This window comes from Sminthopsis crassicaudata, chromosome 4 (genome assembly GCF_048593235.1).
Source record: "Sminthopsis crassicaudata isolate SCR6 chromosome 4, ASM4859323v1, whole genome shotgun sequence".
Lineage (NCBI taxonomy): Eukaryota > Metazoa > Chordata > Mammalia > Dasyuromorphia > Dasyuridae > Sminthopsis > Sminthopsis crassicaudata.
In genome coordinates this window covers 386682823-387259538 of record NC_133620.1, presented here as the reverse complement: position 1 = coordinate 387259538, position 576716 = coordinate 386682823, and the positions used below count along the sequence as shown (strand labels likewise).

Below are 576716 nucleotides of genomic sequence, written 5' to 3'. Positions count from 1 at the left end.
AGCAAGTTTCTCTGATAAAGGTCTCATTTCTCAAATACATAGAAAACTTAGTCAAATTTATGAGAATACAAGTCATTCTCCAACTGGTAAGTGGTCAAAAGATATAAGCAAACAGCTTTCAGATGAAGTTATCAAAATTATCTAATACATAAATAAAATGAGGTATACCTGTATTCTGTTGTGCTTAGATCACATTTGGAATATTGTATTCAGTTCTACACACCACATTTAGGAAAGATATTGATAAGCTCAAGAATATCTAGCAGGGTGTCCAGAATGCTAATGGGCCTTTAGATTGTGATCTCATTTTAAGAATCAGGAAATATTTAGCCTAAAGGAGATAAGACTTTAGGGTAGAGTAGCATATGATGACTGTCTTCAAATATTTGATCAGGTTGCCATAGGAAAGAAAGATTGAACTTCTGCTGGGTCCTGGAAGGCAGAATAAAAGCAATGGTTAGAAATTCCGGAGAACAGTGGCTAGAGCACCAGCTCTGAAGTCAGGAGGACCTGAGATCAAATCTGATCTCAGACACTTAACACTTCCTAGCTGTGTGACCTTGGGCAAGTCACTTAACCCCAATTGCCTCAGGGAAAAAAAATTCCAGAGAAGCATGTTTAGTTTCATTGTGATAAAAAAAAAATGCCTATTAAGTGTAACTATATGAAAATGAAACTATCTCAGAGGTAATGGGTCCTTCTCTCCTATCCTTCCTTCATCATTGTGATTAGTGTAGAGAAGATTCCCAGTTATATATGGGTTAGATTAAATAACTTCAAAGGTTGCTTTTGCCTCTTGAGATTTTACTATTTAGTGAAATCACAGAGTGAATCAGTTAATAGCAGGATAGACTTCTTGCTTCTCATTTCCATGTCCTTTCCACCTTATCTGTGAATTCTCTTTTTTATTTGTCCAATTGAATTTTTAAATGAGTAGTTTTGTTCTATGGAATTTTTTTCCATTTCACAAATTCTGTTTTTTAAGGAATTTATTTTCTTTTTCTGTTTCACAAATTCTGTTTTTCTGGGAGTTGTTTTCTTTTTCCATTTTGTCAAATCTATCCTTTAATGTATCTCTGAATTCTCAAGAAAAATCAGGGTCTCTAATTCTTACTATACAGAAATATCCTTTCTTTAATATGGTGGATCCTGAAGACATATTGCTTCCTTGAATACGGTCACAGTGAATAAAAGTAAACTAATGCATTTCAGATTCATTTATGTTAAGAATGAAGCAATGAGCCATAATTTTAAAAAAAGGTGTTTTGCTCTACAAAGAATATTTTTTCAAAGAGCAATTTGTCCTTAATTCTCAGTGTTGGTTGGCATCTAAAAACCTTCTACTTTTAGAGTATTTATGGCAGAAGTTAGATTGCACTGGCTCTAATGTCCTAAAGAACCTGAGTTCACATGGGGCCTCAGGCACTTAATACTTACTAGCTACATAACCCTTGTTAAGTCACATAACCCCAATTGTCTCAGCAAAAAATAATTTAAAAAATAAAGTGTTCATGAAAGTTAGTGTATCAGAAATCCTACAGGGTTTATATAGAGAAATGTGCCTTGATCTGAGCTGGCTAATTTGGAAAGGAAGACAGATGGATTCAGAAGAAAGGGGAAATAGATATTTAGAAAAGAAATGGACCTCATTTTCATCTTTCTTGACTTTTTTTAGACTACACTACTACCTCATTCATTCTGAAGCTTTTCCCCCATAGCTTTTATATATGTCACACAGTTCTGGTTCTCCTCCTTCCTTTTTAGCAGCTCTTGCTTTTCTTTTTCTTTCTTTTCTTATCCCCCCTCAAGCTCAGAGAATTAATTACTTTATACAACTGACTTATCATATTTTATCTTGTATTATGGTCTTGGTGAAGTAGATTGGTACAATGTAAAGAGCCCTTGATCCAGACTCAAGGAATCCAAGTTCTAATTCTATTTCTGACTCTTCCTAAGTGACTTTAGCCAAATCACTTATACACAATTGATCTTAGTTTCCTCCTTTGTAAAAGGAGCTCAGACTAGATAAAATCCCTTCCAGCTCTATATCTTAAAGAGCTTTGATCTATTTATGTATTATATTTTCTTCCCTACCCCATCCCAATTATATGCTTCCTGAGGGCAGGGACTATGTCTTATTTAAGTTTAACCTATCAGCTACCATAATGATCTGAACTGAGGACCTACTTAATAAATGCTAATTGAATTCCTTGACTGTATCATGCAAGAAGCAAGTGAGATAATGACAGGGATTAGAAACCATATGATCAATTGAAGGAATAGGGTCTTTAGTCTAAGTAAACAAGGCTTAAAGGGAGAATAGTTATTTCCAAATATTTGAAAGATCATGTGGAAGAAGTTTGGTTTGGTATAAGTTTTTTTTTTAAAAAGGATGAGTCAGTAAAATTAATTTTAAAAAATCGAGAATGTTCAGTGTTGGAAGGGCTGCAGGAAAACAGATACATATGCACTTTGGGTAGAATTGTGAACTGGTCCACCCAATCAGGAAAGGAAAATTCTATACCTCAACATTTACTTAACTTTGACCAAGGGATATGACTATAGTGATGTAGGATTCAAAGAGAGAGAGGGAGGAAAGAAGGGGAGGCGGGGGAGGAAGGGAAAAAGGGAGAGAGGGAGAGAAGGAGAGGGAGGGAGAGACATGGAGAGAGGGAAGGAGGCAGATTATATATATATATATATATAAATATATCGAGAGAGAGAGACAGAGACAGAGACAGACACAGAAATTGTTTATAGCAGCTTTTTTGTGGTGTCCATTATCTAGAAACATCTGAGCAAATTATGGTATTTGAAGGTGATGAAATACTATTGTGCTATAAGAAATGAAAGGATTATTTTCAGAACATTGGGAAGACTAGTTTGAATTGATACAGAATGAAAAGCTCAGAATCAGGAGAACAATTTATACAACAATAACAATATTGTAAAGATATAAGAACTCTGATTAATACAGTGACCAACCATGATTCCAGAGTAAGAGTGATGAAGAATGTTACTACCTACCTGACAGGTAATAGACTAAATATGTAAAATAAGATACAAGTTTAGACATAGACAACATGAGAATTTATTTAGTTTTATTATGCATGTTGGTTATAAGGATTTAGAATTTTTTACCCATCAGTAGTACCATTTTTAACATGATAGGAATAAAAAACAGATTTGTATTCATCAGAAAATCCCCACACATTAAGAAAATTACAAAATAATAATTAAAAGAAGACCAATCATGGGAAAATAGGCAAATTTTGCCACAATATGGAGAGAACTTCTTAACAAAACCACCCCAAAATAAAATGAAGTACTAGGTAAATCTTTTGGTAAAAGCTGTACATCTACTTGTGAAGGAATTTTTTAATACAAGAAATATTTTATTTTTAATTAACCAAATTACTGTTGAGTCTGTAGTTCATACTTCTTTTTTAAATAGCTTTTTATTTTTCAAAATATATGCAAAGATAGTTTTCAGCATTCACTCTTTTTTTAAAAAAATTTTTTCCCAGATTTTTTAATCTCCTGTCAAGTATTCTCTTTTTAAATTAAAGCTTTTTATTTCCAAAACATATGTGTGGATAATTTTCAATGTGCACCTTTGCAAAACCTTGTGTTCCACATTTTTTCCCTCCCTTCCTTTCATCCTTTCCCCTAGATGGCAAGTAATCCAATACATGTTAAACAGGTGCAATTCTTTTATACATATTTCCACAACTATCATGCTGCACAAGGAAAATCAGATCAAAAAGGAAAAAAAAGAGAAAGAAAACAAAATATAAGCAAACAACAACAAAAAGAATGACAATACTATGTTGTGATCCACACTCAGTTTCCACGGTCCTCTCTCTGGGTGTAAATGGCTCTCTTCATCACAAGACCATTGCAACTGGCCTGAATCATCTCATTGTTGAAGAGAGCCATGTCTGTCAGAATCAATCATCCTATAATCTAGCTGTTGCCATGTATAATGATCTCCTGATTCTGCTCATTTCACTTGCTATGTTGTGGTCCACACTCATTTCCCAGTGTTCTTTCACTGGGTGTAGCTGGTGCTGTTCATTACAGATCAGTTGGACCTGATTTGGTTCATCTCATTGCTGACGAGGGCCCCGTCCATTAGAATTGATCATTATATAGTCTTGTTGTTTCCTTGTATACTGATTTCCTGGTTCTGCTCACTTCACTTAGCATCAGTTCTATAAGCCTCTCTAAGCCTCTCTGAAATCATCCTGCTGATCATTTCTTATAGAACAATAATATTCCACAACATTCATATACCATAACTTATTCAGTCATTCTCCAACTCATGGGCATCCATTTAGCTTCCAGTTTCTTGCCACTACAAGAAGGGCTGCCACAAACATTTTTGCACATGTGGGTCCCTTTCCTTCCTTTATGATCTCTTTCTGATACAAGCCCAGTAGAAATACTGCTGGATCAAAGGACGCAGCTTTCACTCTTGCAAAACCTTGTGTTCTAAATTTTTTCTCCCTCCCTCCCCCCATCCCCTCCCCTAGATAGCAAATAATCTACTATATGTTAAACATGTACAATTCTCCTATACACGTTTTTGGGGAGAAATTTTAAAGGTAATTCCAGTTTCTGTTCCAGCATTGTGGAGAGAATATTGAATTTAAATCCTGACTTTGAACTCTGACTTGTTACAACCTATGTAACCTTGAACAAATTACTTCACCAGTTTCCTCATCTGTAAAATGTAATATAAAATCACTTAATAAAGCCCTCTTTCAGCTCTGAATCCAACTAACTTTCTGACAGCCAGAAAAGTCAGATGATAAAAAAGAGAGAGACATGGGTATATCTAAAATGCTTTACTCAGGGAACCATATGCTGCCCAATTCCTCCTGTTTGTCCTTTAATTTCTTTATTTTCTTCCTTCTCTTTCCCTCTTGCTCTTTGGAGTCTTTCTCTAGTTGGAGACAAGAGTAACAGTATCTTCTTGGGAAGTTCTTCTCTAACATCCTGCCACACCCTTTTTGTTCACAGCTATTTTCTTGCTTTCTCAACTGGAGTAATTAGCTTCTGATTGGTCTTTGTCACATTGCTGGTGGGTACATGCTTCAAAACTCATAGGCATGCAGGTGTTAAATATCTTCAAAGTAGTCTTTGACACCCTGTGAATAAAATCTCACCTATATTAAATGTTAGAAAGGATATAATTAGATATAAGAAGGTAGGAGTTAGAGACCAAAAGAAGATTCTTATTTTCAAGGTTCATTCAGCAAACATCTCATTTTAACCTCTTTTTTCCAATTTAGTTTGTTGGGCAGTATTCACTACACCCATTCTCCCACAAGTACATAGAGCATTCAAGGGAAAGTGGCTTCAAGATTAAAGAGCACATTCTGCATCAATAAATCAAGGAGGGGCAGCTAGGTGGTACTGAGGACAGGGCTCCAGCCCTGTAGCTGTCAGGGACCTAAGTTCAAATGTAGACTCAAATACTTACTAGCTGTGTGATCCTGGTCAAGTCACAACCATAACTGCCAAAAACCAAATGGATAAACCAATAGATTATTAGAATCCCTTTTCTCCTTTTATGGAATCCTCATGAAGGTCCCTTTAGGTATAACTTTCTGCTGGGCTCTTTTATAGAATCCTGAAGCTGACTTCCCTCACACTCTCTACTTGGTTCTCCAGGTATACATTCAGCAATCATTTTGGAAATCCTGCTAGGATGATATAATGGGAAGTGTAAATATTCTGACCTTTCTAAATTCACAAAGTCAAAGGGGAGTGCTAGAGATTCTCATTTCTCCCTGCCACCTACCCCCCCCCCCCCAAGCAAATTCCTTTCAGAAGCTTGGCTGTAGCTACTGTACTTCTAGGCTGGGCCACTATTGGAAACCCTAAATTTCAAACAGGCTAGCAATTTTTATTAGAGCCCCATAGGGTGTGACTGACTCTTCCCAACTAACCACAAGTAATTTCCTGTATGACACCATTAGATTTTATCTATGGCTCAAAAAGGTTTGACTCCTCCTTTGATTTTTTTTTTTTTTTTTTTTTTAGTACTGGGTTTAGAATTTGCTTATTAATTCAATAGAAATGTCTAAACATGTTCACATCAATTCATACCTCTGCTTGACTGATTCAATTAAGGAGTCTGTGTCCTTTGTAATTTCTTTCTCTGACAAATTTAACTTTTTTTTTTTTTATCCAGCAAAACTGTAGTAAAATTTTGGCAATTTTGGTTCCAAATCTTGGATGTCTCTCTACTGACTTGAAAAGTTTCAATAGTATCCTTTTTTGATGTTTTTCCCAGGGTCTTGTACTAAAATGTTTCAGGAAGAGCCTATATGGTGGCAGACTTCATAATTTAATTCAATAATTGACATTCTTCTATCCTTTCAAATGGATGGCAATATAATTTAACAAACATAATACAGATCTCATTTTACAAAGTTCTCATAGGTTATTGACTATCTTGATGCCTGCAAAAGACTATCCCCAACTCAAAAATAATAAAGAAAAGAAGCAGGCAAAAGAAATCAAATTGCCCTTTTTTAAAGGAAACCCTATACCCTCTTGAACTTTTAAGAACATGTGGGCCTCTCCTCATAAGGTTCATGGATCTGGGGTTGACTGGAAAGTACTCATCATCTCAACCTAGAAACCAAAACCATCTGGCTTGGTGTTTATGTAGTAACACACCAAACCACTGTCTCAGAGAGTGCTTGCTCTTTCCCTTTCTCACTGATTGTCCCTTCCCCTGCTCTGGACTCAGTTGGACACCAAGTGCTACAACAAAGTCTCCTGGGAAGAGGAATTGGATGGAGTAAGGGTGGAGTTGCAAAGTTGTGAACTGATTCAGTCATTAAGGAGAGCAGTTTGGAACTATGCCCAAAGGACTATAAAACTGTATATACCCTTTGAACCAGGGATACTGGGTCTATATCCCAAAGAGATCATAAAAGTGAGGAAAGGGCCCACTTGTACAAAAATGATTGTAACACTTCGATTGTGGTGGCAAGGAATTGGAAAATGAATGAATGTCCATCATTTGGGGAATAGCTGAATAAATTATGGTATATGAATGTGATGGAATATTATTGTTCTGTAAGAAATGACCAGCAGGTTGTTTTCAGGAAAGACTTGCATAAACTGATGCTGAGCAAAGTGAGCAAAACTAGAACATTGTACACAGTAACAGCAACATTATGTGATGATCAACTAGGATAGACTTAGCCATTCTCAGCAATACATTTCCAATAAATTTGGGACAAAAAAATGCTACTTACATCCAAAAAGAGAACTATGGAGACTGAATACAGATTGAAGTATACTATTTTCACTTTTTTTTGTTTGCTTTTTCTTTCTTGTGGCTTTCCATTTTTGTTCTGATTTTTCTTTTGCAACATGACTAATATGGAAATATGATTAAAAGGATTGTACATATATAACTTGTATCAGATTGCTTGCTGTCTTGGGAAGGGAAGGAAGAGAAGGAGAGAGAAAAAAAATTGGAACTCAACATCTTACAAAAATAAATGTCAAAAACTATCTTTACATGCAATTGGAAAAAATGCTATTGAAATTTTAAAATAAAATATATTCCATAGTTTACAGGTCCCTTCTGGAAAGGAACTATTTCTTATTTTCATGCTGTCTACCCACAAAGGTGTGTGGTTCAGTGCACATTTAACAATGAATGCTCGGAAAATATTTACTCACTGACTGATCAAATAAAAACGTGAAAAAATATAACCTGCCCAAAGGAAATATTCCAGGAGTTTCCTGGAGGGCGGTGCAATCTTTACCTCAGTAGTAGGAACAGAAAACTCTCTGTAGTCAGGGGTAGGTGCCACAGTAGCTTTGTGACTCATCTTTAGGAGAAAATGCTTGTCCATTGAAATTCTTTTGTATAGGTTGCTGTGGCAGCAAGGTCAGCAATAATTTATGGCATAATTTGGGAAGAAAGAGTGACAGAGACAGAGACAAGACAGAGAGAGGAACAAAGGAGAGAGGAAAGGAGGAGAAGAAAAAGGAGGAGGAAGAAGAGGAAGAGGAGAAAGAGGAAAAGAACAAAGAGGAGGAGAAAGAGAAGAAGGAAGAGGAGAAGGGAGAGACAGAGAGACAGAGACAGAGAAGAGAGGAAGGGAGAAGGAGGAGGAAAAGGAGGAGGAGAAGAAGGAGAGGAAGAAGAAAGAAGAGGAGGAGGAAGAGGAAGACGGAAGAGGAGGAAGAGGATGAGTGAGAAAAAAAGGAGAAAGAAGAGAACAGAGATAGAGACAGAGAGAGAGAGGAAAGGGAGGGAAAAGAAGAGGAGGAGGAGGAAAGGGAGTAGGGCAAAGAAGAAGCAAGCCTTTTGTATAGTGCCTTCTACATGCCAGGAACTTTTTAAAAAAACAAATATTGTTGTACCTGATACATCAACCCTGCAAGGTAGGTGCTATAATCATAATTTTAGAGTTACAAAAACTGGGGCAGAGATTGTGACTTGACCAGGGTTGTGAAGCTGGTAAGTGTCTGGTACAGGATCCAAACTTAGGTTTTCCTATCTCCAAGCCCAACACTATGTACTGCATCACTAGTTGACCTGTATTTATTTGTAATATACATTTCCTTTAGGCAAAGGTGACTCGGGCAATCACAATCGACAGCCCAACATGGAAGCAGATTAGTCTGTCTTAGGACCTGAAAAAAAAGATGATCTTTTGGGCTCCTAATTGCCATGATTTTGGAGAGGAAAAGACCGACTCAAAGGACTGACCAAGTGACTACTCAAATCAGCAAGTGGTTGGAGGGTAAGGGGAAGATAGAAAGCACTTAAGAACAAAGAAAGAGTGCCCTTGAGAAAGCAAAGCTCCCAAGAGGCTCATATCGGGCAAAAACAAGTACAGAGACTTCACTTGCATCAAATGCTACCTATCAGTCTCTGGAGAAAACTATCTTTTTGTTGTAATGTGAACAGGAGATCAAATATAGTGTCAGTGCTACACTAGTCAACTAGGCTCAATTGCCTTCATTAATTTTCTAAAGTTTCCAATAGTTCCTTGACATCAAAGGTCAAAGGCCACTCATTGGTCTGAAGTGTCTATTTCCTCTCCCCTTCAACCTGTCCCCATCAAAAACGGCTAGAATGGTACAGCATACAAGGACAGAGGCATCCAAGCAAATCCCCGTGGGCTAAAAAAATCTCCTGAGATTTCCCTCACAGTGGGAAAAGAATATAAGCCTGTTAAATTTGAGTCCAAGAAAATAGGTTTTGATATTTCACCTCGGCAAAAAAAAAAAGTCTTAAAGTCTTACATAGGAAGGACACAGTTGCCATACATTAGATGTTTATTTAGGAAATAGAGATTTAATCATGGTGGCTCTTAATTTTACTCAATTCAATGCCTCTCAACCCCTTCCTGAGAGAATGTAAGTTCTTTGCAGGCAAGAATTCTCACGATGTCTCTCGGTCTCTCTGTCTCTCTCTGTCTCTGTCTACTTGTCTGTCTTTTTCTGTCTCTATCTCTGTGTGTGTATGTGTGTATATACAAATATATAGTGTACGTATGTATATATGTGTGTGTCTCTCTTTGTCTCTATTTTTCTGTCTGTTGTCTGTCTCTCTCTCCATACACACACACACACACACACACACACACACACACACACACACACACACACACACATATATTTCTCTCTGTCTCTTTCTAACTGTCTCTCTTTCACTTTCTGTCTCTATCTCTCCTCTCTCTCCTTCCTCCCTCCTTTTGTAACCCCAGTAGTTAATATAACATTAATACTGCATTGGATCTCCTGTTCAAATGACAACAAAGATAGTCTCCTGGGACTGATGGCAGCATTTGATACAAGTGGCACCTCTGGACCTGTGTTGCCAGAAATGACCCTTAAGAGAGTTTTGCTTTATTTGTACTGAGACTACTCACTAGTCAGGTTTCACATATAATAAGTGCATTGGAGTAAGAGTTTGATAATTCTTCTTAAATTTCATTAAATTGAACTCAGTTCAATTCAATTCAAACCACCAATTAGAACCCAGCGCTGCAAATGATGATGCAACTTTCATGGAACAGCCACTCTATATTTTTGTTTGTTTATATATGTTCTTTTAAACTATGTGGAGAGGACAGTATCAGCTCTTTCTCTGAAGGCAGCTAGCATGCTTCATCATGAGTATCAGATTACTTACTATCACAGGAGAATGCAAGAGATAGAATTTGGAACAAAACTGTTTTTAAAAAAAGTTTTAAAATTGTTTTAACATGTAATTGGAGAAAAATAAAGTATAATATTAGAAATAAACAATTTGGGGAGGAAGAAGGATATAAACTTTTTAAGAGTTCTCCCCATAATAATTGTAACTTGCTCCTTAAAGGTTTTTTCCTTAATAATAAACAGATGTCTACATGCATGTATATTATCCATTTATCAATGAGGTGCTGGGCACTAACATAATGATCATAGATATAATTGGAGGCCAGGAGGAATTTTTAACAAAAGCTCTCTTCTTTATATTATTTTAGGATAATAAACCTCCTGATAATGTTTCATTTCAGTTTTTAAAAAATGCTCACATACTAATAAGACATGGGCTATAGGATAAATTTTACTTAGCTTGATCTCAAAGCAATGAAGAATGGATTTATACCTGAGTGTTTCAACCATCAGGAAAATTCCTTTCCCTTTTATGAAGGGTGTCAAGCAATCTTCTCTTGGGCCCCACCTTCTCTAGGGACAGATACAGTCCATCTGACTCACATTCTCGGGACAAGTCCAGTGTCCTCATTGTGGTTCTTTGTTACTTTATCTTACTTTGCTTACTAGCAATTCCTTGATGTACTGATTTCTCTAGTGCAAACCAAGTCAAGATCCTCAACATTTACTCCTTCCTATCCTGAAATAAGTCATTATTTCAGCATCTCCGTCTGGTTCTTTAGTTCTTATGGTAGTTTCTTCAAGAGACTTAAGGAATATTCAGTCTTTACCTAGGTCCTATGTATAACTTGACCTCTATGTCTCCCTCTCTCCTCTCAGGTTCCATGTTCTCTTATGTCCAGATCCTTTTAAGAATTAAAAATAGGTTGCATAAGTTATCTGTGCAAAGGCTCAGCTTTTAAAACTTTCTTGAAGTTTCCTAAGTTGGGAAAGAAAACACTAAGCAGAGTATAATGGAAAGAGCATTGGATTTGTGTCTGAAGAGTTTTATCCAAATTCTACTTCTACTTATTATCTGTTAATAGATATTATCTACTTATTATTTATTATCAAGCCATTGAACTTCTCTGGACCTCAGTTCATTCTCCTGTTAAATGAGAATTCTAAACTACTTAATGGGCAAGCCCTTGCCAGTCTAAATCCTAGGAAATGCTAATTTTAAGTGATCTCTTAGGAAGGAGCATTGATTGAATCAGAATCTGACAGACAGCAAAACTATTCTTTTCTTATTGGAAAAGGATCATTTCTAAAGAGTCACACTGACCATGTACCTATATGGTGGGTTATATTTTCTCACTTTTTTTTTTGTTTCTTTTCCCAAGAATTATGGTGCATAAAATCAAATTCTCTCATATGCAAAGAAACAAATATAAGACAGTAAAAAGCAAGATTGCTTTTAGGGAGTGATTTAAAAATAGCTTAACATTTTCACTTTAATAAATAGTAAGAAAGCTATAACATTCTCATGAAAGGTTAGATAAAGATTAACTGCAAGATATTTTATTGTCATGCTTCTCCAAAGCTCCAAAATTTCAGAGTAAAAAACCTATTATCAATATGGTCTAAAGAACTTTTGATTATAGTCTTAATTACTAGGGTTTTAAAATATGGATTTTTGTGCTGCTGCTAATTGTGGCTATTTGGATAGACCAATGCCAATCACTCAGGGTGTGATGATAACATAATAAACATGAAAATAACCTTGTATTTGAAGTCAGAAATATTTGGATTTGGATTTATTTCTAGTGATCCTGATCTATAGCATGTCATGTGTTACCAAGTGCTAAAACTAATGGTTCCTGGTTCCTGAAAATTATCACGGCATTTACAAACAAGGAACAGTACAGCAAAATTAAAAATAAAACAAATTTTAAAGCAAAAAAAAAAATATGATGAACTGAAACAATCTAGATTTGTTAAAGAGGAAATGAAAATGATTAAGAAACATTTTATAAAAGAAGTTATCAATCCAATATTATTGTTAATTATAAAACTCTTGTTTATATCAAACAATAATATCTTCCTGCCAGGTGGTTTCTGCCCTTTCAATCATATTTCCATTATTATCTTCTAGGGCTGTGCAGATTGGTGAGCACTCAGAACATCTAACTGGCATCAGCCATCCAATCGTTCAATCTTCCTACATGTCAAACACCCTCTCTATCCCTTTCACCTCATCCTGGAAAGAGTAATGAAATCAATATTATAACTGTTTTTGGAAAATGCATATCATTCAGTTGGCTTAGGGTTTCACTTACCATCCATGCTACTAGACCCTTCCTTGTCCATAACTTTCATATATGTCTTGTTTACTTCATTAGGATATGTATGTATATTTGTATATGTATGTATATTAGAAAAATAGAGACAGAGAGACACACACAAAAATAGATACACATAGCAGATAAAGTACCAATCCTGAAGTCAAGAAGATCATCAATTTATTAGTTGTGTGACTATCAGTAAGTCAATTTCTCATCTGTAAAATGAGCTGAAGGAGGAAATGGCAAATCACTCCCATTATCTTTGCCAAGAAAACCCCAAATGGGATCATGAAGAGTTGGACACAATTGAACAAGAGGGAATGCTATCAAGATAAAAGCAATCAAGGCAAACATTCACTGACAGATACAGTTTATTTAGAGAAAAAGAAAGAGAAAAAAATATAGATCTGAATGATCTGAAAGTACATCTAAACTTAAGAATCTCAGGTATGCTCAATAAAACACAAGCATTTTAGCCTGGGAAAAATAAAATATTGTAAAGAGTTGACCCCAAAAAGGAGTATTAAAACTTTGGTGTTATTTCAATTTGAAATAAGCCCTTCAGTACATCAGCCATAAAAGAATTACAGTTTATCAATATATATTTAAAGGAACAAAGTCACTTTCAAATGACTTCTAGTAGGTTTGAGTGGACCAAATTAAAGTAGAGATGAGAAATTTTAGAGAATAATCTAGTTTCATTTAAAAAGCAAAGAAAATAAAGAAGATCACAGAAAATAAAATTGATAATTTTGATGATAAAGAATTTTACAATGTTTGCACAAAAAAAAAAATAAATGCAGCTAAAATTAGAAGAGAAACTGTTAACTATGGGGGGGAAATCTTTGCAGCAAATTACCCTGATAAAGATCTCATTTCTTATATAGTGAACTGATTCAAATTTATATAGAACATGAACCATTCTTCAAATAATAAATGGCAAAGTATATGGAGAGTTGTTAGAGGGAGAAATTTATAATCTCCAAATTCCCAAATGTTATACTACTTTTAAACTTCTTTGAACTTCTTCATTCTGCCTTCCTTCTTCAGGAAACTCTCATCACTGGGGAATCTTATCCTGAAAGATTAAATCAGCTTCGGTATTCACATCTCTTCCATATGCTTTGCACCTCTGACCAGACCTTCTGGAGAGCAGAGCCATGGTCTCCAGGGCCTCTGTGTAAGGAGGTTTTTTCACAATTTCCCATTTGGTATATCCCTTTTAGACTTCTCTGGATTGTTTCATCATGCCTTCTTTCCCCAGTAAACTTTTCACTGGGAAATCTCATCATCCTGATAGTTCATATCAGTGTTGGTATACTCAACTCATCAATATCTTCAATTCTGGGCCTGTATAATTGGAGGGTATAGTAGAATCCCAGAACCACTCTTTTAAGAGGGTCCCCTTGACAGCTGTCTCTTCATGTCTCACTCACCCTTCTGTGTTCTTTTGGGCTTTATCATGCCCCTATAGTTTTCCTACCTTTTATCCTTTTCAGCATCCTTTTGCTTATTATCTTTCTCCATTAGATTGTAACCTGCTTAAGAGAAAGAGCTATCCTTTTTTTTTTCGTATTTGTATCCATTGCACATAGGACAGTACTAAGCAAATAGTAAGCACTTAATAAATATTTGTTAATTAAGCTACCATTGATCATAAAAAATACTCCAAATCTCTAATAATAAGAGAGATGCAAATTAAAGTAACTCTGAGGTTCCATTTCACACCCATCAGCTTGACATATAATAGGCAGAAAAGGAAAATGACAACTGGTGGAGGGGTAGCAGTTAGTAGAATAGTAAACTGATCTAGCCATTCTGGAAAGCTAGTTGAATTGTATCCCCAAAGTTATTAAATTTACTTTTTTTTTGTCCCAGCAACATCATTATTCATTTTAGACCCTAAAGAAATCAAAAAAGAAGAAAAGAATCCATATGTAAAAAATATTTATAGCAGCTCTTTTTGTGATGTCAAAAACTGGAAAATAAAGGAATGCCAATCAACTGGAGGATGACTGAATATAGAAGAGTATATCAACATAATGGAATGCTAGTGTGCTGTGAGAAATGTTGAAATAGTTTTAGAGAAACCTGGAAAGACATGTGAGAAATGATGCAGATTGAAATGAATAGAATCAGAGAACAAGTTACATAATGACATCATTGTAAAGACAAATAATTTTGAAAGAAATTAGAACTATGACTATTGGAATTACCAATAGTCCAGAGAATTCATGATGAAATATGACAGTCATCTGCTGACAGAGAAATAATGACCTTAGAATACAAATTAAGACATATTTTTTAGCCAAGATCATGCAGAAATTTGTTTTGCTTAACTTCACCTATTTGTCACAAAGGTTTTATTTTCCTTTCTTTTTTTATTGAGGGAGGTAAGAGGAAGATGGATTTATGTTAATTTTTTCAAAATAAAATTTAATAAATAAATAATTGCCCTGAAATTATAAAAATAAGAAGCAAGGAAAGAGAATGGTGCCTTTGAGTTAGTTTAGGAAAAGGCTAGAAAAGTCTTGAAGCAGAGATAGAATGATACTCTCTTTTATTGCTTTAAACCCACCCAATACAGACTTCCTCCTGGTGACTCAGGGATATCCAGAGGACAGAACTCTGGCTTTTTCCATCTGTAAAAAGTAGAAGTACGGAAAAATTGAGCAAATTAAAGGCATCTTGAAAATGCACACAGGAGATAAAAAATACTAGCCAGTTACTCAGCTAAGCCAGAGATAACTTTCCTATAAATTGTCCAGGAAGTTCCTATGAAAACCCTTCTGCTGCCTAAAAAAATAAAATAAAAACTAGAAGCCAGAGCCTGAAATTGGCAGGCAGCATTCATTCAAGTCAGGGACTTCACCAAAACCAGAAGAAATGACAGGTCCTATTTTTATGGTATCTTTTGAAATTCTGACTGGGGGGAGGGGAGTATTCTGTTTGTTTTTCCCTTTCACTGAAGATATCCAGAAGAATAATTTTCTCACACACACACACACACACACACACACACACACACACACACACACACACACACACACATACATACACATACATGAATGGGTGGAATTATTTTTCTAGTCACCTCCAGAGTTGAAACTATAAGAATCTGCTCCACCCTCAGTCCCTGGTAAAATTCTGCATTCTCTTATTATTGTTGTCAGACAAAAATCCAATGCTAATGCTGCTTTCTGCTAAATTTAGAACATAAGATGCTAGTCATAATTTTTGCCAAAGGATCTCTGCCTGCAGAAGGCACAAACAATATTTGAAACACTCAGTCTAGGATTTCTCCAGTGCAGGTACTGTCAAGTCAAAATTTGAGACTTGAACAAAGTAATAAACAAGAGACTTCCCTTCTGTGGGCCTCAGTTTCTCGTCGATAAAAAATAAGTGCACTTTTTGTCCCCTAAGGTTCTTTTCAGCTAAAATTGTCTTTTGTTCTGTGAGTTTGTGGGAGGACAAATCATTTTACTGGTGTCTTAATCCAACTTGTGACTCATTCTGAAGGTTCCTGCAACCAGAGTTGTCCTCGAGGAAAATACATTGAAATATAAATGAGAATGATTCAATAGCAAACAAAAGAAGAAAGAGATCATTGGGGCCATATTTAATTCCTTGATTTTTTACAGAACTAAGGTTTATAATAAGGGCTTCCCCTCTGACACCTCACACCTTCAGTTGACTATAAGGGAAAGAGGAAGAGAGAGAGATGGTCCTTGCAATTTCTGCTGGACATGTTGCCAAGCATACTCCCAACCTGCCCTAAAATATGTAGATTGATTTCTTTTTTTTTCTTCAATAGTATTTTATTTTTCCAAATACACATAAAGATATTCATTTTTGTAATATTTTCTGTTCTCCCTCACTTATCACCCCCATCCCAAAAGACAGCAAACAATCTAATATAGGTTAAATCTATATAATTTTTTAAAACATATTTCCATATTTATCATGTTATACAAGAAAAATTAGACCAAAAGAGAAAAAAAAAACACGAGAAAGAAAAGGCAAGCAAAGAAATACGTAAAAATACTGTGCTTCAATCAACAATCAGTCTTCATATTTTACTCTGGATAAGGATGGCATTTTCTATCCTAAGTTTATTGGAATTGTCTTGAATCACTATATTGCTGAGAAGAGTCAAGTTCATCACCGTTGATCATCTATATAGACTAATTTCGAGGGACTCAGAAAGCTACTGTTTCTGGACACATGGCAAAAAACCCTATGATCCAAACCAAAAATAATCCTTTGTAAACTTCCAGCTATTTCCTCTCTGACTCTGGAGCCTCCCCTGATTGGCTGATCCCATTGAGGGGAAAGAAGGTAGAGAAATGGAGGAAAAGAAAGAGATGGATTTGGGAACCTCATAGTTGCTCCATATACCATGGATTATGGCACTCAGGGGTGAAAGGAAAGAATACAGTCAATTATGGGTTTTTTTCCCATGGGGTATCACTTTCTACAGAGAATGACCTATTTTCTTTCAAAGGAACTGCTGAGGAGAGAAGAAAGGAAGAAAGAAAAGAAGAAAGAAGAGGGAAGAATGGGAAATTACTTTTATTTCTATAGCAATCATTTATTGTCTATTATATACAAGATGTTTGTCAGATAATGGGACATATTCTTTGCCCAGGCATATAATATGGATGGATGGATTTATGTGGTCACTGACTTTCTCTGAGAAGTGGATTGTTAACCATTTCTTTTAAGCCTATAAAATGCTCTTAATATCTCTAAGGAAAGAAAAAATGGAGTTACCAAGGCTGACAAGATTGGATTTACATTGCAATAGCCCTTAGCATTTTAGAGCTCTTCTCTGAGTGATCTAGTTTCTATCAAGCTATTTCCTGAATCTAATCAGTATAATGAGGGTGAAGTGGGGGAGGGTGACACACAAAGAAATTTGAGAAACTTTGATCTTCAAGTGACTCAGCACACTCACACTCACACATCCAGTGCCCTAGTGATAGGGTCCTGGATGGTTGAGTGCAGTTGGTAGAGAAAGAATGAAATATTTCCCTGAGGCAAACAGAGAAGGGCACTGATGGGGATCACTTTAACCTTAAAGCCTCACCTTGCTGTATCCAGTGAAGAATTCCAGGTAATGTCAAAGCCCTAGGCCCATCCTCCATGGAGGTTGTGGAGCGCCCAGCTTTATCCTGTCAGAAATTTCCTCCTATAAAGTGGCTCTTTTCAACAATGAGATGATTCAGGCCAGTTCCAATGGTCTTGTGATGAAGAGAGTCATCTATACCCAGAGAGAGGACTGTAGGAACTGAATGTGGATCATAACATAGTATTTTTACTCTTTGTTGTTTGCTTGCATTTTTTTTTTTCTTTTTGATCGGATTTTTCTTGTGCATCATGATAATTGTATAAATATGTATGCATATATTGGATTTAACACATATTTTTAACATGTTTAACATATATTGGATTATTTGCCATCTAGGGAAAGGAATGAGGGGAAGGGGAACAAGTTGAAAAATTATCTATGCATGTGTTTTGAAAATAAAAAGCTTTAATTTAAAAAAAAAATCTGTCTATGACCCACACCATCTGTGCTCAACGGCTTAGGTCACTCCATCACAGCATTCTTCCCTCTCCCATACCCCAGGGTATATATCTCTTCTTATTCCCTCACTATGCTCTCCTATCAACCCCCACCATGCTTTATGGTATTTTTCTCCTTTTAGCTAAATAACTCCTTTAGGGAGCTGCCAGCTAAGGGCAGGCCCCAACCGCATGGATGTTTCCTTTATCCTGACTAATTGTGGGTTCCACTAGGGAATTTGTCCTTTCCTTCATTAATTGTTAAAACCCCTTTCTTGCTAACAATATGCTCTCCTACTCTATTTCATATTTACCATTCCTGGTGTCTATTGTATCCCTTCATTTTTTTTGCCAAAGAGAATGGCCATAGTGAATTCTTCACATGACTGAACCCCAACATTTGGTGCTTTTCCTAAAACACCTCACCAAGAGCTACATCATTTGCCATATCAGTCACATCACTAGTACAATGGCAAAAGCACTGGGTCTGGAGTCAGGGAAGCTTCCTGGGGGGCCTTGACAAGTAGATTTCTTATCTTTAAAATGAATGATGAGCTCAACGGGTCATTCCAACAGAAAGAGATGAGATGATCTTGGGTTTCCCCAATGCTTGACAAGTTGGGAACCTATAAAAAAGAAGTTCACACTTCTATCCCCCAAAAAATCATAAAAAAGGGAAAAGGATACATATGTGCAAAAATGTTTATAACAGCTCTTTCTGTGGTGGCAAAGAATTGGAAAATAAGTAGTTGCCCATCAGTTGGGGAATGGCTCCATAAGTTATGGCATATGACACTAATGAAATATTATTGTTCTCTAAAAAAATGATGAACAAGCATTTTAGAAAGGCCTGGAAAGATTTACATGAACTGATGCTAAGTGAAGTAGGCAAAACCAGGAAAACATTGTACGTAGCAACAGCAGGATTGCGATGATCAACTATGACGGACTTGGTTTTTCTCAGTGGTTCAGTGATCCAAGGCAATCCAATACAGTTTGTGCCCTCTGCATCCAGAGAGAGAGCTATGGAGATTGAATATAGATCAACACCCACTATGTTCACTTTTGTTTTCTTCTGTTGTTTTTCTCTCATGGTTTTTCTCTTTTGTTCTGATTTTATTCTCTACCAACATGTTTCAAATGGAAATACAGATAAAAATGAATGTGCATATATTATCAAAAAATTGTTTTTTACAAGTAACTGGGGATAAAAAGGAAAGAGACAGAGAGAAACAGAGAGAAAGAGAGAGAGAGAGACAGAGAGAGAGAGAGACAGAGAGACAGAGACAGAGAGAGACAGAGAGAGAGACAGAGAGAAAGAGAGAGAGAGACAGAGAGAAAGAGAGAGAGAGACAGAGAGACAGAGAGAGACAGAGAGGCAGAGACAGAGAGGCAGAGACAGAGAGGCAGAGAGAGAGAGGGAGAGAGAGAGAGACAGAGAGAGACAGAGGCAGAGACAGAGAGGCAGAGAGAGAGAGGAAGAGAAAAAGAAAGAAAGATAGAAATATAGAATATGCTTCATCTGAAAATTATCTATTCATATCCTTTGATGATTTATCAATTGGAGAATGGAAAGCCCCTACTCTTAAGAAGTGTAGAATCTAAAGGGGGAGGCAACAGGCAAACAACTATGTACAAACAAGTTCTGTGCAAGATAACATTCAGGAAAAAGAAGAAAACAATTGAATTGGAGGAAGGAAAGGCCACTTGTAGAAAGTGGGATTTTAGCTGGAACTTAAGGAAGCCAAGAGAGAAAGCATGGGGGAACGTTCGCCAGATAGGGGGAAGCTTTTGCTGGTACAGAGTACCCAGGTTCTGCAGCTAGAGGGCAGGGGATAGGCAGAGGGACTTGAGTCAGGAAATCCTGAGTTCAACTCCAGCTTCAGACATTAGCTGTCTATCTTAGGCAAGCTCTTTAACCTCTGTCTGCCTCAGCTTCCTCATCTGTAAAGTGAGTATGATTGTTGGAAGATTGTTGTGAAGATCAAACTTGATAATAATTGTAAAATGTTCAACATAGTGCCTGTGTATAGTAAATGCAATATAACGTTAACTATTATTGTCATCAGTACTACTACTACCACTAGTACTACTACTTTTATTACTACTATTACTACTACTATTACTTTTATTACTCCTCCTCCTCCTATTACTATTATCACTCCTATTACTACCACTACTATTACTATTACTACTGTCAATACTATTACTTTTATTACTACTACTACTTTTATTACTACTACTACTACTACCACTACTACTATTACCACTATCATTACTATTACTACTTCTACCACTACTACCACCACCACCACCACCACCACCACTACTATTACCACTCCTATTACCACTACCACTACTACCACTGCTATTACTACTCCCACTACTACCATTACAAGTAATATTATCACTACTACTACTATTACTACTACCACCACTACTACTACTTTTATTACTACTACTATCACTACTACTACTATTACTACTGTCACTACTATTACTACTTCTACTACTATTACTTTTATTACTCCTCCTCCTATTACTATTATCACTCCTATTACTACAACTACTATTACTACTATTACTATTATTGCTACTTCTACTACTATTACTACTACCACCACCACCACTACCACTACCACTCCTATTACTATTACCACTTTTATTACTACTACTATTACTTTTATTACGACTACTACTACTACCATTACTATTACTATTACCACTCCTATTACTACCACTACTACTACTATTACTACTGTCACTATTATTACTTTTATTACTACTACTTCTACCACTCCTATTACTACTATTACTACAACTACTATTACTATTACTACTGTCACTACTATTACTACTATTATTACTTTTATTACTACTACTACTACTACCACTCCTATTACTATTATCACTCCTATTACTACCACTACTACTACTACTGTCACTACTTGTTAGGATTACTAAGTGAGAACTCAGGTTGTCTGGATAGTGACAAGGTGAGAATTCAGGTTGGACAATTACAAGGTGAGAACTCAGGTTGACTTGATGGAAGGAGCAGGCTCATTGGCTGAGGTGGTTCTTCCCAGAAGCCCTTGCATTATCCCACGCCCATTCTCTGGGAGAATAAAAGAGAGGACTCCCAGAGATAGAAGAAGACTCTGCATTGCATCAGGCTTGACGGGGCTCTCTGCAGGAAGGGAAGTCACTTCTCTGGACAAGAGTTAACAGCAACTGCCTGGAGACAACAGTTCGTTACAGGAAGAATCTGTTGGAGAGATTTGAGTAGAAGACACAGCAGATCTCTTCCCAGAGAGCGATCCAGCAGCTTTTGGAGACGACAGCTTGCTACATTTGGCGTCCACACGTGGGGCAAGGACTTTTACTTATCCTGACAAGAGGAGCTAGACCAGACCTTCGCAATTTGGTGCCCAGACACGGTTCTGATTCCAGTGGAAAAGCCTCCCATCCAGATCTCAGTCTCTCTGACCCAGAACCGTGAGTAACGAGGAAACTTTGTTAAAGATTAAGTGAGCGTGCTAATAGATAAATAAGGAACTTAACTTGTTAAGGGCTAAACCAGGAATCTCTTATAGCTGAAATGGGGCAGATGTTAGTTAAATTCAATCCCTGGACCTCAGCCGACTCAACCCCAGCCCCAGAAGCAACCTCAGCTCCACCCCCATTCAGGAGTGGTACTATAGAGAGTATAATCAAGATAATTGAGGAGCAGAGTTTACTTGTAACTTGGGTACAGATTGCTAAACTCTTGGCTGCATTAAGATGCACATCCCCTTGGTTCTTAGAGGAAGAAAAGATAGATGTAGATAAATGGAAGCTAGTGGGATATGAAATGAAAGAATTTCAAGCAAAAAATGGGCCTCGTTCAATTTCTGCAGAAGTATTTTATATCTACAACATAGTTCAATTAACCTTAAACTATCAAGCAAGTTGTAGGAGAAGGAAAAGTTCTAAAAATGAACAGAGGAGGAAGTGTGAGGAAAAAAGGAAAGATCAAGATCTTTCCTTAGAGCAAGAGGATTTAAATGAGGAATTATGGTATGATTCTCTTGAAGAAGCTTCAGCCCTGCCTAGAGAACAGATTATTGACAGGCCCACATCAACCCCACCTTCAGAGATGGAGGAAGAAAGAGGGGAAGAGGCAGAAACACAAACAGAATTGCCTGTGAAGAAGCCTAAGCCTATGACAAGATTAGAAAAAGCATTGGTTAAAGCTAAGAGAGAAGGACAGGATATAAGTGATTTTATACATGCATATCCTGTGATTGAAAATATTGACTCTGTAGGTAAAAAAAGGAGAAGATATGCACCTTTAGATTTGAATAAAATTAAAGATTTGAAAAAAGGTTGTACCCTTTATGGGGCTACATCAGCTTATGTCAAAATGTTACTAGATGGTTTGTCTTATGAAGTCCTAACCCCAAATGATTGGAAATCCATAGCAAGGATATGCCTGGAACCTGGAGAAAATTTATTATGGCTTGCGGAGTTTCATGAATTATGTAAAATTCAAGTCAGATGCAATTTGGAAATAGGAGTTAATACACAATTCACTTTTGAGCACTTAGCTGGTGAAGGTCAGTATGGAGAGAATTCGGAACAGATTAATTATACCATGACAATATATGAACAAATTGCTAAGGCTGCAATAAAAGCTTGGGGTGTCCTTCCTGGACAGAAAGATCGTGGAGAGGCTTTCACTAAAATACAGCAAGGTCCCAATGAACCTTTTGCAGATTTTGTGGGACGTTTGCAAACTGCTGTCAAAAGAACTATTGGAGAAAATTCAGCTACAGAAATAATGACCAGACATCTGGCTAAGGAAAATGCCAATGAGATTTGCAAAAGAATTATATGGGGATTAGACAAAGATGCTCCTTTAGAGGAGATCATAAGACGCTGTGCTACAGTGGGAACAAATGCTTTTTACACCCGGACAATGATGAATGTGGAAAGACAGGGTCCCTCCTGGCAAGGGCCTTCTAGAGAAACTCGGCGATGTTTTCAATGTGGAAAAATTGGGCATCTAAGAGCTCAGTGTAGATATGGAGATACAGTGAGAAGACAGGGTGAAAGAAGACCTAAAACCCCATGTCCAAAATGTCACAAGGGCCTCCACTGGGCCTCCGAATGTAGATTGACCCAGGGAAATGACAGGTGGGGCCCAGCTTCAGTCCCCCAAGTGGGGCATGATGGCAGCCGAGGTTACATCCAGAGAATTTTAAGACATGATCAATCAGCCAAAAGGCAATCAGATGGAAGAAAGGGATTGAAATTAGGAAAAATAGAGTTGTGTGCAGTAGAGACTACCGAGATACTCCCTGGAGAAGTGAAATCTGTTCCTGTTGAGCCTATGGATCCTTTGCCTCCAGGCACAGTAGGCTTGACCATTTCACCTTCTGAGAGTGCCTACAAAACAGTGTCCATCCATACACTGATGTGGGAGACTGGAGAACGTGTATCTAATATCCCAGTCACTAACACAGGCAGACAACGTGTGATTTATCAACCAGGAGAAGTAGTAGCATCAGGCTTATTGTTACGGACCCCTAATAAGCAACCTAGTGATAGTCGCCTAGATTTTGACTCCAATGAACAAAATCCAGGAATATATTGGACAGCAGCTGTGACAGCTGACCGACCTATGCTTACTATTTATATAAACGGAATACCATTTGAAGGATTGGTAGACACGGGTGCAGATCGTACAGTTATTAGAGGTGCCAATTGGCCTGGTCACTGGCCAAAGATTAAAGCAGACACCTATATGTCTGGGGTGGGAGGATCAATAGCAGCAGAAGTTAGTGCTAGGCCTTTGAGATGGGTATTTGAAGGAGAAACAGGAGCTTTTACTCCTTTTGTGGTTGAAAAAATCCCCATCAATCTGTGGGGAAGAGACATTTTACAGCAGATAGGATTACAAATAAGCACTTCGGCTTTTTAGGCAGGGCTGCTGTTGAAGGCCTACCTGCACTTTCACTGGTTCCTATTCAGTGGAAGACTGATTCACCAGTGTGGGTAGAACAGTGGCCCTTAAGAAGTGATAAAATTCAGGCCTTATTAGACATAGTGCAAGAACAACTTGACCAAGGACACTTGCGGCCTTCTCTAAGTCCTTGGAATTCCCCAGTATTTGTGGTGAAAAAGAAATCTGGAAAATGGAGGATGTTAACTGATCTAAGAAGAGTAAATGAACAGATGGAAACTATGGGCACTCTTCAGCCTGGACTTCCATCTCCTACTCAGTTGCCAAGAGAATGGCCTCTATGGGTTATAGACATTAAGCATTGTTTCTATTCTATTCCTCTAGATAAGGAGGATATGAAAAGATTTGCTTTTTCAGTGCCTAGTGTTAATTTGGCCGAGCCTTATAAAAGATATGAATGGACAGTTTTGCCACAGGGAATGAAAAACAGTCCTACTATGTGCCAAATGTATGTTGCAGCTGCTCTTGCTCCAGTAAGAAAAGCCTTTCCAAAAGTAATATTGTTACATTATATGGATGATATTTTGGGATGTGCACCTGAGGAACAAATGTTAGAGGCATGTCTACAAAGGACCATGGAAACATTAAAGTACTACAAACTGCATATAGCTACAGAAAAAATTCAAAGACATGCTCCTTTTCAATATTTAGGATATGAAGTATATCCTAAGACACTCACAGTACAAAAGCTTTCTTTAAGAACAGAGAAGTTGAACACCTTAAATGACTTTCAAAAATTAATAGGAGATATCCAATGGATGCGTCCAGTGTTAGGCTTAACTACCAATCAACTACAACCTCTCTATGACATTTTAAGGGGAGACAGTGCTTTAAATTCACCACGCCAGCTTACAAAAGAAGCACAAAAGGCTTTGAGAGAAGTTGAACTGGCTTTATCCAATGTGGTTGAAAGAGTCACTCAAAAACCCTTGGAAATATCAGTTTTTGCTACAAAAGAGGCACCCACAGCAGTCCTTCATCAAGGAGACAGAGTGATTGAGTGGGTGAACCTCCCAGCACAACCAGAACAAAGCCTTACACCTTACCCAGTGCTTGTGGCTAGGATTTTATTAAAGGCTATTAAGAGAGTAACACAATTATCTGGAATAAGTCCTGAAAAAATATACACATTCTATACTAACGCACAAATTAATGTATGCTGTGAGACCATCCCAGAATGGCAAATTTTATTGGCCACCACTCCAAATTTTGCACATGGATCTCCATTAAAGATTACCCGGCTACTACATAATTGGCGATGGATTTTTGAAGAAAAGGTTTCTAAGGTTCCTCTTAAAGGACCAACAATCTTTACAGACGCCTCCAAAGAAAATATTTGTGCTATATACTCTCATGATTTAACCATAAAGAGAGTAATCAGGACTCCTTTTCAATCCACTCAACAGAATGAATTATTTGCTATCATGCTAGCTCTTAATTATTACCCAGGAGACGTAAATATAATTACTGATTCAGCCTATTCAGTAGGTGTAGTACAAAGAATTGCCACAGCCCAAATAAAATTTGCAGCCTCTAATATTTATCAGCTCTTTAAGGAACTTCAAGAGCAAGTGAGAAAACATCCAGGCAAGATTTATATCTTGCATGTCCACTCACATAGTGGACTTCCAGGTCCCATTTTTGATGGAAATTCAAAGGCAGATAGCCTTCTAACCATGTTAGCCAGTAGTCCTTTATTTCAGGAAGCACAAGAATCTCATTCTAAATATCATCAGGCTGCTCAAGCTTTACGTTTACAATTTGGAATCACAAGAGAGGAAGCTAGGAGCATAGTAAAAAGCTGTACAGCTTGTCTTCCTTTCCATGCTCCTACACTCCCTCCAGGGAAGAATCCTCGTGGTTTGAGACCCAATGAAATCTGGCAAATGGATGTGACCCATTATAAATCTTTTGGTCGTCTATCTTTTATTCATGTCGTGGTAAACACCTTTTCAGGATTCACATTTGCAATGCCAGCAGCAAAAGAGACAGCCCAAGTGGTCACTGAATTCCTTATACAAGCTTTTGCAATTATGGGTGTGCCACAAGCAATAAAAACAGACAATGGACCTGCATATACGTCCAAACATTTTACACACTTTTGTGCACAGTATAAGATTTTACATACCACGGGCATACCCTTTAATCCTCAAGGGCAGGCAATAGTAGAGAGAAGAAACAGAGATATTAAGACACTCCTCCAAAAACAAAAGAAAGGGGGAGCCACAGGTAGCCCTAGGGAACTTCTAAATTTAGTTCTCTATACCATTAATTTTCTAATTTTTGACAAAGATGCACTGGCTCCGGCAGACAGGTTTTATAACCCACCAGAAGGGCAGTGTCCAGTGCGAGCATCTCCACTGTCCTTAGATAATCGCCAGGTGATGTGGAGAGATCCAGAAAGTGGTGAATGGAAGGAACCAGATAGGTTAACTGCCTGGGGGAGAGGGTTTGCTTGTATTTCTTCAGCAGGAGAAGGAATCAGATGGGTGCCAATGAGTCATATTCACCTTGTCCATCAGAGAGAGACAGAAAAAGAGAAAGACCTCAAAATAAAGGAGAAGATCTAAGAAACATCTTACACCGAAAGAGCATGGATAATAAGAAGACTGTTAAAGAACTTTAAAAACCAGCAGGAATCATTGGACTTCCTCACACAAGATGAGACTAATGGACAATGGACTTATGGACATTTATAAATTTTCAATTTATGATTATTTGATTATGTTATTTGTCATATACTTCTAGCATGTATTATGTTACTATGTTACTATGTGCTTATGTAATTTATGTAATTATGTGTAATACTTCCCATATTGATGGAGTTATGTTTCAAGATCATGACTGTCCTATGTTTTAAATCAAAAGAAAGGGGGAGATGTTAGGATTACTAAGTGAGAACTCAGGTTGTCTGGATAGTGACAAGGTGAGAATTCAGGTTGGACAATTACAAGGTGAGAACTCAGGTTGACTTGATGGAAGGAGCAGGCTCATTGGCTGAGGTGGTTCTTCCCAGAAGCCCTTGCATTATCCCACGCCCATTCTCTGGGAGAATAAAAGAGAGGACTCCCAGAGATAGAAGAAGACTCTGCATTGCATCAGGCTTGACGGGGCTCTCTGCAGGAAGGGAAGTCACTTCTCTGGACAAGAGTTAACAGCAACTGCCTGGAGACAACGGTTCGTTACAGGAAGAAGAATCTGTTGGAGAGATTTGAGTAGAAGACACAGCAGATCTCTTCCCAGAGAGCGATCCGGCAGCTTCTGGAGACGACAGCTTGCTACAACTACTATCACTACTACTACTATTACTTTTATTACTACTACTATTACTGTCACTACTATCACTATTACTACTACTACTACCACTCCCACTTCTGTTAGCGTGAAGCGTTCAGCAGGCTCTCACAACAAGACTCTGGAGTCCGCATGGCTTCTCAGTATGACGCTGGCTCGCTGTGCCACTGGTTTTCAGACAATGCAGGTCAGGTCTGACTGGAACAAGACCAGGTCTTCTCAGAGTACTTGCAGAGTAGCTCTGACACTTCAGGGGCTGGCCCAGCTAATGTTGCCTGAGCCTGTATAAAACCTGGGCACGTCTGGAGATGCTTCATGTTTCAGAGAGTAGCTCCCTAACTGCTTTTAATCCTGGCTCACTACCTTTTGAAGACAGACATAAAAGTTTTTAAATTGTCGAGCCCAGTACTAAAAGGACGATCTATAATGTGCCAATTACATTGTAAAACAAACTTGAAAAACATAAGAATTCTGATCAACACAGCGGTTCACAATGATTCCCAAGGTTCAGTGAAAAATGCTCCCTCCTTCCTGACAACAAAGTGAAGGACTCGATGTGCAGAATGAGATATCGTTTTGGACATGGTCAATTATAGAATTTTTTTTTTTACTTCTCTATACAATATTTGTCACAAGGGTTTTATTTTTGTTTTCAGGATTAAAGAGAAGGAAAGGAGAGAAGAAAAATAAATGCTTAATTGATGAAATACATTAACTTTTAAAACGGAAGGAGGCCCCACACAAGAAAAATAAATCAGTCAGCCCAAGATTTCCAGGATTGTAATAAGCCCATAATAGCTCACTTTTCTCTTTATTATAACTACTTTAATCTTTAGTACTTTAATCAGAGACCCCATTCTTCTCATTTCCATAGCCCTAAGTAATATACAGTTTTTGCTTTTTAATCTAAAAAATAAATAAAACAAAATGGTGTTGACATTTCCACACTCCAAAAGGAGACAAAAACACACAAAATGAACAAAAAGTAGTTTGTGTGACTGGAAGTCTGACCTGCTTTTCACTGAAAATAGTAATCCTGACCATGAATACCATCTGTCCATTCAAAGCTGCCGTGCCAAATCATATCTTCAGGGCTTACAGTTTTAATACTCACATGATTGGGTGCCTCATGCCTCTGAATCACAACATCAAATGATTTATTCAATGGCATGTGGTTTGGGTTTTTGAAAAAAATTTCCTATTCCCTACCACTCCTTTTCAAGTTTCTCAGGGGCCCGAAGCAGCTGAGCTCAGTATCTTCTGCTGCTTTTTGGGGGCAGGTCTCTCATTCTAAAAGCTGGACTTCTTGTTCTGAGCACTGGACACTTCTTACCGAGGACATACTATAGTAGTGAAGATGGGAGTTGTGTACTGCAACCAAACCAAAGTTGCTTCACCTTAGTCAGAGAGAATACATGGCATGCCACTGTACAGGCTAGGTATCTTAACTATTTATCTCTGTTTTAGTATTGTTATTGTGTATTTGGGAGGGGGGTACAGAGAGAGGCAGGAGACAAAGGGCAAAATTGGCCTATATATATTTTATATTCATTCATCTACCTATCTTGTAGATCTTCCCTTGAGAATGTAAGCTTTTTGAGGGCAGAAAGTATTTTATTTTTCTTTCTGTTTCCCCAGCTATTTACTGACTAGGGACTGCATTCTATTACTGGTATACCATCTAGATTAGAAGCGAAACAATAAACTGGGGGAAAAATTTCACATTCAAGGGTTTTTATAAAGGCCTCATTTCTAAACTATAGAGAATTGACTCAAATTTATAAAATTCAAGCTATTCTCCAGTTGATAAATGGTCAAAGGATATGAACAATTTTCAGATATAGAAATTAAAACCATTTCTGGTTATATGAAAAAGGTGCTTTGAATCATTATTGATCAAAGAAATGCAAATTAAGACAACTGTGAGATACCACTACACACCTCTCAGATTGGCTAAGATGACAGGGAAAGATGATGATGAGTGTTGGAGGGGATGTGGGAAAACTGGGACACTGATACATTGTAGGTGGAGTTGTGAAAGAATCCAACCATTCTGGAGAGCAATCTGGAATTATGCCCAAAAAGTTATCAAACTGTGCATACCCTTTGACCCAGTAATGTTATTACTGGGATTATATTCCAGAGACTTTAAAGAAGGGAAAGGAACTCACATGTGTCAAAATGTTTGTGGCAGTCCTTTGTGTAGTGACCAGAAACTGGAAACTAAGGGGTTACCCATCAATTGGAGAATGACTGAATAAATTATGGCATATGAGTGTTACTGAATATGATTGTTTTATAAGAAATGACCAGCAGGATGATTCCAGAGAGCCCTGGAGAGACTTACATGAACTTATACTAAATGAAATGAGCAGAATCAGAAGATCTTTATATATGACAACAACAAGACTATATGACAATCAATTCTGATAGATGTGGCTCCTTTCAACAATGAGATGATTCAGGGCAGTTCCAATAATCTTGTCATAAAGAGACTCATCTATACCCAGAAAGAGGACTGTGAGAACTGAATGTGGATCACAATATAACATTTTCGTTCTTTTTTGTTGTTTTCTTGCATTTTGTTTTCATTCTCATTTTTTTCCTTTTTTGTCTGATTTTTCTTATGCAGCATGATATTTATGGAAATATTTATGGAAGAATTGCATATGTTTAATATATACTGGATTACTTGACATCTACAGGAAGCAGTGAGGGGAAAGGAGGGGAAAAATTGGAACACAAGGTTTTGAAAGAGTGAATGTTGAAAATTATCCATGTATATGTTTTGAAAATAAAAAGTTTTATTAAAAATAGTATACAGTCTGGAATATAGTACATATGTAACCCCAGTCCAAAATTCATGAGTATGAAATTCTCTTCCTAATCAGTAGAGATTAATGTCCCATGAGTCCCATACTAATGGACTTTGAAACTAGGGTTACTCCATGCTTAATAAATGAATTGAATTAAAAACACTACCTAGATTCCCCCCAAACAAATTTATTATATAATAGCTAACATTTATATACAACTTTAAAGTCTGCAAAACACTTTACTTACATTGTCTCATTTCATCCTTACAACTAACTAGCAAGAGAGAAGCTATTATTGCACCTATTCTATAAGAAAACTGAGGCTGTAGAAAGAATAATTCACTTGCTCAGGGTCTGAGGCAGAATTTGAACTCAATAGAACCAAGAGAATAGTGTACACACCAACAGGGAAGATTATGTGGTAACCAATTCTGATGTTCGTGACTGATTTCAACAATGAGGTAATTCAGACCAGTTCCAATGGGATGGAGAGAGCCATCTACATCCAGAGAGAGGACTTAGGGGAACTGACTAGAGATCACAACATAGTATCTTCACTTTTTTGTTATTGTTTGATTGCATTTTTCTCTTTCTCATTTTTTACTTTTTGATCTTATTTTTCTTATGCAACATGATAATTGTGGAAATATATATCAAAGAATTGCACATATTTAACATATAATAGATCATTTGCCATCTAGGGGAGGGGGCTGAGGGAAGGGAAGGAGAAAAAATTGGAACACAAGGTTTTGCAAGGGTGAATGTTGAAAACTATATATTCGTATTTTGAAAATAAAAGGCTTTATTAAAAAAAAAGAATTTGAATTCAAACTTTCTCAACTTTCAGTTCTGTCCATTATCCACACTACTTATATTCCCTAAACAGTTCTTTTAGTATAGCATGGTAAGGAAGAAAATGCACTGGACCTAGAGACAGGAGAAAGCTGGATTTTGGTTTTTTTCCATTTACAAAATGAGTAGCTGGGGGGTAAAGTGCATAGAGCACCAAGCCTAAAATCAGAAAACTCCTCTTCCTGAGTTCAGCTGTGTGACCTTGACCAAGTTACTTAAGAAATAAGTAAAATAAACTGGAAAAGGATGGCAAAATACTCCAATATATTTTTTCAAAAAGAGACTTTAAATGGGGTCATGAAGAATTGAACATGATCAAAATGACGGAACAACAAAATGTGAATAATAATGTAGGTCCCTGTAGCACAGTGTTGCTGGATGCTCAAATAAGATGATGTATACAAAATGTTGTGCAAAACTAAAAACTATATATTGTCAGTTATTATTTGTCATTGTTTTTATTTGACAAGACACAGAGATGTACATAATCTAGGATAACAATTTCCAATGTTTCTTCCTTCCTTCCTTCCTTCCTTCTTTCCTTCCCTCTCTCTCTCCCTCCCTCTCTTCTTCTTCTTCTCTCTCTCTCTCTCTCTCTCTCTCTCTCTCTCTCTCTCTCTCTCTCTCTCTCTCTTTCTTTTTTTATTAAAGCTTTTTATTTTCAAAATATGTACATGGGAAAAATTAAAAAACAACAACAACAACAAAAATATATATATATATACATAGATAATTTTCAACAATCACTCTTACAAAATCTTGTGTTCTAAATTTTTTCCTCCCTTCCCCTAGATGGCAAGTAATTCAATATGTGCTAAACATATGCAATTCTTCTATACATATTTCCACAAATATCATGCTGCACAAGAAAAATTATATCAAACAGGAAAAAAGGAGAAAGAAAAAAATGTAAGCAAACAACAAAAAAGTGAAAATACTATGTTGTGATCCACACTCAGTTCCCACAGTCCTCTCTCTGGGTGCAAATAGCTCTCTCCATCACAAGATTATTGGAACTGGCTGAATCTCATTGTTGAAGAAAGCCATGTCTGTCAGAATTGATTTTTGTATAGTCTTGTTGTTTCTGTGTATACTGATCTCCCAGTGCTGTTCATTTCGCTTAGCATCAGTTCATGTAAGTCTCTCCATGCCTCTCTGAAACCATCCTGGTGGTCATTTCTTACAGAATAATACTATTCCATAACATTCATATACCACAGTTTATTCAGCCATTCTCCAACTGATGGGCATCCACTCAATTTTCAGTTCCTTGCTACTACAAAAAGATCTGCCACAAACATTTTTGCCCTATGTGGGTCTCTTTCCCTCCTTTATGATCTCTTTAGGATACAGATCCAGTAGAGACATGGCTGGAGTAAAGGGTATCCACAGTTTGATAGCCCTTTGGCCATAGTTCCAAATTGCTCTCCAGAATGGTTAAACCAGTTCACAACTCTCCCAACAATGTATTAGTGGAGAATGTCTTTCTAATGTCACAAATTTTCATAAGACATCCTTGTAATCATAGTTGGAATATTGCTTTAGAATTTGTTGCTTAAGAAAATGTAAGGTAACAAAAAATTAACTAGGAATTCAGTGATTATTTTATATACTCCATGACATGTCCATACAGTTGGGGGTAAGTAATTATCCCTTTCACACTGTGGCTTTCCCCATCATGGTTTTAATATATTGTAGGTCAGCATAAGAAATTAAATGAGAATTTGGCAGAGATTTGCAGAAGCTTCAGACGGTACTCAAAGGCCAGCAAAGAAAAGTTGAGAAATCCAGAAATGCATAAAATAGATTTATAATGTTATATAATAGCAACATATTTTATCTTTTAATACCATAATAATACAGACTTCTTTGATAGAAAGGAAGAGGCAACAAGCTTTATGCTAATTTTCTATATCATGAGAGTGTGATAACTGTGCAAATAAAAGCACACATTTAGAGAGTAAGGAGCATACTGAGTATGTTGGCCCACATCTACAATCCTTGCTACCTAGGAGGCTGGGGTCAGTGGATTGTTTGACCTCAGAATTCTGAGCTAAAGTAGATTTAAGCTGATTGGTGTCCACACCAACTAAGTCTGGCACTAATACAGGTCTGAGCCCCCAGAAGAAGAATAGTAATAGTAATATGTATCAATATTTATTTTTTCACTCTATTCAAGAATGCTGAAAGAACACCCTCCTGCATATGTGTCATCCTGGTCTGCTGGTGACCTAGATTCCCTTTGGTGAGCATATCCTAAATGGGGACCTCCTTCTAGCATAGAAAGGAGAAGGCTGGAGGGAATCTCTAGCCACTTATGACTCACTGAGAGCAGAAGTGACTCCATTTCAACCTGGCAGCAGCAATAGCCAAGGCACAAGAAGAAGGATGTAATGGTGTTGACAAAAGCCTTTCCTGGATGTACAACAGGTCATTTATAAGTAAAGTGTTCAAAATCAGGAAACAGCCTGTACCAAAAAAGTCTGATAAGATGTTTGGCTTATAGGATAAGGTTAAGCACTATTTCACAGCTCCAGGGAGATAAAGAACTTCCAATGTATATTATCTTTTACCCTCTATGGGGCATATAATACCTTTTTTTTTCTCTCATGCTTTTAAAAAACCTTTCAACAATTTATTTGTTTTTATTTAAATAGTATTTTTTCTTAATTACATGTAATAACAATTTTTAACATTTGGATTTTAAAAAAAAATTTTTTTTGAGTTCCAAATTCTATTACTCCCCCTCTCCCCTCCCTCTTCCTGAGAAGGTAAGTAATTTGATACAGGTTATTTCTTTTATACTTTTTTTCCCTGAGGCAATTGGGGTTAAGTGACTTGCCCAAGGTCTCACAGCTAGGAAGTGTTAAATGTCTGAGGTCAAATTTGAACTCAGGTCTTCCTGACTTCAGGACTGGTACACCAAATAGCTGCCTCTATTTCTTTTATATTTAAAAAATGGGTTGGGGAGGGAAGAATGTTGGACTCAAAGTCAATAGATCTGTATTATAGGTCTGGTTCTGTCCCTCTTCCATCAAGACTTTTATTCTCTGTTTCACCTGTATGACTTTGGACATGTAATTTTACTCTCGGTAAAAAAAAAAAAAAAAGTAAGGGGATTGATCTACATCAGAGATTCTTAACCTGAGGCCAATGAATTATTATTCTTATTTTGATTTGTGATCCTATATATTTTATTTTATGCATTAAAAACTATTTGGAGGAGTCCAAAGGCTTCAACAACCTGCAAAAAGGGTCCATAGCACAAAAACAAGGAAAAAAACCTCTGGTCTCAATAATTTTTAGAACATTTTTCCTAAGATACCTAAGAATCTATAATTTTCTAGCACAATAAATTTGAACATATGAACCTGGAAGTTGAAACTATAATAGCAACTCTCTCTCTCTCTCTCTCTCTCTCTCTCTCTCTCTCTCTCTCTCTCTCTCTCTCTATATATATATATATATATATATATATATATATATATATATATATATATATATATATATATATATATATATATATATTATATCAAGCTGACTTGAAAGTTCCCTGTATTTTCTGCTCTCTTTATTCCTTGCTTCACCTTTTCTCCTCTGCCTAGCAGAATGTCTATAGAAACCAACTAATTGAACATTACCTAGAGTTCTAATGAGCATAGGTCCAAGGAACTATGAGAACTCCCCCACATTCAGTTGCAAAATCTACAGTGACAGAAAAACACATTTTGTTCTACTCTGTCATACTCTTGTTGGAGGAGGACAATGGAAAATATGAGAGACACAGTGAAGAACAAAAATAATATTTGGGGATTTGTGCGTGTCAGGAAAATGATTTTGATCATTCTTTCATATGTCTATAAATTCCCCTTTTTTATTTTCCTTCTTCTCAGCTTGGATAGATGTATGATCTCATTGATGGAATCCATTAGAATATATTCTCCTTAAGGGCAGAACTGTATCCCTTTTGTTTGTGTATCTCTAGTACTTAGACATAGGAGATGCCTTTATTTATTTTTAATGTAATGGGGATTATAATGCATTGTGCACAAGCAACAGGAATTATGGTAAGCATTAGGGTTATAACACAAGCAAGCAAGCAAGACAGTCCCTGTCCTCAAGGAATTTATATACTAACAGAGGAAAATGACACAAAAAGGGGGAGGTAAAGGGACAGAATGTACATGGAACAGCATGGTAAGGAGTGGATAAAAAGTCTCTAGGAATCCTCGGTCCCATCAAAATAAGGCAAAAGCTGACTATCAAAGTCAGGGGACCCTTGGGGAGAGTCCAGATTACAGATTATGAGCTGGTGGTCTGAGTAGAGACAGTTTGCTGAAGTAGATTGGGAGATGAGAGCAAGAACTATTTCTCCTTTTTTTGTTTTTATATCTTCAGCATCTACGCAGTGTTTGATACCTAGTTAAATGCTTAATAAATGCTCCCTGATTGATTAAATTTTTGGAAACTTATGATTTCAAAGCTCACAGCCATATAGCATAGAAGAAAGATTTACCTTTATTTTCCTAGGAAGACTGGGAGGCATTTAAAGCAATGAGCAATTTCCCAAAGATAATCCAGTTTGGTCTTCAATTCTGAACCTGATTCATTGTACAACTACAGTATCTGTATAAGAGATATATACTGAAGGAACGACTGTAGATTATACAAACAACATATGATAGTTTAGACAACAGGCATTCATCATCTACTTTTTTCCCTCGATGACTTATTAGTCACAAACTCTTTTGGGTAATTATAAAATTTATTTTGGAGGCTCTGACATATGGAGGGGCTTCAAATTTTCATCATTTTTCTCCATTGGAGTCTTCCCCTTAGCTTCAGTTCCTTTGCTCCTGGTATTCACATTCTCTGTATGTTCTCTAAATAAGTCTTTCTTTGTTATCTTAATTCCTTAAACTCTTCTTCCAAGAAAAAAAAAATTCCCTAATAAAACCTTCAAATTCTCAGGTACCAGAAAATTGTAGGATCTGTCAAACATGGGAACAAAAGATCAAAAGATAATTTTCCTTTCTAGAGCCATGTCAGTAACTTCCAGACTTCCTAAATCTTTCTCTGGGATACTTCTGTTCTGTTCTAATTCTTAGTGGTTTTGAAAATTTTTATGGGACTTCAGAAGTACCAAGAACATATGATTTTTCATTAGCAATTTTATTCATTTATTTTATTTCTAGAATCTTGACTGCCAGAGGTTGAGTTTACTTCCCCTCCCACAGCCTACTAAAGTGTGCTTCTGATCTCTTTTGGTGAAGGGAATACTTCTGAAGTAATAATAGAAGAATTCATTTTTTAAAAATATTTCAATTCATTTTGCAAACCTGAAATTAAGGTTCAAAGTGGGTGTTCCCTATAGGGCAGGATTATTTGAATGGATGGGAGGAGACTGCTCTATCAATGTGTTCCTTTCACACATTCATTGTGAGAAGAGATTGTTTCATTTTTTTGTATTTGTATTCCCAGGATCTAGCACAGTGCCTAACACATTAGAGTAGACAGATATTTATTAAATATCTGTTTGATTGGTTGCAATACCACTTGAAATGTCACTATTAGAATCAGATTTTTTAAGACCTAAAATGAACTTTGAAATTTATCTAGTACAGAATAACTCCTCTGAATTAACATGCATCATTTTTTTTTTTACTTTATAAATTTACCCCTGGGAAGAGATAACACATTAACATAGGACTGGTCATTCAAATCTTAGAGCGCACTATCTCACCAGTTTCTTCTTTAGCAGCTAGATTGGAGCAGGGAATGGCCCTTATAATGGAAGAGGAAGAAGACATAATTTTGGAACATGGGAAATTGGCCAAGAAGATTCACTTTCAAAGCTCACAACCTGAGAGTGAGCAGCATGAGAATACTGGATTCTTTGGATAAGGACAGAAAGACTATCCAAAGAGGGAAATAGGACACTGTAAGTGGGACTGGACAGCATCCCTTTTAACAATCCTTGTCCATTTACCATTTTTGCCTTTGGTCATGTAATCACCCACTGAATTTATGTCATCCTAGACACACAACTTGCTAACAAGGATCTTAGATTAACTAAACAAGATGAAACAGCTTTGGCCAATGTATGCCTCTGGCATCTACTGATATTTTAAAGGCCTCTTTTTCCGTTTTTATGTCCTAAGATTCTTCCTGTAAGCTTCACAGTCAGGATTTCAGTTCTTTCACAAGACAACCAGACACCACTTCCTTATCTTCTTCCTTTTCCAACTACCTTTTTTTTTTTTTTTTTGTAAATACCTAACATTTTCCCCAACTACCTTTTGGTTGCAAATTTCTCAGGAAAACCACAATGGTTTATGATCATACTGGTTATTTAAATGTTATACTCTAATATCATCAACATCCTCTGGCAGTTAGTTGCATCTATTCATCCATCTAAATTAAATCAAGTTATAAGTCATTTATTAAGGGTCTACTAAATGCCTGATACTGTGCTAAACACCGGAGATACAAAGAAAGGAAAAAGCAGTTTTTGCCTTCCAGGAGTTGGCAATCTTATAGGAGTGGTAAAATGCAAACAACTGTGTGCAAACAAGATGCCTACCAAATAAATTGGAGATGATAGCAGAGAGAAGATAGCTAGCTTTAAGGAAAATTAAGAAAAGCTTCTTCTAGACCAGACAGAAAGAAACCTATAGAAGCAAGAAGGGAGAGAATTTCAGGCATGGAAATAGTCAGTGAAAAAGGCACTGAATCAGAAAATAGAGTATTTTTACTGTGGAACAGTAAGTAAGCCAATGTCACTGTAGAGAACATGAAGGAGAGTTCACATCGTTCATTAAGCCCATTCTGTGTAGAAAGCACTAAAATAGGGCATAGGAGTTAGAAATTAAGACCATTAAGACTTATTCCTCACCTACCACTATTTCCCAATCAACTCTATCATGTTCCTCTCTCCCATTCTATTTTCCAACTCTGAGAACAATGATCAAGTCAAAACTACCATTCCCTGTAAAAACTTGTCTATCAGTTTCCTATTACTCTAAGCACCCACTTTCTTTCCAAAACATTCTTCTTTTACCTCTCAAGTCCCTAATCAGTGTTATGATCTCTTAGTAGAATACAAATTCCTTGAGGGAAGATTTTCTAGTTTGCTTTTATTTGTATGTTAGGGAATACAAATGGTTGGTATATAATAAGAATTTAATAAATTCTGCCTTTTCTTTTTTCTTCCTTTTCTTTTCTTTCCTTATCTTCTTCCCTTATTTCCCTTTTACTTTCTTTTGCTTCCTTTCCTCCTTTTCCTTCAGTGAAATTTTGTAGTCCATTTATTATCACATGAAAAGCTCAAATTTCCTGCCATCTTTCTATTGTCAATAGTCATATTCAGCTATAATAGCCATTTCAATGACTGAACCATTGAAAGAGTTTTCAAAATAATATGGATTTCCTGGTGGATAATTCTTTGATTTTCTGCTGGGGGTATAGGGGGAGGGGCTCATAGTTTTATCATTCTTGGTACAAAGTTAAGCTAAAAGTATAGTTGCCACAGGCATAAAAAAGTCTCTTGTCAAGCTCCATTCCATTTCCTCTAGGATTTAAGTCTTTTCTGATGATGTCAGTCCACATTTATCTCTTGTTTCTCTGAAGTCCTTTCTAGTTTATTGTCTGTACTGGAGTGACGTGTCCATCTCTAAAGAGAGTTTGAGGTTGCAGGGCAAAGTCTACTCAGTTCTCTTAAGGCATTATTGGATTTGGACAGTGGCCATCAGACAGTCAGTAGTGCCTGAGCTTTGTGGCATATGGTGGGGTGGTTTTTTAATATTTTTATTTTCTTATAGCACTATATAATCACAGCAGGCAGGCTTACGTGAATAACTGCGAGAAGCAAAGGTTTAAGGTACTCCAATTATATATGAGCTTTCTATCTTTAAAACTATTCATTTATGCAGAATGAGACATACATTTTTGGGCAAGGCTAATGTGTGGGTTTGTTTTACTTGGCAATGTTTAGTTTTTTTGACAAATGCAACAAGGGCTATTTTTTGGAGCTCAGAATTGCTGGCCAACCAGGCGAATTGACTCAGCACTTGACTACCAAGGGAATGGCACAATCGTGTGGATGACTCAATGCTTCTAACTCAACCCAGTCAAGTAGCTGACCTTCAAACGAGAGAAACATCAAGCAAGAGCAAAGCAAGGTTCTTCTTATCTCCCAGAAGTCACAGACTAGGTTGGAACTCCCTACTGCTTAAAGCCACTGGGATGGTAATCTAATGGGGATGGGGAGGAACATTCACAAATAACTATGATAGAAAAAATAAATACAACATTCATTGAGAATTTAAAGAGTAAGACCTCACTCAGCTAATTTAGGGATGAAGAGGGAAAATGTCATACAAGGGTTAAAATTTGAGCTGGCTCTTGAAGGAATAGAAGAACTTTAGTAGACAGGAAGGACATCAGTGAGAGAAGCCATAGAGATACTACTGTTTAAATATTAAATAGATCTTAATCTTTTTTATTAAAGCTTTTTGTTTTCAAAACATATGTATGGATAATTTTTCAACATTAACCCTTGCAAAACCTTGTGTTCCAAATTCCCCGCCTTTCTTCCACCTCCTTCCCTAGATGGCAAGCCATCCAATATATTGAATTAGAATTTTTAAGATATTTAAGCATCCATTTGCTCACCTCCTGACATTAGGAAAAGGCTAGAAAAAATATCATAAAAATTGTCTGCTTCACCCAACCCTTGCTTGCGTACAGTGGCTGGCAGGGATTCCACTAAAAAAATCAACATACAAAAAAAGTACAAATTGTACAAAATCTTTTAATGAAGATGATTCTGCTTCCACTGGTACATGGAATGTGTGCATGTTTGTAGACAACACAAAATCCTGAAAGACAAACAGATCTTGTTGCAAGAGAATTCAACAGGTATCACATTCAAATGGCAGCCTTGAGTGAAACAAGGCTGGCAAATAAATGCTAGCTTTTCAAAGTCAAAGCTGGATACACCTTTTCCTGGAGTGGCCAGTGATGGGAATCCCATAAAGCTGATGTGGGTTTCACAATCCAAACTAATCTAGTCAACAAGCATGTATGTGTCCCCAACAGAATGACATGCTCATGATGATGCAATTTCCACTTCTAGAAAAGTGCCATCATTGATACTTCTACTTCCACCATAACAAGCCCTGATGAGGTCAAAGAAAAATTTTATGAAGACCTAGAGACCCTCATCATCAATGTGATGTCTTTTGGGTGGTCTTCAAGCACAAAGGGCAACAACCAATCAATGACCAATCAATGACAGGAATAAAATCCTGTCATTCATTGGTTGTTACCCTTTGTCCTTGAAGACCACCCAAAAAACATCACATTGATGATGAGGGTCTCCAGGTCTTCATAAATAGAGAAAAACCAAAAGGGATGTGGGAGCAAAGGTGGAATTGTTAAATCGGGTGTACCTAACCTAGTTGAAAACTTTTGATCTTTGAGGTTGCAGCCAATTTGAGGCTACAAAATGGATTGCAAATAAGTACTATTATCAGTACTCCACTGATTAACTATAGAGTGGGGCTGTATTCAGCCTAGGGCTGTATGCTTTGGTCTTAATACTAACTGGACTATAAAATTGTAAATTTGGCCTCCTTTATCTTTCTGCCAATGAGCTGCTGCAGGCCATTTTCACAGCTTTCTAACATTTTGTTTCCACTTATCTTCAAAAACTATTTAAAAGGTTGGTGTTAATTATCTCTTTCACACACTCTTCTACTCTTTTGGAGTATTAAAATGCTTTCTGCAGCTTTTAGTTTCTCCCAATTTAAGAACTTTCTCCTTTAGGCTAGTCTCTTGGAAGGATAATAATAGCTAGCATTTGAGATAGCTAGCTGGTGCATTAGTTAGAGCACTGGGCTTGGAGTCAGGATAGATCTGATTGTGGACAAGTCATTTGTATTAGTTTCTCACATCTAAAATAGAAACACCTTGGAGAATGGAATGGCAAACTACTCCAGGATCTTTTTCCTACTTCTCTGTGCCCTTTTCTGCATTTTCTTCTGCACATTTTAATAAATGTTTCACAGACTCTTTTGTCTTCCCCCACTCCACCCCCCAAAATGTCCTGTCATTCCCTCTTTCACTCCTCCCAATATCTCTGCCGATAAACAATAGAAAAAAAATTCTAACTTGTAATAAACCAGTATAGGCAACCAAACACGTGATTACATGAAAATGTGCATCTCATTTTGCAACTCTAGAAGAAGCTTCATATATGAAACAAGCATCTTACCAAGATCTCCACTGATGACTCCAGGAAAGATCTTATTTTATCGTCTTGAAAGGGTGAATATTTAAACTAGTAGGCACATCTTTGAAGTACAAAAGTTCACAAACTCCAAAGTTTATTGGGATTCTCTTGGATAACTGAATTGCTGAGAAGAACTAAACCTTTTAATACACAGCCTTCTGTTATTGTGCACAATGCATTTTTGGTTCTGCTTGCTTCGCTCAGCATCAGTTCATGTAAATCTTGGCAGACCTTTCTTAAATTAATTTGTTCATCATTTTTCATTAAACAATAATATTCCATTACTTTCATATACTATAACTTATTCAGCCATTCCCCAATTGATAAATCACACACCCATTTCAACCTTATTTTGGTATGGGATGTGAGATGTAGATAAACACAGCCTTTTATTTCCTAATACCGAAACCCAAGCCTCTCCCCTGATTCCCCCATAGGTTAGGCACTAAAAATGCTGTAGCCTATCTAAACACCAAATTCCCCCAAGTGAGTGTAAGTCTCCACCCCTGATTACATCTCCTATTGGCATTCACCTAATTTGGGTATGTAAACACTCCTGTATCTTATTCTAATTCATAGTTTCCCTCTGTAAGTTTCATTTCCTTTGCTCCACATCAGCCTAACTTTTAGGTTCTATTTCTTAGATTTTAGTTTCATTATTCTGAAGTTCCAATTTACTAATTTTTTACATAACTTTAGATATTAAACCCTCATCCAGTTCTCACACTTCATCATCATTTTTTTGGAGTTGTGACTAGCTTTTGCATTGATCAGAATTTTAAAAATCTTTTTGAAAATTATTTCTTTTATGATGTTATAAAAGCTATTTTGTTCTCCTTCAATTTCTCTTACATTCCATCCATTCTCCCATGGTACTGGGCAGTTAGGAATTTTTTTTTTTCCCCAGCATTGGTCAAAATTTGGTTTCGAACAGCATTTCTGGTTTTCTCTCAAATATTGTGCATCTCATCTATGATCCAAGCCAATTGGACGCTCAGACACCAAACAATGTGCCTTTCACCCCCTTAGCAATTTCCTATATCCATTTTTTTCTTTCTCTAGTCTTTCTACAATCAGGATGCTGTTGGTAACCATGGCCCTGAGTTCCACTAAAGAAATCATACCCATCCTTTGAGGATCCAGTTCAAATGCTGTCTCCTTACAGTCCCCCAAGACACATGCCACAAATATTATCTGCTTGGGTGCTTTCCTACTATGGTATTTTGAGTTGGAGCCCATTCTCCCTAGAGACTTTGTAGGGGCAAGGGGAAAAAATGCCCTTCTTATTTTGTAGGAATGTTCTTACTCTTTTTTTTTTTTTTTTCAGAAAATACCCTTTTCTAGTTGAGTTCTACTAATTGACAATTGACAACATCCTGGTGGGAGCTCAGATATATTAGTACTAGAAACCTCAGTACCACAGGGTTAATCCTAAAAGTCCAAGGGAAGTAATAGTCATTTCCACCCTCAAGGGACAGCAAACTAAATATAAATCCCAAGTTGGGTGAGAACCCCAGGATAGCTGCGAAAGGTCTCTCAGAGAAGGCATTACTAAAACTGAAACTTGAAGGGAGCTAGATGTTACAAAACTTAGAGAGGTGGAAAATCTCATCAGCCCTGGATGGTATGCAGAGAAGATGTGGAATAGCTACTTCTCCATTTTGGTTGGAGCATAGAATTTGTGAGAACAGTAATCTAAAATTATCCTGGCAAGGTTGGTCACAGACAGATTGTAAAAAACTTAAAATGCCAAACAAAAGTTTTTTATTCTATTCTAAGGACAATGGAGAGTCATTGAAGGTTCTTGACCATGAAAGTGCCATAGGCAGTCCAGTACTATAGGAATTTTTTTTTCCATCCATGTGGAGGATGGATTATACAAGGACAATCCAGAATGCAAAAAAAGCTAATTAAGAAGCCATCCTAACAGTAAGAAGTAGTTGCGTACCTGAACTTGGGTAAACTATACAGAAAAAGAGAAAAGTTACCAAGATTAACATGAATAATTCACAACTTCCTAGTGGAACCTCTGATGTAATAAGACTTTAAATGTTATTGGAGAGTGAAAAGTAAAGGATGATTCTGAAATTAGAAGGACTAAAAGAATGGTGGTGACCTGGACAAAAATAGGTAAAGAAGGAAGAGTTAAGTGAAGGAGGAAAGATAATGAGAACTGTTTTGGATATGTTGAGTTTGAGATGCCTAGGGATAATTGGGTACAAACATCCAAGGCCTAGTTGGAGTTATGGAACTAGAGGCTAGGACAGAGATTTGAGGATTGCATCTGTCTGAATAGGATGAAGGGAGAAATCCAATAGTAATGAAAAATTTAATCTCTGAGAGATGATAATTCATTAGAGTATATATAGAGAAGAGGGAATAGGATAAGCACACCCACAAAAAGAGTGAGGGACGTGGATGATGATCCTGAAAAGGAGATTGAAAGGAAGAGGAAGGAGAGAAGGGAAGGGAACAGAAATATATTATGTACCTACTAAGTGCCTAGAACTGTGTAATCAAATATCTCATTTGACAAGCCATCAGACAGGTAGGAAAAAAGATTAAAAGAGAATAGTTTCACAAAAACCCAGGTAAAAGATACCAATCAAAAAGAATGAGTGATTACTCAATCAAAAATATTTATTAGGCATATCTAACAAATGGTGTCAGTTTCCTCAAAGAAGTCAAGAAGGATGGAGATACAAATAAATTACTTTAATAGCTTCCTTACTTAGGGTAGGTCCTGGAGACAGTATCCAATTTATGTATTAGGGTATAGTATAGATCTGTGGGTCTGTAATCACTATTTTGTCATGTGAGAGCTCTTTTAAAATGCCTTTTTGAAGCATCTAAAAATATATTTTTAAAAAGCCACAAAATACGTCACAGCTGGCCCACTCAGATAAATCAGATTCAAAAATAGGACTTTTGTTCCTGTCTTAAAAGTCAACAAATTCAAGCTTAGGATAACTGATCAGGAAGAAGTAAGAGAAAATAATGAATTGTCTCATTTCCTTTAGACTCATTCATACTTTTTTATTCCCATTTTAAAAAATATATCCCCTTTTACTTATAGTTTTGCATAGCTGCAATGAATAAGATCTATACCAAATATTACTATATATCAACTATGGGTTCCCAGTGGGCAAAACTGAGAGCGATGAGTAGGATTTGCATAAAGTTGAATCTGGGCATGATGTCAAGTAAAATTTCCTAATATTCAAAACTATCTAAAAATAGAACAAGTCATTAAGAATATCTTGACAAACCTTAGCCCTAGATTACAATTGCTATCTACCATCTTCATTCCTACTTACATGCTGTTTAATGGATCTAGAAGAAATCATAAAACCATGCTGACCGAATGAAAATAAATTTTGCTAGCTAATCCCAACTGAGCCCTCACTGCAGCAAAACAATTCTATTAGTTCCCCCTAATTGACTCCCATCCCAAGACACTACAGTGGCTTTTCTAAACCTCACTCTTCCCCTCCTACTCTCTCCTCCATCCTCATTGTTCCTTCTACCTCACAGAGGAAAATTAAGGTCATTTGAAGGTAGGTCCTTTTTTCTTTCTTTCCTTACTACATGGGTTTCTAATACCATCCCCCAATAGCTTTTCCTTCACTGAAGTCTCTCATGAAAAGTTGGTCCTTCTGCCCAAGGTCAACTTCTCTACATGCACCTTTGATTCTTCTCAAGATTTTCTCTACCATTATACCTACATTTTCTAATTTTTAATCTATCTATTTATTGTTTCCTTCCCAGAAACTTATACTAATAGCTGGAATTTTTTAGTGAGTTAGCAAAATACTTCACATTATATCTGTGCAATGACTATTTGAGGTTGGTGCTATTTTATGCCTCTTTTAAAGGGGAGGGAAGTGAGACCAAGAAAGCTTAAGTGCCCAGACCACACAGATAAGCAGGATTTGAACTTGTCTTCCTAACCCCAAATCCCCTCTGTTTTTACTTTTTATTACCCTAATCTTACATTGTTGTTTGTCCTTGGTTCTTGAAAAGGACCCTGACATCAGGGAGGGGATGCTGTAACATGCAAGTGAATTGAATTTATCTGAGGGAAGGTTGAGCAAGGTTACTTGCCTCACTTTCCCCTCCAGAGGAGGGGTCCAATGGCAGAATATACATCAAGACAACTAGAGATGACCCTCAATGAAATGGGAGACCTTGGGATTCTTAAGCAAAGGTCTTCAACAGGTCTCAGTCTGATCGAAGCTGCACCCATTTAGTGATTAAGGCTAAGTAAGAAATGTGGCAAAGAATTTCCTCTTTTACTTAGTTCAAAAAAAATCTTGCTTCTCCCCTCCTCAGCTAAATTCCTGGAAAAAAAGCCATCCATAATCATTTCATCAATTTCCTATCCTCTTGGCTCTCTTGCAAATCCTTTGGTAATCTGGCTTCCAATATCAGCCTTCAATTAAAATCATTTCTTCCAAAATTATTAATATGTTGATTGCCCAGTCTAATAAGCATTCATCTATCTCATCCTTTTTCACTATACTGTGCAATTTTAATTACTAATTATTTTATTGTACTAAGATGTTCTCTCCTCTGTAGATTTTGATCAATGCTCACTCTTAATTCTACTCTCTAACCTCTTTTCAATCTGTCTTTGTCTTTTCAGTCATTCATACAATTCCCTTTAATTATGGATGACTCTGAGACTTTGTACTGGACCCTCTTCTCTTCTCTCTGTATTCTCTCATTTAGTGACCTCCCCAACTCCCATGAGTTCATTTATCATCTCTCTGCAGATAACAGATCTATATTTATGCAGCTAAAATATCTCTCCTGAGCTCCACTTCTACATCACCAACTGCCTGTTGGGCATTTCAAACTGGAAGTACCTCACCTCTTTTGAACTTGCCTATTACAGTCAGACATTACCATCCTTCCAATCACCCAAGTTTGCAACCTTGCTGTCATGTTTGACTCAGCTCTCTCACTCTTCCCACAAATACAATTAGCTGCCAAATATTTTTTACAACTTTTCTTACAGCATCTCATTAGTATGGAAGTAGCATTGTTAGGTTATTGGTGTTGGGAAGTACTTTTAAAAATTAAAAAAGAGGATTAAGTGTTTTCATTAACCAGCATTGCTCTCAACTCAGAGAACATATTATAATCATTGCTAAGCTCCAGGACTGCTTTCACTTAGCAAATTGGCATGTAGCTTAAACACACATTGAGACAACCTTGAACTTAGTATTCTCTGACTGAGGGATCCTTTGCAAATGAACCAGATCTTATTTCAAGTCATTATTTCAGGCTCAGCTATTGGATGAAAGTGAATAATATCATTTCCTGAGCTATCAATCCAACACTAGCAATAAATTCTACTTAATGAGAGAATTTGCAAGATAAGAGTGTTTCTTTCAAATTCCCTGGATGTCAAATAATTTATATGATTGATTTTTCCAGATGGTCTGTAACACAGTGAACTACTGGTGATCATATCTGCTTACCCTTAAAATATTATCTTAGGCATCTCTGGCTGATTTTAGAGAAGAGAGTAAATAAATAATAAATGATTTGGCAAATAAGTGTCTGAGACTGACATCCAATTAAGTGTTTGGATATTTGGGCCCACAAAAAGAAGGGTATACAATAAGGTATATCTTGAAGAGAGATTCTAATAACTGATTAATTTACATAAGTCTTTATAAATTTAACTGATGTCAAAATGTTTTAGCACTTGAATATCAAAAACATGAAAAAAGAATGAGCATTTCATCAGGGTGGATGGCCTAAACAAGGCACACAAATAAAATATCTATCATATCAGTCCTCTTCTTTCTAGTTGTCTTTTCTAGCTGTGAAAAACACCTCATTTTTCCAGTCGTAGATCAAAGTGTCCAATTTCCCTCTGAGGCAGACTGTCATGCTTTATGTGTTTCACTTGTATCTACAATTTGATCTATACCAAAATTCATACATGCCAAAAATATTGTGGAGTCTAATTTGCAGAGGCTCTTGGCTAAGTTGCTATTGCCATTGTAGTCTCTTCCTTTCTGACTGAAAGAGCCAATTGCCCCTGCAGTCTTTTCCTTGTCAGTATGAACACTGGCCTAACAGTCAAACAAGTCTGATGATTTTATTACCTTGCTCCAAAATCTCCTATCTAAAAAAGTAGGTGGCTCACTAGTCTTTTCTCTATCTTTTTAAAAATAAATGGTCAGCCATCTGTGCTCCTTCCCTGCAGCACACTGGACTTGACATTGATTATAAACCAGTGGTTTAGAGCTTTTGGAATATCATATTTATTTTAAAAGTGAAGGTCTGCTTACTGTCTTAGTACAAGTTTAGTAGTTATAAGTTCAAGATATAATTCAGTACAAGATAAAATGGAACACATCACAAAACTGTAAAAGCAAGGTAGCTTTATTGACAGGACATATTTATAGTAAATAAGCATAGGAAGGGAGGAATAAAGCAGGTCAAATGTGATGGAATAAGACATTCTACTGGATCCCCAAATGAAATAGGGCTCCAAACCCAGTAAACTTGGGTAGATTTTTATAGTATTCTTCCCTGGGTTGAACAGAATCAGGCAATGGAGTCAGAGTTGGGATCCTGGCCTTAGGATGCAGATCAAAGTGCAGCCAGAGTGATACTGACTCATGCTTGGGGGAGGATTACTGAAAAACTGGTGGCTAGTTGATAATCAAACACTGGAAGGAAAGGGGGGCTTTTGACTATCATACTCTCATTAAGTGACTCAAGGATTTTGAGTCCTTAGGGCTTTGTTTAGTTGGAGAGAAGAAAGAAGAGGCTCCGGTAGTCCATATATGGACTTTGCTAATTTGGCAAGAGAAGAATGGAATGATAAATAGGGAATCAAAGAACTTGTTTGGGTTCATGATTTTGCCACTGACTTGACTTGCTGGTTGATCTTAATGAGTTTCCTCTCATTTCTGCATCTATAAAAGGGGTATAATAATATTTACCTCTCACCTTAAAGATATCATGACTCTAGAAGACTTTGTCATTAAAATTTTACATGAAAGATGCAGCATTAATGTAATAAAACAAAGTAAGCTTTCATTTCATTTTAAAGCTTAGAGTGACCATGTAGCAGGTGATCTTCTGTTAGAACTTGAAGGTATAGTGATGATTTAAGTAGGCTTCTCTAAGGTTCAAGAGCTTTTTAAATATCAAATCATATGCTTCTCTGTGACAGCATAAGTTTATTAACCTACATTTTTGTAACCAGTAAAAATTAACTTACTAAAGGAAGTTTTACTTGTTGCTGTGAGGAGATACAAAGAAAGGAGGAAACACAATCCTTTCTGACCTTGAGGATCTTATCTATTTGCAATAAGGGTGTGTGGGGAAACTATAACTAGAAATGTTGGTGCCAGAACAAAATACACACACACACACACACACACACACACACACACACACACACACACACAAACACATGAACAGTCAGTTGAGTGGGAACAAGTTTGAAGGAATTAGGAATTGAGTGGATGCCAACCAATTGAATAAGTTATGGTATATGAATGTAATGGAATATTATTGTTCTATAAGAAATGATGAATAGGATGATTTCACTAAAAATCTGAAAAAATTTACATGAACAGATGCTGAGTAAAGTGAGTAGACTCAGGAGAACATTACACATAGTAACAGCAAGATTATATGATGATCAACTAAGATATACTTAGCTTCTCTCAGCCATACAAGGATCCAAGACAAGTCTAATAGACTTGTGATGGAATTAAGAGAATAAGTATATTACTCCACAAGATTTTTAAAAATTTCTGATTCATTATTATGAACTTGATAAATATCAATAAGCAGAAATATTTCCCCAGAAAAAGAGGATTATGAAACTGAATCTTTACTATGTTAAGCTTGTGGGTTTTTTGTTTTTGTTTTTTTTTTTTAAAGAAAAGAAAAAATAAAACCCTAAATGCTATCTACATCCAGAAAAAGAACTATGGAGACTGTATGCAAATAGAAGCATACTATTTTTACTTTGCTTTTTTTTTTCCTTCTGGAGATTTTCCCCTTTTGTTCTGACTAATATGGAAATATGTTTAAAATTATTATACATGTATAACCTATATCAGCTATTTTGAGGAGGGAGGAGAAAGGGGAGAGAGGGAGAAAAATATGGAATTCAAAATCTTACAAAAATGAATGTTGAACATTATTTCCACATGTAACTGAAAAAATAGAATATTATTAACAAAAAGGTGAGGAGTAGAAAGATAATCAACATAAAATAAATTTCAGAGAGAGTGAAGCAGGTTATTTCCTCAATGCAAAAGAAATGCTAGACACAAAAATTCACAAGCTTTCTTTGATAGAAATTTAAAACTATATAGTAGCTTATAAATGTTGTTATACTTTCCTAGGAAGTTTATACTTAAAATATTAAGACCTGATACAGTTAAGTAGGAGTTTTACATTTCACTTTAGTTTTGTACTGTCTGAATAATTCCCTCCAGGTCCATCTCTTCTGGCAAGCCAAGGCAGTGTTTGAGTCCTCCCTTTGAATATGGTATTCCCTCTGTTGCATCATATACCAAAGTGTTGAGTCCTTCAGGACTGAGTCATACATGTCTCCAAAAATTATCTAGGGAAACCAGAAACATATTCTATGGAATTCAATTCCTGTTACACAGATAAACTTACTCATTCTAAGCAGTGAAGGAAATATATCTTACTCCATAAGGATTTGAAATTTTTTTTCATTATTATAAACTTGACAAATTATAACAGATAACAGAAAAATAATAGAAAAATAGAATTTAATATAAAATTCAATATCTACTATATTTTTAAAAGTAGCTTCAAATTTATCATTTTCATTACATTTACCTGCTTATCTATGTCCCCTTTCAAGTCCCATCCTGTTTATTTTTTAAATGATTCATGAATATTTTTTTTATTCCTGTTTTTGGAATCACTATCAGCAGGCACCACCATTACCTCCCATCTCTATCACTATCAATGCCAACTATCATCCAAGAGAACGAAAATTGAAAACCCATCTTCTTTATAACTTCTAGTTTGGGGAGGGACTCCTGAATCTGTGGACAGCTCTTTGCTTTCCTCAACCCATCTGAGGAAATTTCTGCCTAATGATCTAATCTCCAAAGACTACAAAACCCAAACTAAATTCCATTTCTGTGTAAGTGAAAGAGCTCTTCATTCTAAAAAAATGACAGAAATCTCATGTTTTCTTATACAGGTTTGCCCAAGAAAATAGAATAAGAGTCAGAAGATGGCAAGGATATAGCTATCATCAACTTTGTACACTAAGTCATGATTCAGACATTTGGTGTGTTGTGCACCTAAGATACACACACACACACACACACACACACACACACCCTTATCCTAGATAATTTATAGTTGTGTGACCTCTCTGTACCTCAGTTCCTTTATCTGTTAATTGAGGGAGCTGAACTCAATGATCTCTAATGTCCCTTCCAAATCTATTATCAATAATACTACCCTGCTCTATCTTAAAGAAGCCTCACTTGACTCTTATTCCTCTTTCCTTTACAGGTATCCTCTAATGCCCTTTGCATTTTCCTCTGATGTACTACTGGAATCATCTAATGCCTTCCCATTCCCACAAATCAATTAACTTGCTACTTTAAAGTTTTAACAGCATGGACTATTTTAATTAAAAAGAAATATAGATTTCATTAAAATTGTTAATCTTTGTTTTCTAGCTATTTTTATCAGCATTACTTTAGTTTTTCCCACTCATTTCTTTCTTTCTCTTTCTTTCTTTCTTTCTTTCTTTCTTTCTTTCTTTCTTTCTTTCTTTCTTTCTTTCTTTCTTTCTTTCTTTCTTTCTTTCTTTCTTTCTTTCTTTCTTTCTTTCTTTCTTTCTTTCTTTCTTTCTTTCTTTCTTTCTTTCTTTCTTCCTTCCTTCCTTCCTTCCTTCCTTCCTTCTTCCTTCCTTCCTTCCTTCCTTCCTTCCTTCCTTCCTTCTTTCTTTCTTTCTTTCTTTTCTTTCTTTCTTTCTTTCTTTCTTTCTTTCTTTCTTTCTTTCTTTCTTTCTTTCTTTCTTTCTTTCTTTCTTTTTTTCTTTTTTTTTTTTAGCTAAAGATCTACACATGTCATAGAGACCTTGGGTCTTTGAAAAGAAGATAATTAAATATGCCTCATAGCAAAAGCCACAGGAAAACATCATTCTTCAGATGAAAAGAGAAAATAAATCAGAAAGAAAGATAACCTACAGGGATGTTGACATAGAAAGAGAGTGCAAGAAATTCTCCCTGAGAAATTAACTGGTGATACCAGTAATGGGAAAGGATTATCTAAGCTCATTGCCTGTCCTGGAGGAGGAAAAGATGGTACCAGTCTTATTCTTAAGGATAGAAGGAAGGAAATATTAAAATAGATTCAGAGTCACTTGGATTTCATTAGCAAAAACAAGGAAATAGAGAATAGGCTGTTTAGCAACCACCACTGGGCTCTGAATAACCCTGACAGAAAGTTGCATAGCAACTGAAAGTGCATATCCAATTCCAGAGTATCTGAAAAAAACACTGAGCAAGAGACATTATCTCAATTTACAATCAAATATTGAACATCAGTACATATCTAGAAGCAAGTGAATTCCTAACAAGTGACACTTTAAAGATATAAATAATAAATCCAACAGGGCAAATTTTATTGAATTATTGAGTTTTTCCAGCACCCATTTTTAGAGTGCTTATGAAATTTGTGCATAAAGGAAAGGAAAGACATTAATCTTCTTTTCTGAAAATAGCAAAACATTCCATGACTAGTTTAATGAGCTTCCCAAACCACTTTGAATTAATTTTTAGATTATTACATGTACTAACCAACTTTATCTTGAATAAACATCTGCTAAGACACATAGGGAATCAATGCCATCGTATGATACCAATACCTATTCCTCAATAGACTATAAGCCCATAAATTATAATAAGGTTATGCTTCAAAAAAGCTTTTGTCTAGTTATCTTATTAATCAAAATATCTATTCTTTGGTTTGTATTTTTTCCCTAAAAGTTAAAACCAATATTGATGTCTTCAGTGATCTTAAAGAAGTATCTTAAGAATACAATAATAATACCAGGGTCCCTTGTGAGGTGATAGAAAGACCAATAAATGTCAGAAAACCTACACAAAATGAAGTCCAATAAGTAAGATATAAATGGATATCTGAGTGAAAATAAGAGTAAACTCAGACATTTAGTGAAAAGAATACTGGATCTGGAGTCAAAACATGCTGGATTTAAATCCCATTTACTCTATATGTGACCCGAATGAAATTTATTTCTTTGGGATTTCACTTCTCTCATACATGCAATGAAAGGATTTACTAGCATCTTTCAGTATGGAACACAATGTCCCAAATACACACACACACACACACACACACACACACACACACATACACTATAAAAGATAGATTCATTAAGTCCCCAGTTCAGAACCTCCCTATTATTCTGGAAAACACCACCATCCTCCCAGTCCCTCATGGTCATCAACCTCAGTTTTATCTTTAACTCCTCACTTTGACCATATACCCAAAGTGTTGTCAAGACTTGTTATTTCTATCTTCACCACATTTCAGGAATAAGTTCCGTTCTCTCCACTCATATAGCCACTACCCAGTTTCAAGTATTCATCACTATTTCCTGGAATATTTCAGTAATCTTCTAATTGCTCTCTCTGCCCCAAATCTCTCTTCTCACTACTCTACTCTTGACTCTACTACTCTTTCTACTCTTGACATACCTCCTTTAGCTTCTAAGGAGTTTCCCCCCCCCTAAATTCCAAAATTAAAAATGTCATTTTCCTACTTAGTAAGTTCCAGTGGCTCCCTGTTACCTTTTAGGATGAACTATAATAAAGTCCTTTGTTTGGCATTTAGCACATGGTCACTGCCTATATTTCTCTTCAGACACTCCGAAATCCTGTCTGGAATGTCCTCTTTCTCTTAGTTTCCCTGTCTTCCCACTAGGCAGATTCTACATTCTACATAAATCTCTTAGCCTCTCCAGCTGCTGGTGTCTACCATTCTTTGATACCTTCCCATCTATCCTATCTGTCTTATACCTAGTCATTTATAGATTGCCACCCCCTTGGAGTCAAAAAGTGACTGTTTTTCTTTTCATATGTCTGGCACATAGTAAACATTTAAGAAATGCTTGTTGACTGATTAAATAAAAGGAGACACCATTAAAAATATCAAATGAAAATTAGAGGAATTACTTTTTACAGCTGTGGTTAGGGGGAGAATTCTTAACTAAACAAAAGAAATGTTCACAAAAGATAAAAAAGATTGTTTAAATTGAATGAAGTTGAAAAACTTTTGCCCAAACAAAAAATAGATTGAATTAGAAGAGAAATATTAATTGGCCAAAATGGCATCAAATATCTATAATAAATGTCTGATATGAAGATTAAATACATAAGACCAAGAGAAATTCTTAAGTAGATAACTGAAAAAAAAATACATACTTCTCAAAAGAATTACAAGTGATTAAGACTGGTCCAAATAATTAATATAAGAAATGCAAATTAAAATAACTTTGAGATTTTACCTCACACTCTTTAAATTGATGGGGGGCAGTAGTCAAAATTGGAGGGGTTGCTGGAGCATAGGTACAGTAATATAGAGCATAGGTACAGAAATACATTGTTAGTGGAATTGTGAAATGATTCAACCATTCATTCTGTAAAATGATGTCGAATTATGTGCTGGGGGAAGGGTGGGAAATGGCCAAATTGTTCATATCCTTTGACCCAGAAATCCTCCAGCTGGGTATATACTCTGAGTAGATCTAAGATAAAAAAAAAAAAAAAAAAAAACTTTCCTATTTACCAAAATAATTTTAGCAAGCACTCTTTTTCAATTACCAAGAAATAAACAAAATAGGTATTTGGAGAATGTTTTGACAATCTGTGGCATGACTGTAATAGATGCTGATTTTTACTTAAGAAACAATTATGAGTTCAGTCATAGAGAAATATAAAATCCAGTAATGTTAGCAAAAGCAGGAAAACAATATACATGATTATATAAGCAATATACTTAATGGCAATGTATACAAAAAGAGAAATTAAGTAAAACTGAACAGCTGTATAATTATCATATCCAACAGTGGTTATAAAAGAAGATGAAGAAATGTACATCCTTTCTTTTCATGGAGAGAAAGGGGACAATGGTAAATTGTTAAGGTGGGATAAATATGTCAGATTTATTATATTATATCAGTATTAATATTTTATTTATTTAACTGAGGCAATTGAGGTTATGTGACTTGCCCAGGGTCACATAGTTAGGAAGCGTTTAAGTGTCTGAGGTCAAATTAGAATTCAGGTCCTTCTGAAAAAAAGAAGGATGAGTGTCCTGGGGAATTTATTAATAATCTAGGATTGTGAAATACCTATTTAAGGGAAGAGATCAACTAGGAAACCCCTGAGTATTACTATAACATAACTTGATAGATTTTCTTTTTTTGCTATCATTTCCATGTCTGTCTCAGTTTACAGTTTTAATCAACTAAATTTTTGAAAATTGTGTCTATTGTAGCAAAAAAAAATTACCATTTTTATTTTGCAATTGTGAGATTTGTCTTTGTGACATTTTATATATATACATCACACACACACACACACACACACACACACACACACACACATACACACAAACACACACCTGTGTCTGTGATCCTTGGTGCTTAGTCCTTGGCATTTGCAGCCACTGTATTCTTATTTCTCCCCACCCATCTTATCTTACTAGTCACTGCAATCAAATGTTTTGGAGAATTTAGAGCTCTTTAAATAACTTCCTATTGCCGCTGGCTTCTAATTTCCTATAAGTGTTCAAATAAAAAAGCAAGAGTATCTAGATGCTGATTCAGGCTTGTTCCCTGCAGCATTCTGTGCCTTTGACTAGGCTAGAGTTTTTTTCAATCAAAGCTAACACACTTAGTTTAAAACAAAGACATTTAGAAATTGCAAAATAATATAGCACACATGGACTGTGATGATGAGCTTTTGATTGATTTGATTCAAATCTAAAGATTTCAAATTCAAATGTGATCAATCTGTGTTCACACCTGGTTATTTTATCACATATTATAGTAAGATGGGGAGTAATTTGATCATCCCCTACCCTTACATTGTATTTCCAATGCCTAGCCTAGTGCATGGTCCATTTGTTGAATTCAATTGAATCCAGCCTCCTCACCAGTCTCAAATATGATTTTCCCCTACAGACATCTTACAGTGTCTTTAGATAATCCCTCCCTCAGGTTGGTGATTTGAAAACTCCTTTCTATTGCTTCTTTTTTAGTCTGAGAGCTAGTGACCTCATGACCAGTTGTTTTATCACCAAATTTTAGCATAATCTCTTGACTCAGATCATTTACAGAAAACAGACATGACCTGGTTTGTTTCCTCATTTGCTATTAACTACTTCACATCACTCCAAAATAATGGCTCCATCTTGTAAGGTACTTTCATTGTCCTTTTTCATTTATTTTATAAAACACTCCTTTAAATAGAAGAACTATAGTCCTGTGAAACTAGAAGCATCACTGCACATCAGTTTTCCAAGATATTTCATATCCTTTCTTTTTTTTTTCTTTTCAATGTACTTAGTCATCAAAGCAATAAGCATCATGAACCCATTTCAAACCTATCTTGATATAGGATGTGAGATCTGGGCCAATACCAAGTTTCTGTTATACTATTTTCTAGTTTTCCCAGAAATTTTTGACAAATAATGAGTTCTTGGCCCAGAAGCTGGAATATTTGGGTTTCTCAAACACTAGTTTACTATAATTATTGACTATTATGTTTTGTGTACCTAACCTAGTCCACTAGTCTATTTCTTAGCCAGTAGCAATTGTTTTTTTTAAATTAAAGCTTTTTAATGTTCAAAAGATATGCATTGATAATTTTTTCAACATTAACCCTTGAAAAGCTTTGTGTTTCAATTCCCCCTCCTTCTCTTCCCTTCCCCTAGATAGCAAGTAATCCAATATATGTTAAATCCAATATGTGCATGTATATTTATATAATTATCTTGCTGCACAAGAAAAATCAAATCAGAAAGGGGAAAAAATCAAGCAAACAACAATAAAAAGAGTGAGAATGCTATGTTGTGATCCATACTCAGTTCCCACAGATAGCTCTCTGGATGTAGATGACTTTCTTCATCACAAGATCATTGGAACTGGTTTGAATTGGATTTTTGCACCCAAAGAGATCTTAAAGGAGGGACAGAGACCCACATTTGCAAATATGTTTGTGGCAGCCCTTCTTGTAGTGGCAAGAAACTGGAAACTGAATGGATGCCCATCAGTCGGAGAAGGGCTTGAATACATTGTGGTCTATGAATGTGACGGAACATGATTGTTGTGTAGGAAACGACCAGCAGGATGATTCCAGAGAGGCCTGGAGAGCCTGACAAGAACTAATGCTGAGTGAAATGAGCAGCACCGGGAGATCAGTATTCATGGCAACAGCAAGATTATACAATGATCAATTCTGATGGATGTGACACTTCTCAACAATGAGAGGATTCAAACCAGTTCCAGTGATCTTGTGATGAAGAGAGCTATCTACACCTAGAGAGAGGACTGTGGGAATCAAAGGTGGATCCCAACATACCATTTTCATTCTTTCTATTATTGTTTGTTTATACTTTGTTTTCTTAGTTTTTTTTTTCTTCTTGATCCAATTTTTCTTGTGTAGCAAGATAACTGTATAAATATGTGTGTATACATACATATACATGTATATAAGTATATACATAAATATATAGAGATAGATAGATAGATAGCATTTAGCATATATTTTAACATATTTAACATATATTAGATTACCTGCCATCTAAGGAAAGGGGTGGAGGGAAGGAGGGAAAAATTTGGAACACAAGGTTTTGCTAGGGTTAGTGTTGAAAAATTACCCATGCATATGTTTTGTAAATAAAACGCTTTAATCAAAAAATGAAAAAGAAAAAAATAGATCTCTTTGGGATATAAGCTGTAGAAACACTGCTGGATCAAAAGGTATGCATAGTTTAGAAATTGGTTTTGTTGACTGTTGCTTTATCATATAGTTTTAGTCTGGTATGGCTAGGCTACCTTCCTTTGTGTTTGTTTTCATTAATTCCCTTGAAATTATATATATATATATATATATATATATATATATAACCTTTTTTTCTTCCAGATAAATTTTGTTATTTTTCTAGTTCTATAAAATAATTTTGGCAGTTTTATTGGTATGACACTGAATAGATTAATTTAGGTAGAATTGCTATTTTTATAATATTAATTCAGCTTATTCATGAGCAATCGATATTTTCCCAGTTGTTTAGATTTGACTTTGTGTGAAAAGTGTTTTGTAATAGTGTTCATAAAGTTCCTGGATTTGTCTTGGCAAACATAGTCCCTGGATTTGCCCCAAATATTTTATATTATCTATATTTATTTTAAATGGAATTTTGCTGCAGGGCTTTGTTGCTAATATATAGAAATGCTAATGATTTATGTGGGTTTGAATATTCTATAACTTACAGCAATAAGCTTCAATATTTCAATGGCACATAAATAAATATACAACAGTAAAATAATTATTTTAAAGCAACTAGCCAAAGTTGTAAAATAACCAGATATCCAAAAGCCCTATTGTCCAGTGATAACTTGGAAAAATAATAACAATCATAAATGGGAATATTCTCTAATAGTTTCCTATAATACTACTCTATATAGAAATCCTGGATTATCCCTTATAGTATATTATACAGGTCTCCTTTCATCTGTATGTCCCCAGAAAGTTACCTATAGGTTTTAGATATATTGTAGATGAGAATCCTCTTCGAATACCCCTCATTGGTGTATTTTCTTTTATTAGTTAACCAGATGATACACTTTGTGAAAAATAAAAATATTTAAAATAGCATAGTAATAAAAATCACAATAAAACATTTTCCACAAGAAGCCTAGAGATCATTTCTCTCCAAATACAAATACTTCAGGGAAAGAATAGACGTGGTTAGGTTTCACATGTGGGGTATAAATACGTGGGCAACAGATGTGGCCAGAACACATTTGTGAAGGAGTAATTCACACTTCTTATGCTACAGTTACTTATGTCTCCAGGTGATGTCATTACTCTACTTTCTGCTGAATCTGCTACCCACCAAACATCCTGTTTTTTGTACTCTCAAGTGGGTTCATTTTCCTTTCCTCTCTCCCAGTTGTCATACCTTTGCTTGATTGCTGACTATTTTCTCTCTATTCCAGCTAGTTTTCAGCTACAGTTCCAGCTTAATTGCTAAGTTTGGGGCCATTTGTTATTCTAGCTGCTATACTTTGGGATTGTTGTGATTAATAAGCATCACACTGACAGAGGGAGGTTATTTTCTTTCAGCCAATGGCTATGTACTACTTCCCCTCAGATAGCCTGCATCCAAGGTTAGAATATGCCAGGGCTAAGGTCATGTCTGCTTTTTAAAACGTTCTCCTCTAATTTCTCCTCTGACTTTTTCATTCAACTGTCATCTGAGTTACCATCAGAAATCCATTTTAGTTCTCCCTCCTTATCTATCTTTCAGCTGGGTCAAGTATTCCCAGGACTCTATTTCCTTAAACAGAAAAAAGAACAGACTGAATCTATAGTCGGGAGGTGGGGGGAGAGAAAAATAAACTGTGTTTGATCTCCCTTTTCCTCCAACCCAAACTCTAATCAAATATTCTGCTCTATGAAAATTATAAGGGATGGGATGCTTGGGGAAGATGGGGTTTGGTGAATTTTGTTGCTTTTTTCCCTCATCAGCACAGACTGACATCTTAACTAATATTAATACAAACATCTTTAGATTGTTGATGGACATTGTAAAATTTAATTTTTAGAAATTTTAAAAAATTGAGAATATGAATTCATCTATCTGGAATGACAAATGCCTAACTTGGAAGCTGGACATTGGATTAAATACATAATAAAATAATGATAGAACTGGAAAGGAAAGTATGTAATCCAACCTATTCAATTCAATGCTTTAAACACTTAACCATGTGCAAAGCATGAAATGCATGCTGAGAGATACAAAGATAGGTGAGATAATCTCTAAAGTTAAAGAGGATGAAATCTAATAGAAAATTTAAAAAAATGTTTATACAAATAACTATAATATAAGATAAAACCTTGTTTGGGGATATTATTTATAAAATGCTTAGCATAGTTCCTGACACATGGTAGGCATTTAAATGCTTGTTCCTGTTCTCCTTTCCTGTTGGGTAAATTAATGTCCTATGAAATTTTGTAGAAGACTATTTTCAGGTAGGGGAATAAGGAAAGATGGTGATTTCTAACTTGGGCCTTGAAATATAGGTGAGATTTCAGTCAGCATAGATAGGGAAAAACATTGCAGGTATAGGAGATATAGATGAGCACAGACATCCCCTCTACTACCTGTCTTGAAGCTGATATAAAGTATGAAACAGCCTAGCTAAGGAAGGGTTAAAGGCGTTGTTAATATGGGAATATCTGGAGAATGATATAGAAAGATAGGGGATGTGTTTTAGTGGGGACTTAAAGGAAGCCAGGGAAGCTAAAAAATAAAGATGAGAAGGGAGAACATTCAAAGCAGGGAAGATAGCTAAAGAAAATGCCCAGAGCCAAGAGATAGAGTGTCTTATTTATAGTTCAGCAAGGAGGCCACTGTAACTGGATCAAAGAGTATAGTGTGTTTGGAGGAAAGTATAATGGGGAATAAGTCCTTAGAAGAGTGAAAATATAGGAGGGGGCTAAGTTATGAAGGACTTTGAACATCATACAGGATTTTGCATTTGGTCCTAGAGGCAATAGGGTGATGTTAGAATTTGAGTGAAGGAAGAGGGAAGTGACATGATATAAACTGCAATTTAGGGTAATGACTTTGGTGACTAAATGAAGGATAGATTGGAATGGGGAGACATTTAATGCAGGCAGACTCACCAATAGGCTATTTGCAATAGTACAGAAATAAGGCAATGATGAATTGTAGTAGAGTGGTAGTAGTGTCAGAAGAGAGACTAGAATTAAATGTTACAAAGGTATTTGGTAACAATTTGGATATGGTGGAGATAGGAGGAGATAGGTGAGAGATATTGAACAGATGGGGGCAATATCTAAATTGTGAGCCTTAGGGACTGGGAAGATGATATTCTCTTGATATTATTAGAGAAATTAAGAGGGAGGGGAAAGAGTTCAGGGAGAAAAATGATGAGTTCAGTTTTAGAATGTTGAATTTAAGATGTGTCTAAGGAACATCCAGTTTTAAATGTCTGAAAGGCATTTAGAAATGCAAGATTGTAAATAAGTTGAGAGTTCAGGGTGGGATAGTAGATTTGACAACATAGAGATGGCAGTCAAATCCATGGGGGCTGACAAGATCATCGAATGAAGCAATATAGAGGGAGAAGAGAAGAGATCCCAGGACAGAGCCCTGTGCAATCTAAGTGCAACACTTAGAGGGTATGATCTAGATGAATATTCAGAAAATAATCCTGAGGAGTGATCTGATAGGTAGAAGTAGATGCATAAGAGAGTGATGTTTTGAAAAAGTAGAGAGAAGTATATCAAAGAAAATAAAGTGATGAACAAAAAGCTGAAGAAAAGTTAATAATGAAGATGGAGAAAAGTCTATTGAATTTGGCAATTAGATCATTAATAATGTTATAGAGAGAAATTTCAGTGGAATGATGAAGTCAGAACCTGGATTGCAAGGAGGTAAGAAGAGAGAGGAGAAAGTGGTGGAACCTATTATAAATCACCTTTTCAAAGTGTTTAATTACAAAAAGCAAAAAATATTGCAAGATAGTAGAGTTAGAAGGATCAAGTTAGAGTTTATTGAGAATTGGAAAGACACTGATATATTTGTAGGTAGCAAGGCAGGAACTAGAATACAGGGAGAGATTGAAAATAGATGAAAGAGTAGGGATAACTGAGGGGGCAACCTGTTGGAAGCTACATGATGGAATAGAATTTGTGCGTATGATAAATTTCTATGCCCAGCTGAATGTGTATGTTATTCCCTCTCTGAACCAAAACTTATGAGATTAAGCTTCAGACAAAGCTCATTCCTCTCCCTTCTTTTCTCAACTGTAACAAATCTTTTGTAGCTCTTCATGTGATCTAATTTTACTTCTCCTTTTTTCTTCTCCCACTACAAACCTTTTCCCATCCCTTAATGCCTTTTATTTAATATTATCACATTAGAGTCAACACACACACATACACACACACACACACACACACACACACACACACACACACACACATACACACACACATACAATTTATACCCACACCCTCTGTCTATGCATGCCCCCTCTAACTGCCCTAATAAAAGAGTCAGTTCTCAAGAGTTATATCATTTTCCCATGTAGGAGTGTAAATAACCTTTAAATATTTTTTCTTTCCTGTTTATCTTTCTATGCTTCTCTTAAGTCCTAAATTTGTAGATCAAATTTTCTATTTAGTTCTGGGTCTTTTCAATAAAATGATTGAAATTTTCTTACTTCATTGAAGGTCCATCTCCTCCTCTGAAAGTGTCACTGGACAGTTAATTCTTGGTTGTAAATCAAGGTCCTTTGCCTTCCATAATATGGTATTCCAAGTCCTCCAATCCTTTATTGTAGAGACTGTCAAATCCTGGGTAATCTTGACTGTGGTTCCTCCATGGTTGAAATGTTTTATTTTCTGGCAGTCTGCAGTGTTTTTTCCCTTGAAATTATAGTTTTGGAGTTTTGTAATGATGTTTCTTGGAGTTTTCCTTGTTTTCCAGAGGTGAGTGGATTCTTTCAATGACAATATTGCCCTCTGGTTCTACTATATTAAGGTAGTTTTCTTTGATGATCTCTTGAAGAATGTGATCCAGAATTTTTTAAAATTTTTTTTTGGTGATGACCTTCAGATAGTTAAATAACTTTTAAAGTGTCTCTCCTGGATCAGATTTCTAGTAAGGTATTTTACATTTTCTTCCATTTTTCATTCTTTTTAGTTTGCCTGATTCTTAATGTCTCATAGAGTAGCTTTTATTTGCCCAATTCTAGTTTTTAGTGTTTTTAAAGATTTTAATTCTTTCCTCTTCCTCTCTCTCTCTCTCCCTCTGTCTCCCTTTTCTTCTCCTTCTCTCTCTCTCTCTCCTCCCCCTCTTTTATTTTGTGACATTTAAGGTTGAGCTCTGCTCCTGGGATACAAGGGACACTATCTCAAGCCTTTGAGCACAGGGGCCCCTTAAGTTTGGTGTTTTGCTCACCACAGTGGATAGCCCAACCTAGTCCCACTTGTTGCTTGATTTTCTAAACTGGCAATTTGCCTTCTGCACTGGGACTGGAGACTGCTCTGCTAGTTCGTTTTGCTAATGTTTTACTGAGCCAGGATCTACTGATCTACTGTAAAACCCTGTCACTGGTTTTCCTAGATACAGTCTGAACTGGGCTGTGAACCTCCTTTACCTCAGTGAAACTGACCTTTCTGAAGTCTGTCCAACCTATCTTGGGTTGGAAAGTTGTTTCATTCCATCTTCATAGTCTCTATCATTCTAGATTTTGTTTGAGGCTTTGTTTCATGTGATTTTTTGAGGAAAACTGGGAGAGCTCAAAGAGTTTCCCAGCTTCACTCTGCCATCTTGGCCCCATCCTTATAATTCTGGAATTCATGTGTTTGAAGAAGAAGGCTTAGCCTTGGTAAGGAGAAAGGCCATTTCTTCAAGTGAGACAAAGATGGAGGAGATAGTGGCAGAAGGTATACCTAGGGTTACACAGCCTTACATGTAAGTTAGGATTTGAGCCACGTATTCTTGACTCTGAGATCAACTCTGTATACATTTGACTATATTATACCACCTTTTAATAGAATATTTATGCATTCCTGCTCTCATCACCCCATACCTCCATGCCCCCCACAGTGCTCACTTCCTTTAATGAGTGGATGGGAAATTATATAAAATCAAATGTTAAATGGATGTATAGTGACATTACAATTTTTTTAATAGAGAGAACTTTGTAGAAATACCATGAATATAAAATAGTTTAGTATTCAATCAAAAAATAGTCAATAAACATTTATTAAACGTCAGGCACTGTGCTAAGTGCAAGGGATACAAAGGAGGAAAAAATGATCCCTGCACTCAGAGAGCTCATAATCTAATGAAGGTAAGACTACCATAAAAAAGAAGCTTAAAAAGAGGAAGCCCAAAAAAGAGATGGGGAAGGGCCCCAGCACTGGATCATAATGAAGTCCAAGGGGATACAGCAGGTGGGAAAATAAAAGATTTCTGCCCTAGGTCCTTAAGGGAGGATTTGGGAGGAGCTATCCATTATCCATCTTCTACCCTCTCCACTTAGTAAGAGGAAAAATCCAAGTAATCTCAAATGTTTACTTTAACATCAACACAATATCCTTGTGTTTACAATAACATCTTGCTTATTATAGACAGCTGGGTTATAGAAAAGGACAATTTAATCTATATCACTTCTCATACCATTTCTCCTTCATCTTTCTAAGAGCACTGGATTTGGGAATTAATATTTGGGTTCTTTCTATTCCTGGCTCATTCTCTATCTGTGTGACATTTAACAAGAAGAGTCTTTGAGCCCAACTTTCCCTTCTCAACAACTCAAATTAAAGTATATTTTGCATGTTATTCCTTGGTATTGATTTACTAAGTGTTACATTGCATGAGAAAAATTTAAGAGAGCATTTCCATAGGAAGTCAGGGTTTACTCACTCCAATTATTGTTCAGGAACATCAGAGCTGGGAGGGTCTATTTATTTTTTCCTAATCTTACAAAAGAACAATAGCAAAGAACAAAAGATAGGCCTTTTTTTTTTCTCCTCAAAAGACTAGTCTTACCAACCATTCTGTGCCATTTCTTACTAAATTCACAGTAGGAGGGGAGAAAAAAGAAGATAGCTTCTCCTGTGTTGTATAGACCCAGATATCTTTCAAGCTGTAACCCATTTTTTCCTTTCTTTTTTATTCTCAGTGAACAATTTGGCCTTCTAGAACCATTTTAAAACAACTGCAGTATGTACATATATATTTATGCACACATATACATGTACCTATATAAATATCACATATATGCCTATGTAGACAAATATACACATGTATACATATATAAAAATACACATATTTGTATATATGTACATACACACAGAGTTATCTCTTTCACATCAAAACTTGCCCCGTTGCAGTTTTGATACATCATGGGTCAGCATAAAAAATTAAATGAGAATTTTTTTGTGAATTTTGCAGAAGCTGCAGATGACTACAAGTGCCAATAGACAACACAGAAAAAGTTTAGAAACTGAGAAATTCATAAAACATATTTATGTATATACATATATGCATATATATAAGAGTATTTTATAATATCGATATATTTTATCTTTTAATATCATAATAATTCTGACTTCATCTCTGGTGTGAAGGAAGGGCCAAAAAATTTAAAGCAAATTTTCCAGATTGTGGGGTACCTCTAATTACCAAAATGTAGAAGGGAATAATTGTATATATATATATATATGTATATATATATATATATATATATATACTTTTCACTAACAAACAGGGAGAAAAATTTAAACAAACATATGAATAAATGTCTGATAACTGCTACCATAATCATCAGAAAAATAAGTTGGACTTTAAGAACAAATAAAATTCTGAGAACAGAGCAGGAAACGACTAAGAATTCATCCCTTTCTGGGTTTTGCATTTGCATTGCAAATCTAACTGTACATTGTGAGAGAATTGTATGTTGTTATTGCTTCTGCCTCTGCTGCTTTTTGTTGTTTCTCTAATCAAGAACAAAAGGTTGAGTGAGGAGAGATGCCTTGGTGAAAATTGCAGCCTTGTACTAGGAAGACGTAGTAAATGTGTAGTGTTAGTATTATTTGGATCAAACCTTAGATATAAAAGTTGGGGTATTCTCCTCCCATAGTTGAAATGGTGACCTAAAGTTGGATTGAATCTGAAAACCATATTTCCAAAAGGAAGCATATCAATATAATTTTAGTTCCCTAACTCATCCCCTGAGGAGAAGCAGAGTGGCCAAGTTTCTGTTGACCCTAACTTTTTGCATCCCTTCCTAGCAGGAATTAAAGTTTTCTTAGGAGAAGGGCACAAAGAGACTAGAGATGTCTATTCAACCTCCCTTCTGGCTATATGATGACATGAATTGAATGGAAAAGGATTTACTTCCTGAATTTTGTGGAGAGTTTGATGAATTTAGGATAAGATGACCTCTGTTCTGTCACTATTTGTATGATCTTAGAAAATGTATTTAGCCTCTTTAAATCTTGTTTTCTGCATTTATGAGATGGAGGGAGGCCATACCAGATTACTAAATTCTAAAGAGAAGATAATAGGAATTCAAATCTATGGTCCTTAAATGATATGAATTTCTGAGATGATGGACCATTTTTGTTTGCTTACCATCATCTTCTGGGGTGCACATGAGAGTTCCCCTTGGAGAGATAAGAGGAGTGGCAACTGTTTTTCTTTCATACTCTTTACCACCTGTCTGACCCTGATTAGATTCTTCTCTTGTTCTATAGGATTTCAGGAACATGCAAACACTTGTGAGCTTTTTGATGTTATTATTGTGATCTTGGATTCCTATCACTCAGATCTTCTACATCTATTTTCCTCTTCTTTCCAGTAACCTGTACATGAATCCAATGGGGGAATTCTTCCAAAGAGCACTTGCTTCCAGAGAATTGGAACACAAAGAACTCAGGGAATCTGAGAAATATGGTTTCTCTTGAGGTCTATAACTCTATAAGAAATGGGCATTCACCTCAGTAAAGACTTTTTAAAAAGAGATTACCTTCTAGGAAATGATTCAAAAACTTTCATTTAAAGTGAGAAAGTCTTGGATAAAGTTAATAATCATTCCAAATAGGAAAAAAGGACTGACTCTAGTGGCAATACCTTTCCTGCATAGACCGCCAGCTACAGAGATCTCCAGAGACTACATCTGCAAATTATAGAGCAAAGTAACATTTGCTAGCCAAGAACCTGTATAAATTCAGTTTTAGAGATCCAGGACTAAAGTTCTGAAAAAGACTTAAAAAGGCCCATATCATTAAGTAGTTCAGGTAACAGTAGATAAGTCATCAGGCCATGGGATATCTAAGTCTATTCTATCTGTGAAAAGAGGAATTTATAATGTTACAGGTGAAGTTGGGAAAGAGGCAACACATTGTGCATATGACAATAATTGTAATATCTAAGTATGTACAATGTCCCTTGTATGTAATTTGCATATGCCCATTGAAGTATGTAGTAATTGTTACCTCAACGTACACCATAGATACATTTGTATATATGTAACCATAGGTATGTGTACATAGATATATAGCCTGTTAAGAATGTATTTTACTATTTGTGGTTTATGACATTCTGTTATATAAATCTACTGATGTTGTATTGAATTGATTTGTATGCATTTTATTCATATGAATATGCATTTATTGTTGTGAATGTGCATAAAATATTTCCTATCTTCAATTTAGGTTTGTAATTACTAGAAACTATATAGAATTGGAAATTATGAACAAATATGTTTAATTTCACAGAAACTGATTTCCAAGGACACCAAATACTTAAGTTTAGGAGAACTTAGGAAAGTTGGTATTTCACAGACCAAATCACAAAAAGAGGGGTGGATTTCTGAATTTTAAAAATGTGATCATGTCAAATAATACTTTTACGAGGCATTATTTCTTGAGTGAGTCAGAAATGGAGCAACATGATAGAACAGTAAATGATAGAGCACCTCCAGATGACCTTTAAAAATTAAGTCACTAAGTCCAAGACACATACTCAGAAAGGAAACCAGTGCTCGTAGGATGAATAGAGGATTCGTGGAGTTGGAGAAAGGGAAGCTGTATGAAGCCATATGGGTTCTGAAAGAGTGGAAGCTGATGCAGCTGTTATCACTATAAATAATTGGGCCTAATAATCATATCTGGAAATGTGAATGGAATAAATTCACCATAAAATAGAAGCAGATAACAGAATGGATTAAAAACAGAATCCAATAAGATGTTACTTATAAGAGACACACAAAAGAAAAAGATACACAGAATTAAAATAAAGGGCTAGAGCAAAATGAACACTGAATACAAATTAAAATATAATTTTCTCATTTTCCTTGTTTTTCCTAATCATTTTAGAAATATGATTGTTTTACATGATTTCACATGTATAATTGATATTATATTGTTTGCTCCTCAGTGCATTTGGAACTCAAATTAAAAAAAAGAATGTTAAGAATAAATAAATAATAAGCTTTTAAAACATAAAAAATAATTTATTGATATTTTCTTTATGACATCCCTTACATTTACTAATATTACTTTCCTCATTCCCTTCAAAGAGTTATCCCTTCAACAGAGAATAAAAAAGAGGAACAGAACAAAAACCCAATAAAACCAAACAATTTGAAAAAGTCTAACATCTATAGGGTTCCATAATTCTCCAGTTTTCAAGGAAGTGGTAAGGTAGTTCTTCATATCTATTCTTTGAGGGCAATCATGGACATTCTTATTTTGCAACATTCAGTTTCAACTCTTTTTTGTTCTTTTTCACTTACATTGTTCTAATCATTGTAAATATTATTTTCCTTGTATTTTTTCACATTGCATCTATTTATATAAATCTTTCTGTGATAATTCTATATTCATTATATCAGCTATTTATTACAGCATGACCATTAGGTCCTATCCTTCTTGCAGAACTCCCCAGATCTGCCTGAACCAGATGAAAATATAATTGGAAAATGTTTTATTAAAATAAATAAAAACATAATACAATAAATAATGTTAATTCATAGTTTTCTAAGTCAATTTGTAACCTGAATGGATCCATTCATATTTGAAATTGATATAATTGTCCTCCAGAACAATAATATTAAATTACATGTATGTGCCATTGTTTGATTAGTCATTCCCCAGACATTGAGTGTCTACTGTTTCTAGTCCTTTGCTACTACAAAAAGTGTTACTATAAGTACTTGGTGTCTGTGGGGCTATTTTTGTTGTTGTTATTGTTGTAACCTTCTCTGGAGTATATTCCTAACTCTGGAATATCTGGGTCAAAGAATATAGACCTTTTTTGGTCATTTTGCATAATTTCAAAGAGAGACAAGCACTTTCAAGATCTTACAATACTATATATCTGTGAACCTAGTTAATATATATTTTCCATTAAATTTCTATTGTAATAGGACTAATTTATATTTTTTCCAAAAAGTTATCAAAAGGGAAATAACAAAAGCAGTAGGACAAATTCTGTGTTCAAAAACTGATTTGACATTCCTTCTAATTCCACAATTAATGATTAAGTGTCTGCTCCTTGCAAGTCAATCTCCTGGCTCTGGGGGTCCAAAGACAAATGTAATAACCATTACAGCTCTCAAGAGGTTTCCACTGTATTGAACTGATTAAATGAAGAATAGTGAATGGAGGCAGGAAGTAGTATAGAGTGTATATATAATATCATGATGCTAATTCTCCACAAGGATTAAACAGATTTTAGAACCAATTTGCTTGGTTAGAGCCTAAAATGTGGAAGCAGAACATTTCAAAACAGAATAGCTATTGGGGCTTTTTTCTCTTTAAAATGCACTGATAATGATTTTATCAGCTACAGCATTCAGGGAGTTTTCTCCTGTTGTAAAAATAATATACTTTCTCTTAGGACTTTTGGACCTTCTTTCTTAGTATTAGATTCACTAAGTTAACTTATTGCTGATGAGAGGAGGAGGCAATTAACCTTTTACCCTACTCTGTTCCACAGCTTTTACCTGAATAAGAGGCAGAATCAAGGCAGAAACACAAGCTATGACTACAAGTATTATTCATTCAATTGAGATTCATAAAATCATAGATTTAGAGTGGGATGGGACCCTAAGGTCATCTAGTTTTATATAGTGGAGAAAACTAGGACCAAAAGAGGCAACTAAGTGCAATCAGATCTTCTGATTTCCAAAATAGTACTCTTTCTATTGTAACACATTGCTTTTCAAAGAACTATAATCACTCCATCAATCAGTTAAAGAGTCTTATCAACAAGCATTTTTAAAGCACCTACTATGAGCCAAGCACTGTGCTAAATACTGGGGATGCAAAGGAAGACAAAAGACAATCCTTGATCTGAAGGACCTTATAATATAATATGAGAGACAAAGTGTATGTAAAAACAAGATATATGCAGGATAAATTGTAGATAGAGCACGAAGGGACTTGTATTAAGGGTGTATCAGGAAAGACTTCTTGCAGAATGTGGGCCTGTAGATGAGAAGTAAGCCAGGGAAACCAGGAAGCGGAGATATAGAGAGAGAGTGTTCTAGGCATGGGAGACAACAAGTAAAAATACTTTGAGTCAGGACATGGAATGTCAAGTGGAAAAGACAGGAAGGAGACTAGTATTATTTCACTGAAGGGCAAGAGAAAGGATATAAGCTGCAAGAAGACTTGAAAGACAGGAAAGAATTAGATTATGAAGGACTTAAAAAAAAACAGAGGATTATCAGGGGATTGCTACATAACCATCAGTGTGCTAGATGCTTTAAGGTATCTGTCTCTTAAGTAGCTTCCTGTGGATACATGAAATGAGTGAAAATAATAACTAATTATTAGCCTGATACTGTAGTACCAAGTGGAATTTTCTCTGAGTATCCTCGATTTTCCAGCTTTATATTCTGTGCAGAGAGAACATGGTGAGCAGTAACCTCATCTAATGCATGGTCCTATTATATCAAAATGAAGTATTGGACTATGTAAGGAACACACACATTCTCCTTACACATACACACTTTTTGTACTTGTGTGTATGTGTGTCTGTGAGAGGCAGAGAAACAGAGAAGTACAGAGAGAAACAGTATGTACTATGTAATACTTAGAGCCACATCCCACATGAATTATCTAAAGTATGAATTGCATCTGTAAAGGCAGTGCCTATACTGCTGCCATGTTAGCTTGAGGTGTAGAAGGAGGAGGCAGATGCTAGAAGCAAACTGTGACTTGATATTCTTTCCTCTAGTCTCTGAAAGGGAATTATATATATATATATGTATATATACATATATATATATATATATATACATACATATATATATATATTTATATATCTGCTCTAGTCAAATATTAACAGTCTAGAGTTGAAAAGTTCAGAAGAAAAGCCACTTCCCTATTTTTTTTTTGTGAGGCAGTTGGGGTTAAGTATTTTGTCTGGTCACATAGCTAGTAGATGTTAAGTGTTTAAGATCAAATTTGAATTTAGCTCTTCCTGATTCCATGAGCATTGCTCTCTATCCACTGTCCCATCTAGCTATTCCCCTAATCATTAGTCCTTATGTTATATTTGCCACTCCTCATCAAACATTGGTTACATAAAATTGCACTATAAATAGTGAATACTGAATAAACTCATTTAAAATGATTTCAGTATCCTCTCTGACTAAAGAAGCAAAAAAGCTGCTAAAATCCCCTTGGTTATCCTATTAAAGTAAGGACTTCAGTTAGTCAATAAACATTTATTAAGCACTTACTATATGCCAGGAATTATGCTAAATATTTGGGATACAAAAAGAGGAAAAAGACATTCCCTTTCCTCAAGGAACTTACAATTTAATGGGGGAAAACAATAAGCAAATATGTACACAATTATATATAGGACAAACAGAAAGTATATGAGAAAGGAAAGACACTAGAATTAAGAAGGAGGATAAATTTTGCTGTAGAAGATGGGATTTTTAGTTAGGACTTGAAGAAATACAGGGAAGCCAAAAAAAGGGAAATTCCTCCAGGCATGGAAAATAGCATGGAAAATGCCCATAGTGGAGACATAAAGGTTTATAAAACAGCAAAGAGGCCAGTGTCATTGTATGAAATAGTATCTGACAGGGCAAAGGATATAAGATACAGAAAAAACAGGAAGGGAATAGGTCATGAAGGACTTTGGATATCAAACAGAGGATTTTGTATTTGATTCTGTAAGCCATAGGGAAAAATTCATTGTTTGGGGAGGGAGTAGTGACATGATTGGACCCTGATTTAAGAAAATGACTTTGGTGAGCAAATGGAGGATGGATTGGAATTAAGAGCTGAGGCAGGTAGAGTCACTAATGGGCTATTGAAATAATCCAGGGGTAAGGTGATAAGAGCCTGCAATAGAGTAGTAGCAGTGACAGACAAGAGTAGGGGAATTATATGAAATATTATGAAAATAAAATTTACAGAATATGACATCAAATTAGATCTTGGCAGGGAATAGATGGGGGGAGAAATAGTAAGAAGTTGAAGATGACACCTGGATTCTGAGACTGTGAGACTGGGAGGGTAGTGTTTTTTATATTAATAAAGAAGGTAGAGAGGGGAATGAAAAGAGATTTCTGGGGAAAGATAATGAGTTCAGTTTTGGACATCCTGAGTTTAAGATGTCTAATGGACATCAAGTTCAAGATATCTAAAAGGAAGTTAGAAGTGCAAGATCAGCAGAGAAAATGTTTCTGGATAGGAGGATTTAAAAATGGTCTGCATAAAATGACAATTAAAGTTATAGAAGCTGATAAGGATGGAATAGAGGGAGAAGAGAAGAGAGCCAGGATAAACTCTGTGGGACACCTATGATTCGAAAGCATGATCTCGATGAGGATCCAGGAGAGGAAGGTGAGAAGCAATAGCCAGGCAGGATAAGAACCTTGAGAGAGTTTTGTCCCAAAAACCTAGAGAGAAGAATATCAAGGCAAAGAGAGTGATCAAGTGAATCTAATTTATAGATTAACTTTTTAAGGATTTTAGCTACAAAGGGCAGAAGAGATATAGAGCAATAATTAGTGACAATAGATCAAATGATGTATTTTTTTTTCAGAATGTACGAGACATGGACATGTTTATAGGCAGAAGGGAATGAACCAGTAAATAGAGAAAGATTGAAAATAAGTGATAGAGTGAGGATGACAGAAGGGAAAATATGTTGAAGGAAAAAAGATGGAAGGTGATCATTTGAGAAGTTAAAGGGATAAGCTTTGGTAAAGATTTAAAGTCACCTTAATATATGAGATAAGAGTGAAAAAGAAAACTGGCAGAAAACATATGAGTGATATGATATGAAGAGGGAGCTCTTGGTAAATGGTCTTATTTATTTTTTTTTGGTAATCTATGAGGCAAAGTTTTCAGCTGAGAGAGTGAAAATAGAGGGAACCATTGAAGTTTTTAGGAGGAATGAAAAATTTGGTGGAGCCACTATGGAGAATATAATAGTGAATTGATGAGGAAGATAGAGTAGGATTGCCTAGAAGCAGTGGAAACGAGGTATATAACAATTTTGTAGTGGATCCAATCAGAATAGTTGTATGATTTTCTCTACCTTTGTTCGTCTGCACATGTGTGGGAATGAAGACAGTAGATGGTGGGAGTTATTTAAGCCTTTGGCTTGTCAGGGTACAATGAGTTTAATGACAAGGGGGTTAGAAGACTCAAGAAACGATATTAGTGTAGTGTTGAATTAGTTCACCAAGAGGACAACATGAGGAAAAGAGGAGAGTGTTTAATGCAGGTGAGATGGCCTGAGTTTGAGGGTTCAGGGAATTGGATGCCAAAGTACAGATGAAGATGAAGAATAAATAAGGGAAGGCAGATGGAGAGGTGGAAAGCCAATATATTATAATTAGCTGAGGGAATTTCTAATTCTTAAACATGGAAGTGGTACATCTGTGGGTGATGGAAAGATAAAAAATATGACCATTTTTGTGTATAGCAGAGGTAGAGTGAAAGAGGAGGAAAATGAGTAAATTTTATGTTTGAATGAGTATCAGCAAATATGCTGAAGTATGAAGAAAATAGTGTGAAGAAAAAAGTCAGGAAAAAAAAAAGAAAAATTTTGAGCCTTGTATGAAACTAATTGAAGAAAGAAGGGAAGTAACCTGGAGATCTAGAGACAACTTCTACCAGGTTTTTGATTAAGGGGTAGACAAATAACACGAACCTTAAATGAGGAGAGATTACTGTAGGATGGAAATAAGAGAGAATCTGGAAGCAGTAATAAGGAAGTAGCAGGAAGTATTCCAACTCCCTCTCTTCAACCAGTGAGTCAAGGGGAAAGAATCAGTACTGGAAAGTGTGGCCAAAGAGATGGTGTCATGGTGAGGAGATGGGGGTTAGTTTTTATTTTAAGGGTTAGACTATTATAATGACTAGAATATCAACTAGCTACCAATTCCCTAGAAGCCTCTCTCTTCTCTTCTACTTTGAATCAGTCTCAGTCCTAAGATCTAGGTTCCCAATTTCCTTCTCCCAATTCTTAGTCTTGCTTGACCCCAAATAAAAACACTATTAAAAACTCATCAGATTTTTACCAATGCTAGCATGCCTCCTTCCACACTGACCTGCTTCCATCATCTCTTACTGCTCCTTACATATATGTCATTCTAATATCTGCCTCTCTTTCTGTGGTGCTCCCTAGAGAGTAATTTTTCTAAGTGCATCTCCAAAGTATCTCTGGAACCAATTCAGTAAGTCCTTTATATACATCATGATGTTCAGCAGTCTCTCCATCAATTAAAAGTCACATCTTTTTCTGCAGACAGGACCAAACACAGGATTATCTCTTCCCCATCCTGCTTGATAAGAATGTGAGTTACATAAACATATGCAAACTGAAAATTATTATAAATTGAGCAGGCAACCTGTTGAAGAATGGAACCTACCACATTATTAGATGACTTTAAATAGAGGCCAGAGAATCCCTTAATAGGGATATTATAGATAGAACTCATGATCTGAGGAGAAATTAGATTCAGCCTTCTGTTATTCGATGAGGAGCATTGGTTGAAGAAGCCAGAGAAACTCATTCAGGAAGAAAAGATGTGATGTCAACTTTTGTTTTTATTTTTCAAATGAAGAAACAATAAGAAGAATGAGTTGGAGAGAACTGAGATATGGGAAATAAAAGTATGAAATTAGATGGTAAAAATGTGCATACATATGACTGAATCATAGTGACCCAGTTCAAGAAACAGAATTTTAATGCCTTATTCACGACTGTGCTGTTCTCATTCTTTAATTAAGAACAATTTTCTGTGCATGAATGATCTTAGATGTCTCCCCTACTGCAGAATAATCAGGAAGATATGAATCACCAATAAGAGTCGTGATGGGAATTATCTACTTGAGATCCATGTTGCTGCTTTCACTGCAAAGGCATTGGACTGGATTTGCCAACTTGCTGCCCATGTGATTAATGCTTGGCTGCCTTCCAAAAAGCAAAGACTTTTGGTCTTTGAAATGATCATTTTCCTTTCTCAGTGACCCTGAGATTTCCTGACATCACCAAATGAAAACTCTTTTGAAGACTGATAAAATGCAATTGCCAGCAATCATTTTTTTCCTTTTGTTCTTAGGCTTTGATACGAGTAAGTTGACTTATTGTGGGTGGTATTGACAGTTAATCCATCATAATTTTTGAGGGTGCCTTTCTCTCTTTTTGTATTAATGAGGCATTTGTAAAAAGCATTGGCTTGACTTTGCCCCATGTCAGTATAGGATGAGGAGGAAAGCTTTTATTCTGTAACTTCCACCATGCAGAGTTATTTCTCTGGCTTTCAGCCTTGCCTCTTAACACAGTTGCATCATAAGGATGCTGCAAAATTGTCGTTGCAGTTCAACAGTAGTTCAGGCTGTTTAACTGAACTGTGTGCATTTATAAAATGGCTAGAGAATAATACAACCCTGTCTCAGCTGAACAGACACAAGAAGTTAACTACTAGCAAACTGCTGATCTTATTTAATAGCATGATGACAGCAAATTGAACCTCTAATTGCATCTTCTCTGCTAATTGTCCTGCAGTAAAAGCAATACAAAGTGGCAATCAGAAGAGAGAAATCCCTGGCAATGTTAGAAGAACTTTTACTTGCTCAGGATTGTCCAGGTAACTTAAAAATATAATCACAGTGAAGGTTTGGTGAAGAGTTTTTAAAACTTCATTTTAAAAGTCCTAATTCTTCTCAAGTGCCAGCAGGGAACTTTGGTAGCTTTGTGGAATAGATAGGACAGAGGAGACACAAAACCATAATTAAATAGAGTAAGGCAATAGGGGATTTGTCTCAGAGTATTAAAATTTAGATGATTCTGACTTCACTTATACTTTCTGCAGCCTAGAACTAACTGAGGTTAGTATATGTTTAGTGAGATTGATTAGTTTAAATAAGTAGCTATTAAATTGAATGCTTTGCCTCAGTTGAGTTCCTTGCCACATAAATTTTTCCCCATGATTTCAGTAACATTGTTTTTAAAAGGTATCTTGGAGTCTTCCCTCTTCTCCCTTCAATTGGATTGCTCTAAGGAATTATAGGCAAATTTGGCACCAAGTGAAATAGTTTGCTTGCCTGGTTATAGAATGCAGTATCCATTTTGAGACTTCTTAGATCATGGCATTTGGGAGAAGGAAAAAGATAGGGACATCTATTGAGAAGTGATCTAAGAGTTTATTTGGTAAGTTCTGCTACCATGTCTTAGAAATTTGTTAAATCAATAGTTAACAACAAGGAGAGACAATGTAGACTCCCCAGATTAGTTTGAGATGATTGTGTGAGAGGCTATTAAACAAGAATATCATGGTCTTCACCTTAAAAATAAATACCCACCAGAACTCTATTATAACTGACTTCATTATTTGAATTCAATTATTTGATTGGGCAAATGGTGCCTTTCTAATTATAACAATTAGTCACAACAAAAATCTGATGAGATGAAGCATGATATGTAGTGATCTGGCCTTGGAGCCAAGAAACCTTGAGGTCAAGTGTAACGAGACATACTGGCTTTATAAGCCTGGGCAAGTCACTTGATCTCAGTTTTATTATGGTATACTGTTTAAGACTATATAAACTATAAGAGAAGGTAGGCACCTTCATTGATAGGAGTTTCCTCATCTAGGAATTCTCTATTCCAATGAAATCACAGGCCCACTCCCTATCTCTATCTTAAATATCTAACAAAAACTCATAACATGTGTAGTTCTTATTAGTCCTGTCCCCAGTACAAAAATTGAAAAGTTCCATTGTATTTATCTTCCAATGCTATTTAATAAAAACTAGAAAATTATTTGTAAAAATAATATTTTATTTTTCATTAAATTACATGCAAAAACAATTTTTTACATTTGTTGTTGGTTTTTTTTTAGTTTTGAGTTCCAAATTCTATCTTTTCTTTCCTTCCCCCTCCTTTCCTAAGATGGTAAGAAATTTAAGATAGATAATACGTATGAATTATGTAAAACATTTCCACATTAGTGATTTTGAGCAAGAAGACTCAAACAAAAAAAAACTGAAAAATAGTATAGTTCAATCTGTATTCAGAAAGCATCATTTCTTTTTCTAAAGGAGGATAATATTTTTGATTAGGTCCTTTGGGACTGTATTGGGTTACTGCATTGCTGAGAACTAAGTCTACCATAGTTGATCCTCACATCATCTTGCTGTTATTACATACATTTGTTTCTTAGCTTTGCTCACTTCACTTTGTACACGTAAGTTCATGTAAGTTTTTCCAGGTTTTTCTAAAATCATCCTAGTAGTCATTTTCTGTAGCACAATAATATTCTATTATAATTTTATACCACAACTTGTTTAACTATTCTCCAATTGATGGGTATCCCCTCAATGTCCAATTCTTAGCTAACACAAAAGTAGCTCTTATAAATATTTTTGTAGAAATAGGTCCTCCCCCCACATTAAAAAAATCTTTTTGGGATACAAACCTAGCAGTGGTAATCCTAAATCAAAAAATAACAAAAATATAATCCTGAATGTTTTCTAGGAACCACAGTAAAAAAAAATAATATCTTAGAGAGCAGGTGGAAGGAGAGTATCAATTTGACTGCATTATTTAATCCTATAATACACTTGGTATAGGTAAGCTGGTAGTAGCAATTAGTAGTATATAGAAAATTGGGCTTGGAGATTGGAAGTCCTAGATTCAGGTCCTGCCTTTGTCTTTTACTAGTTATATGACCCTGGGCAGATCACTTATCTCACAAGGCCTCTGTTTTCTCATGTGTAAAGTATGGAGAGCCAACTAAATTGCCTCTGAAGTCCATTCCAGTTCTAAAGCTATGGTCACATAATTATAATGTCTATATGCCTCAGAAGCAAAATCCTATAGTTGAGATCTGTACTAGCAGAAAGAGTTCCCAAAGCTGATGAAATCAGTCTGTTTTTCTTATTAATAATAACATTTATAAGCAATATTATAAATTCTATTTTATTATTTAATTTTTATTTATGCACATATAATTTGATAAAATATACATTTATATATTTATTCAACATATTTATTAAGTAGTAAATATTTATTATTCAATATATTATCTTATACATAATAATAAAATATTAAATATATATTATATAAAATTTAATATAGAATTAAATTATTATATAAATTAATATTATAAATAAAATATTATTATTATGTTAGATAATTTGTGATTTTGTACCATCAGATCAAAGTAGAAATATCTCTTTTAAAAAACACTACAATCATAATGGATTATTCTTTCAGAAAATCCAACTTTTAAATTGAATCAATACTTCTAACCAAAGATCAGATAAATACAAAGATGTCTTGTGTTCCTGCAATGATTGATGTACCCTGTGACTCCTAAATGTGTAAATAGCATCAATACTGAACATACAAAGTTTATCTTCCAAAATCAATCACATATCTCAAATATATGTGTCCACTTAAAAAACTACAATCTAATTCTTTTGGTGATTGGAATGAAGTTGGATGCTTCAGACAGAAAAAAGATTCTGGAAGGAGTATGTAATAATAACTAACACCTACACAGCCTTTTGAAGTTTATTAAGAACTTTTTAGAAGTTATCATATTTAATCCAGTTAACAACCTTGTGAGGTAGGGACTCTTATCCCCATTTTATAAATGAGTAAACTAAATCTGGGAGAGATTAAATGACATGTCCCAGTTTACATAACTAGTAAGCATTTAGGAAGGATTTAAACTCACATATTCCAAATATAATATTTGATCTATTGTACCATCTAAAAGAGAAGAACATTTTTCTGGCAGAGCAGAAGGAGTAGTTTCAAACTGAGTAACTATAACCATATGATGTAACAACTGAAAACAAAAACTAGACTGTCACTAAAATCTTTTCATTAAGAAAATGATTCTCAGCAATCCAGAAGAAATTTGTATTATTTTTTTCTTTTCCTATTTTTGTAAGTATTTTATGTAATATTGGGATTGATTTTTCCTTGAATGTTGGGTAGAATTCACTTATAAATCTAGATGGTCCAAAGTTTTTTTTTCCTTTGAGAGTTATTTATGTTGTCCAATTTCCATTTCTGATGGTGTTTTAAATTTCTCATTTCTTGTTCTGTTTAATTTCTCTGTTTGTTGATTTTATTTGCTAAACTACTAATTCATCTATCTATTCTTTCTTTTGTTGATGAAAGTTTAGACATGGGATTCTGAAAGTCTTTCTGGCATGAACCCTATTTTGAAGTCTAATGGATCCTATGGAATCCTTCTCAGAATAATACTTTAAATACATAAAATACAAAAAATAAAATAATAATATTTTAAATACATAAAATAAAAAAGATGAAATATGATTATATTGAAATAGTTAACTATATTATTTCAGTTCATAGATTCATGGCTTAGAGATATAAACATTACTTTAATAACTCCTTAGCTATATCCTTAAGTCTGAATTGATTTAAAAATTTTTTTTTGAGGAAATCATCTATTATATTTATGATTTGTTTTTTGATTCACTAGTTCTTTAGGATTCAATTATTTAGTCATTTTACCTTTAGTAATTTCTTTAAAGAATCTTATTAAATATGAATGTTGTATTATGTTTTATAAAGAATGAATCTAATTGTTTTCTGTTTTCTGAATTTATTTTTTGAGATTTTTAATGTCCTAACTCATGGTAAATATTTGTAAAAGTGTCAGTCACAGCTGTGAAATATGAATATTCATTTTTATTCCAATTCAGTAATTGCCATAGAACTATCAATCTGGTATGAAGGACCATGCCTAAGTAAAGGGGCAGGTCAATTCTCCAAGAGCCTCCACAGCTATGAATCATAACACCTGAAACAAAGCAGCCTTTACTAACGTAGATATTCCTTGTGATTGGGAATGAAATAAATTGGAGGCACGTGGGAAGAGGAGAAAGATCAGAGAACACTACTGCCTTTCAGTTTCCTTATATCATCATCATTCTCTCACATGAAGAGATTCATTCTGCAAGTCTGAGTTAGACCTCCAGTAGCCACTGGCAGGTGGCTCCCAGAATCACAAAAATCTGTTTTTGTAGAACTCCTTTAAGAGGCTTCTTAAATATGACTTCTTTCTTGTTTTTCTCTTTGTTAAATTTGACTAGGTGTAAAAAGGGTACATTAAATTGTATAATCACTATTATTCCCCATAATCTGAAGAACTTTTCCTTTAATTACTTAGATGTTGTGTGGCAATTACTGCATATGTATTAAGAACCGATATTATCTTTTACTTACTAATTTTAAACATGTATATTTATTTATTTTTTTGTTGTTGTGGGCTGTGGATCATGATTGCTAGTTTTCCTTTTTTGAATTTTCCTGAAACATAATAAGTTCTCTTCTGAAACTTCATTTAAATTGTTTCAATTCAACAACTTTGATCCTTGCAATGACCAACTATGAATTCAGAGGACAGCTAATAATATATGACATCCCTTTGCTGAAAGAGAGATGATGGACTTAGAATGCTGAATGAGACATACACTCCCCCACACAGAAACACATACATATATGACATAGAAAATGTAGGAATTAATTTTGCTTGACAGTCCCTATTTGTTACAGGAGTTTTGTTTTTCCTTTCTTTTTTTCCTTTGGGGCGGGAGAAGTTTTTTAAATTTAAATTAAATTTACAAGAAGAATATAAAAAATATAGTCAACTATTTTATTGTATTTGATGTCTAATTTTACCGTAAAAGATGATACTCAGTTTTTCATGGTAGTTGCTCTTTTAAAAGTCTTTTTTTATTTTATCTTTTTGGAATATCCTATTCCAAGATTTTCTATCTCTTAGTAATTGCAGTAGATTCTTATGTGATCCTGACTGGTTCCTTGGTGCTCGAATTTTTTGTTTCTGATTACTTGGAGTATACTTTTTTTTTTTTTAAACTCATGGGCTCTGGGTTTTGGGTAGGACATTCCTGATTGTCTTCAACTTTAGGTTGAAAGTTGAAAACTTTTTTTTTTCTGGATGTGATTAAATAGATTCTTTGTATTTTCAATTTGCCTTATAATCCTTATAGATGTGAATTTTCCTTTATGACTTTTGAAATATGGTATCCATCCATGTGTGTTTTGTTTGTTTGGAAATAGTTATCAGGGGTTAAGATAAGTCTTAAATAGTTTGTTGTTTTGTTAGAAGGTACCAACATTTTCTTTTTTATTTCATTCTAAATTTTTTTAGTCCCATAGAGTCATTGACTTATGTTTAATCTATTAGAATTTTCAGGAAGTCTGACACTATGTAAAGTTTTTCATCTTCTCTAGGTTATTTATTCTCTTTCCATTTTTTCTCCTCCAGAGCTTATAGTGCACCTCACATAATTTTTCTCATTTGATCATGACAACAACCTTATGAGGTAGTTAGGTGGTATGGTGGATAGAATGCCAAGTCTGGAATCAAAGACTCATCTTATGTAAAATATATTTAGAAACTTAATTTGAGGCTTGATCCATCAATCAGTAAATATTTATTAAGGACCTACTGTGGGCCAGCTAGGTGGTACAGTAGATAAAGTTTGAGTCTGACTGAAGTCAGGAAAACTCATCTTTCTGAGTTCAAATATGGCCTTAGACACATCTAGCTATGTAATCTTAGGCAAGTCAAATTTGCCCACCTGAATTTAGATCTTCCTGACTCCAGTTCCAATATTCTGCTTTTCGCCTCTCTGCTTTTCACCATATAATGTTGTTTCTTTGATTTATCTGTTAGCCCTTGGATAATGTGAGTCTGTTGACAAGTACATACTTGAAACCTATCCATGTTGGTAAAATCCTCCAGAATGTGGGTTTTCTCTTGGCATAGCCTTTAAGAACCCCGGGTCATGACCAATGGAGTATGAAATTATCTCAATTTCATATACTGTATACATAAGTAATTATGTAAAAACAGGAATCTATATTTCCATCAGAGAGAAATAAATCTGAAAAGATACAATGTTATGTATCATTACATCAATACTTATAAAAATAAAGTAATAGAACAATAATCAATATGCTTTCTCTTTTTCTATCCAAGAATTAATAAAATAAAACCCCAATCCAACCCAATACCAGAAAATTTTAGATGCAGGTTCAAGGCATATGACTGTGTTGGATCATAACACTTGTTATGTAGTATTAGGTTAGTGTTGCTCCATGAATAACTCTAAGCTCAATATTCCAGGCAATATATTACCAAACTATTGTTAAGTATGTTGTATGATAAAAAATCAATTGCCTTATTAAGGTAAAGAAAAACCTCAAATTCAATTTATTATTCTTGGTATAGAAGGTTTATATCTTTGTCAGATCTAGATAACAAAGACAGAATATGTTCTTTACAAAGTCATGCTGATCATTAGTCAGTCCTTTTTTCTTTTTTTATTTAATAATAGCTTTTTATTTTTAAAATATATGCAAAGATATTTTTCACCCTTGTGAGTCCTTTTTTTCTTTAAGGAAATAGTTATTGAGATATTTTTAAAAATTCTACAACCAACTATACTAGGTACTGTGAAAGTTTATAAAGTGTACATAATCTACTGCCATTGTCTTTATGAAGCTAGAAACTACATAAAGCAAAGTAGATAGAAGATGTGACCTTCTGCCTAGCATTCATAGAACATTTTGTTTTGTAACTCTCTAGTTCACTTATTTTATACATCATAGTATTGGTAATTTTGTTTTATTCCCCCTATAGATTGTGGGGGTCAGGGACTTATCTAAAATTTCTGTCTTTCTAAGCCCTATTGCAATGTTCCCTATGCAATAGGAATTTAAATGTTTTTCACAGGGATGATAATCTCTGTCCTCTTCAAGCTTTCATATAGTAAAAGGACACCTGAATATATGTACATATGTATACATATATACACATACATATATGTATATATGTGTGTACATATATACGTATATGTGTATATATATATATATACGAAGCTATGTTTATATAATATACATGCTGCTATAATATACAAATACATATTTAATATATGTATACATATTTGTATATATGTATTTATACATAATACTATCAGAATTTTTAATGTATTTGTCTATACATGACAATGTGGTATAAATGATCACAGCACTTAATGTCAAAGAATCCTGATTCTGCTACCTATATGGCTTTAAGCAAATTACTTAATCTCTTTGAGCCTTCTTAAGGATTCAAAAAAAGGCCCTGACATTTGATATTTATGGAACCAGAATGATAGCATACTCTGGTCTTTGGTTTTGGCTTACTACACTTACTGGGTGTGGCAGAGGTTATATTTACAGTCATTGATTAAAAAAATAAATACAAAAGCACTGGTGTCAAGTGGTGACATTTTATTGAGAAAGAAAACAACATGATTGTTTGGGAAGAATCAGCCTGGTGGTTTATTCCTAGCTATCATACTTTCACTGAAGTCCTACTCCTAAGCTTCATTGTAGAGTTCTAATGAGCCTAGGTTCTCAAAAAAGTTTTTTAGTGGAATATGACTTCTGGAAAGATTTTGAATATGGGCCTAGTTATATACTATCTTTCTAACCCCGAGAAGACTTGCCTAATTAATTTTGAAGAGATTTATCACCAAATTTATTCCTCAGAGATATGTTTTTTTAAACTACAACAACAAAGAGGTTATGATCTGTGTCAATGAAGGAAGAACCAATTTGCATTCAAACCACAGTTTTCTAAAAATATGGAGCTAGACATCATAAAATGTGGATAGAGTGTCAGCCTCAGAGCCAAGGTAAGCTGGTTCAAGTTCTGCCTCTATTCTGGCCTTTTGATCCTAGACAAGTGATTTAATCTGTATCAAGGCCAATTTTCTTAATATCCTAAGTCATAAAGCAGGGGCTAACCTGCATTGGTAGAGAGAGAGAGAGTTCTCTCTTCTGGAAGTTCCCTATATTAATTAAATCACAATCATAACCTATCTGAGATGTTGGTCAACCTCTGTATAGGGAAATAAGACAACTTTGTCAACTTGCATATTATTTTTTGCAAAATGTGAATGTTATCAGAAATGCCAAAAGCTAGAGGATATCCTCTTTTATTTCTTATTCTTAACATGGCAGAAGTGGTCAAGAATAAATGGAGTAAAATTGTCAGGAAAAAGTATAGTTCTTGGAAGGAAGGACCCACTTTTAAAAATAGACATATTTATACACCCATAATAGTAACTGATTTTCTCTCTCTTCCCAATTAGCCCCAAACTATTTTGCTTATTGATTGATTGATTTCTCTTCATTAAAAATTAGGAACTACAAGTAGAAGGCCCATATTACAGTAGTCCTCAGTGTTTAAGAAACCAATTTAGATACCTACAAAGTAAAATAAAATGCCCCCAACATTTTGCAAACACATGTCTGAATCCTTTGTGATAGATGGCAAACTTAGGGTTAAAAGCCTGCTTTCTGACAGTCAGCAGAGGCCCAGCTGCCAGTAAATGGGATGTTGCCTAGATTGCCTCAGGAAACTCTTGTTCTCTTATTAAGTCTAATTATCAGTCAGCAGCTGAGTCCCAGAAAGGAGCTAGAGGCTCAATAGAAAACGGGTTAAAAGATGTTATCTCGAGTGGTAAGAAGCCTAAGGAGGATGTTTTTCTGTCCAATTCCATCACCTCTTCTCCTCATTTAGTGACCCTAATGTGGCAAGGAAACAAGGTCTTGGGTTCAATAATAATAACAATATATTCTCAACTTAACTCCTTGTTTCAAAGGAAACCTAAGAGATTTCTCTAGACTAAAGGAGGCTTTCTTTTTATTTTGAGTACCAAATACAAAGGGCATAGCAAATAGCTACTTTTTCACTTGAAGTTAAGAAGGTGGATGGGGAAGTTCAGTGGATGACTAGGATTGTTGTTTTTCCTTGAAAGTATTATGATGGATACCAGGAAAAATTGTTAACATATCCTTATTAAATGTAATACTGAAACCTCACATTTATATATAGTACTTTAAGCTTTATGGAATTGTTCCTTTTTTTTTTTTTCTTGTGTGTTCCTTTTGTTTCAATGGTATAGGGAATTCCTAGAGACAAAACTCCTTCTACCAATGTAGATAAATCAATATTACACATCTCATAGTTTTAGAAAGTTGCCTTGATCGTTGAGAGAGAAATGGCTTTCCAGAGCCATTCAGGCAGCATGTGTCAGAGGCCGGCCTTGCTTTTCTACTCTGAAAACAAGCTTTCTATTCACTAGAACATACTATCCCTCAGTTTAAGTTAAATCTCACAACTAGATATAACATAACATAACAAAACAAAACAAAACAAAAAAAAACTTATAAATGTTGGTGGGGCAGTGAGAGGGCAGGTATACTAAATATACTGTTGGTAGAGCTGTCAACTAACTCAGCCATTCTGGAAAGCAATTTGGAAGTATAATCCAAAAGTACTTAAATTGTTCATATCCATACACTAAGCAATACCACTATTAGACATATACTCCAAAGAGAACAAAGAAAGAAGAAAAAGACCCATGTGCATAAAAATATCTATAGCAATATTTTTTGCTATGGCAAAAAAAAGCAACTAATGGATTGGCTGCTTATTAATTATTTGGAGCATTTTTCATGCTACTGTTGATAGCTTAGATTTTTTTACAGGTTTGTCTGTTCATATTCTTTGACCATTTATCTATTGGGAACTAGTTAATTGCCTTAATCTAGACTTCAATATAGATATCATACCAGAATGAGGTAACAGCCCTCTACTTTGACCTTAATGATACTACAAGTGTAAGAAAAAGGGAAACTTCTATATCAGCTGTTTGTATTTCTCTAGTGCCCTAATAAAATACAAAGAGCTAACGAATTTTGTTTGTTACTGGAAGAATTTCATTACTGTCCTTTCAGTCTATTAGGAGAATATGCCAAATTAATTTTCTGTGTTTCTAAATAAATATATTCTGAATTCATACATACTGAATCTCTATGTTTTGATATATAGATTCAGATATATTTAAGCGATATACCAATTTTATGGTAATGCTTTGTCTTTCAAAATAGTTGGATTAGCCCAGTGCTTGTAAGCATAGTAAGCACTTAATAAATGCATACAGACTAATTTCCATCCCTCTCTACTGAAACTTCCATCACTCTACTGAAATTGCTCTTCCAGTGGTCACCTCTGATTGGCAAATTTGATGACAAGCCTTTTCCTCTTTTTCCTCTCTAGATACTGACACTGTCTACTATTATACATCACTGCATAATTGTTCCTCTCTTGGCTTCAAAAATGCCAGCTCTCCTGATTTTCCTTCTTTCTCTTTACCTATTCCTTTATTTTCTCCTTTTCTAATCCTTTGATTTCTTCATAACCCCCCTCCTCTCCTGAGTTCCCTTTCTCCTTATTATGTCTCCTTTGCAATATTGATCATTTTGATGTTTTCAGTGATTACTCCTATGAAGATGATACTTAAATCTGTCTCTATTCTTGACATTTCTTGTGAGCTACAGGTTTTTTTTTAACTGCTATAGGAAAATCAAAATGCTTGATCGATTAGTATCTCACATTCCATATATGTGAGACTAAATTTATAATTTTTCTCCAAAGATTCAGTACAAACATAGATTTAAAGAACAAAGGGGTCTAAGATGAGGCCTTCCCTTTACAGATGAAGAAACTGCAGACCAGAGAGGTGATTTGAGCAAGATCATATAAGTAAGAGTGGCAATTCAGACTGGTCCTCTTATTCCAGATCTAATGCTTTTAAGGATACTACTCTCTTTCTCTTTGTGATATATCCACTTATTTCTCCATAGGATGAGTAGGGAAACCTCAAGCCATCTTTGATTCTTCTTTTTCATATTCAATTGCTAATTCCAATCAAATATATCTCTACATCTTTTGCTTTTGCCTCTGATTCTCAATCCTTACTTCTGTTGTTTTCATAGTGATTCTCCTGGATTTTACTCCCTTTTTTATCTTTTATTAGGTAGCTAGATTTAAAAAAAAATACATAGCTTTGGTCAAATCATTGCTTTGTTTGAAAAAACTTTACTATTTTCCTATTGTTTACTAAAAAAAAGTATAAATTATTTTCTATTCTTCAAGGTTCCAAGCATGGCATGACTATCAATTTTACCTGATACTTTCCTCCATACATTCTACTCTATCCGCAAATTACACTTGTTGTCCAAACAGGAGTATTCTTTGTCTTATTAAAATGTGAGCTACTTGAGAGCAGGGACTACCTCACTTTTTTATTTGTATCTCCAGCACTTAGCACAGAGTTTGAGACTTTAATAAATGTCTTTTCTTTTTTTTTTTTATTCATTCACACTCTGTGCTTTCTCATATTTATGCCTTTCTTTCTCTTATACTGTTTCTATTGCTTATAATGTCATCTTTTCTTCTCTTTTATCTGTTAAATGTCTCAATATCCTTTAAAGGCCTTCTCAAATGTTCTTTTTCCCATAGAGTCTTTCCTAATCTCCACAATTAAGAACAACTTTCACCCCCCCCCATACTCACATAGTTCATTTAGCAATCCTATAATTCACTTATAATGTACTATTATATATTATAATTCTTTTTGTGCATGATTTATCCCCATACTAGATCATAAGATCCATCTTTATACAGGATAGATACAATAAGTATCAAATGAATGAATATTTTGTATTTTCTGATTCTATTTTTTCTCTTTGCAGTAGATCTGAGATTAATATCAATACATTTAAAAAATATCTCAAGAGATTAAACCAAGTAAGACTGGTTTTGTTGAAATTCATCAGTCCCAACCGCCCATACATATTTTTGTACCATATATTTAGATAAAATTTGAGTATATTTCCTTTTGCTCCCAGAGACAATTTATTGAAATGCCCCAAATAACAAGCTATTTCAGTCATTTTCTTCTAATTTCCTTAACTTTTGGTCAAACGTGGAAAGCATTGAAAAAAAAAATCTGCTATTCCTATATCAACCAAGACAAAGGAAATTTGACACATAATATCTCAGAATGGTTACTAACCAGTTTAGGATACATTTTTAAAAATGTAATTTTACATTAAAATCTTTGAGGCAGTATTTCATCTATCTAATTTGAACTTTGGGAATTGAGGTAACTTGCTACTGTGCCATGTGAATTAGAATGAAATAATTTTCCTTTGAAGTGAAATAATAAAAAGATAGTTTTTTTTTTTTGTTAACTGCCAGCTTCTGATCTAGACAGCAGTGAAGAACAAAAGGGAAAAGAAAAATACAGAAATTTATTCAAATGGTTAAGTTTTTGTTCCGATACTTCTTTCACAACATGACTAATGTGGAAATTAATTTTTAAAAAGAGTTAAAAATAATCAAATTGAAATCACATAGTACTCATGATAGGAACACAAAACCAAACATATATATTTTGATCAGAGAGGCAGATCAGTGAATCACAGATTTAGGACTGGAAAAACCCTCCAAGGTAATGAAGTTCAACTCTCTTATTTTCACATGAGGAAAACTATAAGAGAAAGGAACAATGGAAATAAGGGAGTAGTCAATCAATAAACATTTATTTAGCACTTACATTTTAGGCACTATGCTAAATTCTGGGATTAAAAAAAAATAAGCAAAAGACAGTCCCTACCTTCAAGATGCTCAAAACTCAATGGGGGAGTCAAAAAAAGCAAACAAGTGTGTGCAATTCAAACTATCTACAGGATGAATAGGAAATAATTAAAAGAGAAGGCACCAGCATTAAGAGGGATTGAAAACTTTTTACAGAAAACTTCCTATAGAATTTAGGATTTTAGATAGGACTTAAAGGACATAGTAGTGATAGTGTTTTCTAATTCTACTGAAAATCTTGACTTATTCTGATGACATTATATTCCTTAAAAGGTAGAAAAAACAAGGAAGGGACCATCATTTTGACCAACAAAGAAGAACTGGTTGGTGATAGGGAAATGTGGAGGAAAAGTGATTAGGTCATCTTGGAGTTCATGACAGGAAAAAAGAGAACTGACATAGTCAGAAATTAGTAATATATTCTAGAAATAATTGTTTTAATCTTAGAGAAAAATAAGTGAGACCATAGTGAAAAAGAATTTTTAATAAAAAACAATAAGAGGTACTAAAATAAATTTCTGACAAGAATAAGAACTGACATTTATATAGAAATCTTGACATTTGAAGACTGCTTTACATATGCTATTTCATTTTTCATTGTACAAAAATATAATTGCCAAAAAAAGAGGAAGGTGAACATTGATAAAGATACATACCAAAGAGTGGCATGCTAAAGTGTTTTGTGTGTTGAATAAAAGAAAAAAAAAAACAAAATATAATATTCTCCATTTATTAGATATCTAGTGTGACAATAATCTAGAAACACAATAATAAACCTATAAATGAATGAAAAAAAAACCTTTGAGTTGCAAGGAAAATAGGTACAGCCTGCCAAATAATTTTCATATTAGACCACATTGAACTAATAAAATCTACAGTTATTGAGTTAAGAATTCCTGACAGCCTTCAGTTATCATTGTTTATCACTGACAGTGGGAGAGCAGATAGAAGTAGTAGTGACATTGAATATGAGACAAAAGCAACATTAATTAGATAATCATAATTGCTCAGGGTTTCTTAGCATAGGAGTAAATGATCATTTTTATTTCAGTAACAACAAAGGTCAGCACTATATGATGCCATAGAATAACAACTGAGTGAATGGATATAACTAGAGAGTAGATAATTCTCTGTTAAAAATGTTGCACAGAAGAATCTGTTGTGAGATGAGAGGCTAGATTCAATCACTTCTAAGACCCATTCCAATTCTTTTTTATTATTAAATTTTATTTTTAATTTATGGAATAAAACAAGCATTCCCATATGACAAAAAAGATGATTACACATAAAATTACTCATGAAATCTACCCGGTACAACATGCTATTCCTTTTAAAGATACAACAAAATTATCATGTAAATTTCTTTTTTTTTTTCCCCTTTCCCTAACCCCCACCTGGGGTTTACCTAACCCCATCTGGTAGAGATGTCTATAGACACCAAACACGTTTTTTCATTATTTCCTTTGATATTCTTGACTTTGTGTTTTTCCAAATGAATTTTGTCAGTTTTTATTCAGTTAAAAAATTGATAATTTAATTTAAATTGCATTGAATATATAAACTGGTTTGAGTAAAATTGTCATTTTGATTTTAAGAACCTTACCTACCCATGAAAAATTAGTATTTCTCCAGTTATGTAGATCTGATTTAATTTGTATAAAAAGTTTTTTTTAATAATTTTATTTATCTGGTTCCTAGCTCTCTTGGAGACTAGAGGACTATTCAACCTGAATCATCCCAGACCTTGCTTGTCTCCTTTCCTACAACTTTTGTGTTAGTAGTTAGTAGTTAGTTAGCAGGTATGAACTTTCAAAATAATTGCATGAAAGATCTATTTATTCCTATGTTTAAAAAAACCCAACTATATGGGCATTGTATTTTGGCAAAAGTTTTTTCCTATATCATATGATGTTTCCTTTTTTGAAATTAACACTATGATTTTTAAATTTTTTCTAATATTGAATGAAACATGAATTTCCAACAAAATATAATCTCTACATAAGATACAATTCTTTAACATGTTGTAGTAGTCTCTTTTGCACTGATAATCAATAGAGATATTGGTCTGTAGATTTCTCAGATTTCTCATAATCCATGTGGTTTGGGTATCAAGACCATATTTATCTCAAAGAAGGAATTTGCTAATTGCTTTTTCCCCTTCTTTTTGCAAATAAGTTATACAACATTGGAGTTAACTATTTTGAGTGTTTGATACAAATCCATTGATTATAAAACCTTTTGGCCTCCAGATTTTTTCCTATGGTAGTTCTTTTTTTCCCCCCTATATTTAGTCAATTTCTCTGTCTAGTAACTTGTCTAGGGTGACACAGATTTAAGTATTAAGTGTCTGAGGTTCGATTTAAACTCTAGTCCTCCTGAATTCAGGGTGGTGCTCTATCCACTGGACCGTCTAGTTGCTCCTCATGGGAGTTCATTTTTGACTTGTTCATTTTTTTGGGGGGGAGTCTGGATAATTTAAGCTTTCTACTTTTTGTCCTGCTAAGAGTATTGTATTTCCACCCCCCACCCCCCACCCCAGATTGGAAACAAAAACAACACTGAAGCTGATGCAGCTATCCATAGCTACTAGAATCAGTTGCTGCAAATGTGATAAAATCCACATTTGAAGCATCAGCTTTTTAAGAATAGAGATTTCATTCTGATCTTGGTTCATATACTTTTTGCTAGGGGGAAATGGCTATTTGCAAGACTCCATTAAATTTCCTTAATAGCACAAAGCACAAAGAGTTGTAATAGACTTACTATTCCTGCTTATACAGGTAACAGACTTGAAATGGATCATAAATATATGGTAGAGGTAGATTTGGGCTAAATATAGGACATAAATGTTTGTGTAAAATAAAAAATAATAAGAAGAAATGTAGGTAAAACTTGCTGATTCCTGACAATGGCAGTCTTTTCTTTCACTAATTAGTGATCTCCTTGCCTTAGACACTGAGATTTTTTTTCTAGGTCTAAAAACTAATTTCTTTTATTCTCCTTTCTAGTCTGATTATTTTTACTTTAATGAGTTTTCTTTCCATTATTCCTTTTATTAAAAAGAGCCACTAGATTAAAATAGTATTATCAATTATTAATAACAATGCTAAAATATTAAAGTTTTTCCTTTAAGAAAAAAATGAAATGGGAATAGCACCAAGAAATTCTCTGAATAATACTAAAATGCTTTTTAAAAGATCAGCTCATGCAACAAAAAGTTATGCAAGGGTCAATGTTGGAAAAATTACCCGTGCATAGGCATTGTAAATAAAAAGCTTCAATTAAAAAAAAAAATCAGCCCAGATCCCAGTGTCCTGTCAGAAACAAAATAGCCTTACATTTTGCTGAGGAGACAGCTCTGGAGTTTGTAAATACCTGATTGTGTTGTCTGAATAATAATTGATATTCTTTGGGGAAATTATTTTCCTTTTAACTGGTAGAATATGAAAAAAAATTGTACCGATATTATCATTTAATCCTGAATAACCAGTGCCATGAAGCTTTGGCTTGTGTATCTATCTCTTGTATGCCTGGTGTACTTCCTGGTACTACATGGGTGTGGTATAAATAATAATTTAGACATTAAGACAATTTTTGTAGGACAATATTTTCTCAATGGAAAGCAACAACACCCTAGCTAAAGACATGTCTTCATCTTTCAATACTCTAACCCTTTTTAAAATAGAAGACTATCTATTTTGATTTCTCTGAAGTGTCAGTAGAACCTATTATTAGAGTTTTGAAATACTTATTAATTTTCCCCATGAGGTACATGCAGTACAGATAAAACAAAGTGTACTTTAGAAGAATTCAGAATCAGTATCTTCTATGGTATTCCTGTGGCACAGAATCACCCATTTTAGTTTGAAGAGACATAAGGGAGAGGTGGAATCAAGATGCACCCCTCTCCAAAATTCCTACAAATAGATCTAGAAAATGCACCAGACCAAATACTGATGAGAAAATCCAGAAAAAATCCTGTTCAGCCATTAGTCCAATTTAGCTCAGCATAGGGAAGATAGAGAAGTCTTTTGACACTAGGAATTGAACTCCAGGACCCAAGGAGATTCTGTTCACCAGGGCAAGAAGATGTCCCAAACCCCTTCCAGGATACCATCAGACACTGGGACACTACAATAGGCATAGGTGCCAAAAACTGACAATTCTGTCGCTCACTATTCGATAGGACCAAGAAAAGGAGATAAGCAGAAGATAACATTACTGATAGGGAGGCCTTGCATGCTAAACCAAGAAAGGAAGAAATTCAAAGGCAAGCAGCAGTGATGTAGTTCAGACCTTTGAGACTGAGCAAGATGATGGTTCTGGCCCCAAGCTCAGCATTCAGATAAATAATCAGGGCAGGAATCAATTCCCCTCTCTCCCCCCACTTAAAAATTATATATTTCCTAGACTAATTCCCAATAAGGCCAGCTGCTTCAGGGAATTGCAGCAGTGATTAAAGACATAATCTATTTTATTTTCCATACATTCATTATAAATTAATAAATTGTCAATGAGAATTTTCATTCACTTCAAAGGTTGCCCTATTACAATTTTTTTAAGATACTAGATCTAAAAGGGACTTCAGAAGTTATCTAGTTGAACATTCTTTACAGATGAAGAAACTGAGGCTGGGGACTCTCTCAAAGCCACTACACAGTAGAGTGGAAGGAATACAAGGTCTGGAATCAGTAATCAAATCCAATCTTAGATACTTGTTGTATGACTTTAGATAAATTAATCTGCCTGCCTCATTTTCCTCAATTATAAAATGGGAATAATAATGGTACCTACTTCTCAGGGTTGTTGTAAGGATCAATTGAAATAGTATTTGTAAGGTGCTTAGCATAGCATAAAAGACTTAGCATGGTGCCACATAATAGATACTTAAGTATTTGCTTCCTACTATCTCCCTTCTTTCTTCAAGATCACACAGATGATAAACATCCAAAAAAGAATTATAACCCCAACACACTAAATTCAGAATTAATATTTTTCCATTATATTGTACAGCTTTATTTTTTCAACTTTTATGAAATAATTCATATTCTTGGATCTCTGAAAATCATCTGTACTATTACATATCTTGATAATGAAATTAATGATAACAAAATAAGCAATTTATACAACATATTAAGTTTCATATAGAAAGCACTTTCCATACTATTACCCTATAGAAATATTTGCAAATTATATCAGTTGTATTGTTATCATAAACATTGAAAGTTATTGAAGAACAACTATGTGCTTTCTTTTCTGTACTTTATTTTTAATGAAAATGAAAATGTAAAGGTATTTTTTTCTTTTCCATTTAAAAAAAACCCAGAAATGGACTTAGATCAATATTTAACTTTTGTACCACTTAGTTTCTTCATTTGTAAATATAGGCAGGCATTCACAACATAAATGAGTTGCCTTAAAAGGCTGCATAGAGCCAGACTTTGGTAATATGAAGGTAGGCAATGGCTCCATATCCTTCTGGATTGTATCATATATGAGAAAGTTGAAATTTGGAAGGTCTAAATTATCTGCCCAAGCTCATACAATTGGTACTCAAGAAGTAGCAAGCTGTTTTCTTGTTGATTTTTTTAGTGGTCTGATCCTTTACAGACGAGAAGAAATTCAGCCTTAATTGTTCTTAGAGCCAGGGCCAACAATCTTTTAAGAAATAACATTTCTGGGGGAGCGAAGGGATAAAATCTTTGAAACAATACCTTTTAAAGGTCATATTACACTACAGATATACATGTTCATTTGATGTCAAAGTCTTTATACCCACCTCGTAATGTTGATTTAAACATTTTATTACTTTATATTGCATTGTAGATTGAATGCTGAAAGCATCCTGATATTGAACCTTCTCTTGTAGGCAAAAAGGAAGCAATACTGTGAATGGTGTCTGATAATGTAGGCAACATTTTCCCTTTATAGTTTCCCACTTTCTCTGCTTAGGAGTGTAAAGTATGTTTCACTCTCTTCTCTGGGACCATCACTAGTTTCTCAGTTAGAGATTGACTCCTTTTAGTGATCTCTTCCAATTTCATTGATATTGTCACTATGTTGTTCTTCTACTTATCTTTTTCCTCATTCTGTATCAGTTCATACAAATAATCTGATATTTTTCTTCCTATTTATTAATTTTTACTATGCAATTAAATTCCATTACATTCCTATATTAGAGTTGTTTAGCCTTTCTTCTATTGATGGGTACCAATTTGTTTCCAATTCTTTGCTACTACAAAAAGTGCTACTATGAGGATTTGGATAAACCTTAGGATTTCTACTCTTTTTTTAAATCTAGAAGTATACAGTCAGTAGTGGAGCTTCTGGGTTAATAGAAATGAACAATTACTTTTCTTATTGGCAGTATAATGGATAGAGTATTACATTTAGAGTCAGGAAGATATGAGTTCCACTCTTCTTTCAGACATTTACAAATCATTTCATGTATTAGCCCCAGTTTTCTCATCTGTAAAGGGGGATTATAGTAACTCCTATTTCAAAGAGGTTGTTGAGAGGATCAAATAAGGTAATATATATGACATTGCTTTGCAAACTTTAAATTATTAAGTGCTATTATGTTCTTACCTAATTTTAAATTGTTTCCCCAATTCATGAACCTCCTATTAGAATATACCTCTATATTAGAATCACTATCTTCTCATGTTATCTTTAACATTGATTCTGCTTTTCTGTCACTTTTACAATTTGAAAATTGCATTGCAATGCCCATGTTCTATACCAGCTCTTTTATCATATTGGATTGTAGTAATTTGTGAAAGGGCTAACACAGATTGTACAGCAATTCTGAATTAATCAGAAGTACAGGAGGGGACACAATGGATGAGTAGGGGTGATATTAACATTTATTGCCCAAGCTAGAGGGTAACAGTTCTTGGAAATTTTGCCAAATATATATTGATTTTGATCGGCAATTCATCCCTAGCATATTGCTTAACTTTTATATTCTTGGGACTTCTCTTGGACAATCCCCATCTAGATTCTGCCTTCTCTGGCAACGGTGACAATGGATGAGCTATTGGAGTAGTCTCAAAGTATTAGGGGATAGGGTAGAAATGCTGAAAATACTTATCTATTACATCATCTAGCATTTTGGGCTCCAAACACCAATAGTTATAATGGTAATAATACATTTATTCAGTGTTTTAAGGTTTGCATAGCACTTTCCTTGATATTGCAAGGAAATTATGCATCCTCTTTTATATATAAAAGAGATCTGACTGAAATATACCCCATAGAGCATGTATGGATCTAAGCTGAACTTCCTTGGCCACTCTTCAGGACAAATGTGCCCAGAGCTAAAGGATTCTGAGGTTACGCTGCAGGCTGCTGGTTCCTATGCTAGAAGCAGGAGAGAAGGGGCTTTGGGTCAAAGAGGATTAGTCACTGTCAAGAAGAGCTACTAAATAAATTTTAAGGGAGACTCTACCCTCTGGCACTCCTGTCCAATAGGTTGTTCAATTGTTTTCATTCGTGCCCAACCTTTCCTGACTCCATTTTGAGGTTTTTTTGGAGTGGTCTTCCATTTCCTTCTCCAGCTCATTTGACAGATGAGGAAACAGAAGCAAGCTGGGTTAAGTGACTCGTCCAGGATCACATAGCTAGAAAGTGCCTGATGGCAGATCTGAACTCAGGAAGCTGCGTTTTCCAGACTCTCGGCCAGGCTTCCCCATTGTGGACAGATTCCTCCTCCTCACTTAGCCCCTTCCATCTAGTTACACTGTGGAATTGCAAATGACATTGAGAACAATTGTGCTGAGATAGACTTGACCTCAAGCCTTGAGCTGTCTCTTCAGTTTTATGTTTCTTTCTATGAGTGTAGGTGGCCAAACAGCAATCATTAGAGATGGACTTTTCAGGGTGACTACTTATGGGGATTGGGAGTTCCTGAGCTCCTCAGTCATAGGTGATTGGTAGCTGGATGCGGTTTTTGATTAGTTACACTCTTCTCCGAAAAAATGACTATTGACAAGATGGGCCCAAACCATGCCCTGGCTTGCCAGGGGATATATAACAAAGCTGATATGACTGTTCAGGAATCCTACGAAATGTTTCATGTTTAGATATTTTAAGTATCAACCTTCAAGGATTGTAGAATAGGAGTTACTGGTTACTGTTTCATATTTTAAGTCTTTTGTCAATGTTCCGGGTCAAAACCTTTTAGTGCTGTAGGCCTGTGTAGGAAATAAAAAGCTTTTACTCTAACAGAATTGTGTGTGTGTGTGTGTGTGTGTGTGTGTGTGTGTGTGTGTGTGTGTGTGTGAGTGATTTTAGGAAATAAAAAGCTTTATTCTAACTGAATTTTATATGTGGATGTATGACTTTGCTTAGGAAATTAAAAATTACTCTAACTGAATTTTATGTGTGTGTGTGTGTTTAGGAAATAAAAAAGCTTTAACTGAATTTCAAGTGTATGTATTTAGGAAATAAAAAAGCTTTATTCTGACTGAATTTTCTGTGTGTTTAGGAAATAAACTTCAACTGAATTTCATGTTTGTGTGTTTTGGGGAATAAGAAGCTTTACTCTGACTGAATTTCGTGTGTTTAAGAATTATAACTGAATGTCATTATACACTGAGTACCTTCACATGAAAGTATTTTCGAGAAGATCCTAACCTTGGCCCAAATCTAAGTTTTGTGACGGCTCCTTTGGGGTTTTGGGATGACTGGCATTAAAAAAATAGAGAAGAGGAAGATCCCGAACCCCTCTCTTCTCTCCACGTGTCTCCCTTTCCCACCCTCCCCAAGGCCAGCCTCTTCCATGACCGAGCTCAGCGCTAGGACCCCTTTAGTGGGTAAAACAGGGCTTCTTAAACTTTTTGCACAGGAGACCCCTTTTCACCGGAGAAATTTTTACATGACCCCTGGGTTTTTAGGTATATAAAACAGGTCTATAAATCAAACATTTGCTAATAATAAGTCATAAGTTCACGCCCCCCACGTTCTTATGACAGAAACCGCTGTTTAGGCAGCTGGGGGTTGGGAAACCTATCCCCAGGCCCGACTGCGATCTGAAGTCACCTTATGAAGCGCTTTGTAATCTCACATTTAAGAAAAGATCTAAGGGGAAAGGCCTGGAGATAATCGCAGCCGCGGGATCTGTGTCCTTTCAAGCCCAGGCGGCTCGGGCGGCTTCATTTTAAGTTTCACGCTCCGGGCTTTTGCTGCGTCAGAGATTGCAAACTCCCCGGGCCCGCGCCTGAGCTCCCCAGGCTGTTTTGCAGCCCGGAGCTCTGCTTCCCTTTCTCGGTCTCTCCAGCCCCTCACGCTCGGAGAGGAGCCGAGGACTGAGAGGCTGGCTCGCTTCAGTCTCAGTGACGGGCACTCCAGGCCGGAAACGCTCCCGCACACAGCGCTTTTCACCTCCTCAGGCCCCCTCCGCGGCGAAGCATTCAGTGAGTCCCTGATAGAATCCCTCCTCCCCCCGGCGCTCAGACTCCGTGCGTCACGTCGCGGAGACGTCAGCTTGGATCTCCTCCGAGGGAGCCAAAAGAGGGAGAAGCGGTGGGAGGGGTAGGGAAAGAGGTGGAGCCTCTTGCGCAGGCGCAGGAGAGTGGCTTTGGGTTAGTGAAGGGGGTAGCGAGGAGGAGGGGCCGGTGTTCCCGGTTTCCTGGGTTACTGGAGGGGGCGGAGGGATTGGGAGTCCGGCGGCGGCTGCAGCGGCTGAAGCACAGCTACAATTCCAGCGACAACGACGACGACGACGACAACGACGCGGGATTCTCCCAGCCTGGGGGAGGGGGAGCGCGCGGCGGCGGCGACGGCGGCGGCAGGCGCAGGTAAAAGCCGCTGTGCAGGCCCCCACCCCTGCGTCCCCGGCCGCGGCAGCCCGAGTGCCCGGCGCTCTCTGGAGCCGGGGAGGGCTCCGGGGGCTGGAGCCGCGCGCGGCCGGCCCGGGATGGGGATCGGCCGCGGCTCCGCGGGAGCCCCGGCGTGGGAAGGGCGTCTTCCTGCCAACGCGGAGCCGCCTTAGGACGTTAAGTGTCCCGGCAGCGTGGGGCGCACCGAGCTGTCTCTGGTCGCCTCTGGCTTGGCTTTCTTCGCCTGGCCGCGGTCGCCCCCCGGGCTCTATTTGCAAGGGAGGAGGTGGGATTTAGGGACGTGCTCTGGACCGTTCTTTTCGAGGGGTTTGCACCGGCGAGGGGCGTCCAGCATCTTCCCCTTCCTTTCCACGGCCTTGGCTGGGGAGGTCGGGAGCGAATCCTGAGCCTGACCCCGAGGCTGCGGGGTCAGTCAGCGCCTCCCCTGCCACTTCTCCCTTTCCCGGCAGGATCTCCTCTACCTGTCATACCGTTGCCCTCCCCTCCACCCCCGCCGTGTGACCGGCCTTGGCCGAGGCTCAGGCTGCATGCGTCCTTCCTCCCCGGCATTGCCCAGGGGAATCTCTCCTGGAAAGCCCTAGGGCCGCCGTGGAGATGCTGCAGGTCCGGCGCAGAGCTACGGGCCGAGGAAATCTTGCAGGGGGGGCCTGGAGACTGGAGGTGGGGTTTCCAAAGGAAAACTCTGAGAAGTCTTTCCAAGGAGAGAAAAAAAAACACACACACTTATATGAGAAGTGTTTCCCGGCCCAGTATTCTCTTAAGCATCTGCTACTAAGTTTGTTACTTTTTTTTTTTTTTTTAAAGCAGATTGGAACTTTGTAAAGAGCTGAAAGATTGATTGACAGGCAGTCCTTGGCTATTTAACAGAATGGTCGCACACCTGAATGGGTTTTCTGGAAATCACATAATTTTAGAGTTTAAAGTTTGAAATTTAGAGTTTATTTGTCATTTTCCCAATCTCTTTTCCCTCTGTTTCTTTCAGATAAGGAAAACTAAGGGCGGTTGTGAGGGAAAAGCTTTGCAAATATATTCTTGTTTCAGTTCAACAGCTAATTAACATCAGAGCCAAAATAGAATCCAGATCTCCCGTCTTCTGTACAGTGTTCTTTTTGTCACACCCCGGTTCTCATTTTCAACATCTTAGCCATCCAGTCAGTCAGTGATTCTTGGCTTCTGTTTTAGTGATGTACTATGTTAGTAGCACCTTCCGAAATTATTTCTGTCATTTTTGGAGAGCTTTAGTCAGTCAAGTAACATTTAATTAAGCACCTACTATGTGCCAGCCACTGTGCTAAGGGCTGGTGATACAGAGAAAACTGAAAAACAGCCTCTGTTAACTAGCAGTTTACTGTCTTTTTCAGTTGTCTAATAGGAATACTACTATAGCTACCACAATCACTACTACTGTTACTACTACTCCTGCAGTCACTAGGTAAAAATTTATGAGGTAGCTAAGCTTTATTTAGGGGCAGTAAATAGAATACCAGACTTGATTCAAATGAGGTTTCAGACCTTAGCTGTGTGATCCTGGGCAAGTCACTGTTTACTTTAGTTTCCTCATCTGTAAAATGAACTGGAGAAGGAAATGGTGAACCATTTCAGTTATCTCTACCAAAAACCTCCTCCCAAAACAATGAAGTCATTAAGACTCTAAATTTACAGGGGTTCTCAAACTACAGCCCGCTGAGGACGTTTATGCAGCCTGCCCGGTTTTTTTTTTTTTTTGTTTGTTTGTTTTTTTTAAATTCATTTGTAATTCCTATAATTTGTATATCACTTATATTTCTCAACAGAACTTTCTGGCACTACCTCCCAGGGAGCTGTCCCTTTAAATGGACTGTCAAAAAGAGCAAGGGGCTGAGGGGCGGAGACAGTATGAGTTTTTGTTTTTACTCTAGTCCAGCCCTCCCACAGTCTGAGGGACAGTGAACTGGCCCCCTATTTTAAAAGTTTGAGGACCACTGCATGACGGAAACAACTAAATAACAATTCTCAGCTGTAAATTTATATCCCTCCTTTTTTCCCCCTGAGTATCTAAGTGGTTTTATTGGGTAAAGCCCTGGGCCTGAAGTTAGGAAGATCTGGATTCAAATTTGGCCTTAGACACTTACTAGTTGTGTGAACCTGGTCAAGTCACTTAACACTGCTTAAATTTCCTCATTTTTTTTTTTTTTTTTTTTTTAGAGTGTGAAAAGTGCTCCAGTTTATTATCCTGTACAGCCTTGTTGATATACATTTTTTTTTTTTTTTTAACCTTTAGGCATCTAGGTGGGTTTTAGTGGATAGAACACTGGGCCTGAAGTTAGAAGATTTGAATTTAAACCTGACCTCAGATACTTATTAGCTATATGACCCTTCGGGAAGTCATTTAACTGTTTGCCTCAATTTCTTCATCCTTAGAGTAAGCTGTAGAAAGAAATGGCAGACCACTCTAATATCTTTACCAAGAAAAATCTCACATGACTGTTTATTTGACATGGTATTTAAAGTTTTATTGGTGTCTTTTCCCTCAAGTACCCTTCAGAAAAACAGTTAAGTTGAAGTTAGGCTCAGGATAAGTAAAAGTTGATTACTTTCAGCCCTCTTTTTTGCCTCTTCTGTCTCACTCCTTTTGGGATGAAAAGGGTGTTCCAACCTTTGTTTTCTGAGCCAAGATTGTAAATTGCATTTTATTTGAGCTCACCTGTTTTTTCAGTGTTAATATTTTTATTATTATAATCATGCACATGTTCTATCGGCTCTGCTTTCTTTTCTCTGCCTCATTTCAAGCAAGTAGTTGACAGTATCGATATGTAGCACTTTTCCAGTTATATGGCTGTTGTACAATTGCGGCATTTAATCCAGATGTGCTTGTTTTCTTCATCTTGCCCACTATCCCTGTGTTTTTGTTACTTCATTTTGGACAAACTAGATGATCTCCAATATTTTAATTTTGTACTCTTTCTCTTAACATACACATGAAATCTTGTGCTAACTTCAAGCTTTTGAAAATATTATCTGTGATACTAAAAGCTATAACATATTTTTGTATTCTTTATATACACACAAACATATATATGCATATTTTTGAGCATCTTGTTATTTAACTTTATATAAATTATGTCTGTATTAGGTTTGTTTGGTTTTTTGCTTTGAAATTGTTTATTTTAACATAGGTTTCAGAATTCTTGTTTCTTGTCCCAACAGTGTGGCTTTACTTATCCATTTAATAAATATGTAATAATATTTGTAAATGAGGTCTAGCAATTAATAATGACTTACTTATATCAGTCCTAGCTAATTGTAATGAGATATCCATTTGATTTCATGGAATGTTGCTTGAAATAAGGACGTGGATTTTTTTTTTTTTTTTTTTTTTTTTTTTTTTTTTCTTGGTAGTAACTTTTGCTATAAATCTATTTGGGAATACAGAATTTGACCTCTAAAAGTCAACTCAAAATAATATCAGTATCTGTCTTTGCCTTTTATAATGCAAAGAATGGTAAAAAGGCTAATATATTAAAGCAAACTTCAATTAAAATACATTTTATTAAACATATTAGCATCTCAGCTTATGAACTGATAATTAGGTGATTTTAAATTTATTGTGGTTAGTCTTTTTTTTTTTTTTAATTCATTTGTAATTCCTATAATTTGTATATCACTTATATTTCTCAACATAACTTTCTGGCACTACCTCCCAGGAAGCTATCCCTTTAAATGGACTGTCAAAAAGAGCAAGAAAACAGTTAAATAAAAATACCTAACATCTATAAAGTCAGCTATATGCCACATTGGTTCACAATTCCATTACCCCTCCTTTTTTTTTTCTTATTTAGTATTTTTTTTTCTCAGTTATATGTAAAAACGATTTTTAACCTTCCCCTTTCCTTTCCCCTTCTAACTGCCTCCAAATTTGGAGTTCCAAATTCTCTGTCTGCCCCCTCCTCGCTTATTGAGAAGGAAGGCACTTTAACATAGGTTCATAAATGTTTAATTATGCAAAATACATTTCCTTATAAGTCATTTTATGAATGAATCTCTAAGTTATTCATAGCAGATTGATTTACAGTGTACAATGTTCAGTTCTGCCCAATTTTGCATCAATTCATGCAAATCTTTCCAGATTTCTCTGAAATCATTCTGCATGATTATTTCTTAAAGCATAATAGTTTTTCATCACAATCAAGTAGAACAATTTGTTCAGCCATTACTCAATTGATGGACTTCCACTTAATTTCCAACTTTCTACCACCACTAAAAGAGCTGCTATAAATATTTTTGAACATATGGGTCCTTTGCCTTTTTGGCTCTTTTAATCTCTTTGGGATATAGATTCAGCAGTAGTGGTATTATTTGATCAAAGTGTTTTAAAGCCCTTTCGGCATAGTTCCAAATTGCTCTTTGGAATGGTTTAATCGGCCAGTTTCACCAATAGTACATTGGTATTGCTCTCTGGAATGCTTGAATCAGCCAGTTTCACCAGTAGTACATTAGTATTTTAGTTTTCCTACATTTCTTCCAACATTTGTCATTTTCCTTTTCTTTCATATTAGCTAGTTTGACAGGTATGAGGTAATAACTCAGTTGTTTTAATTTGCATTTCTTTCATTAGTAGTGTTTTAGAGCACTTTTAAAAAATATGATTATAGCTTTCTTTGATTATTTTGTCTGAATTTGCCTGTTCATATCCATCTTTGACTATCAATTGAGGAATGACTCTTATTTCTATAAATTTAACTCAGTTTATTATGTTTGAAAAATAAACTGTCAGAGAAATTCATTGTTAAAAACTTTTTTTCACAATAATGATTTATTTCTAACTATTTCTCTCCATCCTATTTTCCTATTTATCCTACTCTCCCTCTCTCCTTTTACTCTAGTTATTCTCAAAAGTGTTTTGCTTCCGACTTTTATCTTCCCCAAACTATCCTCCCTTCTATCAACTCTATTCCCCTTCCATCCCCATCTTCTTCTTTTCCTACTTTTCTGTATAATAAGATAGATTTTTATACCTGATAATGTGTATATTATTCCTTTTTTGAGCTAGTTCCAATGAGAGTAAGGTTCTGGGCGCTCCTTTTCCCACTACATTGTAAAAATTTCATCCAGGCCTTTTTTTTACATCAGATAATTTATCCCAGTTCACCTCTCCCCCTCCCTCAGGATATTCTTCTTTCTTATCCCTTAATTTTTTTTTATTTTTTTTTTTTTAGATAATCATACCATTATATTCAGCTCATGCCTCTGCTTTCTGTATATGTATACTCCTTCTAACTGCCCTAATAATGAGGAATATAAACAATTTAACTTTTTTGAATCTCTTATGATTTTTCTTTCCTGTTTACCTTTTAATTTTTATTTTGCATCTTGCATTTGAAGGTTAAATATTCTATGTCTTTTTTCAGGAATGCTTGAAAGTCCTCTATTTCATTGAATGCATACTTTCCTCTCCCAGAAAGATTAGACTCAATTTTGCTAGGTAGGTCATTCTTGGTTGTAATCCTAGCTTCTTTGCCCTCTGGAAAAAAATCATATTCCCTGTATTCCCTTAAGGTAAAAGCTGCCGAATCTTGTAATGTCTTAATTATGAATCCATGATATTTGAATTGTTTCTTTTTGGCTATTTGTAATATTTTCTCCTTGGCCTGGAGATCTGGAATTTGGTTATTATAATATTCCTGAGTTATTTTGAGACCTCTTTCAGGAGGGGATCTGTGGGGTTTTTATTTTTCTATTTTACCCTCTAGTAAATAGATAATTTTGTTTGTTTCTTGATGTCTCAGGAAGTCACTAGCTTTCACCTAACCAATTTTAACTTTTGAGGAAAATAATTTCTTTAATGAGCTTTTGTTTCTCTTTTTCCTTTTGGCCAATTTTACTTTTTAAGGAGTTCTCTTCAGCGAATTTTTGTGCATCTTTTTCTTTCTTTCTTTTTTTTTTTCCCCCAAGGCATTCTTGTCTTCATTAGATTTTTGTGCCTCTTTTACCATTTAGCCTATTCAATTTTTTAAGGTGTTATTTTATTGAGTATTTCTTTGTGCCTTCTTTTACTAAGCTGTTAACTTTTTTTCATGATTTTCTTGTATCACTTTCATTTTTCCTTCTAATTTTGCCTCTGCTTCCCATATTTGATCTTAAAATACTCTTTGAGTTGTTTCATGGCCTGAGATAAATTCATATTTTTCTTGGAGGCTTTGGATGCAGGTATACTGTGTGTTTTTTGATCTTCCTTGTCACCATAAAACTTTCTATGGTCCATATTTTTTTCCTTTTGTGTACTGTTTTGCAACCTATTTTTTTGACTCTTAATTCTATTTCTGGGAGATATTTCTGGAAGCCTGTGAGTTTTTGGTTCTTCCACTGTGGTATGATCTAGGGAGAAGTGTGTTGACTACTCACATTAACTGTGCACTGTTTGGTAAAAGACTATAAGCACAAATATTTTTTCTAGTTAATAGTTTATTTTTCAAAGTACATGAAAAGTTAGTTTTCAACATTTACCTTTGCAAAACCTTGTATTATAAATTTTTCTCCCTCCCTCTCCCTCTTTCCCCTCTCCTAGATAGCAAGTAATCCAGCGTAGGTTAAACCTAGCACAAATTTTTTCAACCTTGGAACTATGACCAAGATCCCTGCTATTCTCCAGCTGAAAGTTCTGTGCTTCTTTTATAGACCCAGGATTGCAACCCAGATCCAAATATAGACAATGCAAGAGTGTTCTGTCTCTAGCACCAGCAAAGAGACCCTTAATAGATCTCCTTTTGACCCATTGCCTAATCTCCTTACCACCAATGGGTGGAAAATGCCACTGCTGCCACTGATTCAGTCACCCTGAGATCTCTTTCTGGTTTGCTGGGGACTAGTCTGTATTGGACTGTGCTTCATTCTTATTCAGGTACATCATGTCTTTCCTGATACCTTCTAAGTTGTCTTGGGCTAGAAAATTATTTCTCTTCATTGTTTTGTATGTTTGGGCACTCTAGAATTTGTTTAGTCTTATTATTTAAAGAAATTTTGAAGGGGTTTAGCGGAGATAACTGGATATAAGCCCAGTAGTAGCACTACTGAATCAAAGGGTATGCACAGTTTGATATCTTTTTGGGCATAATTCCAGATTGCTCTCCAGAATGGTTGGATTCGTTCACAAATCCACCAACAATGCCTCAGTGTCCCAGTTTTCCCACATCCCCTCCAACATTTATCATTATTTTTTCCTGTCATCTTAGCCAATCTGATGTGTAGTGGTATCTCAGAGTTGTCTTAATTTGCATTTCTCTGATCAGTAGTGATTTGGAACACTCATATGAGTGGAAATAGTTTCAATTTCATTATCTGAAAATTGTTCATATCCTTTGACCATTTATCAATTGGAGAATGGCTTGATTTCTTATAAAATTCTCTATATATTTTGGAAATAAGGCCTTTATCAGACCCTTTAACTGTAAAAATGTTTTCCTAGTTTGTTGCTTTCCTTCTAATCTTATTTGCATTAGGGTTTTTTTTTTTTTTTTTTTTTGTACAAAGGCTTTTTAGTTTGAAATAATAACAATTTTCTATTTTATGATCAGTAATGATCTCTAGTTCTTCTTTGGTCACAAATTCCTTCCTCCTCCACAAGTCTGAGAGGTAAACTATCCTATGTTCCTCTAATTTATTTATAATCACATTCTTTATGCCTAAATCATGGACCCATTTTGAGCTTATCTTGGTATATGGTGTTAAGTGTGGGTCCATGCCTAATTTCTGCTATACTAATTTCCAATTTTCCCAGCAGTTTTTGTCAAATAATGAATTTTTATCCCAAAAGTTGGGATCTTTAGGTTTGTCAAACACTAGATTGCTATAGTTATTGACTATTTTGTCCTGTAAACCTAACCTATTCCACTGATCAACTAATCTATTCTTAGCTAATACCAAATGGTTTTGGTAACTGCTGCTTTATAATATAGTTTTAGATCAGGTACAGCTAGGCCACCTTCATTTGATTTTTTTTTTTTTCATTAATTCTTTTGAAATTCTCGACCATTTGTTCTTCCATATGAATTTTGTTATTTTTTCTAGGTCATTAAAATAGTTTCTTGGAAGTCTGATTGGTATAGCACTAAATAAATAGATTAGTTTAGGGAGTATTGTCATTTTTATTATATTTGCTCGGCCTATCCAAGAGCACTTAATATTTTTCCAATTATTTAAATCTGACTTTATTTATGTGGAAAGTGTTTTGTAATTTTGCTCATATAATTCCTAACTTTCCTTTGGCATAGATTCCCAAACATTTTATGCTATCAACAGTTATTTTGAATGGGAATTTCTCTTTGTATCTCTTGCTGTTGGATTTTGTTGGTGATGTATAAAAATGCTGAGAATTTATGTGAATTTATTTTGTATCCTGCAACTTTGCTAAAGTTGTGAATTATTTTTAATAGCTTTTTAATAGAATTTCTGGGATTCTCTAAGTATACCATCATATCATCTGCAAAGAGTGATAATTTGGTTTCCTTTTTACCTACTCTAATTCCTTTAATCTCTTTCTCTACTCTTGTTGCCCAGACTAGCATTTCTAATACAATATTGAATAATAATGGTGATAGTGAGCAACTTTGTTTCACTCCTGATCTTACTGGGAAAGGTTCCAGTTTATCCCCATTACATATGATGCTTATTGATGGTTTTAAATATATGCTCCTGACTATTTTAAGGAAAAGTCTATTTATTCCTATACTCTCAATACATCCATTAGGAATGGATGTTGGATTTTTATCAAATGCTTTTTCTGCATCTAGTGAGATGATCATATGTTTTTTGTTAATTTGGTTATTGATATAGTCAATTATGCTAATAGTTTCCCTAATATTGAGCCAGGTCTACATTCCTGATATAAATCCTACTTGGTCATAGTGTATTATCCTGGGGATGATTTTCTGTAATCCTTTTGCTAATATTTTATTTGAGATTTTATCATCAATATTCATTAGGGAGATTGGGCTATAATTTTCTTTCTCTGTTTTCAACCTACCTGGTTTAGGTATCAGTACCATGTCTGTGTCATAAAAGGAATTTGGTAGGACTCTTTCATTCCCTATTTTTTCAAATGGCTTGTATAACTTTGGGGCTAATTGTTCTTTAAATGTTTGGTAGAATTCACATATAAATCCATCTGGTCCTGGGGATTTTTTCTTAGGAAGTTGATTAATAGCATGTTCTATTTGTTTTTCTAAGATGGGACTGTTTAACCAATTTACTTCTTCTTCTGTTAATGTGTATATTATTGAAGGTATTCTTCCATTTCATTTAAGTTATCGAATTTATTGGCTTAAAGCTGGGCAAAGTAATTCCTTATTATTACTCTAATTTCCTCTTCATTAGTGGCGAGTTCTCCCTTTTCATTTTTAATATTAACAATTTGATTTTCCTTTTTCCTTTTTTAAAATCAGATTTACTAAGGGTTTATCTATTTTGTTGGTTTTTTCATAGAACCAACTCTTAGTTTTATTAATTCAATAGTGTTTTTTTTTTTAACTTTCAATTTTATTGATCTCTCCTTTTATTTTTAGAATTTCAAGTTTAGTGTTTGACTGGGGGTTTTTAATTTGTTCCTTTTATAGCATTTTTAATTGCAAGCCCAATTCATTGACCTTCTTTTTCTCTATTTTGTGCAGGTAGGCCTCTAGAGATATAAAACTTCCCCTTGTTACTTCTTTGGCTGCATCCCACACATTTTAGTATGATGTCTCATTATTGTCATTTTCTTGGGTGAAGTTATTAATTATGTGTATGATTTGCTGTTTCACTCAATCATTCTTTAGTATGAGATTATTTGGTTTTCAACTATTTTTTGTTCTATTTTCCCCTGGCTTTTTATTGAATGTAATTTTCATTGTGTCTGAAAAGGATGCATTTACTATTTCTGCCTTACTGCATTTGAATTTGAGGTTTTTATGTCCTAATATATGGTCAATTTTTGTATAGGTTCCATGAATTGCTGAGAAGAAAGTGTACTCTTTTCTATCTCCCTTTAGTTTTCTCCAAAGATCTGTCATATCTAACTTTTCTAGTATTCTATTTACCTCTTTGACTTCTTTCTTATTTTGTGGTTTGCTTTATCTAATTCTGAGAGTGCAAGGTTGAGATCTCCTACTATTATAGCTTTGCTGTCTATTTCTTCTTGTAGCTCTTTTAATTTCTCTTTTAGATGCTACACCACTTGGTGCATATATGTTTAATATTGATATTGCTTCATTATCTATGCTACCCTTTAGCAAGATATAGTGCCCTTCCTTATCTCTTTTAATTAGATCAATTTTTGCTTTTGCTTGATCTGAGATCAGGATGACTACCCCCGCTTTTTTTACTTCACCTGAAGCATAGTAGGTTCTTCTCCAATCTTTTACTTTTACTCTGTATGTATCATCCTGCTTCAAGTGTGTTTCCTGTAAACAGCATATTGTAGGATTCTGGCTTTTAATTCAGTCTGCTAACTGCTTCCTCTTTATGGGGGAGTTTACCCCATTCACATTTATGGTTAAGATTACCAATTCTGTATTACTTGCCATCTTATTAACCCCTGCTTATGCTTTTCTCCTTTCCTTCCTCCTTACCACCCCCCCCCCCGCCCAGTATTAAACTTATGAGCACCACTTGCTTCTCATAGCCTTCCCTTTTTAGTATCCCTCCCTCCACCTTAGAGTTCCTCCTTCTATCTTACCCCTTTTCCTCACAATTTCTGTATTCCCTTCCCTTAGCTTACTCCTTCCCTTTTCACTTTTCCCCCCTCCCACTTTTCAATGAGGTGGGAGAAGTTTCACCATAAATTGAATATGTCTAATATTTTTCTCTTTAAGCCAATTCTGATGAAAGTAAGATACACACTATGTTCATCCTCCATTTTTTCTCTCAGATATAATAGGCCAGGCCTACCTAACACACTACGTATAGCACCACTGATCCCAGCAGTTTGAAATCCTTGTTGACCTATAGCTGAAGCTTGGGGCAGTTTCACCTGTGCCCTAGGAGCAGCCCTCAATCTTTAAAAATGAGCAAAAAAGTAAAAAAGAGTTTTGACTGTTAATAATTATTATGGAGATAGGGAAGAACAGAACCCAAATCCTGAGAACACCTCAAAGAGGAATATGAATTAGTTTCCAACTCAAAAGATTCTCTTGGAAGAATGCAAAAAGTGTCTTAAAAGAGAATTAGAAGAAAAATGGAGAACGTAAATGAGAGTTTTGCAGGAGAGTATGGGAAACAGTAATTGAAGAAAACAACTTATTAAAAATACATTTGGTGAAATGGAAAAATATATATATATATATATATTAGAGAAAATCACTTTTTAAAAAAATAGATTTGGTGAAATGGAAAAAGCGAACAACTTGAAAAATAGTATTGGTAAAATAGGGAAAAAAAATCCAATGAACAAAATAGCTCCTTTAAAAGTACATTTGGCAAAATGCAAAAGGAAATAAAAAGTTAACTGAAGAAAATAATTCACTAAAAATTAGAACTGGAAAATGGAAGTGAATGATTCAATGACATACCAAAAAATCATTTAAACAAAACCAAAAAAAAAAAAAAAAAGAAAAAGAAAAGAAAAGAAAAGAAAAAAATAGAAGAAAATAAAATACCTCATTGAAAAAAGCAACTGATCTGGAAAATAGATCCAGGAGAGACAATCTAAGAATTATTGGACTACTTGGAAACCACAATATTAAAAAAAAAAAAAGCTGGACAAGTCTTTCAAGAAATCATCATAGAAAATTGTCCTGTTCTTATATTCTTGAACTGGATAGTAAAACAACCATTGAAAGAATCCACTAATCATCCCCTGAAAGAGATCCCCAAAATGAAATCTTTAAGGAATAGTGTAGCTACATTCCAGAATTATCATATCAAGGAGAAAATACTGCAAGCAGACAGAAAGAAACAATTCAAATATTGAGGAGCCATAATCAGGATTTATCAGCCTCTACTTTGAAGGATCAGAGGACCTGGACATAGGTAGACATAGGTCCTTCTATGTCACAGTGCAAAGGAACTTGGACTGCAAGAATCAACTACACAGCAAAACTAAGCATTGTCTTTCAGGAAAAGATGGACATTCAATGAAGTGGGGGGGGGGGTTCATTTTTTTTTTTTTTTTTATGAAAACACCAGAACTGAACAGAAAATTTGATCTTCAAATATAGAACTCAAGAGAAACATAAGAAAGTAAAAAGGGTAAGGGGGAAAAAAAAACAAGTATGTTTTTTAAAGGTTAAATGTTTTCATCCCTACATAGGAAAATGATATATGTAACTCTTGAAAACTATATCTTTGTTAGAGGTATGCTTAGAGAGTGTAGGTATAAGTTGACTTTAATGTGGTGATATAAAAAGAAAACTAGGAGTGGAAAAGGGATTATACTGGAAGAAAAGAAAAGAAGAGGTAAAATGGGATAAATTACATCACATGAAGAGAAAAAAAATTCCTATTATAGTTGAGGGAAGTAAGAGAGAGGGGGATGAGTATTATTTGAACCTTAATCTCATTTGGCTCAAAGAGGGAATATCATACATATTTAGTTTGATATAAAATCTTTCCCTTTAGAAAAGTAGCAGAGGGAAAAGGGAGGCTAATAGAAGGGAGCACAAGTAGAAGAGGAAAAAGATAAGGAGGGAGGGGCTGAAAAAAGGGAAGGGCAGATTGAGGAAGGTGTTGGTCAAAAACTAAACACTGGTGAAGAGGAAAAGGGGGAAAGGAGAGAAAAAAGTATAATGAGAAAAATAGGGTGGTGGGAAATGAAGAATTAGTGATTTTAACTATGAATTTGAATGGAATGAACTCTCATAAAATAGAAGCAGATAGTAGTCAGGATTAAAAGCTAGCCTCCTGCAATGTGTTATTTCCAAGAAATAAATTTGAAGCAGAGAGAACATACAGAGTAAAGGTAAAAGGGTGGAGCAGAATCTATTACTCTTCAGCTGAAGTTAAAAAAAAAAAATAAGGATGAAGACTGTGGAGAGTTTTAAATACCAAATAAGAGTTTGATTCTAGAGACTACTCAACATTGAATAGAGTAGTAACAAGGTCAGATTTTAGAAAAACTACTTTAGTTACTATGTGGAGGTTCTTTATCTTTTTCGAAGGTAACATTTTACTGATTGCAACAATCCCTAGAACATTGAGGAGCCTCTAATTGTAATCCATAATTACTCAAATGTTTGGCCCAACTATGCACAGAGGTGATTAATAGCTAGATTATGATTCACATCTGGATAGATATCCATCAGAATACGTATCTGTGACACACATAATAAACAACACTGGGTTCAGAAATGAACAAATAGAATAGAGTGGACTAAATTGTTTTGGAAGGTTGAAAGTTCTTTTGATGATCTTAGACTTCACCCTCAAACCAAGGCCCATCTTTTATTTTTAATTAATTTATTTATTTATGAAAGCTTTTTAATTTTCAAAACACATACAGGAATAATTTTTCAACATTAATCTTTGCAAAACCTTGTGTTTCAATTTTTCCCACTTTGCTCCACTCCCTCTCTTAAATGGCAAGTAATCCAATATATGTTAAACATGTAAAAATATATTTTAAATCCAATATATGCACACATTTTTATACAATTATCCTGTTATACAAGAAAAATCAAATCAAAAAGAAAAAAATGAGAAAGAAAATAAAATGGAAGCAAACAACAAAAAGAGTGAAAATGCTATGCTGTGATCCACCCTCAGTTCCACATTCCTATTTCTGGATGTAGATGGCTCTCTTCAACTCAAGATCATTGGAACTGGCCTGGATCATCTCATTGTTGAAAAGAGCCACGTCCATCAGAATTGATCATCATATAGTCTTGTTGCCATGTACATATCCATAACATTCATATACCATAATTTATTCAGCCATTCTCCAATTGATGGTCATCCACATAGTTTTCAGTTTCTTGCCACTACTAAAAGGGCTGCCACAAACATTTTTGAACATGTGAGTCCTTTTCCCTTTAAGATCTCTTTGGGATATAATCCCAGTAGAAACATTGCTGGATCAAAGGGTATGCACAGTTTTATAGCCCTTTGGGCATAGTTCCAAATTGTTCTCCAAAATGGAGAGCACAATGCCACCAACAATTTATCAGTGTTCCAGTTTTCCCATATCCCCTCCAATATTCGTCATTATCTTTTCCTATCATCTTAGCCAATCTGAGAGGTGTGTAGTGGTACCATAGAGTTGTCTTATTTTGTGTTTCTGTGAACAATAGTGATTTAGAGCACCATATGACTAGAAATGGTTTTAATTTCTTAATCTGAAAATTGTCTATTCATATCCTTTGACCATTTGTCAGTTGGAGAATGGCTTGAATTCTTATAAATTTGAGTCAATTCTCTATTTTTGAAATAAGGAAAGGCCCATCTTTTTTTTTTTTTTTTTTTTTTTTTTTTTTTTTTTTTTTTGGCTGAGGCAATTGGGGTTAAGTGATTTGCCCAGGGTCACACAGCCAGGAAGTGTTAAGTGTCTGAGACCAGATATGAACTCAGTCCTCCTGACTTCAGGGCTGGTGCTATAACAGACCCATATTTTTAGTGCTGGTATTTTTCTGGTGATCTATGACTGTGAGTCACATTATACCATTGACTTTGAAGAACTGAAATTGAGGAGAGACATGTAGTAATTATAAGCAGGCTATCACTATTACAAATAAGAAGTAGGAGTAGCACTATGAAGGATGATAACTAAGGGAAAAAAGAGCTGATCATATAATGAGAAGATTAGATAATTGATAGGTAGTCTGCATGCTCTTGAGTATGCATGCAATGACAAGAACTTTAGAAGACACATTATAGGGGGTAGGAGGGTTATAGATAAAATTGGCAAAGAATGAATTGGCATGGATTAGTTTTTATTTTCTATGTTGAGATCACTGGATCTTTGGATAATGGAAATAGCTTTAAAATAGTAAGCGTGAAAACACTAGAAGCATTTAGAAATATTGAATAATTTTCAAGACTAATTTCAGAAGAATTCAAGGGAAAATTATCTTTTGTTGAGAAAAATATTAATGTCTCAAGATCACTTCAATTAATCAAAATGGAGTAAAATCATTACCTAAGGTAATCATTTTAATTTTACAGTGTTTACTAGAATAGATGAGAAAAGATAAAAAGGGAGCTTAGTCTCTAAGCAAAGTCAAAAGCTTCTTTGATAACTAAATTATGTATGGAATAGATAGAGAATGATTCTTGATTTTAAACATTTTTAATAAGTAGTCAAAAGATCATGGAAGAGTTTTCAAAAGAATTGCAGACTTAGTAAACTCCTGAAAGATTGTTCTAAATCATTTATATTGGGAGATATAAAAATCAAATCAACTCTGAGGTTTTACCTTTCATCTAGCAAACTGGTAAAGATTACAAAAGATAGGAAAAATCATTGCTGATGGGACTGCAAAAAGACAGGTATACTAACACATCATTAGTAGAACTTTGGTTGATTCATTCTGATTCAACTTCGGATTTACTCTGAGAATATAACCACTGAGAATATAACTCTGATTCAGAGGGTCCATTTCTAGGGATATATGTAAGGAGATCAGAGATAGAAAGTTTGTATATTCATCAGAAGATTCATAGCTGCACTTTTTTTTTTTTTTTTTTTTTTTTTTTGGTAACAGAACAAAGTAACCACTCGTTGATTAAGGAGTAGCTAAGTAAAATGTGGTTTATGAATGCAATTATGTTATAAATATATGTTTTATATATGTGTGTGTGTATATATATATACACACACATATATAAATATAGTTATAGTAATGCACATGATTGATGAAGATGGGAAGGTATAACTGATACAGAGTAAATTAAGCAAATCTAAGAAAACAGTATACACAATGATAATTACAATGGAAATGGAACAAACAATAAATAAAATTGAGCCCTTTTTGAATATAATGACCAGACTTTGCCCTAGAGTGGAGTTGGCTGTGGTAGGGGATTTTGAACATGGAAAATTAACTATACTGTGAGATGTGATTGATGTGCTGTTTTTGCTGAACTTTTTTTTTCTTTGTCAAATCTTTGTTGCAAGAGATGGTTCACGAAATAGTAGGTGAAAAGGAGAGATACATTCAGAAATTAGTTATATTTTTAAAAATACCAATGAAAAAATACCAATGGACAAATTAGTTATAGCATATAATTCATAGTAATATTACTTGTATTGTTAAGATTAATATAAGATTAAAGCAGTGGATAAGATGGCTAGCATGAAGTCAGGATAAGAAGCTGGCATGAATAACCAGTTCAAGGTCTACCTCTGACACAGCCTGACTGTGTGACATTAGGTAAATCACTTGAACTTTGAATGCCCCAGATAACTCTTTAAGATGAAAAATTTCAGAATAATTTCTAATTTGTATTGGTAAAGGAAATTTTTTCACTGGGAATTCACTATGCTTTGGGTCATACGTTATGGATTTGGTTCCCTCTCCTCAAATTAATAAACATGTTTGTGATGATCTTGCTGCTTGCAAAGAGCTTTTATGTATATCATCTCATTTACTCCTTACAACAACTTTGTGAGATAGGTATACTAATTTTATAGATGGGGAAATAAAGTCTCTTGCTAAACGTCTTGGAGTTGCTAATGTGAGCTGGGATTAAAACCAGTATTCTGGTTTCAAGTCCATTGCTCTTTATGAAAGAAATTGCAAATATAATGAATTGTTTTATATAATTCTTTAAGGAATTGTGGAAGATAGGAGAAAAAGTAGAGATGAGTAAATATCCTGTTTTCTAAAAAAAGAAAAAAAGTAGATTATTTAAACTGATACCTGTAGTCTTGAGATCATTGCATTTCAAAATTCCAGAACAGATTATTAGACCAAGGGTTGATTTCTTAATAAGTCTTGCTCACTAGATTGTGCAAACCTAGAACCTAGGATTATTGATTCCCTTTCAGCTTCCTTTTAATTATAAGATATATGATTTTTTCTCCTTTTCCTGACCATCCTTTGTCTTTATTTTTTAAAATCTTTTTTGTTTTCAAACATACGCATAATTTTCAACATTTACCCTTGCAAAACATTGTGTTCCAAATTTTTTTCTAGCAGCTCCTCAAATTTCCACTCATTTTTTTTCTCTATTGCATATAGCCATGAATGTGTGCCATGCAAAAGTAAAAATGAAGTTACTAATAATATCACATGAATGTTCAATTGTTGAAACTCAGTTGTATATACAAACAAGCTCTGACCAGGATAGATAGGAAATACATTAGAGAGAGAAGGCTCTAAAATTAGGAAATATTGGTAAAGACTTCCAGTAAAAGATAGTATTTTAGTTGAGACTTAAAGGAAACCAGTAATAGGAGATTAGGAGGGAGAGCATTCCAGGCATGGAGGACAGCCAGAAAACATGCCTAGGCCTTGGAGGCATGGAGTGTCTTGTTCATGGGACAGTTCAGAGGCCAGGGTCACTGTTTGAGTGTGGTGAGAAGTAAAGTATAAGAAAAGTAGAAAGGTTAGGGGGGATAGGCTATGGAAAACTTGGAACACCAAGCAGCATTTTGTATTTATCCTGGTGGTGATTGTATTTGTCATGTTGTGTGAGAAAAATCAAACCAAAAGGGAAAATAAAACCATGAGAAAGGAAAAAAACCAATAAGCAAAAGATGAAAATACTGTTTTGTGATCCACCTTCAGTCTCCATAATTCTCTCTCTGGATACAGATGGCACTTTCCTTTATGAGTCTATGAGAATTACCTTGAATCACCATATTGTTGAAAAGAGCCAAGTCCATTCATTACAGTTGGTCGTCATATAACTTTGTTTGTTACAATACAAAGTGTTCTGGTTCTGCTCCTTCCACTCATCATCATTTCATGTAGTCTTGCAGGTTTTTCTGAAATCAGCCTGCTCTTCATTTCTTATAGAACATTAATCCATTACTTTTATTTACCATGCCTTATGTAGTCATTCCTCAACTCAGGGTTATCCACTCAATTTCTAGTTCCTTGCTACTTCAAAAAGAACTGCTACAAACAAATTTCTTAGTCTTGATGAAAATTTCTATCCAGTATTCCTGGCTAATAAACTTTGGAAATATCCTCTGCTGCTCATTTTAACCCTTCACATATGATCAATTGATAAATAAATCCTCTGCCATTTTTACCTATAGTTTTCTTTGTATGATGTCTAATTTTTAGTGGGATTTGATAGAGAAAAAGAAGATTGTTTCTTTAATTCCGTGTGTGTCTGTGTGTCTGTGTGTGTATACATAGAATATATATATATATATATACAAACAGAAAATTTCTAGTTGTTTTAAGTTCTAACTTGTAAATTACTGAACTAAATTAACCATGCATTTTAAAGTACTGTTCTGAGAATCAAGAACTTGGTTCTTATCCCAAGTCTTCCATTACTCTGTGGTTTTCAGATAAATCACTCACCTTTTGGAAGCTATAGTTGTCTTTAGCAAAATAAAAAAGTATTGGAGAGGATGATGTCTTAAAGTACTTTTTTCTATCATTCTGATTCTGAATTACTCATTTTCTTTCCTTTATAATCATTATTTACAAAAATATAGTTAAAGGAATGGCTGCCTCAAGATAGTGGTGCATTTGTCCTCATTTGAAGTCTTCCAATTTCTTCTCAGCCCAATTTATGTTTCCGTTACTTCTAAAATCTGATATAAAATGCTCTTTGGCTTATTAAAATCCTTCACAATTTGATCTCTTTTTGCCTTTTGAGTCTTATTGCTCTTTGGTCAGTAGTGTAGTGAAATGTACTGACAAATTCCTTTTAACTCTGAAGTTTTATGATACTATGAAGGTTTTTTTTTTTTTTTTTTTTTTGGAAAAAAAATGAGATCTGTTCTGAGCATGTTAAATTTAAGAATTACAGGAGAAATTAAGTTGTAAATGTTAGATAGGCAGTTGATGATGCAGGACTGCATCAATCTGTCAACAGTTTGTCTATTATGTCCAAGCACCCTGTTAGGTATTGGAGATAAGTATAAAAAAGAATGAACAAATCTTTACTCTCAAAGGAGCTCTCATTTTAAATCTGAGAACTATCTGTGGAGAAGTAATAAACAAACCAGAACCCTGAGAATACATTTAGCACTGAATTAATTTTTTGGTGAGACAGGGTAAAGTGAAAATATGCAGAGAAATTGTGAAATTACAAATATATTGGTTTATATCAAGGTAAATTAATCAGATGTAGAAAGTGAATCATTTTTCTTACCTAATGTGTTGTGGACAAAGCCACTAGATGGCATTCTTGTATCAGAAAGTTTAAATGTTAATTAGCTAAATAGGTTAAAATTGTTTAAGAATAGTTTCTGTTGTTGGTTATATATATATATATTTAAAGTACCTAAGGCCAAGTATTAGTAAATGAAATATATGTGGTTTTTTAGGTGGTTGTCAAATGAGTATATTAGTCAAGAAATATTTAACAGAAAGGCATTCTGTTAAGCCTTTCCCTTCCCCCCAACCAAAACAAAACAAAACCCCCAGAACTAAACTAAACAAAACAAGAACTAGTCTCAGCTCTCAAAGAGCTTACAGTATAATGGGGGAAATACAAACAAAAAGAGGGTACAAACACCTTATACAGAGGTCAAATTAGAGATAATTTCTAAGGGAAAGCATTAAGATAAAAGAGAACTGGGAAAGGCTACTTGTGGAAAGTAGGAGGAAGCCATGGAATCCAGGAGGTAGAAATGAAGGAAGAAAGGGTTCCAGGCATGGAAAGTAGCTGTTGAAAATGCCTAGAGTCTTAGGAGGACCTGAGTTCAAATTTGGCCTCAAACACTTAACACTTCCTGGCTGTGTGACCCTGAGCAAGTCACTTAACACCAACTGCCTCAGCAAAAAAAAAGAAAGAAAATGCCTAGAGTCAGGAGAGTGGCAAGTGCAAGAGCCAGCAAGGACCAGTGTCACTGTATCACAGGGGATGATAAAGAGAATAAAAAAAGAGTGCAGTAGAATTGAAAGAGTTGCATGAGAGAGGGCTTTAAAACTCAGACTGATTGTGAAGGTCATAGGGACCTATTGGAATTTATTGAATACAGGTGGGTGACCTGGTTAGCCATGCACTTGTGATCATTTGAACAGCTGAATGGGGGATGAACGAGAGGAAGGAGAGAGGAAGAAGAGAGACATTTAGCAGGCCATTGTAATAATCCAGGTGGCAGATAGTAAGGGTTGGTGCCAGAGAACAGAAGGAACATAGGGAGAAATGAGAGAGCTAGAAATGACAGGATAAAAGGCTGAAAAACATGTTCAGTATCATAATCATGGCTCTCCCACCTTTGCAAAGGAAAGGAATTTTGGATAGTTCTCAAATGGTATGGAGAGAAGACAACCAGCCCAAAGTCCTGAATTCAAATCCAGACTTATTAATAGCTGTGTGACTGCTGGGCAAATTACTTAAACCTGTTTGCTTCAATTTCCTCCTGGTTGAAGTGGAGCTAATAGCACCTACCTCCTAGAATTATTATGAAGATCAGATGAAAAAAAAATATTGGTAAAGCACTTAGCATAGTACCTGACATAGTTCTGTAGAAATGTTAGCTACCTTTTCTTGTGAACTTGTCCTTTGCCATTTTGCAACATTTCACTTTTGATTGGTTTGTGCTTGTTCTTTCCATTTATATTGTAGTCATACTGTTTTCTTGTCATTAACTTACTCTGCAACAGATCATGTAAATCTGTGATACTCTGTATTCAATATATTGTTGTTTCTTGAAGGACATGGTTCTTCATGTTGTCTTTTTTTTTTTTTTCCTGCCATGTCTGACACTTTATGATCCCATTTAATGTTTTCTTGGCAGGGATATTAGAGTGGTTTATCGTTTCCTTCTCCAGTTCATTTTTTAGATGAAGCAAATAGGATTAAGTGACTTGCTCAGTCACATAGCTAGCACATGTCTGAGGCTAGGTTTGAACTCAGGAGGATGTGTTCCTGACTTCAGGTCCAGCAATCTATCTACTGTGTCATCTACTTGCTTCTTATAGCATTGTAATATTTGTTGCATTCAGGTACCACAGTTGATTTAGACATGTCCCATTCAGTGATCACCTATTTTATTTCCAATTTTCTGTTATAACAAAAATACTGCAAATAAAAGTTTTTTGTCAGGACTCTCATTAGGGTATACGTCTAGAAGTAGAATCTTTGAGTCCTATTATAAATTGCTTTTCATAACGGTTGTATTGATTCACCTCCAATAATTGTGTGCCTCTCTTTTCCCACAACCTCTCCAACATGATCTATTGTTTGTCATCTTTGCCAATTTGCAGGATATGATATGGAATCTTAAGGGTTTTTTGTTTTCATTTCACTTACCTGTTGGAGGTTCTTTTATGGTCTTATCTATATATAGGATACATGCATTATATGTACATACATATATATATATGTATATGTATATGTTGCTTATACATCTTAGCTGCCAAACCATTATCAAAGATATTTGATAAATTTTTCCCCATTATAACTTAATTTTCTTGCTTTAAGTACATGAGTTTTGTTTGTGCTGAAGCTTTTTAGTTTCATTTAATCAATTATGTATTTTATCTTTTGTAATTGTCCTATCATTTGATTAGTTAAGAATATATCTCTTGCTCATAATTGTGAAAGATATATATTTTCTAAAAATTTTAATGTTGTGATCTTTAATATTATAGTTATATAGCTCTTCAAAATTTATTGTTGTGACACAAGGTGTTGACCTAAGCTTAATTTTTCCTAGATAGCATTCCAAATTTTCCAGCAATTTTTATCAAGTAGGGAATTTATTAAATTTTTTTTTTGGTTTATTGCACTTTTGGATTATTGAATTTCATTGTTTCCGAGTCTCCCCTGTTAGACTATTTTATTACATCTTTATTTTTTAATCACTACCAAAGAGTTTTGATGACTGTTGCTTTATAATAATATGAGGTCAGAATTTTTCATTTTTGACTCAATTCATTATTTTCCTTGATATTCTAGAACTTTTGTTTCTCTAAATGTATTGTTATTGAGTTTTAGTGTTCTTTTGAGAATAATTGGTATAGTATTAAGACTGTAATTTACTTTGATAGTTTATATTGCCATGGCTTAGCCAAGACTATTGAATACTATATTCCTTCATTAGTTATGATATTCTTTATTTCTTTAAGGAAATACTTGGTAATTGAATCACCTTTTCCTCTTGCCCTCCTGTTTTTGTCTGAATTTAGAAGATTTTTATAACTTTTCATGACTGAGAGGCAATTGTTCTCTGACATCTTCCTCTTCCCTATGCCTCCAATTTATTTTATTCCTAGTCCACATCACCTGTGTCAGCAAAGGCTGCCTGGCAAACCCTTACGATATTATGATCCACAGCTTTGGAGGCTCTTGGGGAATTGACTTTTCCCTTAACAGTTTATTCTTTATCCCTGTTGTCCAGAAGGTAAAAATTCCTGTGGATTCGATGGAGGCTACCTTCCAACCCAACTAGACACAGGGGTTGTTTTTATATTTCACTTTTATGTTTCTAACCTTGACATGTTTATATTTTACTGAGACCATACCTCCATTCTGGAATTTTTCATCCAGTCTTCTTTGGTTGTCCCAGGAGGACCAATGTTCTGCCTGAACTTTTTATTTTTATCTGCTCTACAATTACCCTGAGCTGCTCTTTTATCTCATTTGTGGAGAGCTTGAAATTTTTCTACCTACCTCTGCCTTCTTTCAAGAATGCTCTCCCATATTTGCATCTCCCCACCAAATATAGAAATCAAAGGACAATTCAGTTTATTAAAACCCTAGTAGTCAAAGTCTTATGAAGTCATTAGAGTTTTCTTCCTTTTTGCTCCTTCATTAAGAAATATATCTTCCATATTAAATTTTTCTTGGCATTTTGGCTAGACCTCTATTCTTTGTATTTTATATGATTTAGATAGTGACATACCTCAGGTGATTTGGTCTTATACTCTCTTGGAGCTTTGTAGTAATATAAGAACAGGGAAGAATTTGCCAAATATTGGGATCCTTGGAGTAAACACTTGGCACAAGTCAGAGTACCATAAGCAATGTAATACTAAAAAGTGAGATTAAATTGCTGTGAAAGAGGAGGATTATTCCTCAGGGAGGAAGTACATTGGATAATTAGACTAGTTCATCAAAGGAATCCTTTCAATAAGGTTTACCAAGATTTGAACAAATTATTCCAGAAAATTCCATGTTATTCCTATTGAAGAAATGCATCAGCTGGACCAGACATGCTAAATACATGGGCCAGTAACATTTATGAGTGCAGCCTGAACCAAATTAATATTTATCTAGAAAATTGTTAATAACATACATAATATTAATTTTAAAATTAAATCAACATGCAGCCAAAGGATTCCTTACATACAGATTAGGAACTTCCATTTCTATTGGATTTTGACCCTACTGGGCTAAGTGAGAGTCTCAGAGGTAGATTCAGAACAAGTTGAATAGTAATTTACAAAGAATATATATATATATATTTTTTTTTTTGCATGTCTTATATTTTTTAAATTTATTTTTAAATTTTTAAATTAATTTTATAATGATAACATTTTTTGACAGTACATATGCATAGATAATTTTTTTTTACAACATTATCCTTTGCACTTCCTTCTGTTCCGAATTTTCCCCTCCTTCCCTCCCCCCTCTCCCCTAGATGGCAGTCATTCCCATACATATTAAATATGGTATAGTATATCCTAGATACAATATATGTGTGCAGAACCTAATGTTGTTGTTGTTGAAAAGGAAGAATTGGATTCAGTAGGTAAAAATAACCTGGAAAGAAAAACAAAAATGCAAACAGTTTACACTCATTTCCCAGTGTTCCTTCTCTGGGTGTAGCTGATTCTGTCCATCATTGATCACTTGAATCTAAGTTAAATCTTCGTACAAAGAATATTCATTTGTGGTTCTATGTCAACTTGGAAAGAATGAAAACCTCAAAACTCTCTAGTATTTGTGCTTTGTGCTGCTTCACATTTTTATCAATGGTTTGGATGTAGTCAAAGAAATTGAGAGGGATATTCAACATGTTACATTTCAGAGGTAGCATTCAAAAATTTTGATGGCCCACTGTCTGAATTGAAATTTAATAGGGTTAAAAACAGTTTTATACACTTGGCTTAAAGATGAGTGTAGGATAGTTAACAGTTACTGTAAAAAAAGATCTGATGCCCAGAAAGGGTTAGTGATATGCTTAAGAGCACAGGTGGGTTTCAAAGTAAACTAGCGCAAAGGCTCTTTCCATTGTGCTATTTTTGCTCTTTGAAGATAGGTACAATATATATTATTTTTCTGTATTTTCTGATAAGGAAATAGGCTCAAAGAGATAAAGTGAGGATGCCAAAGGCTGAGTTGAACCTGTATTGAGTGTTCTTTCCTTTATATATTAATTTCACCTTCATTGTCTCAGTTATAGAATTAATGTTTCTCTATATACAACCATGTGTAAATAATTATAATTTTATATAATTCAGGTTGTAAGAATGGCAAAAGTGGTAAAAGCAGCTTTAAAAAATAAAATTTTAGGTGGCAGGCAAGTGGCTTAGTGGATAGACTGCTGGGTATGGCATTAGGAAGACTTGTGTTTAGATCACGCTCAGAGACTGATGGTGTGACCCTGGGCAAGTAAACCTCTATCTGCCTCAGGATCCTTAATCTGTAAACATTTATTAAATACCTACTATATTCCAGGCACTATGCTAATAAGCACTGGGTATATGAAATGAGTCAAAATACAGTATCTGCCTTTAAGGATTTTACACTTTAATTTGTAACATGGGTATCATTATTGTATCTACCCTATTGTTGTGAGGATCACAAGAGGTAATTCTAGTATCTATTTGCAAACTCATTACTTGAATGGGTGCTAAATAAATTTTGTTTGCTTCTTCCCTTCAAATAAGAATGATATAGTATTTTAAAATTTAGGTACCACTCTATGTACATTTTTAAATTTAAGTCTTATAACATTACTTCTATCATTTTCAATCTCCATTTGATGTTAAATTTTCTTTTAGATTTCTCAGTAACTGTAGTCATGAAGTAGTTTCCATGGCTTATTGAAAGAAAAACTCTGGGGTGAACTAGATGAGCATTGATAGAGAAGTTTTCTAAAAGGAAGAACTTTAAAATTGAAATCACATCATACATTAAGGAAAGCTTTGATTGTGTTAAAAATGTGGAAATTATTGATTGGGGACTTGAAAATAGATTCCTTTTGAAAATAGTATAATTCAACAGAAGATTGAAGTATTTTTTTTTAAAATGTACAAAAAGTGTTTGAGAGATAAATATTTTTAAAAAGTGTTTGAGAGAGAAATATAGTCATGCAGAATAGCTTTTGGAATCAATAGGCTGAATTTATATGTTTTTTAAAAAAATAATTAAAAAATAAAAGCTATACTTAAGATTTGAGGTTTCATATATGGCACTCTTGTTTTATTTTTTAGAGAATATGTTGATCAATTGTTTTAAATTATTTTTTATACACCCCCCCTTTTAAAAGAAAAAATTCCTTTTAGAAATTGGGAGAAATTATGTGAATAAAATGGTAATTGTTATTGGAAGCTTTGTCCTTGAAACATTTTTTTTTAAAAATATGCTGTTAAAAGCATATTTTAAAGCGTCTATTTTGTGTATTAAATGTAGTAGTGACTATGCTTAACTTTTAACACTATTAAATAGTACAACGAAATGCTTGTGCCAATGATCATTATTAATTTGTCCTTTTATTTTAGGTGAAGATTCAATCCAAGAATAATTCTTTATTTCTTTACCTAAGGAGTTCATTAAAAAAAAAAAAAAAAAAAAAAAAAAAAGAATATAAATGTTACTGAGGTGTTGAAAATACTGGTAAGTATCTGTGTTTGTAAGTATTTGTGTTATGTGTTTGTTGAATAGAATGTTAGTGGACCCTACTGAGATTTTGATGAGGGGAATTGGACTATGCAATGCCACATGTAGATGTTTTCAGTAATATTTGAAACAAAAGGGGGACCTCCTGAAGCATTCAAAGGGTTAATCACTCAGTATAAGAAGTCCCCTCCCCAAATTGTTTGTTTTAAGTCAGACACTATAACAGCCTTAAAAGACTAAGGCTTCACAAGCTAAAGCTATAAAAAGGGTAAAATTGGAATGGAGGGAGTGTATTTAATAGTCATTGGAAACTTTTCTCTCAAAGCTTAAATTGGAACTTTCGTCACCATCAGCTTATATTTTCCCCTTGTTAAAGTTCTTCCCTCACTTGGGAAGGTGTTTAAGTTGAGAAGTATGATAGATTTGTGATGGTTTGTTTTGGGTAAATGTGCTTGTTTAAACCTTTTTTGAGTATTGTGAACTCCCAAGATTCAACTATGAAGTCCTGTCATACAGTGATAGGACTGTAACTAGTTACAGTCCTAGTTAACGATGTGATATTTATTGGAAAAAGTCATTTGTGAAGTAGAAAACCTGAAAGTCCTGGTACAGATTTAAAAAAAAATGTATAGAAATCAACCAAAGAAAGCAGCTATGTGTTGCAATGGATAAATTACCAGCCCTGAAGTCAGGAGGACCTGAATTCAAATCTGGTCTCAGACACTTAACAAGCTGTGTGACCCTGGGCAAGTCAGTTAACCCCAGCTGCCTCTGCAAATTAAAAAAAAAAGAGAGAGAGAGAGAGAGAGAGAACCAGAGGTTCAGAGAGAATCACAGACAAGTAGGCAGGCAAGCTCATAGAAGTAACATGCTAAATTTAGTACATATTTTTAAACAATAAAAAACTGAAAATAATGAGATTTGTGTTTTCAGATACAACAATTTAATGCTCTCTGTATTTGAAGATGCCCTTGTTTGTTGGTATCTTTCAAGTTAAAATTAGTATTTATTTATAAATTACATTTTTAGAAAAATTTTAAAAAATAATGTATATTCACATTCCTCATAATTTTAAGGTAGGAGTAGGTGGAAATAATGAATCACAGATTTTTAAAATATGGGGAAAAGATATAAATTGTAGGCAGCCCTAGAATGTTAGTAGAATAGTATTTGCTTGAACTTTTCTGGTCATTTCCAGAAAAATATATGAACATTTAACACTTCTATTTATTTTTGGAATTGTAATTTAAGCTATGTATATATTTTAGTGAATTTGATCCATTTTGCTGTTGATATTAGATATCTCCATACTAAAATAAATCTATAATCTTTTTCCTTATGTCTTGTGAAATCTTGTTTTTTATTTCCATTCTTTTTAATGACCCATTTTATTTCTGAATTTTACCATTTTTTACTCTTTATTTGAATTTCCTTTTTTTCCCCTTTTTTTCTTTACCATGTTATTTGCCCTAATGTGATAATCTTGCTACTTTGCTTCTAATTTTGATCTAGTTATAATGTTACAGATCAAATTGGTGCAGCTCTCACTACTGAAAACCTCTGCTTTTCCTTGAAATAGGAAAAACCTTCAGGTGTTTAGCTTAGCCATTCCATGTTTTAAAGTCCCCCCCTTTTGAGAAGTAACTCTTCTTTTGGTCTGTGTGGGTTACAATATGGCTTTCTTTTTTGAATAAAGAAAGTCGAGATGAGGAGAAAGGAGGAGTGTCGGTTTAGTTATTAGTAAGAATGGTATGTAGGCAGGAGTAATTCTTCAAATGGAGATTTCAGGGAGGAGTTCAACACTTAGAGGAAGTGGCCTTAGAGGATGAGGCACCGTCAGAAAGGGAGAGCTCCTGGGGTGCAGGTGAAGTCAGCAGTAGCCTAGAGACTGAGCTGGGTGTGAGCATGACAGATATGGGTACTTTCTCAAAGGTTCTTGTAGGAACTCACCATCAAAACTCATTCTTCAGAGTAGAATGACAAGTGGTAGAGGGTGGACTGACAGGATGAGAAAGAAAGCTATTAGGGAGTGAAGAAGTAATAAACTTGTTTGTAAAAGAATATCAAAGGAGGAAAATGCGAAAAATCTGCAAAGATTTTTTTTATAGAAGACTTTCAGCATATTTGTAACTCCTAAATGTGCTTTTAGTGGAAGATGATTGCTTGGTTATCCATCATTCTCATAGAGTTTGGCCCAGCCCAAAAAACTGTCCATTTTGGTACTCAGTTGCAATTTTCTGATAATGGCTATATTCCATGTTTGAAAGCTCAATAGCAACAGTCATAAATTTGCATAAAAATGCAAACTCAGACACTTATCTTTTTTAGCTTATTCTAAATTTTGTAATGAAATGAGAAACTCATAGGCATTTCAGCAACTAATAAAAGCCATCACAGGAGGATATTCATTAAGAATATACACTTTTTCCTTTATTATAAGGGATGGCTCTCTTTAGGGAAGAGGAGGACTATATTGGGAAATGAAAGTTATATAAAAACAAAATATTAATAAAAAGAAAATAAAATTTTATGAATAAAAATGCACTTTAAAAAGTATCTACCAATTTTCATACGGTAGAAACTTAATAAATCCTTTAGTCATTTGGGTTTTTTTTTTTTTTTAATTCATGAACTAAAGATATTCCTGAGTGAGATATTAGAGAAGAAATGGGCTTTCACATATTCTGCAGTGAACTACATTTTTTCCATTTTTCCCTTTCCTTTTTCCTTTCCCCTTTTTCCCCCCCTTTCCTTTTCCCTCTTTCCCTTTTTTCTTCCTTTTCCCCTTTTCTTCCCCCTTTTCCCTTCTTTTCCTTTTTTCTTTCTCCTTTCTCTTTTTTCTCCTTTCTTCTTCCTCTTTTCTTCCTTTCCTCTTTTTTCCATTCCTTTCCATTCCTTTCTTTTTTGAAATTGACTAAAAGATATAGATAATATAAAATTTGATTCAATTGAGCAAAATACCACCTTAAAGGTTCTCTTCCAACAAAATATCTTCTATAAGTTCATCAAAATCATTCAAGGTTTTAAAAAAGATTGTATTAATAAGCCTTTTCAGTGACCCTCTGATCTGAAACATCATGTAAGGCATAAAAAAGAGAGCTGCATATGATATCCAAAAATGTTAGTTGTTAGTGACTAATTCCCAGTGATTCGCAAGATCTTCCAGTTGTTCCTATTTGCATATCACATTTGCATCAAGCCCCATAATATTTTAGGGCCTCTTAGAAGAGATCCATAACTAAGAGTTTGACCTGATCAATCATCCTTCTGGATGAATAGCCTATAGAGCTATTTATCCATGTCTATATAGTATCTGGGACAGAAAGCACAAATAGATAATTATTTGATCCTGGAGTTGAATAGGAGGGAAAGTGGGTGGAATTGCCTTCCAGAATGGTAAAACCCCATTAGTAATTACAAGTTTTTCCTAAAACAAAAGTTATCCTTTTAATAGCAGAGTTCACTGGTGATACCGGTAGATAGAGTGCTGGGCCTAAAGTCAGATAGAATTGAGTTCAAATTTGTCTCAGACACTTAATAGCTGTGTGACCTTGGACAGGTCATGGGATCTTTACCTTAATTTCTAAAGTTGCATAATGGGAATAATAGTAGCATCTACCTTAGAATTTTTATGGGGATCAGATGAGATTTATTTGTTAAAAAAAAAAATGCAGGACCTGACACATAGTAAGTACTATATAAATATTTAATCTTTTCTCTTCCCTCCCCCCCCCCCCCAAAATTGTGATTGTTCTTGTCTGGTTATGGGACATAGAATATAAATGTCTCAGAAAAATTGAAATTGAGTACCCAATGGAAAGTGTTTTGGACTGGGCCAAATTCAGACCCATACCCTATTAGCTTAAGTTAGATTTTTGGAATGAAATGAAACATTTGCAGATATTTCTGCAACTAACAAAAGTTAATTTACTTATCTATCACAGATTATTATGCATTTTTTTCCTTTATTATAAAGAACAGCTCTCTGTAGGGAAAAGGAAGGATATATTGGTAAATGAAAGTAAAGTAAAAACAAAAAGTATTAATAAAAAATAAAAATAAAAATTTTTATGAATAAAAATGAACTTTTAAAAAGTAGCTATTCATTTACAATTTCAGCTTTCTACTAGCATCTTCTTTATATGTTTTCCAATCTGAAGATTTTCTTTCTGTTGTCCTTCATATTTATTCCATTTACTTCCAAGTGTCAGTTATTTTTTTAGCTTCTTCAATACTGTCAGTTCTATTTCAGGTGTGTTTCTGTTATGTCATTACTCTTTTATAAAAACTTCATTAATCTAATTTAAATTTTTCCTAATATTTTTATATTGTGATTAAATTTTTAAAAAATTTTTCATAGCTCAGTCATGAGCAGCGACAGTAATTCACTGGCACGTGAATTCCTGACTGATGTTAATCGGCTTTGTAACGCGGTGGTCCAGCGGACTGAGTCCAAAGAGGAGGAAGAAGAGGAGACTCATATGGCAGCACTTGGACAATATCTTGTCCAAGGTCGTGGCTTTATTTTGCTTACAAAGCTAAACATTCTCATTGATCAGGTAATGGTTTTCAAACCAAACATTTTCATAAATGTGTGGTAATTAAAGAAAATGTACCCAGAGTGTCTTTAAGATAACGTCTATCCTTTACTGAAAAACATTCCTAAAAGATTTTGGGGATAAGATTCTAATATTTGTGATTTCTCCAGGGTATTCTGCAGTTTTCACATCTTATATTATTTAACCTCAGTTGTGATAGTGATGTATATTGATATATTTAATAAATGTACATAAAAAGGATAATTTTTTTGCATTATGAACCTTGCTTTATACTCACAAATGTATATATTTTAAGAAATATATAAACTTATAAGCTAATTTTAATGGTATTAGAAAATTTTATGTTTTAAGAAAATAACAAATACCTCACTTATATTGTGTACATTCAGATTTTAATGTATAGTTGTGTGTGGCAGAAGATTTTCCCATATAAGCTTGTTTCACAATAACATTATTAATAAGCCTCATCATAATTTTGTGGAACTTTTCTTATTATTTATTATTTACTCAGTTCCTTATTTTTAACATTCCCATTAGAATAAAGACTTTATCTTCATTTTTAATAATAACTTTCTATCTTTCAAAATACATGCAAAGATAGTTTTCAGCATTCATCCTTGCAAAACTATGTGTTCTATATATTTCTCCCTCCCTTCCCACTTCCCTCCTAGACAGCAAGTAATTCAATATAATATAAACATATTCAACTTATTCTAAACATATTTCCACATTTATCATGCTGCACAAGAAAAATCAGATAAAAAAATGAGAGAAAAAACAAGCATAGCTTCATATTTTTACAGAAAGTTAATGTAAGTTAGGTGAGATATGACGACTATGGTACTATTTATCATAGAAGTACTAAATTTTTTTAAACCTGGAAAGGACCTTGGAATTTATCTGATTTAAATTCCTCTCTTTTACAAGTGAGGAATGAATCTTAGGTTCAAAGAGATGACTTGATTTGTCCAAGGTCACATTTAAATTTAGTTTCTCTTTTTTTAATAAAATAGTTTTTAAAAGTTATTCATGTGAAAAAAATCTCTTAAACTATTATTTCCTTGCAACTATTTTATGTAATCAAATAATTATAATATTTCTTTTGCTAAAAAATAAATTCCAAATCAAATAACTTAATTCTTTTAAAAAATACTTCCAAACTATATTTTATCAGTAAAAATAGGGGAATCTTTTATGTGTAGCATTTATACTAAAATCTCTAAAAAGTACAAGACAAAGAAGAACTGTTTTTGGTGTGATTTTTAAAACTCTAAAACCAGTAGCTAACATTATTTGCAATGAATGAATGTAAAAGCATCCAAGGTCATATTCTAATTTAATGAATTAAAGAAAGTTATTCATGTGAAAAAATAAAACTCAAACTATTTCCTTGCCACTATTTTATGTAATCAAATGATTTTAGTATTTCTTTTGCTAAAAGAGAAATTGCAAATTAAATAACTTCACTCTTTTAAAAATAATAGTCCCAAACTACAGTAAAAATAGGAGAATCTTTATGTACAACATTTATTTATGCTGAAATCTCTAAAAAGTGCAAAGAAGAACCATTTTAGTGTGATTTTTCTCTAAAACCAGTAGCTACCATTATTTGCAATGAATGACGATAAAAGCATTTACTATGTACAAAAATATTTATTGTTGTGTTAAGCGATGGCAGCACAAATGGAAAAAGTGGGGCATCTCTGCTTTCATTAACTTAATTTCAAGTAAACATAGAAGACAAAATATAGGAGCTTCAGCTAAAAGCTTCCCCAATAAATATGAAATGAAGAAAAGGATGCAGTTATTTGAAATAGTTCTAGATATGCCAGTAATAGCAATATAATGAGAAAAATTAAAGGAATAAATATTGTCTAAAAGTAGAAAAAATTAGCCCTATTTGTAGACAGTATGGTGTTTTAATGAAAATCTCAGAATCAGCAATAAAATAAGATAACAAGTTAAGTAAAGTAGCAGGATATGAAAAAATTCACAAAATCATTAATATTTATGCTTAGCAACCATAAAATCCAAGAGGAAATCACAGAAAGAGAAGTCCTATTTAACATGACTACAAAATACATAAAATATCTGGAAGATAGTAGATTGACACTCAGAAGTTGACACAATAACGAAAGTACCTTGAGGGAACTTTGAAAGATCCTTTAAAAAACCTGCAAGCAATAAAAAGCAAAGATTACACCTTATACTTTTTGCATAATGATTTAGCTAGTCAAATCGGACAAAAAGAATTAAAGCCCAACTTCCCGAAATTAAGTGAGCTATTGTAGAACAGTAGACAGAACGAACTCGTCTATGTGGCAAAACAGATGATTTTACAATAGAGGTGAAAAGCCTAATCGAACTTAATGATAGCTGGTTGTCCAAAAAAACAAATTTACTATTACAAAACACTCAAAATTACTTAAATAATTGGAGCATTTTCATTTCTCCTGTTTGACCAATAAGTATAATAAAAATCATGATCCTAAATGCAAATAAAAATTGTGACACCTAAAAGATTATTGCTGTACTAGTGAAACTAATAGAGGAGGAAGTACTTTATAGAGTGAGGCAAAGTAATAACAGAATTCGCTGAACAAAAGGTCTTTAATCTTAGGGATATAATGAAAAATATAGCACTGAAAAGAGAAATAACACTTTCTGACTTTATTACTTCATTTTTACTTTATAAAATAACTGAAGTAAAAATAATTTTGTAAAGTAAAATTATTTGGATTGAGAAATTTAAAACTATATCAGTTGAATAGTTCAGATTAGCAAAAATAAAAAATAACTGAATATAACACAGTGTTAATAAACCTGAGAACATAAACTATTTGAGGAACTCCATGAGTGACAAAAACTACTAGAAAAACTGGAAAGCAGTTTTGTAGACATTGGTTTTAAACCTACATTTTGTACCATATGTTCCAGTAAGCTCAAAATGGAGATGTGGCTTAAATACACTATAAAAAATTAGAGCTTAAGATGAGGAACCTTTTACAACTTATCCGTCTCTATGTCTCAGGTCTTTTCCCCTCTCCAGTCCATCCTACATGCTGCTGCCTGTGATTTTCTTAAATGCCAGTGACTTCCTCTTGCCTCAAAAATCAATACAAATATCTACATATAACTTTTAAAGTCCTTCACAACCTGAGTTTGATTTACCTTTCCAGTGTTGCATATTAATTCTCTTCCTGTACTGTCCACTCCAGTGAAATTAACTTTGTTTTTGTTCTTCACATGTAGTGTCCAATACTTCATGTTGTGGGTCTTTGCACTGGTTATCCTGCATCTCTAAAATACACATTGTTCCTTTGACTCACAAAATCTATGAAGGAAGGCTTCAAGAGAGCTCATATGAGCTTGTTCTCTGTATGAAACCTCTCCTGATTCTTCCAGTTGCTAGTCCTTGCTTCAAAATACCTTGTACTCAACTACTTTGTGTTTATTCTTTTTATTTATTCTATGTGGCTATGATTTGTTTTTTTCCCTCTATTATAAAGTACATGCCAGTAAGAATTGATTTCTCTTTGGATTTGTTATATCCAACACTTAGCATTGTTCTTGACACAATTAAAATGAAAGATAGAGAGGATCACAAAAAATAAAATAAATAATTTGTTATATGAAAAAAAAAAAAAGCATAAACAAAAGCTAGAATAAATTTTTCTGAAAAAGGAATTATTAGACCCTGAAAAGGATCTAATATCCAAAATATGTAGGAAATGAATACATATATTTAAGACCAAGAGCCATTCTCCAATGGCTATGTAGTCAAGATATGGACACACTCTTCTAAAAAAAAAAAAAGAAGAAAAGGAAAACAATTAATAATCAGAAGAAAAATTGCTCCAAATCACAAATAATTTCAATAATACAATTTGAAGAAACTGTTTGACTTCACACTATGCATATGAGCAAAAATGAAGAAGTCACTGGATGAACTATAAGAAGAGAGACACTAATAATACCCACAGTTAGAACTATTGCGGAAAAAAAATTGGAATTAAGTTTAAAAAATAACTAAAATGTCCATGTTCTTTGAGTCAGCAATCCCTAGACAGGCATGTATTCCAAGGAAATCAAAAATAGGATCAATAAAACAACAAATTATTTATAGCATTAATTTTTATGGTTGCAAGAATTAAAAAATAAGCAGGTACCCATTGATTGGAAATGCTAAACAAATTGTGATATATAAATGTAATAGAATATTACTGTACTGTAGCAAATAATGAATATAAGGAATTCAGATTATCATGGGAAGACTAAATAACAACAGAATCTTCAAGCAGGACATTTGTATACACAGTGACTATCATTGTAAGGGAGAGAACAATAAAATTAAACTAAACACTGTATAATTATAATGACTCAAGTTGGCCCCAATAAACTGAATTTAGATGACTTATTTTTCTTTCTTTGTTGCCAAGGGAAAGTGGGGGGTGAGGGTTTGGGAACAGAATGTACTTTTAGGCATGATCAATGTTTTGGGTGATATTGATTAGCTGCTTTTGTTGCCTTTTAAAATCTTTATTATTTTAATTGACAGTTTCACTATTGTGAATTTTTCTTAAAGGATTGACTCATTGGGTAATATTTTGGGAAGTATATATTTGGAAAAAAATGTGAAGTTATAATACATAGTGTTGATTAGAATTTACATATATTAAATGAGAGAACTTAAATTAGACAATTTTTAAGCTTTAATTATTCTAATTATGATGACAACTTCTTTCTCCTTTGCTGGATCCTCTTCCACATCATGCCCTCTAACTGTAGGTGTCCCTTAGGTTCTCTCATAGGCTCTCTTCTTTTCTCCCTCTATACAAGTAGATCATTTTATCACATTGTATAGATTTCCATTCATGTCTTCCTTTCCTGCTCCAATTTCAATGAGACTTCAGTCTCACATCTCCATCTGCCTTTCACACATTTCTAATTGGATGTCTAGTAGACATCTTAAATTCAGCATGTCCAAAATAGAATTCATTATTTTTCTCCTTAAACTGTCCCCTTCCTACTTTCTCTACTACAGTAGAAAATATGATTCTCTCATTTCCTCAGGCTCACAATCTAGGAGATTCTGTACCCTTCATTCTCTATCACCCTTTCGTATAAACTTTGTTGACAAAAGCCTGTTTATTTCGCCTTTGCAATATCTCTCAAATATACCCCGTTTTCATTCACTTACCACTCTGTTGTAAATCCTTATCATCTTTGTTTCTATAAAGCTAATACAATGAATAAATAAATAATAAAAAGAAAAAATTAGATATATTCTTAACATTAATACTTTTAAGTTTTAAAATTTATTTTGAACTTAAGTACAAAATAAGAAAAAAACCATTTTGCTATATACACAGCAGAACATAAAAGAGGATTCAATATAATGCACTAAATTTCCATTTCAAGAAAACCTATATAATAAATACTTCACAACGTTTTCAAAGCTGCCCAGCTTTTTTTTACTTCCTTGTAGATTTTCTTTTGTTTTCTGTTGTGCACTTTTTTACTTTATTTTCCCTGCTTTGGCACCTCCTCCCCCAAGAAAGCCACAATTAAATGCAGATATACATACACATAACATACATACATGCATATACACACATGAATAGCTAAACATACATATATATTAAATAATACTTGCATATTTATGTTCTCTGTTTCTCAAGAGGTGAATAACATTTTATTTCATAAATTCAAGTCTCTTCTTGTTTTTCTAAGTCAATCAGCACATCATTTCCTATACACAGCAATATCCCAACCCAATTATATTCCAAGAGATTGTCTATAAAAGTTCTTTCCCTAATTTTCTGCCTTCTGTTCTTGGCTGCATAGATTTTATTTATATAAGAAATTTTTTACTTAAAATAATCAAAGTTGTCCATTTTATTCTTCAATAATGCTCCCATCTTATAATATGGTTTAAGATCTGATACCATTAAATCTATTCCCTTTTTCATCTTTTTTTCTCTTGGTTTCTTTGAACTTCCTGATCTTTTGTTCTTCTAAATGAAGTTCATTATTATTTTTTCCAAATTATTAAGATAATTTAAAAAATAATTTAATTGGCATGGCATTGCATAAATAAATTAATAAGGTAAAATTATCTTTTAAAATTATATTGGCTTTACCTACCAATGAACAATAAATATTACTTCAGTTATTTAGATCTAACTTTATTTATATAAAATGTATTTTATATTTATATTTATATAGTGCCTGTATCTGTTTTGGGAGTTATATTGTCAAGTATTTTATACTGTCTGGTTATTTTAAATGGTCTAAAACAATATTGACTAATATGGATGACAGTATCATTTTCTTGTTTTTCTCTTTTGATTAAATGTATTTTAACTTTAACCTTGTCTGAAATCATGATTTCTTACCCTTTTTATATAAAAATATTTTAATATAAATTTTTATATAATAAATTCTATTCCTGACCTTTATTTTATGTTTGTATGTATGTCTCATTTTATAGCATTCCCTGAAGACAAAATGTTATTGAATTCAAATATTTTCTGATCAATTTCCACTGTATGGGTAAATTCATCCCATTCAATTCTAAGCAAATTATTTGTATATTTTTCTCCTTTTTTTCCCTCCCTATTCTTCTCACCCTATTCCTATCCCTCTTTACTCCTCTGCTTTATTTAACCTTCTACTTGCCCTCCTATTCCTCAAATTCCTCATTCCTCCAAGAATCCTTTCCTTATCCTCTTCTCCCATCCTATCTGCTTGCATTGTTATTTTGAATTTATAACTTTTACACCCTTATTATATAGCTCATATATTATACTCTCATTTATACATATATATATTATGTGAACATATATATATATATAAATAAAATTTCCCTCTTTAATCCAGTCTTGATGAGAATAAGTTTCAGCAATATCTGCCCTCTCCCTACCAAGTCAATATTTTCATATAAAAGAAGAAGAAAATTTGACCTTATTGAGTCCTTTATAATTGATCCTTAATGTTTATATTTCTCTTGGATCTCATTTTCCTTCATGTTCTGTTGTTTTTGTCAAAAATACCTGAAAAGCCTTTCAGTTTGTTAAATATCCACTTTCTTTCTTTCAGGATCATATTTAACGTTGTTGGGTAAGTTAGTTTCAGAAGAGATCAAATTTGAGGTAGGGAAGAGAACTTGGTGGGAAGGAAGAAATAAGGAAAAGGGAGAGGAAAGAATATTTCAGGTAGTAATTGGCTTCTGTCATGGGAGCGCTAGAGAGGCATACACAGTGTAGTCAGGATACATTGATGAGTTGCCTGTTTTCCTTTTGTAAAATAAGACCTAACTGGCAAGCTGGAGAACAGCTTGCCTACATTATGACTTCACAGGGACTTGAGGTTTCTGAAAATTCTGTGTTATATTTTACCATGTCCTCTAGTTCTTAGTCTCCTTAGTTTTTTACCAGACCTCAAATCAGGTAGAATTTCACAGAATTTCATATCAGGAATTGTCATAGATTTGGAGGCTGCTTTTTGCTTTTTAAGGGTTTAGGTATATTTCTTAGTGAGCTCTAGTTCAAAGTGTATGAGGCATTCATGAATATATCCTTTTCATTGGTGATTTGCAAGTATTAATGACTCTTTTGGAAATTTTTGTTCTCAAGGGCCCAGAATTTAAAGTTTTGTTGGGTTGAGGAATTGAAGATTTTTGCTTATTACTAAAAAAAAAAAAAAAAAAAAAAACAAAAACAAAAAAACAAAAAAAAACCCCCAACAATTTATACATATCCAATAAATTCTTCAGTTTCACTTTGAATTGGAGGAAAATTGCTTAGTAATTAGGAGTTGTCCTCTTGGCAAATAGTAGATTGTTGGTTGTGTAATCACTCGTTGGAGATGTTATAGTAAAGATTTTTGATTAAGTTATAGTTTGGTTCAAGGTTCCTTCTTCCCTTGAGATTCCATGAAGGTATTCTTATGACGTTAACTCATATTATTCTTATAGATTCAATCTTAGGGGTTCCAAGAGTTCAGCAGTGTTATTCACATAATAAGCTTTAATTTAATTCACAATGGTAGTTATGGTCCTTATTGACAAATAATATTATCTTACTATTATTTATTCATGACTTATACCTTACATTCTTCAGAAAAAGATTCAAAGTGGAAATATTTGTTTGACACTTATTAAAAAAGTATTTAATTCTTGAGTTTTTTTTATTGCATGAATGTGATAAACCTTTTCTCATTTACGTGATGTTATTGGTCTACGTAGTTAGCAGGGCTTAGTTAATTTTTAATTTTCACCTAATGAATTCTACCATTGGTGAGGAATTCTTTTGGCTTGTTACGTGGCAATATCTGATGTTTGTGAAAAACACCAGCAGGAATGTGCTAAATAAGTTTTTTGCCTTCTCAATATGGTTTATAAAAGGCTTTCTTGGAGTGGTGTTCAACAAACAGTACAGCTATCTTGGATGGATTTAAATTGAAAGATTTGAGAGAGTTCATTTCTCTTCCACGATAGCTGGAAAGAAAGACTTTTTTGGGGCTTACTTAAAGAAATTAAGGAATGATATTTCTGAGGGGTGTTTTCATAAAACTTCATAACTTGAAGAATTCTTCTGTTTCTGATACAGGCACTGACATGTAGAGAAGAACTTCTTACCTTACTTTTATCCCTCCTTCCACTAGTATGGAAGATACCTGTTCAAGAAGAAAAAGCAATAGGTATGTTTCTTTTTTTTGTTAAACCACTTATGTTCAAAGTTCCTGTTAAGATCATTATTTCTGTATGAATGCTTATCCAAAAAAACAAAAAACACCAAGAAGATATTCTAAATAGGTTTGTAAATACAATTATTTTTTGTTTAACATGATGAGAGTTTTTCCTTTTGTGATAAATAGATTTCCCCTTGGACAAGAAAAGTCCATTGAGACTACTTAAAATCAGTATAAGTTTAAAGAACACTTAAGTAAATTAGAAAACATAGTGAAAATGCTTTAGATGAAATAAGTAAATCTAGATGTGTGTATGACATGGGCCAATGGAAGAAGCAGTTTTTGAAAAGAGAAATCAGAGATCCTTATACTCTTTTAAATATTGTTTTTTCTAACTCATGACTTAGAGAAGCTTTTACTTGAATTACAGATGAATTTACTTGTATAATCTGTACACTTTACTTTTAAAGGATTTATGTGCATTAATATTGTTTTAGTTCTGGAAATAAAAAACTCCGAAGACTGAGATGTTTTTTTTTTTTTTTTTTTGATTTTTGGAAAATCTTTCAAGTACAGATTTTGTGGTAACTGAATAGAAATTTTATATTTAATTTTTAAGTTGCCCAACAATTTTCCACTTTCTTCCTCAGTGAATTATGTGTCTCTTTATGAGTATCTCAAGTATTTTAAGTGTTCTTGTACCATTATATCTTAAGTGTGCTAATTTTGTATATAGTAAGCCAATAAATGATTGTTGATTGATTGACACTAGTTGTTTTTAGCCCATAACATGAGTTCTAGAGATAACCTTTTACTCATTGATATGCTAACTTTTGATTTAAAAAAATAAATTAAAAAGACCTGTACACAAATAATTGCTAACTGGAATACTTATCTGTTAACTACTATTCCAGTTGTGAATTAGTCTTACTGCATTTTTTAACCTGTCTTAGGTTTGTCAGGCTCCAAATTTGCTGCTTTCCAACCTTTTTCTTCTGGAAAAAAAGTCAGTCTTTTATTTTCTGATTTATGTTTCTTTCCAAATTACAACTGAAATTCAAGTAAGAAAGTTTTTTTTAAAAAAGTTATATTAAAAGTGACTTACAAAAGAAAGGCTGTTAATTTTTTGGTTTTTATATGTTTTAAGTGTTTGGCAAATCTCAATGCTTCATATACATATCATCTATTAATAAACTCATTATTGTGGAGAGAGATGGAAGTGCTATGTTTAAAGAGTATGATAAATAATTATTGAAGTCTTATGTTGAGCATTTAGTATTATAGATGTTAAATGACTATACAGAGTATGTAAATATTTAAACAGTAAAATTTTTAGATGACATATTTCTAAATAAAACATAGGGAGCCTAAAAAATGGAAGAAAACTACTAGGGCTGAAAAATAGTAAATATAAATCAACAAAAAATTCATCTTCATTTGGCTTTGGAATATAGTATCTAATTTTAAAATTGGACATAAATATCCCTTTTCATATGTCCCGAACCCAGCTGGTGTTTGGGCAGAATTTGTTTCAAAAGCTTGTATGACTAGTAGTAGTCAGCCCAAGATATAAAATGTATGGGGGGGGGCAGCTAGGTGGCGCAGTGGATAGAGCACCAGCCCTGAATTCAGATGGACCCGAGTTCAAATCTGGTCTCAGACACTTAACACTTCCTAGCTGTGTGACCCTGGGCAAGTCACTTAACCCCAGCCTCAAAAAAAAAAAAAAAAAAAAAAAAAAGTAAAAAATGTATGGGAAATAAATCTTTAAGTTTTTTTTTAGAAATTTCTGTAGAATTCTGTGATTTAAAGAAACTCACCACGTAACGTCACTTAACCCCAGCCTCAAAAAAAAAAAAAAAAAAAAAAAGTAAAAAATGTATGGGAAATAAATCTTTAAGTTTTTTTTAGAAATTTCTGTAGAATTCTGTGATTTAAAGAAACTCACCACGTAAGTTTACTTTTATAGATGATTTAGTGTGACTAGAAAATATTTAAATTTAAGGTTATTTTGCATCTTTTTCCTTCCATTAGATTTTAATCTGCCATTCTCAGCTGATATTATCTGGACCAAAGAAACAAATTCAAGTTCACTAAGATATACTCAGGAAAAAATACATTTAGAAGGAAGTACCCAAACTGGTCAGGTTAGCACAAAAGCAAGTATATCTCGAAAAAGTAGACGTCATCGTAAACCCACCCATCGCTATGCTGTAAGGGATGAAAGAAAATCTCAACTGTCCACCTCAGATTCAGAAGCCAATTCTGACGAAAAAAGCATAGCAATGATTAAGCACAGGCGATCCAATCTACTGCAATGTTTTTTATCATCTTCACCTAAAGAACACCAACCTCTATCCAGAGAGACACTGAGACCTGATACTATGACATTAGAACATCCTCCCCCAATTATTCCAAGACATGAAGCAAACAGTGAAATACTAAATGAATCAGCTGCCTCTTCTATTATTAGCAATATGAACAACTCTCCATTTGACTTATGCCATGTTTTGTTGTCTCTGTTAGAAAAAATATGTAAGTTTGATATTACCTTGAATCACAATTCCGCTCTGGCAGCCAGTGTAGTGCCCACATTAACTGAATTCTTAGCAAGCTTTGGGGACTGTTGTAGTCTTAGTGGTAATTTGGAAAGTGAAGTAGTTTCTACAGGTTGGAAAGAAGAACCCATAGCTTTGATTCAAAGAATGCTCTTTAGAACTGTGTTACATCTTATGTCAGTAGATATAAACACTGCAGAGACTATGCCAGAAAGTCTTAGAAAAAATTTAATTGATTTACTTAGGGCAGCTTTAAAAATTAGAGCTTGTTTGGAAAAACAATCTGATCCTTTTGCACCAAGGCCAAAGAAAACACTACAAGAAGTTCAGGATGATTTTGTATTTTCAAGGTATCGTCATAGATCCCTTCTTCTGCCTGAACTTCTGGAAGGGGTTCTGCAGATTTTAATTTGTTGCCTTCAAAGTGCAGCTTCAAATCCTTTTTATTTCAGTCAAGCCATGGACTTGGTTCAAGAATTTATTCAGCATCATGGATTTAAATTATTTGAAACATCAATTCTTCAGATGGAATGGTTGGTTTCAAGAAACGAAGTTTCCATTGGGGCTTCAGAACATTTGAAAACATTAATAAATAGTGTTATGAAAATAATCAGCACTGTCAAAAAAGTGAAATCTGAGCAACTTCATCAGTCAGTGTGTACAAGAAAGAGACATAGACGATGTGAATATTCTCACTTTATGCATCATCATCGAGATCTTTCAGGTCTTTTAGTTTCTGCTTTCAAAAACCAGGTTTCCAAAAATCCATTTGAAGAGATGGCAGATGGAGAAGTTTATTATCCTGAACGGTGCTGTTGTATTGCAGTATGTGCTCACCAGTGCTTATGTTTATTAAAAAAAGTTTCATTGAACACTACTTGTGTCCAGATTCTATCAGGGGTTAATAATGTTGGAATATGCTGTTGTATGGATCCCAAATCTGTAATCATTCCATTGCTTCATGCTTTTAAATTGCCAAAGTTAAAACATTTTCAACAGCCCATATTGAACATCCTTAACAAACTCATTTTGGATCAATTAGGAGGAGGAGAGATATCTCAAAAGACTAAATACACAACTTGTAATATTTGTACTTTTGACCAGGATCAGCTAGCTCAATTAGAAGAGATAATGCACACACACTCATGTAAAGCCGATTTTGCTTCAGCTTTATCTAGTCCATCCTATAAATTTCAAGGAATACTGCCTAGTAGTGGATCTGAAGACCTCTTATGGAAATGGGATGCTTTAGAGGCTTATCAAAGCCTTGTTTTTGAAGATGACAGATTACACAGTGTACATATTGCAAGTCATATTTGCAATTTAATCCAGAAAGGCAATGCAGTTGTTCAATGGAAATTGTATAATTACATATTTAATCCTGTGTTCCAAAGAGGAGTTGAATTAGCACATCATTCTCGACAGCTAGGTGTTACTTCATCATGTACTCATGCATATAACTACCATAGCCAGTGTTTGCCTCTAGAAGTACTTCAGATTTATCTACAGACTCTGCCTACATTGTTGAAATCCAGGTTTGTATATATTTTTTCTTATTGGCATAATTTCAGTCTTCTGTTAGCTGACTGGCTTAAATTACTGGACCTAATAATAACTGGACCTAATAACCTAGTATTAGGTTATTAATAACCTAATAACCTCAGTAAATGTAATTTACTAATGAGGACACAATAGTATATCAGCATTTATGTCAGTAAATGTCAACTCAGTAGAATATCATCATTTATGTCAGTAAATGTTCCTCTATGGAAAATAAAGGTGACATTACACTTCCTCTACTCTTTTTTTTTTTGGGGGGGGAGAACAAGCTCAAAATTACACAGTGTTTAGTTCATTTTTTTGTGTTTTCTTTTACATTGTATAAATTGTTTTACATTGTTGCTTGCTTTTTTTCTAGACTCTTGCTTTTTTTCAGTTCATATAAATCTACTCATTTTTCTCTGTATTCAACATTTTTATAGTGTAGCAATATGCCATTATATTCTTGTATTATAATTTGTTTAGCCATTTCTCAGTCATCAGTTCCCTATTTTGTTTATTGTTCTTTGCCACCTTAAAAACAAACAGTATTTAATTTAAAAAGGTAAGCTTACAATTAAATTTTCTATCATTTAACAACATTAGCAGTTTTTGAATTATAAAAACTCAAATGATTCATATGTACAGTCATATCCCAGGGATAGAAATACCACAGTTGATGACTCACTGTAAGAAGAAGTAGCCTATGTTAGAGTTATTAATTCATTTAGATTGGCATCCTAGCACACAGTTAAGAATTCTTTTACTCAGGAAATTGAAATATTGATAAGAGGGTGGAGTAAATAATTTAGGAATATGGAAAACTTTGGTGTGGGGGGGGAGTGTAAATCAGGGCTGATAGAATGCTACAATGAAGCATCATCTAAGAAGAAAGGGCACTAGGATATAAAAAAAGAAGTATGGAAAGGGAGATAGGAAAGTATCAAAGATAAATTTTGAGTACTTACAAAATGATTTCTAGCACAAGCTTGACGTCCATGAAATAGGGTTAGAAAATTTCCTTTTCCTTGTTATTTCATGGTCAACTAGGATCCAGAACTCAAGTTAATGTCATTCATATTATAGCTAAACTTTATTATGAACTGGACTTTTGTGGGCTACTCTAGGTAGTTTTAACACCATTTCAAATTTCTATGAGAGGAAAAAAGTGTTTCCAATTCCAAACAACCAATTTCTAAGTACTCTTTTTGAACATAGTTCATTGGTATTTGGAGCTACCAGTATAAAGTTTGGGTTCCTTAATACCTTCAATTTTGGAGTGGGCTCTTTTAGTCAGTAGGGTAATTCCTTTTAATTTCTAATCAACTTTTTTTTTTGTTGTTGTTATTCAAAAGATATCACTTCAGAAGGCTAGTCTTAAAATCAGGAACATTTGGGTTCCAACCCTTCTACTTGTAGACCTTTAATTTTTTAGTGACCAAGGAAATTTTCTAAAACCAAAAGTTGCAGATAAGATTTCATTTTATGTCAGTGGGAGTTCCCTACGAGAAGTTATCCACTTATATCTCCCTTAATTTAGGAGTATTGGATATATATAGATAATTCTAGATAATTATTTAATATATCAGTGCTTCAAAAATATATATTTATAATTATATGGGATGAGTGTTCCTAATGGTACTGATACAGCTTAATAGATGTTTTTTGAAATTCCCTGTGGTCAGCCTCATGGTAAAACTCCCTAGAGAGTTTTACCACTAGTTTTACCACTAGTACTTAGACAAATTATAAGTTCATCATTGGGTCCAATTTTGAAACCTTTCTGGGTCTACAAGAGCTTTGATTTGGTAAAAATCCAGTAACACCAATATGGCAAGTTGACTAATACATGTTAAATATGTTAAAGTATATGTTAAATACAATGTATGTATACATGTCCATACAGTTATTTTGTTGTACAAAAAGACATCACTTAATTTTACAAAATAATAATATATATAGTGTATCTAAAATTTTGAGAATATTTCAAAATAATGAACAACTTGCTAAATTAGGATATATTTATTTAGTCTTCTGATTATATTGATCTAAATATGGTATATGCATAAAGACAAACATATACAGAAACTTTAATTGCTGATGTTTTCATGGTGCATCTTTGCTAATTGCTGTGAAATCTTATATTTTTGTAAAATTTTTAAAAACTGGGGAAGAAATCATTTTATATTTTGGGGGAAATATTTTTAAACTATATACCAATTTGAATTAATTTGATTAGTCATCTGTATGCTAAGGATAATAATGAGCACAATAATTTCATTTGCATAGGGAATTCTTAAATAAGAGAACTTCCTTGACCATTGCAGATTGGTAGTTTCTCTGCAACTTAGAGTCTTAGTATCAGTGTTCAATAAGAACATAAGTATTTGATTTTATTTTATATCATCATACCAAGTTTTCAGCTCCTTACTCCAAAGTTTGAATGTAAGTAGTCTTCTAGCAGTAGGAAGTTAAAAGACATGCCTAGAATCAAACAATCCAATGTGTCAGAGGTGATACTCTGAACCCAAGTCTTCCTTATTCTAAACCAGCTCTCTCTTCATTGTATAACACTGTCTCTTTTGGACACTATAGATCATAGTTTACATGTGAATACAATACTCAGCACTTTAAAGAAAATGGTATTTGAGATCTAGGTTGCTTAGTTGTTTGTTTGTTTTTTAGTCTGTAATGGTACTTCTTTGTATTTTAATTATTTTTCCCTTTTAAGAATATTTTTATTCTATAAAATGTTTTTTTAAATTGTTCATTCAGTAAGCAATAACAAGGTAGTTATTTAGAATGAAATGTGTAATTTAGTGTGGAAACATGGAATTTTGCATATGTAACATTTTTGTGTATACTTTCTTTTCATAGGGTTATAAGAGACTTATTTCTAAGTTGTAATGGAGTAAATCAAATGATTGAATTAAATTACTTAGATGGTATTCGAAATCATTCCCTAAAAGCATTTGAAACTCTAATAACCAGCTTTGGAGAGCAGCAGAAAGATGAAGTGATTCCAGAAATCGATGGAATAGACCATGAAAAGAAGATTTCATCTTTAGTAACTTCTTCACTTAAGCAGCAAGTATGCTCAGACTCTTCTCAAAGTCTTAGCAAATTTTATGCTGGCCTTAAAGAAATTTGTCCGAAGAAACAGAAGACTATTGGTCAGGATATACATATCAATATGATAAATCTATTCCTCTGTGTGGCATTTTTGTGTGTTAGTAAAGAAGCTGAATGTGATCGGGACTCCACCAATGATTCAGAAGATACTTCTGGCTATGATAGTACAGCTAGTGAGCCTCTAAGTCGTATGCTACCATATTTATCTCCAGAGATACTTATCTTACCTTCTCCAGAACATATCCACAGGGCAGCAGACATTTGGTCCATGTGTCGTTGGATCTATATGTTGAATTCAGTTTTTCAGAAACAGTTTCACAAACTTGGAGGTTTCCAAGTGTGTTATAAGTTAATAATTATGATAATTCAAAAATTTTCGAGGGACAAAGAAGAACAAAGAAAAGAGAAAGGTCTTTTTCATGTAAATGAAAACAAAGATTTAGAGAAAAATTTTCAATCTGAAATGGCAGTGAATGAGGATGCATTACGTTTAAGTGTCAATAGTGAGTTAAGTCCTTTAGTGTCAGATAATTTAGAGGAGAATACTAAAAGTTTAGGTCAACTAGATTCACAGAAAATTATTTCTGAACCTTTAAGTGTAAGACAAATCTCAGCTTCTGTAGCAGCTCTTGAACCTAAAGTATCTTCAAGTCAAGAACATGAGTGTACACTTCAAAGTATAAGACTATTAGAAGCTCTTCTGACTATTTGTCTTCACAGTACAAAGACTAAAGATCAACAAAAGATGGAAGCAGAATTACCTAACCAGGTAACAACCAATTTTTTTTCAGTTATTTTGCCATGTAATCTTAAGAAAAATAATTTTATGAAAAACAGTTTTATGAAAATTCCCTTTCTTCTGGGTATTAATTGACAGTTATCAAGTATGTGCTATATACATAGCATTGTGTTTGGCACTGTGGAGCAGAGTAAGAGATGTAAAATATAGTTTTTTTGCTCTCAAAAATGTAAATACAGATAGAAAAGCTTATCATATATATGTACATGATTCGGAAATCTAGCAATCAGTCCCAGCATTTCTCTTGACCTGTAGTTTCTCTTGACTTCATATTGCCTATTGGGAATTTCATACTGGATGTCCCCATAGATATCTTAAATTCATCCTGTCCAAAAGGGAATTAATTATTTTTTTCCTAATTCTCCTTGTACTGGGGACACTGTATTCTCCCAGGCTCATGACTTAGGTATCATCATTTCTTATTCTCTCTCACTGTACTCTGACATCCTATCTCTTGACAAGTTCTGTCCATTTTATATTTGTAACATCTCTTTACTATTTATCCTCTTCTCTGACGCTGCCATCACCCTGGTATAGATTCTTATACCTGGACTATTGCAGTTGATCTCCCTTATACCTGGACTGTTGCAGTTGATCTCCTTGCTTCGATTTTCCCCCCACTTCAGTCCATCTTCTACTCAGCTATCAAATTAATTAAAGCATATCATCATGTCGTCTCCTGTTTAGTAAATTACAGTGACTTTTGCCTTTGGTATCAAATGTGAAATTATCAGTTTGGGTTTTAAAGACTTGTATAAACTATCCCTTCTCCCTGATCTTCTTATCCCACACCCCCTACAGTGAGTTCTGTGATCCTGGGATCTGGCCTGCTTGAAGTTTTTCAAACAAATGATATTTCTTAACTTCAGGCATTTTCACTAGATGTATCTATGTCTGGAATTCTCTCCCTTGTTAGCTGAGTTTGTCCCTTGTTAACTCTGCCTCCTGGATTTAAGTTCCACCTAAAATCTGATCACCCTTTGTACATAGTTATCTTCTCCATTTGAATGTGAGCTTGTGAAGAGCAGGAACTCCTTTTTGCCTTTCTTTATATTGGCAATAGTCTAGTGCTTGGCATATAGTGAGTTCTTAATAAATACTTTTGACCTTAACACATGACAAAATAGGTAACAATATAAAACAGTTTATACTGACATGATAGAGAAGTATAATCATTTAGTCCCTTGAATATTTATAGCAGTTACCTATGGAAATCCATAGAATATCCCAGGACAACAATGAAATTTCTAAAAAGCTTTAAGAAAATGATAATATTTGAACAGAAATAATTCTTAATATTTTAGAGAGCTTTGAGAGAAGAGACTAGAATGATGTAAAAGGAGGTTAATTAAAACTCCAGTTGGGAAAATAATTTGAAGCCTAATAAATATTTATAGAAAAATTTTTATGATAAACTGAAATTTATAAATAAAGATAATTAATAAAGTGATAGATTTTTAAAAGTTCAGTATAAAGTATAGCAGAAGATTGATATTTATCCATTTGTGATTTTTTTCCATCTTAATTGGTTAAGCAAATCAGAATTAATTCTAATTTAATTCAGTTGTAACTAAATATGATTAAAAACAAGTATACTTGATATTCTATTTTTTTTCCTCCCTCTTAGAACTTGTCTGTGGAAAGTATATTATTTGAAATACAAGACCAGCTTTCGCAGTCAAAGGTGGTTGAAACTGATTTGGCTAAACCTTTATTGGATGCACTGCTTCGAGTAGCTTTGGGGAATTATTCAGCAGATTTGAATCATTCTGAAGAGAAATTTGAAAAGGTATGAATGGTTTTCTTTATGCCAAGGTGAAGACCAGCTATGAAGGTGAGGTATAATTATATATATGTTCAGGGCAGTGATTTGGAGTGGAGGCAAGGCTAGACTCTGTACGAGTAATATGATTAGGACCAAGTAATATGATGTATGATATACTAAGAAAAAAGGGCAGAATTTGCCTCTTTAAAAATACGTTTTGTATAATGCAGACGAATTTCTTTTTAACAAAGTAAAATTTTTGTATCTTATAACATAGACATCTCTGCAGAAAAGTTAATTATCTTGGAATTCCTAATTTCTGTGTCCTTTAGCTTAGACACTTTAGTCCTCATAATACTTTAAGGGTTCGTGGTTTTATTTGGTGGAGGTTATTCATTAATTATCTATTATATAAAAATAGTACGACTCTCATCAATTAACTTAAATATGTACACATGTACATATGCATATGTGATTATTAAATTATAAAAATATTTCACTTAATATGTTTCAATTTTAGTAATTTCATGCTATGTAGTAAGTAATTTCATGCTCTGAATAAGTTTCCTGTACAATTCTGTGTGTGTGTATTATTTTTAATAATTCTTAGTTAACTAATGCTCCATTATAGAGTTCTGGTTGATTTTCTGGAAGTCTCTCTGGACCAGCCTTCCTTTCAGCAGAGTAATCACCACGAAAATAGCCAATTGTTAAAGTCCAAATTCTTTATTATCTCCTTGCTTGGGGCCTGGGCTAGCTTGGTCTCAGTGGAGAAACTGCAGGAGGACAGGCCAGCCATGCAGCATGGTGGTGTGAGATGGAGGGAATCTTTCTTCTTGGCTCTGAGAGCTTGAGCTCCCACCTCCAGTCTTCTGTCTTCTCCAAGTCTCACCCTGGCTGAGTTTGTCCTAGCTTATATGCTCTATTATAATTAAATCATTTATAGTATACTGAGTATAAACCAATCATTATATTACTAGGGAACCATTATTTGTGGTAAGATTAAATCAATCATACTGAACTAGAGAACTATTAGTCACCATCCTAAACTAGATAACCGTTGTTTTATCAATTCCACTGAGTTAGCACCTTGTAAGAATCCTTGTTCTGGCCATAACACTCCATCACCTATTAAACCCATTTTGGAGAAGTACTAATTCAGTTGCATAAATTATATAATTTTTATTATTATATCTAGTTTTATTATGACAGATGAATATTTGCCATGTGTTTTCCATAATTCTTTGTTTATAAAGAACCATAGTATTTTAGAGCATTAAGGGATCATAGAGATTATCTACTTTAACTTAAGTTTAATTAACAGATGATATAATTGAATCCCTAAAAGTGAGAAATGACTTCTCACCCAATAAGTAAACAAGAATTTGAATCCAAATCTCGTTTGTTTTTCCCTCTGATATGTTGCTTCCCACCATTGAAAACAAGATCTTATTTCCTTGCTTTGCCAAAATTTCATAATAAGTTTTATAGTCCTGTTTCTTTAATTAACTTATTAAATTATTACAGTGGTATTTTTGTAGCCTTTTCTTATTGTATATATTCTACATAGGACATATAATATGTAATTATGTTACATCATATAATATCACAATATGCTATGTTAAAGGTGATTTTTTTTTCAAAATCAGTATATTAACTGTGTTCAAATAAATGTAAATTTTTTTTCAATAATGAATAAATTATGTGCTGCATGTTTTTTAACAGCACATTCATCTTACAGATGCACCAGACTGAGTCAGATTCAGTATCTCAGCAAGGTGATCTCTCAGAAGAAACCGAAGAAAGCCATGGTACTTTTAAATTTTTTGATGAAGAAGAAGGTTATGAAGCAGACAGTGAAAGTGACACTGAAGATAGTGAAAGCCAAGATGAAGGTAGGGTAGGATTGAATTTGAAAGTCAATCTATATAACTTGTGTGAAAGTTCATAAATGATATATTAATTATCTGACTTATCTAAGAATAAATAATTTAGATAACTACATATACTTAAATTTTATTATAATTGTTTTCTGTAAAGGAGAATTTGGTGACTTCCTATATGGGAAAAATTTTTGCTAGCATAGACATTTATTATCCACCTAAAATTTTGCATTTGTGCAGGTGTAAAAGGACCAGCTTTGAAATAGGAAACTTTAAGATACTACTCTCCTAATCCAAACTTTCTGTGCTGCTTAGTCTTTTATTCACAGTAATCCTATTTTCAGCATCATGGTTACTTTGGATGTCTTTATTATTATATATATGTGAAACAATTGGGCAATGAATGGCATAGACCTTGATAATATTTTTTTAAGTTTCAAAGGAAACAAGTACCTACTAAATGGCAGACAGTATTCTAAATGCTTGCAAATATTATCTAATTTGATCCTCACAACAGTCCTGAAAGTTAGGTGCTATTATTATCCTTGATTTATAGTTAAGGAAACTGAGGCAGAAGTTAAATCACTTGCTCAGAGTCACACAACTAGTAAGTGTTTGGGGCTGGATTTGAACTAAGGTCTTTATGATTCTGTGCCCAGAACTTTAATTCACTGTACTAACTTATTTAGTAGTGTGGCTATATTTTAGAACTGATTTTTTAAAATTTTCTATTGATGTTAATTTATGTAGACTTCTAGGGCTTTTTTCCTTTGAAGATGAAAAATTAGAGAGAAATTGGAAATTTATAGTTTATTTATAAATCAAAATATAGTTCTGATTTATTTTTTTTCCTATTATTTCTCATTGCTTACTGATTGTAGCTTCTTTCTCCCTTTGAGTCTCAGCTAAATTCTCACTTTCAGCAAGAAACCATTACCCATCTCACTTAAGTGCCTTCCTCTGAGATTATTTTCAAGTTATCTTGTTTGGATGTCACTGTTTACATGTCTCTTATTAGATTAAGAGCTTCTTGTAGACAGAAACTGTCTTTTGCATTTCTTTATATCCTCAGGGCTTATAGCATGTCCTGAGTAAATATTTTATGACTTGAATTTATACCAAGTTTCCAATTCTCTTGTGAATTTTGCTTCTTTATTCACTATTTGTCATAGGATCAACACATTTTTTTGGAAAATAGGTGCTGAGATTGTGATTTTTTCTTTTTTTTTTTTTTTTTTTTTTTTTGTTAAGTCATTGGTTTTCCAGGGATACTTTTAGCTGAAAGAATTCAGAATCATTCTATTTCACTTCAGTTTGAAAGCTTCTAAGTGCTTAATGTGCACCAGATATATAATATTTTTGATGCTAAAGATACAAAGACAAAGACAAAAGAGACCCTACTCCTGAAGAGTTTATGCTCAGTTTGGGACAAAAGACTTGTATACATATGAGTAAATACAAAATATATACATACAGAGTCCAGGGTCCTGGAGGGTCCTGGAAAGGTGGGAAGCATAGCCAAGGCTGCTGGAAGTATCTGAGAAGTCCTTTTTTAAGGAATAAGATAAACTTTAGAAAAAGCTTGGAATCTAAAGCAGAAGCTAGAGAATAAGTATGCATGTTAAACATGAAGGTCAGCTTTTAGAAGGACATAAAAATTCAAGGTACATCTGCATGAAGAGCAATTTATCTTAAAGTCAAGAAATAGACAATAAGCTTATAGTTCATTCTAGAAAAGGAATCACTATAGCATTTTTTCCTTGGGACTTCACTCTATGCAACTAGCTATAGCCTTGGATCACTTACAACAGGGGTTCTCAAACTACGGCCTGCGGGCCAAATGCTGCCTGCTAAGGTCATTTATGCACCTGCCCGGTTATGGAAAATAGACTGAGGCAGAGACAGTGTGAGTTTTTGTTTTTACTATAGTCCGGCCTTCCAACAGTCTGAGGGGCAGTGAACTGGCCCACTATTTAAAAAAGTTTGAAGACCACTGACCTACAATATCTGCTGCCTTTGCTTCTTCACATGTACTAATGAACATAGCTGGAGAAAATTATGAAACCAAGCTGGTTGGGTCTACCACAAAGTTTTGCAATGTAAATTCAAGCTGATTCAAATTGTGCAAGGCAATCCTTTTTTTTTTACCTCTTTCATTAGCATGGTGTTCCATGTAACAAAGTAGCTCTTCTAAACATCTTCCCTCCTTATACCTTCCATAGTTTCCTTTTTTATGACCATCCTCTCTGTTAAGAATCTTATAAGTTTCTAAGGTTCTGTCCTGTACTTTCTTATCTCTATATAATTTCACTTGATTTTATCGACTCCTATAGATTCAGTTACCATTTTACTCCTGTGATTCTCTCAGATCTATTTATCCAGCTTGAACTTCTGATCTCTAGTCTTGGATTTCCAGTTTCTGGACATTGTAAACTGAGAGTGATCTTAAACTCAACATGTCTAAAACCATTTTTCTGGCCAGACTCTCCCAAATTTTCCTATTACTCTTGAGAGTACCACCATCCTCCCAATCCCAGGCTCATAACCTAAGTATCATTCTCAATTCCTCACCCTATCTTGACCCCATATCCAATCTATTGATAAAGCTTGTCGATTTTACCTTTGTAACATCTCTTGAATATGCTTCTCTCTTCTGACACTGACACCACCCTGGTGCAGACAGGCTCTTATGTTCTTACTCCTGGACAATTATTGTAATATCCTATTAGTTTTTTCTCTGCCACAAGTGTCTCTATTTTAGTCCATCTTCCACTAGATTGTCAAAATGATCTTCCAAATGTGATCTTTGTGCAGGTGCATGTCTAACTGTGTCATCCCTTCACAAGAAACTTCATTGATTAGTTTCCTATCATCAAAAGGATCAAATAGAGAATCCTCAGTCTGGATTTTAAAGTCCTTTAAAAGCTCCTCACCCAAAAAAGAGATTATGCCAAAGTGAAATTAATAGGCCTTTTAACAAATCAGAACTGAAAAGAAAGTAAAAAATACCCCAAATTTCAAGTATAAGAGACTACATAGATAGTAGTGTCTCTAAACCACTGATAGAAATGAAGTCAAAAGTTAAAGGAGATTTTGGCAAAGAAAAAAATTTGTGCCTACACAAATATGTATTTGCATTAGTATAGGAACTCCCAATGAGGAAATTCCGTCTACCCAAGACACTGAAAAGTTAAGTGTATTTCCCAAGGTTTTTCACCCAGTGTATGTCTGAGGCACAACTTGAACTCAGATCTTCCTGATTATAAAATCACCCTTCTTTCTACTGTACTGTGCTGGTTTTCACTGAAGAGTAGGTAAACTAGGTTTTTCACAGGTTGATTTTGAAATATTGGCTAAATAAGTTAGGTTGAGAAATCTTATAGGCATTGAGAAAATTTAATTGTTTTACAAATATTAACTTTTCTTTCTTTGGGCCTTTAAACTTTTTATTTTATGTGAATATCATATTTTAACAAAGAATCACCTAAAAGTAAAATTAGTAAACACCTGAAATGTTCATAATGTTACTAGTAGTTCTGAAATAATAGTCAATATTAAAATTTTATTTGTTACATTGTAAATGAAAATTAACTTTTTTTAATTTTAGAGGACATAAGGGCTGACATAGAATACATCAGTTCTTCAAGTTGTTTAAATGATGTGATTGAAAACCTTGCACAAGGAGAATTGGTGTATCCTGAGATTTGTATACTGGAATTAAATTTGCTTTCAGCCAGTAAAGTCAGATTTGATGTGCTTGGCCATGTCTTTGAGAGCTTTTTGAAGATCATCAGACAGAAAGAAAAAAATGTGACTTTACTCATGCAAAAGGTAAGGTTTTAGTATGGTTAATATAAAATAAATATTGCTTTATTTTCCATTGTTGTTTGTTATAGTTTAATAATAATTGTTATTATTAAGGTTTGCAAAACATTTTATGTGTTATTTTATTTTATCTTCACAACTATCATTATCATCATTTTACAAAGTATGTGAAGTTGGTAGATGGCACAGTAGAGAAAGTACTGGGCCCAGACTCAGAAAACTGAAGTCCAAATCTAGCTTCAGACATTTACTGGGTGGCGAGTCCCTTAACTTTTGTTTGATTCAGTTTGCTTAACTATAAAATGGGGATAATAAAATCCCAGAGTTGTGAAGTTCTAATCTGGTAATATTTGTAAACATTTAGCACAATGCCTGTCACATAGTAGATACTGAAGAAATTATTATTATCTTAAGTATTATTATCCCCATTCTGTGGACTACTTTAGCTGGGAAGTGTTAGTGTCAGAACTTGATTATAAATAATTATTAAAATAATAATTGTACTGAATAATTAAATATTTTTCACTTCTGCTTCTTAAAAATTTAGGTCAGATTTTCTGATGATTTTTTTTTCCTCCCACAAACCAAAAAAAAAAATTTGGTCAATTATTAGTGCAGATTAACAACTTCCCTGTAATTTATTTTATTACAGGATCCTCCCGTCTTTATTTCTGTAGTTGTTTTGCTTAATCAGGGGAAATGGGAAACATAATATTATATTTCTTTAGATTCCACAGAATTCTTCAGTACTTTTTCTGGACAAATTTTAGCTATTCTGCTTGTCACTCGGTAAAGAAAGTTAATTTAACAATATTTGCTATCTGGCAAATCTGAAAAGCACGTTCATTTTTTTTTTTTTTTTTTTTTTTTTAATGACTGACTCTAAAATAACCAACTTAAATCATATCTCCAGCTGTCTATTGAAAATCTCAAAATGGTAGTCCCACACAAAACTCTCTCAGTATGTTCAAAACTAAGCTCATTATCTGTCCCCCATAAGCTCTTCTCTTTTCCTGTCCTGTTTATTTATTACTGTGGGAGAGTACTGCCATTATCCCAGTCACATAACAACCTAGATAACTACATCCTTGACTCTACCTTCTCTTTCACATGTGTGCCCTCCAATATCCAATCAGTTACCAAGTCCTGTTTTTTCTTCCTATGTAACATCTCTTCCATATGCTCTCTCCTCTTCTCCAAAACTGGCACCATATTGATACAGGCTCCCATCAACTCCCACCTAGTTTTTTGGTTGGTCTCCCTGCCTCAATTTTGTCCCCATTTTAGTAGTCAAATAGACCTCCTTAAAGTGCAGGTCTGACCATGTTTCCCCTTATTCAATAAACTCATGTTGCTCTTTGTCATCCCCAATAATAAAATATAAAATGCTGTGTTTGACATTCAAAGCCTTTTATTACCTGGCTTCCTGCTATATTTTCAGTCTTTTTATCCTTTATTCCTCTCTCTGCTTCCAACATACTCTGTTATTCAATGACATTGGCTTTCTTGCTATTTTTCAAACATGATACTTCATCTCCTGACTGTGCATTGTTATTGGCTACCTCACCAAGTTTGGAATGTTTTCCTCCCTCATACCAGCTTCTTGGCTGCTCTGAATTATTTTAAGTCCTTCGGGAAAAAAGCTTTTCTTCCCTTCAATTTTATGCTTTTCCTCTGAGATTATTTCTAATTTATCATGTACAAGTCATGTTTTTACTTGTCTTCCCCATTAGATTGTGACTTTCTTTAGAGCAAAGACCACCTTTTGCTTTTAAATCATTATATCCTCAGCACTCAGCCTAGTGCCTGGCACATAAGTAAGGGATTAATAAGTGCTTGTCAATTTGACTTTTGCTTTATGTAATGTTAAAGACCCCTTTATGTAGGAAAGACTACTATGCAATTGTTATCCTATTTAAATATTTGTGACTAAAATGTCAGTTAACTCAATAAAGTAGCATAATTGTTTAATGTACTTTTTTTTTTGCAAATTTCTGAATTGATAGCAATAATTTTATTTTAAACTTTTTTTTTATGTTTTAATTCACAGAAAATTGTTAGAAATATTTTAGGAGGGTTCCTAAAAATTTTTACTCAGAATGATTCTAGTTTACAAGGTAAGTTTGGCTACTTCATTTTCGTAAACATTTTTCATCTTATCCTAATGTATAATAACGACATCATAGCTCTGTATCAATGCCATAACAGAGGCAATCAAGCAAAAAGTGCCACTTATCTGCTTCATGCTTAACACTGTACCTGGGCACTTTTATAGGAGACACAGCAAGTGTATTTCCATATGTAACTCTTTCAGTTTAGTTAGGCTCTACAACATTAATGCAAAGAATAATTGAAAAATTTCAGGAGTATGGAGGGCAGCTAGGTGGTGCAGTAGATAGAGCACCAGCCTTGAATTCAGGAGGACCCGAGTTCAAATCTGGTCTCAAATAATTAATACTTCCTGGCTGTGTAACCCTGGGAAAGTCACTTAACCCCAATTGCCTCAGGGGGGAAAAATTCAGAAGTATGTAATAGAGTTCTAAGTTATTTAGTAGAAAAACTATAGACACTAAAAAGAAGTCCTAATGCTTTATTAGATGATTCTGGAATTACTTCCAAATGTTAATGTTGTTTGTGCCTATGAAATGAAGATCATTTAGAACTAGTAGTCATGAAATGCTTCATGACTTAAATAGAAAGATGATAAAATTGGGGCAGCTAGATGGCACAGTGGATAGAACACCAGACTTAACCTCAATTGCCTTTCAAAAAAAAAGAAAGATGGTAAAATTTATATTTGGAAATATGGAAGGCATTTCAGGTAAGTGGAACAACATAAACAAAAACATGGAGATAACCTAAGAATAAATAAAGGGTGTATCTTAGAAAGTAGTAGAAATAAGATTTTATAGGCATGGTTAGACCAGGTTATTTTGAGAAATAACAAAAAGAATTCAGAGTTGATGTGAAAGTAAATCAGAAACCCTCAAAGTTTCTTTGAAGAGTGGGATAATCTTTTATGATGAGAATTTTATTTAATGATTATTTAAGATGGCTTGGAGGGGAAGAACCTAGAATCAGGGAAGGCAGCTTAGGAGACTGGAGTAGGTTTCTGGGGATAGGATTGGAGAGGAAGGAATATTTTCACAATGCATTTCAAAGGAAAAATTGTAAATGAACTTTGCAACTGACTAATTAGAGGGATTTAGGGGAAATGATGAGTAAAAGATTAATCCAAGAATTAAGTTGCTGGGAAAATTATGGTGCCATTAATAGAGATAGGAGAACTAGTTTCATATAGCTTTTTTTTTTTAATGATTAAGTTGAAGGAATTCATATTTAAGTTAGTTTTTGTTTGTTTTTTCCCTCCTCTTCTATTGCCTTTCTGGCCTTTTCCTTCATCTTTTGTTTTCCTAGGGGATTTTGGAGACAGAATTAGTCATTTTGGATTAATATGGTTCTAAGACTCAGGAAATCTGGATTTTGTTCTTAGTTCTATAAGTAAGGCAGGTGGAATCCTATTTTACTGAAAACCATTTTAACTTCTGCCTTTCTGTAAATGATTCTATTTTCATGTCTAGTCTATAGCAAGGATCTCTTAATTTTAAGGGAGGAAGTTGTATTTTTCATTTTTTTGAAACCTTGAAATTATTGGCAAGCAGTGTTAGACATAATAATGTTACTTAGAGGGATAGAATGAATAGCTTACCTTATGTTCTGTGAGACAGATACAGAGTAAGGCTTTTATGTATATTGTAACCTTCTGGTCACACAACTTATTTCAGGTAAAAGATCTTGCCATATAGAAATCTTCCTCACTTTGAGATGACTTAATGCTCCTTTAGAAAAAGAACAGTTAATAGTTGAAACTTGTATGTATAACACATCCAACCCTGACCTCCAAATGTCTCAATTGTTTTTACACTCAATTCCTCTTACATATTTGCTTTTTATACTTTTATATTTTGTTTTTTAAACATATTTATTTAAAACAAATACAAATTTTAAAAAATAGAAAAAAAGGAAAAATTGTCATGCACAGCAGAACACAAGGATTCAAAATATGAAACAATAAATTTACATTTCAAAAAAGCTGATATAATAAATACTATACATTATATTCAGAAGTATCCTTCTTTTCTTTGTTTCCTTATAGGTTTTCTTTTGTTCTCTGTTGTGTACTTTTAATTTTATTTTTTCTTTCCTCTTTCCTCCTTTCTACTACCTCCAAGAAGTCTCTAGTTAAGTTCATATATATACACACACACGTTTATATACACATATATGCATGTATGTGTGCATACATATATATGTACACATGCATGGTTATGTATAATTATACACACATATATACATATACATTTACATATATCTATGTGAAGTTGTACCACACATGTTTGTCCTGTATCTTGTTTCCTAACCCTGCTGGTACCTCTTCTTCTATTACCTGCTACCTTGCCTTGCTGTTATTTAACCTACCTCCCATTTCCCCCCCAGGATCCTTCCTTCCCAACCTTTCTTTCCCTCTTTGTTCTACATTAATCTACATACATTATCCCACTCACGTTAATCTATACTTCTTTCTATACCACATCTTATCTTATTCCCTCCTCTTCTTATTAATAATTTTAGAAGACTTATATACCCTTCTAGATATATATGTATTGTTTCCTCTTTAACCCATTTCCAATGAGAGTTCTACTCTCATTGGACAGGACTACCTGTCCTCCTCTGTATTTAATTCCTGTGTCAGTTCTTGTACTTGTACCTCATTTATAAAATCTTATTACTCTTTTTTACCTTATATGGTTTTGCTTTTTATCATACTCACTTCTACCCTATTCTTTCTTTCAAACTACCTAATTACTAGTGATATATGATTTACATTTCCATGTATAAAGCATAAGCCGTTTGTCTTTATTGAATTCCTCGAAATTAATCTTTTGTGTTCACTTGATATTTCTCTTTCTTCTTTTATGTCAAATTTTCTATTAAATTCAGGTCTTTTGCAACAAAATCCTGAAAGTCTGACAATTCATGGAATATCTTTTTTATTTCCATTCAGAATTATGTTTAATTTTGGTAGGTATATTTTCAGCCTAGTTTTTTGGCTCTTTGATATATACTGTTCCAAGACTCTGATCTTTTAATGGAGCCACTGTTAAGTCTTAAATGATTCTAATTGTGGTTCCATCAATTTGAATTTTTTTTTTCTTGTTGCTTGTACTATTTTCTTCTTGATGAGGTGGGGGAGGGGAGATTAGCTATGTTCTTCCTATAGAATTTCCTTGTAGGATCTCTTTCAGATGGTGATTGGTGGATTTTTCCTGTTTCTACTTTCTCCTCGTGTTGTACACATTGGAACAATTTTCTTTAATTATTTCAGGTTTTGTGCCAAGATTCTTTTTTGGTCATAGCTTTCAGTCTTTTTAAAAATTCTCCTATAGTTTTTTTTTTTTTTTTTTTTTAACAGATGACCATTGGATGCTTTTTTTTTTTTTTTTTTTAAATTATAGCTTTTTATTTACAAGATATATGCATGGGTAATTTTATAGCATTGACAATTGCAAAACCTTTTGCTCCAACTTTTCCCCTTCTTTCCCTCACCCCTTCCCCCAAGCATGTTGACCAATACATGTTAAATATGTCAAAATATATGTTAAATACAATATATGTATCTATGTCCAAACAGTTATTTTGCTGTACAAAAAGAATCAGACTTTGAAATAGTGTACAATTAGCCTGTGATGTTGGATGCTTTTTAAAAAATTTCACTATCCTCTTCTAAAGGTAAACCTCAATTTTCCTTATTCCTATAAATAACTTTCTGTGGTTGAGTTCTTTCCCCTTTGCCCACTTTTTTTTTTAATACAAATTTGCTAGTGTAATCATTTATAGTCTTAGTGTGGGGATGGATATAATGTCTCTAGCCTCAGCTCTTTCTTCAGTTCTTTTCTCTGACCTGGAATCCAAATCCTGGAACTCTCCCGTCCTGTAAATGCCTGGCAGCTAGTAGTGTCCCAGGGCTTCTCACTCTCATGCAGGGTGGTGTGTATTCTTAGCAAAGGTTCTCTCCATCTTCCTGACTTAGATGCCTGATTCCCCACTTTCCAGGAGGCGAGAGTTCCTGTGGCTGGGGCTAAAGCTACTTCCTAACCCAGCTAGCTCTTGGGCTGGCAGCCTGTTGTTTCACAGGAGCTAGCCTGGAGGTGCTTAGATTTCACTGGGGCCAGGCCTCCAATTCATTCTGATCTTCTTTGATGGTCCCAGCAGAACTACTTTTACTTGTTTTTTAACCAAAATTCTCCCTGAGGCATAATCTGTTTGTGGGGAAAATCTGGAGAGCTTGGAGCTCTCTGACTTTGTGCCACCTTTCCAGAATTCTCTGTATGCCTGATATTTTCAAAGCAGAAATATGAGATTTCTCACATTTCCTGCTTTCTTCTTGCTCTGTCTTTACACCCTTATCTGAAATTCTCCATTCTTGAGTTGACTGAAGCTCCCTTGTCTTTATTTCTCATTTCTTGCTTTTTCACTATTCATCTTATTTCCTACCCTGACTTCAACCCTGTCACTCTCCCTGGCCCCGGCTGTCACCTAGAGCTGAGTTTGAGGATGGATATTCCAATATAGTTGCTTGTGTGATTCACTATTATGTAATATCAAGAGAGGTCAAGGAAAGCCTTGACCATGTTGAATGGCACCTCTATGTTGATTTTATAGGAGATTGTGGTCAAGATTTACCTAGAATAAGCAAGTATTGATGGGTTGGTTTGAGTTACAGCAGGGAATATCAGATCTATGAGATTATAGGTCCATTTGAGTATTTCTATTTTAGTATCCCTGTAGTTCTCTTGTAAGCAGTTTGTCATCTCAAATCCCACTCACCTGTGGTTAAAAAAAAATCTCCAATAGACCCCAGCAAAATCTTTTGAAAAGCTTCATATTTTAATAATTTAAAAAATTCCATTCAGGATAAATCTTGGAATAGACTCTTTCAGACTCACCAAGCATTATTAAGCACCCGCTATAAATTAAGAACTGTGTTAGGTATTAGTAGTAGTAGAAAAATTAAAATGAATTAGCCTCAACCCTCAGAGTCCTTACATTTTCAGGATTTTAGAACTCTGGAGACTTCCTGTGCTCTACAATATAGAATATGGTTCTTCTCAAATTCATTATTGTTTGCAAATATACTCTTGTTTCAGCATTTACTTTTAAGTTTATATAAAAACCAAATAAGCAGTAGACTCTTGGACTACTATGATGATAGATATCCATGTTAATGAAATTTGAATATAATATAATTTTGATAGCACATTAAATTCTAAGATAGTGTGCTTTCCACAAATTTTGTTTACTAAATGAGATAATCATTTTTTCTTAAAAGTTAGATACTAAACTAAGATTTTATGGCATTTTGTATAAATGTTGAATAATAGTAGCAAGGCAAATAGTTTTATTTTCTTAAGTTCTCCTCTAGTTGATGTATATATCTTAAATATGTATGTGCAGTCTAGCCATCCAATTTGGACCAAGTGATAACAGTTCTGTCCAAATTGGAAAAGGATAAATAGTAATATGTGTTGGCAGTGACTGAGAGAAAACAGTTGCTTCAGTGCCATCTTTGCCCTGTGCAAACAGAGGTGAGTTTCTATATTACAAACATATTCCATACAAAAAATTTAAGCCTAGTAATAATACAAACCCCTGTAAAAAAATGAAATCTTTATCTTACCCTATAGAATAGGTTTTATCTCCAAATGATGATTTGATTTTTATTTATGTCCATGTAAACTTTTGATAATTTCTTCGGTCTTTAACTTAGTTAATTATAAAATCATGATGATTCTTCTTTTCCAGTAAGTCAAATTATCCCTTTCCTTTACATTGTTGTTGTTGTTGTTTGTTCTTCTTCTCCTCCTCTTCCTTCTTTCCTTCTTCTTTTCCTCCTTTCTCCTTCCCTTCTTCTCTTGTTCATCCTTCTTCTTCTTCTTTCCAGACTTGTTACTTCATCAAGGTGAGGAACTCTTATAGATGAAACTTCCTTTACCAACACAACTATTAAGTAACTTCTGGTCTTAAAACAATTGGTGGGACTGAAAGGCTAATAACTTGCCTCAGATCACATAGGCATTATGTATCAGGGAGTGATTTGTATCCAGCTCTTCTTGATTCCTAAGGCAGGCTTTCTGTCTGCTATGCCAAACTGCTCCTCTATTTCTTTTTCCAAATTTTCCCCAATAGTACATGTGCCCTTATCATTTCCACACCCAGATTATTTTATTTTATTATTATTATATTATATTATTATTTTAATCTTATTATTTTAATAATAATCTTAACTTTTAAGGATTTATAAGATTATATTGTAATATTTATAATTTTGATATAAGAATAAGGTGTGCAATTTCTTAGACTTTCTTATTAGTTTTTCCAGTATTTGTTGAGCTATGTGCAATTGTACTTATTCATAGATGGCAATCTATCTTGGGAAAATATCTTACAGATCTTCTAATCCAGACTCTTTTTATAAATGAGATGTCATATAACCAGGTAGTAGCAATTAAGATTAGAGGACTGTTTACTGATTCTTTATGTAGTGTTCTTTTTACGATATCACATTGCTGTATATGCTTCCATGGTCACTATTTGGTTTGTATACACTATCCAGTGTATGTGTGCATACTGCTAAGCTTTAATACACACACACACATACACATACAGACACACACACACACGCACACATATTGTATGTATGTGTATATGTATGTATGTGTGTGTTTGTGTTTAAAACATACATCTATTCATTGTTGTTTAGTTGTTCACCTGTGTTCAACATTTCTGAACCATGAACCATGTTGTTTATGGGATTTTTCTCAGCAAAAATACTGGCATAGTTTGCCATTTCCTTCTCCAGTGGTTTAAGGCAAATAAAAGTTAAGTGATTTGCCAGGATCACATAGCTAATAGGTGTCTCAGGCTAGATTTGGGCTCGAGTTTTCCTGCCTCTAAGCCCAGTGCACTATCCAATGAGACATCTAGTTGCCTCTATATCTGTACATACAGATACAGAAAGATAATGCTATATTTATTTGTATAGATTCACACAGATGTATAAAAATCTGTTTAGCATTATAGACTGGTAGTAGTTGAAATTCTATATTTATTTTCATCTATTTATAGTATAATATTTTTAAAAGCTTAACAAGTTTTGATGAATTAAAATGATTAACCACTTATTCATAGTATGTTTTAAAAACATTTAATTTGTAAAATGATTTTTAAAATAATTATAGTTATAAACTAAATTTTTGCAAAGCACTAAGAGCAAAATGTTTTTTAGAATTAAAATTATTGTTAAGTTTTAAGTTTCAGTTATCAAATGCTACATTTATATTTTTAAAAAATCTTTGGTGTGTATATGATGCTAATGTTCTTTTAAAAAATGTTACAGTTGAATTCTCTTCATTACCTGTTTTTTCCTTTGATGAATTTATGAATTAAAAGAATTATAATTTATGCACATTATGATGATGATGGATTTGAAATTACTTATATAAAACTCTTAATTTAGTTGTGTCTTTTTCCCCTTTTCTTTGACTAATGTAGCATGTCAGATGGTACTGATGGATCTCTTGGTGTCCCTGATGAGTTCAAGAACATGTTCAGAAGAGCTAACTCTTCTATTGAGAATATTTCTGGAGAAATCTCCTTCTACAGTAAATATGCTATTATTATTAAATGACTTGTGAGCTATTTACCAGAATGCATTATTTTGATATCAATCATCCATACCTTGACAATCAATAGTTATTTACATTGAATTTTGGATAATTATGTATGAATTATACAATACCATTGGAATTTCTCTACTTACATAGTTATGCTATATGTTTAATTTCATACTACCATAAACTTGTGTCAAATTCAAACTCATTTCATATCTGCCTGAAGAACATAATTAGGAGCTTAACCATGATTTAAAAATTATCATGGTGAATTCTATAGCTAAATATAATTGATTTTCGAATTAGCCATGGTTAAGATTATCCATGTCACTAGCCTTTTCTGCTTTTTTTAGGTAATCATTAATTGATTATATAACTATTAGATGTGCTTCTCACTTTTCCTCACTACTTTATTTAGTATCATTAACCATATCACCAACCATAACTCTTATAGAATTCTTATTAAGATATTATGTTAGCCATTAGAGATTCAAATGTATAAAAGATATATTCTGTACCTATACTCTGAAAGTGCAAATTCTGGCATATTATTATGATGTTCTACATTATCTTATTTTCTCCTTCCCAATGGTTTCCTGTTTTTTTTTTTCTCTCATTTATTTATGTGATCTAAAGCAAGGATTTATTGATATTTTTAACCAAAGTTTTATTATAGACAGAGCTGGGACTTAAGTGTAAATACACTGGTTGGTTTTTATGAGGTGTGACTCATTAGGTGAAGGATTCAACATTGAAACCTTTATAATGCTTTTTAATGAATGTTAATTGTCATATGTTTATTGTCAGAAAATTCTGTCTTCTGATACAGATGAATATTTATTTAATTTTATTTGAAATTTCATGTGTTAGAGTAAGAAGGCTCAAAAACTTCCATATGAGATCCAATTTTTGAAACTTGCTTATAGGAATTCATATACTTTTTCTCAGCTCTGAATTTGTCTATTCCCCTTATGTTGCACATAGATATATGTCAAAAGATGTGGAGTAAGTTGAAAAGTCAGAATATAATTTTTAAAATGTTAATACTTAGGGTATGAACTTAGCTAAGTTTCACTACTAGAAATATTTCTTTACATTATAAATTTTTATTTAAATTCTTAAGCTGGTTTATCACAAAGTTATGGGGTTATGTCATTTATAATTGGTTTCCTTTTAAAGAATTATATTTAGGGGCAGCTAGGTGGTGCAGTGGATAGGGCACCAGCCTTGAATTAAGGAGGACCCGAGTTCAAATTTGGTCTTAGACACTTAACACTTCCTAGCAGTGTCCCCCTGGGCAAGTCACTTAACCCCAGCCTCAGAAAAAGGGGGGGGGAAGAATTAATTATATTTAAAAATAAAAACATGTGCTGTATATTTCATACTAACCAAAATAATTACATAATGGGGTAGCAGATAATTCAGTAAGAATTCTAATTTGCATGCTGGCTTTTATTTCTTTAGTTATAAATTTTGTTTCTAAGGAATTTTTATATATGTGGTAATATCAATTATAAATGCTCATTTCTTTTTTTTTTCTAGGAAATTCTTCTTAAGGGTATCCTGAAAATTATTGAGACTGGTATTAATATGAGTCCATTACAATATCTAACCTTCCCTTTACTTCATATACCAAATATAAGCAACAACTCCTTTTCACAAAAATATAGCAGTATTCTCAACAATAAGGCTATTGGGTTGCTAAAAAGGGCAAAATTTCCTCAAAGTAAGAAAGAAGTTGATAGTGAGATTTTCCCCCATCAGCTTCTTTCATCTTGGCATGTAGCCCCAATTCACTTGCCTTTGGTTGGGCAAAATTGTTGGCCACATATGTCTGAAGGATTCAGTATTTCCTTGTGGTTTAATATGGAAAGTATTCATGAAACAGAAAGTATCTTAGAAAAAGTAAAGAAGATAAAGAAAAGAAAAAAATCATCATTTATTCAAGATGACAGTCTTGATGATACAGGTATGAAATTCTTTGCTCTTATTTCTTTTATAAGATGAATGCCATATAACTTGCATACTGAACAAATTTTTGAGGATTTTAGAAAAGTAATATGAAGCATTCTGACTTTGCTGTTAACTTGTTCTTAATATTTTTTCCTTATACAAGTAGTCTCTAACTTATGCGTATTCATCGTAAAAACAGATGTCCTTGCCAGATAACCATAAGAATTCTTTCCCCCTGCTATTTCATGACATTTTCTTACTCATTTTTTTGTTTTCCTTTACTTCTGTATGTCCTGTTGCTGCTCTAAACTTTTCCTTCTTCACTTTCCATTAGCCTCAGGACTAATTGAATGAACTGGTCTAGATGTGATCTTTGTGGGAATGGTGCAGGAAAAAAGTACTTGGGGACAAGGGATGGATAAATCTCTGAAAATACTTGCTCGTATTCTGTCTTTAACTGTGGTTCCAAAATCAGGTTGCTTCCATTTTGAAAGTCATTTGTAGCAGAGAAATTCCCTCCATAATATCTCTTGACATAATATCTCCACCTTCTGAAGACCTTTAGTAATAAGGAACCTATGGCCCTCTCACATAGTTTGTTCTCCAATTGAATTACATAATTTGTTAGGAAGGATTTTTTGGTTTGTTTTTAGCTCTTTCTTTTAAAAATATTTTAAGCCTATATCTGCCTCTGCAGCTTCTAGTTCTGCCCTCTTGGTCTTAACCAAAATAAGTTCATTCCTTTTCTACAGGATAGTTTTTCAAATATTAAGCTATTATTTCCCAACAAAGTCTTCTTCAGTGTGAACACCCCCAGTTCCTTAAATCTGTCAGTTTACTGCAGCACTCACTACAGTAGCTATTCCAAATCTTTTCATTCTTCCTCAAAGTTTTTATGATACTTCTTCCATCAGAAAAATTGCAATCATTCACTAAATGCTTTCTCTCTCTTCTACCCTTTCATCTCCCATTTCTCCTATTTCTTCCTCCATTATTTCTTCCTTCACTCCTGGCTCACACAAAGAAGTGACCTTTCTTTTCACTTAAACAGCACCTTCAACATGCCCCCCCCCCGATCCCATTTTATCCCATTTTTTCTGGTTCTTCTGTATCATCGTCACCACTTAACTTCAGTCCTTTTCCTGTCTACTAGATGTTTCCCTATTGCCCACATATAGACATATAAGCTCGCTCTCTTCTTCTCTCCTCTCTCTCTCTCTCTCTCTCTCTCTATCTCACTCTCTTCTCTCTCTCTCTCTCTATATAAATATATTATATATAATCTCTCTCCCTGTCTTTCTCTACTCTTACTCTCTCTCCCTGTCTTTCTGTTCTCTTACGCTCTGTCTCTCTGCCCTCATCTTACACACACACACACCCACCAACTTTAAAAATCCCTTTATTTGATGTTTTCATCTCCACTAGCTGTTTTCACAGTTTCTTCTTCCTTCAGAGGGCTAAATTCTTTGAGGAGGCCATCTATCACAGTGATACTCTACTCTCACTCTCCATAATTCTCCAAAGTCCAGCTAGTGATCTCATGAGTCACTGAAATGTCTCTCTCTTAAAATTATCAGTAGAGATCTCTTAATTAACTAACCTAATGGCCTTTAAAAAAAAATCCTCTTTCTTCTTGATGTCTCTGTGTCCTTTGATACTGTTTATCAACTTCTCCTTGATACACTTCTCTCTAGGTTTTCATAATACTTCTCTCTTCTTCTCCTTTCTCACTGACAAATTTTTAGTCTTTTTTGTTAAATCTTCATGCAGGTTATTGCCCCTAATTGTAGGTATCTTTCAAGACTCTTGAGGATTCAAGATCTATCATAGCCTACTGAAGAGTTTGTGATCTTTTAGTTATAACAGTTTAGACCTGATATTTGAGATTTTATCTGATTTCTTAAATTATATCCACAAATCCTTCAACAGTACTTCCAGAAGTACAGGGCACATATTTATAATTCTCCTTCTAGCCGTGGTTCTTCATTTATGAAAGCCAGAAATATTAAAATTCACAAATTACTTAAAAGGATTTACTTCTTTTTGTTAAAAGACAAATATTTACAATATATAACATTCCTTAGGAAAAAAATATTTTTACAGTTTCAAAGCTACTTTTATTGGTGATTTAAATTGTTGAATGATAAAGCCATTAGGTTTAAAATTATTTTAAAATTTTTGTTTTCTAATTATTTTAATTAAATAATTTTCTAATATCTGCTTATTGTCTTAGAAGGAAGCAAATCAGAAAGTTTGGAATATATGAATCCTGGGGAGAAACTTGTAGAAGAAGGTTGTATTCATATGATTTCATTAGGTTCCAAAGCATTGATGATACAAGTATGGGCTGATTTGAGTACTGGAACTTTCATCTTTCGGTATTGATTTTTTTCCTTTCATTATTAACATGTATTTAAATATTTTATTTTAAAATTTCATATTAAAATTTACTGAAAAAAATCAGTAGAATGATAGGAAAAAATCTAGAAACAGAAGGAGGTTCTACTCTCATAGTTATGAATGTATAATTCCATAAAAATAATCTTGATGTTAAATTATTCTAGCTACATTTTACAAAGACCAGCTATTAATGGAAGTTGATACTATTGGATACTTTTGGATACTTTTCCCATGTAAATTATCTTAAATTATAGCATAAATTTTATAAATTGGGGGTTTCCTGTTTAAATATGGAAACAAAAGCCAAGTAGTTCGTTAGAAAATAATTCAATTATTTCTACTATTGAAATATTCCTATAGGAAGCCTAAAAATGAAGGGTAACTAGTATAAATTAAATATTATATTAAAAATAGTTTATTTATGAAAAAAATGTGTATATTTAATAACTGGATTATACAAATTTTGCTTGTTTTAATCAAATTGATGAATGAAATTTGAGTAGCCTAAGAGAACATGATAGGATTTAAAATATTTAATTCCTTTTACTTGTAAAAAAAAATATTTACTTGTAAATATTAAATTCAGATTTTTTTTACATTGTCATACTTTGCTTTATTTGTTTTTTTTTGGAGTATGTGCATGGATCCAAATGATGATATGAAAGCTGGATTGCTAGCACAAGTTGAATCACAGGAGAATATTTTTCGTTTGGGAAAATGGCAACATTTAGCATTAACATATATACAACAGCCTGAAGGAAAAAAGAATATCCATGGGACATTCTCTATATGGGTCTCTGGTCAGAGGTATGATGTGTTTTAGAGAATGGATTATTAAATTTGATTATAATTTAAAACTTGATCTTTCATGTTTTCTGAAATATATTTTAAAATGAATTCAGTTACAGTTAACTTTTTTAATAAGCTAGGAATCTATCCTTGTAGTTTTTTTTTTCTATTCCTTTCATATTAGAAAGAAAAGTATCTTAGAGAGTGAACCTTTGAAATATTTTGTTGAAAAACATTGTTCTCTCCTATTTTATTGTTAGAGATATTTTATTTTGGAGGAGATTGATTTTTTTTTTTTATACAGATGAAACACTTAGAAACTTAAGTTGGTAATCAATATAAAAGAAACGAGATCCTCTGTTTGCCCTTTAGGATGTTAAAATTGGGAAAAACACTTAATATCTATGGACATCTGTTTATTCTTGCATAATAACAATAAAAGCAGCTGCTGATGTTACGTTGTCCTATCATAGGTACACTCTGTGACCTTGCAAATGGCAGCAATAATAAATAGTTCTTATTTATATGATGCTTTTAAGTTTTACATAGTAGTTTGTATATCTTATTTGATCTTCAAAAAATCCTATGTGGTAATTATCCCAGATGTATGTATAATAAGGGTTAGAGGAAATATTTAAATCTAGTAAATCTCTCCTGGTTTCTCACATTTTGCTTTTTCATTATACTGTATTACCACTTGTTGAAAATGAGAGATTTGAACTAGATGATCTCTGAGATTCCTTTGAACTCTGAATCTTACAATTCTCTAGAAGGAAAAAACAAGCTCAAATTAAAAAATTATTCATAATTATTGTGGACATTTCTTGGAATGTAATAGAAACAGAGTAAAAGGGAAAAGAAGGGTTATAGTATGAAGGGGTTAGATGAATATTCTCAGGGATGTTTTCAATGATTATACCTTATAGCAGTTATCTGCCTTGACTCATGGAATTTATAAGAAAGCCCTCACTTGGGCAGGAATTTCCTTTGTTTCTTCTGGCTGGAGGAAGGAAAAGTGAAAGGATTACTCAGAATGATAGTCATGATGAGTTTGTCAGCAGAAGAGGTGAAAGAGTTGAGGAATAAGAAAATTAAGAGAGCTGTACTGATGGACAGTAGAGATACAAGCTAGAAAGAACATTTATAGATCAGTATATGATCAGCATATATAGAAATACATATCTCCTTTTCTTTCATCATGAGCTTTCCAGCCACTGCATTTCAAAATCCCAAAGCTCTACTTGCCTCTTTCTTTTTCTTTACCATTCCTATGTGTCTGATTCTGCCTTTGCCACATCTCTCCATGTTCATTGCCACCATCCTAGGAAGGCTCTCACCTGGACTTTTGTATGACAACCTCTCTCCACTTGCTCAATTACTAAGCATTTATTAAGTGCTTATTTTAATTCTGGCTTACCTAGTGCTTAAACAGTGCTTGCCCTCAAGAAGCTCTTATTCTAATAGGGGATACAATATGCAAAAAAAGTCATACACATGAGATGCATGCAGTATAAGTGTAAGATAATCTCAAACAGAAGGCATTAGCAGTGGTGGTGGTGGGGAGTTATGTTAATGTTCAGAGATGAGGAAAGGATTTATATGGCCTGCCTACACTTCCAAAAGAAAATCTCCTTGACAACTCTGTGGAGGGTAAATTGGAGGGGGATGAGAAGATGTTAGAACCAGCTAGTTAGAACTAGCTTGTGACAGCCAGTTGTTTCAGATTTTCATTGTAATTATCCTCACAATAAATGAAATCAACAAATCATATACATCAGGGGTTTTGATGATTGTGTAAATATAAGAAAATGATGGAGAAAATGAAAATAATGTAGGTAAAATTTGAAAGTGAGAAGCTAGGTGGTATAGGGGATAGAGTGCTTGACCTGGAGTCAAGATACCAAATCTTGCCTTATATACTTAGTAGCTGTGTGATCCTAGGCAAAGCACTTAACCTTCTTTGCCTCAGTTTTCTCCTCTGTAAAATAGACCAGAGAAGAAAATGGCAAACCTCTCTAGTATCTCTACCAAGAAATTCTGAAATAAGGTCATGAAGAACTGGACACAATTGAAAACAATTAAATAACAATGACATATTAAAAATGTGTTATAGGTCCTTTTCTTTTTTCCCCAGAAAGCCAGTTGTATACCAGTATACTCTTGATTGGAAGCAGTTTGGAGCAGGGGAAACTTAGAAATTTGTCGCAGTGGGCTGAAGAAGGTAGTTGAGACAAGAGATGAGGAGGGCCTGGACTAAGGTTGTGACAGTGCAGAGAGAGAAATATAAGTAAGAGAGGTTTAAAAAAAAAAAAAGGCACAAATGACAAAATTTGGTTACAGATTAGATATTTTGAGAGGAATAAGAGAAGAGTTTGCGAGCCTCTGTGCCCAATAGGATGGTGGATTCCTTGACAGTAATGGAAAATTGATAAGAAGGGTATGAAAGACTGTTCTATTTTTGATATGTTGAGTTTGAGATGAATATCAGACATTCAATTTGAGATGTCCAGTAATAGTTGAAGATTTAAAACTGGAACTCAGGAGAGAGATATGGTCTGATTATATAGATATGATAATCTGCATAGAAATGGTAATTTGTAATACAGAGGTAGTATTAAGCCAAGGAACCAGATTAAAATGCAATTTGGAAATGTTTAACAAAATAAATAAAAATATAACAATACAAATAATGTTAATTTATGGTTTTCTAAGTCAATATGGTGTCCATAGGAATCTTTTTCTATTTGAGTTTGACACAATTTCTTAAATACATGGGAGCTAATGAAATCAATAAGTAAGATAATGTTGCTGAAAAAGAAGAGACCTCAGGGCAGACTTTGGGAGATGTTATGGATGTGATATGGATGAAGAACCTGTCAAGAAGAATGAAGAGAGAATCAGGAGAAGAGCATCATGGAAGCCTAGAGAGGAGAAATTGTACAGGAGTAGCAGAAAAGATCATCAGTGTACAGTGCTACAGAGAAATCAGAAAGATCAGTATTGAGGAGAGATCACTACATTTTGTGATTAAAAATAATTAGCAACTATGGAGAAAACAGTTTTCAGTTGAATGACAAGGTTAGAAGCCTATGGATTCCATAGGTTTAGAAACCTATGGAATCTGTAGAAGAGAATATGAGGAGAAGAAGTGAAGGTAATGAGTGACTTTCTCAGTTTTAGTCAAGAACATCCAAGTAGATGTATCTTATAAGTTATGTAATATGGGAATCTTCAACTTGAAAAAACTTTGGAACTAAATACATATAATAGTCTATTATAAAGGTGATATTCACCTTCAAGGTGTAGATAGGGAAAATAAGAGATCTAGACTAGTACCTTGCCATTAAATTGGATAATTGCAAATTGGAAAATTGATAAGAAGGGTATGAAAGACTGTTCTATTTTTGATATGTTGAGTTTGAGATGAATATCAGACATTCAATTTGAGATGTCCAGTAATAGTTGAAGATTTAAAACTGGAACTCAGGAGAGAGATATGGTCTGATTATATAGATATGATAATCTGCATAGAAATGGTAATTTGTAATACAGAGGTAGTATTAAGCCAAGGAACCAGATTAAAATGCAATTTGGAAATGTTTAACAAAATAAATAAAAATATAACAATACAAATAATGTTGCAAAGGGGATCATCAGGAACTACTGAATTAAAATGAAAGAAAGCAATTTCAAAATATAAAGAGAACAGCTGACCTTTGATAGGACAGTTTTAGCAGAGTGGTAGAAAAGGAAGCAAATTACAAGGAACTGAGGAGGTATTAAATGGTGAGGAAGTAGAGGCATGGAGTGTAAACTACTTTTTTGATTAGTTTGGTGGTAAAAGGAAGAAAAGATAAGAACAATAATTTAATTGGAGGGAGAGGGAGATAGAAAAATAAAAAGAATGCTCTTTTATGATTGAACAGATAAATCCTGAAACCAGCTTCTGTATTCACAAATGAGAGAATGAAGGTTAGAACTAATGTTGTGGCTGTGTGAAGACAAGGGGCCTAAACAAGATTTGATAAGATTGACAGAATTGAATATTTAGAGTGAGAGTGAATACAGAATCAAGGATGATACTACAATTTCCATTTTAGTACAAAATTTAGTGAACTGGGTCCCTAGAACCTTATGTTAAGTGTTTGATCATAGGTGAGGGAAGATGCATCCACTATAGATGGCTTTCCTTTCTTTGTAATGGCTTTATGTTCACTGTCATATGTTACTAAGCCAAAAAATGTTGGTGCACAAGTTTCTAAGTGTTTGCCTTTATTTAATTTCTACTCTCCTTTCCTCCCCATACAGTCCTATCTCTGAATTACTTCAAAATACACATTGTACACTTTACCATGAATGACTTTTAACTTTATACAGCTTCTAGATTGATCATCAAGCAACTATTCCAAGCTTTTATTAATTTGTGGCTACTTTTATTAACTGATGATAGTTATTGGTTAAGGTTTCCCAAATAAGGCATTTCATTGAGCAGTATAGATGTCATCCTAAAGAATAAGTGATATCATCAAAAAATGTGTTGTCCGTACTGTGTACAGGGTATGGTTTTATATTATGGGACTTAAGCAACACCAATAGCTGCCTGTGCTCTTAAGGAATTTACATTCTTCTTGGGGATATAACTTATATACAGTGAAATAAATAGAAAACAAATGCAAAATAATTTTTGAAGAGAGAATTAACTAAGAGAGGAATTAAGAAAGACAACTTGTAGGTGATACCCTTTTGTATACTCCTTAGTAACCCATTTAGCTAAAGCTTCAAGGAAATGAGGGACTCCAGGAGGTAGAAATTAGATAGTGTTTTCTAAATGTTAGGGCATAATGTGGAATATCATGTATAAGGAATAGAAAACAGGGGAGATTGTTTGGATATTAGTGTGAAGTACAATAGACAGATCTAAGTATATTGTTAGAGACTTGAAATAACAAACAAAGAAATTTATGCTTTATCCTAGAAGCATTAAGGAGTCACTGCGCTTTCTTGACCAGGTGATAGTGCATGTTTTAATAATTATTTTAGCATGTCTGGGTATTATGGCTTGTTTAAGGTAGTGACTGGGGACTGGGAAACCAATTAAGAGGTGATGAAGGCTAGAACTGATAAGGAAGAGAAAGGGATAAGTAGAAAAAAAATTTTTTTTTTTTTGTTTGTTTGTTTGTTTGTTGAGGCAATTAGTGTTAAATGATTTGCCTAGGGGGTCACACAACAAGGAAGTGTTAAATGTTTGAAACCATATTTGAACTCAGTTCCTCCTAATTTCAGGGCTGGTGCTCTATCCACTGCACCATCTAGCTGCCCTAAATGTGAAAGATTTTATATTAGAATTACTAAGACTAATGTGAAAGAAAGATTAATGATGTGAATAGGGGTGACAGAAAGGGATCTTGTTGGAGTTTGGGTTTTTTTAGAAATAGGAAAGTTAGGGTGAAGAGTGATTTAGGAGAAATTCAGAACGGAGTTTGTAGTTTTAGATATGATGTACTAGAAATGGAAATGGAACATTTTGATGAAGAGGTCCTGCAAGCAGTGGTGATATCTGTGCTGGAGCTTATGAGAGAAATAAAGGCCAAAGACCTAGATTCAAAAGTCATCTGTATAAAAATAATAACTGAAGTCATGAGAGCTGATGGATCATTAGGAAAGAACATGTAGGGAGACTCAGTGACCCAGGGCAGAGTCTAAGCATCCCTGTTCATGGCTTAGAAGGTAGATTATGATTCAGTAGAAGACTAGAATGTAAACAAAAAAAGGTCATGAGGGGGGAAAACCATTGAATAAATACAGATTATAAGTATTCACATTATGTAAATGAGGGTAAAAATAAGAATTTTGTAATTGTTGTTGGAGGGAGCACTTAATGAACAAGTATTTAATGATCCTATTTCATGTTTTGCACTATACGAGGCACAATGACTTGGACCTAATCACATTGTTTTTATGGTGGAAATTATCTGTAACAAAATAGGTTACATATACAAAAATGGACAGAGTTTTAGAAGAATTTTTCAACTTTGATTTTTCATATTACTAAATACTTTCTTTAATACTTAGAACTTTGTACTAATGGGCTAATTTAACTAATTTAATTTTAATTTTAGGAAGTCTGATGTGGTTTTGGATTACACACTTCCCAGGAGAACAAGTTTATCATCTGACAGCAATAAAACATTTTGCATGATTGGCCATTGCTCATCATCCCAAGAAGAATTTTTACGATTGGTTGGAAGATGGGATCTGGGAAATTTACTTCTCTTCAATGGTATGTTCTTACTCTTTGAAGAATTTCTAAGAAAATTTGGTAATTAGGGTCTATTTGTCTTATTTAAAAAAAAAAAATTGGTGTCTTTGTTTTTATATCAATTAAAATGCTGAGTCTTGTTATTTTTACCTTTTCCCCAGTATCTTTCATATACATTGCTTTCTCTGTAGTCATTCAGCTAGTGTAGGTTCTTATCACATTTTAAAAAAAGATGAATGTATTTATTTAAAACTAAAATACAAAATAGAAAAAAGAAAAACAGAAAAAGAGCATTGTTATGTACCTAGCAGAACATGAGAGGATTTAAAATATGTTAACAATAAATTTCTACTTCAAGAAAGCATATATAATAAAACACATTATATTCAGAAGTGTTCATCTCTTTGCTTCCTTATAGGTTTTCTTTTGTTCTTTGTGGTACACTTTTTACTTTATTCTTTTTTTTTTTTCTTTTGCCTTTTCTGATACTTCCCTCAAGCAGGTACAGTTAAACATGGATATATTTATGTGTGTATGTATATATATATATATATATATATATATACATATATGTCCCCATATATAAATACATCTACATAGAAACCTATAATCATACACGAATATAAACAGATACATACACATACAATCTATAGGAGGTTGTACTACACTTGTTTGGCCTCTTTTTTGAATGTGGATAACATCATCCTTCTTAAATCTACCAACTCATCATCATGTCATTCATTATACCACAGCAATATTCCAATCTCATGCTATCTAGTTGTTGTAAATGGTTTAAAACAAAATTAATATGGCTTCAGAGTATTTTAATTCTTTTTTTCTTATTGCTTGCAATATTTTCTCCTTGATCTGGCAGATTCAAAATTTAGCTGATATCCTTATGGGATTTTCTTATAGGATCTCTTTCAGGTAGTGATTGGATTTTGTTGTTGTTGTTTTTGTTATTGTTTCTATTTTCCTCTTGTTCTAACACTAGGTGACACTTTTTAAAAATTATATTGGGTATTACTATATCTATATGCTTTTTATTTGTTATAGCTTTCAGATAGTCCAGTTATTCTTATGTTTTTTCTACTTGATCTGTTCTCCAGATATGTTGTTTTTCTTATGAGTTGTTTCACATGCTCTTCTTTTTTTTTTTTTTTTCATTCTTTAAATTTTATTTTATTAGTTCTTGATCTCTTATAACTTGAGTGGCTTCCCCTTGCCCGGTTTAGTTTTCAAAGAATCATTTTCTACCTTAAAAATCTGAATCTCATTTTTTACTTGATTGACTTTCTTTTCATAATCTCCTTATATTTTTTTAATTGTCCTCTATTTAAGTTCTTCTGGCAGTTCTTTTGGGGCAGGGGTCCATTTGATATTACTCTTTGGGATAAGAAAGTTTTTTTTTTAAGTTTCACTATCCTTTTCTAAATATGAACTCCAGTTTTTCTTATTCCCATAGTAACTTTCTGTGGTTGGGTTGTTTCACCTTTGTCTACCCTTTTTTAAAAAATAAGCTCGTTAGTATCATATGTGTCTCATTACTGTTATTGTTCTTTTAAAAATACATTTTATTACTGTCTTTTGGTTTTATGGCATTTGTTTCTTATCATATCCCCATAATTCCTCCCAAAAAACCATTCCTTATAATAATTTTTTTAAAAAGAAAGAAGAAATACAAAATAATTCAGCAAAACCAACATTTTAAAAATTTGGTGTTATATATAGCATTTTATAAGGGGAGATGTTTTCTCTTCTCTCTCTTCTCTCTCTTCTCTCTCTCTCTCTCTCTCTCTCTCTCTCTCTCTCTCTCTCTCTCTCTCTCTCTCTCTCTCTCTTTTTTTTTTTCCTTTTGCTGAGGCAGTTGGGGTTAAGTGACTTGTCCAGGGTCACACAGCTAGGAAGTGTTAAGTGTCTAAGACCAAATTTGAACTCGGGTCCTCCTTAATTCAAGGCTGGTGCTCTATCCACTGCGCCACCTAGCTGCCCATAATGGGAGATGTTTTCTGAAAAATTCTTCTCTTATATCGAAACATTCAGTTTAGATTTTTTGTTGTTTTTTTCCATTTGCTTTGTTTTCATCATTATAATTTTCCTGGTTTTCCTTCACTTTGTATTAGTTCATATAAATCTGTCTATGCTTCTCTGAATCTTTATGCCCATTGTTTTTTTATAGCACAATAATGTTTCCTTACTTTTACACCAGTCAGCAGACATTTATTAAACATTTACAGTGTGCGGTGCTGTGCAAACACCTGAGTTTCAGAGAAAGACAAAACCATTGTTGCTGCCCTTAAGGAGTTCACAGTATTAATTGGGGAGACAGCATATAAGCAATCATGTACATGCAAAATACAGAGAGAAAAGATAGAATTAACTGTATTATGATTTGTGATCATAACCCTTTTCCCCCCCCAAAAAAAAAACTTTTAAAAAAACAAACAAAAAGAAAATACTGTAACTTTCATATTTATGCTTTTTATGAATAATTGTGGCTGGCACATTTTGAAGAACTAACTACTTGTTTTCCTCCAATGTAGGAGCCAAGATTGGTTCACAAGAGGCCTTTTATCTTTATGCTTGTGGACCTGACTACACTTCTCTGATGCCTTGTAAATATGGCAAATCAGGAAACTATCACTCCAAATATATTAATAAAGAAATTCTGCAGTGTGAACAAATCAGAGAACTCTTTATGACCCAGAAAGATGTGGACATTGACCTCTTAATTGTAAGTTTGAAAAGTGATTAGAGAATTTCATAGTACTATGTGTGTTTGTGTTTATTTTGTTATAACTCAGAATTCTTTGTTTAAATAAACTTTGGGAGTCTTTCTCTTTTGTTTTCTTAATTCTCCATTGTTTAAATATGATTTTTATTGAAAAATGATACATTTTGATATTCAGTCCATTTCCTCTATAGAATTTTTATCAGTTGGGCTGTTGGAATCATAGTAATATTATTCTAGCACTTTGCAGTTTTGCAGGTCACTTATGAATTTGGGGGATAAATATTTATGAGTCACTTATTAATGAGGCAATATTAATCAGGAAAAGTATCATTTTACATGTTAACCTTATTCTTTTTTCCTTTGTGTATCCACTGTGGCTGGTGTAATTCCCTGTGTATAGTAGGTACTTAATTACATTTATCATATTAACTCATTCTACCATAGGTCCCCAAATTTTGCTATTAAAATAGTTTTTTCTATGTAAAAATGTTTATTTTTTATTTTTGTCTTCTGACTAGATGTATATATAAAACACATTAATGAAGCCTTTTTCTTTTTTAATTTAATATTTTATTTTTAACATTAAATTTTGAGTTCTAGATTCTCTCCCTTCCTCCCTCTCCCCCCTCTGAGAATGCACATATGAAGTTATGCAAAATATATTCACGAAAGTCATGTTGCAAAGTATAGATATCCCTCCTCCCTCCCTGGAAAAAAATACCTAAAGAAAAATAAATTTAAAAAAAATACTTAAATCTGTATTCAGACACATCAGTTCTTTCTCTGGATATGGATAGTAGTCTTAGATCATTGTATTACTGAGAATAGCAAAGTCATTCATAGCTGATCATCCCATAGCATTGCTGTTGTATTTTGTATACAGTACATTCTAATTTGCATGAACTTTTGGAAGACTTTCTAGGTTTTTCTGAGAACATCCTGATCATCATTTATCCCAGAACAATAATATTCTATCACAGTCACATACCACAACTTATTCAGCCATTCCCCAATTGATGGACATCCCCTCAGTTTCCCATTCTTTGTCCAGAAAAAGAACTGCTGTATTTTTTTTTTGCATTTATAGATTCTTTTCCTTTTAAAAAAAAGTATCTTTTTGGGGATACATGCCTAGTAGTGCCATTAAGTCAAAGGGTATGAATGATTTTATAACCCTTTGCACATAGTTCCAATTTTCTCTACAGAATGGTTGAATCAGTTCACAATTCCACCAACAATGCTCTGATGTCTCATTTTCCCCACATTCTCTCCAACATTTGTCATTTTCCTTTTCTACTTCATTAGTTAATCTAATAAGTGTGAGGTGATAGCTCAGAATTGTTTTAATTTGCATTTCTCCAGTTAATAGTGAGTTGTTTTTTTTCATGTGGCCATAAATAGCTTTATTAGTTCATCTGAAAACTGTTCATGTCTTTTGATCATTTTCAATTGGGGAATGGGTTATATGTTTTATAAATTTGACTCATTTTGAGAAATTAGAGAAATGAGGTCTTCATCATCGGAGAAATTGTCTTCAAAATGCTTTTTGCAATTACTATTATTAACTATATTTCCCCACAATTGTTCTATTCTCTCTCTTCTCTCACTTTGTCCCTCCTCAAAAATGCTTTGTTTCTAACTACTCCCTCTCCCAATATGCCCTCTCTTCTATCACTCACCTCCCCCTTATCTTAATCTTTTCTCATCCTATTTTACTGCAGGGTAAATTAGATATTTATACCCATATTGAGTATGAGTGTTATTTCTTCTTTGAGCCAATTCTGATGAGAGTAAGATTCATTCCTTCACTTTCCCCTTCACCTCTTCCCTTTTACTGTAAAAGCTTTTTCTTGTTTCTTTTATGCCATTCCACCTTTTCCTTTCCCTTTCTTCCAGTACATTCCTCTCACCCTGTACTTTATTTTTTTACATATTATCCTTCCATATTCACACCTGTACCTTCTGTCTATATCTACTCTTTCTAACTGCCCTAAAAATGGGAACGTTCTTATGAACTACAAGTATCATCCTCTCATGTAGGAATATAAACAAATTAACCTTATTGAATCCCTTATGATTTTCCCATCGTGATTATATACTTATGTTACTCTTGATACCTATATTTGAAAATCAAATTTTCTATTCAGCTCTGTTCTTTTCATTACAAATGCTTGAAAGTACTCTACCTCATTTAACATCCAACTTTTCCTTGGAAGAGTTATACTGAGTTTTGCTAGTTAGGTACTTGGTTTTAATCCTAGCTTCAAAATATATTCTAAGCCCTCTGTTTTTTTTTAATAGACAAGCTGCTAAATCTTGTGTTATCCTGACTGTGGCTCCACTATACTTAAAGTGTTTCTTTCTGGATGCTTGCAGTATTTTTCCTTGATCTGGGAGTTCCATACTTTAATTATAACATTCCAGGGAGTTTTCATCTTGGGATATCTTTTAGGAGGGATTGATGGATTCTTTCCATTTTTCTTTTACTCTCTGGTTCTAGAATATCAGGACAGTTTTCCATGGTAATTTTTAAAGATGATGTTTAGGCTCTTTTTTTAATTGTGATTTTCAAGTAGACCAATAATTGGATCTATCTTCCAGGTCACTTGTTTTTCCAGTGAGATATTTCACATTGTTTTATAATTTTTCATTCTTTTGGGATTTTAAAATTTGTACTTTGGTTGTTTTTATTATTTCTTGAATTCTTACAAAGTCATTAACTTACATTTGTTCAATACTAATTTTCAAGGAATTACTTTCCTCAGTGATCTTTTGCCATTTGGCCAGTTTTGCTTTTTAAAGCATGATATTTTTGCACTTCTTTTGTGTCATTCTCATTTCTCTTTTCAGTTTTTCCTCTATCTCTTACTTGATATTCAAAATCCTTTTTAAGCTCTTTCATGGCCTCAGATCAATTCTTATTTTGAATGTAGAGATTTAACTTTGTTTTCTTCTTCTGAGTGTGTGTTTTGATCTTCCTTATCATTGTAGTAACTTTCTATGGTCTGAATCTCTTTCTATTGTTTGCTCATTTTCTCAGCCAATAGGATTTTAATTCTTAAAGTAGGTCTCTGTTTCCAGGATGGAGGGTACAATGTCCCAAGGTTCTAGGGATTTGTGCAAATATTTTCAGAGATCCTTTTAGGAATCTATAATTTCTCAGTTCTTCTAGATTGATATGATCCAAGGAGAGGTATGTTTACTTTCCTAGTCTATATTCTCATCTGTGAGTGACCACAAAAACTCTTTTCTAACCTGAAACTGTGAGGAGGGTCCCTGATCCACTGTGGCTATAAGTTCTAGTGTGTTATTACTTCTCCTTACCCTGGGACTATGAGCTCCCAGAACTGAGTATGGGCAGAGTAAAAGTCCTGCTTCAGTGCTAGCAAAGAGAGTCCATAATATCCTTCTGATCTGTTTGGCTCCCTTAACTCAGAGGTCTGAGACCTCTGCTGCTGCTGCTGCTGCTACTACTGCATATTCAGTGGCTTGTAAGGCCCACTCTTGGTTTGCTATGACTCCTCTTGTACCCTAGTGTGACAGACCTTTCTTGCCATACTTCCAATTAATCTTTGGTGTCTATGGGCTGAGAAGTCTGCAAACCACCATTGCCACTACTGATTCATGGTCCCAAGACCCACTTATGGTTTGCTGGGATTGGGTCTGAAATATACTCTCAACCTGGTACAACAGACCTTTCCTGCTGATCTTCTAAGTTGTCTTTGGCTGAAAAATTGATTTGCTTTCTCTTTTTATTAGTTCTGATGCTCTAAAATTTATTGAGTTATTATTTAAAGGTATTTGGAAGGCTTTAGGAGAGAACTCAGACAAGTCCCTGTCTTTATTCCTCCATCTTGTCTTCACTTTCGTAATGAAGCCTTTCTTAAAAGATTAATATTGCTTTGGTAATTAATGTTTATAAAAATTTAATGAAATTAATTAATTTAATGAAATTTTTATTACCTTCTTATTGATAGTTTTGATTACTTCAATCTTTCATTATGCTCACAAATTTTGATAAGGATACTCTTTTGAAAATTGTCCTATTTATTTCACATGTATCTAGCACCATTGGTATACCACCCCTCCTTACCTTAGTATAGTTTCTGCTTTCAAATACAATTCCCCCAAAAAAATCAAACAAAATTGAATCTTTTGAGATGAATCTTTCCAAACTTATTTAGGCTATTCTTCGTTTGACAGATATATAGTCTTTTCCTTTGCCTTTAAATTAAAGCCTTTCAAGGTTGACAGAACCTTCTATACTCGGCTATGATTCTATAAACCCAGAGTTAATTCCATACCATAATGAAGTGCTACATCATGAGATGAAACTTGAAATAGAGTTGCTACAATTTGTAATGGAAAACTCTCAAGAATTAAAAAAAATATTATTCACACATTGACTATACATTAATAATGCAAGAGAGCTAATTGGTATTTTGGATAGAGCTTTGTACCTGAAATCAGGAAGAGCTGAATGCAAATCTGGCCTTAGACATTTACTAGCTATGTGACCCTGATCAGGTCACTTAACCTTTATGTGTCTGGGTCTTCATCTGTAAAATAATGGCACCTGTTTGCCAGGGTTGTTGTGAGGATCAAACTAGATAGTTTTTATAAATAAAGTAACCTTACAAACCTTAAAGCACTTATATAAATGCTATTAATGTAATTAAGTATTAATATTTTGCTTTCATCTTTTTTTTTGAGAAAGAATAATGCCTTGGATTTATTTGTTGTATGTTGTGCAATGTCCCCAAAATTCCCCAAATCTTAGTGTAGAATTTATATAGATTTTATCATCCATTCTGAATTCTCTCTTACCTTTTCACCTTTTTCTCTCCATTTGAGAAAGCATGACATACTATATCTATTATACCTGTGAAATCATGAAAAAATATATTTCCATATTAGTCATTTCAAAAAGAAAAAAACAGAAAAATAAATAAAGTGAAAGAAAATATCCTTCATTCTGCACTTAGTACAATTTAAAGCTCTAAAAACTTGAAACTGGGACATTTCACATCATTTTTAAAATAACTACCTTTTCGATCTTAAATTGTGAAACTAGTAGGAAATGAAAATCTATTAAGTAGGATGGATTCTGTTTTATATTATTTTATATTGTTTAACATATTTTTCATATATATACTTTTTTTTTTTTTTTTCCTGAGGCAGTTGGGATTGACTTGCCCAGGGTCACACAGCTAGAAAGTATTGTGTCTGAATCCAGATTTGAACTCAGGTCCTCCTGACTTCAGGGCTGGTATTCTACCCCATTGTACCACCAAGCTGTCTTATTTTTCCTATATTTTTAATTTTAAAATGACCTTAAACTAAAACTTTAACATCCTCTTGCATTAGGAAAAAATAAGTTTCCATTTGATTATAGTTAGGTTTGGCGGCTTTTCACATTTTATTACAATAAAAAGAATGAGGTATTTTGAAATAATCTTTAATTTGGTTGAACAAATCCAAAATAAAGGAATAGCTTTTTCTAAATTCATCACTATGTTCTTATTATTGTTTTAATTCCAACCAGGCTTTGGTTTTTTAATGTTTCTTGATGCGGTTGATTTTGTAATCTTTGCCTCGCGTTTCAAAGACTGGTGTGCCTTGAGTGAAATAATTTTCTTCCCCTTATAGGAAAAAATGTAAAGATTAATTAGAAATTTTATCACCGTTAAAAGGATTTGTCACTGAAAAAAATATAATTTATTTTTCAGGAAGCTCTTGCTGTAGTTTATACAACTTGCCATCCTACCCAGTACACAATCTATGAACCAGTTATTAGACTTAAAGGGCAAGTAAAAGCTGTACAATCTCAAAGACCATTCAGTTTAAGAGAGGCTCAAAGCTTCTTGTTGGAACCTCATCATTTAAAGTGTCTCCAGCCTACTGAATCCAAATCTCTTCAGGGAATTCTGCATGAGATTGGTGGGACAGGTGCATTTGTCTTTCTCTTTGCTCGGGTAAGAATTAGAGATTGTAGAGAAACAAACTCATATGCAAACTATATTCATCTCTTATTAAAGATGAAACTTGATGTTACTTTGTATGAACAAATTAAAATGGACAAAAATCATATAATGATAAAAATGATCAGAACACAGATTTTGCCACAACTAAACTATTGACTTGTTAGATAATCATCTAGGATCAAAACATTATTTAAACTGTACTATTATTATTCTGTTAGCCTTAAAGGCTAAGTGAAATATTGAAAATGTTCAAAATAGTGAATTTTTTTTTGGCAGTGTAATAAAACAACAGGAATGTATTATTATTATTAAAATTGGTATTATTTTCTTTTTTTTATTATTTTTATAATTATACATTTTTTGACAGTATATATGCATGAATAATTTTTTTATAACATTATCCCTTGTATTAATTTTTCCAAATTATCCCCTCCCTCCCTCTACTCCCTCCCCTAGATGACAGGCAATTCCATACATTTTACATGTGTTACAGTATAAACTAGATATAATATATGTGTGTAAATCCAGTTTTCTTGTTGCACGTTAAGTATTGGATTCCGAAGGTATAAGTAACCTGGGTAGATAGATAGTAGTGCTAACAGTTTACATTCAATTCCCAGTGTTCCTTCTCTGGGTGTAGTTGTTTCTGTCCATCATTGATCAGCTGGAAGTGAGTTGGATCTTCTTTATGTTGAAGATATCCACTTCCATCAGAATACATCTTCATACAGTATTGTTGTTGAAGTGTATAGTGATCTCCTGGTTCTGTTCATTTCACTCAGCATCAGTTCATACAAGTCTCTCCAAGCCTTTCTGAATTCATTCTGCTGGTCATTTCTTACAGAGCAATAATATTCCATAACCTTCATATACCATAATTTACCCAACCATTCTCTAATTGATGGACATCCATTCATCTTCCAAAAACTGGTGTAATTTTCTATAAATATTCCTTCACCTAAATAAGAAATATCAATTTTTCTTGATAAAGTATTTTAAATAAAGTGTTCAGATCTGAAAATCTTAATATGTTTTGGCTGTGAGTAAACAGAGTTCTTTGATTAATCAAGCAAAACAACACAAATTTTGCTATGTGACACATTTTGTGTAACGTGCGGGTTTCTTCTGTATTTGTTATAAAGGCAAAAACATACGTCTCAATTAGTAGTTGAAAAAAGAGTTATAGGCAGCAGTGTCATCAGTGAGACCAGGTTTTGGGAAACTGCTTCCAAAATACTATTATAGTTATTTTATAATGTATAAATATGCAAATTTAAAGAATATTACCAGTAATTAGATATTTGGCCATATTATTTTAATTCTATGTTTAGAACTTTTATGTTTTTATAAAATTTTAATAAATTCTTAATTTTTAAAAAAATAAAATCTGAGAGATAAGGAAAAAATCCCATTATAAAAGCAGCTTAGTATTGTTATGAATAGATTATTGACCTTGGAGTCAGGAACACTTGGAATCAAATTCCTTTAACATTTACTAATTTTGTGACTCTGGAACAAGTCATTCTTTTTATGTGCTTTAGGATTTATCTACTAAGTCATAGATTGCAGAGATATAGTTAGAAAGGAGGATAATATATAAGTAAAGGCTATAGATAAAACATAAAAATAGGAAAATTAATTCAAGTCAAAATTAAAACTCAAGGAATTTCTTTGTTCTTACTTTAATTTTTACTAAAAAGAGAATTAGCACTCTCATACTTTCACAATACTACTTGCAAGAACCTCCTGGGATTTGTAAGATTATCACTTCCGCACTTGAATGTAGGCTTACTTAATTTTTGTTTTGTATTGAGGAACTCATAGTTTTCTTTCTCAATTAAATATAATCAAGATCTTTGGCTATTCAGAAAAAATAAAAAGTTATAGGTAGAATATAAACATCAGAACAAACTTTCAAATTATATATTGTTAAGAAATTTTCCTTGTTAAAATATATTCTTAACAAAACATTTTTACCTACTTTACTTTTAGGTTGTTGATATCAGTAGTCGTGAGGAAACTCAGGCTTTAGCACTACAAGTAATACTTTCATTAACAAAATACAACCAGCAAAGAACGCAAGAGATGGAGAATTGTAATGGACTTTCCATGATCCATCAGGTGTTGATCAAACAAAAATGTATTGTTGGCTTTCACATTTTGAAGGTATGAGTCAATAAACTGTTTTCATACTTTTGAGTGTAGTTAAATCTATCTTTTCAAAAACTTTTCATCAGTACTCAATTTTGTGTTCAATTGTAATTGTTCTTATAGAAAAAGGGAAAGAATCTAAATTTTTTTCTCTATTCAGAAATAATCATCAGAACCCACTTATTTGTAATAAATTATTACATATGGGTATTTGAGTTTGAAGTATCCATAAAAAAGTTTCTGATTTTATAATGGTTGAATTTTTATAATATGTTTAATACTTTTCCAGCTTTCACCAGCAACTTTTGTATGTTTTGAAAGCATCTTTCTTTGAAAGACTGGTTTAATAAGTGAATAATTATATTTAACATGCAGTATTTTCTCCTTATCTAATTAAATTATTCAAAAGCTATTATTTTTGACTGATCAGTGATTCTAGTAGAATGGAGTAAATTGCTATTATTTCTTTGAAATTTCTTTAGAAGTCCAAAAATAGAATGAACTATCTGTTCATTAGATTTAAGACAAGATTGATTTTTTGGTTTGCTCTATTTAACATTTGGAAACCCAAATATAGGTAGCTGGAAAATATTTTAAAGCTTTCATTTTTAAAAATTATTTACAAGCATTTTGTATAATGCTAGATTGTCACTAATATTTTGAATTTAATATTAGAAGTACCACTTTTCCTACTATGGCAAAGTACCAGACCTTTTTTAAAATAAAAAAAAAAAATCAAGTAAATAATTGTAGTTAAGCTTTTTACAAAATCCTTCTGGATTGAGTTTTTTGATTGGATAATAACTTTGTCTTTTTGCCTTTTCCATAGACGCTTCTTGAAGGTTGTTGTGGTGAAGAAATTCTCAGCATAAATGAAAATGGGCACTTTAAGCTGGATATAGAATCCACTGCAGTAATCCAAGATGTTAAATTATTAGAAGAACTGCTACTTGATTGGAAGATATGGTCTAAAGCAGAGGCATGTACTTTTTAATATTTGTCCTTTTTCTAAGAAGGAGTTCAGTGCGATATTATCTCATAAAGAAAAATATGTTGGTTATTTCTAGTTGTGAATCATGGAAAGTTGTGATCTAGGGCAGGTCTGAAAGCTGGACAGGATAAGTATACACAGTAATAGTTCTATGTTCTATGTGCAATTTAAAGATGAATGATGGTAGGAGTTAAGGAATGGGGCATGAAGTTACTCAAGTACTGAAAAATTACAATTTTATTGCATCATATAAAACCAGGAGACATGGAACATCTTGTAAAGTCCATGATGCGGGGCATAGGTTGGTGTTCAGAGCTTAAAGCCAGAATAATGAAAGTATGGTCAAGGTATCTACCCTGTGGTTTAAAAATTAAGGGTTAAGGTAGGATAGTAAAGGTTGGAAAGGAGTTGAAGTATCTAGGTGCTGATCAATGTTAAGACAAGTATAAGGGGTCTAATTGAAATCAGATTGGCAACTAAAATCATCATCTCAGTATATGGAATATATTAAGGCAATATTTCTAGGCATTTTAGTGCTCAGATGACTGGGCATTCTGAAGAGCCCATAAAGTTCCACTTCACAGTCACCACTATCAGAATCTACTGTGAGATCATAGGATGCATAACTCAAGGGAATCTGCATAATATTAATAGCTAGAGCTTTTTTATATCATTAGAAGACAAACCAGATAAATGTATGTTTGAAGTGAATAAATCAAAGTAGTAACATATAATAGCATAATTACTTTATTCAACAAAGGTTAAGAGCTTACAGAACATTTTATAGATGGATTATCTCATTTGGTTTTCACTACAACTCTATGAGCTCTGTGGTATAAACATCGCAAATTCCATTTTTATAGATTGGGGAGGAAAAGGAAAAGGAAAAGGGAGTTACCTAAAGTCAAAGAGTTCTAACCATGCGTTTTCTGTTACTCTATTGCTTGTGAGGAAGATGGTGTGCTGAAGAAGATTCACATATAGTATTTGAGACCCAGTTTATACTGTAAAGGAGGAAATGAGCCATACAAAATAGAAAATGAATACATTAAATAGTATTTAAAAAGATAATGTGAGAGTGCATAATCAGGTTTCTGTTTTGTTTTGTTTTTTGGTAAATGAGCTGGCATTTGTCTTGAACATTCATGAAAGATTTTAACAAACTAAGGGAGGGGAGGTTTCCTTCTAGACACAAAGAATGATCGGTGTATATTTGGGCTGCTTCATCTGCATATTGGCATATGGGAATCAGTCCAAATATAAAATATATTGAATATCAATTCAAAGCTTGATCTATCAGTAAACATTTATTAAGCATCTACTGGGAGCCTCTAGGTGGTACCATAGTGCACAGAGTTCTGGGCCTGGAGTCAAGAAAACTCAACTTCTTGAGTTCAAATCTGGCCTCAGACACTTACCAGCTGTGTGACTCTGGGCAAGTCACTTACCCCTATTTGCTTCAGTTTCCTTATCTGTAAAATGAGCTGGAGAAGAACATGGCAAATCATTCCATTGTCTCTGCCAAGAAAGCCCCAAATAGGTCATTAAAAAGTTAGGCAGGGTTGAAAATGTCTGAACAACAATAACTATTTCTCTGTACCAGGCTTTGTGCTGCACACAAGGGTTACAAAAAGAGGAAAAATAAATTCCCCGTCTTCAAGGAGCTTTTAATATAATGGAAGAGACAACATGTTAAGCAAATATGTGCAAAGGAAGCTATGGGCCAGGTGAATAGGAAATAATTAATAGAAGGAAAGTGTGGAACTAAGAGTGGTTGGGGAAGCTTTCCAGTAAAAGAAGAGATTTTATTTGGAAATTAAAAGGAAACCAACGAAGTCATCAGTCATTGTATTAGAGGATGAAAAGCATTCCAGACATGGGGGGAAAAGCAGAGAAAATGCCATGATGTAGAGCTTTGAATGCCAAACAGAGCATTTTGTATTTGATCCTGAAAATAGTAAGAAACATTGGATTCAGTTGCTTGAGACAAGATGGGAGATGGGCGGCTGTGATATGATCAGAGGCTTGAGACAGCAGTTCCATCAGCAGGCTTTTGTAGTCATCAGAGTGTAATAAGGTAATAAGGGCCTGCATTAGAGTGGTGACAATGTACAAGGAGAGAGGGGGAAGGAAAGAGAAATTTGTGAATCGTTATAGAGATGATAATTAAATCCATGAGAGCTGATGAAATCTCCAGGTAAAAGAAGGAGATGAGAAGAAGGTCCAGGACAGAATTCTGAGGAACATCTGTGGCTACAAGGCCTGATCTAGAAGATCCCACAAAGGAGGAGGAGTTGTCAGGAAGCAGCTTCTTTTCCAGTAGATGTTGGAAGCAGATGGTCAGATAGCAGGCCCTGCTTCTCAAATTCTCTTCCCTCCAAAGCAAAGGAACACAGCTGGAGATGGAATATGAGCCTGCACAGTTGGAGAAAGAATTCCCATTTCCCCCCAGGTTTCCTCTTTGACTTCCGTCAGAGAAGAGGCCAGTGGGATAGAAAAGGCCTGAAGTCAAGTTCTCACTTTCACCTTTGTTTTGTTATATTTGAGACTGGTTCTTTCTATCATACCCATGGAGTGCAATAGATGCTTATAGAAGAGATCCTACCACTGATTGGCACAGGAGCTTTAACCTGTTCTGTTTCTTACCAGACAACCTGAGTTCTCACCTTGTTACTGTCCAGACAACCTGAGTTCTCACCTTGTAATCCTAGCACTTACCTGTTCTGGTTTGCCCCTCCTTAACTAGAATGCTGCTCCTCTCTTCTCTCTTCCATTATTCTGGGAGGCTTACCAGATTGGTATTGGACTGAGTGCAGTCACCTGATTAGTTTAGTATAGTGTATCTCAGAACTTGTGAGCTCAGTCAGTCCATCAGCTTTAGCCTCTTCCATTGCAGGAATTACAAGAATTCACCATCTCATATGGCCTAGATTTTTTTTTTTTCCTTTAAAGGCACATTTCTTAAATTCAACAGCAGTTAATTAATTAAAACTACTTAGAGTCAGTTGCAGTAACATTTTCTCACTTTCTCTGTGTTTTTGAAAAGTGCTTTTATTGCTCAGAAAATCTTTGAATCAAGGCTTCTATCTTTGGTATGCACCTTTTGTTAATTTTCTCATAGTATGGGAATTTCATTTGAACAAAGAGTACTTAAATGGTGATTTTAAGTTCAACAGATTTAAGGGGTTTTTTTCCTGGTTACTTTTAAAGTCAACAAATGTTAGCATTCATCATGTGCAGTGTGTACTATAATTAATACTGGGAGAGTTTTTAAAAATGCATGACAGTCCCTACTATCAAGTTGTTTATATTCTCATGGGGGGGTTAAGAAAAATAGAATATGTGACAAGTGCACATGATTATTTTAGTGGACACAGTGCTATAAATATTTCAAAAGGGGAGATATCACACACGGTTGGGTGAAGTATCAAGAAAGATTTCATTGAAGCTGTGACATTTAAATTGAGCCTAGAAATATGTGTTTATGACAAGCATAAATATGAAAAAATAACATTTCCCTCTCAGAGTATAGCAGAATAGTCAAGGAGATGTAAAGATATTGAAATATATTGGGAGTAATCCTATTTTGTAAAGGTAGGAGGAGGAAGAAATGCTAGAAAGATAATTTGGAATTCTGGAATAAAGAAACTTGAACTATTTAGACATGGAAGTATTTTGAGCAGGGGAATGACAAGCTTTGAATTGTGTTTTGCTGAATTACTTTGACATCAATATATAGGATGATTAAGAGGAAGAAAGAGGGATATGTCAGATGATTTGCATCAGTACATTTTAAAAGCAATGAAACTTAAGTGGCAATGGCAGTGGGAAAAGTCATGAATTCAAGAGGGATCAATATGATAGAATTAATACTTAGCAACTAATTGAATAACAGCAAATTCACAAAGAAATAGAATTTGACAAGAGTTATAGAAAAGTTGTTTACTTTCAGATAAATTTGATCATTGTCATTAAGAATGTGGCTAATTTGGTATGTAGAATGTATTTTTAGAAAACCATTTACCATATTTTAGTTTGCTCATTGGCTAATTGCTATTGCTTATTTTTCCAGCAAGGTGTTTGGGGAACTCTTTTGGCAGCACTTGAAGTCCTTATTAGAGCTAATCACCACCTACAGATGTTTAATATCAAGCAATTATTAAAAGCTCGAGTGGTTCATCACTTTCTACTAACTTGTCAGATTTTACAGGTACTTTTACGAAATTTAAATGCTTTAAAAAACATTTTTTTACATGCCACTTTCTTTAGTACTTAGGAATATAAACTTTTGTTGAGAGATTAAAGTTCTTCTGCTTGTACCTCAAAGGCAGAACTAGGAGATTTGTATGGGAATTATATAAAAGCAAATATGGGCTCAGGGTAATTCTAAGATTTAAACAATCTAAAAGGAGAATGAGGGAAGCAAAGTGGCACATTGGAGAGAGCACTGGGCCTGCTGTCAGGAAGGCTCATCGTTCCGAGCTCAAATCTAGCCCCAGACACTTAGTATCTGTGTAACCTTGAACAAGTCATTTAACCCTGCTATCTTCAGTTTCCTCATCTGTCAAATGAGCTGGAGAAGGAAATGAAAAACTATTCCAGGATCTCTGCCAAGGAAACTCCAGTTGAGCTCTTAAAACAGAGCAACCACCAAAGGAGAATGACTTGCCTCAGCCAGTATTTGATTTCATATCCAATTATAGATACTAGCTAACATTTGCGTAGCACTTTTGGTTTCCAAAGTGTTTTACATGTTATTTCATATAATCCTATTTTTAAAGTATTGTTATTTCCTCAATCCAGTTGTACTTTTAGAAATTTGAATACTGTATCACTCCAAATCTCCTAGGAGAAGCTGAGAGGAAGGCTTAGGACACTTGTTGCTCTCCTCTCTTCTATTTCTAGATCATTCTTCTGTGAAAGTCTCCAAATGATCTTTTCTCTGTAGAATTTCATGCATTCCAGTTATACCATCATTTCCTTATAATCAATCATTCCATTATTACTTTCCAATAATTAATTAAATTCCCTGCCCTTCTCCCTTGACCTTTTACTATTTCTGCCTTGTTAATTCTCATTCCTAGTAATCCTTGATCCCTTTTCCCTTTCAGTCTTGCTTCCAGAGTGCTGTGCCTAATGATGATCATCATATCCTGATTAGCAGTTCTCCATTTTGCTTCCTTTACATTTCAAGGAAGAAATTAAGCCCTAAAACAAGCCAAGAAACTATTTACCCATTTTGCTTTTGGCTGAGCAAGTTTTAGCAGTTTATATATTTTTATATTATGCCTTACAGACTTACATCATCCTGGATTACATCACAGAACATTAGAATTGGAAAAGAATATAGAAATCATGTAATCCAGCTGACTCATTTTGCAAATGAGAAAACAGATACAAACATGGTTAATTGATTTGCCTACAGTTACACATCATGTTTATGGGGATAGAACTTAGGCATTCTTACTATCAGTCACTGCTCTTTCCATTATGTCATTAGTGAATTCTAAATTTGGGGCTATATATCTATATCTATCTATCTATCTATCTATCTATCTATCTATCTATCTATACAGAGAGAGAGCAAATATTTAATTACATTTAATAATGATATTTAATAATGCTAATTATTCAATATAATCCAGTTCTCTATGTTCACTTTATGGTAGCCAGTTAATTCCTATTTGCAAAAGTTCCTTGATTTTTGTCAGTTTGAGGACCTCTTTTCACATAGGACTCCTGTTTTGGAATTCCTATATAACCTGTGAATATCAGGACAGGTTTTTAACCCAATTCTCCTTTACTCCAAGGATTTATCTCCTCCATCATGCTCTCTCTAAGTTAAATATTCTCCTTTTAAAGAAATGTACTATGAAGTGAAGAATGTTGTTATTGACAGTTCTTTTTTTTAAAAATAATGTTGTTGTTTCCAGGAACACAAAGAGGGGCACCTGACTTCCATTCCTCAGGAGGTTTGTAACTCCTTTGTGAAAATAATTGAAGAAGTTCTTGGTTCGCCCCCAGATTTGGAATTATTGACACTTATTTTCAACTTCCTCTTAGCAGTTCACCCTCCTACTAATACTTATGTTTGTCATAATCCCACCAACTTCTACTTTTCCTTGCATATAGGTAGGTATATTCAACGTTAGAGTATATTTAATTATCTGATTTCCCCCCCCAACTTTTTTTCAAAATAAAAGAGGGAAAAAAAGAAATTCACATGATAACTTTATTTTTATCTTCAAAAGAAATATATGATAGATTTGCATTTTCATGGGCAGTCTTTATTATATTGTGTTATGGAAATGCTTTTATACCATAAATTAAAAGTAAAATAAATTTTTTAAAAAGATAACATTAAGTGTTCATTAAGTAGTTTTGTGGAAAGCACTGTGTGAGCAAAACATTCTCCAGTTCAAAAATTATCTTTAATACCTCACAGTTTTTGAATGAATTATACTTTAAAGTGTATCCTTATTTTTCCATCTGAAGTCCTCCACAATTTCTTTCTTTCCAGTGGTAATTCTCGAGTCTTTCCCCTTACCTGTAGACAACACCTTTCAAAGTTGACAGGGCAAATCTGGTTCATTCTGTGCACTATAATGGGACATGGAAGTAGGATGTTAGAGCATGGAATGTGTAATTGGTATTAATATGAGATAAAGCTAGTTGCCAGATTATTGAAGCTCTTGAATGCCAAAGGAAAGGCTTAAACTTCACTTGGAGAGAATACTTATTCACTAATGCTTTTTGAGGGGGTGGGGTTTGCAGGGAAGGTGGGGCTGGCATGTAGGCAGAAAGTGACATAAATAGATCTGCTTTTAAGTTTTAAAATGTTTTTTGGCAGAGATGTGAAGATTGGGTTGGAAACAGAAGCAACTTGAATATGTGAAACATGATAAGAAGGCAATTTCAAGAGTACAGACCATTAGAAATGAGAACCTGTATTAGAATGGTAGCAATAGGAATTGATGTTAGAAATTCTGTGAAGGCAGAGTTTGTAGGATGTCGTAATTGCTTAGGTATGAAAGGTAAAGAAGTAGAAACAATCAAAGTTACCATAGCATTGCAGAGATTTAATAACTGATTTTCCCACTCAATAACATTTTTAAAAGAGAAATGTATATAGCAGGAAAGATGATGAGCTTAGTTTAACCTGCTTATATTTGAAGTATTAATGGGATATTCTAGTAGAGATGACCTGTGAACATAAAAGTAGATCTGGAATTCCAAAGAAAACTCAGGACTACAGAAAATCATTTAGGTGTCATCTTCATTGAGTTGGTAGTTGTAATTAATCAGTGTTTATTAAAGTTACTGTTTATGGAAGGGGTGAGTTGTAATGATTAAATGATGAATGAGTAGTACGGAAATAATACCAGTGAAGGTGGACTCCTTTTTCAGAGTTTAACTAGTAAAGGATGGAGAGAGTGTGTTGGTTTGAGAAGATAGCAGGGTTGAGAAAAGGGTTTTTGTGTTGGTTGTTAGGATGTTTAAGAACTAATCAGAATCTTAGAGGAGAAAGATCCAATTAGAGAGAGCTGAACATATAATAAATTATTAATAGTTCAAGATCTGCAGGAAACAGGAGATCAATTATAGTATAGTTAGTGTGGTCAGTTCTGTTAAGGAGAATAAGAAAACTCTTCCTCTTAGAGAGAAAAGGAGAATATATAAAACATTTTGAGGCAGAGAGAAGAATATGTAATAGCAGAGATGTGACATAAGCAACCATGAAAGTTGAGGTAATATTGCATAATGGTTAGTCATCAGGGTTTCCTCCCTCATGAGAAGTGAAGTAGAGAAGATGACCCAAGATTGTTATTATTATGAAAAGAATAGATTGCTTGTGAAGTTATCAGGTGCCAACCATTATTGATGTTCTTTCCACATTTCTTGACTCTATCCATTCATAGAACTACTACTCTAGTTTATTACCTCATCCCTACTCCCTAATTAATCTTCTGAGCTCTGTTTATTTACTTCCATCAGTCTGTCTTTTGCATTGCATAAAATAATCTTTCTAAAGTATAAGTATGCCTATATAATTCCCTTTGTTGATAATCTTCAGTAACTTCCTATTGCACCAAGGATCATTTATTTTGGAGCTTGGCAGATGATTGCGTTGAGGATATGGAGAGAATTACATAAATTGAACGTTTCCGAAGATATATTAAAATAACTAAACTAAAACAGTGATCACAATGATTTTGAGGAACACAGTAGCCTATCTTTGCCTACTTTCCTATTAATTACTTCCTCCCTAATCTTTAAATAGAAATTTATTAAGCATCTGCCATTTATCCACCATTGTGGAAGGTCTTTGTGAAGAATATGAGAGAAATAGAAAATAGAATAAATTTCTTCAGAACAAAGACTATATGCTTAGGTACATAATGAATTAGATCTGTAAATATAATTTTGGATGTTCCATCCATCAGTGCAGATCCTAATCTATCCATGCCTGCCCATGCTGTGCAATATGTCTTTATTCTTATATAAGATGAATAAATAAGGGCTTTATCTTGAAAAGAAGTGCTAATCTGTAATTGTAACTATAAATGCAATAAAAAATTCTGTGTAAGAAAGAATAATATAATTAGCTCATATGTTCCCCTCAAAATTATTTCTAGGATTTGTTGTAAATTATTGATCCTTTATTAAAATTAAATTTAAGGCACTGAGGTAAATGATTTCATTTAATGAATTCCCCCTTTTATAATTATTTTAAGGAAAAAATTTCTTAATGATTGAATTGTTCCTCTTGTTTTATTCTAGATGGCAAAATATTTCAGGAAAAAGTACAATCAATCATGTACCTGAGGCATTCCAGCAGTGGAGGAAAGAGTATTACTAGTCCTGGATTTATGATTATAAGTCCATCTGGTTTTACAGCTTCAGTGTCTGAAGGTAATAATGACCACAACACTACTTCCTTCCCTTCCCTCTACTCCCTGCAAAAACCAAAACAAAACCAAAAAAACCAAGCATTACCTTATTTTTTAGCCTTTGGTATATAGTTTGAAAAATCCCTAATAATGAAGACTAAATTGGGGAAGATTATATTCTACATGAAAAAATAAATCAAAAATGCCCTACCAAATTTCTATTCAAGTTAAATCCTCAAGACACTTGATAAAATGAGTAAACAAGAAGTAAATATTCCAAATAGAGGTAAATTCAAATAATCTAGAGTTTTTGCCCTCACTCTGATCTCATCCATGCTCATTCACCTTAATTCTAAGTCCATTTCTCTTTCTTGTCTTGCCACTATCATTGCATCTTTCCTTTTCTACCTTTGATTTAGCCCTGTATTCATTGCTTTCCCTGTCTGGTTCTGTTCTATTCCATACCAGTTCTTTCGTTACCTATAAATCCCCAAACCATAAATTAGAATAGATGTACAGTTGTCATTACTCACATTTTTAGTTTATATGAGATCCACTTTTGTTATACCATCAAAATACTTGAACAGTTAAAAAATTAATTTTAAAGCCATATTGTATTAGTTTTATTAATAATTTTTCAAGAGCATGCATTTTTAAAAATTGTTATACTTGGAAGTTGGGAGGGATGTCAGTGCTTATCTTGTCCTGCCTAAATACAAAAGAATCCCCAGTGCAATATAGCTAACGAGTGGTTTTCTAACCTTTTCTTAAAGATTCCAGAGGACACCCCACCACTTCCCTAGGTAGTTCATTCCATTTTTGAATACCTCTAATTCTTTGAAAATTTTTCCTGTCAGTAAGACTAAATTTGCTTCTTTGCAACCTCCAAACAATACTTTTGGTTATTCCTGCTTGAGCCAAACAAAGTAAGTCTCGTCCCTCTTCTATTATGGATTCTAGGCCTTTCACAGTCCTAATTAACTTCATCTGGATATTCTTCAACTTTTGTTATCTTAAACTGTGGTATCCTGAACTAAACACAGTACTCCTGATAAAGTATGAAAAGACTAGAACAGTAGCATTTCTTTATTCCTAGAAATTATGCCACAATTAATGTAGTCTTAGACAAAGTTTCTTAAATTGTGGGTTTCAACTCCATATAGTGAATGTGGAGGTTGCAAAAAATCTGACAGAAGTAAAAGTATAAAATATTCCACCAGGATTTAAAGGCTTAATTTGTATACTAGTTTTTTTTATCTATATGCCCAAGGTTATGCTCAGGCAAAAAAGCATTTTAAGTGGAAAAAATTTAAGAAGCCCTGTCTAAGATTCCATTAATTTTTTTGTCTGATATATCTCACTGGTAAATCAGTCAATAATCATTTATTAAGTACTTGCTATGTGCCAGGTACTATTATAAGCTTTATGGGTACAAAAAGTGGCAAAAGATAATCCCTGTCCTCTAGAAGGGAGGCAAGAAGCAAATATAAATAGGATAAATAGGAAATAATTAAGAAAGGCAAAGCCCCAGAATTAACAGGGATTTGAAAAGGCTTCCTGTAGGAGTTGAGATTTTAATTGGAACTTAAAAGAAATCATGGAAGCCAATAATTGGAGATGAGGAGGAAAAGCATCCCAGGCTTGGGAGATGGCTAGATAAAATGCCTAGGGTTGAGAGAATGGGGTATCTTATTTATGGAGCAACAAGAAGGCTGGATAGAAGAGTATGTGGTGGAAAGTAAAATATAGGAAAACTGGAAAGGTAATAAGGAGCTACGCTTATGAAGATTATGAATGCCAGAGTATAGTATGGAGTATCACCTGAAGGTGATAAGGAATCACTGGGGTTTATTTGCAAAGGGGAAGAGGGGTTTAAGGAAAGGAAGGAGTGACATAATTAGGCCATAGGAAAAATCACTTTTTGTGGCTGAATGGAAGATGGATTAGAATCAATAGAAACTTACTGACTTACATTAACTGATGACTAGTAATTATACTGATTTATCTTAAATTTGAAGTCTACTACAAAATCCATATCTTTTTCAGAACAACTGCTATATACTATGCCTCATCATCTTATACTTGTGATGTTAATATTTTATTGTCCCCAATATAAAATTTCAAATTTTATACCTATTGAATTTCATCTTAGTAAGTTCTGCCCCATGTGGAGTAATTCAGTGTCTTTCTTATAAGCATCATTTTGAAATATTTTGTTGTTTTTATCCAAACTGTCACTAATTTTTCATTTTTAAATTTTTTAATCTATTTATATTTAATTTTAGTAGAGACAAAGTTATATTTTCTTCCATTTGTTTCTAACCTTTTTTTTCTGAATTAGGATTTTTAAAAATTCCTCTTCCTCTACAAAGAAATTATTTTGTCTCTTTTAATTTTTGCTCAATTTACTTTGACAACTCTTCTAGACAGGCTTTCTTTCCTGTTCCCAAATCTCTCCATCTGTCATCTCTCTCTCAAGTTTTGGATCTTTGATTAATTGATTAATTCTTTTTTTTCCCCTTTTATCTAGTTATCAAGTTCTTTCCCTTCTTTTTTTCCCCCTTCAGTTAAAAGTCAGGTAAAATTTTGGGTCCTTTTTGTGTCAAAGTAAGCATCCTACAAGTACCTCAGTTGCACAACTCCACAACACTACTTTATTTAGTAGTATGAACTCTGAGTAATCCAGAAAAGGTTAACTTAGATGCATGATAAACCAGGGAAGGACAGAACTTAGAAATGGAAAAATAACAGGATTTGTGCTCAGAATTCCCTGGATGACAAAGCACTTAATTACCAGCCTTTTTTTCTTCATCTCTAAAATGAAAACTTAGACCACATACACTCTAAGGTTCTAACCAGTTCTTAAATACTATAACTGTAATTGTAACATAATCATGCATGTAATATATTTTAGAAAGAATTCCATCTTGGTTTTTAAGTGTTTTGTTACTTAAAAGTAATAAACAGCAGATATCTAGAAAAATTCCTTTATTTATTTCGTACTTAAATTAATAATTTTATTCTGTAAAGGCAGCTGGGCAGATGAAGTGTTCTAGGTATAATCTAAAATGTTATTTCTTATTTGATCTTGTTAGGAAGCAGTCCTCCAAGCATTATTCCACAGCAGAATATAGTTCAAATGCTGCGCTCTAAAAGTGTACCAGCGTCACCTGCTTCTTCACCACTGGTGCATCAACGTAAGCTGTCAGGAAGTTTCGACAATTTACAAAATATTCCAGATAATGACATTTCTACTCAACCAGAGAAAGTTAACTCTGGGAGGAGTGCCGATATATTGAAAAAAGTCCATGAGGAGATATTCATCAGTAGTTGTGAATCAGCAAAAACTGTGTGTGAATCAGAAGAATCACCTTCCCCACAAATTTTTGTCAATGATGTTCCAAAACCAGAGTCAGAAGAATACCCATCGACTGTGTTGAACATCAAAGATACAATTGCAGATCTGAAGTTAGATGGTGATAGTCCTGGAGATGAGTTCTCCTTACGTCGTCCTGATAACCTAACGGTTCTTTCTTCATTTCAGAGAAGCCATAGTATTATTGCAAGTTTGGGGCTAGCTTTTCCTTCTCAGAATGGATCTTCAGCTGCTGCACGATGGCCAAGTCTTGCTGACAAGAACATTGTTCCTGAAGATTGGGAAAACTTTACTTTTACTCCAGGTTATGAACAAACTTATAAGCAAACTACAAGTACTGATAGGTATGCAAATAATAAATTTTTCTGTGAGAAAATTAACATTTCTTGAAATTAAATATGTCTTCTTATATTTAGGACACATTGTAGTAACAAAAAAAATTATCTTAATGATAAAGAATATTTATTTCTACTTAATCATTGGATTATTAGAAAATTCTTTAATTAGAGAAATATTTTTAAAATAGTTGTGTACACTTAAACAAATGGTATTTCTATTAAGTTAAGTTAGAAAACTTATAAATGTTAGAACTCTATTCAATATCATAGGAACACACTGATGTGTGATAAATATCTTTCTTACTATGTAGTTAATACTTTCTCTTTCTTATTTTTAGTTCAGCTGAGGACTGCCTGGTTCTTATATGCTGTGGGTTATATGACCTCTTACGTGGAGTTCTTCTGATACTACCTGATATCATGCTTGAACATGTGATGGACAAACTTATTCAAACCGACACACTTATAGTTCTTCTCAACCATCCATCACCTCTTATACAGCAAGGAGTTATTAAAGTAAGAACAAATGTTATATGTGACTTTTAATTTAGAAAATATCTGTAAATGAAATTGAACTTCAGATATGATTATAAAATAACTCTAAAGCTTAACTCGGGAGCAGTAATGAACTAACAAAAAAACATAGCCTTCTTTTACTGCATTTTCGTTCAATTCCATTTAGTTTTGAAATTCTAGGTCAATGAAATATTTTGACAACAAATTCATGGATCTAATTATTTTCAAATCATTTGCAGTAGATTGGGAAAAACAGGAATTTTGTATATAGAATTCTAAATTAATTTTGTCATTGAATGTTTCTCAGATACATTATAAAATGAATATATCTGTTTACTTTTCACAGAATCACAGATTTTCTACAGTTAGAAAAAACTTGAGGAACCATCTAGTCCTTCCAAAAAGAATCCCTACTATTAAAAACAACAGTCATCATCCATTCTTTGAAACTTGGTGTTTAAAAATAAAAAACAAATAAAACTTAATTTTTTCATATGTGGAATAAGATTTTGTGGCTCACTTCCAAAGTTTATTATATGATTTAAAGCAATTATCTGATTGTCTTCTTTAGAGATAAAAATGGATGTTCAGCTTTTAGCTTTGCCTAAAAGTTGTGATGAGGCAAAGATCATTTTCCCAGACAAAGGAAAAAGTGCTGGGGTTTTTTTTCTGAGATCTATGTAAATCTGTCATTAGAAATAAATTTTAATAATAGTTTAGTTTGATGACAGTGTTTTAGTGTTTCTCAGCTACATAACAAAATGAACAGAAAGATTTACCTTTCACAGAATCACAAACTTTATAGATCTGGAAAGAATCTCAGGAACCCTCTAGGTCCAAAAGGAATCCACATTATAAAAATGCTTGTCAAGGCATCATCCATTATTTGAAACATAGTGCTTAAAATTTTTTACATTTCTCAGTTTTTTTAGGATAGGACTTAGTGACTCACTTCCAAAAAGTTTCGTCATATTAAAGTAATTATTGATTATTTTCTTCTGTGATAAAAATTATAGATTCTATTTAATATTATATTATCCTTTGTTATTAACTCTGAATTCTAAAAATCATAGCAAATTTCTTTCTTACTATAATGATGATACTTTCTCTTTATTTAAGTTAATTTCTTTTTCTAATGAAGTTAATCAGAATGAACTGTAAGTATATTTTAAATGCAAATATAAGCAACTAAATTGTCATAATCATTTTTTTTTTTTGCTTAGCTTCTGGCTGCATATTTTAGTAGAGCATCTAAGGAGCAGAAAGATAAATTCTTAAAGAACCGTGGATTTGCCTTGCTAGCCAATCAGTTATATCTTCATCAGGGAACTCAGAAACTTTTGGAATGCTTCATGGAAATGTTCTTTGGCCATCCTATTATCCTTGATGATGAGTAAGTGTGCTTTTTTTTCCCCCTTGATGATCTCTTGCCTTTTAAATTTAACAAGAATTTAGGAAATAAGTTAGAAGGCAATCTTAAGATAAATTAATTAATTTTTGTAGGTATGATGTGCTTTAAGAGGTAGCATAATGAAATCACAAGAGAGCTGGAAGATTATCGATAACTGCAGAACAATTGGTGATCTCCATTAATAGAATCAATTCCCTTGCCAGTTCTCTACACCAAGAAATCACAGGTCCAGACTATCTTGCCAGAATCGCACTTTGATGTGTTTTAATGTATTGCTAATATAATTTCTGTTCATTTTATCTGTAAATCAAAGAGCATATATTGGCTAGCCACTAAACATTTATTAACCACGTACTGTGTATTTGCTATATATGTGTCAGGCAGTACTGAGAAAATACTGGACCTTGAGTCAGGAAGACTACATCCAAGTTCAAATCCAGCCTCAGACAGTACTTACTGTGGAGTAAGAAAGATTCCTCTTCCTGAATTCAAACCTGGCCTCAGACACTTACAGCTAGGATCCTAGACAAATCACTTCACCCTGTTTGCCTCAGTTTCCTCATCTGGAAAATGAGCTGGAAAAGGAAATGGCAAACCCCTAAAGTATCTATGCCAAAAAACTCCTAAATGGAGTCAAAAAATTGGCCACAACTGAAAAAAAAGTAAACAACAAAAATAATAGTACCAGCCTCCCAGCGTTCTTGTAAGGCTCAAATGAGATAATAATTTTAAAGAGCTTAGCAGAGTTCCTGGAACATAGTAAGTGCTATGTACAAATTAAACATGATTGTTGTGTCTCTCAGTGCTGCTTCTTTAACATTATATATAAAGTTGTCTTAGGTATTACTGACATAGACCCTTTAAAAAGATATAATAGAGGAAATGTCAAATGTGTTACAGATATTTTTCACACTTTATACCGTATTCCTAACTAAGTGATGTTCATCATGTATTTTTTTTAAATAGACTTGATCTTGAAGAAGTGAAAAACATGGAACTTTTTCAGAAATGGTGTATCATTCCAGTCCTTGGACTTATAGAGACTTCTCTCTGTGACAACACACTCTTACACAACTCTCTTTTTCTTCTTCTTCAAATTTTAAATTCTTGTTCTAAGGTGACAGATATGTTGCTGGATAATGGCCTCTTATATGTATTATGTAATACCATTGCTGCCTTAAATGGACTAGAAACAAAGTAAGTATTGAATTAATATATTTTAAGTTGTACTTTTAATAAATTGGAAAGAGGAAAATTGAATTTGTAGTTGGTCCTAGAAGTATTAGGGAACCACTGCAGTTTTTTGGACAGAAAAGTGACATGCTTAGTCCTGTTCTTTAGGAGAATCTCTTTAGATACTTATGTGGAGAAGGTGGTAGAAAAGTGATACTGAAGATAGAATAATTAGGAAGATATTTAAGTAATACCAGTGAGAGTTGATAAAGTCCTTAACTAGGGTGATGTGAGTGAGTACAGTCAAGGGGATTGATATATAAGAGATTTTGAAAAGGATAAATCAGCCAAACTGAGCAACTTTGTAACAAGACTGCATTGGAAGCATGGGATGATGGGGTTGAAGATTCAGGATAATATTGGATGATAGGGAGGACAATGATAACTTTAGTAGAAATATTACAGTTCAGAAGAGGGATAAATTTCAAGGTTTCTTAAAAGATATAAATATAGAGAAAACTTTGATCTCCTAATTTTAAATATCAGATAAGGTTTAAGGTAGGAAAATGTATGTTCATTAAAAGTACTTGCCAGTGTCAGGGAGAATGTGCAATACAAAATCCAGATGGAGTAGAAATTCCCTATAGATGATCAGTTCCTCCAGATAATTGCTATTTGTAAATGACATTTTGTTTTATTAAGTGCTAGAACGTTGAAAAACCTCCTAAACCACACAACATACTACATGTCCCAACAACTACATGGGGACAAAACTAAGTGGGTGAAAAGTGCCTATTATGATATGCAGCTATATAAACAGTCCATAGAGCTGGTTCATCAATATGTGTATCTTGAAAAACCAGTAAATAGCCAGTAAAGTAGTCTCAAAATTAAGTAGAATGAAGACCATAGCTTCTTAGAGCTGTCAGGGATCTTTGTTATGGATGAAGAACTAAAAAACAGATGAATGAACTGTATTTTTGGGAAATTAATAACCCCAAGCTTCTTCCTGAAACAAAGGCCCATCTTTTTAACATCAATATTCTTGCAGTGAAATCTCAGTCTTTGAAAAATTAATGTTGTGGATCACTCAAAGGACAGTGGAGACATGCATGTGGGAGTGAGTAGGATGTAACATGTTACCAAAGAAGAATGGCATAAAAGATAATATTCAAGATGTGCAACTAGAAAAAATAATAATCCAGGAATATAAGTCCTGGGGATAACTAATAAATAGGTTATGGTCTCCTGTGGTATTTATATAATTGCAAGAAATCTAAAAGAGTATTACTAGCTTATTGGACACCATGTAAGATTTATGGGAATGCACAATGCAGTATTGCCTAGATTGAGAAGGCATGAATAAGAGTTTTCTACAATATTAGACTGCATAACTAATATTACTAAGTGATGTGAGATTACAGATCCAATCAAAATATTGAGAAACCGTAGTACGTTGAAAGAAAGATCACCAAAATGGCAAGGGCCCTTGCACCTGTTATACGAAGATAACTGAGAATGTAGGTCATCTCACTCAAATAAGAAAAAAGGCTAATAAGGAGGATAATCATTACCTTCTAAATTTTAAGTATTCTAATATAATTCACAACTCAGATCTTTGTGTTAAAGCTTATCTCACTTTTCTCACAACATCCTTCAAGCCATGTGTAATATTCAAGCCAAGAATTATCTTCACCTTTTAAACGAAGAACCTGGGGCTCAGAAGGATCAATGGCTCACCACACAATTCTCATGTCTTGAAGGATTAAAATCCATGTTTCTTGACTTGAGGTTCAACATTCTTTACATGATTCCATGTTCCCTGTCAAGATAGAATTGAAATTGGACCTTGTCTGCTTGGTCTCAGATGATGTGAATGAATGTAAGGGGAGATGGATTTCAGCTCAGCACAAGAAAGAAATTATGAAGAACTGGCTAAAAAAAGGGATTGGCTGCCCTGCGGCACCACAGATTTCAGATTCAAAATTGGATTTTGAGAGATCTTAGAGATCATTACCTGACCCCTTCATTTTATAGATAAGGAAACCAAAGCTCTGAGGAATTATCATTTGTCAAGTGTGTCACAGGTGAGAGAACTGGGATAATGGCCAAGGACTTATCTAACTACATCCAGTGCTCTAGCTATGCCTTCACAGCTGAATGAAGCAAGTTCCTATATGAGAAAGGATCCAATATAAGTAAGGAAATGAAAAAGAAAAAGAGAGAGCAAAGCTGATGGAAAAATTAGAAGATCCTCTTGGACATTTCAGAGAGGTGAAGTCTTGTACCCACATTCACCTAGTTAGGTTGTGATAACCTGGGTCAGTTAGGTTGTGATAACCTGGGTCTTAGAGATCAAATCTCTCTGGAAAGAATATTTCAATTTAAAACTTTGTCTTGGATCTTGTTATACTTTTGATGCATCTAACTAACTCATCCCAGTTTACATTTTGTACAGTATTTTAAGGCATACAAAGCATTTTAAAATCACAATACTTTTAATAGCCTAATATATTTTTGAGAGGCAGATTGGCAGAGTAGACATCGAACTAGCCCTTCTCAAGAAAACTTGAGCTTTGCTTTTGCCTCTGTAGCTGTGGGAGCATGGGTGAATCTGTTAGTGTCCTCAGACAATTCTCCAAGGCATTCAAGAGAAGGTCCTAATGCATATTGGTGGAAAGAGATCTAGGTAGCTGTGGAAATCACAGGTCACACACATAGACATAGATATTTTAGTAAATAAAATTCCATATTACCCAATTTCAAAAATTTTATCCATATTCTTAAGGTAAACAATGGAGAAAAGCCATATAGACTCTGCAGGCAACCTAGGAACTCACTGTTTTTTTGTTTATTTGTTTGTTTTACTTTTATTGAATTAACAAAGGAATGGTAGAATTGGGGAAGAATTATTAGAATGCCAGAGAATAAGGTTTATTTATGATACCTTTGGGGAACTTAATGTTATCTTTTTTTTTTTTTTTTTTGGTAAATTATGCTAAGTAGAAGTCCATAATAAGTCCTAAGAAGAAGAGTACTATAATAATTAACTCCAAACATTTACTACTTCTTTTCCTTGCTTTTTTACTTTTGATTAAAACATAATGGAGGAAAAATGAGGTAGACTAAAGAATAAAACTGGAACTACTGTGTGGCATAATAGATAGAGTGCCAGGCCTGGGGTCAAGAAGATTCCTCTTCCTGAGTTCAAATCTGGCTCCATAACATTTACTAGCTGTGATCCTGGGAAACTCAGTTAATTCTTTTTACTTCAGTTTCCTCATTGGTAAAATGAGCTGAAGAAGGAAATGACAAACAATGGCAGTGTCTTTGCTGAGAAACTCTAAATTGGATCAGAAAAAGCCAAACACAACTAAAACAATTGAACAGCAACAACAAATATATATATATATATATATATATATATATATATATATATATATATGTGTGTGTATATATATGTGTGTATATATATATATATATATATATATATATATTTTTTTTTTTTTTTTTTTTTTTTTTTGGACAATGATTGTCTGAGGAAAACTGAGCTGGGCTAAATGTTGTGGGAAAGGCTGAGGAGAGTGGATCACTTGGGTTGGGGCTTCCGATTTACAGCATTAAAGCCAACCACGTTTCCACCCTAAGTCTGAATGAGAGAGGGGATAGGAAGTGGGGGAACTTGATCTTATAGTTGAGATAGCTTGTTATCATTGATAATAGGAATTCTTTCTAAAAATGTTCTGACACTTCTTTCTGTTGGGGTTTTTGTTTTTTAGCATTCCTTTGAATGACTACAAATTACTTGTTTGTGAAATACAACAACTTCTTGTAGCTGTTACAATTCATGCTTGCAGTTCTTCAGGTTCACAGTACTTTAGGGTTATTGAAGATCTTATTATACTGCTTGGATATGTTCAAAGCAGCAAAAACAAACGGACACGAAGTAAGAATTAAATTTTACAAGAGTTATTCAGCATAAATGTTGAAAATGATATTTCATTTTGTAATCTTTTAAATTTCTTTTTGGAGATAAGTTTACTTAATAAGATTAATTTCATAGTTACATTAATTAGTTTTGAAATGGGTTTTTTTCAGGCAAAAATAAGAGTACTAGTGACAAGTTAATGTGAGAGATGTTAATATGTCAATGAGAATAAAACTATCAATTTCCCTCATAAATGTGAAATTTAAATTCTTAGGTTTACTGCAGAAGATTTGATGCTCTTTCATTTTCTTTTGATGCCTTTTTTGGGGGGAAGAGAATGAGAGGTGAAAACAACAGATCTGTAATTCTATTTCCTTATAACATGAAAAAACAATTTATTCATTTAAAATAATTTCTTTAATTATAAAATGCCCTTTATTATCACATTTACATAAAGAAAGCACTTTATTGCAGTGAATAATTTTTCTTATCACAGCTTATTTTTTGAAATTTGGCATTAGTCCAAAAGTTATATTCAACAGAAATTCTTTGTTCACTAATATTAAAAAAATATTTTTTACTTTAAATCTCACATTTTAATTTTGAAATTTATATATACTAAAATCTGAGTGGCACTTTCTTATGTTGCCTAGAAATAAAATGATTCAGTAAGAATAAATTATTAATTATATAGCTTAAATATTTCACAGAAAGAACAATTCTTATTTAGTATTGTTTGTTTTTCTCAGATATGGCTATTGCTCTACAATTCAGAGTTCTTCAGGCAGCTATTGAATTTATAAGAACGACTGCAAACCAAGATACTCAAAACCTGACAAATTCATTCCAATTTCCTTCTGTTTCTCATCATGCAATATTTCAAAAGAGAAAAAGTATTGCTGGTGAGTAATGAAATAAAAATTTTCTAAACATTTTAAATGGAAAAGATAGTTCTATTTCCCCCTATGATGATGCCATTTATAACTTTTTCCAGATTTGTTGATTAAGGAAGTAGATGGTTAATAAAATATTTTTAGAAATTTAAACTCTAAATTTTAAGAATACGTCTTCCCCCTTCCCCCCCCCCCCCCCAGGCTGGGGTTAAGTGATTTGCCCAGGATCACACAATTAGGAGTGTTAAGTGTCTGAGACCAGATTTTGAACTCGGGTCCTCCTGAATTCAAGGCTGGTGCTCTATCCACTGCGGGTCCTCCTGAATTCAAGGCTGGTGCTCTATCCACTGCGCCACCTAGCTGCCCCCGAATACATCTTTTTCTCAATGTTAGTTATTTTGCTTCTTTTTAACATTGCAGGTTTCAGTATCAAATCATAGTTATAATATAAGTAATTTCTGAATATGTTACACATTAGTAAATATTGCTAGATTTCCCTGACATAAAATTCTAAAGCTGAATTGACGTTATCTTTAGTCAAGATAACGATAAAATTATAAATGTAGCTCCAAATACAGACTCCACAAGCTTAATTGATATATAATTTTTTTTATTAAAGCTTTTTATTTTTCAAAAAATTTGCCTAGACCAGTGGTCCTCAAACTTTTTAAATAGGGGGCCAGTTCACTGTCCCTCAGACTGTTGGAGGGCCGGACTATAGTAAAAACAAAAACTCACACTCTTGTCTCCGCCCCTCAGCCATTTGCCATAACCTGATGGGCCGCATAAATGTCCTCAGTCGGTTCCATCTGGCCCGCAGGCCGTAGTTTGAGAACCCCTGGACTAGACAATTCTTCAACATTAACCCTTGCAAAACCTTGTATTCCAATTTCCCCATCCTCCCCTCACGCTTTTCCCTAGATGGCAAGTTGTCTAATAAATGTTAAACATGATAGAAATATATGTTAAATCCAATATATGCATATATATTTATACAATTATCATGACACACAAGAAAAGTCAAATAAAACCAGTAAAAAAAAAAGAGAGAGAGAGAGAGAAGCAAAATAAAATGCAAGCAAACAATTACAAATAGAGTGAGGATGTTATGTTTTGAACCACACTCAGTCTTCTCTTTAGGTGTAGATGGCTCTCTTCATCACAAGACCATTGGAACTGCATTGAGTCATCTCATTGTTGAAGAGAGCCATGTCCATCAGAATTGATCGTCATATAGTCGTCTTTCCTTGTACAATGATCTCCTGGTTCTTCTCACTTCACTTAGTATCAGTTCATGTAAGTCTCCCCAGTCCTCTCTGAAATCATCCTGCTGGTAGTTTCTTATAGAACAATAATATTCCATAACATTCATATACCACAATTTATTCAGCCATTCTCCAATTGATGGGCATCCACTCAGTTTCCACTTTCTTGCCACTATGAAAAGGGCTGCCGCAAACATTTTGGGACATGTGGGTCCCTTTTCCTCCTTTAAGATCTCTTTAGGATATAATCCCAGTAGAAACATTGCTGGGTTAAAGAGTACGCACAGTTTGATAACTTTTTGAGCATGGTTCCAAATTGCTCTGCAGAATAGTTGGATCTATCCACTGTCTACCAACAATGTATTAATTTCCCAGTTTTCCCATATCCTCTCTAATATTTGTCATTGTCTTTTCCTGTCATTTTAGCCAATCTGAGAGGTGTGTAGTGGTATCTCAGAGTTGTCTTAATTTGCATTTCTCTGATCAATAGTGATTTAGAGCACCTTTTCATATGACTAGAAATTGTTAAAATTTCATCATCTGAAAATTGTCTGTTCATATCCTTTGACCATTTATAAATTGGAGAATGGCTTGAACTATTATAAATGTGAGTCAATTCTGCATATATTTTAGAAATGAGGCCTTTTTGATACATAATGCAATCAATCATTGTAGTCCAGATATATGTTCATGTTTAACCTGAATTTATTTTTTTCATATATTACATACTGCTCTTTTCAGTAAGCAAACCTTCAAAGCCATGTGAAATCACATTCTTAGATCAAAAACATAGACATTTATATTTTGGGGCCCCACCCAAAACATTTTAGTCACTTCTACATGTATATCCTTTTATCTCCCATGACATTTCAAAACTTCCATTTTCATTGGTTTGAGGATTCCTGTGTCTGTGAATAATCCCTAAAATGTCTATGCCTTTATGAGTTGCTACACACATTAAAGACTTGAGAATCAACTTTGTCATGATGAGATGCTCAGAATTTAGCCAAATTGGCAGACATATCTACTGGGCTAAAACTTGTAAACTACCATTTTTGTTGGACCTTCCTGAACTTTCATTCTGCTGACACAGCTTTTAAGATCCTAGGACTACCTCTATTCCACAATAAAACATCAGAGTTGAACATTAGTGGAGTGTTACATATTCTTTCCTCCTGCCTCCCCTCTCAAATTCCAGTAGATTGTACTTAATTTATCCAACCAAGCACTACCTATCTCTCTGAAGTCCTAGAAACTAATGGGTTTTGGGTATTTTCATTAATTTATCTTCCTGCCAAGTAAAGATTTAGTAGAATTTGATTTTCTACTATGTGGAAAGAGAATGAATACTCTTAAAAATACTCTTAAAATTAGGCTTTTAGCTAGCCTTGCTGATTGTTCATCGTAAATATTCATTAGTTATGTTCTTTCTTCTTTATTACCACAACAAGATCTCTAATACAACCTTTTGTTTGAACCAAGATAATAATTCCCTTGACATTTTTACTTTCTTCCCTTGTATAATTTTCCCACACAAATTAGGTTTCTAAAAAATGTAAATTTAATCATATTCACATTGTCTAAGCTCTCCGCACAGTTTTTTGAATCATATTACAATTTAACATGGATTTTGATTCTTTTCATCAGTAACTGTTCTTATCTCTTATTTCATTTAGATTGGTTGTCCTCAGTCTAACTGCTTTTGTATGCTTCTATAGGGAGATTAGGATAAATTATAAAATCCTACTTTGAAATTTTTGTTAAGTAATATTAACTGGACCTTCACTGCAGCAAGGCGATCAATCCTTTTATACCTCTTTAATTGATTTCCTTGCTCATTAACCAAAACAACTATTTCAAATCTTTTCTTTTTTCCTCAAGCACTCCCATAACCCCTCTCAGGTGAAGATCTTGCTTCATATTTCATTAAAAACAAGCAAAGACATTCACTGAGAGCATTCTCTTCTCCCCTTCTCCAATTTTACTCAAATCCCTTTATCTGCTTTTAGCTCTTTCTTTACCATCTCACAGAAAGATAGGGTGTTTTCTCCCCTTTTCTAAATCTTATGCAATTGACTTCTGACCTCATCATTCACATGAAATTTGCCTCTCAAAGTTACCAATAACTTCTTAATTGGCAAATGTAACAGTTTGTTCAACCCTCATCTTTCTTGGTTTGCCTGTAACCTTTGATACTATCCACCTTTCCCTTATAGTCTTTCCCCGCTGCATTTTGTTTACTAGTTTCTCTCTTGGTTCTTCTCCCACCAGAGTTTGACCAATCCTCAGTCTCTTTTGCTTGATCTTCTTCCAGGTCACATCTACTAGTCATGGTTGTCTCCCAGAAATCTGTCTTTTACTTTTTCCTCTTTTTGCACTAATAGCTGGGGATAATGGAAAAATTTAACTTTTGTGGAAGTGGGGCTTGAGCTGAGTCTTGAAAGAAGCCAAAGAAACCAGGAGGTGGAAGGTAAGGAGTCAGAGCTTTCCAGGCATGAGATAATAGTGAAGGACACAAAAGGTGATAGGTCTAGGATTGTGTTGATGGAACTATTAGTAGGCCAGAGGAGTCAGATCAAAGTCCATATGCTAGGGAGTAAAGTGCAAGAAGAAAGGAAGGAAGGTAGGAAGTAGCCAATTGATGAAATGCTTATTAGACTTTGGAGATCATATGGAGCTACCAGAGCTTTTTAAATGGGAATAAGGGGTCAGAATTACCCTTAAGAAAAATCACCCTAAGCAATAAATTGGAAAAACATTTTTACAATCAAAGGTTCTGATAAAGGCCTCATTTCTAAAATATATAGAGAATTGATTCAGATTTCTAAGAATTCAAGCCATTCTCCAGTTGATAAATGGTCAAAGGATATAAATAGACAATTTTCAGATGATGAAATTGAAACTATTTCTACTCATATGAAAAGGTGTTCCAAATCATTATTGATCAGAGAAATGCATATTAAGACAACTCTGAGATATCACTATACATCTTTCAGATTGGCTAAGATGACAAGAAAAGATAACGACAAATATTGGAGGGGATATGGGAAAACTGGGACACTGATGCATTGTTGGTGGAGCTGTGAACGTATCTAACCATTCTGGACAGCAATTTGGAACATGCTCAAAAGTTATCCAACTGTGCATACCCTTTGACCCAGCAGTGTTTCTACTGGGATTATATCCCAAAGAAATCTTAAAGGAGGGGAAGGGACCCACATGTACAAAAATGTTTGTGGCAGCCTTGTTTGTAGTGGCAAGAAACTGGAAACTGATGAATGCCCATCAATTGGAGAATAGCTGAATATACTGTGGCATATGAATGTTATGGAATATTATTGTTGTATAAGAAACGACCAGCAGGATGATTCCAGAGAAGCCTGGAGAGACTTATATGAACTGATGCTAAGTGAAATGAGCAGAAACAGGAGATCATTATACAAGGAAACAAGAAGACTATAGGACAGTTAATTCTGATGGACATGGCTCTCTTCAACAATGAGATGACTCAAACCTGTTCCAATTTTTCAGTGATAAAGAGAGCCATCTACACCCAGAGAGAGGCCTGTTAGAACTGAGTGTTGTTCACAACATAGCATTTTCATTTTTTTTTGTTATTGTTTACTTGCATTTTATTTTGCTTCTCTTTTTTGTGCAGCATGATAATTATATAAATATGTATGCATATATTGGATTTAACATATATTTCTACCATGTTTAACATATATTGGACTACTTGCCATCTAGTGGAGGGCATGGGGGAAGAGGGGTAAAATTGGAACAAAGGGTTTTGCAAGGGCTAATGTTGAAGAATTGTCCATGCCTATGTTTTGAAAAATAAAAATCTTTAATAAAAAATAACACCCTAGCACCTGAATAGAGAAGAAATTATAATGGGGAGAGAGCTGATGGAGACCAACAAACTATTAGGTCCATATGAGAGATATTGTGAAAATAGAAATGTAGATAGAAATGGTAACAGGTTGTATATGGGAGATGGAGAGTTTGAAGATAATACCAAAATTGTGCGTCATGGTGACTAAAAGTATGATGGTACTCTTGAGAGTAATGGAGAAACTGAGGACAGGGATGATCCTGGGGATAAAGATGAATTTTGTTTTGAATTTATGAAGTTTTGTGGGGGAGCGTGGAGTTGAAATGCCTATGGGATATCCAGTCTGAAGTATTTAAGGGGCACTTAGCAATGTATTTGTAGCATAAGAGAAAGAGAGAGAGTAGGATTGGATATATAGGTACAAGAATCATCTGGACAGATCTAATTGAAACTATAAAAGCTAATGAAATCACCAAGTGAGATAAAGCAAAAAAAAAAAAAAAAAAAAAAAAAGAGGGCCCAGGACAGAGCCTTGGCCTTCAGACACAATTAGGGCTTGTGATTTGTAAGGGACAAAGGAGACTGAGAAAAGTGGTCAGACAGATGAGAGATAAACCAGGAGAGAGTGGAATGACCAGATGCCTGTTACAGGAACTATTTAGGAGGAAAAGTCATTAACAGGGTTTGATTCTGTAGAGAAGTCAAGATGAAGGACTGAGAAAAGGCCATTAGATTTAGTGATCAGGATTTTTGGTAACTTTTGGTAGGGCTTTTCATTTGAATGATGAAGTCAGAAACCAAATCCCAGAAAGTTTAGAAGAAAGTGAACAGAGAAGTGGAGGTCCTTATTGTAGAGAGATGCTAAAATGTTTTTTCCTAAAATATAGATCTGATTATATCTCATTAAAATATAAGAACTCTGTTCAGAATTAAAATATAAAGTCCTCTTTTGCTTTTAAAACCTTTCACAACTGATCTCTATCCTACTTTGCCAGACTTCTTTTATATGATTTCTTTTTCTATACTCTATTCTAGTCAGACTGACTATCTTGCTGCTATTCCTTACATACCACATGGCGTCTATGTTTTTGTCATTAGCTATCCACTGGTTCCTCAGATGTTCACTCAGTTCAGACACCACACAGAATCCTTTCCTGTTTCTCCCAGCTGCTAGTATGTCATCCCTCTCAACTATCTTTTATTTTCTGTATATTTATATAAATTTATTTTCTTCACTGAGAAAATGTAAGTTACTTGAAGTCAAGGACTGTTTTATTTTTGTATGGGACATAATAGGTGCTTAATAATTGCTTATTGATAGATTAATTGATGAGATCCTATTTCATGATGCAGTAGGGTGATACTCTTATTTAAAATAAATTTCTTGATATTTCAATGTTGAGGGCTAATTAGTTGGCAGATCTAATTAGATGATCATTGTTTGACTTTATGATGTGGCTGAAGAAGCTCTCATATTGGGAATAGAAGGATCAACTCTGCCGTTTTCCAGTTTGCTTATTGTTCACATTCATATTCTTTATTTCCTGATATGTTCACTAGAATATTTTTAAACTTCTTACCTATTTTATGAGAGTTCACTTACTTAAAACTAGATAATGTAATCTATAAATTCACTTAATCCACAAGTAAATTGTAATTAATTATGAATCTTAGAAAGTGAATCAATAAAAAGAGGGCACTGTCAACTTTTCTGTATTGTGGATTTCCCACTTGGTCTGTTAAGAATGCAGGCATTCCTTTTATGTAAGCTCATTATATACAATTTCTTTGGAAACAGTTTTATATAATAAGAGCTTAAGGAATTTTCAGTGTTTTTTTTTTTTTGTTTGTTTGTTTTGTTTTGTTTTGTTTTGTTTTGTTTTGTTTTTAGCATTCTTTTTTTTTTTTTTTTGTGGAGTTCCAATTATTTTTCTCTTTAACTCCCTCATTGAAAAAAGGCAAACAAATATAATACCCATTATCATGTGATGTCATGCAAAACATTTCCATATTTTCCATATTGCAAAAAAAGCAAGAAAAATAAAAAGGCAAAAAATTGCTTCAATTTTTCTCATTAGTTCTCTTTCTCTAAACATGGATAGCATTTTTCATCATTAATTCTTTGAAATTTTCATAAATTATTGTATTAATCAGAGTAGCGAAGTTTCCCACACATGATCATCTGCGCAATTTCATTTTACTTTGCATTAGTTCTTATAAGTCTATCCAGGTTTTCTAAAATTAAGGATTTTTTTTAAGCTGGAGTACATAATGCAAAACAATATCTAGTGGAAAAAATGTATTTTAGAAGTCTAGTTATTCTTTTTTTTTTTTTTGCTTTGAAATTTTTATGTAAATCATTATATCCAGATTGAGTTTTTGCAAGAATATGCATACTTTTAAGAGAGGTACTTCAGAACCCTGTTTCATCCAGAACACAGTTAAAATGGGCATATGTTGTGATGAAGAGAAATGGTTATGTAATTTGATATATGATTAAGATCATAGCATTATTATAATTTCAAAGTCATAAATGAAGTACTTTATTCTAATGAAAGGATAGAAACTAATTTATTCATCAAAAGATTCTCAATCTGGAATTCTCAAACTTTTTTGTATCCCTATGTCACTCTGTTAAAGTCTATGTACTCCTTCTCAGAATGATTGTTTGTTGTCTACATTCATATTTGAAGATGTAATTTTTTTCCCTACCAAATTCTGAAATCTATCCATGAATCTTTTCAGAACGCCTACATTAACCAAAAATTCAGACAGGTTGGAAGTAGGTTAAAAAGTAGTACAAAGAGGTTGGCTCCTCAAAGTACAGCCAGTAATAAATTTGTCATACATTAATTACTCAGGAATAAAGGTATGATTCTGCATTCATTTCCTTGTATCCCTTGGACTTAGCATAGTGTCTAGCAGATGGTGCTTAGTAAATGCTTAATGATTGACTGATTATAAACAATTCTGCTTAAAAGAATGATTCAGATATGTGTTTAAAATATATTTTATCATGTTTTGTGCTTAAAATGATTTATGTACAGTTAAATACAATAAATACAATATTTGGGAAATAAGTATGATAAATTTTCATTTCTTTTTTTTTTTCTTTCTTCCTTTTTTCTTCCCTCCCTCTCCCCTTCCCCCTCCCCCTCTCCCCCTTCTCTCTCCCTTTCTCTCTCTCCCTCTCCCTCGGCAATTGAGATTAAATGATTTGCCCAGGATCACACAGCTAGGAAGTGTTATGTATCTGAGGCTGATCACTGTGCCCCCACATTAATTTTCTTATAATTTAAAGCTTACCAAGGAAACCTTTCAAGACTCATTGAACATCTTTCTTAAATATGAATATTGTTTCCTGTCTTAGTATAATACATTATAATTTTGTCCTTGATGACTTAGGATATCATGGGTTACCATTCAGTCTTCTGTATAACAGAAGTTAACAGAAAATTAATCTGAGGGCATACTTTGGACGTTTTTCTTCTGGCATAGGATTATATGTTTGCTTTCTAAAACATTTTTTTTTTTCTCAAAGGCAACTATATTCAAAAGAATTTTAATCAATTTGATGAGGGTGTAGCCCCCTTTAAGATTCCTTTCCTGATCTCCAACTTCCTTTCAGACTGACCTTTGATTTACAAGATCTGGTCAAAACCACCCTTTTGTATTCCAAGGGGAGAGATCCGGATCTGAGCCAGTTTGAGCTGTACCCAGCCCCCATTCTAATGATCTGCTCAGGTAGCCCAACCCCCACTTGTTGGGTTCTGGACCTCAAGGAATCAATCTACGACTCCACCCACATGCCCCTTCAAGCAAATAAAAGAGCCAAGCTGGAATCATCTCTTGGCAGAGAGTTGAAACATGCAGGCAACCATGCCTTGCATCACAGACTCTCTGTCCCACCACTTTTGGTGTATTTCTTCCTCTTATCTAAAACCTTTTACTAATCAGACTTTAAACCTTACTTCCAAACCCTGCAATAAACCTCTTTTTATCAATCTAGGTTTTTGGGCCTGTAAATTCATTTACAGGGGACTCGCGCTGCCTCTAGAACTCATTTAACTTTGTATCCTTGCACCGAATTCAAAAGGGTTGCAGGGGAGCTCCGTTTGACTCCCTGTACCCCAAACCTGCCACTAGACCTCAATTAATCCTAATTTTAATGAGGTATAAACCTCGTCATTGGCTATACCTCATCATTATTTGCTTCCCTGACCGGAAATCGAACCACCACTGTGGGAGATTGCCGAATCCTAACCACTAGACCACCAGTTTTTCATTGAATAGTTTTGATCAGTCCAATTTGTTAGCTCTTGGCAGGCAGGAAATAGAGATCTGGACCTGAAGTTAGGAAGAGCCAGATTCAGATATGAATACAGACATGCAATAGCTCTGTGACCCTGGAAAAGTGACTTAATCTTCATTTGCTTCAGGTTCTTTTGATATGAAATGGAATTAACAGCGCCTGCCTTGCAAAACTATTGTGAGGATAGTGCTTAGTATAGTGACTAGCACATGATAGGTAGTATGGAAATGTTTCCTTCCTTCTTCATGTTTCACCAAGATTGTTACATATAAGTACCCAAACATATATAATATGCAATATACAATGATATATGAGTAATTTTAAAGGCATTTATAAAAATTCATCTATATTTAAAAATTATTTTTAAAAAAGGTTCAATTGCAATGAAAGGTTCCATTATTCCTCATCTACCAAGACGTCATTTTAGTTCCTATGGTCAACTTCCAATGCCCCTCTCCTTGAATTTATTGTATCAAGAATCAACCCCTCAGCTTTCTGCTGGATTCACTTCATGTTTGTTTCCCACAGAAACAGGTGCAGTAATAGTGGCTTTTCCTACCTATTCAAATTGAGAAAATTTCTCAAGAAATTCTTTTATAATAGTGAATAAACAATGCATGTGTTCAAAGTTATTTTGATTACAGATGATTGGGATTGTAATCATTTTTCTGGTCTCTTCTATGTCACTGATTTCTACTTTGTTACTAAATATTGTGCAAGAAAAAACCTTTATTGCAATTGTTATATTATGACTAGAGCACAGAAAAGTTGAAAATCTTTTAGTAAAGGTGAATATGAGGAAGTGAAACAGTAATTTTGTGAGAACTTTTTTGTTACCCTATTCAGCCCTAGTTGTAAACTCATTTTTCAAAAGAATCAAACTTTCCAAACCACTCTCTGCTCAGCAGATTTAAAACTATATTTCTATTTAAAACAGTTTTTTATTAAACTTTTAAATTGAAAATACTGTTACACTTCTTCAAATACAGGAAAAGGACTACTTTCTTTTAATCACTTTTTAATAGTATTTAAATAAACCATTAAGTAAGCTTTTGGGGGGGGTTGGCATTATGTTTTTTTAAAGTTTTGGTAAAAGTAGTTTCTTTGCTAAGAGTCTTAAATATTTCCTTCCTTACCAACATTAGCATTTTCTCTTTTTCTTTTATGCATGAAGATCCCCGAAAATCTTCTCTTATTCAATCTGAATCTCTTCTGATGAAAATGCGTTCAGTGGCAAGTGATGAGCTCAATATGATGATGCAACGAAGAATGAGCCAAGAAAATCCTATTCGGGCATCTGAAGCAGAACTCACACAGAGACTTCAGAGGCTCACTGTGTTAGCAGTTAATAGGCTCATTTATCAAGGTAGCTACACAATATAAAATCAAGAGGGATTCAATACAGTTTTAGATGTTTATATAGTGTAGCTTTTTTAGTTCCCTTTTTTTTCTAAGGTATTAAAAGAAAAGCTGAATTTGAGACACATCTTTTTGAGCTCTCATCATTGGCAAAATTTATTCCACAAGCATCTATTATCTACCATACACTATGCTAGGCACTGGGGATTCAAAGACAAAAATAAAATTGAAGGCATTTGTATTTACCTGGGGAGAATATTACCATAGAGAAGCAATGATACTGATACAATGTGCTATTTCTTATATACTTAAGATACAGCGAGCACAGCAGAAATTTAATTAGCTTATGCTACTTATTTTATTATTTTATTAAATTAATTTATCAAACATCTGGGTGTCAAACTTCAAGATATTAAGTCCTTATGTTTATAGTCTTGTGATCAAATACTACACAAATATCTAGAATAAATAGTTTGTGAAAGAGTTAAAAATTAAATAAAGTGTTTGAGAAAATACCACAGAAGCAAAGTAAATTATTGCCTCCTTATTCATTGGTTAGATTTCTGGTACTTTAGCTATTTAGCATACAGCTATAAACCTCAGTCATAGAAAAAGACCTGTGAGCAACAAGAAAAATAGCTACAAAATTTGAATGCGTCTCAGGACTTTGCCAATTAACTTTAAAACTAAGGTTGTCGAAGTTTAGTTATCACTGAAAAACTTCAGTTCTGCCTTAGATTATAATGTATCATGTATTATAATCAGTAATGTTCTGGAATTAGCCTATACCTGCTTGTAAGAGCTGAATGTTAAATTTTTAGCATGAACAGTTACATGTCAGAAACTGGCAAAAACTACAAATCAGGGCTTACCTTATAATTTTTTTTGGATTGTCTAGATTTTAAAAAGTGATGGAGAAAATGTGGCGTTAACTATTTATCAGGCTCTTCTTGATTAGAAGCAGACCTACCACAGTGACAAGCCATATTGAGTATAAAACAAAAGCAAGACTAACTGGAAATAATAATTTCATGAGCATAATTATGAGGATTTTTTTCATATAGTGCCAAATTATCACATGCCTGTGGGGTGCTCATTTTATTACAGCACAGGCCACTTGGGGTAGTGGAAAGAGCATGTAGGTAGAATCAGTGCTTATGATTGAATCCCTCTGTGATCTAGGGCAAATTATCTAATTTCTTTGGACCCCAGCTTCATCGTCATCAAAAATGATGAAGATGATCTCCAAGATCCCTTCTCACTCGAGATTCTATGATCCTGTCTTTATAATGGTGACCACATGTCATTATAAGTTTATCTGTTTCATAAATTGAAATTTCCTTGTATGAACTTTAAGAAAAATAGCAAATCAGATCTCTATATAGAAAATGAATAAAAAGTCCAAAGGCAATAACTGTCATGCATTAATGCTATAGAATATTTTGATTATAACCTTAAATATTCAATTGAACCAATATCTCTTGAATGTATATTATGTAATGAGTCCTCATTCTCAAGTAGTTTCCAGTCTAATACAGAATGTAAAATTAATATACCCCACATAGTATAAAAGGTACTGCTTGAGATAGAAGCCCAAATGAAAGTTAGATCATATTTGGATATTCTGCTTATGAGATTTTAAAGCATTATTCTCCAGTAAACCGTGCTGTAAAGCAAACTGTGAGTTATAATCCCATATGGGGTCTTGTAACCAAATATGGGGGGAGGTCTCAAAAATTTGGCAACTGTGAAAACTATCAGATATTCCACCAAGATTTAATTCTTTATGTAAAAATAAACAAGCATATATCTCATTAATGTGCAATTTTCCTTTTATCTTTAATTATATGTGCATCAAAGAATTGTTTTAAAATAAATTTTTTGATGACTATCAGTAAATGTTTGATTTCTATACCTATTTTTATATATCTATCTACTTCGGTCACACAAAAATTTCAGACAAAAAGGGATCATGAGTGGGAAAAGTTTAAGCCCTACTTTACTCAGATTTTGCAGAATTGTAAACTGCTTCTAAACTGACCGAATGAAGAATTTTTTATAGTTTACAATCTTGATTTTAATAGTTTCCTTACAAATAATTCCCTAGAAAGTTTTACTCTGGAGTTTTATTATAACAATTTTAATTTATATTGTGGTAGTTTCTTTAAACAGTGTACCTTTTTTTTTTAAGCCACTCACAGCATTACTTAATTTGATAGTACTTTTGAAAATTGATGTGCCGTGTAAAGCTAGAGAAATACATTTATTGAAATTTATCAAATACTCTTTGTAGTCTGTAAGCTTGATTTATACTATAATCATATGAATTCAGCCATTTTAATATTTAGCACATTTGAATAAGTTTAATTATATTTTCAATCAGAATTGTAACTTAAAAGAAATAAAATTTTTATTTAATATAACTTAAGATGAACCAGTTTTTAATTATTTAGCTTCATAGAAATGCTTTATTAAGTAAATTTCTAACCCAGCTAGAATATTCTAGTGCTAGCACTACATCTCATTAATATAGATTGGGTGTCAATGACTTAATTAATTTTTGTTTTCTCTCTATGCTTATTTTTCTATTAAAAGAATTGAGTCCAGATTTTATTGATATTCTGAGTATACCAGGGACCACAGCTCAAAGCAGAACCTCAAATTATGAGGCTGGAATTTCTGAAGAGGAAATTCAACATGAACACCTTTCCAATTTGAACCCATTTCAGAAAGAAATGTTAATGATTATGGTAGAAGGAATGAGAATAGCACTTGTAAGTAATTGTGTGGAGGAATGGAGGTTTTATCTTTATTATGTTTTCAGAACCTATTTCTTTTGGGGTTCTCTTCCATTATGCCTTCTGATTCTGAGGTTGCTTAGATATAAAAGTAATAGATACCTTAGTTTCCATGCTCATTTACTCTCCTCTAAAAAAATATTACCAATGATTACTAAGTCTGTACCTCAGGGAATCTATTTCCTAAATTGTAGTTGAATGGGACTAGCCAAAGCTGGTCACTAATATAAGTATGATAATATGTCCTTCCTTTTTTCCTTAACTTTTCTTTTAAAAGTAATTAAAAGCTGTAACTGAAAATTCTATTCTTAAACTTTTTTTTTTTTTTTTTTTTTTTTTTTTAATGTTAGTGATAAGAATGAGCTATTATTGTACAAAGTAACTCACTGGTAAATTCATTCTTCTCTTAAGGGCTCAAGTAGAACAAGTACTCCCAGACAGCAGTGGAATAAGATTCTGTTGTCTTGTAAAGAAACCTTCCGCATGCAGCTTGGGAGACTCTTAGTACATTTATTGTCACCAACCCGACCTCCCCAAGAGAGGAAGCAAGCTTTTGAAATAATGCATCAACCAAATCATCAGGAAATACTGCGAGACTGCCTCAGCCCATCTTTACAAGTAAGTGTCTCAGTAATTAACATTCACAGAGAAATTACTGAAATCAAAAATGCAGTCTAATATAGTAAATGGCCATTAAAAAAAAAAAAAGACTTGAGCTTGAATCTTGCTCATATATTTGCTAACAAATCATATCACTTCTCAGTTTTGATTTCCTTCTCTATAAAACGGGGATAATTATAGCGCCTACTTTGTAAGGTCACTATGAGATCAAATGATGTGTAAAATACTTTGTTAACTTTAAAGACCTGTATAAATGTTAACTAGTTTTATAACTACATTTTTATTATTATTAAAGTTGAATTTTTAAGATTACAAGTATCCTAGTTAATATGTAGCAGGCTAAAAATTGTGTGTGTGTGTGTGTGTATGTATTATTTTAGTAAAATTATTATTAATGTTAAATAATATACTAAACAGCATTCTGCTTATACAACTCCTTCCTATGCCCAGTTAAGATTTGGGAATCTTTTAAATACCAAAACCAAATTCAGTGAAAATTTATTTTATTCTGGAGATTTCTCTGGAAAAGTTTTCATTTTTAACATATGTTACCCAAGTATCTTATTATACATAATTTATATTAACCCTAAATTTGTGGCATATGAAATAGATTTTTATTGAATGTGTTCTTAAATGTGTCCCGAAGTAGAACACTTGAAAGAATTTTAAGTTTACACATTTTAGTGAATATCTTTATACAGTTTCATGAAATTAAAACATACTTAAAAAGACATAGGAGAAGACCTGAACATAGAAACATATTTCATCATATTTTACATCTGGGAACAACATGTTCTATATTAAAAGCCATGAATCAGCAATAATAGTAGTAGTAGCAATAGCAGTAATAATAGTTGTAATGGTAGTAATTATAATGGTGATGGTGGTGGTGGTGATATTTATTGTAAAGATTCTTATAGTAGTAGCAATGATAATAATGACGATAATAATAAATTTACATTTAGGTAGTTCTTTAGTGTGGTTTTTTTTTAAGTTTTTCTTATAGAGACTCATTGACAAATATGAACATTTTAATGTTTAAAGAAATCCAATAAGAGAAGATTAAAAATGAAATCACATTAAATATGCCTCTTTACAATGTAAGCTTATTGAGAGTTGAGATTGTCCTTTTCGAAATAAAATTCCTAAAGATAGTACAGTGCTTGGCACATAAAATACTTTAAAATCTAATTATTTTTAAAGATCTATATTAAAATGATAACTGCCTTCTGTTCTTTTCTGTGTAATCCTAAAAAAAAAAAAAGTTTCCTTGCTGTTTTTTTTTCCTTCCTTTGTTTTTGCATGACATTCTCTCTCTCTCTCTCTCTCTCTCTCTCTCTCTCTCTCTCTCTCTCTCTCTCTCTCTCTCTCTCTCTCTCTCAGCAAGAGGGAATGGCACTGTGATTAAAATGCTAGACCTGGAATTAGGAAGACCTGAGTTCCAGTCTCAGCTAGTTTGGGGAAGTTTCCTCAATCCTAAAATGGGGATCATTGGCCCTCATCTTACTGGTTGTTGAGAATAAAATGAAAAAAATATTTGTAACATACTTAACAGTGCTGGCACAAAGTTAGCATTTCACTCTGTCATTTCACATCTTCATAGATTTCTCTAAATCTATCCTTTTTGTTATTTCTCATGGTCTAGTAGTATTCCATTTTATTCATATATCATAGTTTTTTTTTAACTGCTCCCCAATTGATAGACAACTACTTTGTTTCCAGTTGTTTGCTGCTTACCAGAAAATTCTGCTATAAAATATATGAATTTTTCCTTCTACTCTTGATTTCTTTGGCGATATATGCTTTATAGTGGTATCAATTGGTCATAGGGTATCATATCACTATTTGGAGGTGTATTTCCAAATTGATTTCACATCCTGCAGAATTAACTCAAAACTTTAACAACAACAAATTAGAGTACCTGTTCTCACATTACCTCTCTAAACAGTGGCTACTTTCCTCTGTTGTCATCTCTGCCAATCTGTGTAATAGTGAGCCTCAGGCTTATTTTAATTTTCACGTCTCATGTTGTTAGAAGTATGAAACATTTTTAATATGTATTTTTTTAGGTTATACATGTACATTTTTTTTTACATATTTCAGTGTTGAGAGAGAAAAATCAGAGTAAAAGGGCAGAATCACGAGAAAGGAAAAAAAAATAATGCTTTGATTTGCATACAGTCCCTATATGCTGGATGCAGATGGCATTTACCATCTAGTTTTATTGAAATTGCCTTAGATGACTGAATTGATGAGAAGAGAGAAAAGTTTCTTCATAGTTGATCATCACACAATCTTGGCTCTTTCTGTATACAGAATTTTCTTGTTTCTGCTCACTTCAATCAGCATCAGTTCATGTAAGTCTTTCCAGGCTTTTCTGAAATCAGCCTACTCATCATTTCTTGTACAATAATAATATCCCATTACTTTGATATACTGTAACTTATTCAAGCATTCCAACTCTTTGCCAGCACAAAAAAGCTGCTACAAACATTTTTGTACATGTGAATCCTTTCCACTCTTTTATGAACTCTCTGGGATACAGACTTACTAATGGCATTGTTAGATCAAAGAGTATGCACTTTGGGCCTAGTTCTAAATTGCTCTTCAAAATGGTTGAATCAGTTCACAATTTCACCAGCAATTCATTAATGTGCCAGTTTTCCCACATCCCCTCCAACATTTATTATATTTTTCTTTTATCTTAGGCAATATCATAAGTGTGAGGTGATACCTCAAAATTGTTTAAATTTGTACTTCTTTAATCAATAGTAATTTAGAGCATTTTTTCATATAATTATTGATGCTTTTAATTTCATCTAAAAACTGTTTTTATCCTTTGACCATTCACCAGTTAGGGAATGATTTGTATTATTATCAATTTGACCCAGTTCTCTATGTATTTTAGAAATGAGGTCTTTATCAGAAAGATTGACTATGTAAAAATTGTTTGCCAGCTTTCTACATCCCTTTTAATCTTGGTTGCATTGGTTTTGTGTGTGCAAAATCTTAAATTTAATATAATCAAAATTAGTCACTTTGCATTTCATAATGTTCTCTTTTTATTATTTGTTCACAAATTCCTCCCTACTCTAAAGATCTTACAGGTAAATTAGGTATGAAACATTTTAATGTGGTTGTTGACTTGAGTTTCTTCCATAGAAAACTATCTGGTCAGTGATCAGGAATTTTTTTTAATATGCAGAAGAGAACAAAAAACGGTTTAAAATGATGTACAAAGAGGATAACTGTCAAAATAGCACACTGAACTTATCAGATACTTGAAAAGAAGAGCAAGCTATATGTAGTAATGTAATATAAAGTCACAGTTTCACATGTGATCCCATTATCCTATTTTTATTTTGTATAAGGAAATGTCCTCTGGACAAATTTTTGACAATTTTAAGAAATAATTCTTATGCACTCAAAATGGGTATGGAAATCTATCTTGTCCTGCAGAGAAAGTAGGAGGTGAAGATAATAAAGAAGGGAGAGGGTAGTAGGAGCTAGAGCATATTGGGTGATGGGATGGTCAGAAACAGTATTGAGAAGAGTCAAGGGAAGGGACAGGAAGGAAAAAGGAGAATAGAATAAATAAGGGGGGGAAGGGGAATACAGTTAACAATAGTAATTGTGAAAAGAATTTTGAAGCATGTTTCTCTGATGAAGGCCTCATTTTTCAAACCTAGAGGGGCCTGAATCAAATTTATTAAAAAAAAATTGGGATCCAATCATCAACTGATGAATGATCAAAAGATATGAACCATGCCCAAAAGACTATAAAATCATGCATATCATTTGACTTAATATCACTAACAGACATGAATCCCAAAAGAGATTTAAAAAAAGGGGGGGAACTTATATGTACAACAGTATTTATAACAGCTCCTTTCTCAGGGTAAAGAATTAGAAATTGAGGGAATGCCCATCAATTGGGTAATGACAGAATAAATTGTGGTATGTAATTATGATGGAATACTATTTTTCCAAAAGAAATGGTAAGTGGGATGCTCTTCAGAAAAACTTCCATGTACTTCATGAGCTTAAGCAAAATGAAATGTACTGCACACAAAGCAAGAACAATGTTGTAGGATGATCAATTGTAAATGACACTTCTTTGTGGTCTTATACAGGGCAGAGTTAGTTTCCAAGTTACCAATAAATGAAATAATATTTGAAGAGCTTTGCTGTCCTTAAAACCCTGTATAAATGCAACCTATTAAATGCAAATTAGTAACAAGTTTTGCTCCAAACATTCATTTGTAAGTTAGTTATTTGGTACTCAGAATAAATTTCCCCAAAGTAAAATTAAAATTGATGGTTTTATTACAAATCCTCCAAAGACTGCTTAATATATAATTTAAGAGAAATACTGTTTGCAGTGGTGTGATTTTCTGTCACTAAAGTTTTAATTAGAAATATATAGTATTCTGACTGCATTAAATAGTCTTGTGAATTAGCCTGGGAATGTATCAGACATCACATCAATAATACTGATTTCTTTTATATACTTCACTATTAGCATCTGAACTTTTCCTTTGAACTTTGCCCCACTGTTGGTGAATAGAGATAATAGCCATTTAGAATGTGAAAAGTGTAACTTAGGTATTAATGTCTCAATAGTCATGCATTTAATTTGAAAAATTAAATTTTTGATATTTTCTTCATGACTCATTATAATAATTATGAACATATTTAGAACTATAAATTTAAAGCTACTACAGAAGTATCCCAGAGGTAACCTAGTCCAATTCCATCATTTACATAAAGTAACTGAGCTAATTTAGTCTAATCCCATCATTTACATAAAGTAACTAAGTCTTATAAAGTAGAAGTGATTTTTAAATATGGGGAGTAAGTAAAAGAATCAGATCTGGTGGCTTTGTGCCATCCTACAGTAATACCCTCTGGGTTCACTATTGTGTACTTAATTCTCATTTCTCCCAATGCTTGGAAGAACTGCTTGGACTTGAGATTGGACCCAAAATTTCAGTATTATTTCAGACGTTATTAGATATGGTAACCATGAATTGATCATTTAACCACTCAGAGCCTTAGTTTCAAACTCTATGAAATGAGGTAATACTCCATTACCATTTTTTTTTAATCTGTTCACTCATTTGTCATCCTCATATTTGGGGCGGTTTTAATCTGCTGTCCATTATAATTAGGCTAGAGCTCAATGAAATAACCACATTTTTTATCCTGCAAAGTCATTACATTGTAATCTAAAGACTTCTTTCCTCAAGAATGGAGTAAAGTTTGTAGATTTCATGAAAGGTATTTTTCTGGCAGTGCAGTGTTATTTTTACTTCCTACTCTTTCCTGATGATTGATGTGGTGAGTGATTTGAATTATAGAAAAATGAGTGTTTCTTTCTGTAATTTTAGATTAATGTTTCAGTAGTATGGCAGCATCAAAATAAAAACTTATGCTTTGAAGATTTTTAAAAATTATTTTTAAATGTAGAATTTAGATGGAACTTAAAATTTTCTTTTTCAAGTTAAATAATGTTTCTTTTAAGAGACACATAGCTAAAAATATTCTAGTCATTTAACATTTTCTTAATTTGCCAACTTGGCAGGGCTTCTGCTCATAGTCCATGTGTCTCTGTTGGTCAGGTAGCAGCTGTCTTTTGCTTAATTCATAGTGTTCTGTTAAACACTCATCTTGCTGTTTTCACCATTACATATGCTATTTTATGCTTTGGAAGAATGACACAATATGATTTAATATGTTAATTTAAAGATCAGTAAAAAGTGTAGTGGTCTGTTGTTTTCAAATTAGATTGTTAACATTTCACAGAATCATAGCATTTTAGAATTGGAAGAAATCTGTGTCCATCTAGACCAGTCTAACTTTGTTTTTTGTTTGTTTGTTTGTTTGAAGAGCCTTTACAATGTACTTGACAAGTAAGCGTTCATTCAACTTTTGCTTGAAAATTTTTAGTGAGAAAGGAACAAGTTACTTCCCAAAACAACTCATTTCATTTTTGGTTTGCTCTATTCATTAGGAAAATTTTCCTTATTTCATACCTAAGTTTGCTTCTTTATAACTTTTACCTTAAAACTGAACAAGTTTTATAGATTTATAACATAACTAGAAGAAATCTTAGAGGTCACCTATTCTGGACATCAAATTCATAAATGTGTGCACTAAAGTGTAATTGGGAAATGTTGAACAAAATAAAAATATAATACAGCATAGATAATATTACTTTGTGACTTTCTAAGTCAATATGCTTAGTAACTTATCCTCTAGGGATCTGTTTCTGTTTGGGTTTGATATCACCAATCTAGTCTAACACTCTCACTTTACAGATGAGGAAACTTAAGTGAGGTCAGGTTAAGTGGCTTGTATAAGCTAACATGGGTAATAATGACAGAGCTAAAGCTTGAAACTGACATCCTCTAGCTATTAACAGTATGCTCTCTTTCACTGGGCTATAGTGCTTCTAATCTCCTCCTACTTATATAGTCCTTTAAAGACTGCTTTTGTGGCTCCCCCAAATCTTCCCTAGGATGGACATCCCCAATTCATTAAATCTGTAATTGCATGGCTCTTCACAACCCTTGTTCTCCTTCTCTGAGCATTCCTAAAACTCTTTTAACTAACTCCTTCCTAAAATGTATTGTATCATGAAAAGCTAGAGAAAAACATGTCAGCTTCCAAAGGAAGGTCAGGAACCCAGGCATAAAAGCCCTGAAGTATATTAGTAGATGTGTGAGTGGAGAAGTGGAGCATAGACCCAAGATAATATGAAGTTAAGACCACAAGTTTTTGGTGACCAAGTGGGTAACCTCAGAGAGCTCACAATTTAATACAGAGACAAAATTGAATGGTAGGGAAAGGAGAGGGAGGGAGAAAGAATTGAGGAATAGAGGATGACAAGTAGATTGTAAACCTGAGTGGCAGGTTTTCTCAACAGTAATAGAGAAATTGGGAAGAAAAGATTTGAGGAAAACATCATGAGCTCAGTATGTTGAATTTAAGTAGTCAACAAGGTAATCTAATTTGGGATGTCAAAAAGACAGATGGAAATGTAAGACTAGGGGGTCAAGAGAGAGGTTAGGACCAGATAACTAGATCTGAGATTAGATGGGAGCTAATGTGATCACTAAGTAAAATTGCACATAAAGACAAGAGGGCTCAGGACAGAGCCTTGGAGGACAGCCTGTTAGTGGGCATGACTTGGGAGAAAGTCCATCCAAAGATAACTGAGACTTGTTCTTACAGGTTAGAAGAATCAGTAGAGAGCAGTATTGTGAAAATCTGAGTATCAAGAAGGAAGATGTAGTCATCTGGGTCAAACTGCAGAGAGGTCAAAAAGAGTCATTGGTAAATAAATGCAGAGAGAGCAATTTCATTTGAAGCTGTCAATGATAGTGAAAAAATTTTGTACAACGAGAGAGGTGCCAAATATTGTAAATGGTTAAATATCCAAATATTCTTGTGGATATCACATCTGTAGATGCAGTTTATAAATATTCCATAATCTGACAGGTGATACTGACCATTACTTTGGCTGAGAATCACCCCATGCCCAATTTACTAATGAACTTTTAAAACATATCTTGGCTGGTTCTGGTGACAACAGATATATAATCTGTCTCTAGATCCATACTGAAAGGCTTTTAGGACCTTCTAAAGCTTGTGCCCTGCTGAAATAGAGAAGAGGGAATGAAGCTGTGCTTTTCTTAGTATAGAAAACTCCCCAGAGAAGGAAACTGCCTCTGGGAATGGAGGTCAGCACCTTCTAGAGTAGTGCTGTCAAATTCAAATAGAGATAAATCCTTGCTTTGCATATTGACTCAGAAAAACCACAGTTTGGCATTGTCTATATTATACTTTTATTTATTTTGTTAAGCATTTCCCATTTATAATTTAATCTGGTTCCTACAGAGAGATTTAAGTGATTTGCTCAGCATTACATAGCCTGTGTGTGTCTGTGATTATGTATATGTATATATGTGTGTTTATGTCTATTTGTATATTTGTGTGTGTATACATATATATATATACACACACATACATACACACATACATACACACATAGATACGTGTATTCGTGTGTGTATGAGAGACAGACAGACATGGAATTTAAAGCCAGCCTTTCCTAACCTCAAAGCTGGCTTTCTGCTACTTTATGTGGCCTTTTTGGCATAGCCTTTGAAAATCCATAGCCATCTCCACAAGATATAAGGCATTGCAATATAAGACTGTGGTTCTAGTTAAATTATTAATTTTTAGTTAGCAAGATTGACCTTTGGGTCAATGAAATGTTTTCATTGTTTTTGCTAACTTCTCTTTCTTTTTCCCTTTTCAATTTAGGATATTTTTAAAATAAGTTTTATTTTGTTTCCCTCTTTTCTACCCCTCTTTGAGAGTCATCTATTAAGATACAAATTTTTTTAAAAAAAGAAAAAGTTCAGCAAAACTAAACAGTATATTAAAAAACCCTCTGGTATTATATATAGTGTTGCAACCTATATTCTCCCATCTCTGCAGTGAAGGGGGATAGAGGCTTTATCTCTGGGACAAAGGTGGTTATTATTATTTCATAACATTCAATTTCAATTGTTTTGTTGTTGTTGTTCTTTTGAGTTACATTGTAGTCATTGTGAAATTTTTTTTTCTATTTTCACTTTAGAAAAGCCTTCCATTCTTCTAACCATATTCATCTTTCCCTTACAGTTACAGCAGCATTCTATTTTTTTACCATATTTTTTTTGCCTTTACCCATTTGATAGTCATGTACATTTTTATGTAGTCCTTTGCTACTATAAAAGATACCATTTTAAATATTAATTTATCAAATTAATTTAAATAATTATATGGAATGAGCTTTTATAAGGTTGTTAAGAATTTACATTTCTTTTGTGAACCCTCAGGTTTAAATTAATTTTTAAAATGAGGAAACACATGCCAGTTGTTCCAAGCTTCAATACAGTTTTAAGTTTCCTACTTTGTACCAATTTTCACTTTGTTCAAATAATGAATGAGTTTGCAAAATATAGTCTGTTAAATTCTAATTTCATTTGTTCTTTTCTTTTCTTTTTTTGGGAGAGGGTGAGGCAATTGGGGTAAAGTGACTTGCCCAGGGTCACATAGCTAGGAAGTGTTAAATATCTGAGGCCAGCTTTGAACTCAGGTCTTCCTGACTTCGGGGCTGGTGCTCTATCCACTGCACCACCTAGCTGCCCCTCATTTGATATTTTTCTAGGAGATTTGATTCATATTGAGATTGTTTGAATAGTGCATTTATAAAAAATGGTCCCATTACTTTGTTATATACATTTTTGCTATCATTTTTTTAGATTTCTTAATGCAAAAAACTTTCATTATTTAGCAATTTTGCCAATACTCAAGTTCTGCTGACAACTGATGGCAACCTTTTTTGTTAATATTTTTTTTAAAGAATAATAGCTTTTTATTTTTCAAAATACATGCAAAGATAAGTTTCAACATTTACCCTTGCAAACCTGTGTTCCAAATTTTTCTCATACTCTCCCTTCCTTGTCCCTCCCTTAAACAACAAGTAATCCAGAATGGGTTAAACATGTGCATTTCTTCTAAACATATTTTCACATATATCATTCTGCACAAGGAAAATCAGCTCAAAAGGGGGGGGGGATAAAAATAAAAACAAGCAAACATCAACAACAACAAAAAAGTGAAAATACTATGTTGTGATTGACATTCAGTTCCCATAGTCCTCTTTCTGGATATAGATAGCTCTCTCCATCAAAAGTCTATTAGAAGGGCAACTAGTTGGTGTAGTGGACAAAGCATCCATAAAATCAGGAGGACCTGAGTTCAAATCTGGCCTCAGACACTTAACACTTTCTGGCTGTGTGACCCTGAACAAGTCACTTAACCCCAATTGATTCTCTCTACCTGCATTTTAATAAAAACAAAGCTAATAAAAGAGCTGAAAAATGATTGCCCTTTAGAATTCCAGACCAGCCTATAACTTTTAAAACTTTCCTTGTTCATGTACTATAAACTTTAGAAAGAATGTTTTTTCAGAGCTTTTAAAAGAACTTATGTTCTTATCATAGGGGAAACAATTAATTAGACCTTAATAAAATTTTAAAGAAAAGGGTAAACAGTCTTTATTACATAAAAGTCTTTATTACATGTGTATTTTATGATGTTTTTGTGGGGGGTTTTTTGTGTGTTCTTTGTAATCCAATTCAATTCAGCAAATATTTAACTATCTATTTTTTCTTTTCATCCTATCCCTTTCTTTTGTAGCATGGAGCCAAGTTAGTCCTTTATTTAAATGAGTTTTTGCATAATCACGAAGAAGAATTAACTGAAGAAGAACTTGCCACAGCAAGATTATTTATGAATATTTTAAAATTATCTGGTCATAAATGCACTCTTCCCAGTCTTCCAACAAAATCAGACTTCCTAAAAGTAATCAAAGAGGTGAGTCAATATAAATAATATATTGTAGTGTCTTCCTTTCTAGTATCCCATGTTGGGTGCCAAAATGTAGTGTGCTTTCTAGAGCCCCCAAATTGGAGTATCAAAATATACATTCATTATCTGATTTGATCTTCCAAAAAGAGATTAAATATAGTGTCCAGACTAGCTCTCTGGAGGATTTTGGGACCAGCCTTGGTCTTAGTGGAGGAGTGAATTAGGCAGGAGACTCATGAGGATGGTCAAAGATGGAGTCCTTACTTCAAGTGCTCTCAGCCTTTAAATACCTTGGTTATGATTACCACTAAGCTCACTAAGTATATGCCAACTAGAGAACTATTATATAATTACATCATACTGAGCAAATGCTAACTATAAGCACCCTGCTATTGATATTAAAATGCCTTTCTTTACCCTAAGTATCCATTGCTTCAAGTAGAATACAGGTGGTCACACCCTCTCTGACTTCTCAGGAAGAGTGAGAACACCAAAGGGAAGTAGGGAGCCAAATCAGACGTCAGCTGGTTCTCTATGGGCTGAAGGATTTTATACCTTACCCAGAGTTCTCCCACTATCTGCGGCCCTCTACACTATATTTGTAATTTAAATAGATTTAATGTAATATAAGAAATATACATAGATGTCTACATGTGATATATAGATTTTTTTAAGAAAACCTATCACAGTTTCACATGATAAAAAATGTCATCGTTCACCTCAGTATTGCTTCATATTTACAAAGAAGAAAAATAATTTGATTTTCAGTAATTCTTTATGGTGATCATTTTTTAAAAGATACACTTTTATGCTGTGAGGGAAAACATTTTTTTGAAGCATTAACTTTCAGCTTCAGTCCTCATAAAGCAAAAGAGCAAAAATAGTATAAGAGCCTTTGTAAAATCCAATGAAAACTGTTTCCTAACATCTCAAAGAAGAGGGAGAAATATCTTTTTTCCTATAATAAAAGTCTGGTTTCTTTTAACCATCCTTCATGGCATTTGTGTCCAAAAGAATTGCTGTGTGATGTCTCTACTCTTCAAGGAATGAATAAACACGAATTTCATATTCTGGTTTCTAAAGCAATATTGTTTTTTCTTGTTTAACCCTTATTTCATATTAAATTATTAATATTTTATTAATAGCTAAATAATCCATACTATGTTAGAAAATTATCATTCAAAAAAATTTTTTTTAGGAGTTAACGAAGTGTGAGATTGAAGATTCTGTGAATAAAGCTGCCTGGCAAAAAACAGTCAATAATAATCAACAAAGGTAAGGCTACTTCATTTTTTATTTTTTAATTTCACTTTTGAGGAAATTATAGACTCAATATGCATTTTTACCAACTAATATGTCCTATCCATTCTTTGTTTATATGGAGATATATAATTTCACTGGTAATAGTGATAAGGTTTAGATTTAGGTAACCAAAATGAGATTAGGGTTTCTGGTGGTCAGGGAGTAAAATGATAAGGTCTAATGGCAGGTTCAGAGTTTAGGGAACCAAATGGAGAGGTTTGGCTCCCCTGCAACTCCTTGGGATTCGGTGCAAGGATAGGGAGTTTTGAGGGCTCTCTTCTGGTGGTGCGGGGGTTCCTGTAAAAGAATTTATAGACCCAAAAACCTAGATTGATAAAAGAGTTTTATTATGGAGGTTGGAAGTAAGGCTAGAAATCTTGACAGAGAGGCATGAAGTCTGGTTAGGAAATAGGTGAGGATAAAGAGAGGATGGCACTGGAAAGAGTATTCCAGTGGACAGAGGCTCCTTGGCATAGTGTGGCATAGACTAGCATGAGACGTTTGGAACCTCTGCAAAGAGAGGATTTTAGATTGGCTCTTTTATAATGGGAGCTTTGGCTACAAGCTGAAGAGAGCTTGTGGGTGGAGTCCTAAGTTGGCTCCCAGATGGGTTTCAGCTTGAGCTGGAATTTGAATTGAATTCAATGAGTTTCAGGACTGAGCTGACCCCACCCAGATAACAAGGATGAAACTGACTGTCTCTCAGGTGGGGGTCCCTTCCTGAGACAGAGTTGAAGGAGAAAATCTCCTTTATGGATTTTTAGAATTTCGGGGTCCCCTCTTCAATAGGGAGTTCCTAGGTAAAGAAGCTCTTTCTGCTAGTACAAGTTGGCTCCTTCTCTGCAATTTTTATTGTCTTAGAGAGTTGCTGGGAGCATTGAGAGGTTAAGTGGCTTACCCTTGGAGATCCCAGAATTCACATGTGGAAGAGCTGGGCCTTAAGCACAGAATCTTGGTCACCATACCATGCTGTCTATATATGTCCTTAATCATACAAGCATAGAAGACAGGAAAAATGTTTTATTTAAACTATATGTGCATTTACGCATATGTGTACTTAGGAATATATATGAGTAAAAATTATATGGATGAATGAAAAAATATTAGCTATTTATTATGAGCAAAGCACTGTGCTAATTAAGTGCTGGGCACAGTAATAGAAAAGTCATTCTTTCTCTCAGAGAGTTTTTATTCCAATGAGTTTAACATCACATGAAAGGTTTCAGCTGCAAGTCAAATGGGAAAGGTCTCCTGGTCTTAGAGTGTAGCAGCAAATCATATAATAATTCTTTAATGTCATTTTCACTGATAATATTGTAGTAGTTTCTGATCATTTACAGTGCCAAAGGCTTTGGTGGCAAAAATTTTCTTTTTTGGGTCTTCCATAGATGTGCACCTGCAGGAACAGTTGCCAAGCTGCAGGTTTTCTAAGGCTCTGGGATTCAGCTCTTGAGCTGTCTCCATTAATATCTGGGAGAGATAATGGGCAAGGTGATTCTGGTGGTTTGACTTGATTGACACACTCTGTGGCCTGCCTCTTCCTCAGGGTATCCTGTGAGTGGCTGTTACTGACAGTGGCTCTTCTCAATAGTAGTTGCTTCCCCAAATGCAGTCTGTGAATGTTAGACCTATAGGAACTGCACCAATGGTCTCAGATTGGTACAGGTCTAAGATTCCCTTAGCAGGACTCTTGTGCTTATCTACCTGTTGGGGACTGCTAGACAACAGTTACTAAAGATAGACCTATTGTCTGATTCATTTCTCTTCATACTGATGGCTGTGGGGGCTGTGCTCAAAACACATCTGGTGATTTGAGGATCCTACTGTTACCAAGATCTTTGGTTTCAGAAATCCATGCTACAAATAATATTGTCATTAGGAAATTTCAAAAATGTATATCCATTCAAAGTGCCAATTCAGTATAAGTTGCAAGTTTTAGATAACTTAAAATTGTATTTGTCAAAGTGTATTTTTTGTATTTCTGTTCATTTAGTCTCTTTCAGCGCCTAGATATGAAATCAAAGGATATTTCTAAAATAGCTGCAGATATCACCCAGGCAGTGTCACTTTCTCAGGGAATTGAAAGAAAGAAGGTAATTCAGCATATCAGGGGAATGTATAAAGTAGACTTGAGTTCCAGTAGGCGCTGGCAAGAACTTGTTCAACAACTTACACATGACAGGTAAGCAAAAGTTATGATTGGTTCTTTTTGATGTTCTTCTCCATTTTTAACATATTCTTGAATATGTTCAGAGGTGACAACATTATTTTACATCTTTACAATATAAATATTTTGTGCATAAAATGTTTTTTTTTTAGTTTAAAAAATTTATATATGAGGATGTCAATTAATTTGATTTGTTTTCTTTTGCAAAGCCAAATTAAATCTATTATATCCAGTCAATTTCACATATATAATTTGTCATATTAAGTATTATCTTTAAATAAATCATATAGATCAATGAGAATTCATCCAGCATCCAGAAAAGCATGACCTATCCAGTCCTGTCTTGACAATTTCTTTGGAATTACATAACCACAGCCTATTTCAGAAATAGTGGTTCTATCCTATATTCAGATGTTTTGTAGGTACTCTGTGCTTTGATGCCATTTTTATGTGTTTTAGAAAATATTTTAATGGAGAGAATTAATACTTTTTTAATATTATTATTGAGAAGGAAAGACAGGTAGAATCATTCTCATATTTCAAATCATAAAATAAGACTTAGGAAATTTTAAGGTTGACAAGTCAGCATTTGAAGTGAAGTCTAAATTCAGGTGATCTGTTTTCCATTTCTATCCTATTTTTCATGAACTATGTTTTAACCTTACCTCATGTGTTAACAAAACACCTAAGATTATGTGTGTAATATAAATTGCCATTATCAAGAGCCATCATACTAATTTCATAATAGTTAATTATAAATTGTGCTACTATTAATATTCCTGTTTATTCACTTGTAGAGCACTGTGGTATGATCCCATCTCTTATCCAACTTCTTGGCAGTTGGATCCAACAGAAGGTCCAAATAGAGAGAGACGCCGTTTACAGAGATGTTACTTAACTATTCCAAATAAATACCTTCTTAAAGATAGGCAAAAATCAGAAGGTAATATTAGTTTCTTTCATATTTGTCTTTTATGTAGCCAATATTGAAGATATAAAAATAATGTGTTTTCCTTTCCCCCCCAACAGAAATCATTAAACCTCCCCTTTCTTACTTATTTGAAGATAAAACACATTCTTCTTTCTCTTCTACTGTAAAAGATAAAGCAGCAAGTGAATCTATAAGGTAAAAACTTATAAATACAATTTTAAAATTGTATTTTTCCCCAAATTTGATGTTGTATAACATAATATTTTTATAAAAGATCACTGATATTTTCATGTGAATCTATGTGAAATATTCCATATTATCTAATCCAAAGAAACCAGAAATAGGAAATGAAAGCAGCATTTCATAGAGAGATTTGTTGGACCATGGAAATAATGATAATATAAATAGTAAAGAGATATGCTTTTCTTCTTAGCATTTTGTTCTTGGAATTTTCAGGGATGTTGTAACATTGAAAGAAAAGTAGGGCAGTGTTATGCAAACAGGATCTCTCCTGGGTTATCTCAGCTTATTTATTTCGAGAGCACAAAATGAAAGATTATATCTGGGCATTGAGGTAAAAAGTAAAAATTATCTTTGTGTATGAAAAGTATATGGAGGGAAAAAAATAATGAATTTGGATTAAAGAGATGAATCTGGGGGCAGCTAGGTTGCGCAGTGGTAGAGCACCAGCCCTGAAGTCAGGAGGACTCCAGTTCAAATCTGATCTCAGACACTTAAAGCTTCCTAGATATATGACCCTGGGTAAGTCACTTAACCCCAATTAAACCCAATTGCCTCAGCAAAAACAAACAAACAAAAAAGAGATACATCTGAAGGAAAAACAAGAAGATTAGTAATGACTTTTAAGGGAAAAGAAAATACAAATAAACTTGTCCATCATCCATGACATTTAAGAATAAATGTGCCTGTGAAAAAAACAGAAAACATAAATATTATAAAATTAAAATTTTATAACAGGTAATAAAAGGGAGAAAATATAACTACTGCAGACCTAGTGAAAATAGGTTCTCCAAAGTCACTAATGATCTCTTATTTGCCAAATTTAATGGCCCTTTTGTCAATCCTCATTCTTCCTGACCTGCCTGCAGCATTTAGTGGTACTGATCATCATCTTCTCTTTCTTAAAGTTTTCATCACACTATTCTTTGCCTGGTTTCCTCCCTCTATGCCCAACTACTCATTCTTGATCTCCTTTAATAGTCTTATTCCATGTCATGCCTAGTGAAATATGTCATACATGGCTCTGTCCTGGGCTGCCTTAAAATTTCACTATATTCACTATATTTCACTGGTAAACTCATGAACCCTCATGGCTCCATGTATATTCTCTATACAGATGATTCCCAGATATATGCATTTGACCTAGTATTGCTCCTCAGCTACATTCAGCTACATATCATCAATTGCTTCTTAGACATCTTGAAGTGTTGGACATCTCAAACTCTAAATTATCTTTCCTTCAGAATGTTCCCTTTGCTAAATTTTCTTGTTAGTATTGAGGATATGGCAATCCTCCCAGCCACCCACTCTCACAATCTAGCTATCATCCCTTACTCCTCACTCTTTTTAACCATATATATCCCAGTCTATTGCCAGATCTTACTATTTCTGTCTTCTCATCTGTTTTCTTCTCCCCATTCATCTAATAGACTAAAAGATTTTAACTAGCTAAAGGTTTATTTTTTAAAAAATTCTTCATTACAGACTACAAGAGACTAAAATCAGTGTTAATCAAATGTTCCTACAATTGAATATAATATTATATAAGTTAAATTTGTTTCAATAAGAGTACCTTATTTTTGTTAGTATGACAAATATGCCAATTTAAACATAATGAGGTTTTCTAAAATGATCCATCTAGCTGTTTATAGCTCATTTACATAAAAAATTTGAAAACTAAATAGATTTTTAAGAAAATGAAAATTATAAAACATAGGAAGACTTTTTAAAAATTTTGAAAACTTCTATTACCTTGCTAAAGTCTATAGCCAGGCAAGGGGGAAATACACTGTAAAATGGGTCAAAACAGTGAATCATAATTTTATTTTTACTTTTTGACAGAGTCAATCGAAGATGTATCAGTGTTGCACCATCTAGAGAGACTGCCGGTGAACTATTATTAGGTAAATCAGCATTTTGTAGAACAAAGCACTCATGCTCTTCTTTCCCTCCTTATCTGAAAATATTCTGACATTAAATTTATATTGACCTTCTAAAAATTATTCCAATTAAATCAAGTTCCTCTGAGTTGATATCCATCATTTTGCCTTGGAAAGCATGACAATAACACTGGACTATTAAATTCTGTGACCACAGTTTTGTGCACATGTGGTAGTTATGTACTTCAATTTTTAGTCATTCCATTGTTGCATACCAAATTAGATCTTGAATGCCATTAGCATGCTTGTGTATTTACCTACTCTATTCAAAAACAAATTATGTGATTTCTTCTCCATATTTCTTGTCAAATCAGTGTATGAGGTTTCTGAAACTATTAGCATATCAATAGCATTTTATGTTATCTGGGGGCAGCTAGATGGTGCAGTGGTGAGAACACCGTCCTCAGCCCTTAACACTTCCTAGTTGTGTGACTTGGGCAAGTCACATAACCCCAATTGCCTTGCAAAAACAATAACAACAACAACAACAACAAACAAAAAAACCCATTCTAAGTTATCTGAGCATTAAGGAAATTAATTTCTTCACTGACAAACCTCACAATGTCAAGGAATAGGAATGCATTATTTCATTTTAATACTCATATACACCCAAAGGGATTGCTGCCCATCCTTATGATTCCTAGTTCTGAGATTATTATGATTTTGCCTGTAAGTTTTCCAGGAACTCACAGGTTATACAATATTTAAGGGCTAATAGTATCTTGCTTTCCCTTATGTTTATTATCTCTGTTCTTTATTGTCAATCTGGATCTCAAGAATAGCCAATGTTTATTTGGAAGAATCCAACTATTTCTTAGCATGTGGAAAATTTTGTAATAGGGACTAAATTATAAAAATAATAATTGAGCTCCTGAGTCTGTTATGGCAGTCTTGTAGTCAAATATGTTGGAATTAGCAAAGTACTTAAATGAGGGCAATGGATAGAGTGCTAAATTTGGGGTAAAAATTACCTCGGTTCATATATGTCTCTGCTATTCGGTAACCATGGCCAGCTTAAGGCCTCAACATCCTTATCTGTAAAATGTCATTAATAATGTTTCTAGACCAATTTCATAAGATTATTGTGAGACACAATTGAAATAAGTGCTTTGCAAACCTTAAAAGTACTACATAATAATATATTATTGATGATGATAATAGGAATGACAGCCCTTATCACAATTCATTTTTGATAGAAAACATTATAATTGTCTATTTAGGTAATTGATTTTTAACAAATTTACTTGTAATCTTGCCATAGTCAACTCAAACCCAGTAATAAAGCAAATACTTTCTTTATTGATTCTGTATTAAATGGTTTTCTGCAGGTAAATGTGGAATGTATTTTGTTGAAGACAATGCTTCTGATACAGTTGAAAGTTCGGTGAGTACAGGTTTCAGTTTGCATAAGTAGAAATATAGCTAAATGTTGCTTGTCCTGTACTGTCCCCCCTCTGTGAACACCACTTTATGATCAAGCAATGGCCACTATTTGTCCCATCAAGGCGTTTTGAATTTGCCTGCCTCCTTTGATAACAAAGCATATTCTATGCCAAGAATATCTTCCTTTCTCTTCTTTATCTTCTGATTTCATATTGATACTTTAAAATTTCAACTCAGATTCCATTATTTCCCTAAATTCCTTCCCTCAGACTCTATCGTCCCAATAACAGTTTTATCCTTTAGGTCTCACAGAACATTTGTTTTGTACTTCTTTAATGCGCTTAAGATGTGTTATTTTGTTTTATTGTTCTTTTCCTGACTCTGAAATTGATAAATATTTGTTGAATTGTTGTACAAGAGATTGAGATCCCAGGATTTCATATTTGCATTTCCAGAATGATATTCATTCAAATCATCCCTTAGGAAAATCTAAAAAAACTCCAACACCTTCCCTTTCATAAGATAAAAGTTCTTGTTTTAATTCATTCTAAATTATTCTTCTTGCACTTTGAGTTTGTTCTTCCTCATCATTGTCTTCAGGGTTAATAAAAGAGCTGGTGTCCCTTCATCCAGTTCACCATGTATTCGCATTGTCTTTCAAATGAAGATAACTCCAAATAGATTTGTTATGATTGGTATGATTCTTCATAGGTTGAATGGCTTCAGTAATCTTTACTTTTATAAAGATCTAATAGTAATAATTTTCCTTTATTCAGAAGAACTTACTGCTGAAATTATGCTGTTACTTTGAGTCATTTATAGGATATGGTTATAGTATGAGTATGTAATGACTTCAAAGGAGTTCATGAGAAAAATCGTGAAACTTGCTTGATTCTAACATGAATAATTTGGGGGACATTGATTCACTTTATTTTAAATAATCAAAGAAATTCAATAGGATTCTTTTCTAATGTGCAGCAATTAGCACAGAATTGTCCGTTAAGAGTTAAAGCATTTTAAAAATCTGTTGTTTTTTATTAGACAAGGCAATTACTATTTATAGGTTCATTATTTTCTTAGAATTCCAAAATGAGTTTTTAGTCTCAGAAAGTTCCTAAAAAGTCTGCAACTTTTATAAGCTGAAGAAACTTAGTTTGTTCTGAGGAGTTCATTCTGAATCAGATATTTATTAAAATGCAATGAATAATATCAAGTTAAACTCAAATTTTTTGACAGTGTCCTGAAAACTCTGTGGGTTTGAAAATTATGTACCTTTGACACAGCTACAACTTCCAGCTACTGTTGTAGAAAATTATGAGAATCAAATGAGATTACAATTTTAAATCATTTAACAATGCATGACTTATGGTGCTGTGCTTATAAGCTAATAATGTAACAAGCTAATGTTTATTCCATTCCTTTCCCTTCTCTTTTAAAAATATAGTACTTATTCTAACCAGATGAATGGAAAATCAGAAGAGTTCAGATGTGAGATTTATTTGAACTCTGTCATAATAAGTTTTCCTCAACAGAAATTATATGGGACTCAGTTTGCCTAGGTGGTTGCCATCTTTGTAGCTACTGTGTTACCCTATGATCTAGTATATAAACCCCCTGAAGGCTTATGGAGTATTTCATTACTGAATGGAATATTTTTCTTCTTTCCTTCTATATGCTTACTCCCTTGGCACGTTTTCATTCACTTATATATGTTCATTTTTCATCTTTTCACAGATGACTACCTAGTCCCTATCTCTACCCTGAGTTCTCTCCCAAGTTCCTGACTTAATATATTTGAAAATTAGCAAAGCATTTGTAGTTCCCTATAACTTGTGAGAAAGTAGCTTGGTTAAGTAGAAAAAGCATTGGACTTAGAGATAGAAGACAGTTTCAGACTCTGATTTGTTACTAGATACGTGATTATGGGAAATTGGCTAAATTTTATGAGCCTCTGTTTTTCCCACCTCATGAGGTAGTTGGATCAAAGTAAATATCATGTAAAATGACTTTTAAACCTTCAGTGCTATATGAACAGCATCTGTTTCCTCAAAGACAACCAAAAGAAATAATGACAAATGGACCAATTTTAAACAGAGATCCATAGGACGTTGCTGTTGTTCTACACTTAGATTCAAAAATGTCATTTGCCTAGAATATATGAGTCATGTCTGGAAAAAATAATATAAAAATGGATCAGGGAATTTTGATAACTGCAAGCTCAACATGAATACAAACTGTGAAATAGCAACTGGAAAAACTAGTACTGTCTTTGTCCACATTATCTTCTTGGAATGAGCAGAGGATTATAGAACTGTGGTTTCATTGGTATACAGACTCAGCTAGGAGGATTATTTGAAGGAAATGTGGATAATTGTTGTTTTGTCAATTAGTCATGACCCCACTTGGGATTTTCTTGATTAGATAGTAGAGTGAGTTACCATTTCCATCTCTAGCTCATTGTACAAAGGAGAAAACTGAGGCAAACAGGGCTAAGTGACTTGCTCAGGGTCACACAGTTAAAGTCTGAGCTAGATTTGATCTTAAGAAGATAATTCATGACTTTAAGTCTGGCACTCTATCCATTATACCTCCTAGCTCCCTAGAAAAAAAGATGATTGAGTGGAGCCTGGCTGTTATGTTGGCCTGTGATGTGGAAAAAGAATTTGAATTGTTTTGCTTGGCTTCAGAGATGATTAGATTAAAAACCTTTGAAGCAGCTACTACCTCCAACAACTGTTGTTAACTCTCTCCTTCCCTTTGTAGTATTCTCTGTTTACTGTTTCTGTTTCTCTGCCATTTTCCCCTTATATGTAAATCTTGTTTCCAGACCAAAAACTTGTCTGAAACTATAGTTTGTATATGTTTGTTTGTTTATTTTTAAAGAAATAGATATAGGTGTTTTTGCTATCAAAAAAAGCAAAATAGTGTGCTGGGCCTGGAGCCAGAAAGACCTGTGTAAATCAGGCTATTCATTAGCTGTGACCTTAAATTTAAACACTATTTTATTTAAACTCTTATTTGCTTCAGTTTCCCCATATGTAAAACTGGGTTATTAGGGTTATTTGTGTGGCTCAAATGAAACAATTGTCAAGTATTTAGTATGGTGTCTTGATCATAGTAAGCACAATATAAATGTCAGATATTATTATTAAAAACACTTTGAAAAATTGACTTCATATTTTATATGAAACATTACCCAAAATGGAGTCATATTTTTAAACTTTTCATTGAAGCTAGTTTCTCATGAAATCTTAGTTTATGCCTCCTTTTAAAAACTAGTATAAGAAGGGCCTAACCAGGAGTTATATAACTTATTGGAAGCTCTGATGTTTTTACTTTTATTGTTTTTTGCTGCCAAATCCAGTTGAATTCTCCAAGTTTCTTTTACTCCCCTCTTAAAACTTATGAGGTAATATTCCTTTTTTTAAAATATCTCCTTTCCTGGACTTCTCTGGCATTGAACTATATTTATTCTCTTTCCTATGTTCCTCTTCTTTAGTCTCACTTATTCCCTGAATGTAGTTATCCCCCAAATCTCTCTCTTTGCCTTTTACCCTTCTTAATATATTTCTTATTCCTGTGACTTTAACTGTCAGTCCTTTCTGACAATGTCTATGCTACCCTAGTCTGTCTCCTGAATTATGTGACATTTCTAATTGCCTGTTTAAAAATTAGATATCTTGATGACCTCTCAAAGTGCAGTATGAACAAAATTGAGTCTTTTATCTTAGTTTCTAGAAAGTTCAAAACAAAATGTGACTCATCTGTCTTCTCCTCACACCTTATCCTTCTTAATCCTTCCTTTGAAATATCTCTTCTATCTGTGACTTTCTTTCCATTTTTTTTTTTTTTTTTTGATGCAACACCAATTCAGGCCCTTATCACAAGTCTATTATCTTTATCATTATCCAACATCTTGCCTAGTACCATGGTACTATTAAAAACAGCACTAAAACATATTATTTCCTTGTTGTAAAGCCACAAGAAACTCCTTGTTGCCTCCATGCTATATAATCCCCACTTCATAATGTTCAAAATTTACACAATTTAGTTCCAACCCTCCCCTTCCAGACATCCTCTAATTATAGTTTTAGACCTAGAAAAAAATCAAGCAGCACTATTGAGTCTACTCCCTTCATTTTACAGATGAGGAAACTGAGGCTCAAAGAGATTAACTGACTTGTCCAGAATAACAACTAGTAAGTGTCTGAGGTGCATTTGTAACTAGATTTTCCAGTCTCTAAGGCCCTGTCCACTATAACCCCTACGTTATTGTGAAGATAAAAAGAATTAACATATATAAAGTGCTTTGTAAACCTTAAAGTAACTATATTTATTATATTAGCTATTACTGTCCTCCTTCTCCTCATCATCATTATACCATGCTGCCTTTGAATACACCTTGCTAACCATTGGCTCGATAAATGTTGTGCTTTTCCACCCTTAAGCTTTTCTTTTTGTCATGTTCTCTTCCAAGTGATTCAAGTTTGGAAACTAGGTTATAGAAAGATAATGAAATATCAAAAGAAATATTTCAACAGAAATAAAGAAATTTGAAGGTATTTGTCTGGGGGAAGGTAACTTCCAAAGTTTTATTTGTATTTTGTGCAAAAGATGATTTTTTTCCAATTTTAATTTTTCTTCTTTATGTTTATTTATTTAACTTATTTTTTCTTCTTTTTTACACCAAGTAGCATGTCTAATGCCTGGTATAAGAAAAATATAATTAGAATAATCTTTGCATTTCATCTTAGGCATTCCATAAAGAAAACTGTCTTTTTCTACTTATTTCCTTAGAGTCTTCAGGGAGAAACAGAACCAGCTTCATTTTCGTGGACATATGAAGAAATTAAAGAAGTTCATAAGCGTTGGTGGCAGTTGAGAGACAATGCTGTGGAAATATTTTTAACAAATGGCAGGACTCTACTGTTAGCTTTTGATAACACTAAGGTAGATTTAGTACTCTTGGGTTTGTGTGGGGTGTGTGTGAATATATATGTGTGTGTGTATACACATATTTATGTAAACTCTTTAGATAAAGTAACAAATATCTATGTAAAGTTTTTATTTAAGTGTTTTAATGTTGATTTTAAGAATTACGTTTTAAGTAATGAATTTGCAATGAGTCTTAACCCCAAAAAGACTTTAAACATTTGATTATTTTATATTCCAAAAGTGTTATAGGCTGTCCCAAAGGCATTTGGAAGCTTTGCAAATAATTATTGTTGTTTGTCCAGCCACTTCCACCTCTTAGATTACAGGTGCCTTTGTGGTTTTGTTGGTAAGGACACTGGGGTGGCTTGCCATTTCCTTCTCTAGAGGCAGTCAGAAGTTAATTAATTTGCCCAATGTCATACAGCCAGAAAGTATCTGAAGTCGGGTTTGAACTCAGGGCATCCTGACTCCTGGCCAGCATTTGATCCATTGAGCCATCTAGCTATAAGGAATAGAAAAAGCAAAAGACTTCATTTACTCCATGCCTTCCTCATCTCCCTAAAGTTGGAGCATAAACTTGTTCAAATTTCTTTGGAACCAACCTTCAAACTCAGAAGCTAAAACCATCTAAAATCAGGAGTGTCAATCAACACTCATAGAAGATTAATGCAAATTTTGTGGTCTCATTTATTTCTGTTTCTAAAGACTTGTTTTCTTGGTCTTTTACCATATTCTTTCTTCTAAATATGTCCCTAATTATCTAAATGACTATGGAGCTTTTCTCCTCTTCCTGCTATTAAAACTTTTACATTAAGTATCTTCATGCTTATATTGGATGCTTAATATTTATTCTTTGTAAAGACCTGGTTATTGAATTGCTAAATTATATCAAATTTATTACCAGCTGCTTAGTAAAGTAAAAACTGAATAGCAATACTTCCAAAAGCTCCAAAAGCTTTTCTATATTAAAAATCATTTAAAAATATGTGTATCTATCAGAATTCTTTGTAACAGAATATATATATATGTGTGTGTGTGTGTGTGTGTGTCCTTTTGCTTTGGTATTTTTCAAATCAACATTAATTTTTACTTTTGTTTATTAAAAATACAAATTGTTTCTTGAAATTTGAGAGATAAAATTTTCAGATACCCAGTTAACTTCATATTGTCCTTTAGTTTTAAGGAAATATTATTGTTGCTAACCAATGTTGCTTTAAGTTTGTAAAAACTTCTATAAAAGTATTAATTTAGATATTAAACTATGTAGGGATTTCTTTTGTTTGTGTATGTAGCCAGAGTATGGAGAGGGGTAGAAAAAGTAGTAAGCTTTTTCAATATTTGGAAGCTAAGTGACCCAGTGGATAGAACATTAGACCAAGAGTCAGAAATTTGAATTCAGCCTCAGATGCCAACCAGGTGTATAATCCTGGACAAGTCACTTTCCCTCTATTTGCTTTACTCTACTGGAAAAGGAAATGGCAAACCAGCCTGGTATCTTTACCAAGGAAACCTCATAAATAGTATTAATATGCAATGGTCCACAGGATCACAAAGTCAGATGTGGACTAAACTCAAACAGCACTTAATATTTACTCTGCCAAAGTCTGGAAATTATCAAAACAAACTTTTAAGTATTTATTAATCCAGGTTGGAATGAGTGAAAAAGTAAAATCATACTCCATTCTCCCTTGCACATGAAATAACTTTTTTCTCCTTTTTTCCACTTAATAGTATTTTTCTTCAATTAAATATATAATTTTGTGAAATACTTTGGAGAAAACTCATTTTTATCACTGTGTTCTGTGTTTATAGTTATTTAATTGAAATGTAACATTTCAAAGTAATTATCACATTGTTCATAAAGAGCTGTTTGTTATCTTTGTATGTGTGTGTGTGTTCTGTGGAAATCAACTTTTCTTACATTAATTAGTATCTGAAATTACTTAAAGCAACCCATGGTACAAGGTAGGTAATTAATAAGCACATTCATTTATTTATACCTTTTACCTTGATGGTTCCATAATTAAAACATTAGACCAAAAAAAAAAAAATGATAACTGATTTACTACTGACTCTGCTACTGAATTTCAATCTGACATGAATAAAATAAAGTGTAAGACATGTTTTCTCCTCTCACATTGCATACACCATTATTGAGGGGAAAAGTCTAAATAAACAAGAAGTTAAACAGAAGGAGATTTATTTAATAGATTAGTGCAACAATGGAAGAGATAGACCTATGAAATTAATTTGATGAATATACCGAACATTATTGTTGATAATAGATCTGAGGAGGGAAATCACACCTTCAGACTAGAATCATTAGGATAATCTCACCCTTGTAGAGGAGGTAAATTTTAGGTTGATTTTTAAAAGATTGGATTTAGATAAATTCAGAGGACATAACAGAAAGCCTTGAAGCAGTGAGAACAAAGATAGCCACAGATGCAGGTGTTTGATCCTGGACGTAGTAGGAACTACTGGAATTTATTGAATAAGGGTGTGAGGGAGGGCATACATGTGTAGACTTTTATTCTAGGAAGATCAGTTTGTCAGTAGAGTTGATGATAGGCTTGAAGTGGAGAGAGACTTGAGATAGGGAACACAATCAGTAGACCGAGAATAACCCAGATATGAGATGTTTTGGATATGACAGTGTCAGAGGAGAAAAGTAGACATATATGAAAGAGGTTATAAAGGCAGAATCAGTAGGTTTGCCTGAAAGCTATGAAATAAATTGGATATAGGAAGTGAGAAAGAATGAGGATTTTAGGATAGATTTCCAAATTATGAACCTCGGTGACTAAGAGGATAGTGGTGCATTCATCAGTTTGGTAGAAGAGAAAGCATGGAAACAAAAAAATATTGAGTTCAGTTTTGAGTTTTAAAATGCCTATAGGACATCAAATTCAAGATGGCCAAGAGGCTGCTGAAGATGGGAAAGTGGATGACAAGAAGAGGATCAGGGCAGGAAAAATTAAGTTTTTTAAAAGATAAGATTTAGATAAATTGAGAGGACAGAGAGTCAGCAGAAATCCTTGAAACAGTGAGAACAAAAATAGGCATAGATACCCAAAGATCCATGGTGTTTGATCCTGGAGATAAACATCATCAACATAAATATAATCAAATCCATGGGTTTTCCAAAAATCTAAAGAGAGAACATCAACGAGAGAAATGAAACAATTATTGGTCTTGTTTTTCTCTCCCATTAGAACATTTATTGCTTAATAGCAAAAACTGTTTTTTGACATTCTCTGTAAAAGTGCCTGGAACATAGAAGGGCTTTTTGGATTTAATTGATAGGAATATATCAAAATGAAATGGTCATTGATGTTAAAAATAACAATTCATATTTATATCATGCTTTACAATCTTCTATACACTTTCCTTAATGCCTTACTATGTCCCCATCTTATAGATGAAGAAACTGAAGTTTAAAAGGATTAAGTGATATACCCCAATTTTTAAAAATATTAACTTGAATTCATCTCAGCATAACTTGGTGATTTTTATCACTTCTCACAGAACTTTAGAACTTAAAAAATTTGAAAGTATTTTCCTGAAAAAAAGTAATTTTTTTAACCTAGACAAACACTATCTAAAATACATTAAAGAAAAATAACCAAACAAAACTAAAAACTAAAATTTCTCCCTACCTTTTTTGTTGTTTTAGGTTCGTGATGATGTTTACCACAATATACTTACAAATAACCTGCCTAATCTTTTGGAATACGGGAACATCACAGCTTTGACAAACTTGTGGTACACTGGACAAATTACTAACTTTGAATATTTGACCCATCTAAACAAACATGCTGGCCGATCCTTCAATGACCTTATGCAGTATCCCGTTTTTCCATTCATACTTTCTGACTATATTAGTGAAACACTTGATCTGAATGAGCCTACTGTATACAGGTGAGTACCTCTATTTAGGTAGAAGAAAGTTGAAAGGTTGTGATACCATTTTTAAAAAACTGACCACAGGTATTTTACCTTCTATGATAGAGGTCATTTATTGTTCTTATACAAAATCTTTACTGATCCTCCCTGCCTCATCCATACTGCCATCATTTTTGTATTGGTACATTTTCTATTGATATTATTTTATATCAATTTGTATATATTTTATGCTTGTGTAAATGTGAAAGATTTATTGTATATTTATTTTATAAATATAAAATGTGTTTTCTGTTTTCTTGCATAAGAGTTTTATCTCTTCAATACAGTGCCTTGGTTCTGCTGCCCCTTACTGGACAGTATCTGCTCTTTTTCTTCTCCCTATTCTAGTTCAACTCAAATAACTATTAATTATTTCTTGGGATATATCCATAGTTACCATTTGTGTAGGCAAGAGAGTGATGGGAAAATAATCAGTCCAGTTTTCTTTAGGCCACTAAGCACACTTAGATTTTTGGCCCTGTGCTAGAACTTGCCCAGGCCCTGTTCTCTCTATCCACTCAGCTATAATAGCACTCTGAATCTGAAATCAAAGGACCTAAGCTGGAGGCCCCGCACCACATCCTCCTCCCTTTGTGACATTGTCTCACAGATCATAAAAGCCAAACCTTCGTTGTATAAATTAGGAAAGTTAGGCTCAAGTGAAGCAACTGGCATACAATTTCCAAGTACTAGAAATAAAACTGGATCATAAAGTATAGATTTATGCACAACTCTGAGCCCCCTGACTCACTTAGAATCTTCATATCACAGTGTCCTCATGGCTAAAATGAAGGGTTTGCACTATCAGGTTCTCTGAAGTTCCTTTAGGTATAAATACTGTGATTATTTTAATTTTTCATAGTTTTAATCATGTAAATTTCAATTTTGTGTATTTTGCCTGTATATTTAGACTATTTATAAAACTGAAAGGAGTTCAGATTCCTTGATGAGATGAAAAATACTCAGTGTATTTTTAGTTAAAATAGATTATTGATAAAGATTAGAAATAGGTTATAATAAAAAAATTTAATCATTCCTTTCAACCATTTTCTTTTATTCCACTTCTTCCAAAGTAAATATATACATTTCTTTGTTTCCTTCCCTTTTTCATAGACATGTTAAGGTGGTTATAGAAGTGTTATTGTACTAAACAAATAAACAAGTATTTACTGAGTCCTTAGCCTATGCTAGAATATCTAGCATATAAAACAGGTCAAGACATTACCCTAGACTAAACGGAACTAATAAATAGTTAGGCATATACAATATATGCATTCAAAAATAGTGAACAAAATGGTGTATACTGATTTTTCAAAGTATTAAATCATATTAAATATAACTAGAAAATAAATCCACATATAATCAAGTGTAAATTATATGAAATAAAAATAAAAGCAAAATAAATTATAAAAGTGTAGATTGAAATAATTGTGGAAGTCTTCATTGCTAAGGGGAATTCTGGAAAAGTCAGAAGGAAACTTTACTAGAAGAGAACATTAGGGATTTTGACCAAGAGTTGTCAGTAGGCATCAGAATGTGTGGGCCACTCATAAGACCAGTATCAGTGATTACTTTGGCATATCAAGTAGGAAAATTGTATATTCATATGTTCTTGATTTTTCTTGTTTTTATAAATTTTTTTTAAAAATGTTGAAATTTTTTCAATTTTAAACTTAAAATACAAAAACAGAAAAAATTGTCATGCACAGAGCAGACCATAAGAGAGGATTTAATATAGAACAATATATTTCCATATCAAAAAAACCAGATATTATATATTGTTTTCAAAGTTGTATTTTCAAAGCTTCCCAGCTTCGGTTCCTTGTTGGTTTTTTTTTTTTTGTTTGTTTGGTTTTTTTTTTTGGTTCTCTTTTCTGTGCTTTTTAACTTTATTTCCTTCCTCCCTCCCTATAAAGAAGCCTGAATATAAATATATATTTATATATATTCATATGTATGTATATGCATATATGCATACATGTACATATTTATCTATAAACACACACACATGCACTCATGCCTATATATATATATATATATATATAAGACTACATGTTTGTGAACATTCTCAGACAGTCTTAGGAGGATAATTGCTTTAACCCATGTTTATTTCTGCTTCCCTGAGGTGACGATCATTTCTATTGTTTTTTGTAAAGGAAATTTATAGAGCCAAAAGTTTTCAGACCTACTCCATCTTCCCAGATTTTCTAAAATAATTTTATTTTGAGAAAATTAATTGAAATTCGCCTTAAATTAGTTCTACCTCTGTGAGTTTTTAATACTGTGTCTAAATAATAGACAAGACAAATTTTTCTTCTGGAGTAGTTATGGAGAGTGGAAAGCTGATGAATAATTTAAAAATATTCAAAACTATTTTCTCTATTATTCTTTTTATTATAGAAATTTGGCCAAACCTATAGCTGTACAATATAAAGAAAAAGAAGATCGTTATGTGGACACCTACAAGGTGAGACTTTGATGTGAAATTACATTAAAATTTTTAAATTTCTTTATTCTCTAATCCAAGTATGTTGCATAAAGCATTTTATGTACACATGTTTTTCTTCTAATTTCATCAAGCTTTTATAAATATACTATATTGAATCCTAATGTTTCAATTATCAGAAAATACACAGTGAAGAAGATAGAATTATTCTGATATCAAGTAAATCTTGTTGAACAGTTATTAGACCCAAATGAGTTACTATAATCTCTGAAATTCACTGTAAAAATTAGAGAGAAACAAATAACAAACTGCCTTCTGAGGAGTAGGAAGAGCAGGGAATGCAGAGCAGGTAAAATTTGAGGGAGAAGAAAAGCCAGAGAAAAGCAGTGTATGTAGACACTACTTATAAATGGGAACCTGGGATGTCTTAGATTGTGTGAAGGGTAATCACTGGGTGCTTGAGGTGGATTTTCTGAGACGACTTTGAAAAGTGAGGTGTAAGGGTCTCATTATACACACGTGCACATGCATGCGCACGCACATACATACACACACTTTTTTTGCCTGCACTCATGCCACACTTTCTGACTTCTTTTCTTTCAATCTTAGTATTTGGAAGAGGAATATCGCAAAGGGGCTCGAGAAGATGACCCCATGCCTCCTGTGCAACCTTATCACTATGGGTCACATTATTCAAACAGTGGGACTGTGCTTCACTTCCTGGTTAGAATGCCTCCTTTTACAAAAATGTTTTTAGCCTATCAAGGTAATTTTTTTGGTTACTATTTTAAAAAGGTACATAGGTTGCAGTAGTACTATTAACACAAAAGATATTAATATTTTTACTGACCACCTTCAACATTATGGTGCATCTCTAAAACCAATATAAAATAATGCCTTTCTTGATTTTATGACATTTTATAATCTTCTGTATTATAATTCCTTCATGTTTCCAGAGTGAAGAACTCTAATCTCTTTATTCTTTCAGAATACTTGTCTTATTACTATAGCTGTTCTATTTCTGAAAATTGTCACACATAGCCTCTTTCACATGTTGTGTAATTTTTATCTACATCTTATGAATCTGTCAGAGGATCAACACAGAGCCCTGGATGCCATCCTTAGATCCTTTAAACATTCCATAAGTCACATTATAGAAGGCAATAGTTCATCTCACAATCATAACATTTCAGTTTTGGAAGGAACTTCAGCAGCAATATGTATATATTTAATATTTAAGGATAAATATAGTTTCATGCTGGTTGTTCAACTTCTAGTTCATTCTTCTTGTTTCCTCAATAAGCTTAGTGCCTGGCTCATAATCTTTCTCTCTTCCCCAACTCCTGCTCTTATACTAGGGCACATATATTGATATCCTCAGCACATACACTGATTTTTCCTCAATTACTCATTTCCTATGACATAGTCCATCATTATGCCTCAGCTACAGACAAAGATTTGATATAGCCATTACTCACAAAAGTTGTTCTTCCATGTTTATGATCTTTGAATCATAACTGAATATTGTCATTCCATCTCTCCCTGTTTTTTGCAACCTCTAACCTTTTACTTCATCCTTACTCTGTCCACCAATCGCTTCTTCTTATTAACCTGTAGAGAATCTCTACACTCACTTCTCTTGAATCCTTTGTTCTGTTAACACTTTTGCTGATCTTGCTTTTCCAAGGGTCAGCCTTAGAGTTCTCCTACCATCTGCTGCCTTTGCTCCTTCTTATTTCCTGCTGAATGAAAGTGGAGATAAACATTAAACTGAGCTGATTGGGTCCATTACAAACTTAATCTCAACTGGAACTTCACTATATTGAAGTAATCCTTTTATACTTCCCTAGTTTACTTATTTCCCCACTCGCTACAATGGTTTTTCTAAAGTTCACCTTCCTCAAATCTCTCCCCTACCTTTCATCTGAGAAACATGTCTAATGATTAATTCACTAATTTTTTTTTTTTGCTATTTGTTAAAAATTCCCTTATTTCCCTTCTTATACCATTCATATGCTTTCTGCCACTATTCCTATCTCACACAAAGAGGTATACCAAGGCAAGGTCTTGCCAAGGCATACCCTCTCTACAAGAACAGATCATCCCATTCTGTCTTCTCCAGACTGTTGCCATGTCTGTCATCCCTAACTCTCACTAATTTTCAGTCTCTCATTGCTTTCCTACTGCCTATAAACATGCCCTTGTCTCCCCTTTATCCTTAAAAAAATTGTCACTTAATCCCTTTATCTCTACTAGCTTTCATTCTAAATAATTCCTTCCTCTTGTGATTAAAATACTTGAAGTGGATATCTTCAATTAGTGCTTTTATTTCCTTTCTTCTCACTCTGTTCTTTATGTTCCAGCCTCCTCCTCACCATTCAGCTGAAATTACCTTCTCTAAAGTTACCAACGATCTCTTAACCCCCAAGTCTAATTACCTTTTCCTACTTAACATCCTCCTTGACCTATGTGCGTCTATAAACATATTCAACCACCCTCTTTTTCCTTAATCTCTTTTTTTCTAGATTTAAAAAAACAGCTTTTTATTTTTCAAAATCCATGCAAAGATAATTTTCAGCATTTACCCTTGCAAAATCTTGTGTTCCAAATTTTTCTCCCTCCTTCCCCTATCTTTCTCCCCTGGACAGCAAGTAACCCAATATAGGTTAAACATGTGCAACATGCTATACAAAGAAAAGTCAAATCAAAAGGGGAAAAATGAAGGGAAAAAAAAGCCAATAACAAAGTGAAAATGCTATACTGTAAATTCACATTCAGTCTCCATAGTCTCTCTCTGGATGCAGATGGCTCTTTCCATCACAAGTCTATTGAAATAGCTTTGTATCATTTCATTGTTGAAAAAGAGCCAAATCTATCACAGTTGATCATCATGTAATCTTGCTACTGTGTACAATGTTCTCTTGGTTTTACTCACTTTACTTAGTATCAGTTCATGAAAGTCCCTCCAGGCCTTTGTGAAATCATCTTGCTCTATCATTTTTTATAGAACAATAATATGTCATTACATTCACATATCACAACTTACTCAGCCATTCCCCAACTGATAGGCATCTTTTCATTTTCCAATTCCTTGCCACAACAAAAAGGGCTGCTACAAACAATTTTAAATATATAGTTTCTTTTCCCTTTTTTGAGGGGAATCTCCTTGGGATAGAGACCCAGTAGGTCTCTGACAGTAGAGACACTGACAGATCAAAAAGTATGCACAGTTTCATAGTCCTTTGAATATAGTTCCAAAATGCTCTTCAGAATGGTTGGATCAGTTCACAGCTCCACCAACAATTTATTACTGCCCCAGTTTTCCCACCTTCCCTCCAACATTTGTTATTATCTTTTCCTGTCATCTTAGCCAATACCTTAGGAGAGGTATAAAATGATACTTCATAGTTATTTTAATTTGCATTTCTCTAATCAATAATGATTTAGAGCATTTTTTCATTTGACAAGAAGTGGCTTTAATTTCTTTGTCTGAAAATTGTCTGTTTATATCTTTTGATTATTAGTTAGGGAGTCTCTAGATTTTCATGACACTCTTCTCTTCTGATTTTAAATCCTACTTGTCTGACTCTTAAGAGTCTCCCTTACTGCATCTTTATCATACAACTAACTGTGATTATTCCAATGCTCTCTCCCAGTCCTTTTTCTCCTTTTCTTTTACTTAATAATTTTTTTACTTGATAATTTTTATTCGATAATTTTACTTGATAATTTCATCACTTTCCATGGATTCAGTTATCACCTATGTGCTAATGATTCTCAGATGTGCTTTAGGTAGCTTAAACTAAACTTGTCAAAAACTGAACTCATTTTATTTGCCCCTGAAAATTCCTATTCACTGCTGAGGGCACTCTCATCCTTTCATCCTTTCAATTTTACAGGTTTCTAATCTAGGTGTTTTCTTCAATTCTTTACTCATTACTCATATACAGTAAGTTCTCAAGCCAATTCTACCTTTATAACATCTCTCCTTTGTGCCTACTTTTCTTTTCTGACATTGCCACCATCTTGTTATGTACACCCTCATCTCCTCATACCCTGATTAATCAAGGATTGCCCACTGGCTAGTTCCCATGCCTTAAGTCTCTCCTCAGTTCAGTAGCAAAGGCCACTCAGCAGTCAAATGGATATTCCTAAAGTGCAGGTCTGATCATGTTATCCCTATTTAATTTATTCCAGTGGCTCCCTGTTACCTTCAGGATCAAGCATAAAAAATCCTCTTTGACTTTTTAAATCCTTCATAACCTGGCCCTTTCCTACCTCTCTGTCTCCTCCAAGCTCTGCAATCCAGTGACACTATTCTCCTTGCTATTGCTTATATAGACTTTTTTACCCTTCCTCAAACCTTTAGCCTCCCATCTTTCATCTGAGAAACTTATCTTATAATTAATTCACTGAAAAGTGTCATGCTAGTTGCTGAACCGATTACTCTTTTATTTAGGTCTAATAATCACTACTGGATTTTGTCTTACTAGATTTTTCTCCAATATTATAGCTTTTCAAAAATATTTTTAAATCCTAACTCTTATCATCTAGATTATCAGCTATCCCATCCAAATCTGTCATCTGCAAAATTGAGAAGCAAATATGTATACATTTAACAAATCATTGATTAAAAATGTTACATAGCACAGAATTAACCTCAGAGCCCAGGAACATTTTACTGAAGAGCTTTTATCATGACACCATCAAGGAATGACCATTCTTTGAAGCCACTCACTTAATTTAAAATCCAGTTAACTGTACTTTTGTTTTATTCATATCTCTCCATAATTTCCATAGGACTAGTATAAGCATTAGTATCAAATACTTGCTAAAATAAAAGGTAAATTCCCATCTGCAACATTCCCCTGGTTTATCAATTTTGCATCTTTGTGAAAAACAGAAAATAAGGTTAGTCTGATTTAACCTGCTATTGATGAAGCCATGTAGTCTCTTTGTAATCATTGCTACCTTTTCTGGATGATTACTAGCTATTCCTTCAATAATAGTTTCAAATTTTATCATTCTTTACTTGTAGTTTTCAAATTCTGTTCTTAACTTTTTCAAAAATTGGAAAATTTGTCTTTCTTCAATCATGTGGTACCTTTCCCATTCTCCATAGTTTTTCAGATGTCAGTGACAATATAAGCAATTAGTCACAGCTATCATATTTCCACATATGTAAATATATGTACTTCAGACAGGTGGTAACCTCATTGAAGTAAATAAGTCTTATCTTACAATACTTTTGGTATGAACTATTTGTTGTGCTATGTCCAACAGAAAATTGATTTTGTATGTTAGAGAAAACAGAAGAAAATTAAAAATTGAGCATCTCTGCCTGTTCTTGGTCATCTGTTATCATCATTAGTAGTCCTACTCCTTTTTTGATCCTCTTCAAAAATACAAAAATAAAAATAAAAGGAAGAACAAAAAATAGGTTTTTGTTATCCTTGGCTTTCTTCACTTAGCCTCAATGAATTCTGAACTTAAAATTATTACTATGCTTCTTCTTTGTTTCCTTTATTCTGCTTATATATATATATATGGTACTCATCCCCTCTTAGCTATCTTGTTTCTTTCTGAGTAAGCTAAACTATGATCTATAGATAATAGGGTATATCTTATTCACAAAATCTCACTATGCCATCACATTTCCTTTTTAGATCTTACATTTCCTGGACCGTATAATCAGTGGCATAAGATGTTGGTCTGTATCTAGTTTCAACCAGACTGCTTTCCATTTTCCCAGATATTTTTGTCAGATAGTTAGTTCTTGTCCTAATAGCTAAGAACTTTGAGTTTATCACATATTAGGCCATTATGCTCATTTTTAAAATATTATGTATCTCATCTAGTCTTCTGGTCAATCTATTTCTTACCCATTCCCAAACTCTTTTGATGAATACAGCTTTGTAGTATAGTTTGAGAGCTAATACTACCTTAAGTCTCCCTTCTTTTTTTTTTTTTTTCATTCTTTCACTTAATATTCTTGACCCTTTATTCCTCCAGATTAATTCTGAAAAGTTTTTCTAGCTCTATGAAATAATCATTTGATATTATGATTGGTATGGCACTGAATAAGTTAGCATAGGTAGAACTGTAATTTTTATTATATTGGTTCAGGCTTAAACATAAATAATTAACATTTCTCCACCTATTTAGAACTGTTGATGTAAAGAGCATTTGTAGTTGTGGTTCATAGAATTCTTGTGTATATTTTCACAGGTAGACTCCCAAATATTTTATGTTTTCTGTAAATTTTGTTGATAATGTACTAAAATACTGATAAATATATATTATTATATTTTATAGCCTGCAAATTTGCTGATGTTTAACTCTCTAGTTTTTTTAAGAAATATCATGTTTTTAAAATGGTAGTTCCTGTTTCCTCTTTGTCTTTGATTATTCTTTGAATTTCTTAGTCATGTCTTTTTTTTTTTTTTTAATTTTTTTTATTATATATATATATATATATATATTTTATAATATTATCCCTTGTATTCATTTTTCCAAATTACCCCCCCTCCCTTATTCCCTCCCCCCGACGACAGGCAATACCATACATTTTACATGTGTTACAATATAGTCTAAGTACAATACATGTGTGTGAATATCATTTTCTTGTTGCACAATAAACATTAGAATCCGAAGGTACATGCAACCTGGGCAGACAGATATTAGTGCTAACAATTTACATTCCCCTCCCAGTGTTTCTTCTCTGGGTGTATCTACCTCTGTCCATCATTGATCAACTGGAAGTGAGTTGGATCTTCTTTATGTTGAAGATAGTCATGTCTTTTTATTGTAGCTAGCATTTCTAACACTATATTCAATAGTAATAGTGATAATGAATACTTTTACTTTACCTCTGATATTAATGGAAAAATGTTTAGTTTTATCCCCGTTACAGAAAATGCTGGCTTTTGAGTTTTAAATAGATATTATTAATCAAGTTAAGGAATCCTCCATCTATTCCTATTCTAGTGGTTTTAGCAGACATTGATATTGTGTCTTGTCAAAAATTTTTCCACATCTATTGATATAATAATATAGTTTCATTGTTGTACTTGCTAATGAGGTTATGTTTATTATTTCCCTAAAATTGAACTAGCCTTCATTCCAAGTGTAAATGAAGCTTTGTCATAATATATAATATATTATTTGTAATATGTTGCTGTAGTCTCATTGGTAAATTATTTTATTGAGAATTTTTACATCAACATTCATTAGGAAATATTGACCTAAGTCCTTTATTTTTAGTTCTATTAATCTGGGCATGTTAAGTAAATAATAATAATTTTTGTTAAGTTTGTCAAGTTTGTTGCCATATAATTGGGGAAAAATAGCTTCTCATCATTTCACTTATTTCTTCATTGTTTGTGAATTCATATTTTTTTCATTTTTGTCACTGGTAATTTTGCCCTGATAATTTGAGGTCAAATAAAAAATATTACAAGCAGCAAGAAAGATTCTTTTAAAAAAAAATCAAATTAGCTAATAATTGATTCCTCTCCCCCTCCCCATACAAAATAATTTCTAGTTTTATTTAAATTTAGTGGTTTTTTTATTTCTTCTTTGATTTTTAATATTTCTATGTTGGTATTTGATTGGAGACTTGTAATTTTTGTTTTGGCAGTTTTTTTTTTATTTGTTTATCCCATTGATTAATTTATTTAATTCTTTTATTGATTTAAGTGTTTAGAGTTATAAAATTTTCCCTAACTTCCACTTTGGCTGCATCTCATAGAAGATATATTTTTCCCAGTACATTCCTCTCTCACCATATAATTTATTTCTTTTAGATATTATCCCTTCATATTCAACTCACACCTGTAACCTGTGCCTTTATTCTCCTAACTACCCTAATAATGAGAAAGTTTTTATGAGTTACAAGTATCCTTCTACTATGTAGAAGTGTAAATAAATAATCCTATTGAGTCCCTTATGATTTTCCTTTCTTGATTATTTCCTTATGCTACTCTTGAGACCTGTATTTGAAAATCAGATTTTTCTCTTCAGCTCTGGTATTCTCATTACAAATGCTTGAAAGTCCTCTGTTTCATTGAATGTTGACAGTTTTTATACTCAGTTTTGCTGGGTAGGCATTTGGTTGTAATCCTAGCTCCAGAATATTTGATGAATGATTTTTTTTTAATTTTTAAAAGATATTATCTCTTTATATTCATAGGAATGTAAACAGATTAACCTTATTAAGTTCCTTGTATAATTTCCTTTTCCTGATTATCCCCTTATGCTTCTCCTGAGACCTATATTTGAAAGTAAGATTTTCTATTCAGCTCTGGTCTTTTTATCATTAATATTTGAAAGTCTTCCATTTCCTTGAATGTCCATCTTGTCCCTTTAAGGATTATACTCAGTTTTGCTGGGTAGATTGTAATCCTAGCCTTCCAATCCTTTAATGTGGAAGCTGCTAAATCTTGTTCACTATACTTGAATTGTTTAAAAAAAAAAAAAAAAAAAAAAAAAAAAAAAAAAACAATTTTTGCAATTGGATATTTTCAGTATGTTCTCCTTGACCTGGAAGTTCCAGAATTTGATTATTAATATTTTTGGGAGTTTTCATCTTGAGATCTCTTTTAGAAGGTGATCGGTTAGTTCTTTTAATTTCTACTTTATTTTCTGGTTCTGGACTATCAAGACAGTGTTCCTTGATAATTTCTTGAAAAATGATGTCTGGCTCCCTTTTTTTAAATCATGGCTTTGAGGTAAACCAATAATTTTTAAATGGTCTCTCCTGGATCTATTTTCCAGGTCAGTTGTTTTTTATAGTAAGATGTTTCATATTATTTTCTATGTTTTCATTCTTTTGGTTTTTTTTTTTTTCTTGATTTCTCATAATGTCATTTGCTCAAATTTAATTTTTAAGGAATTTTTTTCCCCAATGAATTTTTGTGTTTCATTTTCTATTTGGCCAGTTTTGCTTTTTAAAGCATTCTCTCCTCATTAGCATTTTATACTTCCTTTTGCATTTTTCTTCCCAATTTTTCCTCTGTCTCCCTAAAAATTCCTTTTCCATGACCTAAGACCAATTTTTAATTTTCTTGGAAGCTTTGGATATAGAAGCTTCAACTTTATCTCCTTCTGAGTGAGTTTTTTGATCTTCTTTGTCACCATAGTAACCTTATATGGCTAGAATATTTTTTTGTCGTTTGCTCATTTTCCTAGCCTATTCAGTACTTCCAAGGTAGTATGATCCAAGGAGAAGTGTGTTTGCTATTCCCTTGGCCTATACCCTGTTCTATGAGTGATCACAAATATACTTTTCTGGCTTGGATCTGTGAGAAGACTCCAGATCTACTCTGTAAGTTCTAGCATGATAGTGTTCTTCTTCACCTGGGATTGTGAGCCAGGATTGTCCCAAATCTAAGTATGGACAAAGCAATCCTGTCTCAATGCTAGTAAAGACACCTTCTTTGGACCAGCTGTTCAGTCCTCTCATCCTATGGGTTGATCCTTTTAGAAATATCTCATGGGTTCCCAAGGCCTGCTCCTAGTTTGTTGGGGCCAGGGCTGTACTAGTGGGCTTGCACCAGATCAACATTGCTCTCCTACCCTGGCTTTTCTGCTGACCCCGCAAATTGTCCTTGACTGGAAAATTAATTCCACTCCATTTTTGTGAGTTCTGATGATCTAAAGTTTGTGTAGAGTTATTATTCAAAGGCATGTGGAGGGGTTCGGGAGAGAGCTCAGGTGAGCTCCTGCCTTTTACTTGTCATCTTGGCTCCACCTCTGCAGCATTTCATAGGATGTATTTTAAATAAAATTTGTTTGACCTTATAAAGAACAATAAATAGAGCCTTAGTGAGTCAAATTAATATATTTAGGAATCTAATAGGTTGTAGAATTTTTTTCCATATAAAGTAACATCATTGCTTCTTTGAGATGTTGCCCATAATTATTATATTGACTAAAATTATGATAGATTTCTTTTTCCTAAGGAAGGATTGTTAAACTGAGAGCAAACTAAAATTCTTGGTTTTCATTTGTAACCAGGATGAACCAAATGTGTGACTGTATAAAATTTGGGAGTTTAAATTATAAGCAATTATCTGAAGCCAAAAATATTGGATTTTCAAAAAGAATTCATACAACAATAGCCAGTCAAGTTCATTGCTCCAAAATAAAAATAAAAGACGAGGGATTTGACTTAACTACGGTTGTGTTTTTTTTTTTAATTTTCAATTCAGTTTTTCATTATGTAAGTAGCAAAATAGAGGTTAAAAACTAACTCATGTAGGGCTCCCAAAGTTGCATTTATCTGCAAACATTATTATATTTTCAAAGATAGGAAATGTTTAATGGTGAGAAATTAATCCTTTTTTTTTTTTTTTTAGAACTGTCAACTAAGCTAGAAGAATATATTTTTCTTTAACAATTTGAAGTAATAAAACTACATATGTTAGAAATGGTCTACAAGTGAAAACAGTACTTTGTAATTATAACTAAATTTCTTTGATTTCCTTTGTAGATCAAAGTTTTGATATACCAGACAGGACCTTTCATTCTACAAATACAACTTGGCGTCTCTCATCTTTTGAGTCCATGACTGATGTAAAAGAACTAATCCCAGAGTTTTTCTACTTACCAGAGTTCCTGGTTAACCGAGAAGGTAAAGTATTAAGTAATTTCAAATTGGCATTTTTGTGAGAGTATTCCCTGGTTGGGTGTTGGTAAATTATAGTTAGCTATAGAAATGGGAAAGATATTTAAAAGGAAAAGATAATGTAGAGTTATACTTGTTCACCAAGGAGTTAAAATATAGAAGAAAATAGAGTATAACCAATGCAGAGTTACTGACCTGGAAAAGACCTGAGAATTAATGGGATGGAAGTCATGGTGAAGATAAATAATAGATTTAGAGATTGTATGCAGAGTAGGAGATTGAATAATATGATTTTATGATAAAATAAACTAGTTTTGGAATTCTTGAACATGGCAGTGGAGCACTTATGATAATAACAAGATGAAGGATGATTAATACATTAATTATATATCAAGTTAAATAAGGATATAACTATCTCCATGGATAGTAGAGGGGGAGTGAAAGAGTAGGTCATGCAAAAGCAGGAGCTGAGAAGTTAAGATAGCTGAGGGAATATTAAGTAAATATATTGGAGTCCCCTAGTATAGGAACAGAGAACATTGTGAGTCAGGCAATGAAATCTTTGAGAAAAGAAAAAGACTGTTTAGGACTTGGTAGCTGATAGCCATGAGGATATGAATTAGTAATGAATTTTTATTGAATGATTCTTAGAGGAAGAGAAGTTACAAAGCAATGGTAATAATGAGAGTGTATGGAAGTGTCCCTGGGAGGAACAAATAATATTAAGTCCTTCACTGTGGCTGTTGATTTGAGGAATGGAAAGAGTTATAAATAAAAATGCATCTAGTACAGGAAAGGGTGTCCAAGAACAATGCAATGTTATCCAGAGAGGTCCAGGTCTTAGGAAATGTCAAAAGGTGGAAGAAGTGAGAAAGAAACAAGTTGAAGATGGAAGGAAATTTATTGATTCTGGAACAGGCATTTCGGAGAGCTTGGAGGTTACAGATCTGGAGTGGGACATTTGGGAGTAAGCTTAAGGGAGAGGGGAATAAGAGACTGAACCATTGTTGTAGGAAACTAAGTTTGTGCACAACCAGCTTGTGATTTGGAAAGACTAGAATGAGATGAGTATAAGTGAATGAGTCGTTCTGTTGAGGAATAACCTCAGAGAAAGCATCATTGGCTAAAGAGATATCTATTGAGAAAGGCATACAAATAGACTGCTGAAAGCCCTCTTTAAGGTCCATCCTTAGGGAAGTGGTATCATGTCCTGGGAGGCCCATCTTACAGCATTTAGGAGCACAAAGAGGTACACATGTGCCCCAGAGCCTAGGATAGAGACAGAAGATGATAGAATGAGTTAGGCAAACTAAAGAGAATCCTGAAGGTGGTAGTTTGGGTCTGGTCCCTGCTATAGCAGCAGGAGCACTGATGAAGGCCCAAAAGGCAAAGTTAAAAGGCAAGTTACACATTTTTTTTAACCTTTAAAATTAGAAGTTTTGTGAGTTATTTTAGACAGACTTTTAATGTTCCTTTGAAACTACAATTCTTAAAAATATATCCAATATTTAGGATGTTTTAAATAATAACATTAATAAACTCTGAGATACCTAACAGTTGAAAGAGGAGTCAGTATACATTTCACAAATGAGTATCTATCCCATTACTTTCTATGTTTGAAAATCTAACTGGTGAAATTGTTACACTTATCTCTTTATATTTGTTCTCCAGTGTGATTGCAAAGTAGTAAAAAGACAAGGCTACAAAGTCTCTCAATAAATTATGATGCCATTTGTTCATATAACATTATATAAGGTAGTTGGGTGACCAGTAGTGATATTTAATATTTCTTATTCACAAATAACTTATTTGGTTTAGCCTTTTTGGGGGGAGTAACAGAAAAAATCGGAGTAGATGTTCAGATTCTTGACATGGAGGATATGGATTTGATAGTACATGCTTTCCTATAAATGGATGTCATTAGTATAAAATAAACTTTCTCTTTTAGGTTTTGATTTTGGTGTCCGCCAGAATGGTGAACGAGTTAATCATGTCAATCTTCCCCCATGGGCTCGTAATGATCCTCGTCTTTTTATCCTCATACATCGACAGGCTCTGGAGTCTGACCATGTGTCCCAGAACATTTGTCAGTGGATTGATTTAGTGTTTGGGTTTAAGCAAAAGGGCAAGTCTTCTGTTCAAGCCATCAATGTATTTCATCCAGCAGTAAGTGTCATTTGTTTCTATTACACAAAAGCTAACTTTTTTGTTAATTTTAGTTATTGGGTGTGCTCCTTTTAAATATTTAAGTTAGCCCCAAAAGAGAAAAATTAAGAAAAACATTTGTGGTTCACTTAGATTTTTTACCAAACATTTTTTCAGGTTTTGTATATTCAAATGTTTGAGACAAAGAATATATAAACCTGAAAAAATGTAAACAACACTCGTTTTCTTGTGTATATCTCTAGGTAAATCATTTTATATAAATACATTTCCCAAAATAATAGAAACAAATTTGACTTGGTTTTTATAGCAACCCTGCCTAAAATGTGAATAAACACGAAGACATTTATAATGTTAAACTTTTTTTAGTATTAAAAAGCCAACATTAACAGAGAGAATAAGATTTGTTTGTTTGTTTTTTTATTGGTCTTCATTATTATTTTAGTGATAAAGAAAATTGACTTTAAAATGTAATTTTTTTAATGACACATTTAAGAATTCTCACATTACCATCCAAAACAGATCAGAACTTTATTAAAGCATAATCTCTCCATTCAGTTCTCTGTAACCTTAGAAATTTTTCATGTAGTAATTCAACTGAAAATTTAATGTTATTTTGAAGTATAACTTACAACTAATTCCAATTTCAATGAGCATTTTCCCTGTTAGATTAGACTAAAAAAATCAGTTGTCTGAAAGAGCCATATGAAATGCTTTTCTTGGTAGAATGTATCTGTTCAGTGGTATGTATCATACTGCACTAATTTATCAAATGCTTAATATGGTATATCAAAACAAAGAGAATTTTGCTCAGATGATACTTAATTTCAGAACATGGTAAGCCAAGTAAACACAAAAAAAGATAGGAGTTAGATATAAATTTTTCTGACTGACAATTATAAAGTTAGGTGTTTGAAGGTTATTTAATTTTTGAAACTGCTTTAAAATTTTGTTTAGAAACCAAAGAAAAATATATAAGACTTTACATATGTAAATAAATTATATATTTATTAAATACTGCATTAGATTTTGCTACCAGGGTAACATACTTAAATGAAATTGACATGTACTTAATATATTTGTCCTGCTTTATCTTTAAACATATACATATGAAGATAATAGATTATAATACCAATAAATAAAATTTAATATAACTTTACATTAAAGAACTCACATTTGTCATTAAAATTCTTCCATTGAATGCCAGTTCACACCTCCATTAGTTATCCACATGCATGTCATTTAATTGCATTATAATATCTTTATCTGTATACTGCATTTAAAGAAAATAATGAAATGTTTTCCAGATTTTTAATAATGGTACATGGAAAGACCTTTTCTTCAAATCTCTAGTTATGCATTAAGAAGTATTTTAATACCAACATTACATATAACATTCCTTAAACAGGATTATTCTTTCTGATTTTGTTTAGGTAAGTGGTGATTAATAAAATGATTAAAAGAACTTCAGTTTTGGATCATGAATAGTTCAGGATTAACTATCACCTAAAGAATACTTTAATGGATACTTAATGTGAATATTTTCCTATTTTGTTTTATGAACTACTTGTCTCTTCTTTAGACATATTTTGGAATGGATGTATCAGCTGTTGAGGATCCAGTTCAAAGAAGAGCACTAGAAACCATGATAAAAACCTATGGTCAGACCCCTCGACAATTATTCCACACAGCACATGCAAGCAGGCCTGGATCCAAACTTAGCATTGAAGGAGAACTTCCTGCTGCTGTGGGATTGTTTGTACAGCTTGCTTTCAGGGAAACCCGAGAACCTGTCAAAGAAGTTATCTATCCAGTATGGTTTTTTAAAATGTTTTGATCTCTATTCCATTTTGCATGTAGTGAGTTAGTATTTAATAGCTACCATTTATCTTTACATATTATATATATATATATATATATATATATATATATATATATATATATGTTATCAAATACTTCTGCTATTTTAGACTATATTATTGCATCAAACTAAATATTTCACAAAGAATTGGGGCAAAATTCTACGGGAAAAAATGTAAATGGTAAGGAATAATTATATTTCAGCCCCTTAAATTTTCCTAAATTTAATATCATCAGTTTTAAGAATCCCTTTAGTATTTTATAGAAGTAAGTATATAATAGTTTACATAAAGAACTTGGTTGCAAAAGTTCTGTATCTTAACCACATATGTGTTTCCTGAAAAAAAATTTCAATGATCTTAAGACACTAGAATGACATTTAGACTTCTACAACTGAGCCCCAAGTAACCTAAAAGAATAGGTATTAATCCATCCAAATTCAAGGGAGTTTTTAATAGGATCTAGTTCAATCATCTTATTTCTAATTCACTTTGAAAATAATATGGATGAGTTTCATTGAAAATTGCCATGGAAGTTCTTTTGGACGTAGCTGAAAAATTGCTTGTTAGTTTATCAGTTTTTAAGTAGATGTACATAATTTCTTTCCTGAAGATCTGGAAATACTATAGATAAATATTTAAACTTTAAATATTAAGAGACACAAGTGGAATCATAAAAGAGAGATAAATTAGAAATAAAACTGAAGATAAAGAGAACAGAAAGGTAGGCACAGGGCAAGCCACCAATCTTGGTCCCTAACAACATTTCTCAGGGAGTAAAGGAACTTTCTCTTTTATATTCAATTATCTCTGTTCACATGTATTTCTGTACCTTCCTTCATGCTATTCCTTCTGCCTAGAAAGTCCTCCCCCTTCTTCTAGATCTTATTCTTAGCTATTCAATTTTATGTTTAAATTTTATGTTCTTCATGAAGCCTTTCCTAACAACTTCAGCACGCATTGAAAACTCTTTCCTGACTCCTGCTGCACTTAATGTTGGTACTACACACCTTAACAATATATTAGATCCATTTTTTTGGATCTAATATATTGTTAAGGTGTGTAGTACCAACATTAAGTGCACATTAGTTCATTGTATACCATTTTACAGTATAATCATTTCAGTTGAGTATCCCCCAACAGAGTTATTACAGATGTATTTTGTCTTTGTATTACCCATGGTGCCTAGCACAATGATAGGCATAAAGATATTGATTAATAAAGCCTAAAACTTTTCACATTCACTAGCCCAAAACCAGTAAAAAAAATTACCAATCAAAAGTTTTAGAATGCCAGATTTATTTTATTATGTATTACATGCGAGACAATGCTAGGTACAATGCAAAGAAATGTAACAGTCCCTTCTCTCAGTAATATATCTAATTGTATTATATTACAGTTTAGATTTTAATCTGAGGATAAATTATCTATTTTTTATATTCTTTCATTTCTCTTTTTTTATGTTTTCTAGAGTCCTTTATCATGGATAAAAGGTTTAAAATGGGGTGAATATGTTGGTTCCCCAAGTGCTCCTGTACCTGTTGTCTGCTTCAGCCAGCCACATGGAGAGAGATTTGGTTCTCTTCAGGCTCTGCCCACCAAAGCTATCTGTGGTTTGTCCCAAAAATTCTGCCTTCTGATGATATACAGCAAAGAGCAAGGTAAAAACAATCTGGAAAGTTGTTCTTCACATAATTATTCAAGAGATCTAAATTCTTCAAGCATAAATATACTTTTACTCCATTCATCTAAGTCTTTGGTAAACTGTTTAACTTTATAGTTATTTAATGTTGAGTAGGAATTAGAACAAAGTGTCAATTGTCATTTGTAAAATGAGGAAATTATATAAAAAAAGAATAGTTATATTTATTAGAATGAAGATAATTGTCATTTTAATGGAAAAAGGTTTTTTTTTAACCTTCTTTACCCCTGTAATAGTACACACAACATATCTATCTTGAGATTATTTATCGTTTGATTTATCTTGAGATTAAGTCAAAGAGGAGGGATTAATTTATGAAAAAATAGATACTGGGTAATTTTTAAGCATTTTTTCCACTTTGTATTCAAATATCTTACCCTAAAAACAATTTAACCTGCTAAAAAACATAACTTTTGAATCCCTTAATTATAAGGGGATAATCATAGAGTAATATAATTTTTATGAAAAGGAAATATACCTGCTTTAGAAAAAATATAGTTCTTATTTGCTGAAATTGAAAACGGAATATTTATTGTGTATATGTGTGTGTGTGTGTGCACGCGCACGCGTGTGTGTGTATACACATTTATATGATATATATTTATGTCATAATAATCAGCATTTGGAATTATGCTCAGCAATATATTATGTATGTTTATTTAATATGCTGTTACATGCTTCCCTAATTTAGCATTCAAAGAAGTTTTAGAATTAGCTCTGAACACGATGAAATTTGCACCAAGAAAATCCAATGTTTCTAAATCTTTTTCCCTAAAAATATATAAAATGATTAAAAAAAAAACAAACTTCCTAGTTCTGAATTTTTTTCCTCTCTAAATATTACAGAATTTGGAGTGACACAACATAAATACTTTAATCTGCTTCGTTTTCTTAAGTGTGTCATTATTGTGCTGAAGTATTTAATCTGCTTATGTCTTCCAAATCAAATATATAATGACAATTTGATATGTGTATTATCCTTGTTTAGGTGTGAGAAGCATGAACAGTACTGACATTCAGTGGTCTGCCATTTTGAGCTGGGGATATGCAGATAACATTTTAAGACTGAAAAGCAAACAGAGTGAGCCTCCAGTGAACTTCATACAGAGCTCTCAACAGCACCAAGTAAAAACTGTTTAATGAAAAAATTTTAATTTTTTTTCATGTAATGCTTTTAAAATTATTCATTAAGAGCAGTAGTCAATTAATTTAATTGAATTCTAAAAACTGATGATACACCTTAACATTGGTGATATCATTTCCTGTCTCCATTCTTTCTGTATCCTTTAAATTTTTATTTTTACCAATTTTTCATGAATTATTATCATAATTGTCATTCTTTTATTCAGTGTCAGTAGTGGTTCTTAAGCAATCAATTATTCTCTTTTGAATGAATGCTTATGATGGTGATAAACATTATTTGTTAATAATTATAATTTCAGTATTTAATGCTTTTCTTTTCTCAAATGACTTATATTCATCTCTGCGTTAATGTCCACATATAAATAAACGATAAATCTTAGTTTCTTTGGTGATACTTTCCATGGCAACTTCCTATCACATTTTCCCAAATTCTAGGATATGCAAAATATAGTACTTCCCAATCTTTTCATGAGTATTAAATTTTTCCCTACTCATTTTAACACTTTAAAAAAAATAAAGTTTTAAAAAATCTTTGTTAATATATCTTAAATTAGTCCCCTGAAATTCTGTCTGAGTTTACTATCTTTATTTCTGTTATTTTGGTTACCTAGAAAAACTAATGTTTAATTTCCAGTGTTCTTCTCTTCAAGCAAGAGTACAATTAAAAAACAACTTTATTTCCTTTAGAATTTACATCGCCATTCTAAAGATAAATCTGATGATAGCATGTTGTCAGCTCATTAATGTACTCTGAGACTTTAAGATAGTTAATGTACCTACTACTGCTGGTTTCACTATTCACTCTTCTCAAGGACTTAGGGACCTCAAAACAACTTTTTTTTTTTATTTCCATAGTTAAAACAAGGGATTTTAGCATTTCTTTTTAAAAACTATTCTTATAATTTACTTTCCCCTGTGGTACCACTTATTAATTCTTTGGAACTATTGTTTATAAGATATTGAGGTGTTCTTTGTCAAAAAGAATGCATTTTTAACACATTTTTCCATCATCACAATTTTATGGAAATGTTATTAAATGTTTATATATATACACACATATATATGTATATATATATATATATATAAACATATATATATATATATATATATGTATATAAAATCCAAGATAAAATTCATCCAGTTTCACTGGTACAACTAAGTGCCTACAAGGTTTAGAAAAATTTATGTATGTATTCAAAAAGGTAGTCTAATTTCAATCAATAAGCACTTTTTAAAGTACTTACTATGTTCCAGGAACAATGTTAAATGTTGAAAGTTCAGAGAAAGACAAAACTAGTGTCTAATCTCAGGGAGCTCACAATCTAATGGGAGAATTAACACCCAAACAACTTTCATTCAGGATATATATACAAGATAAATGGGAAGTAATCTCAGAGGAAATGCATTAAGGGGGGAAAGGAAACGATGGAGAGGTTGCCCAGAAAAGGCCTTTTATCAAAAATGAAATCTACAAGCCTTTGCCCAATTTGCACCAAACTTGTTTTCCAATTTAAAATGGTTTGCCTTCTATCATATAGAATATATATATATATACTATTGAAATTAGTAAAGTGATATTCATTATCAATACTTCACAAGAAGTTTTGAAAGGCATACATGAGTAAAATCACATAGTTGTAAGAAAAAAATAATTTAATTACAGGAAATTATGTTTATAAAATCATTCTTTTATTTATTACTTTTTAAGGTAACTAGTTGTGCTTGGGTACCAGACAGTTGCCAACTATTTACTGGGAGCAAATGTGGTGTCATCACAGTGTATATGAACAGATTCACAAGCTGTACGGTATGTATCTTTGTTTTATCAGGAATAAAATGAGAAGTATTTTGTTCAATGTGGCTTATTTAGCATATAACACTTAAAGGAGAGGATAAGTATTTAATGATGAAAAATTTTTGAATCTAGCTCCTTTAAAATGAGGAAAACAGCTCTTTAGATTTAGTTTGTAAAACTATTACTACATTTACAAAGCATAAAATGCTCCTTTTAGGAGAGAAAAATCTTCTGAATTGTCTTATTTTATGTCTTCATTGAATGAAGGAATGATTGGATAAATGAATGAAAACCATTTTTTAAGCATTTGCTTTCTGCTTAGCAGTATGCTGAGTGTAAGGATACAAATACAAAAGTAAGATAGTGCTCGGCCTAGAGAAGCTTACATTCTATTGGAAAAGACACCATATGAAGCTGAAGAGTTGTCAGGACCATTGGCTTGCTCTTTGCAGACACTGTGGTAGTGATGATTTAGTTATGGATTTCAAGGTAAGAGGCAAAGTGGAGGGAAGTGTGTGCTCAACAAAAGGGCGTAAAAGAGTCAGGAAGAAGCTGAGCCAAGGAGGGAAAAACCCAGTGGCTTAGATTCTTTGGGGCATTGTCTCTAATGATTCATTTAGAGAGTAGAGTTGTAACAGGGCAGAAAAGATGTAGGTGAAGATCCCTTTCTCTCCTACTCTCATACATATACATGTATACATTCTTTCTCTCTCTCTCTCTCTCTCTCTCTCTCTATCTCTGTCTCTGTCTCTCTCTCTCTCTATCTCTGTCTCTCTCTGTCTCTTTCTCTCTCCTTCCTTCCTCCCACTACCCTTAGATCCTAATTGACTTTTAAATATAGTTCAATTCAACAAGTGTTAAATCCTTATCCCATGCTGTGTGCTTGCAGTGTTTGTGCATCTGTGTCTGTGTGTGCATGTGTGTATTTCACAAAAGTGAAGCAGTTTCTACTTTCATAGAATATCTGCTTTTTTTGAGCAATAGGAAGGGAGTATACTACTAGGCAATTTGAGGAAAAAGATGGAATAGCACTAACACCTGAGGATATCAGGAAAATCATGTCAGGGGAAGAAGTGTATGAGCTAAAGATTAAAGAAAAATGAGGATTAAGAAAAGTAAAGATGGGAATGTCAGATATGGTGTTACTTAAGAGCAAGAGCCACAACACCAGTATGACTGGAGTGTAAAGTAAATAAAGGTGAGTAATATGAAATAAAAGTGGAAGAAAGGTAGGGCGGAATGTAGATAGAGGCCTTTTAATGCCAATTTAAGAAAGGCATATTTTATACTGGAAACAATAGGGAAGAACTGAGGGTTGTTTCAGGCTGGAAGTGTCACAATCAGACCTGTGCTTTGGGAAGATTGTTTTGACATCTCTGTGGACGATTGAATTGGAGGAGGGGAAAGATCAAAGGCAAGGAGATCCTTGGTGATGTGAGGAGAGAGGACAGCAGAGAATCTAGGCTGTCTTTGAGGTTACTTCCTCCCTAATTATGTTCTCTTCTCTTCCTTACTTCCCTATTACTGGCAAGGGCATCAACATCTTCCTGGTCATCCAGTCTCTCAACATGGATGTCATCCTTGACCTTACTTCTATCTCTCATTTAATAGTTTTACAGCCAAGTCCTAATAGTTTTACTTTCATAACCATCTCTCAAATCTGCTCCATAATACCCAATCATCCTATTTTTCTTAGGACAAAGATGTTTGGCCACGAATAACAAAAAAATAATCACATACCTAACTTCTGTTTATTCCCTAACTAAACTACTCAAAGCCATCGTGGAGAAGAATTCCTGTATTCAGTAGAAAGCTAGACTAAGTGATTATCTCTAAGGTTCTTCCCAAAACACTGAGGCTACAACAACAATGCATTGTGAAAGAGGAGACCTTTTTCATTGGGATCAGACACTACATATGGCAGGTTGAGGGGAAAAACATGTTTCTTTGGATAAGAAGCTCTGCCATTTCTCCTGGAGTTGCCATTCCTGGCAGATCATGGTGAGAGAATGATAGGGGAAAATCATAGTATCTGACAGTAATTATGTGGTATCTTTTATTAACATAACTTTCCCACATGGTCTTTGACAGAAGAAGTATCAGATCTCAACTTGTGTGAGCTCATAATTCTCTACAAGACATTTGAGAGACTCAAAAGACTTTTGCATCTTACCCTTGAAGACTGTTAGTTCAAACTGTCTGTTGTTATTAGTGAAGCAAATTTCTGTGTTTGTAGTTCTTCAACCTTATAAAATCACAAGTCCAAACCTCTGTCTCCTCTCCATGAAAAACAACTAATAAATATTACTTGTTATCATTTATAATAGGAGATGCCTTCCCTCATGATGATGGCCCACTGTAACTGTGGAAGTCTTGCTGAGTAATCTAAATCTTTATTTTCCAAGTAGTATCTGCACTTTAGTTCCATGTTCTCATACAGACTTGCTCACTTTCCAGTTCAGTTCAGACCCCAGGATTTTGACATATTGATGACACTACACTGGTACTAACCTGGCCTGACTTTTTGGCTGATTCCATACTTGAATACCATGTAGGAAGGATGTAGAAAGAAGAATAGCAAATGCCCAGAAGTTTGCAGGAAACAAAATCCAAGACTTCAATAAAACTCAGGTTTCAAAGTGACTATATATTAATAGCATAAAGTATGAATAGCAACAGTGTAAAATTAGAGAACTTTGCACAGAGAAATTTTACCTATAGATATGACTAAACTTATGCCTAGAATATGGTATTTGATGAATATATGCTACTCAAAATGAATAGGATAATTAAAGAAAGATGGATCATATTACATTTTCTGTTAAGAAGATATATTTTTATGTGAAGAAATTCAGGAACCAAAGAGGAAAGAGGAAGTATGATGGGGTTTTTGATGGAGATTAGAAGAGGCAGAAATAGTCATTGTTTCTATTTTCTTGAAAGAGCAAAATAGATGAGGATTTTGAAAAACAGCTCACAAGCCTGGCAGAGTGACATAATACAATAGTGAAAGGGAACTTTAAATTATCCAGACATCTACTGGAGCTCTCCTGCCAAATAATTGGTAGTACTTAGCAATTTCTTGACTTTATGAAAATTTCATTCTTCAAAAGGTGGAGAAAGCAACAAATGGGAACTTCTGTATTTGACTTGATGTTTATCAACATGGAGAAACTTGTTTCTAAGATACAAATAATATTATGTGTGGTTGTGATTAATTTGGAGAAAGCCAGTCTTTTCCAACATGCATCCTATGTTTGGAGAATAGAAATGATTCTTTTGGGGAAGTTAGCCCTGAGATGAGTAGTTCTCAAGAATGAAATTCTGAAAACACAAAAAGAATCAATTCTAATGAAAAGGGCAAGTTTCTTAGCAACCGATGTGGATACACAAGAAATTCATCAATCAAATAAAATTTTATAAACTTATGTACATACAAAAATGAATTGGCAGAAAGAACAAATACAAGCAACAGAGGATAAGTAGAGAAATATGGCAACATCTTATAAGAATCATGGCAGGAATGCTACAATTTGGACTGGGCTATGATTGTCAAGAAATACTAAGAAAAACAAATAGTGGAAGGGGGAAATACCAAAAGAATGGATTATTAGTAAATATGAATGGAATGATGATGATGATAACAGACAATAGAAATTTAATTCTTAGTTTGCTTTTGTATTCTCGGCTGAATAAAGTAATCTTAAACCTTTAAAGAAAAGAACAAAAATTATTACAATGCAGTGAATATTTAAGCAGGAAAATAGTACAAAAAGATAATCCAGCTTTCTTAGATTAGTTCTAGTCACCATGTTTAGAGGAAATACTGGGAAAAGCTTGCAGACATTAAAGAATGCAAAGAATAAGAAAAACCCTGGAGCAGGGCCACTATCTTGAAATTCAAAAAAGAATGAAATAGATAAATTAAGTTGGAAATACAGACAGGAGCAAGTTTTTAAGGCCTTCAAAAGCAAAAGAGAGGATCAGTATTTTTTCTTCTAAGCAAGAAAGAGCAGAAAATAAAGATGTGGTAATCACTCTCTTTCAATGGAGGTTCGGGGAGGAAACTTCCAGTGGTCCAGTAGACAGCACTCATTAGATTAAACTGTGTGCCAATGCATGCTTCTAGGGAGGACAAATTGCTGAGTTGCAGTGGCAGAGGGAGAGACAAAGTGGAAAGCAAGGAGCATTACAACTTTACCTTTGGGACCAGTAAGACTAGAGCAAGAAGGGATTCCAGAGAGGATTGCCACCTGGGTCTCTGTGATCATTTACAAATTATGAAGGAAGTTGTTTGAAGGGAGAGACAGGCAAAAGGTAGCATGGTCCAATAAAGGCAGACCACCACCATCATCTCCTCTCAGACTATATTGGAAATAACCTGGGAGTCTGAACCTAAAAGCTTTGGAAGAAGTAATCCTCCCTTTTCTCCAGACCACCAGCCCTGCTTTCAGTTCCAGCCCTACTGCTAAAAGATTACCAAAATGAGCTGAGTAGCTGAAGGTTAACCCAAGAAGCTCAGGAGTGGCAGCACCCACAGACTAGCCCATGATAGTCACCATCCTAGAGAGAAACCACTGAAATGTAAACAGGTAACAGATTTTGGACAGTGAAACCATAGCCACTGAAGACCCAAAAAAAAGTTTTCACACCCAAGCCCTTGGAATTGTCAAATGATTTAAATGCAAAATTTGCTAACATTTTATCAGTGGAAATGACTGATGTATCTGCTTTGTCATACCTTAAGGACTATGGGATCTTTCCATCTTACCTGCAGCTAAAACTTTTCTATGTCTTCTTCCATAACAAAAGTACCTCATGAGACCAAAAGACAGTCTTATTTTTCTTTTGTATCCTCAGTATTTACCACAGTGTTTTATACATTGTAAGACTTTAATAAATGTTTTTTCATTCATGGATTCATTCATTCATGCATTCAATCATTATTGAATAGAAATTCATATAACATTGTATTATTCTCCTTATGTGTGAGAGATACCAGAGAGCTATATGATTTAAGCATAAAGATGATGAAAACATCAGAAGATAAAATACTAATGTTACCAAACCATTATTTTTGTCACTGTAACTAATTTATTAAAAAGAAAGCAAAATCTTGAATCTTTTACATAAACAATCCTGGGAGTCTAATATAAAGATTATATTATTTCTTAGTCTACGTCACCATCCTAAGGGTCTGTCAAAGGTCTTTTGTTCCAGCTCAGCAAATGCTAACGATGCTTTAGCTTGGTAGAAAGTAAACTATCGTTTTCTATGTCTATATTAAGAAAAGCATTTTTGCATGGAAAAGGAGCTTTTGATTTGTTAGTGAAGAATTGCACTCTTAGACTGAATATACAAGTTATATTTTTATTTTGATGCTTATAGTTTAAGTAATCTTAATATTAATATTCAAAATTATCACTTGGGGGGCAGCTAGGTGGCACAGTGGATAGAGCACCAGCCCTGAATCCAGGAGGACCCGAGTTCAAATCTGGTCTCAGACACTTAACACTTCCTAGCTGTGTGACCCTGGGCAAGTCACTTAACTCCAGCCTCAGTAAAAGGAAAAAAAAATTATCACTTGGCTTTTTCCTTATGTATCATCATAACTGTTTTTTTTAAAGGTTTTTTTAATAGGACAGCCTATAAGATTTCATATAGATTTTACTAACCCACTAACTCCTCATACATCAATTCCATCAGTAGTTCTACAATAATTAACTGTTTTCTTTTTACTTTTGTTTCTTATTTTACAACAAATTACAGCTGAATTAATATGGCCATTTTTCTCAGAATCCCAGAATTTGGGCATGTGAAGAGAACTCAGTGGCCATCTAGCACAAATCATATATGAAAGTAATCCCCAGCATAAAAAGCCCAAAAAGTCAAAAGCACTATTTTGAAGACTTCTAAAAGTCAAAGAAGCTACTCCTTTCAGAATAGCCTATTACTGTTATAGATAACTCTGATTGTTAAAAAGTTTTTCTGAACTCAATCTTGAAACTGACCTCTCTGATTTCCATCCATTGCTCCTGTTTCTAACTTCTTGAGCCAAACAGAACTAATTTCTCTCGACACTTCTTCAGAAACCTGAAGACTGGCAACTGTCATGTGTTCTTTGAATCTTCTCTTCTTCAAGCTAAATATCCCCAGTTCCTTCAGAGAGTTCTAATGTGACATGAACTCAAGGCTTTTCACCATTATAATTGTCCTCCTCTGGACATTCTATAGCTTATCAATATCCTTCTTAAATCATGCTATCAAGAACTGGACATACTATCCCCATATGAGGTATATGAGGTATGAGAAAGGATGAATATAATGGGAACCATCATCCTCCTATTCCTACAAACTCTGCTTCTTTTACTAGAGCCCAAGATCAGATTCACGTTTTTGGCTATCACATGATATTTCTGACTGACTGAGTTTATAGTTAATTAAAATTCCCAACTCTTTTTTAAGAACAATTGTTATCTAAACAATGACTTGCCATTTTTTACTTGTGAAGTTGATTTATTTTTTACTCAAGGGCAAAATATTATATTTTTATTGAATTTCATTTTATTAGATTTAGCTAAATGTTCTTTTTTTATCATGACTCTTTCATTTACTATGGTAGCTATCCCTCCCATCTTTGGTTTTTCTATAAATGAATATGCCTTCTTTGTCTTTATGTAATTATTTAAAATGTTAGCCAACAGAAGGCCAAGCAAAGACTCTTGGGCTACTTCACTGGAGCCCTTTGATTCTGGCTGTCCATTCAGGACTGAATTCCTCTAACTATTCTTGTCTTATATCTCTCTTTTCTACAAATAATAGTATAAGATATTGTTTAGGGGGAAAAAAAGCTTTGCAGATTTTGCAGAAAAGCCTAATCTACAGCATTGCCCTCCTCTACTAATTTAGTAAGTCTATCAAAAGAGGAAATTAATGTAGTCTAGCATGACTAGTTCTTGAAGCCAGATTGGCTCTTGGTGATCTTATTCCCCTGGCCAGATGTTCACCAACTGTCTCTTTAATGATCCATTCTAGAATTTTCCTAGGAATCAAAATTTAGCTCACTAGCCTGTGGTGTGCAAAACACTTCTCTTTTCTGAAAATAGGAACAATAGTTGTTTCAAGTACCTATCTAAATGGATTTTGGCCATTTTTTTTTTTTTGCCAGTCTTGTCATGCTAAAAACTTTCTTTACACATTTGTTTTTTCAGGATTTTTCAGTGTATACATTTTTGTCTCAGATTTTGGCTTTTTCAGAATTATTATGAGGTAACTATCAGTTGACTTTTATGTAATTATTTTTTTAAAAATTAATAGATTTGGTATTTTTGTTGCTTTACTCTTACTAATACAAAAAGATACATGTTCTTCTGAAACAGTAAATTTTGAAAATTAAGTAGATTTAAGATCATTCTGAGAAGTTAGATTTTATGCCTTCCTACCACTTGTTCCCCCACCCCCACAAAACTATTATGAAATAGATGCTTTTTCTTAACTAAGTAAACTACTATATAAAGTACTGTGTTTGAGATTTCTGAAATTATCAAGTTCTGGTCACTCTTTTCAAAAGATTTTTTAAAAACATTTGGCTTTATTTTCACATTGTTAATGCACCAAATTGTACATTTCAGGGTCAATAATTTTGATGGGGACAGTTTACAAACATGAAAGTTTTCAAAGCCGTATTTCTATTATTTGGGTAAAGGTAGTTTTTTAATCTGTTTTTGCCAAATCTTCAAAATTTCATCACTTTGGAGGTACAGATTTAAGAATGGGAGATAGGACTTTTGATCTTTAGATAATATAGATGAAATTTTTTTTTCACTTGATTAAAGTATTCTGATAGTATATAAAAGTAGAAACCTATTTCCATTAGGTTTCCATTGTTTTTTTAGTCTTTTTAAACTAATAATCTAAACTAACATTTCCATTGTTTTAAAACTTTTTTAGAATCACAGAATGTCAAATCTCAGAAAGATCTTATAAATTATTTTGTCCAGCCTACACATTTTATAAGAAGATAATTAGGCTTAATGAAGTGTATTGACACCATGGATTTAGAGTTTAGTTGGTTTCAGAACTAAGATTAAGTCTTATGCCAATCAAACCCTTACCCATTACACCATAGATTCTATACTGATTTATTAGGTTAAGATCATATGCATACTATTAAAGACTAAAGGAAAGATATCGATTATTTATTCTGAAATAGGTTTTTTTCCTTTCTATAAAAAAATCCATATTTTTAAGAAATACATTTTGAGCTCTTTAAGTCAGGGGTTCTCAAACTACAGCCTGCCAGCCAAATGAGGCCCACTGAGCATGTTTATGCGGCATGCCGGGTTATGGCAAATGAGCTGAGGGGCTGAGACAGAGTGTGAGTTTTTGTTTTTACTATAGTCTGGCCCTCCAACAGTCTGAGGGACAGTGAACTGCCCCCCTATTTAAAAAATTTAAGGACTACTGCATGAAATTATTATTCCTGTGTGAGTGTTCACGTGTGTATTATTCACTGAAATCTTTAGACATATTTTCACTTTTTTTTTTTTTTTCTGAGGCAATTGGGGTTGTGATTTGCTCAGAGTCACACAGCTAAAAAGTGTTAAGTGTCTGAGTTCAGATTTGAACTCAGATCCTCTTGACTTCAGGGCTGGTGCTTTATCCACTGCACTTACCTAGCTGACCCAAGACACATTTGCTTAAAGGAAAAATTAGCCCTTCCATTACTTAGTTTTCTCTTGTCCCATCGTGTTAAACAAAATACACCAAAAGTATAAAATAATAAAAATTATTTAGAGAACAAATAATATCATTTGCTTGACACAGTTCAAATTCATTATTAGGTCTTAGTTATTTCTGCTTCCTCCTTTTCGACCTTGAAAGGTCAGGTCTACATTAATCTAAGCAAGTAAAAATAAGATAAAATATTAAGCTATTTTTTTGAAGGGGACTAGACTATAAGAAGTATGATCTTAAATGCTTGTTAGAAGACACAGTGGAAATAATAAAGATCTTTGAATTATTTCTAATCTCCTCTACTTATCTACACTTCTTCACCTCAAATAGCCAAAGCTATCTTTAGTCATAACAAATTGAAAAGGGTCAGGTTACTCTTTGTAATCGATGCAAATCAACTAGGTTTTGTTTTATTAAAGTATCTATAAATATGCTAACAAGAATTTGATTTGATGATGTTGCCTGCTGCTGAGGATTACTATTAAAATGTTTGGGAACATATTCTTATCTCTTTAGATAGTTTCTAGAGCAAGATTTTGTAATGGTTATTATTACCTTGTTCCTCGTTTAATTTTATTTCAGCCATCAGAGATAGAAATGGAATCTCAGGTACATCTCTATGGCCACACAGAAGAGATAACCAGCTTATTTGTTTGTAAACCATACAGTATAATGATAAGTGTAAGCAAAGATGGAACCTGCATCATATGGGATTTGAACAGGTACTCACAAATTTTCCAATTTAAAAACAAGCATTCGTAAATATTTTTTATCAGATTAAAAGATATTTAATTCTGATTTTTCTTAAGATGAATCCTGATTTTTTATGTCTGCAGTCATGAAATATGTATTAATATCTGAAAAATTTTATATATATATATATATATATACACACACACACACACACATATATATATATATATGTAATATGCTTTAAATTCAACATAGAGAGGAAGAGGGCATAAGAAGGAAGAGTGAACGAACCTTACTCTCATCAGAATTGGCTCAAAGCTGAAATAATATACACATTCAATTAGGTATAGAAAGAGTCATTTTGAAGCAAGTTTTTTTTTTTAATAAAAGCTTCATTTCTCAAACATAGAATTGAGTCAAATCTATAAAAATAAGAGCCATTCCCCAATTGATAAATTATTAAATTTTATGAATGGTTTTCAGATGAAGCACTTATAGCTATTTATAACTATATGGGGAAAAAAGTTCTAACTCACTATTGATTGGAGAAATGCTAATTAAAACAATTATGAACTATTACCACATACCTATTAGATTGGCTAATAGAACACAAAAAGAAAATGACAAGTGTTGGAGTAGATGTTAAAAAAAAATGAGACATTAATACATTGTTGGTGGAATTGTGAATTGATTCAACAATTCTATTCTGTTGAGCAATTTGGAACTATACCCAACAAGCTATGAAACTATGCATATTCTTTGACCTAGTGATATCACTACTAAATCTGTATTCCAAAAATTAAAAAGAAAAAGGATCTATACATACAAAAAATATTTATAGCAGCTCTTTTCTCAGGGCAAAGAACTGAAAATTGAAGTGATATACATACATTGAGGAATGGCTTAATAAATTGGCTGTTTAATTATGATGGAATATTAATTGTTCTATAAGAAATGATGAGCAGGATGCCCTCAGAAAAACCTGAAAAGACTTCATGAGCCAATGCAAAATGAAGTGTACTATGTACAAAGTCTCAGCAATACAATAATCCAGAACAACTCAGAAGGTCTTAGGATGATAAAAAATACCCAGAGAAAAATGCTGGTGATGTTTGAATGAAGATTGAAACATACTTTTTAAAAGTTTACTTTATTTTTCTTAAGAATTTTTTTCTTTTTTGGTCTGTGTTTTCTTTTATAACATGACTGTTATAGAAATATTTTTGCACAACTAAAAAAAAAAATCCACAAATATATATTTAATGCCTACTCTGTGTAAGATAACTATCCTAATCAGTGGGGGGTAAAAAAAAAAATTACATAACTCTTGCACTCAAGTTTTCAATCTGTTAGCTTTACGAATAGCATATTCTGTTAATTTAGGATGAACCTGGTAGGCTATAGGTTATATTTACGTTTAATCATCATGAAAAATTTTTTTTAATTCATCTGTCAGGTTGTGCTATGTACAAAGTCTAGCTGGACATAAGAGCCCTGTAACAGCTGTATCTGCTAGTGAAACCACAGGTGATATTGCTACTGTTTGTGATTCAGGTAAGTAATACACCAAAATCAAAGCCTTATTAATAAAGAAAAATTACATTTGAAAGGTCATGGTTATTTTTGTTGTTTATTATCATAAAATACTTTTCTCTGCATCATTCTATTGTACTGTATGTATAAAAAATTCATTATGTGTCTATTTAACTCATAATACAATCATAAGCTAAGATTGCAATCTTAATATATAATGTATGGATAAATGCAAAATTGGTTTATTTGTGTTAAATATAAAATTATATTTAAATAGTTATAATATGAATAAATTAGTTTTTATTGATCCACCTAAATTTTTAAATAATTTTTCTCATTTTTCCAACTTGTTTTCTCTTCTTTAATATAATCAGGGTTAATCTCTGTGCCTTGTCAATTAAGAATAAATGGTCTATAGTAGATTTTTAAAAAATATAACTGTAAAATGACAAGCTTGGACTTCTAGGATGCCCTATAAGGTTACTATGCGCTCTGAGTCATAACCCTAAATAATACCTTTAATCAAAGGTTCCAAAGCAAGGAAGTACTTACTAAAAATGATTCCCATGGATACAGAATTAGAGATTTGTAGAATTCATACATACTTGTAATATTCCAGCCCACTTTTACTTACTAATGGCCATCATCAAAATAACTTTCTCTTATAAAAACACTTGACTTTGAAAATGAAACTATAAATGAACACTATGCTAATTGCTCTTTATTGATTTGTACTATAGCTATGTAACACTTAGAGCTAGTACAAGTTCCAGTGGTTTATAGAACTCTGTCTCCCTCCTTTGCAAGATTGGAATGATCCTGAGAGATCTGAATTTTGTAAAGTTAATTACTTTGCTGCTACCAGGAATGATTTATTAACTATGATATTGTATCCATTATACTTTGGGGGATAAAAACAAAATTACTTCTCTTACACCAATAGAGTATTCAGATGTCCCTTGGTAATCCATATTATAATAGAGTTGATGCAGAAATTTTCTCCCCATTAAAAAAGAGTCACCAATAAAAAATTTAAGGGCCTCTATGCATAAATAAAAGAAATTGCAAAAAAGCATTTGTTATACTGAGGTGATATAACTGAAAAACCACACAAGAAAGGCCCCCAAAATATTCCAATACTAGACTAGTTTTTGTCATCTGTCCAGATGTTCTGAAATTGGGAAAGAAAGAAAATATAGATTTTCAACCCTCTGAGAATCTTGGCTCTGAGCCCCCAAAATATTCTTTATTTATTTGTTTGTTTATGTGTTTGTTGAAGGGTGCTTACTTTCTCTCCTTTCACCAATTACAGTTCATCTTCCAAACATCATTCCACCCAAACCATTCTTTCCAAAGTCGCAAATGATCTCTTAGTTACTAAATCCAATAGCTTTTCCTCAGTCCTCATTCTCCTTGACCTCTCTGTAATGTTTTACACTATCATTTTCTCCTCCTTGATACTGTTTTATTTCTAGGTTTTTGGGACACTGCTCTCTTCTAACTATCTGACCTCTCTTTCTTTGTATCCTTTGCTGGATTCTCCTCCAGACCTTACTCTCTCATTTTAGGAGTCCCTAGAACTCTGTCCTGGGTTCTCTTGTTCCCCTATATTACTTCACTTGGTGATCTCATCAGCTCTCATGGATTTAATTATTATTTCTCTGCTGATGATTCTCAGGTCTACCTTTTCTGCCCCAGCCTTTCTGATGACCTCCAATTTCACATCTCCAACTGCTTTTCAGAGAGCTCAAAATGGTTTCCAGTAGATATCTTACATTATCTTTTCTTTGCATTACTTTCTATCTTCTACCTTCCCTATTACTATAAAGTTTAATACCGTCTTCTTAGTCCCTCAGACTCGAAACCTAGTTGTTGTCAGCAATCCTCATGATCTCTCATTCCTCATATCCAATCTGTGGCCAGGTTGTATTGATTTTACCTTTGCCCCATCTCTGTATTTTGCCCCTTCTGCTCTTTGACAGTGCCATCCCTATGGTACAGGCCTGCATCACTTCATTCTTAGATTATGGCAGTCACTTCCTCGTGGGTCTGTCTATAAGTCTCCTGCTGCCTCCAGGATCAAGGATAAAATGATTCATTTGACACACAGAATCCTTCCTAATCTAGTTCTCCTCTACTCTTTCTTCTCAAAACTTACTCCCTAAAACATGCTCTTCAATCCAGTGACAATCCTCTCTTGTTTCACTAATAAGATACTCTAATACTGTCCTGGGCCTAGAATGCTCTCCTTTCTCCTTCGGACTACTGACCTCCTGTTAAATCTCAACTAAAATTCTGACTTTTATTGGAAGCATTCCCCAATCCCTCTCAATCCTAGTGTCTTTTTTTTTAATCCCAACACAGCTTGCTTTATAAAATATTTGTTTTCATTTTTGTCTCTCTCATTAAATTGTAAACTTCTTGAGGACAGGGACTGAATTTTGTCTCCCATTTGTGTCCCCAGTGCGTAGCAGGGTGATCAGCACATAGTAGGGGCTTAATAAATGCTGATTTAGTGATTGATTATACATGACAGTATGCTAAGCATTACTTAAAGTAAATGAGACCTGTGACATTAAAATGAAAATAATTCAACCATTAAAAGAAATTCTCGTTCATCATAATTATCTTGAAGCAATAGTCAGAACTGAATATTACAATGAATGCTCAGCCTTCACAGATCATTAAGACTTGACACAATGTTATAATCAGAAGCAGATTGGGAATCTTAGGTCTCTAGTTCACACCACCTGTAGAAGGGCAGGGCCGCTACAAGATAGATACAGATCTAACTCTTCAAAAACCTGAAGACCAGCAGCTATTGTGTGCCCTCCAAGTCTCTAGGCTAAAAATCCTCATGTGACCTGAATGCAAAGCCTGATAGCTTTGCCCTGGACACTCTTTAGCTTAGAAATGTCCTTTCAAATCAAATCATGACACTCAGACCTGAAAACTCTCCATGATGTAGGACAGGGGCTGAGTACAGCCCTCACTTCTCTTCATGGAGCCCTCATTCATGTTCGCTCTCTTTGGCTACCGCATCACATTGTGGACTCACAAGTTTGCAGTAAAAGTCCCAGATCTTTTTCATAATAACTGCCTTCTCATTTTTTATGTACTTTATATAAATTTGCTTAACATTTATCTCTTTATCTTCTTAGTTTCAGCTCAGTTTTTAAACTTACACTAATAATAATAGCTAGTATTTATATAGCACATTTAGAGTATGCAGAGCACTCTACAGATCTTATTTCATTTGATCATCACAACAGCCCAATGAGGGATGTTGTTAAGGAAATTGAAGCAGATAGACAGTATGGCTTATCCAGAATAGCACAACCAATAAGTGTCAGAGGTCAAACATGAATATGGGTCTTTAGGACTCTCTGCACTGCACCACCAGTTGCCAATATTCTTTTGGATCTCAACTCTTATTTGCTCTTAGTTATTCTTCCCAGTTCTGCCCTCAAGGAACTTACATTCTAATGAGAAAGAGAACATACTTACATCAGTACCTACAAAATAAATCCAGAGTAAAGGGAAGATAATCTTAGAAGGCAAGACATTAATGGACAGACAAGAGAAAGGACCTTCTACTGAGGATGGATGGCACTTGGACTGAGGCTTACAGGAAGCCAGGATTCTGAGAATTTAGGTGAAAGTTAGGAGGGAAAGCATTTGGGAACTTCCAGTGCAAAAGCTTTTAGATGAGAGGGTAGTTTTCATGTGTAAGAAACAGCAAGGAGAAAGGTTTGGCCAAAGTAGAGCTCACTAAGGAGAGAAGGACGGAGCCTGAGAAGATAGGAAGAAGTTTTGTTGTAAAAAGCTTTAATGCTGTCAGCATTTCTAATTAACTTTAGGGATAACAAGGAAGCACAGATATTTATTGATTGGGTGGAAAGAAGGAGGACATGACCAGAGTTGCACGTTGGGATGTTTCTGTAAAAGTTGTCTGGAGGACAGAACAGAATGGAGACTTGCGGCAGAAGTTAAGATGAAGGCTCCTCTAAGAGTCTAGGTCAGTGATAGTGAGAGCTTGAACGAGCTGGTGGCTGTTTGAGACTAGAAAGGGACATGTGTGGGAAAAATATTGTAGATAAAGGGTTATATTTGGCAATGGATTAGACAGATGGGGAAAGGAATAGAGGGCAACTGGAACTGGGTTGATGGTTTTAATGATACTGAAGAATGGAGTAGTGAGAGGTCATATTGAGGATGAATACCAGGTTTTGGAGGAGTAAGAGATATGGAAAAATAAGATTATGATTGAATAGAGGAAACTTAGAATTCTTGAATGTAGAAGCAAAAGAACTGTGGGTGATGTTAAGATCAAGGGTATAACTCTCCCTGTAGGTAACAGGTAGAGTGGAGAAGTAGGATTTAGGAGCTGAGGAAATAGAAGAACTAGTAAGTTATGGTACTTAAAAGAAACATCAGAATACATGTGTTAAAACATATTTCCCTAGAATGAGGGCAGAAGATTGACATGGAAAACAATGAATATTTTGAGAAGGGAGCATTAAGTTTCTAGGGATTGGTAGATAACAGCCATCAGGATCTAGATTGGTTAACAAATTTGGATAACATGAATTCCAAAGGAAAGTTGTTGAGTGATGGCAACAGGAGACGACTTTAAAAGTATTATTGGAATCTGAGGAATATTCAATTTCCTATTCTACAACCAGTGAGTCTAGTTGGCATAGGAGAAGAGGAGTAAAAATGCATTCATTATTGGAGATCCATTGTTATCAAGATGAAAACAAATCTCTGACTGACATAAGTTGGACTAGGCAAGAGAGAAATAGTACAGGATTAAGTGTGATACTTACAGAGCAGGCATTAACTCATTCTGCCATTATTGCTGTGTTTTAGAATGCTAGCTGGCAAAATGAATAGAATTCAAATCCAGCCTAAAATACTATTGAGTAAGCCTGGAAAAGTAATTTCATCTTTATCTACCTGTTTTCCTCATTTGTAAAATGGGAATAATAATAATTACTTCCAAGAGTTGTTACAAGAATTACATATAAGAATATAAGGATGTGATATTTGTAAAGTGCTTTGCAACCCTGAAGGCACTATATAAATAACAGCTAGGATCAATTGAGACACTATTTGTACTTAGCAAAGGTCCTGACACATGATAGACATATAAATGTCAATGCCCTTTCCTTTCTTATGGCGGTTATACATTAGCTCCTGCTCAACTACTGTGATCAACCATTCATGGCACATGAATAAGAAAGGTGTTTCCAGCCAGGATCCTGAAGTGTTGTGGACCAATCAGGAGAAGCTTGGTAGTATTTTTTTACCTTTGTCTAGTGAAGAAATGGAAGAGAATGTATACATCAGACCATATCAGAATTTTTGAAGGAAAGCTGAAGGGAAGATTGCTACCAAGATATTTATCCCTCATCCATAGTAATCTTAACTCCTGCTTTTGTTCCCATTTTTAAATCCCTGCATAAATGAATGACTGAAGTGAAGGAATGAATTAAATTATGTGCTTTATCCGTGTGAAGTACTCTACTAAATACCAGGAATACACATGCAAAAGTGAAACAACCTCTATATTCAAGAAGCTTACAAAAACTCTTTTTAGACATTTTGTGTTTGAATGTTAGTAGAAGTACCTGTGTTGAATTTGTTAGTTTTTTTTTTATTTACCTTTATATTTAAAAACAACAATCAATTTGTTTATTGTTTGAATGATAATATCATTCAGAATCTTCTGGTGCATTTTATATTTGTGAATTTTTTTTATATTTCAGTAGGGGGAGGTAGTGATCTCAGACTTTGGACAGTAAATGGCGATCTTGTTGGACATGTCCACTGCAGAGAAATCATTTGCTCTGTTGCTTTTTCTAACCAGCCTGAGGGTATATCTATCAATGTAATTGCAGGAGGACTAGAAAATGGAATTGTAAGGTAAGAGAGAATTTAGAGCCCTTTGTTTTTTTCCATTCTTCTCAAATATGTTGCAGTTCTAAATGTTATATTGTTTTACCCAGATATATTAATGTGTATAGAACATAGTCTTTTAAATTTTTAAAATGTTTTGGATGTAGATAGTTTATTTCTATTTAAGTTATATTATTCATTTTAATATGTAAATTCTATTGAATATTAATTTTTCTTCAGGTTATGGAGCACATGGGATTTAAAGCCTGTTCGGGAAATTACATTTCCTAAATCAAATAGACCTATTGTCAGGTAAAATTTTTATCTATTTCTTCATTATTGATGATGCAGGTTTGTTTTTATGAACCTAAATGCTATACTTAAGTAAAGATATATTCAGATACAAAGTAAGCCATATAATTTATGATTGAAATAAACATACATATATATGCACGCACATGTAGAATACATATTTACATGCAAACATATGTTGATAGATACCTCATTATATGCGAGCTTATATCAAAAATATCTGTTGATCTATGGTAACTAATTTTTTTTCTTGCTTATCAGTTGTGTTGTTAATCTCTATGAGAACATAATTGAAAAAATCAGTAAGCTTCCAGCAGAAATTTAATTGAAAATATGATTCTACTTTTTATCTAAAAAGCCCTTTTCAATAGTAATGTATTATTTAAAATATTATACTTGGATCAAAAGTTTTTATAGCTAGCAACTTATTTTAATAGTATTTCTCCCTTGTCCCAGGAATTTAAAAAGAACCATTGATTTATAGTTATACGAATATGTGTGTGTATATGTATAATGATGTATGTGTACATACATAATTTTTATTAGAGGAGTGAGGGAGAGAATTTGGAAATCAAAATTGTTTAAAATTGTTTAAAAAATTTCACATGTAAATTGGAAATACTTAACAAAATAAATATATATATTTTAAAGATAAATTAAACCATATTAGGAACTTCTTTTTTAAACTGACTTTCTGTTTTTGACTTTTGAAAAAAGAATTTCTTAACTTATTTACAATGAAGTCTTTAATAACAAATAATTGTAACCTTGAATTGGTCATTAGCTTCTAGAAATGTAACAGAAACATTGGATTTCTTGTTTGTTGTCTGTTTTTATAGCCTTACATTTTCCTGTGATGGCCATCATTTGTACACAGCAAATAGTGATGGAACTGTAATTGCCTGGTGTCGCAAGGACCAGCAACGCTTGAAACAACCCATGTTCTACTCGTTTCTTAGTAGCTATGCAGCAGGCTGAATGTGAAAAAAACAAACTGTTGAGTTCTCTAAAGCACTAAACTAAACTACAAACTAGATTAATTCATCTTACTGATTTGAGCAGACTGAACCCAAACAAATGGATGACTAGAACAAAAAGTCTAAATGATTATTAAATCCACATATGTCTTCACCAAATTATGAATCATCATAATCATGAAAAGAAATGTTTGTTCTTAAGTATGTGGTTATATCCAGAGAGTTGGATCACAAAACTCTGAGATTCAGATGCTGCATCATAAATCACAATTATATTTTTAAACTTTTTTTTTTTTTTTTTACAAAGGCTTTCCCAAAACACTAGGTTTCTTTTTTTTTTTTTTCCTTTTTTTCCTGTAAGTGCCAATAACATTTAAATTAACATATTTATAATGTGATTGTCACAGTGTGTATAGTATTAGAACAGTTATCTACTCTGGGAAAACCCAAAATATAATAAATTCAGGACTCAATTATTGCTTTCTTTGAGAAGCAAATTATTCAGTAGGTGCCTTTTGCACCAACCATTTTATAGAGTGTCTGAATACTCAAATTGAAGTTCTAAATCTCACTGTTAGGTAGTTTTTGCCATTTGCCTTCTTAGCTTGAGGTAGAACAAGGATCTTTCAACAACCACAAACAGGAATTTTTATATCTTAACACAGATGTATCATGTTTCTTCATAAAATAACATTCAAAGTATATAACACTGGCTTTTGCAGAATATATCTAGCCGGCATTTTAAGGTTCAGCTATGTACAACAGTTTTTTAAATAGCTATAAACCAGAGTACATAAACTATTTAATAATTTGGAATGAGAACCCTATTCTGTTCAGAAAGTTTGAATAGATGTTAATGATAGAATTACATAGTATGGATTTTAAAGTGGAATTTCCCAAAAACATCATTGTAAAAGGATAAAAAAAATCTTTGTCATTTTCATAAATAAGAGGCAAAAGTATAGCATTCTTAGAGGGAACATCGCATTTTCTATTTCTGTTAAGTTGTTCTTACTTAAGATCTCTTCCATTTACCATCTAGCACATTAAAGAGAATTCCCAGCTGCTTTGACAATTAACAATTGCCTTGTCTTACTTAGAAAGAATGATCTATGTTCTGATGTCTAATTTTCTTCACTAGGAAAAGATATAGTAACTTAAACATGTATCCCAGCAACCTTACATACTTCAAAGACTGAATTCAAAAGTCTTTGAGTATTGTATCTCCACCATCAAATTTTAATTCTGTTTTTATTTACTTGGGGTGCTGTTTTATTGGTTTTGAAACCAATGTACAGTAAGCTCAATACTTTGTTAACATGTGATAAAGATATGCATTCCTGCCCATAAATATCTTATGCATTTGTTAGGAAAATTTATTTTGTATGGTGTTATGTTTACAAAATTTCTTTTGTACTTTCCAAACTTTCTTAAACATTCTGCTTAAAGACTTATGTAAAATATAATTCCATGTTCTCTGCCTTGAAAAAAATCAAAATGTGTGTATATACATACATATATATGCATACTAGTGAGATAAAAAAGGGTTACATATGCATTTATTTTAAACTGCATATACTTGTAAGTATATTAAATAAGTTGGCACAGCCTAACTATTACCTTTGAGGTCCAAATGCAGCAGGGATGAAATTATTCCAATTCATGTTGAAGTGACATGTTTGGTTTAAAAATTATAAATATTGTCTGGCTTCCTTTTTTGACTGAAGACAATGAGTTATTCCCCAATTAAGAATAGGGATATGCTCAGTCTTATTTTTTAAGAAAATGGCCTAACAAAAATATATGCAAAATAACTGGTCTTCATAAGAGTGCAATATTATATTTTTATGTAAAAATATAAATCTTTGGGATGACTATTTATTCAGCATGGAATTTGTTAGTGATGTTTAAAATACTTCATAATAACATGTGCATGTTGTAGCAAAAAAAATTTTGTAAATAACCATATGCTCTATTGTCTTTGTATACACTGCCACCTCTATTGGGGAATAAATTTGATTTAAAAAAACAACAACAGAGAAGACCTGTTCTTCACAAAATGAGAATGTTTGTGGTTTGATTATAATCCATGTCTTTTGTGCCAGTGTTAAGTTCTGCTTTCATGAGAAAGAGGCAGCTTTTTCTTTCTTGAATCTAGAGCTTAATAGATATTTTGAGACTTCATCTCATTATACTTCAGAGGAGTGGGTACAACAGTTCCAAGATCAAATAGTAGTAACTTATGGAATTTAGCAACATCTACTGCAATCAATAAATCTTCCTGGAAACTTAGACTACCCCTCATCTGCCATCATCTATAAATGACCACTGAATCAGGTTAATGCATAAAATAGTGGTTTCATTCGGCAACTTCCAATCATGTGTATTCATTGGTCTGTATCTACTTGCTGAATTTTTCAAGAAGACTCAAGCATAAATTAAACCTCTTTTTTTTTTAAACCCATTTGCCATCAAAAGATTTTATCAGGCTTTTACCCATATAGATTTGCAAAACAGAAACCAACTTCATCTGCAAGTTTCAGTCATTCAACCAACATATTTTCGTTAAATGTGTTTTATCTGTGGGTCACCAAATGGAAGCTAAAAGAGACTTTAGAAGGCTGTATAACTGTAACTCATCCCTGAAGAGAATTTCATATACTGTGTGCCCAACAAATGGTCACCTAGCCTTTGCATAATCCAGTGAAGGGAACTCCCTCAATCTGGAGGCTATGCCTGAGAATGGAATAGAAGATGGATCACTTTTTTTTTTTTTTTTTTTTTTTTTTTTTGGCTACTATAGCACAATATTGGCTGAGACTGATTTGGAATGAAATCCATGAAAATCCCCAGGTTTTTCCCAGATAAAATGATGTCTGGCCATTCATTCTCCTGTCTTGTACTTATGAAGCTTTTTTAAAAAATCCAGTTATAAAACTTTAGATTTATTATATTACATTTATATTAATTTTATGCTATATATGAATATAAATTATTTTATAAAATTTGATCCTTTTGGAGTCTATTATCCAATATATTAGTTTTATCTTCCAGCTTTACCACTGTACTAGACACAGAAGAAACAAATGTAAATAATAAATTGTGCCCTTGAAAGCTTTCAATTTAGACATTTGTTACCTTTTATTTGGGCAAGATAATTCATAAAGACAAAGGATGTTGAAAGGAAATAGAAAGATTATTACAAATTCATTTTATAGAAAAGTAAAATGTAATTAATTTCTTAATCCTGATAAAAGAATAAGAGCTGAAGCTTGAAACCCCTGGAGTTTTGGATTATCTCTTTTAACCAAGGTCCCCACAAATATCAAAGCCAGAATGTTGTGCCATGTACAGTCTCCTACATATAGACTAGATCTTAATATATCTTTGGAATAAATAGCTACCTATTTCTCCCCAAGTGATCTAACTATTCTTTTTGAAGAGTGTTTAACATATTCCTTATCTTGGAATAATATCTATATTACCCATAAAGGGAGGGAAGAGCCTTAAAATCCTTTGACCTTCACTAAAACCAAAAGTAAAAGAAGAGAGGAATCTACCCCTCTCCTGCTAAAAATCCAAATCTGCAACACTAGCATACAGGAAAAAGGGAAGCAGGGCAGAATTTAGGCTCACTAGATAAATCTCAAAATGTCAGTGTTGCAGAATTTCTTAGAGGTCATCTGATCCAACTTGTACTTCATTAGAAATCTCCAGCTTCAGCTTGAAGAACTCTAGTTAAAAAGAGTTTGACTAAAATATTCTTTTGTTAGTGTTGTTAGGAATTTCTTCCTTAGATTGACCCTACAACTATCCTCTTTCATATAGCCCTTCAAGTGCAGTATTTGAGGATAGCTATTATATTCTCCCAAGAGACACCATGGCATAGAGGATGAGAAAGCTGGCCTCAGAACCAGGAAGAGCCAGTTTTTAGTCTCTCTCCTAATACATTGGCTAGATGACCTTGGATAAGACACTTAAGGTCTTAAGTGTCCTAGGCCAGAGGAGTCAAACTCAAATAGAAACTGATACCCAGTGAGATGTGTATTGATTTAGAAAACCACAAAATCACATTATCTTATGTTGTATTTTTATTTACTAAACATTTTCCAATGACATTTTATTCTGATACCATTTGCACTCGGAATTTTTGCAAGTTCCTTCCCAAGAGCTCCCTAACAGCAGTGAAATCACAGATCTGGTCCCTATCCAAAGAATGTCACTGAAGGCTTTTTTTTTTTTTCCCTTCAATCTAAACATCCCCAATTTATTCCAATCTGGCTTGATTTCTAATTCTTTTATTCTCCCAGTGACCTTCCTCAGTAGGCTCTCCAGTTTGTCAATGTCCTCTTTAAAATATCTCATTGAATATAGTACTTTAGCTGTGGAATAGCCAGGTAGAGTAGCATTCCTTCTTCATTCCGGACACTATACATTCCTTTCTTCATATTGCCAAAGGTCATATTCGATTTTGAGGCTGTTGTCATATTTCCCATACTTTAGTAAGCTTATTCCTACCAAAACTCTCCTCATGTGACCTATTTTCTAATCTTCCTCACATTATATTTAATGAAATTAGGTGTTTAGGAGTGATATACGAAATTATAGTCAGCACTACCCAGACATTTATTAAAATAGCTTATCTATTTGTAAGCTGTGGAATTAAAAGAGCAGTTACATCTGCCATAAATAGATCCCATTCAACATCTATTGTGTTGGAAAAGCAATACTACCTTCTTTGTATATGGTATTTAACAAATAAAAAATTTGGAGAAACAGGACTTACAACTAAGCTAAGAGAAATTAAATAATGTGTCCTTGGAGGCCAAAATGAAGAGAAGGTAATTTGATACAGGGGTATAATCCTTCTCAAGTGCCAAACTTGTTATTTTGTCATGAACAAAGTTAATGAGAAATATGTTTGGAAAATACTGTTTTCTGACAAGATCACTTCCTAATTCCAAGACGAACTAAACTAGTCCTATTAGAATATTTAATGTAAAAATCTAATTTTCTTAAATTTTAAGACCACTGTAATTTAGAATAACTTAATAAACTCCCCGAATCCAATTTTAGCATTACACAGAAGGTTAGCCACTCCTGTTTCTTTTTTTTTTAAGTTGACAATCTCCTACTTATTCATGCATCAGCTTCATCACAAGGATTAATTAAGCAGCTTTTGTGTATTCTGATATATGCATGTGATCTTGGATGACCCACATGCCTAATTACATACATGTGTATATAATATTTAATCTTCATATTTAAGAATAATAATTATCTTTGCTTATGGATGTAGCTGAAAGAACATGATTCATACTCCTTTTGACCATAATTGGCAAAGCCAGTTCTTGATGACAGTCTCTTTTCTTCTTAAGTTTTTGTTCAGTCATATAGATTATTTATGATCCCAAGTTATTTTAAAAATAATTTTGCTTTAAAAAGCCACCTTGACCCTTGTATATTTGACTAGTCTCTCTGCCACAATTATTTCCTAGCATTTTTGTTCCATTTTGTACCATTAGAGAAATCTCAGGAAATAATGACTTTCATTAAAAAAATATATTAGTATAAATTACCCAAAAAAACTCTTCCTGTTCATTCAAAGAATATTTGTTCAGTGTTTTTCTGTTCTCAAGACATCCTAAATTCTATGACAAATAAAAAGTGGATGGGAGTGTTTACTCGTAATTGGTGAAATGTGATCAAGTTCTAGATTTTATATCTCCAAATAAAGATTTTTCTCCAAAGTAGATACCTTAGAAGACTTTACATATACACACAGACATACAAACAAATGTCACTTTTTCAATCTTGGTGAGTTTTGCTAGACTGAAGATTTTTAAGGAAATGATCTCTAGGATGGGGAAGTTTACAATGGGAAATTTAAGTGATATCAATAGAAGTTACTTTAAAAGAAGACGACTTCTAGAAATGCACTCATGACTCAGATTTGTTTTTTGAATATCTCTTGGAAGAACTTTCAGAGCACATTCTTCTAAATATCCCCAATAGAGACCTATTTCAAGACAAATATTTCTGCAAACAGCTAAAATTAATATTGGGTCAAATGCCAAATTTAGTAAATAGGTGAGTGATTAAAATGCGGAGGGGTTGAAGGTGTGTACAAGTGTGTGTGAGAGAGATATCACAAAGTAACAAAGAATGTGTGTGGAGTGTGTTGGTATGTAAAGGATGTTGTGCAAAGAAAAGCATATTTCATCAACTTGTTCTTGAGATCAAAAAAGATGCAAAGATGTTAACCAATAGCATATAGTCTTCCCAAAGTAACTATTTCAGAGGGCAATCTATTGTTAGGTGTAAGAGTTCTGAATAAAGTGTGCTTATTTTTTCACATCATCTTACATTCTAGTCCACTCTTGTTACTTTCTGGTCACTTTTGCCGGCAATATTTGCACTTCATTCCCCAATTCATTGGGAAAAGCCATTCCTGGCTCCTCCTTGCCACTTTAGGCTCTAATTCTACTACCATCATAAAGTAATCTCTCTTTTTGCAGTTCACTCAATCAAAATTCCAGCTTTATCTACTGACCTCATGGACAGTCCTGTTTTTGTTTTGTTTTTGTTTTAATATTGAATTCAATATCTGGGCTTTTTCTTCTCAACTTCTTCCCTCATATGAGGGGACTTATGTATGCATATTAATCCTTCATCAAACACTTCTTTTCTTCCCAATTCTTTAATTTACCCATTCCACCCTACCATGGCTACACACAGGGATGATGATATCCTCAGTCTTGCCATCACCCACAAATGTTCCACTTCCATATTCATAAACTCAAATTCCTTTAATCTTCCTCTGCTCTTCCACCCCCAAACCGTATTCTTTTTCCTTATCATGATCTCCAGAATGGACTCTCGCACTGGCTACACTCTCCTCCCTTTCTCATATCCATCTCTGTAAACTAGTTTTCACTTTTCCTCTTCTCCATTCCTTATGCTTATTTATCCTTTCCTGCCAAGTCTCAACTTTGGATTACTTTCACCAACCACTCTATTCACTCCTACTCACAAGTTGCAGAATGAAACAGAGAAAAATCTCAAAATTAGTCTAAATCCACTACAATTTCATATTACACAATCTCAAATGGGTCCTCACTACAAGGCAATCCTTTGACTTTTCTCTGACTCACCACAGTGACTTTTCCAAAGTTTTTCATCATTCTATGAAAAACACTTACCTGATATGTCCATCCCTGATGGATGTTGTCCTTTATCTCTACTTTTATTTGGGCAGACTCCTTGAGGCCATCCACAACCAATGCTTCCACTTCCTTTCTTCTTGTTCTCAATTCTCTTCAATCCCCCCAGCTTCATTTTACATATTCTGGGCTGACACTCCTCTCCTTGCTGTTTCTCCCACAAAACACTCCCTTTCTCAATTTTGGCATTTTCATTGGCTTTCCCCATGCCTGGAGTTCCCTCCTCCTTAATTTCCACCTCCAGACTTTCCTAAACACCATTCAAGTCCTTGTCAAAATTCTGATCCCTTTAATTCTAATGCCTTCATTCTGTTGGTTATTTCCAATTCTATTGTATATCATATCATGTGTGCATGTCGTCAAAATTCTGATCCCTTTAATTCTAATGCCTTCATTCTGTTGGTTATTTCCAATTCTATTGTATATCATATCATGTGTGCATGTCATCTCCCCCATTAGACTTTTAACTCCTTGAAAACAAGGACTGGATCTCCAGCATAGTGCCTGGCATATAGTAAGCCCTTAATAAATACCTATTGACTGAATGACTCTAATCATATTTCATATGCCCTTCATCTTCAAATCTGGGAAATAAACATCCTGGAACAAATTCCAGATTGTTACTTTTGATATTTTTCATCATGTGTCATATTCCCCACTTGAGGGCCATTTATCAAAATACTACTTCCATCCCGATATCTCTTGATGAAAATTTCTGCCTGTTTTATTCTTGAAACCCTGAGACACTTCAACTATGAAAAAGCCTTTCCTATGTTACTGATCTTTAGATCCTCTATGGAATAGAATAGAAATTCTATTGAATCATAGTTTTTTTATATCTCAAAAAATCTATACAGTCCTTTAAAGGAAATAAGAATGTAAAGGTTGGTAAAGGTGCATATTAGACACATGCTTTCACAAAACATAATTTTTGGTAAATTCCACTGAAGGATATATTGATGCTATATTTAGGACTACACATGAGTTGAGCATCAAGAAAACTAAATATGATTTTTTAAAACTAAACAGGCTTTCCATAAATCTGGAAAAGTCTTATCGCATGCAGTAAAATCATTTTACCAAGCAAAAATTTTGCAATTTTGAATCATCCTTCAACCTTATCATAACCTATAAGTTTTTCTTGCTCTGAAAAAAAAATTTAAAAGTCAGGAATTCTATTCTAATATTTCTCTTATTTGAATTGTCACATAGAATTATCCATTGTCCAACAGGTATCTTTTAAATATAGAAGTCAAGCACAAAATTTACTTTGATTCCTATAGTCACCTGGAATCATAATCTCCATGTCATCATCCTTCATTCACCATAATATCCATTCTCTTGTCAAATTTTGTCATTTCTACCTTCAAAACATCACCTGGATATGTCCGCTTTCCTCCTCATATAGCCACCATCCTGATACAAAAACTCAGCATCTTTCACCCGGTCTATCTGCCTCAGCTCTCAGCTACCTACCCCTCTCTGAGCTGCCAAAATAGCTGTTCTCCATACCCTGAAATGTTTTCCTTTCTCATCTCACTCCTATTTTCCCTGGCTTCGATTATGACTCAGCTCAAATTCTACCCTCAGAAGGCCTTTCCTGGTCCCCTTCTACCCTCTAATTCCACCCCCTTCCCACCTCTCAGATACTTTCTGAGATCACATTTTAATTTGCTTTGTATTGTCATGTATAGAAAGTTACTTCCCCCACTAGAACTGCTTAAGCCCCGAGACGTTATTTTTTCCTTTCCTTGTACTGTATACATAGAAACTAGTAAACACCTATAAATGCTTGTTTATGGACTTCTAAACATAGATTGTGTATGAATTTCTCATTATTCAGCCAAAAATGTCATTGCACCATACACTTCTTTAACCAAATTTATTTCTTACCTCAAATATGCACCTTAGAGACCTGAAGACATCAATGTGAGATGTTTCTGGGCCCCAGGTGAACCTTTCTGACCTCATAGATCTTATTAGAATTCTAGACTCAACTAAGATGTGCGTTGTCTGGGGCAAATGTCAAATCAATAAAGATCAGACATTTCAGAAACAAGTGCTCTGACATTTAAAGGCTGTTGCTAGGAGTAAGATGAGATGGGAATGGGTAAAGAAAAAGCTTCCAGAAATTGTCTTCTGATCATCAACCCTAATGTCTTGTGCAATGGATTCCAAATAAGGAGTTATTTCTCCAAAATAGTAGTTGAGCTGGGGAAAATGCTTTATTTTAATTGGAAGATTCTATATCTAACCTCGAAAAAGGAAAATGAACCATCCTTGAGAATTTCTAGCTAAAGAAACATAGATATACTAGGAGTAAACATAAGATAATCTCTCATTGATAGACCTTTCCCATTTAGGAATTAAGGTAGTGTCTAAGGCTAACCATTCTTCCCAAAACAGTCTCTTCTCCCCCGGTATTAATTTGTGAATTGCCGGCCCCAGAAACTAACTTTTCTGCATTGTACTACTCTTTCTTACTTGAAATTGAAGTGATAAGCACCCTATCTCTCGATGCAGCTGCCATACTTTCTCTCCCTGGTACAGCCTTACCTCTTCTACCTTCACAGCTCCCGAAATTGAGGGGCTGGGTTGGCCGAGCACATTAGTTAACCCCTTATCCCCTCCCTCAACGCCAAGTTCAAGTACAACTCTCCCTTTTTTTACTTTCTGTGTCTTGCTTTAATTGCAACTGCCACGAAGCCCGAGAAGGGAAATATATTCACCACTTAAAGATCCACTTTAATTACTCGGTGGCTAGGGTGGAAGCACTGGACTCGCCCTGATCCAACAAACCAGCTAGGCGAGAATAAAGCGGCCGACGCCGAAACACTCCCGCTCCCTCCTCCGGCCGGCTCCAGAGGCCTCCTGACCGCCTGCCCGGGAATCCGGGGCACGTGCGTTCTGCGCCCAGAACGCGGAGACTTCAGTGCGGGAGCCCCGAGTGACGCACCATCTGACGTCAGCAGCAGGCGGGGATTTCCCCCCTGGCTCCTTTTCCTCCCCAACTCCTCTAGAGAACGGCAAAGACCCTGCCGCAAAGTGGGCGCGACCATCGAGGGCCAAAGGCGCCAGAGGGATGAGGGTACAAGCAAAGGTTGCATCTCTCCCTATTTCATAACCAAGCCTTGAGAAACAGAGGGAGCTGGACATTGGGGAAGGATGGAGAGGATCCCCAATGTTTAGAGATTCTTCCTATAGACAGTGATGGGGACACGGGGTGGAGTGGGGGAAAGGAGCATGGAGAGGGTCTCAGCAGTGTACACTCACATCCCCCCCCCCCCAACACACACCCCTTTCTGCGTGGTCCTTCCCTAGCCTCCCTCCCCTTCCCCTGGCCTCGGAAGGCGCGTGGGCGGCGCGCGCCGCAGGGACTGGGGCTGGGGGGACTTCGGGAGCGGGGCCAGAGCCGCGGAGGCGGCAGACACGGCCTTGGGGGTTGGGCTGCCCGAGGGAGGGTCGGGGTGCGAAGGGCGTGCGCGTTTCCATAGTGAATCCATTAGAGGCTGAGGCGTTATTGGAGCCCGGGAGCTGCCGATCCTGCCCCTGCTCTGTCTCTGTGCGTCTGCCTGCCTCTCATTATGTGCCAGGGGAGGCTCGGCTGCATCCAGCCTGCGCGCCTCCCACTTCTGCTGTTGCAGTGATGCTGTTGCCGCCGCCGCCGCCGCCGCTGCTGCTGCTGCTTCCGTAGCTGCTGCTTGCTGAGCCCCACTTCCAAATGAAGAGCGATGCCACAGTGTCTGGCCACCACCCTAGTGATCTGCTCGGGAGACAAAGCCCGTGCGTGAGCGTCTCCCCTCTCTCCTAGTTCTCTCCAGCCGCCCCAGGTATCCTGCACCGGGTAAGTTGAGGCAGTGGTATGTTCTATAGGCAGGGATAGATTTGGGGAGGGGACAGGAGGTGGGATGCAACCTGGAGCCCTGGTCATCCGTACTGGAAGGAAAAGGAGATCCTCCTAGCTAAATTACAAGGGCTCTGAGATCGGCAAAGCATGAATGCGTGCAATTTAAAAAGAAACGCGAAACCTTTTCCGACTTTTTATGTGGGGGATGGTGATCAAGATAAGGGAGGATGAGCAAGGCAAGAACAAAAGAAAAACTCCAACTGGAAAGTATGTGTGTCTCTGGAACTACCGAAAGGATCTCTAGCTTTTTTGTCGCCCAAAGGACATAAATGGAAACATTGTATGGGGGGTGGGGGGAAGAGAAATGTTTTGTATTTTCAGAAAAGCGTTGTCTTAACTGCTTAGCTATGCTGGCATGCTTTAGGGTAAAACAAATATGCATTTCATTGAGAGTATCCGTAAAGATATATGTATAACCACATACACATACACATGTAATCCAAACATATTTGTGAAAGATAGGAAGCCTTTTATTTGCACGGCACTGAGAAATGTATTGTTCTTGATATTTCTCTTTGCCAAACACTCCCTCTCCTAACTTCCAACCAAAATACACAGCCCTGATGAAATCCAAATTATATGGCACAGGAGTATATTTGAAAATCGTGAGGAAAAGCACATTGAGAATTCGTGGAACAAATGCTTTTTTGGAAAAATCTCTGCTACTTCTCAGCCAGAGAATTTTACTTGGGGACCCCTCTCTCTATATGTAGGTCAAAGATATTTGCTATTGGCAGAGCCAAGATATTTTTCCTTATCATCTAAAGAGAGGTTTATTAAATGGGAAAGTATTGGATGGTTGTTTATATTTTAAATTGATAAAACCTGTAGAAATCTGACTTTTCTCCCTAGCCCTTTCAGAACACACACACACACACACACACACACACACACACACACACACACACATACACGCACGGTGGTGATTTTTGTCAATTGAAAAAGGGGATTTGGTTTATGACGTCTCTGTCCATAGGTCCGGTGCTGAACCAAAATGAGTTTGCAGTCCCTGAATTCAGCAGAATTGAAGAGGGTTGGGATTTTATTTTCCAAATAATCTCAACGGTAATCATAAAGAATATTAGAGGGGTAGGTATGTATGCGAGGGTATGAATACATTTCACACCTTCAAGAAGATGAATTTCTTTCATTTTCAGAGTGTATTCTGAGCTTAGGTGTAAAGAAACTTATGGAGGTTAAAGTTTGATCAAATAATGAAGTTGAGCCAATGGTTACACTCACCCTTAACCTCTACCTCAGCTACCTAAAGTTTCCATTTTCTTGTCCTTTTTTTGACCACCCAGGACCACATATGGTATCCAAGACCAGGAGTCAGTTTCAGACAGGGCATCAAGCCACCAGACTGTGCCTGCTTTTGTCCATAAAAATGTGTCAGTCAGATTAGTTATTCATGAGTAAAGAGTGATGCTTCCTACAAAGAGCAAAATCTCCCAAGGCAGAATGCGTTAGACTGGTAGGCAAATGAGCCAGGTTCAAGTCCAGGTCCCGACATTAATTCCTGTGAGTAATTATTTCTTCATTTAAAAAAAACTAACTGGTCCTTTTTATGTCAAGGCTTTATTGTGGAAAGACTGAGATAATAAATATGTGCTTTGAGGGTTCTGGAAATAAGGTGCTACATACATTTTAAATGTGATTTATTTTAGAGGTTGAACTAATTATCATGGAAAAAATAAACATAGAAGCTAATAAATACTAAGAATTCATGTATAATACATGTTTCCTTGTGTGGTTCCATGGATTCCTCACCATGTTCCTCACCATGGATTGTTAAATTGAAATAACTCTTTAGTGTTACCTGTAACAGCTGAATTAGATCTCCCATCTTCCTTCACCCCCATATACAACTCCACACCCCTGCTCCTTAAAAGCATATTGCTCCAGTGGGAAACCTATAGCAAAATCCTAGGCTTCCTGGCTAGGCTAGCCAGAGCTGAGTTAGCATGGAGAATGACATCAAGGAGAGAAAATTCCTACCACTGTTCTATGGATTTGTTTTCTGACCATACTACTTATTTTCCAGGCTTTCAGTGGGGGAACTAGAGATTATTCTTCTGTGCTCTCAAATCTTATTCTTTTGCAGACTTAAAATATTTTAACAGCCCTCTATCTTTCTCAAACCTTAGATACTTCTTAGGAAAAGGGAAAAATAAGGGAATAAACCATTGTATAATATCTATTATGTGCCAGGCACTATATTAACTCCTTAATAAATATTATCTCACTTGACCCTCATAATAACCCTGAAAAATAGGTGCTATTTTATATTGTCCCCATTTTATAATTGAAGAAACTGAAGCAAAGAGAAGGGATTTGCCCAAGGGCCACACAATAAGAGTCTCAGGATGAGTTTGAACTCATGTCTTCCTGATTCTGAAACTATTGCATTATTCCCTGAGCCACTTAGATACCTTCTAAGAAAAGAGAGAAAAACAAGGATTAAGGGACACTGTTTTGTTTTGTTTTGTTTTGTTTTTTTCTATTACTAGCAAAGGATTTTTTCCACAGTAGGCTTTCACCACATGGTTTGAGAACCACTTTTAGAAGGGGTTATCATGATACCCTACCACTTCTACTTCTTTCTAGCCAATTATTTACTGAGTATCCTGAGTAACACAGTCAAATGGCTAAGAGAGGATTGATAATTCTTCTTTACTGTTAAATATATTGCACTATCCGACTCTTGCTTATATCTCTTATTCTTTTTTTTCCTGAGGTGATTGGGATTAAGTGATTTGCCCAGGGTCAAACAGCTAAAAAATATTAAGGTGTCTGAGGTCAGATTTGAACTCAGGTCCCCCTGACTTCAGGGGGCACTCTATCCCACTGTGCCATCTAGCTGTCCCATCTATTATTCTTTTTAGGACATGAAATGCATATTTGTATATTGCTCTTTTCAGAAACGAAAAGATTTTCTTTTAAAATATTAACTGCTCAATTTTCATAATGCTGTTGTGAGGCATGTACTATTAATCCAATCTTGCACATTGTCTCTTTCATTTGATATTCTTATTCACTCTAGTCATTCACGCATAACAGAATTTCTACTAATCAGGTGAAAAGGATTACTTATTCATTTTTTGCAGATCAGAAAATGAAATTAATTCCTTTAATATGTAAAAAGCTACATCCAGAGGGAAAAACCCTCATACAACTCTGGTTTGCAAGGACATTTTAATTAAAAGTCATAGGAACTAAATGAATGTAAATGGAGAAAAAAAGGAAGGTAAATTATAATATCAAAAATTTGCATAATGTTTATGAAAAGGATAAGTGGTTGAACCATATATGAAAAAAAAGCAAAAAAAAAAAAACCAGACAAATAATCAGAATCAAAATGCAAACTTATTTTTCCAAGATCAAGGGAAAGCCAGGCAAAGCAACCTGCTATAAGAATGAAATGCTGCAAAGAAAATGACTGAAATGTCTCTCTCTACCCTCTCCATAAGAAACACCACCACCAGTGAAAAAATGCAGAATGCTTAAGAAGAGATCAATTTAATAAGCTTGTAAGCTTATTATGTGAATCATTCTAATTTCTAAACAACTTTAATTGAGTTAACTAGCAGGAATTAACATGCAGTCATTTTTCCAGGTAGAAATTAAGCAAGCAAAATTGTTATTGGTTGGTACTGAATCCTCATGAAGGGATTATGTTCTCAATTCTGGGAATGGGGACATGGGTGTGTCCTAAGGTTTCAGTGACAAAGAAACTAGAGTTAGAAATTATTTGTTGCCATTGAAGAACTAATATAAAGAGTAATCAATATGGAAGAAGAGGATAAGCATTTATTTAGTGCCTACTATGTGCCAGCCACTGTGCTAAGCACTTTACAAATATCTCTTTTGATCCTCACAACAACACAATGAGAGAGGAAGTATTATGATTCCCATTTTGCAGTTGAAGGAATTGAGACAGATAGACATTAGGTGACTTGACCAGGGATCACATAGCTAATAAATATTTGGGACTGGATTTGAACTCCAATTTTCCTGACTCCAAGCCCAACAATCTATCCATATAGTAAAAACTTCAGATTAGTAAAGCATTTTAGTTTACAAAGTATTTCCACACATTATTATTACTTGATCTTCACAAGAACTCTGTGAGATAGAGAAGATATGTATGAACCTGAGGTTCCTAGAGGTTAAGTGACAGAAGTTAAAATTACAGACTAGTTAATTATAGAGTCTGCAGAGTGCCAAAGTCCTCTGACTCCAAGTGGCCTCTTTTCATGAAATCATCAATTTTAGCATTGGAAGGATCCTTTAGGCCCTTTTGAGCTCATTCATTCCCAGAAAAGAATAAATACTACGTGTATTAGTCTATCTAACTTCTGCTTGAAGCTTTTCAATAATGGGGAAGCCTTCCCAAAGCAGTCCATTCCACTTACAGAGAAATCTTAATTGCTAGGAAATTTTTCCTAATTGTCAAGCTGAAATTTTCAAGTTTGAGACTTTCACTCATCCTTCTTCTGCTTTTTTGTGAACAACTAGAATAAATGCAATCCTTTTTCAAATGCCAGAGGACCACCATTACATTCTCCCTGAATCTTCTCTTCTCCAGGCTAAATACCCACAGTTTTATCAGTTAATCATCATCTAACATGGATGCAAGATCTTTCACTTCACTGTCACTAGATTGTTGTATAAATCACTGAAGATACAGCCCAAGAAAACCAAGGGTAATTGTATAACAAATGAGAGAAGGATTGTGACATAACGCATATGTATTTGAGTAGGGTCAGAAGACCAAGTTCAAATACTGCCTCAGACACATAATAATAATATGATCATAGCTAAATTACTTAAATTCTCAGAATTTTCCTCAACTTTCTCATTTGAAAAACAAGGATAATAATACTTTAATTGCTTTGTAAGGAATGTGTTTTGCAAGCCTTAAGTATAAAATACATATTGTGATTTCTGGAGGAGGCAGTGTGACTTAGTGGCTACCTGGAGTTGATACATAATTAATCTCACTTTTGTTTACTATGTCACCTTAAGTGAATCTCTTAACTCTTCCTGGTTTCTGTTTCCTCTGAAGAAAAGAAGAATTTCTCTCTGAAAGAAAATAGGATTGAAGTATGTGACACTTACTAAGGCCCCTTCCAATTCTAATGATTTTATCCATAGTCCAGGAACCTTGAAGAAAGGAGGATTTAGGTCAAACAAATTCTGAACCAAAAAAAATTTAGATAATCTCAGAATTCAAACAGATTTCTGAGGTCATCTAGACCAATCTGTGTCTTAGTTACTCCCACTTCTAAACCATGCCCCAGTCTTCAGATCTGGATTGATTTTAAAAAACACTCAGAAAGCACTTTTTAGAAAGATCAAAAACCTGTCTTTCCTCTACCCTGAGGCCATACATTCTAGGCATCCCATCACTGTATCAGAATGGGCGCAGAATTTTGAGAAGGAAAGTAGCTAACAGATACTTTCAAATCTTCTTGGAAGACATGAACATGCCTATCTTTCCCTCCATTATTTTGATTCTCTTCAGGATTTCAAAGACCTCTAGTAAGCAGAAAAAAAGGAACTGACTAGTGGTTATGAAATGAACTGGAATCCCCTTCTTTTTCATAGAAGATGTACAGCATAGCATGATCTTTGGGTCATGATCTACACACTGTACGATGGAGCAGCACAAAGGGAGAAACAGGGGTGGGATAGGTTATACTTTAGGATCTAGTTCCAAAGCATCCATTATTGGGGGAAATTTTCATTCTTGTTCCCCAGTCTGAGAGAGGAGAGAGAGACAAAGACAGAGACAGAAACAGAGACCGAGAAGTAGAGAGACAGAGAAACAGACAGAGAGAAAGAGGGAGGAGGAGGAGAAGGGGGAAAGAGGGAAGAAGGAAGGGGAAGAGAGACAGAGACAAAAAGAGACAGAGACAGAGAGACAGTCAGAGAATGAGGGAGGGAGGGGAAAAATGGGAAGGGAGGGAAGAAGGAAGGGGGAAAAGGGAGAGAGTTGTATGTGTTTAAAATTGTACTAAAAAAAAAAGTTGATAGCCAACATGAATACAATATTATGACTTCACAGAAACACGAGGAACATAGAAACATGAGAAAACAAGCATGAACTGATGTAGAACCAAAACAGAACCAAGAGAACAATGAAAATAATGACTGCATTAAAGGAAAACAACATTAAATGTTACCAGAATTCATAATAACCAATTTTTATTCTAAAGGACTGAAGATGAAACATAATTACATAATTTTCTCCTCTCAGTAAAGATGTAGTAGATTACAGGTATGGAATGATTCATATGATCTGGGATTTGTTTGTTGTGTTTGTTCATTTTACTTAACTCTTTTTAAGAGTGTGGAAATTGGGATGTAACTGAGATGTAAAAAAACATAAATCATCAATAAATCCTTTTAAAAACAAAATAGTATGTTCTAGGTAGAAGAAGGAACCAATGACAGGTTACCTAACCTAAGCCAAACCTCAGGAAATCACAAATGGAGAGCAAATCATCCCATTAATTCAGATAGTAATATGTTTAGGATCTAGTTTCAGAGCATCACTATTGGAGAAAAAAATCATTCTTATTCCTCAGTCTGTGTGTGTGTGTGAGAAAGAGAGAGAGGCAGAGAGACAGAGAGACAGAGAGACAAACAGAAACTACAAGATATATTTTCCTTGGTTTTTTTATGCTTTTTGAATACTACTACTTCCTGTATTGCTATGTTGGCTGATTCTAGATGGACTTTTGTTACCAGAAGCTAAGACCCTGGACAGTTAAGAAATGTTTTAAGCATTTCCTAAGGTCTTGCCAAGCATTTGTTGCTCCCAGTGGAAACCAAAGAAATGGATGGGGAATGAGGAAAACAGTCCCCAAATTCATTAAGTGACATTTTGCTAGTGTTATGCCTTTTACTTTAGGCTTTTCATCTCTATGAAGGAGTTTATTCTCATTTTCTTAGAAAAGTGTGAGATAGACCAGACACACATACAAAACAAAACACACACACACACACACACACACACACACACACACACACACACACACACACACACACACCCCAGAAGGAAAAGATAGAAAAATCAAAAAGACTTTGAAACAAGCAGATATCTAAAAGCAAAGGAAACTGTAAAAAGGAAAATAGTGATCAAACAATCACAGTTGAAGAGGAAGAGGAGAGTATTGAGATGAAAAAAAGGAAAAAATTTAAAGAAGACATTTAAAAAACTGTGTTTCTTGTTAAGGGACACAAATTTAAGATGCAAGAGTACCACACTCTCTCCTGGAAACCTGACAAACCAGCAGAACACTACCATGCTTCATTCTGCATAGTAGAGCTAGGACCCAGAGATGTTTGAGATTAGGGGACAGGGAATATTATACCCTGGCTTCAAGTGTCATTTTCAATCATACTGGAAAAAAAAAATTTTTCTTCACTGTCCCAGAATATGTTTATTTACAATGGACTCTACTATATATACAGCTTACTGTTATTCAGCAGCATGCTATTATTAATTGAAGATACTGTTGCACAGCTGGGGAAATCACACAAACTAAAAGAAATAAGTTTATTAAACATTCACAAAGTGACAGGTAAATAAATAGGTTTTTTTTTGGTTGGCATAATGCCAACAAAGGTACCTTAGATGCAGAGCCAATATGGGGACAAAGTAGGGCAGAGTTCTTTCCCAGCAATGGTTTCCTGAAGGTGAATTTTGAACTAGGTTGTTGAATTTAGAGTTTAATGGGAATTGTTGCAAAGGAGAATAAAAGCAGGGTGTGTCTCAGGGTCGAACCTAGAGAAACATATTCATAACAACCAACCAGTAATCCCACTGGATAACTCAGTCCCTACAACTCACTTCTGTCGAATAGTAGGAGACCTTAACCATTTTTTGGTTTACTGAATCCTTTTGGACAAAACCTAGGGACCTTTTTCCAGAATAATGCTTGTAAATGCATAAAATAAAACACAGAGGATTGTGGAGGAAGCAATGTTTTGATTTTTTTTTTAAATTACAGCCAGAAACATTTTTAATTGATAGCTTTTTATTTTCAAAACACATGCAAAGGTAGTTTTCAACTTTCACCCTTGCAAAACCTTGCATTCCAAAATTTTCTCCTTTCTTTCTCCCCATTCCCTTCCCTAAATAGCAAGTAATCTAATGTATGTTAAACACGTGCAATTCTTCTATACATATTTCCACATTTATCATAGTTAACAACATATTTTAAAAACAAGTTCATGGACATTAAGACAAGAACCTTTGGCTCTTGGTAGGAAGCAGTGTTACAGGAATTCTTGTAGAGGCCATTATTAAGCCCCTAATTGAATATTTCAATCAAAACTTATTACTGAGCAAATTACTTAACTTCTATGAGCCTCAATTTCTTCTTCTGCAAAGTGAAGGATTCATCCCTAAGATTTCTTCCAATTCCAAAACTGTATGCCTTCTAGATATTCAAAAACGGAGCTCAAATTTTTTTCACAGTTCAAAATAGCTTTACTCGTATCATCCTACAAAGTCTAGCTGCTCTGAATGTGCTTTTTTGTCACTGATGACTGGAACCTACTTTCACCCTGCTTTGATTATTCTTAATAACTAAATCTCCTTTTGCTCTTTCCTGCAGGTGATTGAAATAATTGTTCTTTTCACATTGCAATGCTTCACAGTGAGCATTCTAAGAATCCCTCTATTCTTTTTGCAGCTTTTTTCTAAATAGACTTAGAACCTTTTCCCAAGGTTTAGACACATATAAAGCCAAGAAATAAGTCATATCCTATTACACTAGCCTCCCCAAAGAATGTTCCTGTTGCTGCATTGAATAGTATTGGAGGGGAGCTAGGGCTTTAATAGCTCTTTATTATGCTGAAATTTTTCCTATAATGGAATTTAGCATCAAAATTTGGGCAATTCTAACTAATCATGATGTTCACCCAGTATCAGACCACCTGGACAGATGGAGGAAATAGATGAGTTTGTGAACTATCTAAAGCCTGACATGGAGGCAGTATATTACTATATTATAGCAATAATAATGGACTTTAACTGTCTGGACTATCCTACTAGCATACACTTTCTCTTAAAAGCAGAGCAACTAGAGGTAGCTGAATGGCACAGTTAGTTATTAGAGCACTGGCCCTGGAGTTGGGAGGACCCAAGTTCAAATCATCTCAGACATTTAAAATTAGCTGTATGATCCTGGGCAAGTCACTTAACCCCACTTACTTCGTGGAAAAAAATAGAGCAACTAATAAAATTTTAGTTTGTTTTAGGGTTCCTTTATTTGAAAGGGAGAGTAACTGGAATAAGGAGAATTCCAAAAAGGAGGAATTTAAGTAGAAATCATTGTTGTTCAGTGTGTCTGACTTTTTGTGACTCAGTTTGGGGTTTTCTTGGCAAATATATTGGAGTTGTCATTTCCTTCTCCAGCTCATTCTATGGATGAAGAAACTGAGGATAACAAGGTTATGTTACTTATTCAGGGTCACACAGCTAGTAAGGATCTGAGGTCAGATTTGAACTCCAGACTTAGTGGCCTATCAAATGCATCACCTAACTGCCTCTGTGCAGAAATGCTAATGTAGAAATAATGAGAAGTTTATGAGGAACTTACTACTTCATCTTAGAATTCATGGCAGAGAAATAAAAAGAAAAACTAGAACAAAGTGGTTTGTATCCTAGATTTGGGTAAAACCTATTTCAAAGAATTTATAGAAAAGATCCTACAGCCTAAATTAATTTAGGAGACCTCAACCTAGGATGGTTGAGAAGTCCTGAAGAATAAAATTCTGAAGATTCAAAGGAGAGAATTTCAAAAGGAGGAAAAAGAAGATTTGTCCAAAGAAACAAAGGTAGGTGCTCAAGAGATGCACCTGCAAAGGCAAATAACTGAGAATTAATACAAATATATCTTACAAAAATAGTTACCTTAAAGCCTGAATAAACTGAGAGCATTAAGTAATGGCAAGATGGAGAAAAGGTGATTTTAGGATAGCAACTAAATTGAAGAAAAATGGGGCAAAGAAAAAGGAAGGTGATGCACTTATTGTACTTTAGCCTCATCAGATCACATCTTTTTATCTTGGAAAAGACATTAATAAGCTGGAGAGCATCCCATCTGCCAAAGAAGGCTGGTGATGACCATTCCTTCTCAGTATTCTTTGCTGAATCATCATCCTTATGCCATCCCCAAGGTCTTATCCTGGGCCCTTTTCTCTCACTCTGTACTTTCTTTCTCAGTGACCTCATAGGCTCCCACAGGTTCAATTATTATTTCTATGCAGTTGACAGACATAATGCTATCAACAGCTGTCTATTGTACAAAGAAATGTGAATGTTACTTAGGCATCTCAAACCCAATGTGTCCAAAACAGAATTCATTATTTTTCCAAAACCCAGATCTTCCCCTAACTTCCCTGCTTCTGTCAAGGATTCCACCATTCTTGAAGTCATCCAGATCAGTTAATCAATAAGCATTTATTAAGCATTTACTATGTACCAGTCACTATGCTAAGCACTATGAATACAAAAATAATTTCTGCCCCCAAAGAGGTCACAGTCCAATAGGGAAGATTACATGTAAATAACTAATTACATACAAGAAAGAGACAATAGTCAGCAGGTAATCCCAGAAGGGAAAGCAGTGGCATCCAGAGGGACTAGAGAAATCCTCCTCCAAAATATGGGTTTTCAACTAAGTCTTGAAAGAATTTCAGGCAAACTAAAAAGTGAAGATGAGGAGGATGGGGAACAGCTAGTGGAAAGTCATCAAGACTGGATTTGGGGTGAATTATTCAAGAAATAGCAAATATATCAGTATTACCGATGCAGTTCTAGTGGTAGAGAATTGATGTGAGAATCTCCTGTGGTTGACACAGGTCCAATGTGAAAGAATTCGCGAACCCAAAAAGTCTGAAGGGCAAAAGGGATTTTTTTATTGGCACTCAGAAGCCAGCTGAGAAGACAGAGTCCTCAGTGGCAAGAGGTACTTGTATAATAAAGATTATCACTGAGAAGAGGATATCTTTACAGCAGGCAGGAGTTCTGGTACGCAGCTGTGCCAAGAAGAGAGGTTCCTTGGCAAAGCATGATTCTACTTCGGATTTCTGCAGAGACGTGGAATTTAGAATTGTCCTTGATAGCAGTTTAGGCTAAGGCTTCCATTGAATGAGATTCCTTCAATGTTGTCAGTATCCCCCAGGCCTAGATACTTATCTTGGAGTTTCAAGTCACTCAACAGGCACAGATCTCCAACTGAATAAAATCATTTTGAAGGCTTTTAAATCCTGGAATTTCCTGAAGAGGATCTGGCTACCCCCAAAAGATCAATGAAGGGTGATGTTGACCAAGATCTCCAATTGAATGAAGTCACTTAATTTAGAAAAGGCTTGTCTGGAAAGTATTCTTTATTCCCAGACTTTTGGGAGTTTGAGACTCTGAATCTCCCTACTTTTATAGATCAAAGGGCACACAGTTTCAGAGTTCACCCCCATTCCTTCCCCATAACAATCAACGGGAACAGTTTCAGGGTTTACCCCTGTCATTTCTGTATTCAGTGTGTGAAGAAGGGAAAAGTGTAAGATTAGAAAGGTGGGAAACAGCATCATAAAAAGTTTTAAATGCTAGAGGATTTTCTATCTGATGAGGTTATAGGGAGCCCTTGGAGTTTGCTGAGTAAACATGTTATTGTATCATATTTATGCTTTAGAAAAAATCTAGTCTAGTTGAGAAGAAATTGGAGTGAGGAGTGATTCGAGACAGGAATACTAGTAATGGTAGTGGCTATGGGTAAGAAATGGGACATGTTCAAGAGAAGTTATGGAAAAATAAAATGACAAACAATGGCAACTAATTGGCTATGTGGGGTGGGTGAGAGGGAAGAATCAAAGATGACATCAAAAATTGAGCATGGGTGACTTGGGGTCCACACATCTTTTAGGACCACTGAATTAAATCATATTTTATATCTGCCTGCTGTCAGGTGGCCTTTTACAAATAAAATGAGGTTGACCTAGAAGCCAGATCTCTGAGCTCCCATCCTTGCCCCTGTACTTCCCCCTAACTTTTAAAGATCTAATTGCTATCTTTTTTGTTCTCTTGATGGTCCTCACTATTCAAATTTGATTAGAATTCTCATGGAAAATTTGTTATTCTCTACTCTAAAAGGGTTCATCAGTATACATACACATGAATACCAGATGGGTAAGGGAGGAAAAACTGCTATATTAAGATATAGCCCGGCACTATCCTAGCTCTAGAACCACCATGCTTAGGGACCTGACCAGATAGGTCACTGGGTCTCTTGGTAGCTTAGTTTTTTCACATGCAAGTACAGCATATAATAAAAAGGAGAATCTTTCAAGGGCTGGAAGGGTTTGATGGATATTTTTAGGGAGTTTTGACCTATGGATTCATCTTTTATGGGAAGTCTGTGGTTTGAAAAACTTCTTCCACCAATTCAAATTGGCAAGTTGTCTGACAGATAAAATCTTTAAAGAGTCACTTGGAGCACTGAGGCATTAAGTAATTTACCCAATATCCCATTGCTAATAGGTAATAGATATAGAGTGTAAGCCAAGGGCTTCCTGATCCAAGATAGTTCCACCATCCATTATGTCACATGTTACTTTCTATGTTACTATTATGGGACCAGTGGAAATATGAGAAGTTGGTGAATCCACAGACATTTTTATATCTCTTAATAAACCAGTTTTGACTATTGTATTCCTCTATTTGAAAAACCGTACAACTCTCCTTATTTTCTCCATCCAGGTATGGTGAGCAATGCAGAGACTTCCATGACCAGTCACTCTAAGTCAGGAAAAAAAAGGGAAGCCAATTCTCCCACATAGTCCTTGTAAAGGTCCTTCTCAGCAGCTCTGCCCCTAAGGCATCTGTACTCAGAGCTTTGCCTCCAAAATAGCCTCCCTTTTATTTAGGAAAGCACATCCATGCATGTGAGCAAAATCTTCCAGAGCATCCAACAAGAACCTAACAAAACAAATTGTTGGTCCCTGACCTTCCTTCCTCACCTTCATACACAATGATGGACTCATAATCAACATCTATTGGTCAACTGGTTTGTGGATACCTACTCCTGTGAATAAGTTGCTTGAAACTTAATTCTCACCCTTGTTCACCAGAATGCAAACAGGAAGGAAATTCAGTTGGGTGGGGAAGAGAGAAGAGATAGGGATCCAATAAGTATAAATTTACACATACACACATATATATAAACAGACCCATGCATATATCAGCCAGGTGGCACAGTGGATAGAGAGCTGGACCTGGAGTCAGGAAGGCTCATCTTCATGAATTAAAATCCAGTCTCAGATGCTTAGTAGCTTGTGATCCTGGGCAAGTCACTTAACCTGATCTGCCTCAGTTTTTTTTTTTCATTTGTCAAATAAACTGGAGAAGGAAATGGCAAACCATTCCAGTATCTTTGCCAAGAAAATCCCAAAACAAGTTGGTCATGACAGATGATTGAACAACAAACACAATATGTATGTGTGTGTATGTACACACACACACACACACACACACACACACACACACACACACACACACACTTAACTCATAACCTTTAAGTGTGAATAGATTGAAGAACCAAATAAAAAAGTATAATGAGAGAGTGGAAAACTGGAGTCAGAAAATCATATCCTACTTGGGCTATATAATCTCATGGCAGATCCCTACTGTATGATCATGGCTAGATCACTTATTCATCCTGAGACTTAGTTTCCTCATCTGTAAAACAAGGGATTTGCCTCTGAGAGCTCTTCCAACTCTCTGGAACTATGGCCTCTATCATTACTGTACAGTTTCCTTATTGTATTTGTTCAGTGGTATGTTCCCATCCCTGTGAAGGTCTCTGAAGGGCAGGGATATGGCCTGTTAAACTCTTTATTACAAGTTAGCACAGCCTGATGCAACTTAAGCTTTCGATGATTCTGCTATGATTACTTGATGTGCTTTTCTCTATCTTTCCTAGATCTTTCTAAGTTTCAATGCTCTAAGTTCAGGGTTCCCCTGATCTATTTTTCACAAAACCTATGTTCAGAGAGTTATGCTAAACGCAGTTTAATGTTTTCGTTCTCCCTTCTTTCCCTCCCCACCACCACCTCATACTTCCATGATCAGCCACTCTAAGTCCTTTATTCACCCTTACTCTTTTGTTCTTCAGAGCTGGCACCTACTCCATTTCCACTCTCATTCTTTATCTAGTCAAGGGATAGAGGAGATTTTTATTCACAGTTCTCAAAGGCTCTTCACATTAAACGTGATAAATAGCAGCCTGAAACAGCTTCTCCAGGTGTATCAGCTTAATTTATATGCTAATTGACACTTTCCAGGATGCTCTTTATTGACTTATGGTGGTGGCAAAAAGCCATATAAGAAGCACTCCACCCCAAAAGAATATACACATTCATGCGCATTCACACTGCAAACAAATAGAAAGGGCATTAGAAATAATTAGCAATGTCTTTGGAAATTTTTCATTTCCAGATATATCCCAGATCCATTTGTTTTTATCTTGGTTTTTTTTTTATTCACTCATCCAAAAAGCATTTATTAAACACTTACTGTTTACCCAGAACTCTGGGCATACTCTGCTCAAATGAATCTTGTGATTTCATTGATTCAGGGAGTTCTTTCCAGCAATACAATCTGGAACTCATACATGTCTGCTCATCCTACCTCAAAATTGTCTTTGTTTTCCTAAGAATTCTTCCAATAGATTGATGGCTTTTTTCCCTTTCTCCTGTGATTTTAAGAATATGAGTGAAACACTTCAGATGCCCAACTGTCTTACTTCATTCTTGCCAGATAACCCTTTCCCCTTCCTATCATTTAGTCTTATTCTTTTTTGGACTTCCTTATTGATTATATGATGCAGCTTGTTTACAACTACCATGTATTGCTCTCTATCGTGGTATTCATTTTTAGTTGTCTAGAAACAGTTGAATTACAACACTGACAATATTAGTATTGAAAAGATGGGTCTTTCATGAGGAGCTTGGAGCTTTGTAATTTCTCAAAAGCAAATCAGCCCATTCTCCTCCTATTTGAATCTGGTCCCATCTCTTTATCTCTCTGTACTGTCTGTTCCAGATATATATTGTTAGACAAATTCTGTGGTTATAAACCTGGGTTATAATCACTCTCCACTACTTGATCATTCTTTTATGGATGGTCAGGCCAAACTCATTTGAGTGATTACTGATCTCCTGGAGGTTTTCTGGGGCTTGATGCAATTAGAAAACTGTTAAGCCAAAACATCACCATTCACAGAGAATTCTTCCTTAACCAATAGTCTACGTTGTATCTCCACTGGGACAATGATGAATGCCTTTGGTAAACAGACTCCTTATTTACTATTTTTTTTTGTTTATCCTGGCCTGATGTTATTATCAGTCATTCAAGAGTCATTATTTATGTTGATATATCTTCTAAAGAATCTTGAATAATTTTGATATATCAATGGGAGACATCTTTTCATAAAAGAGCCTGTAAAGCAATGCTTAGTGCTACAAAATAATTTTTTTCATTACTAGCAAACAAGAAGCACAATGAGAGCCTATATTTTCTACAACTTTCAGTTAATTATGAAATGGCAAATACATGGTCCATGACTAAATATTATTTTGGAAAGCCTGATTACTCTCTACTAATGCTTTCATTGAGTATGTTGATGAAAACCAGAAAGATTTTGGATATATGAGAAAGAAGACATTTCTGCTTCCTCTATACACATATGTAAAACTGTACTGTGAGTTTCTAAGTGTGGTGTCTCCACTGTTCTTGATAGAGAGAAATATTTGTTAAAATAGTCTTTGTAAATATTTTTTTCCATTTTCCTAATGTCCACCTTCCAATATCAACCTTGGGGTGACTTTGTTTAATGGGATGTCTTGCCAAGATTTTTAAAAAACAGTTTTATCCTCCACTGATTCTGTTTTATAAGATTATACTACTAATATTCTTCCATCATCATTCTTCATGAAATTTTATTTTCTTATTTGTTGACTTTGGCAACCTTCTTTCTCTAATAATACATGTTTGTATATTTAACATGTTTAACATATTTTGGATTACTTGCTACCTGGGGAGTGGGTGGGGGGAAGGAGGTGAAAATTTGGAACATAAGGTTTCTTAAGGGTCAATGTTTTAAAATTATCCATGCATATGTTTTGAAAATAAAAAGCTTTAATAAAAAGAGCTAACAATTTTTACATCTAAAAAAATAAAATTAAAAAAATAATAATAATTCATATTTGCAAAGACCCATTTTAGGATTGTTAGATCTCTTTATCATAGCAATTAACTTACCTTGGTTAAATTTCTAGACAAAGTGATTATAAGAAGTTAAAAAAAAACATTAAATGCCTACTGTGTGTGAAGTACTTTGCTACTGAGGTGCTGAGGATACCCCTCCCAAAAAAAGGTAAAAGACAGTCCATGTTCTAAAAGAACTCACAATCAAATGGGGGAGGCACCATGTAAATAAATGGATAAACAAGATATATAGAATATAAATTGTGTCAGTATTGGTATCATTTCTTATCTTTTATTTTAGTTACTTAAATAGTTGATAGTTAATTTGTTTCAATTATTTTTCTAGTTTTATGCTAATTCTAATCTTAGCTCTGACAAGATAGTGCATTGACTATAAATAGACAACTGATTCAGGGAAAACTCCCACATAAATAATAAGTAATAATCATTTCCTGTTTGTTAAAATAAATCTATTATTTGGCATTTCATGGTTTTATTCATTGGAAGCCATGCCTACTGTCTACCCATTCATTTTTCAAAGAACTAGCTATCTCTGTAAAATCTACAGATCTTTGATATCTCTAATTTCATCCTTCCTTTCCTTTATCATATTTTTCTCTCCTCACTTTTTCCTGCTTTTGCAGTGACATCATCAAACACACCAGAGTGGATGTTGATTTGATTTGTCAAAATCCAGTAGACTTTCTCTTATCACTTCATCCTATATACCCATTGTTGGTATATAAAGTGTCATTATTTTTATGGTAATCTTTTAAAAAATACTTTTTCTTAGTCCTGCAACATATGATAGCCAAATATCCCTTGAAATAATAAATATTGCCTTACAAAAAATCCATTATACCAGTTCATTTCATCACCTCTTCAAAGAGTACCTGTGAGACATCTTTCCACACGTCTTACTTGTGATGCAATTTATAATAAGAATATCAAGAGTGATGTAATTCAGGTCCTGAAACAATATGTTCCCTTCCAGATCAGTGGACAGAGATCTCACATTCGAAATTCCTACAGTCTAGTTAAAGTTTATGGGCACTCTAAAAACTGTGTGAGCTCTGTCTCCTTACTCAGTACTCTGCCATCATCATGGCAGATGTGCCAAGGAACCTACTGATCCTGGAATATTACACTTTTCTTTGTTTCCTGTGTTGTTATGACTTCCTCCCCCCCAAAATATTGGGAGATGGCCAACCTGTTTGTTAGTCACAGAAAACAAGGTGTGAGATATACAGTTCTTGAAATATTTCCAGATGATAGAATCTAGCACTGTATTTACTTGATTATCTAGAACTCATGGTCACCTCCATGACAAAAATATGGGATAGGGCTCTCCCAGGAAAAGGAGATGCATGGCACAGATGGGGGCCACTTGTCCAAGGAAGAGACTAACCTATTTTAAATGGTAGAATTCTACAATGACCTCCCTAGTCTCTCCTCTGATCCCATGTTGCTGTTCCCCAAACTACAGATAAACACCCCACACATGCATACTTTGGACCTCTGGGACAAGGCTCCTGCCATGGAAGGCAAGGTCACTCCTCTGCACAGTGAAGTCTTGCCTCAACTACACAAATTCATAATCCCTAAATGGACAACAGGATAGATATGAGGATAGCCAGCAGGACTCAAAGGGCCTAGCACCAGGGTAGGAGAAAAGCTCTTTGTATGTGCAATTGTCATTCTATGCCAGAGTGGCTAGAAATCTCCCTCAGCATGCTTCCCTCAATAGGGTTGGACAGACACAGAGTCACTGATGCCAGATCCCTTCCATACCTGCCAGGGACATGGAGCCCCTATCCCAAATTTCGGTGGAGACTTCTTTTGTATCCTCTTAAAGCTGGAGAGAGAGAAGGGGGAGGAGGCAGGGAGACAGAGACAGAGGGAAGAAGGGAAGGGAAGGAGGGGAAAGAGAGAGAGGGAAGGAAGGAAGAAGAGGAGGGAGGGAGGGAGGGAAAGAGAGGAATAAGGAAACAAAGGATAAGGAGACAGTGTCTTTTAAGGAGACAGAAAGATATACACACACAGAGACAGAGACAGAGAAAGAAACATACAGAGACAGAGATAGACAAAGAGAGACAGAAAGGAACAGACCGTAACAGTCACAGAGACAGAGACAAATACAAAGAGAAAAAGAATGGATGGTTGGATGGATATATGAATATATGGATGGATGGATGGATGGATGGATGGATGGATGGATGGATGGGATGAAGCTATAGATAGAATTAGAAATAAAGTATTATCACAGGTTTTTCCATGGATGCTGTTTTTCATGAGTCAGGCACCTGAGTTACATTGCAAAATCACAGGATAGATTTATTGTTGAGGAGACAAAAAGACCCAGTTCTACCCTTGAGAGTATGGTTATAAAACATTTGTAGTTCGTGATTATGCCCCAAGTGGAAAGAAAGAACAACTTTCTAACAATAATCTGGGGTTAGGATGCCAGCCCTGTTCTGGGAAGTCACTATGTCCTGTGTGGCTTCCAGAGCTATCCCCACACCTTCATGCCATTCATTAGCCAATATACAGAAGGAAATACAAATGTCTTGGTCGGTTACAGTGCTTTATGGGGAGTAAAACGAATTCTATGAGACACAATTTATTACAGAGTAATGGAAAATTCTTAGAAGAAAGCACCAGTTGTACCTATTTGAAGAAGTAGGGAATAGGAATAGGTTTGCCATCAGCCATCATCTCCTGGAGCAGCCTTTGCCCCTGGCCATCTTCCATCTTTTGAAAAGGCCCAGGCCACCCTTCCCCTCTCCCCATTTCACCTCTAGAGGAGTCTTTACATATCCAGTCACTTCAGGGAGAAGGGGAGGGAATAGAGAAAGGCATCATGTAGGAGGTGACACTTTAGGCTTGAAGGAAGTTGGGAATTCTAAGAGGAGGAGGTGAGAAGGAAGAATATTCTAGGCATAAAAAACAGCTTGTGTGAAGGCCATCCCAATGCAATATGCATATAAGGCACAAATAACCTTTTAGAGGTAGATTTGGACTTCTTTCCAGTAGTCTGGCCCATTCCCAAAAAGTCAGGATGTTGGGTGGAGGCAGGAAGGACAGGTCTTCCAGGTTCTCCAAGAATTAGAGATGTCCTACAACAGAGTAGTTAGGGAATTAGCCTCTGAGATCAGGCAGACATAGAGTTTTTAAATTAGTAACTACCTAGTTTGAAAGGATGGGATCTGAGTCATGGGCCAGATGCCTGACTTCTTGTCTTGTTCTGAGTCTCATGTCTCTGAAAGGTCTCCTGGTACATTCCTCAATCATTGAGTTGAACCACGGACCTAAATCCTCTAAATCCTTCCTATTTTCTAAACATTTCTTCCTACTGGCCATTATGTTCAGTCATGCTTTTAGACTTGAATTTAACTCTTTCCACATGTTTTTACAATTTAGTCACTAGTATAGCACACTGCCTATCACTGACTCTCAAAATACAAGAGCCATCTAGTCCAACCCAATCATGAAAGAAATCTCAGCTATAATACATTTGACAAGTGATCATCTAAGCTCTTGGATTCCACAAAGGGGGCCCACTACCTCTCGAAGCAGCCCATTCAGCTTTAGGACAGCTCTCATAAATAGGAAGTTTTTTTCTGATATCTAACCTAATTTTGTTTCTTTGTACTCTATCTTTTGTTCTATCTTTTGAGTTCAAATAAAACAAGTCCAATCCCCTTTCCACTTGATAATCCTTCAAATATTTGAAGAGAGAAATATCGAGTTGCCCTGAGTTTTTTCTCCTCTAGGACAAATACTCTCAGTATCTTCTACAAATTGGGTCATCCGGTCCAATAAACAACTATTATGAAGACTTATGGGATACAAAAACTAAAAAATAATCCACAGTTATTTCCCTCAAAGAACTTACATTCTTCTAGAAAAAAATAGAACATGTAAACAGATAAGTACAGAAATAATAGGAATGGGGGAGTGAGTACTAACAAGTAATTAAATAAAAATTTATAAAGAGCTTAGCACAGTGTCTGGCAATAGTCAGGAACTTGCTTAGTAAATCACCCTAAAGTGATCTTTTTCTTTTCTTTCTTTTTGTTGAGGCAATTGGGGTTAAGTGATTTGCCCACGGCAACACATCTGGGAAGTATTAAGTGTCTGAGGGTAGATTTGAACTCACGTCCTCCTGACTTTAGGCTTGGTGCTCTATCCATTATACTACCTAGCTGCCCCCAAGGTGATCTTTTTCCTTCCTTCCTTCCCCTCTTCCCTCTTTCCTTTTTCCCTCCCTCTTTCCTTCCTCCCTCCTTCTTTCTTTCTTTCCTACCTTCTTCCCTTCCTCTACTCTTTCTCCCTCACTCCCTTTCTTCCTTCTTGTTTTCCTTTCTCCCTTCCTTCCTTCCCTCTTTCCTTCTTTACTGTTTAACTTTTGGAACACAAAGTTTTGTGAGAGTGAATGTTTAAAACAATCTTTGCATGTATTTTAAAAATAATAAGGTATTAGTATAAAAATTTGAATGGGGGGGGAACTCTGGTCTTCCCAGGTACTTTGTTACCAGCAAACATATAAAGGAACTATTTGAGCAGATTGGCTCAATGCATGGTTGTTTATATTTCGTCCACTATACAAACATAAAATTTCGAAATACTTCTTACAGGAGAATGTGCGTATTTTCAATAATTTCCTTTTGGGAAGGTGCATGGGCCATACTTACACATCTCTAACCTTCCACAGAATCATAGAATCTTTGAATGGGAAAAGATCCTATAGGATGTCCAATCCATTTCACTTCCCAGAGCATGAATGGGTAACCAGCATAATGCCCCTCAACCAATGATTATCTAACTTCTACCTGAAATACTTTAAGGAATAAGGAATTTGTGACTTTACAAGCTCATTGGTAGACAGGTCTAATTGGGAATCAGAAAGCTCCTATTCTCATTGAGCCTCAAATCTGCTTTTTACAACTTTCACCCATTAATCCTTCTGGAACTACACAGAATAATTCTAAACCCAATTTGTCGACTACCACATTATTCCATGCTACCACCTCTGCTTTTTTAGAAACAATCCTCACGGTGACAACTATATTGCCGTGATGTGTGAAAGCTTGCCACACTTTAAAGAAAAACATATCATATTATGGCTAAAACATTTTCTCTTGGAATACTGTCAAATTACCAGGAGCCTGCTTCAAGGCTCTATTCTTTAATTCTTCTCAAACTGTAGTGTAGGTGGCAAAGTAGAAATAGTATTGCCTCTAATCTTTGAAGAATCTGGGTTCAAATCCTGCTTCTGATACTTATTTACCTGTGTTATCTTGAGCCAGCCACTTATGTGTCCTGTGTATGTTCCCTCATTTGTATGATGAACAAATAGTCTCTCAGGTTCCTTCCAGTTCTGTGATTTTGAGAATGTTTCTTCCATTTATAGCATATTTGAGCTTTATGACTCAGTCTATCTTTGTTATTCAGTTATCTCAGATATGTCTGACTCTTCATGATCCCATTTGGGTTTTCTTGGTGAAGATGCTGGAGTGGTTTGCCATTTCCTTTTCTAGCCCATTTTACAGAGGAAGAAACTGAAGCAGAGAGGCTTAAGTGACTTTTCCAGGGTGACATACCCAGTAAGTATCTGAAGCCAGATTTGAACTCAGATTTTTCTGATTCTAGGCTGGCACTCTATTTATTACATTACCTGGCTGCTCCCAAGTTTATCTACAATGTACCAATAATTAACTACCATTAGATAATTTCTGTTTATACATGTAATATATATAGTTTATTGTGTTAATGAGTGGCCTGCTCTTTTTAATGTAAATTCTCATTTCTACCCTTCCCCTCTCCCTGACTCTGACATTGAAGGCTTTCTACAAGCTGATTCTAGCCTCCTTATCATCTAACCTTTTCTCATATTACTTACTCCCCTTCATATATTTTACAGTTCAGTCAAAGTGAACTAATCTCCATTTCCCATACCTGTCAAGCCCCCTTTTCTCTTTATGTTTTTATTCACACCAATACCCCCGATTTTTCTAATAGTCACCTCCCCATTCCTCTACATCTATGAAAATCTTTTTCTTCGATGCCCAGCTGAGATGTCACTGACACCATAAAACCCTTCCCATAGGTGAAAGTGATTACCACCTGCTCAGATTTCTCACTGCACCTTGAAAGTATTTCTCCTTTTGCCTTGATCACGTTTCCTCAGAGAATAGTTATTTTTGTACTTGTTTTGTTTCTTTTTCCCCTTCTACATTTGACTGTAAACTCCCTGTAGGTTCTTTATTGCTGTACCCAAGTAATAAAGGGATATTGAAATGAATTGAAAGGCAGTGGGCATTGGCTCTTGGAATTTAGGTCATAGAGCTGAAACAACCTAGAAGCCATATGGCTCCACTTTTTCATTTTACAAAAGTGGAAACTGAAATTCAGAGAGGTTAAGTCACAGCTAAGTGTCAGAAGTTTTCTAATTCTTTTCTAATGTAGTATAAAAATCAATGATAATCTTTCCCTTTTCCCATTTTGTCATATTCCCTAATTACTAAGTTGTCCCTTCTTTGGTCCCTGAGAATTCCAGGGGGATTGTACCAAATCCTGTAATTTCTCTTTCTCGTATTTTTCTTGATTACGCCAGCAATCATTTAAATTCATCCAATATAGCCATTTGGGGGGTAGGTAAAGGAAAAAGAGAATTTTATTCCTTTTTTCAGAAAGGAAACCAGAAATATGAAGGCTTAATGATTTGCCCAAAGTCCCATAGCAAGTCCATAATAGAATTGGTATTATAGTTCACTTCTGTTGATCCTCAGGCCAACACACTCTTCATTGGACCTCTCTGCCTATATATACTGGAAACATACAAGGACTATATGTTTCAGTTTTCTAGGATTTGCCTCTCACAACCACTCTCTAGCCAGGAAATGAGAGAAGGAGCAAAGAACATGCTGGCTTTAAAGGCAGAGGATCTCCATTTCAAATCCAGCACTATGATTAAATCCTTTCACTTCCTAGAGCCTCCATTTCCTCAAATGAAAAGGTTAGACAGAGGTGTCAAACATAGGGCCCAAAAAATATCCAACTACAACTAAAAACATATTAAAATGTAGTTGGGAAATGTTTAGCAAAACAGATAAAATGACACATAGATAATATGAATGTGTATTTTCTAATTCAAAAATTCCATTTCTATTCCAGTTAGACATAACTGGACTAGATGACCCCTAATGTTTTTCTAGTTCTTAATCTATGATCCTTTGAGCTCCAATCAATGTGACTTTAGAATTCTTAAATTCATCAGTGGTTAGACTAATAGTAGTCCAAGTTTTTTCCAAAGTAGAAGTATCTGATCATTAACCAAATGATGTCATAGGGAAATATCATGATTAAACCTGACAGTTTAACTTGACAGCTTTTTCATGAAGCATGCCCAAATTGAAAACTTTGTCCCAATCTCATCACTATTCCAACTGTACTACAAATTCTAACCAATATCTCTCCTCATTCTCTCATTCAATTCTATTCCTTTAAATCCTTGGTGGTCAAGAATCATGGGTATTTGTACCAAAATACAGTAAACTTCCAGGCATGGTCAGGGAATGAATGAATATGTTTTTTTAAAATGCTAAATTTTAATTAATGGAGTATTTACATATGTAATAAATGATTTGCCAATTTGTAGATAATTTACATATAATAAAATACACTAAACATCAAAAGTGTACTAGCCATAATTCAATCTTCCTTTCCTATTTCAGTATCCTAAAAGGGTCATTAATAGCCATTAAAAGAATGGTAGAGATAGAAGAAGCCTCAAGATGATCTAATTCAACCACTTTGTTTTATATATCAGGAAAAGAGTTCTAGAAAGAACAAGTAATTTCCTAATGTTACATGACTAATTGGTGCAACTAGAACCCAGGTTCCCAATTCCCACTAAAGTAAAAATGTTTCTGTTATTTTTCATTGTTCTGATTGCCATAGGCAATAGGGGGGAAGAGACAGTCTTCAATTGATGAAGAAACACTAGATGAATTAGCATTTCCTTCTATATATCAATAACCATCAATTTTGTCAGTATGGATTAATACATCAATCAGCAAACATTTATTAAGTATCTACAGTCAACAAACATTTGTTTAGTATCTATCATGTACCAAGCATTGTGCTGGGGATATAGATGTAAAAATAAAAAAAAGTTTCTGCCCTCAAGAAATTACATTTCTATCAAGATTAGTGCCAGGGTGGGGAGGGGCTTAGAACTTCTTATCTTCTGCTTCCTTTATGGGTCATTTTCCCACTTGAGCCTCATCTCATTGTTGTTCTCTGCAGAAATAAAGAGATAACTTCTTTGTACCTTTCCCTCTCTAATAGTGTAAGATTCTATGATGCATATTTTATAGATGAGAAAAATGAGGCTAAGAAATCAAGTGACTTACCCATGTTCACACAGCTGGAAAGTGTCAGAAACAGTATTCAAATGGAGGTCTTTCTGACCTTGTATTTTGCCCTGGATCAGACCACATCTAGAATATAGTTCTGAGCACACCAAAAAGGACATTGATGAATTGGAGAGTATTTATGGGTTGGCAATTAGGATGATGAAGAGTTTATGCATATGAGAATTGATCAAAGGAAGTGCGTATGTTTAATCTGAAGGAGGGAAGGCTCAGGAAAGACTTGATAGTTATCTTCAAATAACTGGGACTGCCATGTGAAGAAAAGCTTGAATGTGATCAATTTGACTCTAGGGGTTAGAGCCAGGATCCACATTTGGAAGAGTCAAAAACGTAAATTTAGGTTGAATGTTGGCCTAATCGATGTTAGTCTAGTATCTAAAGTTGTCCAAAGGTGAAAGTTATCCAAAGAGTACATAAGTAGGGGTTCCTTCTAATTAGAAGTCTTTGAGCACATACTGTATATTATTGCAGTAATTATTTTGGGCTATGCATTAGAGTAAATAGTTTCTTCTAGTTCTAAAATTTGGTGATTCTCCCTTATTTTAACCTCCTAGAATTGAATTCTTGAACTTTAATGCCTTCCCTCTGAAAGTACTCAAATTTATTTATACTGTGTATATTGTGTTCCTTCATACTCATTTGTATTGCTTTCTCCATTAGAAGTAGGGACTTGCTTTTGGTATTTGTTTGTTTGATTGGGGGTTTGCCTTCTCTTGTATTCCCAGTGTGTAGTACAATATCTTCACATAGTAGGTGTTTTATAAATATTATTTGACTGACAGTCTGATTTTATGATCAAAGGTTAGCCCTCTAATAACTTCTTCATGTTGCAGCTTTACATGTGGTATATAGGTGGACATTAAATATTTGTTGGTGCTAGTAATTACATGAATCATATAATGGACCACATTCCTGTTTGTTCACATCATTCAGACCAGTTCCCTGGACTTTTCTGAATTGAATAGTACTTCAAAGATCTTCTGTTCTGTCCCAAAATTACCATGGCAAAAAGAAATCCCTTGATTCTCCTCACTCTGCCTTGAAGAGGGCTTCTATTATGAAATGAGATTGTGTGTTATCCTTTGGTTTTTTGTGATTATCCAAGTAGTTGAGCTAAAGGTTAACAGCAAGAGTTCAAGTGCTTAATGTGCTTTGAAGATATGTTTGTGACAGCTTTTAAAGATTCCAAAGAGTTGGGAATTTTCTGTAATATCCCAGCTACAGGATTCTGGTTTCATTCTCCTAATATATTTTCAGAAATGATAGGTCACATTTCAGAGTTTACATTCAGACTATTAGTAAGCATGAAGCCTTTGTGGGAGAAATCAGACAGGATTGAAAGATTTATGATCTTTCAATGCATTTCCTCATCTGTAAGTTTAAGAAATATGACTATGAAATTTCTTAAAAGTTTCTCTGGCATGTGCTTGGCATCTTGGCCCACCCACACAAGTATCACCCTCCTTCAAGCCTTCATTACTCTTTCCTGCACTACTGCCATGGCCTCATAATTGGTCTCCTTACTTGATCTCTCCCCTCTCCAATCCATTCTCCACATAGCTGCGAAGTAGACATTCCTAAAGTACAGATCTAGCCAGCTTATTCCTCAAGACACTCTTTCTTGCATCTAGGATAAAAAAAAACCAAATTCTTCTGTTTGGCATTTCAATCCCTTCACAATGTGTCAAGAGCCTTCAAATGCAGACATGCTATATGTTATTCGTCCTTCACAGATTCTACATCCCAGCCAAACTGGTCTCCTTGTTCATCCTGTGCATGACTTTTCCTCCCCTGTCTCTGTGATTTTGTATAAGTTATCTTCCAGGCTTGGAGTCCATCCCCTTCTTCCCTCAGCAGCTCAGAATCTCCAGCTTCCAAAATCACTCAATTCAGGTGCTGCCTTTTACACAGGAGAACTTTCCTGTTTCCACTAGTTATTGGTGTCCTGCCCATCCCTACAAAGGCAATTGCTTTGAATTCACATTTTCTCCTCTTGTAATTATTATATCCCCATAGTATAAGAATGTTAGTTCTTTGAGGGCAGACTTTCATTTTTTTTTTGTCTTGCTTGGTACCTCAAGCCTAGTGTCCTGGACACAGAGTAGATGCTCCAATGAATCAAAGAATGAATGCATATTCTGCTTAAATGAGAAGAGATTGGAAAGGGTATAATAAGTTTTATTGTTTGTTGTTTTAAATAGCATAGACAATTTTCAGTTTACAAGTAGATTATGTTTTGTTTTTAATTCTGGAATTCAATGCATTCTCCCAGAGAACCATTATGACATGAAAGCTCCAAGATTAGCTCATAAGTATAATTTATGCTGGTAAAATATATCTATGCTGGTATTGAAAATTAAACTACTTCAGCTTGAGGTCCCTCATTGTTATATCTCTTCCAACTGCATGTCTTCCAATGCAAAGTTCAGTGAATGCCCTTTTCTCCCCTTCATGGCATACCAAATATCTCTCACTGAATCTCTCACCTTTTCTAACCCTAGTCTAAAAGAATAGCACTTCCACTTATTTTTGAAACTAACCATATAAAGCTACAACTTTTTTGTCATATTTCTTATGTTCCAGAAGACATCTTATACACATTTATTTTGTATATACTTATATGTAAATATATTTTCTCCCCCAACAGAATCTAAACTTTTTGAGGACAGGGTCTGTTTCACATTTGTTTTCATATATCCAGGATGTAGCACAATAATTTGCACATAACAGGCATATAATAGGTGCACTTTATTGAATATTATAGGTCACGTTACAATCATAGCATCTTAGAGTTGGTAGGAACTTCTGAGGTCATATTATTCATTGCCCCCAAACCCACTGATATAGGACTCTTCTTTTTGGTGGAGATAAATTCTCTGCCAGTGATGGTGAGAGAAAAGCGAGTCCCATACCAATGAACTTTGGGAAAGTTCCTTTTAAGCAAAAATGCTATTATTTCTGTCCAAAGTGAAGCCCTGATTGAGAAGCATTGACAGTGTGTAAATATATAGAGTGCTGTGACATAAGTAGGAAATAGTATGACATTTTTAAAAGTGCAACCTATTCAGAGTCCTGGGTTGGAGTCTCAGCTTATTCACTTACTATGTGACCATGGACAAGTCGTGCAACCTAAGCTTCCAACTTCTTGCCTGTAAAATTGAGATTTAAAAAAACATATGTGATATCTACTTGCTTCACACGATTGTTGTGTGGAAAATACCTTGTGAATCATCAAGCCTTATCAAAATGTGAATGATTATAAGCTTACCCAATTGATGTTCAGCACTAGCAAACTTTTCTTTTTCTGAGATGTCCTTCCTATTTTTCTTGCTCCCCTTTGCCCCCTACAACATGGCTAATGTGAAAATATGTTTTGTATGACTTCATATCTATAAATGTGTCATATTTATTGCCTTCTTAGTGAGTGAGTAAATGGCTAGAAGAAAAAGAATTTGGAACCCAAAATATTTTTAAAAAGAAGACAATTTAGAAGCTATATGTCATATGTGTCATAAATTCATTTTATTTTCTATGATATTCTGATGACTCAGAGTAAAATGAGACTAAATTAAATTAAAAGTGAGATTTTAATGGACTTAGACTATGAACTGCAACCCTTACTTTGAGTAACTTCATTTTAAATGCCATAAATATTATAGAGTGAAAGTTTGCTGCCAACTTTTTTCAGTCTCTCAGAAACATACTTAACATTTGAGAAGAGTTATTGCAATCACTGAGTTTTTTTTTTACTTCTGTGGTAGGGGAAAATATTAATAACTTTTATCTAGACTCATACTTTCTTCACGCCTTCTACAGGACTATATCACTTTCACCTGACTGCTAATTAACTCTCTGCTTGACAGATTAAACAAGTGTTTCACCTTATTACTGCAGAATAGAACAGTTTTGATCAGAGAGAAAAATTACCTGTCAAAAATGTCCCAAATCTGGATCAATTTGAGAGGAACCAACAGTTTGATTAACTTGAGGAGATTTTTTTTTTTACCAAAGAGTAGTCAGGAATGCTGCAAACTTTCAGAGAAGAAGACTTTTAATAAAAGATCTAGATTAACTTAGGGGAGACTGACATAGGATCTCCTGGATGGAGGTGGAGGATATAGAATTTATTGTGGAGCAAATTCACAGTGCAGCAAAAGAGGCAGAAAACACCATAGTTGTCTGACTTCAGAAACAAAAATGAGAACCTTGAAATGTGAAAACAAGAGGCACTGAACTCAGAAGCAAAGCATGACATGGTCCTGACAAGCCAAGCTCTCACTACAAAGTCATGCAGACACCCCTAAATGTCAAAGTTATTTGAAAGTTTTGTCTCCATCTGTCCCAAATTTCTCCATGAAATGGAAAGGGGTTGTTTTTTTTTTCTTTTCTTCCAAAGGTTTTACTGTATTAGAGCAGTCAGATTGGTCTTCCACACTGAAAGTGCTAATTCACATATAACAGTATTCATTTCCTACGAAAACCCTGAAAGAAAGGTGTTGTAAACATAAGAAAGCTGTTTTGTTTTCATCTACAGGATGTATACAAATGACTGAAATAAATGTTTCCATTTACACACCCTCCAATACCACTTTCTTACATTACATTCGATGGAAGAATCTTCTGAAGCCCCATATATTGCATTGTTTGTGTCTGATCTTCATGATTTTTGGGATTTGGGACAGAAGACTAATTATTTTTCATCAGCTCATTTGACAGATGTAGAAACTGAGACAACCAGACCCAGCACTCTATCCACTGTGCCACCTAACTACCCTTGCCATATAATATATCTCTTCACAATAATACATGATTTTACTACTCTCATCCAGGTCTTTCTCATCCCATAGCTAATTTAGCAGAAAAGCCTGCTACCTATTGTTCCTCTTTCTGTTCTGTTCCCCTTCCAGTCCATCTTATTTGTTACTATCGGACTTATTTAAATATTTCTACAGCTCTGTATTTTCATCCATGTGGATGTCCCAGTATTAGCATAGTGTCTGAACACAGGTGCTTAATAAAAATTTGTTGACTTGATTTGTCTTCCTTATCCCATAGAACTAGATTACATCACCCCCCCCTGCACTACTCCCCCCACACACCTTAGCACCCAGTATTTCACAAGTTGGCCAATCTTCTGATGATAAGATTCTCTAAATTTAATTAGCTTATTCTCAGACAACAGAGATACAACAGAACACCAAGCCTGTACTCAAATAATAAGAGCTCATATTGATAAAGCACTTTGAGATCTTCAGAGTGATTTATATTCATTATCTCATTTTATCCTCATAACCAGACTGTGAGCCAAAATGAAATTTAAAGGAGCTTAGATCTGGATCTATAAAGAGCTTTATAAGCTATCTATTCCAACCCCCTTCATTTACAAAAATGGAAACTGAGGCCCAGGTAGCATAAATGATTTGCCTTTGTTCACATAGGAAATCTCATGGATAGGACTTAATTCAAGATTGATTCCAGACTCAACACTCTTTGCACTATCTATACTGACACAAAGATGTCTTATACGATTAGGCTCACAGTAAGCATTCAGTAAACATTTATCCAATTTAGATCTTTAAATATCAAATTAAATTTTTTTCACATTTGGTGCCCATTATTTTTTACTGTCTTGGAGCTGCTAATGATATTTGTCAGATGTCACCAATGACTACTGTTAGCAAACAGTACCCCTTTCATTCCCTTTCCCACAAATTATTCATAATGTGTCCCAATTTCATCAAACTAAATTCTTTTAGTGATGCTCCAGTGAGTTTCAAGGATACTTGGGCTCTGGCTTTGAGATAAGTAAATTCAAATTATAACTCTAGATTAGATCCTTAAAGCAGTTTTCAGTGACTAGAAGATTTTCCTATAAGTTCCCTGCCCAATACCTTGTCCATCAGCTTTACTGGGTCACCAGAGGAGATAGCACTAACCCTGGTGACTCCTCACCATCCTGATAGAGAGGAAGGGGGAGGAACTACACTTGCAGCTGAGGCCAAGTTTAGTTATCCATTGTTTGTTTGCAGCATATTTGGACTTGCTCTGGATTTAGACCTGATTCCCTCCTCCTTGTTAAGCAAGAAAAGAGCAGACGGTGCCTTGAGAGAGGCAGGAGCGTATGGAGGTGGGTGGAAGCTTGTGATTGCCAGGGTAGGTATCTCTGGAAATCATCAGAAGAATAAGAGTCCAAAAGAACTTAGAAATCATCAAGGGACAGAATTCTTGGAAACTCTTCTTTTTCACCTCTTTAGTCATATTATGATGTGACTATCATTAAAAATAGCAGATTCAAATTAAAACTCAAAATTTAGAAAAATAAATGTTATAATTTTTAAATTTAGTTGGGAAATATTTAACAAAATAAATTAAAATGTGCTAAAGATTAAAAAATCCCAAGAAAATAGCACATTCTCCTATTCCAAATCATCAGATGGGGTTTGAGATATCTTCTCCTTTCCATTTTTAATCAAAGAAGACACTTCCTCCATGCCATTCCTGAGAACACTCATCTTTTTTTGAAAGTTCAACCCATGCTGGCACAGGCAAGAGCCTTTGATTATCAGTGTATGCCAAGAAGAAATAATGTTACTCAAATCTGACCATGCTGATGCTGGAGTACCATTTGTTATTAGTTGAAGTTCCCCCTCTCCAAAGTCCTGGATTTGTTTCAAATTGTTTTTCTTCATGAAGATACTTGTCCATTTCTGGAGATTACCTGGGGAGTTATTGGAGGTAAAAAGGATCATTAGAATCTCTGAGTCCTCTCAAGCTGCTTCCTGGCTCCCAAAGCATGCCAATTATCCTGGGGAAAGTATTGGAGTAGATGAGAGGCAGTATAAATTAAAGGCGTCTAGCCAGATTCTGTCTGGAAAGTGTCTGATGCATGCAGAAAAATTGTCAGAAAATGGGCTTGATTGAGCAAATCAGTCAAGTCGTTCCAGATCTCTTAAAATAAATGACAGAGTATCTTGATGCCATCAACTCATCAATCAAACACATTAAATTAAACATGAAATATCCTAGTATTAACTAAGTAACATTGACTAGAAGAGTGTTTGATCTGGCTAAAGAACCTTAATCATGGCCTCTGTATTAAGACCAGATCAGAACCTAAATATTTTGAATAGTTTGTGGAGATCTGGATTCCACTGAATAACAAATGAGGAGACATGGTTCCAGCTAATCCCCTGAAAAAAAGAACCTTCAGGAAAGAGGAGAAAAATTTCAGAATGGCCTTGGTCTCCTCTTCCACTCTTGGACAAAGGAGGGCTTTGTAAATTTCTAAGTGTTCAGAGGATTTGAGACTTCCTACTGGTGTCCAAAGCATTGTCCCTCAGGATAGCAATGGTTGGTGGCAATAGCTTCATCAGAGCCAAGGAGAGAGTGGGCACAAATTCACAGTTATACAAGGAGTCCAGCACCCATACCTAAGGGAAATTTCTTGAGCATCTCCATAAAAGAGAGAAAAAGACTTCCAGCAGCTAGGACCTGAGAATTAGCCTTTGGCCACATGTGCTGTCCAAGCTTCAGCCCATGATCCTTCAAGGCTGTTAAATAAAGATATTTATGGATTCTGAATGTAATGATGGAAGAATGTGTTACAGACTTTTGATGGGGATGATGTTTTGTGGCAACTATTATTACTATTCCACCCATAAATTCCACCAAGATAAAAATTCCTGCCTAAATGATATTTAATTCTAGTAAACTAAATTATCCTTCACTGATAATCTTGAGGAGAATCATAGCAGTGGGAGCTTGTGTACTAAGTATGTAGTATTAGAAAACCTTCACATAATCTACCTGGCTAACCCTAGAACCATGAGGGTTTATAATAGCTGATCCTAAGGAACCTACTGCTCAGAAAAGTAAGCCTTCAGATCATTACCAAGTATTAGAGTGTTCATTCTATAGGGTTATAACAATCTGAAGAATCATGGGAGGCATCCCAATCATAGGAAGGATGGATGGAAGTAAAAGGAAACACCAAGGACAAAGAGAAAAGGAAGGGAAAAAAGTGAACTATAAGTACAAGTAGATTCAGAAATATTTTGATTTCTTCCTCTGTTTGGCATGAGCAGGGAGAGGTTTTGATTTCTTATTCTTCTCATCTAAATTTATTTTCCTCTTCTCATTTACCAGGGCCCATGAGCTATGTGGGGCATGTGTTATCAGTCTATTTTTTATAATTTTTTTCTCTTATCAACAGTTCTAATTTACTTGGACCATTCTCAATACACTAATCCTTTAACAAGCTTGCCTGCTTCTACCCTGATGCCAGTTTCTAGAGCTCCTTATTCAACAAGCAAGAAAATTCTGATTTCTCAAAGGAATTTGTTCTCAGTTGACCTGGGGATGTAACTTCTCAAGAATACTATGTCATTCTTGACTATTTTGGGCCACTTTGAAAGAAGCATCTTGCAGGGCAGCTAATAGGTGCAGTGGATAGAGCACCAACCCAAAGTCAGGAGGACATGAATTCAAATCTGTCCTCAGAACTTAGCACATCTTAGCTGTGTGATCCTGGGCAAGTCACTTAACCCCAATTGCCTCAGCAAAAAGAAAGAAAATAGTGTCTTGCTTATAATTAGCAACAAGATGGGGTATTAAGGAAAGTTTAATTCATATATTACCTGTGGACTTCAGAAGAAAAGAAAATATGAGATCTATCTTAGAGGTTTTTGTCTTTTTTGTGTTTAAACTGAAAATAAAATCTGGATAAGTGGGAACATTTTTTTAAATAAGTTTTTGAAAATATGAGAAATGGCTCTGTTTGTTTTTTCTAATTAAAAAAGCAATTATTTTACTTTCCTCCCCATTGGAGGAATTTGAGGGAGGGGAAGAAAAACAAAGCCCTTGTAACTAATATTTATAATCAAGCAAAACAAATTCATGGAACAATTTTGGTCATCTCAAAAAAAAATATGTTCCATTATGCATACTTAGTTTATCTATAATCTGAGGTTAAATTCTGGTGCATTTTCAAAAGACTTGTTATTGGTAGGAAGAATGTTTTTGTTGTTGTTGTTGTTGTTGTTGTTGCTCCATTCCTAAGCAGAATTGGAGAGAGCTTAGAAGCAAAGAAAAAAGAAAATTTTTCTGGCTTCCAGCTTTTGAGACAAGCTATGCTCTCTTCAAGCCTAAGGAGAGAGAAAAAGGCTTTAGGAATAAACACATAAATAAAGGAGCCAAAGGTTTGTCTTTGATTTCTGATTTGTTGCTTTGGAGACTTTGGGGGATTTCCCCTTGGGTGGGATCAGGGATTCAGTCTCTAATTTTATCTGAGCTATCTTATTTACAATAAAATAATCCATTTGTCCTCTGTGTTATCTGGTATGTTCTAATCTGAATAACTTCTCTGTTTTCTGTTTGCTATTTGCTTGGATAAGTGGGTGTATTGCTAGTCACTATTTGTGATGGTCTTTTTGTAACTGACATTTGATTGGAAGAGAGTCAGGTTGGAATACTACTTCTCAGTTAAGGGGTAGAGATCAGGAAAGTGGCTCAAACTGAAACATTTATGTTCAATATCCCTTTGGGGAGGAAAGAACAGTATGGGCTAATATCATGGTCCCATTTTTTTGTTCCCCTACAGTCAAGAATCATAGTCTCTCTTGGAGATAGATAGATGAGATTTCAGGTTTCATGGCTCCCCAAAAGGTTCATTTGGACAAAATCATAAGAACATACATGTCCCTACATGGGCAATACAAAATCTACATATCACATCTCTGGAAAGAGATGGATAGCTTTCTTCATCATCAGTCCTCTTGAAACATGATTAATAACAGCACTACTCATTTGTTTGATATCATCCCACCTGTTAAGAGGCACCTCTTTAATGTTGTGTAGTAGTCATTCAGGCAACTAGGACTTTTAGTAAATACTATCTTTTATTAAAACATTGTGCTAAGGGCTGAGAATGCAAGAAAAGAAAAAATCAAAACTAATATGCAGTCCTTGATTACAAGGAAAAGACAATATGCAAATAACCATGCACCTATAAGATATCAAGATATATTCAGAGCATATGGAAAGTAATCACGAGGGAATTACTTACAGTGGGAGTTGGAGTAGGGTGGAAAAGGTCTCCTGAAGGAGGTAGAAGTTGAGCTTAGTCTTGAAGGGACCCAGTAGATGGAGGTGAGGAGAGAGAGAAAGAGCATTCCAAAGCTGGGAGACAACCAATCATTGGAACAGTGTGGAGAGATAGAGTGTTATGTTTGAGGAAATGCAGCAAGGTCAGTGTTATTGTATCATAGAGTACATGGAGTGAAATATAAAGTTGAAAGAGAGTGGAAAGGGAGAAAGGGGACTGAATCGATAAGCATCCTGAAAGTAAGAAAGATCTCTGATACATAAGGCTATGTGATTAACCTCTCGATGTAAATCCCTAAAGACTTTAAGTTGCAAAGAAAGTGCTGATCTACTTTGGTAAAGGGAGTTCCCTTTTCTCAACAGTCCCTATACCAATAAAATCACAGGTCTGATCGCTATTCTTTTAATAAAATTAAGTGATGATGAATCATGGAATCTCAGGATCTTAGGGGGGAAAAATCAAAATTATAAGTGAGCAAGCAGACTGGTAATGGAAAGACACATGGTGGGTGTGTAGGCTACAACATGTTAAACGGAGAGAGCTTAATGAGTGTGAAGTGGCCAAAGAACTAAGCATGCATTTGGCCAGAAGTAGCAGAGATGCTAGAGTCATTTAATCTACCATCATCATTTTGTAAAGAGAGAACTTAAACCCAAAGGGCTCCCTTAGTGAGGAATAGAGGCAAGACATGAACCTGACTGCAAACCCAGTGATCTTTCTTTTAAACCACAAAATACAATAAAAAATACTAGTATTGAATCAGAGGACCTGGGTTACAATCCTTGATGCTCAATACTGGTGACCTTCAGCAGGTTAACCTCTCTAGGTATTCTCTGGACGTGATGTCCTCCGAGGTCCTTTCCCAGTCCTAGACCTACAACCCTATGAGCAAAGGAGAGAGATCAGAATGAATAGTAACACATTATCAATGTTATTATTGTCTGTCTTTGTTACTGTTATTATAGTTATCAATGTTGTTAATTATTAACACATATTAATAGATTAATATTTATTGTTGTTGATGATAGAAATAATAAATGATAGCTGGTATTTAAATAGTGCTTTAAGATTTGCAAAGCACTTTACAAATATTATCTCATTTTATCTTTTCAAAGATCCTGGGATGTAGATGTCACTATTTTACATTTAGGAACCTGAAAGGCAGTTAAGCTACTTACCCAAGATCACACTATTAATAAGTGTCTGGGGGTCCATTTTGAACAAAATCTTCCTGACTTCAGATTCATCACTCTATCTATGTTACTCCCTTTTCAAGCTTCAGTTTGATTTTTAGTCTATTGCAGCAGCAGTTCCAAAAGTTTTTGATTGTAGAAACACTCTGGTCAGGCAGATGGGCTACCTGACCATCTGTTCAACTTCCTCTCATTTGACAGCATGAAGAAGAAAAAAAAATCTCTTGAGGCTTTTACCTTCATGAAATAATCAGTATTCTAAGTACATTTTAAAATGCTAATTCTAAGATACTATTTAAAAAAGAAAAAAGAAATGGAACCAAAATAAAATAAAATGCCGATTTTAATTTCTACAATAGCAATGATATTTAAAGATATGCAAAGATTTAAGAACTCTGATCAGCATTTCTGACAGAGGTGATAAACTTAAGAATGAAACCTATTTTAAGGGTATGATCAGTATGGAAATTTGTCTGGCTTGACTATGCATTATTTGTGACTTTTTCATTGGGCCTGGGTAGGTAGGAAAGGTACAAAATTAAAGCTTGATCACTAGTGTCTGTATTCTATTTTCACCTAATCACTGTTTTCCCCTAATCAAAGCAAAGATAATAAGTGACAGAGCAGAGATTCAAAACTCAGGACCCCAGTACCAAATGTAGTGCTTTTTCTGTACTATACCACAGTTATCTCCTATCTTTCTTCTCCCCCATCCAGAGCCCTCCAAAATTCTCTCCCTTCCTGCTTCATGTTCCTCTTCAAAAGGAACCTATTATTGATATTTAGTTTTCCTTCTATCCTATCTACCCAAATCTTCCTTGCTGGTTCATGAACTTATTTCACATTTTAAGTATGCATCTTCTCAGACCTTTTCCCTTTATATGGTACCAAGTCCCATAATTTAATTATTATCTCCACAGCTACGAGGCACTAACTAGTGTTGGAATCGGAGACACACATTCTACCTGCCTGAGATATTTGTTAGCAAGAAAATCATTTAACTTCAATTTCTTCATCTGTAAAATGGAGCTAATAATAGTACCCATCTCACAGGTTATCAATTAAATAAATCAAGTCAAATCAAATGATAGCTGTAAAGTGCTTTGCAAACCTTAAAGCACTTTACAAATGTTAAATTGTCACTATTATCTACTCCACACAGACAATTCAAATATCTATAAAACAAGTCTCAATTTCTCCTCTGAACTCTGGACCTATGTTTCCTTTTGCCAGCTAGACATTTCTACCTTGATGTTCTACTAGCATCTCAAGCTCATTGTATCCAAAATAGAGCTCACTAAACCCCTAGAACAAACCTGCCTCTTACCCCAAATTTCCTGTCTTTGGATTCCATCCCACCACTCATTCCTAATGGTTTAAGACCTCACAATCACTTTTTACTATTTGCTCTACCCCTGAATCCCATATTCAATCAGTCTGGGGGTACTCTACCTAGAGAGGATAGAGCAAAAGTTAATGACAAAAGAAAATAGGATGTTGAGTCTAGTGATCTTAGCATTGGAAAAACAACAGGTTTTCATTTGTTTGAAAATACTATCTGGGATATATGAATGTGCCCAAAACTGTAGAGTTAAAGCAGTATTTCACAGAGCTTCTCTTATTTTTTATTACAGCTTTTTATTTTCAAAACATATGCATGGATGATTTTTCAACATTGATCCTTGCAAAACCTTGTGTTCTAGTTTTTTCCCTGCCTTACCTCCAACACCTCCCCTAGATAGCAAGGGGAGTCTTGCTGGGTAAGCCAGTCTCTGGTATATATATATATATATATATATATATATATATATATATATATATATATATATATATATATATATATATATATATATATATATACATACAAACACACACACACACACACACACACACACACATACACTTATACAATTATCATGCTACACAAGATCAAAAAAGGAAAAAATGAGAAAGAAAACAAAATGCAAGCAAACAACAAAAAGAGTAAAAATGCTGTGTTGTGATCTATACTTGGTTCCTACACTCCTTTCTCTGAGTGTAAATGATTCTCTTCATCACAAGAGTATTGGAACTGGCCTGAATCATTTCATTGTTGAAGAGAGCCACATCCATCAGAGCTGATTATTGTATAATATTGCTATTGCCGTGTACACTGATCTCCTGGTTCTCCTGCTCATTTCACTTAGCATCAGTTCATGTAAGTCTCTCCAGGCCTCTCAGAAATCATGCTGCTGGTCATTTCTCATAGAATAATAACATTCTGTAACATTCATAGACCATAATTTATTCAGCCATACTCCAACTGATGGACATCCACTCAGATTCCAGTTTCTTGCCATTACAAAAAGGGCTGCCATGAACATTTTTGCATATGTGGGTCCCTTTCCCTCCTTTAAGATCTCTTTGGGAAATAACCCCGGTAGTAGCACTGCTGGATCAAAGGATATACACAGTTTGATAGACTTTTGGGCATAGTTCCAAACTGCTCTCCAGAATGGCTGGATCAGTTCACACCTCAGGAAGCTTCTCTTAGAGAAAAGAGCCAACATGTCTTCTTTACAACTAGCCAGACTGCTAACTCTGTTTCATTCTTTCCTGGGATGGCAGTGGGGGGAGCCCTCCTATGTCCTGGTGCTCCAAATAGGAAGTCAATCATTTCTTTTCTACCTTTGCCTATACCACTGTGGCAGCAGCTTAACCACTGTTATGCCTTTCTTTGTACCTGCCCCCCATTTTTTTACACATGGTAACATAATTTAGTCACAGTTCCATGACTGGGCTCTATTCTCACATGAGCTCACTAGTTTTGTTCCCTTTCATAGTCAAAGACTGGTCCTTAACCTTTTCTAGCTGTTTTATAAATGCTTGCTGTTAAGAGACAGCATGATTATTTAATCTTTCTAAACTTGGTTCTTCTTTCTATAAAATAAAGATAATGTTTGTACTACCTATCTAATAGGGATAGGATCAGAGGGTCAGAGATCAAGAGTTATAAAGACCCTAGAGAGCATTATGCCCAATACTCATTGTGAAGTTTCCAAGAGATGAAGTACACACAGATGATGTACACACAATGTATACACATGGTTACAGAACCAGAAATTGTATGTACATGACATTTTGTTAGTGTTACTGACCAGCATATACTCTTAGGACTGAAAGGGATTTAAAAGAATATCTATTTTATTTCCTCCTTGAAGCATGAATCCTCTGTAAAAGGAGTCCACTTAGTAGGGGACAGATGAATAGACTGGCATTAATTCAAAACTCCTGGAAAAACTCAAGACATTATATTTTCATATGAAGTTTAGTGTTATTAGAATTACAAAACACAATTGATACAGGCTTCATTGTCTCCATTGCAAACTATAAATTTTCTGAGGGTAGAGACGGCTTACCCAGATTCTGATCTGATTCTGATGTGAATTCTTATAGTGAACCTATCTTCAAAGGTAAATTAATAGCTAGTATTTGGCACAAAAAAGGGAGGGAAGATAAAGAGTGAAAAAGATTTTTAAAAATTATTAAAATAGGAAAAGTGGTGGAAGGAGATTAGGGAATAGTGGATTATGAGAGTCATTTAGGTTGTGTAGTGGATGGAGCATTGAACCTCAGTCAGGAAGATATATTCAAATCCAGCATTGGATACTTGCTAGTTGTATGGCCTGGGAAAGTCATTTAACCTCAGTTTCCTTATTAGTAAAATGGGGATAATAATATCATTAAGGTTGTCATGAGAATAAATTTAAATAATATTTATAAAGGGTTCAAAGTACTACATAAATTAGCTACATTATTGGACAAGAGGCTGTACTTGTAGCCAAAAAGACCTACAATCAAATACCACCTTTGATATTTACTGGCTATGTAACCACTGGCAAATTGCTTAACTTCTCTGAGCCTCAGTTTTCCTCATCTTAAAATGGAGGCACCTATAGTACCGCCTCAAACGGGATAAATGAGATATTGGGTGAGAGTACTTTGCAAATCTTAAAAAGTATTGCATAAATTATTGATTCTATTGAGATTAGAGGCCATTATTACAATTTAAAAAAAAAGAAAGTAGAAACTTTATTGTGGTTCCTAAATCTGCTAATAATTTGCCTTTTGCTCTTGAAAAAAAAATGCAACCCTTATTTAAATCATCTCCAGTTTTCTCACCCATCAAGGGAGACTATCATGACTTGGCAATAGAATATGAAGCTTCAGAAACCCAAGGATGAATCTTACTCCTGGAGCTGTGATAGGCAGAAATCATACAGACAAGGTGCTTCCTGGCTACTCCAGGATGGCACATACCATGTTTCAAGAGCTTCATCCTTGCTCTTGTTTAGCATCTGTGTGATTAGATGTTATTAGATCAGGCAGATGCTATCAGGCAATCAAGATGCAAATTGAGTAATTGAGACCCAAATTGCAAAATGCCTCATGCTTTACTAGCACCAGTATTTAATTTGTGCAATGATTCAAGTATGGATGGAAATGTGCTACTATCAATAAGGGTTTCTTCTGAGCTACTCTGGTCTCCAATCTATATCCAAGATATGTAAAAGCCCAAATATTATATCTGCTTCCCCTGGACCACTAAAGCCCCTTTTTCCTCCAGATCTGGCTATCCAAATAGCATCTGGTCTCAGAACAAAAATTATGATTTTCAAATATAACATTTTTAGACTTCCTCTGTAAAAATGGACTGCTAGGTGATACAGTAGATTGAGCACCAGCCTGCAGTCAGGAAAACTCCTCTTTTTGAGTTAAAATTTGACATTGGACATTTCCTAAATATGTGACCCTACACAAGCCATTTAATCCTATTTGCCTCAATTTTCTTATCTGTAAAATGAATGGAAAAGGGAATGACAAATTACTCCACTGTCTTTGCCAAGAAAATCCCAAGGTATCTAGTCACACACACAAAAAAGACATGATTGAAAAACAATTAAACAGCAATATCTATAAATTGGCAGTGACAAGGCTCCTTGTCTCTTTGAGGGTATTGCCATAAGGGAAGCACTTTGTAAACCTTAAAGTTTAAAACCCCTGAAGTAGGATGCTTTTAAAATCAGTTTTAATTGATATCTTCTGTTTCTTACATCTTTTTAGTTATCCCAAGTACTTTCCCCTTCCTCCTTCTCCTCCTTCTCCCAGAAAGTTAACCCATGTATCAATTAGCTTTTTTTTTCTAGAAGAAAAAAAAATCAACAGAACTAAATAATACATTTTTTAAAGTCCCAAAATATATGCAATGCATAACACCAGTGGTTTTCCCACCTCTATGAAGAGGTAACTGAGGGTTCTAGAGCAGGGATTCTTAACTTTTGTGTTATGGGCCCCTTCGGCAATCTAGTGAAGACTTCTTTCAGAATAATGTTTTCAAATGGGATAGCTAGGATCATTGTGAGCATCAAATGAGATAACTTTGTAAAGTATAGCATCTGACACAGAGCAGTACTTTAATAATTTCCTGTGTTTAACATGTTACATGGTAGGTGCCATATAAATGTTAGCTATTATTAATATCAAATACATAAGATAAAAGACAAAGGAAACCAATTATATTGAAAAACTATCAACAAAAAGAATGCAATCACATGTGAACTAGAGATAGATCTAATTATAGTAATTTCAAATTAGTGAAGATAATGTGTTATGAAATATGATATGATTTCTATTGGTGACAATGTCACAGGCATTGCTAATATTGTGATCTGTTGCCTTTATTCATGATTGAATGCAATGGCAAATTTCAATTAGAGATTAGTGAAAAAGAAAGGTACATTTTTTTTCTCATCCAAGTTCACAGACCCTTGAATATCTATCCTTTAATCCAGGTTAAGAGCTCCTCCTCTGTAGAAATGGAAACTACTATTATTATTTACTATGCATTTTGTCAGTTCATATCTAGAATAGAAATTTAACAAGCAGTGGTTAGAAGCCCACCTGACTATGTTTTAGGCAAAGTTTAATTTTGCAAAAATACAAAAGGAGACTTGACATTACTTCTACCATATATGGCTAAAGCCTTCCTTGATCTTTTCCAGATCTTAATGAGCTCTCTGGTTTCCTTGAATATTACTAATTTGATTATGCCTTCATTCACAGTGGAATGCAAGGTCCTTGAAGGTAGGAATTATTTTTATTTCTTGTTCCCAAGACCTACCAAAATGCCTTGCACATAGTAAGCACTGAAATGCTAATTTAATTTATAATAGACACCTCTCTCTAAACTACTAGTGCTTTCCCTTTCTGGTTGCCTTCCATTTCTATTTGATGTATAGTATATATAGTATACAGTATATATATTTATTTCCATGTTCTCTCCCTTAGAGTTTGAGTACCTTGAGGATAGTTCTTCCCTTTATATTCTCCATTAATTGTATGTAGTAGGTGCTTTAATAAATGTATGTTGACTGAATGACTAGACATACACATACACAAACAAATATATACATATATAGACACAAATACAAACACACATATAATCCTGGCTAAATAGCATTTAAAGTCTGTGTTAGGAAAGTATGATTACAAATTAATTATGATTTCCTCTTCCTCCCCACCCAAACTTCTCTTATCTATATCCAATCCAATCTATCCCCTTAGCAAAAATTCCAAATTACCAATTCCCTTTTGGATATTTCCATTTGGATGTCCTAGAGTCATGTCAAATTCAGTATTATACAAAACAACTCATTTTTTTCCCTCCAATCCTATGCTTCATCAAAATTTCCCTATTTCTGATAAAGGTGTCACACTCCTTCCAAGGTCTCAGGTTCATAATCTCAGCATTATACTCCACTCTTTGCTCTGCATTATCCCACATATCCAATCAGTTGTCATATCTTGATATTTGTACCTCTACAACATCTCAAATCTAACTGTTCTTTACTCAAACAATTGCCATTTTAGTTTAATGATCATCGCCTCTCACCTAGATTATTGCAACATCTTCCTATGACATCTCCCTGCCTCAGTCTCACCTAGTCCTAGCCATTCTCCACAGCCCAAGGTTTTTTCCTTAATCACAGATCTAATCATAGGATTCTGCTTTCTTTATCAAGCTTGATGGCTTCCTACTGTCTCTACCATAAAACATAAATTTATCTATTTAGTTTATAAAAGCCCTTCGTTCTAAATTTATCTTTCTAGTCTCATTGTTTCTTATGCTTCTGTTTTACTCTGCTATCCACCAAAACTAATCTTTTCTCTGCTCCTTATACATGATTATCCCATGGATAGACTGTTTATTTGGTGGCCCCTGTACCCAGAATGCACTCCTCCCTCACCTCTGCATTGTGGAATCTCCTTTTCCCTTCAACATGCATCTCAAGAATCATTTTCTAAAATATCAAACCTTTCCTGATCCTCATACCTGCTAGTGCCCTCCTTCACAAACTATCTCGTATTTAATTATGTTGCATTTATTTCTCTTTATTCTTTATATATTTACTCAGAATGCACTTAGGTTATCCCTATTAGAATACAAGCTTCTTGAGAATAGGAATTGGTTCATTTATTTCATTTGTAGATGCAGCATATAGGATAGGGCCTGGTAGAAAAGGTGTTTAATAAATGTTTGCTGACTGATTCTCTTGTCAAGATAATTGATAAATTTTCAACAATGGTATGCAGGATGATTTCTCCAAGGCAGACTTGTCTAGGAACAGAGACTGAGTCACAAAAATATAGACCGTGATGAAAAGGATATGTTCAAGTTCATTTGTCTCTCTGTAGACATACTAGAGGATTGTCTATAGATCAGTATTATCAGCCATTAGTGTTAAATGAAAAAATGGTGAGTAAGCCAGTGAAGAGTTGGTACTATTCAGAATTCCAAAGAAATGAAGAGGTAGTTGGGAAAATCTTACAAGAGACTCCTGGAGCCTCATTTAAAAGTCTCACCCTAGGAAGTGTTGTCCCCAAAGCAGAAAACAGCTCTTCTCCATCCCAAGAATAGGCAATCCTTTATGTGGTTTCTGTCACTTGAACTTCATCACCTAACTCCCACTCTTCTTTTATAGAAATGAAGATGGTAGAAAAGGAGAAGCAATGACTTAAGGAAATGCGAAGAAATCCTCCACATATTTTCCTTATTATTCATGTGATTATATTACACATAATCCAGTGTGCATCACTGGAAATACCCCCCCAAAAAAAACCACACAACCCACCCATAGACAGAAAGGAATTTTAAGAGAATGAAAGGGAAGAAAAAAAAATAAATGAGTCAAAAATGGTTTTTAAAACCTGCAGTCCAAAAGCTAAAATTCAAAGATCATAGAGAAGGAATAAAAAAAACATAAAATTAAAGATATGTAGATAACTACTTCTCCTCTCCCATCCTGCCCACCACAAAAATAGAAAAAGCAATGAAATCCCACAAGCTTAGCAAGGAGGAATTTCTGACAAAAAGTCCATAAAAATATGTTCTAGATGTCCCAGGCAGTAGATAGGCAGGTCAATCAGGGAAAGTGAGAAGTCAATTGGATCCCCTGATGTTCAAAACCAAAGTTAATTTGGACCAACTCAAATAAAGCAAAATGAGTCCTTTTTTTGTTACATTTAATCTGTCTTTGTTGTTGCTTTTTCTTTCAAGTAAGATAATGAATTATAAAGGGTATTTTAATTTATAAAGTAAATATCAGTTTAAGGCTTTTAAAAATTATTGTTTTATAAAGAAAATACAAGAAATGTCACAAGGTATAATGTGGATTATTTCTAAATCAGATATTGCACAGACTTCAACAGCCAAAGATGTCATTACCTTATGGCCAGCCATTAGTGGTTCCCTCTCATTAGAATTATTTAAACAAAGACTCATGACTACTTGCAAGGTATGTTGTAGTGAGAATGATAATTCTGTATGGGTGTAGATGACAAGAGAAATTACTTTCAGCTCTAAAATTTTAATTCTGTAATGCTGATGATGAGTTGTCCTGTCCTTAGGTGGCAAAATAGAGCAGTTGGATCTGAGTTCAAATTTGAAGTCAGAAACTGTGTGCCCTCAGGAAAGTTCCTTACATTATCTGCCTCAGTTTCATTATATGTAAAAATGGGAATAATAATCAGTTTTTATATTTAAATTCTGATTGAAACAGAACAAGATAAGGTACTTGCAGATACTCCTAAAAACCCTTTGATAGGGATTGGGACTGGACCTGTCATTTCAGATGAGGAAACTTCTTCGGGTACCAATGCACACTTCTGTATAACTTATTATCTTAAAAAATCTGCTTAGAGAACTGAGAAGTGATTGGTCCAAGATCACACAGCCAGTATGGCAAGACTTAAACCTAGGACTTCCTGGCTTCAAGCTAGGATCCTGATTACTGCATCACACTGCCTCTCAAAAACAAACTCTCAGGGGCAGCTAGGTGGTGCAGTGGGAAAAGTATCATCCCTAAAGTCAGAAGGACCAGAATTCAAATCTGGTCTCAGACATTTAACACTTCCTAGTTGTGTGACCCTGGGCAAGTCATTTAATCTCAATTGCCTCAGCAAAAATAAATAAATAAACCCTTAAAGACATGAATAATTGTTTAGATGACAAGTGATTTTTTAAAAAAATTAGTTTATATATGATGTTAAAATTGTCTTTCATTCAGAATTGTTATTTCCTCTCTGGGCAATGATTAGGTGAATGATGATACAGGAATAAAAATGATGCTTGGTATTTTTTTAGTCAATTAGGATTAAATGTCTTGCTCAGGGTCACACAGCCAATAAGTATCTGGGCTCATATTTGAACTCAGGTCCTACTGACTCCAGGGCCCATTGGTCTATCTACTGCACCATCTAGTTATCCCCATCTTTTTTTTTTTTTTTTTGAATGGTTAGCATTTTTAAAGCAATTTGGAATTATGCAAATAAAATGACTAAATTATACTCTTGAAATATAAAGACTATATCCAGTACCCTTTATAGAGTGATTTCATTACTGAATTTATAACAACCCAGGGAGATTAAGAAGAAAATATGCCAAAATATCTATAGCAGCACTATAAGAATTATAGCAAAGGATTAAAAATAAAGGAGATGTCTATTGATTCCACAAACTATGATATACAACTATAATGTAATGTTACTGTTCTGTAAGAAATTATGGATATGATGAATACAAAGAAGCATAGAAAAAGATCTGCACAAACTGATACAGAGTGAAATAAGCAGAGCAAAAAAAAAAAAAAAAACATACACAGTAAATGTAACAATGTAAATGGAAAGAACAACCACACACAGAAAATCAAAAGTCAATGTTACAAAATTATAAAGAATAAGCTTGGCTTGGAAGAAAAGAGATGAGGAGACATCCTCTCCTCACTCTTTAGCCAAGCTGAAACATATGCAAGTGTTTTACATTGCCTACAATTTTTAGACTTTTTCAATATGTTGATCAGTTATGATGATATTTTTCTTCTTTCTCTTTTTTAATATTAAATATTATTTATTATTTGATATGGCTCTCTAAGAATGAGAGAGGGAAGGATATGTAGAAATTATGATGATGCAAAAAACAAAATATATCAATAAAAACAATATTTTTAAAATTGATAGTTGGAGTACCACTAGATAGAGGAGGGTATTGCAGTAGACACGGGTTCCTCCACTTTGTATGCACAACTTCAAGACTAAATAATAATAATAATAGCTACATATGATAAATAATAATAGCTACATTTTGCATTTTTCAGTTTACAAAGAATTTTCCAGTCAACAATTTTCATAGCTAAGAATGTGAATATGATAATTTCCATTTGACAGACAAGAAAATGAAGCTCAGCAAGGTTGAATGAATTGCTTAAGACCACATAGTGAATGAGCTGGGACAGGGTGGTTGGATTTCTTGATCAGAACTCTCCTACACCATGCATAGGAGAAAGGGTACTTTTAATAAGGCTTTGAAAAAAAAAGAAATATTCTTTGTTAGATATAATTTTGGATTTGGTCATTATAACTAAGATTCTAATAAACTCCAAAGTCAGTCACTCAATAAGCATTTTTTAAGTACCTACTGTGTCAGGCATTATGTTATGCACTGAGTATACAAAAAAGGCAAAGGGCAATTCCTGCTCTTAAGGAGATCATGGAAAAAACAACAAGATAATAACTATGTATACACAGGATACATATATGATAAATTGGAGACAATAAATAGAGGGAAGGTAGTAACAGTAGAAATCAGGATAGGCTTCCTATATAAGATGGGATTTTAGCTGGAATTTGAAGGAAACCATGAGGAAGTAGAGAATTCCAGGCATGGGAGACTGCCAGGGAAAATACATGGAGGTAGGATAATAAAACTTCTTGCGTAAGTAACAGTAAAGAGGGAAGGGTCATCAGGATCTGGAATATGTAGATATATGTCAAGTTGAAGGTAGTGAGAAAGGTAGAAAGGGGACAGGTTATGAAAGGTTTTGAACGTCAGAAAATTTTGTTTTTATTCTGGAGATAAGAGGGAGCCAACGGAGTTTATGGAATGAAACAGGGGGTGGGGAATAGGAATAACATGCTCAGATCTGAACTTTATGAAGATTAACTTGACAGCTGAATGGAGAATGGACTGGAATGGAAAGAGACCAACCATCAGTTTACTTTAGTACAAGCATAAAATGATAGAGGCCTGTTTCAGGATAATCACAATCTCAGAGGAGAAAAGGGGGTATATATAGAAGAGATGTAGTGAATGTAGAAGGGATAGTTAGGTGGCACAGTGGATAGCGTCAGACCTAGAGTCAGCAAGAGTTCAAATCCAGTCTCAGTATTTACTTGAGCAAATCACTTCCCCCCATCTAAGAGGAAACCCCAGTTTCCTCATTTGTAGAAAGAACTGGAAAAGGAAATGGCAAACCACTCAATTGTTTTTGCCAAGAAAACTCCAATTAGGGTCACAAAAAGTCATACATAACTGAAACAACAAAAATGGATATGGACTTGACAAATGATTACATATGGAGATTGAGAAAGAGTGAGGACTTGAGGATGATACCATATTGAGAACCTGAATGACTAGAAGGATGTACCCTGAATAGTAATAGGGAAGTTTGTAAGTTGAGAGCTTCTGCTGTGAACATTATGAAGTTAAGATGTCTATGAGACATTCATTGATGACATCCAATAGGCATTCAGAGGCAAGAGATATTTAATGTAATTCCTCCTGTATGCAGAGAAATGTGGGAAAATGGAAGGAGATAAAAGATGGGATCCTAGGAACTTTATTTTTTTTATTTTTTGCAATCCAGTTTTGGTAACAGAACTTGTATGTACAAATGCATAAAGAGATAAGTCTGGAGGTTAGGAGAGAGAGAATGAATTAATAGATCTGAAAATCAGTTTAGAGATTATAATTAAATTTGTGGGAGCTATTGAGATGTCCAAATGACATATTATAAAGGAAGACGAGAAGAGGGCTCAAGACAGAATCCTGAAAATCAAGGTTAGCAAGCATGACATGTATGAAGACTGAGAAGGAGTTATCAGACAGGTAGGAGAAAAATCCAGACTGATTAGTGTCACAAAAACCTAGAGAGAAGACAGTGTCAAAGGCCAAGAAGATTGAGAAAGACCAAGAGGATTGAGAAAAATCATTAAATTGATTTGGCAGTCAAGAGACCATTGGTCTCTATAAGAGGTTATTTGAAAAAATAGGGAATGAAGGAGTCCTATCAAATTCCTTTTATGACACAGACATGGTACCTAAACCAGGTAGGATGAAAACAGAGAAAGAAAATTATAGACCAATCTCCCTAATGAACATCAATGCAAAAATCTTAAATAAAATCTTAGCAAAAATATTACAGAAAATCATCTCTAGGATAATACACCATGACCAAGTAGGATTCATACCAGGAATGCAGGGTTGGTTCAATATTAGGAAAACTATTAACATAATTGACTATATCAATAACCAAATTAACAAAAACCATATGGTCTCTATAAGGGGAGTAGTTTCTATGGAGGGGATCCCATTTGTGATTGTTCTAAGAGTTGTGTTCTCTCTAGGCTCTCTCTACCTGTATACATAATCCTCCACATCCCATCTTTCTGTGGAAAAGTGGAGTAGCGTGTGGGATATTTGTTTTGTTTTCTGACACTTTCAGAGAGGCAAGCTTTTTCTGCCCATTTCTAGTCCTTCCTTTGGTTATTATTTCAGATGAGACTCCTCTTTGGAGACCTGATTCAACACTGGTCATAGACGGGTTAAGCATCACCTGCTAACCTGTGGATCTGCATTGACACCTTCTGTACTTCCAGCTTCTTGTGATCCCCCTGCTCCAGGTCACTGGGCCTACCCCGACAACAGGTAAGAAAGTTAACTTGTTGATGACTCTGTGGTTATTCTGGCCACAGAATAGTCCCTAAGGTCTATGTATTTCTTGCCAGTGTGTACAGAATGTGAGGAAGGAGCCAATTCCATTTCATTTGCTTTATTCTTCTTTTGACCATGCCCTTGGTCTCAAGCCTAGTGAGTGTCCAAACTATGACCCCCACTCCAGGTTCCTGAACAGCCAGAGCCATCTTTTTATGACATTTCAGTCTCCCTCCTCATAGGGGTAGAGCCTTCCTTTGGAACATTTGTTCCACTTAATATTATGCCAGTTCACAGTGTGAATGTTGGGGGAGGATGATAGAGAAGGTCCTTTAGGCAAAACCAATCCCTACTAAAATTTGGAGCTTACTTCAGAAAAATCCTATCTGTACTCCCACCAATCCTGTTAAGTAGTGACTTCTAGTTAGAGCAAAAATCAAAAGAAATCTTAAATGAGAAAAGCAAATTAGAGGTGCCAGGAAAGGACAAAACACAACCTGAAGGATGTATTTGGAAAGGAGAGGATGGGAAGAGTCTCAGATCTTTTTAGACCAAGACTCGCCTGGTTTTCTTTTTTCTCCACTCTCTGTTTGTCAGTCCAAAACAGAAGGTAAGAGGGGCCCCACCCCACTATGAAATCCTCCCAGTAGAGCTGGAATGGTGGAGTGGGGAGAGCAGAGGAAGAGAAGGAATGAAGACCAGAATCCCTCTGATAATTCAGTAGAGTAGGTTTTCTTGCATTCTCCCATATGTATATGCATGCTGCATGCATCCCTAGAAAGGTAGAGATCCTTGAGATTGATAGTAAGAAACAAATGGACTTGAGTCCATTAAATTCTGCCATTAAATATCTACATGATCTGGAACAAATAATTTCATGTCTCTGAGCCTAAATATCATTTCTAAAAATGATTTGCTTAAATTTGTTTATCCCTGTGATCCTTTCTAAATCTTACATTCTATGATCCTAGGCAAGAAACATTTAATGGTTGGAAGGAGATAAAAGATGGGATCCTAGCAGCTTCAGTTATTTATTTATTTATTTATTTATTTATTTATTTATTTGTTTGTTTATTTGTTTGTTTGTTTGTTTATTTATTATTTATTTATTTATATATATTTTTTTACATTTATTTATTTATTTGCAATCCAGTTATGGTGGCAGAACTTGTATATACAAATGCACAAAAACAGCTAAAGAAAAAATTGGATAGTAATATAACAAAAGTAAGGAAATTAACATTCAATAAAGTGAGTAAGTTTGATGAGTTGGCAGTGTTAAGAAGATGCTAAATTTTTGCATGCTATGCATAAGCGGAGTTAGGCTTTTCAATTTAATCTTTGGAATCTTCCTTACTCTTTGAGAAAAATTATAGCATCACAGAGTTAGACAGGATCTCAGAAGTCATCCATTGAAGTCCCTTCAACAAGTATAGTAAGAGCCTTTGCTTAAAGAACTACAATGAAAGGAAATTCACTGACAACCATTATAACCCATTACATTGTAGGCAGCTCAAAATGTTAGGAAGTTCTGTCTTCTAGGGCCAAAAACGATAGACAAAAATCTAATCCTTCTTCCACATGACAGCCTTACAGATACTTGGAGAGAACTTTGATACCCATCTTCCATGAAATACCCAAACAATTAAATAGTGCAATGAATAAAATGATAGATCTGGACTCAGGAAGACTCAGGTTCAAATTTAGGCTCAGATATTAGCTGTTTTAACTTCTATTTCTTACCTTTAGTTTCATATATATATATATATATATATATATATATATATATATATATATATATATATATATATATATATAATGGGAAATAACAGCTCCTATTTCCCAGAATTATTATGAGGTTAAAATGAGATAATGTTTATAAAGTGCTTAGGAAACATCAAGTTAATTATGTTTTGTCATTATTATTATTGTTATTATTATTACAATATCTCCTAATCTCTAGGTTTTAAAGATGCCCACTCCCTTAGATGAAATCTTATCTCATATAATGTGAGCTTGAAGTCTTTGACAACCCTACTTCTCATTCTCTGGAAATAGTGCTTTTTATCAATAACTATCCTAACCTGTGATGCCCAACGCTAAATTACAGTAGTCTAAATGTTGCCTAAAATACACCTAAGTCACCTTTTTCCTTAAAAAGCCCTTATTCGATTCTAGTTTCCCTCAATCTATCAACTTAAACTCTTCTTCCCTTATCAGCTACATTCCTTTTTTTTAAAAAGCATCTGTAATAAATTTCTCCACTTCCCAGCCTCCCCCCTACTATTTTCTTCTAGATGCCTAGCAATCTGGCTTCCAACTACATTCAACTGAAACATTTTTTCCAAAATTATCACAGTCTTTAAATTGCCAAATCCATCAATTCTCATCCTTCTTGACTTATCTATAGCATCTGACACTAGTGATTACTATTCCTGGATTTTGTGTCACTTCTCTTCTTTGGTTTTCTTCCTACCTATCTGATTACTTCTCAGTTTCCTTTGATGAATCTTCATCCATATCAAAACTTAACTGTTGATATTTCTGAAGGCTCTGTCCTGTTTTCCTCTTCCCTTTTCTCTCTATGTTTTCTCATTTGGTCATCTTATCAGTATCAATGGGTTCAAGCATCATCTCAGTGCAAATGATTCACATATCAATATATCCAACTGGCCCTCGTCTCTCTCCTAAAGTGAGAAAGACAGACTCAGAGAGATAGAGAGAAAGAGATGAAAGACTTAGAGCAATTAGAGACAGAGAGAGATTTAGATTAGAGACACAGAGAGAGAGAGAGATTGAGAGAGGTTAAAGTCACCAATTGCCTATTGGACATTTCAAATAGAAGGTCTGGTAGGAATCTCAAACTCAACATATTCAAAATAGAACTCATCTTTTTTTCTAAATCCTGCCATCATTTATTTGTCCCTATTGTTGTCAAAGGCACCACCATCTTTCCAGACACCCAGGCTCTCAATTTCACTATCACTCACTCCACAAAACCTATAATTTGACAAATCTCACAGTTTTATTTCTCCATAATCTATTTCACATATAACCCTATTTCTCCACTCACATGATACCCATTAGTTTTAAGTCTTAATCATTTCTCACATCAACTAGTTCAATAGCCTTATAAATTGGTCTTCTTGCCTCAAATTTCTCCCTACTCCAATCCATCCTTCACAGAACTGACAAAGTGCTTTTTCTAAAATACAGATCTGATTCTTTCACTCTCCCCCATGCATCAATAAATTTTAGCAGGTTCCCTTTCACCTGTCTTTTAAAACTCTTCATAATATGCTTCCTTCCTGTTTTTGCACTCCTCCCTCCTCTATGGTCTAGCCACACTGGTCTCTTTCCTGTTCTTCACACAAGATGCTTTATCTCCTATCATTGTGAATTTTTACTTGACTTATCTATGCTCCATGCCTGGAACACTCTCCTTACCTTGGTCTGCCTCTTAGAATACCTGACTTTTTTCCCCCAGAACTCAGCCTCTGAGGACTGGTAAAGCCAGATATTCAGACATCAATTTCTTCTGCTAAGACAAGAAAAAAAATATGCCTGGGGCAAATGGCAATGTGACCCTCAATTCAGTTGTGAAGAAAAGGCAATGGAAGCTCTAGGAAAACTTGAGGCCACTGCCTTCCCTCCGGGAGTCTTAAGTGGAGTTAGGTCTATACTGGGAAGAAACACACTTGAAGTAAAGATGCTGGAGGAGTTAGGGCTGCTAAGGAGGAAAGAAGCATCAGTAACTTCCTAGTGAAATTAATTATTCTTGGGTCAGAGAAGGGACTGATCAAGGGAGAAAATTTTGGAACTCAAAAATTTAAAAATGGGTATTTTAAAAAATTTACATGTATTTGGGAAATGTTTAATGAAATAAATAAAAACATATCTTTTTAAAAGTAAGAAATTAATGATTCTTGCTAACTGGGTGCTAAGTTCAGTTGTTGCTATGTTACTGATGGCCTAAAATGGTTGTCAGTGACCCCTCTGAATTTAGGCCCTCTCAGGCAAAGCTTAATCATCACACAGTGCTAAACAAAGCAGTTGCCTGAAAATGAAAAATCCAGAGGAAAAAGACCAAATGCCAGGATAATATCTTCCTACCCCTTGCTGAGCAGTGATTAGAAATTATTTTTGTTCCTCACACAATATTGCAAGGATTTGTCTTTGGTCAGATTCCTACTCTATCTGAGTCTTTAATTATGATGGCTTTCTCCAAATGGTTCTCATTAGATGCAATAAGTACAAGTCAGAGCATATGCTTTATAAATATGCCACCATGGAGCACTTGGCATTGCATTCATCTGTTTGGGGGCCAGGAGAGAGTGGTAACTCTGAAGCCAAGATAGGAGAGATTATCCGAAGGACTGGGCAAAGAAATCAAGAAGATAAGAACTAAAAAAAACAAAAGGCATTGAACTTGGTCACTACTAAGTCTTGATCTAACACTTTTAATGTACAGGAGATGGATTAGAAAGAGAGAGATAGAGAGATGAATTAGAGATAGGGAGATGGGTTAGAGAGAGAGATGAATTAGAGGTAGAGAGATGGAAGAGAGAGAGAGAGAGAGAGAGAGAGAGAGAGAGAGAGAGAGAGAGAGGCTTAGAGACAGAAACAGCCAGAGCATTCAGACACTTAGAAAGAAAAAGAAACAGTGAGAGAAAGAAAGAGACAGAGAGATTAGTGACTGAGAGAGACTTAGAGACAGAGACTTAGATTTGAGACAGAGATTTAGAGAGACTTAGAGACTGAGAGAGACTCACAGAGACTTAGAGAGAGAGAGGCTGAGAGAGACTTAGAGACAGAGAGAGACTCACAGAGACTTAGAGATTAGAGACAGATTTAGAGAGACTTAGATTAAAGAGAGATTTATTAGAGAGATTAGAGACAGATTTAGAGAGACTGAGAGAGATTAGAGAGAGATAATTTTAATAAGATTCCTCCATGCATCTACTAACCAGTATATTTGTCTTGTAACCTCAACCAATGATTTAGAGTTTTCTAATTCTCTGACTTTTGACAGTTTCTGAGGAAACAGAATGAAAGAAGGCATGTCGAATAACAGCACAACCAGTATCTCTCAAGCTCGAAAAGCTGTGGAGCAACTCAAAATGGAAGCCTGTATGGACAGGATAAAGGTAAGTGAGAGCCCACCTTTCTGAACAAACTAACTGAACTAACACTCTGTTTTCAGCCTTAAAAAAATGAAATCTTTCCCTGATCTGGCTGTTGCCAAAAGTAATCATGTGAGATGAAAAAACGTCACCCTGCAAAACACCCACCCAAGCTTGGCAGGCTGTAACATTTACAAACGAGTGTTTGCCTCAGACTCCTTAGTATGCCCAAGTATTAAAATGATGCAAAATACACAGTGTGCGTGAAATCCTAGAGGAGGCACCAAAAATAGCCTCGCATTCATCTCAGCTCTATTTAGCTCAGTTGTCATGCCAATAAGTAAGGGAGAGTTTTTAACAATGAGACCAATCACAATTTCTCAGCCCGCGCTGTGTATTCTAAGTTAGACAACATCTGATATCTTGACAAGGGCATCTTTGAGGGGTAAAGCATCAAAATTTACAACATGTTTATCAAATGTTCCTTTGGGAAAAGAGGGGAAGGGAGCAAGAGAATCCTTCATGTGCTCATTTAGCTGAATGTGGAATTCTCCATGCTGGGAGAACTGAAGCAGGAAAAAGCCGGCTATTAACCAGATGCTATCTAGGGGTGCATGGGAGGCCAGGCAAAGCCCATCGCATTAAAAATGCATGCAATGATGATGGGGTTGGTGTCAGTAATCTGAATAAATATGGCAAGAATAGTAAACATTCGTAGTGTCCTTGGTAGGTTCCAAACTCAGAGCTCTTGCTCATCCAAGCATCTAGAGCCCAGAAAGATTAGGCGCCCATCTTCCTCCTCATCTTAACTGTTAAATTTCTTAGGGGGAAAAAGTTGTTTAAACCTGATGTTTCCAATTGCTCACCATCCACTTTCTATTTAAATTCTTCCTGTCTGATTTCTCTTTGTCTCTGCCTGTCTGTGTATCTCTCTGTCTTTGTCTCTGTCTCTCTCTCTTCTCCCACCCCAACATTCTCCTGAAACAAATCAAAGGTCTCCATTGACAAAGTTCAGTGAACTTTTTTTCAGGCCTCATCCTCCTTGATTTGTTTACCCAGTTCCTGGTGACAACCTCTCCAACTTTGACTTGAGAGACAGCACACTATCCTGGTTTTTCTCCTTTTAGCCATTCCTTCTTTGTTTACCTCACTGGCTTTCTCATTCTCTTCCTGAAGCCTTTGGGTACACACTTTCTGAGGCTCTGTCCATTACCTTCTTCCTTTCTCTTGCCAATCTCTACTACTTTATAATCTTTCACTTATGCCTGTAGTCTTAATTACAATACAATATGTTTGTATTGTAACTCCAACTCTATCCTCTCTTCCAAGTTCCACATGTGACTTTTAATTACCTGAAAGAAACATCCAACTTGGAAATCTCTTAAATATTTCAAACTGAGCTTACTATCTTATTCAAAAAGGCCTTTCCTCCTTCGGACTTAACTGTTTTTTGCCAATAGGACCACCATTCAACCTTTCTCCCATGTTAGAAGTATATTGTTTTCTTTGGCTTCTCCTTTTCCCTTCCTTGTCATCATATCCAATCAGTTGTGAAACTCTTATCAATTTGGCCTCTTCAGCATCAATCCTATATGTATGTCCCTTTCTCTCTTTCCTTACTTCCTACTAAGACATTCATCACAATTATCTTGAATTATTGTTAATACCTTCCTAATAGATCTTCTACTTTCCTTCTCCTTCATGTCCAATCCATCCTCCAGAGTGCTACATGAGTCATATTCCCAATATATTGAAAAATGTCTAGTATATTCATATTACTTATTGAGTAGTTTAAATTCCTTGTGTTGGCCTTGAATGCCAGTTCCAATCTATCAGCCTTGTCTTTAAGTGTTTCCTTTCACTTTTTATATGTCCCAGCCAATTTGAGCTATTAGCTCCTAATTCCATCTTCCTCTTGTTGCATCAATAATACTTTGCTTCTGCTATCTCTTAAAATACTTAAAATACTTAAAAGTACTTAAAATGAGCGCTGCCTTCCCAACCCTACTCTTCCTGTCCTCCCTAACACAATCTCGGCTGAAGTACTTCCAATCCTTCCAGACCCAATTAAGGTCTAATATCTTCCTGATTTCCTCCCTCCTCCAGCCTCCCTGGTGAAAATAATCTCTTTTTCCCTCGAAAATTTTTTTAACACTTTGCCTGAGCCTCTCCTTTTCATGAACACAAGCCTTAACAGTGTTATATTGTTTGTGTTCTTGTCTTTCCCCCATTATTTGTCAATTCCTTGAGAACTGGGATAATTCCATGACTGTAAACAATAGAGAGCTACTTTAAGTCCCTGAAGAGTAGGCTGAGAATGCTACTTGAGATAAATTAATCCTGCATCACTGTGCAGAATGGACTCAGTGAAGTGAGATGGAAATCTGAAAAACAATTAGGATGCTGTTGATGTCATTAAGATGAGAAAGGAAGATATTAGAAAAGAGGAAGAGTAGAGTTTTTGGATATATATTTATCTAATCATTGGGAACCATTGGTGGTCTATAGGGACTGGAGTTCCATGTCCATTCTCAATTCTATACTCTGCTATATCTAAGTATGTAAGAACTTCAAGGTAAACATCCCTCAGAAGAGGGCTGAGACTTCTTTTCTTACATCCTTTGCCTTACATTCACCACTCTGGTGCACTGGAGAAAAATTGATGATATGACCTCTTTAAAAAGAATGAGTAAAGTACTCAGTGTACAATAAGAATGAAATATGGGACAAATAATTTATTCCCACACAGAAGAGAAAAGATTAAAAAATAAAAGATTTTTGGAACAATTTTTAAAGGATTCAATAACTTAAAACAACTGTTACAATCTACTGGAAGATATACTTCATAAGAACATAAAAGCAGTTTGCAAGTCTACTAATTACTCATTTTCTGCTAATTACTCACTTTGGCTTGGCACTATCCAAATAGCTCCAGGTTCACCTACTGAAAAAAGATCAAATTGGGGTCCCCTTGTTGGAAGTCATCTTCTCCAAAAGAATTTCTTTCTTGCTTTTCTGTGGATCTAGGGCTCTGGACCTCTCAAATTCTCAAGTTCATCTCTGTGCCTAGATATGTTCTTCTCAGGGTAGGCACTATTTTTCATAAGATCAGAAAAGGACAAACACAAAACAAATAGCTGAACACAAAAGAAAGAGCCCGGGTTAAGGCTCAGCCTTGTCAATGGCTCCATGTACACAGTTTTATAGAGGAAGAAGATGGAGTTAGAGTGAACCATTCCTCCACCACCTGATTCTTAGGAAGCAGTTTGAAACAGACAGCTTATTTTGAACGTATACAAACTACTAACACTTCAGTTCTTCAGACTTCTCAAGCCCCTCAATGATGAGTTAATATGGCTAGAAGCAAGCCCTCCAAAGTTTCTGTAAATCCACCCAAAATCAGGAATGGTATATGCATGAAATATGTAGATGTTTTCTATTTTAATTCATAATTGACATCGTGACTTTATATGAGAGGTAAAGGAGGGGAAATTGAAAACAATTACAATTATTTCAAGAATAGGACCCTAGAAAGATAGTGGTATTATTGATGACTACAGAAATGTGAAAGATTTAGAATTGATGATAAATTCATCAATAGTGAACCTACCGCACTCCAATTTGACAGTAACATTAAAGAGATTATTTCATGGGATTATTTCTCTAGGGCACAGACTTTTACACAGGGTCTATGAAGAGAAGAAAAATAATAATAGCTCATATCTATATAGGGACTTAAAGTTACGCTTTACTTTTAATTCTTCCATTACTTTCTTTTCTGGGGAGAGGAAGCTTTAAAGAGACATAGCAACTGACAATATATTTGAAAGGTCACTGTATCGAACGCAGCTTAGATTTGTTCCACTTGCATACCACTACTATGTCTATATCCCAAAAAAAGATTAAAAAAAAAGAAAAAAGGACATATATGTACAAAAATATCTATAGCAACTCTTTTAAAAGTTGATAAACAATTGGAAATTGAGAGGATGCCCATCAATTGGGGAATGGCTGATGTGGTTGTGATGGTATGTGATTGTGATTGAATATTATTGTACTATAAGCAATGACAAGCAGAATACTCTCAGAAAAACCTGGACTTGCATGAACTGATGGAAAATGAAATGAGCAGAACCAGAAGACAATTGTAAATATGAAGAGCAATATTATATGATGATCAACTATTTTTAGTAATACAATAATCCAAGATATTTTTAAAGAACTTATGATGAAAAATGTTATCCATCTCTGGAGAAAGAACTGATGGAATCTGAATGCAGAAAGAAACTTTTAAAATTTTCTTTGTTTTTCTTGTTTTTTTGTCGGGGTTTTCTTTCAAACCATAACTAATACAGAAATATGTTTTGCATGACTGTACGGGTATAAACTACATCATATTTCTGCCTTTTTAATGAAGGGGAGAAGAGAGAGAAAATTTGGAAATCAAAGATTTTTTAAATGAATTATAAAAATTGTTTTAATATGTAATTGGGAAAAAATAAAATATTAAGTAAAAATAGATTTGTTCTGCTTAGCCCCGGAGAACAACTGAGAATAAAAAATGGGAATTGCAAGTGGGCAGATTAAGGTTTGTTGTAAAGAAAAATTGATCAATGAGAGTTTTTTAAAAATAGAATGAGCTATTTTGAAATATAATAGTTTCTTCTTTATTAGAGATCATCAAGCAGAGGCAAGATAACCACTTGATTATGCTTCCCATGTGTCAGGAGCCTTCCTCCAACCTTCTTGCCTCCAAATGAGTAGTGATAGAGTTCACAGGCTATCACTCTTAATATATGACCATACATTGGCTTGATGACATCCTTCATACTGATTTTCTGTGGAATTCATCATTGATATGCAGCCTATTCATGTCTACCATGTCCTTCGATGGTGCCCTTTGACTACTTTAACTCTTAGAGACTCATATCGCATATGGCATCAGCAAATAATGTTGATGTTGAAAAAAAGATGGGCCTTTGTTTCTGAGAAACATTTAGGATCATTAAAATGATGGCACAATTTTCCAAATACAATCCATCCTCCCCTTGTCCTATTAAATTATAAGTCCAGTTCATTGTTCCTTTGAAACTGTATATAGACTGTTCATCCAAACACATGTCATGCTCTGGATGATAGACCTTCTTCAGACACTAGGCTTTTCCTTTGTAGATAGGTAAGATAAAGTCTTTTGAGTGATCATAGATTATAGGCTCTTCAATATTTTCAATATTTGGTGTCATCAGCATAATGTCATCCATAAGCAAGAGCATTTGAAGGACCTTACCATCTGTAGGGCATCCTTCCTCCATTTAGACTTTATTGAACATCCTCTCTAACAGTGACAGACTCTTATGGCAAACATAGGAATCAAATTTTACACCTCCTTAGATCATCTTGACTAAAGTTACCTCTTGTTACATCTTTCAAAGAATCATCTATAATTTTAACATAATTATAAGAGACACTTGCTAGGAAAGATTCTTAGTGACAGTATTTTGCTCTACCAAATTAAAGACTTTTACAGTCAAAAATAATAAGCACAGTGAGAATTTATCTTCTCTGAACTTTTCCATCAATTAATTAATTGGCTGTAAATATGTAAAGTGCTACCAAATAACATCTGCAAGGGTTTGCCTGTTCCATTTCCAAACCTTCAACAAAGATGTCATCAATGTGTTTATATAAAGAATTGGTAGAAAAAGGATACATGAGTTGATAACTATTGATACTTTTTGGTCACTATTTCTTGAGAATCAATCCATTGACAATTTCAAAATTGTGTTATTTCTACAATAGACTTCCTGTGTGCATACTTAATCTAGTTCAGTTGCTCTTCTATTTCTTTCTTTCTTTTTGGTGCTTTTTCTTCTTCCTCATGACTGGGATTTTAGACTCAAACAATAATGGCTCTACTGTCAGATATGAAGAAAAGAGTCTGGTATAGAAATCTTGACACATATTTTTCATTATTTGTTTGATTATTGTCCTCCTTCCAATTTCATCCTTAAATTCTTCAGGATAATCTAACTGTTGGTCTTTTACCAACTTTTCTAAAAATTTCTTTTTCTCTATCCTGCTTCTTGTTGTTTTATGAACCATTACCTCTCATATTGGCAGTTATGTTCTGTTTAGTTCTTTCCTTTTTTTGAGTGGTAACACTCATCTTCATTTGAGAGTTTGTGTAGAGGCAGAAGTAGAGATAAAGGGGGATAAGCATGAGAAACAACCAGGAAAGGGTGGTTTGGAGTGGAAAGGGACTTGGGACAAAGAGACTAAATAGGAAGATATTTTACTAATTCAGATGAGAGGTAATTGAGGGCTTGAATTGAGGGCAGTGTGATTGGAGAGACAGGGACATCTATTTAACTATAATTAATCATAAATTAGTTATAATGGACATATGAAGAAAGATGCTATCTGTATCCAAAAAAGAATGGATAAATAGAAATATATGAAAAATAATTTATACACATGTAATAAACACACACACACACAACACACACCTATTTGTGCCTAATAGTCGCTATTTCTAGAGTCAGGGGGAAGGGAAGGAAGAAAAAAGAGAAATTTATATCACAATTTGCTCCATATTTGAAAAGAATAGCAAATTGTACATAGTAGATTTGCAGTTTCATGTGTAATCATATTTTTATTGTACTTTGTAATAAAAGTGCTCATTTTATTCTATAAGTTTAAAATAAAATTTAAGAGGGGGAGTAGCTGAGATAAGTTGTGGAGAAAGGAACAGAAAAAATTGTCAATTGATGAAATGTGTGGGTTGAGTATGAGTAAGGAGTCAAAGACAACATTAATCGGTGGAAACATGGGTAAGTAGGATAGTAATAACTTTGACTATGACAGGAACATTAAGAAAATGGGTGGGAATGGGGGAAAAGATAAAAAATTCTATTTCAAATGTGTTGAGTTTGAGCTGCTCATGGGACCTCCAGTTTGAAATGTCCAACTAGCCTTAAGCAATATGGCCCTGGAGTGCAGGAGAGAAATTATGACTGGATGTAATCTAGGAATCATTGCATAGAGATGAGATTTGTACTCATGGGAACAGAAGAAATCACCAAGTGAGAGAGAAAAGAGAAGAGGGACCAGAGCAGAGATTTGAGACACTATATAGGTATGACATGGCTTTAGATCCAGCAGAAGAAACTGAAAAATAGTCATTTGAGTAGGTGGAGAAAACTGAGTGACAAGACAAGTGTCACAAACCCAGAGATAAGGGAAAGATAATCAGCAGCAAATATTGAAGAGAGATTAAGAAAAATGAGGACTGAGAAAAGGCCCTTAAATTTACCAATTAAGAGACTATTACACTGATTAACTTTGAAAAGAGTAATTTAAGTTGAATGAGGTTGGAAGTCAAATTTCCCGAAGCTTTAAGGAGAAACTGAGAGCAGAGGAAGACATTGATCTTAAGTTACTTTTTAAACTGAAAGGAGTGGAATGGGTAGATGTGGGATAATAATTTGCAGGGATAAGATCAAGCGAGAGTTTCTAAGCTTGGGAAAACAGGGAAGCAGGGACATGTTTGTAGGAGCTAAGAAAGAATAAATAGAAATAGTTATTCATCTTTCTCGTCAAAGAGGGCCAAGGGAGAAATTGAAGATAAGAGGGAGATAGAATAGGAATGATAGAAGCAATCTTCTGGAGAAAACTGATGAGATAGGCAAGAAGAATCTCCTCTTTATCAAAGCCTGGAGATAGTAAAGGAAGAGGTGATTTCATAAGTAGGTGACATAAGATAGAAAGTGTTAGACAATGTTCTCAACCAAGTGAAGGAAGGGATTATCCTGGGGGGGGGGGGGGAGAGTTGGAATGTCATTGGGGAAATGATATAAACAAATGAATCTAAGGTTTTTTTACTACAGTGAAGGCCCAGTTGAGATAAGAAAACACTATTATGAATCCAGTCAGCATGACTTTTTAATTCCCTCTAGCTTACTGCAGCTCATAAGAGTGAAAGCTAAAGTTTAGACTTAGATGGTGAGAGTAACCCAGAGCTAGGATTTGATAAGTCCTGGTCAGTGAATCAGACAAAGGGGCAAGGGCTTTGAATAAATATGATAGTGTAGAATAGAACTAATTCACCAAAAGTTTAAGTTTGGAGAAATAAAAAAGTACAGCCAGTGGTACCCTAAGATAGATTGAAGATCTATTAATTGATAGATTGAAGGATCAAGGAATAAAAGATCATGACAAAGATAAATAGGTATAAGAGCAATAAGGAAGAAAAAGAAGAAAAAATAAGTTTATTAGGCACTTATAATATTATATTCTATAAGCTTATAGATTCCCTTAAGGGGAGATTGTCATGATGATCTCAAGATTGCCAAGCCCAATCCAAACCTGAATTAAAGGTTTGGGAATGAGTGAACAGAATAGCAAGGGTCAGGGGTTCAGTGTCACTGGAATGGGGAAAATAAGAGGTAGGGAGAATAAATGAACTAATTGGGAGATTAACCTAGGTAGAAAATAAGTAGATGGGATTGATGAGGTGAGGTGATTAAAATATTCATGGATGTACCTAAAGGTCCCCTCCTCATGGTAGCTGGTGTGCCTTGGAAACTGAGGTCCAGAGGAGTTGTATTTCCTGAACAAAGTGATACAACAACATAAGTTTTAGAGTCAGGATTTGAACTCAGTTTCTATCACCCACATCATCTTTTTGACCATAAGACTTTGTTGGTAAGGCTTACATGTGTGATCCTGCCAATGTGGCTTCCACAAATAAATTCAACTATAGGACCAATTTTAAGTTTTCTATTTATTTCATGAATGAGTGAAATGTTCTTTATTGGGGTTTTTTTGGGGAAATTTTTTTAAAAATAGGGAATGAAAAAAGGAAAGAGAAAAAAAATAATAATTTGAAATAAGTTCTATAATGGAGCCTTGTTCAAAGGATAAAAGCAAACAATGTGAAAACCCAGGGACAGTTAAAAATAAAAGCTTCAAGACCAAAAATACTTGAAGCAAAATTTATGTGACTCTCAAAAAAGGATAGTCTAGACATGATATTCTATTTCCAAGAATAAATAGATAGTGTCATAAAGGAATGAATTTAGAAATTGTATTTTTTTGGGTCTTTGGTAAAAGAAAGCCATGTGAACAGACGTTCATTCTTTAACTCAGTGAACACAGAATCGAATTATTCAAAATTCTATCAGCAAGATCTATGAAACTATGGTAGTGAAAGGTTAACTTTCATAGATAGTACAACCCAAGTTTGATCATACCACTAGTCCTATCATTTCTTTCCTTTCAGATAATACACAAGTACTACAGTTGATCCTTACACCTGTTCCCAATATGAGAATTCTTGTGGTCTGTTCCTCACTTCTTAAGATATCAATGTTCAGACTCCAATTAATGATCAGCAAACCATATCCAACACTAAGCTATTTTAAATGGTATAGTAGTAAATTAAATATTGACTCAAAAGTCAAAAGAATTCGATTCAGAATCCACCTCTGACACTTATATATATAATATTGAGCAAGTCATCTATCCCCCTGGGTCTCGGTTTCTTTATCTGTCAAATAATGATATTGGATTAGATGGCTTCTGTCATTCTTTCTAGCTCCAAATCTATTACCCTGTGATCCAGATCTCAGGTAAGAGAAGTGACGAACTAGTGGTATATGATCTCACTTTATGGCATAGAGGCAAACTCCAATACTCAGACTCGGTGATTTGGCAATGTCAATTCCATTCTTTTTTGTGGGGTGCACTTTGCCAAATCCTTAACCTTGTCTATCAAGCCATGTCTACTCATTATAAGAGCAGTTCCTCCCTTTGATTCCTTTTTCCAGACTTTGGTTTCTGTTGACTTTTGAGGGGAAAAGAAAAAGGAGAGGGGGGAGAAGTTGCTGATTCAGTAGATATATAGCACAAAAGACTTTTCCTACTCTGCTTGGGAAAAACTGTGCCCAGTAGCTCCTCAAGCTGAACTCCCATCATCAGTGAATGTCTAGTTTCCTCTTGTATGAGTACTTAGGAAATCTGGAATTTAGGAAGTCATCTAGAAAAAAAGGACTCACTAGAACTATTCCATACCTTTCTCTTCCTCTACTTTGAGCTCTATATTTACTGTACACATTTTTGCAATTGCACTGGTTTTATTGGTATTGACATTTTTACTGTTATTGTTCTGGCAAACTCTAGATTATCCACTAAGTAGATTATTCATGACATTTTAAAATCTTAAACCAAAGTGCTTCTGTCACCCAACTTATCCCCAACTTTTCTCTCCTTGCTACCAAACTCTGTGCACACAAGAAATGTTAATATCAAATTTAATATCAGCTTAGAGCAAAACATAGCTAGGAAAGCAGATTTGCTGCATAAGAATCATATAATGAATCCAATTTAAATATAAATTGATTTTGGATTATCTGGACCACTAGTTCTCTCCAAGCTGATGAGCTTATATGGGGAGAGTTGATTGTAGAGAAAATGAGAAAAATCACTGGAAAGAATTTTTGGTGGAAAAAAAAAAACAAGGAAAGAATTAAAATCAAGCAGCTTAAAGTCAAGACCCCAGTTCAAGTTCTGTTCTGTCATGTGATCTTGGGCCTGTTTATCCATCACATGTAAGGTATATATGCTGTTATTCAATCATTTCAGTCATGTCCAACTCTTTGTAACCCCATTTGGGATTTTTGGGGGGCAGATGTTGGAATCACTGCCATTTCCTTTTCCAGCTCATTCTGCATTTGAGGAAACTAAGTGACTTTTTTGAGGTCAAACAGCTTTGAGCATTTAAGGCTGGATTTGGAACTCAGATCTTCCTGACTACAGGCCTGATGCTCTATCCTTTGAGCTACCTAGCTGCCCTGAAAAGTGCTACATAAATGCTAGCTGTTGTTATCATCATCATCTTAAAATAAGGAGGTTGTACTAGGTGATTTCTGAGGTTCCTTCCAACTTTCACATTCTGTGAAGATACTGAAGAACCATATAGTTTTCTTAACCAGTGACTCAGTCCTCCTGGCTGTTGTTTAAGGCTTATATTTGAACCACTGTTTTCTCTTTGACAACCTAACTTCTGAACAGCTCTTTATAGGAGCTGTGTCTTTAACACTTCTCTTAACTTTAACTTTGGCAGTCTGAATCTAGGAATTTTTCTTGCACTTCTCAGAAGTGACAAGAAGCATTGCCAATTGGTGACTTTTTTTGAGAGAACAAAATGTTTGTGTTAGTTTTTTAGGTTTTTCTTTAAAATAAAAAAAAAATAACCAGTTTATTTTGGAAACTACAAACCAGAGAGTTCTTCAGACAACAGCAGCTGCCGAAGCAGCTAAAATATGAGTGAGGCTCAAATGTTACGACTGCCTTTGTAGAGAAGCGAGAAATAGCAGAACTCATGATGGGATCACAGACAGAAGAAAGAAGATTCAAAAATAGCCAGCTTGAAAGGGCTAACAAGTTAAGGTCCAGAAGTCTAAGATGGTGAGTGTAGTTAAAGGACCTCAAGAAAATCTAACCAGTCAGAAGAGTAAAGATACTTATAGACTGCCTTCCAAATTTTTTCATTTAAATCCTTATGGCATTTGTCATAAGGCAATGTATTATAGTAGCTAAAATGGTGAACTTAGACTTGGGAAGAAAAAGTTAATATCCCATCCCTAATACTTCCTTGCTTTGTGACCATGAATAAGTCACTTAACCTTTGTGAGGGTCAGTTTTTCCATATGCACATAATAAATATCCTATTATGACAATTAGTTCATTTTATGTCAGGGTCCTTCAGGTCCATATGGTTCCTTCCACTGTTGCATTAGAAAGTTTATGTTAAATAATCTTGATATTTGCTTTAAATGGGATTAAGGTAATTTAATTAATTGTTCGATCCACACACACCCCACTCTTGCATGTAAAATGAGAACATTATTTATAGTACTATAGGAAGTCGGTGTGTTTCCCTGGGAAAATATGATCCTAGAGTCAGGTTCAAATACTGTTTTTTCATTTATCCTGATTTTTTTTTTTTACCATGGACAAAGTGCCCTATCTCTAACTTTTCAGTGCCCCTAAGGAATTTAGTAAGACTATAAATTACAAATTGTTTTTTTGTTGTTGTTTTTTTGTTTATTTTTTTTCCTGAGGCTGGGGTTAGGTGACTTGCCCAGGGTCACACAGCTAGGAAGTGTTAAGTGTCTGAGATCAAATTTGAACTCAGGTCCTCCTGAATTCAAGGCTGGTACTCTATCCACTGCACCATCTAGCTGCCCCAAATTACAAATTGTATTTAAATTACAAATTGCATTGGATCTTCCCCTGAAGTTCCCCTCACTGATGAATCCCCAGGTCCTACAATATGCTGGAGCCATCTCTAACCTACTTCCAAGAGCCAATTGTAAAATTTTTAGCAGGAGCATTTACATTTCAGACATCTGCAAATACTATAAGCCACAGATTTACTTATTGTTTTATTGATTGTTTAGATTTTAAAAAAGTGATGGAGAAAATGTTAAAATGCAAATTAAACTTAAAAGTGTATCATGCATAGATATTTTTTGAAATGTTAAACATTTGCCAGCACACTCTTAAAATAATCTCGCCACTGTCTACTTGTTGTAAGAATTGTTGTAAGGATCAAATGAGATAATATATGTAAAGCACTTTGTAAATTGCAAAGCTCCATATAAATGATCTTTACTGTTTGTAAATGGGAGTGCCTCACTTCCCCAACCTTAACACACATACTTGGTCATCAAAATTTCAGTGAGAGTTTTCTGTCCCTCTTGTGGTGGGAGAGCATTTGAATGAGGTTAACATTATAGCTCATTGGGCAGAAAATGGAAGTGAAGCATGAATTCTAGAAGCAGATCACAGTGCTGCAGTCCAAATGCAGAAAGGATGACAACTTCAGTTATCCAGATGTCTGTCCGAGATGTCCATTTACTATTTGCTTTCCCAATCATTTCTTAAAAATGAGAGTAACCACTATTCTAGAACTAATTCTGTTTTCTTACCAGTGAGAAGGAATTGGTTTCCAAAGCAGAAATGAAAGAAACCTTGGAGCTAAAAGACTGTGTCATCTTGAAATCTGTGATAAAGCAAAAACAAAACAAAACAAAACAAAAAACCCAGGCATAGTATGTGCCCAATCTAGATTTTGCAGGAGCAAATTTCAAGGAATTGAGAGAAAAGAATAGGCCTACAATTCCACAGGAGAAATTGGCTCAAGAGGGACAGGAAACTCTCACTGAAATTTTGATGACCCATAAAATATTGCAAAGAAAAAGAAATTAAGGAACTTCCAAAAAAGTTCAGTGTGACTTTGAGTTAGAAAACTCATTGACCAAGTTAGATTTTTAAAAGCACATACAGAGTAGGGAAAGAGGGGAAAATGCATGTATTAAATGTCTACCAAATGCCAAGTTCTATGCTAAGCTCTTTACAAATACCATCTGACCTAGGAAGTTCAAAGAAACAGGATTGCTGTTTGCTACAAAGATTATAGATATAACAAGATGAAGAGAAGGCAACTGTGACCAATTTCTATTTTTTGTCTATGTTTTCTGCCCAGGAGAATAATTTTGATATTGAGAAGACAAAATAAAGTGAGTCATTGAGACCCAATTTAAAATGAGGAGATAATGAAAGAGTCCATAGTCTCCTTCAATGTGTTCTGATCATCAGACTCAGACTCAATATATCCTAGTTATTAAGAGTACTCAGGGAAATGATTGCTGAGGAAAAGGATAAGGATGTAAGAGAGCTGAAACCCATTATCAGATGAGGATCAATTGAACAAAGTGGTGACATTTCATTTGGGGGGAAAATAGACTTAGAAGAAACAGGGTACCCATTCTCTCTATCTTTTGTGTATGTGTGTGTGTTTAACTAGGTGGTAATGTCCAGTTCTGCAGTTCTGTTTTCTTATGTCCATTTAAAAAATATTTAGTTGATCTTTTTTTCTGTTTCATTACTTACTAACCCAATTCCCTACATTAACTATAAAAGCACTCCCTTGTAGAAAATGCATATAGCAAGGGGCAGCTAGGTGGTGCAGTGGATAGAGCATCAACCCTGAAGTCAGGAGGACCTGAGTTCAAATCTGTTCTAAGATACTTAACACTTCCCAGCTGTGTGACCCTGTGCAAGTCATTTAACCCCAATTGCCTTATCGAAAGAAGGAAAGCAATGTCCTTATTTACAAAATGGGAATTATAGTAGCACTTACTTTACAGTGTTGTTGTGAAAAGAAAATAAGAAAACATCTGTAAAGTACTTTACAAATCATCAGGAAGTTATACTTTGGTCAGAGTTCTGAGGTCTTTCAGAGTTGTGTCCTTCACATTTTTGATTGTGGTCATCACATGCATGGTTCTGGCTATGCCCCTTTCATTTTGCATTGATCTCTGACATTCTTTTTCAAGGATATGAGGGACTCTGACATGGAAGAAGAATTAACCTTGTTCTGCTGGTTGTACAGAACAGAACTAGGAGTAAGAGGTAGAAGTTGTAGAAAGATTTCAATTCCTTATAAAGAAGAATTTCCTAAAAAACTTGCACTGTCTAAAAACATGATGAGCAATGAGAGGCAGTGGGGGTATAATAGCAGAGGTATGGGATTTTGGTATCTGACTAACTGGCTCTGTTTACTTCCTACCCAAACCTAGGCACATCACAACTGCTCTAGACCTCAGTTATCTCCCATCTAAAACCAGGGGATTAAACTAGATGATCATTAAAATCTATTCTAGATTTCAATCCCATGATTTTATGAGAAATAGGAAATTTCCTAATAATGGAGGTCTTCAGAAAGAACCTACATGACCTTCATCTTCAGATGGGATTTGGATCAGATGCCTTTTGAGATCCTTTCCAAATATGAGATTCTACAATTTTAGATAGATCCCCTTCCTCTGCTAAGGCAAATATCAGATTTCGCCTCACTTCTTAGCAAAATGAAGTGAACTTATTCAAATTCAAAGCCTTTTCATTTTCCCAGCTCCTCCTCTGCCTGGCAGGTTGGGGTTATCCAGAAGGTCCATGATGACTTCCCAGAGTTCTAGGAATAACTCTAAGGTTTTGTGGTGTTTCTGATACTCTCATTCATGAATCACATCTGGTGTATTCTCCTTAGTGATAATCAACCAGCTCACATCAACTAACATTTACAAAGGGGTATTTTTTGAGAAAGGGTAGTTGGGGAAGAAATCAACAAAAGACACCCAAATTGGGGGCTCCTCTCTGTACACAGTCACAAGGTTAAATGGGTTCAACCACCCATTTAAAGCACACACACAATAAGGCACAGATTTAGGGACCACATGCATTCAAGATATATCCCAAGTTATAGCTCCTGGGAGTGCTTTTCTCCCTTCTGAGAATCCCTACCAAGTTTATTAAGACTTTTTAATGAGTCATTCCATTGCTTAGCTGGCCTAGCTCTTTGCTGGGTAAGGTTTCATGACTGATGAGTCAGTGCACTTGCTGGACTGGGTCAAACAAGTCATTTGGCTGCTGACCTGACCACTCACCAAACTTGGCTGCTGCTACTGACTCCAGTTGCCAATCAGAATTCTCTGAAGGCTTTGATGGATCTCTCAGTCTCACAAGTCCCCTAGGTCTTCATTCTCTTGGAATACTCATTCACCTAAGATAAAAAATAAACACAAGCGAAACAAGAATTACCATTTATTTCCCTACAAGTGGAACCCTGTACAAGATGGAAGCCCAATGCCTCTCCCCAGCCTATGTTCTCTCAGCATTATCTTGGCTTGATTTCTGCCAGAAAAGAAAATGCAGCTCAGGAAGGATTCTTTGGCTATATATCTTTTTAGTCCTTAGTCTGTCTTCTGGCTCTAAGGCCAATTGGAAGTCTTTCCATCATCAAACAGTACAAATTGTTGAGTTATCATAGTGGAAATCTCTCTTCCATGGTTCCACATGTTAGATTAGCAGCACACAGATAAATAATGTCGATATATACTTCAAGGAGAGGACCCCAATTTCTACTATAATTCTTTTATTTTTTTAATTAAAACTTGGGAAAGGGTAACAAAAAATAGCTATTGTTAATATTAGACATCAGAGAAGAATAAGTTTTTTGGTCCAAATCAAAGAGCATTAGTGAAACTGTGAAAGGATAATGAAATGAAACTTAAAATACATAAACCCCTTTTGTTTTCTCATCTATTAGCATATTTTAACAACAAAACAACCGTGGGAGTTTATTATTGTTGTTATAATTATCCACATTATCGAATGAGAAAGTACCTTCACCATGGTAACAGAGCTAGTTAGTGGTCAAATCCATGTTCCCTTAAATGAGCCTATAACTTACTTTAATAAACCTTTCTGACTTCCTAGTGTTACTGAGGACTGGGAATAAAAAGTGGGATCTATTTTTGGCTAATCATTCACTTAACTGAAATAATTTGCAACAACCCTGCAATCTGTATCATTAAACTGAATTATATTTTCATAGAATTTTTGTGACAATCCTTTAAGATTATAAATTGTAAAGCACTTGCATTAGCAGAGGGAGTTTCTATGTTGAAGGTAGAACCAGATTAAACCAATAGTCGAGTTGATTATATAATTGAAGATATGATCACTTATATCAGAAATCAGCAAATTCTATCAATCAAGGCTTGATTATTTTGTTGGAGTCCAGACATGGACATGTCCATGGACAACAGAATAATAGTAGAGATTAAATTTAAGGGTAAGGTTTGCCTCAGAAAACTGATTGTTAAACATTTACTAGGATACTTCTATAAAATCATGGTTCCAAACTCTTCTCCCCAGATAATATGATAGGATCATAAATTTAAAGGCTGAAAGAAGCCTTAAAAGGTTATCTCGCTCAACTCCTTTCTTTTACAAATAAGAAAAATGAGGTCCACAGAAGCTTAACTTAGTGCCTGTCATATAGTAAACATTTAATAAATATTTTCTGACTATTAACAGAGACCCCATGACTTCCTGATTTCTGGAAGTTATGCCTCCATTACTTCAATCCAGATATATATTAGTTTTTTCTTCACCACATCATTCTATGAATTTATATTGACTTGTAATCCACAATGACCCCCAGAACTTTTTGGCCATTTGCTACTTTAACAATGCCTCCTTTCATCTTGTACTTGTAAAGCTAATTTAATCCAAATATGAGATTTTTACATTTATCCCTGTTGACTTTCATCAACCTTATGACTGTCTAGCTCTTTTTGGATCCTGACTTTGTTATCTAATGTGTTAGTTCTCCTTCTCAGCTTTGTGTCACCCACATGTTCAAAAAACAGGACGAAATGTGACTTTCTCCAAATTGCTTCTTTAAAAAAGTAAACTCTTGGAAAACCATGCTAGTATAGTATGGAGGAAAAAAGAATATCAAGTGGTAGATAATCCAAAGTTACTTAGATTGGTGTCTAGAATATAGCCAGAGATACATTGTTACAGGTACATTATTTTTACTCATCACTGAAATCTCTAGTTGCATCTCCTTGTCTAAATTCAATACAGCTTCATTTATTTGCAGCTTGGAACCCATTATATGATAAGAATACAGATGTACTATATCCATGGAAATAACCTATGGAATGGACATATGTTTGCACAGAATCAAGAACTATGCAGCACATTTAATCTATATTGCATTATTTGCTGTCAAGGGGAAGAGGAAGGGAGAAAAAATTGGAACACAAGGTTTTTCAAAGATGAATGTTGAAAACTATTTTGAAAAATAACTATTATCATTAAAAAATAGCTATGCAGCCCTAAATCCAGAAGGAGCAATGGCAAAGATCTCCTGGTATCTGTGTTCATACTAGATAGCTTGCACTACAAAATTACCTCTGGGCTACTGGGTACTAGTGACCAACAACTTATTCAATGGATTCCATTTCTAAAATGTGGTTTATCTGGGAACAAGATGGGACTCCTACCTATCCTTAATGTATCTGTAACATTCTAGGAATCTTGACTTCAAATCAAGCATATCCCCTTTTCTCTCCAGAGGGAACAGAGATCAAAACAAATCCCACTTTAAATCACTGTAGAAGACAGTTTTCTTCTTCCATATTTACGGTTCCAAAATGGACATGCTCAAGACCTTTATTCTTGCTGCCTAATTCTTTCTAAAGAAAATAAGGCCAAAGAAAATGTCTTTAACGATTCCCAGAGTGTTGCTAGACAAAGCACCGGATTTTCTGAGAAATAGGTGTGGGTCCCTTCCTTTTAGATGCTGAGGATAAATCGAGTGGGTGTCACAGCAAGAATAGTAATTATGTCATCTGTCTTGTCATGGAATGAGACTATGGTAATTGCTGCGTTTTCTCCTGTCATTGAAGCTTATAATTATAGTGCAACTAACAGGATTATGTGCTAACTTGGGCTGTTTTAATCACCTCCTTTACTCATGTAATATAATGGTAAAATTCCACCATTCTTTTAGGGCTGTAGATTCTTTTTGATCTTTTCTATTAAATCTGACAGTTTGCTACCAAGAAGGGGAGGTAGAGGAGCTCCATGCAATCAATAATATTAGATCTTGAGTAAATTGTACTTTAGACTTAAGACAGAAAAGAAGAGGAGAAGGTTGTTCTTAATTTTCCAATCAAAATAAGGAATTCTCTTTTAGAAGGCTGATTATCATCCAATGTTTCACATTTGTTCAGAGAGATTCAGAAGCATCTACAGTGTGTTTTATTTGCCAAAAGGAAGTCTTCAAACATTGGTGAACTCAACCTGGAGTTGAGCTTTACAAATCTTATGCCACAAATTGAGAAATTTGATGAATTGCTCCGGAGAGTTAGTAATATATGGAAATGCACTAGACTTGATTCTGCCATTGACATTATATGGCCCTAGGTAAGCCACTTAATCTCTCTGGGTCTCAGTTTCCTCATTTGTGAAATGGGGACAATAGTAACCCTAGTTTTCAGCATAATAAGATAATGTATGTCAAGTTCTTTGCAAACTTTGAAACACTATAAAAATATTAGCTGATTGCTAGCAACAGAATAGATTAGTGAAAAGAACATTGGTCCCAAGTCTCCTACTCTTCAGCTTACCAGCTGTGGTAGTATTGGGTCAGCCATTTATATTTTCTTTCTGGGTCTCAGTTTTCTCTGGTGATATTGGGTTAGACATTTATTATTTTTTTTCTGGATTTCAGTTTTCTCTGTGGTAATATTGGGCCAGGTTTTTATACTTTTTTCTGGACCTCAATTTTCTCATTTCTGAAATAAAGATAGAGAAAATGCCCTTGTATTCTTCATATGCTTGTTGTTTGCTTAAAGCAAGATAATATATGTGTGAAAATGTACATGCAAAGAGCTGCCTGAATATAAAGCATTACTATATATGGGATTCATGGAAGAAGATTTGAGCCTTGTTGCTCATTGTGTATTTAGATGGTTTTTCCATGTCTATATGTGAATATTAAGTGGCCAGTCATAGTGAATAGGTGACTGTTCTTAGAACTGAAAAGACCTGGGTTCAAGTTTTATTTTTAATAACTGGGAAACAGTGGTCAATTTATGTAAAGTTTAACAGGCCCAGGCAACTTTGCATAGACTGTAAGATCAGGTGAGTTGCTAATCCACACTGGTAGAGAGTTTCCACACCAAGAAATTCCCCACGCTAGTAAAATCAACTTGTGAAATAAGCTTAATAAGCCTGGATTCTAGCATCCTCCTTGAAAAGTGAATATTATAATATTTATTATTTATAAATATTCATAAAAATCAAATTTTATATATTAAATGTTAATTGAAATATATTTATTTTAATTTATATTTATAAAGATCAAATTGCTTTACAACAAGCTCCAGAAGACTGTCCAAAAGTCTTTGGTTTTACTGGAATAAATAGGAATTAACTCTTGCTTGTAATAAGTGGGACTTCAATTAAGGTGTAGAACTCCTTTGCTGATACAGACATTTTATTGTAATCTAGCCTGCACAGTATGTACTAAATGGAGGTGCCATTAAAGGGGCACCCAGCATAGCACAAATTCTAAAATAATGCTGAGTGTACTTAGGAAAATTAATATTGCATGGAACCAAACCAGCTTCATGCATTTGGTCTTAAGCTGGGCACTTATTGCTTGGCAATATCATCTAGCCCATTGTGTATTACATGCCACTGTCCAGGTGCACAAAGAAGGTTCAGCAATTTGTTGGGTTTTAGTTTGCAGTTAAATAATTCCTGTAAATTAAGCTACTCCCCTCTTCAACTGCCCAAGGTCCCTCCAAGACACATCACATCATCCTGGCTTCCAATCCTAGTCATTGGTCTTCAAAAGCAAAGGAAAAATAACAATCCTAATCACACCATCACCAGTTAGGTTCAATATGTTTGCCACTAATTCTCATCTCTATTCACATCAGCCTACAAATCATCCCCATGTGGATGGGGCACTAGTCTCTCAAACTCAATTTGTCCAAAATCAAGCTTGATATCTTTCCCCAAAACCACTTTTTTTGTTGGTTTGTTTTTCCCCAATGACATCCAGTATTCGTGTTCAAAATTTCATATTGGCTCAGACTCTTCCTTCTCCCTCACTTCTCTTGACATATTACCAAGTTACCAAGTTCTGGCAATTCTACCTCTACTGCATCTCTTACATCTATTTTCTGTTTATTCTAGCTGCCAGCATGCTAATACACGGCTTCATTGCCATCCACTTATTTCTTTGAAATAACTTTCACAACAGCTCATTGAAGATAAAAGGAACAGAAACCTAAGTCAGGAATGTCTCTCTTCAAGTCCCAGTTATAAGACAAAGTGACTGGGATGACCTGGAAGTCACTCAACATTTCAATGTTTGAGACAACCTTCTACTGTCAAAAAAGGTACTGATCTTGCCTCGTCGATATAGAAATATGGATGGAATCAGATCCAGTTTAAAAAAAAATTCCACAAGTGTGCTTGTCAGTTTAATACTGGCTTGCCAAAAAAAATTATTTTAAAGTATGTAGAGCACACTTTTTTTTAGGGCAAGAAGAAAATCAGGGTTAAGTGGCTTGCCCAAGGTCACAATCTAGTAAGTGTCTGAGACTGGATTTGAACTCAGATCTCCTGATTCCAGTTCCACATGCTTAGAGGAAGCTGTTGAATCAAAGTGATCTTCTAGTCTAGCTGAAAGATTTATCTGCTATACCAGTTTGACTCTAAGTCCCTTACTATATATTATTTAATATCATATTTCAATATCATATCCTTTTACTAAACTGTAATCTCCCGAGGGCAGTTTTTTCCTAAATATTCAATGTCAGAGCTCTGCATTTAGAGCAAAATAAATATTTGTTCAATAACTGAACTTCAGCTCTAACATCTTTAAAAGTAAAATAAGTTGGTTATTTTCTTGAAAAATACAAATCTAGGGGCAGCTAGGTGGCACAGTGGATAGAGCACCAACCTTGAATTCAGGAGGACCTGAATTCAAATCTGATCTCAGACACTTAACACTTCCTAGCTGTGTGACCCTGGGCAAGTCACTTAACCCCAGCCTCAGGAAAAAAAGAAAAAAGAAAAATACAAATCTATGACACTGTGTCTGGGACACAAATCTATCACCTTTTAGAAGGTGATAGAAAAGTTCTTAGATTCATCCCATTTAGAGTCAAGGCTGAAAAATATATTAATGGCTTACTTGTGATGATAAATATTAATACTTGATTTTTAAAAAAACTGATTATTTTCCCCTTACTCCATTTTTCAATAAATTCCAGTGGCTCCCTATGAATTTCAGGATCAAATATAAAAATCCTGTTTGGTTTTTAAAGCCCTTCATATCCTGCCCCTTCTCCCTCCCCCTTTCTTGTCCCCTTACACCTTGTAGCTCTCCATGTATTTGGCAATCTAGTGATACTGGTCTCTTAAGTACTCCTCATGTACAACACTCCATTTCCCAAATTCTGAATCCTAACATTTTCACTAGCTTCCCCCCACCATCTGCTAGAAACATTTCCCCGTTTTCCTCAATCTTAATTCCTTCCCTTTTACTCTCCCCAATTTATCATATGGTTGTTGTCCTTTGTAATCAAAGACCTAAGTGACATCACTATGTTGGGATCAAGGTACAATGTGTTTGTGATTAATTAGACTGCTACAAGCTCAGAAGGCTATACCACTGAGCAGGCACAAATAGTAAATCTTTGGAGTGAAGGTGTCTCTAATTTTATGCCTTTCTTTTGAGCTGCTTTACTTCAAAAATATACACAGGACATAGCTTCAAGAGGCAAGGTTCGCTACAGATTTTATGGGGCCTTTATAGAATGACATAATGAAATAGTGCAGTAGAGTTCCTGGCACATAGCGGCCTCTTTATAAATACTAGTTGACTGCCTTCCTTATACTGGAATATGAAGTCAGAAAATAAATCATATACTAGAAAGTGATGCAGGATCCAACTCAGGTTGAATATACATTGGAATATTTTTGTAGTCCAAGAAAAGAAGAGTAAAGTATTGTGATAGGTCATAGTAGTGATGTATTTATATTTGAAATCAGGTATAAATTAAGGTGAGACCTGGATCCATCTATCATCAATTTATAGTTTCCATTAGGTATCTACTACATGCAAGTCATTAAGTACAAAGACAATAATGAAAAAGTTGGGATTTTTTCCCCCTCAAGAAATTTGTATTATATCAGGGATCTTTCACAGATACATAAGCTAGTGGATAGAGAACCTTCCCTGGAATCAGGAATTTAAACCCGGTCTCAGACATTTAACACTTTACTACTAGCTGTGTAACCTTGGGCAAGTCACTTAACCTCAATTGCCTCACCAAAAAAGCAAAGCAAAACAAAACAAAATATAGATACATAAGAGTTTAGGCTGGGAGAGATGGTAAGGAAAAGCTTCACAGTGAAAGAAACAATTGACCTTAGCCATGAAGAGGACTAAGGATTCTAAGAGGCAGGTGAGGATGAAGCACAGTTATGGCATGAAGCACATTATCTCCATGGCATGGGGAAGAGCAGGAACAATAAGAAGCATAGTTTGGCTAGATTGTAGATTGCAAAAAAGAGAATAATATCTAAGTCTAGAATTAAATTCCAACCAGAGAGGTTTATATTTAATCCTAGAGGTCATAGGGAATGACTGGAGTTTATTGAGAAGAAAAGTGACTTGGTCAGACCTGAATAAGGAAAATAATTTTGACCACTGTATAGGTGATAAATTGGAATGGAGAGAATGTATAGACAATAGATTGGAATAAGAAGAAATCTGAGGCAGAAAATCCAATTAGATAGATATGTAATATTATAGTCAAAGGTTGATGAGTACCTGGATAAGGCAGAGAGTTATGGGTTTGGGAGAAGTAGAAACATATAAAGAATTAAGAATAACTCTGTAATGCAAGCCTGTATGGTTTGTAAACAAATATGATGCTTCCTTCAGAAGAAACAGCGATATTAGAAAAAAAAGGTATATGTTTGGCATATATTAAGTTTAAGAGGCATGTGGGACATCCAGCTGGAAATATCCAAAAAGTATTTGCTGATGCAGAATTGAAGCTTCAGAAATTATCCAGATGAGCAAAAGTTAATATGAAAGGAGGAAGATGGGTAATCAATTTCAGGACAGCAGCAAAATAAACAATTTCTAAGCTCAGGTCAGACTGCCTTTTATCTGTATTGGTCTGAACCAGAATAGAGAGAATATAAACAGTGACTATGAAAAAATATACACAGGACATAGCTTCAAGGGGCAAAAATTGCCCCTTGAAGATTTTTAGGGACTTTTATAGTGACATAATGAAATGTCTCTATAAAAAAGAGTTCTCTCTCTCTAGAATCAGTCCTCTTTCTACTGCACTGTCCCATCTTTGATATTACCTGTGGGATCTTGGACAAGTCATCTGTAAAATGATGGGGAGGATGAAGTAGTAAATTAAAAAAACCAGCCTGTAATGTTCCTTCCAGCTCTAGATCCCAGGATGCCTGTAGTGCTGTAGAACAGAGGTATCTATGGCATCCTACCTCTCTGTAGATTACAAGGGGAGATGGGGGAAAGATTTTATTCTGTAATATATTTCCTAGGATGAGAAATACAGCTGAAAGAATTTAGGAAACAAGTCCAAAGAAGATGAATGATTTGGCCAGAATCACATAGGAGGTATTTGAACCCAGCTCTTTCTGGCTCCAATTCCAGTGTCCTATTTAGCTTACCATGTTGTCTGAGTTCTCATATGCAATGTCCACTGTAGTGGAAAAAATGTATAGACAATAGCTTGGAGTGGGGAGAAATATGAGGAAGGAAATTCAATTAGGTAGCTATTCAATATTACAGGCAAAGGGTAATGAACACTTGGATAATGTAGAAATATAAATAGATAAAGAATTAAGGATAACACTATAATGTAAACTGGTGTGTTTGCAAATAAAAATGGCAGAAACAGGGATATTAGAAAGAGGGGTGGGTCCCATTCTCCAGCTTCATTAGTCCCCAAGGCTCCCTCTCAAGGGATCTGTGATGACTTCATCAACACTACTCTTGTCCCCCCAATCCCCATGCCCTTTTGATTTTAAGGGAAATTCACTTCTACACCAGGCATGGGTAAAAATGCAGTGGCGAGGAATGTGACCTAGAGACTCTGTAGCTGACATATTCACCTGGCCAAGTTCAAGTCCTAAAGACAAAGCTTAGGGTAGGTCCACGTGACTTAATAATTGTTTTGATGAAGATGTGACTAGTGACCTGTTTCCCTGCATGCTGTCATAGAAAGAATACTGAATGAGGAATCAAGACATATGGTTTCTAGTGCTAGCTTTTCCTCAAACTAACTGTGTGACTTTATCATGGATAAATTGATTAATCACTCTGTGGCTCAATTTCTCTTTCTGTAAAATAAGATGGTTATTTATACTAGCCCCTTTCTAATTTTAAAATTATCAGAAGCTTTTTGGAAAAAGAAAACTCACATCATAAAGGTGCATAATTCAGCCAAAAAAAAAATCCCCACCTTGGCCATAACTGAAAATGCACATCTCTTTCTCTGCATTTCAAATCCTTCTTTACAGCAGAGATTGGATGGTATGTTTCCTCTACTTTTGAAATCATGTTTTATCATTGCATTGATTAGAATTCTAAAGCTTTTCAGAGTGTTTTTTTTTCCTATAATGCAATTGGAAGGATTATTCTCCTTGCTCTGCATCACTTCCCAGAGGTTTTCCCAATTTTCTCTGAAACTAACCACTTACGGCACAATAATATTCTATTACATTCATATGCCATAATTTGTTTAGTCACTCCCCAATAGGATACCTTAGTTTCCAATTTTTGAAAAATAAAAAACCTGCCACAAATAATATTTATACATATATAAGTCCTTTCCTTCTTTCTTTGATCTCCTTGAGGTATGTTTCATAGTAGTATAACTGGATCAAAGCACAGACAGAGTTTAATAAATTCCGGGGCATAGCTACAAACTGTTTTCTGGAATACCTGGATCAATTTATAGTTACACCAACAATGCATTAGTGTACCTTTCCTCCCCCCAGCTCTTCTAACATCTGTCATTTTCCTCTTCTGTCATCTTTGGCAGTCTGATGAGTATGAGATAATATCTTAAAACTGATTTAATTTGCTTTCCTCTGTTAGTAATTTAGAGCATTTTTCAAATGATTGTTGATAGCCTGTATTGCCTCCTTTGAAAAATACCTGTTTATATCTTTAAATCTATGGTTCTAATTAAAACACTTACAGAGGGAACTCTGGAATACATCTTTTCCACAATTACTTGCATGAATTTAATCATGAAGAGGATTTTGTCCTGGAATAAAAATCAGAAATAGAATTACTATAAATTTTGGAAGATGAACAAATTAAAAATGGGATATCCTAGGAACCTTTAGAAAATAAGCAGATATTCTTTCTTTGTGGCATTTGTATCAATTTGAAGATTTGGACACAAAAATATACTAAAAAGATTTCATTTGACTGCTATATACTTATCTCTGCCTGTAAGCCTCTAATAAGCACTTACAGGCAGAACAATCTAATTGGCAGGATGGGTTAATGTTCAAGCCATTCATTTGCCAAACACGTTTCATTTCACAGACAGCAAGTGAAATGAAGTTGATCTCCTCCTCCTATGTCTTAGTGATTGTTGGCCCATGGCCTAACCTCCTGCTACCTGGCTGTTCCTGGGGAAGGGGAAGGGAATGGCATAGACTTTCAGTGGGAATTCTATTGTGCTGTACAATTGAGGCATGCCAGAAAGAGTGAGAGAGGTGGAGGGGAAATTTACAGCATGGAACACTAGTCTCTGTTACCTAGTTATTAGTCCTTCTCTTTTGTAAGCTTTCATAATCTTCAATTGATATAAGGCAAGTCCCCTGGTAAGTTCTTTCTTTCTTTAGAAAGGAACATAGGGACCCTTTCGCATTAGGACTTGGTGATTTCAGCTTGTGGTATTTTTTTTAAACATTCTATTGGTAAAGATAAATTTCCTAGGTATGTTGGTATTCAGAGTGGATTTTATGGCACCAACAATAAACTGGGGAAGCCAGTTTGGCCACCCTATGCCCCTAGAATGACTGGTTTATGAGAAAAACCTCGTCTCCCCCAACATATACACTAAAGTAACTCTTCCAAACTCAGGACAAATCCTTTTTTCCAATATTCATGATTGGTATTTTCACTAGGTGCTAGGTATCTGTTGATACATTTGGAAAAACAAAGAAACAAACAAAAAAGTCTCTAGCTGCCTTTGACTTGCTGAATATAAAACAGTACTACTTCTAACTTAAATACATAACAACGATAGCTAACATTTGTAAGGGTTTTGAGGTTTGCAAAGCATTTTACTATGTTAGATTTTTTGATCTAACACCCTGTGAGATAGTTATTGTTATCCCTCTTTTTCAGGTAGAAAACTGAGGGAGACTGTTAGGGTTACTTACCTAAGTTGCTTAGGGTTACATAGTACATATCTGCATTTATATGTGAACTTAGGTATTTCTGAGTGGACCCACATTCTGTCCATTAGACTACTAGCTACTTCTTTGTATATGTGAATAGTTAAATACATATGTATACATACACATACATGCATATGTACATGCAGAGAATACTAAAGCTGGAATCCAGATCAGGGGCACAGAATCTTAGGGTCAGAAGGGGCCTCAGAAGTCAAATCAAGCCATGCCTAAAAAGTAATCCTTCAAGGTTGAAATGAGTTCATGATTTAGACATAAAGGGTATTACTATCCGCAAATTAGGAGAACATGGATAGTCTATCAGTTAGATCTCGGAGAAGAAAGGAATTTATGGCCAAAGAAGAACTAGCAAACATTTATAAAATACAAAAAAGATAATTTTGATTACGTTAACTTAAAAGATTTTTGTAGAAACAAAATCAATGCAGCCAAGATTAGAAGGGAAGCAGAAAATTGGCGGGGGGGGGGGGAGGGGATGGGGAAGGGAGAGAAATTTTATATCCAAGGACTCTGATAAAGGCCTCATTTCTAAAATATAGAGAGAATTGACTCAAATTTATAAAAATGCAAGCCATTATCCAGTTGATAAGTGGTAAAAGTATCTGATCAATTTTCAGATGAAGAAATTAAGGTTGTTTCTAATCATATTTAAAAATGCTGTAAATCACTGTTTATTAGGGAAATGCAAATTAAGACAACTCTGAGTACCACTATACATCTTGAAGATAGGTTAAGATGACAGGAAAAGATAATGATAAATGTTGGAGGGGATGTGGGAAAACTGGGATATTAATACACTGTTGGTGGAATTGTGAACTGATCCAACCATTCTGGAGAGCAATTTGAAGCTATGGTCAAAAAGTTATCAAATTGTGCATACCCTTTGATCCAGCTGTATCCCTACTGATCTTTATTCCAAAGAGATCATAAAAAAGGGAAAACATGTGCAAAAATGTTTATGAAAATACTGTGTTGTGATCCATATTCAGTTCCCATAATCTTTTTTCTGAATGCGGATGGCTCTATCACAAATCTATTGAATTAGCCTGAATCATCTCATTGTTGAAAAGAGCCAAGTCTATCACAGTTGATCATCACATAATCTTGTTATTGCTGTGTACAATGTTCTCTTGGTTCTGCTCATTTCACTCACCATAAGTTCATGTAAGTCTCTTCAGGCCTCTCTGTATTCATCCTGCTTAGCATCAGTTCATGTAAGTCTCTCCAGGCCTCTCTGAAACCATCCTGGTGGTCATTTCTTACAGAATAATAATATTCCATAACATTCATATACCACAATTTATTCAGCCATTCTCCAACTGAGGGGCATCCACTCAATTTTCACTTTCTGACCACTATAAAAAAAGGGCTGCCATAAACATTCTATGCCTGCTCAGCCCAAAGGCCAAAAGTCAGAAAATAGAAAGTAATGTTTGTTTGACTCTATCATAGAATAAAGGAAAAGAGAGATATAAAAGAGAGGTCACCATCAGATTGTGAAGGACTTTATATTCAAAGTAGAGGAGTTTATCTTAAAGCTTCTTAAGTAAGGAAAAGACATATTCAATTCTATGCTTTAGAAATAGTACCTTGGATCACAACATAGCCTTTTCATTCTTTTTGTTGTTGTTTGCTTGCACTTTGTTTGCTTTCTCAGTTTTTTCCTTCTTGATCCGATTTTTCTTGTGCATCAAGATAACTATATAAATATGTAAACATATATTGGATTTAACATATATTTTAATATATTTAACATGTATTGGACTACTTGCCATCAAGAGAGGAGGGTAGGGAGAAGGAGGGGAAAATTTGGGACAGAAAGTTTTACAAGAGTCAGTGTTGAAAAATTACCCATGCATATGTTTTGTAAATAAAAAGTGTTAATTAAAAAAAAAAAGAAATAGTACCTTGGCAACTGTACAGAAGATGATTTAAAGAGTAGGTAGACTAGGATAGAGAGATGAATTAGAAGATTACACTAATACTAAAAAAAAATATGGAAGCAGAACCAGTAATGTTTGGTATTTGATCATGGCTTTTACAATGTAATTTTTAACCATTTTTTTACTAATAATCATAATCATAATCATTTCCTTTAGAATGATCAAGGATGAGTGAGATGGTAAACTTGATTGGAAGGATGGTGGTACAATTGGCAGATGGAGGGAAACTAGGAAGAGAAAAAGATTTCAGGAGAAAAATAAAGTTTTGTGCTAATCATTTTAAGTTTGAGATTCCTGTGAGATACCCAGGAAAATGTTGTGCCAAGATATATAGAGACAAGTTGAGAAATATTAATTTTAATTGGAGAATTTATTAAAGTAAACTGCCCCACGGGATTTACATCCAAAGTGCATGGTGATGAACAAAAGGATATAGTGCTTTTTATATAGTTTGACAAAAACCAGCAAACAGGTTAACTTGATTCCTTATTGGACATATTTACAAATATTTGTTAAGGGAATATGTAAAAGACAGGGGCGAAGTCTTGCATGAGATTTCCACGACTAATGTTATGCAGGAAAGGAGACAAGGGTGCATGCAAAAGGGGTTTGGTATTGCTGGATCATTTTAAATTCTCAAACCCAATTTTCCTGGGGAGTTGGGGCTATGACGGTAACATAAAGAGATCTAAGAGCAGTGGATGATGCAAGCATGTCTTTGAAGAGAGAGGTAATGGTTGGGTATATAGCCTGCACAGAATAAGACATGGAATCCAAAGTGGCTGATGAGATAAACAATACAATAATATTCTATAACATTCATATACCACAATTTATTCAGCCATTCTCCAACTGATGGGCATCCATTCATTTTCCACTTTCTGGCCACTACAAAAAGGGCTGCCACAAACATTCTTGCACATACAGGTCCCTTTCCCTTCTTTAAGATCTCTTTGGGATATAAGCCCAGTAAAAACATTGCTGGGTCAAAGGGTATGCACAGTTTGATAACTTTTTGTGCTCAAAGTTATTCTTTTAAAAAATATCAGTTACTGTTTACAACCTTCTCTTGGTTCTGCATTCCTTCATCCTTTCATGTAAATCTATCTGTCTTTTTCATAGATCACTGAGCTCATCATTTCTTATAGCACAGTAGTATCCCATCGCAATCATATATCACAATTTGTTCAGTCATTCTCCAATTGCAGGCATCCCTGAAATTTAGCTTTCTTATTTATCATATATAAATACCTACTTGTCACTTGACCTCCTTCCAAATGGCTAGTTTCTTCTTACACTGTTTCTGACTTCAATACCATATAACTACACTGGTCACTTCATTCTCCTCTCCCTTTTGTATGTTGTCTTTTCCCATTAGAATATACCATAGATTATTCCCATAAGAGAGTCCCAATAGAATAGTAGTCATTGTCAATTGTCCTGGAAGAGGAACAAAATGACATCACAATGTCGGGGTCAAAGTATTGTGTCTGACTGTGGTTGATCAGAACAATATGAGCTCAGAAAGCTCTACCCCATGTCAGACACAAATAGCCCATTTGAAAAATTGGGGAAGATTCTCTAAATTTGCACATCTCCCGTTTCTTTTGAGCTGTTACAATTCTGCTTTGCTTATAGAGCACAGCATCTTCTTTGATGGGGGTGCACCATGCTAGGCAGTCTTGTACCAATGTCTTCCATGTCTCACAATCAATTAACAGAGTTCTTCAGAGATACTTTAAGAGTGTCTTTGTATCACTTCTTCTGACCTCCATGTGAATGCTTGCCTTGTGTAAGCTCTCCATAAAATAGTCTTTTAGCCAAATATATATTTGCACTCAAATAATGTAACTTGTTCATCAGAGTTGCACTCTCTGCAGGAGAGTTTGGATGCTTAGCAGTTCAGCTCAAGAGAGGATCCCAATGTGGCTCTTTTTAACAGTGATTCAGGCCAATTCCAACGGTCTTGTGATGGAAAGAGCATCTGCACCAGAGAGAGAGATGTGGAAACTGATTGTGAATCACAACATAGTATTTTCATTTTTGTATTGTTTTTTGTTTGAATTTGTTTTCTTTAACATTTCCCCCTTTTGATCATATTTTTCTTGTGCAGCAAGATAATTGTGGAAAATGTATAGAAGAATTGCACATGTTTAACGTATATTGGATTATTTGCTCTTTGGGAGAGGAGGTGAAGGGAAGAAGAGAGGAAAAATTTGGAACCAAGGTTTTGCAAGGATAAATGCTGAAAACTATGCATGTTTTGAAAATAAAAAGCTTTATTTAAAAGAGAGAGAGAGAGAAAGAGAGAGAGAGAGAGAGAGAGAGAGAGAGAGAGAGAGAGAGAGAGAGAACCTCAGTGTCAAGTACCTAAGCTTGCCAAGTGATTTCAGAATCTCCCTAAGACAATGCAAATAGAAGCAGTTCAATTTTCTGGCATGGTGCTGCTATATGTCTGTGAAACCTGGACAAACTGAGTAGATTCCCATTAGAATTTAAGCTCCTGAAGGGTAAAACTGGCTTTCTTTTTGCCTTTATTTGTATATGCAACACTTAACACAGAAAATTACAGTTAAGAATCATTAACTTAGCAAAGCTTATTACCTTGCCTAGATGAGTACCCAAACAGTTTCAGTGCTTACCTCACAGGGCTGTGTGTGAGAGAAACATTTTACAGCTATAAAATCACTATAGAAATGTAAATTATCATTAGATTTTTTTAAGCTTCTTATTTCCAAAACACATGCATGAATAATTTTTCAACATTGACCCTTGCAAAATCTTGTGTTCCAAATTTCCCCCTTATCCCCATGCCTCTCCTAGATGGCAAGTAATCCAAAATATGTTAAACATGTTAAAATATGTTAAATCTATATGCATACATATTTATACAATTACTGTACTGCACAAAAAAAAATCAGATCAAAAAGGAAAAAATGAGAAAGAAAACAAAATGCAATGAACAACAACAAAAAGAGTGAAAATACTATATATTGTGATCCACCCTCAGTTCCCACAGTCCTCTCTCTGGGTATAGATGATTCTCTCCATCCCAAGATCATTGGAACTGGTCTGAATCATCTCATTGTGGAGGAAAGCCACGTCCATCAGAATTGAACTTCGTATAATCTTGTTGCCGCTATGTACAATGATCTCCTGGTTCTGCTCATTTCACTTCTCATCAGAGTGAACTAGTTCTAACAAATATTTTTCATCTTGTTTTCCATGCAGGTCTCCAAGGCTGCAGCAGACCTCCTGGCGTACTGTGACGCCCACATCCGAGAAGACCCCCTTATTATACCAGTGCCTGCATCAGAAAACCCCTTCAGAGAGAAAAAGTTCTTTTGTACCATTCTCTGAGTCCATTTGTAATGCAAGCGTCCCCTTTTCTGTCTGTGAAAGCCTCCCATAGAAATTATGCATGCCTTTAGCATTAGAGAATAATAGAGAATATGACTCTTCCTGCTGCCTAAATAAAAATGGCCGGGGTGCTGTGCTTTTTAAATTTACTTATTAAAAAGCAGTGTACCTTTTTACAGCAAATGATACATGTGCCAAGTAGAATTAAACATGGGGTTAGGGTTGGGGTTTTTTTTAATCATTATAAATCCCAAAATGTAAATGCATTAAGTTAATTCATTTCAGTGAATATATTAATTGGGATGAGCACTGTTTTTTCATGGAGGAAGGAAAATTGCAGCCAATAATCATTAAAGTATCCAATTAAAGACCTTTTGACCAATTATAACCATTATTATATCCTTTCCTGGAGAGATACTAAGTCCTAGCTAATCTAGAGCATCTCTATTTCCTACTTTCCCTCCTCCTCTTTAAGAGAGAAGAGAAATGAGGATTGGCTTGTTCTTCCTCATTTGCACCCTAGGGAGGCTCCATGCCTTCCTGCAGTTACACACCCTATGTGGAGCGACCTTTGTCTTTCCTGTAGCACTGCCTGCTGTTAGTTGTTCTGTAAATGCCCCTTCTGCAACTGTGGAATGTTGAGTGAACACTATAGTAAATTTGCCTATAAATCCAAGCTGTGATTCTGCTGTTTTTATTTTGAATCGACCTAATTACCCAGAGTTCTTTTTTCCTCAACACAGACATGCAAGAGGTATACAGGAAGCTAAGGACACCATAGTTCATCCCCATCTATTACTCTGCCTCCTACTCTAGTCTATTGAGAGTGATGTTTTTGCAGATCCAAAGGTCAGGTATAATGGATGATCAGCATTTATCAAATGTCCACTATAGGCAAGCACTATACAAGAAGGTATGGCCCAGGCTGCCCTTGAAGAGATCATAATCTAGTTGAAGAAAACAGGCTTGAAAAATATACCAAGAGTAGGTGCTAAATAAATGTTTATTGACTGACAAATTTAATAGTCTACAATGAAACAGTCACTTACCTTGCCACCTTCCCACCACTAATGTTGGGAAGGGATCCCAAAAGTCTGGGGGTCATAGACCAGTGTCATGAGGTGTCTCAAAAGAATTTACAGGCTTGAACCCATATCCCAGTCAAGGGGCCAAAATTTGTTATAATCATAACACCAATTAAAACAGGCTAAAATCCAAAGAATTTAGCAAAGAACTGCAACAAGGAGATACATTTATCTAGTCCTTCATGTTATCATTATGCTAATTTTATGGCCTAGAGGTAGAACTGAGGAATGGTCTCAGAATTTGGTTATCACTGACCAGCAGACCTAGGATTATTCTAAAGCAAGAAGACTTTAGAGTCATTGACAGACAAGATTGTCAGAACTGTAGTATTCTAAGGTTAGAGAGTCTCAGGATCACTAATATATCTTCCCTAAAGTCTAAAGGACTTCCTAGGCCAGAGAACTTTTATAATCATTGACTGAACAATGGCATTCTTAGATCAGAGGCTCTCAGGATCATAGATTCCAAAGCTAGAAGATTTAGAATCACTGGCAGATTGTTAGAACAGAAACACCCTAAAGTTATTGCTGTCTCCCCTAAAGCTATATTCCATCAGTACCCTGATTAAGTACCCCACAATCTACCTGTTCTATGAAGAAATCTTCTGGAAAATTAACTTTGTTTAGGCTAAATCCTTTAGAGCTTCTCTAGTTCTCTTTAAGCTGTCCTTGAATTGAATCTATAGAATGAGAACTGGATGCAACCAAAATGGTGCCTGGAGATGAGGAAAATAAACCTTGGGACAACATTTGTTTTAGGTTCTCTTTCAGTCTCTTTGGAGATTGGAGCCTCATCCTTACTGTAGGACACTAGACAAATGATTGTCTTTTTTTTTTTTTTTTTTTACAATTTAGATATATTCCAAAGATCTATTATTTTATCAGAGTAGACACTCTCTCTCCCACAGTGACAAATCACAATATCTCCACACCTTAGTGGACAATTTTTAAAGGCAATATGGTATAGGTGGGGATTTGAAACCAGGATGTCCTGAGTTTGAATCTTGCTTCAGATACCTACTATCTATGTGAATCTCAATTTCCTCATCTGTAAAGTGGGAATAATGATTTGTGAAATACAGTGAGTGGTGAATGCATAGAGAATCAACCTCAAGATTCAAGACTTGCCTCTTATTTGTCCTGGCTAAATGACCTTGAACAAGTCACTTTATATCTCATTGCTTCAAGAAATTCTCCAAGGCTGTTATAGAATATGCACCAGTATGTATTGGGGGCAGGAGGGGGAGAAGGGAGATAATCCTTATTGGGAGTTCCTCTTGACAATGAAATCAAAAGTCTAGTTCAGTATACTTATCTCACACATTTTTGTTCAAAGTATCACACCATCTATCACCATTGTCATTATTACCATTATTAATTATCATCATTTTTAGTATATTCATGAACTGCTGTGACCAAAAAAGAATTTTCATGTGGTGGTCAATTTTCCAGTAATAAACCTATCCACTCTTAGCAAGGCTATATTCCCTGATGGAAATGCACCATTCCTTACTCTATGCTAGAAATCATTTTTATCTTTCTATGTATACTTCGTGCTCAGAACAATACTTCCACCTTTTAGGTGCTTAATAAATGCTTGTTGACTGACTGACTTTTCTACCTGCCAGAATCTTATCAACTACAAGCCACAACTGAATTAGGATTTCAAAGAAGACCAATCTGTAAATAGAAGAGGAGGGTGCCCCTTCCTTTTTCTTTGTTATGTCCTAAAAAAAAAAAAAATGCAAGATGGGATTATTATTTGGATAACCAGAAAATGTTGTTTTGGAGCACAAGGGAGTCCACACTCTCCTCACTTTTCACTCTCAATAAGAAAAAGGCAAGGTTGAATTCCTCAATGATCATAGCTACTTGATTAGTTGGAAGGCAAGACTGTCTCCTCTAGTCCCTTCTAGCTGTCTCCTCTTCTGTTTGGGTAAAAGAATGGAGTCTTCCTCCAGGACAGATGCTAACACTCCAGGTAAACTACGGCTTATCAATTTATTCTTTTAGGGGAAATCTAAGTAAACCCCAAGTTCAGACTTTAAGGTTTTGCTTGGCAGAATTATAGGATTATTATAAAATTAAATTAATATAATAATCCCTAGGATGGTCTTTTTTGCTTCTGCACTACAATTGCAGGATCCAAGTATAGAGAATCTGTGAAATACAAAATCCCTCAAGACCACCTCTATGCACACTCTGATCTCAAGTAATCTTATGCCAAAAGACATTAGGAGCCAACTCATATATAACAAAGAGAATTTGTTTTGCAATCTGCCATCAGCAAGGGAATAGAAAAAATAGTACACTGTAGGGGCACTGTTTTGTTTAAACAAATAGAGAAATAAGAAAGAAAACAGCCCTTGGGATTCACAGTTGATTAAGGAAAGTCCAGGACTGTTTAGGTTCTTCCAAACTGCTTGATAGCATCTCATTTGCTTGCAATGGACAATGACACTGACCACCCTGGGAGAATCCCTATTGCTTTCCACCCCATTGAACAATCTCTGCTCTGCTCTCCATGGATATGGCTATTACTTCCACCCTGCTTTTCTAAGTGAGCCCATCCTTTGTTCAAGTTCCACGTGCTGCCAAATTTGATACACACCTAACCTACATCACATGCTTGTGTTACCTCAGTCCAGAGAAATTAACAATTCTGTACAGGGGTAGGTCACTCCTACCTGCAAGAGAGGCAGAATCTATCCCCTGTTCCACAAGAGCCATTACATGCTTCCCTAGAGTTTGGAATTTTGCTTTCCCTTACAAAATCAGATACAGTAGAGTTTGGGCATTAGTAATTACACAACATAGCATCAAATACACATCAGTGCATAACAAAACAAGTCTGATTAACCCAGTGTCTCAGGTAATCACTTCAATGTACTGTGCACAGCAAAATACAACAATTAATCTGTACCTCCCCCTTCACCGATCAAGAGGGTTATTACATTTAAATAAGTGCAAATTTATGCATTGTATGAGAATAATAAAGGGAAGCTAGATATTATCAAAGTTCATTTAATTTGACTGGAGAAACAATGTAAAATTCCTTACAAAGAAGTATTTTGCACAGAGACTAGCATATAATAGGCATTTGATAAATGTTTATTGATTGATTAATATTGATTTTTAATGGACTAAAGACTTGATAGCTTTTCAATGACTCTGGGTCATCTCAGTGTTTTGGTTCTATTATTAAAAGTTCTTTTAGTCCTAAAGTCCCATTAGTGTGTACTCACAATATCAATGTTAGGTACCTGAGAGCACTTTATTTGTCAAGTAAATACAGATAAATTAGCTACTGTGTATGATAAAGTGACTCCAGAGTTCAGTTTATCTTCAGTCCTTTGGGATTTATGGCCAGGTAGCTTTACTTTGCTATACCTAGCAACATAATTGACCAGAGAAAGCTGCAATACATAAAATTTATCAAGACAAAAGGGCAGAGGCTGTGCTGGGACACAGAATCTTTAGAGGACAAATCTTTAGAGAACAAATTCCTTTATTTCAAGGAGATCAGAAGAAAGTTAAAACAAAACAAAACAAAACAAAACAAAAAAACAACAAAACAAAAAACAAACAACAACAACAAAAAAAAAAAAAAAAAAAGCAGGGCATACTCCCATCCTCACTCCTTTTGCTTATCCATCTCCAGGTTGCTTAGAGACACAGTGCTGGAATCAAGAGGAGGACCTGAGTTCAAACCTGACTTCAGAAGTTTATTAGCTATTTAGTAAGTTACCTAACCCAACAAGTCACTAACCTCCATTTGCCTCAGTTTCCTCATCTGTAAAATGTCAAAGTACTCCAGTATCTTTTCCAACAAAATCCCAAGTAGAGTCAACAGGAGTAAGGAACAAGCTTCCTTCCTCCCCCCTCCCCCATTACTTTTCCTAGTTCTCTTTTGTTTTCTCTGTAATAACTAAGATTTTGGTTGTTTTTTTCTTTAAACTGGATAAAAGAGACCTTTTTTTTTTTTTTTTTTGCCTCATTTCTTGCTTACTTTTAATCACTGATTTTAATCACAGACAGACTGAGACCTTAACTTAAAAAGGTCAAGATCTCCCACTGCATCTGGGGCCATCTCCAGTCATCCTGATCTCTATCTTGCCACTAGACTCAGATGCCTCTGGAGGAGACTGAGACTTTGGTGACCTTGCACAGCCCTCCCTCCCTTAAGTCCAATTCACTTGCAAGTCGATGGCATTATTTTTATCATTGGTTCTCTTTGAGAACAAAGGGGAAAGAAAGACAACAACTAGGAGGAGGAAATTGTGTCTAAAGTCAGGAAGAAATGAATTCAAATATTCCCTCAGATACTAGGTGAGTGACATTGACCAAATCCCTTAACTTCAGTCTGCCTCAATTTCCTGATTTCTAAAATAAGGATAATAATAACATCTACTTTACAGGATTGCTGTGAAGGTCAAATGAGAGGATATTAGGAAAGCTCTAAAGGAAGTGCCTTGCAGAGTAGGTAATTAATAAATAGTGGTTTCCATCCTTCATTTGTAGATGCACGAGTCTGCCTATCATTCTTCTGTTTTCACACACTCTTCGCCAGTAGCTCCATGGTGTTTTCTGGTTCAACTTTCTTTTTTGACTCTAGCTGTTTTGGATTCTCCACTGCATAAAGGGTTATCTGAAGCACAGAGCTGGAAACAAATGATTGACCCCTTGGAAGTGAGCAGCAGGGAATCTTTCTGTACTGTGCTGTTCACACCATGGGCAATCAAGAAAAGTCAGTTGTTCAGATGAGGACGTCCATGGCTTCTAACTCCCCAGGCATTCAGCTCAGAGTTCTCCCTTCACAAGAGTCCCTGTTTCTCCAACCACTAATTTGCCTCAGTAATGTACCAACCCTGTCACTCATTCATCCTGCCAGAGATGAATCTGGCTTTTTAAGAAATATACTTTGACTCCAACTGGCTTATTGTACACTGTTCTTTGTGAATAGAGGTTGTTATTGTTGTTCATGCTATATTCTCAGAGGATCAATGATAACATAAGTGTGAATTCCTGACTTCTCCATCAAGAGGAACTGCCAATTTCTCTTATTTGCTGTTTCTCCACACCATCTTCCAAATTCCAGACTTTTTTGGCAGATCATCCTCCTCTAATGCTTTCTCTAGTCACCTCCACCTTCTTGGAAGAAGGAACCTCCTTCTACAAGTACCTTCTTCAAGAGCTTTTCCTAATGCTCCTGTTCCAAGTTAGTGACCTTTTCCATTGTCTTATATTTACTTTGCATAGATTTGTTTATATGTTGTTTCCTCAGTAGAGCATAAAGTCCTAAAGATTAGGGACTGTTTCAGTTTCAGCCTTTCCTAATCCTCCTGTCCCAACTTAGTGACCTTTTCTATTGCCTTATATTTACTTTGCATAGATTTGTTTATATATTATTTCCCCAGTAGAGCATAAACTCCTAAAAATTAGGGACTGTTTCGTTTTTAAATAATTGATTGACAGTGGCCATTCAGGGCTTAGCACTTAGCACTGTGCCTGGTACATTATAGGTGCTTAATAAAAGCTTGTTATATTCAGGGTTTAGAATTTAGCAGAGTATCTGGGACATAGTAAATGCTTAATAAATGTTGATTGTTTGATTTGGTGTCATGGCCACTATGATTTGCCTTCCTTAGTAGCAGATATATCCACCAAATACCTGAATCTCTAGCAAAGAGACTATTAATTAATAATTAAAGGCAGGAAGAAGGAAAGGAAGCAGCACTGAATCAGTTTCCTCACTATATGCTCTAAGTGATTATGAATATCACTTAAAACTAAAGTAGCCATAAACACTGTGGTTGATGAGAGAAAATGGAACCAGAATTTAGGTGATCTGGACTTCTGCTCCAAATCTGTTACTTGCTAGCTATCTGACCTTCAGAAAAGTCAACCTCTCTAACTCTCAGTCTCTTCATCTACAAATGGAGATAATAGTTTGTTTTGAGACCCAGAAGTGAAGGATTCACCCCTATGTTAACTATTCCCAAAATAATATGGGTTATGTATAAATGTCAACTATTACTAATGACATCATTTAGGGAGGAAAGCATTAGATGTAAATTAACTCATCAAGTACTATAGGTATGCAAATGGTAATTATTGTTATTGTAAATATTAGCTATTTATTTTTGTATTATGATAAATGAAGAAGCTTTTCTTTCAAGACTAAATTAAAGCTATATCAGGAATTTGGATTAGAGGAAACTAAAAGTTCCTTTTAGTGATAAGATCCTAGGATTCTTTAATTACTTGTAGATGATTCCTTCATAGTGATTGTCCCAAAGGATTAGCCCAATCACATTTGATTTATTTGAGTCTTTCACATAATCACAGTTTTTCAGAGTTGGAAGAGACCTCAGAGATCAACTAGTACTACCTGTACTGGAACAAGAATTCTCTTGACAACATCTCTGATGGGTGGCCATCTGCCCTTTGCCAGAAGTCTAGTGAGGGCCGACAGGTTCTCCCTCTTGGGGCCAACGAGGACAAATCTGACTCCTTTTTCATGTGACAAATCTTTGAAGGTAGCTATCATGACCCCTCTAACTCTTGTCTCCTTCTGTCTCAGGAGCCCCAGTTCTTTCAACTGAGCCTTATATGGCATGACCTTGTGTGACTTTTCACCTTACTGGTCATCCTTTTTCTGAATCCTCTCCCACTAATCAGTGTCTTTTCACCCAGGAGGAAGCTAGCTGACAAATTAACTAGTGTGCTGAACTTGGAAAAAGAAATTGTTGCTTTTGAGTTGTTTCACTCAAATCTGACTTTTCCTGATCCCCTTTGGGATTTTTCCTGACAGAGATACTGGAATGGTTTTCCCCTTTTCTAACTCACTTCACAGATAAGGAACTGAGACAAACAGGGTTAAATGGCTTGCCCATTCTTACACATCTTGTTCATGTCTGAGGCCAGACTTGAATGCGTGAAGATTAAATTAATTATAATTAATATTCCTATAAAATAAGAAAAGTTATAATTTGGCCTTGGTCAAGCCATAACTGGAGTATTGTATTCAGTTCTTGATTCCTAGCTTCATATGACTTAGCAGTGCAATATGGCAGACAAAAAAAGCAAACATATTCAAGGTATATTAGTAAATCTCTAGCTTTTGAAATAACAGAAGATAATTCTTTTATACTCTGCAGTGGGACAGCTACATGGCTCAGTGAATACAACACCTGGTCTAGAGTCAGGAAATTAAGTCTTCCTGAGTTCAAATCTGGTCTCTAATTAATTATGTGACCTTCCACAAGTTGTTTGATTCAACTTTCTTATCTATAAAATGAGCTGGAAATGGAAATGGAAAACCACTCCAGTATCTTCAAATGGGATCATGAAGAGTCAGACATGACTGAAAAATGATTGAAAAAATAGAAAAAGAAAAATGCTGTGTCCTGGTCAGTACTTACTTACTCAGTTCTGCATATACACTTTAAGTAGGATATTGAGAAATAAAAGTATATCTGGAGAAGGGAAATCTCACAGTAAAAGGATTGGAGACCATATGAAGATGGCTTAAATGGCTAGGAATGCTTAGCTTTGAAAAGAGAAAGCTTAACCTAATAAGCTGTCTTCAAAAATATAAATAGGTTACTATACAAAGACCTCAATGGAAAAATAAGAACAATGTATATAAGCTACAAAGAAGTATATTTGGATTTCATATAAAAAACAAAATCTCTAAGAATTAGGACTTTGCAAAAGTAAAATGGATGGTCTCAGGAAACATTGTATTCCTTATCATTAGAAGTCTTTAAGTAAAGGCTCAATGATGACTTGTTGATAATGTTGGGAGATTTAGATTCAGGCACATTGTGCATTAGAAGCCCATCCAGATGGACTTGAAAAACTGAAGTCCTTTCACACTCTGTTCTTTAATTGAAGTAATGAAGAGAATGAAATCACCACCTCCCTTCCTGATATTTTCTCAATTTTTCTCACTTCCTCTGGAAATGCAAATATTGAAAATGACTCAAAAAAAAGTAGGTTCATTCTGGAGTGCAATTTGGAACTCTGCCCAAATGGCAATCAAACTGTGCATATCCTTTGATCCAGCAATACCATTACTAGGTCTCTGTACCAAAGAGATTTTAAAAGGGGGGGGGGAAGAACTTACTTATACAAAAATATTTATAGCAGCTCTTTTTGTGGTGACAAAGAATTGGAAATTGAGGGGATATCCATCAGTTGAGGAATGTTTGAACGAATTGTAGTATATAAATTTAATAGGATAATAATTGTGCTCTAAGAAATGATGAACAGATAGATTTCAGAAAAACCTGGAAAACTTACATGAATTGATGCTGAATGAAGTGAGCAAGACCAGGAGAATGTTGTAACAGTAATGGTAACACTGTACAATAATAAACTATAATTGACTTACCTCTGCTCAGCAATATAATGATCCAAGATAGTTCCAAATGACTCACAATAAAAAAAATGCTGTCCACATTTACAGAAAGAACTAATGGAGTCTGAATGCAAATAAAATCATACTGTTTATACATTTTTTGGGGAGTGGAATGAGGGTGTTGTTTTTTTTTTCTTTTGTCCTGTTTCTTCTTTCACAACATGTCTAATATAACATGTTTAACATGATTGCACATGTATAACCTATATCAGATTGATTGCCACCTTGGGGAGGAGAGGAAAAATTCGAAACTCAGAATTTTTCAGAAAATGACTGTTGAAAATTGTAACTGGAAAAAAATACTATTAAACTTTAAAAATATATGTTTAAATAAATTTCTTCTTTGAGATATAAAACTTATCTAAGACTGATCAAACAGTTCTAGATTCCTCTTCCTTTTTTCTCCCTCATGATGAATATTACAAATTATTTGCCACAATTAGATATTGTTGATCTAGGTTTTCTGACTGTGAGCATGAGCATCTTAAGTCAGCATTCTCTAAAATGCTTGGTATAAACTTTCCCTTCAGCCTCTGATTAGCATCTATACGTGTCTGCATTGTTGGCAGTTGTAATTACAGGGAGTAAGTACACGTTGCCCAAGTCACAAAAATCTTTGTTCTGATGTCATCTTCAATTTGGGGTTATTATAGTGTCCTAAGAAAGTAAGATGTGGGAACAGATTAGATAGAATTGAGTATCACTTCTATCTCCTTGAGAGGCTAAGTGGATAAAGAACTGGCTTCAAAGGCAGGAATCAGGTACAAGTGCAACCTGTGACAGACATTGGCTGTGGTATTCTGGGCAAGTCATTTAATTTCTCAGCACTATAGTCAACCCTCTGAGATTACAAACTGTTGAGATGTCAACTTTAAATGGTAAAAGTTTCCTGATCTGGTAATCTCCTATACCCATGAGCTAACAGATCCATTCCTAATCCCCATTTCTATCTCTACCTCCTTCAGCTTCCTGCTGGATGATGGGAAAGTTCAAGTAACAGACAATTCTTTAGGAGAGAACAGGTTTGAATATATTACATAAACCATATATCTATTATGAGCCCTGGGATGTGTTTCAGAGTCCCTTTTCTTTGTATTTCTGGGTGAGGGTGATAAAAGAAGGGGAAGATATTACAGAGAAATTATGAAAAAAAGAAATTATGAAAACAAAAACAAAACACCCAAGCTCTATGAATGGAGCAATATCAACTTCCATTAGCCACTGCCTGACATAATAACCACAGCTTACCTATTATGTAGCACTTTGCAATTACAAAGCATTTTCATATCCATTATCTGATTTCAGCCTCACAACAACCCTGAGAGGTAGCTGGTGCAGGTTTTATCATTCCTACTTCACAGATGAGAAAATTTAGGTTCAGGGACTTGAATCACCTTGTCCAGGATGCCAAGTAAAGAACAAAATTGGAACTTAGATCTTCTGATGACGAGTTTTGTACTCTTTCTACAATTCCTTTTTCCACAGCTCCTCTCCTATCTGGTTTATATACAAGTTTTTTTTTTTTTTTGGGGGGGGTTCCTAATAGCTTTATTATATATTTAAAAGGAATGAGCAAATTGTACTATATACAAACTTTAGTCATACATGTGTAAAGAGTTGCCCCTTTCATATTTAAACAATTTATTTATGGAAAGGGACAGAAACACAAAGGGTCTGAGGCAACCTTTAAGAAAGCAGCCCCTCAGATGAAGGCTAAGATAACTAAAATGTCTTGTTTCTCAGCAACTAGTTTATATATAACTATTTTAAGCATTTGGAAGTGAATTATTAGAATCTCTGAAAAATATGACATTTTGATGACTGAGACAAGTATATATTACCTCCTTGTGGTATATAGAATAGAAATGTGAAATTTGTTTTTTCACTCTAAGGTGGAAATGAGTCACTTAGCAGAAAAAGAGCCTGCTTTAAGGTCAGTCTGTTAGCAAGCAGAAAAGTCAAAAAAGCCAAAAAAAATACTGGAAGAAGAAATGGAGAAAAAAATAAAACTATCTCTTTACTATTTGAAAGATTTAAAGCTAAGCCTAGCTGTGCAGATGAACTGAGAGAGTTGAGGGAAGAACTTAGAGCTTTCGATGCTTCTATGCTGAATTGATTGAAGAAAGACTAGTTTTTGCATTTACTGTTGGGGGCTGAGCTTGAAAAAGAGAATTTGTTTCTGGAAGCATGAGAAGACAAGAAACCCCATTGCAGTTTGACAGAATGGTCTAAAGAAAGAAAAAGCTCTTTTGTCTTGCTCTTTTTTGCCATCCTACTCCTTAGAGACCAAGAGAATAACTCTGCAGATCTGAGGTTTAGGAGCACTACTTGAGCCTAAAAAGATTAATATTGCCTTAGAGTGCTGTTCAAATGGAATATCCATAAGCAGCCCACCTGGCAGATGACTTTTGGGGACAGATCACTCCTTAAGGAGATCAATGATACCGAAATCTGCAGTCCAGAATATGAATTGTTCCAAGAACATGAGTTTTCCTACTCATAGGATTTCTGTAAGTTTGTGCCCACTCTCCCTCATGGACATTGTTGGAAAAATATGACTTAGGGTCTATGTCATGTTATATTTATTCTTTCTTTGCATTATATTTAGTAAATGTTTCATGATTAAGGTTAATGGTGTCATTTTGGTGGCTGACTCATTTAAATAAGAAGGATACCAGTAGCTTCTAAAGCTACCTTTCAATCAGCCAGTAAAAATTTAGATGCTATGTTCCCTCAAGCAGCTTACAATCTAATAGGAGAAGACAATATGTGAAAGAAAGTTGAAAATCAGGGGGCAATGTGTATAGAGGAGTAATAATATATTGTAATATATGTAAAATGTATGGGATTGCCTGTCATCAAGGGGAGGGAGTAGAGGGAGGGAGGGGATCATTTGGAAAAATGAATACAAGGGATAATATTATAAAAAAAATTACTCATGCATATATACTGTGAAAAAAATTATAAATAAAAAAATGAAGAAAAAAAAAGAGGAGTAATAATAGAGAAGTCCAGAAGAGTTAATCTCATGTGAAATAGTTGGCTTGGGAGCCCTACTTAAATGGAGATTCTATGATCTTCACCCTGGGAGAAAGGAGGGCAGAGGAAGAGGGCATTGACTAGATGTGCGTTCTAGGGTTAATGTGATTTTGAAAGTTGAATCAAAAGGTTCCTAGAGCATGAGAGGGAATTTAGAGTATTGCCAGGTGGGAAATTAAGAGGAGTTGTCCTAGATATATAGTTCTCCACCAAGGAAACTCCAGGGCTCTAAGAGCTTGACCAGCTACTCTATAATTCCCTCTCCCCTGGCCTGATGGCATGAGGACAGGTTGGATGAATGACCTGGCTCAAAGAGCTGGAACCATTTCAAAGTTACCCACAAAAATGGTCATAAAATAACATCCACTTTAGGAAACTCCCAGTCTGAGAACTCCTCTTTAAACTTGCCTAAAGTTAGTTCCCTAAAGTACACAGAGGTTAAATTATTTTTCTATACTTATATAGTCAGAGACAGGATTTGAATTCTTATCTTCTCAACTACAAGCTCAGGACACTGTCCACTATGCCACAATGTCCTTCTTTCTCTGTCATACATATCTACCTACAAATGATTTTTCCCCTCCTCTTCAAGTCCTACAGCCAGTTAAGCATGTCGGAAGTTATTGTTATTATTTATGACTAATAACTCTTCAAGGGGCTGCCTCTACACTGCTAGTTAATTTGTATAAATTTTTAAAGACCCCTGAGGAGCAATATACAAATAAAATTTTTTAAAAGCCTCCGCAACCACCATCTTTTAAAAAATACCCTAAGAAATAATATAGTTGCACATTGCTGATGGTTTTTGTATTACTTTGACCCACCATTTACAAAATTGCAAAGAACTAGTACACTATAAATACACCTGAATACTAGGGAAATTATAGTGAACAGGATTTGTGGTGATGAGGAAATGGGGAGGATGACAAACAAAAGAACAGCTTGGAGGCAAGAAAAACATTGTCCCAAGCACAAAAGCAATGTTAACATGGGGTCTTTTTCCTCTTTGGAATTAGAGATGCCTGATGTCCACAATTTGAAATAGGGGGTAGTTAAGTGTCTCCTGGAGGAAACACCCCTCTTGTTACATGGCAAGATTGGATGGGTGACTAGTAATTCTCTGATTTTCTTTTATATCCTGCAGTAAAACCCTGATTGTGTAATTGGAGTGCTGTGTTCCTGAGCTTTTTGCTTTTTGTTAAATAGACTTCAACTCAGTATCAAGATTATGCTATTACCCTGGGATGGAATCAGGGCAATCACTGTCTTGATCCACTGCTCTGGACAGCAGTTTGCTAATACCCTTTGGAGAAAAATTGCCAATTGGTGCATTATTGGTCTTTAACATATCAAAGAGAAATTCTATAGTGTTACATAATAGAACTGGAGTAAAGATACCTGCATTGTGGGTCAAATTGTGCCTTCCCTATGCCCTCATCTGTAAAATAGTGTAATATTTATTAAACTGCCTCACAGGGTTGTTGTAAGATAGTGAGATGGAAAGTAAGCGTCACTTGCTAATTATTTTAATTTTTAAAAAACTGGAGGAGTGAAGCTAGATGGTTCAATGGATAGAGCACCAGCCCTGGAGTCTGGAAGACCTGAGTTCAAATGTGACCTTACACACTTTATTCTAGCTGTGTGATCCTAGGCAAGTCACTTAATTGAAATAGCCTCAGCAAAAAAAAAAAATTCAGGTAAAAAAACAAATACAAAAGAAATGTTTCAAATTCACTTTTATAAAGTGATATTTACTGAGTCAAATTCCTGTAGATAATGAGGTGCTCCAGAAGCTCATGCTGGTGGATAATGTACTGATTGTAAAATATGCCAAGGATCCAAGACATCACAATGTATCTATTCACCATCTATCACTATCTGTCTGTTATCTATGTCTATTAATTATCTATTATCTATTTGTGTCTATCTATTCCTCATTTATCGTCTATTTACCTATTTTTCAACAGATATTACTTAAGTATCTTCTATGAGTCAAAAACAGGGCTAGGTAGATGCTAGAAATATGAAGACAAAAACTAGTCTTTTCCCTCAAAAATCTTACATTCTGGGGAGGAAACAACATGAAACACATGTATAAATACAAAATATAAGCTTTTTCTTTTTTAAATGGGGAGGAGGAAGAGGAGAAACTAGCATCTGAGGAATCAGATAGGCCTCATGCAGGAGGCAGCAATTGAGCTGAGCTTTGAAGAAGGAAAGAAGAGATTTTAAGAAGCAGAAGGGAGAGGCTTCCAGCCACGAGCACAGCCCATGCAAAGGCCCAGTGGGAGACAATGGAATGGTGTGTATGAGGAAAGTCAAATAGGATGGTTGGACTGGACAGTAGAGGGGAGTAATGTGTACCAAGAAGAGGTAGCTTACAGCCAGACTGTAAATGGCACTAAGAGGGAATTTGTGTTTTATTGAGCAATAAGGAAACAGCTCATAAATGAGAGCCATAATAATTCAAATGAGTTTGTCTTGACAGGGAAACTCAAGTAGGTGAAGAATGTCTGTTGTCTAGATTATGGCATGTAGTTGGATGGAAATTCCATAGAGGAGCTCATCCATGCTGAATATATATATATATATATATATGTGTGTGTGTGTGTGTGTGTGTGTGTGTGTATATGTATGTATATTTATATAATATATATATATATCTGCTTATGCACATATCCATGAATACACATATATTAAGACATAGTGTGGGGGCAGCTAGGTGGCGCAGTGGATAGAGCACCAACCCTAAAGTCAGGAGGACCTGAGTTCAAATCTGCCTCAGACACTTAACACTTCCTAGCTGTGTGACCTTGGACAAGTCACTTAACCCCAATTGCCTCAGCAAAAAAAAGAAAAAAAAAAAGACATAGTGTGCATTTATTTATTAATGTACATAGATACATCAATACAACATATGCCTGCATTGCTTTGTGTGCATGTGCTCATATACACATATACAAATTTGACCTTGCCGAAAGAATTTTTTAGTTTTCCAAAAGCAATCTAGAATGCTCTTCTTCTCAATTCAGATCCTGCTTATTGTCCCTGCATAATGTGTGTTTGTGTGTCATAGATTCAAAGATAACTTGCAAAGTTTCTTTTTTCCTTGTACTATTTAACCTTTTATAAACTATCAGCCTCTACCCTCTTTTGGGTAAAATTCATACAAAGAAACTATAACTTTTTTTCAGATGTTAGCAGCCCTTTCAAAGAAGAGTTTTCAAAACTGGGACACTGATACATTGTTGGTGGAGTTGTGAAAGAATCCAGCCATTCTGGAGAGTAATTTGGAACTATGCCCAAAGAGTTATCAAACTGTGCATACCCTTTGATCCGGCAGTGCTGTTATTGGGATTATATCCCAAAGAAATACTAAAGAGCGGAAAGGGACCTGTGTGTGCCAAAGTGTTTGTGGCAGCTCTTTTCGTAGTGGCTGGAAACTGGAAGATTAATGGATGTCCATCACTTGGAGAATGGTTGGGTAAATTATGGTATATGAAGGTTATGGAATATTATTGTTCTGTAAGAAATGACCAGCAGGATGAATACAGAGAGGCTTGGAGAGACTTGGATCAACTGTTGCTGAGTGAAATGAATAGAACCAGAAGATCGCTCTACACTTCAACAACAATACTGCACGAGGATGTATTCTGATGGAAGTGGATATCTTCAACATAAAGAAGATCCAACTCACTTCCAGTTGATCAATGATGGACAGAAACAACTACACCCAGAGAAGGAACACTGGGAAGTAAATGTAAACTGTTAGCACTACTGTCTATCTACCCAGGTTACTTATACCTTCGTAAGTTAATAATTAATGTGCAACAAGAAAATGGTATTTACACACATATATTGTATCTAGGTTATATTGTAACATATGTAAAATGTATGGGATTGCCTGCCATCGGGGGGAGGGAGTGGAGGGAGGGGATAATTTGGAAAAATGAATAAAAATAAATAAAAAATAAAAATAAAAATAAAAATATAAGCATAAAAAAGAAGAGTTTTCAAGACTTTAAACATCTTGATTGAACAGTTCCCAATATAAAACTATCTCTTATTCATAACCTAATTGTTTTGTAGTGATGATATGGGTATTAAAAGCATTTTCATTTGCTAAGATTTAAATGTTGATGCCAGCTAATGAAAATAGACATGTTCCATTCATCATCATGACTAATAAAAAATGAGATGTTGAAACCCATTGAAAAGAAATCAGGGACTTGTTCAAAGTATCTTCTGCCTAGACTAGATCAATATAAAAAATTGCTTTTAAATACACATACATGATTATTTTCCACTGAGGAATTAAGATGAGTCAGATATTGATAATATATCACTAAACACTATATTTTAGTAGTCTGATAATAAGTTACCAGAGTTTACTGATTCAACAAAACTTTCATTAACTTATGTAAAATTAATTTGGTTTCAAAACAACTATTTGACTTTAAAACAAAGCAACTCTCAGGATATTCAGTTGTCCTGAATTTCAGATTATTGAAATTTTCTTTGCCTTAATTAGAAGCAAACTATATAAACGCCAAAGGAAATACTATGCTAAGCAAAGGGATTACCAGCTAAATTTATTTATAGAAAAAAGTCAACTAAATAGGAACTTAAATTTTAAAAGTATTTCAACACATGTCATTTTCATTATAATAGCTCTATCCTTTAGATCATTCATTTCTTATTGGGTATCTAAGGACCTGTATTTGTACAATTAATAATGATCACATTTACAGAGACTTTTAAAGTTTACAAAGCATTTTTATTATGACTATCCTGTGAGATAATGAAAAAATGCTATTATTCCTGTTTTATAAATAGGAACACTAAAGTTCATGAAGGTTGTATCTTACTTATAATTATATATCTAATTCTTGACCTGGGATTCCAATGAAGATCTCTTCTAACTAACTAACTAACTAACTAACTAACTAACTATATATATGTATATATACATATATATATACATATATATGTCCAATACTCCTTACACTATGCTGCTTTTTAATGTAGCTCTACTTTTTACCAATGTAAGGATAGATACCACTGGTATTTGGCCCACCTTTTTGTAAAATTGAAGGCAGGCTGAATCTTCACTGCCAGCAGCTTGGCTGGGGAAAGAGGCAGGCAAATTTCAGGACCACTAAAGTTAGTGATCTTCTTCAGTGATAAAGAGATTTACATCAGTCTACCACATCTCAAATATCTCTAATCTAGGGATACAGGTCTGGGTTCAGAACAAAAGCACTTTACTAATCTCAAGAGTGAAGGCAAATCTTAACTTATACTCATCAACATAGCCCTTTCCCACTAAAAGCTGCTTATCCAAAAGACTATCATAAATAACCAATATACTGATTTATCAAATAAAGCAACAATCAGAGAAGTTATACAGTTGTAATATCCTTGATGAAAACATACAAGAAATAAGTTCTATAGGAGGGGAAAGTTAAGATATCATCTCAATCAAGAAGAAAGGAAATGATCTCACCAAAGGAAATGTGTTCTTTAGGACTACAAGTGCTAGAAGTCTAGCAACATGATGAAAGCTGAGCCCACTGAATCTCTGTTGCTCTGGGGTTCTAATCTACCCTTCAAAGTTTGTGCCTCCCCTTCTTCTTTCAACCTATCTTGAGATTCTCTCTTGAACCAACAAATCTCTTCTCATTCATACAATGTCATAGTTTAGTCTTCTCTCAACTAGTCAGGAGTCACATCACAGAGTCATCCCTAAGGGAAAACCACCCACCCCACAAGTGTAGATGAGGGTATTACACTAATAAAACACATTTGCATCCAGCTGGTAGCAGTGATTTAAAGTTATAGCATAAGATGACTTAGAATTGGCAAAAACAAAGCTTACAAGGTGTCAGAAGTTGCAACATGAATGGTGAGTATTTCAACTGATTTTAATCTAGCTACTTTAGGGTTTGATCAGTCTTGTTTATAAACTTCATAGTACATAATTTCATGCTCTTAAATGATTACCTAGGTGTCTAAATATATAAATTAGATCATGTCAGGATCTGTCTTTCAATGCTTCTTTCATCTAAGTCATTGAGAAATGTTGAATAACATGGGGCTAAGGAGAGAATACTAAAGATTTCTACTAAAGACAAGTTAAAATTTAGTCAATGGTTTAAGACCTGTGCTAGTCCTGGACAATTATCTGCTAGCCAATATTATAGATACAAGACATTCCATAAAGCATATAAAGTACTAAACAAAGAATTCTGAGAGAATGTTAGTCTGTTCATTATATCTATAGTATGCTTTAGGCCAAGTTTTCTTCAATTCTTTTATGTGTTATCTAACCCTCTAAAAGTGTAATGAAACCTAAGGACCCTTTTTCAAGATAAGGTTTTTAATACACAACATAAAATACACAGGACTACAAAGGAAATGTGAAAATTAAAGCAATATAAATGAATTGCTAAAAGGGGACCAAGAGATCCCAAAAAGCACCTTAGTCAACCAACATTTGACTTACTTGCCAAACCAAGAGATATGACTGCCAAAGAAAACATCAGTTTAGAATATAAACTCATCTGTAAAATCTTATGAACAAGGATGATGAACAATTATAAGCAGTATGGTCACATAAAAAATGAGAAGCAGCAGAGGATAAAACCAATCTAATTAAAGTCTGGCAAGATATTCAACTAAGCAAAGTCATCCCAAGGGCATTTAAAGATGAAAACAGAAAAATGATTACAAAGAGAAGAAAAGTATAAAAGTTTTAAAAAGTTTTACAATAAAATACTTTCTGAGATCTAGAACACTACTGCCTCCAAAGATGGTGATCATAAGAAGAGCAATGGAAAGGCTCATGGCGAATAGGAACAGGCTCCAACATATAATCAGCAAAGAACCTGGAAGAAAAATGGGTAAAGGATGTCAACTAAAAATTCCATAACAGAAAGAAAAGATGAGATGATCACATAGTGAAAGTGAATGGTGAATGGTAGATAACCACAACTTAAGCAATTATTATATTAGCAGAAATCTTAGAGGGCCTCTGTCTTGTTGGGCTTCTAATACACTTTGGGGAATATGTGGATGAGAATTGTACAGACGGCTTGTCAGTTGCAACAATGAAGGTTATTCCAAATTGAGGAATACTTATATTCCTTTGAATATTTGAGTAGCTATTTCTTTTCTACTTTCAAAATGATTTTTCTTTGTGCCCTCAAAATTTCATTCTTAAAAAAAACTTCTCTTCTATCTTGGGTCAAATTCCCCTGTAGACAAAACCTTCTGCTTGACCTTCAAAGTCCTTCATAACTTAGTCTCCCCTTTCCAATCTTCTTATACCATAGTCCCCAATATAGTGTATTCTTTAATCCACCTCCTACAAATAAGATACTTCATCTCTAGGTTCCAGGAATTTTCTCTGGCTGCCCCCATTCCTGGAACTAACTCTCTCTCTCTCTCTCTCTCTCTCTCTCTCTCTCTCTCTCTCTCTCTCTCTCTCTCTCTCTCTCCATGATCTCACAAACTTTAAGACTCAAGTAAAATCTCATCTTTTACACAAAATCTTTCCCAACCTCTTTTAAGTATATTGCCTTCCATATTCTAATAATTTCCTTTCTTTCCTGTATATAGTTTATTTGTATATATTTGTTTGCATGTTGTCTACTCCATTTTTATCTCCTTATCCCAGAACAAAATTTGTATCACTTAATTGATTCTCCCTTAAATGCTGCCTTCTCTCTTTCTTCTTGTGTTTTCTCACATATATACAAGTTCTTAATGCTTTACTTCCCCCCTTATTTAATCTCTTCCTTTTCAGTAAAGTACACCGCTATAGAGCTAAAATCCTGAGCTCCATCCTATCAAGTCTTAATGAACCATATGCAGGGATGTGATAATAAATGTTTGTCCACCTGTTTCCCCAAGAGCAAAAGTATGTGTAACACTTTTAAATTTAATATGCATTGTTAATATTGTCTGAAGTCTAGGAAAATCAACAAAGCAATAAATCAAGCTCTGGTTTCAGGTATTTGCCTATTGGAGCTAACTCCAGCACATCCCTGCCTCTGAGATCAAATTTGCCTCTTCAAGATAAAATCTCTAGTTTGATCTCATCATTATCCATACTTTATGCATTTTAAGTAAAATTATGAAGGACTTTAAATTCTAAACTGAGGAAGTTTTATTTCCATCCTAGAAGTAACAGAAAGCCACTAAAGTTTTTTGATAAGGGGAGTGATATGGGTTACTTGTTAGGGGCTCTTCCGTACATTTTGTGGGCTTAAATTTTCTGCACCACCAGTGAACAAATTTAGACAACACAAATCCTATAAGCACGAAGGAAGATATTATCCCAAGGAGCTTAATACAGCATGTATTAGGAATAAATGGAAACTATGGTTAGTCAATTATTTGGAGCACAGTGACATTGTTCAACATCTACTTACATAAAATCCATTTATCTGGTGATAATTTCACTGGTCTAGAGATATGTTGGCCCATGTGTTCCTTTTCTAAAAATGGTATAAAACTTTGCTGAAGAAATAATAATTTCTGGTAGCATGTTAGAAAAGTGACAGGAACTCCAAGTTTCAGTGAGAATAAAAATCCAGGTAAGATATATTGGCACATGGATTATAGTGAGGAAAAAAAAATGTCATCTGGATATTGAAGCAAGAGCAACAGAGAAACAGAATCCCAAAGAAGGAAGAAATAGTTTTGCACATAAAAGACATTTAATAAATGTTTGAATTTAACAGAAATAGGAATTGCAGACCTGTGGACGAGAATAAGAGTCAGGACCAAAAAAGCAAAGAGATACTGACACATTATGGAAGAACAAACCTGAATTTTGTTCTTCACTGAGTTATATGAACTATGAAAAAATAACTATTGACTCTTTGATGACTCTAATTTCCTTCCCCATTTAGGGAGACAGCTTCAACCCCACAACAGTGAGATTAATCATTAAGGTAAGACAAAAAAGTGGTATTACAATAAGAAAGAAATGCTCACAATTGATTTAGGATGAGACATACTCTATATCCAATCTATTGCCAACTCTTGTCATTTCTCTGGCATAAACCCTCCGTCTCTTCTCTGACATAGTTATCACCCTGGTATAGCAATGACCTCACACGTGGACTTTTAGTCATATGGTTGTTATCTTTCCCTCCAGTCTGTCTTCACTCCAGTCCATCTTCCACCCATTTGATCTTCCTAAAGTCCATCTAATGTCACTTTTTCAGTAAACTCCATTGGTTCCCTGTTATCTTCAAAATCAAATACAAAATCCTCTGACTTTTAAAGCCTTCCATAACTTGGCCCCCTCCAATCATTTCAGTCTTCTTAACACCGTACGTTCTGCTTTAGGATGTCTACAATCCAGTCATACTGACCTCCTTGCTGTTTCTCTCTTTCCATGTCTCCAAACTCCAGGCATTTTCCCTGGTTCTCCCTGATGCCTGAAATCCCTCATCTCTGCCTCCTACTTACCTTGGTTTCCCTCAAATCCCAACTAAAATCTTTTTGTAAATATAAAACATTTCTATGTTACTCATTTTGTACAAAAAGACTGGAATAAAAGAAAAGAAAGTGAAAAATGGCATGCTTCAGTGTGTATTCAATCAATATCCATTTTTCTCTAGAAGCAAATAACATGTTTCATCATTAATCTCTTGGGATTACCTTGGATCATTGTATTGCTGAGAATAACTAAATTGTTCATAGGTCTTCATTGAATGATATTCTCATCTAAAAATCTTGCTGTCTAAAAGAAGCATTTCTCAATCCTCCCTAATGCTAGTGCTCTCTCACTGTGATCAACTCCAGTTTATCCTATATATATCTTTTATTCATCGTTCTTTTCATGTTGTCTCTCTAATTAGATTGTGATTTCTTGAGAGCAAGAATTTCCCCCCCTTCTTTGTATTCCCAGTGCTTAGTGTAGTAACTAAAACATTAAGTAGGTATTTAAATGCTTGTTAAAAAGTACTTGGAGAACCATTTTTTTTTCATACTTGCCATTTGAGAGAGAGAGAGAGAGAGAGAGAGAGAGAGAGAGAGAGAGAGAAGACAGAGACAGAGACACAGAGACAGAGACAGAGACAGAGAGACAGAGAGAAAGAGAGACAGAGAGAAAATTTATATCTATCCAATTTCAGGAAGTCATCCACTGGTATTTTGGATTTATTGCATTAAACATGCTAATTAATATCACAAAAGTGAACATTTTTATTAGCTTCCCTAATTATATATAGCTGATAGACTTCCAGTTGTTGAGTTCCTCCTTTATGTTAAAAAATTTTAAGATTGTATTCCTAGAGATGTGTAATATGTCTTGATTCATTAATGACTACATGTTAGATTTTTGTCATCCTGAGAGATAATTTGACATAAAAGTGAAGTCACACACTTGAAGTCATGAGATCTGTGTTATAATCCTGCCTTAGGTACTTACTAACTTTGAGATCATGGCCCTCTCGGTTTCAGTTTCTTCACCTGTAAAAATAAGATAATAATAATTGCTCTATCTACCTCTCAAAGTTGTTGTGAAAAAAGCTCTTTGAAAAGCCTAAAAGTACTATATAAATGTAAGTTGTTATTATTATAAATAGCATTTTCCTTTCTCTCAGTTTGCCCTGGGTTTTATTGGTTATATATAGAATTAATGATTTTGGGAGGTTTCTCTTATAACTCATTGACTTGTAATGTCTCCTATTAGTTCAATTAATTATTTTATTCAGTCTCAGATTTTTCTAGATTGAATTTAACAAGCATTTGCAAATAACCTATTATACGCTGTCATTTTGCTAGTCTGAGGATACAAAGATAAAAGTGAAATATCCTTACCCTTGATGATAATATATAATAATATATTATGGCATATCATATCAATATAATATAATAATATAATAAAACAATAATAATATAGCTAATATTTATGTAGTACTTTAAAGTTTGTAAAATACTTAACAAATATTATCTCACTTTATCTTCACAACAACTTCGAAGGTATATCCTATTATTATCACCCCCATTTTACAGGTAAAAAACTGAAGCATATAGAAGTCAAGTTATTTGTCTGTCATCTCATGACTATCAGGTTTCTGAGGCTAGCTATGAACTCAGGTCTTCCTGATTCCAGGATCAATACTTTATTCACTGCATCACCTAGTTATCTTATACAAAATGTCCCAAAAATCTTAGGGCAACTTTAAGTTGAAGTTTACTTTAAGCTTATTTTAAAACTATTTTAATCTTATATTAAGTTATGTTTAAATCAAATTTTCTTGATAATATACCTTAAGCTATTAAACTTCCAAATGCAAGAAGAATTTTGGGACATCTTTACCTATAAAACTATGTCACCCTCAAATAGTGAAACTTAGTCTCCTCATTTTAAAAAAAAAAAAGCTTATTTTTTCATTTCTTGCTGTTATAATTTTTTCTTTCTATAACGTCTTTCTATCTGCTTATTTTTTAATAGAACTTTGAAATGTGCTTGCATCATGTCAGGAAGTATAGCAATCATATACTTTTCCTTTATATTGTTTTCTGGGACTTTCATATTTCTACAGTTTCTTCTCCCTAATCTGTCTTTCACATCTATTATTTTTTTTCAATTTTTTTTAATGATGTCCAACTCTTCATGACCCCATTGAGGGTTTTCTTGGCAAACATTCTGGAGTGATTTGCCATTTCCTTCTCCAGCTCATTTTACAGATGAGGAAATTGAATCAAACTGGATTAAGTGACTTTCTCGTACTAGTTCACATCTGAGGCTATATTTGAACTCAGGAACAGAAGTCTTCCTGACTTTAAGCCCAGCACTATATCCACTATGTCACCTGCTGACCCCTTTTACATCTATAATACTCCTCTAGTCTCTTTTCCAGTTGAGTTACTAGAATCCTGAGTTTCCACACTCCATCTAACTATATTTATTACTTGCTATTCTTTGCTTCACTGCACTAATTCTCTAAAATTGTAATTCACTGTCTTATTGTGAATCTGTGTAAGATTTTCTATTACCTTCTCCTGAGCTTACTTAGTTCTATTCAGTCCTTTAATTTCTCCTGTGGTTTGGTAGATAATTTGATTCCTCAAATGTGTCTCTTATTCATTTAAGTGTTTCTCTCAAGAGTTCTTCAGTGTAGTTGTTGTTGTTCAGTATTTTGTGATGCAACTTCTGATACTAGCAATAGCACCTTCCTATAGGACTTTTGAAAAAGTGCTTTACATATTATCTCATTTATTTAAAACTACTACTCTAATGGTAGATAACTACAAACATTATTATTCCCCTTTTAAAAAAATTAATTAACAAGCTTCAAAGAACTTATACGATTTACCCATAATCACATAGCTGTCAGAGGTTGGATTGGACCCAAGCTCTCTACAAATCATTTCATTGAATATCTCTTCTGAGATTTTTCCTTTGTTTCTCATGTCACCATTATTGTTATATGAGGATTTGAGGGTTTTTTTGTTTTGTATTTTTAAATTATTATTTATATTATATTGTATATATATATATATATGTATATGTATATATACATATATATATGTGTGTGTGTGTGTGTGTTATTATATATGTGGGTGAATGTGGGTAATGGGTAAAAATTCTCATAGAAAGTTGTAGAAATCACCTCATTTATAGCTATCACAAAATACATAAATTCTCCATCGAAGATCTGATTTTATCCAAAGGTCAGGTAATTTTTGTGGTCTGAAGAGAATCATGTGTTCTTGGATGTTGGATTCCTTAGAGGTATCAAAATAAATAAACTTGAATCACACGCAAATGCTAGCATATACTATAAGACAGCAAAAGGTGACAATATTTTATATATGTGATAAAATATAATTTAATTTTTCTTTAAAAATATTCTTTTTTGAATTAGTGACTTGTAATATTTTTTAAGTGTGCAAGTCCTTGAAACTGTATGATACCAACTAATATGATTTAGTCTGTCAAATTCTAACTTTGGTTTGTTTTCCCTTTTCTTCTGGCAAACACTTTATTCTGAAATTGTAAGTTGTAAACTTTAACTAGTAACTTGTAAAAGGTAAAACTCTACAAAAATTAAGTGATTTCTACAACTTTCTAGGAGATTTTTTCACATTAGTATATAAAACCCACACTTTTGTATCACAAAAAGGACACTTAGTTGATAGTTATCTGTATCAGTTATAACTGCTTCAAATAATGATTTCAATATTTGCTAATAAAAACACAAAGCTGAATGACTCTTTATTTGCTTTTCCATATCTAAGGAACCTAACACCCCAGAAGCACATAGTTCCCTTCAGATTACAAGGTTTATCCATTAAGTAAAGTCAGATCATAGATCCAGAAATTATATCTTTTTGTAATAGTCAGTAGGAAATGTCTTGCCCCTTGTCACATGGACATGCATAAACAGAAATGATAATTATTACCCACTTGCTATTGCCCAGTTTCTTCCATGAGAGCAGATCTTAGAACAAAACTGAATTCTATTAAGTTCTTTCATAATCATTTAAATACATTATTAATTAGATTGCAATTAGATTTAATATATAACAGAGGTGCTTGTTGGTTATATCTAATGTTCCCAGATTATCGTGTTTACTTGAGTCTAGATGATTATAAGTTAAATTAATTGTATATTGTCCATTTGATTACTTCTTACCTTATCCCCTCAACTAGCTATACAAAGCATGGTTCCCAGTTATCTCTCCTTAGCTTATAGACCCAACATTCACCTTACCCCAACAGGCCTAAAGCCCAGGTAAAGTTTCTCATCACTTTTGCTAAGTCCAGTTCATTCTTCCTCCACTTCCTACAATTTGCTGTGAATTCCTCAGTCTCTCTCTTCCCTAAACCCAGTATTAATTTACAATGAATTTCTCAAAAGACAGCTATGTTCATCTCCAACTCTATAGCAAACTCATAGTATCTTTAATTATCCTGATAGATCAAATGAGATAACATATGTGCTTTACAAACCTTAAACATTATATATTATTATACTACAATGTATTATTATATATTTACATTATAGCACCTCTACAATAGCACAGTAAATGTATAGCTTAACACAACATATGTAGTTTATTTTTTGTCCTGTCAGATTTCCAAATAACTAATTTTCAGGTAATGTCTATTCTAAACTTATTAGAACTTTGAAAGTGTTCACTCATAATAGCTAGTATTTTAAATTGTGATTTAAGGTTTTCAAAGTTTTTAAGTGACTTGCCCAGGATCATAGAACTAGTAAAGTATCTGGGGAAGAATGTAAACTTGGGTCTTCCTGATTCCAGGTTCTATGGTCTATCCACAATGCCATTTAGTCACCTTAACAGCTAGCTTTTATGCAGCACTTTTAAGTTTCAAAGGGCTTTGAATGTTATTTCATTTGTTAGATTCAATTGAATTCAATTCAGCAAAGACTTTTTTTTTAATTTATAGGTATTTAAATTTTTTCACCAACTATATTTTGAAATTATTTTAAAAGGTTTTTTTTAAGTTTTGAGTTCCAAATTCTATCTTTCCCTCCTTTCTTCTTCCCTCACCTGAGATGATAAGAATTCAATATAGTTTATACATATTTGGCAGAGAATTATTAAGTATCTACTGTGTTCTAGGCACTGTAGTTGGCATGAGGAATTCAAAGACAAGACAATACCTGCCTTCAGGGAGTTTGCTTTCTGCACAGGAGATGTAATATATATACCAGTACACAAATTAATATAATTTAAAGGATCAAGTGCCATCAACTGAAGAATAAATGGAAGCTCTATGAGGAAAGTGACATTTGAGCTGAGCCTTAAAGAAATGGAGTAGAAAGAAAGGAGCACATTCCAGGCAAGAGAGACTGTTGATATAAGTGGATGGAGACAACTCTGAAACTTAGGAAACAGTTAATAAACTTATTTTTCTGGAACATAGAATATGTTAAAGACAATATGACTAGAAATTAAGGTGATGGAACCAGAAAAGACCTCAAGAGCAAAATTCAGTTTATATTTGATAGTGGAGGCAACAGGGAGCCAAGGAAGGTTTTTGAAGAGGGGAGAGGAAAGCAATTATGGTCAGAGTTGAATGGAAGATAGACTTGAGAAAGGAAAGACTGGCATTGAGGCTGCAGGGGCAGCTAGATGGTGCAGTGGATAGAGCACCAGCCCTGAAGTCAGGAAGACCTAAGTTCAAATGTGATCTCAGACATTTAACACTTCCTAGTTGTGTAACCCTGGGCAAGACACTTAACCTCAATTGTCTCAGCAAAAACAAAAACAAACAAACAAAAAAAAACCCTTAGAAGCCAGTGAGCAGAGAAAAGAGAGAGAAGGGACCTATGCTACAGATGTCTTAGAAATGAAATTTAAAAGACTTAACTTAGATGTGGGAGTTGAGGAAAAAGAAAGCATAAATGATGATAATGAACTAACAAAGCTGGGTACCCTTCAATGGAACCAGAGAAATGTGGAGAAGGGACAAAGATGCTAAGTTCAGGAAAAGTTTCTAAGGGCACATTCAGGTGAAGTTGTCCTATAAGTAGTTAGAGATCTAGAATTTAGGAGAAAGATTGAGACTGGATGTATAAAACTGGGAATCATCCATGTAGAAATGATCATTGAAATGCTTGCTTTGGAGTCACATAGAAGATTAGCATGGCCCCTGCGCAAGGATTACACTTATTTGTGAAACATTTCAAATTTTTACTTGCAATTTGAGCCATTTAAAGACCAATAAGCTTCCATCTAAAAAAAATGATAACTGAAACCATTGGCACAGACAAAATTTCTGAGAGTGAAAAACAAGACACAGCCTTAGCACAGAGCCTTGAGGCTCACCCATACTTAAGAGGTAGGTTATTTATGGTGATCAAGCAAAGGAGATTGAGAAATAGTTGTCTGACAGAAAGAACAGGGTCAGGAGAGAGAAGTGTCAGGAAAGCAGAAGATACTTCTGAAAGAATATACAGGAAGAAAAGATGATAGATGGGGTCAAAAGTTTCAAGTCAAGATGGGTGAAAACTAAGACAAAGGCATTTTAACATTTGATAAGCATTTTGAAAGAGTGGTGGAGTCAGATGCCAGATTGCAGTTTTAAAAAATAAATGGGTTGGTAAGGAAGCAGAGGCAGAGATAATAGGAGAGATATGAGACAATAGTTTGGGGTGTTTTAAAATTGAAGTAAATAGAGGCAGTTAAGTGGCTCAGTGAATAGAGCACTAGCCCTGAAGTCAGGAAGACCTGAGTTCAAATTTTACCTCAGACATTCAACACTTCCTAGCTTTGTGACCTTGGGTAAGTCACTTAACCCAATTGCCTCAGAAAAAAAAGTGAAGCAAATGTATTTTAGGTGTAATAGTACCCTAATTCATGGACCCTAGAGAGGCAGGATGATACTGAAAACCTCATAAGGAAAAATAGCTTAAACTCTATCCAAATGTGTTAGGATTTGTAGTCTTGATTCATCTTTGCATGGAGACAAACTAAACTACTTGTGACACAATGGATAGTGAATGGAAGGACCACAGATTGCAATAATAAGGTTCTAGATAGGGTTATGTACTTAAATGATGTGAACCTTCCCTTCTCCCCATCCCATCCCTCCTCCCCACCACCATCCCCAAACATAAAATAAAATAGAAAAGTAAAATGCAGAGTGATTTGGTCCCAGGCAGGGCTGTTCTAGACCCAGCTCATAATGTCTAGGGAAACCTATTATTAAATTTTCATTATGAGCAAATTTATACAATTTGCTAAAAAGCAAAGATCTATTTTTGTGGATTAGAAAGAAATAGAAAGAAATTTAATAATGTGGATTAAATTTTAAAGTATATCAGGCATATGAGTTGGGTTTTTTTTCCTTTACAGGAAACTGATTGTTAAATAGAGGTCAAAAATAGGAGCAAATGAGTGGTAGTAAAAAAAATAATAATAATAAAAAAGGAAATTTAAGCTTGATTTATGGAAAAACTTTCCCAATCATTAGATTGAGATGCTTTAGGAATTCCTTTTTTTGTCATCTAGCAAAGGTAGGATTTCTCAGTTATGTGCTAGATTTTCTTGTTTAGGTATGGGTTGGATTAGTCGGTTCCTTGGGCCTCTCCAGTTCAGATTCTGTGTTTCTGAGGGAGGGTCTAGAAATAACAATGGGGATGAAGAGCTCTTCTGTTCAGTGGGGTACAAGGCTTGAGAAAAGGAGTAGCCAGCCCTGAAGACTGAGGTAAATGAAAAAAAAAGTTAAAAATAAACGTAAATATTTAAAAAGAGTGAGGTGAATGATTCAATATCTGCCAGAGAAAACTAGAGTTCTCTAACTGCCAGAAGGTGGATAATATATGAGAGAAGAGCAGCTAAAATGAATGTATTTCATAACTTTCTCATTATTAAGGCAGTTAGAAGAAATAATATAGACAGAAAGCACAGGTATGAGTTAAATATGAAGGGATAATATCTTAAAAATAAAATTAAAGGGTGAGAGAGGAATGTGCTTGGGGAAAGGGAAATGGAGAGGTAGAATGGCATAAATTATTTGCCATAAAAGAGACAAGAAAAAGCTTTTACAGTAGAGGGGAAGAAGGGAAGAGGAGTGAACTTTGCTCTCATCAGAATTGGTTCAAAGAGGAAAGAACATACACATTCAATATGGATATAGAAATCTATCTTACCTTATGGGAAAGTAGGAAGAGAAGGGATAATGAGAAGAGGGGAAGGTGATAGAAGGGAGGGAATATTGGAAAAAGGGGTGGTCAGAAGCAAAACACTTTTGAGGAGGGACAGGGTGAAAGGAAAGAGACAATAGAATAAATGGGGAAATACAGTTAGTAATATTAATTGTGAAAAGAGTTTTGAAGCAAGTTTCTCTGATGAAGGCCTAATTTCTCAAATGTACAGGGTACTGAGTCAAATTTACAAAAAATAGCCATTCCTCAAAGATATAAACAATTTTCAGATGAGCTAATAAAGCTATTTATAGGCATAATGCTCTCACTATTGATTAGAAAAATACAAATTAAAACAATTCTGAATTCTACCTCATACCTATTAGATTGGATAGTGGGCCAGAGAGGGGAAATGACAAATATTGGTGGGAATATAGAAAAATCTGAGTCATTAATGCATTGTCATAGAATTGTGAACTCATTCAGCCATTCTATAGAGTAGTTTGATACTATGCCCAAAGGGCTATAAAATTATATATATATATATATATATATACTTTGACTTAACAATACTACTCCTAGGCTTGTATCCCAAAAAAGATGAAAAAAGAACCCATGTGTACAAAAATATTTATTTGCCTTTTTCTCAGGCAAAGAGCTGGAAATGGAGGGGATGCTCATCAATTGGAAAATGGCTGAATAAATCGTGATTTTATGAGAAAATTCCAAATGGGATCATGAAAATTTGGACACAACTGAAAACAACATTCTATCACATTCTTATGTTACATTTGTGATTATATGTGATTATAATAAAATATCATTGTTCTATGGGAAATGATGAGCAGGATGCTCTCAGAAAAACCGGGAAAGTCCTCCATGAGTTCATGCAAAATGAAATGTACTGTGTAAAAAATAATAGCAATGTTGTAGGATGATCAGATGTGAATGACTTTGCTGTTCTCAGTAAATCAATGATCTAGGACTACTCTGAAGGACTTATGATGAAAAATACTATCCATACTCAGAGAAATAATTGATTGTATCTGAACATATATTGAAGCATACTTTTTTTAAACTTTATTTTTCTTGAGGGTTTTTTTGGGGGGTGAGGAGGAAGGATTTATGTTTTCTTTTGCAACATGACTTTTATAGAAAAATTTTGCATGACTTCGCATGTGCCTTCTCAATGTATGGGGGGATTAAGGAGGAAAAGAAAGAATAAAATTTTAAAATTAAAGAAATAAAATGAATGAGATTACTTATGATGCAATAAGGATCTTGAAGCAGATTGGAAGGTTAGGCAGAGAAAAATAAAGACTGGGAAAGGATAAGAAAAATGAGATTGAAGAAGGATAGCAAGGGAAAGCATCTTTTTTCCCCTCAAGAGAAAGCAATTCAGATCATAGGGATTAAGGGAGCTAGAGATAGAAATTTGCTAACCACAGGACCAGTTTATCATAGAACTCAAACGATTGAATTGGAAGAGAAGAAAGTTGAAATTCAAGAAGACTGAATAGTAAAGATACACAATGGCAATGGCAGCTGGGAGGAGCCCATGGTGGAAAAGCCCTTTGGCTTTGGTCAGCCTGCTTACAAATCACTTAGGTGGCTCAGCTTTGAATTCAATCTCTAATCCACAGATTCTTAACCTTTTTTGCATCATGGACCCATTTGGCAATCTGATGGAAGCTATGGACCTCTTTTTTGAATGATGTTTTTTGAATGCATAAAGTAAAATACTTAGGATTACAAAGGAAACCAACCATAGTATATGCAGTCATCAAAATATTTCTTAAAAACAAGTTTGTCAGGTTAAAAACATCCATTCTTATGAATTTAAACATTTTCCTATTATCCAATACTATTGAATCATTGTAAATTTCTCTCTCTCTCTTTTTTTACCCATATTACTATATGGGTAATCATATACCAATACACCCAGGAACATAGACACAGCACAGCACAAGTGATACTATTTCTGTCTAAAATTATAAATGCTGTCAGCATTGAAACTATGCACAAATTTCCTACAAGCATTCTATATTTCTAAATTATCATTCATCCTTATGAATCTTAAAGAGTTAAGTGCACTATTAACTACAGTCAGAAAAATTCTTAAGTTTCAAAAGGCTTCAGAAGAGTTAAATACTTGACATTAATGTTTTATCAGGATCTTCAAATTAGTCTATTTGCTTTTGTCATCTGAGAAGAGGTTAATAGAAAATGAAAATCATTTTGAGAGAAAGCAGAAGACAAAGGGCTCCATATTATATAAAGCACTCTTCTAAATTATCTCTCACAGACATAAGTGCTTTGTAAATACAGTTTTATCTGTTCATGCAACCTTTGTTCCAAAAACTGGGATATCATTTTCTTGACATAATGTCAACTCATGAATTTAACTCATTAATTCACTCTGCATAGTAAGAACAGTAATGAGCTTAGAGACTAATTCTAGGTAAAAGGTAATTCAATGGGAATCAATTTAGCTTTGTCCTATTTGCATCATTTAAGAATGAAAAATAAAGTAAAAAGTACTTTATAATGGAAATTTCTATATCTTGGCTAATTATACCAACAGTACTAAGTAGCAACTCACCTGTGGGTCTAAGTGCAATTAGATTGATTTATTGATATATTTGTAAGGTTGGGTCAAAATTTTCCCATTGCATTTTAGTTTAGATGTCTTAATTGGATGGAAACATGTCTCAATCAATGATAGCTGTCGTTTATGTAGTAGTTAAAGGTTTGCAAGGTACTTATTATCACAAAGGTTTCTCATAAAATCCCTATTTAATCATTCACTCATAGACTTTGGACTAAGCAGGGAAAATATGTGAAAGCTATTTGATGAAATGAAATGTCACAACAGACAAGAAGTCTGTGTTCTTATTGGCTAGGGTGGGGTGAAGTACAGAGTCTGTATAAAAGCATCCAGAATGGAGGGTTTCCAAAAAACAGGATAATATGAGAGTTCTAAGTAAAAACCCTAGAGATAAAACCACTTGGAGATGGAGGAATGTGGTTTTGACCTCAGCCCAATCTTCTCCCATCTTTCCTTTTGAGGAGGGCATTCCAGCTTCAAAAAGCCCAAAGGATACTGGACTTCCCATCTTCCCTCTGGCATCCTACCTCTTTCCCAAGGACACTTTGGAAAGTACTTTATCCATTTATCAACCAGTGACAATGTCTGTGTTGGGAATCATGGATGATGGATGTAAAAACAATATGCTTAAATGGAATTTCTTGAGCATCCCATAAATGAGAGGGAAAAAAGACTTCCAGAAAATAGTATCTGGGGGTTATTCTTTGCCACATATGCTAAAATTGAGCCCACTTTCCCTTGGACCATCTTATAACACTGTGATGTTATCTCATTTGATCTACATGTTCTTATTGTGTTGACTTAGTAAATATTCCTTTCTAAAAGTAACTTAAGATTGGCCAAATAAATTTATTCTCAAATTAGAATCTTGTAGGAAAATAGGCAAGGGCTTGTGCCATAGTTACTCCTGATGACATGGTTACCCTCGGAGCATCGGCAAAACAACTCGTCTATGAAAACGGAAGTTAGGATAAGGATGTCCCAGAAGTTATATGTGTGACATTTGTTAGCCTTTCTTCCAGATAATAATTCACATTTATGTAGTATTTTGAGGATTATGAGATAATTTCCTTAAAATCATCCTGCATTATCATCTCTACTTCATTCATATTTTTCAAATGACAGAGGGCTTAAATGACTTGTCCAAAATCGTAAACTTGGCACACAACAAAGTCAGCTTTTTGAACCCATATCTTCTGACTTTTAGTTAATTTTTCTTCCCTTTCCCTCTTTAAAAGTTCCTAAGGCCCTGGGGGGGAAAAAAACCCTGATATTAAACCATTTTTATCTCCCATTATTGGGATAGACTCAAGCCAAATTGGTGATTTCATTGATTAATGGGATTTTCAGATAAGGGATTTCCTTCTACCAGTTCAGATATCTGAAATTATTGGAGGAGAGAGTGGGTCAGATAGTGAAGAGAATAAATGATTTGTTTTCAGGTAAGTAATAAAGCCAGTGTATATATCAGAAGTCGTACCTAAATTCAGGGTCTCCAAGGAACATTTTTATCCACTAGATCATGCTACCTCTCCCGTTATAATGCTAATTATAAATCTGGATTTTTAGAACAAATTAAGCATTTTTCATATAAAATCACTAAAGATATTCTAATGTGCTATTTATATAAGATTGGGAAGAGAATTTACCTCTTAAAGACTACATTTGATTTTATAATAAATTTGCAAGAAAATATATTCTACAGTCAAGGAAACAGAACCTGTTTTGAGATCCAAAACTATCAATACAATTTATATAAAGCCTTTGCAAATAAAGAAACGGCTTAAACCTCTCCCTACCACCTCATTCCCATTCAGGTCTAAACGACAGCCTCATTGGACAGAGGGATCAGCACACATGTTGCTATGGTAACCAGAGCAACCTTGTTAAAGTTAACAAATAAAATTATCTTGCCGAAGAGATGTCCCCAAAGGATCTTATTAAATCAAATGGAAATAATATCCCAAGTCTCCTTTTTTTCTTCTGAAAACCACTTTTCTTTGGTTTACCAAAACGTGTACCTTAGAGGTGACAAAGAGCTATGATTGCTATAAAACCTTAGTTGGCTGTGTGATTCTATGCAGGTGAAAGCTCAGGTTTGGTTTGTTCCTTTAGGTTAGATCATACGGTTATTGCTTGGCTGTTGCAATTCGTTTACAGTTGTCTTTTTACTGTGGGGATAGAAAAGAAGGTCCAAAATAAAATCCTAATTCTTAAGGGAATTTTTAAAAAGTGCCTTGGATCCTCTCCCCACCAGACTGTCACCCTTGGTAAAAGATGAACATAAGATGTTTCAAGCAAGGTAAACATTTTCTTTCCCTCTATTTCACATGCACACACATCCCCACCCACACACCCACACACGCTTTCTCAATAAGAAGCAGGGAACCTGGGGTTTCTGTGTATAGTGAGATACTCCCTGCCAAGCCAAACAATGCTATATGCTCAAGAGACCCTGTGGGAACTTACAGGAGCAGCAGGAAAACTGGCTAGTCCTTCATTCATTCATTTATTTATTTATTTTAGGTGAAAGCTTGTACACTTGTTTTCTTTTTTGCAGGATCAAGGCTGCCTCATTTACCAGTGTGAGTAACAAAACTTAATAAGACATAGGGCAAAGAAAGCATTTTTACATCATTTTACCATCTCCTTCCTACCTTCATCATCTACCTGCTGATGATGACCCAGTCACTAATGGGACTGCTGACAATCTTGACATAAAAGGAGAATCACCAGTATTATAGATGTGCTACCATTTAGTGAACCTTAGTGAGGTATCCCATCTTGAACCCCACAGCTGCTGCTTGACACTGTGGTTCTGAAGTGCATTTCATAGGAAAGGTGTCTTTGCTGTATAAAAATACAGCAATCCTTTTTTTATTATTATAGTTTTTATTTACCAGATATATGCATGGGTAATTTTACAGCATTGAACAATTGCCAAACCTTTTGTTCCAGTTTTTCCCTCCTTCCCCCCCCCAGATGGCAGGTTGACCAATACTTGTTAGATATGTTAAAGTATAATTAAATACAATATATGTATACATGTCCAAACAGTTATTTCAGCAATCCTTTTTGAGTAGAAAAAGGTTAAGAAGGAAATGAATCACGAAATCATGAATTTATGTGAGGAAGTTGTACTTAGGCAGAGAGGCAAGGCTTTCTGCGTGTTAGACAAGTGAGCATAGAAATATTTATTTCTCTCATGATCATATGGGTTATAATGGATGGAAAGGGCTTAAAGAAATTGACACAGGCAAGAACTGAGAAGGGATTGGTTGGAAAAATGTGGATCCTTTACAGGAATCTTAAAATCCAGGCTCCTTGAAGAATTTAACTAGAGGAGATTATCCTGGATTGATAACATTGCCAACTCATTTATTTACCCCTACAGAAGAATCATACATCCACCACCTCTGCCACCACTGCTGGAGGACTGCAGATTCAGCTTATTCATCAGGGTTGCTAAGCAAGCAACCTATTGTCTAATGCCTAAAGATCAGAAATTTCTATCTAGAATCGAGATATATCTCCAAAAGCAGGGGCTGGATGGGACCACTTCCTTTGGTTCTGAGCAGTTTTTTAGATTTATAGGAGAGTTACAATCCAAACATCCACCCACCCATATATTTACAATTTCTCAATGTTCTTAACAAATCTAGTAGAGACCCCTAGTGTTTGCTTTTAAATTACAGCTTAGTTAAAAAACAAAAACAAAAAAATTTAAAAACAGGTCATTCCAGGAGAGGTTACATTGGCATTTGCAAACGTGATAGACTCTGGATACAAATAATTTTTTTTTTGAGATCAAGGCTCCTCATCCCCCACTTACCCAAATGGCAATAAACAAGTAGATAAAAAAGAGTTTTGAATTGCTTTGCTCTTATTGCTTAGCTTTAGCTATCTTTTATTTCTTTAATAATTTTTGTCCCAGACAGTTCCTTTATTTAATTTTGATTTTTCTTCTTCCTAGATGGATGCACTATAGCAAGAGCATTAGCTGCCATCTTTCAGGTTCAGAACTATCCTTGGAAATGTGCTTTAAACAAGGCATTGGTTTTCTCCTTTATAAATGTAAAATTGACCTTTATGAAAAGAAAAAAAAACATTTATAGTAGCTCTTTTTGCAGTGGCAAAGAATTGAAAATTGAAGGAGATGCCCATTAATCTTGGAATGGCTAAATAAGTTGTGGTATATTGTTGGGATACTATTGATAATATGTAGAATACTATTATAATGAACAGGAAAACCTGGAAAGTCTTACATGAACTGATACAAAGTGGAGTGAGCAAAACAAGGAGAATATTGTACATGGTAACAGGGATATTTTTAAAATATGTTTTATTTTTCATTTATGGTGTAAGAAACTTTTCAACAATAAAGTAATAAAAAGCACATGAATGAAAATATACTATGTACAATTTGCTATTCCTTTTAAATAAATTAAGTTATCAGGTAAATTTTCCCCTTTTGTCTTCCTTCTCTTTTCTCCACCCTAGAAATTAGACACAAATTTTGTATGTGTATGTATGTGTATAAAATCATTCTATAAATATTTTTGTTTATCAGGTTTTTCCTGGATGCAGATAGAATCTTCCTTCATATGCTTTGGTAGTTAATTTAGGTGTTTATAATAGTGAAAATGACTTATTAGCTCAAAGTAGTTCTGTTTTTCAAAGCTGTTCTTAAAACAACATTGATATTATGTAATGATCAACTTAGTTGTTCTCAGCAATACAAAGAACCACAACAATTCTGAAGGGCTTAATATGAAAAATGCTATCTACCTCCAGAGAAAGAACTGATAAGAGTCTGAAGGCAGATCAAAGCATATTTTTTAATTTTATTTTTGAGAGAGGATTTTCGGTCTCTGTTTTCTTTCACAGTTATTAATATGAAAATGTTTTATATTACCATACATATGTAAGTTACATAAAAAGAAAATGTAAAATTGTAGCTTTACCTTTTAGGTAGCTGCAATGGAAATACTTAGATGTTTATTTTGGTTAAGTATCAGAGAATATGACTTGCTCAAAAGATTTGTCTAAAGTGGATTGTTTCTCAAAAAATTATATATAGGTCTAGTTGTAAAACACTGGCAATGGCATTTGAGATAGCTAAATGAAATGAGAAATAAATAGAGAAATAAAAAACTACTATACACTTGTTGGCAGGAAAATCTAGGATCACAATTAAGCAAAAGGCCAAACTAGAAAATGGGTTAGGAGGAAGATAAACTGTGCTTGGCAATGAGGTAGTTGTACATCTGATGTCCTAGAACCAAATTATATGAAGACTATTTAAAAAAATGCATAGACCTTAAGCCATGTGGAACTCAAGATGAAACTTGCATAAATTGTACATTGCAGTTCACATATCTTGACATAAAGCATTTTTAACTCATTATAAGAAGAAATAAATTAACTTACAAAGCAAACAAACAGGAGAGGAAAGAAGACATAATAGAATTAAATGTAAAAACTAATGAGGTAACCTAATTAGAGATGGAGAGGCAAGGCCTAGCAACATAATATAAAATATGATTTAGAGACAGAAAAATATAGGATTAAATTATCAGAAGTAGACCAGAAAGAAAATGATTAAATCAAGGCAAGGAGGATTCCCTAACTTGCAGCAGAGATTATCTAAGTCATAAGAGATATACGAAGAATTGTAGAAAATGGAATTGTAACGTCAAAGGAAGGAACTAAAATTAGAATTAGGATTAAATGTGATTTTGACTTGTAACTCAATAAAAAAATGAAAAAAAAAGAAGTACTGGGCACTAAAAGATAAAGCCATAAGGGATTAAAAAAAAAAAACAGAAAGGGGGAAAAAGCAGCAATGCAATCACCATCCCTTAACTGCTACTAGGCCAGCAAAATACTACATTGCACTGATATGCCAAGATTTTGTGGCTGAGTACTTAACTGACCTCTATCCCAGCCCACTGGCTCCAGTTTCCAATACTGACAGTTCTATCAGTAGCAGAAAGAACATTTAGGCAATCTTTGCCAATAAATACCAGATACCAATATAAATACAAGAAAAAAAAATACAAAGTCCTCTGTGGGAGGCTCTAGCAAAAGCCTTCAACAGGAACTAATAAGATACTGGATGTTCAGCCCAGGTGGTGGAAATAGAAATCTTTTAGGTCTCTTAGGATTTAGGAAAAATAGAGACAGAGAGAGACTCAAGAGATTAGGGTTGCTAAAAGTACAGAACCTCTCAATTTTGCCTGAAAGATAAATATTATGGTCTTTATCACAAGAGGAGGAGCAAGCTCAGTCTATACTAAGGGCTTACTTTCCATTTAAAACAAGCTTATCTAGGTGCCAAAAGGACCATGGGGGTGAGTGGTGGGAATCTAGGAATAGATTAGAAGAGAAAAGTAATTAAACTAGTTTTTTTTTTAAGTATAACAAATCTCTTTAGGGCTATGGATCTAGTGCTGGAAAGAACCTCAAGGGTCATCTCTTATTGAATCTCTTCATTCACAGATGTGGAAAACAGAAGTTAAGGGACTTGTCCATTCATGGTTCCTTAGGTAATTAGCTTCATATCTGAACCTAGAGCCTCTGATTCCAGAGCCAGGGCTATGGATAATGTTATTGTATATACATAATAGAAATTGTGAAAGGGTCTGCTTCTGTCCAAATTGCAAATTGCTGTTTTTGGTTTTTATAGCTTGTTTGAATGGGGACTGGAACCACTCACTATCTTAAGGATACTGGGGAAGAGTGACATATACCAGACCTGGCTTTCTAGGTAGTTAAGGACAAGGGTAATCAGTGTCATTAGTAATTGGCAACAGGAAAGACAATCTGAAAATCAGTCCAGTGAATAAAATTCTCTGCAGAGATCAATCTCCTGGATTTGGAGAGGTTTTAAAAGACTTTGAAGTTTGATTTAATAAATGCTAGCATCTAGATATTGATTTAAAAAAGAAATACTTATTTGAAGGACTTGATAGAACTCCCTAGCAAATGAATAATTTAGCATTTTAGTCTAAAATTTACAGATACTGTGGAATTGATGGATTTCAAAATGAAACAAAAACAGGAAAGATACACCATTGTAGACTAAAATCTGTCTATGGCTTAATAGTTAAGTCTTAAGGAATTACCAAAGATTCACAAAATTTAAACACTTATACATAATTGTGCAGATCTGATGTTCAAATTTGAGTTTTCAATTGAACACTCTATTCTCTATATCATACTGCCCCTTGAAAATTATAATTAGATAGAAAAATAACTCTAACAGTATATTCTACCAGTTGTTAATAATTGTGAAGCCTGCCTTAAGGTTGTCTACATTGTCTTCTCAGTCTACATTAAATTTGGGCACTATGATTTGAAATAAAATTATTCACCTATGAAATATTTCATTGAGAACAAAAATTGGTGAGCAACAATATCCAACCTTTGAAGCTGTGACAAACATCAGTGTTGAGTACCATATACTGTGTGTGTGTATGTGTGTAAAATAGAACCACAATGGAGTACCAAAATTGGAAAGCATATATATGTACTATTTCATCCACCGTAAAAACATATCCAATAATTCAACAATACTTTATACTATATACTTATCATATATTTACTATAATATTATTTTGAAAACCTAACACCTGTCTCTCCTCAACAACTTGAAATAAATCTATAAAGCATCTTTATAGTTTAGCATAAGAATTCTCTGCATATATTTTAAAGATCTAAAATTCTGGAACCATTTTAATTGAGAACCTCAGGCAAATGAAAATGATAATGTGTATTTTTAGCTAAACAAGTATCAAAAGTATGTAGAATAATTTTATGCTTTTGCTTTGATCTCCTATAAGCAAGAATCTAATAGCTATAGAGAATTTATAAGGATAAGAAGCAGAAATTGCCCAGGGAAGATGAAATAAAAAACAATATTTCTTATGTGCATAAAATCAAATTTCTATGGAGTATATGAGGCATTATATTTCATTATGAGTAAGCAGATGTTGAATACTAAGGAGAATTCAGTAGAGTATGCATAATGTAGAATTAGGGAAACTAGGGAATGAAAGATAGAACTACATTATGCATTTTCAAGTGCACAAAAATGAAAGGAAATGCTTAAAAACACACATAGATATAAACGTTTAATATGTGTTCATACAAAACTCTCAGTCAAAACAAGATGCTGAACTTAAAATTCATTTTCTAAGTTTATTTTAAAGTGCTGTTCTTTGTGTAGAAAACTACCTATATAAACTTTCCCTTGTTATTAAGACATGTCATGGAAAAGTTATTGGGGGGGGGACTCTAGTGATGGACTTGAAAAATGTATTGTAGAAAATTAATTTAATGATATACTAGTTTTCTTGTGATAAATGACTAAGAAAATTTTGCCCTTGGGGCTTAATAGTTGAATTTTTAAAAACTGAAGAGATAAGATATTAAATATGGCAGCAGAAAAGGGACTTAGGTCCCTTTTAAATCACTGGCAAAGTTACTGCTCTGGGCAAAATAATTATTTTTAAATTTAATTTAAAAAAATAAAATCTTACTCATTCATTTGATCATTTTACCAAATAAAAAAACAACTGAGAAAAGCTAGAATGTAATCTGGCAAAAATTAGATTTAGACCAAAACCTTATACTGTATTCCAAAATACATTCTAAATATATATATGACCTTGATATTAGAGATCATCCTATTAAAAAATTTAGAAGAGAAGATCGTATATCTCTCACAATTATGGGTAGGTAATATATTCTTAACCAAATAAGAAATAGAGACAATTATGAAAAAGAAAAGAAATAAACTTAATTTTATAAAACTGAAAAGCTCCTTAGCAAGCAAAATATACCAAGGAAAACAAGGGAAGAGGTCAAAAAAGAAAAATATCTTTGTATGATATTTCCCTGATAAGAGTTTGATATCTAAGACATTAACAATTAATAGATATATGTAAATATAAGGTTATATTATACACATACATACATACTATTTGTTATATAGGATGACTTTCTGGGAAGGGGAAGGATACATGATATAAAAAACCAAAAGACATTAATAAAAAACTTATTTAAAACAAAAAAAAAAATGAGAAGTGACCTTCCAAAGTTTGTCAAATAAGAGGTCCTTTTAGTTATATGTAAGTTTAGGAAGTTAAGGTAACAACAATTTACTTGAGGTAAGTTACCTCAACTGCTAATTCTTGTTTTTCCCAATAACAGATTAAGTGAAAAGAGAGGACAGATATGTTAACATGGATAAAGTTAAATTTAACAAATGTAACAGAGTATTTGCTATGGTTCACCACTCATACTAATATTATCACAGGTTAACTGGAATATGAAACAAAGGAACATGTTCTCAAGGCAAACCTGTGACAGGAGAACCACTTTATATCTTTAAAAGTTGGGGGAATTGTAGGCTTGGAGAATCACTCCAATCCATAGTACCTACTATGTGGCAAGCATTGCCTAGATAGATAGATAGATAGATAGATAGATAGATAGATAGATAGATAGATAGATAGATAGATGATAGATAGATAGATGGATGAATAGATAGATGGATGAATTATATATATATATATATATATATATATATATATATATATATATATATATATATATATATATATATATATATACCTATACCTTCAACAATCTAAAAGGAGAAATAAAACATAAAAAAAGAAAGGAAAGGGGGGGGGCACAATTGGGGGAATAGTGAGGGATGGAATACCAGGAAGCAACTTGTTTGGTAGAATTGAAACTAAGTTGGGCAGCAGATGCAAAGTGGGATGAGCTGAGACTTTAGTTCCTATCTTCTAGTCTAGAAAAGAAAGACTTTGGTACTCTACCCTCCAGTAACCTAGAGGGTAGAGAAGATTGAGAGAGGTGGAGTCACATCTTGAGTTAACACTCTGGTGGTGAGTTTGGGAGTGATGAGCTTATCCTGGGAGAGACATCTGGTTCTGTTGAATTGAAATGAGGGTCAATTAGAATTGAGCCTAATCATGCCCCTTCTCTAGCAACGATCAAATAATGAGAGACTGGGAGTCCCAAACAGCTCAGATGATAAGCATAAGAGCAGCAAGCCAGGAAGAACAGGGAGAAGCTGCCTTTGAGCAGGGTCAAGTTGTTGACACTTTTTTCCTTTTGCTAGCAGTATCAGGAGGCTTGAATTAAGCATCTGAACTGCATTGTAGATTTAGGAGTTGTAGGGAACCTTAGAGACCATCTGGTTCAATTCCCTTATTTTACAGAGCTGATTAATTTGCCCAGAGTCATTCAACTGATAAGTGTTTGAGGTTAATTTGTACCCAGACCTTCTTAATTCAAAGCACAATATTCTATCCACTGTGTCTTGCTCCCTCTGAGATCAAGGAGCCAAAAAGAACAACACTTTGCCTCTAAGAGAAACTGGGAGTGAGAAGCAACAGTCCTTTTTAATGTAAGCTAATTAAACATGGTATTTATATAATGATGTTCTGTTCAAAGATATTTGATCAACATCAATGAAGGGAAGAAGGTTGGAGTTAATTGGAGAGAGGCTGAATCCTTAAGACCTATATACAGAAATACTCAAGATTAAAGAGACAAAACATATCTTCCTTGTTCTGAGTCAGAAAACACAAATATGTGACCACTCCCCAAAAAAGTATGGTGTGTGTAAGGACATGTACTTGATCTGGTCTTTACTACCAAATAGGAACCTTCTGTGCCCTGAACTCTGCATCCCAAGTTGTGATATGTGCTTGTTTAGGGTAATTTGTTTTTTTTTCCACTCTGAATTTTAAGTCTGCTGGAATTCTCATTTTTTTAAAGTTGTTTTTTTTTTTTTGCTCTTTCTCAAATGTCATTTTGTACAGAATTGTAACATTTCTTTGAATCTCTAATTTTATACTGTGTAGAGGGCTGGAACTCTGAAAAGGTATATTTGAATCTAAGACAGCAGAGCACTTAAGGCTAATTATCTACTCAACGTGTGATAATGGTTCTATAAACATATAATGATGTGAGGGCTCTCCTCACATCTCCTCACATCAAGTGCCAAGTAATTGGCACTTGCTGAATGTGTTGTGATGAGATAATCAGAGGCAAGAATTGGAGGGCTGAGGGAAAGGGTCAGAGCCTCTCTAAAACAGCATGCGGAGGAGAAAGGACTTCAGGCTCCTGACTCCAGGGTGCAAGATTTATCTTTGGCAAGCTGCATGGCAGCTTGCCTGCCTCCTTCACTTCTCCTCCTAAAGATCAAGGACTTTGACTAATCCTGACTCTGACTGATCTTGGGGCCCTCCAGAGAGCTAGCTCGGACATTATAATGTTGAAAATTGGTCTTCTTTATTACTTTGCATGTTGCTATGGCTAAGAGCTGGTATTGGTTGTGATTGTTACTTAAACTGAACAAAATGGGTGTTAAATCTTTGGAGCTTGGTGAAATGCATTAATTTTCATAAAAGGATTTAGATATTAGAGAAACTCCTATGTGAAAGGGTGATTTCAGAGAACAAAATTTAAACTATTAGCCATATAGAAAAAGGTTCTAAATCACTAATTGTTATTATTCAGTTATTTGAATCGTGATCCTATTTGGGATTTTCCTGGCAAAGATACTGGAGTGGTTTTCCATTTCCTTCTCCAACTCATTTTACAGACGAGGAAACAGTGACTTGCCTAAGGTCTGCATGGCTACAAAGTGTCAAGGTCAGATTTGTAGTCAGTCTTTCTGACTTTCAGGTCTGGCATTCTACTCACTGTGCCACCTAGCTGTCCTTAATAGAGAAATGCAAATTGAAGTTATTCTGAGGTCCTACCTCATAACCATCAGATTGGGGGGGGGGGGGAATGACAAATGGAAGGACCTCAAGAAAACTGATTTGTTTAGACCCTGTTGGCAGATTTGTGAATTGATTCAACCAATCTGCATAGCAACTTGGAATTTTACCCCAAAAGTCATTAAACTACACATACTCTTTGATCCTGAAATACCTCTACTAGACCTATACCAATGGAATCAATGAAAGAATAAGGGACCCATGTGCACAAAAATATTCATAGCAATTTATTTTATAGTGTCAAAGAACTGAAAAGCAAGGAACTGCCATCAACTGGAGAATGCATGAACAAGAATATGAATATAATATAGTACAGAGAACCCTGAGAAGACTTGAATGAACTGATACATAATGGAATGAGCAGAACCATTAAACAAATTATGCAATAATAGCAAAACTGTAAGAACAACTTTGAAAAACTTTAGAACGCTACTCAACATAATGACCAGTCACGATTCTGTAAGAGCAATGAATAAGCATGCAACTGTCAAATACTCAAAGAGCCACAGCAGTTCTGCAACTGCTGTTATCCCATGTGAGCTTTCTAATTTTTAGAGTTATACAAATGAACTTTCTGATTTTTTAGAGCTATAAAAACTGCCTCTAACTAAAATTGAAACAAAACAAAACTAAAAAGCTTTCTTGATTTTGTTGGAGGAGGGAAATTTGACACGCATGTACCCTTCCCCCTAGCCTAATAGGAGACGCACTTTAGTGTGGACAAATCTCAATACCAATGGCTATTCAGTGAACTATATAGCCTGACATCGAGCAACAATGAGACCAGTTTGATTCATAACAGGACTTCACTACCTGAATGCAAACACTTCAGCTGCTTGTCCCAGTTCAGGGATAATTCTGGTATGAAACAATTCTGGGTTTTTGCTATGGTTGAAATCATCCAGAGGGTAAGCCTCAAAGGCTTGTTGTTATGCCAAACTGAGGACACAGCATTCTTGATGGGACTTCTCTCTATAAAACAAAGTGTCTCCTAATAAGAAAAAAAGAGGTGAAAAAAAGAGAAAGGTGATGTTCCTGATACTACCCATCTCCCAAAATAAAGGTTATGAACTTAGAGTTCAAATTAAGAAATCTATGACATAGCCAATAAGGGAATTTGTTTTGCTTGACAATGCATATTTGTTCCAAAGGTTTTTTTTTGTTTGTTTGTTTTTCAAGAACGTGTAAGGTAAAGTATGAGGGAGAGAAAATACACATTTATTAATTTAAAAAAAAAAGAAAAGAAAAGTTCTTTAATTTTTTTAAGGCATTCTTACTTAAAGTCCTGAAGACAAAGTCATTGAGGATAACTTTCTTGGTTCTGTGAATAATATGGAGAAAATTCAGACACTTATCAGAGAGACAGACAGAATCCTTTCTATGGCCTATATATTAACTGAATCTGTAGTATATTCCAGCATCCTTAGAGATATAAAAATTGAGAATAGTACCTGAAATTGGTCACAAGTAATAGGAATAAAATTCAAGACTCTCTTACAAAGCAAGAGATTATTTGAAGATATTATGACATGCATTTGGAAAAAGGCATCTAAGAAATTTCTACATTAAGAAAATTGGTTTCTCAGAAGAACTATTCACTTAATAGTATTTTTTTAAAGTCTTCTACTTCTTTTATATTTCTAAAAAAGTCTCCTTTCCTCTGATCATCCTCTTCCATCTGGAAACTTCTTTTGGTTCCAGCCAACTATGATTGAGGGACTGGAGGTCCCTGAGCCTCTAGAAATCACAAAGTCACTTCCAAGTCTAGAAATATCCATATAAAAAATGGTGTTCAAAGAACTGTTCTCAGGAAACAAATGAAGAACAGAAGCACCTTGAGATCCACTCTCAAGCTCACCTAGGCTAGTTCAGATACTAGATGCCAAATGTGTGTAGTTGATGCCATTTCTATCTCCATGGGAAAAGGTATATATACCTTTCCCCCATACCCTCTCCTTGGAAGTCTGAGTTGTGTAAAGCCACATATTCCAGAATGGGAACCAGAATTAGAAAGGACATTGAGAGCAACCAGAATAATAAAGGGCCTTAACTCTATGAATATTGGTTAAAGGAAATGTGGACATTTAATGCAGAGAAGAAAAGACTCTTTCTCTAGTAAGAAATCTAATATAGGTTATACATCTGCAATGATGTAAAATATTACTACATTATTCATTTTGTACAAGATTCAAATAAAAATAAAAGTGAATAGTATCCTTCAGCCTTCATTCAGACAACATGATTTCTGCTTGAGGTAGATAGCATTTGGGATTATCTTGTACCATTGTATTGCTGTCATTCACAATTGTTCTGTTACTATATATGATATTTTCCTGGTTCTGCTCACCTTACTTTGCATCAGTTCATATAAGGTTTTTATAAAATCATCCTACTCATCATTTCTTGTAACAAAATAATATTCTATCACATTCATATACCACAACTTGTTTGTCCATTCCCAGTTAATGGACATCCCTTTAGTTTCCAATTCTTTGCCACCACAAAAAGAACTGCTTTAAATAATTTGTACAGATAGGCACTTTCTCCATTTTTAAAATGTCTTTAGGATATAGACTCAGTAGTGTTTTTGCTGGATCAAAGGATCACAGTTTTATAGTCTTTGGGCAGTGTTCCAAATTGCTCTCCAGAATGGTTATTTCATCTTATAACTTCACCAGCAATGTATTTGTGTCCTAGTTTTCCCCTAACTTTTCCAACATTCATCATTTCTCTTTCTGTTATATTAGTCAATCTGATATGTATGAGTTGGTATCTCAAAGTTGTTTTAACATTTGCATCTTTATAATTAATGGTGATTTAGAGCATTTTTGCATGATTAAAGATGGAATTGATTTCTTCGTCTGAAAACTACCTGTTAATATCTTTTACCATTTACCATTTATGTTTTCTTACCTATTCTTACAAATTTAACTCAATTCTCTTGATATTTGAGAAATGATGCTTTATCAAAGACATCTGCAACATAAATTGTTTCCCAGCCTTCTGCTTTTCTTTTAATCTTGATTGTATTGGTTTTGTTTGTGCAAAATTTTATATTTTATATCTCACAATGCTATCAATATTTTGTTTGGTCATAAATTCTTCCCTTCTCCATAGACCTGATAGGTAAACTATTCCACACTCTCCTAATTTGGTTACAATATTGCTCTTTACATCTAAATAATATATCTATTTTGACCTTATCTTGTTATGCAATGTAAGATGTTGATCTACATCTAGTTTCTGCCAAACTAGTTTCCAGTTTTCCCAGAAATTTATATTAAATAGTGAGAGCTTATTACAGAAGGTAGGGTTCTTGAGTTTATCAAACACTAGATTGCTAAGGTCATTCACTAATGTATCTTCTGTACCTTGTTGATTGATTTTTTTAACCAGTACCAGGTTGTTTTTATGATTGCTACTTTATAATATAGTATTAGATCACAGTATGGCTAGGCTATCTTCATCTGCATTTTTTCATTAATTCACTTTTTATTCTTGACCTTTAGTTTTCCAGATGAATTTTATTGCTTCTAGTACTATAACAGTATTTTTGGTATTCAATTGGTATGACATTGAATAAGCACCTTAATTTAGGTAGAATTGTCATTTTATTATATTAGGTTGGCCCATCCATGGGCAAATGATATTTTTCTAATTGTTTAGCTCTAACTTAATTTGTGTGAAAAGTGTTTTGTAAACTAATGCAAACAAGATTAAAAGGGAAGTAACAAATTGGGAAAACATTTTTACAGTTAAAGGTTCTGATAAAGACCTCATCTCCAAAATATACAGAGAATTGACTCTAATTTATAAGAAATCAAGCCATTCTCCAATTGATAAATGGTCAAAGGATATGAACAGACAATTTTCAGATGATGAAATTAAAACTATTTCCACTCATATGAAAGAGTGTTCCAAATCACTATTGATCAGAGAAATGCAAATTAAGACAACTCTGAGATACCACTACATACCTGTCAGATTGGCTAAGATGACAGTAACAAATAACGATGAATGTTGGAGGGGATGTGGGAAAACTGGGACACTGATGCATTGTTGGTGGAGTTGTGAAAGAATCCAGCCATTCTGGAGAGCAATCTGGAATTATGCCCCCAAAGTTATCAAACTGTGCATACCCTTTGACCCAGCAGTGCTACTACTGGGCTTATATCCCAAGGAAATACTAAAGAAGGGAATGGGACCTGTATGTGCCAAAATGTTTGTGGCAGCTCTTTTTGTAGTGGCCAGAAACTGGAAAATGAACGGATGTCCATCAATTGGAGAATGGTTGGGTAAATTATGGTATATGAATGTTATGGAATATTATTGTTCTGTAAGAAATGACCAGCAGGAGGAATACAGAGAGGCTTGGAGAGACTTACATCAACTGATGCTGAGTGAAACGAGCAGAACTAGGAGATCATTATACACTTCAACAATGATACTGTATGAGGATGTATTCTGATGGAAGTGGATATCTTCAACATAGAGAAGAGCTAATCCAATTCCAATTGATCAGTGATGGACAGAATCAGCTATACCCAGAGAAGGAACACTTGGAAATGAGTGTAAACTGTTAGCATCTTTTGTTTTTCTCCCCAGGTTATTTCTACCTTCAGAATCCAATTCTTCCTTTGCAATAACAGCAACAACAAAATTTGGTTCTGCACATATATATTGTACCTAGGATTTTTTTAATATGTATGGGAATGCCTGCCATCTAGGGAAGGGGGTGGAAGGAAGGAGGGGAAAAATTTGGAAAAGAAAGGCGTACAAGGGATAATGTTGTAAAAAAAAAATTACCTATGCACATGTACTGTCAAAAAATGTTATAATTATAAAATTAATAAAAAAAAGAAAAAAAGAAAAGTGTTTTGTAATTGTGTTCATATAGTTGAGTTTGTCTTAGCAGGTAGAGTCCCAAATATTTTATATTATATATAGTTATTTTAAATGGAATTTCTCTATCTCTTGCTGCTGGACTTTGTTGGTAATATATAAAAGTGATGATTTATGTGAATTCATTTTTTTTCCTTAAACTTTGCTAAAGTTATTAATTACTTAAACTAGTTTAGTAGATTTTCTAGGATTCTCTAAGTATACCATCACATAATCTGAAGGATAGTTTTGTTTGTTTCCTCACTGCCTATTTTAATTCCTTCATTTTAAAATTATTTTATTACTAAAGCTAACATTTCTATTGCGATACTGAATAATAGTGATAATAATACACATCCTTGTTTTATCTCTCATCTTACTAAGAAGGCTTTTAGCTTTTCCCCACTATAGGTAAGAATTACTAGAGGCTTTAGACAGATACTATTTATTTTAAGTAATATTCCATTTATTCCTAAGCTCTCTAGTTTTATTTTTTAATAGGAATTGGCCATTTTAATTGGACTGTTCAATTTCTTTTTTTCCAGAATGAGGTTATTTAAGAATTCTATTTCATATTCTGTTAATCTTGGCAATTTATATTTTTGTAAGTATTCATGCATTTTGCTTGGATTATCAAATTTACTGGCATATATTTGGGTAAAATTACTTTATTTTTCTCTTTAATGGTAAATTCACCATTTTCATTTTTGATACTAGTAATTTAATTTTTTTCCTTTTTAAAAAATCAAATTAGCCAATGGTTTATCTATTTTATTGTGTTTTTCCTATAAAATTAGCTTCTGGATTTATTAATTCAATTGTTTTCTTATTCTCAATTTCATTAGTTTCTCCTTTAATTGTCAGGATTTCCAATTTAGAATTTAAAGGGACTTCTAATTTGTTTTTTCTAGTTTTTTAGTTGCATGCCCAGTTCACTGATCTGTACTTTCTCTGTTTTATTAATGTGTTTAAAGATATGTTTTCCCTAAATACCTCTTTGCCTGCATCTCATAAATTGTTATATTGTCTCATTGTTATTCTCCTTAATGAAATTATAATTTCTGTAAATTTTTTGACCCAGTTATTCTTTAAGATGAAATTATTTAATTTTTAATCTATCTTTTCACTGCTCCTTATCAAATGTAATTTATATTGCAATATAATCTGGAAATGATGCATTTAATATTTTTGCTTTTCTGCATTTAGTTCTAAGATTTTATACCCTAAAATACTTAGTTAATTTTTGCACAAATGACATGTGCCATTGAGAAAAAGGTTTATTCCTTTCATTCACACTGGGTTTTCTCCAGAGGTCTATTATATGTAACTTTTCTAAAATTCTATTTACCTCCTTAACTTCTTTCTTGTTTATTTTGTGGTTAGATTAATCTAGTTCTGAGAGGGGAAAGTTGAGGTTGGCCACTAGTATAGTTTTGTTGTTTATTTCCTCCTTTGACTCATTTAACTTCTCCTTTAAAAGTTTCGGTTATATTATTTGGTACATATATGTTCAGTATTGATATTACTTTGTTGTCTTTGGTACCATTTTAACAGGACATAGTTTCCTTCCTTATCTCTTTTAATTAGATCTAATTTTGCTTTTGCTTTGAGATCATGATTACTATTGTTGTTTGTTTTTTTTTAACTTTAATTGAATGTTAACTGAATCTGCTCTAGTGTTTTACCTTTACTCATATGTGTCTCTGTGCTACAAATACGTTTCTTGTAAATAGCATATTGTAGGACTTGGGTTAATCCATTCTACTATCTGCTTTCATTTTTATGGAAGCATCTAATTCACATTTTCAGTTATAACAATTTCCTTTCTTCCTTTCATCCTATTTTCCCCATTTATCCTGTTCTCCTCCTCTCTTCCTCTCCCCCTCAGAGACCCCTGAGATTTCTTCTCCATCTGTAGAGACATAAGCAAATCATCTACCACAGGAAGGAGAAATGAGGATAGTTTTTTTTGTTTGTTTTTTTGTTTTTTCCCCACCCACAACAGATCAGATCAAAGAAGCTTCTTTTCTCCAACAGTGCCATTAAGGCTGGGCCTTGAAATATGGAAATCGACTGTGTACACAAGCCAGGAATCTTTCAGAAGACAATGGTGAAAGAGGTTTTGCCATGAGAAGTGTGCAGTTTCTGAGATTTTCACACTGAGTCTAGGATTGCCTCCCTCTTCTACTGCTCTCTTCAAGTTTTCCTAAGTCAAAAATTAGCTGCCCATACAAGGTACAGAACTATGCTTTTTAAAATAAGTCACTTGACACTTAAAGGGACAACTTCTTCTGAGAGGGAAATGGAGATTTTTCATGTAATTTTGAAAGTTTCTTATGATCCTTGAGGCCATGGCTTCGGGCCCTGCCTACTGTCCCTTCCAGAAGGAGAGACTGGTAGGAAGCTCTGGGGCTAGCAGGTAAAGCATGCTTGAGGGCTAAACTAACCTCATTTGGATCCTTTGAGTGTTTTCTCAAGTTGTTCTTTGTCTATCAACAACACAATCAATTGAGTTCTGTTTAATTCAACTCAACAAGCCCTTTAAGCAGCACTGGAAATCCTGAAGACACCTGCTTTCTTTTGCATCTCCAGAAGGGTCTTGGCCCTGCCAGCTTGTGTTTATAAATTTTTCTAAACTAAATTTTCTAAGAGGAGATTTCAAAGGGGCCTTCTGAGATGAGGCCTACAGTACAGTATGAGATAATTTTGGTTTTGGATGCCTAGAAAGTGTCTTGAACCAGAAAAGATGTAGGGGTAGGAGTGGCCCTCACAGCAAGATTCCTGCCATCAAGGTGATTCTTAGTTGGATGCAGAGGCCTGACTCACAGGGCCTCTGGAAACCCTAGGCCTGATTGACAGGTTCCTCCACCAATAAGAAAGAACAGACCGGTGCCCAATTGGCTTTTAACAGTTTTTTTTTTGCCCCACATGCATTATTTTATATAGAAGACCAATTAATGCAAGCCACTCAAGTTATTGTTGCCACCTACTGTTAGAAAACGTAACTGCTTCCTAAGTTTGGAAGCAAGATAAAGGATGTGTTGCTATACAAAGTAATTTTCAATTTTAGGAAATAATAAACAAAGGAAACAAAAAATGTCTTTTGGCATTTTCCTTAAATCTAAACCATCCCCTTTCATATTATTCAGATTTTATTTCCATAGATTTGTGTCAATTTATAATTAATATGGTCAGCTGATTAGTTGGGCTGAATGATATGCATACAGTGTTGGATATCCAAGCAATCTTTTTTTTTTTTTTATTAAAGTTTTTTATTTTCAAAACATATGTATGGATAATTTTCAACATTCACCCTTGCGAAAACATGTGTTCCAAATTTTCCCTAGAGAGCAAGTAATCCAATATATGTTAAACATTTGCAGTTCTTCTATACATGTTTTCACAAAAATCATGAGATAACAAGAAAAATCAGATCAAAAAGGGAAAATATGAGAAAGAAAATAAAATGCAAGCAAACAACAATAAAAAGTGAAAATGCTATGTTGTGGTCCACATAAGGTTCCCACAGTCCTCTCTCTGGGTGTAGATGGTTCTTTTCATCACTGAACAATTGGAACTTGTAGAGGGTCACAGTCAGTAGTAAAACTCTGGGTGAGGTATAAGACCCTTCAGCCCAAAGGGAACCTGCTAACAACGTCTGGTTCAACTCCCCATCTCCCTTAAGGACTCTCTGCTTTCCTGAGAAGTCAGGGGGTGGTGACTAACTGTGATGTGATTGAGGCAGAGTGATAGCAGGTGGAAGAGTGATAGTAGGTGGAAAACTACATACAATAGCAAGTTGTTTATGTGGTCCCACGTGCGAAGTGTTGTTTTTATTACATTATAAAAAGTGGAAAGCCCTTGAAATAAGTGGACTCCATTTTTCCACCCTCCTCAGGAGTCCTGCCTCATTACTAGGAAGGTATATTTAATTACCCCGGTGTGGGGGCTCTAGAAAGCAGGACACAACAGGAACTGGTCTGAATCCTCCATCAGAATTGATCATTGTATAATCTTGCTGTTGCCATGTACAATGGTTTCCCAGTTCTATTCATTTTACAGGTCTCTCCAGGCCTCTCTGAAATCCTCCTCCTGATCGATTCTTACCAACAATAATATTCCATAACATTCATATACCATAACTTATTCAGCCATTCTCCAACTGATAGATCCATTCAGTTTCCAGGTTCTAACTACTACAAGAAGGACTGCTACAAACATTTTTGCACATGTAGGTCCGTTTCCCTCCTTTAAGATCTCTTCGGGATATAAGCTCAATAGAAATACTGCTGGCTCAAAGAGTATGCACATTTTGATAGCCCTTTGGGCATGGTTCCAAATTGCTTTCCAGAATGGCTGGATCAATTCACAACTTCACCAATAATGTATTCATGTCCCAGTTTTCCCACATCCCCTCCAACATTTATCATTACCTTTTCCTGTCATCTTAGCCAATATGAGAGATGTATAGTGGTACCTCAGAGTTTTCTAATTTGCATTTCTCTGATCAATAGTGATTGCTAGAGCACTTTTCCATATGGTTATAAATGGTTTAAATCTCTTCATCTGAAAAATTTGACCATTTATCAATTGCAAAATGGTTTGAATTCTTATAAATTTGAGTAAATTCTCTATATATTTTAGAAATGAGTAGGCTAGAGATTCTTAATCTTCTTTGGGCCATAGATTTTGGCAATTTAATAAAGTATTATCAAAAAAAGTTTCTAAATATATAAAATAATTATTATAACATAACATAATATATGCTATAATATGATGAGGACAATGAGGTGGTGCAGCCAGACTGGAGTCAGGCAGATACACAAATACAAATAGTAGCAAAATGAGTAACAGTCTCTGCCTTCAAAGAGATTACATTCTAACGGGAGAAGACAACACATAAAATGAAGCAACTGAAAAAAGTGGGGAGACATGCTAGAGAAAGAAATGTAGATAGTCAGAATCAGAGTCTACAGAGGAATGAAAGTATGAACACGGATGGCCTGGACCCTTCTTTGAAATGAAAAAGAAGCTAATAAAAAGAAACAACAAAAAAGTAGAATTCAAGAAATAGTTTTGGAGAGTGGTATCAGAAATAATAGGATCAGAGGCCAGATTGCAATGGGTTGAGAAGTGAGTATGAAGAAATTAGATAGTGAATGAGGTGACAAGCTAACTAGCATTTTGTTTATATAGCACTTTAAGGTTTGCAAAGCACTTAACAAATCTTTTTTCATCAGATTCTCACAGCCCTTGCAGGTAGATACTACTACTTCCCATTTAATAATTGAGGAAATTGAGGCAGATAGTAGTTAAATAGCTTCTTTAGGATCACATGGCCTATAAGGGTTTGAAGTCACCATTGAATTCTTGTCTTTCTAACTTCAAATCTAATTCTGTTATCAACTGGGCCAACTAGCTGTCCTTACAACTCTTTTTGGGAATTTAGTGTTGAAAAAGAGATAATATAAGGTAATTTGAAGTAATGGAGAGGTCAGGTCATGTGAAGGATTTTTTAATTTGTAACCTTTCAAAATTGTCATTGATACCTTTTGTTTTTATATTGCCTTCCTTTCACATTATATGCCATTCCTCTTTTTTACTAAAGAATATAATAAAAAAATTCTTTAAATATAACCAATACACAGATCTAAGATTTATGTACACCATTCTGCACATACCATAGTCCTTTATCTCTACAAAGGAGAGAGGAAAAGTGTCATCTCTCGTTTTTGGAGCCAAGTTTGAACATCATAATTCAATTTAGCCTTCTTTCCATTTACATTGTCTTGGGTATACTTTTTTAGTCTTTGTACTGAAGTAGACTAAAGTATATGTGGGACCCCCAAGTAAACTTTGGGTAGAAGCAAAGACCCAAAGAAAAGATTGTTATTTTGAATCTGAACCTAAAATTGAATCTGGTTAGTAGGAGCCCAGAGTTCTAGGTAATAGTATGATTATGTGACTTCTTCAAAAGGGTTTCTTTCAACAGTATAAAAGCCAGAGATAAAAAAAGAAATTATGGGAATGACCCAGCTTTGAGAATTGTTAGGTTATAAGTAGCAGTAGGAAAAGAGAGCAAGGTACTGAAGTGTGGAAATGGAACCCACAGCATTATTTAGGTTCCAGCTTCTTAAATTGTGGTACATGATTCTATATGGGTCTCATAATTAAATATTGGAATCACAAAATTATGATTTATTATCAGTAAATGTTTAATTTGTATATCTCTTTTCTATACCAATATACCCAGGATCATATAAAAATTCTCAGGTGAAAAGGGGTGGCAAGTAGAAAAAGTTTAAGCAGCCCTGATTTTGGGAAATGGGGAAAAGAGAAAATTATTGAGGACCTTGAAATCATGGTGAAGGTCAATGAGGATGAAGAAACCGAGTAGTGACCTAAAGCTGGGAAAGTCGAGGAAATTATTTTTATCACAGACAAATATTTCAGAATTCAAGATCCTGAAATTGGCGGTTATAAGCAATGGTAAGATTAAGCAATCAATCAACAGACATTTTATTAAACATCTGCTATATGCCCACTCTTGCTATTTCCTGGAAACACAAAGACAAAAAAATGAAACAGGCCTTGTTCTAAAGGAAGGCATAGTCAATAAAAGTGCTACACTTGGAATCAAGAAGTTTGAAACCTATCTTAGGGGAAATGTGCATTAATAAGCATACACAGAATAAATGCAAGGTAATAAGGAAAAGTGCTATTAGTTTTGAGGAGGATTGGGAAAAGGTTGTGGGACTTCTAGCCCAAAAGTACAAAATGGGTGAAGTATCCTGTGTGAGAAACAAATTAATTTGGCTGGGTTATAGACTATATATATAAAGTGGTGCATAATGGAACCGAAAAGAAAGGTAATGATCAGATTGTGAAATATTTAAAAACAAAAGTTTTTTTCTCTTCCACATAGTTTATTTTTAATACACAGTGCTTTATGAATCATATTGGGAGAGAATTCAGAGAAAAAGGTAAGAATCATGGGAGAAAAAAAAAGTGAACATAACATGTGTTGATTTATATTCAAACTCTATAGGTTTTGGATCACTGAACCAACCACTGAGAACCAAGTCTTTCATAGTTGATCATCTCACATTCTTGGTATTATTGTGTACAATGTATTCCAGGTTCTGCTTGTTTTGCTCAGCATCAGTTCATGTAAGTTTTTTCAGCCTTTCTAAAAATCAGATTGTTCATCAATTTTTATAGAGCAATAATATTCCATTATCTTCATAAACCACAACTTATTCAGTCATTTCCTAATTGATGGGTAACTACTCATTTTCTAATTCTTTGCTACCACAAAAAGAGCTGCTACAAACAGTTTTGCACATATGGATCTTTTCCCCTTCTTTTTGATTTTCTTAGGATGCACACCTAGTAATGGCATTGCTGGATCAAAGAGTATGCAGTGTTTGATAGCCCTTTAGGCATAGTTCCAGATTGCTCTCCAGAATAGCTGGATCATTTCACAACTCCACCAAAAATGCATGTGTCCCAGTTTTTCCATATCCCATCCAACATTTTTCATTATCATTTCCTGTCAATCTGAGAAGTGAGGTGGTACCTCAGAGTTATTTTAATTTGCATTTCTCTAATCAATAGTGATTTAGAACATTTTTTCATATGGCTTTAATTTTGTCATCTGAAAATTATCTGTTCATATTCTTTGACCATTTATCAATTGGGGAATGACTTGTATTCTTATAAATTTGATATGGTTCTTTATATATTTTATAAAGGAGACCTTTATCAAAAACACTGGCTATAAAGATTATTTCCCAGTTTTGTACTTCCCTTTTAATCTTTGTGTTGGTTTTATTTGTACAAAACTTTTTTAATGTAATCAAAGTTGTCCATTCTGCCTTTTATAATGTTCTCTATTTCTTCTTTGGTCTTAAATTCCATCTCTCTTCAAAGATCTGATAGGTAAATTGTCTGGATCTGCTCATGGGAGGACTTTGTGACCAGCCTAGGCCCTGATCTTAAATAAGGAGTGAAAAGGTAGAACTCAGGAAGATAGTCAAGCAGGAGTCAGTTTATTCAAAGAAATCCTCAGCCTTATATACCTTATGCTTATGTAATACACTTGCATAACTATAGAATACTGCACGTGAGGGACCACATAACAACCACATAAACAACTTGCTATTGTGTGCAGATGTCTCCTTGCCAAGTCGGCATAATTCTGTTTCAAGTACAATACAGGTTATAATGCCCCCTGACTTCTCAGGAAGGTCAAGACTCCCCTGGGGGGGGGGGGGGATGAAGCCAAACCAGACACATCAGCACAGTTCCTTACTGGACTAAAGGGTCTTATACTTTGCCCAGAGTTCACCACCATCTACCACCCTCAGCATCTCCCCCTTTCTTTTGTTTTAATTGAAGCAGGTATACATCAGTGATTAAATCCATAAAACAGTGGATAACAAGTTTCAGCATGAGGGGAATCATACAGGCAAGTAGTAATATAACAAGCAATATGAGTAAACAAAATTCTAAAAATTCCAATTGTCCCAGAAGGAAGGTATAGAAAATAGATATTGTCTTGTGTCTCTCATCCATTGGGCTGCCTCATGTAGGTAGAGTACATTTGTGGTCACCTGCTGTAAGATATTGATATACATACAACAAGAGGAATTCACAACCACACATATGCCTCCTTTAGCAGCCTAGAGATAATCCAAAGTCAATCTATTCTCCATCACTTCACAAATCAGGGAATCCAGTAATTCCAATGGGTTTTGAAGTCCTGATCAATTTCATTGACAATTATTGTTATGGTCATGGTAATATTCGTTAGTCAATTGCCATACATATAGGACTAACAGCCATGCTCTTTCAGTGGCGGATATAGTCAGAGATGGAACCATCCAATGTTTCCTGGGTCTTCTTTGTTTCAAGGGTCTTCTCTTTTTCCATCTCTCTGATGGACAAGGTGGATGCAGCATGTTGCACTCATCAGATTCCTTCCATCTGTAGAGACACAAGCAAACCCTCTGCCACAAGCTGTTAACCTATCTCTTCCATTCACCATTTTCCAGATCTCTTCCCATCACCTGACAATTATCTGAAGATACCAGGGCTGCTTGCTCTTCTGGACACTGCCCTTCCAATGGATTATGAAACCTGTCTGCCAGAAACAATGTGGCCTCATCAAAACCCCCAAAATGAATAGTATATAGTGTTAAGTTTAGGAGTTCTCTGGGGTTATCTGTGGCTCCGCCTCTCTTTTGTTTTTGGAAGAGTGTCTTGATATCTCTGTTCCTTTCTACTATTGCCTGTTCTTGAGGATTGAAGTGGTGGGTGAAATCTGATACTGTGTACAAAAGTGTGTGAAAAATTTAGAAGTACATGCAGGTTCATTATCTGTTTTTATTGTTTGTGGCACGCCCATAACTTCAAAGACCTGTGTAAGAAATTCAGTGACCACCTGGACCATCTCTTTTGCTGCTGGTACTGTAAAAATAAACATGGATAAAAGACAGCCAACCAAAGGATTTATAATGGGTCATGCCCATTTGCCATATTTCAAAAACCACAGGGTTTTTCCCTGGAGGGAGCATAGGAGTGTAGAAAGGGAGGCAAACTGTATAGGTGTTTATTATGCTCCTAGCTTCCTCTTTTGTTATCCCAAACTGCAGACTTAAAGTTCATGCAGCCTGATATTTAGAATGAGATCTTTGGGCAGCCTGGAATAGGGTAGTGTTGGCTAACATGATAAGAAGGCAATCTGTCTTTGAGTTTCCATAAAAAAATAGGTCCTGGAAGACCAGTATGAGAAGGGATATTCAAGAGGTTACCTGGATGCCTTCGTACTTGCTCCTGAAATTTTTTAAAAAGCTGAAATATGTTAAGAGGCTACAAATTTTATTTGGGCTATGGCAATTCTTTGTACTACATCTACTAAATAAGCTGAATAAGACATTATATTTACATCTCCTGGGTAATAAGAAAGGGCTAGCATAATTGCATACAACTCATTCTGTTGTGTGGACTGAAAGGAAGTTCTGACTGCTCCTTTTATAGCTAAGACAAAAGAATATACAGCACAGAAGTTATGTTTGGATGAGGAGCCTGTCTTTGAATTTTTTCTGGGGCTATTTACAATCAGCAGTTCCTTGGTATTTCTGTGGTCTTCTGTAGATATGCTTCTAATATTGGCTCCCCAGGGCACAGCCCAAAATATCATCCATGTAATGTAATAGCATAATCTGTGGAAACTTTTCCTTACTGGGGCAAGAGCAGCAGCCACATAAATCTGACACATGATGGGGCTATTTCTCATTCCTTGTGGTAAAACTGTCCATTCAAATCTTTTAAAAGGCTTGGCAAAATTCATGCTAGGTAATGAAAAGGCAAATCTTTTTATATCCTCCCTATCCAGAGAGATAGAGTAGAAACAATTCTTAATGTCTTTAACCCAAAGAGGCTATTCTCTACTCAACTGAGTAGCAACTTGTCTTATTATAATTTCAATTGCTTCATTTTCCCCCATAGTCTGTGTGATGGTAGTCTGTCTTTGTTCAATGTGCCGCACCCTTTAGCATTGTCAGTATCTTCTTTTTGTCTTCCTCATCCTCCTTTGTTTGGCATCCCATATTGAAAGCTCTTTTTTCTTGATAATATGTGGGATCTCTCAAAGCCAATTTTATTACATTCTACATAGGGAAGGTGTGCTCGGGGATTGAGCCAGGGGACATGGAGTAATATTCAGTTAGTTGTTCTTGCCCAGGTTTCCCCATTATCTGTGGTCCCCTTGAGGAGCTTGCTCTCCTACTTTCTTCATGGCATCATCCTTTGTGCCCTAATCATGTACCCATTTTGACTTTTTTTTTTGGTAGGGGGTATGAGATGTAGGTCTATGCTGAATTACTGACGTGTTTTTTTTTTCTTTTTCCAGTTTTCTTAGCAATTTTTGTCAAAGTGAGTTCTTACTTTTTATTCCTATGCTCTCTAATGTTAATAGGAATGGGTATTGTATTTTGTCAAAAGACTTTTCTGCATCTATTCAGATTATCATATAATTTCTGCTGGGATTTTTATTGATATGGTGGATTATATTGTTTTCCTGACACTGAACCAGCCTTGCATTCCTAGTATAAATCTCACTTGGTCATGTGTATTATTCTGTTGATAAATTGCTGTAATCTCTTTGCTAATATTTTATTTAAAATTTTTCATTAATATTCATCAGAGAAATTGGTCTATAATTCTTTGTTTTGGCTCTTCTTGCTTTAGGTATCAGTACCATATTTGTGTCATAGAGGGAATTTGGCAGAACTTCTTTACCTATTTCCCCCAATAGTCTACATAGTATTGGAATTGATTGTTCTTTAAATGCTTGATAGAATTCTCTTGTGAATCCATCTGGCCCTGAAATTTTTTCTTAGGGAGTTCATTACTTTTTCCAAAGTAATTTATTTCCTTTTCTGTTCATCTGGAAAATGGATGAATTCATCCAAATTGTAGGATTTGCTGCCTACAATGGGCAGCAATAGTTGGGCAAAATAGGGAAAGGTTGAGGTATAGTTGAGGCATATCCAGTGGTCTAGTTTTGCTGTGTTTCTTCTTATAACTATCTTAAAATCTTTTCTAGGAATTTCACTGCTCTACCACTATCATTACTACTTCAATATTTACAGTAATTTTTGTCAAGATGCACTTTCATTATTTTTACTTTTGCTTTATCTGAGATCAGAATTGCTACCCCTGCTTTTTTTTACTTTAACGGAAGCATAATAAATTCTGTTCCAGCCTTTTACCTTTCCTCTATATATGTCTCTCTGTGTCAAATGTATTTCTTATAAACAACATATTACAGGATTGTTTTTTAATCCATTCTGCCACTTGCTTCTGTTTTATGGGAGAGTTCATTCCATTCACAAAACAAAGTTTTTATAAATAACAGGGAGCCATCGGAGTTTATTAGTAGAGTGACATGGTTATAGCTGGGCTTAAGGAAAATCTTCTTGCAGCTGTATGAAGAATGAATTGGGATTGGGTAATTTTGAGGCAGACCATTTGGAGGCCACCTCAATAAGACAGAAGTGTCCTAGTAAGGATTAAATGGCTGTGTGAACAGGGAGATCTGGGTCCAAAAGCCCATTTATTTGCATAGAATTCTTTTCTCACTGATGGAGATCAATGTACTCAGGACACACATGAAGGACAGAGTAGACAGAAATAGAGTGAAAATGAGAGAGAGAGAGAGAACTCTGGTGTGTTCAGGTTTCTTCCATTCTCTTGGAATGAGACTCTGGGAAAAAGCCAGCATGAAATAGAGTTGTAAATCTCACCCAAAGAGAAGTTCCCTAAAGTGTCTTATAGCAAACTGGTGATAGGGACGTCATGGAGTCAGCTCCTCTCTTCTGGGTTTCTTTCCAGACTTGGCTTTTTTTGCTTCAGCAACATATAGTTGGCAACATCAATCTTCTCTTTCCAAAGTCTGTTTTAGTGATAAGTGGTCCTAGGCAATTGGGTGGATAGGTTTGGAATCAGGAAAAACTAAATTTGAATCCTGCCTCTTAAAAATCTCTCAATCTCTTACGTGTCACATGGGAATAAAAATAGGGGCTTACTAGCAATGTTAAGATGTATGTGTGGGTATGTAGATGTGTAGGTACATGGGCAGATGTGATAATAGTTTTTATATTGTGCTTTAAGATTTGCAAAGTAATACATATATAAATGATATCTTTACATAAATATACATATAATTAATATTTATATTGTGCTTTAAGTTTTGCAATGATACATGTTCATTTACAAAAACACAATGTGTATGTGTATGAATATATGTTTGATAATAACTAATATTTATATTGTGCTTTAAGATTTGCAAAGTGATGCATATAAATGTTATATATTTATATAAAATTTATAAATATAAATAACTAATATTTATATCGTGCTTTAAGATTTGCAAAGTAATACATATATAAATGATATCTTTACATAAATATACATATAATTAATATTTATATTGTGCTTTAAGTTTTGCAATGATACATGTTCATTTACAAAAACACAATGTGTATGTGTATGAATATATGTTTGATAATAGCTAATATTTATATTGTGCTTTAAGATTTGCAAAGTGATGCATATAAATGTTATATTTATATAAAATTTATAAATATAAATGATAACTAATATTTATATCGTGCTTTAAGATTTGCAAAGTGATGCATATAATATATATTTACAAAAATAAATGCTATACATAAATGATAACTAATATTTACAGTGTGCTTTAAGGCTTGCAAAGTGACACATAAATGATACTTATTTGCATACATTTTATACATATAAATGATAATAGCTAATATTTATTTTGTGCTTTTAGGTTTGCAGTGATATTACTGATGTATTTGTACATTTATATAAGATACATAAATGATAATCGCTAACATCTATATTTTATACATAAATTTTATGTAAAAATATGTAAATGTAACTAATTAGGTGCCTTCCGGTTTGCAAAGTCAGACACTCATTATTGCCATTATGTCCGACCTCTTTTAGTCGGATGAAGCCGAGGTTAGGAGAAGCTCCGAGACTTGTAAATGCGTGGCTGTACGACTCCTAAGTGTCGGAGGAAGGATTTGAACCAGAGGACTGATACAAGAAGCCATCGGGGCAGAAACAGCAAGCTCTGGCAACAGGTGGATCGTAAGGCGCACTGAGGAGACCAGAAGCCTGAAGGGCCTTCAGTGCGGCCGCGGGAGTGCACAAGCCAGAAGGCCGGGTGGAAGCTGCACCGTGGCTGTTAGCAAAGCTAGCTCTGCCTCTCCGTCCCGCTCCGGGAGAGGTTCTAAAAGTCCAGAAATCTCGTCTCCGTAATAAGACTCACAGGGCTGATCAAACGTGATGATCCACGGAGGATTCGCAGTCGCAACATCTGCTTCCGGGTCAAAAGGAAGACCTCTCTAGGGTCTCGCCGCCGGCGACCCGCAGTAACTTGGACAGTTTTTTCCATCAGCCCCCCGGGCCCATCAGCTTTGTTTCCACCAGACTGGGGGATAGCGAGCTTGGAGTACCCTACAGTCCCTTCACATATCCCCGTCCGTGGGGTCTACGATTCTCAACTCCACAACGTCCTGGACAACCACATCATTCCCCAGTCACGCATGGCTCCCCCAATTACAGAGCGCAACCGCAGAGCCCCGAAAACCTTCCCCACCCCAGTCCGTTAGGCGGCAGCAGATTTCTCGAACGTCGCGCAAATTTCAGAATGCAGACCCGCTCCGCTCCCATGAGCTGCGAAGCGCCAGTGTGGGGAGGAGAAGGGGCGTTTGGGAATTGTAGTTCTCAGGCTTCATTGGATAAGGGCGCGCCCCCTGCCTGGGCTCGGGGCGGAACTTCAGCTCCCGGCCGTCTGCCCAGAGTAGGAGGGACTTGTAGGAAAAGGGGCAGGGAGTGTGAGGAAAAAATGGGAGGAGCCATGAGGGAAGGCAGCCGAAGGGGTGGGGCCTAGGGTAGCTGAACCGCCGTTGTCGCTGCCGCCGCCGGGGGTCTGGGAGATCTTCCCCGAGAGTCTAGGAGGATCCAGTCCACGCGCGCGGGGGTCAGGCGGGCGGGTGCACGCGCGCTTGCAGTCCTGGGGGGGAGGGTGGTCGCGCGGAGGAATCCCCTCCCCACCCGCTCTTCGCCTCCCGCCGTCCCCCCTGCCTTCCTCCGACCCCGGGACGCCGGGGAGCCCGGCGCGCGGCGGGGGCGCGAGGTGGAGCGGGCGGGGGCGGCCAATGCGAAACTGGCTGGTGCTGCTGTGCCCGTGTCTGCTCGGGGCCGCGCTGCACCTCTGGCTGCGGCTGCGCTCCCCGCCGCCCGCCTGCGCCTCCTCCTCCTCCTCCGGGGCCGGCCCTGCAGGTGAGCTTCTGGAAAGGTGAGGTGGGGCGGGGGGAGGGGCTCAGCAGGTGCGGGCTGGGGGGCAGGAGCAGGCTCCGCGCCTCTCCTGCCCCCTCCCCCCCTTTCCTAACTGCTGCCCTCCTCCTAACTAGCACCAAGATGTGCTGGAGTAAGGGAGACCGCCAAACAGTCACAATAACGACGGCCAACCTTTCTGTAGCGTTTTAAAGCTTGCCAGGCGCTTTCTCATCGGATACCAGAGTGAAAACCACGTACAGGCGAAAGCTAATAAATATTTTTTCGTATTCTCTGTACAGAAAAGCTCGCCGGCTTGCGTGATCTCTTGCTCCCATTCCCTGTAGCCTTTCACGCCCGCACCCACACACACACGCCTCCACTAGTGGAAGTCCTTTTGCTTGTGTTCAGGCTGGCCTGGTCCGAATGCCCACGATCGGCCCCGCTACTTTGGGCCGTTCTAGACCTCGATTCTCCTTAAACTCGAAGTTTGTCCGGATAGGATTGTTGCTGCCCATTGCAACCTTAAAAAAAAAAAAAAAAAAATCTGATCTTTAAAGAATAACTTGCTTTTAATGTCGTAGTTTTGTTTTTTGCATGCTTGCGAGAGTTGAAACAGATCCAGACTTGAAATAAGCATGGCTCTGGTGAAAGTTCTCTTTGAATTTAGCTTTCTAGTTCCACTGGAGTGTAAGTGAAAATATTCGAGTCATTTTTTATTTGATCGTATCTATTTTTTGGTGAAATATTTTTGGCAAAAAAAAAATTAAATTCTTGAGAATAAAGTTTTTGTCTCTTTTCAGGCTATTCATTTTAAGAAGAAAACTTCCCGATCAGGAAAGAAAGTTGTGATTATAGGAGAAACCTTTAAAACTATTAGGGACCAAATCTGTTATTTTATATTTAATTCTACTGGGGAATTGCTTAAAAAATAGAGTCCTCTGGCAACTCAAAGTTTCTAAAACCAGCATAGAATATTTGGAAATCCTTAGTTCTCACTTATTAAAAGTAATTCTTAGTCCTTGATAGGTATTCTTTGTTTGTTTTGATTCTCTTTCTCTGAAAGAAAAAGTACCAGCAGGTTGAAAAAACTTTTGTGTTGTCCTTACAATTAAGTCCTGTTCAAATAGGATTTGGTGTATCTACTGTTGCAGTTCTTTTAAGTTTCATAGGAAAAAAAAAAAACAACATATTTAGGTTTTCCTAAATTGAGCTGAGCAGTAATTTAGTGCATTTAAAGATCCAATATTGTCCTGTGCAATTTGTTGGGTTCTTGATTTCCTTTATGGGCTTTTTTTCTTCCCTCCATTGGCATGATGTTCTCATGATATTAGTCAGTAGGTATTTATGGAACATTCTGAGTGTGTAATGACCTTACTCTAGGTGCATGGGATGACATAAAAAAGAATAAATAAACTTTATATTCATAACTTAAGTGGTGGTGTTGTTCAGTCACATCCAACTCTTCCTGACCCTGGATAGCACACCAGTAGTATCCAGGAGGTTTTCTTGGCAGAGATATTGGAGTGCTTTGTCATTTCCTTCTTCAGTGGATTAAGGCAATCAGTTAATCGACTGTCCTAAGGTCACACAGATATAAAGGTCTGAGGCTGCATTTAACTCAGGTCCTAACCCCAGACCCAGCATTCTGCCTACTGTGCCACCTTGCTGTTCAGGAGTCGTTAATTACCATAGGGGGAAAATGGCCGTCTAAGCTTATAACTCCTAAAATGATTGCTTTATATATAATTCAATAAAGCCCTCTAGTATTAATGTAGCCCAGTATAATAGAATCATAGAACCTTTGAGTTTGGAGAGTATTTAAAAGTAATTTAATTCAGAATCTCACCCAAAGCTGGAGTTTCCCTCCCCTCACCCCCCACAGAATCTAAAAATGGTAATCCTGTCTTTGTGTGTAAGAAAACCCATCCTTTTGATGGACATTTGTAATAGTGACAAACTTTTGCTTTTAGGTAAATATTTTCCTATGATCAACCTTTGGCCCCTGTATACCCTCTTGGTATAGCATAAAACAAGCATTTTATCCTTTTCCATGTGATAAATCTAAATTTATTTAAAGGCAGCTGTCCTTCCTGTGAAGGAGGAGCAGCTTTGGTTGAGGGCAGGGCTTATGCAAGCCCACCAAGCCCTGGAGAATTTGGGAGAGCTGAGGCCCCTCCTAGTGGATTAAACACCTGGACTCTTTAAGGGAGTGGGTTAAGAGGAAAGGTAGAAGATGTCAGGACCTGGAGTCCAGAAGGCCTGAGTTCCTGTCCAGTCTCTTGATACTTGCCTGGGTGATCTTGAGTGGGCATGTTTCCTTATGTGTAAAAAAGAAGATGGAATTTGAAAGGAAGTAAGCTCCTTAATATTCAAGACAGGGACCATGGGCTTGCTGCTATTCTTTACCTCTAATGTCATTTTAATTTTTACAAATCTGGTTTCTATAAGAGAGACTGCCTCATGGAGACTGTTTCTTGCCTAAGGTTTGCAAGAGAATATTTTGTCTGAGTTTGCCTTCCTAGATATATCTATTGTGACATAGCTAAATGATAACATGCTATGTCCTGCTTTTATTTTTGCTGGTTTTGCACTAAATTAATTGGGGGAAGAGGGAAGAAGTGGTAGTGAAGAACAAAGCTGAAATAATGTACATTGTGGATAGAAAGTTAATGAGAATCGCGTGGTTGCATTGGTATTTGTGTCTTTGGAGTTGTTTCCATGCTTTAGATGGTAGCAAATCATAATAAAGTGCTAATTGTTTAGACATATTCAAAATATGATTATTATACATAAAGGAACAAATTCACATTATTAGTTATAGTAAAAATAACCATGACCTTTAGGTTAAGGTCAGCCTTGTGGGTTTTTTCACTTGAGTTTAATGTTTCATTTTTAGATATGGAAATAAATCTGAAAGACTTGTTATGTTAGTCTTTGCACAGCTTCTGGAATAGAGTGCCACGTATGTAGTTGTTGCCAATAAATGTTGATTTATTTATTTGAAAATCCAGCATATTCAGTAACTTTGTAATTAAAGTAGAACTTGTTTTATTAATTGGTCTCTACAATTGTGGATTTCCTTGTTAGAAATCTCTAATGAAAATGAGGGCATTACCATCTGTTTTGCTGCTTGGCCTGACTTGCAGCTGAAGCCTTCTTTATGTGTGTCTCCCTCTTAGAATGTGAGGTCTTGGAGAGCCAGGACTATCTTGTGTTTCTGTTTGTGGCTCCAGATCTGACCACAGTACATGTACAGATTTAGTACTTTAAAAAGATGTTTTTTGTTTTTTAAGAAATAGAGTAGGAATTAAAATTCACCTGAAGCATAATGGTTTTACCTAGCATCCTTATTTTAATTGTGTCCTTAATTTTCAATAATGTTGCTTGTGAGAAATACCTTGTTGGATTCTGCTTTCTATTCCATTTTGCTATCTTCTGTTTTTTGGATGAGTTCATCTCATTAATGTTCATAGTTAGGACTGTTAAAGGATCATAGAGATAGAATTGGAAAGAACTTGAGCAGTCCCTAAGTCAGCTACCACATTTTACAGATGAGGAAACTGAGACTCAGAGATTTGCCCCAAATTTTCTAGTTATTATATGTCTTAAGTCAGAGCTGAACCCCTGTCATCTTAGTGTTTATAAAATGCATTAGTTAACAAAATGCCTCGCTCAAATCCCTCCACATGGCTGTTAAAGATATTTTCCTATTTAACCATGCCACTTCCTTACTCCATAAATTCCAATGGTCCTTTATTGCTCCTGGAATTAAATATAACTTCTCTTGTCATTTAATGCCCTCCATTATCTAGTCTTATCTTAACTTTACAGCCTTATTATTCATTACTTCCTCTGCAGCCAAATTGGTCTTCTTTTGATTTTTCACAAGACTGCATTTGCCATCTCTAAGCCTTTGTACTTACTATTCCCCCTTTTCACTTCTACCTATTGTCTCTTGTTTATCTTAAGATTTGGCACAAAGACCCTTTTGTGAAATAAGCCTTTCTTGAATCCTACTCAGATGCTTATCTGTCTGTCTGTCAGGATTTTTCTGGGCAGGAAGTGTCTTTGTATACCCTGTACCTGGCAGTTAGGTGACTAATAAATGCTTATTGGTTGGTTGATCCCAACAGCCTCCACCCCAAGTGAAATAGTAATAATGACACTATATCTATCAAATAGAAGAGGAAACAGACTTAGAGACATTGCCAAATGCCACATAGGTAGATGACAGATTGGGCAGATCCTGGACTTGATCCCTGGGGTTCAAATTCAAGTCCAGTAGGACACTTTTAAGTGTTTTTAAAATATGTGTTGATGCCTTTTTTATATCAAATTCAAGATCCCTTATATACTATCCCACCCCAGAACCTTTCTAACAAAAGAGTAATGCTAAATTTGGTGTCTGACAACACATAAAACATTGGTGTTTGTTCCTACCTCCCTAGAAAGAGAAGAGAAATGCATCTAGTGTTTATCCTTTATATCCCCATCCAACGATCAATGTAAAATATTTAAGTTTTACTTACTCCAGTGACAGCATTCAGATTTTTCAAGAATTAAAGTGTCAGTGTCTATTTCATTGAATGAGAAAATGATATTTTCATTTTGAAGAGGAAATTGAGGTACCAGAAAATAATGGTTTGCTAAGATAATGAAGCCTATAAAGCATCTGATTTCTCTTACCTTATTATATGCTTTCAGTGTTAAATTGATCAATGACAATATATTAAGCACCTACTATGTACCAGGCACTTTGATGACTATTAGAGATAAAAAGACAAAAATAAAACAGTCCTTACCCTCAAGGGAAAGGATCTTAGAGTAGGCCAGGGAAAATATGATGAGGACTTGATCTGAGGGAGATCATCATGTCCTCTACATAGGAAAGATGTAGAGGTAAAAATGACAGAATTTGGCAGTTCATTGACCATGTGGGATGAGACAGAGTGAAGAGTCAAAGGTAATGCTTAGATAGTAAACCTGAGGAGGAGGAATAGAGGTAATATAAAAATAATTCTTAATAGAGATGGGTTTTGTAGAAAAATTTCTCTTTTTTTCAAGTTGAGTTTGAGATAGGTGTGGGACAATCAATTTGAAATTTCCAATTTAAAGGTACAAACAACTAGGGCTTGATATATAGATTTAAAAGTAGTCATCATCAGTATGGATGAAGTTTCTAAGTGAAAGAATATAGAATAGTAGTATTAAACACAAATACAAGTGGGGCTACTAAAATGTACAAAAGGATCTCTGTGGGCTACATATTGACTTAGATATAGCCTCCACGTTAATATTATCTTTGGTCTGTGGTAGTTTTATTTTACTAAATATTACCAATTACACTAATATAATGTTGGTGGAGTTGTGAACTGATTCAGCCATTCTGGGGAGCAGTTTGGAATTACACGAAAAAGACTATCAAATTGTGCATACCCTTTTTTAGTTGGGAAAATAAAAAAGGGAAAAGGACCAAAATGTGCAAAAATGTTTGTAGCAGTCCTTTTTATAGTGGCAAGAAACTGGAAACTGATAGGCATTCGCCTATCAGGTGGGGGATGATTGAATAAGTTATGTTATGTGAATGTAATGGAATGTTATTGTTCTACAAGAAACAGTAAACAATGATTTCAGAAAGGCCTGGAGAGACTATGCTAATTGAAATAAGTAGAAGTAAGAGAACATTGCATACAGCAACAAGATAATGAGATCATCAATTCTCATGGACTTAGCTCTTTTCAAGTGCCTTATGATGGTATAAGTGATCTTGGGTACCCAAAGCCAAGGTTTAAGTATAGTCCCAAGAACAGATGCAGTCTATATCCATTGTCTAAAGACCAACTTAAGTATATAGGGGTTCTTTACCAGACTGGCCATGAAACTGCCAAAGCCTATATGTATGCTATTTGAGGGATTTTAGTGAGCATCAATTAAAGGGAATGTCTATACCATCAAAAATCAGAGATCCTTGAAGTACAATACAGTGATAATTCATTGTGTTGATAATGGCTTGTTTGTTTTTTGTTTTGTTTTTTTTAATTTTCCAGTTTTTGGACATAAGTATTTTTGCTGGTTTTTCTACTATTACATATAAAGCAACTATAATATGTTTGATTAGAAATGTCTTTTAATAGTAACATTAAGAGGTATACCTATTAAGACAGTGGTTCATACCCTAGAACTCATTAATTAAAAAAATTTTTTTTGATACTGTTTTTTTTTCCTAATAAAATTGGTTTCCCTTGTAATTCTATGTTTTACTTTATACATCTAAAAACATTCTGAGCAGGATTTATCACACTTCCAAAATTACCCGTGAAATTTAAGGGAAAAAAAATTAAGAATCCTTTTTGGTGGGACCACATCAAAGTGTCATGCACGTCCCTAGTATGAAATTAGCCTACCAGCTATTCCTGAAATATGTTGCTCTTTGTCCTAGCCCAGTTCTTTTGTTCTTCTTTTCTGGAAAGCACTCTCCCTTTATCTGCCTCTTAATTTAAGTGCAATCTCCTGCACAAAACCCTTTCTCTTGATTCCCCTCCCCAATAGTTGTGTTCTTAACATTACTTTATCATTACTAAACAGGAAGCCCAACACACATTAGGTACTTAATAAGTGGTGTTGAATTTGTTAAATCAGTAATAAGGACCCATATCACCAAGTGTCTACTGAATGTTTCAAATTAATGCCTATATACATCTTAAACTTAGTGTGTGTTGCAGGGTATGGTTAGTAGGAAAAGAGAAAGATAAGCAGTTATGATCAGTGAATTTCCAAAGTTCTGGATGTTGAAGATGGAGTAGTTCTGTGAGATGGCAAGGGTAAGCTGGTTAAGATGTGTCTATATTAGTTTCCAACCCCTGAAGTGGGATGGAGAAGGAAACAGTTGAGGTTGAAGAATTGAAAAGATCAAATTGCTAAAATATTGTCAACTTAAAATTGAAGTCTCTGAGTATCATAGCAAGAGATAGGAAGAAGAAAATTGTTTATGAGTTAGGTACTGAATTCCCTGGGGAGAAAGGGGGAGTTAGAAAGTGCTGGGAAGAGAAATGGTACAAATAATCCTTTTAAAAGTAAAGGTGAAATGTTGATAGGCTGTAATCAGGAAGCAGCAATGGGGAACAAGAAATATGTCCAACCCATTCTGGCTGGTGAGTGGGGACAAAGAGTGGGAGAAAGTCTGGACATCTGGGAAAGTTTGCAAGGATAGTATTTCTTTGCTGTAGCCAAGTTTCTGTAAAAGCAAAAGTGGCTGAAAAGTATTGGTAGGAAAAATAGATGGGAGTGAAAGAGGACTTATGGATGATTGTGCAGGGACTAGTTTGAAAAGGAATGTTCCATGTGGTAGAAGAATATAGCTAGGTGATGAGACCTTGACTTTGAGTGGGACTGGGGAGGAGTAGAAGTATAGATAGATTCAGAAGGAGGTAGGTTGCTATCATGAGTTCTCTAGCTCCACTAAACTCAAAAAGGATTGGCCATTAATTTTTGTCAAAATATAGAATCTTGGTGAATGTGTACCTCTGGGAGATAGCTCCTTTAAGTTTCTCTACTTCTGAGGTAATACTAAGTGAACCTGATGATTAGAGCCCTGCCTGTTTGAGGTTTTGTGCATATTGCTAAAGTTTCTAAAACTGGTTGGCAGAAGAGAAGACAAGGAAGGCCCTACTTTTTAAACATTTTTTTTTCTCACTCCTTTTAGCTAGGTCTTCAAATCTTGTTTAGCTACATCTTCTAAGAAAATTTAAACTTAAGGTAAATGGAAGGTTAACTTTAAGACATTTACCAAAAGGGCTGATTTTTCTTTCCTACTCTTTGAGTTTGTTAGATAAGGAATTTGTTGACCCTAAAATTACCTAATATTAAAAGGTTATAGAATTATTGAAAAATGCTGACCTTTTCAAGCAGAAAAACCAAGGAGAAAAATGATGATTGATTGTCTCCCTAAACTAATTCTTGGTTTAAAGAATTTAAAATATTGAAATGTTTTTTTAAATATTTAAATTTTTAAAATATTTTAAGCTATTTGAAAAAAATAAAGTATTTAAAATACAATATTTGATTCTGTGATTATTGTTGATGCATAGGATGTGTCTAAATCATTGTCACTTATTTCTAGATCAGCTGACTTTATTTCCTCAGTGGAAATCAAAGCATTATGATGTGGTAGTTGGTGTACTGTCAGCTCGAAATAATCATCAGCTACGTACTGTGATCAGGAATACCTGGTTGAAGCACTTGAAACAGCATCCAGAATTAAGTCAACGGTAAGGTGTTTCATAATTAGTGACTGGGATATATAGAAACATAGCTTATCTTGAGCATTTATTTTGAAAATTATACTGTACAGACTGCATCAATATAGGAGAAATTATATCTGGCTTACAATTATGGCCAAGAAATAAATTTAACCAAATTATTTTTAGACATAATATGATGGGAGGAAGAGTATTTTGTTGAATTTTTTTTATTTTAGGTAACCACTATTTTAATCTTATCGTAGCACCTCTTACATACCATAGCCTTAGAATGAAAAAATATATGTAGCTGTGCCAAAAACTTGTTCTCTCTAACGCCACAAAATTAACTGTTTTTAAAAATCAGGATATGCATGAAGTGAAGTTTTGTGGAAGTTTTCAAGTCACAAGTGAGGCAAAATATTTGTGTACTCTATTTCTTGCACTGAGTTTTGGTAAACTGCCTTGTCTTTTGGTTTTTAGATAGAACACATACAGATTAACAGAAACCCAGTACTCTTTTTTCTCTTGTTAACTGACTTTCTCCGATGATTGTAGGGGTCAGTGGAAGGGATATCTATATAAGGAAAGGTTTATAGCAGTGGGAACATGCCCATTTAATGTGCCTTTTTGGCAGGCATTGAACCAGAGCTCTTTGGGGCTGGGTAACTTAAAGAGCCAAATTTGTCAAAGTGAATTTTATGGTCACCAACAATTAGTATTAAGAAATATAGATTTCAAATCTTTATTTCCAACTGTTTTCATTCTTAGAAAGCATTTATTAAAGGTTCTTTTATGTCTTCATCCCAAAAGAATAGTATATCTGTTATCTTTTACATAATATGTGAACAAATTTTGAAAATTAAGTTACTAGAAAAGAATTTTTTAATTGAAAAGCTTTTTATCTTTTAACAATTTGTCTTGTCATACTTTGACTTTAATAATCTTAATAGCTTGTTTTTGAAAGTGATTGGATATCCCTATGACCCTAGGGAGAATTATTCTACAGTTCTTCCTACAATTATGTTGCCTTTATAGTTGTATTTGAGAAAGAGCATATAGCATGGATAAGTCATATGGGACTAATGTCTACAACAGAAATTTAAAATCATTAATGATTTCTATTTATACACACATCTCCCAAACTGATTGTTAAAGAAAGAGATTCTGCCTTGATTGGCCATCAACAAAAATAAAAAAACAAACAAACAAACTATATATATTTTTACAAAGTATGTTTGAATTTCAGAAGTCTTACATTTCATAGTGGAAAGTTGTGCTTAGATAGCACTTTGATGTAGACCTTCTTTATAAAATCACATTGTAATGATACAAATATAAACAGTCATAATCCAGAATTGTCTATTATTGGTGTGGGCTTTTAGTGGTGGCCAAATGTAGAATGTGTCCTTTAATTGTAAAGTAAGATTAGAAATGGGCTTGTTTTATTTAGTATTTTTTGTTTGGTTCTTTTCTTTAGCATGGAGGTAAAGTGAAGCTAGAAAGTTAATTTTTGTTAGTATTTAATGACTAAAAAGAACAAATGTTGAAATGGGCATAGGAGGAAGCTGCATGTTCAAGATGGAATTTTATTAATTGATGTTAATACCAACAAATCTCTTCAGTGTTCTTGTGAAGTTTATAATAGGTGCTCGTGGCTGTAATGTGCCTGTGGAAGACCGAGAAGACCCTTACTCCTGCAAACTGCTGAACATCACTAATCCCAGTGAGTTCTATTTATATGTTAGCATTTATAGTTATAATATTTCTGATTGTCCTCTCTGGATTTTTCTCTCTTTTCTGCCCTAGGATGACTGGCAATCACAATACTTAGATTATTAATTAAGAGTTGCTGACTTTAGCTGTATGAAGTTTTTCTTGACAAATCAAACCTCCCTCCTCCATTTAAATCAAACCTCCTTCCATTTCTGACAGATGGGAGTCTATCAGCAGGTGTAAAATTTCAGAAGGACATGGTTTTTCTTTTCTTTTATGTTATCAAATAGAAAATTAAATATATCATCAAGTATATGCAAATTTTTCTTTCATCTATAAAAGAAAGTTAAATGCTTATGTTACTGAGTTTTGAACTCTTTGCAAAGTCATTTTTATCACATATTGTTAATTCAAATTCCAGTCTCTAGAAATATTTCAAATTAATTACATAATCAGTTTTGTAATGTGTTTGTGACTTTCTCAGGAATCCATCATCTTAAGCTGCTGTAACACAGACAAGTAAAATTAAAATCACAAACAGAAATCTATAGCACAGTGCAGTGAAGAGCTTGAAAGTACTTTGAAAACATTCTTTTTAATTTTCAATAAACTTCCATCATCATAATGAAAAGTTTTGAGCAGTTCTTGGCTGGGATTGGGGAAGAGGGGGTTACTTCATCTTTGTGGAATTTTGAAATGCCAATTTAGGGAAATTTGAAATCTCCTTTCTAAGGATACACATTTTATTTATTGTAAAACTCTCGTGAACCAAGCTGAAACAAATTAAAATATGATTGGGATACATTTGACAAAATAAAAATACCATAGATAATATTACTATGTGCTTTTCTAAGTCAATATGAAGTCTTTAGAGATCTGCTTTAGTGGCTCCATTTCTATTTGAATTTGATTTCACCACTTTAGGGGAGAAATTGAATTTTTCTTTTCTATATTTTACATATGCTGCATTCAGTCTCTATTACTAGTCAACAAATTTTTGTCAAACATTTCAGATATATCTCATTTCCCTAAAATCCGTATTTTTTGAAGCTTTGTTTTTTGTTTTTGCTATTTGGGGGGAAGAGAAAGAAACCTAACAGATGATTGTTTTATTTTTATAAGCAGTCACTTGCTTTATATTACCAGCCCAAGTTAAAGCAAAAATTGTATATAGGTGTAAGGTTTTATTTGTTTTGTCATGTAGCATTTGTTTCTGATCTCTTCTAATTCTTACTCTGTGTCACAGTTATTACATTGTCCTCATTTGAAATAATAACACCTTTGCTCTATCTACATCTTAAGGTTTTTGTGAACAAAGTGCTTTATAAAATTGTATATAAATGGGAATTGTTATTATTTCCTTAGTTTTAAATCAGGAAATCGAGGCCTTCACTCTGCCTGAAGGAACTGCATCAGGATTCTCTGAGGATCAAGTTGTCAGTGTGAGCTTTCGAGTTCTCTACCCAATTGTCATTACTAGTCTTGGAGTCTTCTATGATGCTGGCAATGTGGGTTTCCAGAGGAATATTACTGTCAAGGTGTATCAAGCAGAACAGGAGGTATTGCTCTGTTGCATAAATTGTTTTCCCCAGCCTTCTTCCCCGATCCCTTAATTTCTTTCCCATTTTGTCAGTATTAAATTTGTTTTCCCTAGAAAAGGTCTACAAAATGAGTTTGCCCCTTTGTGGTTCAGAAACTTGATTTTCCTTTAATATAATGGAACTTTTTTTTGTAGCTCTTGTATTGAGACATGCTCATGTCTATGACCAGTTATATATTTTATATTATACTATATGTTGTGTCAGGTTATTATATATCGTCAATTGTATTGCACTCATATGTATTAATGTATATGTGAAATTGTCCTTATTTTTCAAAAAGAATGCCAAAGTAAGAAAAATAAGATCAATGAGTCTCTATAGGTTTCCTAATTGTTGTAATACAATTTAGTTATGATTTAGTGTGCAGTAGAAAATAGTGCAAGATCAACTTTTTAAAGCTGTTTTACTCTGCTTCCATAGCCAGTAGCCACCATTATAATTTTTAACTTCAGTCTATTTTAATGTGTTTTCATTACTACTTAGATTTATTGTCATAAATAGTTATTGTCTTTTTAAAAAAATCTACTTTAGCAAAGAGTATGATATAAATCCAATCAACATGTGTTTCAGGTACTTGGGAAAATTTCCGCTGATTTAGAGAGTTGTTTTTCCATAGTGTGTTTCATTTGAAGGATATGATTTGTTCTGCTTGGCAGAGCCCTCCCAAAGTGGAATGAGCTTTCCTCACTTGGGGTCTTCAAGCAATGTATAATTCTTCCCATCCTTGGTAACTTTTCAGGTGTGTTGTAGAAAGGATTCTTGTTTAGCTAGGGGTTGAACTACTTGGTCTCTGACCTGTTCTTTCTGAGTCTTTATTTCTATCAGCTAAATATGTAATTCAGATTTGCTTCTAAAAGATATGCACATAGTAAGAGAAATAGAATAAAGGGCAGTCTTGGTGAAATTAGAAAAAGAATTCCTCTGTTGTGATTGCTGTATTCATAGAGCTCCTCCACTGGCATGGATGTATTTGACCACAATCTGGTATTATTGCTGTGAAAAGAACCTCATCAAGTTAATAGCCAATTAGCATATAATTCCATCTGTTATGCTTCAGTTACATTTCTTCTCTCTGGGAAATCCTTTAAGTGACATAAGAATTGTACTCCTTAGTAAGCCACCGTACTTAATCTGGAAATTAGGACCTGCTGTGACTTGCCAACATCAGCTACTTAATTGTCTGGATGGTAGATGAAGATGTGCCTAGCTCATTATTCTGAATGAGTATACCACCAGCAGGGGTGCCCAATTCATAAGTACAGTGCTTTGACCATGTTATTGATTTGACCTTTAGCTGCCCTCTTTATTTACATGATCTTATATATAACTGGTGACAGGTTCACTGTCAATGTTCTAAAGTAATTTCTAGCTTAAGTCAGTACTGGCACATATTCAAAAGCCCCACACAAAACTATATTCAGACCTACCTCTTCCTATTACCAAGGTTATAGAACCTTTTTTGCCTGTAAATTAGTGATGTTTACACCTGCATCTTTGAAAAAGCAAAAGTGTGTTTCTGCACCATTTGTAAAAGCTAATATTTAAGAGAAAAAGAAATTCTAACAAAAACTAATTTTGGAAACCTTGTGTATAATTTTATTTTTTAAATTAGAGTGACTTATTTTAGTTTGAAAATTAAATGACATCATTGGTGTAGTGATGGGAAAATACAAGGAGATTCAATGTCATAACCTGATGATAAATGGAAGAGGAAAAGAGAGGGATCTGGGGTTGGTAGAAATGAATATCGATTTAACCAAATAGGATATCAATATTCCTAATGATTTCAGGAGAGGGAGGTGTCTTTTGTATTATATGTGCATAATAATGTATTTAACAAGATATGAAGTGACTTTTTCCCCTGATTTTTAATGATCCTATTATCACTTTTTTTCCCTGACTCTATCGATCCACAGGAAGCTCTCCTTAGTGCTCGTTTCAGTCCCCCCAGCTGTGGAGTACAAGTCAACAGACTATGGTACAAACCAGTGGAGCAGTTCATCTTGCCAGAGGTATGAGGTAGAAGCACTAGTGGTGTACTTGAGGAGGTGATGTTGCTGCTTACTGATCCAATTTGGGAACTCATTTTGGAGCCAGGAGGGAACTCTTGCCTGACTAAATCTTTACCAGACTTCTTTATCAAGGTCAGGAGGAATAGAACACAGATGCAAATTCTTGAGAGTCCTTAAAATACTAGTGAAATTATTAGAAGACTTGCATTTTCTTTTTCTTTTTTTTCCCCTCTCTTTTTATTTATTTATTAATATTGTTAAAGGCTTTTATTCACAAAGCATATGCATAGGTAATTTTTCCAACATTAATCCCTGCCTTAACCCCCTGTTGCAAATTTTCCCCTTCTTTCCCCATCCCCTCCCTTACCTATCAGGCAGTCCAGTACATATCAAATATGCCAAAAATACATGCATACATATTCACAAAGCCATGTAGTTGTATAAGAAAAATCAGATCAAGAAGGAAGAAAAATAAAAACTGAGAAAAAGGAAACAAAATGCAAGCAAATAACAGAGAGAGAGAGAGAGAGAAAGAAAGAGAGAGAATACTCTGTCTGTTCCCATGGTTCTCTCTCTGCGTGTAGATGGCTCTCTTCATCACTAAACAGTTGGAACTGCTTTGAATCATCTCATTATTGAAGAGAGCCATATCTGTCAGAATTGATCATCATATAGTCTTTGTATATGAGTATAATGATCTCCTGGTTCTGCTCATTTCACTTAGCATCAGTCCATGTAAGTCTCTCCAGGCCTCTCTGGAATTATCCTGCTGGACATTTCTTACAGAACAATAATATTCCTATACCATAACTTACTCAGCCATTCTCCAATTGGTGGGCATCCACTCAGTTTCAGTTTCCAGTTTCTTGCCACTACAAAAAGGGCTGCCACAAACATTTTTGCACGTGTAGGTCCCTTTCCCTCCATTAAGATCGATGTCTTTGGGATATGATCCCAGTAGAAACATTGCTGGGTCAAAAGGTATGCTCAGTTTGATAACTTTTTTGAGCATAGTTCCAAATTACTCTCCAGAATGGTTGAATTTGTTCACAGTTTCACCTACAATGCTGAATCTTAAGAATTAATTTGAGCTTTGCTGAATCAGACTTATTAGCACTGAAGAAAAATAGCTATGGGCAGTTTACATGTATGGAGTCAGTAGAGAATGGAAAGACTGAGAGACAAATAGTCTTACTTTCTTCCATGTAAGAGAAGGGAGTATATAATTGTCTATCATTTTATTCCCTCCTGGAGTGTTCACTTAATAGCCTGCTGGGATAGTATGTCAGCTTGTCAGTAGTGCAGCTTGTCAAGTAAGCAAATCTCTTGAAATGTTTTCATAGAGTAACTCACTGAGGCATAAATTTCAGGAGGGGGTCAAAGAGTTAAATGAAACTTGCAGCATGTGCCACTTGAAATATTGCTTAGTCTAATTTCAGGTTACTTTAGCATAAAAACCAAAACTAATTTCAGTATTTAAAAAATCAGATCGTTTTGGTTCACCTGAGTCAATTAGACTTCTACATTTTTCTTTGTATGTACCTGGTTTTTTTTGTTTTGTTTTCCACTTTATTTTTTTATTATAGCTTTTTAATGTACAAGATATATGCATAGGTAATTTTTCAGCATTGACAATTACAAAACCTTGTGTTCCAACTTTTCCCCTCCTTCCCCCCACCCCTTCCCCCAGATGGCAGGTTCACCCATACATGTTCAATATGCTAAAGTATAAATTAAATACAATATATGTATACATGTTCAAACAGTTATTTTGCTGTACAAAAAGAATCAGACTTTGAAATAGTGTACAATTAGCCTGTGAAGGAATTAAAAATGCAGGTGGACAAAATAGAGGGATTGGGAATTCTATGTAGTGGTTCATGGTCATCTCCCAGAGTTCTTTTGCTGGGTGTAGCTGATTCAATTCATTACTGCTCTTTTGGAACTGATTTGGCTCATCTCATTGTTGAAGAGGGCCACATCCATCAGAATTGATCATCATATAGTATTGTTGTTGAAGTGTATAATGATCTCCTGGTTCTGCTCATTTCACTCAGCATTAGTTCATGTAAGTCTCTCCAGGCTTTTCTGAAATCATCCTACTGGTCATTTCTTACAGAACAATAATATTCATATACCACAGTTTATTCAGCCATTCTCCAATTGATGGCATCCTCTCAGTTTCTAGTTTCTGGCCACTACAAAGAGGGCTGCCACAAACATTCTTGCACATGAGGGTCCTTTTCCCTTCTTTAAGATCTCTTTGGGATATAAGCCCAGTAGTAACACTGCTGCATCAAAGGGTCTGCGTAGTTTGATAACTTTTTGAACATAGTTCCAAATTGCTCTCCAGAATGGCTGGATGTTATATATCTGTTTTTGAAGAGGAATTAAAACTTATAATGATTATCTCTTCCCATCTGTACCTCTTTTTGTCAGTTTAAAAAGTTATTAATACATTTCATGTGGACACAGTAGACAGTCCCCTCTTAACCTCCAGAAATCCTTTATAAAGTACCATCATGACTTATCTTTTTGTTAACAGAGAGGTGCCTTAAATTTGACAGAATGATATTAACATTGACTTTTGCCTTCTGTCTTTCCAGTAAGCATCCTCAGTGAATCCTTTTTTGATTAGACTTTAAATGACTTCTGAGTTTAAAAATCTATTGTAAAATAACATTAAAACCATGGATCATTTGTATTTATTTCTTCCTGAAATGTTTGTAATGTTTTTCATTGGGCCTTGCATAGAGTATCTGCTTTAAAAATACTTATTTGAATTAATTATGGTGATTTTTTTTTTTAAATAGAAAAGTTTTAATTAGGGGCAGCTAGGTGTCATGGTGGATAGAGGACCAGCCCTGAAATCAAGAGGATCTAAGTTCAAATTTGACCTCAGACACTTAATACTTCTAGTTGTGTGACTCTGGGCAAGTCAGTTAACTCCAATTGCCTCAGCAAAAAGAAAGGAAGGAAGGAAGGAAGGAAGGAAGGAAGGAAGGAAGGAAGGAAGGAAGGAAGGAAGGAAGGAAGGAAGGAAGGAAGGAAAGAAAGAAAGGAAGAAAGGAATAAAAGGAAAGTTTTAATTGTTTATAACTTTTAACTTTATCTGTAGAATTACTTGCTGCAGAGCTTGAGTTTATAGAAAGAATAACTTCTTTAGTAGATATTTATGCCTTTTATAGACTATTGGATTACTATTACTTATTAAAAAAAATTCAGTGGTATTTATTTTCCCAGTTACATGTAAAGATAGTTTTTACATTCATTTTTGTAAGATTATGTGTTCCAGATTTTTTCTTCCTCCCTTCCTTACTTCTCCCCTCCACGAGATAGCAAACAGTCTGATAAAGGTTATATATGTATGAACATTTTTGACGACATATTAGTCATGTTGTAAAAGAAAAATCAGAACAAAAGGGGAAAACCACGAGAAAGAAAAAGCAAACAAAAAACCTGATAGTATGCTTCAATATCCATTCAGTCTCATAGTTCTCTTCCCCTCTCTCTGTCTCACACACACACACACTCTTTCTCTCTTTCAAAATGTGGATGCCTTTTTCCATCCCAAATCCATTGAAACTGTCTTGGATCACTGTATTGCTGAGAAGAGCTAAGTCTATCATAGTTGATCATCACATATAGATTATCTAATATGAAAGTATTAGATAAGGTTTTTCAGAGAAATTGTATTAAATTAAGACCTCACTTCTGTCCATCAGAGAAAAAGCCAGAAATAATCATTTTGTCTAATTCTTTTCCTTCTCCCCAGAAAGTTAATGTGAGCCCTGAAAATAACTAGCCTGCCTACTGTAGAATCAGAATCATTCTTAAGTAGTAGCTTCCTGATTTAGGATTATGTGCAGAATTAAACTAGTCAGTTTTGCCAGTTTTATTAGCTTTGTTAAAGGATTTGAGAAATAGATGAGAAATGGTGACAACTGACATTAAATGCAGATATAATAGATTGAGAAGCTACTGGGGCTATTTAGTTTTGTGTGTGTGTGCGTGTGTGTGTGTGTGTGTGTGTAATATCTTGGCCGTCTTTGAGATCATCACTCAGTGACTAAGTATAGAAGCAGAGTGGATCTTTGCTAAGATCTAGGGATACCAAAAAAAGGCAAAAACTCAAAGTAGGTTCTGCCTTCAGGAACTCACCTTATGATGGAGAGAGGCTATGTGTAAATAACTGGGTACATACAGGACCTTTCCAGAGTAGAAGATGATGTGAGAGGGAAAGATATTATCACTGGGGGGTAGAAGAATTTTGGAGAGACAAGTAGGCAAGTGTCCATGTGTTGTATCCCACTCTGCTTAGCCCATCCCCTACTAGAGGAGATGAGATTAGAACTGAGTCTTTTTTTTTCCCTGAGGCAATTGGGGTTAAGTGACTTCCCCAAGTTCACACAGGTAGGAAATGTTAAGTTCTGAGGTCAAATTTGAACTCAGGTCCTCCAGATTTTCAGGGCTGGTATTCTATCCACTACACCACCTAGCTGCCTCTAGAACTGAGACTTAAAGGAAAACAGAAACTAAGAAGTAGGGAAAAAAGGAGCATAACCAGGATAAAGACCAAGAGCTAGAAATGCAGTGTTGTTGTCTGTGATGAATAGGAAGTTGGCCAATGTGGCTATATCTCAGGCACGGCACGTGTGGAGTGGAATGAAGTATAATAGGAGGCCTACTTGGGAAGAGCTTTAAAAACCCAAAAGAGACTTTATAATTAATCCTGGAGTTGGGAATCTATGGAGGTTAGAGGTCACACAAACGCTTTAGGAAAGTCTCGTAGGCCCCTGAGTTGGAGATTGGGTGAGAGTGAGGAGAGACTTGATGCTGAGAGACAATCTGGAAAGCTATTGAAATAGTGAAGAGAGGTAGCAGAGACTGTGAAAGTAGAGATGAGGAGGGGCATACATGAGATAAGTTGTGTAGGTAAAAGTGAGATTTGGTGACCAGTTAACTGGATATATGGAATGAAAGTAGAATTGAGGATGACAGCAAGGCAACAAATCTGGATGACCAGAAGAATGATGTTCTTCCAATAATAGGAAATTTGAAAAGAAGAGATAACTTGGGAGAAAAAGAGTAATGAGTATTTTAAAAATTTTATTCATTTATTTCATTTTTGTCAGGTTGTTTAGCTTCCTACAAAGCCATTGGTGATGTGGTACTGGAGCTGTGGAGAAAGACTATGTTAGATACACACTTCTAGGGATCATGAATATTGATTGGTTGGTTGTCCTTCATTCTTAAAGAGGATCAAAATGACATCACTATATTAAAGTCAAGTTGCAATGTATCAGACTATGGCTAAGCAGATCAGTGTGAGCTGAGAATGCTGTACAGGTCAGACACAAATAATCTATGTGAACATTTGGGATAGATTCTCTAACTTTGCACAGCTCACGTTTCTTCTGAGCCAATTCACTTCTACTTTGCTCATAGAGCACAACTTCTTCTATCATGAGGGCCTACCAAGCTGGGAAGTCTTTTGTCAGTATCTCCTATATTATGCAATCAATTTTAAAGTTTTTAAGAGTGTCCTTATGTTGCTTTTTCTGAAGGGTGAGCTTTTGCTGTATGTGTTCTCCATAAAAATCTTTTTGTGCCAGCTCAGTAGAATTTGAATACTTGGCAGCTTAGTTCAAGAAAGGATTTCAGTGTCTGGTATCTTATTGATCTTGAGAATGTTCCTAGGATGGAGACACATTGATTAGTGATAAGAACATAGTCCTAGAGAGATGAGTTGAATATTTCCATAGTGTTCTTCAAGAACATCATCAATTAATGCCGAAGCCATTGACCACTTGTCTCAGGTTGAAATTGATCCCTTTCTAGCTGAAGATGTGCTATTAGGCTCCTTTTGTGTGGTAAAGCCCCTGATGCTGATTCTATCCTAGCTGAGATTTACAAGGTTGGAGGGTCCATTGCTCATACAAAAGCTGACAAATTTTTTGGGTTACGTGGCAACAGATGATTATGCCCTGGATTTCAAGAATGCCTCCATTGTCTATCTCTAAAAAGGTAAAAGGAATAGATTGTTCTGCAGCAATCACAGCGGGGTCTCTCTCTTAGTAATTACTGGTAAGATTCTTGCCAGAGTTCTCCTTGATAAGTTGATCCTACATCTAGAAGGTCATCTACTTAAGGTCCAGTATTACTTCAGAAGGGGCCAAGGAATAGCCTACCTGACAACTCCAGGAGAAAGGTCAGAAGCAGAACAGACGTCTGTACACATTTGTAGATCTGATTATCTGTAGACCTTTGATACTATCAGTCATGAGGGCTTCCTTATAGAAAATTATGTCAAAATTTGTTTGCCCAGAAAAGTTTGGCAGTCTTGTAGGTCAGTTTTATGATGGCATGCTTCCCCAAGTTCTGGACATTGGACAATGGTCTCGCACTTTCCCAGTCACCAGTGAAGTAAAACAAGGCTGTGTATTTACTCCCATGCTTTTTAATATGATGTTTTCAGCCATGTTATCAAATGCCTATAATGAAGACAAAAATGGCATCAAGGTCAGCTACTGCCCTGATGGTAAATTCTTCAACTTGAAGAGGCTACAAACCAAAACCAAAGTGGAAGGAATGTAGGTGCATGATTTTTTTGTTTGCAGATGATTGTGCACTCAGTGCAACTTCCAAAAGTGAGCTACAGCAAAGTAGGGATCAATTCTCTGCTGCTGGTACTAATTTTGGCTTACCAATTACATAAAGAAACTGGTCCTTCATCAGCCAGCACCACACCATCCGTATGTGCTGTCATCAGTTACAGCAAATGGAAAATTTGAGTGCTGTGGATAAGTTCTCTTACCTTGGCAATATACTTTCCAGGGATGTCCATATTGATAATGAGATTGACACAGACATTGCCAGAGCTGGCTCAGTATTTGAAAGTGTGGGTGACAAGAGGTATTAGCCTGGATACCAGACTGAAGGTCTGCAGTGCCGTTGTGCTGACCTCATTGTTCTATGCCTGTGAAACCTGGACAGTGTACCAGTGCCAGGCAACTGAATTTATTTCATTTGAATTGATCATGAATGAAGTGATCACTGAGCTCCTGAGAGCCTTCCCTTCTCCCCCTACCCCTCCACCCCAAAAAAAGAAGAGGACAGAGATTTAGGGCACATGGATGAAGAACCAGGACTCTGACAGGAACAGTATAACTAAGAAAGCAAAGTGTCATGAAAACCTAGTAAAGAGAGCATCCAGCAGAAGTGATCATCAATGTCAGATACTTCTGAGGTCAAGGATAACAACTGAGAAAACATTTTTTGATGGAGCAATTAATAGGTAATTGGTAACTTTTGAGAGAATATTAGAAAGAACACATTGAAAGTGACTGGGGATGGCAGTGAGAGAATTCTGCTGGAGAAGCCTGGGAGGGACTGGATGAGGGGAAAGCTGTCTTGAGTGCCGGAAGATGAGGAAACTTCTTGATAAATGGCCTCAATTTTTTTTTTTTTTTTTTTTTTTTTTTTTTGCTGACATGAGAGCTTCAGTGGAAAGAGTAGGAAGTGGGCATCATCCCTTAAAAATATAACTGATTTTATCCGAAAGAGGTATTGTTCCAATATCCTCTTTAAGAAGGTAAGGAAATATCTAGAATATGTTTGGAAAATTTAAATGATAATGTGGTTAAAGTAAAAAGAAAAAACATTTTTTACAACTTGGATAGATAAGGAAACTTATATTGTACATTATCTTTTCCAAAGTTCTTCATTTAGTTTGTTGAAATCTAGATTTTCTTTGTAGAATATTATTTTCTTTGTGAAATTTAATTTAGAGGTTTATTTTTTCTTTTAAAAAAAATAACAGAGCTTTGAAGGAACAATTGTGTGGGAAAGCCAGGATCTTCAAGGCCTTGTTTCTAGGAATCTTCACAAAGTAACTGTGAACGATGGAGGGGGAGTTCTCAGAATCATTACAGTAAGTCATACTTTCTAGATCTGCAGGGCAAAATTAAAAAAAAAAATGCTACAAGTTATCATACTGACTGATTATTCATTTTCCTTTTTGCCCAAATCCTTTCACTAGGAAGTAATAGTCTGGGTTAATATATATCTAATAATAGGTATATATATTTAGGTATCACTATAGCATAAAGACCTGAAAGGCTAAAAATCTCACTGTTACACATTGTAAATGCAAACATAATGAATATATTACCTTAGTATAAAATGTTTTCGTGTTAATGAATTCCTTGAAAAGAAAATGTCTCTTTTTCCCAAAGTTTTTCAGGTGAAAATTCTTTATGAACCCTTTCTCATTGCTGTCCAAAATCTTCATTTTGTGTGTGTGTCATCAGGCTGGTTGTTTTTCATTTAAAATATCACTTGAAAGAAAAGTCTAAAATGAAGACTCTGTGTATGTGTGTTTAATGTTACTAAAGGAATTTGAGATTCAGGACTTTGACAGGTTCAATAAATTTAAAATTTCCGTTTTGTTTCTTTAATCTTACACTAAGTATAGAATTTTAGGGAATAAGTAATAAATCAAGAAAACTTTAAAATTTGCAGGTGCCCAGATGATCTATGACTTAGCCAAAGAAAAGACCAATAGTCCTAAAAGTTTTCTAGATGCATTTAGAAGTTGTGTCTTGCTCAAAGTCACACAGCTAGTAAGTATCAGAAATAGAATTTGAAATAAGTTCCTTATTTCAGGGAAAATCTCCCTTTTCCAAAAAATGTATACCATGTGTCCCTGAATTCTGCTACCTTGGCAGGACATTTTTCCATATTCCATCAGTAATTGAAGAGTCAATGAATTCAGCTATTTTTGTAGCTACAAAATTTGAATCTCTTAACATTAATCTCCTTAAGACATTTCTTCAGCTATCAGTTAGCATTTTTGTGATAAGTAAAGAGTACCATCAATTCCACTGAACATTGCAGTTGGCCAGCTTAAAGGCATTATTTCTGGCAGCAGTGCTTGCAGAAAAGATCTGTTTGAAAGATGGATGATTATAGGGATAGCAGTATGGCAAGCTGAGATTAGATGAGTAGAAGTGCAGTACTGATACAGGGAAGCAGTCTTAGACAAGAAGACCTGTTTCTGGAAACAGCATCAGCAGAGCCCATACTGGTGTGAAATAACAGTTCAGAGTGAATCATGGCATTGGACAGGTGTAGAGTAGTTAAAACCAAATGTTAAGGATAGTTGCATTATACATGTACTCTGTGGAGAGGACTTCTGAGAACTTTTTACTCACTGTTTTTCTTGCAGTGTCATATTAATGACCACACTTAACAAAACTATGTTTAAATTACATTGAAACTGACTATTTACAAGACAGTCTGAACTATGATAATGTCTTCTTTTCAAGTTTCTGAAAACAACAACAAAAAAAAAGATGTTGAGGGGGTGGAAAGACGACATAACTGTATAATGTAGCCCTGGGGACCTAGGAGACTTAGGATGCCTGAGATGTTAAATTATAATTAGATGAAGAAACATGGAAGAACAGTGTAATTATAGTGATATTAATTCATCTTGTTGCCTTGTGAACTTAAAAGAATATTTTCTCTGAAGTATTCTGATTTTTGCCAAATGTTTTGAAAATGTGGATGATTCTTAAAATGAAATATGCTGAATATTTCATTCTTGTCTTCATTGATTTCTTTTTCTAGGCTAGTGAAGGAGCATTGCCTTATGAATTCATGGAAGGTGTAGAGGGAGTAGCAGGAGGCTTTATTTATACAATTCAGGGTAAGTTTATAAGCAAATGAATGAAAAAGCCTACGGAATTTCCTTGGCCTAATACACCAATCTAGAGTTAAAAAGCAGGGTTTACGCTCCCCCCCCCCTACTTCTTTCACCTCCTTCTTTTCCCCCTTTTCCCCTTCTCTCCCCCCTCCCCCTTCCTCCCTTCCATCCTCTTCTCCATTAATAATAGCTTTTTTATTTTCAAAATTTTATTTTATTTTCAAAATAATGCAAACATAGTTCTCACCATTCACCCTTGCAAAAACCCTGTGTTCCAAATTTTTCACTCCCTTTCTTCCGCTCCCCTCCCATAGAGAGCAATTCTTCTATATATATTTCCATATTTATCATGCTATACAAGAAAAATCAGATCAAAAAAGAAAAACAAATGAGAAATAAAATAAAATGCAAGTAAACAACCAAAAGAGTGAAATGTTATATTGTGATCCACATTCAGTTCCCACAAATCTCTCTCTGGGTGTAGATGGCTCTCTTCATAAAATCATTAGATTAGGCCTGAATCATTTCATTGTTGAAAAGAGCCATGTCCGTCAGACTTGATTGTCATATACTCTTCTTGTTGCCATGTATAATGATCTCCTGATTCTGCTCATTTTACTTAACATCAGTTCATGTCTCTCCAGGCCTTTCTTACTTTCAATTTTATTAATCTCACTTTTTAATTTTAGAATTTCAAGTTTTGTGTTTGTCTGGGGGTTTTTAATTTGTTCCTTTTCTAGCAATTTTAGTTGTAAGCCCAATTCGTTGGCCCTCTCTTTCTCTATTTTATGCAAGTAGGCTTGTAGAGATATAAAGCTTCCCCTTATTAGTGCTTTGGCTTTTTGCTGGGTAAGTTATTCTTGGCTGCATACCAAGTTCCTTAGCCTCCAGGCCTTTCTGAAATCATCCTCCTGATCATTTCTTACACAACAATACTATTCCATAACATTCATATATCATAACTTATTCAGCCATTCTCCAATTGATGGGCAACCACTCAGTTTCCAGTTTTTACCCACTACAAAGAAGGCTGCCACAAATATTTTTGCACATACCGGTCCCTTTCCCTCCTTTAAGATCTCTTTCTGGATCAAAGGGTATGCTCAGTTTGATAACTTTTTGCACATAGTTCCAAATTGTTCTCCAGAATGGCTGGATCAGTTCACAGTTCCAGCAATAATGTAGCAGTGTCTCAGTTGTCCCACAATCCTTCCAACATTCATCATTATTTTTTCCTGTCAGCCAATCTCACAGATGTGTAATAGTGTCTAAGAGTTGTCTCAATTTGCATTTTCTGATCAATATTGATTTAGGGTATTTTTTCATATGACTGGAAATGGCTTTAATTTCTTCATCTGAAAATTGTTCATATCTTTTGACCATTTGTCAATTAGAAAATAGCTTTGTATTATAAATTTGAGTCAATTTTCTATATATTTTACAAATGAGGCCAAAAAGGAGTTTTTAAAGATAAGTGAGAAGCTTTTTGGGGATGATACAGTCTTAGCACTGGCCTATCTTTTCAGCAGGGATGAGATAGAAAAACATTTTTGTAGACCTGTGTAGACCATTGGGTGGAAAGAAAAAATGGAACCTGCTCTTCTTCTTTGCTTTTACAGGACTTGGGTCATCCTATCCTGCACTTAGATTAGGCCAGTGAAACAGTGAGGCTTAGTAAACTCCTATTTTTACATTTTTCTTTGAGTCTTTTTCTCTTCTTCTTGTAATGAAGATTATAAATTTCAGAAATGTTTTTTAAGAGCTCAGCGGCTAAGAATATTAGCCTGGAAGTTTTTCTTAAGTAATTATTTGAAGGAAATTTTTGAGATTAGTATTTATTCACCTGTATTCTCTCAGTCATGGTTAAGAATGGAAGAATACTACCAATATATTCATAACTGAAAGCAACTGAGGGAGCAAGGACTGCTTGGTGATGCTACAGTTCTCAAAGTCTGAAAAACAAATGCAGTGTATCCAGTCAATAAGTACAATTCCTTCCGAAGGGTTCTTGGAGTAGAAGTGTTTGTTTTGCCAGTGACTATAAAAGAAGAGAGAGAGAGACTTCTGGGGTTTAGTACAATTTACTGCTATTGTCAGGTTTAGAACTAATACCTATGTTAGAGAGGCCTTTCATGCTACCAGGCTTTTATATTAATCATGGCAATGTTTTGGACAATATGAAATGAAGCATGGCATATGTAGACCTGCCTGATAAGTTGGGGTTTGGGTTTTTTTGTTTTGTTTTGTTTTTTTTTGTTGTTGTTTTTTTGCTGAGGCAATTGGGGTTAAGTGACTTTCCCAAGGTCACACAGTGAAGATAAGTTTTTAAAGAGAGGTTCTGCTTTTATTCTCAAAGCTTTTCATGTTATCTCCCTAGTTTCCCAAGGGGGGGGAAATAGATTGAAGCAAATATAATGATCTTACTGTTAACAGAAGTGAATTGAAAGGTTAAAACATGTCCCCATGGAAATCAGTGTAAACCACTACATAGAATTTCCAATCTCTCTATTTTTGTCCGCCTGCATTTTTTATTTCCTTCACAGGTTAATTGTACACTATTTCAAAGTCCAATTCTTCTTGTGCAGCAAAATAACTGTATGGACATGTATACATATATTGTATTCAACATATAACTTTAACATATTTAACATGTGTTAGTCTACCTGACAACTGGAGGAGGGAGTAGAGGGAGTAGAGGGAAGGAGGGGAAAAAATTGGAACAACAGGTTTTGCAATTGTCAATGCTGAAAAATTACCCATGCATGTATCTTGTAAATAAAAAGCTATATTAAAAAAAATAAACTAAAATGGAGTAAAAAGGGAAAAAATTTTCCCCATGTATTACATTTAATAATAAAACTGGATCTAAAATTTGGGCCCATAATCCTAGCACAGGTTCCTTCCAATAGACAACATTGATGAGAAGGATTTTACTTAGATCATCCAGAAGAGGTTGGCTGTATCGGCTTTGGAATAAAACTGTAGGGAAGTTAAAGATTTTTCCTAAAGCACTTTCCTAAAGTCACTGAAGGGACACATAGATAGGAAAAAAAAATACTGTTCAAATATTAGGTCTTCTATGTAGCCCAATTAATTGGGATTCTACTCCCCTGCTGTGCTTCCTTTCTGAGGGAAATGACATCTTTGGTTTTGTTTGTTTGTTTGTTTGTTTTGTTTTTTTAAGCTTTTCATGTCTTTTAAAATTATTGTTGAAAGGACTCTGAAGGTGTCTCCCAAATCACTTAACTTTTGAAATATGGAAGCTCCAGATCTTTTTATCTTTACAAAAATGAAACACTTAAACAGATTCATTTATCATTTTCACTACTCTCTCAAAGTTATGAAGATGACTTCTTTTTCCCAGATTCCTCTGAGCCTTTTGTTTTCTTCTTTATTTTATTGCTTTGTTTTAAAATTTCAGTTTTGTTTTATTTATTTATTTGGAGAGGAGGAGAAGAATATTCATATGGGAGATCTGCATGATTTTGTAGTCTTATTTGTCCTTGACTTGTGGCACTCAGTCCTGTTGCACATACAAGAGACTGTCTGTTGTTATCATAGAGTATAAGAAAATTGTTTTAGTTATATTTTACTCACTGAGGATACTTTTCTTTTAAAGTATTAAACAACTCTGGCATTAATGTGAAGGAATGAACACCAGTTTATTTAGTGATGATAAAGCAGAAAAACCACTAAAGTCCATATTAAGTTTTGTTTTATTAGCATAACAGTAGTCTACTGGATTTGTTTTGCTTTGTCATTTTCCTAAAAATATTTTTGCAACAGGACATCTGGCCTTGAATTATATATCCAAAAAACACTGATCCATGGGTATAGAAAACTCACAGAATAAAAAGAGAATAGAAAAGTTTGAAAGAAAATAGAGGGAATTGATTTATTTTCTAAATGAAAAAAACAATGTTCTATGAGCTTCTGTACTTTAAAGACATATATAGCCTTTTTGTGCTTGGGATTTGCAGTTTTTGGAGCAGCGGTTGTTCTGTCCAGAACTCAGCACTTTACTTAAGAAACAGGAGCAGAGTTAATCCAACACTGTCTATCTCTCTTTCCAGTAACTTTTGGCTGCTTCTGATATTCTCAGAACAACTGCTTTTTAGTCCCATCTTTTCATTGTAAGTCATGTCTGCCAAGTTGGGCTTTATTATCTTTTGTGGCACTTCTTATTGGCAGCCATGGCAAGATACTCACTGCTCACCTAACACATCATATGTACTTAGATTTATCAGATCATTGCTGTCTGTTAGCTGTTTGGTTTATAAAATTATTCACCATCAGTTTCCTGGGAGCAGTCTAACCAAATACATTTAATTTTTAATGACATTTATACTTTTTTCCACCATGAAAAGTTGTACATATGAGCAACAGATTTAGTGAAAGTAAGTTTGTGGCTTTTTAGTCTTAAGGGACTATGTTTCTCCTGAAAATCAGGAAAGAAACTAATCAAGACTATAGCTGCAGCAAGGGAGCAAGCTACAAAATTAATTCATAAGAATCATCAGCATTTCTTTAAAATACTGATTAAAAAACAGGAAAATTATAATAATTTCATTGCCAAAAAAAAAACCCTATGAAATATATAAAATCCTCGAGAGTTAATCTATCAGTATACATGTAGGAGTTGTACATAAATACAATTACAAAACACTACTGAAATAAGGAAAACAAATAATTAGACAATAAATGCTCATAGCTGGATCATATAATATTACATTGGAGTGGAGAGTTATCCCCTTTAAGTTGGTGGCTGGAACTTGAAGTTAGGAAGAGATCAAGCTAAATAATACAGCTGTAATTTTAGAGAACCTGAGTTCAAAATTGACCTCAGACACTTACTAGTTACTTAACCTCTTTTTGCCACAATTTTCTCAACTATAAAATAGTGGTCATAATAGCACCTATTTTTGCAGGATACTGATAAGAATCAGGTGAAATACTAAATGAGCATATTAGCACAATGGCACATAGGAGTTTAATGAATGCTAGGTCTTAAATTATAATACTGTATTATAAATGAGCCATTATTGCTGTTTAGTAACTTTTTTTTTTTAATACATTAGCTTTTGTAGTAAGTCTCTTGCACTTTTGTTATTCCTCCTTTTCAGAAGGTGACACACTTTTACAAAACCTTCAAACTCGCCCAAAAAGGTTTATTGATCATATCAATAACCTCCATGAGGAGGATGCCTTATTGAAGAAAGAGAGCAGCACCTTTGATGACATTGTTTTTGTGGACATTGTTGACACCTACCGAAATGTTCCTGCAAAATTACTGAACTTCTATAGGTGGTAGGTTATATAATATTTTGTGATTGGGTTTTATCTGACTTGTTTTGTTGTATAGAAAAATTTTACATATTCTCAGAGAGTAACATCCTTGACATCTCATATACAAACCAATTTTGCCTCAGTTTTTATTAAAAATTGCCATTCTAGAATGCTTTCAATTACTCAAGCTGGCAGATCAATGTTTAAATTACTGGAAGTTAACAAAACAAAAGTTAATATAGTTTTGAGGAGATTCTCACCAACACAAATAAGTCACTAAGTATGATGAACAACCAGGCAAATGAGAGTTGTACCCCTTCAGTGAAAATCATTGAGGTTAAAAGGAGTCATGTTTCAGTAGTTAACATATCTGTCTAAATACAGGAAATTATTTCGCTACTCACAACCCAAATTTGCCCCATAGTAGGGGAGAGGGGGAAAGCACTAGATTTAAAGCCAGAGGATCTATTTGTCTTTACTGTCATGAACTATTTTAATTCTTTATCCCTTCAACATTAAAATATTCCAAATTTAGATTAAGTATTCTTACCTGTGCTTAGGATTCCTTAGTCAATTGATGTTTATTCTAATTTTATAACTGTTGGGACAAATACACATGTTATTCATTACATATTTATCTATGTGATGTTATATATTATATGTGTATAGACCTGTGATTGGCATTTAGATCCCACTCAACTCTTTAAGTTCCTAAAACTCTAATCCTAAAATTCTATTCCTTTTCTCTTCATTGAGTCCCAAATTTCTCTTCCCTTAATTTTCCCATTCCACAGCACCTCAGACACTATCTGATTTGAGAGTACAAAAGTACTTGAGATAAACACAAATTTTGTATAAGATATGATTTATTAGTCAAAGATGATTATAGATTTGGGTGTCTAAAGATGCTATAGAATAAGGACAATAGAATGTAATTTTTTTTTAGAGTTGCCACAAGGTATGAATAAGTGTGGAGAACATGGCTGTGGCCAAAGTTTGGCAACAATTGAGTTTTTCTTTGTATTAGGTTTTACTCTTCATGCAAATAGCAACTATCAGATGTTTGAATTTATAGACGCCATTAACTATGATAATTGCTTTTTAAAGATTCATGATTTGAAGAATAATTAGCTAAAGTATTTTTTTGTTTTGTTTTTGTTTTGCTGAGGCAATTGGGGTTAAGTGACTTACCCAGGTTCACACAGCTAGTATACCACTGTGTCTGAGGCCGAATTTGAACTTGGGTCCTCCTGACTTCAGGGCCCAAGCTCTATCCTTAGCTAAAGTATTTTGGAAATAAAAAAGTATAATGTAGATTTTAAAATATATTATTGAGAACTTAATTTTTAAAAATTAAATATGTATATAAGTTGAAATCAATATAAAACTTTGAAAGGGATTTGGCTTTTCTTGGGAGATTGATTTAAAATGACATTTTAAAAACTTTTCAGTACTACATGGACAAAATTTGAATCTTGTTTGAAATATATTAGAAATCCTTTAAGTTAACTGCTAATTGAGTACTTAACTCAATTAACTACATTTTGAGTCAGTTTTATAGGTCATATTTCTTTATTCTTTACCCTTATATACATTGTAGATCTTTTTCAGTTCTATTATATCAATAGTAAATTTGCAATCACTAGCAGTATAACTTTATAAATTTGGGTATATTTAATCCAACCATCTTTCAGCAGGTAGAACTTTACTGATTTTTTTTTGATCTTATGAAGGAATTAATGAATGCAGTATCATTTATTTATTAAGTGCCAGGCACTGTTCTAAGAATTGGAGATACAAATACCTACCATGAGATTATCTTAGCCCTCAAAAAACTAAATTTTTCTTTTAAATTCATGGTCATATCTAATTTTTAATTCAGCCTCTTGTTTCTCTTAATAAGATTGAGACTTTATATTTTCTTGTTACTGTATTCCATATAGATTATCACTGATTTTCATGTGTGTTCATGTGTTTTGGCACCAGGACCGTTGACACAACTAGCTTTGATTTGTTGCTGAAAACAGATGATGACTGTTACATAGATTTAGAAGCTGTGTTTAATAGGATTGCCCACAAAAACCTGGACAGACCCAATTCTTGGTGGGGAAAGTAAGTAAAACAATTTTCAACTAATTGGTTGTAGTTACTCTGAAATATTTGTTATTTTCACAAGAAAATGTGATTGTGAAATGTAATTTTCTTATTGGTCTCCTAATGATAATTTAAGGAAAAAAAATAATAGGTTTATATATTTTACTGCCTGGTGGTAAGAGAAAAGCAGTTTTGGGCAAATTCATTTTGTTAATGGACATGACTAACACCTCTCCAGATGTCAATTTCAGGTTACTAGACTGGGGAAGTTAGCATACAAGGGAATATTTTGACTCTCTCCTTCCTCTTCACCTCCACCCCGCCCTCCATTCTTATATCAAAAGATATAGCTTAAAAATCATTTGGAAAACTTTAATCTAACAGTATTGCATATATGAAATTCAGTGTTTGACCTTTTATTAAATGACCTAGCTGTGTATACGAAGCTGAGTATGAAGGGTAGAAAAAGAGGAACAAAGAAAATATAACAGTATTTCTTCTCAAAGAGTTGGCTACTTAATTATGATTTGTTTTATATTAAAGAGAATTTTCTCATTCTTCTGTCTTTATCCATAGTAGTTTGGGGATCGTGGTATTAAATGGAGAGAGAAATGTGATAAGTGTTGGTTTGTCTATCCAGCAAGCACAAAAAATTGACATGGTTATTTTGGTCTAAGCTTCAGATTGAATTGGGCCGTTGACCGGACAGGAAAGTGGCAAGAATTAGAGTATCCCAGTCCTGCTTATCCTGCCTTTGCATGTGGGTCAGGTTATGTTATTTCCAAAGATATTGTACACTGGCTAGCAAGCAACTCAGAAAGACTGAAGACATATCAGGTAAGCCAGAATTTGTTAGTCAAGATTATGATAAATTTAAGAATGGTTTAAATTTGAGTTTTATTCATGGTAGTCTGCATCAGAAGTCAGAACACTTAGTTAATCCTGCCAATTTATAACCCAAAATCAATCGTAAATACACTGATTAGAGCTCTATATAAATGTAAAATTGATGGTATTCATCTTTTTTTAGTGAGAATTACCTTAGTATTTCCTAACCCTCACTTAATTTCCCCATAATATTCTGGTATGACTTTAAAGTATCCATGAATTTACTTAAATCTTTCCTAAATCTAAATATTTATATTTTCAGCTTCTATTTATAAATGTATTCCCAATAGAATATCAGAATTGAAGTTCATTGTTCCTTGGAAAGGAGGTTATTTAAAAGGGTGTTTATTTGCTTCTAGTTTTGACATTGTAACTCACTGCTCAATATAGTTTAAAAAATATAAATATATATAATATATATATATATATATATAACTTTATTCTCAAGGCCACTGTTGTGCAATTTTAAGTCATTACACTCTTCTTTATACTTTTAAAAGTATGAATACTAACCTTCCTATCCATTCTGTAATAAGATTTAGGATTTTATACCAAAGAGGTGGAAATTGGAAGTGAAGTAAAACAAACACTTCAAAAGAACATTTATCACATGGTTTTGACTTAAAATTCATTATTTCCACAAAACATGAAACTTGTCCTTTAAAAAAAAATTTTTTTTGTATTTAATGTTTGTGGGCATGTTGTAGGGTGAAGATGTGAGCATGGGCATTTGGATGGCAGCTATAGGACCTAAGAGATTCCAGGTGAGCAAATATGAGGGAGCACAAGTGCTTCCTATCTATCTGTCATGGGTAATTCTCTGAACCTCTATTGCTTTCCTCTTCTGTAATTTAAGGATAATAACTTTTTCCCCCTGTTAACAGCCATGGAGATATCTTTATGTAGATAACACTTTAGTCTCCTGAATTCTAGTTCTGCATCTGTTGATTCAGAGTACAAAAAATTTTTTACTTAATTTTTTTTTTAATTAGATAGACTGCACCAAAAAGACAATTTTCAGTTTTCACTTTATTTAGTATGAGGATTAATAATTATCCCATATCCCAATTTTTAGTTTCCAAGTTTTCTTCCAGAATCACATCACTGCCTCAAACTTATCACATCTTTTTGGTCTTTTTTTATCCCTTTTACATTTTCTGACAATTCTACCCATTTAGCATAAATGTGTTCCCATCTCCTCTGAAAATAAAATGGAAACTTCTGCTGTGTTGTATTGAGTATGTTATAGATCCCTTTTGAAACTATTTATCTGTGTTTCCACAAACAGGATAGTCTTTGGTTGTGTGAGAAGAGTTGTGAAACTGGGATGCTCTCTTCCCCTCAGTATTCTCCACAAGAACTCACAGAACTGTGGAGATTGAAGGAAGCATGTGGGGATCCTTGTGAGTGTGAGGCAAGATGATAATCCTTTAAACCTGGTGGTCTGAAAACCTGGAGTGAAGAAAACATACAAGTGTACAAGGAAAATTCAAGGTTATGCTGTGGAAACTAGATTCTTTCAAGGGGCATTACGCTGGTGCTTTCATCTATAATTGATGGAATATTTCTTGATATTTGCATAGAAGTTCCCCTTTTAAAATTAGCTTATGCTGAAAAAGTAACTTTTTTATGTCTAAGCAGTTTTGAAAATACCATATTATAAAAGAGAAAAAAGTCCTTTTATTTAAAAAAAACAAAAACAAAAAACTTGATTACTTACAGTTTAATAGATAATCTGTTTATCACTTAGAGTTGTGACTCAGTTAATTGCTGAAATCAATTGTAACTGCTAAAGCAGCAATCCAAGTGGGAGTTCTAGGGGAAACAGTCTGTTTCTCGGTAGGGAAATTAGCTTGCCTGCTCTGGGAATGAAGTGCTGGTAGTCATCCCTTGTGGTTACTGAACAGGGAGTACAGATCATCTAGCAGGTAGTTTGCCCAGTTGTATTTTTAAAGGTAAGTCTGTTATATTAGTTACACCCAAATTTGTAGCCTATATATTTCAACAGGCATACAGTACTGGGTGCTAATTTTCTGTCAGCTTCTGTTGTTAAGGGCTATGAAGTATCCCTATTTAGGAAAAATCTATATCATCAGTCAAATATAAAGTACTCCTCAGGGTTTTGGTGATAATGGGGAAGTAATTTTCTAAAGACTAAATTGGTGCCCTAAAAGATTTAACCTCACTTTTCTATTTCCTGGGAGTATTTATATCATCATGGCTTACCTCAGGCCCAATATTCACCTAAAATTGAGGCAATATCTATCTAAAGATGAATTTAGTCATGAAATTCCATGAAGTTCCATGGAAATGACACCTTCTCAATTTAATGTCTAGGCTCAACCCAAATAAAAAATCATGGCACTTTTTTCAATGCCCTAAAAGTAATGCAACAGAAGGGATATAACAGAATTGATTTAATGAGCAAAATAGTGGAATATGTGCCTCCCTATTTTAAGTGGCCTTTTCCTTAGTTGTAAATCATAATCACAAGGTATCAGTACATAATTGTAGTGAGGTCTTAGAGTGCAGAATTCTTGTAGGCAGTAATTTTTTCAAACATCATTAGTCAAAATAGTCTTAACATCTAGTTTTTCTACGTAAAGTTGTACTATGAAGAAATAAGTATAAAGTATACAAAAATAAATATACAAACAAAAGCCAGTAAATAGACACCAAGTATTTATTAGAGCTATCATACAAATGCTAGACTAAACAATCTTTTTCTTCCACTGAAATGTGGTTTGAAAATACTTTACATCCATGACTTCTTGGTTTCTCACAATGAAGAGTCTCATAAGTGAATTTTTACCATCGTACTAATATACAGTCTCCATTTTCAACAGAGTAAAACTGTAATGGCTGTTGGTCATTCTCTAGTTCAAATTCTCTGCCTTCCATCTAAAATTGGAGAGAAAAAAAAAGTTTAAAGTATGTGATAAATCTGCTAAATGTACTATTGTTTTCATACCACTACAAGTTAGTTGCCTTCAGAATCCTAAATAATGTCCTTTGGTCATATATATTGTTATCTATAAAGAAGGTCAAGATTTGATTATGGGTCTTATTGAATCTACTTACTTTAGGGCTTTCATAAGACAGTTTGAGTTCTGATCCTGGAACTTTGAGTAGACGAGAAAGCAAGCCTTTCACCTTTTGAATTGTCATGGACTCTATCAAATAGAAAAAAAAGAAATTATTTCCTTTAAAACTGACAGCTAATATAAAACCAGCTGTCATTATAAGACAAAAACCAGGAGACTGTTCCTAAAGTAACAGTAATGTAAGCACGTGTTTTTGTTTAACTGTTGAGCACCAAGTTGGCTTGATGTCTGTATGTTCTTTAGTTGTATTAGATTACCCAAATAATTGATTAATGGTGAAAAGGTCGTCTGTCATGTGGACCATCATGTTACTGCTCCATAATCTTTAGTACAATTAGTAGGGTACACAGGACGCATTGAGCCAACGTTTTGACCTAAGTGACCTTTGATAATGAGTTTTCATCCTGTTCCATTGATTAACTATTTTAAACTATTCCCAATTGGTATAATTCTCAGCAGAGAGGAAGGAATGTTTAAAATCATCAGCATCTTTTAGTTTGTTTTTCATGTCCAGCTGACAGAAGGAAAATAACATTTGCCAGAAAAATCAGGAGACCTGGGTTCTAGACCCAGCTCCTTCTGGGCAAATTATTTCTTCTCTGGGCCTCAGTTTCCTCATCTGTAAAATGAGGGGGTTGGATTAAATGATCACTACGATCCTGTTCAGCTCTGATTCTACTATTCACTAACGTGCTATATCAATGACACCAAGGGATTATACAGCCCTGGAATTTAACTTGAATGAGTAAATGATTTGGCTTGTTAAAAAAACACAATGTACTTCCAAAGACGGGTTATGGTAAATAATGGATATCTTGATTATGAAATGTTTAGTTTTTTTGAAGCTTTAGCTGGAGGCACAGCAATAGAGTGTGTGGTTTTCCTGCAATATCACAATGTACTTAAACTCAAATATTTTTCTATCAAAATCATTTTTGTAAAAGCTGTCTGTGTTTTTATGCAACTTGTGATAATAAATGTGATCTTTATTTTAGAATAAAAATTAGCCTTTTCTTTTCTAATGTACTACATTCTGCCATGTAACTAGACATCTATCTTATATTTCCAGGAATAAAAGTCAACTTAAACTTTAGATTATTCATATAATATATAATAATATAATGCCAGAGCAAAAAATGGGAAAAAAAAGTTTCTTATCAAGGAGTTAGGCTCCTAGGGATGAGTTTTTCTCTTAACAGACTTGGTCCATAGAAAGTAGACTTAGTCTTTTGCTGGGGTCATTTGAAGTCAAAGCTTTTTCAGAATAGTAAAACCTGCCATACTTACTAGCATTGCTATCTGGAATCACCTCTATGTCCTAAGGAGGCATCAGGGGAGGATTTTATGGAGAATACAGCTAACTACAACAGCTAAGCAACTAAAAAAATATCAAGGACATGGAAGAACAGACAGGCATGTCACGTGTATGTCAGGCTGCTAAGCCAGTTTGTTCCATTTAGTGAGCATTCTCCTTAAAACAAGGTAGCTTCTCTCATCTCTACCTCTGTGAAGGATACATGGACAAGAGTTGTATAAGATGAATTTTAATATGTCTTTCTTTGGAGAGAACTTTGAAATCACTGAAATATCAGATCAGCATGAGTATAATCTGTACATGCAATGACTTTCACATCTTTTAAACACTAATACCAGAAATACAGAATCAATGGTTGTTTCTATTAATACTACCTTAGATGGATGCAAATTATGATTAAAGGGGTTTATAGGATGGACTTAATTATAGACAATCCTTTGATATGTTGTTAAGAAGACAGAAGTAAGGAATGATGAATATGAACATATCTCAGAATAGTATTAGAAGTACTAAAAGAATTCACTGAGGACAATAAAATTTTAAAAGCCTATGTTCGAAGGAAAACAGAAGTAAAGAAAGGAGAAGGCAAGGATAACCATAGATGGAGAAAAGGTATAACTACTCAATTATTAACTTCATGTTCTGTTCTTTCTCTGAAAAGAGCATTTTGAACTGGAAAGGACAATGGAAATGGCTAGTAAGGACTAGTTCAAGATAAAAATGAGGAAATATCCTACCCATAATAATTTTGTTGCTAGGCCAAATGAACTACATCCCAGGGAACTAAAAAGTAACAGTTTCAAGTGCTTAGTGACTGTCATTAATCTTAGGTAAGGAAGAAGAATCTCAGAACTAGAAAAGGAAAAAAAAATGCTGTTCCAATTTTCAGAAAGGAATAAAAATATGTAAAGCATAGATAGGCTAGTGAGTCTGATTCCTGGTAAAATCCTAGAATGTTGTATTAAAAGGATAGTGAACATTTAGAAAGGGAATCAAGAATCACTAAATTTATGCTAAACTAATATTTCCTTCCTTCGGCAGAAAGTTAAAAGATGTTAGATCAGAGCAAAGCAACTGAAAGCCAGATGCTAACTTTATGGACTAAATGACATTGCAGAGAGGTGGATGTGGCACTGGTAAAATGACTATATCTAAGTTAGTGTCGATCTGGAGGGAGGTCATTAGTAATTTGTACAATACTTTTTATCAATGTGTATATAAGTGCCCTTAATAAACTTGTAGACTGCACAAAGCTGGGAGGAATAATTCAGAAAGATCTTAATATGTAGAATCTAATGAGATGAAAAAAAGGAGAGGGACCAGACCTATGATTTCATTGATTTCTTACAGAAATCCTCAATGAGGAAATATCCTCTAATGATACAGGTCTTTATCTTCTTTCAAAGTCTTAGAGACTTGCCCCAAGCATGGTGAGATTTTCCAACTTTGCCAATGGTCACATGGTCAATATCTGGCTGAAGTCAGGAGGATTCTAGGAAGATGGTAGAGTAAGTTAGCAAATTTCAAAGTCCAGATTTCCTCCACAAACAGAACAAATTTATGGCTCAGGGCTAATAGACAGGTAAAAAATCAAGAAGACTTGGGGCAGAACAGGGGTCCTTCCTGGTACAATCTAAGTAGATCTGAAGAAAGATCCCAGGCCAGCAATTGACCTGTGTGCTCTCTGATGTTCTGTTGGGCACATGACAATGTTATATGTTTGTTTTATTTTCCTTTTATGTTATTTAAAAATAAACAATAATAAACAATGAAAAAAAAACAGGAAAGGCTTAACCGCCAATTTTCTGGCTTGAAGGCAAGTTCTTTATATATTAAATCATGATAATATAAATATAAAAATCATATACTGAAGAAAAATATTCCATTTTACCAATACGGGTGGGAGAGGCACAGATAACTGCTCTTGAGAAAAATATGTAAGTCTTATGTCTGATGAGTTGTGTTGACAGGACAATGCTAGCTAAAAATACATCCCACATTGTAGAGTGTCCAAAATACAGGAAGTGAGAGTCGTTAGTATAAAATCAGAGCTGAAACATGATCAGTGGTCAGTTCGCCTCATTAGGACAATGTCCAGAGTCTTAAGCCATGTCATATCTTAATCAGCTGAAAAAACAAAATATTTAACTAGAAAAAGAAGATTGAAGGAGCTACATGAGCCATCTTTTGTGTATTGTAAGTGTGATCACATAAAGGAGGATTTGACCTATATAAAAGGTTTAGAGTAACAGAACTCAGAAAAATAGGTACAAGTTACATATAAAAATAGGCTTAAAGTAAGGGAAAAAACTGAATGTTTAAAATTGCCCAAAACTGAACAGAGCTACCTAGATTAGTAGTGGTTCTACTTCATTCTAAGTTTCCAATCAAAGATGACCCATGAAGTTTGTTCAGGAGATTTTTGATCAGGTATGATTCAGGTTTCAATGGTTTTCTCTATAGGATTAAAAAACTCAATACAATATTTTGATAGGCATTTTCACACAAGTTACTAATGTATTTATTCCTGTGCCACAAATAAATAATTATGTTTTCCATGTATCAAGAAAACATTTAAGCTTGATTTAGCAAAACAGTTGAGTTAGATACCATTTGGGGGCAAAGTTCAGAGTGATCAAAGCAGAAATTAATTATACCATTTTAAATTCTGCCTTTTTTACTTAATGGTTAATGAAATAAATGTTTGAGATGGGTTGAACAATAGTCGAGTCTCAAATGAATCAGATGACAACGATGTCTTAGAAAGTCATATAAATAAACTAATTTTGGCAAAGAAAAAAACTACTTGCTTAAACTATAGGTAAAATCCTATCACAAAACATACTTAGAAGATTACAAAGTTCTACAAGCTATGGTTTTGTTGTTTGTTTTTGTTTTTCAGAATCTTTAGCTTGCCTTTTAGTTTGAACTGGTTAAAGTAAATTATATACTATAAGTTACCTTGCAAATTCCTGTCCACTGTTCCCCTGCTTACACTAAAAAATAAAAGGCTAAACTACAGAACCTGCTGCCCTGCCCTTCCTCCCCTTACAGTTACCCAAATAAAACCCACTGACTAACTTCATGTGAAAATATCTTGTATATGTATTTTCTCTCTTCATTTCTAGGATTATTCACAAAGAAGTACACAATTATTTTATTTCTGCCCTACAACTGCTTTATATTAATAGGGCTATTAAAACCAAACAGTGAAAATAGTTAGAAGAGACAATTGACATGTAACAGCTATAACTTGCAAATAAAGAAATCTTGATTTTTTTTTTTTTTTAACTATGGTAATGTGTGGTGAAGTAGAGGAATTAAAAAGGCCTCAGTTCAATTCTTTCTTTTTTTCCCCCCTCTTTTCTGAGGCTGGGGTTAAGTGACTTGCCCAGGGTCACACAGCTAGGAAGTATTAAGTATCTGAGATCAGATTTGAACTCCTGAATTCAAGGCTGGTGCTTTATCCACTGCGCCACCTAGCTGCCCCCAATTCTTTCTTCCAACATATGCTAGCTATATGAACATGAGCAAATCATTTATCCTCTTCCAGGTAACTCTTGAGACTGTGGAATATCATGAGGATAAATTCCATAGCAATTTCCCAAAACTAGGAAAGTAATTAAACTCTGAAATTCCTTGTTTTCTCAGTAGGGGGAAAAAAAAAAGATCCCATGTAGCAACTGCATCTCAATATTGATAATCCTATGATTGCAAACATAGTGATGCCTTTTTTTTTCCTATCTAAAGGTCAAACTATAAGGTATTACATGCTAATGGTAACATCAAAGAAGATGATCCCATTTTCTTATTCAGTACTACTGTGGCCATGCTGTCAACATTTAACTCTAAAAAAAAGAATGATTAATCAAACTATCTTTTTGATAGTTTTGATAATGATAGATTTGAAAATGAAGGAAGGTGAATTAACAGATGACTGATGGATTCTTACTCATGAATACAACCAATTCCATTATGAACTTGTTTTATTAAATATGTGAGTAAATTTAATATATCTGGTTTTAGCTTTACTGATGAATGAAAAGGGAAACTGCTGACCTGAATTTCATTTCTACTTTTTAAATCATAGTTCCAAATTTTACCAGATTTGCTTAAATATTTACCAAAATCAAATTAGATTTTCAGATTCAGGGCTGAATTGATCACAATACATGACAGCCACATTTCAGCTTTTAGTTTCCATTTAAATCAAGTCTAAAATCATCTAGATCAAATTTGTTTACAAAAGTATTAGCTTTCTGAATAAAAAGTTATTCTGGAATGAGCACTTCATTTAAAATCAAGAGAAACTTGGGTCATTTCCCAGCTATTACTTTTGCTACCAGTCTTGGTTAGTCAGTCTAAACAGTCTACCAGATCTTGGTTAGTCAGCTAACCTCTGAACCTCAGTAATTACCATCTGTAAAATGGTCTAAATGACCTATAAAATAACAGGTATATGTGATTAAAGCCCCAGAACTGGTCTGCCAATAGGAGGAAAATAAGTGCTTGTTGTTTTTATAACTAAGAAAAAGTAGGTATGATTATTTCTCTAAGTATCTGTAATTTGGTCAATAAGTATTTGTAGAATATCTATGCAGAACTCTATGGAAACCCACTATAGAAACAGACAGTTCCTGCTCTTTAGGATACAAAAAGAGACTTTTTTAGTCTTGTTTCTTATCTAACCTTGATCATTGAATGGATGTTGCCTCAGACAGAATGAGACTGGGAAATAGCTTAAAAAGGCCAGGGTCTCCCACTGCATCGGGGGCTATCTCCAATCGTCCTGATCTATATCTTGCCAGTGGACCCTGATGGCTCTGGAGTAGGAGACTGAGGCTGGTGACTTTGCACAGTCCTGCCTTACTTAAATCCAATTCACTTGCAAATCATGACATCACCATCCTGATGTCACTGGTCCTCTTTGAGAACAAAGGACAAACAACAACAGCCGACAATTTTTAAAAAGAGCCTGCAACAAATAGAAAAGAGCTATGCAAATCTGGTTAGGAAGAGCCTTTAAAATTAAAAAACCAAAATTTTATTTTTAAAAATTAAAATTGGGTCTCTCTTATATGTCAAAATTTAAAAGAATTAAGTGTGAGTAAATATTTTTAAACTTTTAATACCTCAAAATATCTGTGATTTTAATGTGGGTTCCCTTCGTGAATAGTAGTGCAACTTTCAAACAAGAAGGGGAGCCCTGTGACAAACCTAGTGTTGTACCTCTTGGCTCTCAGCTAGGTTGGTCTTCAGTACAGATACTTCTAAGCTTCTACACCAAGCCTCTGGTAGAACCTCTTCAAGTCCCCTCTGATAACCCAAGAACATCTACAGAATGACTCCTGATATTTTGGGAATGGAAGTAATAACATGATTTATTTTCTCTTTTGCCACTTTCATTTGTAAACATGAATCTGATCCGTTTTAGAAAGCTTCCACCATCCCTGCCCAGTAATAGCAAGTAGAGGTAAAAACCTTTCATCCTTACCTGGTAGTTGCTTCACTAGGGTTTTTTGATCAGGTTGATTAAGACATTTTATCGTGAGTGCTTTACAGAAAAAAAGAAATATTTAATGAATACCTGTTACAGTGTTTCTTTTAATATGTTTGCAATCATGGCTATCAAGGAATTCTGGTTCAGTACTTAATTCAGAACAGTTCTAAGTGACATATTTGATCCCATATGTTCTGTAACCTCAAAAATAAAAAGCAGTAAGTACTACTCTAGTGTCAATTTTCAACCTATTGTATCACTTCTCTAATCTTTCTCAAATTGCATTTTGGGAAACATTCAAAAGTAAGGAATTATTCATTTCTAGAGAATCACAATTCACTTTACTACCCAGATACCTTTTTCAACTTAAAATGAAATTTGAAGCACAATGGTTATAAAAGGCTGAATCCTTACAGCAATTTTACTCAGGTATGCTAAATGTTAAAATCCATAATTACTAAACAATGCTTTCTATATCATGGTACTTCAGTTAATATAAAGTCTGTTTAAAGCAAACTTTGTGATCTCCATCAGCCAACTATCTCCTGGCTTTCTTTTTTTCTTATAAGGACTTGAAGACAATTCTGAATTCTTACTTAGCAACTGATTTTTCAGCATAAATGGCTGTTGTGGTTTCAGTTCCCCATCTTCAGGTGCACCATATTCTGTTTATAAAAAAAGAGAGAGAGCAGCATGTCAACTAACTGAACAAAAAACCCAAAGACTTTTGCAGGAAAATACAATTTTATACTTGTGCCTAAAACGATCTTTTTCCTTCCCACACTAAGAAATGTCCACCTAAAATGGGACAATGGTTGGTATGCTAGTCAGAGTCCTGAGTTTTTGGTGGCAGTTTGATTTGCTGTTTTTAACATGATTTGAAAGGGAGGCAAGATTTCTTTTATCTGTCACAACTTTCACTTTCTCCTCAAGTATATTTCAACTCTAGTAATAACACTTGCTTTCCTTTTAGAGATTAAAATGAAAAAACCCAGCATCAGGCAGACTTCCATTGGGTGAAACTATTAGACTAGTTTCCTCTACTTCACTTCAGCCAGCTAGCTAGGACATCAGAAAAAGGAGCCTAAATTCTGGGGGGAGACCAGGATTCTTTCAATTGCCTGGTTCCTTGTAGACCAACTGTTGAAGAACTTTTAACAGATACTCAAAAGTACCTGGGCTTTTGTTTCTTTAGAAAACTTTTTCAATACAGTGAACCGCCCCTGAGAAGACGCTTGGCAATCACAAGGAAAGGAAGCAATGAGAGGCTAGTCCATGCTAAGGATTTATACCCCAAGCTCTCCCAGCTAGTGGGAGCAAATGCATTACAATCTGGTGTCTACCTATTTTAACTAATTCTTGGTAACTAGGGGCTAAATTTAGTTATTTCTGAAGTTACTTTTGAAAGAGTACAAATATCAAAACCTGCTAAATGTTAGTCACGGCAGTCAGTTCCCTATAAAGTGAGAAGTGATGTTGGCTTCCTAGAAATATTGAGTCTTTTCCTGAATAATTAACATACAAATCTGTATTTGTTTTATACAAAAAAAAACTTGAGCATTAAATGCTGGTCTCTCTTCACCAATTTAAATAGCTTTGATCTTAAGCACTTTGGAATTCCAAAATCTCTGATTCAATTTAGTTTTGTTGAAAAAAATTAACTCTTCTAGATATTGGGTTGATGTATATTCCCTAAGAATTTCATCTAGCTTGCACTTAATTTATTGAACCTGGACACTTTCTCTCCTTTCCCCCCAAGGAAAATTCCTACACAATACCTTTTTGGTATTTAGTCAAACTCCAAAACAAAATCTATCCCCATCTTTACCCATGGTAAATACTTGCTATCAATCACTTAGTTGAGCCACTGAGGTGGATGCTAGTGATTAAAAGACAAAAATCAAACAGTCCCTCCCCTTGAGAAACTTAGAATTTATAACAGTCAGTACCAATGGGAAGCAAGGAAATTTTCACTGCTACCCATAAACATGCCCAATTCTCTGCTTTGTTTTAAAAAACATACCTTCACTATACACCTTTCTCTTCACAATACTGTACTGTGTGTTTTCCTTTCTTTTCAAAGCCAAACTCCTAGAAAAACTCAAATTTTCTTACTTCCTCTCACTATCTTCACAATTTTTTTGCAATTTAGCTTCTTACACTATACTCAATTGAAAAAATTCTCTAAAATTATCAGTAAACTATTAACAGACAAATCTGATGGCCTTTTCTTAATCCTCACCCTTCTCAGCCTTTTTTGCAGAATATAGCACTGTTGTCTACACTCCTAGATGCTCTCCCTCTGTGGGTTTGTAACTTCTCTTCCATTCAGTCTTTTCCAAGTCACCATCTCTATCATAGCCCTTAAGTATACAGGTATATATAGCCTTAGGGTTAAAGTTCTATCCTGGGGCCCAGTTCTTTATTCCTATACTCTATCAGTGACCTCATCAACTCCTATGGGTTTAATGATCATCTCTATGCAAAAGACTCCCAGGTCTATATATCCTAGCACTAGCTTCTCCACTAAACAAACCCCAATCTTCCATCAAAAAGTGTCCCCTGAATATTCCAACTGCATATCCTGCAGGCACCTCAAACTTCAAAGATTCAGTATCAAATCCTCCAAGCCCATCCCTCTTCCAAACTTGTAAAGGGCTAAGACTCTGAAAAGGTGTGCTTGAATCAGATAATCGAGCACTTAAGGCTACCTATTGGACAATAACTATTAGCATATGTTTGGGAAAATGTCCCTTCTCACTATTCCTGTCTCTATCTTTTGGTGTATACAGATAATCAGAGGAGGGATTAGAGGGTAGAGGCAGACAAGCCAGATTCACTATGCAACAGGACAAGGAAAAGGAAGGTTGGTTGAGAGTTTGTGGCAGTTTTGTCCATCTCCTTCACTTCTCCCCATAAAGACCAAGGACTTTTGCTTATCCTGACTCTGGCTGATCCTGAGGTCTACAGGGAACTACCCTGGAATTTACACAAACTTCCTTTTTTCCTTAGAAGATACCACCCCCTTTCCAATCTAGTTTTGCAACCCTGATATCACTCTTAACTCATTGAATTATTTCTACATATTCACTGTCTCCTAATCTTGTTTCTATCACCACACTCAATATCTCTTATATTTGTCCCCTTCTCTCACACAGTCACTACCAGCTAGGTGAAGACTTCATTGCTTCTCTTCTTAAGTATAGCCTCCTAATTGATTTCTCAAGTTTCTCCCTCACATAAATATCAAAAAGATTTTCTTAAAGCCTAGGTCTATGTATCCCCCTACTCAAAAAACTCTAGTGGCTAATAATAATGCAATAATAATAATTATTATTATAGTTAGCTAATAATATTTAAAATTTGCAAAGTACTTTATTAATATCCCATTTTCTCACAACAAAGCAAAAAGACAGATGCTATTGTTTTCTCCATTTTTCAAGTTAAGAAAAATAAGATAGAAGTTAAGGGACTTGCCCAGGATCTTAAGTGTTTGAGACTGAATTTGAACTCAGGTCTTCCTGTCCCTAGATCTAGGGAATCAATTATCCAGCAGATTCTAGTCCTAATTTACTCTCCTGGCTTCCTTATGCATTACTTACCTTGCTGCACTAGACAGTCTAGCTAAACTCATCTTGCCGTTCATTACATATGACAATCCATTTTCTCTGAACCTTTGCCACAGGCTGTCTCCAGTGCTGAAATATACTCCCTTTTGACTTATACTTCTTAGAATATCTTTTTTCTTTAAAACTCTGTTCAAACCCAAGCTTCTATGTGAAACTTTTCTTCATTTTTCCAGTGACCAATGCATCTCCAACCTTCCCTCCCAAAAATGACCTTGTATTTATTTGTATATATACTATAAATGTATATTGTGTTCTCCTGGATAGAATGTAAGCTTTTTGAAGACAGGATGTTTCATTGTTGTCTAGTTGTCTAGTACCATAGTACTTGGTACATAGTAGACATTTAAATGCTTGTTAATTGATGTTTATGCTGTACTTACTAAGACAGAGTAACTGGTATCTGGGATGGGCTATAATAAATTCATTATTTGGTTTGTTTTTGTCTGGATCCTGATGTCCACCAGCTTTTTTCCATTCGTTTCCAAATGCTTTACGGTAGTCAAGCTCAGCTCCTCGCCTTTCCTCAGGAAGAATCTGTATTGAAGAGAAATAAAAGAAGGGTTTGTCAAAAGTAGCATTCATTCCTAGGGAATTTTCAAAACTGAGAAGTGCTCACTCCAAGAGATAACTAATCCTCTTTTCCCAAATCACTCCTTGATGTCTTATGCATAAACATTAAGAGATGTTAACAATCTTAACATTCAACATTAGTTCACATTCTTTATAATATTACATCATAGGATCATAGAGCTAGAGGGGACTGTGAAAGCTTTCTGGTCCAATCTCCTCATTGTTAAATGAGGAAGCTGAGGCCTGAGAAAATTATGCAACTTCCACAGATAGCATGGAAATAAAATGGGAATTAAATCCAGGTCCTCTGATTTCATATCTAAAACTTTTTCCACTGGCCCAAACAAACCTTTCAATTAGTATATAATAAAACTGTTAAGCTTGAAGAAAATTCAGCTATACTACAATGGTTCATGTATTTTTAAAAAAAATAAATCTATAATTTTGCCTTTTTTTCTATTTCACAATTGTTCTACCCATTTAGCTTTAAGACCCTTTTTGTAACAAAGAAAAATATATAAGCAAAGCCAACTGAGAGTGATTTCTTCTCAACTTATTTTCTGCATCCCATCTTTGTGATCTTTCCCCTTTCCTCTATAGAGAGGAGGGGTGTAAATTTCTTATTCACTGTGATTGTAAATTAGTGTTTGGCAGAGTCTGGCCACCTTTTTGGTGCTATGATTTACACCATTAGAGTCATTGTGAACACTTCATTCTATACCATTTTATATTATCTTCCCATTTTTTCCTGAATTCTTTACTTCCTACAATGCAATAATATTCCATTACTTTCATCTATCACAAATTATTCCCAATAAGGAGGAACCTATTTTGTTTCTAGTTGTTTGTTTCCATAAAGAGTGCTACCATGAATATTTTGTATTATAAAGAACCTCATTGACTTCTTTGGAATATATGCACAATAGTGAGATCATTGGTTGAAGAGTATACAAAGATTAATGTGTTTTTCTCATTTAATTCCAAATTATTTTTTGAAATATTTAAACCAATTCAAAGTTCTATAGTGATGCGTGGTGAACTAGTGTGCTTGACTTTCCATAATCCCTCTATTACTGATCTTTTTCCATTCATCATTTTTTTTGCCAATTTGATGGGGTATGAGGTGCAACTTAAGAGTTATTTAATATAATTACTCCTACTCTTGATAATTTGGAGCATTTTCTCAAATTGTTGTTGGATATTTGCATTTTCTCTGAAGTTTATTCAAATCCTTTCAGTATATTTCTCTACTGAAGTAATATACTGAACATAATATATATTTATTTTAATCCCTTATTCATCTTGGATGTCAAATGTTTATCTTTTTTTTTTTTCAAAAATAGCTTTTTGTTTTCAAAATATATGCAAAGGAAAATTTAAAATAAAATATTAGCAAAGAGATTACAGAAAATTATCCCCAGAATAATACACCATGAACAAGTAGGACTTATACCAGGAATGCAGAGCTGGTTCAATATTAGGAAAACTATTAGCACAATTAACTATATCAATAACCAAATTAACAGAAAACATATGAATATCTCAATAAATGCAGAAAAAGCATTTGATAAAATCCAAAAATCATTCCTATTAAAAACACTAGAAAGTGTAGGAATAAATGGACTTTTCTTTAAAATAGTCAGTAGCACCTATTTAAAACCATGAGCAAGCATCATATATAATGGGGATAAACTGGCACCATTACCAATAAGATCAGGGGTGAAACAAGGTTGCCCATTGTCACCATTATTATTTAATATTATATTAGAAATGTTAGCTTTGGCAATAAGAGAAGAAAAAGAGATTAAAGGAATTAAGAGTGGATAATAAGGAGACTAAATGATTACTCTATACATATGATATGATGGTATACTTAAGAGAACCCTAGAGAATCAAATAAAAACTATTAGAAATAATTCACAATTTCAGCAAAATTGCAGGATACAAAATAAACCCACATAAATCCTCAGTATTTTTATACATCTCCAACAAAATCCAATAGCAAGAGATACAAAGAGAAATTCCATTTAAAATAACTATAGTATAAAATATTTGGGAATCTATCTACCAAGGGAAAGTCAGAAATTATATGAGCAAAACTACAAAACACTTTCCACACAAATAAAGTCAGATTTAAACAATTGGAAAAATATCAAGTGCTCTTGGATAGGCCAAGCAAATATAATAAAGATGACAATACTACCTAAACTAACCTATTTATTTAGTGCTATACCAATCAAACTGCCTAGAAACTATTTTAATGACAAAGAAAAATGATAACAAAATTCATCTGGAAGAACAAAAGGTCAAAAATTTCAAGGGAATTAAATGAAAAGAAAAGTAAATGAAGATGGCCTAGCTGTATCAAATCTAAAACTATAAAGCAGCGGTTATCAAAAACCATTTGGTACTGACTAAGAGATAGATTAGTTGATGAGTGGAATAGGTTAGGTTTACAAGACAAAATAATCAATGACTATAGTAAAATAATGCTTGACAAACCCAAAGATCCCATTTTTTGGAATAAGAATTCACTATTTGACAAAAACTGCAGATAAAATTGGAAACTAATATGGCAGAAACTAGGCATTGACCCACAACTAACACCGTACAACAAGATATGGTTGAAATGGATTCATGATATAGACATAAAGAGTGATATCACAAACAAATTAGAAGAACATAAAATAGTTTACCTCTCAGATTTGTGGAGGACGAAGGAATTTGTGACCAAGAAGAACTAGAGATCATTACTGATCACAAAATAGATAATTTTGATTATATTAAGTTAAAAAGTTCAAATAAAACTAATGCAGAGAAATTTAGAAGGGAAGCAATAACTGGGAAAACATTTTTTCATCCAAAGGATCTGACAAAGGCCTCATCTCCAAAACATACAGAGAATTGACTCTAATTTATAAGAAATCAAGCCATTCTCCAATTGATAAATGATCAAAGGATATGAAAAGACAATTTTCAGTGAAGAAATTGAAACTATTTGTAGTCATATGAAATAGTGACCCAAATCACTATTGATCAGAAAAATGCAAATTAAGACAACTCTGAGATACCACTACACACATGTCAGATTGGCTAAGACGGCAGGAAAAAATAATGAATGTTAGAGGGAATGTGGGAAAACTGGGACACTGATACATTGTTGGTGAAACTGTGAAAGGATCCAACTATTCTGGAGAGCAATTTGAAACTATGCTTAAAAAATTATCAAACTATGCATACTTTAACCCAGCAATGTTTTTACTGGGATTATATCCCAAAGAGATCTTAAAGGAGGGAAAGGGATCCACATGTGCAAAAATGTTTGTGGCAGCCTTTCTTATAGTAGCATGAAACTGGAAACTGAGTGGATGCCCATCAGTTGGAGAATGGCTAAATAAGTTATGGTATATGAATGTTATGGAATATTATTGTTCTGTAAGAAATGACCAGCAAGTTGATTTCAGAGAGACCTGGAGAGACTTACATGAACTGATGCTAAGTGAAATGAACATAACCAGATCATTATACAAGGAAACAACAAGAATATATGACAATTAATTCTGATGGATGTGGCTCTCTTCAACAATGAGATGATTCAAACCAGTTCCAAATGTTCAGTGATGAAGAAAGCCATCTACACCCAGAAAGAAAACCGTGGCAAGTGAGTGTGGACCACAACATAGCATTTTCACTCTTTCTGTTGTTTGCTTGCATTTTGTTTCCTTTCTCTGTTTTTTTGTTTTTTCTTGATCCAATTTTTCTTGTGCAGCAAAATAACTGCATAACTATGTATACATATATTGGATTTAACATATATTTTAATATATTTAACATGTATTATATACCTGCCCTCTGGGGGGCAGATGGTTTTGCAAGGGTCATTTTGAAAAATTACCCATGCATATGTTTTGTAAATAAAAAGCTTTAATAAATAATTTTATTTAGATATATATGTATGCATTTTTATATATATAAAACAAAATATATGCAAAGGTAGTTTTCAGCATCATTCACCTTTACAAAACTTTGTGCTCCAATTTTTCTCCCTCCCCCAACCCCTTTCCCTAGACAGCAAATATATGTTAAATATGTGCAATTTTTCTATACATGTTTCCACATTTATCAGGCTATACAAGAAAAATCAGATCAAAAAGAGGAAAAAAATAGCAAACAACAATAACAACAAATGTGAAAATACTATATTATGATCCACATTCGGTCCCGATAGTCCTTTTTCTGGATGCAGATGGCTTTCTCCATCACAAGCCTAATGATCTCAATTGTTTATCACAAATATTTGATGCTAGGATTTTTTTATTTTTTTTTTGCCAACTAAGTGTTTCTTTTCTTATTCTAGCATAATGATTTTGTTTATGCAAATACTTTTCATATTATATAATCATCCATTTTTGTTATTTTATCTTTTAAAAATATGTTTCACCTTAAATATATGTTTATTTAATATCTTATTTCCCCCACAAAAAAATCACACATAAAAACAATTTTTAACCTTCATTTAAAAAAATTTTGCGTTATAAATTCTCTCTTTTTCTCCTTTCCCCTCATTGAGAAAGGCAAGTAATTTGGTGTTGTAAATGTGCAGTCAAGCAAAACATATTTCCATATTAGTCATGTTGTAAAGAAAATACAGACTCCCACCCCCCACTCTCCCAAAAAGAAAAAAGTATGCTTTTAAGAAAGGTTTGCTTTGATTTGCATTTAGACTTTTATCAGTTCTTTCTCTGGAGGTGTTATTCTGACTTATGGCACCATGATATTTGAATCGTTCCTTTCTGACTGTTTGCAATATGTTCTCTTTAACCTAGGAGCTCTGGCTATAACATGCCTGGGAGTTTCCATTTTGGACTCTCTTTCAAGTGGTATGTGGTGAATTCTTTTAATTTCTAATTTATCCTCTGATTCTAGAATATTCCAGCAGTTTTCCTTGATAAATGCTTAAAAGATGATGTGTAGGCTCTTTTTTTGATCATGAGTTTCAGATAGTTCAATAATTCTGAAATTCTCTCCTGGATCTATTTCATAGTTTCATCTATTTTTTCATTCTTTTAATTTAGTTTGATTCTTTTTCAATGTCTTATGGAGTCATAAGTTTCCACATACCCAATTCTAATTTTTAAGGAATTATTTTCTTCAGTTAGCTTTTATACCTCCTTTTCAATTTAGCCAATTCTACTTTTAAAGTTGTTTTTCTCAGTGGATTTTTTTTTTCCAATTGGCCAATTCTATTTTTTTAAGGAGTTATTTTCTTCAGTCAATTTTCGTGCTTCCTTTTTCCAAGCTGCTTACTCTTTTTTTCATGATTCTCCTGCATAACTTTCATTTGTTTTCCCAATTTTTCTTCTACCTCACTTACTTGCTTTTTAAAATGAGCTCTTCCAAGAGTTTTTCTTTTGGATTTGAAACAAATTTATATTTCTCTTTGTGGCTTCATATGTAGGCATTTTGACAGTATTGTTCTCTTTTAATTGAGTTTGTTTCGATCTTTTTTGTCACCATAGTTAGTAGTTTTTTTCCTTTTCTTACTTATTTTTTAGCCTATTTTTTTGACTTTTAAAGTTGAGCTCTGCTCCTAGAACATAGAGAGCACTGTCCCAAGCTTTTGGCACTGAGGGCCAGAGGCCTGGTCACTGGCTTTCTGCACTAGGGCCTCTGGGACTGGTGGTTTGCCCACTGTGCTAGGGTGGCCCAGCCTATTGTGTCAAGGTTCTAGGGCTTCAATTTGTCTTCTGCACTAGAGGCCCCAGAGGCCTGATGAGCCAGGACCAAGGGGCTTCGGTTGCTGGTTTGTGCTGTGGCTAAAGGCCTCCTGCTGGTTTGCTTAAGACACTGTCTGCACATCTCTTTTACCCAAATGAGACAGACCTTTCCTGAAGTCCTTCTAAGTTACCTTAACCTGGATAATTGTTTCGCTGTCTTTGTGGGTTTTGCTGTTCCAGAATCTATTTTGAGATTTGGATTCTGTTTTAATACTTACAAAGGAAACTGGGGAGAGTTCAGGTAACTTCCTGGCTTCTCTCTGCTACCTTGGCATCCCTTTAACACCTCTCTCTTCCTATCATCTCCGAGCTCATACTCTAATAAGAGACAACATATATAAAAGGTATCAAATACAAGTCAGATAGAAAGTCCCCATGATCCTTAGGGTGCCATGGTAGAGCAGCTGGTAAAACATTTTCTTTAATTTATGTCCACTGATAAAATCACATCCATTTCTGATAATGAACCATCTCACAACATCAAGAAATCTGTTCATGACCCTTTCTCTTTTCTGCATCTTTAGTAGGTATGGCTGCTCAGGAAACAAAGGCTCAGCAGAAGCAGTTGCCATTAAATCTCTACAAAGGTTGATTATCTGTTAGCAGGGGCTAGGCTGGACACAGGGCTGAGGTTCTAAGGTGGAAAGGAGGCCTGTTCCTAGAGCTCTTGGACTCAAGGTTCTAAGCAGTCTCCATCAGGGCCTGTTTGAAGTAGTGTAACTTACCAAGCACTTGATGCCGCCTGTCTCTCCTTGAGAACCCTTCTTCAGCTGCTAAGCTGGCTTGTCATCAGCTGGTGGAGATAATTCTCCCACAAAGATTACCTACTCGTCTAAAGACTCATTGTAGGGATTGGGCTGAAAGCAGTTTTATCTCATCTACAAATCTGATTAAGCATGCCTTCTATTGCTTTTTATCTGTAATATTCTTCTTTAAAATTTAATTTTCTCTGGGAGCAGGTTTCTTGGGGGGCTTCTGGAGGCAGCCTTAGTTTTCAGTTTAGCAATCACAAGTGCAGCCAGGGATTAATTAAAGTCCAAATTCTTTATGGTCTCTTTCCAAGTCTTGTCTCCTTTCCTGTAGCCCAGTTAGTTTTTCTTAGAGGCCTTCTGTAGTCTTGGTTCTGAGAGCTTGAGCTCTAGCTTCTGAATCTCCCCAACTTCCAACGGTTTATGCTTAGTCTCTAGCCACAACAAAGGTGGAAGATGAAATGAATCTGTCTCCACCTCCGAGAGCTTCTAGTGGACTCGTGTGTCTGGACCTGAGAGCTTCTTGCTTATATGCTGTACACTGAGTACATACCAATCATTATATCATTAGGAAACCATTATTTGTAGTAGGATTAAATTACTGTCTCCTCAATTCCACTTAGTATCTTGTTTCAAGTTCTGGCCCATAACATCTCCTTGTAGGATCAGATCCATCCTACTGAACCATGCTAAATTAGATAATTATTGTCTCTATCAATTCCAGTGACTTAGCACCTTGTAAGAATCCTAAACATTTATCCAAACCACTGAAAAAAATTCAATTGTTGTTCAGTTATTTTTCAATTAGGTCATACTCTTCATGACCCACTGAGGATTTTCTAGACAAAAATATTGGAGTGGTTTACCATTTTCTTCCCTCCACCTCATTTTACAGATGAGGAAACTGAAGTAAACAGGGTTAAGTGACTTGGCCAAGGTCACACCACTAGTACATGTCTGAAGTCAGATTTGAAATCACAGAGAGGAGTCCTCTTAACTACAGGTCCAACACTCTATCCACTATGCCACCTTGCTATTTATCTTTTTTTTTTTTTTTTTTTAATTTTATTTTATTTTTTATTAATTTTATAATTATAACATTTTTGATAGTACATATGCATAGGTAATTTTTTACAACATTATACCTTGTAATCCCTTCTGTTATGAATTTTCCCCTCCTTCCCTCCACCCCCCTCCCCTAGATGGCAGGCATTCTCATACATATTAAATATCTTATAGTATATCCTAGGTACCATATATATGTGCAGAACCAAATTTTGTTGTTGTTGTTGTTATTGTTGTTGCAAAGGAAGAAATGGATTTGGAAGATAGAAATAACCTGGGGAGAAAAAAAATGCTAACAGTTTACACTCATTTCCCAGTGTTCCTTTTCTAGATGTAGCTGATTCTGTCCATCATTGATCAATTGGAATTGGATTAGCTCTTCTCTATGTTGAAGATATCCACTTCCATCAGAATACATCCTCATACAATATCATTGTTGAAGTGTATAATGATCTCGTAGTTCTGCTCATTTCACTCAGCATCAGTTGATGTAAGTATCTCCAAGCCTCTCTGTATTCAACCTGTTGGTCATTTCTTACAGAACAATAATACTCCATAACATTCATATACCTTAATTTACCCAATCATTCTCCAGTTGATGAAAATCCATTCATTTTCCAGTTTCTAGCCACTACAAAAAGGGCTGCCACAAACATTTTGGCACATACAGATCCCATTCCCTTCTTTAGTATTTCTTTGGGATATAAGCCCAGTAGTACCACTGCTGGATCAAAAGGTATGCACAGTTTGATAACTTTTGGGGCATAATTCCAGATTGCTCTCTAGAATGGTTAGATTCGTTCACAACTCCACCAACAATGCATCAGTGTCCCAGTTTTCCCACATCCCCTCCAACATTCATCATTATTTGTTCCTGTCATCTTAGCCAATCTGACAGGTGTGTAGTGGTATCTCAGAGTTGTCTTAACTTGCATTTCTCTGATCAATAGTGATTTGGAACACTCTTTCATATTAGTGGAAATAGTTTCAATCCACCTTGCTATTTAAATATTAAACATCATAAGAATAAGCAAAGGGCATTCCACTGGGAGCCTCAAGTTAACATAAAGTCATTAATGACTTCTACATGGATATAGTCAATGAAACAGTTCCAAATCCATCTAAATATGCTGTCATCTACCACACATATCTCCATCTCTTACATAAGAATAAGATGCGAAATGTCAAATGCTTTGTGCTAGACTCTAGATTATCTATATCTTTTACATTCTTCTACTCTATCAATCTAGTTACTCTATTTAAAAAATGAAATGAAATTATTCTGGCATGACCCGTTCTTAATGAACATCCATCAAGGTAAGCTCTGTGATCACTATTTTATTTGGTAAATGCTTACAAACTGCCTCTTTAATAATGTGTTCTAAAATTTTGTCAGGAATTGAAGTCTAGTTCTTTAGTTTAAATTCTTCTGACTATTCTTTTCCCTAGCCCCTATTTTAAAAATGGGAATTAATCTTGTGGTATTTCTGCTATTTTCCATAATCTTTTAAATGTTACTAACAATTTCCCAGCAATCATATATATTTGCTGGTTTTCTTCATAAAGTTCATCTCAATGGCAGAAACAAGGCATGGACCCACATTTAACACCACATACTAAGATAAGATAAAAATGGGTCCAAGATTTAGGCATAAAGAACGAAATCATAAATAAATTAGAGGAACATAGGATAGTCTATCTCTCAGACTTGTGGAGGAGGAAGGAATTTGTGTCCAAAGGAAAACTAGAGACCATTATTGATCACAAAGTAGAAAATTTTGATTACACCAAATTAAAAAGTTTCTGCACAAACAAAACTAATGCAAACAATATTAGAAGGGAAGTAACAAATTGGGAAAACATTTTTACAGGTAAAGGTTCTGATAAAGGCCTCATCTCCAAAATATACAGAGAATTGACTCTAATTTATAAGAAATCAAGCCATTCTCCACTTGATAAATAGTCAAAGGATATGAACAGACAATTTTCAGATGATGAAGTTAAAACTATTTCCACTCATATGAAAGAGTGTTCCAAATCACTATTGATCAGAGAAATGCAAATTAAGACAACTCTGAGATACCACTACACACCTGTCAGATTGGCTAAGATGACAGGAACAAATAATGATGAATGTTGGAAGGGCTGTGGGAAAACTGGGACACTGATGCATTGTTGGTGGAGTTGTGAAAGAATCCAACCATTCTGGAGAGCAATCTGGAATTATGCCCCAAAAGTAATCAAAATGTGCATACCTTTTCATCCAGCAGTGCTACTACTGGGCTTATATCCCAAAGAAATACTAAAGAAGGGAATGGGACCTGTATGTGCCAAAATGTTTGTGGCAGCCCTTTTTGTAGTGGCTAGAAACTGGAAAATGAATGGATGCCCATCAACTGGAGAATGGTTGGGTAAATTATGGTATATGAATATTATGAAATATTATTGTTCTGTAAGAAATGACCAACAGGAGAAATACAGAGAGGCTTGGAGAAACTTACATCAACTGATGCTGAGTGAAATGAGCAGGACCAGGAGATCATTATACACTTCAACAATGATACTGTATGAGCATGTATTCTGATGGAAATGGATATCTTCAACATAGAGAAGAGCTAATCCAATTCCAATTGATCAATGATGGACAGAATCAGCTACATCTAGAAAAGGAACACTGGGAAATGAGTGTAAACTGTTAGCATTTTTTTTCTCCCCAGGTTATTTCTATCTTCCAAATCCAATTCTTCCTTTGCAACAACAACAACAACAAAATTCGGTTCTGCACATATATATGGTACCTAGGATATACTATAAGATATTTAATATGTATGGGAATGCCTGCCATCTAGGGGAGGGGGGTGGAGGGAAGGAGGGGAAAAATTCGGAACAGAAGGGAGTACAAAGGATAATGTTGTAAAAAAAAAAAAAAATTACCTATTCATATGTACTGTCAAAAATGTTATAATTATAAAAATTAATTTAAAAAAAAAGTTCACCTCAGCATGAAGACTTCAAGTTATCAAGTTATGTGATCTTACTTTCTCCCTACTTGTTACATATCAACTCCTTATTAAATGTCATTTTCAGTTTAAGGATCACTCCTTGGTACAGAAAACAGGCAAAACTAAGGTTAAACAGCTCTATGATCATATAACACTGTGCCATCCATCATGAGTAGCAATGGTCCTATCATTCTCTGATCTCAATTTTTTAAATGAACCAATATATTTTATTGGTACAAACATTTCTCAGTTTATGTAAGCAGACCATTCCACTTGACAGGGGTTGAGGTCCCTTTAAGATTCCTCTCTGACTGCCCAACCCCCATGGCTGACCTTGATTCACAAATCCTGGTCAAAAGTACCCTTTTGAATATCCAGGCCCAGCCTATATCCATAAGCTCAGCTTCCCCCAGCCCCCACCCCTTTTTCTTTCAAACTGGAATTCTCTATGGATTCAGAATTTCATCCTTCCCTTTCCTCTTCACTGTCTTCCCGTATAGAATTTTCATCCATAAAATGCTTCTTATCATTTGAAATCTGCTCTTGTGAAATCTAGAGTATATGTTATATCACATTCCGCGCTCCTCTACTCTACCACAAATTCTAAGATACAGCAAATGCCCTACCGCAATATTCCCATGACTTCCTCCTTACAAACCAGATCTTTCCTCCTAGATGGTAAAAATTGGGTCCTGAATAGCAAATCTCTTTAATGGTCTCTCCTTTGGAAGGATATAATTATTACTGGGGCCAGGTGAGAAACTGATAGTGAAAGCAATTCAGACTCTTTATAGCAGGATTTTTACTTCATTTGCCTATACTCTGTATTTTGTGCAATTGTATATAGACTGATGCCATTGATTTTAATATGTTATTTTATTAGATTTTGTTTCCTCTGCATTTCTTTACTGCTATTCTTCCTATATTACAATTAATGTCTGTTCTCTATTTTTTTCTACAATATGGATATTAGCACTCTCTAGCTCTTCAAAATATCTTTTGTAGATATCATATTACTATCAGTAGAATGTTAAATCCTACAGTGAAGGGGCCACTTCATTCTTGTCTTTATAATCTCAGGGCTTTTTAGCAAAATGCCTCGAGTAGGGTATTTGTTGAACTAAACTGATTCAATGTTTAAAAAAAAAAAGACAAGATTTTAAATAAGTGTGGTTAGGCAGAAAAAACAGGCAGAGAACCTCTAAATGTCTGTATAGCTCAAAGATAATTTCATAAGAATCACATTCAAAAAGGCACATTTCCAGGAGAAATAATGATACTTTATTACATGTACAACTCTTAGAGGGGAGAGTAGACCAAGTATTTAAAATACAAATAAGCTGCTTTGGTTTTTTTCTTCTAGATACTCTCTCTGGAAAGAAAAGGATCCATTGTTTTTGTCTTTCCCCACAACTCCTACCATTATCAACCAAAACTTTTTGAAGTGAAATTTATGATTTATAATCCTAATACATAATAATAAATCATATTTCCCATGACAGCTATAAAGAACAGTCAAGACAGTTTAAATCCTAGAGGGTCATTTTGTCAGCAGAAAGCAAGTATTCCATCTCATCTTTGTCACTAAACTTAGACATAATTTTTTCATTTGTACAATTCCACAACCATGATATTAATTAAGTGTATGCTTATATATAAAATGGAAGAAGACAGCCCTGGACCTGGAGTCAGAAGACCTGAGTTCAGATCCAGCCTCATACTCACTAGCTCCGTGACCTTGGACAAGTTACTAACCTATTTGTCTTAATCCTTTGGAGAAGGAAATAGCAAACCACACCAGTATTCTTACCAAGAAAACCACAGGTTACTATTGACTTGCACTGTTCTATTACCTAAAGTTACAAAGATAAAAACAAAATGGGTCCTGACCTCTGTAAGCTTACATCCTACTTAAAACATTATTTTCCTAGTCTCTTTCCAAAACCTAAAAAAATAAATCTAATTCATCTATTTCAAAAATAGCAAATCTTTAGCATACCTAGTTGAAATAAAATACTCACCTCACACTTATTAAGTATTTTCAACTGACCAATTTTGGCAATAATTAGTTGACGAATTGTCTGAGGTTCTTTACTACCTCCAGTCAGGGGATTCTGTGTACAAGACAAGGATTGTAGACTCTGTAATTTATCTAATTCATTGATAGATGACCACTGGAATTAAAACAGAAAAAAAATGAAATTAGCTAGATTTCATATTGATTTGTAAATTTACACCAAATGATATCAATTACATTCTCACAACATTCATTTTTGTTGCATCTAAAACACTACTCTCCAAATCTCTCACATCTATTTTTATATATTAATAGACATTACACATTTACAAATTATCTAAATGGATATTGATTCAGCAATGAATTGATCTCTTCTGATCTAACTCTATTTCCATCTAGGATTATTTCATATTATTCCCTTTTACACATTCTACCTTCCAGCTAAATTGGTTTATTGGCTGTGCTTTCAACTACCAGGTTGGTCCTCATGCCTGGGATTGTATTCTTACTTTAGTTCCATTCAAAACTCAGTTTAAATGCCATTTCCTAAAAAAAGGCTTTTCCTGATCATCCCTGAAGCCCTCCAAGTCCTAGTACTCCTCATCTACCAGGAAATGACTTTTTGTTTATCTTGTCTATATTTTATCTTTAACAATATCTTGCTACATATTGTTCCTCTCAATAGAATGTCCCTGAGGATAGGGGCTGTCTTTATTTTTGTATCTGTATTCCCAGTGTCTTGCATAGAGCCTGATACACAGTAGGAAAACTGACTGTTGATCAGTTGATTGATTATACTTAGTTTTTATTATAAAGAAGTCCTAGGAAAACAAATGATTTTGTTTTGTGGGACTATTTATTACTATTACTAAAGTGGTATCTTTACATATTCACACAAGACACCTGGGGATAAAAAAAAAAAAAAAAATCAATCAGGATACTATATAAATAGACACACAAAGCAACATACTCACTTGTGATATCTGATTGCCATTTATCACTAGGTATTGCAAGGAAGGAAACATTGAGGTTTTGCACCCTAAAAACGGAGAATAAAGTTAATCATGAAGAAGTAGATCAATGGCTAAAATATGATGAAAGGATTATTGTGGTAGTGTACCTAATCCAACATCTGGAAAATGTAGAGCAGAAATTCTATTGTCAGAAAGGATTAGCTGTTCTAACCTGTAATTGAGGAATATGAATCTGGTTAACAGAACAATAGAACAAAATAAAAGTATTTTTAATCACTCTAAAATGCAAAATAACCACATTGTCTAAGTTCTGTACAGAACAGAAAAGATATAATCTCTATCCTAAATTCCACAAACTTTATCTGATGCTTATTAATATATAAGGGTCTAGGGGGAAGGGGTGATAGGGAAAGGTAGAGAGAAAAAAAAAAACAATAAATAAAACTTACTGCTTTCACTCAAAAGGGATACAATTTTTTTTTCTTTTTGGAAACATTTTATTTTAATTTTTTTAGCTTTGTATTTCAAAAATATAAGCATAGATAGTTTTCAACATTCACCCCTGCAAAACCTTGTATTCCAAATTTTTTCTCCCTTTCTTCCCCATGCCCTTCCCCTAATCAGCAATATATATGTTAAACATGTGCAGTTCTATATATGTTTCCACATTTATGCTGCACAAGAAAATCAGATCATAAAGGAAAAAATGAGAAAGAAAACACAATGCAAGCAAAACACCAATAAAAAAGATGAAAATACTATGTTGTAAACCACATTCAATCCCCACAGTCCTCTCTCTGAATGTAGATGAATCCATCACAAATCCATTGGAATTGGCCTGAATCACCTCATTGTTGAAAAGAGCCATGTCTATCAGAATTGATCATTGTATAATCTTGTTGCTGTGTACAATTTTGGAGACATTTTATTTTATTTTAAACCTAGAATCCATACGTTGGAAGCTTGATTATCTGACATACACAGAGAAAAGAGAAGGGCCATATAATCAATGGGGTCATGAATCAGAGAATGAGAGTAGTTAATAGTAGTCAGGAGAGAAAGTGAGAGGAATCCTTTTTGAAAAAAAAGAAATAAAAAAAACTAATGAACAGGACTAGTTAAAAAGAAGGAGAGGAAGAAGGAAGCTATTTGACTGAGGGAAAAAAAGGAGAAATAATCATATAACTAGATAAAAGCAGGAGAAAAAAAGTAACCAATAGCAAAATCCTAAAGGGAAATGACTAACAAACATGAGGAGGGAATTAAGGTGAGAGGAAGAGATCCAGTGGAACAGAGTCACTTTAAAATAACTAAATATAACTTGAGAAAAAAGCTAGAGACAGAGGAAAATATAAACTTAATTCATAGTTTTAAACATAAATGGATTAAACAATCTGATGAAAAAAAGTAACCAAGTGGATAAGAAAACAAAATCTGATAACATTATAATGATATCCTCCTCTCATTATAATGTTCATTTTTTTTTTCATTAATTGCTAACCAATCAGAATTGACTGTTACTCTCAGGCATACTTTTCCAAGAGCATATACATGTTGAGTGGGTTTCATGAGGGGTCTTTGGCATTAGAAAATGTCCTTTCCTCTTTTATTAACTCTTGTTAGCATGATTAACACAATGATTAATTACCCAGACACTATATTTGGTGGTTTTCTTGGCAAAAATACTAGAATGGTTTGCCATTTTCTTCTCTAGTTCATTTTATAGATAAGGAACTGAGGCTAAAGGGGAGTGTACCTAACTCCACGCCCAGACCTTACCAGCTGTGCCACCTAGCTGCCCAAAGATACAATTCAAATTAGAGTAGAAGAAAGGTAACTTTACCTGGGAAGACCCAAGATAGGGAAAAGGGTGGTGAAAATGGCCTCCTAGAGAAGGTGGCATTTAAGCTGAATCTTGAAAGAAGCCAAAGAAGCCAAGAGGAAGAGGTAAGGAAAAGCAACCAGAGCAAATGAATGGAAGATGAAGTTTTATGGGAAAGGTAGGGAAGTATGCTAATACTGCTATTCCATAGAGTCCATAAAGAAGAATGAAGTGTGATAAGACTGGAAAAGTAGAAAGGAATCACTTTGTAGAGAGCCTTGAATGCCAAAAAGAGGATTTCATTTTTGATTCTTGGAGGAAATAGGAGTCACTGGATTTGTTGAATAGAGTAGGATAATTGAAGCTTTGTGAAAATTACTCTGGCAATTGAGTGGAAGATACTAAAAGGGAAACAAAGCAGGAAAGACCATTGTAATAGTTTAGGTGAAAATGATAAAGGTCTGAACTACACTGATAATTGTATGAATAAAGAGAAGGGAAAAGATACAAGAGATGTGAAGGTAAAAAAATGACAAAATCTAGCAACTGATATGTGGAGAGAGTGAACAAGAAGTTGAGAATGGCACTGAGGCTTATGAGCTTGGGTGACTATAGGGATGGTGGTGTCCTTGATAGTAAGAAGGGAGTTCCCAGGAAGGAGAAAAGATAATGCATTCTGTTTTGAACAGAATATGAAGTACTTATGGGACATTTATTTTGAGGAGTCTGGAGCATAAAAGAAATATTAGGAAAAGTCATGTTGATCTGGAAATCATCTACCTAGAGATGATAACTGAATACATGGGCAATCATGCCATGAGCTGATGGTTCAGCAGATAGAACACTGGACCTGCAGTCAGGAAGACCTCAGTTCAAACCTAGCCTTAGATATTAAATAGCTGCAAGTCTGGGTAAGTCGCTTATCCCCTATTTTCCCCTATTTCCTCAACTGTAAAATGGGATAATATAACCTACAGAGTTGCTGTAAGGATTACATGAGATATTTCTTTTATTATTATTATTATTATTATTATTATTATTATTGTTAAAGATTTTTATTTAACAAAGAGGCTTGGAGAGACTTACATGGATTGATGCTGAGTGAAATGAGCAGAACCAGGACTTTATAATACACTTCAACAACAATACTGTATGAAGATGTATTCTGATTGAAGTGGATATCTTCAACATAGAGAAGATCTAATTCAGTTCCAGTTGATCAATGATTGACAGAATCAGATACACCCAGAGAAGGAACACTGGGAATTGAGTGTAAACTGTTTGCACTATTGTCTTTCTACCCACGTTATTTTATCTTCTGAATCCAATTCTTACCATGCAACAAGAAACTCGGTTTTACACACATATATTGTATCTAGGATATACTGTAACACATGTAACATGTATGGGATTGCCTGTCATCTAGGGGAAGGGATAGAGGGAGGGGAAAATTCAGAAAAGAAGTGAGTACAAGGGATAATGCTGTAAAAAAAATTACCCATGCATATGTAATGTCAAAAAATTATAATTATAAAATTAATAAAAAAGTAACTTATACTGAGGCAAATATTCAATAAAAATTTTGTAGAATATAATATTTGCATGATTTTAACCTTTTATACAAACTGTAACAAACAAAATAATTATAAAACCTTAAATAAAAAAAATTATTTACAAAGCATATGCATGGATAATTTTTCCAACATTGATCCTTGCATAACCTTTTGTTCCAAATTTTCCCCTTCTTCCCCCCATCCCCTCCCCTAGTTAGCATGTAGTCCAATATATGTTAAATATGTTAAAATACATGTTAAATCCAACATATGTATACATATTTTTACAGTTATCTTGCTGCACAAGAGAAATCAGATCAAGAAGAAAGAAAAAGGAAAACTGAGAAAGAAAGCAAAATGAAAGCAAATAACAACAGAGAGTGAGAATGCCATGTTGTGTTCCACACTCTGTTCCTATGGTCCCCTCTCGGGGTGTAGATGACTCTCTTCATCACTGCACAAGTAGAACTGATTTGAATCATCTCAATGTTGAAGACAGCCATGTCCATCAGAATTAATCATTGTATAATCTTCTTATTGCCATATATAATAATCTCCTGGTACTGCTCATTTCATTTAGCAGCAGTTCATGTAAGTCTCTCCGGGTCTCTCTGGAATCATCCTGCTGGTCATTTTTTGCACAACAATAATATTCCGTAACATTCATAGACCATAATTTATTCAGCCATTCTCCAATTGATGGTCTCACTTTCTAGTTTCTTGCCACTACAAGAAGGGTTGTCACAAACATTTTTTGCATATGTGGGTCTTTTTCTCTCCTTTAAGATTTCTTTGAAATATAGTAGTAACACTGCTGGATCAAAGAGTATGCACAATTTGGTAACTTTTTGAGCATGGTTGGTTCCAAACTGTTCTCCAGAATGGTTGGATCCATTCACAGTTCCACCAACAATGTATCAGTGTCCCAATTTTCCCACATCTCCACATGAGATATTTCTAAAAAGTATTTAGCATAGTGCCTAGCACAGAATAAGTACAATATGAATGCTTATTCCCCTTTTCCCCTCATGGGAACTGAGGTGGTATCCAAAGTAAACCATATATACAAAAAAGAGAGGTGGTTCTTTTCATTTCATTCTTTGTCTTCAAGTTGAATGATTTAAATATCCATATTAGTGATCTGACCTAGTCCAGATCTGGTAGTTTACTGCCTTCATTAAACTTCATCTTTATTACATATTAGTTACCCACCAACAGTCACACTGTTTACTTCATTCCTTGGAACCACTCTGCCTCCAAGATCTTAGATCCCTGAATTCTTCTCTTTAATTACAAATGCCTGTCTTTCTTTTATCTCCTTCCTTTTATTTCTGCCTAAATCTGTCCTTCTTTATAACCTATTCTTTATAAAATGTTATATGTATTCTATAGAAAAATATATTTTATATAAATATATATTCTACATATTTTTATTCTTTATAACCTCTATTTAGATCTGCTGCTTTATCATTTCCTACCCCATGATCATTCATTTCATCCAGACTCTTCAAGTTTCCCACAATACTCCATGCCCCATTTTCTCTGAGCACTATGACTCATTCCACCAAAAAAAATGGGATCATCTACCCAAAACTTTTTTCTCACAATCTTCTGGCATGATCACCTACTATCTTTTCCTTTTCTATTTCAAATTTTTTATTAAAAATGTGCCCTTTCTGTTTGTCAAGGTCAATCCCTCTATATGTGTAGAGGGCTGGAACTCTGAAAAGGTGTACTTGAATCTAGGTCAACATGGTGTTTATAGTTAAGTACCTATTCAGTGTGAGATAATAGTTGTCTAAACACATACTTAATGTGAATCAATCTGATTGGTATATATTTAGGGTAACATGGTGATGTAATGGCTACAGTTTCGAATGCTCAGTGTGGTTGCACATGCTCAATGTGATGTAGTGAAGTAATCCTACTTGAGTATTTAAGGGAGTCTCAGACACAGAAGATCTCTCTCAGCTGCATCTCTCTCAGCCACAGCTCTCAGTCACAGACACAAGAGAAGATGCCAGATTCCACACTCCATCTTTGACCAGCCATGTATCAGCTCTCCTGTTTCCTTCAATCCTCCACTAAGATCAAGGATTCGGGCTGATCCTGAGGTCCTCCAGAGAGCTAGTCCAGACATTACACATATGCATACTTGATCCTATTCTTTCTTGGTTTTTCCAACAGATTTCCTCTAATATCTTCACCATACACTCTATGATCTTCATTCTTTCTTTTTCTAGCTCTTCCCCTATTACCTCCTAATAATCCCATGTCTTTCTCATACTCAAAAAAAAAACCTCAGTTGATCCTACCATCTCTGATAACTGTTGTCCTGTATTTCTCTTTTTCCTTTGTGTTGAACTCCTTGGAAAAACTGTTTATACTCGGTGCTCTCACTTATCCTCTTTTCACTTCTTAGCTCACTGTAAGCTGAGTTCCTCATAAGCAGACTTCATTTTTCAACCGAAATTCCTCTCTTTAAGACTTAAATGAACTGATGCTGAGTGAAATGAGCAGAACCAGAAGATCTCTATACACTTCAACAACAATACTGTATGAAGATGTATTCTGATGGAAGTGGATATCTTCAACATAAAGAAGATCCAACTCACTTTCAGTTGATCAATGATGGACAGAAACAACTACACCCAGAGAAGGAACACTGGGAATTGAATGTAAACTGTTAGCACTACTGTCTATCTACCCAAGTTACTTATACCTTCGGAATCCAATACTTAATGTGCAACAAGAAAATTGGATTTACACACATATATTGCATTTAGGTTGTACTGTAACACATGTAAAATGTATGGGATTGCCTGTCATCTAGGAGAGGGAATAGAGGGAGGGAGGGGAATATTTGGAAAAAATGAATACAAGGGATAATGTCATAAAAAAATTACTCATGCATATATACTGTCAAAAAAATTTTATAATTATAAAATTAATAAAAAAAATTTTTTAAAAAGAGTTCTAGAAAAGAATAAAGTCTTACTTCTTAGGCTTTTCTGTGAAAAAAGAAATTCCTCTCTTTAAAAGTTACCAATTGTCTTTTTAAAATCATCTTTTAAATGAGACATTTAATGGTATATTCTTAGTCTACTTCTTGATGTCATGCTGCACTGACACTGGATCTCCTTATCTTATTGCATATTCTTTCCTCTCGATTCCCTTCCTACTTGTGTGACTTCCTCCATGGGAGGACTTTCATCTTTGCTGTATCCCTGACCTTTGGATGTCTCTCAATGTTCTCTTCTTGGCTCACTTCTTTTTTTTGTATATATGGTTTACTTTGGATACCTCCTTAGTTTCCATAAGGGGAAAAGGGAAGGGAATGAGCATTCATTTTGTACTTTCTCTGTGCTAGGCACTATGCTAAATACTTTTTAGAAATATCTCATGTGGGGGTGTGGGAAAACTGGTAAAGTCTATAACAAAAATGAAAATGTTATAGAGGTTAGCAGAATGCAAAGAATATAAAGGAAACAGTGGAATAATCAGATGGAGCATGCATTGAATGAAGGCTGTTGAATGATGGCAGTAGAACAATGGTCTGGAAGCAGAAGTAGATAGCAAAGAATAAGTATCAAGAGATATGTTTACATATTTTGCCAAGTCCCATAGTAGGCCAATATTAAAAGATAAAAGTTATTAGGGGATCACACTAATGTAAAGAAAAACAACACTGAAAGATATAAAAATTCTATTCAATTCAGTGGCTGATCTTGATTTCTAAGACCTTAAAAGAGAGGCAAGCCTCCTGCTTATTAGGAAAAAGGTAATGATAATAGAGATGGAATTAGGCATACAATTTCAGATCTGCTCAACAATTCAATGTAATTTTTATTTATTTGTTAGAAAGGGGAGAAGGGATGAGAGAAATTTTCCCTATGTCACTAGAAAGTGAGAGTAATTTTTTTTTAAAGTAAACATTAATGAAATTAAAAAAAAAACAAACAACTGACTGGAGAAACTTAAGGCTTTCTAAACTATGGCTAAATCAAAGAAAAGTGGTCTTCAAAAATATGATGAACCTTTTTTTTATAAAAAAAATTAACTTTTGCTTATTTCTCACTAATGCTAATATTCATTTCTGTGATTTATCTTACAGATACAAAGACATATAAATTCATTTCTACCAGAAGAAATTATTATTAATCAGTTTAAATAAAAATTTCAAAAAAAAGCAGACGATAAATGTTCAACTCACAGAGCTCCCATACATTATAGTAGTCTCTGAAAAACCATATTTAAAAATATCCTTAGCTATCAAAATGTTCATGTACATTGGTATTTATCAAATTAAGGATAACATAATTAAATTACCTGGGTAGATAGGCTATTTGGAATAGCTGATCTCCATCAATTGGCTGGTTATTAGAAAGGTCTAATAACTTGAGAGTCTGCAGAGTATCAGTGGGCCTAAAAAAGAACAGAAATTAACTGTACTTAGCTTTTTTTTTTTTTTTTTTAACAGAGGTAAGTGACTTGCCCAAAGTTAAATATCTGAGACTAGATTTGAACTCAGACCCTCCTGATTTCAGGGCTGATGCTCTATCCCCTGCACCACCTAGCTATCCCCTATTTAAACTTCTTTAAAGTGCATTTTAAGAATATATTTGTATATTCCAATTTAATATACAAAATCATACAACATTGTAAAATGACATCAATTTATAATTTTGTTCATTCAGATTTTATGGCAGATCATCCTAAATTGGAAGTTTACCTTTTTTACTATAAAAGGAAAAGGGGAAAATAAATGAAAGCATAAACAAAAGGGACAATAAGCAAAAGGTACTGATGAAGTATACATATTTGACTTAATTTCAGAAATGAAATTTAACCTAATTTCAGAAAATGAAAGTCCTCTTTAGGAACTTTAGAACATTTAACACTTTTATGCAAATAGATATAATTCATTACAAATAAGCCTAAAACATTAACCATTTATCAAAGCGGATATGACAGAAATTTTACCTGGAAAAAGTTTCCTTACAAGATAATTAAATGTTTAAAAAAATTTTTTCAATTGCATATAAACAAAAATTTTTAATGTTTATTTTTTTTTAATTTTGAGTTCCAGATTCTCTCCCTTCATTGACCCCTCCCTTCCCCTTAAGAAGGCAAGAAAATTAAATGTTCTGAAAATAATAATTTTAACCCATAATTTCAACTAACTCATATTGTTTTCCTCCAATTGGTAAGATTTCAAATTGAAATATTTGAAAATTTATTTTTTGTTGCTTAGTTGTTTTTCAGCTGTGTCCAAATCTTTGTGATCCCATTTAGGGTTTTCTTGCCAAACCTATAGGAATAATTTGCCATTTTCTTATTCAGCTCATCTTAGAAATAAGGAACAGAGGCAACCATGGATATGCAATTTACCTAGGGTCACACAGCTAGTAACTATCTGAGGACAAATTTGAACTCAAGAATGTAAATCTTCTTCCTGATTCCAGGCTCAGCATTCTGTCCACTGTACCACCTAACTGCTCCTGAAAAATGACAAGAGTGAGGTACCACAGTGGATAGAGCACTAGCCCTGTAGTCAGGAAGACCTGTGTTCAAATCTGATCTCAGATAGTTAATACTTCCTAATTGTGTGACCCTGGGCAAGGCACTTAATCCTTTTCAGCAAGAGTTGTCTCAGTAAGAAAAGAAAAATGATAAGGATAGTAAAAAATTAAGAATTTTTTAATCAAAATTTTAAGAGCACCACTAGAAATCAACATTAAATATTTTAAATTCCTATAAACTACAAACTATAAAATGATGACTTCAGAATTTTAAAAAATCATTCCTACCTTTCTGAAATTGTAATATCATTAGATGCAAGGTACAATTCTTCTAGAACTGGCCATCCTTTAGCATGCCACAGAACCTATTGGAAAAATTTGATGAAGTATAAAGAGTTATTACCCATTTTCCTATCCATTTATTTTAATATATAATATGAGCTGTAATTTCATTTCCAGTGTTTTTCTTCCACATGAAATCAATTTGGTTACTATTTTATAAAGTGTCTATAGGATAAATGTGGTACTTCCAATTTAATTAATTACTGCCATGTTTCATGCAATGAATACCAATAGGAAAATGATAACATTAAAATATTAAAAAGTATGCTTTAATGATAACATGTACTATTGAACACACACACTCAAAAACATATCAATGGACCATTAAGGGATTTTTTAAAAATGACTTAACTGAAGAGACAGACTAAATATATTTTTATTTGATATAGTGTGTCATATCATTAAAGAAACACTTGGTTTCTAACTAACTAACTAACAGGAAATTAATCATCAATATCTTTTCTCAACTGTGTATTTATATAGGTCATCTAGCAAAATTGTACATAGGTACACCTATTCCTCACACACAAATTCCAACAAATTTAATTCTCTCACTTCTTAATTGAACTTCTAGGCTCTATAATCAAATGAATTATTGTGATATTTCATTTTTTATTGAGTAAACCAAGAGACAAGATAAATCTTATCATTATGATTTAGCTTAGCTGTCATTATCTTTCCCCCAAATATAATCCTAATCTGAACATCATTTTACTGAGAACTCTGATATTTTTCTAAGAGCTTCCTTCAAGGCTCACTTCTGATATTACCTTCTCTAGGAAACCTTTCTTGATCCTTCTACCCTAGTTATCATAATTCTCTCTCTCCTCAAATGACTTCACATCTCTAAGCATATTATATTGACTTCCCAATCCTTCAGCAAGTATAAATTCCTTGAGGATAGGGACTATTTTGATTTTTCTCCTGAAAACCTAGATTACAGACTGTCTCACAAATAACAAATGGTTAACAAAAGAGATTTTAAAAATTATATTTGACTTAAAATGTAATTTCCTAGGAGTGCTTAAAAGCCAATAAAAATTCCAATGAGACAAGTATCTTAGTGCAAAACTAATTCCATGGAGTGAACTTCCTATTTATCCTTCAAGTTCAGCTACAAATTGATTCCAACTTAATGTAGTATCCTTGACCTTTAAATAGTGAGAATTCTAGGCCCCTTTGCCTACTCAACTCATGCTCAAAAATAAAGTTGCTGACATTTCAATTAACTTCAGACTCAACAAATAATGATTAAGGTGGGGACTGAGGGAAATGGGGCAAGACAGGATGGGAAAGGACAGAAGACAGAAGAAGATAGAAGAGGGGTTATTTGTATGTAGTGTTGTATTTAACCACAAAAACTTTTAATCACTTCTAAGTACCAAAATTTCTGAATACTTTTCATAATGTACAAATAATGATATACTTTTTATAACCAGTGGCCCAATTTATTACTATAGTGCCCTTACAACATTGTGTTCAACATTCCTTTAAAAGATGATAGGATTATAGATCTAAATGCTGAAGAACCCTCAGAGATAACTGAGTCTAATTCTCTTCTTTTCAGACAGGCAAAATGGGGTTAAGAAGTTAAATGACTTGTTCGAGTCTCCATAAGTAGTATCAAGGACAGGATTTGAATGCAGTTCCTCTGACTCTAAACCCAGAGCGCTAAAGACTGTTTTGTGGTACTATGCATTCTTGTGACTAATTGTAATTAAATGAAAATATTTATGCTTGAGTAAATCTGTATCACATTTTTATTTAAGGAACCTACTAAAATAATAAAAAACATGCAATTCCAAACTACTACCAAAAAATAAAATAAATTGTAAAGCAGATTACCTCAGTCCATGTTATTCCTGTTCGATTTAGCACTAAAACCTTCAATGCAGAAAATGTAAAGGATGGAGATGGTGAATCATAGAGAAATTTTAGTTTATTTTCACTGCATAGAAAAAAAAAATAAAGTAGTGTATTAATTTCAACTGAATATGACCAAATGAATCATTCAATTAAATTGCCAACTTGGAAAATAATAGTAGGACTTTAGATAGATAGTCTTGTATACAAATAAATTTCTTTCTTTTTTTTTTTTTTTTTTCCTGAAGCTGGGGTTAAGTGACTTGCCCAGGGGTCACACAGCTAGGAAGTATTAAGTGTCTGAGACCAGATTTGAACTCCGGTCCTCCTGAATTCAAGGCTGGTGCTCTATCCACTGTGCCACCTAGCTGCCCCAATAAATTTCATTTTTAAAGAATCTAAAGGACCACAGAGTATTAAACTTTAAAAATTCTGTTTTCAGAAACTAATTTGATATTTAAAATATAGAAACTCTTCTTGTGGTCTGGCCAACTGCTCTGATTTATTCATTTTATGGTGCAAAAGAGAGAATTACTTTAAGGTCAAATAAAGTGACTAATTTTGATAAACAATTTCTCTAAGAAGTTTCAAAATAAAGCCAGGACTAACTGGTTCCTCTATACCCTAGAGCACCATTAGCATAAAAAGCAGTAATATTGGTTTAGCTTCATTATCTTCTGATTCTGTTTCTTTGCCTTTATGACTGAAAAGTAAAGATACCAGAAAAGCCTCTGTCCTTTTTAGTAATTCTAAGAACAAGTTTCTTATTGTTTATCCTACCTGAACAAAGCTAAGAGAAACAACTAAAAAAAATGAAGTGTTAGTTGAGGCAGAGTCAGTACCCAAAAAGATACTGTAATCTAATAAATCTAATAAATAATCTAATAAAAATCTAATAAAATAAAAATAATGTGGATAAATATAAAAGTCTAATATCTCAATTCAAAAAAATCAACATTCCAAATTTGAGATGTGAGAGGCATGGTTAGGAAATCATTAGAAAAAAAGATTTATAGCTGTATAAATCAGCAATACAAAAAGGCAACCCAAAATAAACAAACAAAAAAAACCCTAATGTAATTTTAGAGTACATTTTTCCAGGGCAAAAGAAGTGACAGTACTCCTATACTCTAAGCTGGTCAAAATACGTCTGGAATATTTTGTTCTGTTCCATTAAACACATTTTAAGAAAGACACTAATAAGCTATATTAAAGAGGGTGATCAGGATAACAGCCATTCAGCCTTGGAAAGATTTAGGAAGGACATGCTAGCTGTCTTTCAAAATTTCAAGTACTATCATGTGGAAGAGGATTTGTTCTGATTAGCTCCAAAAGCTAAGGAACAAAATGGTACCATACTTTTAGCTCATATAAGAAAAAACTTGCTAAACAGCATTATGGGATGCCCCTGGGAAGTAAGGAGCTCTCCTTACTTCACATCTTCAAAGTAAAGGTATGGATGATCCCTTGTAGATATGTTTAAGAGGAGATTCTTAAGCAGATATGATTGCATTAGATAACCTCGGGTTTCTTTCAGCTCTTAAAATTTTATGATTCTGAACAAAAACTTAGAAAGAATACCCTTTGAAAAATATGGCCATATGTCCAAAGAGGAAAAATAGTGGATCAAATTACACCCATATAGTTGATCCCACCCATCTTTCACTTTGAAATACAATTAATTTCATGCCTATTCTGAATTATACCTGAACAGGACAGGTGTGACTCACCTGTATATGCAAGTTGGTTCAGGTTTGAAAGGGGAGGCCTGGTTGAGGCACTTGGAAAATTTGGTTCTGCAGGTTAAAACTAACCAAACATTCTGGATGTACTGCACAAATGATTTTAATAAAATAAATTAATAGTAGTTTAGTAAAAATCTATTTTCAAGCTTCATTAAACAGAGTTCCATGATGAAATCATTCTTATTGCTATTTACAGGACTCTAAACAACTACATTTTAAAAGATTTTCCCCACATAAGCCCCCAAATATTTTGCTGACATCTCATACTAAACCTGTAAAAATTCAATTAATCATTCCATTAATTTAATTAGCCCAAAATTTTTAAAAAATTGGGGCAATTCCAATTTCTCTGCCATTTACAATAGACCAACAGTATATACAACTACAAAATTTAGAATAATAAAATTAAACATTTTTTTATTAATGAACCAATAAATTATTAGTGAGCCCAGGTATTAAATTATAGCTTATGTTTAAAAAAAAAAAAAAAACCCTAAGATCTAATTCTATTAAAATTTTTGTAGTGTTACAATGTAAAGGAATCAAATCCATTGCTGCCAAGAAGTACTATAAGACACTAAGTACCCAGTGGGCATAGATTAGGATTTGTACAGAATGTTAATTAGCAAGTAACAGAAAGTTCATACCTGAGATTCAGAACTTCCAGGTATTTGAGCTGAGCAGCAATGGAGATCACTTCATTCCATGATGACAATAGATTTTTTGACAAATCTATCCTTCTGATATCTGAGAGTACATGTTAAGAAATACTCACTTTGAGTCATAAGAAAGACCCCATATACATCAAAATATTTATAGCATTATTGTTTATGATAACAAAGAACTAGAAACAACATAATACCCATGGATTTAGGAATGGCTAAATGAATTGTGGGACATTAATGTAACAGAATATTACTGTGTTATTAAAAAAAAATGAATGCAAAGAAATAAGTAAAGACATGAATTGAAGCAGAGTAGCATAAGTAGAGTCAAGAAAACAATATTACACATGACTATTGACATATAAATACAAAGGACAACCACCACCAAAAAAAAGTTTAAAAAATCACAAACTTGGCCACAAAGAAGAAAAATGAGAAGACATCTCTCCTAACTCTTTTGCAAGGTGGGGGGGAGGAGATCCCTGAATGTAAAACATTTCCTAAATTGACTTAATATAGTGATCAGTTTAGCTTATAGTTTTTTCTTTAAAATAAATTTTTTTATCTTAGAATTGGTTATCAAGGGACAGCTAGGTGGCTCAGTGGATAGAGCACCAGCCCTGAATTCAGGAGGACCCGAGTTCAAATCTGGTCTCAGACACAACACTTCCTAGCTGTGTGACCCTGGGCAAGTCACTTAACCCCAGCCTCAGGGGGAAAAAAAAAAAAAGAAAGAAAAATAGAATTGGTCATCAAAATGAACAACATCCTTGATGCTTTTTATCTATTGTGCTGCCATTGTATCTACTTGAGCTCCTGACAGTTATGGGCTTGATGCAGTGAAGAGGAGTTAGAAATATTGGGAGAAATACTGATGGCCAAATTTTACAAATCTTGTATGTTCCTTTGATCTTAATTTCTGAATCTTTCTGTTATCTCTAGAAGATCCCAAACAAAGCTGAGAACAAAATGTTACACATTCTAATCCAACATTCTATAATAAATGCATTTAAGATTCAAGTATCACTTCATATTTTTCTTGTGCAGCATGATAAATGTGGAAATATGTTTAGAAGAATTGCACATGTTTAACATATATTGGATTTCTTGCTGTCCAGGGGAAGGGGAGGGGAACAGGAATAAGAAATATTTGGAATAAGGATTTTCCAACAGTATGTTGAAAACTATCTTTGCATGTATTTTGAAAAGAAAAAGCTATTATTAAAAAAAAAAACCATAAACAATTTTAAAAAGGTTCAAGTATTACTGTATCTAGAATGGTCAGAGAAGAAAGACATCAAGTAATTGTGTCATCCAAGCATTTATTAAGCATCTACTGAGCGCCAGAGATACAAAGAAAAAAATGAGACAATCATTATCCTAACAGAATTTACATTTTTCTGAGGGACATCACACACACACACACACACACACACACACACACACACACACACAAAATTGAGAGAGGGACAGACTTGTGATTCACAATCACAGTTAAGTAAAAAAATAAAACAAAAAAAAAAAAACACAAACACTGGACTGGATTTGGAGATTCTAGATTTAAATATATCAGAGACATCTCTATGGCCTTGTAAAATCACTTAAACTCCCTGGATGTCAATTGTGCATAAAATCCCAATCCAAAGAACTGGATTTAAGTGACAAAATTCAGACCAACAAGATCCTGGTTCAGCTACCTTACCTGATACTATAGAAAGAGACAGATATTGGGATGCCCAACTCATCCGCCTAACACAAGACCACAAATTAGGCTTCAGTATTTCAGAATTGATCTGCATGAAGGGTCAAAACCAAGAAACTATTATCAATCACATTTTCTGGCTTCACAATGACAGAATTAGGACTTAGAGAGCAGAATGGCTTCTTTTACCTCTCTACCTGGACTCAATATGGAAGGAGCAGAGTAACAATGACTATAATTATAGAAAGTAAACTTTGAAACATACAATAAGGACAGGAAATCTTTACCTAGCAGAGAGGATGAAGACATAAGCAAATAGAAGAAAATTTCTCAATAAATAGAGACATATTAGGTATTAAAAACTATTAACATAAAATTTCAGATGAAGAAAATAATTTCACAAGAACTATATTTTTAAAAATGGATTAGCCATAAGGACTCCAAAAGCCAAAAGAAGAATTTAAGAAACAAAGAATAAACTTAGAATTCTTAAGGAAAAACTTGTAAGTTTAGAACAGAAGGCGTAAAGCTTTATCTAAGTGGTGGACACCCAAAAATATTGAAGAAATTAAACCAAACTCAAGAGTTAAATATAACAGAGAAAACAAAACAAGAGATATTAGAACAAAGTTGAAGACTAAAAATTAGATCACATGAAATTATTCTCAAAAATAACTCAAATGGGGGGGGGGGAAGCTCCAAATCATTAGTAAGTAGAGAGAGAAATAAAATTAGAGCAACTCTTAGATTCTACCTCATACTTATCAAATCAGTAAAACTGACAACAAAAGGAAAATGACATATGTTAGGGGGACTGTGGAGAAAATAGACATGTGACACTGTTGGTGGAGCTAGAAATTGATCCAACCATTTTGGAAAGCAATTTGAAACTATATCAGAAAGTTACTAAATTGTATATGCTGCTTATCCCAACAATAACAGTATTAAGCCAATATCACAAAGAGATCAATGAAAAAGGAAAAAGATCTCTGTGTATAAAAGAATACTTTTTTATAGTAGCAAAGAATTAGAAACTAATGGAATCTCCATCAACTGGGGAATAACCAAAGAAATTATGGTATATGAATATAGGAAAAATATTATGCGGTAAAAATTATGAGACATTTTCAGAGAAACCTAAGAAGATATATAAACTGATGAAAAGTAAAAGTGCAAACACTCAGCAGAATAATTTATGCAAAAACAACACAATTTGTAAAAACAAACAACTCTAAAATCTTAAGAACTCTGAACAATTGAGTGACACAATTGGTAATGAAACAGCCTATCTCTACCTCCTGATAGAAACATAATGTACACAGGGTACACATTGAAACATGGAGGCAATGAGACACTTGGGCATAATAAGAACTGCAAGAATTTGTTCTATTTGTTAGAAAGGCTTTTTATTTTCTTTTTTCCAATATAAGAGAAGAGAGTATGCTTGAAAGAAAACAAATTTTTATTAATAGAAAAAAATTTAAATTAAAAGAAAACTACCTGGAAAACAGAACAAAGATAAAACTTAATAATAACTGGGCTACTTAAAAATCATCATTTGACAAAACACCTAGATACCATATTTTTTTTAAAAAATCAACAAAAGAAAACTGCCCATAACTATTAGAACCAGGAGATAAGATAAAAACGTAAGAACCAACAAATTACCACTTAAATGAAACCCCATATTTAAAACAATTATAAGTGCTACAAAGTCCAGAGCTTTGAAAAAATACTATAAGGGAAAAAATACTATAAGTAGTCAAGTGCCAAGGAACCACTACGGTAAGGCTCAAGGAAGGTTATTCAACAAATAAATTGTAAAAGAAAGAATACAGGATACAAAATATCAAGAGGCAAAAGAAACAGACTAATTATTAAGAATACTTGCCCTGCAAAGCAATGTTTCTTTTATTTTTTTCTGAAGAAAGAAAAAAAGCATTTCTATAACACAGAATAGAAAAAAAAGATGGCTGCACATGAAACTGAAAATCTATTATGAAATAATTTACCAAGCAAAGTTGAGTCTAATCCTTAATGAAAAAAAAAAATCGATTTTTAACAAACTGAAAGAGTTTCAGGTATTTGTGACAAAAAAAGCAGAAGTCAACAGAAATTTCAACATAAAAGATTCACAAGTAATATAAGTAATAGATTATTTCTAAGCATTCCTACCTAGAATTAGGCAGACTTTTGGATATAAGAGCAAACCTAAAATAAATAAATAAATACCCACATTTAAACAATCTGAAAGGGCTATACAATGATCAAGTGCTTTTATCCTAATTGTAGGAATAGGGTGAGAGGTGAAAGGTCCACTGTCCTTAAAGAATCTTTTAAGGATCAAAGGAGAAGAAAAAAACCAAATTTTGTAATTTTGTCCAATTTTGTTTTATTTTAGTAAAGAAAAGGGATTAAGGAAAAGAATTACTGGGAAGAAATGAAGAAAAGGAGGGGAGGGACTTAAAAATTTCTCATCCAAAAAATATACAAATAAGAGTTTGGGGGAGAGCAGCACTGGGCTATGGTCTGACATCAAAAAGTGTGTGTTCAACCACAGACTCAAAGATAGATCATATTAGATATTCTCCATAATAATCATGTCCCATGTTTTTAATACAACCATACTTACCTTTGTCCAGCAACACTCAAGGACTCTGCCACTTCCATTCCTTGTGCAAGCTCTCAAACTTCCCAGTTTTGAGTCAGGCAACAGTATATGAGGAAAACTATAACCATTCTGCTTCTTGGGCACCCAGAGTGGTAGAACCAAGAGTTAAATTGGCATATAAAATAATACACTGGGAAGAACAGTAAAATAATATGAAATAACTTTTGAAAATAATTTTTGATAGTTGTTATCCTCTTAGACTCCAGTAATAGAACATTACTGAAAAAGGATACTAGGACAGGTTTGTGCAATTTCCCCTTTGTTACCAGCACAGCTCACTGCAGAGCTCCAAACAGAGACTTCCTGCAACCTATTTAGCTGACTGAATGAAAAATACATGAATTATACACGCAGTTAAAATAAGTCCACTAAGTATCACAGAACCTTACAAAGTCCTAAACTACTCTTCTAAACATTTTTAGTTTTTTCTTTGTAAACTTTTTCTAAAGTCATCCAAACAAAAATTTAATCAATTATTACTGTAATACAATGCCTTAAAACATACTATATTTCAACATCATAATTTCTAAATTATTTCTAACTTAATCAAGAAATTGCCACCAATTCAAGGCAGATTGGCATAATGCATAAAAAGCCAGCCTTAAAGCCAAGAATAAGTAAATGAATAAAGCATTTATTAAGCACTTATGATGTGCAAAGCACTAGTGCTAAGAACTGGAGTTAAAAAATAAGTTTAAAACTTTACATCAAATATCACTGATAAAAACAAAATACATAAAGAATTACTGACACAAATAAAAGACCAATAGCCACTCATCAAGAGATATCACAAAAAAATACAAAGAGTTATAAAAAGGAGTTCCAAATTTAAGTATGTTCCTCTGACACTTGATGTCTATTGACAATTCATAGAACTCAGAGCCAGAAGAACATAGTCCACCCATAGTACATGTGGTCAGAACTAGAATAAAATATAGTTCCTATCTGATTTCAATGTATTGATATATTCATTAAAAATAATGTATTCACAAAAAGACTCTTCTCTGTAGATTAGTGGTCTTCATTTCTATTTGAGATTGACACCACTGTACTAAGCAGCTCTCTAAGATTAATTCTCAACTCCAGCTTGCAGAGAGAGTGATCACCTACAATGGCTGGAGTTGCCTCATACAGGAATCTATAACAGTGAAATCACAGGTACAATACCTATCCCTACTTAGGAGACCAGATGCAATAATTTATGCAATTTAAATTATCTATGGAATCAGTCACTTTTAATAAAAATTCTAATGTGACGTCTCCAAGTATCTATTGAAATGATACTTGCAAAATGCAGTTATTATATAAACCATTACCTCTTTATATCTACAGGAACACTTGTAAGAATTATTATTGTTGCTTATGATTTGGTGGAGGAAGAAAAATATGTACTTACTTTTATGTATATCCAATTTTTTAATATTATCAGAGCACATGGTATTCACTTAAGGGATATCAAGTATTAATATAAATTGTGGCTCCTTTTGAATATAATAATATATTCACTATTTCACTTATCTGAATAAAAAAGCAAAAAACTAATAATTCTATACTTTAAATTTTTTAAGTGACTTTTAAGAAATATACAATCTGCAATATGAAACAAAGGACTGACTAATTCTGTGATCTTAGGTCCACTCAAGTGTTGCGAAACCTACTTTAGAATATGCATGACATTAACATTATTCATAGTTAATAACTAGGTAGCAAAGAATAATGAACATAATTATGAAGTGATTCTCTGCAACACTGCTGATAAAAAAAATTGCCTCTGGTTAATAAGTAAGTAGCCTGCATCCAATATGGTTACATTCCAACCAAAGTGGCCTACTTGCTGCATTATAGTTCCAGATGGCGTCTTTAGTCCTCCATTCCTGGAATTCAATAATTCTTCATCTATCTGTGCTTCCTGGAATCTCTGGGTTTCTTCAAGGATCAGGCCACGTACTACTTTATGGGAAGTCTTTCCTGATCTCCTTCACTGTCAGTGCTTTCTCTCCTCATATGATCTTGTGTTTCTTTTCTGTTTACATGCTAGATCCCACAGTACAATGTAACCTCCTAGAAGGCAAACATTGTTTTTCTTGTTTGTTTCTGCACAATTATATCCCCTGAATTTAACACAGGGTTTTGAACATAACAGGTGTTTAATAAATGCTTGATGAATTTAATTAAAATCTAACCTCAGGAGTGGCAACCAGAAGTCACTTCTAAGATGTCATCCTCAAAAACTGTTGATACTTCTAGGATGCTATAACTAAATGTTAGTTGATGAATAAAAACTTGCAATGTGATCTGGCCTGGAATATTATCACACAGGTCTTAATATCTCACCGAATAGTTCTATTCCCTCTGACATTCATAAAATTATTATTTCCTAAATGAACCTTACTGACTTTGAATAAAATTGCACTGTATTTTTAACAGTTTTCTAATATTACAGTTGAGGATGGGATTAGGGAACTACCTGGCTCTTCTGTTTATAGATAGATAACTTGTGTTCTATAAAAAAATGAAAATATTAGCACTAAAAGGGGAAAATATGAAAAACAAGAACATAAACCATAAAACATAAATCAATCCAGAGCAAGCAAGCAGAAATAATTGGAAATAAGAGTATAAACAACAAATACAGTACACATATAATCTCAATACTAGCTCTCTAATGAGAGGTTTCAAACTTCTTGTTTCCTTTAACCTTCAGGGTCTTTATCAACAGTGCAAATAAACTAATCTCTAAATGTCTAATGTCTAAATCCTAAGCTTTAGAAAGTCTCTATGCTATTTGTCAATTATTTAATACATTTTGGCCCTCAGAACAACATATTTAAAACCAAAGTATACCATAAAAATTTAGTTCATCAATATCAATTCCTCCTACCTTTGAAATTTTTTAATAGAATCAAACCCAACAGTTTCTACGGGTTTATTTCCAATAACAATCATCTCATTTCCATCTTCTTCTTTAGTATTTTCCAATCCATAGCGATTCTTAATTGCAGTGAGAAAGTCCACTCCAAAATTTACCCGGTTTGGACGGATAAAGGATCCTCCTGTAGGATGCCTAGACAAGGGCACAAAGGAGTATATAAAATATAAAGAAGTCTTTCAAGAAATTAAATATCTGCAGAATAATGCTTTATAGGTGTATAAAAAGTTAAAAAGCATAGCTAGGGGAAATAAAAGGAATCAATACATCACAGTGGACAAAGTTCATTCCAGAAGTTTGGAACTATAAAGTCTTCCTGAGTTTTGAAATTGGATTGCCATGTGATCTTAGGTAAGTTCCTTCACCTGCCTTTGTAAGACAAATTACTGTATACTTATTTCAGTGGGAAGTTATTAAGAATTCAATATTCAATTAGTGCAAGTATTTTGAAAATGGTAAGGGACTACAAAATGGTACACCAAGACAGAATATTGAAAAATAATAATGCTGTATATTTCTATAGTAATTTACAACTTTACAAATTATATTCCAAACACTCATAGATGTCAGTAGTATAAGTATTATCAAAGTATATAAATGAAGAAACCAAATCACAGAAAAGATAAACTTATGATCTCAAATCATAAAACTAATTATAACATACAATAATGTATATGGCATGTTGAATGTAGAATAATCAAGATTGTCTGTGTCTTTGTCAAAATCCAGCACACCACAGTAGTTCCCTCAAACTTGTTTTGATATTTTGCTATGTCTTTTTAATATTTTTGTCAGATTACAATAGAAGTATTAATTCTATCACTGCATTTTACTTTTAATAAGCTTGGGAAGAAATTTTAAAAGACATCCCAAAATGCCAAGATATGCCAACTATTTGCTCAGAACCTGAGAATAACTACGTTAGGATGTAAAGGGCTACAACTGAGTAGATACAAGGTAACCTAGCACTTGAGGCTAATTACCAATTGGACAATTCTCTATTAACATGTTTGGAGGATGACCCTACTTAACTATTCTGTGCTGGCTCCATCAGTGGGTATGGACAAAGAAGGGGAAGTGAGATCAGTGGGTGGAGTAGGAGGAGGAAATTCATTCTTTTGGGGAAAGGAGGAAGGAGGTATGAAGATTGCTAGATATAATCCCCTGATGGCTACCCCAAAAGACCAAGAATAAAGACTTTTGCTTATCCTGACTCAGGCTGATTCTAAGATATCCAAGGTCACAACAGTTAGGATCCACCTTTTTGTGAATTTCAGGTTTATAAGCCCTACTCCTACCCCAGCCTTCTCAACAAACTTGCTTTCCTGACTCTGAAATTAATTAAACCACAACCTGACAACTGCTCTGGCTTGCTTTTTTCTGCTCTCACCATTCACAGGTTAGAGACCAGTCCAATCCAGACTATATTTAAAATTATTTTGTTAGTTCATAGGTTATCTTTAGAGGGGTGAATTAAGGACCTACACTCAAAGGCAAGAGGAAACATCACTTCATGGTACATCTAGTTACTCTGACTCTTCTACATGATGAATCAGAGTGAGAAGAAAAAACAACACACGTAGCAATAAAATCACATAGCAATATTAAAAAAAAACCATAAGTGAATAGAAGAGGAAGGAGAGAAGGAGAATGGAAGAAAAAAGAAAAAGAAGTTAAAGAAAAAGAAAAAAGGAAGAAAGGAAACATACATTTATTAGACAATTGTTATGTAACAAGCTCCTGCTCTTAACAACCTCAAGTTCTAATAGAGGAGGCAATATACATAGAACAGTTTAGTAAGAGAATGGATGAAAAGGTCCAGCAGCCTTCAGTGTGAATTAGCACCCTCTCAGTAGTAAAATAATCCTGGCTTTAAATATATGAATTTCAAAATCATTCCTCTACTGCTATCTCATCCTGGAATTTCTCTTAACACCTGTGGCTTCTTTGTACTACCACATCCTATCACTTCTGAAGCCTGTTCACAATGGAATCCTTCTACAAGAACTGGTCCCTTTTCCCACTGGTGAATTTCTCCTTGAAACCTCATAATATAGAGGGGTCCACGCGAACCTTTATTCTAACAAGCCCTGTTCCCAACTTTCTGGACTTGACTATATATGACTTGTATGAGTTGATGGAAAGTGAATTGAGTAGACCCAAAAGAATGGCTCTACTCAATTTGTACAATGAAAGACTCAGAATTCTGATCAACACAATGATAAGCCACAATTCCAAAGGACTTAAAATGAAATATCTTACCTGCTTCCAGATAGTGTTGACAGATTCAGAATACAGATTAAAGCATATGTGGGGTTCTGGGACTATGACTAATGAAGGAGTGTGTTTTGCTTAACTATAGCACTATAATAAGGTTTTGTTTTTTTTTCTTCTCCAGTAGGGTGAAGAGTAAGGTGTGGCAGCAGGAAATGGGAAGGAGAGAATTCATAACTAATTTTTTTTAAATGGAATTAAAAGAAAAACACCTCACCTATTAGAAACCTTTCCCAATGCTCCTTAAGGCATTAGCCTTCTCTCTGTTGATTTTCTGCAACTTTAATATGTATATATCTTATTTGTACAAAGTTGCTTATATTGTCTTTCCTGATACATTGCGAGCTCTTTGAAAGCAGAACTTATATTTTGCCTTTGTTTTTCACCCTCCAGTGCTTGGCACAGTGTCTGTCACTATCATGTAGCAAGTGCTTAACAAATGTTTACTGACTATTATCTATTACTTTGCTTCTACATATACGACTTAGCATAATCAAACTGATCTTTTTATTATTTCTCACATTCAGCATTCTACCACCCATCCCCATGCCTTTGCACTAGTTGGCCTTCATGTCTAGGACTACTCCTTTTTAACTTTTGACTCTATGAAGCCTTAGTTTCCTTCAACTTTCACTCAGGCACCACTTTCTGTATGAAGCCTTTTCAGAACTATCTGCTAGTGGCTTCTGGGTGTAATGGAAGCCACATCCTAGTGGCTGCTGGGGATCTAATTCTGACCAGCAGAGCAGATCCATTTATATTATTGGATGATAAGAATACAAGGAGAGTGAGAGGCAGTTGCATTCTCTGACCTCTCTCCTCTTCCCTCCAATTTATTTCATTCCCAATTCACAAGCAACATCTGTGTCAGTAAAAGCTGCTTTGCAATTCCTTCAAGTGTGGTATGATTCACAGCTGTGGAGGCTTTCAGAGAATCGACCTGCCCTTTCACACGTAAGCAAACACACCTGTCCAGTTATTAAATAGGGCCTCTCCATATATATATATATATATATACATACACATATATATATATATATGTATGTATATATATATATATATATACACACACATATACATGTATATACACATATATACATGTATATATATATATATATATATATCTTATACATAACTATTATGTATGCTTACCCTATTAGAACATAAGCTTGAAGAAAAGTTCTAATTCACTTTTGTCTTTGTATCCTTAGCAACTAATACAGTACCTGGCATAAGCAGGTGCTTAATAAATGGTTGCTGATTGATAACAAAAATATTTTTTTTAAAAGAAAAGTATATCTGTTATTGAGTGTTATAAAGAGAAGCTACTAAAATAACTCCAGGAATGTTAAAAGAAGAGTTTTCATATATACCAAAATATTATGTACTGTAGGAAACTAGAATTAAGACAGATGCCCAATGACTAGGGAATGACTGAAAAAATTGTGATTCAGTGAGTGAAACTAAATATTATTATACCAAAAAATTATGAAGAATCACACAAATGGATGATGAACTAAATAGCAGAACCAAGTGAACAATATACACAATTAATACAATAACATGAAAGAAAGATACACTAAAAGACCTTATGTTGAGAACTAATATAGTGAATCTTCAGTTCAGAGGGCTGATAATGGGCCACACCTCCCTCCTTGTGGCTGACAAGGATTAAATATTAAAAATAGAATTAGATATAAGCTGCATGTGCTGTATGTCAATTTCCTTGCAAAATCTTTTCTTCCAAATTTTCTCCTCCCACCCCTCACCCCTTCCTCTAACTGGCAGGTAGTCCAATACATGTTAAATATATTGAAATACACTGTACTTCTTTTTAAAGAGAAGCTTCTATGATAAGGTAGTACTGGGATATAACAGTGATGTAAAAATAAATGATTAAAAAAATTTTCAATCAACAAATTATTTTTCTTTTCTGGCCTGACCTATAACCTTATTGAGAATAAGTCATATTTAAACACCATTACCATCTACCCCCCCAAAAAAAAATGCAATGTGAACATTTCAGGAAAATGAGATAATCCGAACCAAATTAATGCAAGTTAAGTTTGCAATACAATTTTTAAAAAGGCAATTTTATAAGACAAATCTGAGATATCACTATACACCTGTCAGATTGGCTAAGATGACAGGAACAAATAATGATGAATGTTGGAGAGGATGTGGGAAAACTGGGACACTAATACATTGTTGGTGGAGTTGTGAAAGAATCCGGCCATTCTGGAGAGCAATCTGGAACTATGCCCAATAAGTTAGCAAGCTGTGCATAACCTTTGATCCAGCAGTGCTACTACTGGGCTTATATCCCAAAGAAATACTAAAGAGGTGAAAGGGACCTGTGTGTGCCAAAATGTCTGTAGCAGCTAGTGGCTAGAAACTGGAAGATAAATGGATGTCCATTAATTGGAGAATGGTTGGGTAAATTATGGTATATGAAGGCTATGGAATATTATTGCTTGCTAAGAAATGACCAGCAGGATGAATTCAGAAAGGCTTGGAGAGACTTGCATGAACGGATGCTGAGTGAAATGAGCAGAACCAGAAGATCACTATACTCTTCAACAACAATACTGTATGAAGATGTATTCTGATGGAAGTGGATATCTTCAACATAAAGAAGATCCAACTCACTTCCAGCTGATCAATGATAGACAGAAACAACCACACCCAGAGAAGAAACATTGGGAATTGAATGCAAAATATTAGCACTACTGTCTATCTACCCAGGTAGATACCTTATACCTTCGGAATCCAATACTTAATGTGCAACAAGAAAATTGGATTTACACACATATATTATATCTAGGTTATACTGTAACACATGTAAAATGTATGGGATTGCCTGTCATCTAGCGGAGGGAGTAGAGGGAGGGAGGGGAAAATCTGGAAAAATGAATACAAGGGATAATGTTATAAAAAAATTACTCATGCATATATACTGTCAAAAATTTATAATTATAAAATTAATTTTAAAAAAGAGAAAAAAAAATAAAATAAAAAGGCAATTTTACTTAATAAAGCCTCAGGTGACTGAGCTACCTTATTGAGAACCAATCTAGAGAAAGAACCAAAGCAAATATTCTTAGGAATGATACTAAGTCTAAATATAAAAAAGTTCAATGGTTATTTTGTGTCAGTTGGTTTTCATGTAATTTTTAATCTCTTCTCTCAAAAAACAAATAGCAATAGGTTTTTCCAATAGTAGTAACAGCCAAAAGAAAAAAGAAAGTTCATTATTTCATATAATTTTCTACTGCACCTAAATCACAATGTTTCTTCTTTTCTTTCCCTTTTCCTATAATATGTCATCTCTTAGATAAATACACTGATTTAAAATTAAAAATTACCTGCATTTAAAATATATAGTTCCTTCATGGCTGCCATCATGCTTTCCTCTTAGAGGGTTGTCCCATTCTACTCCTATCCAGGGTCCTAAAGGAAAAACAAAAACAAAAACAAAAACAAAAACAAAAACAAAAACAAAAACAAAAACAAAAACAAAAACAAAAACAAAAAAAAAACCAGGTGAAATGAGAAATAATTATCATATATGTTATGTCTTCCCAATATACTCCACAATATATTTCATAATATAAAACATATCACTAAGATAATAAAGGACAAAATACTATTTTTTGTGAAGGTGAGCTCATTCAGGTCATTCCTATATCAAGCAAAACCAACAATATGCTTAACAAACATCTAAAAAAATATACTATAGGACAGAAAAGTCTGTTAAAAGGGCTCCAGTTTTTTTTCTTTTATTTAATAAAATCGAACACAAGTTATTTTCTTTATTCAGTAGAGAGATTTTAAGAACAACTTGTGCTAGTGGAATTAGAGAACAAGATAGAAAGTCACAGGTCACCATTATTTCATGGTAATATAAAAGTAAACCTCAGTAGATAGAGTAGAATATGCATCTCCAGCATTCAACTATAATTTCACTCTACAGGACAGACTACTTCCCTCATTAAAACAACATGGAATTTTTACTTGTAGACGGTTTACTTGTAGTTACTCTCTTCTGTTCCTTAATCTGCTGCTTTTAAATTAACATTTGGCAAGGAGGTGAAAAGAGGATAGCTGAAATTCTGCCCACTTTTCTAACCTTGGTTACATTAACTCATACCACGATGGATTGTCCTGAACTGTCATCTCAAGTTATAAAAAAGTCAATATGTTATCCTAAATTGAGATGGAAGAGATATTGTTGCCGTATCTATGAGTTATGTCCACTTAAACTAGGCTACTTAGAACTAGGCTAACTTAGAATTAGATTGCAGAATCCTACTTTAAATTTTTTTCAAGCAATACATCAACCATGTTCCAGGAGCTAGTACAACTTACAGGAAAAATAACTTTAAAAAACAAAAAAGGAGGAATTAATTCCAAATCCAAGAGAAGTGATTAGGATGGAGAGACCTATTGCAATATGCCTTTCTTTAGTTTACATAGGGAGAATGCTCATATTTTCTCCCTTACTGGGAAGAACACATGCATGCACAGATATTCACTGCCTAGATACAAGCCAATATGTGAAACTTTGAAAGCAGCTACTAGCCATGACTGAGTCCCTATACTGTAGAAAGGCCAATATCTTCTAATTGTCTGTAGAAAGGGAAAAAAACCCAACATGATTCAGGAGGGACTGAATCAGATCTGAGTATGCATCAAAAAGACACCCATTTTTTGGTGTTTTTTTTTTTTTCCCATCTCTGGTAATGAGTGAATTAGAACTTCTCTGAATTAGTAAAAAATAGAGAAAAGAAGGTGGGAGCACTATTTCTTTTGTATTTATTCTTTCCTGATCTTAAGTGAATGAGAATTGCAAGAAGGAAGAGCTCAGGTAACTTTCAGTTCAGGAAGCCCAGAGGTACCTTCACAGGTAGCAATGGTAACTAGAATCAGTAGCAGAGCCCACTGAAGACAGAAGCTGAGGCTATGAGTAGCCAACTCAGAGAAACTCAGAGAAAAAGAGCCTGTATACAAATGTTAAAAGATAGTCATCTGACAATGGCAATTTCAGGGAAAATCACCCTGGAAGAGAACACAGATACCTATGGACTCTGGAAATGCATAGATTCTTAAAATCCAACAATTATACTAACATGAGATTTTGGGAGGACATTCCATGCCAGGAGTTGGGAGAAACCCTTTACCACATATGTTCTCCAGACAAATTGTTCTTTGTTGTTCAGTCATTTTTCAGTTTTGCCCAACTCTGTGACCCCCTTTTAGTTTTACTTTCAAAAGCACTGAACTAGTTTATCATTTTCTTCTCAAGCTCATTTTAAAAATGAGGAACCGAAGTAAACAGGGTTATTAAATGACTTGCCCAGAATCACAGAATTACTAAATGTCAAGACAATATTTGAAGTTAGGAACATGAGTCTTCCTGACTTCAGATCTAGCAGGTTAGCTGCCCTTGGCCACTCTCCCCAGAGACTTTATGTATGCAAAGGGAGAGTGCATGGTTTTGGAGGAATGTCTTATATTCTATCATCTCAAAGTCTATCCAAATTCATGTTTGTTGTTTCCATGACACTATTTATCTCATTTTCTACTTTCTCTTTCTCTCTTTCACAACATTTTTCTAATTAATCCCACCTTCTTATTATGTGGCCAAAGTATTTCAGTGTTTGACTCTCTAGAGAATAGACTGAATTGAGTGATTTCACCTTTTTGCTGTCCATGGGAATCTCAAAAGATCTTCTCCAGCATCACATTTTAAAAGTGTTTGGGGGTACTCAAAGCTTTCCTAATACTTCAGCTCCCACAGTTCTGCTTTTTTGTATGCTGTCCAGAGGTACCATAGCTTTCCTTCAAAGAAGGCATCTTTAATTTTCATGGCTATATTCACCTTCTGCAATGATCTTTAAGCCTAAGGATATAATATCTGACATTGCTGTCATTTCTTTTGCTGTTTGCCAAGAAGTGATAGAACCAGTTGCCAAGATCATAATTTTTAAAAATTTTTATTAAGCTTAAAGCCAGCTTTATTAAAAAGAAAAAAATTATGGAATAAAAAACTTTTAAACACAATACAGCACAAACAAATAATTATACATGAAACTATAAACCTACTATGCAAAACTTGCTATTCTTCCCAAACATACAACAAAATTATCATGTAATTTTTTTTCTTCCCTCCTCAATATGGCTACCTTTAGATGTAAATAGGCATATATTTGTAAAAACTATTCTATATTTCTACTTATCAGTTCTTTCTATGGATGCAGATAGTATCTTTTTTCATGTCTTTTATCACTAATTTGGATATTTATAATAGTAAAGATAATTTCAAAGTCATTTCTAAAACTATTGCTGTTCAAAATTATGTGATGATCAGCTATGACAGACTAAGTGCTTCTCAGCAACGCAGTGATCCAAGACATTTACAACAGACTTGGGATGGAAAATACCATCAACTTCCAAAGGGACAACTATAGAAATTGATTATGAATCAAAACATATTATTTTCATCTTTTTTTGTTTATTTGCTTTTTCTTTCTTGTGGTTTTTTTTAACCCCTTTAATACTGATTTTTCTTTTACAACATGACAAATATGGAAATACTTTTTAAATGAATATACATATATAGCCCACATTGGATTGCTTGCTATCTTGGGGAGATAAGAGGAGGGGAAAAATTTAGGACTCAAAATCTTACAAAAATGAATGTTCAGAATTATCTTTACACATATTTGGAAAAATAAATACTATTGAGAAATAAATAAATAAATCCTTAGTTTTTAAAAGTAACTGCAATTGTCCACAAAAATAAAAGAAAATTAAGCTTTTAATTAAATAACATTTGTTTTTAATAAATTATAGAAAAAATATAGCTATTGTCAACAAAACCACATTTTAGGTATTGTACAATTGCATTATATGAAAGCTAATTAGATTAAAAGATACCAAAAGTCAAATCATGTCTATAAAGTAAAAACCTAAAAAATTAGAAGCAGTGTCATAAAGGTGTTACAATCTACTTCTACTAATGGGCCAAACCTTCATTAAAACAATTACAATATAAAGAAAAAATAAATAAATTGTATCTACCTTTTACTGGAGGAACATTGCCAAAATAGCGCACTGTTCCAAGTTCTCCATTAACATCAATTCTTCGGCCAATTACATCAGAAGGCACAGAATCACTCATGGCTATAAGAATAGTATAAAAAAAATAATTAATAATCTAGAAGAAGAAAAAACATGTTATTAAGAATTTAGAAAAACAAATATTTAGAATTTTTAAAATTAGTACTCCATAGGAATTGAAAACAAAGAAAATGCTTCCTATTCATTTCCAGTCTTTTCTAGATTTGACAGATATATTAAAACCTGACATAACTTGTTTATATGATAGTTTTTATTTAACAAAGCCCTACATAAGTAATAAAATTGTTTTTTAAGTTCACTCAATTAGTCCTTATAGGAGTAGGAGAAGTGATACAAAGTAGTATCTTCTAAGAAGATGGAAAATGAACCAAAGTGGAAGAATTAGTCTCTTGCCAGAAGAACATCTGAATGAAGCTTTAGTAAGAAGTGAGTACCTACTTATAGTGAAAAAATAAGCCAACACAAAAAACTCAAAGCAAAAAAATTATAGAAATGTTCATTATTTTTTAAAATGAGATATGTGAGTGATCAGAACAAGATTCTTAATATAAACCAGAGTCCAGCAACTTAAAGTTTTTTATTTAACACTTTTATTTAAAGTTTAGAATTTTAAATTCTAAACCTATCTCCTCTCCCCCTTCCTTTAAATGGTAGGCAGATACAGGTTATATATGTGCAATCATGTAAAACATTTCCATATGGGTCATTTTGTACAAAAAAAGTTTGACTAAAAGAAAAAATGAAAGAAAATGAAAATAGCATGCTTCATTTTCATTCAATCAATATCAATTCTTTCTCTGGAGGCAGAATACATGTTTCATCATTAGTCCTTTGAGATTGTCTTAACATTGTATTGCTTAGAATAAGCTAAGTCATTAACAATTCATTAAATTCTCCTGGTTCTATTCATTATGCATCAGTCTATGTGAGTCTTTCTGGGTTCTTCTGAACTCATTCTGCTTATCATTTCTTATACCACAATAATATTACATTACAATCATATACCACAGACTGCTTAACCATTCTCCAATTGATGGGCATTTCTTTGATTTCCCATTCTTAACCACTACAAAAAACTGCTATATTTTTATACAAATGTCTTTTCCATTTTTGTGGATGTCTTTCAGAAATAGACCTAGAAATGGTACTGATGGATCAAAAAGTAGGCACAGTTTTACAGCATTTAGGGCATAGTTCCAAATTGCTCTCCATATTGAATCAGTTCACAATTCTACTAACAATGCATTCATTAGTGTCCTAGTTTTCCCACATCCCCTCCAACATTCAACATTTTCCTGTTTTGTAATGTTAGCCACTCAGATAGTTGTGATGCGATATCTGATACTTCCGAGTTATTTTGATTTGCATTTCTCTGACCAATAGTGATTTGGAAGGACTTGGATTCAAATCTAGATGCAGACAATTGACACTTACTAGCTGTGTAACCTGGGGTAACTCTGACTACCTCAACAACAAACTAGTGAGTTAGAGTTTTTCTTCATATGACTCTACTTAGCTTTCATTTCTTTGTCTAAAAATTGTTTGCTCATATCCTTTAACTATTTATCCTTGGGGAATGACTTAGATTTTTATAAATTTGACTCAATTCCCTATATATTTGAGAAATGAGACCTGTATCAGAGATATATGCTGCAAAATTTTTCTTCCAGTTTTGTTTTCCTTGCAATTTTGGTTGCATTGGTTTTATTTGTTCAAAAACTTTATTTTATTTTCTAATGCTCTCTATACCTTCTTGGTCCTAAATTTTTCCTTTATCCATAAATTTGAAGAGTAAACTATTCCATACTCTTTTAATTTGCTTAATTTACAACCATTATATGAAGGTCATACACCATTTTGACCTTATCTTGATATACAACGTGAGATGTTGGTCTCTAGCTAGTTTTTCCCTTATTATTTTCCACTTTTCCCATCAGCTTTTGTCAAATAATGAGCTTTTGTTCAAAAAGTTTGGATCTTTAACCTTATCATAAACTAGATTAACATATTAATTTACTATAATTTGTACCTAATCTATTCCACTAATCTATTACTCTTATTTCTCAGCCAGTTTTCATAATTTCTACTTTATAATATAGTTTGAAACATGGTGTGGCTAGACTGCCCTCTTTCACATTGTTCTTCCAGATGAATTATTATTTTTTTTAGCTCTACAAAATATTTTTTGATAGTTTGAGTGGTAGGACACTAAATAGACTAATTTAGGCAGAATTGTCATTTTTCTTATATTGGCTTGACCTACCTGTGAACAATATTTTTTCAGTTGTTTAGATCTGACTTCATTTGTGTGAAAATTATTTTGTAGCTGTGTTCATTCAGTTTCTGAGTTTATTTTGACAGGCAGACTCCAAAATATTTTATGTTGTATACAATTGTTTTAAATTGAATTTCTATTTCTATCTCTTACTGCTGGATTTTGTTGGAAATATGTAGAAATGTTAGTGATTTGTGAATTTATTTTGTATCCTGCAACTGTGCTAATGTTGCTAATGATTTCAAGTAGTTATTTTAGTTGATTCTCTAGGATTTTCTAAGTATAACATCACATTATCTGCAAAGAATGATGGTTTTGCTATTTCCACTCATATGAAAGAGTGTTCCAAATCACTATTGATCAGAGAAATGCAAATTAAGACAACTCTGAGATACCACTACACTCCTGTCAGATTGGCTAAGATCAGGAAAAAATAATGATGAATGTTGGAGGGGCTGTGGGAGAACTGGGACACTGATGCATTGTTGGTGGAGTTGTGAAAGAATCCAACCATTCTGGAGAGCCATCTGGAATTATGCCCCAAAAGTAATCAAAATGTGCATATCCTTTGATCCAGCAGTGCTACTACTGGGCTTATATCCCAAAGAAATACTAAAGAAGGGAAGGGGACCTGTATGTGCCAAAAGGTTTATGGCAGCCATTTTTGTAGTGGCTAGAAACTGGAAAATGAATGGATGCCCATCAATTGGAGAATGGTTGGGTAAATTATGGTATATGAATGTTATGGAATATTATTGTTCTGTAAGAAATGACCAGCAGGATGAATACAGAGATGATTGGAGAGAATTACATGAACTAATGCTGAGTAAAATGAGCAGAACCAGGAGATCATTATACATTTCAACAATGATACTGTATGAGGATGTATTCTGATGGAAGAGGATATCTTCAACAAAGAGAAGATCTAATTCAGTTCCAATTGATGGACAAAATCAGCTACACTCAGAGAAGGAACACTGGGAAATGAGTGTAAACTGTTTGCATTTTTGTTTTTCTTCCCAGGTTATTTTTACCCTCTGAATCCAATTCTTCCTGTGCAACAAGAAATTCAGTTCTGCACACATATGTTGTATACTATAACACATTTAACATGTATGGGACTGCCTGCCATCTAGGGGAGGAGGTGGAGGGAAGGAGGGAAAATTAGGAATAGAAATGAGTACAAGGGATAATATTATAAAAAATTACCCATGCATATATACTGTCAAAAAAAAGTTATAATTATAAAATTAATTTTAAAATGTTAAAAAAAAAAAAAAAAAAAGAATGATGGTTTTGTTTCCTCATTGCTTATTCTAATTCCTTTCATTTCTTTTTCTTCTTTTATTGCCATAGTTAACATTTCTAGTATAATACTAAATGATAGGTGACAGTGGGCATCCAGCCTGAAGTTTAAGATAACACTACCCACTGAGGGGCCTTTAAGTCGCTGGTGTCAGGCAGATCAAAATCTAGTTATACTTCAAACTCTTTGCAAAACCACAATGCAAGAGCATAGCATTTAAAGTCAGAAGTCGCAGAAGCTTCTCAATGTACTTATCTGATGTCATCACTCCAAGAATTGATGTAAGTAGAAAATGGAATGAATCTTAACTCTACTACATAGTACCTGTTATCATAGGGAAATTATTTTGCCTTTTTTCACCTGAATTTGCTAACCAGAAAGCTGAGGGTTTGATCTAGAATATCTCTAAAATTCTTTTTAGCTCTAAATCAATGACTCTATGTATAGACTTCATATTCAAATTTAGTAAATTGTCTTTGGAAGCAGAAACTTATTTATCCCTTTATCTTTAAATCTAAAGCAAAGTTGAGAATTACATTAATTTGCTTTGTATTCATATCAATTAAATATTATCTTTTTATATGTGGCCAAGCATTCCTAACAACAGCAAGAACCCTGGCATCATGGAAATATAGACACCAGTTGTGCAAAAGCATGAAGACGGGAAGAGTCAGATGACAATCTTAATAGCAGATGTTTAATAGATCAAAAGAACAAAAATCACTGTGCCCCTTTGTTATGAATGACAACATTCTGATAGGACTAGAACCAAGATTTTCTGACTCCTAAATTAGTACTGTTCCAACAATACCACTGTACCAAGCTGAGAAGGTTTTCAAAATGCAGTGATAAATGGCCTTTAGGTAAGAAATAAAGGAATTTTTTGAAATGTTTTCCTAGAACATAAAAAGAACCCTGGAAAGCTAAGAAATGAGATGAGGAGGAAAAATACTCCAGGGATTGTGAAAAGCCAGTGAAAATGTCCAGAGTGGGGTAATGAGAGTTCTGAGGGCAAGAACAGCAAGGAGACTAAGGACACTGAAGCACAGAGTACAAAGAAGAGTAGGTATAAAACTGGAAAGATAGGAAGAGGTCAGGTTATAAGAAGGCTTTGAACGCAAACTGAGAATTTTATATTTGATCCTGGAGGTAACAGAAAGTTACTAGAATTGACAAAATGTTCAGATCTGAGTCTTGACAATTAAGCTGAAAATGGATTGGAGTGGGGAGTGGGGAGAAACAAGGCAGAGAGATCAACCAATAAGGAGACCTACTAGTAGAATATTGCAATAATCCAGGAGTATGGTGATAAGGGTCAGCATTAGGGTGGGATATATAAATAACTGAAAGACTGGCTAATACCTAGTTGATCAAAAGATATAGTATATCTGCTGTATACTTCTGATCTAGAAGTTTAGTAAAGACAATCAAAAGAAAAAAAGGTTGTTTTATCATAACTTGTCTGTTCTATATAAATCTATGTAATCACTATTAATCATACCTCTAAGCAATCATAAACATTTGTTTAATAACCTACTTTAGAATTTTTCCAAGCCCTGTGATCAACTTTACCTAAGTACAATTTTTAGATGCCCCCTTTTTGAAATTTTGATATTTGTACATCAGCTTTTCTCTAATACTTTTCTACTTTTCCATAATTTCTCAAAGATTAAAAGTGTGTGTGTGTGTGTGTGTGTGTGTGTGTGTGTGTACTTTATTCAAAGCAGTTAGGAGTTGTCTTACTGTAGCTTCACATATCTTGAGTTTCAATTCCCTTTTAAAGCATGGTTTGTTTTCCTATATTCTCATACAAAAAAACAAGCAAAGAGGGCTTTGGAATTTATACTTTTGTCATCTGTTCCAACCAATCAGAGACTTTATCTGTTACTCAATATTTTTATTCCAAACATGCCTTAAACAAAACAAAACAAAACAAAGCAAAAGATCTATTTGCTATCTTCAATAGTTTTTATTGATCCCATTTGGGGACTTTTTGGACTTAAGCCTTCTTTATACTATTTATTTTTGGTTTTATGTATCCCCTGTATTCTACTGTATAGATCTTTTTAAAATCAGTGCCAAGTAGAAAAGGGGAGTGTGCAAAAGATGTTGAAAAAGTATAGGAGTTGGCAGTTAGTTGGATATGGGGAGCAAGAGAGAAAAAATGTTGGAAAAAGTCATATTAGTTGTTAGCCTGAGTGACCGAAATGACGCCTTAAAGAGGTACAAAACCTTATCCAAGAAAAAGATTATCTGAAAATAAGAATGGACTAACCAGAAATTAATGACTCAGTGAGGTAATAAAAATATCAGAACAAAATCAAAAGCCTAAAAAATGGAAGACAATATAAAGTACCTCATACCAAAAACAAATAACCTGGAAGATAAAGCAAGAAAAAGCTAAAAGTTACCTTACCAAGAAAACAAACAAACAAACAAACAAAACAAAACAAAACAAAACAAAAAAACAAAAAAACCTGTGAACAACTTATTTCAAGAAATTATGAATTTAAATAGCTCAAACCTAATAAGATTACAAGGAAAGTAAAAATAAACTCTAAACCCCAAAATGAAAATTCACAGGAATATTACAGCCAAACTCTAGAGTTCTCAGGTTAGAGGAAAAATGTTACAAACATCTAGAAAGAAAGATTTCAACAGTCAAACAGGCAGAGAGGATAACAATAGACATGGCTATTACAAATATAAAGAGGAAAGCTTCAAATACAACATTCAAAGGAAAAAGATACAGACTGACAGTCAAGAATTTATCTAGCAAAGCTATGTCTAATTCTATATGGGAAATAAAGGACTTTTACAAGTTTCTGCTGAGTTGAAACATTGAAATGCAAAGGAATTTTTTTTAAAAAAAACAGAAAAAGATGAATGCATCTGATCAATCTGAAGGAACTATACAAAGAAAAAGTGTTAACATTCCAGAGAGAGGAAGAGAGACTCAGTGTCCCCATAGAACCTAATAGCAAAAATGACATTAAGGCAACAGAGAAAGTTAAATAAGACAAAGAGTTTAGGAAGTAGTTTTGTGATGTTTTGATGATCTTAAAAGAAAGGGTGTATGTGAGGGGAATTATCACACGTAAAGTGAGTGTATAAGTAGAAGAAAATGCAAAAAAAGAACACAGGGAAGAGAGGGATGGGGAAGTGGACAACACTTAAATCACACTTCATCTGAACTAGTCAAAGGAAGACTAAAACACACATAAAAAATCTAATATAGAAGGCAGAATGAAGAAAGGACTCATCCATGCTCTCCTCTAAACTCCTTTACCTTTAAATTACCTTTGCCTTAAACCTTTAAATAATGACTCAGAACCAATTTTAGAACATAAGAACCCACCAAAAGATGGAGTAGAACAATTTTCCAACCCAAGGCAGCTTAGAAGGTTGGGAGGAGGGATCTGTGGCATCAGGATGGGTCTGGAGCACAATCAAGGTACAGGTCATAGCAGCACAGCCCAGGCTCTAGGAAACCAGAAACAGGCAGTGAGGTCCCTGAATCTGTGGCAGTAGCTGTGATTTCCATATCTTTCAGTCCAGAAACAACAAAGAGGATTCAGCAGGAAAGGTGTGGCAAGGGTGCCCAAGCAAATCTGGTAGCAGCAGTGATGCAGGGGTAGTAACAGCAACCATAGCAGTAGCTTCTAGAGATCTTAGGCCTGATTGAGGGGGAGAAGGGTGGAAGATCAGGTCAGAAGGAGTTTCCCTCTTTTCTGGCACTGAGGCAGGACTCTGTTGCTTTATCCATACTCAGATCTGAGTGGCAGTACTAGTTTACAGTATAGTTCCCTAGAAGAATCTCTGAAAACAGCTGCACAAAACCTCTGATGTTTGGGACATCACTCCTTCCATCCTAGAAACACAGCCCTACTTTAGCCAACAGTTAAAAAGCCAAGCCATATGCTGTAGAAATGAATAAACAAGAGGAAAATATTCTGACGTTGGAAAGCTACTATGTGACAAGAAAGATCAAAATATACACTCAGAAGATGATAACAAAGACAAAGTTCCTACATACAAAGTCTCCAAGAAAAATAAGAACTTGTCTCAGGCAATGGAAGAGCTTAAAAAGGATTCTGAAAATAAAGTAAGAGAGACAGAGGCAAAATTGGGTAGAGAAATGAGAATGATGCTGTTGTTCCTTTTATTGTCCTGCCTCAGTTTCTCCAGTGGGATATTTGGAGGTCCCACTGAGATGAAATCTGAGAGCAAGATTAGAAATTGGAGAACATCAGGTCTTGATGGGGAGCCTTGAGCTAGCTAGTCCTGGGCTCTTTTAGGAAAGCTGGTATCTGGTTTCTTCCAGAATTCCATGGAGAGACTAGTTCCAGCTGCAGCAAGAACTCACCGCCAATACTCCCATTGGCCAAAAGGGAGAATCTGGTTTGAAACCCTGCAGAGTAAGTTTTATGTCTGGTTTCATTATTAACAAATCTGGGTCCCCAGAAAAAGTTGGGCTGACGAGCTATACAACTCTGGGAAGTGTCAATAAGATGATATGTGGCACTATCTGGTCTGGGTGTCTTTGGGCACTATCTGGTTATCTCTGGGCATTCACTGTGAAGGCAGAGAAATGCACCAAACTAAGGCCTGGAAGCTTAGAAAAGCTCCATTTGGATTCTGGGAGAGAAGAATCTCAAGCTAAAACTAACTTCCCCCAGGGGCTACTCCTGGAAAAGCCCCTAGTTTGTATGTTTAATATTTTGTTTGATTTTGTAACTTCAGTCTATGTTTGTGTGATTTGTGTTCTTGTGTTCTGTATGACTTGTCTGTTTTGTTGGTTAAAGAGCTCTGTTAAAGTTTTAAGAACAATGATTAAGAATTGGTAATTTCAATGTTGCAACTGTGCTTGGTATAAAAATTGCTTGTGGTTTTTAACTTAACCTTTATTATTAAAGAGGAAAAAAAAAACTTGGCTATTTTAAGACTGGCAGAGAAGTAGCCTACTAGAGAGGAGGGAAACTGAGGCAGGACAATTCAGGGAAACTGAGGCAGGACAATAAAAGGGTATTGTAGCACAACAATGTAAAATGAAATGCAAAAAACTAATGAGGAGAAGAATGACTTAAAAAGCAAAATTGACCAAATGGGAAAGAAAGTACAAAAGCTAACTGAGGAAAATAATGTCTTAAAAATTAGAATTGAGTAAATGAAAGCTAATGACTTTGAGAAATCAAGAAACAATAAAACAAAAGAAAAAAAGAATGAAAAAATAGAAAACAATGTGAAATATCTCAATGGAAAAAAAACAACTAACTTGGAAAATTGATCCAACAGACGTAATTTAAAAATTATTGGTGTACCTGAAAATCAAATCAATAAAAGAGCCAAGACATCATCTTGCAAAATATTATCATGGAAAATTGTCCTAGAACCAAAAGGTAAGATAAAAATTGAAAAATACCCTGCTCATCTCTTGAAAGAGATCCCAAGATAAAAACTACCAGGAATATAATAGCCAAAATCAGAACTCCCAGGTCAAGGAAAAAATATTGCAAGCATCCAGAAATAATTCAAGTATAGTGGAATCACTGTCAGAATAATACAAGATTTAACAGCTTCTACATTAAAGGATCAGAGGGCTCGGAATATGATATTCCAGAGATCAGTGGAGCAAAGGTCACAACCAATAATCACCTACTCAGCAAAACTCAGTATAATCTTTCAGGGGAAAAGGTCAACATTCAATGAAATAGAAGACTTCTAAACATTTATGATTAAAAAACCCAGAGCTAAATAGAAAATTTGATTTTCAGATATAGGACTCAGGAGAAGCATAAGGCGATATCAGGATGGGAAATCTAAAGGGACTTAATAAGATTTATCTAGCTATGTTCCTAAATGCAAGGATGATATTTATAACTCATAAAAACTTTTTCATTATTACTGCAGTTAGGAGTATATATAGATAGGACACAGATGTGAGTTGAATATGAAAGAATGATATCTTTTAGAAAAATAAAATTAAGGTGGGGAGAAAGGAATGTATAGGAGGGAAAGGAAGAGGTGGAATGATGTAAATTATCTGCCATAAAAGCAGAAAAAAAAAGAAAAAAGAAAAAAAAAAGCTTTTATAGAAGAGAAAGGGGGAAGAGGAGGGGGAGTAAGTGAACCTTACTTTCATCAAAATTGGTTCAGAGAAGAAATAACATAGAGACTCAATATGGGTATAGAAGTTTCTGTTACACTATAGGAAAATAGAAAATGAAGTGGATATGAGAAAAGGGAGGGTAAGAGAAGAGAGGGCATAATGATAATGGGGTAGTCAGAAGCAAAACATTTTTGAAGAGAAACAGAAAGAGAATAGAATAAATGGGGAAATATAGTTAACAATAGTAACTACAATAGTAATGAAGGCCTCATTTCTCAACATATGAAGAAATGAATTCAATTTATATAAAATAGCAGTCATTCCCCAGTTGTTAAATAATGAAAAGACATGAACCATGTAAAAGGAACTACAAAATCACAAAAATATTTTGACCTAGCAATACCACTACAGGCATGAATCCCAAAAGAGAGCTTAAAAAAAGGAAAGGTATCTATATATACAAAAATATTTACAGCAGCTCTTTTCTCAGAGCAAAGAAGTGGAAATTGAGATGATCATCAATTGGGAAATAAATGAATAAATTGTGATATGTAATTATGATGGAATGTTATTATTCTATAACAAATCATGAACAAGATGCTATCAGAAAAAAAAAATTCCTCCATGATGAAATGTAGTGTTTATAGTAATGGCAGTTGTGGGATGATCAGCTGTGAATGGCTTTGCTATTCTCAGCAACACAAAACTCCAAGACTACTCTGAAGGACTTATGATGAAAAATGCTATCAATACCCAGAGAAAGAACTGATTGTGTCTTGAATTTAGACCGAATCATACGTTGTTATTACTTTTTGTTTCTTGAGGGAGATCTACATTTTCTTTTGCAACATGAGTTTTATAGAAATATTTTGCGTAACTTCACATATACCTTTTCTTTTCTTTCTTTTTTTTTTTTTTTTTTTTTTTTTTTGCTGAGGCAATTGGGTTCAAGTGATTTGCCCAGGGTCACATAGCTAGAAAGTATTATAAGTGTCTGAGACTAGATTTGAACTCAGGTCCCCCTGACTTCAGGGCTGATGCTCTATCCACCTAGCTGCCCCTATATGTGCCTTTTCAATGGGTGGAGGGTGTGAGAAGGAAGAGAAAATCTAAAACTCAAAATTTTAAATAAACAAATGTAAAAATCTTGCTTTATATGTAACTGGAGAAATAAAAATATATATGAAGGAAAAAAAGAAATATTCAATTCAATAGAGAACAGGAGGGAGATAAATGAGAGAAAAGAGGTGAATAAGAAGGAAATCAGATTCAGGAAGGGATTAATCATAAGCAAAACGATTAATCATAAGCAAAACAAATTCCAAGCTCAGAAGCTGGATCACAAAGGGGGTTTAAAATGAAAGAGAAAGATAAAGACATGTGATTGGAAACTTTGCAAAGATAGAGAAAAGGGATAGGAAACCAGAAGTAAATTGCATTAAACATATAGCACTGATACTGAGCATGTTCTTTCTCACTCATCATTTTCCATTTTTTTTTCTAAAGAGATATTCAAAGGGAAAAGAAAGAAAAAATTATAAGAAATTAGTGAGAAATATATGACTGATATTTATAACTGCAAATGTGAATGGGATGAACTAATCCATAAAATGGAAGAGTTCAGAACTAATAATATGTCATTTAAAAGAATTACATGGGGCACCTAGATGGTACTAGCCCTGGAATCAGGACAACCTAAGTACAAATCTTACTTTAGACACAATACTTACTAGCTCTGTGACCCTAGGCAAATCATTTACTTACAGCTGCCAAATGAAAGAAAAAAGAAAGAAAGAAAAAGAAGTATACTTGAGTAAGTAGGGGAAAAAAAATAGAAAGAAGACAATTTAGACAAGAACCATAATATTGGAAAAACAATCAACCTTTAAAGTTTTAGGAACTATACATGTGTGTGTGTGTGTGTGTGTGTGTGTGTGTGTGTGTGTGTGTAGATGGATGGATAAATAAAATATAGCACCTTCAAAAATCTATAAAGAAATAAGGGAGAAGGAATAAGATATAGTGGAATATAGAAAGATATATAGATTTATGGCAATGGAACAAGGTGTATAGATTAATAGGAAAGGGATAAAGAGCAGAAGAAGGGTGGCATAGGATAAGGTGGGGTATAGAAAGGTGTTTAGATTAACAGGAGTGGAATAAGATAGGAATGAGATAAAGAGTTCAGGAAAGAATGGGGGAGAAGTTAAGGTAGGGATTCATGGGTGGGGGTAGAGGCTAAGTAGTAGCAAGCCAAGTTAAGGAATAGGAAATAAGACCAAACATAATAACAAGGATTGAGAGTAGAATGTATTAGGGGAAAAAAAAAGTAGGGCTAGTAATCATTGATCTCAGACAAAGTTAAACTTAGTCAATCAAGAGAGAAATCTACATTATATGTCAGCCATATTAATACTGTTTTAGATTTTTGTATGTATAAATAAATGTATATAAGTTTGTGTGTGTAGGTATGCATATAGATAATTTATTTGTGTGTGTGTGTATGGGGGGATAAGAGTATGTCTACATATGTGTATGTATATGTGTACACATATACACACATATATGTGTGTATATGTGTACATATATACACACACATACATATATATGTAAATACATTCTTGATTAACTGTAGACTTCTGGGGGAAGAATGGGAAATGAAAGGGGAAAAAATCAAGTAAAATGTGCACTGCAGAGAACAAAAGAATAACCTACAAAAAAGCAAAGAAAAGAAAGACAATCATGAATATAATGACTTCTATTATTGCATATACTTTCTCAAAATGGAAATTTACTGTAAGATATTTTGAATCTTCCCCGATATTCTGCTGGGCATATGACAATGTTTTGTTTTTTCTCCTTTTTCTGTCTTTGTTTTGCTATTTGGCTTTTTCTTACTTTGTACTTGCTTTTAAATAAATACATTTTTTTAAAAAATGAAAAAAAGAATTTTGTTGACACAAAATCCAGGAATTTCTTTTGCTCTGTACATGAAAGGAGGGAGATGAAAAGGAAAGGCAAATCGTTCTTAAAAAAACACAAGAACAACAACAACAAAAAAAAAAAAAACAGAACAAAACTTTAAAATGTTTTTTAAAAAACAAAAAGTACATAAAACTGTGCATATCCTCTGCTCTAGCAATCTCAATAGGGGGTCTATATCCAAAAGAGATCATAAAAGAAGAAAAAGGACCCACATATGCAAAAAAGTTCTTGTTTGTCCTTTATTCTTGAAGAGGACCAACATATCAGGGTAGTGATGCTAAGACATGCAAGTGAATTGGATTTAAGAGAAGGAGGACGTGCAAAGTCATCTGCCTCACTTTTCTCTCCAGAGCCAACTGGGTCCACTGGCAATACATAGATCAAGACAACTGCAGATGGCCCTGGATGAAGAAGAAACAAAATATCTAACCAAGAACTCCACTGACTTGCTGATGAATGCAGGAAAGATTTATTATTTTACATTCTTGCAAGAATGGGTACTTAGTTTAGTAGACATACCTTTGAAAGTCCCAAAACAATATTTTATTTCCTATCCTGATGCACAAATCCCTCCCCTTGGTAGACAACAAGTAATCCAATATAGGTTAAACATGTGCAATTCTTCTAAACATATTCCCATGCTTATCATGCTGTACAAGAAAAATCAGATCAAAAAGGGAAAAAAAATGAGAAAACAAACAAACAACAACAAAATATGAAAATACTATGCTATATTCCACATTCAGTCTCCATAGTTCTCTCTCTGCATTTGGATGGCTTTTTTCCACAAGTCTACTGGAATGGCCTTGAATCACCTCATTGCTGAAAACAGCCAAGTCCATCACAGTTGATCATCACATAATCTTGTTAATGTGTACAGTGTTGTCTTAGTTCAACTCCCTTCACTCAGCATCAGTTCATGTAAGTCTCTCTAGGCTTTTCTGAAATCTGCCTGCTCATCATTTCTTATAGAACAGTAATATTCCATAAACATAACCTATTCAACTATTCCCCAACTAATGGATATCCATTCATTTTCCAGTTCCTAGTCACTACAAAAAGGACTGTTATAAATATTTGTGCACATGTGAATTTTTCCCCCTTTTTTATGATCTTTTTGGGATATAGACACAATGGAGACACTATTGGATTCAAAGGATATACACAGTTTGACAGCTCTTTTGGCATAGTACCAAATTGCTCTCTAGAATGGTTAGATCAGTTCACAACACCAATAACAATGTATGAGTGTCCCAGTTTTCCCACATCCTCTTCAACATTTATTTATCTTTTCTTGTCATTTTATCCAATCTGAAAGGTGTGAAGTGGTACCCCAGAATTGTCTTAATTTTTATTTCTCTTATCAATAGTGATTTAGAGCATTTTTTCATATGACTAGTGATGACTTTAATTTTTTCATTTGAAAGAAACAGAAATTGTGTGGATGCCTATTAATTGGGGAATGGCTGAGTAAGTTATAATAAATGAATGTAATGGAATATTACTATATATGGAATGCATTTGGAAAATAAAATTCAACTGAAAATTTTAAAAAGATCAACAGATTAAAAAAATAAGGAGTATACTTGAAACAAAGATTTACAGATAATAAAAATAAGGAACTGAAGCCTCTGTAGCTTAACTCAAAAAACCTTAGTAGCAATAATGACCTCTGAAAATGAAACAGTCTTAGGAAGAAAAGAGAAACCATACAATACTTCAAAGTAAACAGACAATGAATTGATATCAATACTTAATATATATGTTTTGAGTGGCCTAGCATCTATAAGTTTAAAAGGAAAAATTAAATGAGCCAAAGGGAGGAATAAATATTAAAACAATAACAGCAAAAGATTTTAATATATTCTTTGAGATCCAGAGAAATCTAACCAAAAAAAAAAGGGAAAAAGAAAACCTGAATAAAATTCCACAAGTTATATGTTTCTGGTGATTACTGAAAGGAAATAAAAAGAATATACATATTTCTCAGCATTTATTGTATCTATAAAAAGTTGACCAAGTATGAGAGCATTTAAAATCTCAAAAACAAATGCAGAATAACAGAAATATTAAACATATCTTCTGCTAACCACAATGCAATAAAAATTATGCTTAGTGAAAACCCATTAAAGAACGTATTAAAATTAATTGGAGTCTAAATAACTTAATTGAAAAAAGGGGGGAGTGCAAAAACAAAACACAAACAAAATATAACTTCATCAAAAAAAAGAAATAATTTCATCAAAATAATGATATCAAGTAACCAAACAAGTAGTCTTTAAAAGATAAAATTCTTTAATGAAGAGAGATCACATCAATGAATTGGGCATGCAGCTCAAAAAAACAAAACAAAACAAAACAAAACAACCACCACCATAGAAAACAAACAACAAGGGGCATCTAGGTGGTACAGTGAAGGTGACTCTCTGAAGGCAGGAGGACTTGAGTTTAAATCTGGTCTCAAACACTTAATACTTCCTCACTATATGACCCTGGGCAAGTCACTTAACCTCAATTGCCTCAGCAAAACAACAATAACAATAAAACAATAAATAGTAAAATCTCAGTTAAATGCCAAAACAAAAACTGAAAATTTAGAAATATTAATAATAAAAAACTTTTGTTCAAAGTTCAAAAAGAAAATGGATTCTTTATTAATTCAAGATTCTCGAGACTGTCCACTTTTTGGATATCATTGTGTTGACTGCTTTGAACAATAGAATATTATAAGTTATCATTAAAAAAAATCCATGATCATTTGAAAGAGATGGAACTAGGTATCCACAATGGAAAAAGAAAGTAGATGAAAAATGCATGTTACCCCAAATTACAATATGAAGTGGAGTTAGCAAACTTAAAACAAGTACTATATATTGATAATTAATTGTAAAACTTAATAAGAGGAAGAAATTAGATTGTATTATATTACTGAAGTTACATAATTCTTTCAATAACCTCAAATTGTTTCTTGCTGCAAGTATTTTTAACACTAATATTCTCTTGATGATTCTACACCATAGGATAAAGTATTAATTTAGAGTGATAGATGCCGCAGCTGAGGACATTTATGCAGCGGGTCCTGTTATGGCAAATGGGCTGAAGGGCGGAAACAGAGTGTGAGTTTTTGTGTTTATTATAGTCAGGCCCTCCAACAGTCTGAAGGACAGTGAACTGGCCCCCTATTAAAAAAGTTTGAGGACTACTGCAGCTTAGAAGGAAAAAAAAAAAAATGAGGATGACTTGAAGATTAATATATATAAAGAGGCATGGTGAGCCTAAGTAGGATATAGCACATTATTGGGGCAGCTAGGTGGCGCAATGGATAGAGCACGAGCCTGGAATTCAGGAGGACCTGAGTTCAAATGTGATCTCAGACATTTAACACTTCCTAGCTGTGTGACCATGGGCAAGTCACTTAACCCCAGCCAAAAAAAAAAAAAAGGATATAGCACATTATTAATGATGGCTCATAAGGCAAAAATGGCATAAAAGGTACATCTTCCCCACATGTACAAAAATGTTTATAGCTCTTTTTGTGATGGCAAAGAATTGGAAAATGAGTGAATGCCCATCAATTGAGGAAATGACTGAATAAGTTATGATACATGAAAATAACAGACTATTATTGTTCTATAAGAAATGATAAACAGGTTGATTTTAGAAAAGCCTGGAGATCTTTACATGAATGGATGGAGAGTAAAGCAAACAATAGGAAAACATTGTACACAGCAACAAGATTGTGTGATGATCAACTATGATAGACTTGGTTCCTTTAAGCAATTCTTTGGTTCAAAGCATTTCCAATAAACTTTGGATGGAAAATGTCATCCACATCCATGGAGAGAATTCTGGAGACTGAAAAGTATGAGAAATTAGGTTTCCACAGACTTGTGGAAGGACTGAAGGGAGGGGTGATTCTATCTTGTTTGGACATCTTGAAGATATATGTCCAATTAGTCATTATGGGAGTCAAGGACCTGACAAAGAGGCTCAGGTTTAAATTGGCTCAAACAGGCTAGGATCAAACATAGGGCACAAGCCTTTTGACATGGAATGGGCAAATAAGGAAGACTGTAAATCTGACCAACTAAAACTCTAATTGTAAATGTGACCAAATTGTAATTGGGATTGTAATTCTGACCAAATGTAATTAACTCTGACTGTAAATTTGACCAATTCTAACCTTGAAGGGATGAGAAAGGAACTGAACTAACAGTATAAAGTTTGCATCTGCACTTGTATTTAGTGCAATTATTTAGTACTTTTGCCAAATGAGCACAACTGCTTCTCATGAAAACTGCTGAATAAAGGATTCTTCTCTCACTCTAAAAGTGTGTTTGTTAGTTGTAACACTACTCCTGGACCAACATGCAATTGGGGAGGCAGTAGGTAGCTCATCCCAGACTTACTCCCCAACCCTGCAGAGTTACACAGAGTCTTTTCATAAAAGGCTGAATGCAGATCGATGCATACTATTTTCATTTTTTTCCTCTGTTTTCTTTTCCTGTGGTTTTTCCCTTTTGTTCTGATTTTTTTCCAACATGAGTCATATAGAAATATGTAAAAAAATGAATGTACATGTATAACCAAAAAAAAGAAAAAAGATATATCCTCAATGAAATGCATGACCAGAAACTGTGCTGAGGCAGTCACACAGCAACAACAATGAATAAAGTCAAGTAACTTTACTGTTGACATTACTAATTCATAAAATTATTGTAAATGGTGGGATGATAAAGCAAATGGAGACCATAATATAGAAAAATCAACTGAAGTAACTGAAATTGCTTAGCCTGGAAATGACAAAACTTGTAGGAAATACTATCCTATCCATCTGTGAATGGCTTCAAATATTTGAAGGGCTGTCATGTGGCAGAAGTATTAAAACTAATCAATTTTGTCTAATATGGCAGAACAAGAAATCACAAGTAGAAGTTAGAGAGACCTAATAGTAAGGCATTAGCCTTGGAGTCATCAGGACTTAGTACTAGAAGTCCTTACTATTTTTGTGACCCCAGGCATCTCTGAGTCCCATTTTCCCCATAAATAAAAGATGATGGTTGAACTAGAAGATAGATCTAAGGTTACTTCCAGCTCTAAATGATTTCGAAAGAAAACAATCAGAGATATCTAAAAAAAGTGGGATCCTGGTCCAAGGCTACTACTACCTTCTAACATTTTCTTCAGGATCTATGGCCTTCCACCCTTCTCATCTTTCTACTTCTTCCTTGAAGGTTGGGATAATCTTTTTTTTTTTTTTTTTTTTTTTAGTTTACATTTCTATGTTTAGCACTTGGCACAGTGCTTGGTATATAATAGGAGCTTAATAAATGCTTGCTGCCTGACTGGCCTCAGGAAATAGTTTCTTCATGTTTAGAGATCGCACATTTAAACTAGATAATCCTTCACTTATTAATGATATTACAGAAATTACTGTTCAAGTATGGATTTAGCTCTGAGATCCCTTCCAATTCTGAGAAACTGATCCTTTGAAATTTACCCTTCTACTGTCATACTCTAGTTCTAAGTCCTATTTCATCTATCTCAGTCATACCTATACTTGTATTTACTTGTCTATTAAAATATCAAATTTTTTTTATCATCTAAATTCTGCACATTTACTCTTTTATTATACTGTCTATATAATTCTCCCAAGGCCACCTCTTTTTCTAATTTCTCTTTTTTTCTGTAATGGACACAATTTTCTAGTCACCCAGGTTTATAATCTTGGTGTCATCCTTGATTCTTAACTCTTTATGACTATATATATAGTCCTTGGCCAAATCTTATCAATTTTATCTCTAAATATCTTCTCCATTCATCCCTTTTTCTTTAGTCACACAGCTACCAACCTTAATTCAGATCCTTATCACCTTTCCCCTAAACTACTGCAACAGTCTTCTAATTGATCTCCCAGTATCAGGATTCTCTCTTTCTAATCCATTCTCTATTCAGTTGCCAAAGTGATTTTTCTAAACCCTAGGTCTGACTATGTCATCTTTACCCTCAATAAACTTCAGTGGCTTTCTATTATCTGGAAGATTGGCATTTAAAACTTTTCAACAACTTGACCCCAACCTAGCTTCCCAGCTACTCTATATATTTCTTCCCTTATAGTTCTTTTTAGCATATCCAAAATGGGCTTCTTAATTTTTCTTATGCATAACACAATATTACCTATCTCCATACCTTTTTACTGGCCATCATACCTAGAATGAAGGTATGTATAATCTTTAGTTTCCTTGAAATTCAACTTATCTTAGCACTGCCAAATGATATTTGGTGTAGATCTTGCATATATGCATATGTACAAAATACATACATACATATATATATATATATATATATATATATATATATATATATATATTCACCCATGCTACCCCCTAAAAGTCTGTAAGCTTCTTAGGCCAGAGACTTTCATTTTTGTCACTGACAACCAGGAAACCTAACAGACATATAGATCTTTAAGATTAAAAAAAACCCAGGGGCAGCTAGATGGCATAGCGGATAGAGCACGGCCTTGAATTCAGGAGGACCCCAGTTCAAATCTGGTCTCAGACACTTAATACTTCCTAGCTGTGTGACCCTGGGCAAGTCACTTAACCCCAGCCTCAAAAAAAAAAAAAAAATTAAAAAAAACCCTGGGGGGGGAAGGTAAAGGGAAGGAAGCCAAAATGGCAGAGAAAAGCCAGGATGTTGCCTGAGCTCTCCCCAGTTTCCCTCAGAATCAATACTAGCTAGATCAAGCCTCTGAACAGATTCTAGAATGACAGAACCCACTAACATTGGAGTAAAACAATTTTTCAGTTTAAGATATTTTGGAAGGACTTCAGGAAAGGTGTATCTCAACTGGACAGTAGGGAATACAACCCATTGCAGGTGCAGCACAAGGAATTTAGCAGGAGGCACTTAGCCAAAGTATGAACTAGCAGTGTTGGCCCCTCCATCCTGGCTTAGAGTGCCAGTGGCTCAGTAAGCCGGATGTGAAACCTCTAACACAAACACAGAAGACGAACTGTAAGCCCTGGAACAATAGGCAGGACTAGGTCAGGCCAATCCAAGAAAGCCAACAGTACCTCAAAAAAAGAGAGGCCCCCTGTCCTCCTGCAAAAGAAGCTTGGGACAATGTCCCTTGTGTCCTAGATACAAAACTCAACTTTTAAAAATAAGAAAAAACCAAAAAAGAGGCCCAACCATAGAAAGCTACTTTGGTGACAGGGAAGATCAGAATACAAACCTAGAAGAGAATAGTAAGAGCAAAATGCCTTACCCATGAAGCCTCAAAGAGGGTATGAATTAGTCTCAAGATCAAAAGGTTCTCTTGGAAGACCTCAAAAAGGATTTTAAAAATCAAGTAAGAAAGAAAAGAAATGAGAGTTACTTTGATGTGAATTTTTACAACTATTTTTTTGCATTTTTTTTTCATTACCTCCCCCAAATACATTAATGTAATGTAGTAAATATACCATATAAACTTCCAACAGTTACTCCTTTATTCCATTATTACTAATTTTCTCCCTCAAATTCATTTCATAATCATATTTTAATTATGACAGTATCTTTTATTAGAATGTTATTTGTTTATATTTGTTTATAGTCTCTCTTTAGGGAAATAATATGGCACCATATAGAGAGAGATAGCCAATGAAAACAAAATCTGAGAAATGCCTGAGGTTAATTAAAATCTTTATTTTTTTTTTAATTTGTGAAGACTATACCAATACAAATTCTGTTTTTTCTTCTAGCCCTAGGTTTATATGAATTTATTAAATTTGGTAGCAATACATCTAACCATCAGAAATTTATAAGCAATTTTAGGAATCCTCACAAAGTATCTGTATTTTTACCTTTTCAACAAAAATTAACTGTTCAAAGATTCATTATCTCTAACTATAAATTGGGTTTTTCCAATAAAACGTGAAGAAAAATTATATATATATACATATATATATATATATACATACACATATGTATATATATTATATATAATTATGAATGTGAATATGATTAATTCACCTATAAAATGGAAGTGAATAGCAGAGTGGATTAAAAGTCAGAACCCTACAATATGTTGTTTACAAGAAGCACATATGAAGCCAAGAAATACACACAGAATAAAGGTAAAACCCTGGAACAGATTATGCTTCAGCTGAATAAAAAAAGACAGCCATAGCAATTCTAATCTCAGACAAAACAAAACCAAAAATAGATAAGGAAAGAAACTACATCTTGCTAAAGAGTGCCATAGATAATGATGTAATAGCAATACTAAACATATATGTACCAAGTAGTACAGCAACCAAATTCTTGGGGGGAATGGGGTAGGAGGAAAAGAGGTGGTGGTGGTAATAGTAGTATGAATAGAATGAGACCTAGTGGCACATTTCAGAATCACCTTAAAGGAAAAAGTAAAAATGGTTAAGAACAGTCTTCAGAGTCCTTGGCACCCTGAGACCCCACTCCAACATACTCTTTTCTCTATACAGCCAGTTGGTGTGTATGTAAGTCAGAAAGGCACATGGACTGCTTGCTACTTACTTTGACACAGAATATAACAACAGTAGGAAAAAAAAAAAATGAAGAATGACTGATATATTACTTTGTACTATAACATATACTTATCTACTAGTTATATATTTTATTTATATACTACACTAAGTATTTATACTTATATACTATAATTCATATGAATCACAAGCAATTGAGCCCACCTATTTGTTTCTGATTTGCAAGATTGACAAAGGAGGCCATTATTAGACCGTTAGAAATATATTCTATATTTCTTCTTCCATATATTTCCATATTCCCGTAGGAGAAACAGAAACTGGGGAAAAACAATATCTCTTGGCAGACTTTTAATGTATTAGATATGTGTTTGAAGAAGACAGCATATTTCCTAATTATCCAGGTCAAGTTCACTATTCAAGCCTATGTCCATGAATCTCAACATGAAGTCACCTATCAATGTTACAATTGTATTCCTCCTAATATCATTAATAGGATTCCTCACATCTACTAACAACTAAGTCTTCCTCACTATTAGAAATACCCTAACATTATTAGATATAGTCTAATTATAGAGATGTATTTTCTTTATATATGTTACTATTTCAGAAATATCACTTTTCTACACTTTGGTTAATGTTGTTTTGTACTTAAGATATAAAAATCCGTTTCCACAAAGAGCTGATTTATAAGGAAATCTTCCACCCTTCAATTTTCTATGATGGTGATTCTTTAAAATAACTATTAACTAGTTCAAAAGTAAAGCTTGTCAATTAATTTTTCCTTGTTTTAGGAAAAGAGAAATCCTGTGGCCTTGGGTATTGAAATATAGAATGAGAATCAATAGTTCTTATTCTCCTACTTTTTAACATTCAGCAAGTTATCATTCCTCAATCTGTACATTAAATGATAACGGCTTCTGCAGGTATATAGTGAGGATAAATGAAATATTATACTTCTTTGAAAAATATCTATACTCCATTTTTGCAGTACAAGAAAGGATGAAAGTAAATATTACAAAGAGGCATGTAAAGACTTAGAAGAATGTGCAGAGTGAATTAACAGAACCAGGAAAACAATGTATACAATCACAACACAAAAACGGAACAAATAAATTGAAATTAAATACTGTGAAATTATAAAGATTAAACTTTGCTCCCAGAAAAGACAATGTACGTCCCTCCTTTCTTTAAAGATTTAGAGCAAAAAGATGAAGACTATGGGTGTGGAGTACTGCATATGTCAGACTAGGATCTTATTTGGATTATTTTTGCTATCTTTCTTTGTTATTATTCATCATACAAAAAGATTTTCTAACTAATGTAGGGTTATATCAGTATATATAGATGATGTAAAATCAAAAATAATGTTATAGAAAATGTCTCTAATCCATAAATGTAAAAATTTTGTTATTTTGTTTGCTGTACACTGATATACAGAGTAACACTTTGAATGTTAAAAGAACCTGAATGCCTATATAATTCAATTTACATTTTTTTAGCACAATGTAGCAAGGCACTGTGCTACTGAGATTTGAACATTACTACTTTTCTTGGTTTCTCTAAACCATCAGGGAATCAAAAAAATGTAGCTTCTTTGCCAAAAAAAAGAAGATAAACCCACTGGTAATTCATGAATGAATTATCACCATTAAATTGTGTAACTCATTCTTCACTTTCAGTTTCTAAACTTTCTAAATTCTTCTCTATTGTTTATTCAATATTTTATACCGATATAATTTTTCTGTATAAATTATTAACTAAAGGTCAAAGAAAATATTAATGATAAGAGATAGTAAGCTGTCACATCAATCAACCAAGTATTAATTCATATGATGTCAGAGAAAGCCTTCCCTGGGCCAGTCTTCTCTGAAAACCTCCATGGATTTCAATTTCATAATATAAAAAAATGAAAGGGTTTGTTGGATTTAAGGATGTAGAGAGGATGCAGAATTACAGGGGAAAGTACAGAAAAACATAACAACAACCTCCTCCCACAAATACTCTTTTAAACAAATGCACTACACTGCAAGAATGCAGATATACTATATGGAGATATATATATATATATATATATATATATATATATATATATATATATATACACAAAATGGAGATATACTATAAGAAACAATATATATTATGCACATGTAGATCCTATGCTACCTTAAGAAGAATATGTCTAGGCTGCTGGTGATGAAAGAATAAGTTCTAACTTAATTTTTGTTTTTAAATACAATTAAAGAACAACACTTGTTCTGAATAGTACTGCATTTCTTTTGTTTTCCTAACTTTAATTTTGATTTAGCAATGGACCACAATTATTGTTAATAATGTAATATAAATAAATGATTAGTCAAAGTGAACTTGCACATAAAAATGCACAGAATATGTGATTCTTTTAATTCTACTGTTTACAAATGAGAAGTACTATCACATTAGATAAGAGTACTGGACTTGGAATTGAAAAGAGCTGGGTTCAAGTGAAGTCTCAGATTCTTACTAAAATGTCCATTTTCACAATCTCCGCTTTAGGCAACTCACAAACAAGTTTTAAATCAGTGGTCCTCTCAGACTGTGGGAGGGCCGGACTATAGTAAAAACAAAAAAAACGATGAACCTGAGCCCCAGTGCGGGAAGTGGGCATTGCTAACCCGAGTTTAGGTTGAAGGTCACTTCTGGTCTGATTTTGCCATAACCAGGCGGGCCTCATAAAGGTCTTCAGCTGCTGCATCTGGCCCAGGGGCTGTAGTTTGAGGACCACTGTTTTGAATATTTCCTTGTCATACAGCTGTATTTGCCAAATAGAATATATTTACATTACAATCTTAATCTTCAAAAGAAAAGTTCAGTTTTGACTATCCTAATTCTACCTATTCTGGATACTACTGAGCCTTCATTGATTTAACCAAATGTATTCTCCGTGCAATTGAACAAGAAAAAGGACATTATTATTGTAGCACAGATTCTTAAGCCACAGCCACAATGTACAACATATCAGACTAAGAGCAAATGTCTCAGGAAAAAGACAAGAGTATTTAAAGACTACCACCATCAGAAGTTATTTTCCAACACAGAAGCAAGAGGAAGGCAACAAGCCATGGTTGTGGAGTCAGGAAACCATAGTGTCCATCTCCAGTTTTACCACTATATGATCTTGGACAAGTTACTTCAAGTGAGAACCTGTTTCCTCCTCTGTACAAAGACGTTGGACAGGAAGATCTACGAAGTCCAAAATCTATAATGCTATGTTATATCACCAGATCCAAACACTTTAATCAGTTAAAATCCTATGCCTTCTTGTCTTTTCCGATCATTTTAAGTCAGTTTATTTTCTCCTTGTCTAATTACAATTTATTTGATATTAGTCTATTATATATATATATGTGTGTGTGTGTGTGTGTGTGTGTGTTTATTTCCCCTTAAATGGTAACACTTTGTCTCATCAATTAAATCTTAAGTCCTTGGGAGCAGAGAACTTTTTTTACAATTCCTCACAGAGCCTAGCACAGTGTATTAAACAAAACTTGGTATTTTAATGAAAGAACAGTTTGCTTGGTTGGTGGGAACTGGCTAGGAGTGTCACAACAGGAAGAACGTTACTCAATTAAATTTTTTTATATATTTAAGGCCCTTTTATTCATTCACCCAACAAGCGAGGGCATCCTCGGCCAGCCACTGCGCTAGGAAATTAGAAAAGGAAAAACAAAGTCCCAGCCCTCAGAGGGCTTACGTCATACTGACAACAGCATGAAAAAAGGATGAATATTTTAAAATATGCTAAGTAAATAAAAACACTAGCACAGAGGAGGGTGCTAGCCACTGGGGGGGAGGGGGCCACTGGGACGGATAGCAGTATCACCCTAACTTCGATAAGGGAGGTGCGAGACTGAGCCTGAGGGAAGTTCAGGACTTTACAAAGCTATTATTCCCAGCTTCGCCGGGTCGGGAGGCTGGCCAAGGGGGAGGGAGAAGGGAAAACTTGTGGAAAGGCAAGACACAACTGATGATGGGGAACAGAGTGCGAAGGGCTTAGTTCTACCCAATTCCTGCAGTACTACAGCAGTTAAGTTAGCGAAGGAGATGAGGAGAGGTAGCTTCCATTTTAAAGAGACGGTAAGGACCCGCCCTTCAACTTTCAGGTCCTGCTTTCTGTCTGTGGTGGGATCTCAGCCTCCACGCCCAGGGAAAGAAGCCGCAAGAGTGGGGGTGGGGAGAGGCCTCTAATCCCGCAGCACAGGGAGATAAATGCAAGCTAGAAAGCAATAGAGAATGGAGAATTACAGGGACTGGACTCCCCGGCCAGAGGCGGGTCCCCGACCTCACCTTCCCGTTCTGGAAGTGCTGGCGGGCGGACAGACGAGCTGGCTAGCAAGCTGTCACGAGTCCCATCCTCCAGCGTCTTCCGGTTCCCGTAGGAAGCTAGGCAACTGGGAGACAGGAAGTCCCGCCTCCTAAGTCGAACCGGGAGCCGACGTCGACACGCTATTCGGTTCCCGGGAGGAGATGCCCGGTTCCTGGAGAACTACTTGGGCGGAAGACTCCCGCGGATGGGAGAGCGCGCATGCGCACGGGCAAGGGAACCTCTGAGGGAAGGGCGGGGCAGTGTGTATGTTAAGTAGTGACATGCGCGGGGATCTGCGTGGGCAGAACTGCGCAGTAAATCTTAGAAGTTTTAATTATCTTATTCTCATAAGTAATGTTCACATAAATCAATCTCCGAGTATCTTTAAAAAAAAATTAAATTTACTTTTAGTTTCAAATTCGCTCCCTTCATGCCCTCCCACATTCATGGAAAAAACTAGCAATATAATTGATTTCCATTATCTAGGTAGTCATGCAAAACATTTCCAATATTGTAAGAAAAAATAAATCGCTTTAATATACAGGCAGAGTTCTTCTGCAGGAAGAGACCATTTTTCAAAAGCCTTTGGAAAGTACATGGCAACAAGAAGATTACGTGGTGATCCACTACATGGACTTGGCTCTTTTTAACAATGGGTGATTGAAGGCAATTCCAATAGCGGGATGGAGAGAGCCGTGTGCACCGGGAGAGAGAACAGTGGGGACTGAGTGTGGACCACAACATAGTATTTTCACCTTGTTGTCTGCTTGTTTTTTTTTTTTTTCTTCTCATTTTCCCCCTTTGATCTGATTTTTCTTGTGCAGCATGATAAATGTGGAAATATGTTTAGAAGAATTGCACATGTTTAACCTAAATTGGATTATTTGCTATCTAGGGGAAAGAGGATTTGGGGAGGGAAGGAGAAAAATAGGGAGCACAAGGTTTTGCAAGAGTGAATGATGAAAACTATCTTTGCATGTATTTTGAAAATTTTTAAAAAAGCAAGCAATTGTGCATCATTGTATTGATCAGAATAGCTATGTTTTTCACAATTGATTATCTTTGCATGTATTTTTATTTAATTAATTTAAATAAATACATCTACTGTAGGCCAGGAACTATGCCCTTAGGAATTGGGGTTACAAGAACAGAGGAATGAAAGAAAAATAGGTTTTAATTCAAGAGTCCATGTAAAAATATGTACAACATAAAGTGAATAAATATATGTGAATAATAAATATAAAGTGAATAAATATATGTACACATAAACATATACATGTAAACATCTAAATATAGATATACATGCATATATATGCAAAGTATTAATAAGTACAAGATGGCTTGAGAGGGTGGACAATTTAGTTTAGACAAGTATTTCTTAAGCATCTACTATGTGCCCTGAACTGTGCTAAATTCAGGAGAATCAAAGATAAAAGGAAACAATTCCTATCCTCAGAGAGTACCAGAGTCTGTCAATAAGCATATATTAAGTGTTTATTATCCAGCTAAGCACGATTCAAAGAGAAGCAAAAAAAAACACTTCCTTCCATTAAGAAGTTTAAATTCTTACGGGGTTAATAAGGTGCATATATAGATATAGATATAGATATAGATATAGATACAGATACACAAGATGTATGTAAGAAGCAGCATTTAAATTCACAAATTCTGCCCATATTGCCTTTACCATACATCTCCTATAAATCTTTCATTTCACTTTTTTAACGATAAAGGATTAGTCTTAATCAAAATAAATTCTATAAAAGGATATTTAGAAATTTTTTAGCTTTTATATGGTGGAGAAAAATTGGAAACTGATGATTGTGCCCATCAATAGGGAAATGGCTGGACAAATTTTGGTATATAAATGTGTCAGAATACTTTTGTGCTATAAAAAATGATAAAAGGAATAGTTTTAGTGAATTTTGAAAAGATTTTTATGAATTGATATAGAATGAAATGGATAGAACCAAGGAAACAATTTATGTAATGGCAACAATATTGTAAAGACAAGAAATTTTGAAAGATTTGAGGAATTCTTGTTAGTGTAATAACATGACCAACCTTGATTCTATAAGACAAACGGTGAAACATGCTACTCATATCCTAATAGAGAGGTGAAAAAACTCAGAATTGAATCAAATATATTTTAAAATAGTTAATAAGGAAATTTGTGTTGATATACTATGTATATTTATGTTATTTTTGTTATTATGCATCATTTCAATTGTGTCCAACTCTTCATGATCCATTTAGGGTTTTCTTGGCAAGGTTTTCCTTTGTAATTTTCTTCTCCAGATCATTTATAAACAAGACTGAGGCAAACACAGATAGGGTGACTTGCTCAGAGTCACATCACTAGTAAGTATGTGAGGCTGGATTTCAGTTCAGATTTTCCCAAATTCAGGAAGCACTCTATCCATTGTGCCATCTAGCTTCCCCAATATGTATTTGTAACAGAGGTTTTTTCTTTCTTTCTCTTTTTCCTGTTGGTATATTCATTTTAAAATTCATTTATTTAAAAAAAATAGAAAAAAGAAAGATGGAAAAGGAAAACAAAACAAAACAGAATATTGTCATAAGCCCAAAAGAACGTCAGGGAAGATTCAAAATATATAACAATAAACTTTCAGTACAAGAAAGGATATATAGTAGTAGAAGAAATTATATTCATGAGTGTCCATCTTTTCTTTGCTTACTTGTAGGTTGCTCTTTTATTCTCTGCTGCACTCTTTTATTCTTTTACCCCTTTTTATCCCCCCCCCCATTTCTTCCAAGCAGGCTATAGTTAAGCACAGATAATATTTATATATACATATATAGATATATACATACACACATACACAAACACACCCCCACATCTTGTCCATACATACACGTATATATACATATATATTCACACCCACTACAAACCCACACATATCTATATACACATATACTTAGTGCAATAGGAATATATATCTATATTTAGTCAACACCCCCACACATTTACCAGTATGTAAACATGCATCTAAAACAATAGTATGGCTGACATATAATATAGATTTCTCTTTTGATTGAATCTTTTAAGTATGACTTTGTCTAAGATGAATGATTACTAGCCTTTTTTTTCTAATAAATTCTACTCCTTATCCTTGTTGAAGTGTTTGTGTATCTCTCTTCTTTCCTATTCCTGCTCCATAACTTGCCTTGCTACTACTTACCTTCCACCCTCCCCACCCTTTGCTTTCTCTTTCATCCATTCTACTCCCTTTATTTCTGTATAGATTTTGGAGGGTGCTGTGTTCTTCATAGTATATCTCCCCTCTAATGCCTCTGTGTCTATTCTTCCCCTGCACTTCATTTGTATAACACAATAACTATTTTTACCTCTTCCTAGGTGGTTTTGCTTTTTAGAGTCAGATCATATTCAACTCTGCCCCAATATTTCTTTTGAGCTACCCAAATGTTGAAGTCAGTCTTAAACATATGGTATACATTTCCATGTAAAAAACAAACAATTTGTCCATATTAAGTTCCTTGAAATTGGTCTTTGTATTGATTCTTATATGTTAAATTTTCTATTGGGTTCAGTCTCAGGTAAAAGTCTTGAAAATCTTCAAGTTCATTGTATGTCTAGGTTTTTTAATTCAATATTATGGATAATTTTGGCCACAAGTTTTGTTCTTTTGATTGCTAGTATAGATGATTCCAGGAACTATGGTTTTTTTATTGTGACTATTAAGTCTTATACAATTCTAATTGTAGCTCCAGCAAATTTGAATTGGTTTTTTGGTTGTTGTTGTTGTTGTTTCTTGCCAAATTTTCTCTTTGATCTGGGGGTTCCAAAATTGGGCAAAATTATTTTTACATGTTTTCTCTGAAGGATTTTTTGAGATGATGATCAGTGGATTTTTTTCTATTTCTACTTTCCCTTCATGTTCTATCACTCCAAGACAATTATCTTGGATTATTTCTTGCATTATGTGACAAGGTTCTTTTTTTGGTCACAGCTTTCAGGTATTCCATCTTCTCTTCTTCATCTGTTCTCCAGATCAATTGTTTTTCTTGTAAGCTGTTTCATGTTCTGTTCTATTTTTTCATTCTTTATATTCTGCTTTACTATTTATTGATCTCTTATAGCTTCAATGGCTTCCCCTTACCCAATTCTAATTTTCAAAGAGTTATTTTCATATTTAAGACTCTTTTCACATTTTTCTTATTTTTCTTGGATGGTTTTTGTTTATTATTATTTTTTAAAGTTTTTAAAATTCTATTTTGAGTTCTTCAATAAATTCCCTCTGAGCAGGGAGCCATTTAACATTACTCTTTGGGCAGAAAAAAGCTTTTTTTTTTTTTTTTTTTTTTTTTTTTTTTTTTTTTACTTCAGTGTCCTCTAAAGATGAACAGTCTTGCCTTTTACCATAGTTAGTTTCTATGGTTGAGTTCTTCTTTTCTGGTTCTTTTTTTTTTTTTTAAACTAAGAAGTATTCGTATAAGCATCTCTAATGATGGGGTGGGAGGATGGTGCCCCTAGCTTCACTTCAGCTCTCCCATCTGACCTGGAACCCCAAACCAAAAGCTCTTCCCTCCTGCAAGTACCCACAGCCAATAGCATCCCTGCCCTACTGCCTTTGTCCTGTGCTGGTTCCTTCTTATGCAGGGCAGAATCACAGCAGCACAGCTGGGCCTGGATTTTCAAATCAAGTGAGGTTCCCTCAGGCTTCCCAGATTCAAAACCACACTCCTTAAGCAGTCCCAAAAGAGATAGTGTCTGTGGTTGCTGCTGAGGTTCCAGCCAATCCCAGCTCCTCCCAGGAGACTCCATTTGGTGTTTCTGTGGAACTGGCTCAGAGATGTTTGCACTACACATTGGCTAATTCCCCACCTGGAATATTTTTTCAGATCTTTTGGGTTATGCTAAGAGATCCCCTGTTCTGACTCAAGCCTTTTTTTTTTTTTTTTAATTTTTCATCAGCCTATGTTCACCCTGAAGTGCAAAATTCTGTTTGTGAGGGAAATCTGAAGAACTTGAAATTTATTGACCTACTCTACCATCTTCCCAGAATCTTTCCTTTTTCTTTCTTTTTTCTTTTCTTTTCTTTTCTTTTCTTTTTTTTTTAATTTTTGACATTTAGGAGAAAAGACAGATTTTTGCTAATCAGAAAATAAGATAAAATCTAGAATTGTGCCAGTCAGAGGAATTAAAAGTAGATTAGATAGAGACACAAGATTATGTTAATGAGGCACCTGATTCAGTCTACAATTCTTTTACCTACCTCCCTCTTCCTCAGAAACTTAGTCCTTTCTGATAACTGTCATTATCAGGGATTATAGAGGGAATTTAATAGGAGAACCTGGGAATAGTTGTTTATATTTTTGTGATCTTAAAAGAAGAAAGAAAAGGAAAGAGGTAAGGGATGCACTGGGGGAGAGAAGAAAAAAGGTAGGAGAAATTATAATTTGGATGCATGATTGTACAAAAAGGAAAAAGTATGGAGAGTGAGCAACACTTGAAACTCATTTTCACATGAACCAGTCAAAAGAGGCAAAAAAACATATAATCAATCAATATATATTAAGCACATACTTTGTTACAGGAGTACAGTTGCATGCAGAAATACATTTTAACTGAGAAATGGGAGGGAATGAGAAAAAACAGAAGGGAAGATAATCCAATACTTTAAAGGTATCACTACAAAATAAACTCTAAAACAGAAAAGAAAGAGTTTAAAAGAAAAGAAAAGTTAAGATATCCATAACTGAGCTCTGAGCAGAAAAAGAGAAGAAGGGAAGGAAGGCAGAAACTGGCTTTATCAAACCTAAAACATTAGTCTTGAATAGCCTCTTTAAAAAGAGTATACAGACTTCGGATTCTAATGTTTATTGTGCAACAAGAAAATGATATTCGCACACATGTATTGTACCTAGACTATATTGTAACACATGTAAAATGTATGGTATTGCCTGTCGTCGGGGGAGGGAATAGAGGGAGGGGGGGTAATTTGGAAAAATGAATACAAGGGATAATATTATAAAATATATATATATATAAAAAAAAAAAAAGAGTATACAGAAAAAATGCAGTCAAAATAAGGACCAAACCATGGTTCTAGAGGACTAATGGTGAAACATGTTACCTACCTCCTGATATATAATAAAAATATTGTTTTTTTTAAAGGGGAAAAAAGGGGGGGAGAAATAAGTATTTACATAGCACCCACTATGGTCCAGACATTGAAAATAAGCAAATAAATAAATGAAATAGTTGAAAATTAATGATGAGATGGACAATTACTCCATATAGTCACTTATACCACACAGAGGTTCATTGGTCACCTAATTGCAAAGTGCTTAGAATTGTCAGATTTAAAGATGAATTTGTCTTATACAAAAATGCAAATGTTTTATATTTGCTTAACTTCTTTAATGACAAGAAACCTTCAGTAGTACGCTATAGTAACTAGCAGATATTACACACACACACACACACACACACACACACACACACACTATTTAGTCTGTCCCTTAAAAGTAAAGATATTTTGACAAATGTGCAAGTAACTGCTTCCAAAAAGAAACCCATGTGGTAGAGAAAATATTTTGAAAGTTAATATCTGGAAATCTTTACATTGTCATATAATTTTATGTCCAGAATGACCCATCTACAAAAATTCTCATATCTACACACTGAAAATGTTTGGAAAAACTTTTTTGACCTATTTTACAATCTTCTAAATAAAAATTTTCAATGGAGTTTGAGCCTGTTTGTTAAAAATATTAAAAATTTCAACACTTTTTGATTAATTTACAAGAATAAGTGATTGACATCAGTAAAAACAAAAATTTGATAACTGAATTTCAACAAAAATATTTGCATAATTGGAAGTAGGAATGAAAAATAAATATCTTTTTATCAAATGGTCAGTAATATACTTCTATTTAGAGCTATGAACATTTGTGAGGTATCTTTTTCAAATATTACAGTCAATTATCAAAATAAGTTGAACTCAGAATTAGACCTTCGAATATGTATATCACAAAATAGTAAACTTAGATTTTAAAAAATGAACACAATCACAATTTTCCCTAAGATATTATTTTAAAAGACACTTCATTTTTGGTTTTATGTTTTATATATGTGTATTTTATAAATGTATATGATTTTATATTTCAATGTTATTTTATTGTTGATTTGTTCAAATATGTATGATAATACATGCATCTGATTTATGAATAAATAAATATGAATATATTTGAGTATATGTTCAAAATGCTTTCCTAAAAACAGAGTTTGGAGACCATTGAAAGATGAGAAGTAAAGAGCATCTGAACTAGAATAAAGAATTTCCTACATGAGTATAAAGAAGAGGAATAATAGAAGAAAATCTGAAAGTAGACTTATATAAATTAATAAATGTTTGTTTGGATATAACATGATGGAGTTATGGGCCAGTTAATCAACAAGCATTTATTAAATTCCTATAATTGAAAAACTACCGTGTTTCCCCGATAATAAGACACTGTCTTATTATTTTTTTGGGACTAAAAAACACCAGAGGGCTTATTTTCAGGGGAGGGCTTATTTTATCCTCCATCATGCCCCTTTTATCCTCCATCATGCCCATTTTAGCCTCCATCATGCCCCTTTTATCCTCCATCATGCCCATTTTAGCCTCCATCATGCCCCTTTTAGCCTCCATCATGCCCCCTGAGTGCTTATTTTATTCTCCATCGCTTACTGAACTTACCGAGTTTTTAGATGGTCCTGTCTCAGCTCTACTCCGCGGCGCTGCTCTCAGTAGCGCCAGCAAGCAAATCACCAGGGAAGAAGAGGATGACGCGCTCACTGCTGCAGCTCTGATTGGATGCAGCTCGGAGCGCGACGTGCGTTTCACCCGGGAGGGGAGGGCGGCGCTGCTTACTGAAGGTACCGCTACGCAGCATATAGCGCAGGGGATCACCATGATGACCGTTTTCATAGTAAGTTCGATAGGGCTTATTTTCGGGGGAGGGCTTATTTTAGCGGAATATTAAAGAGTATGTGGGTGTCTTATTTTCAGGATAGGTCTTATTATCGGGGAAACACGGTACTTGATAGGAAATAGAGAGGTTAGGAAGAAGGCTTAGTTGAAAGATGAAGCAGGGAGGAAATAAAGAGTACCACTTTGATATGGTGATATTTTGATAAGTTGTATTTTAAATGTGTATAAGATATGCAGGGAGCTGTCCAGCAGGCACTAGGGTGATGTGGGACTGCAGAGAGATCAGAAATAGATATGTAGACCTGGAAGATATCTGCATAAAGTGATAATTAAATCCTGATTAGATTGCTGAAAGAGAGTTATAGAAGGAATAGAAAAGGTCCAAGGGCATGTACCTCAAGAACATGGATGATGAGCAAATATATGAGAATGAGAATTTATCAGAAAACTAGGAGAAGAAAAACCAGGAGAGTAAAGTCACAAAAACTCTAGAAGAGATGGTGACGAGGAAAAAGGAGTGATTGTTAGCAATTTAAAAAAAAAAGTTATAGAGAGTTCTATGAAGGATAGTAAATAAGGGAGGGAATATTGGATTTTGCTATTAAGAAATTACTGATAACCTTGGGGAGAGCAGCTTTAGCTGGCCTCATAAGCCAGATTGTAAGATATAATTGGGCACTGACAGATGCATAGACTCCATCAGCTTGCTTAGCTGAAACAATTTCCATATATGGAGAAACTAGGAAATCTTTTTTGGAGACAATCATGATGACATGTCAAGAAAGGTTCCTTGGAGGAACTGCAGCTCATATTCAGATGTTTTCTAATTGATTGCATCTGGCTAAGCACATATTGAAGAGTAGGCTTATTGGTTGCAGAAGCCCTCAGAAAACTCTCTTGGCTTCATTTTTTTACCCCTTTGGGTAAAAATGGAGAGAAAATGAAATTAGGAGAGAGACCATGGAGCCTTTTCCATCTGAGGTTATATGGTCCTATAAAAAGGTTTATTACACCACTGACCATTCCATTTGTATTTTTCTGTTCAAGTTGAAAAGACTAGATCTTCATGACTTTATAAGTTTTGAATGTTTCATGAATGCTTTGCTCTCCCAAAGTCTTCCAGAGTAAGTGTCACATTGCTATCTCAATCATGAAGGAATAACTTTCTTTTTAAAAAAAAATTAAAGCTTTTTATTTTCAAAATACATACATGAATAATTTTCAACATTCATCCTTACAAAATCTTGCGTTCTAAATTTTTTCCCACCCTTTACCCCCACTCCCTCCCCAGAGGACAAGTAATCCAATATATGTTAAATATGTGCAATTCTTCTATACATATTTCCACAAATATCATGCTGCACAAGAAAAATCAGATCAAAAAGGGAAAAAATGAGAAAGAAAACAAAATGCAGGCAAATAACAAAAAGAGTGAAAATGCTATGTCATGATCAACACAGTTCCAACAGTCCTCTCTCTGGGTGCATGTAGCTCTTTTCATCACAAGACCATTGGAACTGGCCTGAATCATTGTGTGTCCCTCATGTCTCACTAACTATTAACATAATCTCTCTAGGTAGTATACCATCTGGCTAAATAAAATGCCTGGAGAGACTGTGAGCCTCCAGGCATGTGTGGTGAGACCATTGGAGAAGTCTTAGGAGTCTATATTAACCCATATCTCTGTTTGGCATTCAAATCTGTTTATAATCTAGCACTCTCCTACTTTCCAGCTCTTCAGCCTAGCATCCTTGATGTTCCATGAACAAGACTCCCCATCTCTCTGTTCTGGAAATTTCCTCAGGCTAACTTCCATTCCTGGAATGATCTCCTTCCTCCTCTCTAATTTCTGACTTCCATTTAATCCCAAATAAAATCTCATCTACCAGAAGTCTTTCCCAACTCCTTCTATTTCTAATGTCTTCCTTTTCTTAATTGTATCCTATTCATGCCAAATACAGCTTGTTTGTACATATTTATTTCCTTTCTGTCTCCTCCAATAGATTGTGGACTCCTTAGGGAACCATCTTTTGCCTCTTTGTGTATCTTCAGAATTTAACACAGTATTTGACCCATAATGGACACTTATTAAATGTTTATTGACTGACCAAAAAAAGATTGAAAAGCAAAATAAAATATTGGGAAATAGCATTTCCTAGTTGAAAGCGAAAGGATACATATAGAAATATAAAAAAGTGTAAAAAGAAAGGTGATCAAGAGAGTTCTGAGAAAGGAGTCTAAATTCCAGGAGCTAGACATGCGCCCAAGCATGTCTGAATTGACAGAAGAAACTCCTTATTGGTCCCCTGTGCCCAGAGCTGTCTCAGAAATGATTATAGGAGAGTGAGAGACAGACTTTTATCAGAGAAACAATGCTTCTCTGTAGATTATAAAACTGGCTATGGAAGTGGCCCCTTCTTTTTTGGCAATCTTTTCACACACTGTAATTCAACAAAGTGGAGCAGAGGTTATCTCTCCTTATCCCCAACAACACTGGTATCTTGTAACAGAAACTCATAGCAGTGGGTGAAATGTGCTTGCCTAAGTGAGCTCAAGATTTGAAATGAACTGAATTCTTAGCTGCTTTATTTTGACTATCTACTTCTTTTTCTGAGAGCATTTTAATAATAATATCTTATGTAATCAGCTTTCCAACTTTCAGGCATTCCTGAGTTCCAGAGTCATGTATAAACTCTGAGGAGGATTTCCTTAAACATACATTTTTTGGAGAATATTGTCATTCCCTCTACAACTTAGTAACTGAAATCAAAGCAAGGCCTTCCAGAATTTACACATTGCTGTATTCAGATATGGTAGGACTAATATAAATAGATAATACATATTCAGCAAATCTACAAAGGGTCTTTCTTTACCTTTAGTGAGGATATAAAACAAGCAGTGGACTACGTAATGTTTGAAGTTTCTTGTATTTATTCATGCATGCTTTTGAATTCTTTTCATCTATTGCAATTTTTATGGAAGAAGAAATAAAAAGTATCTCTCATTTTTTTTAGACAGCTCAAGAACTACTGCCTATGCAAGGCCTCTCCTACGTCTTCCAGCTTGTAGTTTTCTCTTTTCCAAACTATCTTTTATTTATTTTGCAATATACTGTACACAGACATAAATAGCATATTTTGTTAGTGTGTGCCCAGGGAATTTTCTTCCTTTTTTTTTAAAGGGAATATTTATTGCATAAGAGCTTCAGTTTTTATTCTTTAGTCAAACTAAAGATATTAGAACTAAAATTGTTTTTTTTAAATAACAACTACACTTTACATAAATTTTTCCAATAGTTTTTTTTTATTTTTCCAAATACATGTAAAGATAGTTTTCAACATTAATTTTTCTAAGACTTTATGTTCCAAATTTTTCTATCTCTCTCCCTTATCTCCCCCCTTCCCAAGATAGCAAGCAATCTGATATAGGTTAAATATGTGTAATCTTTTTAAACATTTCCATATTTGCCATGGTGGGCAAAAAACAACAATAACAACAGACCAAATGGGGAAAATAAACATGAGAAAAACAAACAAAGCTGAAAATTCTATGCTTCTATCTACATTCAGTCTCCATAGTTCTTTCTCTGGATGCAATTGGCATTTTCCATCCCAAGTCTGTTGGAATTGGGACAGTTAGATGGTGCAGATGGTGCAGTGGAGAGAGTACTGATCCTGTTCAAATCTAGGCTCAAACACCTAATATTTACTAGCTATGTGACCCTGGGCAAGTCACTTAACCTCAATTGCCTTGCAAAAACAAAACAAAACAAAAACAAGTCTATTGAAATTGCCTTGAATTACTCCATTGTTGAGAAGAGCCAAGTCCATCACAGTTAATCATCACATAATCTTATTGTTACAATATACAATGTACTCCTGATTCTGCTCACTACACTTAACATCTGTTCATATAGATCTTTCCAGGTTTTTATGAAATCAATTTGCTCATCATTTCTTATAGAATAATATTCCATTACCTTCATATACCATAACTTATGGTATATAACTAA

The 576716-nt window shown here is 34.4% G+C and overlaps 4 protein-coding genes and 1 non-coding gene across 17 annotated transcripts; 4 read left to right on the top strand and 1 right to left on the bottom strand.

Moving 5' to 3' along the window:
• The first annotated feature begins 97852 nt into the window (after positions 1–97852).
• Positions 97853–288607, top strand: LYST (lysosomal trafficking regulator). Of its 4 annotated transcripts, none has more exons than XM_074262462.1 (54): positions 97853–98004; positions 123795–123909; positions 128273–128471; positions 137084–137174; positions 139200–141258; positions 144140–145163; positions 146821–146982; positions 148700–148853; positions 152449–152672; positions 154717–154783; positions 162279–162388; positions 163940–164366; positions 166587–166728; positions 167384–167557; positions 173659–173819; positions 176342–176532; positions 182262–182507; positions 184509–184682; positions 185497–185646; positions 189731–189868; positions 191592–191790; positions 194440–194571; positions 197645–198269; positions 198602–198779; positions 200003–200172; positions 201157–201387; positions 205143–205309; positions 206041–206193; positions 215969–216130; positions 216771–216962; positions 219551–219729; positions 220165–220371; positions 230632–230808; positions 232001–232077; positions 234098–234286; positions 235069–235214; positions 235301–235397; positions 237285–237346; positions 238711–238766; positions 243563–243715; positions 247377–247621; positions 250046–250112; positions 250701–250857; positions 260584–260724; positions 262667–262884; positions 264464–264694; positions 266212–266401; positions 267431–267567; positions 269294–269392; positions 278699–278838; positions 280266–280363; positions 286114–286270; positions 286484–286555; positions 287395–288607. In XM_074262462.1, the coding sequence occupies exons 3-54, from the start codon at positions 128280–128282 to the stop codon at positions 287531–287533; spliced, it is 11529 nt and encodes a 3842-aa protein (XP_074118563.1). In that variant the 5' UTR covers positions 97853–98004; positions 123795–123909; positions 128273–128279; the 3' UTR covers positions 287534–288607. The 4 variants fall into 4 exon arrangements, 3 of the variants coding, with proteins under 3 accessions (XP_074118563.1, XP_074118562.1, XP_074118564.1); XM_074262461.1 differs by having other exon boundaries at positions 166584–166728; XM_074262463.1 differs by lacking the exon at positions 215969–216130 and having other exon boundaries at positions 166584–166728.
• Positions 288608–298100: 9493 nt separating this feature from the next.
• Positions 298101–386019, top strand: GNG4 (G protein subunit gamma 4). Its single transcript, XM_074262460.1, has 4 exons — positions 298101–298599; positions 347828–347977; positions 353016–353130; positions 385215–386019. Exons 3-4 carry the CDS (start codon positions 353032–353034, stop codon positions 385341–385343), a joined length of 228 nt encoding a protein of 75 aa, XP_074118561.1. The 5' UTR covers positions 298101–298599; positions 347828–347977; positions 353016–353031; the 3' UTR covers positions 385344–386019.
• Positions 386020–413483: 27464 nt separating this feature from the next.
• On the top strand, positions 413484–413587 carry LOC141541995 (U6 spliceosomal RNA). The gene has a single exon (XR_012482004.1). It is a non-coding gene; the product is annotated as a U6 spliceosomal RNA (small nuclear RNA).
• A 35767-nt stretch (positions 413588–449354) lies between these two features.
• B3GALNT2 (beta-1,3-N-acetylgalactosaminyltransferase 2) lies at positions 449355–485387 on the top strand. 2 transcript variants are annotated; one of them, XM_074262459.1, is made up of 12 exons: positions 449357–449740; positions 457857–458004; positions 459600–459700; positions 461056–461249; positions 463208–463303; positions 471126–471236; positions 472937–473015; positions 478136–478319; positions 480285–480410; positions 481070–481229; positions 481988–482044; positions 482569–485387. In XM_074262459.1, the coding sequence occupies exons 1-12, from the start codon at positions 449617–449619 to the stop codon at positions 482701–482703; spliced, it is 1515 nt and encodes a 504-aa protein (XP_074118560.1). In that variant the 5' UTR covers positions 449357–449616; the 3' UTR covers positions 482704–485387. The 2 variants fall into 2 exon arrangements, 1 of the variants encoding a protein (XP_074118560.1); XR_012481322.1 differs by lacking the exons at positions 478136–478319; positions 481988–482044; positions 482569–485387 and having other exon boundaries at positions 449355–449740; positions 481070–481205.
• On the bottom strand, positions 483946–564983 carry TBCE (tubulin folding cofactor E). Of its 9 annotated transcripts, XM_074262450.1 has the most exons (18): positions 564722–564941; positions 546153–546277; positions 539154–539255; positions 535436–535520; positions 529749–529931; positions 527101–527189; positions 522477–522576; positions 520067–520169; positions 518168–518244; positions 516687–516782; positions 509129–509193; positions 508983–509047; positions 508013–508165; positions 495209–495362; positions 491796–491864; positions 491194–491253; positions 484362–484453; positions 483946–484181 (listed from the first exon to the last, which is right to left on the bottom strand). In XM_074262450.1, the coding sequence occupies exons 2-18, from the start codon at positions 546220–546222 to the stop codon at positions 484089–484091; spliced, it is 1656 nt and encodes a 551-aa protein (XP_074118551.1). In that variant the 5' UTR covers positions 546223–546277; positions 564722–564941; the 3' UTR covers positions 483946–484088. The 9 variants fall into 9 exon arrangements, with proteins under 9 accessions (XP_074118551.1, XP_074118555.1, XP_074118550.1 ...); XM_074262454.1 differs by lacking the exon at positions 546153–546277 and having other exon boundaries at positions 564722–564983; XM_074262449.1 differs by having other exon boundaries at positions 483946–484453; positions 564722–564934.
• Positions 564984–576716: the final 11733 nt, after the last annotated feature.

Coding starts and splice junctions, on each gene's coding strand:
- LYST (XM_074262461.1), top strand. CDS start 128,280: ATGAGCAGCGACAGTAATTCACTGGCACGTGAATTCCTGACTGATGTT. Junction 167,558..173,658: donor ATATGGGTCTCTGGTCAGAG/GTATGATGTGTT, acceptor TTTTAATTTTAG/GAAGTCTGATGTGGTTTTGG. Junction 200,173..201,156: donor CCTATTATCCTTGATGATGA/GTAAGTGTGCTT, acceptor TTTTTTAAATAG/ACTTGATCTTGAAGAAGTGA.
- GNG4 (XM_074262460.1), top strand. CDS start 353,032: ATGAAAGAAGGCATGTCGAATAACAGCACAACCAGTATCTCTCAAGCT. Junction 353,131..385,214: donor CCTGTATGGACAGGATAAAG/GTAAGTGAGAGC, acceptor TTTTCCATGCAG/GTCTCCAAGGCTGCAGCAGA.
- B3GALNT2 (XM_074262459.1), top strand. CDS start 449,617: ATGCGAAACTGGCTGGTGCTGCTGTGCCCGTGTCTGCTCGGGGCCGCG. Junction 480,411..481,069: donor CCCAATTCTTGGTGGGGAAA/GTAAGTAAAACA, acceptor TTTTGGTCTAAG/CTTCAGATTGAATTGGGCCG. Junction 481,230..481,987: donor AAAGACTGAAGACATATCAG/GTAAGCCAGAAT, acceptor GGCATGTTGTAG/GGTGAAGATGTGAGCATGGG.
- TBCE (XM_074262449.1), bottom strand. CDS start 546,222: ATGCCACAGATCCCTCCTCCCAACCTTCTAAGCTGCCTTGGGTTGGAA. Junction 529,932..535,435: donor ACTATATATTTTAAATGCAG/GTAATTTTTAAT, acceptor GCCCTTGTCTAG/GCATCCTACAGGAGGATCCT. Junction 495,363..508,012: donor AAATACTTAATAAGTGTGAG/GTGAGTATTTTA, acceptor TCTTCAATACAG/ATTCTTCCTGAGGAAAGGCG.